The sequence below is a fragment of the Callospermophilus lateralis genome, chromosome 20 (assembly GCF_048772815.1).
Source record: "Callospermophilus lateralis isolate mCalLat2 chromosome 20, mCalLat2.hap1, whole genome shotgun sequence".
In the NCBI taxonomy this organism is placed as follows: domain Eukaryota; kingdom Metazoa; phylum Chordata; class Mammalia; order Rodentia; family Sciuridae; genus Callospermophilus; species Callospermophilus lateralis.
The window spans coordinates 12,315,143-12,891,858 of NC_135324.1; the positions used below are offsets into that span (position 1 = coordinate 12,315,143).

At 44.7% G+C, this 576,716-nt stretch overlaps 4 protein-coding genes and 3 non-coding genes across 14 annotated transcripts; 3 read left to right on the forward strand and 4 right to left on the reverse strand.

The window, feature by feature from the left end:
- Positions 1 to 1,339: 1,339 nt before the first annotated feature.
- Crbn (cereblon) lies at positions 1,340 to 22,922 on the forward strand. The gene is made up of 11 exons (XM_076841229.1): positions 1,340 to 1,426; positions 5,517 to 5,629; positions 6,349 to 6,551; positions 7,504 to 7,653; positions 11,992 to 12,151; positions 19,143 to 19,205; positions 20,115 to 20,199; positions 20,688 to 20,803; positions 21,178 to 21,242; positions 21,696 to 21,827; positions 22,347 to 22,922. The coding sequence occupies exons 1-11, from the start codon at positions 1,360 to 1,362 to the stop codon at positions 22,525 to 22,527; spliced, it is 1,335 nt and encodes a 444-aa protein (XP_076697344.1). The 5' UTR covers positions 1,340 to 1,359; the 3' UTR covers positions 22,528 to 22,922.
- Positions 22,923 to 22,987: 65 nt separating this feature from the next.
- On the reverse strand, positions 22,988 to 43,300 carry Trnt1 (tRNA nucleotidyl transferase 1). 3 transcript variants are annotated; one of them, XM_076841232.1, is made up of 9 exons: positions 43,260 to 43,300; positions 42,311 to 42,483; positions 37,062 to 37,255; positions 35,040 to 35,178; positions 32,104 to 32,230; positions 29,479 to 29,672; positions 28,586 to 28,836; positions 28,188 to 28,470; positions 22,988 to 27,569 (listed from the first exon to the last, which is right to left on the reverse strand). In XM_076841232.1, exons 2-8 carry the CDS (start codon positions 42,456 to 42,458, stop codon positions 28,216 to 28,218), a joined length of 1,308 nt encoding a protein of 435 aa, XP_076697347.1. In that variant the 5' UTR covers positions 42,459 to 42,483; positions 43,260 to 43,300; the 3' UTR covers positions 22,988 to 27,569; positions 28,188 to 28,215. The 3 variants fall into 3 exon arrangements, with proteins under 3 accessions (XP_076697347.1, XP_076697345.1, XP_076697346.1); XM_076841230.1 differs by lacking the exon at positions 22,988 to 27,569 and having other exon boundaries at positions 27,686 to 28,470; XM_076841231.1 differs by lacking the exon at positions 22,988 to 27,569 and having other exon boundaries at positions 27,686 to 28,470; positions 43,129 to 43,270.
- A 16,996-nt stretch (positions 43,301 to 60,296) lies between these two features.
- Positions 60,297 to 80,951, forward strand: Il5ra (interleukin 5 receptor subunit alpha). The gene is made up of 10 exons (XM_076841218.1): positions 60,297 to 60,372; positions 61,635 to 61,780; positions 62,714 to 62,852; positions 63,447 to 63,600; positions 63,678 to 63,865; positions 66,146 to 66,291; positions 68,411 to 68,549; positions 77,832 to 77,928; positions 78,951 to 79,035; positions 80,865 to 80,951. The coding sequence occupies exons 1-10, from the start codon at positions 60,300 to 60,302 to the stop codon at positions 80,949 to 80,951; spliced, it is 1,254 nt and encodes a 417-aa protein (XP_076697333.1). The 5' UTR covers positions 60,297 to 60,299.
- Positions 80,952 to 89,716: 8,765 nt separating this feature from the next.
- LOC143385570 (contactin-4) lies at positions 89,717 to 361,626 on the reverse strand. 6 transcript variants are annotated; one of them, XM_076841026.1, is made up of 21 exons: positions 361,573 to 361,626; positions 352,659 to 352,834; positions 293,714 to 293,809; positions 250,489 to 250,686; positions 235,345 to 235,447; positions 231,707 to 231,891; positions 220,256 to 220,392; positions 218,622 to 218,751; positions 201,804 to 201,954; positions 155,379 to 155,506; positions 118,581 to 118,756; positions 114,249 to 114,366; positions 109,964 to 110,122; positions 107,812 to 107,961; positions 106,092 to 106,162; positions 104,772 to 105,006; positions 102,149 to 102,261; positions 101,297 to 101,483; positions 100,750 to 100,862; positions 92,093 to 92,261; positions 89,717 to 89,817 (listed from the first exon to the last, which is right to left on the reverse strand). In XM_076841026.1, the coding sequence occupies exons 2-21, from the start codon at positions 352,798 to 352,800 to the stop codon at positions 89,717 to 89,719; spliced, it is 2,862 nt and encodes a 953-aa protein (XP_076697141.1). In that variant the 5' UTR covers positions 352,801 to 352,834; positions 361,573 to 361,626. The 6 variants fall into 6 exon arrangements, with proteins under 6 accessions (XP_076697141.1, XP_076697140.1, XP_076697143.1 ...); XM_076841025.1 differs by having other exon boundaries at positions 114,249 to 114,369; XM_076841028.1 differs by lacking the exons at positions 104,772 to 105,006; positions 106,092 to 106,162.
- Positions 276,604 to 276,677, reverse strand: Trnar-ucu (transfer RNA arginine (anticodon UCU)). Its single transcript has one exon. It is a non-coding gene; the product is annotated as a tRNA-Arg (tRNA).
- Positions 361,627 to 414,217: 52,591 nt separating the features above from the next.
- Positions 414,218 to 414,290, reverse strand: Trnaa-ugc (transfer RNA alanine (anticodon UGC)). Its single transcript has one exon. It is a non-coding gene; the product is annotated as a tRNA-Ala (tRNA).
- A 66,140-nt stretch (positions 414,291 to 480,430) lies between these two features.
- On the forward strand, positions 480,431 to 480,502 carry Trnaa-cgc (transfer RNA alanine (anticodon CGC)). The gene has a single exon. It is a non-coding gene; the product is annotated as a tRNA-Ala (tRNA).
- Positions 480,503 to 576,716: the final 96,214 nt, after the last annotated feature.

Here is a 576,716-nt window from a genome sequence, read left to right on the forward strand (position 1 = left end):
TGGAATGAGATGAAATCGTAGAGTAGTTTTGATTTGCATTTCTCTAATTGCTAGAGGTGATGAGCATTTTTTCATATATTTGTTGATTGATTGTATATTTCTCTTCTATTCCTCGCCTCGGTCTATCCCCAAAGGACTTAAAAACAGCACACTACAGGGACACAGCCACATCAATGTTTATAGCAGCACAATTCACAATAGCTAAACTGTGGAGCCAACCTAGATGCCCTTCAGCAGATGAATGGATAAAGAGAATGTGGCATATATACACAATGAAATATTACTCAGCAATGAAAGAGAATAAAATCATGGCACAATTTTCATATCTCTGATTGTATACACCAATTTGTGTCTTCATACATGTACTTTGGATAATAATGACCAACATGTTCCACCACCATTTCTAACCCCATATCCTCTCCCTTCCCCTCCCACCCCTCTGCCCTATCTAGAATTCTTCTATTCCTCCCATACTCCCCCTCCCTATCCCACTATGAATCAGCCTCCTTATATCAGAGAAAACATTAGGCATTTGGTTATTTGGGATTGACTAACTTCACTTAGCATTATCATCTCTAACTCCATCCATTTACCTGCAAATGCCATGATTTGATTCTCTTTTAATGGTGAGTAATATTCCATTGTGTATATATGCCACATTTTTTATCCACTCATCTACTGAAGGGCATCTAGGTTGGCTCCACAAGTTTAGCTACTGTGAATTGTGCTGCTGTGAACATTGATGTGGCTGGGTCTCTGTAGTGTGCTGTTTTTAAGTCTTTGGGGTGTAGAAGGAGGAGAGGGATAGCTGGGTCCAATGGTGGTTCCATTCCCAATTCATTGTGACAATTTTATCTACCAACCCAGCCTTTTTCGGTTCTGCATCAGCATCATGTAAAATGTCTGTTTCAGATGAACCCCTCCTCATCCATGAATTATATGTGAAACCCGCTGAACGGGTGCAAGGGAAAATCAGGGACAATCCGGTTCTCCCCATAACCCATGCACGTTCCCGGTCTTGGTTTCTGTATTTCCCAGGAGTTGAAGTCCATGGTGTATAAACGGGTTTCTGTTTGCTCCTTGCCCATCCCCTCCTTCCCTTTAAGAATCGGGTGGAGACTGGACACCGAGCCTCGGTTTCCCCACGTGCACGTTGGGACAGGGCTGTGCCAGGAGGAGGGCAGCTGGTCCTGCAGCTCTGGGAGCAGCTTTCCCGCCCCGGACTGCGGGCCGGCTTTGCGGCCCTTCCCGCTGGCGCCGCTAGAGGGCGCTGTGGCCCCGGCGCGCGGCGGCGGCGGCGGCGCGGAACCTCCCCCGGAGGCTCCGCCCCGTCCCGACCTGCTTTGCGGGTAAACAGAGATGGCCGACGAGGAAGACGCACAGGACGCTGCGCACAACATGGGCAACCACCTGCCGCTCCTGCCTGGTAACTCCCGGGCTCGGGGCACAACCGCGGGTGGGAGGCGACGCCCGGAGTCGCCGGCTGCTCGACGGGGCCGGGAAAGGCGGTGGCCGCGCCCCGGGGGCTGCGAGCCGTGGGCCTTGGCCGGCGCCCGCTCCCCGGCGCTTCCCTGAGGGCGCGGACGCCGCGGTTGCGGATGAGGCTGCTGCGGGCGCGGGGACGGGGACCGCGCGCGCCCCGGCCGCCCCCAGGCCCCCAGCTCAGCTTCGCGGAAATGCCCCGGGGTCGGGGGGCCGCCGGGGTCCGGGCGGGGCAGCTGTGGTGACTTTCCCCCCCGGCGCCTGTCCCCGAATGAGTGACAGCCGAGGCGCGCCGCGCTCCTACCGGGCTTGGCTGCGTTTTTCTGAACTTGTCACCGTTCAGGTCCCTCTTTGTAGGAACCGAGGAGTTGAGCGACTCGCCCAAGGTCACCCAGCTGCAGTGTCAGGACCAGAACGTGGCTTGGCCTGCGAGCACAGCTGGTGTCTCTTAGCTACCGGTTTGAGATCCGTGGGGCGGTGGGGTTCCCTTGCCTCTGGTCCTAACGGTGTGCTTTGTGGAAATTTAGACCTCGGGTTTGTGTGTTGGAGTATTGCACGACGACTTCAGAAAGAAAAAGAAAGAACAGAAAATGTGCATCGTTGCACAAACTATTCACAGACTGCTGCAGTCAAGATGGGCTTTGCCATAGTGGTGTCAGCCTCCCGCAAACTCCTGAGTCCCTTCGCTGTAACACAGGCGGGGTGTCAGGTGTTGTGCAGGTGCCAAATGAGGTCTGGTACTTGAGGAGCTTTGCAGTCTAGGTGAGCGTGGTGAGAATGATGATTGACAGAGACCGTTGATTGAAGGCCAGATAAACGAATGCCATTGTGGTTCTTCACACGGGGAGATGGCTCGGGGGTTAGAGGGCTTGGGGAAAAGCCTTATGAGGTTCATCTGGAGGCTCACCTGCTGGGGCTAAGGATGCACCAGGTAAGACTTAGGAGGTCGGTTGGTTCTAAATTGTTGGTGAATTTGCATCTCTGGCCAAGGGCTTTTCTTGTAGGTTGCTGAGAAGCAGTCTCAGGTGTTTTTTTTTTTTTTAGGTAGTTAACTAAGGGAATCTGTGCTCAGTACTGATTGATCTCTCCATATAGGAAGCCCTTTTTCTGTGAAACAAACCATGGTCGGTCAGTGGCCTTTCCTGAAGCCATCATAGCTCAAGTAAAGGTGTGTCAACCTGCAGCAGCAGAGCTGAGCTGTTTTCCCAGCATCATCAGCCCCCCTGTGTATGTGCCAAATCCAGAGTTTCAGGGAGAATGGGGAATAAAAGAGGGAGGATATTGATGTTCTGTTGGCATTCACATGGTGCTCCTGCCTGAGATGAGTCATCAGAGCTCACCCCAGTAGCTCTGAACAGCCAGCCTGTGTTTTCTATGGGGGGAAAAGGAAAAGTGAAAGGGTGCAGATATATATATATAGTAATGCTGTTTTCTAAATTACCTGCAGTTTTATTTGTTGACAAATACTACATTTCCCTAAATCTTGAGATACGAGTTGTTTTGAAGAGTAAGTCCACTTTGATTGCTAAGGAAATAGCTGAATAATTTCAGATGGGAAAAATCTATCTTGGAGAAAAGATCCATTGATAAACAGCCCAGTGGGGGAGGTGGGCCTTAGCCACTTTTATAAGAAAAGCTTCTATAATACTAGGTGGTCATTTAGATGCCAGAAGTCAGAAGACTTAAAATGCAAATTTAGAGAAGTATTTACTCCAGCATTTGAGCCAGTAGTTCATGTTTTAAACTTTCAGTAGAGTAAGAAAGTCGGTTTCTCCACATGACAAGTGAAACCCATGCTTTCAGAGTTGCAAATACAGAGAATTAGATTCAGAATATTTTTCTCATCAGTTTAAATTTTTCTTTATTATCTCTTGGGAAAACTTTTGTGTTCTTAGAAAAGATACAACCGGTATCAGAGCCCTGACTGTTTTCATACAAGTCAAATCAATTATGTTGTTGTCTTTGACAGAACTTTAAAGCCTTAAATCTTTTAATTCATGAGGATAAATGGGAACTCCTCTCACCCCCCACAGTTACCCTATTGTGAAAAGTCTTGTGAGAGGGACCTCAGTGGAAGTAGTTTGTTTAAAGAATGTTTTGCACAGAAGGGAAAAAAATGACTCCTTTGAAATTACAAATTAAGTATTTAGAATTTTCTTGGGTGCATTTTAAAATGCCTGAATTGTGAGGTCAGAAATGAGGTTCAGTCCATGTTTATACATAGTCCAAGCTCACATTTCCTAGTCTCTGACACCTTTCAGGTGCAGGAATTCTTTGTGGTGTGCTCTGCTTGGTAGGATTCCCAAGCACCTACTCTAGGTCACCAGTAGGACTCTTCTAGTTGTGACAACCCAAGATGTCTTCAGATGTTTCCAAATATTCCCTAAGGTGCAAAATAAATCCTGGTCAGGACTCCTAGGATAGGCAGTGTGCCCATAGGTGACATGGAAAGGCTTTCGTCTGCCTTCCTATCATACCGTACACATAGGGTAGTGTTGCTTTTTCTGACTTTCATCTCTGTCAATGGTAGCATCCACTTTTAAAGGATATTGGCTTAGTTTTCATAATTTAAAAAGTATGCCTGGAGGAAGCAGTCTGTGTCATTTCCTTTAAAATGTTTTATGCTGCTTGTGGTATTTTTTAAACTTTTAAATTACAAAGCAAAGTTTGTACGAAGGTGACTGCAGACATCTGACTTTCATGAGTGAGGGAGAGCCCGGGAAGGGAGTGTGTAGTGGGGCAATGCTGTGGAATTCTTCTGGCAAGTTTTGATGACATCTCTTTTCAGTTTTAGTTAATAGATCTTTATCTTTCTCATCGCCTCCTCCTTCTTCTTCTTTTTTTTTTTTTTTTTTTTTTAACTTGTCACATAGGAACTCTTTAGAGTTAGGAGTTTGAAACAGTGTTCTCCAAGGTGGTCTTCTTGGAGCCTGTCCTTTTTCAGACGAGGAAGCTGAAACTTACCGAGGGAGGGTGCAGTGTTTACAGTGTCAAAATGAATTACTGGCAAAGGAGAAAACATTCTCTACAGGACATGTTAAAATACTTTATGTTGGTATTTCCCAACAAGGCCCTGGACCATAGTACTTCACCCCTAAAGGGTGGACGGAGTGATTTGCTTTCAGGGAACCTTGTGAAAGGAGGGGAAAGCGACTCTACAGTGGAGAGGGCTGACGGATTGTACTGCAGGCCATGACGAAGGCTAGCATGAGGGCTGTCAGTCAGGTGTGTAGTGTGCATCCCTGATGTGATGAAAAACAGTACTTCATTTCCATCCTCCTCGTCCTCCCCACAGTGGGTAACCTTAGACTGATTACTGATGTAATCATCATATGAGTCCTAATTGAGCAATAATGTACAAAATAAGCCAAGTCAAGTCTGAGAAACTACCCCCACCTCCCAAGAGCAGGCTGAAGAGGAGTCATGACCATAGCAATGTGGTATTCTGGAGGGAAATCTGCAACTGAAAAAGGAGTTGAGGTTAAAACCACGATATCCCAATAAAATGTAGAGTTTACTTAGTTGCACTAATGTACCAACATTGGTTTCCTAGTTGTGACGTACGTGTACTATAACATAAGATGTTAACTATAGAGGAAAATAGAAGTGGGGTTTATGGGAACATTTTCCACTATTTCTCTAACTCTTAAACTATTGTAAAATTTAAAAGTTGATTTAAGGGGCTGGGGTGGTGGCTCAGCGGTAGCGCACTTGCCTAGCATGCTTGAGGCACTGGGTTCGATTCTCAGCACCACATACAAATAAATAAAAATAAAAGTCCATCAACAACTAAAAAATATTAAAAATAAATAAAAGTTGATTTAAAAAGAAAACAGCAACAACAACAGAAGATACCTGGTGGCAAAGTGTGCTGTGGCCCCTGGGCCCCCGGCTGCCTCCTCACAGTTAGTGGTGGTTAGTGGTGTCTATGGCGTCTAGTACCCTTTTCTCCCAGGGTGTGATGTATTTGAAAGGTATAGATTTGAAGTTTTCATGGGTTTAATGTTTTTTCTTATCATATTCTATTTATACAGCAGAGAGTGAAGAAGAAGATGAAATTGAAATGGAAGTTGAAGACCAGGACAGCAAAGAAGCAAAAAAACCAAACATCATAAATTTTGACACGAGTCTGCCAACCTCACACACGGTGTGTAGTGCAGTAACTCCTCTGGCACTGTCAGTGCACATCCATCCCTAGGACAGCATTCCTGAAGGGGCCTGGCCTGGCACCTCACCCTGCCCAATGTGGACGGCTAGTTTACATGGCATAAATATGTAACCTTGACCTTTTTTTTTTTTAAATATTTTTTTTAGTTGTAGTTGGACTCAATACCTTTATCTTATTTATTTATGTTTATGTGGTGCTGAGATCAGCGCCTCTCACATGCTAGGCGAGTGTTCTACTACCAAGCCCCAACCCCAGCCCCATGACTTTGACTTTTGTTAGCAGCTTCATCATATGGTAAGATTCTGCGAGGAGTAATAGAGCCATTAAGGGCTTGTGGTCTGCTAGGTCCCGTGACATGAAGGTGTTATTTAACGTAGTAATATTTATACTTGTCATTTGGGGTATTTGGACATAGAGATGTCCAAATTTATTTTTGATCCTGTGAAAAACAGCTCAAACTGCAAAATGTTGTGGAATATGTACGTATGAGAGAGTCTTGATAAAAGATTTGAAAGTTTTAACAGTAAATATAGATTAAAAATTAGGTTTTTATGTGAGACCATTAAGATTATCACATAAATAGTTACGTTTCCCCTCTGTTTATATCTCGTTTACTCTGACTTTTCTTTAGCCTGTTGAGCTTGTGTTTTGTGTGTGTGTGTGTGTGGTAACACTTGCCTTCTTGTCGTTGTGAGCAGTATCTGGGCGCTGACATGGAGGAGTTCCATGGCAGGACTTTGCATGACGACGACAGTTGTCAGGTGATCCCGGTGCTTCCACAGGTGATGATGATCCTGATTCCCGGGCAGACTTTACCTCTACAGCTGTTTCGCCCTCAAGAAGTCAGTATGGTGCGGAATTTAATTCAGAAAGATAGAACCTTTGCAGTTCTTGCATACAGGTAAAGTATTAGGGAAACGGGCCTCACTCGTGCCCTTTTGTGTACTTGCAGCCGAGGTCAGTGTTGAAGGCAAAGTAGAGAATTATTTTGCACGTCCAGGAGAAGTAAAGAATTTTGTTGAGTGAGATTTGAAATATTAGAGTATATTGGTTATTTGCCATCTAAACCAATTTACATTTTTGATGCTTGAAAAACTTTTGCTCATTAATATTTACTGGAAAACATTTCTAGAATGTTAGTTTCAAGAACTGTCTTTATTTAAAGAGAAACAGGGCTTTTCCATTTTGGTGTACAGGATCAGTTTTCCAAAAGAGCGTTTTTTTTGTTTTGTTTTTTTCCTTCTTTTACTCTCCCCAAACTTGTTAAGTTGCACCAGTACAGAGCAGTGGCCCACTGAGCTGAACTCTTGTTCCCTGTGGCAGATGGAGGAAATGTGCCCTAGAGGCTGGGAATAAATGCAGGAGCCCCGTCCCCCAACCTCTGCCCCTGCCCCAGTGTTGCTAATAAGCAGCAGAATACCTTCCTTGAAGGTCTAACAAAGTGAAAGAATGTTTGGCTGGGAAATGAGAGTTCAGAGGTGTGTGAGTCCCTGACTGTTTCAGTGACTCTTTCTCCTAAATGTTCTAATTGTCTATCCCAAAGCTTTCCTATGCTCCCCCATATGACTCTTTAAATTGTTTTTTAGTTGTAAGTGCACACAATATCTTATATTTTATTCATTTATTTTTATGTGGTGCTGAGGATCACACCTAGTGCCTGAGTGGTAGGCAAGCACTCTACCACTGAGCTACAACCTCAGTACCCTCCACCATGTGATTTTAAAAATAAAGTTGTACAGGGTTTGCAAGTGAGAGTCGATGACTATAAATAATTTCCCCAAATGAATTACTTTTACTAACTTTGCATATATAAATGCCAAATGTTAAAAATCTTTAAAACTTTTCCTTGGAAGTAATATACAGGAAAGGGAAGCACAGTTTGGAACGACAGCAGAGATATATGCCTATCGAGAAGAACAAGACTTTGGAATTGAAATAGTGAAAGTGAAAGCAATTGGAAGACAAAGGTTCAAAGTCCTGGAACTCAGAACACAGTCAGATGGGTAAGAAATACCGTGTCTTAAAGCTTTGTGAATATTTTACAATGGAGTGGTTTTTTTCTATTTTACTAACTCTTCACATTTTGTGCCTTTTTATTAGTGTTTCTCTCTCCCTTCTGAAGTATATCCCAGTTGTTTCCCACTTGGGGTCCACCAGAATCACCCAGAAAATTCTTAAAGCTGAAGATGCTTGGTTCCAACCTTATCTTCCATCCTCAGAGAGTTGTTCAGGATGAAGTGAGACTTCAGCACTTTTTAAGAATGATTTCCGGGTGATTCTCATACCCCTCCAGGTTTGAGAAGAGCAAAGGAAAGTGGCATTTGGGGTGTGGCTTCTTGGGAACAAAAGGTCTCTTAGGACCCAGAGATGGTGTCTCAGTGTGCTCACCAGGACAGAGGAGGTGGTGTCAGAGCTCCCGTTAGGTTTGAAAGTTGTACATCATTCCTGCTCCACCCAGCGGCTCTCCCCATTCACACGTAGCACCCATGGGATTTATCACCCGGAAACAATACCCACATGATAACCGACCACTAGTCCTTATCTTCACTGCACCTTGTGAACTTTAGAATTCCCCAAGTTTATACCCATTCAGCAGGGACTCATTTTGGAGTGGCTGCCTAGGTAAGAGTTCGTCACAAAAATCTAGGAATTCCACATTTAAGGTTAAAAAAGATCCAGTTCACCATCATTATCCTCTTTTTAAGAAATATCGAACCATTTAAAACAACACAGTAGTCTTGACATTGGCTGTTGTGTGTTGAGCAGTGCTTCTGTCCTGTGGCACACAGGAGCCATCTGGGAAGTTTTGTAACACAGATTACTCAGTTCCATCTTGTCCTGGGAATCCATCTGTGATGGTGGCCAGAGTTGAAAATCCATCAGATCTTTGTGTTGCACGTGTCTTGTTCTGAATGCAGGAAGGTGTTGTGGTTTTGTCTCTTTGTTTGCTTAAGATTATGCCACTGCAGATGCGTCAGGCAGGCTTTTGAGACTCGAATGTGAGATGGAGTGGTCAGAGTCCTGAGGGATTTGGTTCTCTCCTGAAGTTCCCTCAATGTTCCTGGTGTGTGCTCACCTTGTCCCACCCTCACAGGATTGCATGTGTGCCTCCCCGGGTAGATGAGCTGCATGAGAACGGTGACCGAGGCTTAGTTATATTGTATTATGTTGTATTGGGGATCAGAAATGTGACGTGAAGGAGTGATCTCCCCAGGGCTTTGCACTGTGGTAACCAGTTATCTTGTTGCTGTAGATTTTGCTAACAGTGCCAGTTTTGAAGTACTTATTAGCCACATACTTACCTAATTGGTTGGTTTTTTTTAAATCTTTGAATACTATTTTCCAGAAAGTTTCAGGGAAATTGAATTAGGAGAAAGTGCATTTCTCAGCATATTGACTTCCATATCTGGTTGTGGAAAAGTCTTTTGAACACAAGATGGCAGCAGTCTGCTGAGGCTGAGAAGGGGCGGAGGAATGTGATTTGGTTCTGGTGAGGGTCACCGCCATCAGAGTGGCAGGGCTGGAAAAGGTTTGGAAAGGGTGCCTCCACGCCCTTTGGGTGCTTCCAGAGACCTGTGTCAGGCCCTCTCACACAAATGTGTCTGCCAAAGTGTAACCAGCCTGTGTGGGATGAGCTTTCTGTGGGTTTGCTACTGTGCTTTCCTGTGACCACCTTCACTAAAAACGGTGAAGTGCTTGCATGGAGATGATGTAGTGCTGTTTCCTTTTTTTCAAACTAGGGAGCCAAGTGTTAGAGAAGTTCAGCAGTGTGCCTAAAGCCTTAAAAGTAGTGTGTGTCACCTGGCTGGTTCTAGGTCCCCAACTTCCACACCAGTGCCTTTTCTGTGACACCAAAATTTCTCCATAGCACATTGGAAACTCGGGCCAGTTTTCTTTTTTACGGGGAAGAATATCTGATTGATTTGTTTTTTACCTAAATGATGTTTCATATATAACAATATGCTACTGCTTTCTAACTGTCGCTAAATTTAGTGTTTATTTGATTGATCTTTTCTGAATATATGGACCTTTGTCTTTAATCAATAAACAAACACACAGAAGGGTATCACGAATCAGAACTTCCTGTTTCTTGGAATGGGATTAATATTGTGTTGAAATTGCAAGAGAATATGTCCTCCCTGTCATACTTGAGAGCAGTGATTCTTAGTGGAAAAAGTCACATACTATAAATGTTTTCATTGAAAATGTAGAAAGGTAGTCGTTTTGGTTTTGATGGGGAGATGGTTTTCTCTTTGAAGTGGATTTGCCAAGTAGAGATGGCTTCAGACATTTTTGTGGTTTGTGTGTATAGTGTATACTTCTGGTTTTCATAGTTTATATTTCTGTTTTTTAAGAGGGATTCTAAGGGTGGTCAGTCACGAGGTCATTTGAGCACAGAAGACGTTCAGGTTAGTGCGGTGTTTCCCTACTATTAAAGTTGTCTTTAATGAATTCGGAAGAAAAATCTTTTTTCATGTTTTAGTATTTATGGAGGTGATTTTATTTTTGTTTACAAATTTTGTTTTTATAACATTTATATAAATTATGTTGCCATACCACAGAACAACTGCCATCGACAGGTTGGGAAGAAACACAACTACCTTATGCTAAAAATGCAACTCAGCTGGTGGGAGAACCAGCCTGTGTGTGGAGCAGCCTCCAGCCTGCAGAGCAAGGAGGGTCTGGGCCGCTCTGAGTCTCCCAGTGCAGACCAGGGCTTCCGAGGTGATCGGAGCTAGTTCCACAGCCTGAATGCTTTTATCAGAATGAAAGCATAAAGTCTTTCATAATATTTGCATGAAGTACCTCAATTCAGGTACTTTTGACCTTAAGAAGCAGATTCTGATAAGCGTCTATAGGATGGTGTACAGTTTACACCATGGCACATCATCCCAGCAACTCAGGAGGCTGAGGCAGGAGGCTAGTAAGTTTCAGGCCAGCCTTTGTATGTTAGGGACTCCCTGGCTCACAAATCAAAAGGCCTGGGTGTGGTGGCACACGTCTGTAATCCCAGCAGCTCTGGAGGATGAGGAAGGAGAATTGAACCAGCCTCAGCAAAAGTGAGGTGCTAAGCAACTCAGAAGACCTGTCTCTAAGTGAAATATAAAAAGGGCTGGGGATGTGGCTCCGCGGTAGGGCCCCCTGTGTCTAGTCACCCCCCCACACACACACACACACACGACGTAGACACACTGAAGTTGAGATGTTGCTTGTGTCCCTCCTCTCCTCCCAGCACTGGTACCGGGGATCCAGCCCACTGACTGGGTTCAGTTGAACCTTAGTTCTGGAAGTAAAAATGGTAAACTTTTAACATTTTCCAAAGTTTTTAACAGATTAAAGTTGTATTTTAATGAGCATACTAACTAAGTAGGACATGAAGTTAGTACAATGAGTATATTTTTAAGTTAAACCTGTATATTTTGAGATAACTTAGCTATTTTCGTATAATAAATGAGTAGAAGTATCAGAATTTCATTCTCAGCGTTTTGTGGGTGAAGGCAGTGGATGTTATGAACGCCATAGTTCATATGAGAGTCTTAGAAGCAGGGGCTTCCAGTGTGTTTGATTTCATCATCCCAAAGTGTTTTCTTCCAGCCTTTGCATGTCTGTCGTAGCATGGACCTCATTTCTAAAGCTGCCTCCCAGGAGGGTCGATCACAGGGACAGCCTCTCCGTTTCCATTAATGGGTGACAGGTGTTTGAAAGTCTGATGCTGTGGAGTAGCATTTAGAGAATGAAGGCTCTATCAAGAAAGCCTCGGTGATTCTTCAGTTTAAAGGCAGTCGAGTGCATGTTCCCCTAAGGTCATGAGGAGGAGAAGAGGGCTGCACGTGGACGTGGAGGCCATGTAGTTCTCTAGTCTCAGCTGAAGCGTCCCTGTAAATGGGCTTGTGATTTTCTTTCTTTCTGAACCTGCTTCTCAGGATGACACAGGAGAAAGGCCCCACTTAGGCGGCACGGGTTGTGGGGGACATGGGAGGGTTGGGATGTCTAAACTGACTAAGAAGTTTGGTTACAAGTATCAAGATGAGCAGTCGTGGTAGGAGTAGGCGGACGTAAAATATAATTTATGTGACTCATGAAGACATTCCTTTCTGTTCCATGGGGAGATTGAAAATTCATACCTTAGATTATCTGTAGCATGAACTGTTCTATGATTTATGAAATGAAGTTATTTTCTGAAAATGTCTTATATCTTAACATCAGCATTTATTTAGTGAATATGTTTTAAAAACATTTGGAAAATGTTAGTATTTAAAATTTCCTTGATGTTTAGAAACTTACAGTTTGAGTTAGTCTATCTTGAAAATGAACACCGTGCTTGGTTCTCTTTATTTTAGAATCCAGCAAGCTAAAGTGCAAATTCTTCCTGAATGTGTGTTGCCTTCAACCATGTCTGCAGTTCAGTTAGAATCCCTCAATAAGTGCCAGATATTTCCTTCAAAACCTGTCTCATGGGAAGACCAGTATTCATGTAAATGGTGGCAGAAATACCAGAAGGTGAGATACTGCTTTTTTTTTATGCATCTTCAACCAATTAAGACAGGTTGCTTTTTTCTCCATTGTAAGAAAGAATCACCAAAGACTCGGGCGGTTCCCCAGACACCTTCTGTGGCTGTGGTCTGCCTGTAGTTGATCGTAGCTGGCACTTTTAAAGATCTCACAGGTGGCTGTAGTGAAAGAATAGTCTGGCAAAGCAGCAAGTTGTCACAGGGTTGGTGAGGTATGCGTGACTGCTCGTCACTCGTGTAGAAACGAGCAGATAGAATCTCTACTTACACTTCAGGTCACATGTCTGGCTCTTCAGTGGTAAGGACGTGTACCTAAGGAAGGGAGAGGGCTCCTCTGGGGTAGCACAGAGTCGTGGTGGAGCACACTGTTTTGGGACACCCTGTGGGCCTCACGGGGTTCTCAATCACCGCTCTCCAGATATTGTGGCTGGGGCGTTAGCTCTTCTGTGCACTTTTGGTGGATCACTCTTGCTCTTAGGAAGTGAGGTAGATAGCTTGAAGTGTCGAGTGGTCACTGTCGGAGCTCCGCCTCAAGGACGAGTTTACTAGTTTCTGAATGCAGAGGTCCACGTTCTGCGTGGTGCCGATGACTCTCAGTGTTCTTTTGGTAGAGCTCCTCCAGTGTTCCCAGAGTGTTGGATGTGGACGGGGCTTGTCCCTGCCTGGCTGGCTTAGACTCCTGGGGCTCATTATTCTGTATGTTCAGTCGGTTGGTCACACATGCTATGAGGTGTTTCAATGAGATTTTACAAGGAGATTTTAATAAAAAGGTCTAATTAGACTCCTGAAAGATGGTCAAACAACCACAAAAGGAGACTTTTGAAGGTCTAACAACATCAGTGTGTTGTGGGTTTTGTGTAGCTGCGTGGTGTTTCCTTATCCAGATCTGATATGGATTCTGGAAGTGGACTCTGACCCTATTTCTGTGGACAGTGGAGCCACAGAAAACCGTGCTCACAGCAGCTTTACCTGCAGCCCTAAGTGTTGACAGAGACATGTGGGAGGCAGCTCTGCAGCATGTGGGCTCTGAGGCGTGGCTTTGGAATGAGTTTAGTCCCCTGAAGGGTCATGGCGTGCTTGGTGCCAGTTTCCTAATGAAGTCATCCTGTGGTGGCAAAGCAGTGGCATCGAGACGCTGCCTGCTTGTCACTTCAGTATTTGCAAAGCTGTTTACTGCGATCAGTGGGTATTTTCTCAGTGTATAGGTATGGGTTTTTAAAAGCTCTTAAACATTTAAAAGCCATAAATTCTCTCGTTTTGTTCCAGTCATAAGGTGAAAGCAATTAGAGTCAACACTTGGAAGGTGTGTACAACGAATTTTTCATGTTGCCTGCAGGATCTTTTGATCCTAAACCTGAATTTCAGTTAAGCAAATGCGATGGCATTTTAAAGTTTAATTTGGGGGCTAATTACTGATTAAAATCTTCCCATTCTGTGGTGGAAGCACCTCAGCACCTTCACAGTGAAATCAGAATTTGCCCTCTGCAGCTGGATCCTCATGGCTGAAGGAGTGCAAGGAAAGCCAGGAAGCACATCCTGGTTTGGGAGAAGATGAGCTGACTCCCTGTCACGTTCCGCCTTCCGTCAGTCAGTCTGGATTCTCAGGCGTCAGCCGTGGCTGGCTTTTGTGTGGCATTGCCGGGGGCTAAACGGGGGGCGTGGGAGTTTTAGGAGGGTATTCATCCTGTGTGGCTTTTGGATTTTTGAAGGGCTTCCCTTGTTAAACTGAGAATGTCTCAGATTCTGAAATTTGGGATCTGGATGACGGGGTGAAGAGTTGGCTGCTGTCTTTTGGACACCGGGACCTACAGAGCAGTTTACTTGAGAGAGACCTCTGGGAGCCATTCCAGGTACATCAGAGAGGCACAGGAAAAAGGTGTGCAGGTACCGTAGTGGGGCCGGAAGTGCTCTGCTTGCTGCACTTTTAGCTGGGCACTAGCTCACCAGGGACCAGATTATGTGATTGAGCTGTCTTAGGACAGATGTAGACCTCTCTCTCGCCCCAAGTTATGTCAAGATCCCAATGTGATGTCAGGCATTGCACTGGAGAGTCTTCAGGGGACACTTAAGGTGCTCAGGATCTCAGGAGGCTTACATGATGCTAACCGGACCAGGTCGCTTTATTCGTTCAGTCAGACAAGATGGGGCAGGACCAGGGCTGTGGTCTTCCTGTCCAGTTGAGCTCAGGATGTCTGCACTTCCCATTAACATTTGCCATTGAAAACTGAGTATCGCAAATGGTGGGAAGGGTAATTATTGAACCTTTTCCAAGTATTCTATGTCCTCTTCCTTTCCAACAAGGGAGCGTTTACAGGAAGAGCCCACGTGTGGATCTAAAGATGTGGAGTTGGTCTCCCACCTGCTTCCACCTGGAGGCCTTCATCCTGCCATGGGAGCTGGAAACTCTTCCTCTTCCCGGGCAGTGCTTTCTTCACTCACTAGGTTTACTCCAGGGAAAATCCACATTTAAATGAGGACTCTTGAACCCACTTGGAACACCACCTAACTGTTTTTAAGTGTACTTTCTGCTCGCCTGGACCATCTGCTTGTTCCCTTAGAAAGGTTTGACACACCAACTGCAAAAAAGCTGAGTGTGAAACATACAGAGAGCTCAACTGTGGAAACAGTGGGTATTGAGGAGTGAGAGAGGCTGGATGTGTAGGCCGTGTTGCTCCTGTGCGTCGTGGGGAGCAGGAGAAAACGGGCACTGATTCAGAATAGTGCTTGCAGATGTGAGGTCAGATTTTCAGTTTCCTAGAGTGGAGGAAGATGGATACAGGTATTTCTCTGCCCCCTATTTTGTGTGAAAGGGTGTACCGCTCTGAAGCCTCTTGCTACTTAGGGTATCTTATAGGAGATGCTTTCATATCAGTCTGTAGAGCACCAGTTTTCTCTTTAAGGCTGCCCAGGAGGCTGTTGTATGGCAACACTGTAACTTAGGTAACCCCTCCCCTGTTGATGACATCTGCAGGTGGTTACTTGTACCCATGTCCTTTTATAGATGCAAATGTCTGGTCAGTGTTGAGGAGTGGAATTAGCAGGTTGAGGGTAGTTGTATTTATAGTTTTGACAGTTTCAGTGTACCTTAATCTTCATAATCCCTATAATTAATGAGTTCCAGACATTTTCTTGTTTGCCATTTGTCTTGACTTTGTTTTGGGTGTGCTCTGTTATTTATTGGTGGAGTAGAATGTTCAGAGTGCCTGTTATGAATCCAAACTAAAAACGACCCTTCTGTGCAGAGGGGCACCCTGTGGTTTCCTGTGCTGAGCACTGATTCTGTGTGAAGCTCGCCGCCCTGTGTGGTTCCTCCTGGTGGGAACTGTGTTTTCCCATGTAGCTCACTCTATCCCATTACAGTCATCTGAAAGGCTCTTATCTCTCCCACTGATAGATTTCATTCCCTGTTGGTCTGTCGGCGAGTGACCGCTGTGTCTTCACATCTGCTGACATGTGACGGTGCGTGCGGCACTGCTCTTCATCACGCATTTTGTGCCGTGTCAGGTGAGGGGCTTCTTGAAACAGACCAGCCACTTCCTCCGCGGGCACCTAACCTGCGTGCACATGCATCTCTGTACCTGCCATCGTCATAAGTCTCAGGGGTAATAAGCCTCCAGTTTCATTTCCAAGTAGGAATTTAGTAAATGAAAGAAGAAAAGCTGGTAGTTTTTTATTTGGATAAATTATATTTAGTATGTTGCTGATGGTGATAGCTTCTGAAAAAAAATAAATGAGCACCTTTGGTCGCTCATGTGCTGTGGTCAGGATTTTCTGTGTGGACATTTGTCCTTTTGTTGTCATTGTACCCTGAAGACCCAGTGGGTTGGAGTTTCAGTTTTTGAACAGTCTGTATGGTTGGGAGGGAAAGCTGAAGCCATAGCCGTGAGGCTTACAAGTGGAAGTGTTGTGGAGGGTCTCCAGGTGATAACTTGCTCGTGCTTGCTCTCGGTGGTGAGGCCCACTGCCAGGGGAAGGTTACTTCACCAGAGAATCCATTAGGGTCACTTTAAAGTGTCTAAAATTTTGGATTAGTATTAACATTTTCTTGAACTCTTTTGCAAAATATACAATGGAGGTGGCTTTCTTGAAGAAGGGCTATGAAGTGTCACTCAGATGTAAGATGGAAGCGCCTCTTCTTGGGGCCAGATACGTGGGTAGGTCTCAGAAGTTTAAGGCCATCAAAGACACCTCCCTGAGTTTTGGCCATTGCTGTGTGAATGGTAGCTGATCCTTTCTGCTGTCATTATCTTCTGTTTGCATATTTAGTTATTAAGTTATGTGAGGCATATTTAGTTGATTGAGAGCTTTTAGAATCTGTTGGTGAAATCAAGATACAGAACTTTAGAGGACTTTCTTACTGTAAAAAGAAGGAAGTTAGACAATGGGTTTTATGTAGCTTACTTGTGGCTGGCTGTAGTCAGTGGTAAAGAGCAGCATATCTTAGATGCATAAGTGTGATGCCTGGTGCTTGTCTTAGGTTTAACTTGTGTCCCGTGAGTGACAGGTAGGTGTGCTGTGTGCAAATCCTGGCTACTCCCCATGTACTAGCTGAACGACCTTGGGTAAGGTGCTGCGTCCTTTGGTGCCTCTTTCCTTGACAACGGAGATGATGCTCCCTGTAGCCATGTGGTGTTCTTAGGGCCCAGGAGCTTCTGGCCACAGTGTTGACGGTTGCCATCACTACTGTAGAGTATTTGGTCCCTTGCCATTGTTGGTGGTCCTCTTGTTTTTCTCTTGTTGTTGAGTGGTTCCAGTAATTCAAGTCCAGGAGAGCTTAGAGGAGAGGCCTCCTGTTTTGGATCCTCAGGTTTAAGCCACTGCCTAAGTGCGTGAGGAGGTCTTGGGTCCATCTCTGGGCAGCCTGAGGACTAAACCAAGCAGGCCTTTCCTTCACTGAAGACCCCATTGGCTTTGGTAGTAGCACATGGCATTTCACAGTGACCCTCTGCCAGAGCACGGTTGTAAGATACCTGACAGGGAGCATCCTACTCCTTGAGGATCATCTCCCAGGTGAACGCTGTCCTTAGGGCCATCTCAAGTGTCGTGGAACAGAGCAGCGTCTTTGTCTCTCCGAGTGTGGGTTTGCAGCACAGCTAGGGTAAGGTGGTTGGGTGGGCACAGGCCAGGAGCCACCCAGCCTGCATGTGGTGGTGTGGCACAGGGTGTTGAGGTCAACACTCCCGGTGCTTTTAGTGTCCCGGAGCAGCACCTCCCCCGTCGCGCTGACTCACTTGGTCTGGTGGATGCAGGACCAGGATCTGTGTTTGGTGACCTGTTCCCTTATTTTTGGTTCTCTGGGGTGTCCTCTGTGTCTCTTTCCCCGTTTCTTGGGGCTGCTGTGTATTGAGGTGTATGTCGTGGTGAACGTACATGTTATACAGAGACAGATGTGAGCCCCTTTCATACCCATGGGCTCCCTGTGCCTTCTTGTTTTGTTTGTTTGTTTTAATATTTATTTTCTAGTCGTAGCTGGACACAGTTCCGCCATTTATTTATTTCTAGTGGCGCTGAGGATGGAAGCAGGGCCTCACTGCCCGTCGAGGCTGGTCCAGCCCTGGTTGCTTTTCTGGCAGTGCCCACTGTCCTCTCTCCTGGGAGGCCTCCCTGTGTTTTCTTGAAGTCACACTATGGGGTGTGTTGTCAGTGACAGGGCTGCTGCGGGACGTCCTTTTGGTAGCCATACTTTGGTGTCCTGTGGAACATGTACTTTTCTTTCTGAATCCTGTGGTTGGTCTGATGTTTGAGGTGTAAGTCTCAGTCACTGGCGTTGGGCTGGATTCATCCCTGGGGGCTGGCGTGCATTGCAGAGGAGGGAGGTTCTGGAGCAGGGGAACAGGTGTCCTTCCCTGTGGGTCCTGTGCCCACGGGGATTGCAGGCAGCCGGCCGCAGCGGTGCATGGGTGTCCCCACTCGGTGTGCTGGAGGGGGACTGCCATCTTGCAGCGTAGCTCTTGTGGCCCAGAGTGGGCGGCTGGGCAGAGGCCCCGGGAGGGGAGTGTCTACACAGACAGCGGGAATTGCGTGTTGAGCGGTTCCAGTCGGGTCCTGCAAGGGGTTGGGGGGGCAGCGGGCGGTGATGCAGGCCGCGCCTCCTGGCCCTTAGAGGCCCTCTTGCCACTTGGTCCTCCCCAGTGTTAAAACGGGCAGGCTGCTGCCACACCTTAACTTTGCACTCAGCGATGGCCGGGCTTGACAAGGTCCCTCGGGTTGGGACGGAGGAGCAGAAGCTGGCTGCGGCCCAGCACCCCGCGTGCGTCTCCATAGCCACGGTGCTGGTGGCGCTAACGCTGCGGACCTCAGCCAGGGGTCTGCTAGGCTCGACGATGGAATGCTTAGGGAAAAATCTGTCTATAGGATGGCTCGAAGGTTAAGGGTATAGAGAAAATGCCCTGCGTACCTACCCAGTGTGTCCCGAGCTCAGTGTCACCAGAAAAGTCAAAGGTCTTCAAGGTTCCCGAGTGGGTCCAGTGGAAAGGAGCAGTCGGTGAACCCGTGTGAAGCGCAGGCCAGGCCGGCAGCAGCCGAACCTGTCCTGGCCCTCGTGGTCCCGCCCCCTGTCCCCCTGCAGGCCTCCTCCATGCACACCCTGTGTACCACTAGTGCTGCAGTGCTGTCGTGGGAGAGTCGCCCGGTGTGCAGCAAGGTGACACGCACACATGCCTGTGGCCAGGAGCACAGGCACTGAGCACCTCCCCGAGGTGCGCACAGCAAGGACACAGCACCAGGGAGGCTTTTACTGGGAATTCTCCTGGTCAGAAAGAGGGACAGGGGTTTCTGCGGTAGGAGTGAGGGTCCTGGCTGTGGTCAGACCTGGAGGACATGAAGGTATGAGGTCAGGCCAGAACATCATCAGACACGATTGTCAAGAAAATCTTCTCAACATTAAGACAATATTTTAAGCCAGAATTCTTTGTTAATTTTTCATTATAGGAGTCTTTATTTTTTAGGGGTTTTATTAAGTGACTTTTTTCTGTTTTCAGAGAAAGTTTCATTGTGCAAATCTGACTTCGTGGCCCCGCTGGCTGTATTCTCTGTATGATGCTGTAAGTAACTCCTGTGAAACTGGCCACTGTGGCAAGCAGTGTCACGAGGGTCATTAAAGCAAAATGAGAATGCTTGTGCTGTTTCAGAACTAAAGTACAGAGGACATCTGAAGTCAAACCCAGGGTGGTCTCTCCCACTTAATGAGGGCAGGCTATACTGAAACCCTTAGGGTTTATTAAACAATCTGGGGTTCTCTCGGGTTGGGCGGCGTTCCCATGTAGAAAACTGCAGTGTTTTATTACCATGTTTTGGTCTTTTCTCTAAATGAGTGTGTTACCCTCCCCTCCCGACCACTAGCCTGCTGCTTGACATGTGCACAGGGCCTGGCACTCCCTGAGGTCTCATACTGGGCATCGCCACGTTTTATAAAACTCTGGAAGAGGCAGATGAGTGAACAGTGTGCAGAATCTTGGATGGTTTTAAAGCCCAGTTTCTATCGCTTACCCAGGGATTTGGGGCCAAGTATTTTTCTGAACTGTGAATGTGGTGTTAGTAACAGGTTTTAGAGGATGAATGCATCCCAGTCATTCCTCTTAACAAATAGGTTTGACCACAAGCCTCAAGTCTTGGGAGAAGGGTTTATGACACCAATAGAGCAAGTTGCAGTTTCCTTCTGCTGCTTTGGTACCATTGTGGATGGGGTGTGGGGGAGGGGTACAAGGGTGTTTTTGGTGCATGCAGTAAGCTCTCTTGTAGGTGTCAGTTAGGGGCCACAGAACTTCCAACTGTAGTGAGTTGGAAAAGGCTTCACAAGAAGGGGCAGCACACGTGCACCCCCAGGTACATGAAAGTGTACAAAACGATGGTGCGGAGGGTCTGAGGTCTCTCCACAGTGCTGCAAAGAGTTGATGACAGTACATGTTAGTAAGCCTGTGAACTTCATTATGGCAACTTTTATTTTAAACCAGGAAACCTTGATGGATAGAATTAAGAAACAGCTACACGAGTGGGATGAAAATCTAAAAGATGATTCTCTTCCTTCAAATCCAATAGGTATGAAAAGTTAATTTCTTTTCATGGTCTGTGATGTGTTGCTCAAAGAAGGTCAGGCCTTCTGCCCTGAAAGAATCGATGTTTTGTTTTTGTAACCAATTTAAGTCCAAAAAGCATACACATTTTCTTTGCTTGGAGTAACTAAAAAAAACATTTTTAAAGTAATTGCAACTCAATTCTCTCATTCTGTGAAACCATTACTGTAGGCAAAATTTTGCATAGAAAATCCATAGTGTAGTTAAGCAGTTCTCCTGAGAGAACACGTTCCTGGCATAGAACTACCCCTGTCCCACGACATGCCATTTGTAACATGCACAATGACCTGTTTATCAGATTATTTTGGTAGTGTGTAGACATTACATAGTAGATGCTGTATTTTAGAATTGTTTGTAATTATGTTAACCTGTCCTGGGGAATCCTGTTAGGGAAAGGGTCATTTCAAAGGACATCATCTGATTCATCAGTTTAAATCCTTTCATGTCTTGCAGATTTTTCTTACAGAGTGGCCGCGTGTCTTCCTATTGATGATGTATTAAGAATTCAGCTCCTTAAAATCGGCAGTGCCGTCCAGCGGCTTCGCTGTGAATTGGACATCATGAACAAAGTGAGTCCAGTGAACTGAGACTCCCCTGAACGCGCAGGTGGAGGACCAGGAGGGTGGCTGTGCTGTGCAGGGACACTGCCTCTTGGCAAAGCCTGTTAGGGTTCCCATTTAAAATGAATGTTGAACATTCTTATTCCAAAATGCTGTGGGAGGCCTTGTATTTTCAGGTCACTAAGTCAGGCACTTCAGAGGTGGGACAGTGCTTTCATAGAGGGCAGGTATTCTGCATCTTTCAAATATGAATTGTACAACCTGGTGAAATCAAGGCAACATTTGAGGCAATGTGCTACCTTTTTTGTCCTGCCAGCTTTCTTGTAATTGCATTAGAATGAATGCAAAATTATTCCACTGAGCATTTTTTCTGTACTTTCCAGTGTACTTCCCTTTGCTGTAAACAATGTCAAGAAACAGAGATCACAACCAAAAATGAAATATTCAGGTATGGTCTTTATTACATTTTTATTGTATGCATTCACAACTGTTTCCCCATCACTGTTCCAGAATTACCCTCCATAATGAAATGCTTTTGGTGAAAGTTTAGCAGCAGCATGGTAAAGTCAAACAGTTGCAATTGTTACCCTCCCTTTTTTTGAAAATGTACCCATTAAAAGGTGTTTGGAGGGTACCTGTCAGAGGATGACGTGAGTGATACAGTGGTATTCAGGGACGAATCAGGTGTTAGAAGACTGTCCTGTGGGCCCAAGGTACACTGTGAAAATGTGGCTTTGCTATGATAGGTGTTTGAGAGTAATTCTGTTAAATCAGCTGCCTGAGGGTGAGCACATATACTGTCAGCAGAATTTGAAGTACTTGTTGTCTTTGGGTCATCACTGGGATGTACACAGCCCTGTTTTTTCACAGGAAGTGTTTTTCTTTTCTTCTCTGCCTTTAGTTTATCCTTATGTGGGCCCATGGCAGCATATGTGAATCCTCATGGATATGTGCATGAGACGCTGACCGTGTATAAAGCTTCCAACTTGAACCTGATAGGCCGGCCTTCAACAGAGCACAGCTGGTTTCCTGGGTAATGTAGTTGCTCCTTTTGCTTGCCTCGAAATGGGCAAAAAACTGTAGGGTTCTAAGCAAGGTGTGAAAATAGGTGTGACAGTAATTGTATTGAAATGTGGGACTTTACTCCTGGAGAGAAAATGAAGGACAAAAAAGGTAACACATTACCACAAACATTCCCTTGATTTCAAATGCCGAATACCTGCCCTCTATGAATGAGGTTAGTAGTGGTTCTTGTGATTAGTCCAGCACACAGTGGGCGGTCCTGCAGGTAATGGTTGTTTTCTAAGTTGACTGCAGTACAAAGAGCGTTTTGTGGTAGTGATTTTTGTTTCTAATAGAAGAAAACAGACGGTATGAACATGGAGTCAGGTCCCACATTACACCAGCCAGGTGAAGTGTCTATGGAGCTGACTTGAGGGCCACCTTGGTGTTTGTGCATAACTCTCGCAGTGTTGCTCTAAAGCGTCTGTTCTTCCTTTCAGATAATGAACTTTGGGTGTAGTTTGGCTAATATTTATTCTTCATCTTATAGGTATGCATGGACCATCGCCCAGTGTAAGATATGTGCAAGTCACATCGGATGGAAATTCACAGCCACCAAAAAAGACATGTCACCTCAAAAGTTTTGGGGTTTAACTCGATCTGCTCTTTTGCCCACAATCCCAGACACTGATGATGAACTGAGCCCAGACAAAGTGATACTTTGCTTGTAAACAGAAGTGGTATAGATAGGAATCTAACAAATTGGTATTCTCATATCTGCTTTGGAAATTAATGCCTAAAATGTATCACTTAAGAGCAACATTACATGGTGGCCTGCTGACTCACCCAAGTTGGAGAGGAGTAGACCACAGCTTGTTTTCTGGTTCTGTGTCAGTGACAGGACCTGGAGGTGTACATACCAAATTACTCCTGTTCTGGCAGCGGCGTTCAACAGTGGGGAATCAGTGCACATTTCTTTTTGAAAGATGCAGGTCTGTGTATATTGTTACTTTCAAAGGAGTTTGTTCCTTCCAACTTTCTGTAGCTTCTGAGAGATACTGATTTGTAAATTTTGAAAATATTAAAACATGCACTTTTAGCCTGAAAAAGACTTATCTATGAATCTCTTTTTCCACAGATCCCAACCCTGTGTGCAAATTACAGGTGATACTGAATTTTGTCTATTTTATAATTTCATGGACAGGTTTTGATTCAAACAGTGGACGTGTAGGACATAAAATGGTAAATATCGCCCATCATTACTGATTCTTACACATGTGCTCAATGCAATAGTGTCTAAACAACATTTGGGAAATTCCAAGTGACCCACATTTAGCACATAGAATAAAGGGCAAAATTGACCACCATCAAAAGTGGCTCTATTTACATAAGTTAAATGCAGATTTTTGCCCCAAATCGTAATTGCCTATAATTTACCACATACATTAAACACAATTTTTGGCAAAAGTACAATTTTAAGTGGCCCTGCTTACCACATAAATCATGTGAATTTTACCAAGAATTGTACGTGGCCCTGTTTACCACATAAAGGCATCACAATACTTGGCAGAATTCCAACTGGCCCCATTTACCACAAAATGAATGCAAAATTTGTTAATTCCATATACACCATATAAAATAAATGGCAAAAATTGCCCAATGTTCCCATGTAAATATAAGGTGAAACTTCATGTAGAATGAATTCAAAAAACTGCCCCAAATTGCACTTGGCCCCACTTACCACATAAATACCATTCTTACGAAAAATGCAAATCCCCCTATTTAATACAGAAAGTAATTACAGAACTTGGAAAACGTACATGTGGCGTTGCCCAGATTTACCACTAGAGCAAATTGCCCCAAATTGTAAGTGGCCCTATTATATAAATTAAATGCAGATCTTATCATAATTTGCAAGTGGCCCTATTTGCCACATAAACTAGATTTACAATGAGAAACTTACCAGAGTCCCCTTTCTACCATATTTATGGAAAAATCAGCAGACTCTGAGTTGCCCTTATTTACCGTATCAATTAAATGGAAAACTTAGAAAATTTTTAGTGGTCTTTTCCCCCCACTGGAATTAAATGCCAAATTTAGCATGCATTTACTATTAGAATTTAAAGTATAGCTTATTTACCACAATGAAAATTTAGAAAAACTTCCACATATCCAATATTAACTACATAAGTAAATTGAAAACAGTAGCAAAACTTGAAAGTACTCCTTATTTGCCATTGAAAAATTAGCAACAGTGGCACAGGTTTGTTCAGCATCTAAATGAAAAACTTAGCCAGTATAATTTTCTTCCCAACTAAATTAGCAAATACTGCTTACTTACCAAATTAACTGGTAAAATAGCAAAAATCACATGTGTATCTTAATTTACTAAATATATTCAAGTAAAATTTAAGCGGCAAAAAGTAACTGAAATAATTCTTCCTTGTGGCATCTACTAACACTGGCAGTGACATCCCCATATGTAGTAACAGGTTTTACACACAACAGTCCCCACCCTGCAACACACGTGGGGTGTGGGAATTCTATGGTGTCTGTTAGGACAAATGACACAGGAGTGATGGAGGTGGGAAGCACACCTCACAGCAGCAGAGCCAACCAGTGGAACCCTGGCACAACTCATGTTCAGGGCCCAACATGGCAGTGGGCTGAAGCATGCCCTCAATTCATTAAGGTGGGACAGGAATGTGAACAGGGAATTTCCTGGTGCTTACTCTGTTCAGGTGACCCAAGATTGGGGTGGGGGCTCAGTGCAGTTCCTTTTGTGTTCCTTTCCTCTGGCTGAGGCCTGGGATTTTATATGACAAAAACTTAGGGGAAATGTCCTTGGCTTATTTTCCATATCCTCCATTCCAGACTCTGAAAGGGGTCTAATGAATTGGGATGAACATCAAATCTGGCTGCTTCCTGCTGAGAAGGGGTGAAGTATGGGAAGTCCCCCTTTCATGTTCTCTGGAAGAGAACATGAAGACCCTGGAGATTGAGGCTGAAGAGGATGTATGTGGGAGGAGCTTAAAATTGTCATGAGTGAAGTCCTTTTTCAAAAAATAAGGCAGTGGTCACAGAGGGAGATGGGTCCTGGGAGGCAGCTGGGTTTTGACAGGTCTCCCTAAGAAACCCTTCCTTTGAATTAGACTTTCCTGATGTTTTGATTCTATCCTGCTTGATAGACTATACAAAACAAGAACAGAGATGAGTTTAACCATATGACCATAGCTAGTGCTTTAGCCAAATTGCCCTATATTTCCTCGTGGTTAAAAGCTGATCCTTTTGCATTGACTGTAGCCCGAACCTGAGATTGTAATTCCAATACATCCAAAGAAACATTATGAAAATGATTAAGTCCCATTAGGTGATTACTTACATTTTGCCATCGAATCTCAGTGTCACTATATGGAACTCTAGTGAACACAACTGGTAATGTTCGTGACATTGATGTCTCTGAGCCCATAGGAAATCTTGTTCTCCTAGTCATATCACAGAATCTTTTAGTTGTTGAATTTCACTTAAAATTTCCTGATGAATATGTACTTGAGTTTGCCAGGTCTCAGTAAAATTCCTTTGAAATTGCTAAATGTGCATACAGAAGCAATTATTCCAGCTAAGATAACAATGCCAGCCATCAACCACTGGCCTTTGAAACTCTTGAGTTTGTCCTGAAGTTTGCCATATAGTTTGACTTATCTTTGTAGCATACAGTTCTACATTTAACATATGTCTACTTGATTAGGTTCACACAGTAAAATATTGGAATTTAATACATATGCTGTGAGAAATCCTTATCAAGACGGGTGACATTTTAAAACTTAATTCTATTGATCACCACTCCAGATTGGAAAAGGCTCCTGAGTCAGACCTATTTTCCGTATTCCAGGAGTCCTAGAGCCATCTAACCTCGCCTCTTAACACTCCCAATTGCTTACTTACAACTGCACACCTCCCTGATGCCCACCATCCCTATAACTTGGAGCCCCTAAGAGAATACTGTCTGTCTGAGGTGATAGGCAGTGGGACTTGGGTCCTCTCGTTCTAGCAGCTCAGTGTAGGGACTTCAAAAACTGTCCGCTCTGGGGACAGTCCACACACACTGGAAACAGCCCAGAAGATGCATTAGGAAGTCTGGTGGGGCTGGCAGTGGGAAGCCTGGTGCCCTTCACTAATTAAGTCTTTGTGGGTGTCAGGCGCAGACCACTGAGGAGCTGGACTGGGAGAGAGAATCCCTGCAGGAGTACTATTTGGCAATGGAGGGAAGGGGAAAGGAAGCTTAGAGGTAGAAAACCTCAGACGATCTTGACAATCTAATAGACGATTTTTGAACTTTGGAGAGTTACTGATCAAAGGTTTCATCTTGGGCCACCAGTGCAGATATCTAATTTGTATCGTGGCCAAATTTGAGTGCTAAGCCTAATGAGGCATTTAATCTCGAGGTCAGAAGGGGAATAGAGTCTCAGAATTGGTAGACAGCCCAGGGGTGTCTCCACGAACTGACTGGGTAGTCCCCGTACTTTAGGAGGCTCAACGGAGGGCAAAGCACCCTCAGTACTCTGCATCCCGCCCGTGTGCCCGACTGGACTTTTCCCACTGGGGGCTGGGGAAACATCCTTTCTCCTAATCTCAGGGGTGGGGGTCCCTGGTTAGCCAAAAGGTGCTGGCATCTACATGGTAGAAACTGGACAAATGGGGTCTTGGCTGTAAAAACAAATGGCAAGGGTGTCCCTGATCTGGAGGTTTGCTGGGTGTGCCAGGGAAGGGCAGCTGGCAAGGGGGTAGAAGTAGGCCTCCTTTAACATTAACAAACACTTTGGTACAAATCCCTTTACTGGCTACTGGCATCAGATCTGCTATGGAGAGACTCCCAGCCTTCGATTCTGAACATGCCTGCTAAAGGCTGACCCAGCCCAGCTCACGTCACAACCCCTGAACATGCTCGTGGAACTCCTCTCGTGGGCCATAAAGCTGCTCTGAGTGCCGAGAGGCAGGTCAGCCTTGTCGGTTTGCTTCATGCTACTGACAAGTGAATCCCGTGTGGGATTCCAGTGTGTGGAGTGGTCCTTGGGCTTTGCGAGTGTCCTTTCACTGTCCATGTGGCATAACGCTGCAAAAGTTTAGCAGGTGGTTGGTACCCCGAGGGCTGTTAGACCTTAGACTCAGAGGTGTGGAGGGCCTGTGCTCTACAGGGTGGGGAAACGCCTGCATCCTAGTGTAACTACTGGGGAGGGTTCATCCCACCTTGCTCCAGCTCCTGGGCAGGGAACCCAGTGTTTGGGACACATGGCATACATGAAGATGGCGGAAGCCACCCTCGGGTCAGCAGGCTTCTCTTTAATCAGGGTTTAGCAGAGGAGCCAATTGCCAAGCACCGGACTGGGATCATCTTCAGGGCAGAAGATGGCAGAGGGCTGAAGCAAGGGTCTGGGTTATAAGGCTTCATTTAGGGTAATTGCTCCACTCCATTAAGGTGGGACAGGAACGTGCCTGGGGCTTATCAGGGTATAGAGGTCAGGTGACCCATGGTGGGGGTTCCTTTTGTGTTCCTTTGCTCTGGCTGAGGCCTGGGATTTTAAATGACAACAGCTTAGGCAAAATGTCCTTGGACTCCTTTTCCACATCCTTCAGTCTACAGAGATCTTTATAATACCGTCAGTACTCACCTACTAGTGCTAGCGCCACTTCTTCTCAGTAGTGTGCTCTGCAAAACCTCTTTTAGCAACGTCCAAAAATTGCTACTTGCTCATAGGCTATAAAGATGCTATGGCTGGACAGAAAGGAAAAAGCAGCTGAAACAGACACAGTCTCTGCACCTGGTGAGAACAGACTCCAAATAGGAAAAGGAAGGGTGTCACCGAGTGTGTATGCCACCGCACACCAAAACCAAAGGGACCGTTTTATTAAATAAAATATCAGGCTCAAGGATGCATAGGGTTAGGACACCACCAACTTCACCTTCACCTTCACCTCCACAGTAAAACCCGCACTGCTGTGTGCGCCACCCCACGAGCACTTGTGTGTTACACGGTAGTCTTAATCCAAGTGTGTCAGGTGTCTCCAGGCACCGGGCAACCTTCATTTTGGATCTCGTACAGGACCCGGAACCCATCAGAGGCCATCACTGTACAGACCAGCCCGGGTGGTCATCCCCTCGGCAGACATTAACTTTTTCCCAGGTGGTAGGACTACCACCCTCTGGGGACATCCGACCCTACTTTTCCAAGAATGCTACGTACAGCCATATCACTCTGGGAGGAGGCAGACACCCTTTCAGTGCCGGAAGCACAGTTTCACAAAGTCATTGTCAAGATATCCTGTGAACCAGCTTGAAAGGCACTGTCGCCTCCTAAACCTCATCAGGGGAAGCGGAAGGAGAGCCCGTTACCGGCCGCCGTGGCGTGGCGGGCTCCGGGTCAGCTCTCTGTCTTCTTGATGTGACTGAGGAGCTCCTCCTTCTCCATCCGGTAGCCACTTTTCTTCCACTGTTCGCGCAGCTGCTGCAGCAGAGCCCCAATCTCCTTTCCCGAGGAAATGCCCACCTTCCTTATGTCGTGGCCACTGACGGGGAAGGGGGGCACCGACCAGCACTGCATTTCCCGGAGGAGACCGTGCTCGCCCTGATACTTGAGCAGTTCACACACGCGGGCCGCCGCATCCGGCTCCCTAGACTAGGGGCAGACACGCGTTAGTCCATCACCAACACTCACTGGGACCTTTCCCACTCACTCAAAACTAGTCGAGCTGAGACGTGCGTCCCGTGGGAGCCCGCGAGGCCATACTCACGTCTATGACGAAGTCCTGGTAGGGCTTCAGGGGCTCGGGGCCATCTGCCCTCCTCAAGTCCTTCCTGTGTTTCACCAGAAACAAGCCAAGATTCTTCTCCTCTCTTGAAATCTTCAGCCTCAGATCCAACTTTGTCACGTCGTCCTGGGCTTTGAACAGCGAGGCCAGGAGAGTCATGGGCTTTGGTGCGAAGCCTTCCACGTTCCCACTGACCCTGTCGAACTCTTCCAGACCCGCGCTGCCAGGCAAGCCTGCAAACCAAGGCCAGCCCACAGCCATTATCCACTGCACAGAAGAGCCTTCCACCCAAGCCAGCCGTCAGTGGAGCACGCAGAAACGCCCTCACTGCGTTCTATCCACCGTCTCCTCCTGTCCCTAGGGTCTCTCCAAACCTGAGATATCCCTATGTCCTCTCCCAGCCCCATCGGGGGTCCACAGACAGTGGTGACACTCGATCCGCAAGGTACTCGGTTCCCAATCTCCCACCTCCCGCCCTGCTCCACAGAACCCACGCCCCTAGTCCGAGCCCCTGTGCCTGTGAACATGAATGTGACATTACTGAATCACAAGCATCGAACATCCGTCAGCAGGAGAGCGGTTACTTCTGAGCCCCTTTATTCCATCAGAAATTAACCCAAGAAGCAGAGGCTCTTCAAACCCAGCTCTGACTACAGAGGCCACTGCGGGGGAAGGGTTCCCGATGACCATGACAAAACTGACTCACCCTAGCCCCTAGATTACCCCTAGATTACCTTGGAAGAGTTTTTTAAAATAGGCCAGTTCTCTACTAAGAATTCTTGAGCCAAATGACTCAACACATTTTTCCCTTATGAAATTTTGGAAGTAAGACAATTCCTTGCCAAAAACTCAAACATTTTATAACCTGGTCTCACCTATGTAAGGGGCCACATCAAGATCATAGATGAGGTGAATCAAATGATTTACGTGGTTACCAGTAAGGATTTTCTTCAGTTCCACCCAAATCCTCTCTCCCGATATCCCACCCAAGCCTTTAGCATTTTCTGTGATGGCCTCCAGAGTCTCGGGATCATGGTCACCAGGTTTGTCCACGATTCTGCCATAAAACCTGTAAGACAAAATCTTCCCTTCATTATCTCTACATATTATACTGCATTATTCCATATTATGTTATATTCCACTCATCCGTTTACTGGAAAGAAAATACACAGAACCAGTTAGGTCTAGGAGACACCCAACACCATGTGGCCAGTTCTCCACCTTTCTTTTCCTCAAGATGAAGAAGCCCAAGATGGAGAACTTTCTCAAGGTGAGACAGAACTAGAACACCCAGGCCTCTGCTCTGCTTCCCGAGAAGCTAAGAACGGCCACCCAGAGAGGACCTGAGGGGCACTTCATGGCAGGTGTGTGACAACAGCACCCTGTGAAGGCCCCGTACCAGGCAGGGTTCCCTAACAGAGCAGGGTGACCCCTCCAAGCTCCCGGCATGCAACCCACTGCTCTAAGGAAGGCCTTCAAATGGGACAAGTCCACCGCAGACGCCACAGCCTGTCTCAGAATCTCAGGCCACAAACCTTCGGGTGCACTGGTCCCACAGCGCGGTCCTAAGATGCACTAGTGATTCGCATAAAATGCTAGATAAATATGGCCGAACTTGTGTTCAAGTTGATGGCCGCTCTTTTGTACATAGAGATTGCTTAAAAGTATTCAAGTTCACAGAAATATCACTTACTGACAAAATATGTATGATCTGACACAGAGCCTTCTGAGAGGACACACACAACCACACGTCACTAGCCAGTTAGGACAGTTCTAACAAGGTCAGTCTGAAGTTCAGAATCGCTGCTACTGAAGCACCGAGAGGAGATGAACTACAGGATGGACAGCGGTTTCATACGTGAACGACACAAGGCCACAAGTGTCCATGAGGGTCTGCCCGCTATGAACACACTGCAGAAGGGTCTCAAAAACTAACAAGCACACACTGTCCCACTGCCAGGTACACTGAGGGTCACAAGATCATAGTGTCCAATGCTGCAGTCTGGCTGGGCACAAAATCACGAGCCACTCACAGCCTTGTAGATTCAAACAGCAATTCTTTATTCCCGATCTCACACCGCCACTCTACAATCACATTCTGGGGAAAACCACATTCTCTGCCCAAATCCACACCTCCACTGCCTCCCAAAAACTCTCTGAATCCCGGGAGAACTCAAGGGGAACTCAGGTAGCAGGATACGCCCTATTCCCAGCAGGAATAATCTTAAACCTGGAACCGCCCTAAACCCGGATCCGCCCTGGTCCTTGAGCAAGGTCACCTTACATGCAATGTTACTGCAAAATGTCCTATTTCCACGAGTCCTTCCACTAAGCAACATGGGGTACGCTGGCAAGGAAATTGTCATACCTACTTGGCTAATGGCTCCCAGCAGTCCAAGGCACAGGCACTCCCATGTCGACTGGGAGACTGCTCACAACACCTAGAAATGGAAAGGCATCTACCAACTCACAAATGGATAAAGAAAGACAGTGTGGCACATTTAGAACACTATTTGGCCATAAAAAAAGAAATCCTATCATTTGAGGTAAAACAAGGATGGACTTAGGCTTCTTTATGCTAAGTGAGCTGAGCTGGGCAAAGTCAAGTACTGCATGACCTCACTCCCACAGGACCTTGAAGGAGAAAGGTCCTACCAGATGCTGGGGGAGTCGGGCCAGGAGGGGTGTCAGAGAGCAGGAAGGCGTTCTGCTGTGCTACCACAGAGCGGGGTGACAACAGACAATGGCAAATGCACTACACGTTCTAAAGAGCTTAGAAGTAGTCCTCTCAATATTCTCACCATAACAAACGCGATCTGTGAGAACAGATAACGTGACCTGACGTAAACACGACAGTGCACCCATGGATCAGAACATCACATGACACCCCATAATAATGTGCAAGTTTTCTGTTTTTATGTAATAAAAAAATAAATGTTTGATTTTTAAAAAATAACAGTCACTGCTAACCACATAACCAGCGTGTACCCTGCTGACCAAGTTCACACCAGCTCTGCGTGTGTTTACACTTTGATTTCCACTGGTCACCTCACCAGCCTCTTTCACCGGTGTCACCTGTGTTAAGGTACCAGAGCTTCTCCACTGCACAGAGGGCCACAGGCTGCCTGAAGACACTGCCACCCACCCTTAGGGCCCAGCTCAGCACCTGGCCTGGGACAAGCGCTCAAACCCCAGGAGGACGAGTGAAAGAAAACCTTCAACCCCAGGAAAAATGAACATTAAAAAAAGGACACGAAGCTTTCACATCACATGCAAAAGATCACAGCATAGAGCCCAGGAAGGAGAAGGAAACACAGAGCACCTCAAAACCTCTCTCCACCCAGGGCAGGTGAGTCGCCGCTGCCCGTGGACATGGGGGTCAGCGCTTCCCACACCCACACCCACACCCACACCCACACCCACCAGTTCTGCAGACCAGAGTCCCGCTCTGGTGAGATGAAAAACCACAAAAGTTTTAATATTAAATTTAAAAGTCTTACCTGAAATATCTTAAAATTCGAAGATAATCTTCTTGTATTCTCTGCTTAGCCTGCCCAACAAATCTAACTTTCTTATTTTTTAAATCTGCATAGCCATTAAAGTAGTCAAATAAGGTACCATCAAAAGCTGTTCAGAGGGGAATAAAAAAATCATTATCAGCAAAAATTTTAAAACACACACAAAAAATCAGCTCAAAATTATCACAAATAGTAAAAACTTAGCATATTTCAAACTCATAAAATTAAAATGCAGATACTAATAGGATTCCTGTATACATCACAACCACATAATGCTTCCCAGGGGGAAAATGCCAGATCTGTATGCAGTGGGGTAGGAAGAGAAGATCCCAGACAAACTAACACTCAAGTTAACATAGGCAAATAAGCACGTGCAAACGCACACACTCCCCGCAGAAATCAGTAAAAAAGCCATAGAAAAATATTTTTATAATCCTAACCCTAAAACAAATCCATAAGAAAGACCTTTCATACTTTATCACAAAAGCAAAACACAAAGCCACACTCAAAATTAGACATAATAAACAGAACTGGGGGGTGGGGGAGCCTGCTGGCAAGGCCACACCATGAGAAAGGGACACTTCAGGAAAGTCGTGGCTGTGTATCAACAAGACCAGTGGCTGACGTCTATGTGCAAAAGATAAAACACACAGACCGCAGACACAGAAAACAGGCTGAAATACATACAGGAAATACAGAAGTCTCTTAAAAAATGCAGATTTTTAGCCTGGTCCTGAGAAATGCAATCGTCCACTTTTCTCTAGCTAGGCCAACCCCCAGCGGTCACGGGCACAGTCAGACGGGGGGCGCGAGGTAGGGTGCCCTGCCTGTCACCTCAGGCAGCCTCCTCCTTTGAACTCTGCCGTAGGCCTGTTATTTGTTCCTAAAATGGATGTGAACAAAACCCCACCATTAAATGCCACTGCCTATATTCACTGAAGGGAAAAATGGGCCTGTGAACTAAAATAATCTAGTCCCTAAACACCTCAGGTCAGGGGACTGAGATCCTCACACCTCCCAGGTGAGAGCGCCACAGAAGGCCAAGGGAGACAGCTGGTCACCGCAGGGACTAACCCTAAGACAAAACAACACTTAGAGCAACCCACCAACTCAGGTGGGCGCATCAGGAAGTGCCCATCCACCAAGCTCTGCTTGACCTCGCGAGCCGACCGGCCAGCTCAGACTCACTCTAACCCTTCCTGAGCGGTTTGGGATCTGCACAGGGTGCTACTGAAAGCACCACTCTAATGACCAGTGCAGATCTCAAAGCTCCAGATTAAAGACATGAAAGACAAATCAAAAGGTTAAAAACAACAACATGTACCCCTGACCACAAAAAAGCAAACGACATGGTAGGTCTTCATATTATTTCTTCTAATAAAAGGCGCCTGACTCTCCTTAGTGACCCTGACGCTGGACATACTAAGGGTTTGTTTTCAGTAAAGACCACATTCTGGAGGAAAACCATGGAAATATGGCAAAAGCAAAAATCACAGTGGAGGAAGCCAAGAAACCACTCAAAAACGACAGAACCACTGACATTAGTCCTACGAGGCTTGGAAAAACCTGGACCAAAAACAGGGCTAAAAGGTGAGGATTAGTGAATATCGTCACTGGTGGCCGTCCTGTTTGTTCTCCATCTCCTATAAATAAAGACGCCCTGGTCAACAGTATCCCCTGCACAGCCCTGCGGCTTCAGTCAGGATCCAGATCCTGTCACTAGCGGATGTGCACCTTGGCCAAGCACCCTGGGTTCAACACCGAGATTCGCCTCACAGAGCTGCCAGGGTCACTGAAGGCAGGTGACGTGCTCGCAGCAGCGCCTGGCACACTGTAAGGGTTCAGCAACGCTATAAAGCCACAGCACCCAGAACGGCTTTTGTTTTGTAAAATATCTCAAAAAGCAATATGCACTTTCCCTTTAACTATGCTTACAAGAGGTCAGCTAGGTGAAACCATGCACACTGCATCACTCGGCGCAGTCACAGCATGAACGATGAAGGAAGAAACAAGCCCACCTGCGAAGCCTTCACTGTAAGAAGAGAAAATGTGCACTCTCTGGGCGCCCCGGTCATGAATCCAAGTTGTACAAATGCGAGCCCCATCTCGGCTCTCCGACCTGAACTTTGTATTGAACTTCTGACACTTTCTTCACTTGTCAAATGGGAAACCCACTAAATGAGGCTTTTCTGAGTTAAATGACAGAAAAGCACATCAGGTGCCCATGGGTGTGCCAGACCCCAAGGGGCCTAGAAATGGCATCTGTAGTCAGCAAGGGATTCCACACTCGGCCTACAACTGCCCTTCCCGACCCGTGACACAAATCTTACTTAGAATTCAAAAAATAACGTATCGATAATGGTTCAAAACACTGACCTAACTCACATCACTTCTGTTGACACGGAAGACCACACACAGGTCTCACCCCGCACACTCCCCCTGATGACTGGTGATTCCTAAGACGCAATGCTAAGAAGCCATCTAAGTCTCCGTGAAGGCACAACAACAAAACAGAGCTAAAGTCATCCCCATGGTATGCCACAGCACAAGAACAGGGACAGGACAGAGAGGAGGCATGTGCACAAGGCAATGCAGAGGCAGGAGAGACCCAGGTGGGACACGTCTGCTCCCACTGTGCAGATGCAACTAGGAAGCCACAGGCCAGGAGGGGCCAGGCACCGTTCCAACCATTCACAGCTAATAGATCGCCCAATGTTCACGACAAGCAACAGCGTGGGCATCTCCAGTTCCCAGCCAGCGACCCACGCAGACAGAGCCTCAGCCAGGGACTGTGACTGAGGCCAACGACACCCTCAGCCACACCGGACGCAGCGCCTGAAGTGAAGCACATTCCAGGACGCAGGCTTTAAGAGGCTCTCCCACAGACTAGACGAAAACATCTCATCTCCACACATTACCTAGAAACATAGAATTTATAGTGAGATCTCTGCGCTCAGCATCTTTCTGCCAGTCGGTCGTGAACTCCACCTCGGCATGTCTTCCATCAGTGACGACATCGATACGTAGTGTAGTGATTTCAAAATTTTCTTCATGAAGCTGCAATACATTGTTTTAAAAAAATCAATATTCAGTACCACTAGACAGACCGGGGGGTTTTTTCTTTTCATCAACTCATGGAACTGTGCTCCTAGACATTTGATTTCATGTCTTTTTCAAGCCCACTAGCGAACCTACACCTCGAAAACAAGAATAAGTGAAAAGATACACGGCCCCTCTCCTTGCTCCACTGGTTTTCAGAATGGTAACAATCAGGGGCTCGGGAGGCTGAGGCAGGAGGATGGTAAGTTCAAAGCCAGCCTCTCAACTTACTGAGACCCTCTGCAACTTAGCAAGCTCCTATCTCAAAATCAAATATTAAAAAAGAACTGGGAATGTGGCTCGGTGGTCAAGCACCCCTGGGTTCAATTCCTGGTACTGGGGAAAAAGAAAAAAGTTAGCTATAAAACAGATACCAGTAGACACTTCAGAAGGCCTGATTATCACAGAAGGTGGCAGCTCCATGTGTTACTACCCCAGAGGACCAAGACAGTGACAATGATGATCCTGACCCTGAAGAAGCCTCAGCCAATGTGTATATAACAAAAACAGTTAAGGAAGTTTAACCAAAAAAAAAAAAAAAAAAAGAATTTCTAATAGAAAAAACTTGTAGAATAGAATGTAAACAAGGTATTTCTACAGTACTTGTGTACTTGCTACTACAAGGGTCACAATTAACAGAACTGCCTAGCATCAGATTTCTCAGCACGTATTCCTATTAAGCACTGCATGACTGTCCACCAGGAAAGACCCTTAAAAACAAAGGCCACAAAAGTTGCAAATGTGATTCAAAGGTCGACAGATCAAGTGAAGACGTTCCCACAAAGTGAAAAATAAGACGTAAGGACAGAGAAAGAGAAGACAGGACCTTCTCAGAAGACGGGCACTTCCCCCAGGTCCACAGGAAGACACTTCCTGAGGAAAAGGCCCTTAACAAGGGAACAAGGCAGGCCAGTGGTGCCCTGCACAACAAGGACAAAACCCAAACCCAGAGATGTCTCCTTGGAATTAAAAACACCACAGTGGGAGGACCCAAAGGCTTCAAAATGGAAAAAATAAAACCACCAGATTTCCAGCAAAGGAGAAACCTAAATGGGATCCACTCCTCAGTGGCAATAGCAGAAACTGGAAAACAAAGTCTCGAATTTTCTGACAGAAAACTATTCCCAGATGGAATAATAGTGGGGCCAAGCCAGTTCAGGGTTAAATAAAAACATTTTCATTCATGTGGGGCTTGCTCAGGCTTCACCTACTCAAAGGAGAGGAAGAACCAAGAGAGATCCCCACACGGGACCCAGAAAAAGGGAGGTATAACAAGGAAGAGGTTCCTGAAACATGGTGTGCTTCACTGGGGTAAGACCTTTACAGCTCTGCAGAGTGGCACCGAGCACGTGGCCCAGGGAGACCTACGCAGAGGACAGCAGGAAGGACCACACACCCAGGAGCACCCTCACAGTGCAACCCACCACACGGGGCTGACCAACACTGACAGGGACACACTGGGAAGGTGGGAGGAGAGCCACACGCCTGCTGCTGACAAGAGCCACAGAGGAGGAAGGGCAGCATCTTCAAAAGCAAAATTAAGAACAAAAACTGCACCATATGGACTTGTTTTTCTTTTTTAAACAAACTACCAATACTTTTTACAGTTAGACTGCTTTCCTTTAAATTATATTAAAAAAAAAGAGGGGGCCGGGGCTGGAGGTAAGAGCTAAGGATCAAACTCAGTTAAACATCATGGCTATTAACACGGCAGGACACAGCCTCTGACCAAACCCTCGGCAGATACTATTATTAGGTTTTTTGTTACTTGCTTTTTCAACAAAAACATTATCATACTTCTTACCTACCGCATGCAATGTGTCGCCAGCTCGTGCACTCACCCGGGCGGTGATGGTCCCATGCTTCTCCCCCTTGTTGTTTATCATCCGGATGCCGGCTGCCTGGAACATCTCCTTCATCTGCGACGGGGTGGCCGTGGTGGCAAAATCCACATCCTGAGGCTTGACCCCATTCAGCAGATCCCTTACCGCTCCTCCTGCTATTCTCAGCTCGTGATTCTCTCTGACAAATAACTCTGGAATGGCAGAAGATGTTTATTTCTATATGCTTTTTCTGACAACCAGAGGAACAAGGTTTTCCACCTACTAGAGACAGCAGAGATCACAAAAGTGAGCCCTTCCACGTGAAAATGAGAACAAGGCCCACAGAAGGGGCGATGGCCTGCCTGCAGCAGCATGCCTCTGAGACCTGGGGGGGGCTTCTCTGCCAACACAGAAAATAACGCCAATTCCACAATGCCCAAGGCCTCAACATCAATCCAGATTATTACCAAGAAGGAAGCTTTCTTTCTTGGAGTTTAGGTGCACACTTCAGAAACTCTTGAGTGTTCTGGCAATTCTCTTTCTGAATACGTGGAGAGTCGGTATGTTCGTGCATGACACTACCAAATACCAGCCCACCACTCCACGTACATGTTATAGCCACAGCCTTCAAGAAACAATCTGCGCCTACTGTTTGAAACCCATTCTATGTTCCACGCAGAACCACATGAACGCTGGAATCCCTGTACTCAGCTATACAGGACGAGGCAGAGTGGCTATAACTAAACCCCTACGATGACAATGACACCATATGAAACCCTCCAACAAAGACATCCACTATGGCCCGACACTGCGGGTGATGCAGCTCCAAGCCACCCTAAGAGTTTCACTGCACAACACAAAAGCAATTTCTGCCCATGCTGAACCCAGAACAGTTAAGACAACTCTCTAAAATGTCTGAACACAGACAAAATGGGAACCCTGTCCAGGACACACCCTAGAAGGACTGAGGACTGCTCCTGACTGACGGACAAGACATAGTCTCAATGTTCTCACCTTCTAGGCAAGAACCAAGTCATCCAAAAGTCACTTCTGCACCTGGAGAGCATCGAGTGCAAGGCAAAGCCCCACTCCCTGAACCATCTACAGAACCTCTGCAACCCACATCCTCAAGAACTCCCAAGACCCTCTTTCCAAAGTGCTCCAGGACACCTGGTGTGTCCCCGGGGTGCTGGCTAGGGGGTCACTGCAGTATCCAACCACATCCAACCCTCATCAGAGGTCCAGCAGCCCAACCACAACTCAACATGCAGCCCCCACCCCACCCTCTGTTCTGTCACCCCACACCCTCTTCCACCTGCTCTTCCCAAGCCTTTCAGCCCCATCTTCCGTTGACTGCATTCAGTCAAAGCCACCAAGACAGCCTACATTTGTACATACACACAACTTACATAAAATGGTCTCCTCTCCCCATTTCTCAGGATAGCAAACCTAGCATTCCTCCCTGGGCTCCCGATAAACTGAACTGCAACAGTGTAACGATTAGAAAGAGTGTCTTGTTGGAAAGTCTACTGTTTTCTTAAGTTTTCATGTTTCAAAGCAAAACACTATCAAAGAATCTATAGGAGAATACAAAACAAATATTCCATTCATTAGAGTCTAGTTTAATTGATAAAATAGTCGGAATTAAATTTATACAGACAGCGGATATTTTTAAGGTTCTCCAGCTGGCTTCACTGAAATGAAAACTTAAATTCAAGGTCACTCAATAAACTGCATTTCAGAAAGATACAGAACCCAAAGAAATCCATTCATCATTTTGATTATATTAAACCATTTCCAAAAACTTCACAATTCTGGATTTTAAAAATACCACTTTTCTCTGACATGTGGAAGCCAGTCCAACATACGGGGGAGAATAAAGAGAAAGAAATGGAAAAGGAGGGATTTCATCAAAACAAAAAAGATGAGTGTACTAGAGGAAGGGGCTCGAGGGGGAGGAGAGGGCCAGGACAGGCGAGAACAGTGGAGGATGTGACCTCCCTGTACGTGAACACCCCACAGTGACCCTCACCACCTGTGCACACAAGACACTGCCTGAAAGGAAGAAAGAAAAAGTGAACACAGGAAGACCAGGTCAGGGAGAAGCGAACGGGGAGGGAAGAGGGGAGGGCAGGGAACCACACTGGAACTGAATTAGAGCAAATTCTACTCTATGCCTTTGTAATTATGTCAAACTCAATCCCAATTTTCTGTATAACTAATAAAGATCCAATAAAAAAGGAAAAAAATTTAATACATCTGAGAAAAGCACATTTGTCTGTGGAACAGCAGTCATAAAAATTACAGCAAAGGAATGACTCTACATTAACCTAAAGGAGTAGGCGCTATCAGACTTAGATTCCTTCCACCCTCCATCCTACAGACACAGGGACACAGGCAACATTCCTCTGTAAGCTACACACACTCAACAAAGATGACATCTGATACAACTGTATTTAATTGTAATGTATACCTTCCATTGTGCTCATTTGCTCCAACTACCACACCTTGATAGTGATTGTTAATCGTTCTTGTTCACAACGTTGACTCAAGACCATACAGTGTCAGAACTCTTGTAATTATTGCCTATTTTTAATTTTAATTTCCAATCAAATTTTCAGGAACTACTTCCTTTGATTTTGGATTCTGAGTGCCGGCGTCAGGTGGGGGATGATAAGCCAGAAGGACAATTGGAAAGAGCCCTGCATGGCAGGACCATCACTACCAGGAACACCGTCTGTTCCAACAGCCTACACACTTGAAGAGCATTCACTGCTCCTACTGCCCCAAATACAGGCTTTCTGACATCACCCAGCAAGGACTAGGAACCTCAGTGACTGAGGCAATCCTGGTGAGCACACTAGCCATGAAGCTCGGGCAAAACTCACCTATAATTCACAACTCAGCCTCAGCTCTAGCATGGGGAAATAACCTTCAACGTCATTAGACTACATGGTTGTACTAAAACAGAAGGAAAACTTAAACCTATGAAATGACCCGACAAACCTATCTTACATGACCATAACACACTATTCTAGCCTCCAGAATTCTTGCAAAAACTGATTTTACACAAGGCAACATGACTATCAGGATTTAAGAACTGTTACAAGACCATTTAAACTGCACCAATCAGCAGGCTTTGGACACTGCATTTTACCAGGGCACCCAAGTCTCTACAGAGAAGCAAGGAAGAAATAAAGTGATCAATTTGCTATCTGTGTAACAGTGCATGGAAAGACTGCATTCTTGCCACTTCTATCACAGCCTACAACATGCCCAAATCCTCACTGGCCCGTCTTTCAAGTGCAGGATCCTGGAAGCAACCAGTACCTCTATTTTATACTATTAAGGTTCTAACTCCCTTAGGACTTCATGTCTTAGTGGGAAGAAAATTCACAAGTTAAACTCGCATTTAGAAACTCAAATGTAACTCTCAGAAGATGTTCAAAAAATTATAGCAATCAACATCTAAAACCTTATCTCAAAAAAAAAGTGCACTATGAGTAGGGATGGGCCACTGAGAATTTCTGCAACTGAGAATGAAAAAACTGGTAGCTGGAATTGCATAAAAAGAAAGACAATTTTCAGTGAACCCAAAATTGGACCTTTTAGGTCAGTGCTGTTCAAACAGCAACTGCTAGGTACTTGTGGTGGTTGAGCACCTGAAATGTGATGAGTCTGATTTTGAGATGGTGCTGTGTGTTAAAGATAGGACAATTTGGAAGTCTTAGAAGAATACACAATATCTCACTAATTTGTATAAAATTTCATATTGAAATGATAGAATTTCACCTACAGTGGATAGAATATGATGTACTGAAAATAATTATTAAAATTATTTTCTTTCTGCCTTTCAATAGGGTTAATAGGAAAGCTTACAGAAAGTATAGGTCATACACTTCCACTGGTCCAAGAGTCTCTCTCATTTTTCATTCAACCTAATTAAATCACAATGAAGCCATGGGCATAACCAAACTTAAATTTAAGCCCTCTACTTCAAGATTACCTGAAGAGGGGCAGGGGATGTGGCTCAAGTGGTAGTGTGCTCGCCTGGCATGCGTGAGGCACTGGGTTCGATCCTCAGCACCACATAGAAATTTTTAAAAAAGATATTGTGTCCACCTAAAACTAAAAAATAAATATCAAAAAAAAAAAAAAAAAGACTACCTGAAGAACATAAAAGAAACAAAAAATTCTGGACCATTTACCTCTCAAATGTGCCTAAAAAGAAACCATCCAATCTCAAAAATAAGAACGTAAACTTGGGAATAGGAATGATAACTTTAAAGTAATGGTTCTTCTATCTTCTGTTCACCAGAATTAATGTGGAGTTTAAAAAACAAAAACAAAACAAAAAAAACCCCACAGGTGCTCCTCCTTGGAAGGGTTGAGCTGGAGGGAAAGCTGGGGGTGGAACCCCATCATCCACATACTTTAAATCTCACCAGCAGCTGGGCCTGAAAAGCACCCTCCAGCTCATTTCTACATATATACAACTCAACGCACCCACAAGGGCACCACTAAACCTCCCAGACTTTGAAATGCAGCCATCAGGCTGCTTAGACACCATCAGTAGGTGATGTGAAGGACCAACACTGATAAAACAGTGGCGACATCAAAGAGATGCTGCCATCATCAGACACTGAGCTAAGCCAATCTAAATAGCATAAAATAGTAGAACCTAAATAGTATAAAATAGAGGTACTGGTTGCTTCCTGGATCCTGCACTTGAAAGACTGGCCAGTGAGGATTTGGGCATGTAAATAATCAATCTAGTGTCCCTCCTAGATTGATTTTGTATGTGCACAAGTGAAAGGAATTTCTATTTGCTTCTGCCTTCAGTTCTCTCAGAAGGCAATTAAAAAGAGCTTCAGGGTTTACACATGGGGCTCTGACATCAGATGGCCCAGGTTAAAATCCAGCCCTCCAGTTAATGATACAGGCAAAAGCACTTCCCATTCGTAGGCACGGGACCTCCTCCAGGTGAAAACAAAATGTACCTACACATTTAGGACTGATCCCATCAGGTATGGGACTTGGAATCATTCAGCCAAGTCAGGCCTTTTAATGGGGTCAACATCTCCTCTCTTCTAATGAACCGACTGTAGTTCTCCATTATCCATAAGAAAGTCTTTTATTTTTTCCCCTTTCTCTTTCCTCATTAACTCAACAATGAGAAAAGTACCCGTTGGCAACACGAGCTGGCCAACCCGTGCCTGTGCCTCTCCCCTGACACAGGCTTCCAAAGCAAGAAAGGGACCTCTCACCTGTCAGGCTCTTCAATCCTTCCGTGAAAAGGGACTGGAACTCTGGAGACTGGACCTTCATGGTGAAGAGCCGCCGCTTCAGAAGGCACAGCCTACTCCAGCTGCAGCTCAGGACGGGCCGGTGCCGCGGACACAGGTGCCTGAGCATGGAGAGGCGGTCCCCAAGCACCCACCTGCAAGCACATGCACACCAAGGAACTTCAAACACGGGACAAAGAGCAGCTCCCCTCCTATCCAAATGAAAGGAGGGCCATGCGACCCCCCGGAAGGACCCCACCTCTATGTTGGTGGCTGTCCAGTTCTGTAGCCCCAAGCCCCACGAGGCTCACTGATGTCCTGTCTCCCGAGAAGCGGGCTCCGGGTTCAGGACCTGGGGCAGACTTCCAGAAAACTTAACTGGAAGACCTGCAAGAACGGCAGGCCTCACCCAACGGGTCACGGTCACCCCGAGTGGCACCTGAAACTTTAGGACCCAGGGGTGGTTCCTCGGAAGTGAAAATCAGCAGCTTTTCTCACCCCTCTCCTCCCGGCGTGCCCTCTGCTCGGCTTCCAAGGCGCCCCGGTCCCCCCACCCCCGCCCCGGAGCCAGGCCACAGCTGCCGGGCCCCCACGTGACCCCGACCCCGGTGACTGCAAGGGGACCGCGCAGTTCCTAGGAAAGCAGGGACCGAGGAGCGGCGTTTCCCATGGGGGCGAGCTCCCCTCGCCGGGCCACGTGCGGCGTCCTGCACTTCCGCCTCAGGAAACCCCCGGGGACCCTGGCCGTGACCCCTGGTCCTAGGACCCCACCACCCGGGGCGGGAAGGGTCGAGAAACACCTCGGGGACGCGGCCGGGACGCGACCTCCACGCTGCGGCCTTACAGCCCCGCGCAGGGAGCGACCTCTCGCCGCACCGCGCTCCCGCGGCCGCGGCGCAACACTCCACCGAACCAGCGCCCGTGCGCTTACCGGCCCGCGTCTCCCCGCCACACGCACTTCAGGGAAGGTGTACGCTGTGATGTCACGACGCACGAGGGCCGGCAGCGAATAGGAAGCCGCGGACGGATGTGGATGTGGGCGGGGCGTATCCCGGCTCTCCGCGCCCCTCCCGCCTACGCACCACGCGGCGAGACGCAGAGCCGGACTCCTCACGGGCTCCTGGAAGTCTCGCGAGGCTACGGTGCTGCTGGAGGCTGGCAAAGTGCGCGGAGAGGTTCGCGCTGGATTTCAGAGACTCAGGGCCTCCTCAGCTTCCTGCTCCTGTGAAATTACTGTATTTTCCCACCTGCTTTGTGTGATCAGGGTCTACTCAGCTGCAAAGTGAAGAACCTGGATTGGATCCAGTCCTTTTTTTATTTTTAAAGGCACAAAGTGCAGAGAGGGTGGCAAAGACCATGAAGTCCTTTAAATGGGGGATTGGGGAGGGGAGTCTTAATGCAACTTTCAAGTTAGTTTTCCTAGAGAAAAATACATATGCCATGGTATTTCTGGGTTGTTATTACCGGGTCTCTTGCCCTTAGGGAGTGTTGGGTAGCCCAGTTTTATAAGCACCAGACTTTCCAAGGTGGCAATCAGGGACACGACTTTGATTCAGTCTAAAAACCTTAAGGGAGCCAGGAAAGCCCCAGTCCTTTCAGTTTTCTCTCCCAAGTCTCCCTCCTGTCACTCTACACAGGACAATTTTATGCTAACCGATTTGACAACATGGAGGAAATGAGCAGATTCTACTTAAAAAGATAACTTAGAACTGAAATGGAGTAGAAATGTAAATCTGAAGAGCCCTAATCATTTTACTTTTTTAAGTTGAATTTTGTTGAACAGACTTGCTGCAAAGGTAATTCCAGGCCCAGATGATTTCTATGGTCAAAATGATCAAATCCTTAAGGAAGAAATGACACCAATTCTGCACAAAGTTTGTACAGAAAATGGAGAAAATACTTCTCATCTTAAGGCCAGTATAATCCTAATAGCAAACACGAAATAAATATTTCAAAAATTAACTTACAGACTAATTTACCCTACCAACATAGAAAACAAAATTAAAATGTGAGCAAACAATCCAACAAAATAGGAAGGGAACTCATCATTATCCATCTGGGTTTATTCCAAATCCAAAGAATGCTAGCTGGATTTAATGTTCAAAAACAAATTAATGTAATTCAACAAACTAACAGACTAAAAAGAAACTTTTATGATCATCCCAATAGATGCAGAAAGAGTACTTACTATTCAACACCCATCATTATAAAGGTGTTCAAAAACTGAAAGGACTTAAAAGGGACTTCCTCAAGATTCTAAAGAAATAAGTACATCTAATATCAGACTTCATGTTAAAATTTTGATCACTTCCCCCTAATATCAGGAATAAGGCCGAGATGTCCAGACTTAACCACTGACTTTCAACCTGTAACTATAGTTCATCACCATTAACAAAAAAAAAAAAAACCTAAGAAAAAGAAGTTAAAAACGTGGAGGAAGCTACGACCATTCTCTCCATACGGATATGATGGTTAACACAGAAACCATGAGACACAACAAAAAAACTACTAAAACTAGTAAGTAAAGTTAGAACAGTTTAGGACACACAGTTAACCTACCAAAATAAATTTTATTGTTAAACTAGCAGCAAAAATATGGAAGGTAAATCTGCATACCGCTTATATTCTATGTAAACTCTATGTAGCAGTAAATGTAACAAGAGAATCTATGTAGTTGGAAACCAAGAGATGTTTGGTATTATCAGGAGGGAAGCTTCCAAGAAATCTACTAGAATGTTTGAAATCCAAACCCTTGGCATCATCAAACACTGATGAGGATGTAGAGCTCTTATATACTGTTGGTAGGAACACCAACTTTAACAGCAGCTTTGAAAACCACTGTAGTAATTTCTTATACACTTACCGTATGCCTCAGCAGACCTACTGCTAGATATCTACCTGAAACAAAGGCTTGCATTCACACTAAAAAGTGTATTCGAATGGTTATAGCTTTATTCATAATTACCCAACACTGGAAATAACCCAAATTTTCTCCCAACAGATGAATGGATGAACAAATTGGGGTATGGAATACTTCTTAGCAATGAAAAAGGACAAACAAACAACTGATAATGTACAACAATGTGTTTGTCTCTCAACTTCTGGAATCTGAAAGCCAGATTCAAGAAGCCCACAAAATAATGATTTATATGACGTCTGGAGCAGGCAGAGGCTGTAGAGACAAAAAATAGATCAGTTGTAGCAAGAGAATGGGGGTGAGAACAGTTCACAACCAAAGACCTTGGGAGAATTTAAGAGGAGAAGGGGACAGAATTGTTCTATAGTTTAATTTTGTGGGTTTGTTAAAATGCACATAATAGTATGCCAAGTAGGGTGAACTTTCATTGCATAAATTATATCCCCAAATAACCTAATCCCCAAATTAATTACATTTTTATATGAAAAAGCAACATGAAATTTTTTAAAGCATGGTTTAAACAGTTAAAGAAATGCTTAATCAAATAAATTTAATTATTGAATTATTCGTATAGGAAAGTGGAACAAAGAGATTTGAGGCCATTCAATGAAAAGGTAGAAGAGTTCTGTGGACACAATGCCCAGTTGAGACCCCCCAGGAGATCGTGAGAACAACCAAAGTCACCCAGGGTCCTCCCTCCTCCCGCACAAGATGCTTACGATTATCTCCTCCTCAAGACCAGGAATTTCAAACTGGGTCATCTATCCCCAAAGATGGGACTTTGATAACTAAGGGAAATAAAACCTGACTTGCATTTGCTACTCAGAAATCCCACATCTCTCTGTAAGTACTTTATGCCCCAAAGTCACGCTCATGGACAGAGTACTGCTGGGGCCTGGTGGGCTTGTACTGTTCTCTCCCAACACCATGAACATTCTTCACCTAAAAGGCACCATGACATTAAGAAGGAAAAGGAGAATAAAGATACCTTTATAGGTGGGGCATGGTGGCACACGCAGGTCATCCCAGCGACTCGGAGGCTGAGGCAGGAGGCTTACAAGTTCAAAGCCAGCCTCGCTCGGCAGCTTAGCGAGGCCCTAAGCCACTTTACAAGACCCTGTGTCAAAATAAAATATAAGGGGCTGGGGCTGTAGCTCAGTGGTGGAGCGCTTGCCTGGCACATGTGAAGTACTAGGTTTGATCCTCAGCACCATATAAACAAATAAAAAAATTCAACATTAAAAAAAAATAAAAATATAAAGGCTGGGGATCTAGCTCAGTTGGTAAAGTGCTTGCCTTGCAGGTACAGAGCCCTGTGTTTGATCCCCAGGACCAGGAAGAAGGAAAATAAAATATAAAAAAGTGCTGGGGATGTTGCTCAGTGATTAAGCACTCATGGGTACCAAAAAAAAAGAAAAAGAAAGAAAGAAAAAGAAAAAAAAATTTATATACATACATATTCGTGTGTGTGTATATTGGGGTACTTATTAGATACCCCAGCCAAATCTGGGTATCTAAAATCTCCTGATCAGTGCTTGTTCTGAGTATACCTGAGTACTTGTTAGAGTCCCTCAAAGATCTTCCATCCTTCTTCAACCTGGGCCAGATCTTAGGTCCTGTGTCTGGGGCACCCAGTGTCCAGATGGGGCTCCCCACTGCCCACTGGTTCCTGTACGTTGTACTGGGTTGAGGTGGTGCCCGCCCCTGCCATGTTTCCATGGGTACCAGGCAGCTCACTGGCGTGAACCTGCATGGCACATGGACAGACACCCGCGCCCCAGGTTTTCCACAGAACAGGAAACGGAGGTGAAGAGGTAGACTTGTGGGAGGTCACCCGAAGTGTAAGGGACACTCTGACTCAAAACCACCACCACCGAGTGGGAGTGTAGGTCAGTGATAGAGAAAGGGGGGACAAGATTGAGGTCTGAAATAAATACAAGAAAAGAAAAAATAACCCACCACTGAACCCCAAAAAGATTTGGCGGTGTCCCCGGGCACCAGCCCAGGCAGGGCGAGGCGCTTCACATGAGGACATTTGGATCTCGGTCCAACTGGAACAAGACATTGAAGGTTTGTCCAAGCTGGAGTTTCCCAAGTTGGCTGCCCAGAGGAGCTGGAGGCCCGGGCAGGAGGCTGGGGCTGGGGTCCCCCCGAGGAGGGCCAGGATGGAGGAGGGGAGCCTGGCAAGTCACTGAGGACGAAGACCAAAGCCTGCATTGCTGTCCCCAGGCTGCTGTGACCCATCGCCACCAACGCAGTGGCTTCAAGTCACATCTGTTTGTCATCTCACGGTTTTGGAGGTCAGGACTGGAAAACAGGTTCACTGTAGAGGCTTCTGGGGGCATCCGTCATCTCCAGGTTCTAGAAGATTCCCCTGTCCGTCTCCAGAGCCAGCAGCGTGACATCTTCCGCCCTCTGGGATTCCTCCCGATATATCCTCTTAATAAGGAGCATCAAGGCCACCTGGGAACTCCAGGAAGTGCTTCCCAAGGAAAGATCCGCACCTTCATCAGGTGTGCTGTGTCAGGTAACAGCTTCTGGGTTCCCAGGGGTCAGTACCTGGACATCTCTGGCAGCTCACAATTCACCCTCCTCCAACCTCCAAGTCTACCTTAGAAATGAGGTGGACGAGTCCGGTGCAGAGGCGCATGCCTGTCCTCCCAGCAGCTCGGGAGGCTGAGGCAGGAAGATCTCCAGCTCAAAGCCGGCCTCAGCAATGGCGAGGCCCTAAGCAACTCAGTGAGGCCCTGTCCCTCAATAAAATACAAAATAGGGCTGGGGATGGGGCTCAGGGGTCAAGTGCCCCTGAGTTCAATCCCTGGTACCAAAAAATAAATAAAGAAAGAAAGAACTTAGGTGGAGTATGTTACAAAATCTGTTGCAATGCTGAACACCTCTCTATTTCCCCCCACCCTTTCTGGGTTTTAGGCAAGTGGTTTGATTTCAAGTTAAAAACACATGGCTGAGTGGGATCTCCCGTCAGAGCTGCCCACCCCAAGGGCCACCATTCCCTCCAGGACCCTCTGCGTCCACTATCCACCAAGCTTCCTGGCAACATTTGCATTTTAAATTAGGACAGAGAATGCAGAAAAAAAATACTTTCCATTAGGACAGAAATGAATAATGATAACACTTGGCCCCCTGGGGGAAGATATTCGAAGCGCCATTTAGATAAATCAAATAAAGCCTAATTATGACCTCATTTGAATATCCTGCCATGTAGGGGTGCTGGTAGTTGTCTGCATGTCCCCCCCAACACACACCCCAATTTTTTTCTGCAAAGTAATTTATTGAAAAGAATGAGCTCTGTTTTCCGGAAGGCCTGTTCTTTCTTTGAAACAACAGCAAAGAAAGTACCTGTTTGAAGCCAAAGTCATCTGCTAGTTTTGTTCTCATAAAAGTTTAATAGAAGCCAACTAAAGTTTAAGACCTCCCAGAGGACAAATAAAGATATTTCTCGGCAAATGTAGGCTCGCACTTTTCATTGGTGCTGGGGGATTTTACACACAAATGCAATTTTATTTTACATTTAAAAGAGGTAAGTAAATAGACAAATCAATTTTAGCGGCTCTGAGATTTCATACCCGGGTCATTAATTTTAAAAGATGGGACTTCCATAATAGTTAGAGGAACAGAGGCCCCAGGGTACGAGGCTGAGAATAATCACCTTCAAAATTCTGAATCATCAGCAACCTCCGATCAGAACCCAGAAGAGTCTAAACTCTGCTTCCTTGGAATGTTCTCCACCATATTTTTTTCAAACAGAGATTCATGTAAAATTCCCTACTGCCTCGACAGAAATCCCCTTCTGTCCCTAACGTAGGAGGACCTAATCCGTGTGCCTGGGTAGCAGGAAAAAATTCTCATAAAACCAAGCTTGTCCAAGGACCTGCCCTCCAGTCCCTATCTCAGGTCCAAGCCATGAGACCTGATCTCACCATCTCTGTGCTGGAGAGGAGATAAGAACAGCCCATTCGCCACAGTATGGAGGTAAAATAAAAGTCAGTCCCCAACGTGGCAGGTAAAAATCCCAGGACAGAGAGAAAGGGCAATTTGAGAGCAGATGACATCAAACCTAATTTGAGCGCATCAGACTTTCTCCAGCCAGATCTCTCACCCAGGGCCACCAAATAACGCAATCACTCCAAGCGAAACATTTCTCAGGTGTTTCTTTGAAAGTAACGATCACAATTCTAGAACAGAGGTTTGGCCCTTCTGGGGCAATGTGAGTTTGGGAAGCATCACCAAGAATTCTCCAAGCCTCCGTTTAGTCATCTGTAAAATAGGCTTATGGGGCTTCCATAGGCAGTGTACAAAGCAGTCAACACTCCCGGCACACAGTAGGCCCTCTCCTCTAAATAGAAGCAGAATATTGTTTTACATTAATAAAATTAGTTTAACAGTGTAGTTCTTGTGTTTTTTTTTTTTTCTTTTTTCTTTTTCTTTTTTTTGGAGGGGGTAGGGAGTGCTGAGAATTGAACCCAGGGACCCTTAACCCCTGAGCCACATCCCCAGGACTTTTCATGTTTTTATTTTTAGACAGCATCTCACTAGGTTTCTTAGGGCCTCATCAAGTGTGGAGGCTGGGCTCAAACTTGTGATCCTCCTGCCTCAGCCTCCCGAGTCACTGGGATGGCAGGTGTGCACCACCACCTTCATCTCTTTTTTTAATTTTATTTAGAGCATTGTAGGTATAGGTACGAGTCGGGCTCAACCCAACAAAATCATGTACGCATGGGCTTTGATTTCAGCCCCCATTTTGGTGGCTGTTTTTGCACATTCTGGTTGAATCTCCTATAGGCGGCTTGCAGAGAGCCGAGAACTCGTTTACTGCTTAAAGAACCTGAAAAGAATGAGTCAAAAATGGTACTGACACCCTTCACGGTCTGAAGACAAGCTTTCAATTCATCCTTTTTTTAAAAAAATATTTTATCTGGTTGTAGATGGACACAATGCCACTATTTCTACGTGGTGCTGAGAATCAAACCCAGTGCCCCACACATGCTAGGCAAGCGCTCACCACGGAGCCCCAAACCCAGCCCCTTTTGATTCATCTTAAAGGCTCTTTTCTTGGGCAGGTGGCAAACCCACATACTGATTTTAACCCACTCGGATTTTTCTAACAGTTACCCAGAATTCTGATTGAATCTTGTCGGGGACACTGTCTAGAGTTTTTATGGTGGTTTTATTGAGAGATGATTCACATGTCAGACAATTTGCCAAAAGTGCAGAACTCGGTGGTTTTACGGTGTCTGCAGAGATGGCAACTGTCACCACAATCGATATAGAATGTTTTCATCACCCCCAAAGAAGTCTGGTGTCCCAGGTTCTACCAGCCCCCAGACTTCCCCCTCCAACCACAGCAATTATTTTTTTGACATGTATTTTCAATTCTCTTGGATGGGTCTTTGTCTAGAAATGCAAAATTGCTGGATCGGAGGCAGACACTGTCTTTCTGGAGAAATGCCGGTTGATTTTCCAGAGTGGTTGTACCATTTTACAACCCCGACCCACAGCAGAGTGGGAGGGGGTCCCACTTGACGACTTTTTATCTCAGTGGCTCTTCTCCCCATATTCAATGCTGCTCTTGAGAACCCTGTGGGGAACTCGGGCCTTGTGGTTTCTCAGAGGAGGCAAAGAAGACTTTGAGGCCAGAAAGGGCCTCCCCAAAGCGAGAGCCTCAAAAAAAATGGAGGGGGTCTTTGCAGCCGAGTGAAAGTCGATGGCAGATTATTTTTACCACATTAACCAGTGTCTTTGAAGACAGAGAGGGAGAGGGTGCTGCGGGGGAGCCCCGTGTTATCTGTGGACAAGTTAAAGACAGGAGGCTGACCAAAGTCATTTCCACATGTATCTCGTGGGACTGGGGATGTGGCTCAGTGACTGAGGGCTGGCCTGGCATGCAGGAGGCCCTGGGTTCAATCCCCAGCACTGGAAGAAAGGCGTAATGCAAGCCAGACCTGGAGGAGCACGTCTGTCATCCCAGCAGCTCGGGAGGCTGAGGCAGGAGGATCGCGAATTCAAAGCCAGCCTCAGCAAAAGTGAAGTGCTAAGCAGCTCAGGGAGACCCTGTCTCTAAATAAAATACAGAATAGGGCTGCAGATGGGGCTCAGGGGTCGAGTGCCCCTGAGTTCAATCCCTGGTACCCAAAAAAAAAAAAAATACATTTATCCCCACATTTGTATGGCATAAAACATTTCTATGTATAGAAGCATAAGAATAAAATAAAAGACACATTAAATCGGCCTCCATAGAGCGAATGATTGGTCCCAATCCTTCACTCCCCTCTAGTAATTGTACAAACCCGTACCCCTACCACTGGGCCTTACCAGGTTGGGCAGAGTGTACTTTGGGCCTGGGCCAGCTGACTCTGAGTTTCACCCTGCCATTTGCTCAGGTTTTGGGGACGTCCTGGACAGTGATGTGACTCAATGTCTGCAATGTGCTCGGGCCGTGATTTTCCTCTTTTGACAGTTTGGCTCTGGGTCGTGGCTGGTTCCAAATGATTGGCAGATGCTGGGAACAAACCTGAGCCCAGTCTGTAATCTGGAGCCCAACCCAAGGTGAGCCAGCTCCCAGTGGATGGAGAAACCAATACATATTTACACGGAGGAGCTTGTGGTTATTTTTGTAGCAAAACCTGACTAATACACCCACCACGTAGAGATAATCTCTCCTATCAGTCTTAGCATCTAACCAATACTGAGATTTTGAAAAAATAAAAAAAAAAAATTACGTGCATATGTACTGCCTGTTGTTTTTATTTAATATTTTTACTTAACACCAGAGTTCTTGATATCACCCCTTTTCATATCCATGTACTGCAACTTCATAAATCATGTGTCAGCCCGGCATGGTGGGCTGTCATCCCAGCGACTCAGGAGGCTGAGACAGGAGGATCAGAATACGTTCAAGTCCAGCCTCAGCAACTTAGCAAGACCTCATCTCTAAATAAAAAATAAAAAGAGCTGGAGGGGGGTGTAGCTCCGAAATACAGAACGCCAGGGTTCAATCCCCAGTACCAAGAAAATAAACTCATCTCCTTCTCTTTATCGTTCTTATATTACTTAAACTCTTACCAGGAAAGCTACAGTAAGTTTCCCTGTCTTCTGTATGAATCTTGGTCGACCTTTCACTTTGTTCCACCGAGTGCATCTCCAGGAGTGGAGGCCTTTGATAAGCTCCCGAACCACACTTTGCAAAGAGTTAAGAGTCACTGAATCCACTTTCCAAGTTTTTTACTCTTGGGATTTTTTTTTTTACCCGTGCCATTTGGGTTAAACCCACGCCGTTTTATTTCTTATGGAATTGAGGCAAAATCGATCTCATTTTTTGAAAAAACAACAACAACAAAAAAAGACTTTGGAGAATCCTTCTAGCACCTTCCGTGACAATGTCTTTGGACACGTACTTTGTACCCTAAAGAATGAAAGTGACTTCCTACGACATATACACCGTCCGCCTTCCTTCTCCATTGCTGTTATGAAAACCGGGCTGGGGGACATAAGCACATGCCTTTTTAGTATTATTATGGGCTTCCATGGGACAGGATCATATGCCTGGGTGAGTGTCAGTGGGGGGAGCGGCCAGCTCTAATTTTCTGTAACTCTGAGAGCACCTGGCACGGTGCACAGCTGCATGCAGTAAATAGGTCTTGTGTGCAAGAGCTTCAAAAATACAGGGAACAGTATAATGCAGGCTTTTGAGCCCAGAATTACTGCCCTTGCAGTAGTACTCATAAGTATTCTCAGCTTCTTTAGTGACGGCTGTGCTACAACTAAAGCCAGATGAGGAGGACTTCAAAGAGCTGCTCAGATGACTGATAGCCTATCTTAACTTCTCTGGGCACCTCTTGGCAAAGAGATGGATCTCTCTCTGTTCCTTCTTTTACTTCTCCTTTCCCCCCAAGGAAAGTCACATTTGGGGGGGGGTCATCGAACAATGACTGATCTGGTTTCATTTGGGGCAACTGCCCCAGTTAACGGTCTGGCACAGTAGGGGCCCTCAACCACCGAGCCACATCCCCAGCCCTGTTTTTGTATTTTATTTAGATACAGGGCGTCACCGGTGCTGAGGCTGGCTTTGAACTTGCGATCCTCCTGCCTCAGCCTCCTGAGCTGCTGGGATTACTGGTGTGCACCACCACGCCCGGCCCTGCAGTAGGGATGCAGAGACGTGTGGAAGTTTCCATCAATGGGCTTCCTGTGCATCATATCAGAAATGGAAACGCTGATCTAACCTCAGCAACACGTTCTCTGTGCGTCTGCTGTCTGTCTGCTCCAGTGTTCCCAAACTGAGATTTGCTTCTCCTGGGTTGAGGAATCCCACCACATGCACCCCCAGGGCTAAACCTGAAGCCCCCTCAAAGGCAACCAGCAACATCAACTAAGGCACAGATAATGCATTCAACACCCTTCTTATCTGGTCAGTCCCACCCTAGGTCACATGTTTAGAAGAAGGCAGCTTTGCTTGCCGCTGACCTTGAAATTCCCTAGAAGCAAACAGAAGAAAAAATGTGGGGCTAGGTTTGTAGCTCAGTGGTCTAGCACTTACCTAGGAGGCACTGGGTCTGAACCTCAGTGCACATGTAAATAAATAAATAGAATAAAGGTATTGTGTCCACCTACAACTAAAAAATAAATAAATAAAGATGTGGGTCTGAGCGTAGTGGTGCCTGCCTGTCATCCCAGCAGCTCAGGAGGCTCAGGCAGGAGGATCGCAGGTTCAAAGCCAGCCTCAGCAACATGGAGGCCCTAACCAACTTAGTGAGACCCTGGTTCTAAATATAAAATAAAAAAGGGCTGTGGCTCAGTGGTGAGTGCCCCTGAGTTCAATCCCCAGTATCATTAAAAAAGAAAAAGAAAAATAAATGTGGAAAGAGAAAAATGAAGAGGCGGGGGATGTGGCTTGCTGGTTAAGCGCTCCAGTTCCAAAATAAATGAATGAATAAATAATGTGTTTAAAAAGAAAGAAATGGAACAAAGGAGGGAAGATTCAAGTAGCTTTGCTTACATGGAAACAGAGCTTGCTACCAAGACAGAGAAGGGCAAGGGGCATCACCCAGTGACCGAAAACTTGCTCCTCAGGCTCAGAAAGAGGGGACTTTCCTATTCCTCAGGCTGCACTGCTTGTCAGATCATGTACCCGGTTTTGAACTGGAGACGAGACACAATCACTACTCCAGCGGATGCAGCACATTAAAAAAAAATTAATAATAATAATGCAAAGCTTTAGAGGGTCCAGAGAAGACTCCGTTACCTGGTGGCCACCAACATAAGTTAATGTCAACTCCCAAAGACACCAAACTGTGTCCCAAAGCAGGTCACAGTGCAGACGAGACGGTTATCAGATAGTGGCTATCCGGACCCAGAGAGATGCTTTTGATTGACAGCGGGGTGGTCATCGGGAGTGCCAAGCTCATCATCCTGGCCCTCTCACCCACTCCTTCCTCCTGGGTGTGGGCTTAGAGAAGGTGCATTGCTCTCCCATCGCGGAGGAAACTGCCTGTGCGTTTCTCACCAGTGCAGCTGTGATGATGACACACTCAAGAACTGTCTCCGAGTCAAGCAGTGCACCCCGAGATAAGGCTCCCTCTCCATGCCCGGCTGCCAGCCTCTGAGTGCACAGCCTTTGCACTTCTCAGGAAGCCGGCCGCAGACGCCTGACTCATCTCAGGTGAGCAGAGGGACACCTTGTCCTAGGACACAGGCTCCGGAGGTACCCCGGGCACCCCCTCCTAATAATTGCATGGTGGGGAGGGAGGTTTTAAAAAAAAAGGTGAAAAGTTGCAATTTGTAAAGGTAGGAACTTTACTAACTTTTGTCAGTAAAGACAGAATTAATGATGAGGCTTCAAACTTGCATCAGGCAGGGAGGGGCTGGCCAGAGAGAGCACTTTTCTTTTTGACTTTACGAATGGATTAAGTAAGAAATGGGCTGATGCATGCCGGGCTGAGTCCTATTGAAATAACACTCATAGTTTTGTTAAAAATTTATATAAATATGACACATCTGTTTCCCACGGCTCCAGATCGATACTGGATGGGATGGATGAAAACTAGAACACACATGCAGCTAAGATTTCTTAGAAAATATATGAGTCTAGAAAATAGAGTGTCATAATGTATCTTGGTTGAGGAAGTTTCAGAGCTCATCTGAAAAGTTGCAAATTAAGAACCAATTACAACAGGGGACTGGTGTTACCCTATGTAACCAAAGGCATTTTGCATTTTTGTTTCTGCTGAAGGTGTTTTGGATTTCCAAGACAGTTTGTGTCTAAAGTGTTCAAAAAGTTGCTGATCTCTCTCTCTTTCTCCCTCTCGGCTTTATGTTCACTTAATTATTTACCCCAAAGCAAAGACTATATATATTTCCATACAGATCCAAGGCACAAAATAAGAAGGAGAGAAGAAGGAGATAGAAAAGGAAAAACCAGACTCTTTGAATACTCCACGGATCTAAAATTCATCTAATGCATGAAAACTGACCGTGCTTCATAGTTATATCCTGCAGAATGCATTCGATACTCCGTTTAAAGGAAATATGCTGAACATTTCATGACCGGGTATGATCTCTAGGTTGCTACTCCATGTGATTACTTCCCCTTTCATTGTTATTGGAAAAAAAAATATCAATCTATGTAGCTGTTAAAAGTTTGCATTTCAAAATCAAGTCACCTGATTGGTTTACATCCTCACTGTAAGGCTGCACGGGGAGATTTTTAGGCCAGGGACCCGGGCTCCCTGTTCTGCACCACCCCGTGACCTTGCTGGTCCCCCTGTTTGATTTCAGCACCTATGTCCTGCCTTGTCACGGCTGGGTATTGATTTGCCTCTGCTGTACCCACCTGGACATCTGCCCCCACGCCTGGGTCGGCCACCATGAACGTGACCAACGGGGTCCTTGGTTTCTGCTGTCGGTACTGGCTTTGAGGAGAGTGTCCGTGCACAGGTACGCTCAGGGATGCGGGATGGTCACGTCTGATGGGAGCGAACACATTTAACTATCGGGGGATATCTGCAGCAAATTGGCCAGACCCTCAGCGTGGCGGTACCATCTCCATCTGGACAGAGGGCTTTGTGTGTGTGCCCACAGTTGGAACCCATGAGTGGTGCTTTAGGACTATTTCAGAAAACCAATCAGAGGCTCACGAGGGGTGAAACAATACACAACCCCAAATTGGCTGAACAGTCCTTGTTGGGCATTTGTATTTTTAGGAATGTGCTTTTGGTTTATTGCGCTCTCTCTTTTTCTCCTAAAAAAAAAAAAAAAAAATGGGTTTTATTTCTAACTGCACGGTGCAAGATAAAAGAGGAAGTTAACTCTTTAAAGAGTCCAACAGAGCACAGATCCTCTCCGTATCTTTTTCAATTTCGGCTGTGAGGTAGAGCCTCAAATTTGATGTCACTACAGCTAAGTCAAAAAAGAAAAAAGGCTCTAAAAATGGGCCTCAAACACCAGTTTGGTTGTCAAATAAATGCTCTGGGCAGAACGTCAATAAATTATAAAAAGGGGGAAAAATAAAGAGAGGGGAAAGATTTTTGTGATTCTGAACTTCAGTAGAACTGGATGGATTTCTCAAGAATCCCGGGGAAGTCCACCCACCCCCATGGTTAACACTTGACTCAACTTTCTAGAAACATCTGTCCTGAAAGGGACTGTGCCCCTGTTTTCTTTCACCTTTCATGGCCCACCGGAAGCTCAATCCTCGGAGGGCACTGGAGGAATCGTAGGTTGACTCAACCCCACGTCACAGGAACAAGTAGCTCCTGCTCTGTCCTCGGTATCGAGTGCGTGTTCCCTAGTGACCACCGGTGGGCAGCTGGGCCCTCCTCCCTTCTGGTTAGCTTGAAGCCAATCATGCTGATGTCATGGTTTTCTGTTGGACCTTAATGGGCCACCAGGAGAGGAAGGACTATTGTCATTTGGAGACGGTAGATGGGTGCCCATAAATGCAGCTGGTGAATTGGCTCCATTCTTGCACCATGGAGAGGACAGGGTCTTTTTGGATTGAAGAGAGATCTGAGCTTCTGTCCCTCCCCCCCCCCCAACCCAGCCACTGTCAGCAAGAATGACTGCTCTTCAGGGAGACCAGAAATGTTAAGGGGCCACCGCTGAGGGTGCTTCTGTAGAACAGAGAATCAGCAAGACTCAAGAAAATGGTGGTGGGGGTGGTCCGATGCTGAATCTCCAGGAATGCTGAGCCTGAAACCCATCTGTGTACCCAAAACCGCTCTTCTTGGTCACCTTTAGACTCTTATGTGAGTACATTGGGCAGCAAATGGGACAACTGATTTTTCTTTCCCGGGTACTATCTATTTGAATAGAAAACATCCCCAAGAGATGCAAAAAAAAAAAAAAAAAAAATCTGTTTCTGGCCAAAAGTTGATCTTCAAAAAAAATTTCGAATGATCAAATTTGGAAAAAAAAAAAAAAAAGTTCTAATTTCTGCAGCTACGTACGACTATATGGCCCATTCTAAGGGAGATTTCTTGCTTATGTAAAATATTCAATCATCTCCCCACTGAGAAATTCAACCGTTCTGTTATTGACTTCGACAATTTAATTTGCAAAAGATGAACAAATGTTTATTATTTTTAGAACGTCTGGTTCTAACATATCTCTTACTTGGTAACAGTCACTAGGCGCGGGGGGGGGGTGCTGGGGAGGGTGTTGATTTTGCAATTTTTTTTTCCCCTGATCTGAAATTCCTATTGATGAAACGAGTGCAGTTAGGTGGTAGTTGATATCGTATCAGGAAATGCTGACATCTGAAGACATCACTTACGCAGTCTGAAGAGGAAGCTCTCTTGGTTGTTGAGAAGGACATTTTATCTTTTCTGCTCAGGCTCCGAAGATTGCTAACGCTTCCCTTTAACTCATTGAAAGTACCCACTGGTTGGAAATTTGAAAGAAAAAATGTGAAAATGTCTGGATTTTTGTTTTGTCACCGCTGTGGGCTCAAAACGTCTTTCACTAGTTGGAATTGTCGGAGAAAAAGAAACAGGATGATTATTTCTATCGAAATGGGCATGGTTCCGATTAGCAATACTTAAGTTTATTTGAAAAAAAAAAGGACTTTATGGTTTGGATGCTGTTTCTTTCCTACCACGGTGACCTTTGCCCTTAGTAACTGCAGTAGCAATAACTTAAGCAGCCACTGAGCTAAGGAAAAAACAGTGAGGAGTTTTGTGCTGTTTGCTGAACTTACCTGTGTACTCAGGATCTCTCCTTTGGTTCCACTGGAATTGTATTTGGAAAACATCAAGCTATTAAAATAAAACTGTAAACAGAAAACTATAAGTCATTCTAATTAGGACCCTAGAGTGGACAGAGTGTAGGGTTTTTGTTTGGTTTTGTTTTGTTTTTTGCTCTTGGAAGATTCCAGATGGGGCCCAAGTTCTTTGCTGAGAGGTGGCTGGTTCTTTGGCAAATTTTCAGACTCATTTCCTTAGATGGTAGGAATGATATCTATGCACTGAATCACTGGGGACTGTGTGGCCGTAGGAAGGACGGCTCTGGGAGAATTGCGGGTGGCTCGTACTTACCGTGCAGCTCCCAGGAGAAATATCTGTGCAGAGAGAAGCTTGACATTTATTTTCTTTAAATTTTTTTTTAAAATTTTCTAATTAGTTTATACAAGACAGTAGAATGCACTTTGACACATCCTACATGAATGGAGTATAACTTCTCATTCTTCTGGGTGCCCATGTAGTAGAATCACACCAGTTGTGTGGTCATATATGCACAGAGAGAGATAATGTCTGATCCATTCTCTGTCCTTCGTACCTCCACGATCCCTCCCCTCCCTTCACTCCCCTCTGTCTAATCCAAAGTACCTCTATTCTTCCCTAGCCTTCACCCCTTTGTTGTGAATCAGCATCCATGTATCATTTGACCTTTGGTTTTTTTGGGATTGGCCTTATTTCACTTAGCATGATTTTCTCCAGGTCCATCCGTTTAACGTCAAATGCCATAATTTCATTCTTTAAGGCTGAGCAATATTCCTTTACAGTGCATACGTACTAAATATTTTTTATCCATTCATCTGCTGAAGGGCACCCAGGTTGGTTCCAAGCTATTGTGAATTGAGCTGCTATAAACATCGATGTGGCCGTGTCCCTATAGTATGATGATTTTAACTCCTTTGGGTATAAACCAAGGAGTGGGATAGCTGGGTCCAATGGTGGTTCCATTCCCAGTTTTCTAAGGCATCTCCATACTGCTTTCCAGAGGGGTTGCACCAATTTGCAGTCCCACCAGCAGTGTATGAGTGTGCCTTTCCCCCACATCCTCGCCAACATTTGTGGCTGCTTGTATTCTTGAAGAGTTTTCTAGTGGAAAGTTCCCCAAGAGACATGCTTCTCTCTGCTCTTTGCCCCGTGAAATAGGATGCTAAGTTTTTTTCCTGCTTTTTCACACTGAGCGATGGTGACTTTTCCCACTGTGAATTCACTCTCATCGTCTCCTTGTCTCAAGTAGGTAGAAATATTGTCAGAGGTGGAAGCCAGGGTCTGATGCATGATAAACACCCACTCTGCCACCCAGTCACGACCCCTAGCCTGAGGCTTGTATTTAAATAGTCCTGGTAATGTTTTATGTCTGCTGTCGACTGTGCCTAACACATTTTTTTCGTTGGGAGGCCTGGTCCCCACGTATAAGTCTACCGTATAGTATTCCTAGTATGTAGCAGATGGATGGCACAGCCGGGCATGGTGATGTGCCCCTGTAATCCCAGGGGCTCGGGAGGCTGAGGCAGGAGGATCACAAGTTCAAAGCCAGCCTCAGCAACTTAGCGAGGCCCTGAGCAACTCAGTGAGACCCTGTCTCTAAATCAACGATTTTAAAAGGCTGGGGATGTGGCTCAGTGGTTAGGCGCCCCTGGGTTCCCTCCCTCGTACCATTAAATAAATAAAAGGATCTATGTCACAAATGCTTGTTCAATGGCCAGATGCCCACATCTTACTTTAGAAAGGGGCTTTCCGTTTTTCTCAGAAATGCCAGCAAGATGATCTCAGTTGTCCCCTTCCTCTCTGCAGGATCCGACTGACCGTCATGGTCCCTGTGCTCCTGATTCTTTGGGGAGCCACGGCGATACCACCCGCCGACTTACTTCCTGACCCAAAGCGTAAGGACCTTGGATTCACGTAGTGCATCGTAGAATGGGTAGCGCGGCTGCCCCCTGAGCAAACCCACAGTGGGGACATTTTATATTTATCTTTGAATATGACCCTGAGCTAGCCGGGGTGGGTGCAGAGTGCTGGAAGTCTCATGAGGTCAATGGAAAATCCCCACATGTCAGTCAGGGAGCAAAAGAAGGCTCTGCAGCAGCGTGAACAGTACTGGCCTAATTCTGGTTAAGGAAAAACAAACGTTAAAAAGTCATATCAATGCATGCCCAGAAAAAAAAAATATATATATATAGTGACTACATCATGTTAATGTCCTTCTTCATGGCAGGACTGCAGATTTTTAAAGAAATATTTTTTAGTAGTAAATGGACACAATGACTTTATTTATGTATTGATGCGGTGCTGAGGGTTGAACCCAGGGCCTCACACAAGCTAGGGCCCGTGGTCTACCTCTGAGCCACCACCCCAGCCCTTAATGTCATTCTTCATGGTAGAATTGTAGGATTTTTTTTTTCTTTTTCTTTCCTTTTTTTTTTTTTTTATTGTTCATGTTTACAAAACTGATGAGCAGGTACTGATTTTTTTGTGTGTGTGATTAAATGAACTTTTTTTTTTTTTTTTTTTTTTTTTTCTTGAAAGCAAAGTGAAAGCGTGGTTCATGAAGCGGGTAAAAAAAGCTGTTTTCTATAAATGCCTAAGGAACCAGGGTCACCAGTACTTTGGACCGTGACTCATAATAGGAAATGAACGCATCACGGATCTTTCTACATCATGAATCACACGTACACGTACCTGGGTACCTTTATGTAATGGTAACAGGAGATTCACAAAAAAGCTCTCCTTCTTTTCACGTGTGGTGCACCCTGTTATTTTCTATTCTGGTATTTTTCGATTCTATGTTTCTTCCACATCATTGAAAACGTGCTGGTCACAACCCAATAAATGGTGATTGGGGCCCATTAATACATGATGGCTCTCAGTTTGAGAACTATAGTTACAATAAATGGTGTTGAAAAATGTTCATATTTCAATAAAAAACCGCACATCCATGGTACAGATAGACACTTGGGAAAAGTAAAAAAAAAAAAAAAAAGATAATGAGATGGAAACAGTTTTAAAGAAGCATCTTCTGAAATTATTTCGGTTTTGAACATCTTCACATCCATTAGCAAAGTAGTACAGTAAAACGTTTTTAAATACTTGAAAGTGCTGTTTGTGCACAACAAAACATCGTGTTGATTTTTAAATTTTTCCACAGTGTCCCTTCTCCCACCTGTGAATTTCACCGTCAGAGTCACGGGCTTAGCTCAAGTCCTCTTAAGCTGGGAACCAAATCCTGACCAAGAGCCAAGGACCGCTCACCTGGAATACCACGTGAAGATCCACGCCCCACAAGACGATGACGTAAATGGCCCTTCTAAGGGCAGCTGTTATTATGTAGAGTAAATGTTGTTTGGGCTGCAGTTTTTTAATCAAATGAAATTCTAAGTAAAAAAAAAATTAAAAGACAATGACCAAAGGTAGAATGGAGTAGACAATGGTTTGATGTTTTTTTTCTACAATGGCTTAAAGAACAGAAGACAATAAGTAGCCTTGCAAATGGGCAGAGAGCAAGGGGCAAAGTCAGAGAAATCGAGTTCAAAGCCCCCCTCATCCATACCCTGTTGTTGTCTCCTTGGACCCATTAGGTGGCTCCCCAGAGCCCCAGGTTGACTTCTGTGCTCATGGAAACCACCTGCTACACCTGCTGTGTCCCAAAGTCCCAGGAAGGCAGAAACAGTGTGTTTTTAACTATTTTGCAGCCAATATGGAATTCTAGAGAATTTCCTGTTACTCCTTCTGCAGGGCAAAGGGACACTAGAGATAGGAGTCAAAGGGAACTTCAACCTCAAGCTCAGTTAAACCGTAACTGTAATACTTTGTTTGGTTTTATGAGAGGAATATGTTCATGGGCCACTGAGCAATGGTGTTATTAGAATGGATTTTTAAAAATCTTTTTCTAACAAGTCAGGCACGTGGTGCACATCTGTCATTTCAGAGGCTCAGGAGGCTGAGGCAGGAGGATCACGAGTTCAAAGTCAGCCTCAGCAAAAGCGAGGCCCTAAGCAACTCAGCGAGACCCTGTGTCTACATAAAATACAAAGTAGGGCTGGGGAGGTGGCTCAGTGGTGGAGTGCCCCTGAGTTCCATCCCTGGTACCCACCCGCCCCCATTTTTTTTTTTCCTAACAGAACAATTTCAGTCTATTTTATCTATGCACCATTTGAAAAGTGGAAGAAGAGGCATCCGGGATAAGAAGTCGTTTTTTTAAAGGCTACTTGTGGATTTTATTTACAGTTTGAAACCGGGAGCACGAAGAGCACCTGCGTGGCCCCCCTCCACGAAGGCTTTTCGGCAAGCGTTCGAACCATCCTGCAGGAAGGGCACGCCCCCCTGGCCAGCAGCTGGGTTTCTGCAGAACTCCAAGCGCCACCAGGTAAGGGAAGCTCCTCAAAGTCCAATTTCATTCTGAACTTTGCAAAATGGGGAAACAGAAAAACTAACAATGATTTGCTTTTCTGTAGTCAGTCACCAGTTCCTGGGAGGAGTCTTCCAAGGCATGCACACCCTAACGGGGGCTATGGTCACTTCTTATTGCCAATTCCACCTGTGCATAATATATAGTTGAAATAGGTCTGCAGTACATCTTTTTTGGGGGGTACCAGGGATTGAACTCAGAGGCACTAGACCACTGAGCCCCATCCCCAGCCCTATTTTGCATTTTATTTAGAGACAGGGTCTCACTGAGTTGCTTAGTTCCTCGCTTTTGCTGAGGCTGGCTTTGAACTCGCGATCCTCCTGCCTCAGCCTCCCGAGATGCTGACATTACAGGTGTGCACCACAGCGCCCAGGCATTAGGCCCCTGGGCTCTATGCCTCTAGTTTCGATCCTCTAGGAAGTCAGCTCTTTGCAAATACTAAGTTTCTATAAATAGGTGACAAGACACGTGCCATCGTTAAGGTTTCCAAAGAGGTACAAGATTCAAAGAAAACAACAGCCACGTTGTTTTGTTCTATTTCTGACCACCCAGGGTCTCCCGGAACCTCAGTCTCGAATTTAACTTGTGCCACCAACACGACAATGGCAGGTGGTGGCCACCTGAGGCCACACCGAGTTTCTCTTCACTGCACCTGGCTGTCGGGCGAGGAGGCGCCCCCAGACACGCAGTACTTCCTCTACTACAGGTGAGCCCCTAGTTTTACCCATGCAAATGGGTCGCCTCCTCTGGACCTTTAGGAAACTCAGGAGCGTTCCCCTGTAGGTATGGCTCTTGGACCGAGGAGTGTCAGGAATACAGCAAAGACCCGACCGGCAGAAATACCGCCTGCTGGGTCCCAAGGTCGTCCATCAGCAGCAAGGGGCACGGCTGGCTGGCGGTCCACGTTAACGGCACCAGCAGGACAGCTGCCATCAGACCCTTTGATCAGCTGTTTGGGGTGCCAGCCATCGGTAAGACAGACTCGGGCCAGAGTGGCCCACATCACTGCATGGCAGGGTCTCAGCGCTGCACGGGGTGGGACTATGTTTGTGCTGCTGACGGGGGCAGGTGGCTCAGTGGAAGCACTGCTGCAGATTTGGGTTGCATGACTTTTGTGCTATGGGGACCGGCCCTGGATGTTGGAGGATGTCTGGCCACATCCCCAGACACTGCTCAGGAGATGCGGCCCATACCCGTCTTGGAGATGAGGATCAGGTCCTAGTTTTCCTGGTGTTGAAGAGGAAACGCCCCCAAGCTTAGAAAATGAGTTTTATTTAAGAAAGAGACAGGCACAGCTGAGAGAAGGGACCCCAGAGCTGGGAGTCCAGGGAACTGGGCGTGTCTTGCTCTTTGACAGACCCCCAGAACCCTCCACCGTCTCTGTGTCCTCCATGTAGGTGCCCAAGGACAGGCGGGGACAGGAGCACAGGAGGAACCCTGAGCTTTCCACTGAGCAGCAGTAGTGGGAGCCCAGAGTTTAGCCATTTGCAACCCATCGTTGTCGTTCTTTTTAGAATTGAACCCAATTTAACCACTGAGCCACCTCCCCAGCCCTTTTTATTTTTTATTGCGAGACAGGGTCTTGCTAAGTGATTTAGCACCTCACCAGGTTGCTGAGGCTGGCTTTGAACTCGAGATCCTCCTGCCTCAGCCTCCCCAGCTGCTGGGATGACAGGCGTGCACCACACTGCGCACTTTCTGGGTGTAGAAAAATGGCCCCCAATTACAGGAGGAATCCGTGCGTACGTAGGTGACACCGGGAGGTGACTTAAGCGCCAGAGACTTTCACAGAACACATCAGTTTGGGCATTCAGGAGACAGGTTGTGAGAAGAGAAGGTCTGGGGACGGCGTTCTACTGTCGTGGCACTGGGAAAGGATTTATTTGGGGGAGAAGGATCCATGTTTTGGCTCCTTCCCAAAGAATGTCATTTTTTAGGCTTGATGGATGGTTCCTTCCCAGGGACTCTCCCGTCACTAGGAAAGGATCAATGATATCAATGGGTCCCCTTCTTCCTCCTTCCCTCTCCCCAGGCCACACTGTGTGGGGGTTGTCATTTCCATATCTTTCATTTGGAACTCTACCCGGCATCAGTGTTCCATAAAGACACAGACTTGTTATTCACAGGGCAGGATTTGGTTGAGAGACACCTGCCATCCAACGGGAGCCTAAATCCGGCCCCAGAATCGGACCCTTTGCTATTCCCTTCAATGGTACATTTCCTGTGCGACCCCCCAAACGTCCCTTTTATGAAAATAGGCAATAAAAGATTCCGACAGAGACCTAAAAAGCAAGTGATAATGGGAAAATGGCTCCGGGCTGGTGCAGGCGGCAGGAATTTATTTTATGACCAAGTCCTGGGATTGCTAAAAGAATGAAGCAGCTTCTTGGTTGAGAACGTTCTGCTTTAGGGAAGGGCTGACTTTGAAGCCACCGGATCCCATTCTGAGTGTGTCTCTATGATCTGTTCATTGCGAGATCTCAGTCCCAGAATCTAGGACAAGGACGTGCGTGTGGAAGTACTTTATTTCCAGGGACCTTACAATGGAGTCCTGCCCTGAGCCGGGGCAGGGGTGGGGGGAATTCATCCACGTAATTCTTTTTTTTTTTTTTTTTTGGTACTGGGGACTGAACTGAGGTGCACTGGACCACTGAGCCCCATCCCCAGCCCTATGTTGTATTTTATTTAGAGATGGTTCTTGCTGAGTTGCTTAGGGCCTCGCTTTGGCTGAAGCTGCCTTTGAACTTGAGATCCTCCTGCCTCAGCCTCCCAAGCTGTTGGGATCACAGGCATCCGGCCATCCATGCAATTCTGTCAGTCGCAATCTCTTCAGTACACAAGAAGGGTCTCTTTTTCACACCACTACAATACAGGAGTCCTAAGGAAGTCACAATCTTCCTGTGGCTTGAGATGAGCTGATTCAGATCTAATGATAAAGCCAGGTGCAGTGGCACCCGCCTGTCATCCCAGCAGCTCGGGAGGCTGAGGCAGGAGGATCGCAAGTTCAAAGCCAGCCTCAGCAAAAGCAAGGCGCTAAGCAACTCCGTGAGACCCTGTCTCTAAATAAAATACAAAATAGGGCTGGGGAGGTGGCTCAGGGCTCAGTGGTCGAGTGCCCCTGAGTTCTGTCCCCACAAAAAAAGAAAGATCTACTGGTAAATCTTGAATGCCTGGAGAGGTGTGGGGGGATCGGAGTTAATTGGCCCTGATCACCAACTACTCATGTCGCTGACCTCTCCTTCTCTAACCAGCTCGAGCGAATCCGCCAACCAATGTCACAGCCCAGATCCAGGGAACGCGTCTCTCCATTCGATGGGACAAACCCATCTCCGCCTTTCCACAGCACTGCTTTGATTATGAAGTGAAGATACACAACACAAAGAAGAATTATTTGCAGGTAATTCCTCAGAGGGTCCCAGAAGTCCATGACAAATATTCATTGTATAAACATTTAATTTTTTTTTCTCCATTAGCTGCTCTGGTTATAGCTGGATATGAACAAGGTCAAATACATCTACCCAGGTGTTATGGAAATCAACCAAACCATATAAGCCTTTTGTTCTGCTTACAGATGAAAATAATCCCAGGGGTCAGATGAAACCTCGTGGGTACTGGTGGAGGGAAAATGTAAAATGTCGCGGCTCTGGTTGAAAGCAGAACCCTCAGTGTTCCAAGACCTACAGCCATGGTCTTGGCTATGCTAGATCCCATCTCAGCCCAAAGCTACAGGCAACCGAGGTGCCATCGATGGATAAGTACACACCCAAGATGTGGTGTGTACACACAGTGGAAGGTGTCACTCAGCCTGGGTTTATTTACTTGTTAATTGTTATTTTTTGGGCACTGGGGATTGAACCCAGGGGTACTTAACCACTGAGCCACATCCTGGCCCTTTCTAATATTTTATTTAGAGATAGAGTCTCACCGGGTTGCTTAGGGTCTTGCTAAGTTGCTGAGGCTGGTCTTGAACTTGGGATCCTCCCGTCTCAGCCTCCTGAGCACTCAAGTTCTCAGAACAAACCAGAGCTATTGCTCGTGATTCAACCTGAGCTTGTTCACGGAGCTACATCCCAGCCCAGAGGGCCAGTTTTGCAAAATGAGAAGCACGGGAAGATGGATTGTATTTAAAACTGCTGATCTGTACACTTAAAAATGCAGCAGATGGTCAATTTTATATTGAATGTGTTTTACCGCAGTTTTAAAAAACACATACGGGGTACAGTGGCATGTACCGGTCATTCTGGCTACTTGGGAGGCTGAGGCAGGAGGATCACAACTTTGAGGCCAGCCTAGGCAATGCAAGTTGATCCCATCTCAGAAAAATAATAAAATAAAATAAAAACCTCCCACCTCATTAAACTGCCAACATTTCTTGAGGATAGATTACGTGTCAAGCTTTATAATTTTATCTTATCCTCACAATAACTCTTGGGTAATTACCATTCCCTTTGGAGTGGCAAGACCTGGAAAAAGACAGTCTTGCTCACAGTCACCGAGCTAGAGCAAAACACAGGGGTGGCAGGCTTCCAACACGTGTCTCACTGATAAGAGAAAAAGTAAATGCAGAGCAATGTGATCTCATCAATATATTTTTTGTGGGGTACCAGGGATTGAACTGAGGGGCACTCAACCACTGAGCCACCTTCCCAGCCCTATTTTGTATTTTATTTAGAGACAGGGTCTCACTGAGTTGCTTAGCACCTCGCTTTTGCTGAGCCTGTCCTTCCTGCAAATTTTTTTTTGGTAAATGGTGAGAGGCTTTGCCGGCCATTCATTTTTCTATCAAAATTACTCAGAATTAAAGTGGCCACAGCGTCAACAGATGGGTAAGACTGCTTCCCATACGGCTTTATCTGTGGACACGAAGATTTCCATTTCACGTGTTTTTCATGTATCATGAAACAAGACTCTTCTTTGGAGATTTTCCAGCCACTGAAAAATACCTAAGCCACTGGGTGAGGTGGTGCACACCTATAAGCCCAGGGATTTGGGAGCCCGAAGCTAGAGAATGGGAAGTTCAAGTCCAGTCTCTGCAAATTAGCAAGACCCTAAAGCAACTTAGGGAGACCCTGTCTCAACATTAACAATTTTGAAAAATGCTGGGATATGGCTGGGTGGTCTATCACCTCTGGGATCCATCCACTGTACTAAACCCCCTCTCCACAAAAACCCCCAAACGCAGCAGGTCATAGTTTGTAGGTCGTTCAAAATCAGGTGGCAGATGAGTTTGCAGATACCAGGACGGGCAGCCCTTGTGACATTGTTAGGACTCGGGATGCAGAGGGCGAAGACCAGGGAGCCTATTCACACTGGCAGAGGCTTACTCTGGTCTTTGCATCTGAAACATCAGCTGGGCCCCTACGGGAGCTCCTGGCCTTAGCATGGATGGCCAGGTGTCTTTGAGTGACTTCCTGAACACCGGGTCACTTTATTTCTACGGGACCCCTCAAGCTGGTCATTGACATTCCTTATGGGTTTTGAGATTCTTACAAGACTTTCCCCCCACCCTCATTTAGATGGAAAGGATCACGACCAACGCGTTCATCTCCGTCATTGACCATCTCTCCAAGTACTCCATTCAAGTGAGGGCGGCCGTGAGTCCCGCCTGCAGGACAGCCGGGCTCTGGAGTGAGTGGACTCCAGCTATCTATGTGGGTGAGTCTCCGAGAACTTGGGGCGGGGTGTCTTGGGACGGTTTTGCGTCTCTGCTGGGTCACATCTCCTATGACTCCACTGCTAGTTCCATCAGAGGTGGCTTTTCCAGGAAGCCAGCCAAGCCCGGGTGTCCACCCGCGGTCCCCAGAGCAAGCCCTTCTCGTGAGTCCTACCTGTTGTCTTGCTTGGAAGCCTCTGTTCCTCCTTCTCTCCAAAGGCTTGAACTTTTCCAGCTAAGTGTAGATCTACAAGCTGCTCAAAGAAAAAAGAGCTCAACTGCCTTTTACGAAGCTTACCCCAAGTTCAGTGTCTTGCAAAAAAAACTTAGTACCATATGATGGTCAGACCATCAGGGATGACACTGCCCCTATCTTGTTCGGATTCCCTTGGCTTTATATGCATTCATGTGTTCAGTTCTATGCAATTTCAGCACATGTTGAACTGCAAGTGTCAATATGTATCTTTACAGAGATCCAAAGTGTATCATTAGTCAGGATACAGGACAGCACATTTCTAGGATTCCTGATGCTGTTCCCCCATCTCCATTTTTCTTTGGTACTGCGGATGAAACCCAGGGGTGCTTAATCACTGAGCCACATCCCCAGACATGTTTTCCCCCCAGCACTTTTTTATATTTTTTATATTTTATCCGGGTGCAGAGTTTCACCAAGTTGCTGAGGCTGGCTTCCAACTTTCCATCCTCCTGCCTCAGCCTCCAGACTCACTGTGATTAAGGTGCATGCCCCTAGGAGGGGCTCCTCTTGCCAATTTTATAACCACACCCAATCTCTCTGTCTCCCTCCACCTTTCCCAGCAACCACTCATCTGCTCTCCAGCTCTGTGATGTTCCCATACCTAATTCTGAATTTATAATGCAGTTCTTTTTCTTCAAAAATGACTCTGAAATTGAGTGATCTTCAGAAAAATCTAGATCCCTCCCTGAGCCTTCTCTCTCATGGACAGAAGATCTGAATTTCTGGGTATTTCTTGAGCACCTGTGTTGCTCTGCCATGGTTTTGGTTTTATGGTCAAATTGGCTAGTTTTTGTGGCAAGTAAAATGACCACCTTTTCTGTCAGTGGGGACTTTGAAAGGTCACGGGCATTGGATGGTGGCTGTGCATGAAGGGCACATTCCCAGGCCCTCCCAGTTAAGAAGCAGCTGTAATGTCTCCCAGGACAGCCGGGTTCTGGAGTGAGTGGACTCCACCTATCTATGTGATGAACCTGGTCGAGGGTCTACGGGAGCAGGGAGGGTGGAAATAACCCAGGGAGAGTCCCCCACTGAACGCCGGGGTTGAACACCCAACCTCCGCACACACGTATCCTTGAACACACTGGTCTCTCTGCGGGACGACAGGAAGCAACTCGAACCCGTCTGCCTCCCGGGGTTTTGTGAAATACAGCGACCAGAGCAGGCCACAGGTATGGGAGGTTATTTGCCAGACACGGTGCTAAATGACTCTCTTGCATTATCTCAATTAATTCCCTGCACCAACCTGTTTTGCAAGAAAGTTTAGGTCACTTGCAAGTGGCAGGAAGAAATGGGGCTCATCCCTAGGCTGGTGCAAGCACCCCATCTCTTAGCCCCCTGGTGTGGGGTGTCAATATCCTGCAAGGTGCCAGGTGCTGTAGAAACGAAAGACCCGTGTAAGAGATCTTGGTTACCCCTCCACCCTGACCCCCCCAAAATCTGCTCTGTATTTCATTCACTTCAACGACAGAGTGGATCTTGAGGCAGTGACCCATTAGACCCTGAGAATGGGAGTCAGACCTGAGGCCTATCAGGGAGACTCCCACGGAAGACCAGGGAAGGGGAACACTGTTTGGAGTTAGAGGAGCCTGGAACCCCTAAAAATTGTGCAGTGCTCAACACACATGGCCTTACGTGGTGGCCCTGACATCACTAGAGGGCTCGGAGAGCAAGCAGGAGCCTTCCAGAGGAGAGGGAACTGAAAGCGGGGTAGGAGGAACCGAGAACACACCACATCACCTGCTGCAGGGTTCTGCTGAGCCTGAGGCACCCCCTCTCCGTGCCCCCAGGTTGACCTACCTACGCTGACCCCAGCACACAAGGGACTTCCCTCCACCCTGCTTCGTGTACACACATAAAAAACTCACTCTGGGCCCAGAAAGAGAAACACACAGAAGAACCACACCTCAGCAAGGCTTTTGAACAAGATGATTCATTTTGTCAGATGCCTGGGGTGGGGGCTTCATTTTTATTCCTCGAATTCACAAGGTTTCCATTTTTAAAGTGTCTTCTGCGACTTCCCAAGGGCACCAAGCTCGGTGGCCCCGTTGATATTTCTAAGCGCCTTCCTAACACCACCACGTAGGCTGTTGCAGACAGACAGACAGACGTGAGCTCCTTCCCCAGCCCTCTTAGATTTTGTTTTGAATGCCCCCAAGGAACTTCCAAGCACCATGCTAGAGACCAAGGTCAAGGTGCTGGCTAAGAAACCACTTAGGATTTGGGAAGGGGTGCGATGTGAAACTGTTGTCACAGTTGACCAGAGCGTGGGCCATCTAGGTGTTAGCCGGGGCTCTGCCCATGTCCAGCTCTCCCACCCAAGTTAGAAGGGACCAAAGATAATACGGTGAAGCAGGTACTCAGAGGCTGCCTAGGTACAGTGTTCAGGAGGATTCTGAGGATGAAGGTAGATCCGAGGGCATGGAGATCATTAGAGAGGACCGAGTGGGGACTCAGCCCCTCCAACCTAACCCCTCTTGGCCTGCGTCCTCAGCTGTGACTCAGAGTCCCTTCCCCCTGTCACCAGTCCTGTTTCTCTGCTCTGCATCACCCCTCCTTGAATCCGCTGAGCGGCGAAGGGGATCCGGACGGAGGGTTCATTTTAAGCTGGTTTTGAATTGATCCCTCACTGGCCACTTTAGGGCCCTCTTGCCATTACGTCCTAGGCGACAGCTGGCTAGTGCAGACCTCAGCTCATGACGAGTCCCCGCCCCCTGCACCCCACCCCCAGGTGTCCCTCTTGGATGGGTGGCATTTCACCCATTTCACCGACAGAGGTCCCCGGGTCCCTTCGGCTTCCCCTCTCCTGTTGGCACCACAGTGTGACGACTGCAGAGGCGAGGGCTGGTGCAGATCAGCAGGCGGAGGGACGAGGATGGCAGCTCCAGGACCTGGGTGCCAGGCACAGGAAAGCCGAGGAGATGGATTTGATGGTCTCACGGGGGACTCTGGGTTTTGCAAGTGGGGGATGTGGGCTGGGCTGGGTCTGGTGAGGCCACTTCCTTTCCCCAGGCTCCTGCGGTTTCCAGGCTGGGTAGACCCCTGCCTGGTGGCCCCACCATTTGTTCACTACAGTGTGGGGGGGCTACCTGTGATATTTTTATTTTTATTTTTTTTGGTACTAAGGATGGAACCCAGGGGGTGCTTAACCGCGGAGCCCCCTCCCCAGTCCTTTATTATATTTTATTTAGAGACAGGGATCTTGCTGAGTTGCTTGGGGCCTCACTAAGTTGCTGAGGCTGGCTCTGAACTCGGGATCCTCCCAGCTCTTCATCTGCTCAGCCTCCGTCCTGCCAAGCAGCAGGGCCAAGTTCCTGGACCTCTTCCGGCTCCTCTGACCCACCTGTTCCTCTCCAGTTCTCCTCCACGTTCATTTGAATGCAGATCCCTGCAGGATAAGACCATCCTCGCCTCCCGTCCGCTGTGCATCTTTGTTGAGGATTCTGACAACACTCCGATTTAGGTCATGCTCCGAGGATTTGCAGACGTTACCTTGAGGCCTGCGTGCTGCCTGGGCATTGAGCACCTACTACGTGGGTCCCGTGCCAAGCCCTTTACACACATCCACCCCCCCATCTCCATTTTGCAAAGTGGGAGATAGACTGATACCCTGCTTGGCCACCTCCAAAGCAAAAGGTGCAACCCGGATGGAACCCCTGCACCCTTGCTGTCACTTTGGTTTGATGACCGCACCCCTGCAGCTGCCTTTGGGGGTTGGCAGAGGCGATGCAGCAGCTGATCCCACAGGGAAGGGAGCTGCAGGTTCGGGACCTGCAGAAGGTGTGCTGCCCTCGCTGCCAGGAGGCCTTTACCTGCAGAGAAAGAAGCCGCCCCAAGCCTAGCCTTCCTGGGGGGTAGCTCAGACACACAGGGCCTCTCCAGCCCTTTGTAAAGGCCCCAGCCTCCAGTCCCCATTGCCTCTCCAGGTTTCACTGCACCTGAGCCATTTCTCCAGGTGAACGGGACTGTGTGCCTTTTATGGGTGGTGACCTCCACCCTCTGCTCACTCCTGCTATCTTTTTGGGGGGCTCCAGCTGGGGCCCGTGCTCCACTGGAGAGTCCAGGCACCTGGGGGTCAGCTTGTGCCTTTGACCTGCTCTGGGAACCCGGGATCTCCTGAGAGCCACCACAGCTTCGCCCTTCCACCAGGGAAAGCTGGTTGAACCCGGCATCCTAAATGAGCACATTGGATTCTGTCCACGACTCAGCCCTCTTGGGGCCTACTGAACGTCTCTAGAACCAAGTGAGCAAGAGGGACTTGCAGGGCAAGAGGGGCTGCAGCGTCCAGTCACAAGTGGCTTCACCAGGTCCCGCACCAGCCAGGAGCAGAGCTGGCACTCAGTGGTCCAACCCTGGGGACTTCCTGGCCCCTGGATGCCATCCCACCCCACATCCACCCCCAGGCCACAGAACAATAGAATTTCCACCCTTTGGATCATCTGCAAAGTTGAGATGTCAAAAATACAGGAGAGCAAGGTCCCCAGAAAACAGACAGCTGGGTTCCCCAAATGCTCCAAGTTGGGTTCCCAAATGCTCTAAGCTGGCCACGTGTGCAGAGTGTCCAGGAACCAAGTGGTCAATCCCGAGGGCTGCTGCCCCTCAGGACAGGCTGTGCGACTCCCTCTTTCTGGAACGCACCTTGACATCAACACAAGGCACTGCCCGGCGACTTTTTAAAAGGAAGCATCTGTGGCTGCGATTTCAGCGGTGGGCAGGGTAAAGATTCTTTAGAGAAAAGATTCAAGTTACCTGGAAATTGTGAACAGTTCTGGGACTGAACCGAGGAATGTGTGCATGAAATAGTTCTTTAAAGAAAAAAAAAATCGACAAGGCCAAAGACTCCAAAATTCCAAGTAAGGATGTGAGATGCAGGATAAAGAGAAACACTGGATCCTCAAGGAAACACCCACAAGCCACTGAGATGAAGAAAACTTAGCTGCCTGTCAATCTGGGCCTGGGCCCTTGTAAATGGAGGTAAATAGGCAAATGCAGGGAGGAAAATGGGTATGAAATTGTGCAGCTCCGTCCTGAACCCACCTCCTGTCCTGCCCTGATAGAGCCCTTTGATAAATATGGGGTGCCCAGCCCAAACCAGGGCCTCTCGTTCTTGAGACAGTGCATATTCTCCCCTCCATGTGCATCAACCTTCCTAAATGAACCTGTCTGTGCCTTTGTGTGGCTTGCACAGAAATTCTCTCCTGTCACTTATGTCGAGAACCCTGCTGGTATTGAGTTGAGCTCCCGTCTCCTCTGGGAACTCCCTGGAACCTTCTCTGCAGACATCTGTTCTCTCCTGACATGTTTGAAGGCCTCTCCCAACTCTTAGGCTGCAGAAATCCTTCATCCTCATGACCAGCATAGCTATACCACTGGTGGGGCCTGCTCTCCTTATTCTCCCTCAGCAACACCATAAGACGTGCCCAGTTCATTTATTTATAGTTATATAGTTATAACTCACTTATTTATAGCCCCTGGCTCTCAATTCTTTGTGCATTAGGAAATAACTGGAAGTAGCAGGTGATTGACAAGTAATTTCCACTTGGTAGTAAGATGGCGAGTGCTCTTCCTGCACTAACTGTACCTGCCAACATATTTGGTCTTTGCAAAGAAGCTGACCTGGTTGTGTTCTTGGTTGTGTCCTTTCCCGGCTGCATGTGAGTAGACCCTGCCAGAGTCAGGCCAGTGGCCATAACCCCCTTTGCCAGACTCCCCCCAAGCACTCACGCATGGTACCTTAACGTGCATGGATAACATTGTTCTTTTCTGATGGAATGAAATGAAATCAGGGGCCTCGATCTTTTTTGCTAATATGGGGAGAATCTTTGCTTATCAAAGGGAGAGCTGAACTCAGTAACCAGAGGGTGGTTTAACTGAAAAGATATTTGTAATCATGCTCACAAAACAACAGTGCTATTATCAGGACTTGGCTAGTGGGTGTTACACAATGTGAGCCACATATGTGGCCGTGTGTGTGTGTGAGTGTGTGAGCCTGATAATATTTACAACACTGCTTCTTCTTTCTACGGGACCCCCAACTTTCTCTGTCCGCTGAACCTAGTTGTAAACAGGCTACCTTTCTTCTGGATTGACAGACTCGGTACAGAACTCGCATCCGCGCTGACGAGTCCAGCACCTCTGGATAGACTCATTAGGGTTCTTGCCTAATGGGCAAGAGAGGGGGATGGTTTATCTCGAGGGAACAAGGTGGAAGCCCAATTCCTTTTTCAGACAAGAAGAGTGGGACATGGAGTGAGACAGTATTGGAGGTGACGCTATGAATTCACCCCAGTTGCTCTTTAGCTATGAACAAGTGTGGTCAAGGTGGGGTTCACCCGGGCGCTTCATCTGCAGAAGTGAATCCTACCACTGATGGGCACGGGTGAGATTTGAGAAAATAAAAGGTCGTACCTCTCCCGGGGTGTTCTCCCTGATTTTAAAAACCAAGGCTAATGCACACAGAACATCTCAAAATGAAAGCTTTTTTTTTTTTTTTTCCTCCCAACAGGATGGCTATCTTTTTTTTTATTTGTTCTAAGTAGTTACACTTGACAGCAGAATGCATTTTGACACATTGTATACAAATGGAGCATAACTTCTCATTCCCCTGGATGTCCATGGTGCAGAGTTGTACCAGTCCTGTGATCATGTGTGTGTAGGGTCATGATGTCTGTCTCATCCCACCATCCTTCCCACCCCCACCGCCCCACCCCTCGCCTGACTCCCCTCTACACAATCCAATCTTCCTTTATTCTTTCCTACCCCCCGTTTTTTTTTTTTTTTTTTTTTGATGCAAACTTGGGTTGGGCTGTTCTCAGCTTTGCAAAAACGCTCAAGTGCATTTCACCTATGGGAGGTTTTATTTTATTTATTTATTTTTTGGGAGGTATCAGGGATTGAACTCGGGGGCACTCGACCACCGAGCCACATCCGCAGCCCTATGTTATATTTTATTTGGAGACAGGGTCTCACTGACTGTTGTTTAGCACCTCGCTTTTGCTGAGGCTGGCTTTGAACTCACGATCCTCCTGCCTCAGCCTCCTGAGCCGCTGGGATGATAGGCGTGTGCCACCAAACCTGGTTTATAGGCACTTTTTGATCTAGACCTGGAACTGTGCATCCTGCAGGGTCAGGAGGAAAGGCCTGGGAGAAGAGTTAAATTAAAAGATAAGATAAAAGATGAGATAATAGTTGCAAATATCCAGGGGTCACGGGATGAGCGGAGAGGGCCAGCCGAAATTACAAAGGGGGAGAAGGAACATTTGGGTAACAGAACCCACAGTTGTGTTTCAAGGAGGACTCGACCTTTGACAGACTGAAATCCAGAAAGGAGGTTACGAAGACTTGACTTGGGAGAAAAAAATCCAAGAATCCTTTGGCTTTGGCTTTGAAGACATCACCAGGGATTGGTTTGGGCAGATGAGGCAGCCCAAATCCTTTAGTCTAGAAACTCGGGCTGGAAGAGGAAGGAAGAGGCATGATAGCTTTGAGGAGGTGGCCAAGCCAAACCACGGCTTCTTCAAGACAGGACCTCTGTGAGTATCCGAAAGCAGAAGGTAAGAGATCGGAGCTTTGGGGAAGTACAAGAGGAACCTCAATCGGAGTCCCCAGAAACCCTCAAAGCAAGAGATGAGGTGGCGAGGAGTCGCGGGCGCCCAATCTAAAGACACTTCTCCCTCTTGGTTCTTGATTTTTTTTTTTTCTTTTTGTTTTTCTTTCTGGTTTTAAGTCATCTGGGGTTTGGGGAAGTCTTAGTCTATTTTCACAGCCTGGAACTCTCCGCCTGTATATGCATTTCGCATTTTATAGACCGAGTCAAGGGCAAACTGAGGATTGGAGGCTTCTTCTCCCCGGGCACTTGGAACCCCACCACACCTGGGCTCAGGAGTCCAGATATCCTGTGTTGTTATTGACCTCCTGCAGTTTTTCCCGCCTGTTCTCTTCACCACTGTGTCCCAGGACCTTGGACAGGGCCCCAGACATCTAAGGAGGCTCCTAAATCCTTGTTCAATGGATGGATGATGAAGGAGAGGTCGTTGCCACAGAGAGCAACCTGCTGTGTTCAGGGACCTAACTCAGGGTTCATAGAGGCATTTTAGCAACCATGCACACCCCTCTGCTGCCTTTGTTGTTTGTACTGGAAATTGAACCCAGGGCTGCTCCACGGCTGAGCTGTGCATATGCCCAGTCTTTTTTTTCCCCTAAGACAGAATCTTGCTAAGTCACTGAGACTGGCCTCAAACTCACGATCCTCCTTCCTCAGTCCCTTAGACACAGGTGTGCACCACCCACCACGTCGACTAAGGACATGGCTTCTTTAAATACCACTTAGCGAATGGCCTTGGGTTTTTCTTGAACGCATTCCCAGTACCTTACCAAAAAAAAAAAAAAAAGATACACACACCCCGAAGCTGTCATTGAAACCCCCAAGTGTCTGTCCCTGGAGTGTGGATTAGGAACACATTTAGATGGAGACTAAGATGCACGCCAAATGCTTACTGCACGGACCAATGGTCATTTCCGTCTGCTCTCCTATCTGTGAAGTGGGAATATGGGTAAAGGAGGCTTTGAGGGGAGTCTAGATCATAAAGCACTCACAGCTGAGACCACTGTGCCAACTACAAATATGCTCTCTTACTCCCTCCACAAGTTCAGTTTTCGACTTTGTAAAAAAATGCTGTTACAATGAGTTTGCTAATTGTGAACTAATTGTGGGCTTTTCCATCCAAAAAATCGGACTCCTCGAGTGGATGGGCTCCAGGTGCAGGCGGATGGGACTCCGCAAGTCCTTGCCAAATGAATCGATAATGCCTTGCGGTTAAAAGTGGCCTCACTGCGATTTCATTTCATTTCACCCACTTGGCCACTGCAGGACTATGATCATCTCAGTCTCAGGAAGGTGAAGCCGCCTGCCCAGCGTTACCCAGCACTTCACCACTCACACCCCAGCCTCCTGATGCCCCAGGCCTCTACCTTCCTCCTATCTACCTCTGATCCCTAACTCGGATCTTTCTCTCTTTTCCCCCTCCACCAGGAAGCGAGGCGCGGAAGCCCCTGATGGAATGGCTCCTCATCCTGCTCACGGTGACCGCCTGCTTCGCCGTGTTGATCTGCCCGCTGCTCTGCAGGATGTAGGTCTTCTGTCTCTGCATCCATCAGACACAGGGTGTTTGCTATCAGGTCGAATTGATGGCATTTCTTTTTGTTTCTGGGTGGCCTTTCTGAGGTCAGCGGAGACCAAATAGATAGCCAGACGCATCGGCAGGCCTGGCTCAGACGCTGGACAGAACACCTCGTGGCCCTTGGCCACTGCCCACGCTCTCAGATTCCTCAATATCCTCCTCATTTCTGCGAAGCTTTTGACCTGGGTGTTCTAGCCTTCCCATTCAGTGCTAACTGGGCTTTTATTTAATTTATTTATTTTTATTTTTTTGCTATGGGTCTTTGATAACCCACCAAGTCCCAAGTTTTCAATTCTGCAATGCAATCAACACAGGTGCAATGAAACAGAATGGAAACCATTCTGTAGGATACAGTACCCTTCCGAGGCTCGACGGCAGGTTCTGTCTCAGCCCTTTCATAACTCGGAAAATGAACTTCATGTGAAACAGCTTTACTGTCCTAAATGTTCTGTCCACATGGCGTCTCTGGGCTGGGGGGCAGGTGAATGGCAGTCACAGGAAGGGAAAAGCAAGCCAGCCATGTCCGGGCGTGAGCATCGCAGGGAACAGGCTAGATATGAAGGACACAGTGTCAGGACCCAGCCTAGCGACATGCACCCATGTCCCCTCTCCTCTGGAAGTCTGGATCGGCAGATTTTTGGTATTTTTTTTCACACAAGGGATTGAACCCAGGGATACTTAACCCATGAGCCCCCTCCCCAGCCCTTTGGATATTTTATTTAGAGGCAGGGTCTCACTGAGGTGCTGAGGGCCTCGCTTTGGCTTGGAACTCTCGATCCTCCTGCCTCAGCCTCCGGAGCTGCTGGGATTACAGGTGTTCACCACCGTGCCTGTCCTGGGTCGGCCCACCCTGGATTTTGAGTTGATCCATCATCCAGTCCTGGGACTGACGAGGTCAACTCTCAGAGTAGACATGGAGGGGCAAGAGAGACGCCCGTGCTCACCGGCTCCTTCCTTTATTCTGTTTTCAGATGTCACTTGTGGGCCAGGTTGTTTCCACCTGTTCCAGCCCCGAAAAGTCACATCAAAGATCTCCTGGTGACTGCTCACTGTGAGGTAAGGCTGAAGGTCTCGAGAGGCATCGTGAGCACCCGGGGTGCAGCTCCTGGGGAACCACCGCTGAGCTCTTGGCTTTCTCTATGATAAGGCAGGGGCTTCCCCCAGGAGGCCAGGGGACCGTCACTGGAGTGGTCTTGTTTGGCTGATTTTTGTTGGACATGTTCACTGCTGTCTCACTAAGGTCCCACCCCATGATGAGCGCCCTGGCCTGCCCAGGCAAGCTCTGTACCGCTGAGCCACAACCTTAGCCCATAATCTTCAGATGGACACCTCCTTTCCCCAGGTGAAGTATCTTGGCATCTTTGTGGTGAATCACGTTTCTATTACACGGTTGCACTCTGTCTTTGACTCCGTTGACCTCCCTGTCTGTTTTCAAGAGGAAGAGAGAGAAAGAGAGAGAATGGTGTGGTCTGGTGCCATCAGCCCCGTGGCCTACGTTCCCAGCCACAGTGCTCATGGGGCTGGCCACAGCGGAACGACACGCGGCAGGGACCCAACCTCTATCTCCAAAGGCAAAAGCCCTCTGTCCTACTCTTGGGGCCTCTGCTACAAGAACAAGGGGACCCACCAGCGTTACTGGCAGTGACCACCAACAAGTGACCAGCTAGTGAGAAGGGAACCCTCTACTTCCAATTCTGCTGCTGCCCCTCAGTGTCCACGGGGGATTTGCTCCAAGGCTCACTGTGGATTGCAGACGCCACAGATGTTCAAATCCTTTATATAAAAGGGGGCGGTATTTGCACAGAACCTGTGTGCATCCTTTCCAGCCTAATGCCTGATCTTGGGCGACTGCTGGGTAGGAAACGGTCTCACTGCGCTCTTCAGGGAGAAACGACAAAGAAAGCCAAGTTCATACAGGTTCAGGACAGTCGCAGGTTGTTTTTTTTAAAAATTTTCCTCAAAGATTTTTGTTCTGGAGTTGGTTGGACCCGCAGATGCAGGATTCAGGGATTCTAGAGGACCGACGACGGTAGCTGGCACAGAGCTCGGTTCTGGGTGCCCAACGACTGGGGATTTGGGGGATCTCTGCCACCTCACAGCCCTGGTTAAGCAAGGGCTCGCTGAGACCTCAGTTAGAAACGGGAACACTCAAGAGACAGTGAAGCAAGGAGATCAGGTGCCCTTACAAGGTGACAAAATCAGGGGGCACTTATTTAAGAAAACAGACAGACAAACTTATGGTGAACTTTTAATTTATCGGAGTCTGCTTTCTATCTAACCAGGGAGTTGCTCCCCGAGCGAGCTCAACTGTAAACCTTTAAATTAGGGGAGGCTGTGTGTGGGGTAAGAGGAGAAGGAGAGGGCCATCCACTCTTAGAAGGTTCCAGACTTTCCAATTATCTGCATTATGTTGGAGCCCAAACTGTGCATAACAAATGTCCAAATTGAGGGTAATATTATAGCGGACAGTGGAAGAATATGAGCGATCACAAAGCCAAAAAACATATATCCATATTTAAAATACCACATTATGTTAGGGAGGAAGAAAGAAATTTGCAAAGCCGCCTGATGACCGGGGTATACGCTGCATGCTTAGCGAGGATGAGACCTGGGGTTTCAATCCCCAGCACCAAAAATAAGGAAAACTGGGCAGCCCTATGACTTAGTCACAAAAAAATGTACAGAGACCTTAATGCCTAGTAAAGGTGCTGAGACAGCGGTGGGTGATGGGTAGGTTTTATTTTTCTCTTCCTCCTACTTTGTTTTCTATAGTTTCTTCAACAGTCGCTCTATTTTTATTTTTTAAAATCACTTGAATCATAAAGAGTTTGGAGAGATGAGGCATTCGCTCAGAGACATCTAAGGAGGGGTGTTTCCTTTTGCAGAAAGCGGGTTCCAGTGCCACAGAGACTGAAGTCGTAAGTTTCGTGGAAGGGCTTGGATGTGAGGTCTTGGAAAATTCCGTGTTCTGATGCCTTGGAGCCTTCTTGGAAGGACTTGCACCACGTTCTGGGCGATGAGAACAGGGACGGCTGCTTCTTCCGCGAAGACGTGGTCAGCATTTAAGGAGCCCCCAGCGGGGCGAAAGGGGCGCACGCCTCTGATCCCAGCGGCTTGGGAGGCTGAGGCAGGAGGATCCACGCTTGAGGCCAGCCTCCTCAACTAAGCGAGGCCCAAAGCAACTTGCCTCAAAAGAAAATAACATCACTCAGCTGAAAATCTCAGGAAGTACACGGGCCTAAAGTCAATCACGAATCCGGATTCAGAGAGCTGCCTTTCCCATAGCAGTCGGGAGCTGCCCATTCTTGAGGGCTTTTTTTCTTGGAGTTCTAGAATCCCTTTGGCTCAAGGAGCCGGCATGTGTGGTGAGAGAGAGAACCAAACAGACTGTCTCAAGCCCCAGCAGCCTGATCCAGGGACCATCCTTTGAGGCAAACTGATGTGAAAACATCACCCTGCTCTTGAAGGTAGCATTGATATTCTGGAAATATCAAGGAAGTATCTCTGTCACCTTGGCAAGCCTGCGTGGCCTCTGTCACCTTACCAATGCCCATTCAACAGAGGCACTCACCCAGGTTCAGAGAGGCCCGTAGGCAGAAAAATGGCATAGCGAGGAGGTGAATGCCCGGTTCAGGTGACCCCAGGAAGACCCCATGGGGTGGGGGGAGATGAGACCTGCTGTAGGGAGCAGGAAGGCCGAGCCTAGGGTTATGCTGTAGTCATTTACCCAGGGTTTGCCCCCCGCCGTCTGACCCAGGATCCCTGGAAGGTGTCCAGAAAACTATTTTTAATGAACCCCTTAGATCAGGAGTTGTAAGCAAGCATCAGCCGGGCACCGTGGTGTCCACCTGTCGTCCCATGGACTCGGGAGGCTGAGGCAGGAGGATCGCGAGTTCAAGGCCAGCTTCGGCAATCAGCGGAGACCTCGTCTGAAAATAAAAAGGGGCGGGGATGTGGCTCCTGTGGTAGAGCGCCCCTGGGTTCAATGGCTAGTACCACAATATGTAAATAAATGAAGCATCGGAGTCACCTGGAGGGACATTAAAATCCTGATGAGCAGGTCCCGTCCTCAGGTCTGAAGGAGGAGGTCTGGGACAGGCTCTGACAATTTGCACTGCCCACCAGCTCCCCGGTGTCCCTCGTGCCGTGGGTCTTGGAGATTCGCTGCCCTGGGTGACTCTGTGCCTCACCCACGTTGAAAGTGGACTTCAGGCCTGTGCGCCCAGAAGCACCCAGGAGCCGGACAACTGAAGCCGTGGGGGACCTGCTCTGAACAGGCAGGCGCTGGGACATGAGAGCCGCCGTGCCCAGCCTTCCCCAGGCTGCAGAGAACTGGGCCCCCTGGAGGGGATTGATAAAGTCCCGGGACCCTCACTAAAACAGGTGCCAGACACATGGGGTCTCCTACACCCGGACCCCAGCTGCAGCTCCTCAGGGGACGCTGTGGTTTTCAGATAAGTGACCTCGTTATCTCTGGCAACCAACCATGTCGTAACCACCCTGGGTCCAGGCCCTCACAGAGGAAGTGGCTGGGGCCTCGCCAAAGGGTACGGTTTAGGGGAGTCGGGCAAATCAAGGCAGGAAGAACACAGGACTCAGACCTGCGAGCACCCCGCCGTCCTCGATTTGAGGCCGTTGGTGCTGGACATGACCCTCTCCTTTCACTCTCTCTATTAAACGTTTTGTTTACTATCGTGTGTTTCGCTCAGATTCTTCCTGGTGAAGTCACCAGGACCTGCCCCCGCTCCCCCCACCCTGGCAGCCCCCCAGCCCCATAACCACCTCCCTGGGAAGCCTTCAGAAGCAGAGCTGGTGGACACCATCTCTGGATTCTCCTTCTGGGCCTCCATGCCAGCCTCAGAGCGGGTACCCACGGGAGGAGACTGCTCCCCACTAGACTGTGAGCCCTCAGCACCCAGTGCACGGGAGAAATGCATCTTTTTTTTTAATCCTCGGTTCCCAGAACAGGGCCGGGCACGGGGTGGCACACTCCTGTAAGCCCACCGGCTCAGGAGGCTGAGGCAGGAGGATGGCAAATTCAAAGTCAGCCTCAGGCACTTGGCGAGACCCTGAGAAACTTAGCAAAGACCCTGTCCCTCAATGAAATATTTTTCCAAAGCGGCTGGGGGTGTGGCTCAGGGGTGAAGCACCTCTGAGTTCAATCCCCAATACCCCCCACAAATTGCTGTATGTATAACAGGGGTCAGCTTCAGAAGCGGCTAACTTTGGGGGGGCCTACACTGTTCCCAGTCTACCTTTTGAATTACTGTTTATTTAAAATGGACAGATTTTTTTTCTTCTTCTTCTCCCTCTCCCCAACAAGATTAGAGAGACAGGGCTCTCTTTTCCTACCCTAGTTAATTGTCCTTGGGCACACCGGCCACAGGAAGGATATATCTGCCAGAGGATGTAAGAAGTAAATATCTCACACTCCTTCAGGGTGCCCTGGGACACCCCCCCCCACCCCTTTACAGCCATGGGATCAGAACCAACCCAGGTCTCTCTCCAAAACATCCTTTGCAAGACTCCAGCCCAGCCCCTTTCCTTGAACTTGAAATTGGATGCACATCACGGCAGGAGTGTGCATGTAGGGTTGCAGGGGGTGGGGGTGCTGAAGTTCCCAATTGCTAACACTTGAAGCCCCTGAGCCCCCCTGAAATGCCGGGGGGGGGGCTCAAAGCTATTTACGCAGCCCAGGGAAGAATGCACTCGGGCAAAGAACATCCTGATTAAAAATCCAAACATTTTCCTGATGAGACTTGTCTGTGTCAGGACCATCTGTTAGTGGAATTCATAAACCCCCGGCGCTCATTTGTTCAAGAAAAAGTCGATTTCTGGAAGCGGGAACAGGGCGCTGAAAACACTCTTTGATGGGGCCCAGGTGAAAAGCTTCCTGAGAACAGGACCTAAGGGTGGCCTAAGGATCTCTGTGACCTGTGACTCTGTAGCCCTGTGCGCTTCTACTGCCCGTGAACCAAGTTCCAGGACGCCGCAGACTTCTCTAGAATTCCATATTCAACTACCATCTTATTTTCTCTCAGTCACCCTGTGCTTTGGGTGATAGATGTGAATGTGAATGTGGTTTAGATGAGAAATGTTTAGCATGAATGGCAGTGAATTGTCCAAACACTGAAGAGGGGCGCTTTTCTGTTTTTCTTTCTCTTGTCTGTGCCCATTATTGTCTGACCTCTGGGCTGGCAGTGGTGCAGTAGCCTCTGACCTGAACTGACCTACTTCAGTCTTTTCTTTCTGTTCAGGACACGTCTGCTGGTCACCCATGCACACCTGTCCTCCGACCGGCTCAGGAGCTGCTGGGATTACAGGCGTGGACCACCGTGCCCCGCCCTCAGCTCCCTTTTAAAACCTCCTGGTCATGTCAAAATCTGCACGTTTGCTTTGCTCTGGAAACATCTTTTTTTTTTTTTTTTTTTTGTCTTAATTCTCTCTGTTCTAAGAGGAACCTCAGAGCCCTGGTTCTCAGAATCTCTCACACATTCCCCTCATCCAAGAAAAGGCAGAAGGAGGGTCCAGTAAGTGAAATAGAAAAGACAGCAAATCTCGTGCCTACCCCTTTGCAGCTTCAGAGCTCAGCAAGTCCCCTGGATATTGGATTAGAAATTAGTCAGCCAGGGTGCATCTTCCTCCCCCGCATAAGATGGCAGGTTTAGCAAAAACATAGCAAGGAGGACCAGATCACGTTTCATTTGAATTTCCGGTAAATATTGCATGTGACATCATTATATCAAAAAAGTTGACATCTTAAAAAAATCTGAAATCGAGTTTAACGGGGCTTCCTTTATTCATTCTGTCAATCCCAAACTTGCAGAGTATCCAGAGTTTGAAAGATCAGCTCTAAGTCGCTCGGTGCAACTCTAAGTCCCTGGGTACACTCTAAGCGCACTCTGAGTACACCAAGCAGCAAGCACAATCTGCAGTCGAGGACAGAGCAGCAGCTCCGCTAGTCCACTTCAGAGTAGAAAGTCCACTTTCACCTGAGCTCCGTGGGCCCTCTCTGCAAGACCTGGATGCTCAGTCTAGCCCCAGTCACCTCCCTTCCTGCCTTCCTTTCTTTTCATGTGGTACCAGTAGTTGAACCCAGGGCCTCCTGCATGCTCTGAGCTACACTCCGGACCCTTTTGTAACGTTTCTTTGGAGACAGGGTCTTTCTCAGTCGCTGAGCTGGCCTCCAACTTAAGGAGCCTCCTGAGTAGTTGAAATTACAGGTGTGCACCACTGTGCCCCAGACCTGGCTGTTTTTCAACATTTTGTATAGGATTCCTTTCTTATGGCTATATGGGCATGACTCTGTCCTTATTTGTTTGTCAAATATAAAAACCTAGAGTCCTGCTTTCCTCTGCTGCCTGAGCCATGAAATGCACTGTCTACTGAAGTTCAAGTTCAACTTCAGGGCCTCGTCCCTTCTTCCGTCTTGTCAATCACTAAAATATCGACCTCTAGGTGTTGAAATGTACCAAACGGTTCCAAAATCCAGTCCTGACTTCCTACCTATCTGTGTTTCTCTGGTCTTCCTCTGCTATCCCCTCTTGGCCTCTAATTCACAGATGAAAAAGAGGGACCCAAATCTGCATCTCTCGTGGGTAGGAGTAAAAGACACTTGGACAACTAGGAAAATGAACATGGAAGACCCCACTATTTGTTCGTGAAGACATATGGATCTCCTGGCGTAGTCTGAGTTATTCCTAACAGTCGGTAAGAGTGGGTAGAGAGAACCCCAACTTAGAGAGATGGGGCACGTCACGTTTAATCGCATCGATACTTAAGTCCCTTAGACTTGCAATTCCAGACTTTCAGATCTGTTATGTCATCGACCTTATTTTTTTTAAAAGAGTTCTTCTCTGTTATTTGTATTATCGTGTGACATATCCATGGTCTGACTAAGCCAGCATGCTTTGAGCACATTTCAGCAAGGAAGAGCTGGAATAACTGGGGAAAGGTTTGTAGGGATTTAACTCATCTCCTGCCAACCCACATTTGGACAGTAAGGATAACTCACTCATTCTGTCTTGATAAATGTTCACGGCAACGGCCCCTTTCCAGGCTGGGAGAATTCAGGGCTCCCCTGAGGAACCAAGGGGGGGGAGTCCTCCCCATCTTCTGGTCTGTACCCTGGGCGTGCGGGCTCTGTCAGAATGTCCTTCTACAGAGTTGAGTCACAGGTGGATGACACACAGAGGAGAGGCTAAGGGTGAGAGTCTCAAAACGTTAAATGAGCAAAGCAGAATTTCCCCCGTGTTCTTCATTCAGGGAAAAGAAACACCAACAACAAACCCCAGCGGGTGACACATTCTATCTATCTGAGAGTATTACTCGGGGCCACGCATGAGGCATCCCCTTGAAAATCAGTTGTTCAGAACCATCTATTTTCCCCCGACTTCTGCAAACATCATTTCCAATTCTCCTTGATCAAACTGCTTTTCTCGATATGGGCAGGCTCAGTGTGATCAAGGCGCTCGGGCCACGTGAGCACCAACGGGATCGGACACTTCCTGGAGAACTTGGGTATTGTGCAGAGGGGGATGCGCAAACCAGAAACAAAGCTGACTGTCCCCCACGACGGCTCACGAGCCACATTCTGCAAAGGTCCCACAGTCTGGCTGCTCAGAGAGGCCGGGTGCTTGTTCTCTCTAAGGCTCGATCCTGGAGTGTTTCCTAGCCTCCTGGGATCTGACCTGTCAGGATCATCAGCTTTGATTCTGTTGCGTGCAACCAGCCGACCCGGCCTGCAGCCACCGCAGCAGCAGCCAACAGATCAGACGAGTCGGGGGGCAGGAGCTTTCCTTCAGCCCCATCAGACCCACCGGATCCAGCGGCCGAAGCTAGAGGTGGAGGGAGCTCATCGAGGCCGAGACAGTGAGAAGCCAGGCCTTCCGACACCACGCAGCACGTCACCGGGGTCGCCACGACACTCTCTTCCGTGGCCGGTCTGCTGTGGCCCACGGGCAGGCAGGCGATGCGAGATGCTACTTCAAAGACCCCCTTGGATCCGTTCATCCATGAGTGCTTTCCTGCAAGGCACGGTGCTAGGCACGCGTGGAGAGTGCACGGAGAAGACCGACCTCCCTGCCCTCGGCGAGCTTACAGTCCAGTCGGGAAGACGAGGCGCACAGACCAGGAAAAGTCGGGGGACAATACAGGCATTGGCGTGGCCATCCAAGATAACAGTACAAGAGTTTTCCCAAAGTAGATTCCCGACGGAGAGAAGAGGGCTACAGCAAATTCAAAGGAAGGATATCAGGAAGGACAGGCGCCTGGGAGACTTTCACAGAGGAGCCGGGCGGGACCTACCCCAGGATGGTGGAGCTTTGGGTGGGAGAGAGGATGGGAAGGGTATTTCGGGAAGGGGCAGCCATGGGACCCAATGGCACAGAGGTGAGACCAAAAGGAAGAATAGGGAGGGCTCAGAGTGAATGGATCTGGAGTTGAATTGATTTAGATGAGGAAGAGAGTTCTGGGCTCAAGTTTAGACTTTATCCTTTTGGCCAAGGGGTTGGGGGACAGCAGGACATTTCTTTGTGGATTTTTTTTTTTTTTTTTTTGATACCAGGGATTGAACTCAGGGCCACTCGACCACTGAGCCCCATCCCCAGCCCTATTTTGTATTTTATTTAGAGACAGGGTCTCGCCGAGTTGCTTAGCGCCCCGCTTTGGCTGAGGCTGGCTTTGAACCTGCGATCCTCCTGCCTCAGCCTCCCGAGCTGCTGGGATGACAGGCGTGAGCTACCGTACCCGGCTCTTTGTGGATTTTGACCTTCTCTGGTTCCAAAGAGGATGTGAAACGGTGTCTCTGGGGTTGTTAATTCCTAAGGGACAGTTCTGGGTTGTCCCCAGCTTTGGGTCATGGCCAGAGACTTTTGAGTCCTTCTATGATCCCAAAGGTGAGCTAACACATTCCCTGATAGGAAAAATGCTCCCAGAAGACAAGTATCTTTACAAATGACAGAATATTTATTAACAATACCTTTTAAAAAAAGATTACATATGCTAGGTCACTGGTAAATATCATTTACACTGGGGGAGGGTGGATGGGAACTACCTGGGTTGACATTTTTTTACTCATTTTATTATCTTGCTGATTTTTTTTTGTGTGTGTGATTTTAAATTTTATTTTATTGGAACATAGAAGTAACCATATCCAACTAAGAAAGGAACACAGCTTGAAATACTGACAATATATATATCTATTTTTCCCCCCCGGTTACCTGATTTTGACATGGGTGGAATCCTGATTACGTCTTTATTGGCGAATGTAACTAGAAGGTTGAAAAAGTTTAACTTGTATTATTGGTAAGCAAAACCCGACCCACGACAGGCAAATTTTGAGATCTCTGAGAAAGAAGAAAAGGCGACAGATGTTTACAAGTCAAAGTTTTTATAGAAAATTGCATTGCCTTTTATATTAGGGTTCCACGAACGCCCGTTTACAAAAACCTCCCCCGTAACAAATAGCTCTTTTCATAAGAATATGACTTTGTGGATATTGTCATTTTTCCAACGTGTGATTCTGGAGAACGTACAAGGTAAAAGCTCATAAAGCAACAAGGCTAGAGATTGCAAAGCAGGAGATTCATCAAGATACCAGACAATTGTACTAAAGATCTTTTATAGAGTCATAGGAAAAAGAAAAAATTCTCGGCAGCAATTGTTTTGCTGGAACAGGAGAAATCTTCCAAACTGCATGAATGACTATGATTCAAAAGAAGGGCGCTAGTATTACAGAGAGACATGTATCCTCTATAAGAAACTGTGCCAAGAGAGGATGAATCCATTGACGGAGAATGACTTCTTTTAAAATTCACATTCCAAACAGATACATGGAAAGAGAGTAAAATTATCATTTTTTAAAAATCCTTTGAAAAGACTTGGGTGACTATAGTAACTTTGGATCTAGGTTACTACAGGGTAGGTCACTTCAAATTTAACGTCTAAGGTAATGCTACTACGAAGAGGATGCTGAGTCGAGGGAACAGAAAGTCTTACCATCCGATGACGAGAATTCATATTATGAGAGTATGAGGATATTGTACAAGGTACCTCTTGGACAGAAAGTGTAGCTTTTGAGACCTGCAACCGTTGCTAAAACCATCTCAAGTTGTGTTGAACAACAAAATTCACCCTGAAGGCAGGAAACCATATTATACATGTCAAAAGGATTGGATTCAATGCATTAACCAACCATTCAGAGAGTAATTTATATACAGCAGCCTTGAGTTAGAGACCCACGCTTTTCTGCCATCAGAGCCTTGTCCAACTCTACAAATCATTTGCAATGTATTTACCGAGATGGGCTCCCAACTCTTACAAGGAAGTATTTTCAAATCATAATCGTATACGGTTGTGTTGCCCGTAACATTTTTTTTTTATAGCAGAGGAAAAAAAAATTAATATCTACATTATATGTTAACTTTAAAAAATTCTATAAAACACTAAATATATAATAAAAAATATGCATATAAGGACATATGTAAACTGCTTTGGTAACATCATATTACAGATGTCTTCAGTGCATTGCAGAGTTTCCAAAGAAACCTCAGGACAAAGCTAGATTTGCTTTGAGGAAGTACTGTAGAATACCATTCCTAAAGAAGCAAAAAACATTTTTTTTTTTCCAGTAATAAGATGTACTCGAACAACAATATTACTTAGTACTGGGTGTCTTCAAAACAACTAGCTAAATGTTGCTTAGAGTATAAACAGCAAGTCCTTTAGAGACCGTTTGTCATAAACTAGACCTGGCTGTGAGGGAGATCATGAGGGTACTGATGGCCGATAAGGTGCACGCGTTGGAAGTGGAAGCCCCCGAGCCTCTGGCATAGAAATCTGCAAAGACAGAAGGAGTCCACTCAGCAGGAATCCGCCCAGTAGGTAGCAGCACCCCCCGCCCCTGCTCCAGAAAAATCTTCATTAAGCTTTTCCAGAAATGCACACCCTAACTGGTCTTAGGACCATCAGCAAAAGGGTTCAAGGTGGTGGATCGAGACCTGCAACCATTACAGAGAAAGCGTTCTCCCTCTGCACCTGGCTGCAACCAAGCCAGTCTGCTTCCTGCTGTCTTTGGTGTCTAATCTCATCTGTTCCCACTATAGGACAAGAGGGAGGAGGAGACACAGGGCTTCACACAGTGGCTGGGTTTCCCCCAGAAAAAAATATGACCTCCCAGTGCCTCTGGAGCTACCTGGCTAGGAACCTGGGAGCAGGTGACCGGAAATCCCTGCCTCTCTGCTTGACCTTTTGTAAAATGAGGCTATGGATGTGGAATGTGGGAAGAAATTTCTCCCCCTCCCCTCCCCTCCCCCTCCTCCTTCTCCCCTCCCCCTTCCCCCTCCCCCTTCCCCCCTCCCACTTCCTCCCTCCCCCTTTCCCCTCCCCCTTCCCCCTCCCCCCCTTCTTTTTTCTTCCTTCTTTTTGGTATTATTGTGACTCCATTGAATGGATGAGGAGCCCCGGGGGTGGGGGGGGGCCCAAAGAGGTAAGATACTACTTCCAAGATCCCCTCCTTAGGGGACAGCTGAATTGGCAATCAAAGCCGAGTCAGGTCTAAACACGCTCCACCTTTTCTCCAAACAAAACAATCTCAGTCTTTTAAAAACTTTTCTGATGGGTCTTGCGCTTTTTTTTTTTTTTTTTTTTGGTAAGAATCTGCTAAGACTCATTCAAAGTTTTTTTCCAAAGTGGCCAATCTTTTTTGAACTACATAAGGAAAAAAAATCCCTGGAGGAAAGGGAACCTCTGCTGGGTCACATCCTTACCGTGTCATCTAACCACACCCATGTCATCATCTAACACACGTTTTGGTAAAGAATGAAAAAAAAAAAAAACCCAGGAATCATCAGGCAGCCGAAAATTGAAAAAAATCTTTGCAATGCTAAGAAAAGCATGTGGTCAGATTTTAATAAAGAGAGAGAGAAGTAAAACCCGGATCTTGTGTGTTCATGGTCTGGAGGTTTCGTCCACTTCTCACCATAAATCTAGCTACCTTTCAACCAAAAGTTAGGGATCTTCTTTGGTGAAGTCTACAATACAATCCCCCTAGGTTTATCTATTTTCTATTTTATTTTCTTTTCTTATTTTTGCAGTACTAGGGATTGAAGCCCCAGCCTCCGGCAGGCTCTACCATTAAGCTACATCCCCAGACCATACCCCTTGAAAAATAATGCTGTCAATAAACTCCATTAGGAACCACACCTATGTCCTGGAGCGTGGCTCTTGGGCAGTCATCCCTTGACATCAAAGTACTTTAATATTAACAAAGTAATACTAAATACGAAATCCAACCCGAACAAGACACAGCCCAGGGAGACAGCAAAAGGGCCCGAGAGCGTTTCAGGTACCCAGATTTTGTAAGTGCAATAAAATGGCTTCATGGAGACATGACTGCTATTTAGTACCCATAAAACGTAACAGGTCCTTTGTTCATCTGAGAAACCTATGGGCACTTAGCAGAAGGATACGCAGGGCTAAAATTCGGGACTCAGTGGTGAGGATTTTCATTATGATTTAAAATACCACCTCTCCACTGACGGCTTAACATTTTACAGCCTGCACCGATCCCCTAATCTCCAGACTGCTAAATCCAAAAGGCTAGTGCCCATCTCCCCTCAGACGTCTAACAGCAATCTTTCTTTTGTATTGTGGCAAAATACACAAGACAGAAAAGTGACCATTTTAACTAGTTTAAAGGGTACGGAGCCTTGTCATCCATTTAGACACTCTTCGGCCAGCATTGCTATGTATGTCTAGAAATTTTTTTCATCCTCCCCCAAATGAAAACCCAATATTCACTCAACTTCCACCCCTACCTGGCCAGCCACGGCCAACCGCGAACCTGCTTTCTGTCCCTAGAATTCTATAGAATTGAATGGATTTGCTCAAAACACATAAAAACAGAAACACATTAAAAAAAATATAAAAACACAAACAAACAGAAACACCTAAAATCATCAAGTCTGGCACGTTGTTCCACCTGTTTGAAAAGGAGGAGAATCCTGAGTGTGTATTTATGCACCTGCCGCACACACACCCATTCAGTTTAACACGTTTCCGGAGGAAGACACTGCACGCATGGCGGCTACGGTCTCTGGGAGAGGGTTCTTACTTGATATCTTTGGGATCCGAATCTGCTCACTGCTGCTGCCGTCGCCTCCGTCGCTGAACGGCTTGATCTCTATGATGTAATCCTCGTTGAAAGGCAGCGCGAGCTCCACCGAGGTCTTATTTGTCTCGATGACAGATGTGCTGCTCTGTCGGTTCCATCTGTACAAGACCTGCGGGTACAGGAAGGGGTCACCTGCTGTCCTCGCGAAGACCCCGAAGAGGGGGGTACTCATTTGCTTTTCGCCTGTGACACCCGTGACATGCTGAGATTCTCTGGCTGCCCGGGGATTTAGAAGGCCAGTTTGTGGAGAGGGCTGGGCCTGCAGCTACCAGTTCACTATGAGGGAAGAGCATATGTCGAGGGGCTGGGGCAGCTGCCTTGCACCAAGATGCTGTGTGGCCGGCCTCTCGGAGGGGGCCCCTTAACACACCTGGCAGAGCATGGAGAGGCAGATGCACATTAGGGGCTGTGGGGGCAGAGTAGATTTGGCCACTGTGTGTCTGGGTGCCTCACTGTCACCTCTTGAGACTCACACACTTCCCTAGTTTATCAGATGGCGATAATAGCCGGGTGCACTGGCCCACGCCTGTCATCCCAGTCGCTCAGGAGGCTGAGGCAGGAGGATTGAGAGTTCAAAGCCAGCCTCAGCAAAAGGGAGGCCCTAAGCAACTCAGTGAGGCCCTGTCTCTAAAAAAAAAAATACAAAATAGGGCTGGGGATGGGGCTCCGTGGTGGAGTGCCCCTGAGTTCAATCCTTGGCACCCCAAAACAAACAAAAGAAAAGATGGGTACAATAGCACCCATCTCTCTGGGTGTCTCCAAGATTGCACAGGGAGGGCCTGGCTCCAGGGAGCCTTAATGGGAACGAGAGACATCTGTGGCAGGGGCTACAAGCCCAGGACTCACCTGGCACGTCAGTGTCACCATGAATCACAGAAAAAGAGGGTACCTCAGCACAGGGAGATTTTGAAACGGGCAAGGCAATAATCTTTCCCCAAACTGGGACCCCAGAGTGGCCAGTTCCCGGCTTTGCTTTGGTTTTCTTTCTGGGTGCCCCAAAGTCATCGGGTCATGGGGACGAGAAAGCTACCTAGAACAGGCTGTGCTGCATTTGATGAGGGGCTAGCTAGCACCCCTTCACCTGCCTGTGGCTGCCTGCCCTGACCAGCAGCAAGCCCCCCACCCGCCCCCCGGAGCAAGAATGAGGACTTCTAAACACACACCTCTTTTTTTGTTTTTTTTTTTTGTACCTGAGATTGAACTCAGGGGTACTCCACCCCTGAGCCCCATCCCCAGCCCTATTTTGTATTTTCTTTACAGACAGGGTCTCACCGAGTGGCTTAGGGCCTCCATAAGTTGCCGAGGCTGGCTTTGAACTCACGATCCTCCTGCCTCAGCCTCCAGAGCTGCTGGGATGACAGGGGTGCAGCTGGCTAAACCCACTCTCTTAAGCTGCTATTGTCCACCCTCTGCAGTTTCCTATGATCATGAAAAAGCTAGGGGCCACTTCAGATGGGTGGTGCTCTTAGAGTGGCATGTTGGAGCCACTGTGGCCACAGATCTGATGCTCCAGACCTTTGTGTGTGTGGAGGTGGGGGCGACGGATCACCTGACAGGAGGCACTGAGCAGTTCCTGAAGACAGCTCTGGTGGTCACAACAGGTGCTCCGGGTGCAGTGGGTAGGGACCAGGGGTGCAGCAGAGAGACCCACAACAGAGAATGAGCCAGGTCAAAGTTGGAATAGGAAAAAGGTGAGAAACCCCACTCCAGGTCTATGCCAGGCTGCCTGAGTGAGACCCCACAGAAGTTAAATATATATATATTTTGTTTTTGATTTTTTAAGTTTTATTTTTGGGTAGTGGAGATTGAACCTGGGGATGCTCCTACTGCTGAACTTCATCCCCAGAACTTTTTTTTTTTTTGATTTTGAGACAGGGTTTCACTAAGCAGCTGAGGCCGGTCTTGAACTTGAACTTGAGATACCTCCTGCTTCAGCCTCCCGAGTTGCTGAGAATTTTTTTTTTTTTTTTTTTTAAAGATCCTCAGATGACATCAATACGGGAAGAGTGCCATGAGCTACATTAGTGGCTCTCAAATTGGAGCACACATCAGAATTATCTGGGGAATTCAGTAAGACGCAGCCTGCAGGGTCCCCTTCCCCGGGTTCCCAGGGCAGAAGTGGCCGGGACCCGAAACACTGCAGTTCCAAAGCCCTCAGCTAAGGCCAACGCTGCTGGGCCCGGGGTCCCGCTCTGAGACCCACCGATGGGCTCCTTTTTTTCCCCCAAGACCCCCGACCAATGCTGATTGGAGACAGAAGGTCACTTTTCTATCACAGGGACCAAACCGAACGTCGGTGAAATCCATCAAACTTCCCTTAAGAGTGTTCAGTTCCCATTTCTTCCTGGCCATCTCAGTACCTTAAAGGATGTCTCCCTCGTACAAGGTGGAAAGATTCATCAGCCACCCCCCCACCCCTGCACCCCCAGATCGTCCCCTTGCTAATGATCAGGCTCCAATAAATCCGCTGCCGCGCTCAGGAGTGTCGAAGCCTCACGCCACAGCCCCTCCAGAGAGCGGGCTGGCTGAGAGCATGCAAGGTCACATCTGGCTTTGAGGAATAGATTGCTTCTTTGATTTACCTCTGGTCCTTGCAACAGCTCAGAGAATTCAACGAGTTTCAGATATAAATCCAGAAGAAAAAAAAAAAATCCAGACTTCTTATCTGCACGGCTTACGGGTCTTGTAATATTAGGGACTGTGGCAAAACCTTAAAAAGGACCCGAAAAACCCTTTATTGACACCAGACTCTTGGTTCAGCTGATGGCTTTGAGGGCTGTACTTGCATTCGATAGAATCCGGGGCGGAAGTCAGGGAGGAGGTGTGGGTTCCCAGGAATGAGGATAATAATAGCCGCCAACGACTGTTTCCACTAGGGATCGTCCGGTGCGTTCCACATAATACAGGTGGATGACCACGGTAGCTCTGATTCCAAAGATGACCAGGGTTCCAGCTTGGCCACCATCTGGGTGGCTGTCTCTGCCTTCCTACAGGCAGGTAGGTGGTAGAAACCTGGAGATACAGGGATCATACCCAGCCTGCCTGTATTATTTGTTGATCTCTCATTAAGTTTGTTTTTCTGAGTTCCACGCCAGGATTTATAAACTAAGCGATTAGGCATGAGAAAAAAAACTTCAGTCCTATTGACAAACTGGGAGATGTGGCCCCTCTGATGGTTATGGTCTGGATGTCTAACTTCTCCAAAACTCAGTGAAATTCATTGCCTACTGCGATGACATTAAAGGGTGAGATTTTTAATAGGTGACCCTTGTGGGTGGCACAGGTGCTGTTGAAGAAGGATCCCCTTCTGTTCTTCATCTTTCTTGCTTCTTCCATGTGATAACACAAAAAGAAGGTTGTGGCCATAGGCTGGCACCTTGACCTTGGACTTCCTGGCCCCCAGAACTGTGAAAAACGAACTTACGTTTATTATAACTTATCTCCCTGTGGGTGTTGGATTATAGTAGCACAAACACACTTGTCTCCGTTCCTGTCTGGCCCCCATGGGAGCCGAGAAGTCACTGCCCGCTCTGGACAATCACCAACTCTGCAGGCTGTTGGAGATGGCAGAACTCCTCACTTTGTTATGTTGGCATGCGTGACCTCAGGACCTTTGTACCTCCTGTCTGTTGTACTTGGAATGCTTTTCCAGAGAGCTAACTGTTCACTCCTCCTTTCTTTCCAGGCCCTAATGAAATGTCACTTCCAGAGAAGTGATCTTTATATAAAATGTGAAGTCTGTCTTTTTTGTGCCATGCCTCTCTCCAGTGCTGCACCCTGGTTTGTTTTCCTTTGCAGAACTGTATTACCACTTGCTCTATTTGTTTATTGCTGGTACGTAGAATGAAAAGGGACTAAAATCCCTATTATCCATGATGCTGTGCTGTGATCCCAGGTCTCTGACATCTTTGCTGTGAGACTTTGGCATACTTCTTCATCCATAAAATTAGAGCTGATGCATGCACTACATTCTAGAAATGCATTTCCCACTAGACCTCCATACGTCCGCCACACTTCCTACAACACCAACTTCCCAACCTTTATGTTTTCTGGAACCCAGAAGATACTGTGAACGAATACAAAACCACATTTGGAAAAACAGCAGAATGTGTACGCCCCGTAGCTAGTTTATAGGATGTGGTTGGTGATTGAGATAGGAGACCGTCCCAAGCTCTCTGGTTTTCCTCATTCTGTTTCTATAAACATGAAAATAATTTCTCCCCATCCTACGCCAAGCCCAACAGATCATTTCTGGGAGGTCAAACGCCCCTTGGTCTGTCTTGGCCTGTTTTACCCACCCCCGCCCCCTCGCCCTACACAAAGTGATGCTGCCCAAACGAATCTCCTAGGTGTGCATTCGAGGGTCCGCTGGGGTCCTCAATTCAAGAAGGGCTTTCTAGAAAGGTGTTACAGAGCTCAGGGGAGCGTCTCTGAGAGGGAGCAGGTGTGCCAAGTGGTGCCAACTAAATCGTGACCGTGACTCCATTTTTCTCTCTAAAGCCGTCCTATCACCTCTCACGGCCAGTTCACCGAAGCGGACTCGGCGGCGTGCATACTGATCCTCGCCCTGGCCACACCCGAGGGCGCTCCAAGTCACTTAGCTCAGTGGGCTCGAGTTTTCACATCTGCCACATGAGGGCTTGCTGATCACTCGTCGGTCGAGCGAACGTCTTTGCCTCGTTGCCCGGAATTCTTCTTTCATTTCAAACACCTGCTGGAAAATGAGCCTGGGACACGGGACTTGTGCAATTCCTGGGGACCCTGGTGGCTGTCTGCCTTTGACACTCCTTTTCCCACCGGTTCTAATGGGTATCACTGAGGCCAGGAGGGAGAATTCACTTCTGTTATTGTTTTTCATTCTCCCCTCTTGGTTGGGTTAGATCAGTTGTGCCTGCTTTCCTTTGCTGTGATGATCAAGGACAAGGTCATCCTCCCAGCCTGGTCCGGGCTCCATAAAGCTACGCTTTTCCTCATTCATCCTCCAGCCTAACCCAACCCCGCTGTCTCTGTGGTCATCACAGAAACCAGAGTTAGGAAACGAGAGCGCTCTCCTGATCCCCGTGAGTGTGCTCCTTGGTGGGAAAAACACAGATAAGAATTCAGACACTGTCCTCCGGAAGCCCACGGTCAGGGGAGTCACAAGCCACCAGCTAATTACAAGAGGATGGTAAGGACTTCCAAAAGTCTGGTACAGAGAGCTCTGGCTGAAGCCCCGGCTCGTGCCTGTGATTCCCAGCAACCTGGGAGGCTGAGAGAGGAGGATCTCAAGTGCAAAGACAGCCCCGGTCTCTTAGCGAGGGCTCTCCATGATTTAGTGAGATCCTGTCTCAAAATTAAAAAATAAAATAAAATAAAATGGACTAGGGAGGTGGCTCAGTGGTAAAATGCCCCTGGGTTCAGTCCCCAGTACCTCTCTAAACAACAAAAACCCCCATCTCCCACAAAACCCCCAGCTCTGGCCAGCAGGGGAGGGTTCCAAGCTCCGAGCTGAAAAATGAGCCCCTGCTTAAGGATGTCTGGGGGAACAGTCACAGGGAGAGACAGGGTCAGAGGACAACAAAGATACGAGAAACTTCTCCTTTTAACACCAAGGTCCATGTAGCCCCAGAGAGCTCAAGCGATCGACCTAAAGTCACACAGCCAAGAGAGAGCCAAACTACGGGACAAAGTTAGAGGAGGAGTCCACATTTTAAAACTGAAATCTAGGATGATCCATTTTATATATTTTTTTCCCTACCACCTTCCTAAAGCCTGCAGTCTCTGGGGAGCTGTGTTTCCTTTTTACTGAAGTCAACACAGGCAGGAAGTGGTCTGCAGCTGGCACGTTCTGATAGCAAGACACCCTCTCTAGGTTGGCTGCGGCTTCCCACCCAGCCTGCTTCTGCCTTTTAGATGGTGCGGGGGGAAGGTCTTGCCAATTCTTTCGTTTATTGAGTCATAGCTGAGAGGCTATTTTGCAGGACCCCAGAAAATTTCTGACTTCCAAGCGTGCCTCCTTGGGGGGAAAAATAGTCATAGGCTTTGGTTTTATAATCTTCCTTTTATAATGAAAACCACGGAATGGTTCATTGACAGTTGACATGCAGAATTGCTAAAAGAACCACTTTTTCTCCGGCGGGATTCATGTGAAGCCACGAGAGGTCAAGAGCACTGTCCACGGAGCCCGGATGATGAGGGTTTCCCGAAAGCTCTTTTGCACGTCACTTAGTCATGACTTTCCTGGGCTAGAAAGGAAGTGGAATTTGCGATGGAATCTATATACCCTACTTATTTCCTTTCCTAACATCTCACCGGGCCGTAATCCAGCTGAGGTTCATTTCCAGGTGACAGAGAGAAATGCTCCACCTCTCTTGGAACTAAGTCCCCTTCCGAAGAGCTCTGTCCATCAGCAAGGAGAACGGAGCCACCCTTTATCTCCATGGAATTCTCATTCATTGGCTGTCGTTTTAAAGTTCCTTGGAACTTTGCAGGACAAATATGTCTGTCATTCCTGGCAATAGCCCTTCCCATACAGGAAGTGGGCATCATACTTCCGGAGCTTTTTTATTTTTTTTTTTTTAAACCCAGCTTAAATATGCTCAATTCCTTTCTTCATTCCTTAGGGATGTTTCGAACCTGACTGGACACAGTCTTCCTGGTGCATTCTCTGGTCTATCAATAGGGTTGCTACCAACCCCTTCCCTTCTGCATGGGCCATTCTAGGCCTTACATCAAAAGCTAGAGGCTAGTTCCCCTGCTTCTGAGTCTGAGGATGGCCATTTTTTTTCTTTTTTTTTATCTGTTCTATTTAGTTATACATGACAGACAGGAGGATATACTTTGACACATCATTAAATGGAGGATAACTTCTCATTCTTCTGGTCGTACGTGCCATAGAGTCACACCGGATGTGTAGTCACGTATGCACAGAGGATCTGATTCATTCTACTATCTTCCCCTTCTCTCTAACCCAAAGTAACTCTGTACTTTCCTAGCACCACCCCCACACCCCTTATTGTGAATTAGCATCTGCATGTCAGAGAAAGCACTTGGCCTTTGTTTTTTTGGGGGATTAGCTTATTTCGCTTAGTGCGATAGTCTCCAGCTCCATCCACTTGTTGGCAAGTAACAGTGATTTCATTCTTCTTTAAGGCTGAGTAATATTCCATTGTGAATCTATACCACATTTTCTTTATCCATGCATCTGTTGAAGGGCATCTAGGTTGGTTCCATAGCTTGGCTATTGTGAATTGAGCTGCTGTAAACACTGATGTGGCTGTGTCCCTGTAGTGTGCTGATTTTAAGTCCTTTGGGTATAAACCAAGGAGTGAGATAGCTGGGTCAAATGGTGGGTCCATTCTAAGTTTTCTGAGGAATCTCCATTCAGTGGCTATTTTCATTCTTAGATTTTAAAAGGTCTGGTAGCTTTGCTTTCTTTTTCCTTGAAGCTGGAAACCAGGTCAGAGATCTGACTATCCTGAGATCGCCATACTCTGAGGAAACCCAAGCCATCCACAGGGAGAGGCCTCACCGGACAGCGATCCCTGCCCAGATTCCGGCTCTTCCACTCCATCAGAGCAGGTGGAAAGGTGTCAAGAGGCCCCTTAGCCCATCCAGGCCTGGGGGCCGGGGGTGCCCATGGGCACCCAGACCAGATTTCAGAATCATGGAAACTACACACAGTAGGTGTTTTAGCCACTGGTTTGGGGGAGGCTTATCCAGAGACCATAGGAAGCTTTTCACACCGGGTCAAGACTTCTTTCGGTTGTGGAAATAAGGCTACATCCATTTTCTTCTTTTTTCTCTAAATGACGTTTCTAAAAAAAAACCCAAAAAAACCTCCCACTTGTTTTCCTAAATATGCGAAGCTTCCTAACTACAGGCAGAGCCCAGGCGATTGGCCATTAGTTACGGTGGGACGTTACTGTGTCTGATTGACCAGTCCAGCTGAGAGGGGAACCAAAGGGCTGACAGGGGAAATGCTGATCCAGTGTGCCTTCAGGGTCCTTCAACCTCCGGTCCTTAGCCGTGTCTGATAGATGCTGCCTGAGCCTAAAGGTTAGGTGACACTGTGGCTTGGGTAAGTATCTCCCAAAGGTGTGGTCCCCGGCCTGGGGAACTAGAGGCGGGTGGTGGAAATTTTAAGAGGTAGGACTTACAGGAAGGTTTTATGTCGCTGGGGATGTTCCCTTAAGGGGACCGTGGGACCCTCATCTCCTCCTCTCTCTCTGCTTCTCAGTGGTCGTGATGTGAGCAGATTGCTCGACCATGATGTCTGCCTCGGTTCAGGCCCCAAAGCAACAGGGTTAACTATCCACAGAATGAAAACCTCTGGAACTTGGAGCCCAAATCAACCTTTTTCTCTTCATCGGCGGATTGTCTCAGGCGTTTGTTATAGTAATGGAAAACTGACTAACAGGGGTGATTATCTAAATTCTGACAAATCGTTCGGGGACATTTATACAAATTGGCCCACACCACTCTGGGGCAGGGATTCCTAAGGGGCTCGGAAAGCATCCTCAGGTAAAGGGAGAATGTGCATCATCTGATGCAGGGAAGGACACTGTCCCCACTTCACATTAAGATTAGGCGCCTTTGCAAAAAAAGAAATTACCCACTTTGTATCCTTTGACTTCCGACTCATTATCCAGGGCCTTCACTTGATCCCAATTCAGGATAATTTTGGAGTCCGATGAATTCCATATGATGTTTCCGGGAGGTTGGCTGGGTGCTGTAAAAAAAAAAAAAAAAAAAAAGAAGATATACGAAGTCACAGGTTATTAAATCTCCACGGATTCGGAGGAATCTCTCCTTCCTGGAACCGAAGAGTGCAGGCCATTTAATGGACGATTGCACTAATCTGTGTCTTCAAGGTCACTGAGATCTGACGAGATACCGCGTGGCAAATGGAAAAAAAGATTCAGCTGGCCGCCTAACGTTTAGAGCTAAAAGCAGCAGCAGCCCTTCCCAGGGAGGAGCAAGGAATTTGGCATGATGTCCTCAAGGGTTCAGTGAGATGCTAAGGGGAGTCTGAAACCACATCCTGATACCAATTAGTATGCAAATGGCCACCGTGAGGTGGGGACAGGGAAGGAAACAGGGACAGGCGCGTCTGATGAATCCCCTCCCCCCCCCCCAAATATTTCTGAGCGAGTTTGTTATTACGTGGCTTTCTGGTGGTGACGTTGACCGTGGCGCTGGAGGGACCCGTCCCAGCCGAATTATACGCCTTGACAGCCAAGTGATACAGGGCGCTGCCTTTTAAATTGGTGATTTTGGTCGATGTCTGATTGCCCACTGTGCGAATTTTTCTAGCGTTTTCCTCTTTGTCATCATGTCTCCAGTATTTCACCTGCGAAGATAGAAAGATGCTGGAAATCCGACCCACGGGGGACATTCCCAATGTTATCAGGTAATCTTTTTTCTTTTTAAATGACGGAGTTAATTTTCTATGACCAATTCAATGAGCAAAGCTTTCAGAACAAAGAGATTTGCATGTTCTGAGAAGTTACCCATAAAATGAAGAAAGCCTTCTTTTTTGGGTCTTTGGCTTTTTAAAAAATATATATATTTTTTGTTTTTTTGCCTAGTAGTAGAGGGACACGGTGTCTTTATTTTATTTGTTTCATCTTTATGTGGTGCTGAGGATCGAACCCAGGGCCTCACCCGTGCCAGGCAAGCGCTCCGTCACGGGGCTACAGCCCCAGCCCCTGTTTTTGGCTTCCTACTGAGAAGCACTGTTGGTTGTTCTCCGTCTTTGCTTTGAGCTCGGGTGATGCTGGGTAAATCAGACCTGAGCTCATAGATGCTTAAAACTGCATATATCCTGACACACCCCCCTAGAGTATACCAGGGACCAAGGATGGTCTGAACATTTAGTGCTTTCATTAATTCTGAGTCAGACGCCGGGTCCCTAAAACAGACAGCTGTGAATGGGAATGGAGGGCAGCTCCCGTCCCAGTGTGTCCTGGAGACCCCACTGAGGGGTCCAGACCCTGGGCACACGTGCTTGCCTACCTCATAACCTTCGATCCGCCCTCTGTTCTTCTCCAGCGGGGAGGCCCAGAAAACTTCGATATCAGTCGCAGAAAGACTCCTGGCAAAGATACTGGCCGGGGGTTTGGTGGGTTCTGCCGAGAAAGGAATTCAAGTTCTTATGAATCAATCGGCTGCATGAGCACAGACTTCTACAGACGATGCTCATTATAAGGCGCAAAGAGTCCGTGGTTCTAGAAAGGGCCCCCAGGATGCCAGGCAGAGCCTCATTCTGCAGAGAGGCAATGACTGACGTGTAGCGGGTGGTGGTCGGGAGGAGACCACTCCAAAGCCTTTGGGATTTCAGTTTGGAGGTGAGTGGTACGGAAGGAACCCAGAACTAGTTGAGTTCAAGGTTTTTCAAAGCCAGCAATTCCTTCAAGGTGGGACTTTTTTTTTTCTTTTCTTTTTCTTTTTTGGTACCAGGGATTGAACCCAGGAACGCTTATCCACTGAGCCACATCCCCAGCCCATTTTATTTTATTTTTTTAAATTTTGAGACAGGGTCTCACTAAGTTGCTTAGGGCCTCACTAAACGGCTGAGGCTGGCTATCAACTTGCGATCCTCCTGCCTCGGCCTCCTGAGCCACTGGGATGACAGGAGGGCACCACCGTGCTTGGTTGGAACTTGCTTAATGAACACTTGTCATCAGTAGTAATTCTAGTCACTGGATTATGAGAACATGAGAGAAAAGGAAAAAAAAAAAAAAAAAAAAAAGACAGTCACCTGCCTTCACTAAGATTCCAGAGAGCTGAACGGACACTAGTTTAGCTTCATGCTGTGGATCTCCATGCTCTTGAACAAGATTTAGCCACGGTTTACCCAAGCCATTTGCATTCTCAGCTAAAAGGACAGGCTGGGCCAACTGTTTCCCAAATTTCAGTTATTTTATTTTATTTTATTTGGCAGAGTTTCAGCCTGCGTACTGTTTGTATATGAATCTTTCCTTTTGATGGTCTTTTTGAAAGAAAAATCAAGCTTAGCCTACTTGTAAGTAATAACACTCACGACGTCTTGCATTTGACGGGATGGCTCTATATTTTTTCTAATGCAGCTGAAATCAACGTGCCTCTTTGATTCTTTGAAAAGTTTGTGCGATGTCATTTACAGTCATCTTGTGTACCCCCACCAGAATGCACTCCACCCTCGAGGCCATGTTGAACAAGGAGACCTCCATCTGCCCGGGATAATCAAAGATTCTCTTGATGCATTCATGAGTTCAGCATTTACTAAATGTCCGGCACACAGGGGGAAAACAAAGGACCCATCCCCAGGAAACACAGGTGAGAACCTGCCACCAGAATATTCAAAATCTGCAATAGAGTGGGGTGTGAATTAGAATAGAGGAACGTGCGAATACTACAAATATGACCACCAGAGATGAACTGGGAGAAAATGGAGTGATTCCTGCCCTGGCCTGGCCTGGGGAATCAGAGAGAGGCCTTGGTTGTTCAAGTGGAGGCTTAAAGGGCCAATATGAATTCACGAGGTGGGCAGGACAGGGGACACGTGCTGCAGCATCTGGGTAACTTCAGAGGATGTGGTCGGGGCACGGAGAATGCACAGAAGCCTGGGAGGGCTGAGGCAGGCGGAAGCCAAGGACAGGTGACAGAGGCCAAGGACAGGTGACAGAGGGCTGCGGAACTTAAGGGATGGTTTCTCTCTGGGGGGAAAGACTTGACCGCATCTTCACTGAGTCCAAAGTAAATAGCTCAACTTCCACACGTTTCAACGTGGTCCCATTCTGAACAGCACAACAGCAAAGAGAAGCTGGAGGTGGTGGTGCACGCCTGTCATCCCAGCAGCTTGGGAGGCTGAGGCAGGAGGATGGCGAGTTCAAAGCCAGCCTCAGCAACTTAGTGAGGCCCTTAGCAACTCAGTGAGACCCTGTCTCTACATAAAATACAAAACAGGGCTGGAGGTGTGGCTCAGCGGTTAAGCACCCCTGGGTTCAATCTCTGGTACCAAAAAGAAAAAAAAAAAAAAAAAGAGAGAAGTACCCAGGACAGATTATAAAAACAGAAGCGGTGTCAGGAAATGCATGTTTCTACTTTGCTATTTGCTTAAGGAGATAAAAATATAATTTAAAAAAGCAATGACGCAGATAGGTAGGTAGATTCAAAGAGAGATGAGGTCTTACGTGACCCTCAGAACTTGGGTCCTCTGCAGCAATAATGGACTGCCATGGACATGGTTTTATATGCAGTATTTTTATATACATCTTTTGATAATGAGCCACATTTAAAAAAAATGATACCAGGGATTGAACACAGGGGTGCTTGACCACTGAGCCCCATCCCCAGCCCTATTTTGTATTTTATTTAGAGACAGGGTCTCCCTGAGTGGCGTAGGGCCTTGCTGAGTTGCTGAGGCTGGCTTTGAACTCGAGATCCTCCTGCCTCAGCCTCCCGAGCTACTGAGATGACGACAGGCATGAGCCACTGTGCCTGGCACGAACCACATTTTTTTTCACATGATACTTTTCTCAAATCCAGATGCGCCTTTGATCCACGTGTTCCGTACGTCCTAAACCGACAGTCCATCCTACCTAGAAACTTGAGCATTGAAGAAACATCAGCTTTGTCCAGGAAACACACAGCGTACCTTCTTCCGCAGAATACACCAGGGTGGTGGGGCTGAAGGGTCCTTCTCCCTTGTTGTTGAAGACGCCCACTTTAACCTCGAAGGGAGAGAAGGGGCGCACGCTCTCGTTCCTGAACACGTATCTGGAGGCGTCGGCCGAGGCCAGCACCGTGAGCATCCAGATCATCTTCCCATGGGGCCGGAAGGCTACCACGTAGCCAAAGCCTCTGCCGTTCTGCAACTCCTCGGGCACCGTCTGGGAACGAGAGGAGGTGTGGCCTTCAGAAATCCCAGCAGTTTGATTCCAAAGCCAACACCCAAACCCGATTGTCTACCTTCTTCCCTTCTCTGCTTCTTACGATTATATCAAGTTTTTTTTTTTTTAAATTTAGGGTGGGCCAGTAATCTACCTAACATACTCAGGAGGTTGGAGACTGACAGCCGGCTTATAGCACTCCGTGACAATCTGCAGGGGACCCTTGGGCTCCGAGGGTCACTCCCAACTCTGAAATCCTTGGAAATGACCTTGAAAGGAGATAGTTGGGGGAAATGCCACGCCCCGTCCCCCCCCCCAGCATCTCCCTCTAGTGCCAAAGAGGGGGAAGGTCTTCAGTGGGCCAAGGGACCTAGACCACCTTGGCCTCTCAGGCAGGACCTTCCTGCTCAGAGGAGAAGAGCTCAGCCCGAGGGTGGGGTGGGGGGGGGTGAGGGGCTGCTTCCACCGCTGGGGCTCGGAGGAGAGGAAATGATTTCATTTTTACAGCCACAGCCTAGAATCTTTCAAAAGCATTAAAGGACCCTTTTCTGAAAGCGCCTCACCTTCTCTCTCAAAATCAATTTTTTAATAAATTGGTGACTAACCTTCCTCCAGGTTGTTTTTTTTTTATTTTTTTTTTTAAATGCCTCCTAATCCAGCAGCAAAACCAATTGCCGGGCGAGCCTGCTGGTGCTGCGCTAAATCTCTGGCCGGGAGACGCTTTAAATCAATTGACCATGTAGCAATTCAGGGAGAAAAGAAAACCCTGGTTTTCTCTGAACCTTTTTCTTTCATTTTCTCTCTCTCTCTCTCTCTCTCTCTCTCTCTCTCTCTTTTAATAACTTGTGTTGGCTTCTCTTTCCTAATTGTTTTTTTCCTGGGATGAATCAAATGAAGAAAAAAAAAAAACAAACTTGCCTGCACCATGGATGGGCCAGCACCTTCATTTCCTGCTACCCATTAGCTAAGGGAAAGGAAGCGCTGGTACTCAGTGGATTTTAGCGGCTCAAGGCAGGGGGGAAGGCTTCCCAGCTACGTCTGAAAGGATACAATGGCCCAGACCCATGCCCTGTGGTGTCATTTACCTCCCAGGTTATGACCAGTTCAGATTTGCTTCCTCCACCACCGCTGACGTTGGCCGGGGTGACTTCAGGAACTGCATAGGAGACACAGAACAAGTCACGTCACACAAGCAATGGCAGGTGACGGCTGGGGAAGCCTGGTGGCTCCCTGGTGGCCCACTGCCAGCCAACACTCGGATACACACACCTTCAAGGAGGTGAAGTGTACGTGGCTCTCGGTTACCTGTTTCCCATTCAGCAAGGGGGCATGTCTGACCCGTGGCTCAGCTCCATCCCCAGAGACCCAGGGGTTCCAGGGAGGAGGAAAGAACAGAGGTGCGTGCGTCCCCAAGCTTGGTGAGGTGTTTATTAGCCACGTGGTGATACACAAAGGGAACAGGGGACCCTCTCTGCTCAGGCAGAGCTTACAATCCAGGTGGAGGGCAAGGGCGTGGGGGGGTCGTTTATAGAGCCAATCCACGGCACAGTTGAGCAGAGACAGAATGAAGAGGAGCTGAGGTGTTCTGCAGCAGCAGGTGGCCGGACGGGGAGGGCTAATGGCTTCTCAGGAGAAGGTGAGCTTTGAGCTGGGTGCTGGAGGAAGCCGTGAGCAGAGGGTGACCCCTGGCTGCTCACTGTCTTAACCTCTTTGATCCCCACTTTTCTCTGTAAAAGAGGGGGAAATCGGGCTGGTTTCCTCCCCAGGATCGCTGAGTGGAATTAATTCAAGTATAATTTTGCAGGGGGCGAAGGAAGCCTCGGGTTAGCTGGGCTATCATGACGTGACTGCAAGACTTCAGGCAGAACTGTCCACAAGGTCAGGCTGGGGTATGTAACTGGACAGTGGGGGGTGTGTCCTGGTTAAAGTCAAGGACCTAGATTTGGATGGATTTTTGTTGTTGTTGTTTGTCTTCCCTGAGAACAGGGTCAAATTTCTTATTTGCTTAGGAACATTGCTAGTGCTAGTCCTTCAAAAACCGTTTGGCTTATCTCTACAAAGACCATCGATGTGGGTGCACCACTTCACAGGAGAGAAGTCCGGCCCAGATGAAGAGGTGTTCTCTCCCTCTGCTCAAACTGTCTCCAGATGTTCTAAGTCTTAGCTCCTGGGATGGTTTAGACCCCAGGAAAATTCTAGAGGAACTTTCTGGAGACATTTTTTTCCTTTGCCGTCAGTGATCTCTGTGGAGAGGGTGTCATTTCAAATGTGGGTTTGGGGATTTATTTTTAATAATCCCATTAGGATCTTGGTGACCTCTGAACCCGTGAAGAAGGACTTTTTTCGGGGAGTGGGGACGAGGGATTGAACTCAGGGGCACTCGACCCCTGAGCCACATCCCCAGTCCTATTTTGTACTTTATTTAGAGACAGAGTCTCACTGAGTTGCTTAGCACCTTGCTTTTGCTGAGGCTGGCTTTGAACTTGCGATCCTCCTGCCTCAGCCTCCCAGACTGCTGGGATGACAGGCGGGCGCCACTGCGCCCAGCAAGAGTTGGATTTTGAAAGCGCTTCTTGCTCTACCAGTGAACCCAACGTGGAGGACCCAACTGGTGATCACAACTCACTGCCTGCCCAGCTCACCTCCTGCTGGCCTGATTTCTGATCACTTACAATCGTTTCAGGGGAAGAGCGTGCTAATAATACACAGGCTCCTCTGGCGGGAAGAGTAGTGAAGAATTGAAAGCCCCTCCAAGGAGCAGCTGCTGCTGGAACAGATGAGGTCAATCCCAGGGGGGCTACTCACGGGCCTCTTCCGTCCTCCGCTTCTCCGAGGGCCGGCTGGGCTCCCCGATGCCAATCACGTTGGCTGCGACGGTCCGGAATTCGTATTCGACCCAAGGGTTCAAGCCCACCACGGTCGCAGTGAATGTCTTCCCATCAATGAGTTCTGGGACTGCAAGATATCACAAGATGAGGTGGTTTCGCAGGATTCCCAGAAAACAAACAAACCAATGCAGACCCCATGTTGGGAGGCTAGGAATGTCCATCCATCCATCCGTCTGTCATCCATCCATCACCCCATTCAGGGCCTGGTAGGTGGTTTGATGGTGGCTGTATAAATTGCGATTACAGAGAGTAACCCCCGAGCTCTGTTCAACTAACACACTCAAATCAGATGCCAGCAGATGACCTCATAAAAACGCAAGGCCCTCCAAGCTTGAAGCTACCTGACCGGGACTGTTCTTGGGATCACCTAACAGGTTTTTCCCGCATGGACTATATAGGCAAGCTTTCCTTCTGACAGCTATCCGATGGGTCAGGTAAAACTGTTGTGTCTGTTCTCACACAATCCTTACTGCGCCCGTTTAGCAGAAGCTGCAGAGACATAGCAGTCAAGGCTACAAGCCACTGCCTACCTTCCAGATGCTTCTAAGACACTCCCGGGACTCAACAGAAACTCAGTGTTACCACGGAAACCTGTTTCTGAGATCCGATTAAGCTAAAATGAAAAAAAATTAAAAAATTGGGGTTGTTCAAATCAACAGTTTATATAAATTGCATAAAATTGGGTCCCACTACATTAAAACGCGGAGGCCTCACGGGCAGCCCTCGGGGACTATAGAAATGTGTAACTTTCTTGCAGGAGTTACCCGTTCATCCAACCTTCTGCTCAGATGAACCTAAATTTAAAAATGAGATACTGACAGAGGTGTAAGAATCAGGACCCCAAAGCAAAATGATCATGAAACTTTAAGAAATATAGGGAGTAGTATATCATAGTTATAGAAAATTATAAAAAATTATTAAAAAAAGGACAGAAGGTGAAAATATTACTGCCACTAAGGATAGTCCGGAAAAAAAAATTTATGCTAAAATTTGTAAGACGATTTTAAATATTTCACACCTCTTCATCCCCAAATCTATCCATCTAAACTGAGAGGCAACAGTTCAAAAGGCTCCTAGATACTGCTTTCTGGAAAGTTATGCAGAAGCTTTACTAAGACTGGATTAAAGCCTGGCATATTACTGAGGCCCTAAGCAACTCAGTGAGACCCTGTCTCAAAATAAAGTGGGAAAAAAAAAATAAGGCCAGGGGTTGGGCAGAGTGGTGCACACCTGTAACACCAGCGGCTTGGGAGGCTGAGGCAGGAGGATCGTGAGTTCAAAGCCAGCCTCAGCAACAGTGAGGCACTAAGCAACTCAGTGAGACCCTGACTCTAAGTAAAATACAAAATAGGGCTGGGGAGGGGACTTGGTGTCTGAGCACTGCTGATTTCAATCCCCAGTAAAACTCCCTCCCCATCAAAAAAGGCCAGTGATGTGGCTTAATGGTTCAGCGCCCTGGGGTTCAATTCCCAGCACCACACACACACACACACACACACACACACACACACATGAATGAATGAATGAATGGATGAATGAATGAGTAAATAAATAAATAAAAATATAGAAAAAGGCGAGGGATGTGGCTTAATGGTTAAGTGCCCTGGGGTTGAATTCCCAGTACCAAAAATAAATAAATAAATAGAAATAAGGTTGGCATAGCCCACGGCTTCCCAACCTACCACAGTGGTACAAGGATGATTTTAAGGAATACACAGATGCATGCAATTTGTTTTTTAAATAACCAGTTTTAAATTCGTTAAGGAACAAAGAAAAAAAACCCAGTAACAGACCTATCACTTCACAGATACTATTGCTTAAGAGAAGCAAACAAAACAAAACAAAACAAAACCCCAAACCCCAACAAAACATGAGTTGTTATAGAGAAAACTATTAAGTCACCGACGGCCACAGCGGGCTCGACGTCTGGGAGACCCGGCCACACTGCATCATTTGCAGTTGACCCTTGGCTCCTGCCCCAGTTGGCTGTCTGTCCATCTCGCTGTGCTGTGGAAGTCCCCGAGAGACACCAGCACCCAGCACCCAGCACCCAGCACCCAGCGTGGTACCTGTACTGACTGCCTGCCAGCCCACGGAGAATGGAGTCCTGGCTTGGATGACGTACATGGTGACGGGGCTGTGGTTGTCAGGCCCGGGTCTCCAGGACAGCTGGGCAGTGGTGTCTGTGATCTCGTCTATGGTCACGGCCTCTGGGGGACCGGGAGGACCTGGCAAAGAGTGAGACCCCCGGAGTTGGCTCAGTATGGCAGATGACCTGGTAAACGACCCACCGGACGGCTGATCCCCTCCCCGACTCCTCACTTGTCAGATCCTTTATGACCACCTGCTGGGGGTTGGGACCTGTGCTGGGCTCTGGAGCTACACAGATCAAGGAGACGTGCCCCTGGCTTCCAGGGGTCTCAACATAATAAGGAAAGCCACCACCAAGCAGAGCCTTACAGGAGAGTATTTGTTCGAATTCGAGGAGAGAATATTGGGCCACCTAAGGGTCCAAGTTCATTCCTCCATTCATTATATACATGTGTGGGTTCCTCCTGTGGGTCATGGGCACCGCTCTCTGGGGACACGGTGGTGACCAAAGATACACAACTCTTCCTGGTTTCGTGATCATTCTCTGCTGAAAAGGGTCCTTTCGGTCACCAAGGATGTGGATTGGAGCAGAACTAGCTTTAGAACTTTGAGGGTCACCGCCTTGCTCTGTAAAACTCTGCTGCCCGGGGATGACTAACACCCTAGCTCCTCCCGTGTCCAGGAGGGCCACGCGCTGGTGTGCAAGGGGACGGCTGTGAATAGGAGCAGCGCTCCTGAGTCACAGACTCCTCTTTCTTCAAAGCAATGTCAGAACCGGGTGAGCGTCTGAAGGTCCTCCTTGGTCCTCTCGGCAGGTCACCACTGTGTTTTCCTTCTCACCCCTCCCAACACTCCTTGTTTCTGACCAAGCCCTTAAGCCACGGGAAGGAGGGGAAATCAGACTTACATGAAAGCGTGGGAATGATAAAGAATCAGAGGAGTGGAGAGCAACTGGCAGGAAGACTAAGGAGCAACAGGCGCAGGGCAAAGACCCAACCAGATGCATCCTGGTTTCCAACGGGGAAATTTCCGCCCAGGCAGAAACAAGACACAACTGAGCGTCTCAGGAGAGACGGGGGTCGTCAGGGGACAGGATGACACATCGCGTACCCATCTGACAAGTGGAAGGAGATACTCCTAGGAGGGGTTTGCTGATCTCCAGGAGAGCAATCAGTTGCCCTCCCCAAGTAACACTGGGCCATGTCCCAGGGTCAGGGAAAAATAAGAGACCCCACCCAGAGGGTGCAAAGTCGGATTCAATTTCCCCCAGACTTTGCCGGGAGATTCACCGCTTCTCCCTGTAGGGGGCGCCCTAACATCCTCTTTCCTTTTAAAATACACCATCTTTATAGATGCACGGATGACACCAGATTTATCTTCTCCTTCTAACTCTTGGCTAAGGAATCTGGAAATCTGCTCACGGAAACTGATCAATTTTCCATGGTGACATTTCAGCCTGTCCACCTAATGTCACCCAGCCGGGGCTGAGGCAACCTTGGGTCTTGGGGATTCTTATTAACCAGGTGAATCTAGACAACAATATCCTCTTCTTCCTCTCTCTCCTTCACCTCTCCTCTTCCTTCCTTCTTTCCTTTCTGTTATGGTTTAGACGTGATCTGTCCCCCAAAGACAACGTAAGAATATTCAGAGGGGGGAGTGATTAGATTGTGAGAGGTGTTTAATCCACTGATGTGGATTAAATGGGTGGTAATTGTAGACAGGTAGAGTGTGGATGGAGGAGGTAGGTCACTGGGGTGTGCCTTTGGGTTTACATATTGTCCCTGGTGAGCAGAGCGTGCTCTCTCTCTCTCTCTCTCTCTCTCTCTCTCTTTATCTCTCTCTCTCTCTCTGTCTCTCCTTCCTGGTTACCATGTCTTGAGCTGCTTTCCTCCCTCACGCCCGTCTGCCATGATGTTCTGCCTCACCTCAGGCCTACAGCTGTGGATCTGGCGATCTTTGGAGTAAGACCTCTGAATCCAGGCACTAAAATAAACTTTTCTTCCTCTAAATTGTCCTCCTCCGGCCTCTTTATCATAGCAATGAAAAGCTGACTGAAACACTTCCTTCCTTCCCCTCTCTCTTCCTCTCTGGATTCCTCAACCTAGCCCTTCCCTCCTTTGTTTCTTTATGGGTACTGCTTCGATGGCCTTCAGAACCCAAGGATCACGAAACGGAAACGTGTTCCCTCCACACTCCTCAAATATCGCCACGGACAGGAAGTATCTGAGACCACCGTGGGCCCCCATGTGTAAGAAGGAAATGTAGAGGGTCCTAAGAATTTGACCTTTGGAGAAAAAAATGGTATTTTCAGGGCTTTGCTTATTTTTCTTTATCTTCCTGGCCCTCACCCCCACCAACCTGTGCAGTTATGAGCTGAAGGAATGTTTGCTAACTTTTGTTTTTAGGGAAGTTGGGTCTCTTTCAAAATGATGACATGTGCAACTGAGCAAAATGATAACATGGTCAGGGGTGCATACAAGTTGTTTTTTTTTTTTTTTGTGACAAACAAGAGCAGAGGGACGGCTGGGTTGAGGAGAGGGGGAGACCCAGCCCTCAAAGCCATACTCGATTCAAACATCAAAATCTCTCGCAGGCTCCTGTAAGGGTCTCTCTACTGTAATGTGCAGAAAGTCTGCCCAGACAAAGCAGGAGGAGATGAGAGATCAGGGTTTAAAATGGCATATTAATTTATTGGCCTTATTAGCTGATTAGAACTAGATTTTCTTTTAGGCTGCGTTTGCAACTTCGATGTTATTCTCTGTGAAATGAAGTATACAATATCATTTAAGAACTTCAAGTAATACTGATTTAAATATTTATCAGTCTAATTTATTGGCGTTTAAACGGCTGATCTGAACATTATCCTAATTAAATAGAGGATAAATCTCCAGCAATAGAATCCTTTTGTCCCTAAGGAGAGAGCAGATCGACTCTGGTGTATTTTTTTCTTTTTAAGTAGCATTAAACATGTTTCTGTTAAGATATTCTGTGGGCAGATCAACCTAAGTTATAAGATTTTTTTTTCTCTTATCTGCACCATGACTGAATGATTTTTTTAAAGGCAATTTAAAGGTAACCAAAGCATACATGAAATAAATGCTATTTTTCTTTAACCTATCTTTAACCTTAGCACCTTTGAGGTGCTAATTCCTACACATCTCTTTGTCACCTCTACCGAGAATATTCAGCGCAGAATTGGAGGTATTTCCCACCATGCCTTGTTTCCTGGTTCACCCTGCCTCCAATGCTGATCTCCTGGGTCTTTATTTTCTTGCTCTCAAAGCTCCACCTGAGCTCAGCCAGCTGGCTAAAGAGGGCTCGACACCTATGGTTAGGAATTCTGACCAAGGAGCTGCAAGCCAAGATATTATTTTCATGTTCTGGGTTGGCTTCATCTTGATTTTTATTTTCTTTATTCAATTTTGTTTATGGTGCTGGGGATCCCACCCAGGGTCTCATGCATGCTAGGTGAGCCTGCTTATCCCTGACCTACCCTCCTGACCCAGTTTTTATTTTTAATACTTTAGAAAATCCCCAGCATGCACCAGCCTGATTCTGGTATGCACACTGGTTCACCAGTACTTTAATTTTTATTTAAAGGGTATTTCTTGAAAATCCACTAAGCGGAACTTGGATCCGGCTCCGTGGGCGTAGCTTAGCTTAGGTCCAGGTTACATCAAGTTGGCGACACTCAAGAGATTCGCACAAATGCTAGTTTTTGCTATCCACCTCAGCTTATTCGCTACATCCTAGGCAACCAAAGGGGTGTTTCCTGTCACCCCTAAAGTGATATTTTAAAAAAAAAACCAAACTCAATTAGTTTTACAAGAAAAAAATGAATCTGGTAGCAGTCTGATATAAACTTCTTAAACTGTGCAAATAGCCGGCTGCCCAGAACACTGTGGGTTAGCCCAGAGGAGACCCAGAAAGGCCCAGGTGAAACCCCTTTGGAGACTATTGGCTTTGGTTAATCTTAAGTCATTCTAGGAAATCACAGGGACCCCAGCTGCCCTAATTTGGGGGTGCTTGCAGGCATCACTTTCAGTGTAAAGAAACTGGGCTTGCTCGTTATAGCTCCTGACATTGCCCTAGGAGGAACTTTTGGAGACTTCTGGGGACTGGTGACACGTAGTTCACGTCTTTTTTTTTTTCCCTCCATACTTGGAAACCACTGAGGTCTTAGAACTCTGTACCAGAGTAGATATCACAAAAAAATGTTTTAAAGACAAAAGAGCAGGGGGGGTTGGAAAAAAAATCCAATACCTCTTACAATCAGGTCCGCTGTAGCCGATAGCTTGTCCACACTGGTTTGGACCATGCAGACGTATTTCCCAGCATGCTTCAGTTGGATGTTTCGGATCATCAAATCTCCAGCTGAATCCTGCTGATAAAGGAGGGGAAAGTGGGCTACAATTACTTTTTAATGAGCTCTAAACATCCTCCGCACATGAAGGACACGGTGACTAATGGATTTATTTTTACGCCGGCCGATGACAACATCAGCGACGCAGGCCGTGGCCTGTGGATGCTCCTGATTGTCACATCGCAGCGCCAGCGCCTTCCGATGGCACCTTTCAGAGACCTCAGGGGTCTGGCCTCTAGGGCTCCCAGGAGCGGTTTTGCCACCATAAGGTGGCTCCTGATCTGGTCCTGGGGGTTTCTCCGACATGTCCTCCCCCTGCCCTCTGCGGTGGCATTCCCACACTTTGCAACTCCACATTTGGAAAGAGGAAGCAAACCCCCCTCCTCGTGTGGAGGCTTTTGGCAATTTCCTGTAGAGCCTTGTTCTCCAGCCAGCAATTTTGATTGCTCCCAGGTTTGAATTAAAGGATTATGAAGACCAGGCTCCCCAGGGAAATCTCCCATCACCTAGTGTGGAACGGGTGCTAATTTGTTTTCCAAATGCCAAATGCATGTTTGATTAGCAGATGAATAGGACTAATTACATCCCCGGGTCTAGAGATGTCTCTGTGCCCCAGAAATATTTCGACAGCATTCAACAGCGTGGGACTTTTAATAAACAGGAGAGGTTCCCTCCTCAGGCTAGCACAAAGGTGGCATTTGAATGAAGGACTCTGGTTTCTTATCCCTGTTCATCAAGAGCCTGGTGAACATCTGCTCAAGCATAGGTCCATCCCACAGGCCAGGTGTTGAGACGCTCTGCCTCTTTCCAAACTCCCAAAGAATAGCAGAATAATTTATGGTCTACCCGCCCACCCGAGTTTTCCCCTTCCAAAGCCCAGAATGGAAAGCAGACCCAGATCCTGAAGTGCTCCTTCTGCAAATGGCCACCATCCTGGTGAGACTCAGTGGTATTTTGCATATGGCGGCTACCTTTCAAGTGCTTTATTTCTGTTAACTCACTAAACACACGTTCTGAGAGGCAGGCGCTCTTTTGATTTCACAGATGAGGAAACTCTGCTACAAACAGGTGAGGTGACTTGCCAACGGTCACTTAGCTACTAAAAATCGGGGCCAGATTTGAACCCCTACAGTCAGCCATATAGTCCCCGTTCTTAATAATATTTTGCTATGGGACTCTCTAGAAAGACCTTATTCTCACTGGGAGTCAGCAAGTCCTGAGTTTCTATCCTGTGTGTCAGTAGAACCCATCACATTTATATTTACCAAGGACAATGGAAGAAGCTACCAATGGCTGTTGGGGGATTAGCGCGGAGGCCAAAGCACACAGCGAAGGGGACGCTCAAGTTTTGATACTTAGTTGTCTTGGGCTGACCCCTGCTGTGTGATTTCATCTAAGTCTCTTAATCTCTCTGGACCTTAGTTTATTGACCTTTGAAAGATGGATGTCTGGCTCCACTGTGCTGTGGGGTGAGAATCAAATCAGATTGTGCGGCTACACAAAATCCTTTTTACAGACTGTGAAGCACACAGTAAATTTAAACTGGTATTATTGATGGTCATGATCAATTTTCTTTCTGAAACAATCATGTCAAAGACCTTAAAGCTAACTCAAGAAGAGCTATGAATTTTTTTTTTTTTAAATCTGAAAGTCTGTTACTTATAACACTTAGGATTTTCATCCAGTTTTTACCATGCACTGACCATGTCTCAGTAACAGGAGATAATAGATGCTCAACTTATTTCCTATGGATTCTGTGGGGATTAGGGAGCTAATATATAAGAAGGTGCTTTATAAATGATTAGGCAAATAGAAGGAATTATCATTACCACCACCATCATCAATATTATTATTATTGTTATTGTTGTTTTGGCACCAGGGATTGAACCCAGGGGTGCTTAACCACTGGGTCACATCCCCAGCCCTATTTTGTATTTTATTTAGAGACAGGGTCTCACAGAGTTGCTTAGCACCTTGCTAAATTGCTGAGGCTGGCTTTGAACTCACGATCCTCCTGCCTCAGCCTCCCAAGTCGCTGGGATTACAGGTGTGCACCACCGTGCCCGGCTATCAGTATTATTATTAATGATTTTTTTAACCTAAGATATTTTGTCTGGGGAAACATAATACTGGAGATATAAATATTCAAGTGACATATAACACTTGAATAGAGGTTTGGATAAAAAACCAGACTCCCATAGGGAATATGAAAGGTGCATTGATTTTAAGACAGAAGCCACGTTGGCAGTAAGGACATGCCTATACCATCTCCTTAATTCACTGGGACGTGAATGTCAAAGAGACTTCCTGTGGCCTGTTTCAGAGCACAGCAACCTACCGTATGCTCTCTGATTTGGGGATTTAGAACTCACGCTCTAGTGATTCTCCAATTTTGACCGGATTTGTATCTTTAAAAAACGAAACAAATACATATAAAAAAAATAGGATCGAAGTAAGAATTTCCTAGAAAGAGACTTTCCCTTGGAACCATCCAGACCAAACTGTTTAGGGAGATCTGCACCGATGCTCTTACCCAGGACGACAGGGCCATCTTATCCCCTTGACCCCCACCCCCATGGTCTGACCCTTGAAAGTGTCAGAGGCCACTCTCCAGCTAACTACCCTACAAAGGGTGGCCGTCAGTTCTGGCACAGCATAGAGGCCACATGTGAGTGATTACGAGGACATCCAATTTGATTGTCCTGCCTCTATTCTTGATTGGGGAAGAAAATTTTTTTATAACTCTTTCTCTTGCCCAAGAAATCGGTTTTAATGTGCAAACACCTCTTCTGCTTAATATAGGCAGAATTATCTCGACTTGCATTTCCTGTAATCACAACCAGTGTTATCCTTCCTCTCTATAATAGAAGCATTAAAGTTCATGCAGTATTTCTTTTGAGGTAGGCACTGGGGTATGCATTTTCTTTTTTAGACCTCAAGGTATTTAATAGCTTCGGTGCCCTCATGAAATAGGTGATGATCTTGTCACTTAGCCACAGTGAGTCAGCGGAACCCCATGGAAGAGGTCCACAGTGGTTCAGATGGGCCACGTCATCCAGCCTCTCTCAACCAGGGTTCCAAGAGACAGTCCCTAATGACCTGCGACTTCTATTGGATGCAATGCATGAACTTCTCTCCTATTTATCTGAAATGGTGCCGGTTGGATTCTATGCTGAGAAGAAGAGAAAAAAAAATAGTCATTCAAATGGTTCTGCGGAATTCTGTAGCTGGAACTCATTTGAGAAAGTCGGCCTGCATGTCATGAACAGACGTTCGGTAGAAGAGATGCCCCTTCATGTCCTGGATGGTGAGCTTTAAGCCATTTATACTCAACCTAAAGCAGGTAAGATAATGTGCAAGTCAGATTATGTTGGCAATGTAGGGGGTGGGGAGGGCTTTTCAAATTATAGCTCCCTGTTTGAATTCTGCTGTATTTTGATTAGGTGCCTCCAAAATAATGGCAGCCAGAAAGAATCTTCATTACCAAGAGGAATGCAGAGCTGGGTTAGGGCAAAGAAAAAAATTTTTTTTTTGAGAATGATATTTTTGTTTGTTGGTTTGGTTCTAAGGATTGAACCCAGGGGCACTTTACCACTGAGCCACATCCCCACGCCTTTTTATTTTGAATTTTGAGACAAGGTATCATTAAATGGATGAGGCTGATCTCAAACTGGCAATCCTCCTGCCTCAGCCTCCTGAGTGGCTGGGATTACAGGCACGCACCATGTTGTCCAGTTTCAGAATGATTCTGATAGACACAAACTGTCAATTGTTTCTAGATCTAACCTTGTTTAATGTATTTATTGATAAAGTGCACCGTGAAAAGTAAGGCCTTTCAAAAATCAAGTACTTGGATTAAAATTACCTGCAAATATTACAGAGCCTCACCAGACTTTTAGAATCAAGAAAGCAAATCCTAAATTTGCAACCATGAGTCTTCTACAAGAGCTAAGGGAAGGACAATTAGTAGCCTAAAGAGACATGAGGTGACCATTCTAAAGTTCTTCCTCTAATCAGGTCTAGGGTCAAGCGCCTGGATCGGGGCACAGAGCTTGGGACTTTGAAGTTTAAAACCGAGGGTGGCAAACTAGGAACTGGAAGAATGTGACGTCATACGACGACTCCTAGGAGCGTCAGTCTCCTCCTTCACACACAGGAACACATAATCCGCCTGTGGGATTGCTGTGCCGAGTTGACAGCGGACTTGTGGACAGGGTGACGTTAATGCTTACCCCTCCGACTCTTTCAAAGTGGTCCCCGTCTCGGTCGAAGTCTATCAGGTGTCCGTTAAAGGACCACGTGAAGACGATGTCCAGGGAGTGATCGTGGGTCACCTGGCACGGCAGGACGATGCTCTCTCCCACCGTGACGTCCATGCTGGAAGGGGGAACCGTCACCCTGGTGGGGTCTGAGAGTGGAAACAAGACCAGAGACAGACAGCGTGGTGGGCCTCCAACCCCACACCCGGGAGGGAGCAGGCAGGAGTGGCTTGGCTTTGGTCACCTGGGAGTCCCAGATGTGAGCCAGGAAGTCGTTGTTTTGAAGACAGAAAGATGAAACTGCTCATTATGTGAACCTTCCCCAAGTGACAGAACCCAGCCGGGGAGCCCTGAGGTTAGATCTCTGCAGATGCTCAGGGAAAACAGAAAGAAGGCTCTAGTGACTTTGCATTTTCAGTAAAGCTACACTCGACCACTGAGCCCCCTCCCCAGCTCTATTTTTGCATTTTATTTAGAGACAGGGTCTCCCTGAGTTGCTGAGTGCCTCACCTTTGCTGAGGCTGGCTTTGAACTCACGATCCTCCTGCTTCAGCCTCCAGAGCCCTGGGGTTCCAGGCATGTACCAGCGTGCCCAGCTATGAATTAGTTCTTAAGGTCAGTTTTGCTGGGGGCGGACAGGCTTGCTGACTGGAGACAGTTCATAAACTCCCAAGTTATATTCACAAACACCTAATTTCTTACCCTCCGAGGCAAGATGATCTCATCACATGTGTCGGAGGGCACAAGGGGCGGCACAGGGTTTGAATCAAATATAAAGGCCGCATCACTGCCTACAGGATCCACATTCTGGATTCAGCCCCTATTCCAGAAAATTCTCAATACTAAACCCAAACCAAACCAACGACGGCAAATAAGATGAATCCAAACCAGACCAGGCAACAAGAGAATATGACGGATTCTCTCCTATAGTCGCAGACCTACGTTTCTGGCTGTGAAGTCGACGAATATTCACAAAGTGAACTTGTTTAGATGAAAATCTCCTCTGGAAAATTTGAGCTGATCTTTCATAGGGGACTTTAATTTTGGTATCGCGTTTTCTTTTTTAATGGACACGCGATGTCTGTGCCTGTTTATAGGCTGCGATGAGGTGTTCTGATGCGCGTCTGTGTTCTGTACTAACCAAATCCATTCCCTTCTGTCAATCATCTCCAGCATTTATTGGGGGGGCCCTAGTTCTCATCAACCCACGCTCACATTCCCTCTACCAAGACACTATTGGTCACAGAGTTCTTCCCTTTACTCAAACATGGAGAGAAAACACCTCTGGTTGTTATAAAGAGAAGTCTCAGCTATCATCAAGTGGTAGAATATGCTTTGGCTTGTTTCCCCCCAAATAGGGCAAAATTGTGATAAGTGGGATGATGCACTTCTAGTCACTACGGGATGAGTGACATTTCTGAAATGAGAAGTGAATAGCGGGTCCTGCCGGCGACGAGGTAATGGGACAGAAATCCCCTTATTTCAAAGCCTAAAGCTTTTGTAAGCCACATCATAAAAATCTATTGATTCACTTACCCTCAGGAATAGGTAGGTACAGCCCAGGATTTTTATTTTATTTATTTTATTTTTCGACTGGGGGAAGGAGGTAAGAGCAAATCTTATTGTAAGCAAGATTTGAGGAAGAGCTCCCGCCTTTGGTGAATTTTTTTTTTTTTAATTTTATTTTTTGGTGTCAGGGACGCTTAGCCACTGAGCCACATCCCCCAGCCCTTTTTATATTTTATTTTGAAACAGGATCTTATTAAGTTGCTGAGGGCCTCACTCAGTTGCTGAGGCTGGCTTTGAACTTGCCGTCCTCCTGTCTCAGCCCCCTGAGCTGCTGGATGACAGGTGGGCGCCCCTGTGCCCAGCGGAATAGCCCGATTTTGAATCGACATGTCATTTGGTGTTTTTGAATTTAAATTTTCCTCACCTATAAAATGAAGACAGACAATCTTAGGCTAAAACCGTATACCTCTATGATTTTTTTTTTTTTTTTTTGGATGGAGAGGTTCCCCAATTCTACTTTGGATAGCTGATTTGGCAATTTATTTTTTCATTTGAATAATCATTCATTTGTTCATTTATCCAACAAGTATGTCTCATTGGATATCATACATAAAAAAAGGAATGATAGCAATCATGATTGCTAAGTCCCTTGCTGATGTTAAGTTACTGATTTCATTTATAATTATTTCATTTATTCCTAACAAACAGGTTCTATCATCAACCTTGTTTTTAAAAATATTTTTTTAGTTGCAGATGGACTTTATTTATTTACTTTTATGTCGTGCTGAGGATCAAACCCAGTGCCTCACACATTCAAGGCTCTACCACTAGCTACAATTCCAGCCCCACCAACCCTATTTTTAACAGATGAAACTCATGCCCAGGAGTGTTAAGAACTGTCTGCTATTCTGTCTCTCTTCATTTATTTTTCTATTTTTATTTTTTGGTACTGGGGATTGAACCTAGGGATGCTAAACCACTGAGCCATGTCTACCGCCCGTTTTTTTTTAAATATTTTTTTTTGAAAATATTTATTTTTTAGTTATAGGTGGACACAGTATCTTTATTTTATTTCTATGTGGTGCTGAGGATTGAGGCGAGTACTCTCTCCCTGAGCCACAACCCCAGGACCATCCCCGCTCACCCTCTTTATTTTTTATTTTGAGACAGGGTCTCATGAAATTGCTGAGGCTGGCCTCACACTTGCGATCCTCCTGCCTCAGTCTCCTGAGTTGCTGGGATTGCAGGTATGCACCACCACCACACTTTGCTTCATTCAGCCGAAAGCATGATATTCATTCACAAATCATCCAGAGAGAAAGTCTAAGGGCACAATCTAGCAATCTGCACTCTTTAGTGTGTGTCGTCAACTGAAGATATTTAAATGCAGAAGGAAATTCAAAGAATCCCTGCCATGGGTTACAACTGGTTTCAGAGGCTACAAGAGAAATGAACTTCCTGCCTTTGCTAGCTGTAGCTCTAAGCTTACACATGGAACTTGGAGTGTACAATCGGCACACCTATACCACTGAGCCACACTCCTGCCCACCTGTCTCCCACTTTTGATTGGCAGCGATCTCCTGAAGAAACTGTTCAGCACTTCATGCACGTGTAGGGGTTTGGGACAGGTGTTTTTGTTTTTTGTTTTTTTTTAATTATTAAATTGGCAAATTCAGCTGCCTATTAACCAAGGACCAGAGAAGTCCCTAAAATAAAGGATCATGTTGGTACAGTTGCTAAGCTGACAGCCACTAATTCATTAATCGAGCACTTGTCGCCGATTTGCGTTGTGAGCTCCAAAGCAGCAAGAATCAATGCAAAATAAGTCATACGCTGTACACACACCAAGAGAGGTCTCTTCGGGACTAGAGAAGATTAAACTAAAGAGGTTTAGAAACCTCATTAGCTTCTTGGTTTTCTCAGAGTGTATGTTTCCTGAGTGCTCTTGTTTACCGCGTTATGAGTTCTGATACTTTTTTTTTTCACCGGATTAATTTCCTTCAATTTCAATACAAGCGCTGTACACAAACAAACAGATGGCTTCTTGCGAAAACAAACTGTCTCCCTTTCTTTGGTTCTAATTCATCAAGATCAGCAGGAACCTGTATTTCTGACTTCTGTTCTGAAGAGAGTCACTCTAGTAGCTACTGTTCTGTGCAGAGAACTCTCAGAGGCAATTAGAACTCGAGATGCAAATTCATGGCTGGATTTGGATGTAATTAGCAAAAATAAGTAGGATCAATGACACCCCTCAATCAATGTTCATTCTTGTGGTCGGTTCCTACTGGAGACAATGACATCATTGGGACTCTTGCTTAGAAATTTATGTGCCAAGTGCTCACCCGCCCTAGTGCTTACAAGCATTCTTACTTTCTACAGTGTTTTCTGTAACATATAGATGACAGTTGGTAAACTGCTTTGTGGTAGAGGCTGTAACAGCCATGAAGACAGGTTACTTATTAAGCACTCCGTTAACGATGAGATCAACAACTCCTTGCACCAATTCCTAACGTACAACAGGCATCCAAGCCATAGAACATTCTGACTTTGACTATTGGTGAAAAGATTTCCTGAATTAGAGCTATTCTCTGTAAACAAGTATTTGGGGTTCATGGGACAAGAATTCCATTTCGATGAGGTTTTGCCTATACGATATCAACCATCCCATTTCCGTTGATGACTTTTTTAACATTTCATTTGTAGTGCCAAGATTATCCCTTGGTGTCTTTTAGTTTAGTTTTTTTTTTTTTCCCAGTGCTAAGGATCAAACCCAGGGCCTCACACATGCTAGGCAAGTACTTTTCTACTGATCTATATACCCAGGCATCCTCGGTGCCTTTTAAGAAACAATTTAATGTGTTGTAGTCAATTTAATTTAATGTGTTTAGTCATCTTAATGCATTTCTTTGGTAAGCAAATTTCTTAAGTGCAATGGTTTTGACAATGTTCTTAGTAGGATTTTTTTACATACATTTTTTTTATAAGGAAAATTTTTAAAAATGGATTTCTTCAAAGGCCTGAAGCTCATCAAAGAGCTGAGAGTCAGTTTACCTCTAAAGCCACAGGGCAGAGGGACAGAGAACTATTTTTAACAACACTTAAATGCTGCAACAGCGATTGTTGATGAGTGATGGCAAAAACCCTTCAGGAAACATCTCTGCAGATGAAGTTCAGCATTGTACGGTTGAACCCACTTAAACAAAAATCAGTGCTGCATGCATTATATTGACCAATTCTGCATAAAACACATGTTTGAATGAAAGATCATGAATACATGAATATTAGAGATGAGAATTGAGATTCATAGTGATTCTAAGCTGGGCCAAACTTCATATATTTTTTTTTCTTTTAGTTGTTGATGGACCTTTAATTAATTTATTTTTATGTGGTGCTGAGGCTCCAACCCAGTGCCTCACACATGCCAGGCAAGCGCTCTACCACTGAGCCACAATCTCAGCCCATGGGCCAACCTTTTTATCCAGGATGAAAGTTCATAGGGATTGAGGCAAAAAAGCTACACTTAAACAAATCTGCTGCATACACACCGTATGGGGGACAGGTAGCTCACATGGACAAGAGCTGCCCACATTTCCATGTGCACCGTGCCCAAGAAGCTACCAACGAAGGCCAGCACCCTCGTAGCCTGCATTCCTAGCATGTGGCATTCCAATTTCAGGAGGTAACAGTCCAGTTGTATTTTGGGTGAGTCAGAACACAGCCCTTTGGGAAACACCCTGTGGGTTCACGGACAGCTTCGTGCGCCCAGGCCCGTGGAGGACCTAAGAATCCTCCAACAGCTGGAATCACTGAACGTGTTTAGCACGAGAAAGATGCAGCCAGAATTAGACAGGCAGACAGCATAGAGAGGTGAATCCATCAGGCTGGATCCAGGAGGCCAATCGGAGTGAATCTGGGAAGCTGGAGACTGTCCCCTGCTGGACAGAAATGCCTTCAGAGCCCTTCCTGCACCCTATCAGGATAACCTGCTCAGGTCCCCTGTCCCAGGATAAATCATATTGCCCCTCCCTACAGGGAGTTTTAAAGTTGTTAATTAGTGTGCCCTGGCTGCTCCATACGGCCCTTCCCCTGGCCACCTGCTTCCCACCTCTTGGCCACCCCACCTGAGCATCCCTGGGCCGAGTCACAGACGCAGGAAGGAGAGAGATCATGGGAAGAGGACCGGAGAACAGAGGAAGCCCAGGACAAATCAAAAGGCAAAGCATCCTGGCTTCTGGGGACACCAGGACACCAGCTGTGGACCCCTCCTCCCTCCTGGGAGAATTCTAGGTTCCCCCTTTTAAATAAACCCTTCTTCATCTGCGTGCCTCGGGGTCCTTCTCTAATGTTCAGACTTGAACATGTCGGGGAGCAGGACTCGTCACCCAAGGAGGCTACGGTGAAGGACTCATCCAGACTCACGTGGGACCCAGAATGTGATCAAGGAGCCACCCGAGGGTTCCCTCACCAGTCACCATGTCAACAGCTCCCACCCTGCGGCCGTCGGTCATTGACTCTTACCTCTGAGCCTCCTTTTATATTTTTACCTGCTTTTGAAAAAAAAAAAAAATCATTTACTTTGAAGAGATTTCAACGTGACCAAAAAGGTGCCACCAAATTTAATATTTTATTATATCTTCTTACTACCTTCTTGCTCTCTCTCTCTCCACACGCGCGCACACACACACACACACACACACACACCTGCCCACACTCACACGGTGTTTGCCTCGCTGTGACTTTTCCACTTTTCACTTAAACAGTCCCCCGCCCTTGAAACTGACGCGCATTTTGAGGGCAGCTACTCTGAGGCTACGCTCACGTCCCGAGGGTACCCATCCGCCTTAGAATGTGCTGCAAACTCCGCCTGCCCGGATGACCTCCATGATGGTGGCCAAACGGTGACCCCCCCACGGCCACCAGTCCACCTGCGTGGACCAGCTGACATCCGACGCCAAGAGAGCGCTTTCCTCTTGCCCTTATGTATTTATGGGCTGACATATATCGGCATACACTCATTTTATCTGACCCATTATCATTCTTTCCTATGGTGATTTATTTTAATGCTCAAATTTTGGCCCCCGGGAGTCCTTTTAGGTGTGCCCCTGTGCCCTCTGGACATTTTTTTGTCGTCATTCAGAGTGCATGTCCTTGCTTTCTGCTTCAGTAAGATGTTCTAGGCTCATCTCATGCTTTTCCCTACTACAGCTATTGAGTCAGTCTTTTCTCCAGGGCACCCTGGTTCTTTGTAGTGGGAGATGGTTTTGAGAAACCAAGGTGTCGACACTGAATGTACTCATTGTTGATAAGGTCATTGATTCCAGGCCTTCTCAGCCAACAGAGTTGTCATATATATATTCATTAATATATATGTATGTATATATATGAATATATATTTTTATATGTATACATATTCACACACATAGATATGTGTATATGTACAAACATAAATATATGTATCCGTATGTATATACGTATATATATGTCATATATGTCCACAGGCATATGTATGTCGGTCATATATGTACATACACATATATATGGGTGCATATAGACAGAGACCATATCCATCTCTATTTCTATCTTTTTCTGACAGCATTTATTTACTCAAGTTGTCCCAATTTTATCATTTTACCATTTTGTTCAGTATAAAACGAGTCTCCTGTGCCCCCTCCCTCGGCAGCTACCTGCCACCGCCCCGTGTCCTGGAGTCACCCTTCCCCAGAGTCCTCGACCCACCTCGCCACCCTGCGTCATAGCCCTGCACTTGGAGGGACGGGAAGGGGGAGAGGAAGTTAAGGAATGGAAGCCTGCTTAGATTTCCTTAGTGTTTAAAGTGTCAAATATTTAAAACACACCACGGAACAATGAAATTAAAAAGATAGCTAACTCTAATTCTAGAGCAGATGCCACTTAAAAACTAAAGTTTCATGCCGCTTCTAAGAAGAAGAATAAATAAAGCAAATGTATCACCTGACTAAAAATTCAAGCAATGAATTCCTGCACTGCACACCAGGGCGGGGCGGGGGGGAAATCTGAGCTAATACATTAGTAAAATCCCTATTGTCAGGAGCAAGGCATTGCATAAAATTATATTTATCTTTTGGAGACAAATGCATTGTTGTATTGGAAAAAAATGATTAATTTTCTAATTATTGTAGCCTGCTTAGACGTTAGGTTCTACCTTTTAAAAGAGCTAGAGAAACAAACACACAACACACTATGCTTCCGCTGTGCCCTTGAGTGACTTTTCACAGAGGAGCCGACCTACGTGACTTCCGCAGGTGCAAACTGTGGGAGTGTGCTTGCGGTCTTGCACGGGGGTGGATTTTTCTCGTGGTCTTTTAAATTCTAATTTGGAAGTTCATCCTGATGAAACAAAAATTCAGTGTACCATGGTCCGGCTAAGACCAGGCATGTAGACACCGTCACATGCCACCGAAGGATGTTTTGGTGGTGGACAGACAGCATAGACAACAGAGGTTCCCCAAGATGATGACAGGCCTGGTGAAGACACAGCTGTCTTGGTTTATCCAAGTACCAATCAAGGGTGGCCAAGTGTGGGTACTTGGCAAACAGCCGTCCAGTGATTATCCATGTTATTAGATTTGCCTGGTCAAAATGCGTAGCATTAAACACCTATTTAATTAGGAAGATTGTTCTAAGGACACCTGGATTCTCCTGATGCCCCCGCTCCAAAGCCTCTAACTTGGTTCAATGGTTAATAAGGAGTTTGTATGTTTTTTAATCAGCAAGTTATCATCTGTCTAAAAATCATTTGGGGTCATTCCATTTCTTCTGTGTTGCCTGCCACCAGGGGGAAAGCAAACTCTTGGTTTGGGGTTTGAGCCATGTTTTTGTAGCAGGGTTTCTCAGCTGGGACATCTTTCTAAAGGCCAAGACTTTTCTGTGGTGCCTAAACTTTTATGATGAATAAGGACACTATAAAAGCAAAGTAGCCAGCCAGTAACAAAATAGAGGGATGAAGATAGCCTAAGTTTATCCTCTCGCAATTTTTTTTTAGGGGGGGGGAGGATGCTTCATTTATAATGTAAAAGAAATGACAATCTAAAAGAATCATTGAAAAAAATTAGAGTCAATGACAAATAAGTTGCATCTTCAAGTCAGAGTATAATTAAAATCTCGCCATGACATTCCTTTTTCTGTGAGAAAAGATCCAAAAGAAAGGGAAATGGGACCCTCGGCTACCTATTTTACCTGGGGAGAAACATGTTCACCAAATAATCCCCCTTTCTTTCTCTAGGGAGGCTAGATCCAGGTTCAGGTTTCAGGCACAGGCTGAGTTCTTTCTGTTTGGGACGGAGAACCGGCAGGGCTGTGTGTTCCAGCTGCTACACATGAGTTAACGGTCCCTAATGAGTGACCGGGTAAAAGGGTCTCAAATAAATCCCATTAAATGTCAGTGAAATAAAGTGGATCCCATTGGAAACATTGCACAAAAATGGCCTAATAAAGCCTTTCCTGCTGAAATAACTAGATTACTGGGTCTGAGGGACATTTGCCGTGTCTACTGATGCAGTGCGAGTAGAAGAAATGATACGTGTACCTCGAGGCAAGGACGAGGATTTCCACAGATGCTGCCTTCCTTGGTCATTACATGCACAGGAACCACCGGTGCCCTTTGGTGCAAGGTCTGTCCTGTGGGGACAATTCATATTCTGGACACTAGATGGTGCTGAATGCTCAGGAGAAGAAGCCATCACCCCTGTTTCCCTGCTAAACCTGTTCCTGTTAGAGGTTCTCTACCTGTTTCCAGATGCCTCCGCTTAAGAACTCTGCATTTGGGGAGGAGACAATAATTGTCCTAATTGTTCTTCTTTGTTTGCTTATGAGTTTGAGAAGGGGAACTTGTGAAGCTTTAAAAGGAGCATATTAATAGCATATTAATAGCTACCCATGTCCACCAATAATAATTGGTGGACATGGGTAGCTACCCTTGCTTGATTTGATTTGATTTGTAAAGCTTTCTGCAAATAAAATTTACCCCCTCACCCCGCCCTGGTTCTCCCAGTCATCTGGTTTGCTACTGACTAGCTTGCTGGGGGATTTGTCTGCAATTCTAAGTGAACTTTCCCTGAAAATCTTCAAGATGCAGCAACTAGGAATAGCTCTTGGGGCCCGTGCAATTGCTAAAATACCTGCTTTGTGTGCATGCTGTGTTTCACTAACTAAAAGAGACTCTTCTTCCTGGTGTATTGAATGGGCAAGTCGAGTCTCTATAACACTTCCAAGGAAATTTAAAGGAAAGAGAATAACAATCGGTGGAGTCCCGAATTGAGATTTCACCACCGCTCTTCATTTGGAGGAGAAAGATGCGAATCCTTGAAACCCACACTGGTCGGGAAGGACTCGTTCTCTGGGGGTAGGTCTGAGGGGGTCACTGCGCACGGGGGCCAATCTTCTCCACCACAACAGGGAAGCTTTTCTTGCCATTGAGATTCACTGACCCAGAAAAAAGAGAATTAAAAAAAGAAAAAAAAGAAAAAAAGGAAAATCAATCGAGGGTCAGAGGAGTACAAAGCAACTTAATTTAGTTTATTTGGGAGACGTGTTCACCACGTTTTGTGTTTTTAAAATTAGGTACAGGGGACATTGGAAAAAAAAATCCAAAGATACATCAGATCATTTAAAACAGGTTTCATCTATGTAAAGGAGACAGGAGGTGGGCCAGGATAGGGAACATCAGGGGCACAAAAAAAGATGGAGGTATACAGCAGGAAAGATAGGCAGACAGTGGCATCGTCAACACCAAAAACCACACACTCTGGATCAAGGACACTCATTCCGAGGAAAGCAGGTAGCCACAAACCTATATATATATATATATATTTTAAGTGAAAAGAGAATCTCGTGGATCAACATCCCGTCCTTTGGTTTTTAGGATGCTAAAATGGAAAACCTTGGCTTGGCATACAGCACCTTTGTAAATACAGTCATTCACAGACAAGCTACATACGGTGCTGCTGTGCTCCCCAAAGGCGCGTCTGGAACTTAAGACGGCTCTGATCTGACCTGATGTCTCCTAATTTTGAAATCCACAGTCACTATCCCCCACAATGACCACTGGGCTTTGGTGTGGTAATGAGTGTTACAGTAGTACTGCTGTCTGAAAATACTGAGTAATGGTCAGTGTCAAACATTGGTAGCATATTCTAGAAAGAGACGTAGCTAGCTGGCTAGGTCAATTGAAAAAAAAAAAAAAAACAAAAAACCCTAAGAATTCCTCACTCCAGAAACATGTCAGTTACTTGAATTAAAACAAACCAGAGTCGTGTGCATGCATTTAAATGTCTGTTCCTCAATAAATGCTTATAAACTTGCTAGATTATCCATTAGAATCTAACAGCTCCCTATTGGTAGGGAAAGATAGTTAGACAAGACCCCCAGCTGAGGCTATAACAAATATGTACACATTATTTCTATGACTCACGTCAAGTCCCTGAGCTGCAGGGGAATAGAATGAATAGGGCTTTACAAATCGCTGTAGCATCTATTTGATGCTCACAATGCTCACAGAGAGATAGGTAAGAAAAATGCCTCCATCCATCTACCCATCCAATCATTCAAGAAGATGTGCCAAGGATGTGGAACTCTGCATTTGTAGATCATTCCATGATTTACAAAACTCCTTCTCACCCATTACCCATTTGCTTTCCACAAGGAGGGTATTTGGCCACCATGCCAGGTGACCTGCTACTTTCCACCATCCCAGAGGGGGGACAGTCACACGGATACAATGAGCCCTTCAGTGACATGGCCACCAACAGAGTACCCTGTCACGTGGGAAGCTCCCAAACAACGTAGGGGCATCAGAAACAGGCTGGCTACACATTTCACTGGAAACATGTCCAGGCTTAGAGCTTGTCTCAGAAATGGAAGCGGCAGCTAATTCTAGAGAATCAGACCTCATAGGGATGTTCTAATGCTGACACGTTTTGCTGAAACCATCAGTCTCTGACATATAAAACCCACCGATTAGCGTCTAACAAGCTATTTTCCCACTTTGGCCAATGCATTAGTCAGTTTTTGTATCATTGTGGCCAATATACCTGATAAGAACAGAAGAGAGGAGGTGAAGTTTATTTTGGCTCAGAGTTGGGGAGGTTTCAGTTCACGGTTGGCCCCCTCCACAGCTCTGGGCCCACTGTGAGGCGGAACATCATGGCGGAAGGGCTTGGCAGATATAGCAATGGGGAGAGAGCAAGCTGGGGGCAAAATAGAAACCCCAAAGGCACATCCCCAGGGACCAACTTCCTCAGCCACACCTACCTGGCTACAGTTACCACCCAATTAATCCATTCAAGTGGATTAATTCACCAATTAGCATAAAGCTCTTGTGATCTAACCACGTTTCACCTGGGAACATTCTTGTATTGTCTCACAGGTGAGCTATTGGGGGACACCTCCTACCTACCCCATAAGAGCCACACAGCAACGCTGTATCAGGAGGCACCAAGAAGTCATTTGACGTCTCTGAGCTGTACTTTCCTCATCTGTAATTTGAAGGTGATGGTATTCGGCCTCCCAGGATGACTATGAAATTCAAAATGGGTTAATGGGTTTCGACATGCTTCATAAACCCTAAAAGGGCTCCGTGGCGTGAGGTACTATTATTCCTCTTCCTATGGATGCCCAGGACGTGCTCGGGAAGAAAGGTAAAGGACACACTTATGTTGGAGAGTAAGAAGAGGGTGACATTCGAAGGGAAAGAGCTGACTCTAGCAAGTCATCGTTCCAAGGCAGCTGTGGGGCTGCTTAATAAAAGCCAGCCAAGATGACAAAGTAATTTCTGGTTCAAGCATGAATGCTCAAGTACAGGAGTTTATGTTCGATTGCCAGATGCTTCAAGCTGCCCGCTAAATCCAAAGACACTTCATGCGCCAACAATATTCTGGCATCCAAAGTCAGGAGGACTGCATAAATGCACATTGCAAAAGCTAGAGATGTCATTGGAAAATTACCCGGAAGGAGTCATCGTGAAGCTGGGGAGAACCACTCAATCTGAGGTTTGGGAAAAAAAAAAGAGGTTAAAACAGGAATACAGAAAATGCAGAATTGCAGGTTACAAAAGAAGACACTGATGTTTGCTAATGATGACGGAGACCACTCACCACGGTGCTGGAGAGTGGCTCCACTTATGGATTTTGGAAATCTGTCTGTCCTTGGTCTTTCAAAGGAAGACTTATTGCATGTTCAAAAGAAACCGTTAAAACCTTTAACTTTCTTATCCTCACCACAAGTTAAGGCTGTAGTACAGATTTCAAGTGTTCAGGGAATGTGTCTAGGAAACATTTCCCTTTTTATTTTGTGTTTGTCTGCTACAATCATTTATATTGGGGGGGCGGGGGAGAGAAAAAGGGTATTTCCTGTGGAAGCCCAGTTTCATAGATTGCTGTTCTTGGTCAGATAGTCTCGGTACCATGACGGCAGAGAACATGCTCGCCACAGCCCACTGATACAGAGCATTGCTACTGACACATAATGGGTGTTCGGTGAATATGTGCACAAAGAATGAGCACTAAAACCTTACAACTCCGGGATACTAATCTCACTGTTACCACCATTTAAAAGACAACGGGTGTGGTGGCACATGCCTGCCATCCCAGTGACACAGACAGCTGAGACAGGAGGACTGCAAGTTCGAGGCCAGTCTCAGCAACTTAGCGAGACCCTGACTCTAAATAAAATATAAAAAGGACTGGGGATATGGCTCAGTGGTGAAGTGTCCCTGGGTTCAATCCCCAGTTCCAAAAAAAAAAAAAATATGTCCCTGAGGCTCCCTGAGAGAGGTTAAATATATTCCCCAAAGCCACATGCCTAGTTAGAAAGAGAACACAGATATCTGAACCCCAGGCCTGGCTGAAGGGACAGTCCCCCCCACCCCATAAGTGACTCAGTTCCATTCCAACGTGACTGCAGCTCACCGCTTGCTGTAATTCACTGCGAGAGGCCTTGGGTGGCTGCCAATGTTTGGGTGCAGATGAGCTCCACCTAATTCTCCTTTTATGCTGATAGAGTGTGACATGATGTGTTGGAACCCGGGATACCTTTCAGGAGTCAAGGTATCAGAAGGGGGAGGAAGAAATGCGCATCTGAGCCCGGAGTGACAAGGTGACAGAGGATCCAAGAGAAGAATGGCCAGAAGAAACCCGGGACCCCAGACGCGTCCTCAGACGTCAGGAACGTGGTCAGGTGGGGTTATATATGGAGTTCAGAAGGAGGCGAACACTAAAACACTCCCAAGTTTTAAAAAAATGTCATTTCAAAGCATCGTGTATTAGAAACCTAGAGTCAGAGATGGTATAATTTAGGCATTCAAAATGGAAATAGCGGACGGTGGTTCCACAATTCCTGTGTTTAACTTTTATTTTGACCCCTTACTAGGTTGAGCCTAGGAAAGTGACTTGTATCCTCAGTACCTCAGTTTCCCCAGATTTAATGAAAACCTTTCCCTGATACATGATGAGTCAAGCTGTGTGACATTTTGAGAACACAGCTTGCCACATGGAAAGTGCTCCATAAATGTCCACTATTACTAAAAATGTACCCGAAACAGATTTCGCCATCTTTAGCTCACAGCCAATGCCCAAATCCTTACATTGGCCGACATTGCCCTAGATCATCACAGTTGGTTTTTCATTGAAGACAGAGATCCTAAGTAAAAGAACGGTTTTAGGTGTGAAGGTCGTCACCTGAACCATTCAGGTGTCAATTGCAGACTGCTGTCTAGACTCTGGTGCAGATTCCAGGTGCAAATCTTCTCTCACAGCTTGCAGTGGTGAAGAAACTCTGCTCTGGAATCAGAGGAATCTGGATACCAGGTTCAGCTTTTCCCCTTCATAGAAGACTGAATTTGGCTAAGTTACTTGGCTGATTTGTTTCTTCAGTTGGAAAAGTCCCATGGTTGCAGGTAAAACGGATGCAACCAGAAGCTATCGTGCTAAGTGAAATAAGCCAGTCCCCCCAAACCCAAGGTCAAATGTTCTGTTTGATACTAACACACAAGAAGGGGTGGGGGGGGACGAATAAAAGTTCATTGGATTAAACAAAGGGGTAGGAAGGGAAGGGGGAGGGCTGGGAATGGGAAAGACCTCAGAATGTATGGACTTAACTTTCCCAAGCTCAAATATGAACCCACGACCAGTGAAACTCCACACCATGTGTGAAAGAACGAACAAGGCTTGTGGTCAGAGCAAATGCCCGTTTATTGAGGAACAGCTCTGCATATTTATAGAGCCAGGGGTGGTTTGACAGTTGGCATGGGGTGCTTTTTGATTGGAGGGTAAGGATCAGGTGAGCCAGCAGGGCTAGTCTGATTGGTGGGTAAGGATCAGGTGAGCCAGCAGGGCTCCCCATTGGACGGCAGGATCATGTGAGCCAGCAGGGCTTACCATTGGACGGCTCTTCTTGGGGAATGGGGAAGTTAGTCTTTGGAGCCGGGGTGACTCCCAACAATGTACACCCACAGAATACTCCATGTATGTAGGATATGTCAAAAGACATTCTCCTGTTATGTATAGCTAAAGAGAACAACTAAAAATGTTTTTATAAACGTTAGCAGCAGCTCATAGTGGGAAAAATGTATTTGTTAATAGGAAATATAAAAACGTAAGAAATCATCATGAAGGTATTTGTTTTAGCTTCATTCAACCCGCTTCTTTGCCCCTGACATTTATTTATTTTGTTTCTGTGGTGCTAGAGAGAGATCCCCGGGCCTCACACAGGCTAGGTAATAAGTGTCCCACTACCTAGTTACGTCCGCAGTCCTGCCTCTGACGTTTTATCTGATGGAGATTGGTAGACAGACTCACGTTCCATCAGGTCAATCTGACATTCTGCCAATTATCTAGTATAAGCTTGTTTTTCTTTGCTGCCCCAAAGAGTCCTACGACTGTGTGGGATTTGATGGTGATGCTGACGATCACAGGATTTGATCATTTGATAGGGTGAGGATCGCATCATGGTGACCACCCAACCCCTGTGGGCCTTGTCCCGCCTGTCTTCAGTGTGGACGTCTTCAGAGAGGGACAACTTCCCCACACCTGCAGAGCCTGGGACATGGAACGTCTGAGCACAGCTTCGTGGAGTTGTATGCTTGGCTTTAAGACACAGAGTCGTTTAGCACTTTTGTTTCCCCCTCTTCTATTTTATACTCCTCCAGAGGCTAGGAGTGGCTCAAGGACGGAGGGTTGTTTTGGGGAGAAATGGCACAAATTCCCAGGTGCACTGTGAGGCTGCTCACTTCCCGGGCGGGTCGGGCTGGGGCTTGTGGTTTGACTGTCCCCCTGGGGAGGTGGGGGGAGCGAACTTCAGACGGGGCACTCACTCAGTCTTCTAGAGGAGTCAGTAGAATGTTCCAGAAATTGAGATCAGCCTTCCAGGACTGGGGCATCCGCAGGTGACGTGAAACCTAGATTAGAGTCCTCACTGTGTGAGTGACTGGGTGACCCCCACCCCCACCCCCCAACTCCTGTTTCTTTTACAAGCTCAAGAAAAACCATAGCGGTAACATGGTGAGCCCCGAAGAGAGCGGGTGACCTACACGGGTCTCCACTTCACGGGACCCTCCCTCTCCATGCTCTTTGGCTCTATAGAGACGACTGAATATAATATATGCACTAGGATGCTCTGACTAGGACAGGATAATAACAAAGCCACAAAAATGATTATGATGCTTATGCGACAAGCACCGCGTTGGCGTCTTTCCACGCGATCTCATTTCCTCTTGCTAATAACCTGGATAATAAGGGTTCTGGGAACCTTCTCAGGCTTTGAACAGGAGTACAGAATTTTTCCTTTTAGGACATATGCCTACATGGACCAAGAACATGGCTAAGAGGTGTTACTATTGCAACCAGGGACGCCGGGAAGCAAGCTGCAGGCGAGAAACCCCGAATCTTGAGCTGGAGGTGGTGTAAGACAGCAGAGCAGCCTTACTCTCATGTAGAGCATCCCCCAAGATTGAGAAATCGGTGGTATCAGGTACCAATGCAGCCGGGGAGCTCAGATGGTATGAATATTTTGATTAACATCAGTTAATACCCGAAATCCTCTCCCTTATCCATCCAGCCAGGGGACCCACTTTTCCCACCCCAGAAGTAGGTTTGGATTTTACTTTTTAACCAGAGAGCACAGAGGAATGTGTCTGGGCCAGAGGACGGACGCCAGGTTGAATGGACGGTTACAGGGGTTTGGCAAAGGTCCCTACAGAGAACAGAAGATCCCGTCTCCTTCTCAATACGGCTCCCAAGCAAAGAGGACTGGATACTCTGTCTCCAGGCAGTGATCAGACCCGAAGGAAAACCCTGCAAATATTGATGAGTGGAGCAGGGAATTTCTCCAAGGGATTCGTTCAAGGAAAGAAACCTAGAGGCAAATTGTCTTCCAGGGAATCACTGCAGAGTATCTTTCCATCAATGAAGAAACACATCAGGAACGAGGAAGACACAAGATGGAGGAGATGGTGGGATTTTTTTGGATTCAAAATAGGGAACAGATGATGGGGAAGGAAGATTCTAGAAAAATATTTATCTCTCTCCTTCTCTCCTTCTCATATATATATATATATATATATATATATATATATATTCACATTGTATATATATTCACTAATTCACTATATATATATAAAATATAATAAATATATAGAGAATATATATGTATCTAGTGAATTTTTAAATGTGTCTAATTAAGTTTTTGAAAACTGGCCCAAAGCTTGAGGTTTGACTGAGTGATATGAATACTACAGAACACCAAGAAATGAACAGCAAAAAAAATTAGAGAAAGAGAGGAGGAAAAGAGAATGATGGCAGGGAGGGAGGGAAGAAGGAAGGAGGAATTGTGGTCTGCCCCACTGCTTCCCTGGGAAGGGCAGGGCAATCACCGTTATGCAATCACAGGTTAATGATCTACCCAGAAGGATGATTTATTTATATGAGGAGGGTGTAGGGGAGAGAGCTAAGAACTCATTTGCTATAATAAGTCCACAGGATGATCCGTGAGAACGAAGAATCAAGACGCCTCCTTAGCAACACGCGACTGTTATTTACAGATGAAGATCAATGACCTACGAATCGGCTGTACGGGACCAAGTTGGTGCGAGGGGCTACCTCTAGGAGATGGGGGGGGGGAAGCGGGGCAGGGCAGGAGGGTTGGTCCTCATACTGAGCCTTTTAGAAACATTTCATTATTTATTTTTTCCCCATTTGAAAAATGGAGAACACAAAACGCTGTCAGGTTGACATTGGGATCTGTACTTCAAAGATGAGGAAGTTGAGGCTTACTGAGCAGCAGAGGAGGAATTTTTAAGCTGGGTTTGTAGAGACTCTCAACAATGATGGTACTCTTAGCTCCCTCTAAGAGATGGGCTGCCTTGGAGGGCAAAACATCTCCATTTTTGTTAAAAAAGGTCGGCCAGGCAAGGTGGCTCATGCCTGTAATCCCAGCGGCTCAGGAGGCTGAGGCAGGAGGATTGTGAGTTCAAAGCCAGCCTCAGCAACTTAGTGAGGCCCTAAGCAACTCAGTGAGATGCTGTCTCTAAATAAAATACAAAATAGGGCTGGGGATGTGGCTCAGTGGTCGAGAGCCCTTGAGTTTAATCCCCGGTATCCATGCCCCCCCAAAAAAAAAATCCCTCCAACTCTGTCATGTATAGCTAATTGGAAAAAAATTATAAAATAAAATTTTAAAAATATGACTCTGTATTTGTTTGTTTGTGTGCTTTGGAGGATTCATACCAGGTGAACTGCAGCCTGACTCCTTTCTTATTCTGTCTTCTAACATTCATTTAGGGGGACGACATCTTTCTCCTTGACTCTCTGTGTCTTCAAACAGGGGTCTGGATGGGAGTCCTTAGCATTTTCCCTAACTGAGAATAAAGACGGAGCTCGGGGTTCACTGAAAACTGTCTGGACTTGACGTAAGATGATCCTTCCCAACATCGAACACCTGCCCTCCTCTGTTAGGAACCATTATCTCAAATATGGACTCATGCATTCTCCATGTGGCTTGCCGCAGTCTGGCTGGGCACAAAATCACGAGCCACTCACAGCTTTGTAGATTCAAACAGCAATTCTTTATTCCCGATCTCACACCGGCCGTCTACAATCACGTTCTGGGGAAATCCACGTTCTCTGCCCAAATCCACCTCCTCTCCTCTCAAATACTCTCTGAATCCCGGGAGAACTCAAGGGGAACTCAGGCAGCAGGATACGCCCTATTCCCAGCAGGAATAATCTTAAACCTGGAACCGCCCTAAACCCGGATCCGCCCTGGTCCTTGAGCAAGGTCACCTTACATGCAATGTTACTGCAAAATGTCCTATTTCCACGAGTCCTTCCACTAAGCAACATGGGGTACGCCGGCAAGGAAATTGTCATACCTACTTGGCTAATGGCTCCCAGCAGTGGCTGAATGATAAGCAATGACTAATTTATATTCCAAAGGATTCCTCTCAGAGACCCCCGGAAGAGAAGTATGTCAGAGAAAATCACCCCCAAATGTCCCAATTACTCAACATTATAGGGAAGTTTCTTAAATTACCAAAGAAAGTACAATTTAGGATGGCCATGTGTCCTCTCTTGCTTAGGACAGTCCTGGGTTATTACTGTTGCTCTAAGCTGCCAATCGTACTCTGTACTCTGGGTTTGCTGAAAAATTACTTGGTAGTATCGTGATACTTTGCTGTTGCTCCCCTAATTCTATGAATAGAATAGAATAGAACCGAATAGAACAGAATAGAATAGAACAGTCATAGAATCTATTACATATTCTACTTCTCTCTTGCTCCCTAGTCAGTCTTGTGGAATGAAAATGGGTAGCCAGGTATTTTACCCACCTGGTACCCTCTCTTTATAATAGGGAATGATCCACAATACAAACATGTATTTCATGAACCCACTGCCTTTTCTGCACACTGTTTGAAAAATAAAACCAACTTCATTTCCCAGCTGCTTTAAATGAAACGAGGTCATTTGACAAATGGCATTACCCTTTGGGTCAGACGTTATAGATAACCACAGGCAGAGCCAGGTGACACCTTCTGTAGGCTATTGATTAAAATGAGCTGATATTCATCTTTCCAAGCACAGAATAATCCACCGGCATTACAGACATGATGGCGATCTTACAGAGAAGGTTAATCAGATACATGAGAAATCATATCGGCTCCTTGATGAAGTACAAGTCACTCAGAGATCAATCACCAGACCCCAGGTACCCACAGCACCGTCCCTCGGAAAGCAGAACGCAGGGCAGGTGGGTACCGTTTTGTCAAAGACCTTGAACAGAAAACACGGCACGCCGCAGGTTGGAACAGTTTTGCCTGCTGAGAGCATTGATTTGTGGGTTTCATAATGCATGCACAATAGTCAACAACATAAATACAAGCAGCAGATATAAAGCAATGATTTGCTTTTCCTGAGAAGAGAGTGACAAATCTCTCAGACCCGCAGGGCTGCTGTGGAAACCAGGCAGGATTTGGGGATGTTTCTAGGGAACTCCAGGAAGGCACCAGGTCAGGCCCTTTGAAATACGGCTCCTGGGTAAATGGTTGCATAGGCCATGTGGGCGGGCAGTAAAGCTCAGACCAGTGTAAGGACAGTGACTTTCAGGTGATACACCGTTCCAGTGCTTCACGTGGAGAAGTCTGATTCTTGCTACAGGTAAAACTCCACATTTTATAGAGGAGGAAATGGATACTTCTAAAGATTGATTTGACCCAGGCATCAGAACTGCTAACGGAGGGCTGGAGGTGGTCTATGAAACCAAGCCTTGCAGACACGGAAGTCCCCAACCCTGCACTGTGAGCTACTGAGGACCTATTTCCCTAGTGCGCTTCCTAGTTACTTGCTTTTTAAGCACAAGAACTCTCCGAGCTCCTCTGGCAGACAGTGTGGTGAAACAGAAGGGGCATAACGATGGGATCTCTGTATATGAAATTTCCCATTTTTAGTTTCACCTGCAAAAAGAAGGGTTAGGAGACATAACGGTATCTATTAAAGTATCTCAAAGGGATCTTTCACTTGAGACGCTCTATGATTTAACTGCGAGGAGGGGACGATTCCAATGTACGGCAGAAAGAGACTTGGTTATAGGGTCTTTTAGTTATTCATTCAAGAAATAGTTCCAAAGCACTTAGGATATGCGCACGGCATTTTGCAGGTACCAGTCACTAGTTCTGATCTTCCTGGGGTCTATGTTCTAGAGAATGTGACAAGGAAAGAAAAATAAGTTTAGATTATGAAAGTGTTATGAAAGAAATGGAGTACTCAATAGATTGCACTTTGAGGTCCCACTCCCAAATTCAGAGTATGAAATTTATCTGGAGGCGAGACTTTTGGGAGAGTAATTAGGTCATGAGATTAGAGACCTCATCAGCTGGCTCGACTGCCCTACTATGTAAGTATTCAGTGAGCAGACGGCCATCTGCAAATCAGGGCACCCTCCTCGGAAACCGGGTCTGTCAATGCCTTGATTTGGGACTTATAGTCTCATAGTCTTTAGAAAGTGAGAAATAAATTCTGTTAGTGAAGCTAGGGGGAAAAATAAGTGATCCTTGTTATAGTGGCTAAGAGCTTAGGGGAAACATGTTCTAGTGTTTTTTAGAAGGTAGGATTTGTAAGGGATGCAATTGGATATTTGGGTGAGGAGGTTTCTAAGCAAAGTGCTGAAGGGGTAGTTTGGTTCCTCTTCACTGCATTTGGAAAAATGTAAGAAGAGAGGAATAACTCCCAAAGCAGAATGAGTAAGAGGACAGTAACTAGAAATTCAAGATCTGAAAAATTATCAGTCTATTCACGTTGGAGAGAGAGAGAGAGAGAGAGAGAGAGAGAGAGAGAGAGAGAGAGAGAATTTCTGGAAAAGGGTAAGAATGGGCCATGAGACCTCTACCTTCTGCCTAGTGTGGGTATCGGGGCAGGGCTCCTGCTGTGGGTCTGCAAGGTTCTATTTGTGAGACTAAATGTGAGTGTCGCGGACCCATTTGTAGAATACGGTCATTTGGCTAGATGTGGGAGCTCTCAATTGGTGGGTTATGAATCGTAGAGAAAAAGAATGACTAATTGTGTTTGGTGGCCATCATGCATAAAGTTAACACGTCATCAAACAGTGAGACTCCGCTCAGTATGGCAACCTGGTACACAGATGGACTGATTGGTCAACTTGCCCCCATTATTTAAATTTAATTTATTTAAAAATTAATTTCGCTGATTTCTCTCTCTTTCCTTCAGTGATCATAACCTAGATTTGTATCCAATGAATGTCCCTCTAATGCAAATCTCCCGCACATCAAAGGTTTCGTCTTCTCTTCTTTGGGAAGCCCGAGTTACGGTACCTCTGGATACAGACTTTTGTGTTGTTGAGTGACAAAGACATTACAGGGCTTTCACGCTTTCTTCCAACTAAGTCTCTCTCTCTATCCAATCACAGAAATCTAATGTTAGAGGAAATCATAATTCTTTATCAAAGGCTCTTCATTTTATAGGTGGTACAACTGGAGTCTTGGGGGTGTGATCGACTGGTACCCTAATGATTTTGCCGGGAAGATGGCACACTTCTTTTGCAGAGCTGAATCTTGGGACCAATTTTGTCATTCACACACGCTAGAAAAATCAAATTGAAATATCCCATGAATTTGAGAAAATGGGTTCATGGGTATTTCCTGACCACTGTTTGAATATCATGAACCCCTGCGCTCCCTGTTTTTGTGACAGGGAGACAGGACACAATGACCCTGAATCCCTAGTCAGCAGCCAAGGGAAGCAGAGTCTTTTAAAGACAAGACTAATTTATTTCCTGGTGAGAGGTGACAACCTGCCTCAATGTGCTTCAGATTTCTCAAAGATAATGACTTGCGTTTTCTGGTCCCAATTAACCACCCACTGCTCCTGAGAAGACCCTGTCCAGTTAGATAACTGGGGTTTTTTTGCTCACTGATCACCTCTTGGTCTAGATTCAGGAGTGCAATGCTGACTCAGGGTAGGGTCACATACAGAATTATAAATAGGAAGATCTGAACAATGCCCTCTCCGTCATGGATATTTTGCATCTACTGAAAATTTGGAAATGACCAAAGACCAGTCTTTTGCACAAAGCAGCGAGACCCGCTGACCACTGCACATCGACGTCTTACGCCCTCAAATCATTTAGAGACACACGACACTAAGAAATAATGAAGTCTGGGGTGAATCTAGAGAATAGTTGCTGCTGTCTGAAGGTATTCCAATCCACAACGTTTAAACGCTTTGAAAGGCACCTCGTGGCTTTCCACCAACTTGGCCATGAGGTTCAAGTGGTTTGTCATCGCCAGTCGAAAGCTGTCATTTCAACTCATCTTATTTTTTCCAAATACTTTTTTTCCTCTATTCCTTCTCTTACTTGCTCCTCATCCCACCGTGGATGGGCCGGGGGGGAAAAACCATGAAGAGTTCTTGTCTCAGTGCCATTCTTGGTCTTGGAGGGGTGGCAGAAGCAGCCCCGTTGGGTTGACCCTGCATTTTATGTTTCACAGTGAGAAAGCCCTGAGGTTATAAAATGGGATCAGTCTGCCTAGTTTGAGGTTCCGTCCTCGGAAACCCACTGATGTCACGAGTCTTTGAGTCTTGGCCACATTTTCCGCTATCAGCTGGGTCACAGTGGGAGGTGCCGTGTGATTGACATCTGCCTGTCTACCTGGACTGACCTCTCAACTGGCTCAAAAAGCATGATCTATCAAACTCCTTCAAATCCTAACAGGATGAAATAGAAGAGAGACCCTTTTAATTGGGCCCTATTTATTGTTCAGAATCAGCAGAGTCACCTCCTTTTCAACGCACCGTTTATGGATGAATTCATGCCGGGGAGATTTTTAAGAAACGGAAAAATCTCTGCAATAAGCCCACAGAGTCAACGTGGTAGAATTCCACCGAGGGCTATGCTCTCGCTGAGACAAACACCACGGCAAAAATAAGTGTCCAAAACCGTAACGTCACAGAGTGACCACCTGTTGAGGTGGGAGGGCCACTGGGGTCAACGTGCATTCAGGGCAGCTCCTGAGGATGCTGAGATGAATAGGACACCCCCTTTCTAGGCTACTTAGAGCCCCCCCCACCCCTTTTGATTCATGGATTCTTTCTGCCGGTCTTCCCCAGAGCAGGTGCCCAGTCTGGAAATGAATGTCATCAGTAACAGAAAAACCAGTAGTTTCATTTTTTTCCATTGGCTTCATTATTGGGGACTTTGTCCTTTTATTGGACATAAATAATTCCCTCAGCTCCAACCGTGGCCACCCATCTCTTCGGCTACTGCCCTCTCATGTCACCCAGAGTTTCACAGCTCTTTAAATGTTAGAAAACGATGACCACCCCTCCCCTCCCACCTTCCCTGAGAATCTTCTTTGGCTAAATCAGCCTCCACTTTTATAGCTGTGCCTCCTACCGCCATCCCGGTTTTGCTCCTCCTTAAGGGGACTTCCAGTTTCAGTGTCTGCCTGAACATAGAAGACCCGTCCATCACCAGTGGTAACGGTCACCAGGGCTATAGCAGATCTTGGGGCGACGTTTTCCCTCCATGATTCTGGACCCTCTGTTATGTGCAAGATTTAATTTGCCTTCTTGAAAGCAGAGAATAGTGTCGACTCGTGAATAATCCAACTAAGACCTTGGACACACAGCCTGACCCCCCCCCCCAGTTGGACTCACTCCTTCTCGTTTTTGGAGTCCAATGCAAATCTCTGCAGGTGACTCTATTAAAATGGATCTTGTCCCATCTGGCACCTATGAGGGTCTTTTCGAGGAGATTCTGACAGAGGCTGATTCTGTCATCCGTTCCCTGGTGATTCATGTGACCGGAAAACTCACTCAGTGTGTCACCAAGAGTGTCAGGTGCGGCTGGTAAGACATTCCAACGGGAAGGGGTGGAGGAAGGAGAGGGGAGGGATGGCTACGGATGTCCTTCCCCGATGGGCATCATTCCCTACTGTGATCGGGGCGTTTGTGCCACTTACAAAATTACTCAGGCAATGATATTAAGAAATGTGGCCTTTGGGGTGTGCCTGGGTCATGAATGGGATAAGGCGCCCTTGTAAAAGGGCTTGTGGTGGAAGCTCATCCCTTTGCACCCCACTGTCTCTTTAGCTGAAGTGCCAAATTGGACTTGGGGCTAACGCCACTCACCAGAAACCAAGTCTGCCAACACCATGATCAGGACTCAGTCTGCAGAGTCAGGAGAAATGAATTTCTATGTTTATAAGCTACCCAGCCTCTGGTATTTTGTTACAGTAGCACAAAAGGACCAAGACCATCCTCTAACACACACATGGGGTGAGACATGTGATACCATAAGGAGTAGCAACCAGGATGGCGGTAGGAGGCACAGCTATAAAAATGGAGGTTGATTTAGCCAAAGAACATTCTCAGGGAAGGTGGGAGGGGAGGGGTGGTCATTGTTTTATAACATTTAAAGAGCTATGAAACTCTAGGTGACATGAGAGGGCAGTAGCCGAAGAGATGGGTGGCCACGGTTGGAGCTGAGGGAATTATTTATGTCCATCTCTCCAGCCTCCTCCTTGTGACCCACAGAAATATCATTTTTTTTTAATTAAAAAAAGTCTTTCTGTGTATATCGGACTAGGAGAAAGACACATAAGAAAATAAGGTTGGTCCTTATTTCTTGTTCAAAATTCTATGCAGAAAGATATTAATTAAAAAACGATGTTATAAAACTATGTACGAGGCATCATTTTTTGCAGTAGGGATAGTTATTTATAGATCTGAAGACAGATAGATATAGATTATAGATATATTTCTAATTCTGCCTAGATAGAATTCCAGAAGAACACATAAAATACTTACCCAGATCTCTCTGAATGGTGTTATCTTTTCCCCCTAATATTTTTACAAATAATATGAATTGTCCCATAATTAAAACATAATTTTAAAATTCTTATGCTGGTGATCACCACTTTGCATTCTAAATTCTCTTAGAAAATGCAGATTCTCCCCTGAACTTGGTGTCAAGACCACTTAGCTATAGATCATAGAATCTGTTTTATTTCCTTTTTTTTTTTTTAAACTTAGGGGCACTCGACCACTGAGCCACTTCCCCAGCCCCCCCTCCCTTTTTGTATTTTATTTAGAGACAGGGTCTCACTGAGTTGCTTAGTGTCTCGCTCAATTGCCGAGGCTGGCTTTGAACTCACGATCCTCCTGCCTCAACCTCCCGAGCTGCTGGGATGACAGGCGTGCGTCACCGCGTCTGGTTTATTTCCATTTTTTAAAAAACCAAAAGCACTAGCCGTGTCCACAGTTCCTGGAATACAATCAAGGGCTCTCAGTGGACTCATGCCTGAGTGTGTGCTCATGCATCTTTTCCACGGTGTTTTTCTGGAATATTCTGGAAGCTTTCATGCCTTGGGGGCCATGGGGTAAAGCTCCTCTACCTGGGAGATGGCCTTACCTTCTTCTAATTTGGTAGAATTCTGTTCCTCTCTCATCTCCCTGTTCAGTGGTCACCTACAGCCTCATTACTCATTTTCTTTCTTGTTCTTTCTGCATTTAGGCACATTATTAATATCTCTCTTGGGCTGTCAAGGTCCGCTCCCAGATGGTGAGCTCCTGGGTGTGTATCCTTTACTGGATACGGGCATCCTCTGGGCAACTTGTTAACAATAGAAATTCCCAGGTCCCATGCCTGGAGGTTCTGATTCTGTGGGTCATGGGAGGGTCCAGGAATACGCATTTATTTAAAAACCCTTACACGGCTGTGACGTGTGTTGTCTCAGGGCTGTGAAAGGGTACAGGAAGGGAGATGGCTGTCTTTTGTATCTTTTGATTATGCCTATTACGGACTACATCAGATTATACTGGTCTTTATTGTAATTTAATGTCCCTTTCCTGACATATCAAGAAATGTTAGAGCAAGGTGGCATATGCCTGTGATTCCAAACACTTGGAGGCTGAGGCAGGAGGATCACAAGTTTGAGGTCAGCCTGAGCAACTTAGTGATACCCTGTCTCAAAATAAAAAATAAAGAGGTCAGGCGCAGGAATCCATGCTTGTAATCCCAGCAGCTCGGGAGGCTGAGGCAGGAGGATCGTGAATTCAAAGCCAGCCTCAGCAAAAGCAAGACAACTAAGCAACTCAGTGAGACCCTGTTACTAAATAAAATACAAAATAGGGCTGGGGAGGTGGGTTAGTGGTCGAATGCCCCAGAGTTCAGTCCCTGGTACCACCCCAAAAATAAATAAATAAAAATTAAAAAAAAAAATAAAAAGGATTCTAGATGCAGCTCTGTGGTCAAGTGCCTGGTGAGTTCAAACTCTAGTTTCTCTCTCTCTCTCTCTCACATGTGTATGCACACACATACACACACACTCACGTAAGTGCAAATGGCACGACAATCAGACGTTTTACTTATACTATGCAGAAAGCCAATAAAGGGAGACAGGTCATATCAGAAGAAATGCAGGCAAGGCTCACAAAATATATGTGCAGGAAGGGAATTTCTGATTCAATCCCATGCACCTTCATTTTCTAGGCAGAATCCGAGTTTTGCTCAGACTTACAGGCGGTTATACTTCCAAAGAGTAGGAAAGATAGAAAGCGTTAATAAGATGACAGGGGGCATGTTTCCCACTTTGGGCGACCTTCAAAGCAGATGTTGCTAATCTTCACTTAACAAAATGCCTTGCACTTTTGCACACCGATTATAGACTCGCGAGAAGGCCACGTGAAAAGTCACCATCGCTCTAAATGTTCTGCTTACCTCTCCTCCCTCGCCACCAGAAGCCTCCTCTCAGCTCCCCAAATGGACGCACAGAAGAGACAACCATTTTAACCTTTTAGAAATGGATCTTGCAAAAGCAAATCGGAGAGAGAGAGATGATGGAAATGTTAATTAACTGGCTGGCATCTTGGTCCGGTTCCGTATTTAACCTAAAGGTCTACCGTCTTGTGGGTGGGTTTCTCAGATCTGATTGCCCACGACAGGCAGAGAAATTCCATAACAGTTTGGGGGGCGGGGAGGCTGTTCCTTTGGGAGAGTGGTTCTCTTCTTGCCTCCGGCATGCAGTACAAATGCCAAGACGGGAGAGTGAGAGTCACTCATGAATTATTCTGACACATCTCTTTCCGGTTCAGGACTTGTTAAGAGAACAAACGTTCTCCTTCAGAGTCGGGGCCAAGCACCGGCTCCCCCGCGACGACCAAGGGACCCCTTCTCAGGTCAAAGGAGACGGCTGACTGAACGTGGGCACCTTCACACACCCCCGGGCCCCTCTGCTTGGGAGCGATCACATGCTCATCCAACCAGTCTACACCACGAAGCATCATCATGCTCAAACCACAGGAAGTTCAGATACTGAGAAGATATAAAATGCCCAATTTGGCTTTCCTTTATTTTTTTTTTTAAATTTATGATAACCATTAGCCACTTAAAATCCATTTCGGCTCGGGAAAAGGATAAGAAAGCAAGCCAAGCATGGTTATGAAAACGAGCTACACCGAGCTTTAAACATTTAGTGAAAAAGCTCATCATAAACCATTTCTTTCTTTTGGACGGGAAAGAGTTGCGTGGCAGGATGACAGATGTACCCTGAAGAGATGCACACGAGCAGAGAGATGGATTTTTATTGATGCATTAAAAAATGTATAACTTTAATAATGCGAAGGACGGGCGCAGAAGGGGTAGCCGGGGTAGGTCAGAGATCTATGCTTTTTAATATCAACTTCCTCTCAAGTAGGGTTTTATCACACTCTTAGCTAAATCCTACTGATTAGAAAACAGCCGAAATGAGCCAATTAGTATGGCATGTGACAGCCACAGACAATCAAACATGGGGGGTGGGTGTGTGGTTTCAGCACCAGCCAGATGGATATCCTCAATATACTTCTTATTATCTGCTCCGTGGTAATAAGTTCAATTAAACCGAATCACTACAACACAAGTCTCCTTGAAGGTCCGGAAAAGAAATTAATTATGTGCTTCACATTTAATGAAGCTAAAGAGTCATATTTTTCTCTTTGCCTTTTTTTTTTTTTGTTTGTTTGTTTGTTTATTCTGACTGGGAAGTCTTCATTAGGAAAAACAACAACAAACAACAACATTATTTCATTCTACAGCCGAGTCTGGCTCCTGAAAAGAAGGGATTTGGAATGAACAGGCTAAAGACCACTCAGGGCAGAGGTCGTGTGTATTCGGCATTTCCTGGGGGAAAAAGTGAAAAAGTTCTATCTACCATGATGTTGTCCGTAATAGGTGACTGTATGGAATTCTGACCTGAGCTTTTCTTTTTTGAGCTCTTCTTTTAAATTTATGCATCTAAAACTACAATAAAAATCTCCCAGTACTCAGGTGCCCACTTCTGGAATTAGCTGTCTTCAGCACATTATAATGTGCCTTTTTTTTTTTTCCTCTTCTGACTATGTTTAAAACTTTATGCAAATATATCACCACTAACCCAGCTAAAGCCTTTCCCGTAATCTCACTCTTGGAGGGCGTATTCATGTTGCCCACGGGTTCCTGTGTTTAAAAATCATATGATGTTTTCATCTTACTGATTTTATATTTAATCATAGCATACCTATGAAATAACACCATGCGTATTGTTCCTGAATTTGCTTGTGTTCCCCCGCCCCCCCCCCGCCCCATTACAAATGACAACGTAATGAACATCTTTGCAAACCTAGGGAGCGTCACTCAGAGCATGCGTGATCTCCTCTAGCGGGGAGAGCCCAGACACAGAACAGCTGGGCCTGGAGGTCGTGCGTTTTCGATCGTTCTTCTCTCCTGGGCGTCTCTTCCAGCTGCCATCCGGACTCAAGAGTGGGTGAGGACCATCTCTGTCCCATGCTCACTCCCCAAAGGTATTGCTAGATCTTTCTCTTGTGCCCACCTTGTGTGCAAATTCACTGGATCACCTTGGTGTTTCCTTTAGTGATAACGAGGGGCTCGTGAGGTTGAGATTTCTTTACAAGTGTACTGGCCCACAGAGTGTCTTTTGGACCAAAAAGTAAGACCGTGAAGGCTGCCTTCAACTCGGATGCTTTCCTAGGAAAGGACAGACTTGGCATAGAGAAATACAAGTCAGGGGGGAAATTCTTCCCTCTCCACCGAGGATTCAGGAGGGGTGTGCAGGACAGAGCCAGGGTACCCTGTCACCGAATGCCATCTTTACAAGCTCTGATCTCAGCGTTACGAAAGGAAGATGCTCTTTTACGGAAGATTTGGAAAAAGGAGACTCCTTCTATCCATGACTGATATGGCTAAAGGCACCATATTTGCTAAATCTACCTGGATCTCTTTTTTCTTTTCTTTTATGGGGATATACAACTGGTTTTGCACACTGCAATATACTTGCAGTGGTTTTCAAAGAGGAAAAAAATTTGCACGAACGCCTGATTCAGACTGATCGATATTCTACGTGGCTCTTCCAAGTGTCCCTGAGAATGTCAGGGGAAATCCTGATCAGATTTTTCAGGTAAGCCAAGCCCTGTGAACACAGACAGGACAGGAAGCACAATTACCTACCCTTGCTTTTAGGATTCTCCTCTCTGAGCCGTTGCCAACTCCAGTGTGGCAGAACTCCTCAGTGAGATCTAGAATCACCATATTCCGGCCAACGTCCTTCTCTGGAAGGACCCATCATGTTTAGCATTTAGCACTTCTAATAACAAAACTCTTTGCTTTCTACTCTGGAAGCCTTGGGTCAGAATTGGCGTTAATCCTGTTAGAAAGACCGTTAATTATCGCCTAGAAATAATTGGTTCCAGTGGAAGACGTCTAATTAGGTCCAAATGCATTCTGTTCTAAGGGTCCAATGTTAAAAGCTTTCCTTGTAATGTCAGCGGCCAAACGTCACCGCTGGTTACTGACTTCTGATTGATTCCCCCGTCAAATATGGATACAGCCTTGAATAATTTTACATAGAAGGTAGGGGTTGCTTCAAACTTATTTCCCAAAGAAGCTTTCAACTGAAAACACTCCACAGGATGGTGCCCATCAAGATGGGCCTGGAGAGGCTGATATTTCTCACTGTCATATTTAGTTAACACAGAAGAATAAGTGGCTGCTATGCACAAACAGCAATGCTCTACGCACTTTGGGTGCTGGTAAGAAAAATTCCCTTCCTGTTGACTATACAACGAGCCTTTGAGGGACTCTTTTCTTGTAAACCTAAATAGACGTTGGCTGAGATGGACATCAAACACCACTTTGGGCAAAGAAGGAATCAACTGAAGGCGCGGTAATCCACAGGGACACCTGTAGCTTGCAGGGTTGGGGATCAGGCAGGCAAAATGATGAGTGTTAAGATTGTATGGGGTCTTGGTTAAAACCCACCAAGGACTTCTGGATTATCATAGCCATTTATAGTGTCCTTCTGTGAAGGACAACAGAAACCCTCTTTTAGCATGCAGGGGAAATTTTTACGGAGGCCAATTTCAAAAAGAAAGGAAGACTGCGTTATTGAAAGGCTGGGAAGAGTGTAAGGGCACGGTGCTGTGGATAAACTGAATGTGGTTGTGATGGAAAGTTCAAGAAGGGAGGGTGTCCAGAGCACCCCCAGGAGGTGTGAGTTTTACTCAGCTTTGAATGGATGTGACCAAAATGCCTGATCAGGACAACTGAGAGGGGGACGTTCACCGTGGGTCATGGTTCACAAATGATGGGACAAGTCCGTTGCTTTGGGTCCAAAGTGAGACAAAACATCATGGCAGGAGGGTGTGGTGGAGGATGTCAGCTCCCTTCATGGTGGCCGGGAATTAGGGAGAGGGAGAGCAGGGGCCAGGGGATGCAGGGAGGATGCACCCTTCCAGGGTACCCCCAGGGACCCACCTCCTGCAGCCACGCCCCACCTGTCTACAGAGACCACCCATTCAGCCATTCCAACTAGGGTGGATGGATGAGGTCACAGCTCCCACCGTCCAGCCATTTCACCTCTGGACTGGTAAGTGATCTTCCTCTTCTCTTTCAGTCAACGAGCAATCGCTTCTCTCCGGATTTTCAACCTCAATCCACACTCTGAGGTCAACCCTTGTGCTACTGGCGTGAGGCTTAGGTCCTGGGAAGGAACTCTCCCAAGCAATCTCCGCGAGCCATCAGACTCCGTGAACACCCTGTCAGCACGCAAGATCAGCATGACGCACAAACAGAAGTTAGGGACGGCCTGGCTACTCGGCACTTTGGCCCAAATTTTGAAGATCTATCTGAGGAAGTGAAAAAGTTATCCAGAGAAAGGATAAGTGTTTTTTTTTTCTTTCTGTAAATGGATGAATAGTAAACATGTAAGTCTTCGAAGGTCAAGAGGCAAAGTTGACGATATTATGCGGATACTTATTTGTCATGTTGCCTGTTATAACTACTCCACTGAACAAGAGCAATCACGGTCCATATGTAAGCAAATGGCCTGGCTGGGTTCTAACAAAGCTTCGTTTAGGGACACTGAAAGATGAGTTTCCTAAAGATATTATTATTATTATCATCATTTTTTTTTCTGATATTAGAGTTGAACCCAGTGACACTTATTACTGAGCTACACCCCGAGCTTTTTTTTATTTTTCGTTTTGAGACAGGGTCTTGGTAAGTTGCTGAGGCTGGCCTCAAACTTGTGATCCTCCTGCCTCAGCCTCCCAAGTTGCTGGGATTATAGGTGTGTGCCACTGTGCTTGGAAATACTGTTGTTCTTATGACTTTTTTTCTCTACCAGTTAAGCCATTCTTAGTTTCTAAAGTCTGCAAAAATAGACACCTACATTGATTCAGCTCATAGGGCATAGTCCACAATTTCCTGAAATGTTCTCAAATTACAGTGCCCCTGAGGATCAACTGGAGTGTTTATTTAAAATACAGTTTTTTATTTATTCTGGTCTCTAGATACGTAAATATATTAGGATGGGGTGACCCCAGGAATGAGCTCTACATTCCTATTAAGCTCTCTACTGGACTTTCACTTGATGGGAAATATGTACAAAGGTTTTTAGTACAGGACAGTGTTTATGAAAGTGCAGTCTGAGCCAGGTGCAGCTGTGAATGCCTGTAATCCCAGCAACTTGGGAGGCTGAGGCAGGAGGATTGCAAGTTGGAGATCAGCCTCAGCAACTTAGTGAGGCCCTAAGGAACTTAGTGAGACTTTGTTTCAAAATAAAAAAATAAAAAATAAAAAAGAGGAAGGGTGGGGTGCTGAGGATGTGGCTCAGTGGTTACGCAGTCCTGAGTTCAATTTTCAGTACCACAAACCAAAGCAGTGGTAGTGATAGCCTGAAACCACCAGCCACAGAGTTCTGCAAGGTCGCTTTGGAAGCCGTTCAACAAGAGAACCATGGGGATCCCATCCATTGCTTAAAGCCCTGCATTTCATTTTGAGCCCTGGAGGGGATCAATAGAAGCTAGGGTTACTTTTTTATCATGGTTATCTTGTTGATCTACACCCAAGATAAAACTCTCCAAGTTGCTCCTCTCCAGACCTGCGGCTTGAAAATATTGGCCCTATAAACCCTCACAGTCAAGGCTGTTAAGCAAAACAGCACCCTTGAATTCTGCAGCAGTGACAGAATGAATCAGGGGTCCCCAATTGCCTGTAAAAGTCAAGGGCCCCCTCTCAGAGTTCTTAACGACATCCACAATTGCTAAAGCATATTTTTGCTTAAAGGCAAAAATATTAGGCTTTCTGGGAGGATTTTTTTTTTTTTTTTTTTTTTTTTGCGGGGGGCTGGGGGCGGGAGTGTGGTTCTGACTTAAGAACCATTTTTCTTTTTTTGCTTTGAATTACACAGCAAACCTAATTCCAAATGTACTTTAACTAGCTTGAAAAAAATGAAATCGGTAAGATTTAGAAATTCAGATGATGGCGGGATCATCAAGAGGCCCCTGGGCACCTGCTAGAAATTGAGCAGGTTTGGAAGTCGGCTCATGCATAATCTGAATATTTATCCATTCGATTCCGACTTGCCAGAGATGCACGCTAACCCTCCCCGTGCCTGGGAGGGTGGCTGTGTCCCCTGCTTCTGTTCCTCTACTTGCTGACCTGATGCTTGAACCTCTAACCTCTTCAGCTTCTCTCCCAAACACCAGGGGGTGGTGGTGGGGGGGGACGCGGTGGAGAGCATCAGATTTTAAAAAGCATGGTTAGTGACAGAACGGTTGTAAAAAGGTTAGAAAGAATGTGTTCTGGTGTCTGACCTTCCCAGTGTTTTAATCCCCGACATAGGAGGAGATCAAAACGCAGACCAGCACGTTTTCAGGGTTGCAGGAACACCTTCTCTGATAAATCAGTCCCTCGGTAGATCTCAAAACTGAATTAAACATACAGCAACTCCGTCACCTCTCAGGCTAAACCGTTAGATGCATGAAAAGGTACCCAAGTGCCGGCATTTTGGATGTGAGCCCCTGAACTGAGGACAGTTCTCGCGGAGTTCAGAACGTTTTTTTTTTCCTCTGCTTTTATTGTGCTTGATGGAGCAGATTCCTCAATTGTATTTCTCAGCGTCTGTTAATGTCCTTCTCAGAAACCGGGCGGTGTGGCCGTCCCCTTGGAACGCACCTGTACGTCCCATTAACGGCTAATGGAAGGTAGAAAGGACCAGTGGGAAGCAAGTGAGCACCCCCATCTCTTCTGGATTGTTAACTTCTGCGCACCTCTGGACCAGACAGAGCTCACATTTCTTTTCTTCCATCAGTTACCTAGGAGAGGATTCCAAGAAGCAGGAGACCCGGAGGCCAGCTGAGCCTCGTCAGTGAAGGCCATGGTTATTCTCCCGTGACCATGCATACGTAACACTGCTTGGTGGATGATCTCACTTCTTCTCCTTTTCATTAGATACTAGAGCCTCAAAGATGATTTTTCTCACGGTCATTCAGGGAAAAACTAGTGTTTTCCTAACACACATTGCAAGAAGCGAATAATTCCTAAAGTTTAACGGAGAACTGCCTGGAACTCTTCTTGGGGAATTACTGTTTGCATTTGACTAGGTGGGTAAGAAATACATTATTTAGCTGGTTAAAATAGGTAGGAGTTATCATCTCAGCAATATTTATAGCCACACCAAAAAATAAATAAATAAATAAATGAGGAAGTCATGCCATGTTTCATCCCCGGTACATTGGGAAGGCTTGTAGTGTATTCAGCAGGTGGTGAGCACAGGAACTGCATGGTTCGTTGGGGATGGTTTTGTCCTGGGGCTGCTGGTAACTGGGATATGTACACTGAGGGGGAAATCGGGGTCTTTCCTTGAATTTCCTTGAGAGCCAAGGTAAGCCAATGCTTCTAAGAAGCATGATAATCAAGTACGGCATCCAACTGGTTCCGACGTGTGAAGATTCTGCCCTTTGAACCATCTGGAGGGGCATCCGTACAGTGTCTGTTTAGGTGTCTATCACTTTCCGACTCTTAGCAATTACTGATATCCCCCAGATGTCAGGCACCGTGCTGAATACAGATGATCCCAGTCACTAAGACCCCCCCATCAGGTTGGAACTGCTGTTATCCCTACCTGGCGAATAACCTTGTCCAAGGTCACAGAGACCGCTCCTCTCCTCTTCTCTTAAATTCTGTGTAAAGGCCCCAGTTCTACCATCTCTGAAGGGTGTGGGGGTCTCTCTGGGGGATGAGTAAATTTCAGCCACTGGTGAGGTTAGATAATATTTATTTATTTATTTATTTATTTTTTTTATAAATATTATCTAACCTCTTTTTCCTTTGTCCTGTGACCATTCGATGAGTTACAAATGCTATTGCTCTGAGCGAAAAAATAGAGTGAAATAGACGGAGCTCATCTAAGCACACATTTACTGCTGATTCTTGGCCTTTTTTACTTTTCTAGCTGTAAAGACAAGTATGTTCATAATAAAAAGATGTCCCCAAACAGCAGTAAATTCCTAGCTTTCAATGACCCTGAAATCCACAATTAGGTGATTTTTTTTTAGCCTCTTTGCTTAAATTATATCGAAGTAAATATTCTTAGATATTTTAATTTGCTTTAGGCTATTGTATTTCAGCGGGAGCTATTAGTGGGTCAGAAAGAAATAACAGGATCTCTGTTATCTATCACACAGAATTAGGTAAAGCCAAAACAAATGGTCTATTGGGCAAACTCTGTGGTTATATTGTGGGCATGTGCAATATGCAGCAGAAAATCCCACCATTATGTGCAACTATCATAAAACGTACAATATGTGCCAATACAATGTGTACGATATGTAACAATAAAAAATGTGGAAAAAAAGAAAAGTGCTGTGAACTCAGAATAGGGATTCCTGGGTTCAAGTTCCTCTTCTGCTCTTGGTGCTCAGGAGCAAGCCAACAACCTGAAAGTCATCTTCAATCCAAGCAGCACAGAGATGATTTCAACTCAATAATCTTATGACTGACTGCTGGGAGCGGTGGCGCACACCTGTCATCCCAGTGGCTCGGGAGACTGAGGCGGGAGGATCATGAGTTCAAAGCCAGCCTCAGCAACCGTGAGGCGCGCAGCAACTCAGGGAGACCCTGTCTCTCAATAAAATACAGAATAGGGCTGGGGAGGTGGCTCAGTGTTCGAGTGCCCCTGAGTTCAATCCCTGGTACCTTCCACCCCCAAATCCTAGGACTGGCAGGACATGAAGTAATGCAGATGTAGATGAAATGTGAATCAAGACCACACCTGGGACAGTTCTTTCTTAGCACCCTGCCAACCACCGCATGTTGGGACAGCTTCCTATGAATGTGCACATGTCATAAAAAACATAAATCACCCAGGCTGAGGTCTGTGGAAAACAGGATTTCCTTAAAACTGACCTGACTGGCAGTAACTTACACCCAGTTCCAGAGGTGATCAATACCCATCTTTGGGAAGAGAAGCCACATCGCTCAGCTCCCCCACCATCAGGGCCAGGCTTTTAAAAAAAATCACCAATGTCACTGTTTAAACAATGTTTGCTAAAAATAGCGCTTGAGTCATGGGTTTTTAATTTGTTAGCACAGTGTTCCTAGACACGAATTGCAAATCTACAGAGACTCGAAAGAAATTTAATTAAAGGGGGTGAAGATAATGCGAGTTACAGTAATGTAATAGCTAGAATCCTCCAAACTGTATGGGATGATTCTGAAGGAAGATAGACCTTTCCATCATGAATGTTTCTCCAAGAAGTATGCAACGTATCATGTCTGCGGTGATGAGTTAATCTAGGGACACGGGGAGAGCTGTGCATGTTAATATGCCCGCCGGCCCCTGTGTAGATCACCTTATTAGATGGGAGGACACATGCAAGAGTCCAGACGCCTGGCGCAAGTCCTTACCTTTCACCACCACGTTTCCCGTGCTGCTAGCAGTTCCAAAATGGTTAGTGGCGATGCAGGTGTAACTCCCAGCGTCGGACTTAGTCACGTTGACGATTCGGAGGTTTCCATCGTCAGAGATGGTGATTCTGAAATGAAAGCCAAGAAAGCAAAGCGGGTGAAGTCTGTCTCTCGTACGACTCTTCAGACATGATTTCTGACCATTCTGTCCTCTTTCAAGACCAGACAACCCGTTAGGGCCTCTGATGGCCTCGTCTTTCTCTAGGAGGCTTGCCCACAGATCATTAGATCTGTGCTTCCAGAATCCAGTGGAACATGGAAGAACTCGGTGTAAGGTTCTGGAAGCATAGGAGGGAATGTTCACATTCCACGTCCATCAGTTCTACTAGCTCATTTTCCCAAGTCTGCTTCCTCGTCTGCGACTTGGGAACAAGACCAACCTGATAGGATTAGGGTAAGAAGAGGGCCTGGGAGATGTGGAGCTCATTTCTAGGTGTTTAAGAGGGTCTCCGTCATCTTAGAGACTGTCTCTTCTTGCTTAGTTATTTGTACATACAGGGAGAAGCAGACAGAAGCCTCCGGGCCTGCTTTCTTTTTTAACAGAATAATGAAATCAGTTTTCTTTTTGCACATGGGTCATCCTAAATCAGCACAGGAGCATGGTACCTGTGGCTGGGTTACTTTTTGGTGGGGTCTGCAGTTTTGGATACGACAAAAGTTTTTTTTTTTTTTTTTTTTTTGTTAAGTACCAGGGATTGAACTCAGGGGCACTAGACCACTGAGCCACATCCCCAGCCCTATTTTTGTATTTTATTTAGAAACAGGGTCTTCCTAAGTTGCTTAGCACCTCACCATTGCTGAGGCTGGCTTTGAACTCACAATCCTCCTGTCTCGGCCTCCCAACCTGCTAGGATTACAGGCGTGTGCCAACGACAAAGTTGGGTTTGAACTCAAAATTACGAAAAAGAAGGCAGCATTAAGACTAGGCTTAAGTCCTACTGTCAACACAGGAAAAACAAGAGATGCTCATTGAAGAATCATGCTCTTCAATCACCCAGCAAATTGTGTCCTTATAGAACAGCCCAGATCAACAGAGCTCAAGATTCGCTAGAAGATCCAGCTAAAATAACGAAGTTAATGAAGGATGAATTTTAGGTGCATATTAGTTTCTGTGTACATGTACTGATGCTTATGATAAAATGCCTCAAAGCTACAATTTTTAAACATGATTTCGCACAGGCTAGATCAAAGCGTTGGTTGAAAACAAAAAAGGATCCAGACAAGGAGGCCATTTGTTCATTCATACCACAGATACACATAACAGTTGCTCAATAAACACCATCTGATACCTCGTTTGCTAAAGAGCAGATGCACTAACAGAAATAGAGTCGCGATCAGATCGTAATTACCTCAATAATAACAAAAATAGCTTTCGAGGAGTTAATCATCTTCCTATTTATAAGATAATTTGCTTTGGAATTGCAAAATGTCAGCATCTGAGGACTCCAAAAGTAAGGTGACATTTGTGTTTTAAAGATGAGCTCAGCCACCACCAGCTAACGTGGGCCTGAGGCTCAGTAAAGGCTCTGAGGGGTCAGCTGACTCTGGCAAGCACCAAGGCCTATTAATCATTTATTCCAATTAAAATGTTATCATTGCAGTTCCAAAAACACCTAAAGCCATCACCTACTCGGATCACGCTATAAAATGCCAAAGAGGGTGAAGGAAGGATCCAGGGATGGAGTTTTCATGAGATGACTTGGGTTCTAGCCTCGGCCCTCATACTTGTCAGGTGTAGGACATGGCCAATTATTTGTGCTCTGAGGCAGGATTGCTCAGCCTTGGCCCTGACATTTGGACTGGAATAAGCCTTTGGGAGGGTATGGAGCAGCACCCAGGTCTCTATCTGCTAGACTAGGCAGCTCAGCCCCTCCCCTCCATGTCCTGTCAACAGAAAAGGCCTTAGATATTGCTGAATGTCCCCTGGGGAGAAGGCAAAGTGCACCCTGACTGAGAAATACTGGTCCATGTTAATTTGTTTATCTGTAGAGTCTCATGGAATATTACAACAAATATCTTCTACATTGTAGTAATACACATGAAGAGTTCCGTTAACGGAAAAGCATTCTACAGATGCTTGTCCTTCCTGAGAAACTCTGGTTTATATAGCACAAAAGGTGTCTCACACATTGTGGCTGATCCAGTTCTGGATCTGACTTGGCTCTCTGCACTCCAAGTTCAAGGATCTCTGTGTCTCTTACTTTCAATGCTTCCTTATCTAATTTCTAAGGGCTCTGTGGAATATAATGTAGTTTTACAAACGATTGTACTACTCCTTTTTAAGATTTCAGTGCCTGACATTGGTTTAATGCTTTATTACCTACCTTGTTATCTGCAAAGAGGTAAGAAAAAGAGACTGGGCTTTAAATGTTCGAATTCAGAGAAGAGAAGGACAGGGAAGGATGTCATTTGCAGACGGAGTAACTTCTAGCAGCCTTTATGAAATCATGTCATATTGCTATGGCTGCTCATCACCCCTATGTATATTCCAGATGTGGGAGTAATGTGATGTTCCAGGGAGTGTTCTCTTGGGAAACTCAACCATGTTCTCATCCAAGTGATATAGTTTAGTGACGGAGAACGTAAACTCTGAAACTCAACTAAGACTCAAATCGCTCTCCTATGAATGAGCTATGTGATTTGAGGTAAGTTGTAGGTTTGGACCTAAGTTTTCTCATTTGGAGAAATTGAATAATAAAAGTAACTCTATCTCAAAGGACTGTCAAGATGGGCAATGCTTAACACAATGCCTGGTATATAAAATGCACCACCTAAGTTCATTAGCCAAATGTCCTAGTAAGGCTCAGACAATGCCCTCTAAACATCAGGCCTTGGCTAGTACATAGTGATGTGAAAACTAAAGTTTCTGTTGTCAAGAAGCTCATAATAAATAAAGATTTTAGATGAGTATATATCTAGAAATAATTTTGGTGTATAGGAGAATGGGTATTGTTTTTTTTTTTTTCAATGAGAAAGCCATTCACACACTATCAAAAGATAAACAGGGACCCAGACCTGGACAGTCAGGAGACGCTGTTCTCTTGACTACAGTGACTGGTTTAAGGATAAGCATGTCCCCAAGACTAGGGGCTCTCGGATGAGACCATCTCTTCCTGTTAGGATCATTAAATTTGAAAGATAGGAATCTAGAGCCATGGACAATCATCTTGCCCGCCATTTAAAGAATTTGGATTAGGCAGGGGGGAGTGAAGGGATTGGAGGGGACATGGGGGGAAGGAAGGACGGACAGCAGACTGAATCGGACATCGTTACCCTCTGTGCATATATGGTTACGTGACGGGTGGAACTCTGCATCAGGAAAACCAGAAGAATGATAAGTTATACTCCATTTATGCACGATGTGTCAACGTGCATTCTACTGTCCTGAATGATTAACTAGAACACATCGAAGAATAAAGTAAAAAGAAAAGAAACTCACACCCAGAAATAAATAAATAAAAAGAAATAAAAGTATGCCTTCAGGAAGGAAAAAAAAAAATCAAAGACCTGGCCCGAGACACAGACATAAGCCAAAAGAGAGAGGCAGAGATCTTACAGCATCCCGACTTAAGCCAATAGCGTCCCTTAGACGCCCCAGCCATATGAGCCAATAATTCATTAGAAATTGAGTTTTCAGACCTTACAACTGGAAGAGTATAATCTCTTCAAAAATTTACTGAACCTGTCCAGGTGGTGGTGGTTGTGACAGGGGAGAAGAGGGTAGCGCCGTGCGTCTATAGACTGACGTGTAGCTGTGAGCTTGGTATTGAACTTGAGCATCTTCTAAAGCTCCTGACTTGCGACAGAGGATTCTGGGATACTCTCTCTCTGGAGCCTACTTTGAGAAGACTGATGGAGGCTGCATATTGAACACCGAGGAAGAGCCTCAGTGTCCTAAGGATGAAATCATTGACCCTCTATTTCTTGGATACGTGACTGTTTCATTTAGTTTTGCTTGGTTATTCCTTTCTACATATAAAGGCCAAGTATACAATCTTATACTGGATACCGAACCTATTGTCTTTAATGGGATTTTTATGAGCCAGGCGTTAACTACAGAGCTTGCTTTTTCTTTTTTTTTTTTTTTCCTTTTCTTTATTCAGTGCTAGGGATCGAACTTAGGGTCTTGGACGTGCTAGGCAAGTAGTGTACCACTCACTGAGCCACATCCCCAGTGCTAAAGTTGCATTTTGAGTGCTATTTGGATGAACTCAGGGAATTTTTGGAATGTGACTCAATGCTAGTGTTTCAGATACTTGCTTCCTTCATCTGGATGCTATACCGACTTAGAAAAACGAGCTCTTCAACAAATATCGCTATATTGATTTATTTTTCGTGACGATGGTGCCTGCATCTAGACCCAGGACGGTGTTATTTTCATGTTGGTTTCTTGATGAGATTTCAAAGGATCCCTCCTCCCAGGCTCTCCACCTTGGTCTACTGGAAGAGTAGAATCTCTTCAAAATTCGGGCTCCTCCTAATGCTCATAACTAGTGACAGAGCCAGATACAGAGAATTGAAAATGTAAATCCATCCCTGGCTCAGAATAGGTTAGCCCTGACCTGTCTGCAGACTTTTTTTTTCTTTTTTCTTTTTTCAAAAAAAAAAAAATCACGGATAATATCAGGGAAGAGTCAAAGATCATAAAGGCAGCAACATGAAAAGAGGCCATCTCGTTCACAACACAGTAAATTACCTGCAACAGACAGAAGCCCTTCTGTCCCTACTGTCATGGAGATTTCAGATGGATGGGGGGATAGCAGCAGATCTGGGATTATGAGACAAATTGAATCTCTTTCTGAATATGAGGTCCTGGGTTACAGTCATTGAAGGGCTCACCTTGTCAGTCCTATAAATCAAACCAGTCTGGGGACCAGGGACCTTTAAAAATGCTGATCTTTCCTTTTTGGGGGACTTTAGTTACTGATGACAAAAATCTGCCAAGTCCACAATATTCTGTCACCTTCAGGAAAAGGCTTATCCCCCAAATGGTGACCTCGTGGTTTTTTTGTAAGTAGCTCTGCAAGGAAGCCCATCTGCTTGGGAGGGAGACGGCACATCCTTGCTTGCTTCTGAATCCCTTTGAAACACTTCATTTGTAATTAAATCCCTTCTGACTATAACCCAGTGCCCTTCTGCAGAATGGAGGGTGGGGAGTGGGCAGAAATGACTTTCTCTTATGAAACAAACAAACAAAAAAAATGAAGTTTCGAACTGTTAAATGTTGAGACATCTTTAAATTAGATCTGCGATAACACAGCTCGCTGATAGTCATGTGCCATTGGAATAATATCAAAAGGTTCTAACAAGCTTTCTCTTATTTTTCTCTACCTGATAGTTAAAAAACCATGCTCAAAAGTTTAAAGTTTGAAAGTCAAACAAGAGATTCACATATTACCAGGCAGGCAAACAGTCCTGCGGAGCTAAAATATAATGAAATCCAAATATGTAAGTATTGCTGCTGCTTAGTTCAAGCAAACTAGAGGGCGGGGGACAGAGGCAGAGGGGGATTGCTGGCTGCAGAGGCCACCAGGGAGTCAAGATAGGCACCCTATCAATCAGGGTCTCCTATGCATCATGCGGCAGGGAAGGGGGCGCACATGTCAATCAGCCCTTCATCCCAAGAGATCCAGGGCTGAGCGGCCCCTTGTGTGTTGTATTCATTCTGCACTGAATATTCTCTTGATTCAAGTAACAGGGAGAGCTCACATAAAAACCCACCCCTCTCCAGCACTTATTGTTGTCTGTATTCTTGATAGCTGCCATTCTGACTGGAGTGAGATGAAATCTTAGTTTTGATTTGCATTTCTCTGATTGCTAGTGATGATGAACATTTTTTCATATATTTGTGGATTATTATATGATAATATTCTGGAGTGTTGGCGAGGATGTGGGGGAAAAGGCACACTCATACACTGCTGGTGGGACTGCAAACTGGTGCAGCCAACATGGAAAGCAGTATGGAGATTCCTTGGAAATCTGGGAATGGAACCACCATTTAACCCAGCTATCCCACTCCTCGGTCTAGACCCAAAGGACTTAAAAACAGCACACTACGGGGACACAGCCACATCAATGTTTACAGCAGCACAATTCACAGTAGCTAAACTGTGGAGCCAACCTAGATGCCCTTCAGTAGATGAATGGATAAAGAAAATGTGGCCTATATACACAATGGAATATTACTCAGCAATAAAAGAGAATAAAATCATGGCATTTGCAGGTAAATGGATGGAGTTGGAGACTATAATGCAAAGTGAAGTTAGCCAATCCCAACACCCAAATGCCGAATGTTTCCTCTGATATAAGGAGGCTGATTCATAGTGGGGTAGGGAGCAGGAGCATATCTGGAATTATGAGATAAATTGAATTTCTTTCTGAATACGAGGTGCTGGGTTACAGTCATTGAAGGGTTCACCTATCTAGACAGGGCAAAGGGAAGGGAGGGGGCTTGGGGGCAGAAATGACGGTGGAATGTGATGGACATCATGACCCTAAGTACATGTACGAAGACACGAATGGTGTGACTCTACTTTGTGTACAACCAGAGACATGAAAAATCGTGCTCTCTGTGTGTACTATCAATCATAATGCATTCTGCTGTCATATATAACAAATTAGAATTAAAAAAATTAAAAAGTAAATAGAAGTCATCTGGCCCCAAGGGGAAACAGGGCAATACTAGCAGCATCTACCCCCAGGGCATGAACGGGTTGGAGTAGGAGAACAGCCCTTTAAGCATCTGATCCTCTCTTTCTACCTCCTCCCTGGCCCTCCGGGGGCTTGAGATTGGAACCCCCTATTTTAAATGGCCACCATTTGCCGAGTACATGCAGCAGGGATCCGGGGCAGCCTGCAGGCAGAGAGCTGCTACGATTCCCCTTGCTCTTCTGTCCTCCCTGCCCCAGCCACACCACACGGAGACACACACGGTCAGGATACGGAAGGGGAATGGGCCTGATCTTCGTTTCTTATGGCTGCCGTAACCCAGGATGATAAAACCCGCAGCTTCAAACCACAGGAAGTCGTTCACTGTCAGTTTTGGAGGCTACAAGTCAGAAATCAACAGGAAGGACTGGTCACTGGTGGACAGACAGTCTCATGTTTCTCTCCTGGCTGCTGGTGGCTGATGGCCATCTGTGGTGTTCCCTGTCTTGGAGAGGAAGTGCTCAAACTTCTGCCTCCATTATCCCAGGGCGCTCTGTGTGTGTGTGTGTGTGTGTGTGTGTGTGTGTGTGTGTGCGCGCTGATTTCTTTACTCTCCTCTTGTGCATGATTCTGTATTCAAATATCCCTTTCTTAAGGATGCTGGTCATCGGATAAGGGCCCGTGCGAATCCAGGATGACCTCCTCTTAACTTGATCACACCTGCAAAGACCGTTTCTCCAAACAAGGTCGCCTTTTGAGGTTCTGCATGAATATGAAATTCAAGGGCGGGGGGACACTATTCAACCCACCACAGGTGGGAAGAGTGGAACTCATCAGGGTTGGTGCTAGGTCCCCAGACAAAGGGCAGAGGGAGGCATTAGAATGAAGGTGGTTTTCTTCTACAGACCTGGCACCTCCTCACACCATCACAGATCAGTCTGCATCCCGCTCCTCCTGGTCCTGGCCCTGGGGCTCCAACAGTTGCGTGCAGAGACGTCCACTAGTTGCTCTAGGTGGGATGTATTGACAATCCAGAGTGGACCAATGTAGGGCAATGGATCATGTGCAAAAATAAAAATCCAGGAGGAAGAAAGAACCGACACTTGCCTGAGATTTCAGTTTCTTCTTTAAGGAACTCAGCTGGTTTATTTGGTGGATTAAATCAGCTCTCCTATTCAGTCCTTTTTTATTTTATTTTTTGGCTCTGGCCGATAAATTAATCTTCTATAACTAGTATCTTACAGACAACATCGTAAGTCGTGTTACCTTTCTTGAAAGTTAAAAACAAAGCTCATTAAAATCAAGGGTAGTCGGGAAGAGGCCTGAACTCTCTGGCTTTGCAGCAGCTGAGAAATTAGACAAATCTGGGCAGATTAACTGGCACTGGTATGTCACAGATGTCCCTGAGTCAATGACACCAGAACTTCTCTGAGGCGGGGAGGGGGTGGAGAGGATTTATTCTGAGTTGAATGATCTTGGCGATCTGGTCTGATAAAAATAAAAAAAAAAAAGGTATTTTAATGTTTAACTGACATTTGCCTGAGCTGACCAATTTCATTCCCAAGGGCGTACGGAAATTCTCAGCCTGATGAGAGAAAACGAAGTATCCTGGTTTCCCAAAAAAAAAAAAGAAAGATTATTTTGTGATAATATGAAATTTATAAAAAGGCCATTGGGAGCCCTAAAAGATTGTTCTTTTTTTTCCTCCCGTCATCTTAAGGAAATAAGGATGCTTCAGATTACAAATATACCAGTGCAGGTCAAGGAGGAGAGAGTCATGGCAAGGGCAATATCAAGCAGCCCCGTCATTGATCTTCCCACGGAGTCTCGGTGGCAGCGAGAGACATCACTATTGAACAGGCACCCCAGTGACAGAGTCCTCCTGGAGGTAATTTGCTTTCTGTCGTAAGGCTTGGGTTTAATAAAGCCCCGAAGCCCTGTGCATTTTAGTGTGCAACCAGCTGCTGCGACCCCATTGCCCCTGCCTGGAGCCCGGCTCCCAACCCGAATGCCTCGTGTTGGTCTAACCTGCTTTGATCTAGGTCTCACTTCCTCCTCCGAACAACAGTTTTAAAGACCCATAAAACAACCCAGGATGAACTGACCACCTGGGACTCGCTGGGGGTTAAAGACCACATAGTGAATTTTAATCGTTCTTTTCCACACAGTGCATGGTGGTCCGGGGGCAGTATTTTCCTTTTGCTGCTTAAACAATGGCACTTCATCCATTCACCGAAAGACCATGTTTTGGGGAGAAGGAAATTAAACAAAGGACACACTGCTATATTTAATTTATGCAAGACCTCTCTGTGTCTCCATTAACACAAGATTTAGAATTCCTTTCTTCCGAGAACTTAGGACCCGAGATAATTTTGACATAAATCTACCAGGCATTGTGGAGATGAACTGCGGAGAAGGTAATATATTTATTTATTTAATATATTTATTTATTTATTTGCAGAAAGGTAATATATTTCATTGTTTATATTTTGTCGAGTTTTTATCAAAGCATCCTGAGTAATGTTACTTTTCTCCAAAGTTAAAAACAAAACTCATTAAAATAAAGGGCAGTCAGGAAACTCTTAGTCCAGTAGAATAGATGGTAAAAATAATAGAGTAATAAGCAAGCACAAGAGTCTTTATAGATCATTGCCAATAAGGAAGACAATATGAGAAAAAATCGGTCACACAAAAATCCAGAGGAATCACTGTGAATACAACTAAGTTAAGTGTTGGGCACAAAAGGTGCTTGGAAGATTTAGTAAGCACCTCTGAAAATACTTTGGTTATTCCTAGACGTTTGCAGTTTTTAATCTCATTTCATCTGCAATATTTTGAAGAGCAGTATTATTTCCAATTTTTTTTTCAGTTAAAAAAAAAATCCCAAGAACTAAATTAAAATATTGAAGATCAATCAATACAGTTAAGAAGGAACAGAAAAGAGTCTTAAACTCAGGTTTGGCTACAACATTTGCTTTCTACCATGCCACCCTGTGGTGTTGGAGGGTGTAGAAAAAGAAGAACACAAATAACAAAAGATAGAACCACATGGAAGAAATTTTCCTTAAACTGGTAATTAGATCTTGGGTTATAATTAAATAGCATTTTTTTTTGTTTTCTAATTTTACTTGTCAAAATAGCTTTTATTAATTTTGAGAAATTCACGATCACACTAACTTCCTGAGAGCACAAACAAACGTAGAGAATGTATAAAGACATAATTCGAAGTCACTACAATGCCCAGAGCACAATATTAATTTTTAATTAGAAAGGCCCCCTTTATAGATTTTGTAATTTAGCCAGTAGAGGAGATTTCTGCACCACAAATAGCAATACGGGCAATGCTAGGGAAAAGATGTTTTGATTGTAGTGTGTCCCCAGTTCTCGACCCTTTGGTAATTGCAGGATGATGATTTGTTTGCTCCAACCCATCCTACCAGAACTCTGTAGCATTTCTTAGAGAGGAAGTGAAGGTGGACTCTCAGTCCGTGTCGGAACACCATTGACAAGGTTCAGTTAAAATCCCTAATGCCTCTCCCTCTCCCGTGTGCTGACTGCATTTGTTCTCTTTGCCTTCTGCAGAATAACAGAAGCTCACGATCCCTTTAATGATCTTACAAGGCTTTCTCAAATTTCCCCACAGGATCACAGTTTCCGCCATATGCATTCAAGATGGCTCCAATCTTGGCCTCCATGTTTGCTAGACATGTAACTAGGGCAAGTCTTTAAACTTCCTTGGGCCCTAGACTGCCATTTCCAAAATAGGCATCAAAATGACATCACCTCAATGTCACATGGTTTTTGAGAAGGCTAAATGGTGACACTTCTTGGTACTAGGAATCTGATTTCTAAATTTTTTTTTTTTTTTGATGGTAGGTGGAGACCAGATTTGTTAAGACTCTGAAATAAATTATAACATTGTCCTTCGGGCCCCCAAATGCAGCCATGCAGGTTGTTTTCAAAAGCTTATGGGCCTTGTCTAGCTTTTCCACATTATAAAACTACAAAGGAAAATCACCACCCAGACGGAAACAGAGATTCGACCAAAATTTTTAGCGATGGATGTGAATAAGCTATATTTACTGTTTTCTACAAAGTTCAAGAAATGACTTTATGTGCTGAAGTTAATACCCGAGTTTTCTCTTCCCAGGGAGATCATTCTTGTACCTTCAGGTTGGTTTTGCACAAGGGCGATTTCCATGATTAAAGCCAAGTCCTTGCAAAGATTCTCCTTCCTCTCTTCTCTCAACTCTTATACCCAACTTTTTTTTTTTTTTTTTTCCCCTCGATGGCAAAGAAAGCTATTTCTTTTCAAGGGAGAGTCTTTATTCTTTTCAGACAAACCATCTAAAAAGAACCGTGAAGTCACACAGGTAATGGGTTTCAATAAATAATTCTTATGACGACAGAACGGTTAACGACTTGATAGATGGATCCTCTCCTATTTAACAGCCCAAATCTACAAGGACCTTTTCCTAATTCCAAGGAGAAGAAAATGACAGAAAGAGCGAAGAGCTTAAGAAAGAAGCACAGAGCTCTTATTATTGAAAGTGTCTTGGTCAAGCAGCAGATGATGGTCATTTAGATATGCCCATGATAAAGGACGTTTGAGAAGGATATGGGGAGGGGGACTTGAAGAGAGCAGATCGTTGTGAATCTTACTTAAAGCAAAGAACAAGATGTTATCTTGAACATGCTCGCCCTGTCTGTATACAGGAGAGAAATTTCTAGAAAAATCCTTCTTTAATAATCAGCAAATCACACTTGGCAAACCTTGCAAATGAGGCTTTGTGTAGAGGTTCAACTCAAAAGAATGATGAAAAAGAATTAAAGTAATCCTGAAAACATTGATAGTCTTAGGCAATGAACGAAACGTGCTACAATGGTCTCTAAAGACATCATCAAATTATGCAAATCAGATCTCTGTGATGGTTTAAAAAATATGAGACTGCTTAGAATTATTCTCCAACAAAACCTGCTTTGCTGCTGTGTCCAACATTTCAGGGTAAATAATGCAGATTTTAGGCAAGTTTGTCTTGTGCAGAGAATAAGGAATGTATTAGTAGCTTTCTGCTCAGTGTGGGTGTGCCTAGGAAAGTGAGTGTGTGTGTGTGTGTGTGTGTGTGTGTGTGTGTGAGAGAGAGAGAGAGAGAGAGAGAGAGAGAGAGAGAGAGAGAGAAGGAGGGTAAGGTCCAAAATTAAGGAGCACAGGACCGACATTTCTGAGTCATAGTGATTTATAAGAAAACTGATGTTAATAGTAAATTCATTTTTTTTTAAATGAGGTAACCTGAGTAATAAGTGATTTGAATATATTCACTTTGTAGTGGTCAAATAGCAGAGAGAAACAAAGTTGAAAAGACTATAAAACATCAGGGGGTCTGTATAATTAATCAGCAATCCTACAAAATATGCCATAAATTGGAGCCATAATTATACCACTGTGCTTGGAAAATAGGAAACTGGATTTTTTAATAAAACTCTTCAGGTTTATTTCTTATTATCTATCTCTGGAAAAAATATAAAGTGCACTTTAGAAAAGTGACCAAGAGAGTTAATGTTTTCATTGTGGCTATTTACAACCTCATCTGCAAATTTTTATAGTATCTTAATAGTCACATCGAAGTTAAGTATAAGAAAAAAAATCTTGCCATTCTTGAAAGTTCCTGTGGAGAAAGAAAACTTTGAAAGTCAGTAGAAAATAAAGTTTCTCTGGGTTTAAAATTTGCCACGAACCCTATTGCTCTTACAAAATTAAGGAGAAAATTTGCTTTTAAAATCTGAATTGTTCCTTTGCAATTTCCAACTCTATTTCTTTCTATAAAGCATATACATTAAGGTATCCATTGCTACTGAATTATTGAGTCCAAAGATTCTGGAATTTCATTTGTAGTTTTATGCTATGTGTACAGAATCATATCATTTGAAAAACAATTTTTTAAAATGAAATTACGATGTGCGAGGTTCTTTGCCAGCTTATGTAATGCCACCAAATCACTAAATCAACACCTAGTTCTTCACTAGAGTTATTTATCTTAGGAAAGGATATTAAGAACGGTGGAAAAATAATTTCTATGTTCTACATAAGGAAAGACTGGTTATAACTTCTTTCTTGAGTTGTGACACCCATCTGGCCATTCCCTGACCACTGTATTTTCAAGTGCACCTCAGATGAGTCCCAAAGTAGTAGCTCTCAAGAATGTCAGTCATCTTCCTAATTCTTGCAGCCTTCCCCAAAATTAAGGAATACAGTGTCCTTCACTTCTGGTCTGCTCTCAGCTTTAGCCTATCCATAGTCAAGACAGAAATTTCCTGAGCTCTTGGTATACACCTCTGTGACCACCACTAGAGGGGACTTGACAGGAAAGAAGTTCCACTAAGGTTTTCCTGTACAGTCAATATCTACTCTAGGACCTGCAGAGAGTCTAGCCATTCCTCTTTGTCTAGGAACAATACAAAGGACACAATTCCCTGTGGGAAGTCAGACCTTCCCACTCAGACCACAAATACTGGTCTGGCTACCCGGTGTGCTCATGTGACTCTAGAGCGTCCAAAGGGAGAGCGTCGCATGCTCTTGGTTAAACGCATCGGTGCAGAGTTGGGCATGTGACCTAGTCTCAGCCAATCAGCGTCAACCAACGTCATCTCAAGATGTTGGTTCAAAGATTGGGAAAAACAGGTCTATATTCTCTGCTGGAATCATACCAAGGAAGAGTTTGCCTGAGAATGAAACTAATAGAAATCAAGTCTCGATGATATTTCCTAACCTCCAAAGACCAAATACCTTGAAGGCTTAGATGTATAAGCCAGAAGATTTCTTTGGAAGGATGAGGTAAATGCTGTTTAAATGGGATAATGATAACTGCAAAACAATAGGTTAACTAGCAAGTATTGAGTTGTTCACTTAAAACAGGTGAATTTCAAGGTATGTCAATTAGACCTCTATAAAGTCGTATAGACAAATCCCTTGCATTGGATTTCTTCCATCTACAATGCAAAGAGCTGTGATACACACACAGTCCTGCTGGTGAGATGATATATGCAAACAATATCCATGTGTCAATCAAATGAGTCAAAAAGCAACAGAAGAGGTCAACGTGGGTGCTGGTGCTCATCCCAGCCCACCTCTGTGTCTGTCTCCTCACCAGAACACAACCTTGTGCATGCAATAACACCCTTTTCCTCTCTGTATTTAAAACCTAGGCTGGTATTGACTCATGGGGACCACAAACAAGTTTGTCCTGTGGAGGTGGTGCTGTTGGAACCGTGTTGGGTGAGAAGTCACTTACATAAATATAGCACACCCAAACTGACCTTGATCGTGTGAGACACTTTTAGTGCCTGAGAACAGAAAGTGTCTCCCTTGCCCTAGAATTATTCAGAGTTCGGCCTTTTATCTGGTGATACTACTTCTATTTTTCAGAAAATTCAGGCAAGAATTACTGGAGGACTTCCGGAGGGTCAAGTTCATCCACTGAACCAGGGAGATTCCCAGGTAACCGGCACGTTCTGCAGCTCACTTTGTTCACATGGCAATAGCCTCTGGAGGAATCATACCCCAGCTACATTTAGTTTGGTCCTTCCCCATCCTTTCCCTCAGTGGGGAGGCCCATCCTTGGAGGCTGAGAATGATAAATTGAGGATCTCATCTTCCTTTTGAGGAGTGAAAGAAAGAGCACATTGTAATCAACTTCCAAGGAACTTAAAAAGTGATTTTCCTGTGAGGAGAAATATGTACATGCCCACAGATCCTGTGCTCCCTTCGGCTGCTGACAAACCATTTTTGGAACCGTTCTGAAGATTAGCACAGAAAAAAACAGCAAATGCAATCTCAGCTTATTTGTTCCAGCTGATACCATCTGAGCAGCAGCCCGAAGGCACAGGCGGTGGAGATAAGGCACATTCCACCCCCCCCCCCTTGAGCTGAATCTGGCCATGGTTCAAAGACAGAGAATCCACCTGCTGTAACGAACACACCAGGAGGCACAAAAGGTAGCCCAGCTTTTGTAACTATTAAGAGAAAGCTCATCAAAACCATTGCCATTAAAAACAAAACAAAACAAAACAAAAAACTCCCCTGAAATAAGTATTTTGGGGAAAAAAATACAGACAGATACTTTACTTACCACTGAGCTACACCCCAGCCATGCCCTACCCCCGCCCCCCATTTCTTTTTGAGGCAAGGTCTCACTAAGTTGCCCCAGGCTGCCCTCAAATTTCTGATCCTCCTGCCTCAGCCTCCTGAGTTGCTGGGATCACAGGTGTGCACAGCCATGCTGGGCTGGAGTCTATTTTTACCATGTAAGATTTCTGTGTCATAAGGAGGATTCTGCTGTCCCCAGAGATTTGAGATCCTTTCATCTCCTGGGACCCTCTCATTATGCAAATGAAACACAGATAAGTGAATTGTCTTATCCAAAGTCACAGATGGAAGCCCAGGCAGGAGCCTGCTCTTTAAGGGAAGGTTTTCTTTTCTCTCCTTCCCTTCCCTCCCTCCCTCCCTCCCTCCATTCCTTCCTTCTTCACTCTGAGTTATGACTCATAACCCAGTTTTCTTAAACCACAAAGTGACTGATCTCGGTGCTGCCTGCTACACAGAGATGCCATGGTTAGACTGGTAAGGAGGCGCTGGGTCGTGAGTGCCCTGGAGCTTCTGGACGTCTGGCTGGGGTCTTTGGCCAGAGCTCCGAGGTGTAGTCTGAGCCATCCAGCATGGCCAGCCGGCTTCCGCTTCTTCAAATGATTCTTCTGCATCATCTGGTGCTGGCAAGAGGGTCTCCTGGGGAGGATGCATCTTGGACCAGCCTTCCCTTGCTGCACTAGTACCTTGCAGATCTTCTGTTTGGCACCTTTCTTCCAAAGTTCTGTTCATTTTATGCCACTGCCACATAGAAAGATTATTATTCTAGGGGCTGGGGCTGGGTGGCTCCGTGGTAGGTGCTTGTCTAAGATGATAGCCAGTACCACAAAAAATAAACAAAAGATTTTTAAAAATTATAATGTATTTCCTTCCAGACTTTGGCTTTTAGGATATGTCCATTTGCATATCCTCCTCCCTACTGATCCATCACTGGAGAGTTGTACAGTTTCCTCTTCTGAAAAATGAGGAGGCTGGACTTAGTGTTTTCTGGTTTTAAAAGTTGATGACTATGAGCTGGGTGTGGTGGTGCACGCTGTCATCCCAGTGGCTCAGGAGGCTGAGGCAGGAGGATCGTGAGTTCAAGGCCAGCCTCGGCAAAAGCAAGGCGCTAAGCAACTCAGCGAGACCCTGTCTCTAAATAAGATCTAAAACAGGGCTGGGGAGGTGACTCTGTGGTGGAGTGCCCCTGAGTTCAATCCCTGTTTACTGCCCCCACCAAAAAAATTGATGCCTGTGTCCCTGTGTAGTCATAGACTTGGGAATTTTAGCAGAAGGAAAAACAATTTGGCTGGTTGAAACAGTCTTCGTAGAGAAGCCTCAATGCTTTTTTTCTTAAATAACATTTTTAGTTGTAGATGAACACAGTACCTTTATTTTATTTATTTTGATATGGTGCTGAGGATCAAACCCTGGGCCTAACTCACTCTACCTGAAGCAATCACTCTACCACTGAGCTACAACCCCAGATCCTAATGCCTTTTACTTGTATAACTGAAACTAAAGTCAAAATATCACTCATTTACGGGGAAAAAAATCCAATACCAAATTCATGCAACGAGGATTTATAGTAGCTGTTAAAGGTAAGAAAATAAGTCAAATAGAAAATAGGTATTGTGCCGGGTGCGGTGACTCACGCCTGTAACTCCATACAGAGGAGGCTGAGGCAGGAGGATCCTAAGTTTGAGGCTAGCCTGGGCAACTCAGCAAAATCCTGTCGTCTCACAATAAAAAAAAAAAGTCAGAGCCTTCACGGTGAGATGGCAAAGGGGATTCAGGAATCACAGGTCACAAAGAGTCTTGTAAGCCTCCTTAGAAGCAAAGACTTTCTCGTCTCCTCTCATCTTTATTTATCTCATCTCATCTGTGGATAGGACTTAACCCATGAGAGCAACACCATCACATTGGCATTCTAGAAAGATCCGCTGGTAAATAAGCGAGACAAATACATTTCAGTACAAGATGGAAATAGAGGTAACCAGGACAAGAAGCTCCTGGGAGGGTCTAGAGGTCTGGTACCTGAGAGGTGGCTGCCAGGCAGGTGCACAGCTGCTTAAAATTAAGCAAGATCAAACTGACAGCCCTCGGTTGCTGTAGACAACTTTGAGGCGCTCAGTAGCCACCTGTGGCGAGTGGGTACCCTATGGGACCTCCATGGATCGGAGAAATGGGTAAGCCTGTCACCAAAGAAAGTGCTACGAGGTGCTGCTGGCGGAAAAATGAAGAACGGTTGAGCTGAGGCAAGACTGGGCAAGATGGCCAACATGCAGCCCTGCTTAGGAGGAGAAACAGGTACCGACAGGGTGGGTGTGAGGAAGCGGGCATGCAGGAGGGTGCAGGCCGGCTGGCACGCAGTGACCCCAACAGTGCCATAAGAAGTTGCTGGTGGTGGGGGTGATGGGCTCAGCAGGTACAAGGTGATGCACTTCCATCTCCACGTTTACTTATTAAAGCACGGCACCCTTTCATAGAACCATAGGTCATTTTTACAGCTCAAAAAACATTCAGGAGGATCGCAAGTTCAAAGCCAGCCTCAGCAAAAGCGAGGTGCGAAGCAGCTCAGTGAGACCCTGTCTCTAAATAAAGTACAAAACAGGGCTGGGGATGGGGCTCAGTGATCGGGTGTCCCTGAGTTCAATCCATGGAAACCACCCTAATAAAAATAGTAGGACCTCAGTCACATTCCCTTTTGGACCCTCACCCACTTGAGCAGGGTCTGATGTGTATAGAAGGACAAGAAATGCATTGTGCAGGCGAGGATGGAGGTGGCCCAGACAGGTGACACAATGGTGTGTGTGGAACAATCACTCTTCCTGGAGTGAGAGATACGGAGAAGTCTCCACCTGTGCTGTGAACTGGGTGCTGGAGAAGGTGATGGTAACTTTTCTAAAACAACTTTTAGGAAAAAAAGACTTTTTCAGGTTTTATCATCTTTAAAGCATAGGAGCGTTGTCGTAATTAAAAAAAAAAAGTTAATTTAAAAACAAGTGCTCTAAAAACGACAAAGGGCTGTATTTACATGAACTTAGGGGCTTATTATTATTAGCCAGAGTCATCTAGCTCCTTGCTCAAAGTTTGCTCCGTAGATCAGTGGCCCTGTGACGCACGGGAGCTTGTAAAACAGAACAAAACAGCGACAACATCAAAATCCCCACAGACTCTCAGGCCCCGCCCAGACCTTATACATCAGAGTTTGCATTTTATAGTTTCCCGGGGAGGGATGTGGAGGCTCCATAAAGCGAGAGAAACACTGAACATTCCTTCCCTCGGGCCGGAATTTCATCTCCAACTTCCAGATTCTTCAAGGACGATGAAGAGAAGGATCCACACCTTTGCATGGCAACTTGGTGGGAAGTGAATATCATTTGAAGTCTGATTTATTCCTACCAGATGTTCATCACTGATGGTGAGCCCCAGTAAACTTGCTATTCTGGTCTATTTTTTTTTTTTTTAATTTAGATCTGGTGTTGATGGTGGCCAGATCTCACCCATGGCATCGCTGATGTGTTCATGGACCATGTGTTCATGGCTGCTCCTGAAGACACAAAGTTAAAAGGAAAGCTCACGGAGTGGGTTGATCAGTCAGGATTCGAACATAACATAATGGGCTATTTTTACAGGGAGAAATAGAAACATCTCCGGGAAGGCGATAGTGTAGCACTTTGTGAATTAAATAGATATATAATAACAATGTGATATGTGTCAGATGATGTCCTCGAGAAGCACACTGATGAATCCCTCTCTCGTGGAGCTTAACGTCTACTGGGAGAGGACACCCATTCTGTCTATGAGCGTTCTTCATTCACCAATTTAACAAACGTTTTGGGGGAGGTACTTGGGATTGAATTTAGGGTCACTGGACCACAGAGCCCCATCCCCAGCCCTATTTTGCATTTTATTTAGAGACAGGGTCTCACTGAGCTGCTTAGCATCCCACTGTTGCTGAGGCTGGCTTGGAACTCACGATCCTCCTGCCTCAGCCTCCCGAGCTACTGGGATGACAGGCATGAGCCACCACACCTGGCCTTAACAAATATTTCTTGTGCATCTCCTGTGGGATCAGCACATTTCTGGGCACTGTGAATATAGTCCTAAAGAAGTCAACTAATGTCCGTGGTCTCCACAAGCTTCTATTTAAGAGAGACGGACGATAATGTAAAGATAAGAAAGTGATCACTTAGCAATTCCTGTTAAGCCAAACTGTACAGACTCATGATAGAGATGGAGTTTTGCTGGGGGGGCCATTGGGGAGGATAGAGGGATTTCTCTACGTTAATCATGGAAACCGTCTCTTTGATAAGGTATTATCTGAGCTGAGATGAAATGGATGAAATGCAGGCATCATGGCAAAGATGAAAGAAGATCAAGAGCAGAGGCCCCCAGGAAATAGCCAGACGTGGGAGTCCCTGGAACAGAAGGAACCCTAGTTGTAGGGGTGGGGTGCAAGGGTAAGAGGTGAATTTGTGGAGGCTGAGGGTAGGTCACATTGTAGGAAATGTAGATTTTTATTCCTACATCAACCTGAAGCCATCCCATCTTATGCGTCCATGTAAAATGATGTCATAATAGCTGTTATAAAGGAGAAGTTCATGGTGTTGTAAGAACCTATAAAAAGGGGAATTGAGTCTAAGTCAGTAATGATACAATTGAGGTCTGAAGCCAAAGGAAGAATTAACTAAGCAAAACCGAGAGCCCGGGAGTGAATCCCAGATAGAGAAAGAAATAGGCTCATGGCAGGGTCTGGACTACAAAAACAGTAAGAAAATGAATGGCAACAACTTTCAGGTGACTTTAAGCTCAGTATGCTTCAATGGGATGATGCAATTGTCAAAAATGTGCATGTGATTTTTTAGGCTGCATTAATAGATATAGGGCATCTAGATGACAGAGGGGGTGACCCCCATTCTACTCAGTGCTGATGAATGCTAGAGTTAGGGGACACAGCTATTCAGGGGGGACTCCAAAAATGTCCCTTGAATGACATTTGAAAATTTAAGATACAAAAAGTGAAAGAAGTCATTTGGATGTCAAGAACTGTTGAATCTCTGGACCTTAAAAACCATTTATGTTGCTGGGCGTGGTGGTGCATGCCTGTAATCCCAATGGCTTGGGAGGCTGAGGCAGGAGGATCTCGAGTTCAAAGACAGCCTCAGCAACTGAGCTAGGTAGGCACTTAGCAACTCCATGAGACCCTGTCTCTAAATAAAATACAAAATAGGGCTGGGGATGGGGCTCAGTGGTTGAGTGCCCCTGAGTTCAATCCCTAGTACCACCCTTCCCCCAAATCATAATCCCTGGTAATCCCATCTGATTCTTGTTTTGACTTTTCTCCAAGAAAATTCTAATGGTGAATGATCTTCTGCCACCAACACCTCCGCTAATAGAGAGTTGGGTGAAGAATTATATTTCTTAAGGTTTTTAAAAATGTATTAAAGTCCTTATGCATGGTTACAATCTTTTGAGGTTGGGTTATAAGCTAGCCCTTGGCGTGGCTCACGAGACATCTGAGATTGCTTTTCTGTATGAGTCTTGAAATCTTAGAAGACAGTCATTCTCCTGTCTCCAGGTTTACCCAAGTCTTTTGTTCACCAGGTGACAGGGGAAGTGGGGAAAAAATCAACCCCGTCTAGGAAGAGAGAAGCCAAGGGCATTGTGTGATCCACGGGAACAAGATGGATGGAACTCAAGGGGACTTCCCGTAAGGTCAAAGGAAGGAGGTCAACATTTGCAATTTTTTTTCTTGTTACTGACCACCTTTCCCTGTGGGCTATGAACACACCTGGGCAGTCACTCACAGCCACAGCCCCACCCCCCCCACACACACACCAGGACAGAGGCCCTGAACATGACTAGAGCTGAACTCCCCAGGGGCGTCTGATCAAAGGATTCCTCCAGGAAACACTTCCTGCATTTCCCATCTCCCTTAAGTCCTTCCAATAAACTTCCTGGTGCTTAAGTTAGCTGGACTGATTTTTATTTATTGCAACCAAAGAACACAAACACTGAATAAAAGGCCTTGGGTGAACCTGGGGACAGGAAAGCTGTATCTTCTGATTTTTTGAACTCTTAAAGAAAAGAAAGCTTTTTCCTCCTGCACCACACCCTCGTAACTGGCTTAAGACCCAATTATAAAAGACTCTGACTATGGATGAGCATTTCAATAACTCAAAACTCCCCACGTGGGACAATTCTCCACTCCAGCTTCTGCTAGTTAGAGAGTTTTGGAGCAGAGAGACAGTCATTCAGTGAGTTAGGAAATTCCTAGGAGGGATCTGAGACTAGAATTGGGTGGGTTTGGCATAAATGGCTTTGAAAGTCCAGAGACCCCCTGCTTCTTGGGATTCAAAGGACACTTTTCATGTAACTCGGATCTTCAGATGCAGTTGTCTTCCATGTGTTTTCCCAAGTCTGTTTCCTCCAGGTGACTCTGATGGAGAAGAAAAAGGCAACTGGAGTTGTAGAGGGGCATGTCACTAGAAGGTCCCATCAGTCCCGATTTGTTTCTCTTGGGTTGTTCCGTGCAGAGGACCAAAAGCTCAGCGCCGTGGCTGACCTGCTCTCTGGGCCTTTCATTCTCTGAGTCCTGTTTAAACTACTGGAGGGAGATACAGTCTTTGTTTCCCCAGCCATATGGCAGGATTGCTGGGCGTGACCGGAAAGGTGGCTATTTTCTAATGACAAGGCCGGTTTGGTTTGGGGCTGGCTAGGCCATCTCCACCAGGAATTTGATCACATTTTATAGAGTGAACACCGAGATCAATGCAACGTGTATTTTATTTTTATGTACAGTATGCTTCTATATTTTACTCAGCATTGTGTGTGTAAGACACAGTCCATTATGCAACTAAATACTCCTTGTATTGTATCAGTGAGTTCCTGCTGTGTAACAAACATCCCCCAAACTCAGTTTCTTAAAATAAGAGTCTATTGCTCATGAATTCATGGTTTCAGCTAGGCAATGGTTAAGGTGACAGAAGTAAATGGACCATGTGTCACCTTCTCACTCCTTCGACTTCCCTTGACTGCATGGTAGTAGTGGCAGGGTTTGGAAAGCAGGAAGGATCAAGCTTCAAAGCAAGAGATTTTTAAAGCATTTGCCTGCATCAAATTTGCTAACATTTCATCGGCCAAAGCAAGTCACAAACTCAAATCCAAAGTCAACGTGAGAACACACCACCCCAGGGCACGTACACAGGCGGGCATGAAAAACAGGGGCCCGTACGGCCATCGATCTGCTATGGAGCCCAAGTAACCTATTTAATTTATAATTTAATATCAGGAGAACGTTATCTTGCCTCGAGAATTTTTTTTTTTTTCAGATGATAAACTTCACTAGATCATTGATTTCCCTTCAGGCTCTAAGAAAACTCAAAATATTATGAGTGAAATCATTATTAATGTACTATTCTCTTTTTCCACATGGTCTAAATGTTTTATTGCAACCGACATATTCTCTATAATGTGTATCAGTTATAGAGACAGTAAGCTGTCTCGAGTATTTATTTGTTTTTAAGAGAAACAGCATAGTAACAACGAAACAAAACAAGATACTTGGCTATAAGGTCTGGCGATCGTCCACGCCTATAGACATCTGAAATATTGGTGACTAAGAGAGAAAGGGCTCTATTTTTTAAAGGGGTGTAAGTCACTATCACACGTTACATTCTCCTGGTTTGACTGAACCAAAGTGACAACTGTACACTCCGACAAAAGTTTTTTTTTTTTTTTTTTTTTTTGGAGCATTATCTCAAAACCAATTTTCTCTAGGGATGTAGCCTTCTACAATCTCTGCCGGTTCAAAAAAGAAATATTTTAAAATTCAGAACCCACACCTAAGAAGGTGACAGATGTGGGGGAAAAAAGAAATTCAGCTGAAAATGAAGTTCTTCATTTCATTTTGGAATATTTCCTTCTCGAGATATCATGAGACAGATTTTCAAAGGACTTTGAAGATAGAGCTGCAGTGTTTCATGCCTGTATGATTGAGTCCAGGAAATATTACCTGACTCTTGGCAGCTGAATTTGAAATGCTGACTTGAAATATTTTCATTGAAGTCGTACCAAAGTTAAATAGCACTCGAAAGTTATTTAAGCTGGTTTTAACATTTTCTTACAAATTCCCTCTCAACTGCCAGCCATCTCTCCTGCCTAGTGAGACAAAGACTTAATAGGTGTTAAAGGTGTTTGGGAGAATTTATCTCTGGAAGAAACTAGAGGATCTTTAGAGATTCCCAAACCGTTTCCGATGAACTAGAAGATTTCTTTTTGATAAATCAGTCACAAGTGAACATGGCTTTGAGAATAAAGGAACTGTTCTCTCAATTAACTTGTGGGATGGATTAGGTATTCCGTCGAAGGCTAAGGAAATGATTTATATTTTAAAAATAATGATAGGAAAGACAGACCTTCCTCCTTCTGTACCCTTTAAGAATTAAGTTCCCTTAAGGGATCAAAGTCCGGGGGCTGGGATGAGGGAGGGATTTGGGATAAAGAGAGGGAGAGAGATACAGAGTATATACAGAGATATATAGTATATACAGATATTCAGAGAGGTACAGAAATACCCATGAGCCAGGTGCAGTGGCCCACACCTGTCATCCCAGTGGCTCGGGAGGCTGAGGCAGGAGGATCACAAGTTCAAAGCCAGCCTCAGCAACATCGAGGCGCTAAGCAACTCAGTAAGACCCTGTCTCTAAATAAAACATAAAATAGGTCTGGGGAGGTGGTTCAGTGGTTGAGTGCCCCTGAGTTCAATCCCTGGTACCCAAAACAAAACAAAACAAAACAAAAACCCCAAGTACTCATGAGCCATTGAAATGCAAAAAGCTCTAAGAGCATTTTTGCAGCTCCTGAGTGAAGGCCCCTGACCCATGCCCTGGTACCACTAGGACAATGCACAAGTCCAGGGAAAACCAGTGTCCACTCCAGTCCACCTCCCGTCCAGCCCCTCTGTAAATACAGAAGCCTCCACCCAGGGAGGCGCTTCTCACCCTCAAGAATGCATATCTACTCCCACTGAATGCATATCTACTTCCTAAATAAACCTCCGCCCAAGTCTTTGAAAAAAAAAAAATACTAATGAGATTGAATATACCTCATTCTAAATCCAAGGTTTAGCTCCTGGATGCTTTCCTCACAGTATGTCGAAGAGGGATCCCTGTGCAAAGGGTTTTCAAGGTTACGGCCACTGGGAAGAACTCCACAAATACTGAGACAGGATTAGGTATTTACATTTCTAAAGCGCTTTTCACTCTATGAGGCCTTGGATGTAAGTGAAAGTATTACCTTCTGAAAAAAAATCTGCTCTGAAAATATTATCCCACTCTATTTAACAGGTGGCCCCCCCTCCCCACCGAGCTTGTAATTCAACCTAAAAGGACGTCAAAGCCTTCTGTTCTTTTCTTGGTGTCAAGATATTGCTGTCATTTCCTATAATGGCATTTATTCTCATGCACAAAGAAATGGTGGACGGCTGACCTCAGGGGCTTCTGTATTGTACTCAGCATGGTCCGGGGAAAGACTCTGGCATAGACGCCTGATTTCAGTTTCTCGGCTATTCACCTGATCCACGTGTCTTGGTGTGTCTGTGTGTCCTCAGGTGATTATGGATCCTTCTGTTCCCTGGGGAGCCAGTTTTGCCCAGTGTTATTTAGGCTAGAGAACTAGTTAATGCTGTGGCTGTTTCCGTTTCATGCTAGGGGCTCTGAAATTATGGAAGAATCTAGAATTTTATAAAGTCAAGACTCCCTAGGTTGAGCTGCAGGGTCCTGCTGTAGTCACACAATGGTTCAAGAATACATTCCTTCACCAAGGTACTGCTTACTTACCATGCAAGGTGAGTCTTAGGCGAGGCCCCTTTTTAATTTTGTTTTTCTTGGGGTACCAGGAATGAACTCAAGGGGCACTCCACCACGGAGCCACATCCCCAGCCCTATTTTGTATTTTATTTAGAGTCAGGGTCTCACTGAGTTGTTTAGGGCCTCCCTTTTGCTGAGGCTGGCTTTGAACTCGTGATCCTCCTGCCTCAGCCTCCCGAGCCACTGGGATGACAGGCATGGGCCACTGCGTCTGGCCGGTGAGGCCTCTTTTAGGAAACCATCCCTGCTCTCCCCAGCTCAAAGTCTTTCTGCAGCCTGGGATTCTGCTGTTTGAGGGAATTCTTGGTTTCTGGGTTGGATTACAATGCTCTCATTTTCTATGCTCTTGAGGTTGACTCTTCTTTTTATCATGCACAGTTGCACTAGGGGAGTGGTGACAGAGCTAATTAAAAAAAAATGCAAATTGTTTATGCTAAAGTCGAAGAGCAGCCCATGACAAAGGTAGTTAGGGAAGGTGCTGGTCTGTGGCTGCGATGAGAATTCAGTCATCTGAGTTGCGCCCGTGAATTTTCATGACCTGATATCTGGGCTTCGCTCTCCTACTAGGGGGCACATTTGCACATGATAAAGACACACATACCCTTAAAATGCAGCACCACCCTGTGAGAGACAGAATTTCATAAGGAGTCCATTAGAAAAGCCATAACAGAGTCAAGAGATGGGTGGGTGAACACAAAGTCAAGTTCAAAGAGATGAGGGTTTGAACATCTGGAGGCTGATTTCTTGCAGACTATGGTGAGATCTCTGCTCTTTAGGGGTCAATATTAGTATTGATGGATTATCACAGAAGCAGGATATCAGAATGCACCCCCAACCTAATAAAGGCTCTTGGATAAGCCCTCAGCCAGCATCACACTCAACGGTCAAAGGCTGATAGCTTTTTCCTCCCAAGACCAAAAAATAAGACCAGGATCCTCAGCCTCACCACTTCTGTTGGACATAGCTCTGAAGTCCCAATTGTAGTAATTAGGCGAAAATCAAACAAACCAACTAAAAACAATACAATCAAATAAATAAGCAGTGTCCAAAGTGCAAAGAAAGATATCTCTATTTGTGGATGACATGATCTTAAATATACAGAAGACCCTAACGGTGCCACAAAAAGCTGTTATAATGAATAAACAAATTATCAGTAAAGTTACCGGATTCAAAATCAACAAGGGATAATTAGTTGCGTTTCTATATGAAACTGAACTATTAGAAAAAGAAATCAATAAAACAACTCCGTTAACAATGATATCAAAAAGAAAAAAAAAAGTTACCCAGGAAAGAATTTAACCAAGGAAGTCAAAGATCTTCGCTTAGAAAACTATTCAAAATATTCCTGAAGGAAATTAGAGATGACAGAAGTAGATATACCATGTTCATAGACTGGAGGGAGAATGAATGATGTCAATATATCTGTAGGGCTCAAAGGGATCCACAGATTCAGTGTCATCCGCATCCAAACTGCAAGGAGATGTCACCTCAAACCTGCTAGAATGGGCGTCCTGAGAAGGACACGTGTTGGCCAGGGTGTAGAGAAAAGTGAACTATTGTGCACTGCTGGTGGAAATATGAACAGTACGGAAAAGAGTGTCCAAGGCCCTCAAAACAAATACATAAATAAATAAAGCCAACACACAAAGATCCCAACTGTCATGCGATTCAGCAATCCTCCTTCCAGGTGTGTCTCCCAAAGAAACGAAGTCGGTATCCCGAGGACACACGGGCACTCCCCCGTTCATAGCAGCCTTATTCCCAATAACCGAGGTAGAGCCAGTGTCTGTTGATGAGCGAGTGGATGAAGAAATCAGGACACAGATCTGCCATGAAATATTATGCATCCACAGAGAAGAAGGACCTCCTGCCATTTGTCACCACACGGACGAGCCTTGAGGACATTAGACTAGGAGAAATATTCCAGGTACAGAAAGACCCAAAACGTCTGACCTCACTTACACGGTGGACCTAAAACGTGGAACTCAGAGAAGCACAGGGCAGAACACTCTCCCCCGCTGGTGGGAGGTGAGAGAAACCGAGAGAGATGTTCATCAAAGGGTCAGAACGTTCCGTTACAGGATGAACCGGCTCCGGGAGTCTAATACTCAGCCCGTGTGGGTGTGCTAATCTGATGGCGGCAACCATTACACGACATTTACGCAGAGCAGATCATCACGTCGTACGGCCCCACGGTCATGAGTCTGTGACATTTGGTATGTCAGTCACTGGCGGCCACGGCTTCCTGGTCATGAGGAAGACACCCGTCTGAGCAAGGAGTCAACACCATGGACAGCAGACACCTGGATCTGTGTCTGTCACCCCAAATCAGCAAGAGGCCCTCATCAACTCCTCCGGACACGTGCCAATACCATTTACCCGGCTGCTAGCTCCGTCACCCTCATAAACAAGATTTATGTGCATTTTAGCCCTGAGTCCCAGGGAATATTTTATCTTTAAGGCTGATTTTGCATCTCATCCTGCTCATTAACTGTGACTTTTAAAGTTCAACTCGTGGAGTTCTGGGAGCACCTGGCTGTCCCTCTGCCTACCACTTTTTTTAATGGCCCATTTAACACTGGAATGTTTTATAAGATTTTTTTTTTTTTCATGGCAGATTTGCCTTCTTGATCATTTCTGCTTTAGCCAATATTAAAACGAGGTGGCAAGTGCCGGAGAACCCACCCACCTGCTGTCCCCTGCCACGGGTCCCCTTAGCCTCTCCTAGGTGGTTTGGCGGAGGAGGCGTGGGACCGTGGTTCAAATGAGATTGATAACGGATTTCATCCTGACAGTGGGAGTTCTAATAGTGAGAGAAACTGACGCGCCTACAGCCGCTATGATTTCAAAAAATCTAAGCCATATTGTCCAGAGAGAGGGCAGCTCAGAATCAGGACCAGGCACAGAGGGTGAACATACAAGGGAACTCCAAATGGCGCGGTTGTGATGACTTACTAGATTTAGATGGTGTGATCCTGAAATTATGGCAGGATTAAGCGCATTGAAGCTCAAGGTCTTTGCTACCCGTCCATCCTAGGCCTAAACAGTTCTGACTCCAGTATGTGCACGGCCTTCTCCTTCAGTAAAAAAGAAGGAGCCCAGCATCATTGACCCTATTGACTCCAAGGACACATGTTCTCTGAACCACCTGGAGGGATTCCGTGTAGACTGAATGAAATCCAAAGGTCAGAACGGAGGAAAAATAAAATAATAAAAAAAAAAACCCTGATAAATATAATTGCAATTTCCCTGCAGCATCTTATGGTGACAAGACATTTGACACAGTGACAATTTCATATGGGGAAAGGGGGAGAGAGACCAGACATAGGGTCCATCTGCAGTAACTGATCTCCCACCAGTTCCCAATGGGCACAGGGAGACGATGCTCATAAATAGCTTCTTCCCGTCGCCCAGAGGGAGAAGGGAAAGAGACTTTGTTCATGGCAGCGAAGTCGCGTTCCCCTTTTGTCTCCTGAAGATTCAGGCAGACATAATGACATCAAGCAGAGGGGACAACAGGAGGCTGGGTGACATCCAGGCAGTTCCCATAAGGTTTGTGAATGAGAACTCCGTCTCCTTGAAGTCAGGTTTGTCATGATCTCACGGGACATCCAAAGACATCCATTTTCAGAAAGGGTTAGGCACGTTTACAAAAAAAAAAAAAGAATTTGAGAATTAACTCCATTAACTGTGTATTAGGAAAATGAATTCCCATTATCCGTTTGATTTAGGGTTGCTCATTGCTTAGATAATGGGCTCTAAAATTCTATATAAATTCTTCGCATTAGGGCTCAGCCTACGACATGATCACTCATTAATATCTGAACGAAGGAGTCGATGAATTAATGACTCAATCCATGAATCCCCTCTAGGTGGTTCAGAGAACATGTGTCATCCCAATCAATAGCCCAACCAAGCTTGACCACCCCCTCCTCCTCTCGCCGAGACGGGGAAGACCGTCTGTGTATCAGACTTGGGACTTTTTATTCCTAAGATGGATAGCAGAGACCTAGGGAGACGATAAATAGGTCATTCCATAGAGCGCGCTGAAATTCCAGGGAGAATTCTGGTTCAGAAATACAAACTTGGACGTCCCCAGGATTCAGACAGGTTAGAGAGCTATGAGGTAGATAAACATACTCAGACGTAGAGACAAACGGAGGCCCATACAGGAGGCCCTGGGTCAGCTTAGAGGAGGAGAACCCAACAGACATACTGAGAACTGGCTGGTATCTGGGTACTTGGTAGAAGCCAAACCAGAGGCCTATAGGGTCCTGGATACCAGGAGGGGCAAGGGTTTCAGAAGCCAGGAAGTGGTCTACTCCCTATAGAAAGGCTGAGAGGAGACCATGAAAGCTGGTCATCAAATCTGACAGGTCATGAACCTTACCCAGAGGAGTAGCTGGACCCTGGAGGGAATATGCTGCTTGTTGGAGCAGATTGAGAGACAGATGGTGGTCTCCTTCCCAGACCACTCCTAGAAACGGGGCGCAGAGCGGAGACATGTTTGAGGGGAGCGAGAGACAGGGTGAGATCAGCTCTCGCCGTGCTCAATTTGAGCTAGAGTTGGGATTCCTGAAGTGGGAGACAAAGGTTATGTTGTTTTGCAGTTAAATAAACCTACAGATGTCGTTTCTGGTTTTGCCATGTGTCATCTGGTTGTCTAGACACAAGTTAGTTCACGTTGATAAGCTCCAGTTCCGTCAAGGGTACAATGTGCGTGATAGTGAGGGATGTCTGGGGGCCACTTAGACGTGGTGTTCGGAAAACGCGTAGCACATACCAGGTACTCTAACGGCTCTAACTTTGATCCCGTTGGTAGAGAGGCCTGCCATAGGGTGGCTTGGAACTTCCCGACTTGCTTCAGGTTGAACATCCCTAATTTAAAAATATGAAGTTCAAAATGCTCTAGAATCCAACATGGTGCACAAACATGGTGCCACAGGTGGAAGACTCCACCCCGTGAAGCTTTGTATTTCTCCACACAACAGTTAAAACATACTATGTGAAATGACCTTCAGGGGAGGTGCCTGAGAAACAGAAAATGAATGTCCTGCGTAGACTTGGGTCCCCTTTGCACATCTCATTGCATATCTACAACGACTGTAAAGTCTGAAAAAAGTCCCCAATCCAAAACTTCTGCTCCCAAGTGTTTCTGAACAAGGACACTTCCACTTGTGATTGCAATTCTCATTAGAACCCTCGAGACAGGATGCAGTCGATGTGAATTAAAGGAGCCCAGATAGCAATTCTAAGTGAGTTTCTTTTTTTTCTTTTTTAGGAGCCAATAATGAATATTTGTAGAGAGTTTACAAAATAATAAAATGCAAATATGATTGAACCACTCAAAATGGAAGTATAAAATGCAAATGTCATATCCTTCAGTGTGGAATGATATCTAGGAAAATGCTGTCAATGAAAAAAAAAACCCAGTTCTACAACAGTGGGGATGCTATAATCTAATCCCATCTCTGTAAAAATGGGCACAGATCTACAAAATGCACAGAATAAAACTTCTCCAGGGGTTCACCATTTACAAGTCCTATTCTCATCTGATGAAATCTCCCCAGAGCATCACAATCACTTATTATTAAGCCTACATTAAAGATGAGAAGTTAAATGGCCTGTTCAAGGCCACAGAGATGGCAAAGGTGACCCCTGAGTTCTTTCCCTCAATATTGCCTTTTTTTAGGGGGGAATGGTGAAAGGGGTACCAGGGATTGAACTCAGGGGCCCTCGACCACTGAGCCACCTCCCCAGCCCTATTTTGCATTTTATTTAGAGACAGGGTCTCACTGAGTTTCTTAGCATCTTGCTGTTGCTGAGGCTGGCTCTGAACTCAGGATCCTCCTGCCTCAGCCTCCTGAGCCACTGGGATTACAGGCGTGGGCCACTGCACCTGGTGATATCGCCCTTTTTATGGTATACAAGTTGTCTCAATTTCCAAAAGAGTGTTGGAGTAAGATTTTAAGATACATGGGAAGTTGTGTGTAAGACTAGCGAGCTCCATCTCTTCCCTCTGCTCTAGAAAGTTCCATGCGTCTCCTCCCCTGTAGGCCAGGGTTGGCAGCAAGACTCCCTATGGAGTGATTTCAGAACGTCCTTGGGAGTAGGATCTTCCTTCCCGTAGCTATAACATTTTCTCCTCTTCCCCCATCTGTGTAAGAACCCTGAGAGCGAACCTTTTCTTAGGAGACCTTTTTCATCTGGAAAGTTAAACTGCTTCTTAGAATTAGGTAGAAGGCATGATTCAAAGTGATTTTAAACCAATTAATTAAGCTTGATGATACGAGAACCCAATCGACACAGCAGCCCAGATGTCTTCTCGTCTCCAAAGTGGAGGGGAGATTCATTTTTCCTCTTTTCTTATTATCCCCAGAGTCACAGGTGCCATGATTCTAACCCTTTATGGGTCCTCGCTCATATTATCTTTTGTAAGGTGGTCAGTATTGCTATCGCCATGGTACAGGCAGGGAAATCAGCTGTCGAGTAAAGTCACCCGCCCAAGGTTCTACCATGAGTGAGTTCATTCTTGACGTATTTATGGAAGGTGTATGAGGTGCCGAATGCTGGGCACAAATTTTAAGATCCATATTCCAAAGACGAGGAAAGCTCCATTTCTTAGTGGCTTTAACTTCATCTAGTGCAGGGGCGCAGAATCCTCTAAACGGATGATTAATGTTATCTGTTTAAAGTTATAAAGGGAAAGTCCATGAGCCACGAGGATAGAGCATCTTGGGATTCAGGAAGGTCTCTGCAGCTCCTGTCGAAATGCTTGGGCGACTCTGGCTTCTCCGGTGGGGATGGGCTACAGTCCTGTGCTTCTCCTTCCCGGGACTCTGGACAGGTCACAGCCCCTTCGATTCCGGGAAGCCCTGCCATTCCCTGGGCTCCACAGCTCCATTCATCCTGGATGAGGTGCCGAATCAGGTGGGTGACATCTACATCGACTGCAAATTCCTTTGGGAAGCCAAACGTCTCAAATTGCCTCCCGGAGCTTTTCGAGGATATTCTAGTTAGTGAGTCATCCTGCTCCAACGTGGCAAGAACCAAGATAAAGACCCAAAGGCCATTAAGAGGGGGCTTCTCATTTTTCTTTGGCAGATGGAGAGAAAGAATCATCTTGTTACACACGATCCATGAGTTGGCCAAGAGCAGTTAAAGCTTCGGGGTTGTAAGCAACCGAAAGACGTTCTGTTAACTTAAGTACAAGGGGGATTTGTTGAGAGCCACAGCCAGGTCAGGGTGGCACCTGGCATTTTGCCAGAGGGAGAGTGGTTGAGAGGTGACGCCAGCGAGCCATTGAGATGATGACAGTTAAGTTAAGCTGTGTATTCAGTTGTATATAGACCTTTGCTGTCCGGCAATAGGGTGGCGCCTGCTGCCTCCGGCGCCTGCTACTTTGGAGTTCCTGGGAGAGTGTGCGCGGAGCCTGGTGGAGGGTGAGAGAGTTCCCGGGAAGCGCCCCTGTGGAGTGCTGGTGGAGTTCGGGCAATAAAGTAGTTCCTGTTTGAACCTACAAGTGCCTCTTGGCAGCTCGGTGATTTTGTGCCCAGCCAGACTGCTGCAGGGATTTATTGCAAGGACATGGGGTGGCTTGAGAGCTGGAAAAGAAGATTAACCAACAGGTATTGATGGGACAGCAACCAGCAGGAGTTCTGGGGAGCTGGAGTTGCACACAAGGGGCCGTATCCCCAGCGACGGATTCCTGGAACAGAATTTAGCTTGTACCTGCTCACGTCTCCATCCACAGTTAGGGAAGAGCAGAGCCAGTGCGATTGTAGCTAAGTAGAAAAGCTGACACGTAGCAGATTTGGTCAGAGAGAAGCACGTGCTCCAATCCAGGAGGCTGTCTTTGAGGTGAATGGGAATCACTGGAGTTTATGGTGTCCGCTTTGAGCAAGACCCTGACTATCACGGATGCTCAGGTTTTTATCTTCTTGAAAATGATTTTCAAATGGTTTTTTTAGATGCTCTTCCTGCGTGCTCGGCCCGTGATGGAGTCGGTGAGTGATTGGTCCCTTTACTTTTCCCCTTTCCTTCCTGGTCAGCGCTATTCCCTGCCCTCCAAGTCAGGAGACCAAGGACACCAGGTTTTCTTTTTTTTTTTTTTTTCTCTCCTGTTTGATTTGTTCCACTTTCCATCCTGAACTTCCGCTTCTTCCTCTCTCCAGGCTCCACGGCCATGAACCTAGGTGTAGGTCCCTCGATCACAGAGCTGTGTCAGGTCTAGGGTGTAATGGGACCGAGGGGGGGGGACACCCAGCGGCAGCCGAATCCCGCCCAGAGAACAGAGCTTCCCAGAGTTTCTAGGTCAGAGCCCCCTGGAACACCGTGAGCTCACGGAAGCTCCTTTATATAGTAACTGGTTTAATTAAGATAACAGATGTGGCTATTATCCACGTCCTGGTGCGCCCCTCTTTAATTGGACACTCATTCATGTGGCTCATGACTGGTGAAAACCACTTCAAACAAACCATTTCCCCCCTATGAGTTCTTCTTTTTTTTTTTTTTTCTTTTCCTCCCTACAATTAAATTGAATAAACAATGTAGCCAGGGCTCATTCCTCTCAAAGAGACAGCTTTAATGGCACAAGAGTTTACTAGGAGCCCTCGTGTGGGAAGCCAACGACTTCCTGGTTTTTAAAAAGCAAGTTGAATTCCCTGCTTGGTCCGTCAGCACCGGAGGGAGCCTGACCATCGGCCACCCAGGAGAGAAAAAATGGGGCGGGCGGTTTTCACTTGGGTGTCCTTAGATGTGTGGCGTTTACCACGGGAGAGAGACAGGGGGGCTGGCGCTTTTATGTTTGGATTTTCATATCGTCTGAAAAGACGGATAATTGACAACCTGTCACTCATGTCGCCCTGGTGGAGAAAACAAAGATAAAAGGCAAAACAGAAATGCAAAGAACCTCGAAGGGTGCATTAGACGCATCTCCACCCTGTTGGGAGCTCCTGTTGTTTAACCTTTCCTGGGAGCTTCAAAAGAAACCTGGGGGGCGAGGAAGAGGGTCCTGTCCAGACCCCCTCAGCTAGGTGGAGGCATCTAAAACCTTCCTGTCCTCCCTAATCATCCCCGTCACGTAAAGGGACAGAGCCACATGTAGACCCACAAACCACTGCAGCTGGATAATGGAAATGAATGAAGTGGGTGAGGATGTTTTCGTGATATTCTGTGCTTATATGTGAAAACACAGGAAAATTCACTATTATTTCATTTTTTTTTTTTTTTTGAAACCAGGGATTGAATTTAGAGGCACTCAACCACTGAGCCCCATCCCCAGCCCCTGTTTCGGATTTTATTTAGAGACAGGGTCTCACTGAGTTGCTTAGGGCCTCGCTATGGCTGAGGCTGGCTTTGAACTCGTGATCCTCCTGCCTCAGCCTCCCGAGCCGCTGGGATGACAGACTTGTGCCACTGTGCCTGGCTCTGAGGCCCTTGTGACTAAGCATTCTTGTTTCATTTTTTGACAGAGGAATAGATGCAAGAGATATTTTCGCTTTCTTTTAATTCTCCTGAGAGATAGCAATAATGGTAGGGTAGTCATAAAGAGCAACGGACCCTCTATCTCCATACGGGGGGTCAGGAGTCACATGGCCAACTGGGAGATGGCATTTCCCCTGGCTGAAAGGGTACCTCTCCTCCGCTCTGGCCAATTACTGTAATATAGAGATGCACGCAGAGTACGGAAGATCACCCAGAGATGTCACAAGTCAGGTTCTATAACATAGTCCACATGATTCTGTTTTGGAATTTAATTTAAAAATATTAAGCCTGGCGCCGGCCAATATACGACCAGGCTCGTCAGAGAAAGCCAGGTTCAGTGGATCCTTGGCTAGGTGACTTCTCAGACCAGCCGATGGTGGGCTTCCGGGGTTTTCTACAAACGTTTACCCCACGGGAAGAGGATTCTGGGGTTTGGACACTACGTCCCATGGAGCATCTGCAGGTCAGTAGTGATCTGTGACTTCTGCGATGAGTCTTAGAAAAGCTCAGTTTCTGCATCAATGTAAAATCAGTACAAGGGGAGCCACGGATTCCCGGGAGCCGCAGGCTGTACGTGGTCGAATGTCCGGGAGGGATGTCTCAAAGCACCTCCTTGTGTGAGATCCCTACAAAGCATCCGATCCGGGGCTCCTTCCCTCCCCCAGCCCCACTCCCTCGTGACAATCAGGGTGTGGTGACCCGTTCTCATCCGCGGGGATGTGCTGCACCCCTCTAAGACGCTGAGGCTGAAAACCCTCGGTCTCTCTCAAAAGCTCCATCTCGCCCTGGAATTCCCCGAGTCAGAGGTGACATTTCTCCCAGGAAAATGAGCCGTCTTTCCAAGCAGACAGAAATCTCGGGACCCTGTTGGTACTCATCAGTTGCATGCATGAATGATGGAGAGGTATTCAGCATTAAAATGTCCTATGTCAGTTTTGAAAACTTCCAGATGAATCTCAATGGAGAACCACATGTACTGATATAGGTATAAAAGGAGTCTTTTATCATTTTTTTTAAATCCTGTTTTTTTTTTTAATATATATATTTTTTTAGTTGTCAATGGACCCTCATTTTTTTATTTACTTATGTGGACACAAAACCACCCTCTGGTCAATCAGCCTGGACCCAATTAAGCGAACCAACTAGGCTTTCTTTTTTCTTTTTTTTCTTTTATTTTGCAGACAACTCCAAAGCAGAAACATGGGGACTTTTTAAAAAATTATCTTTTCACCTTTGATTGATTGATTTATAAATGAATAAGAATCAGACCCAGTGCCTCACCCATGCTAGGTAAGTGCTCTACCACTGAGCTACCACCCCAGACCCCTGACATTGACTTTTCTGCATTAAAAAAAATAATAATCCTAAACACTAGGCTGAGAGGTGGCCTTGTTAACAGGCGCAGAAGATGGACTCTCCTCGAATTCGGCTCTCTGCCTCTCCCCCTCCCTCCCTCCTTTCCTTCTGTCCTTCTATATGGATCAAAGATCTTTCATTACTTCACCGGGGAGGGGAAAATAGAATGGAGGACTGACTGGTTATCTTGGGCAAGGAAGAGAGTGCGGAGGTTGGCAGGTGGAGGCCCACGGCCATTTTTAGGAGACAGAGGGGTCTGTGGGAAAGAAGAATTTTCCAGACATGGAGTGGCCAAAGGTCGGCAGATGGGGACCTTCCTTGATTCTGCCTTCGGAGGAGAGGGTTGGAAAAACAAGCTGAGATAATGGGAGAGAGTTCAAGGTCTGGATGTGGAGCGCGGGAGACCCTCTCATGTCCATAACTGCACATGCAGAATTAAAGTGACAGAGTGCCACCACTAAGCGCAGGGCCACGGATTCTAACTGGAGCAATGACGCCTGCTTGGGTTGCTTTCACCGGTAGTTTTGCCTCCGAGGCAGGATTTCCATTATTATGGAGATGAACTGCCTCTAATTATTGCAATAACATAATTGTTCCCCAGGGCAGAATTCCTGATAACAGCTGTACAGCTCTGCAGAAACTGTAAGAGATATCCGGAGGGCAGGTTTCTCATTAAGCGCACACACAGAGGCAATCTGCCTCCGGAAGAGAAACACAAGGCCTCAGGCACTGAGCTTCCCTTCCCATGGGGACACTGCAGGCCTTCGGGGTCAATACCTGCCGTCACAGGTAATGCTCTGCCTCCCACCTTGCAGGCATCCAAGACCTGGCTTCCACACCAACATGGCGCCTGTGGCCCTGGGTTGGGATTTCCTACCAGGTCTTACGTGGACTCCCACATCCTTCAGAATACCCTTAGGAAGAGAGGCTCAGGAAGGCCAGGATCTAATTTCCCCTCAGAGGCAGATGTCAACGTCTCCAGGTAAGACACAGAAAAGGGAAATTTTACTCCTGGGTGGGTTGAATATTTTCCCAGAGAGCTAGATGGGACCATGCAGGCCCTGCCAGACTAAAACGGTGTGTCTGTCTGGGCACCTGGGCACCTTTCTTTGATCCACAGGTGTACTCGTTCTACAAGACTCTCTGGATGAATCTGTCCACTTGAAGATTTCTTTTTTTTGGAGGTACCAGGGATTGAACTCAGAGGCACTCAACCACTGAGCCACCTCCCCAGCCCTATTTTGTATTTTATTTAGAGACAGGGTCTCACTGAGTTGCTTAGGGAAGGCCTTGCTTTTGCTGAGGCTGGCTTTGAACTCACGATCCTCCTGCCTCAGCCTCCTGAGCCGCTGGGATGATAGGCATGCACCACTGAGCCCGGCTCTGATACTTCTTAGCTACTGACAGAGGCTAGCTGTGTCTCTAGCCCTCGACTCAGAGCAGCATCTGTGAACTTCCTGCTGGACATGCATTTACTGAGCACTTACTGTATCCCAGGCAGACGCCAAGTGTTGCAGAATGTGGCAAAGCACACCATGGTCACCATGGTCCTTCAAGATGGAAGAGGCAGGCAGAAAAGGGGGTCAGAGTCCTTCCGTGGGAGGACAATTTGCCTTTGTGAGCTTGGAAGATGGGGGAATGGCCACCCTGCAGAAGTTGGAAACAGACTCTCCCCTACGGCCTGTAGAAAGAATAGGATCCTACTGAGGCCCTGGCTTCGGCCCAAGGAGACCCATTTCAGAATTCCCACAGCTACGACGGTAAGATACTAAATTTCCACTGGCTACTCCCGATCCGCACAGGCACATCTGCATAAATGTGCCCAGCTTCTGTCCTCAGTACTGACGTTCTGATTGAGTGGACGGTGGGGAAGACAGACATCTGTGTGAGATGGTGGGAAGTAGCCCAGAATCCATAAAGCAGGGAGACAGGTGGGGAGATTCACCTGTTCAGATCAGTGAGTGGGGAAAGGCTCCCCTAGCATGGTGACCCCAGAATGGCCGCTCACTAAAGTGACATGGCTATTTGCCGGCACTTGAATTCAACACGTTAATATTAACCTTCTGATTCCCCCCTAATATATTAACATATATTAACATTTATTAACATATATGTTAATATGCTGGTTAACATACATTAACATATATGTTAATATGTTAATTAATGTATATATTATTACATATATATTTTATTAATATATATTATATATAGACTACTATATTATATAATATTACACATAATATATAATTATAATGTATATTACATATATATTTAAAATATAATATATAAATGATATATAATGTATATAATATATATATATTTAGTTGTAGAGGGACATAATGCCTTTATTTTATGTATTTATTTTTATGTGGTGCTGAGGATCGAACCCAGCGCCTTGCACGTGCTAGGCCAGTGCTCAGCCACGGAGCCACAACCCTGGCCCCCCAACTTGTTCTTTTGATATTCATGATGTTGACAAATGACACCACCATCAATCAGCTGGTGACATTGGATCACTATGAGTCATTTTTGGTTTCTCCTCTCTATTTTTCAATCCACCTCCTTCCCACGTCCCTTACAGCCTTTCACAGCCCGAGTGTCTGTCCCTCCACTTCAAGATCGGGAGGTGGCTGTCCCTCAACTCCTTGGGATTGCTCTCCCGGAGGACTCCTGCCTGCGGGTGGCCTCTCTGCACCCCCAACCTCTGCACCCCGGTCTCATTCCTGCTCAGTGCTGCAGACAAAGCCATCTCCCCACTGCATGCACGCGGCTGTGTCGTCCCTGGGTACAGTCCTCCGATTCTCTCGGGGGTCTTCAGGCTCAAGTTCAGACTCTAGAGACATCAAACCCAAGGCCTCTGCTGCCCTGCATCTTTTAAAGGTTCCTGCTCCGTATCTCATCTTTATAACGCATCCCTCAGGATTATGGAGGCTTTTCTGTGGTTCTTTTGCCACTGGGTGCCACTGGTGGTAGTCTGCGGACATCCTGTGGTCTGGGTTTATGTCTTCTTTTCCTCTGTCTCCCCAGGGCCAAGCACAGGATGAGCAGGTGGTAAGTCCCCAAGGAACGCTTGGCTTTTGGGATAGAAGTGGACTTGGCCGATTTGACACAACAGTTGGGCTGCTCTTCTGAGACCTCGCCCGTGACATGCAGGCTGTCGATTTGAGATTCTCTTCTGAGACGTTCAGTGGCACATCTAGACCTAGTTATCATCCCTTCGTCTGACCTGAGGTATTAGTTTACCTCTGAAAGGGAGGAGAGAAATTCTCAGGCACGAGGAAGAATAAGGGAATATTCATTCACTGTTAACTAGAGTCACATTTCACTCATTCCTTTGGCTTCCATAGAAAGTAAAATATTTCCCTGGAATCAATTTTCTAAACACCTAAATGTACCCCTCCAAGAACCGAGGCTAACATTTTTTAACTAACCATGGTGGGGAGGTAGTTCTTCGATGACATCATATACTTGCCAGCCTTGCCATCTAAGTGCACTGAAGGTGATTTTTTCTTCTTTATAGGTATCACTGGACAATAATAATGACCATCCTTTTTCGTGTGGATGAATGACATTATTTATTCCCTTATGAATACTGCTTTCATTCTTGGGGACAAGGGAGAAAGACATTGAAATAAGCATGATCTGAACAATGAGAAGACGTCAAACCATGTCAGAATAAGGATATCAGGAGCCCGCGGAACATACAGGTTTGCAAAAGAATTAAAAGAGGACTTGAGCAGAGATTAATATTGAAAGAATGAGTCCGAGAAAATGCCTATTTATAGAGGGGGGGGTTTGACAGTTGGCATGGGGTGCTTTTTGATTGGTGGGTAAGGATCAGGTGAGCCAGCAGGGCGAGTCTGATTGGTGGGGAAGGATCAGGTGAGCCAGCAGGGCTAGTCTGATTGGTGGGTAAGGATTAGGTGAGCCAGCAGGGCTAGTCTGATTGGTGGGGAAGGATCAGGTGAGCCAGCAGGGCTAGTCTGATTGGTGGGTAAGGATCAGGTGAGCCAGCAGGGCGAGTCTGATTGGTGGGGAAGGATCAGGTGAGCCAGCAGGGCTCACCATTGGACAGCTCTTCTTGGAGGATGGGGAAGTTAGTCTTTGGAGCCAGGGCAACTCCCAACAAATATAGAAAGGGAAGGGGTTAGGTTTGTTGGTTAACGCCAGAAAGCAAACCCCAAAATCAGCGGAAGTTGAGTGGAACACAATCATCTAGCAATTATTAGGGTCCACGTCACTGGAAATAACCAAGGGAGGATGAAAGCCATCCACTGTGTGAACCCCAGTCCTGGAAAGAAATGGGATCGGTGGGAACTTAGCACTGGGCGCCTTGTCTCCTCTGGTGGCCACACCTGGACTTCTCTTGGAAAACCTATGCCCGTCCACTCCCTCAAGGATGAGCATGGGAGGACCTACCTCTGTGTACTCAGTGCTTGGATAACTAGACGCCCCCTGAAGATGGGTGGTCTAGAGAGGGACGCTGATCAAAGCATGTCAGTGCTCTGAAAGTCTCTTCTGAATGGGAGAAAATCTTTCCCACCTGCACCTCAGATGGAGCATTAATCTCCAGGATACACCAAGAACTCAAACTATTCAACACTAGAAAAACAAATAACCCAATCAACAAACGGGCAAAGGGACTGAATAGACACTTCACAGAAGAAGAAGGAGGAATGGTGAACAAGTAAATGAAAAAATGTTCAGCATCCCTAGCAATTAGAGAGATGCAAATCAAAACGACACTGAGATTTCATCTCACTCCAGTCTGAATGGAAATGACCAAGAATACAAGTAACAACGAATGCTGGCGAGGATGTGGGGAAAAGGGTACTCTCATACATTGCTGGTGGGACTTCAAACTGGTGCAACCACTCTGGAAAGCAGAAAGGAGATTCCTCAGAAAACTTGGAATGGAACTACCATTTGATCCAGCTATCCCACTCCTCTGTAATATGTACTACAGGGACACAGCCACGTCAATGTTTATAGTAGCTCAATTCACAATAGACAAGCTATAGAACCAGCCTAGGTGCCCTTCAACACATGAATGGATACAGAAAATATGGTAGATATACACAATGGAATATTACTCAGCCTTAAAGAAGAATGAAATCATGGCATTTGCAGGTAGATGGATGGAACTGGAGAATATCATGCTAAGTGAAATAAGTCAGTCCCCAAAAAACCAAAGGCCAAAAGTTCTCTCTGATACATGAATGTTAACTTATAACAGGGGAGGGGGAAGAACAGAAGTTCATTGGATTAGAAAAAGGGGAATGAAGGGAAGAAAGAGGGGTGGTAATAGGAAACACAGCAGGATGAATTGGACATAACTTTCCTATGTTGTTATATAGATACATGACCGGTGTAACTCCACATCACGTTCAACCACAAAAATGGGATCAAAATCGGAATGGGTCACACCCCATGCATGTGTAATGTGTCCAAATACAACCTACTGTCATGTATATCTAAAAACAACAAATAAAAAGAAGATCTCCTCTGGAACTGTTACAATTCCTTGGGAAATACAGAGGGCCAGCGCGGGCGGGGTGCTGTGTGAGCCCTTGAGCCCTGGCACACCTACGGGAGCAGCCCATCCCAGGCCTGTGCAGGTAAGTGAGCCCGTGAATCCCCAGGATTCACACCAAAGCCAGTTTAGAGTTGAGTGTTTCCTCCGTGTTCATAATCCCACTCCACAATTCTAGGATTCTAGGTTCTTATTGATTATTCTGCAATTTCTAAATTTGGATGCTTTCCGTATAGCTGAAACTCCAGTCTTATTTGCCTCAAGGGCCATCTGTCTAAAAGATGAAAAGTAAATAGAATAAACAACGTTTTTCCAGTTAGGAGACTTAAGCGCTCCATCCAAATAATGTGAACTATTTTCACGGTGACTAGACATCTGTCCTGAGAACTAAAATACCAGGGCTCGGTGACAAGGTTTTCCTGTTCCCATGTCTGATATTGCTTACACGCTGATCCCGGGGTAAAAGCCCAGGAAAACAAGAAGTGTTGTATGGATATGGATGTGCTCCCTGCCCTACACAAAGCTCCGAAAATTGTTCAAATTTTTCATCTTTGATTAGGATGTTTGGCTTAGGGGCTGGGGTTGTGGCTCAGTGGTAGAGCACTTGCCTAGCACGTGTGAGGCCCTGGGTTCGATCCTCAGCACCACATATAAATAAATATATATATATATATATATATATATATATATATATATATATAAATAAAGGTATTGTTTGTCCATCTACAGTTAAAAATATTTTTAAAACATGCTTGGCTTACTATAGATAATGCCATTGGGAATATGAGTTGAATTTCTAAACAAATAGAAAACCATATCAGGAACATAAAAGCGTACATCAGGAACATAAAAAAAAACACATATATTTAAAAAAATTAACAGGTTAACATTAAATCAGCGTTTCTGAGTCTATATCCACTGAGCTAACTACAAAATCATCATGGGATAAAAAACAAAAAACAAACAAACAGAAAAACACTTCTGAGTTTTTAAAATGTTGCTTCTAACACTTTTAGTGCAAATCCATTTGTGAACAATGAGCTACCGTTAGAAATAATGATCATTTTTTTTTTTTTTATAGGTAGAGTTTGGGCGAGTCTTTCAAAACAGAATCGAGGCACAATATTACAAAAAGGGATGCTTGATTATAAGGTCTTATTTCTCAGGGCTATACCAGTGCTTTTGATTTAAGATTTTTATATCCTCAAAGAGCATGTGGGCTAACCAGGCAGTGCATTAGTAGCTGCTACTGAACCCTGGATGCCCTTGGTCTTGGACTACGGTGCCAGTCCTCTCTTAAACTGTTCATGTCTAAATCCGTGTCATGGGTTCCATATGAGGCGTCCTCCAAAAGCTCATGTGAGAGACAACCCAAGAAAGTACTGAGGGGGGATGATTGGCTCATGAGAGCCTTCACCTCATCAGCGCATTAATCCACTTGATGTGGATTAATTGAGTGCAACCGCAGGCAGGTAGGGTGTGGTTGGAGGAGCCAGGTCACTGGGTGGGTGTGTGAGGGTGTGTTTGGGATTTACATTCTGTTCCTGGTGTGCAGAACTCTCTTTCTCCTGGTCACTGTGTCCAGAGCACCGGCCTCCACCACGCCCTTCCGCCAGGATGTCCGGCCTCACCTTGGGCCCAGAGCTACAGAGTCAGCCATCTGTCAATCTAGGCCTCTACAGCCATGAGCCCGATCAGCTTTTCCTCCTCTAATTGATCTTTTCAGATTCCTTTTGGTCACCGCGAAGAAAAACAAGCTGACTAAAATAATCAGTGGTGTATGATTTGATGTGATGGTTTTCATTGACTCAGCCGCTTAATTTTCTTTCTTCTGTATAAAAAAAGAGGAGAAAAATAGCAGAATTTCTTCCCTACTCCCGAGGAAACAAGAGCAAAATCCTTTCTTTTTTTTACTCTTTTTGGAAACGGTGAAATGTTCGAGCGCGCTTATGTCTTTCCAAGAGTGAACTTGATCCAGAGATCAAGTCCATATTATGCCTGGTCTGTAGTGTATTTACCTTAAATACTCAAACAAATCAATTTCTTTATTTTTTAAAAAATTAGAACTTCAAAGAAAGTTCTGACATCGAGCTTCTCAGGAAAAATAAGATGGAAAATCACCAGACTGGCCTCTCTGTATGGCTGAGTGGCAGGTGTCTTCTTTGATGGGACACTCACTAAAGTCTGTGCCATTTCCTTTTAAGGTCCCACCCCGGCCAGTTTTTGAAAGCATTTCCGTTACCCAGTTGGGTCTCTTTGGTTAATACACTCTAAGCGAGGCAGAGGAGCGGAGCAGAGCCGTGAGAGGTATTCTCCTGGGTGAGAAGACAGCACCCACGTGGAGAATGCAGTGCTAATATTGACATTTTGGGACTAACCCGGTGACATTGGAGGTGGAGACGACAAGTAGCAGGAATTGGGTAATGACAGGGGAGTATCCTCAAGTTTAAATATATTTTTAGTGTCAAGTAAATGTTGAAGCATATTTGAACCCTGTTAATCAAATCAAGAGTATCAAGAACAAAAACGGAATAGAGAACAGCTTGCGGGGAGTCAAGCGGTGGAAATAACTAAATTCCTTTCTCCCACAGGATTCTTGATACCCATACTCTGCTTCCCCAAGGGTAGTTCAGTCAGGCTTTGTGTCGATGGTTAAGCTACAGCAGAGGTAAGCAGCCAACAACCCTGTTAAAGATCGTAGGTTGTCGAATATTTGAAACAGTGTGCAACATCTCTTGCATTCAGAGAAATGCAATCAAGACTTCTCTACACTCCAGTCAGAATGGCAACTGTCAAGAATACAAGCAACAGTAAATGTCGGTGAGGATGTGGGGGGAAAGGCACACTCATACGCTGCTGGTAGGGCCGCAAAGTGTTGCAGCCACTCTAGAAAGCAGTATGGAGATTCCTCAGAAAACTTCAAATGAAACCACCCTTTAATCCCGTTATCGCACTCCTGTTTGTATCCAAAGGACTTAAAATCAGCACACTACAGTGACTCAGCCACATCAATGTTTATAGAAACTCAATTCACAGTAGCTAAGCGATGGAACCATCCTTGGTGCCCTTCAACAGATAAATGGATAAAGAAAATCAGGTAATACATACACAGTGGAATATTACTCGCCCTTAAAGAAGAAGGAAATGATGGCATTGGCTGGTAAATGGATGGAGCTGGAGAATATCATGCTAAGTGAAATAAGCCGATCCTCAAAAAAAAAAAAAAAAAAAAACCCAAAAGTCCGACGTTTTCTCTGATATGCAGATGCTAATTCACAATTAGGGGGTGGGTGCTAAGGAAGAATAGTTACTTTGGATCAGGCAGAGGGGACTGAAGGCAGGGGAGGAGGGATAGTGGTAGGAATGGTGGTGGAATTAATTGGACATTATTTCCCTATGTGCACGATACGGGACTGTTCTAAGTCTACATCACGTACAACCAGGAGAATGAGAAGTCATACTCCATTTACGTCTGATGTGTCAACGTGGATTCTACTGTCATGGATAGCTAATTAGAACAAATAAAGGAGATACTAGCTTGTCTCTGTCCTTCTAGGCACATAGCAAGATTGCAGTTTTCTTCTGGGTTGTATGGCCACGTGACCTCTTTGGGCCAAGTGATGCCTCTGGAGGCAGACTCCAAGAGCCGAGGATAGGAGGCTACTTTCCTTCTGCAATGGAGATGTTCCTGGGGGTGTTGGTCCACCAGGCCTGTCTCTCTGGGACAGCAGCTGTCAGCAGAGCCCCTCACCTTTCCTTGTGTGAGGCCACTGTGGGCTGATCTAGCAGCCACACAGCTTAGCCCCACCTGGTGGACCTATCCTATGAACGTCATTCATCCAGGGTTTGTGACATGCTTACTGCCTGCGCCGCTGTTTTCTCACCATGGTGTCCTTAAGCCATCCTAAAATCAAAAATTCAAAAACTACAGCCTTATTCTAAGTCACGCATACGGTGCACTCAAGTTATATTTTAATTGTGTTCGAAATGTAGAAGAAAAGTAACCTCCCAGGCCACATTTTTTTGGGGAGAAAAAAAAATGAGATGAAATAGAAATGAATGTCCTGGTTAAGTTTGCAAAATATGAAATTTTGCTGTCAGTTAGCAGGTGAGGCTTCAAATTTGAAGATCAATATTCAGTGAACTATGCTGCTTCCTCCTCCTCCTCCTCCTCCTCCTCCTCCTCCTCCTCTGTGGTGCTGGGGATTGAACCCAGGGCCTTGTGCACACAAGGCAGGCACTCTACCAACTGGGCTCTGTCCCCAGCCCTATGCTGGTTTCTGGGTACACAGGAATCAGAAAGGGACGCATCTTATGCATTTAACATGGGTGTGGGTTCACCATGTATATTCCATACCGGGTTTGTTTATAAAAATCATTAAACAGGACAACCTCATCAGCGCCATGATCTAATTTGTATATGCAAATTCAAAGGTGTACAGGTGTGAAGGGTAGACACGCACATTTTGATAGGCATCCTTATTGCATCCTTGAGTACTTGACCTTCAGCACCAATTAAAATCATTATGTATACAGCTGGTAAACCCTGTCTTATAGGTGACAAACAAACTCCAGCATAATTAGCATTTTTCTAGCAAACTGCATAAATTACAGACAAAGGTCTGGGATACGTTGTAGGCTTTTTTCTTGGCAGCCAAGGAAAAGCCTTGGAAATGTGTGCCGATGGATACGACCAACTGTCAGACTCCAAGTAACTCACATCCGTTTAAAGGACATAAACAACATGCTTTCTACATGCAGCCCACGGATGGTAGAAAATACAAGCGTGACGTGTTTAGGTATTGGAAGAAAACCTGTTGTCTCAAAAAAGATGCCATCGAAATAATAAGAAGTCAAGGTTGGAATGAGACATGTTTATAAACTCAAAGAAGGAAACTTATGAGACACAGATAAATATTGGAAAGACTGCTAAAATACTGGAAAGATGGCAAAAATATTGGAAAGATTGCTAAATATTGGAAAGAGTGCCATAACAAAGAAAAATCGAACTTCTTTGTCACATTCGACTTCTGTTCAAAGGAAGTAGCAGGTACCGAGAGAGTGAGCAAATCCACCAATGAGATCTTGGGCTACCATTAAGCTTACCTTCAGGCAGCTCCGGAAGTTTCCACAGGGAATGGTGCATTCTCTTTCTGCAGAGAGGGTTCTACACGGGACCGATCTCAAGGAGGAAACCCAGAATTTACCTCCTCCCTAATACAGCATCAGCCTTTTCATTAACACTTGGCCCCGGAGTAAAGCTAATAAATACCCCCACACCACTTCTCACGAGCAGACAAGAGATTCCTACAGGTTAACCAAAGGCTCCAAACGTTTCAGGAGAGTACCTTTCATTTTCTCTTAATAGGTCCTTCCCCTTTTTCCAGGTGTAGACGGGTTTTGGAGATGCTTTGGGCTTGCACTCAATGACCACTTCCCCTCCCACTTTGACCAGAGTGACTCTCTTCAAGAGTGTTCTCGAGAAATCCGGACCCGCCGCTGGAAGACAAAATAGAGAATAAAACAATGAATTCTCTTGCAAGGGGAAAAAGAAACACACACACACACACACACACACACACACACACACAAGATCGATTTGGGGTCTTTTTCTTTCTGTGATGCAGTTATTGTTCCTTTGTCCATCAAAGGCAGGAAGCTGAATTTGTCCTAAAGGGAGGAGAACCCTAGGTTTTGATGCATTTATTAAAATTAAAGCTGTAATTTCTATATGCTAAAATGCAGAAGTTATATGAATACAGCTTGATGGGTCTGGTATATTCCCTGATATAAAATGTTCTTATTACTCTATTGAGGATTCTTTTTCTTTTTTTTTTAATGTATTCCAGCGGGATGTGGTGGCATGCACTTGCAATCCCAGACCCTCAGGAGGCTGAGGCAAGACTATCTCAAGTTTGAGGCCAGCCTCAGCAACTTCATGAGACCCTGTCTCAAAATAAGACATAAAAAGGACTGCGGATGTGGCTCAGTGGTAAGGCACTCCTGGGCCCAATTCCCAGTAACATGCTCACAAATTCATTTTCTAGAGAACAAAAGTTTAAAAATTTCACAGAAGCAAAAGGGATAGAAACAAAACAAGAAAAATCCGTATATTTTTTTCCTTGATGTGTGGGCTGAAACATGGCCTCTCTGATACAGTCTCTACCTGCGCTCTATCCCCTTACACCCTGTGTATATACAGAAAATGTGCTGAAGTATCTGTACGGCCACCCTCCAGGCACTTCTTACAACCCAGGGCTCTGTTCAGCTTTATGCAATGCTTGTTCTATTTAGGGGAAATTACAGCTTGGTCTTCGTTATGGCTTGGATATATGGTGTCCCCCCAAAGCCCATGTGTGAGACCATGCAAGAAAATTAAGAAGTGTTTGGGTTATGAGAGCCTTAACCTGATCAATGCATTAATCCACTAATATGGATTAACTCGGTGGTAACTGCAGGAGGTAGAGGGAGGCTGGAGGAGATGGGTCCCTGAAGGCATGACTTTGTGGTATATATTTTGTCCCTGGTGAGCAGAACTCTCTGCTCCCTAGTGGGCCCGTGCAGAGCCACTTTCTTCTACCACACCCTTCCGCCATGTTGTTCTGCCTCTCTAGGGCCCAGAGCCAGGGAGCTGGCTGGCTGTGTAGACAGAGACTTCTGGAACCGTGAATGCCAAATGAACTTCTCCTCTACAATTGTTCTTGTCAGGTTTTTTGGTCATGGCCATGAGAAAGCTGACCCTAAAATAGTCTTGGATCGCAGACTTTTAGAAAACTACATTGCAGGCTTACAACTAGTGTTCTGAAAAATCCCCTCATGTTGGTACTGGTTATAAAGTCACAGGAAATAATACATTAAAGAAAAAAAAAAACTACGCCTTCCTAAGACAAAAGATAGACATCTGTATCCTCACTGTAAAAAAAAAAAATAAGACAAAAGATGCCTTCTGAAAAACCTCTATTTTCTTCTGAGTTAATTGACTTCACGGGTGAGGAGGAATTTTGAAATCAGTGGGCAGATTTATCTTATTTAAATTTTATAATCTACCTTATTTGTGTTTTTTTTTGCCTCCCTGCAGTTGATCTGATGAAATTCAAGATTTTAAGACACGTTGAAGGTGACATTTAAGTTCAAACCGATAATTAATCAAAGGAAAAATGGGAGCGAGCCTGTATGTATGTATATGAGTGGGAAATGCGAGCCAGTGTCTTCAACGTACCTGCATCATAAGCTGGCGATTTAAAAAGAATAAAAACGAGCTTCGCTGGAAGAAGCTACATTTTTATTAAGTGCTTTTGTTCAGCTGGACAGTAGATTTACCCAGATACCCAGGAGCCTGGTATTACTATGTGAAGGTGCTATTAAATAAATGAATCCAGTAGGCAACTGATTTCTCAACCAAGGTGCCTCTAATTCATGAGATGAGTTCAAAACTCAGAAACCAATTCTACAGTGATAAAGGACATGAATAAGCAGAGTGCTAGTACAGATGTTTCTGCTCTATAGCAATAGTGCATTCAGATGAAGAACTATGCAATAGGAACAGCAATATTGAAGCATGTGGTCAGCCGGGGATGGTGGTGCACACCTGTAATCCCAGCAACTCAGGAGGCTGAGGCAGGAGGATCACAAGTTTGAGGCTGGCCTCAGCAATTTAGTGAGGCCCTATGCAACTTAGTGAGACCCTTTTTTAAAAAAAGGCTGGGGATGTGGCTCAATGATAAAGCCCCTGGATTTGATCCCCAGTATCATAAAAATAAACAAACTAATTATCTATAGGGTCAAATTGACAAGCAGAAGATTGCTGTGGGGTAAATAGAATTCATGTGCAATGAAAGATTTTTTTTCTTGCTTAGATAGCTATATTGATTTGTTAGTGGGTTGTGTAAATAACCCTTAGTTAAATATTTACTAAATACTAAGTATTTACTAAATACTTGTAAATAAATCCAGCATTTATGCTATGTTGACATTATTCACCACTTACCAATCCTAAATAAACTAAACAATGTCACAGAAAAGTGTTTCCGAAAAGACTTCTCGGCTTAGGTAAACATCAGAAGTGACATAAAAATGTTGGAAAAAAAAATCAGGTCTTCTAGAAGTTTTTTAAAAAGGGTATTTTTTGAAATACAGTTACAAATCTTTCTCATATAAAAAAATCCCTTCTTACAACTCTATCTTTCTGCACACATATTTTTATCACTCTAGGCAGATATTTTTCATCTGTTCAGGAGGAATTCTGCTGTTGCATTTGGAATGAGTTTATATAAATCAAACTGTGCACGATGTATGGGTGTATTTGTCAAAAAAACTATATATATTGCTTTTGCAGGATTTGAAATAACAAACCGAGACACACAGAAGGCAGAAAACAAACACCTTCCAAGTTTCAAAGGTATTTTAAATACATTATTTATGCACATATTAACTTTTGGATATCCCAGAGATAAGACTGACTTGAACATCTTCCACCCATAAAAAATGGAATTGTACATTAAATCATTTCCTTTTGGTTACTCCATTTGATGACCTGGCTCCTGGTATTATCTAACCCTGCAAATCTACCAGCTGTCCCCATGCTAGGGTAAAATCACTGGAGCGTCCTCAGGTTCTGAATATTTGACCTTAACGGGCTTCCTTACATTCCGCCATTTTGTGACCACATTTTTCACCTCAGATGGATGCCCGGCTTGGGGGCTGGTGCTTTTTTTCTTCCTGGTGCCCTATATTTGCTCTGATCCCTCAACCTTGATCCAGGAAATACTTGAAGGAGAAGTGAAATGGGCCTGAGCCGTTTGATTCTCACAGAGATGTCATTTAGGGAGTTATTGGTAAGATTCCCAGTGGTGCACTATTAGAGCCTACCCCTGGTCCCCTTGCATAGGGAATGTGAAGAATACGTCAGCAAGTTCCTAAGGGATCAGAAAAAGGAAAAGAAAAAAAAAGGTCCAATGTGAAGGGTACAGAAATGACAACCTCCTAAACACTGTGGCCTGGGAAGAGGGTACGACATTGGTAACGTCGATCCTTTCCCAATACCTCCTTTCCCAGTGACAAGGCAACCCCTGGGAAGGAAGCAAACATCGCCCACCAACAAGTCAGTCTCTGGGAAAAGGAAAAGCATGGGTGTGTTCCCAATATGTCCTTTCTCAATGACCCTGGAGGAAGAGGTAAGCAAGGGTCGCCAAACTCTGGACCCTCCGTCCTTGCCCAGTAAAAACGAATTTCTAATTTGTACAACCTTTTCCCCGTATGCCCACGTCCCATTGAAGTCTTCAGTGGCTAAGTCACACTCCGGTGCGTGACCTATATCGACGCAGACCTCCTCCGGTCATTGGTGGCCATTTCCGATCCAGAAAGTGAGCCCATCCGATGCCTGACTCTGTTGCCCAACAAAAGGGCACAGCGGATCCATGGAGTCTGCTCCCTCCCCGGTTATTTGTGCTTTCCCCATGGAGCCAAAACCACGTTGCTTATTCTTTGCTTAAAAGATGACCATCTGAGAGTTTGAGAGCAGCTCAAATACCAGGGGATCTTCATTTGCTAAATTGAAAGGGCAGATTTTTCTCAGATGAACTCCCAGAGGGCACCTCTCCCTCGGGATGGGGACCAGTCATGCCAAGCGACCTCTCGTCCATGGGAAATGCAAGTGGGAAAAACTAGTTCTGCCTGTGCCTGCACCAAGGGACAGAGTGGAATGCTGACTCTTTAACCAGATGCCCAGTGGCAGCTGGATTTGAGGCATGCACGAGGATGATGTTTTTCTGTGCGGTTGAAAAGGAAAAGACAATTAAGTCATGCCTGCTCCATCACAGTTGGTCCCCAGAAACATTCTGGGAGCACTGCCAGTTGGTGGAGACTCTTCAGGCCAGCCCTTTGGAAGTTCAGAATTTCATATGATTTGAATCTTGGCCCATTTTTCTTTAACCATTACCTCATCGTTCCATAAAACCCAGCCTGGAGGAAATGCATCCGTTCAGATTTTCCACCCACAGAGGGGAGAAGGCCACTCTCAGATTATAAAAGCCCCAACCCCTCCTGGCTTCCTGGGGAGCGATCTTGAATGCATGCTGCAATGAAAAATGTCTTCTCTCTGGGTCCACCACTGCAGGGCGATGAATTCAAAAAAATCTCTTCTCCCTCATCAAGAATCATAAGGAGACACCCAGGAAAGCTCTGAACATGATGATTTTTTTCATGCCACTGGAAGCATGATGTGTCCCTTCTAATGTCCCCAAAACCCATACCCTAAAATTCAGTGAATGCCCCATTTCCTCAGACCCTAATAACCCTTAACTATCATGTCAGCTCTTGCATTTACGGAACCCTACTCCCTTTGGGTGAGAAAGACATCATTTCCAGAAAGACACAATATTTGCAGTCATGAGGTTGTTTGGGGGGGCTGAATGAAAGAATCTGTGTTGCGTACGTAAAGAACTCAGCGTGTTGTTTCATGAGCACTTTTTGACCTTTCTTGCCCACGATTTCCATTACTACGCTATCCTTCCATCACCAGCCACAGAGGACATCCGTGCTGGAAAAGAGTTGTTTGGAAAAAAAGAAGACTTTGTGTTTTGAAACAATTATGGGTTGATAAAGAAGAATACGGAGAGGTCCTGTGTGTCCTTCACCCAGTTAAGATGCAATCAGGACCCCAATGATTGCATCTTAAGTAAGTAGGGCACGATGTCCAGCTAAGGAAACTGACCACTGGTATGAAGGGTGTTTGTAGTTCCGTGTTATTTTATCACACATGCCGATTTCAAGAAGCACCAGGAAGAGTTTGTCACAAAGATCTTCCTGGTGCTTAAAAGTCACACCTGGCCTCTCCTGTCTATCACCCCGGATCCCTGGGAACGATGAATCTCTGCATCTCTGCACTGCTGTTATTTTGAAGAATATTATGTACATAAATGGAATCATATAATAGGTGACTTATGGGTTTTTTTTTTTTTTTAGTAAGCATGACGCTCTTAGGATATGTCCAAGTTGTTGAGTGTGTCCACAGTTCCTTTTTATGGCTGAGAAATATATCCTATTGTGAATGAGAACTAACCCTTAATTTTGGCATTTTTGGCTCTATAATAAATGCCAAATACTTTAGAGCACAGATACCATCTCCCTGTCTCTCCATGCCTTCTCTGCCAAGTAGGATCATGCGTAGCCCTTTCATTTAAACGAAAGGTTCGGAAAGCCAAAAAAATGAATCATGTAAACATGCTGGAAACTTTCTGATTCCAGGAAAAAAAAACACCTCAAAGCTATTTTAAACCACCATACAAGAGTGAACATGCTGGTGAAAAATCATTCTTATAATACTTTAAGGAGGGCTTTAGCTTCTAAACCCTTGCAAGCCGCCCTTGACCTATTTTATCTATATAAAGAGAATATGCATTTCAAAAAAATAATCAGTAATAATTGCCTTGACCTTCTTCCATCAATCCACATTAGTGACACTTCACTGTATCGGGCACAGTGTCCTGAGCCCTTATACAAATCCATGTCCTCAGTCAGGCAAGAAGTGCGTAGGACTGCAGTGTCATATCGGATTACGAGTCACTTTGTTATGTGATAGCAGTTTTTGCTGAATGAACAGGAGACAGCCTGGCAGTAAGAATCCTAAAAACTAGCGGTTAATAAATGGTCACTCTTGTTCTCCATTAGTTTCTCCAAGTTGGCAAAAAGTGTCGTCTACGTGGACCCAGCACAGATATCTACTTCACACAAAGTAGATCTTTAATTAATATTGGTCGGATTATCGTATGTTCCTACAGGAGAGAACTCAGGGATTCTGTTTAAAACAGGAAATAACGTTCTCGTGATTGTTTGCTTGGGTGCCGCGTCCCTTTCTTCCCCATCAGCAGGGTTGGAACCGGCTTCTTGAAATTCCTGGTCTGCGCAGAGGACCCTGGATCCTCTCTGAAGTTGGACCTCAGTCTGCTGAAGCACAGTCTCCCGAGATTCAGCATCTGGGCTACTTAGACTTGGAAATGATCTGAACTGGTGGATGTTTAGTAACGGGTTCCGTAAACAAAACAAGAAAACAAAAATTGGTTTGTAGAGCTTGCCAGTTTCTGTGGTGTAAACAGTCCCATCAGGGCTGATTTACAATTTACCAACATGAAGCCCGTTGAATGCCGAATCGAGCCATTGCTGTTTCCACCACTGTCCCCAACACACACATTTAGGGGAAGGAAACAGAGCCAAACAGGCCCTGGATATTTAGCTTGGCCTTGACTTGGGTCTTACTCCACACCAAAGTATCATGGTCAACTTTTATCATCTCTAGGAACTCCCAACCCTGGGCCCAGTGTTGAGAAGTCACTTCTTTGGTGACTTTATATTGTTCAAAGAATCTGCTGCCTCGAAGTTGTGTATCGAGGGATCACAGCAGTTTAGAGCTTCAACTAATGTGTGCTCTGCCCTACACATGTATCTTTGCCAGAACATACTGCAACGCAGAGGGGCTGTAGTTACGTCTCAGCAATCTCTTGCCCATCAGGATCCTTCAATAAGGAGCCAGATACATATTGTGCAGGCAAAGACAGATACATTTTTGCCTTTAGAATCAAAAGGTTTGATTAAAAGAAACAGTCTTTACTCTAAGAATGAAATTCATTAGGAGCCAAGAGAAGCTACGGTTTGGAGCTTTGTGGCCGTCAATGCTCGGATTCTGATAAAAACTGGCTCTGGTGACTGACAGAGCTTTTTCCAGTTCTCGCTTTTCTGTGGTGCTCTTGGATATCAAACCAACCAAGGGGACAGAGATCAACTTCCTTAATTTAACTGCTCGTAAGATCCACCTGGAGAAGCTCCGTTGGCTGAACATACTCCTGAACTCCCAGCACGGGACAGACCCAGGATTTTTTGACACTTAAAAAATTTTGCTACTGCAAATCTGACTCCCCCTGGAGAAGAAATACTGGTGTCACCTGGGATCTCATTAAAGACACAGAATCTCTGGCCTCACGTCTGATTACTTTGTTGTTATTTTTTACACGATGCCTCGCTAAGTGGCATCATGCAATATTTACTTCTCTGTGACTGGCTTATTTCACTTAGCACTGTGTCTTCAACTCTCCTTCACGTTGTAGCACATGATGGGATCTCCTTTTTCAGCCTGAGTAATATTCCACTGCATGCACACACACCACATTTTACCCATTCATCTGTCTATAGACATGTAGGTTGCTTCCACCTCTTGGTTATTGGGAACAGTGCTACAATGAACACAGTTGTGTAAAATATCTGTTTAGGATGTTGTTTACAATTATTTTGGATATATACCAAGAAGGGGGACCATATGGTAATTATTTTAAATTGTCAGAGGAGGTGTTACGCTGCTTTCCACAGCAGCATCAAACTTGACGATTCACCAACAGTGCACAAGGGCTCCACCTGCTTCAGTCTAATGCCTTTCCAACTGAGCTATTTCTGCAGATTACAAGGCTTCCGATTTGCCCCATATCCTCACAAGTATTTGCTAGTGTGCATGTGTGTGTTTTTAATAGTGCCAACCTGGAATGAATGGGGTGAAATCTCATCATGATTTTGATCTGCATTTCCCTATCTATGAGTGAGGGGGAGCGTCTTTTCCTAGGTTTGTTGACCCTTTATATATATTGTTTGGAGAAAAACCCCTGCAAGTCCCCTATTTGCTTTTAATCGGGTTGTTTTCTCTTGTTGTTGAGAACAAGAGAAAGTTCTTGGTCTACCCTGAACCTGAACCCCTTACCAGACGTAGTCCCATGGACTACGTTTTCCCTCTGCCGATTGCTTGCTTACTTGCACAGAAGTTCCCAAGTCTGATGAAGTCCCATGTACCTATTTTAGGCTTTTGTGGCAAGTGCTTTTGGTATCATGTCTAAAAAATGATCGACAGGCTCAATATCTTGAAGCTATGTGTTTTTTTTTTTCCTAGACATGTATAGTTTGGGGTCTTTTCTTTAGGTGTCTCACCTATGTTGCATCTTTTCTTTGTGTGCAGTACAAGGTAAAGGGTTTCACTCTTTTGCATGCAATGATCCACATTCCCTAACACCATTTGTTGAAGAGACTGATTTTGCACCAGGGGTAGTTTTGGCACCCCTGATAAACAATGTTTGACCACATGTGCTGTTTTAATCCGCTTCATGTCACTGTGTCACTCTCATAATCTAATCATTGTGCCTCTGAAAATTCTTGCATCGCCCCACATATGAACTTCTGGGGAAACCTCATATCTAAACCATCACATACACCCTAGTTTACTTCTTTCTGGGATCTGACTTCAGTTTCTCTGTCTACACAGCTGTCTTAATGCCCATAGTACACAGTCTTAATCTCTGATGTTATGTTGGGTGTTTTGGAATCAGGAAATGGGAGACTTCCAACTTTGTGTTTTCTTCAAGGTTGTGTGGTTATTTGTGAGCCCCCGGAGATTCTTTATCTATCTATATATCTCTATCTATCTGTATATCTATCATCTATCCAGCCATGTATATATGTATATTTCTGAAAAACAAAATGGCCTTGGGATTTTCATAGAAATTGCATTCAATCGGTAGATGGTTAGAGACAGAATGGGCATTTTAATAACATTGGGTCTTCCAATCCACGAACAAGGGATGGCTTTCCATTTGTAGCATGACTTTTTTTTTTTTTTTTTTTTTTTTTTTTTTTTTAGCAATATGATGGAGTTCTCAGTGTTCAAGACTTTCTTTTCTTTTCTTTTTTTAAAAATATATTTTTTTAGTTGTAGATGGACCCAGTGATTTTATTTTATTTATTTATAGATAGTGCTGAGGATCAAACCCGGTGCCTCACACATTATAGGTGGGCACTCTACTGCTGAGCCACAAACCCAGCCCTCTTTGGTTTCATAGTTAAGCTTGTTCCTCAGTTTTATTCTTTTGGATGCTATTGTGACCAGCACATTTTTAGTACATTCCTTTTTGGGTTGGTTATTGTTAGAGTACAGAAATGCCCCTGGTTTTAGGGTGTATCCTGCTGCTTTTCTGAAACCACTTGTTCATTGAAGAGTTTGGTTGTAGATACTTTAGAGTTTTCTACATGTAAGAGCTTGTTATCTGCATGATCTTGTATGCAGTTAATTTCACCATATTCCCTCTCTAGTTTTAAGGACATTTCCTTTTCTCGTCTAATTGCTTGGTCTAGCATTTCCAGTACTGGTCAAACAGTCATGGTAAGAATGGGCATTCTTTCCTTTTTCCTAATCTGAGTAGAGCAGCTTTCAATTTTCACTATTGAATGTGATGCTTGCTATGAGTTTTTCCCACTTGGTATTCGTGATGTTGAGCACCTTCCTTCTATTCTTAGTTTCTTTAGTGTTTTGGTGCTTAAGTTTGTTGAATACTTTTCTCTCATCAATTGAGATCATCACTCGGTTTTTGTTGCTGTTTTTTGTTTTGTTTTGTTTTACCCTTGATTCCATTAATATGATGTGTAACATTGATTTTTCATATATTGAACCATCTTTGCATTCCACTTATAAATTCTACTTGGGTATGATAGATAATCCTTTAACTATTCTGTTGACCTCAGTTTGCTGAATGAAACTGAAGAGTTTTGTTGAGGACTTTTACATCACTGTTCCTCAGGGATACTGGTCTGTAGTTTTCTAGTGTCATCTTCTGGCTGTGGTAACAGGTTAATGCAGACTGTGCTGAGCTTATAGGCTAGATTATTCCCTCTTCTTCAATTATATGACAGGGCGGAGGAAAACAGGTGTTAGTTCTTCTTTAAATATTTGGTAAAATTCTCCAGTGAGGCATTGGTCCTGGGTTTGTTTGTTTGTTTGGAATGTTTTAATTACTACTTCAATCTCCTTTTTTCTTGCTGTCTCAAATAGTCTCTTATTGTCTCTGAATTTAGTTATTTTTTCACTTTGTTGCTTTTACATATACATGACAGTAGAGTGTATTTTGACATATTATATACCCATAGAGTATAACTTATTCTAATTAGGATGCCATCCTTGTGGTTGTACATGATGTGTCATTACACTGGTTGTGTATTCATATACGAACCCAGGAACGTGATGTCCGATTCATTCCACTGTGTTTCCTATTCCTGTCTCCCTCCCTTCCATTCATTCTCCTTTGTCTAACAGATGAATTTGTATTCTTCCCTCTCTCCACTTACTGTTAGCATTCACATATCAGTTGTCTCTGAATTTTGACAGTATGATAATAGCGTGTTTCAGTGTATACCTCTTTGGAGTCACATCAATAGCAGTTGAATTTCTTAAATCTGTAAATTCATTTCCCCCTGGTATTTGAGGAAAATTTCAGCCATTATTTATTCCAATAGGCTGTTTGCCTCTTTTGTTTTTCTTTTCCTTCTGTGAATTACATAATACGTATATTGTTCTACTAGATGTTGTACCATAAGGTCCTGTAGGCTTCACTCACTTTACTTTCTTCCTCCCTCCCTCCCTTCTTTCCTTCCTTTTCTGTTCCTCCGCCTCAATAATTTCTAATGTTTGTTCATCTTTAATTTTGCTGATTATTTCTTCTGCTGGCTATTGAACCCTCGAGTGGATTTTTCAATTCAGTTATTGTATTCTTCAGCACCAGACTTTCAGGCTCAGCAGAGGTTCTTCATCTTCTGCCTCTGCTGGTACTCTCCTTCTGCCCACGCATCAATTTCCTGATTTAATTTTGTTATTTTTGCTTTGTTAAGAAAAATTCATTCAGCCTCCAAATTATCATTCATGTAAATTCTTGGGTCATCGATGTGTTTCAGTTTCTTTAGAATTTCTAGAGATTTCAATGACTCCTTTGAAAAGGCTATTTTTTCCCCACGTATGATTTCTTGTCTTCTGTTTGGACTGTGGCATATGAAAAACCCGATATCTCTCCCAGTCTTTTGTGATGCGGTTTCCTACAGAGAGGAATTTCACCAATTGCCCCAGCCAGAGATTCTGGAGACTTTCTTAAGCCTTTTCTAGGGATGAGTCCTCTCTGGGGTGTTATGTCTCATTTCCTGAAGAGGTCTGCCTGTTTCTTCTCAGCAGCTCCCTTGATTGTCTCTATGAGTTATTGTGTCCTCTCTTGCTGTAAGCAAGTTGTGGCACCAGAGTTCCCAGTAGTGTGTGTTGTACAGCTAGCTGAGTCTGAAGCCAAACCAAGCTGGGGCAATAGCGTTTTTTCTCAGGGTCCTTCCTACCTGATGTTTCTGTTAACACTTAGAATTAGGTACAGACAGAAACCACTCTCTTTGGCAGGTCCCCCTCAAGTCACAATGTTGAATGCATTTTCCATTCTTCACTTTCTCTCCAAGGGAAAAGTCAGGAGTTGGGAGTATTCTCCTGATGTTATTCTGGGGAGGAAGGAGGTGCTGTAGTAGTAAGGGCCCTCATTTTCCTCTGAGCCTTGAGGTGCTTGGCTGTATCCTTGACTACAATGCAGAAATCTCTTAATTGGTCTCACAAAGGTGTGTGGATTGTGGTGAAGTCAGTATCTCCACTGAGGAAAGAGAAGTCTGGGGCTTCCTAGTCTAGAGTCTTGCTGACATTGCTTATAAATCTTCCTGAATGTCAATTCTTAGACACCCCTAGGACAGACTACCAAAATGTAATTAATTTGCTGCCAGAGGGAGGTAGAGGGGAAAAAAATAATTACTTCATTTCATTTAATTTATTCACTAATTTAAAGACACTTGAGGTGGATAATAGTGAAAGATGTAAAGAAATACATACACTTAAAATATGGTAGAAGTCAAACGGAGGAAAGGCAGGAAACAATCTTGCTAGCATTCATACAACAGAATTAAATTAACCCTGGATTTCTGGAAGGAAAAACAGCTACGGGGCAATATGGTGAGGAGGTGGGGAGAGCTCATTTCTTATTGCCTGATAAAGGACTTCGGTTGTGTGCTCAAAGAGTGGAATTTTTCTGCTTGTTGAGAGCAGAGTTCTACGTTTTAGGAGTAATTTATTGGAAATCTCTTCATGTAAAGGATTATGAATTTCAAGATGGAGAATACCTTCACCAAGAGTTTGGTTGTAGGACTGTGTATGTCCATCAGTACTCACAGATGCCTTGGCTGTGTTTCTGAGTTACAATGTAAACTCGTAACACATGGCATTTTTTTGGGGGGAAACTAATTATCATAAATCGGATTTCTCTGTTTCCCATGTCCCCCACTGGCTTAGGTTTAAGTGACCAGAGCCACACCTCGTAATACCTCAGCATAATCCTCATGTGGTAGCCTATAAAGCCACCCCATGTGGCCATTGCTAGTCACTGACTTGGTGAAATGGTGCATGGAGCCATGCCGCCATCTTGATTCCTGATATTTCCCTCGTATGGGGGGGGGACTTCTGGCTCAGAGTTTGGATCCTCATAAGAATTTTCAGTAGGTAGAGTCTGTTCAAGTTTACAAGGACATTCTGGGCAGAACCGATTTCCTCTTTTAGGAGAGTGGTCCTCAAGGCGGGCTCTTGGACTAGCACTTGGGCTCGTATCACCTGGCAATCTATTAGAAATGCACATTCTGAGGTCTCATCCCAGAATGACCATCAGGGAAACCCTCGGAGAGGACTCAGCAATCTGTCTTAGCGTGCTCTCTGGGCGATCCGATGCCTGGTCGAGTTTAAGAATCGATCCTTTAGGCAAATCCAATGACCTCCTGATCTGATGCAATACACCCGTAGTTCCCAAACAGTGCCGTTCATTGGAGCCACAGGTGGGACACTTCTAAGGACTCATCCCTGGGTCCCAGGCTTAGAGCTGGGATTAGTTGACAATGGAATACGGTACGGAATCAGAATATTAAAAACTTCCCCAGAGGAACACAATCTACAGCAGAATTTGAGAATGACAGAAATGGGATATCCCGGTGATTCTGCAGCTATGTGCATTTCAGGTTTGGGGCACGAATCATCGTTAACCACAGCAAAGACTTTCTGTAGAGCTGCAAACACTTTTAGATTTGCAGAGGGCCTTCCTCATTCTACCCGTAAGGGAATTTAACATCCAAGGGCATAACTCAACTCTTCCTGATGACTTAAGTAAAGGTCCTGCCTCGATGACTACATTTGGGGAAGAAAAGCATCTGTCCTCTCATTAGATGCTGATCACACTCAGCCCATTTGATTATTTTGTAATCTGGCTCAACGAGGCAGCTGAGAAATCAGACTCCGATGCAGATGAGCACGTGTGAAAGTCCCTCTGAAATAACTCTGAGTTTAGCCTTAATGGTTTTCTAATTTGGGAGCCAATCGTCTGGATAAATGCCAGATTAACTGGATAATTGCTCAACCCTGCACCTCACTTTAATTGGAACATGAGTTCCTCGATGCTATTCTGGTGCCCGGCCAGGGTCAGATGCCCTCTACCATGCAGGCCCGGAGAATCGCTTCATACTGAACCATTACATAAAACGTCCTCAGGACACAGTGCGATGGTGGTTATCAGAGGCAGAGGAGAATAGAAAGGCGGGAGAGATAGGGAAAGATTGATCAACGGGCAGTACGTCACAGCTGGACAGAAGAAATCCTGATGTCCCGTGACAAAGAAGGGCTACTGTGCGCAAGACCGCGTACTGTGCATCTCAGAAAGCTGGAGGGCAGGTTATTAAAGGTTTTGCCATGAAGAAATGCTAAATGTTTCCAGATGTAGATACGTTTAACCCGATTTAAACACTATAGACTACAAAGTATGCAAACGTTGAAAGGTCACACAGTAACCCACTGACGGGTACAATTTTTATGTTTTTACACATGTGTCAATTAAATAAAAAAGAAAAAAAAAGAATTTTCTCAAGACACAGTTACTTCTGCACCATATGTAGTCATGGTCAAGTCAGGTCGTATTCAAAATCCAGCAGATGTCCGCTGGCTCTTAGGGATAGCTCATCCCGTTGTGAGATGAAAATTGCCCAGTTGTTATAGTACCTTTTCTGACCCAGGTGAGTTGGAAAAAGTACCCAAGATCTTGGCGGTCACAATCACTTCTCTGTAGAGAAGTCACCAAGACTTTCATACAGATCTTCTCTACTCTCCCTGGGGGCTGTAAATGGTGGACATTTGCCAACCCAACTGTCTCCTTCTCTGGGAACTGGACTTCGGAAGGCTTGGTCTCACCCTCTCTCCCTCCTCCTACCTCTTCCACCTCCACCCACCAAAGAGGCAGCCCCAGGACCCACCGATCAAGATATTTAAATAAGGCCAGCCTCTTCACTTTGCTCTGAGATGCAGTTTATGTTTTAAAAACCTCTCTTGGTGACGAGGCCCAGACTAGACTGTATCTGAGACCCACTTCTCAGCTCCTCCTCTTCCCTATTCTGCCTTCTCTTCTAGATGTTTCCTGGAGAACACTCCTTCAGTCAATTGCAGGTCCTCGAAGTCCTGCCTCACACTGCTTTGAGACCTTAGGTATTTTCTCCATCATCATTATCCATGCACCCTGAGCACCGTAGGACCAGTAGGACAGAGGACTTGAAATTGGCAATTGGATCAGCAATCGCAGTCACCTGCATGGTCATCTCAGGGGACACAAATCGAACCCAGGAGTAGAAAGAACAGCAAAGTTTTCTTTTTTAGCCACAAAGTACTGGACTGACACAATTATCACCTCATTTTAAGTCGTCTATAGAAGATTCAAGTTTCCCTGGATTGCAAGATTGTCTTCACTCCAATTCCATTATACCCTCAGGAGGGGCATGAGGGGTATCCCTACCTACACGGCACCCCAGGATGCCCACCGACCGGAGTAGGTCACCCAAGCGAACCTCATCCACAGTACAGGTTCATACAGGAAAGAAGATCTGGAAACAGTGACCTTGGGAAATGATAAATTATGAATTGGTAATAGGCCCGTCCCAAACAAGGCCATTTCAATTTGATGGAGTTGTAATCAGTTCTATGTAGACTGAGTTCAAGATAAAAATCTCTCTCTAGCATTTGTCCTCCGAGTGAGTACGTCACCCAGTGCCTAGCTTAATTATTTAGCAGTTTTAATCCATTAAATATAGATATGTTACATATACATTAAATAACCAGAGAGAATGTATAAAACATGATCAAGGAAAAAAACCCTATTAAATATGTGCTTCCTCACTAACTCTTTATTTATGACTGCAGAGCTATTATCAAGCATTAAGGGGAATCTTCTCTCGGGCACAGGGGATGCTAATATTTGACCCATAGCAGGTACCCATACACTTTTTCCTCCCCTATAGAGAAGCATTTTTTTCCCATTTTTTTCCTACCATTTTGAACCTCATCGAGATTTGAATACACGTAATAACAAGTCACTTGTCTGACCCCTAAGAGCCAAATTATCACTATCCTGTCTCGTGGAATACTATTATAGCTTACCGATGTTTACCAATATTAATTCCTGGGTACTTACAAATAGTCAAACATCTCCCTCATGCACCTTAAGAGGGACTTCAGAGATTTACCAAATAAACACTTAGCCGCCTTTCAAACTCACTTGAAATATATGCATATGAGCTTTCCGAAAAGAAAAAGGGATTTAAGAGGGGACTTCTAAGTCTCTGAATGTGGCCATGAATAATTTTTCCATCTTTATTTCTCAGGTTGAAACTCTGCCTGTACCTGCTTTGTGCATTTGAATCCAAAATTTTGGAAAAAAATATTCAGGATGTATAGAAAACGACCCTGGGTAGTTTGTAACTCTGAGCCTTTGCTCTGTGTCCCTCTAATCTGGAACAGTCCTGCTTCTCTATTCTGTCTGTCCAGATCCAAACTGTGCAAGCTTAGATGGTCCATACAGCCCAAACTCTCCATCCTAAATCCCTGCAGGACTTACGACTTTCGCTAATTGTTTTGACTTGTGTCATTTATTGATTGTTTTCGTGTCAAGCATTGCTGGAATCAGGAATAGTTGTCTTCGCTTAGTGCTATAGTCTGCATGTTCGTGGCGTCTCAAAATTCTATGTTGAGCCAGGCGCAGTGGCGCATGCCCGTAATCCCAGCGACTCGGGAGGCTGAGGCAGGAGGATCGCAAGTGCAAAGCCAGCCTCAGCAGTTTACTGAGGCCCTAAGCAACTTAGTGAGACCCTTTCTCGAAATAAAACAAATAAAAAGGCTGAGGATGTGGCTCAGTGGTAAAGCACCCCTGGGTTCAATAATCCCCAGTGCTTAAAAAAAAAGTTATTTTTTCATTTCTTTCCCCATATAAAGTACTCACCTATTACGCTGAGCTCCGCACTGGAAAAGATAACTCCATGTTTATTCTCTGCCACACACTGATACATCCCGGCATCCGAGAGATTCACGACGGTTATGTTGAGCGTTCCTTGCTCGATCTGAATTCTGTCCTGTGGGGAAAAAAAGAGAAAATGCAAAAACAATGACCTTCTGCAACTGAGACCTGAAGGCAATTTTGCTACATGTTCTATCAAGGGGACTTAATGGAAAGAGAATAGCCATCGTATAAGCAATTTACATAACATGATCTATTTATCTGTCAACTAAACTCGTGGCAGGTCAGATGCTAAATAGAACATCCAGGGCATCAGTGGGTAGATGGAATTTAAATTGTGGGATTCTCTTGAGTTCTCATTGATTTAATAGCGAAACCATTCAGATTAATATCCCCCTCCAAATAGATGAACTTGAAATGTAAATGGGTATTTTTTACTCCAAGGCTTTGGGCTAACTGGGGAAAGTTGGGGGTGGGAGTTGACCGTTGAGGGTTGAAGGACACTCAAATGACCAGCAGGCAACCCTTTGAAGGTTCCCAGGATTATAGCCTTCTTGGAGGAAGCAGAGGAAAATGTCTGACATCAGTTCAGACTTACCCCCAAAATGCATTTGAACAATTTAACGTCCCTGTACTTGATTGCATTTGGTGGTATGATGGCAGCCTGGGACCATCTTCTGCGAGTCTAGCTGGGGGGGCAAAGACGATGTGTGGCACCAAAGACCTTGGATGTTTGTCACCCTGAAGGTGTTGCAACTTGCAAATCCATCCCTGTAAGTATTACCTCCTGTCCAGTCTGTGCTCAAATCGAGGCACCCAAGTCCCCCTGCATTAAACAGAGGGACCGTCACGCCCGTTACCTGGGGACCTACGATCCAGCAATTTGTTTGAGTTTGGGCCTTTATCACTGAGAGATTCCTGCACCAAGAGGAGCCCTTCCAGGGAACGGAGGAGGAGGCCCATGGGACCCGGGTTGGTGAGGACAAACAGAACCCTTTCTCTTCCTGGTGCCCAGAGCAGTAATCTTTCCTAGGGGTCCTATGGGTGGAGGACAGGGGCACGAGACCTGACCATGAGAAACAGGCTCTCAGTTTGGCGCCTGAGGAAAATGTCAAATCCCAGTTAACATTTGAAGTTTAGGGGGAGGAAACACAGTAAGGAAAATTCAGTCGGACACAATTGTTCCCCTTCCTTCATTCAGCATTCTCTGCCACAATCTTATTCCATTTAGATGGAAATTTCTGGAATCAGATTGATACCCCCCGCCCTCCTGTAGTGGATCCAAGGATGTACCTTGGTCTGTACCTGAGCAAAAAGGACATGTCCCAGACCTTCTGTTGGGACCTTACCCATGGCAGGAGCCACAAATGTCCATCTGGGAAAAAAACCAATGCTTTAGGATTGATGCTGAACTAACTCAACGAGGCTTTGGAGACCCGGGGGTTCATGTAGGATTTCTCTTGGTCAAGTGCATTCCTGTTCTCCTTTTCCACTATGAGTTGGCCTTTCGTTGCGGGTGGTTTTGGAAACAGCTCCTCGTTTCCATAGCAACGAGGCCACCTTAAACAGGACTGTCAATACCGAGACACGACTGCGGCCGGCCATCCGAGTTTGCTTACCCGAGTTAACAGTGGTTCACCATTCTTTAGCCACCTGTACGTGGGCTTGGGTCTCCCGTTCGCTTTACATTCCCAGAACACGTTCTCCTCCATGGCCACGTGGATATCATTTATCTTCTGAATCCAATTAGGTTGAGCTGTGGCAGATCAGAAAGCAAGGAACAGGCGTAAACAGGGCGAGTGCTCAACCTGTTTTCATTGTATGCCATCAACGGGGAACCTAAGTCTTTTAATAAGATTCCTTTCCCAGATGTTATGCAAACAACAGAGCTGGGTGGAACTGGGGTGTGAGTGTAGGGGGGTGGCCGTATCTGTACCCTACTCTGAAGATTCTGTTTGTGATTTTTCAAGCTTCCACTGAAATTAATTTTTTTTAATTAAAAAAATTAATAATATTTTTGAACTTTTAGAATCACTCATGGGCAGAAGGGGCAGAATGAACTGCCCCTCACCCTTACACATCTGTTGTTATAATTAGAAGGAGAAACCCTTTCCCACCCTCCCACCACGTCTGGCTGAGCTGCTGAATTCTCGGCTCACACTACTCTTCCACATTGCTCTGCGGCAAGAGGTAACCATGTACCCAGGCTCAGGCGGATGGCACAAGTATGTGATTGGAGAGAACAACTTCCCGGTTATCCATTTAAAGATACCTGCCCTGCATTCTTCTTATCTCTTCACCTCGATTGGAAAACCCTCATAACTGAACAATCCAGGTACATAGAGAGGCTTTGAGCGACAGAAGGACCCCTTTCACCTTGAATGACCTTGAGGAAAAGCAGCCCTAGACCTACATATTTATTTTTGGATAGAGAAACACAAGAGCGACTTGAGTTTATCTAAGCCACTGTATTTTGGGGGTGTCCTTTCTTAGCGTCACTTGGCCTGTCCCCGACTAGCAGACTTCACTCCCACGTGTTGTGCAGACTAACTCTGGGACTCCTGTCTACCTCATCAAGGTCATCATTGTTTATTACTGATGGATTCCGCACTGATGTCAGATTCCAGGACCGCAGCAGTACATCCCCTGAGAAGCCCCGCTCTCTGAGTGAGTCTTCATCTTTACGGAACCTTTTTATGCACCTGGGTGCGGTGGCCCACGCCTGTAATGCCAGTGGCTCTGGAGGCTGAGGCAGGAGGATGGTGAGTTCAAAGCCAGCCTCAGCAAAAGTGGGGCTTTTGCAACTCAGTGAGACCCTGTCTCTAAATAAAATACAAAATAGGGCTGGGGAGGTGGCTCAGGGGTCGAGTGCCCCTGAGTTGAATCCCTGGTACCAAAAACAACAACAACCACAAAACCTTCTTATGCAATCAAGAGCTGCCCACAGTCTCACGCAGGAATTCAAAGCAGCACAAAATTCTCTCACTGCCCACAGCTGCGTACCACCTCCACCAGCCAAATGGTACCACAGTTTTCAAGCTTCCACTGAAATCAATTTTTTTTTTTTTTATCTTCCTTGGTCTCAAGGGACATAAAGACATGTTCCATAAAAAGTCTTCCTGAATATCAAATCTTGCTTGGAGCACCATTGAGGCTGTTAACTCTAACGTTACACGAATCAGGAAGGGAACCTTTTGTCCAGAGTCACATGGAAGGGGACACCACAGCTCTCTCCTGGATGCTATCTGTCGAGAGGATGTTTCTGTAGGGCAGGGCTACTGAGGTCCACCTGATCGGAGCCCATATCCGTACTATATTAGAAAACGCTGCTCAATCTTCTTAACACGTCCTTTCATGGACTTGACCCCAGCCATCTTCATCTGGTGAGTCTTCGAAGCATCCAGAATCGAACTCCAAAGGAAATCGCTAGTGTTGAGGCCAAACTGTGCATCTTGCTTTCTCCATAATAAACAAAAGTGGAGAAGCGCTCCGTGAGTCCCTTATCCAGTAGAGGTCTCCAGGTCTTTGCATACCTGAGGCTTTCTTCTTTTTCCCATCTATGAGCAATTTCATATTTTTATTTTTCCAAAGAGCAAAAACAGGTTTACCAATCCTCCACGGATGGGCCTGATGCATGGCTGCATAATACAGGAGGCCAAAAGGGTCAACTTCAAAAAAAAAAGTTAGAACATCAACAAGCATTAGCTTGAATGAAGGGTTATGACCTACATCCTTGAAAGAGCTGCCCGTGAGCCACGGCTCTCCATCTTCCTGCTTCTAATGCAGAGGAAGCTCAAAAGAACACCTTTGCACATCTCCCCCGGGAGGACCCCGATGTGCAACCCCGACAGGACTCACGGCAGCTGTGTGCCTGATTCACGTTCAGCGGCTGAATATTGACCCCCCCCGCCCCCCGCCCCCGGTCGAGTCCAGGAAAACAGAGCAAGCGAGAAAAGTCTCAGAAATCTGTGTGCAATATTAACCACGAAGCCAAACTTTTGAAAAGACAGTGAGGGGGAGGTGGGGGGGGCAGAAAAAAAACCCGGAAGGGCAAATGTAAGTTATGAAGCAATGTCAAGTTGAAGTTCAAAAGAGGAAACATCAAAACCACACGCAGAGACAGAGATTTCAATGTCACGGGTTTCTCTGCAACACTTGGGCTTACAAGGAGTTGCTTTCTTTCAAACACAGAGAAGGCAGGAAGAAAAAAAAAAAACCTTGCATCTTATAAGGCAGGTGGGGGCAGGGAAGGAAGGTCCTGGGGAGAATTCTGCAAAGTTCTGATACATTCGGTTTCTTCCTTCGGGGACCTGGGGGTCCTGGTATCTGAATGCACAAGGGCTGTTGTTTTTGTGGGGGCCAAGGTGAAATGAACAGCTCATTTGGTGTTTGTGGACCACCTTTGGGTTTTTAAAGTAAAAGAAATTCACAAAAGCTGAAGCTGACGTACTACAAACATCTGCTTCTTAAAGTGAATATCTGCACATGAGCCCGTGGAGATGAGGAAGAGAATAGCTTATTAGGTTAAAAAAAAAAAAAAAAGAATGAAGTGGATTTTATGTTCACATGCCAACGGAAGACCTTCAGGGTAAAATCCCACCTAGTTAACGGTTTTCCTTCCTACTCAGATTGGATGAATCATAGCTAAGTGGGTGAGATTTTTGTACTAGAATAAAGTTCAGTGCTTAAGAGAAACAGCTCATAAATCTCTTTGAGTCACCAAAGTCTGTGGATAACAAACATTCCTGTTTAGACCATTATAGAAAATATCATTTGTTATACCCCCACCCCCATGCCCAGCTTCTTGCAGGGGTAGGGGAATGGAGTTACCAGGGACTGAACTCAGGGGCACTCGACCACTGAGCCACATCCCCAGCCCTATTTTGTATTTTATTTAGAGACAGGGTCTCACTGAGTGGCTTAGTGCCTTGCTTTTGCTGAGGCTGCCTCAGCCTCCTGAGCTGCTGGGATTATAGACATATACCACCATGCCTGGCCATCCTCAATTTTCTTTTTTTTTGGATGATGCATCTGGATATCAGATTCCAAAATCCAACTACATTTTTCAACTCCATGTCAAAAATACCAGCTCAGAGAAAGGCCCAGGCAGGTTGGTTCAGTACTATTATTTCTAAATAGTATTATTCTAAATACTATGATACCATTTAGCATTTAGGAATAAATACTAAACAAATGCTAAATGATTTTACAACTATTGGGTACTAAAGTTCACTACTACTATATTTCTAAGTGTTTTCTTTGATACTATACAGAGAGAGTTGAAGGATGCGGTTACCTACCAGTCTTCCTGCCCCACCCTAAACTCATCCCATCCTCTGGCTCTGCCAAAAGTAAGTAGTGCCCTGCCGCCATTTTGCCCCTGGATGATGAGCCCCTCTGGTGCTGAACAAAGCATCGCTGGTCCACGAAGGACCATTCCTGGTTTTCATTCTGTAATACCCTTTCATGTGCTTTCAATACGGATCCCACGTATTAAACAGAATTAAATTCACATGTTAAAAGAGAAACATCTACTTGGGCCTTCTGGGTTCTCTCAAGGTCAAGGACATGTTAAGAAACATCGAGCGCCATCATCTTCTCTGAGACACGCAGCCTCGTTTCAAGCTACAAATTCAAACCGCGGGTTCAGTGGTTGGGCTGGGATCTGACCTTGTCACGTGGCTAGTTTCTTAGACCGATGAACAATCCCTTCATTTCAGTTCAATAACCGTCAGAATGACCTAAATCAACATTGGCCTGTTCCAGCCGCTGGATTCAGACCAGCCTCTTTTCCAATAATCATTTTCATGGCGAGCAGATATCATTGGAACTCCATGGGCCAAACAGTTCTCCAAGGTATGCGGCTCTCCGATTCTCCCAAATCAGTAATTTTTTTAAACAGAGATAAATGCTAGCCAAGGCCCTTCAGCTTTGGAGACTTTAGAATCTTAAAGGAAAGACATGGGCAGCCAAACCCGGTAATTCCTACTGAAAAGATAACCTGTAGACCTTTGCAATTCTTTCAGATGGAGAAGATGAATTCTTTCTGGGATTCGGTGGAGATCTTGCTTAAGAGTCATATTGGTAGGGGGCTTCGTGAGTCTGAAGGTAATGACTTCACTTAGTTTACCACCGATGTGTCTATAGGGGCTTCCAAAATCTTTATCTCTAGCTTGGCATTCTCACACCATTCACGGAAACGTGGAGATACTCTCAATGGACCTCAAACCCAATGTTACTAATGTTGGCAGGGAATCAACTCATTTCCCACTGTGATTACAGAGCCTTCCAGTCTATAAAAAATAGATTTCTTGAAACCCCCCAACTTCCAATGTGTAGAAACCACTGGAAGCAAGAGCCAGCTTTATAAGAACTGTATGTGCTGCATCCTGAGTTTGGATCCAACTTGGGTCTCTGTTCAGCCATGAAAATCTCCCCTCTTCTGACTTCAGGATCTCATCCATTCCCCACACAACATCAAAGGCCACCCTCCCAAGAGTATCCTAAGTCAATTCCACAAAGACCTGAGGGTTCTTGGAAGTCACCCTTTTGAGCTAGCGTAGCCTTGCTTGGTTTTTACAAATGGAGCATTTCTCATAACAAAGTCATGTTTTTTTTTTTTCAAAGTGTATAAATGCCACATTATTTTATCAATTCATCTACTAAAGGGCATCTAGGTTGGTTCCACAGTTTAGCTATTGTGAATCGTGCTGCTATAAACACTAATATGGCTGTGTCCCTGTAGTGTGCTGTGTTTAGGTCCTTTGGGTATAGACCGAGGAGAAGGATAGCGCTGGGTCAAATGGTGGTTCCATTCCCAATTTTCTGAGAAATCTCCATACTGCTTTCCAGATTGGCTGCACCAATTTGCAGTCCCACCAGCAGGTAAATGGATGGCGTTGGAGAAGATAATGCTAAGTGAAGTGAGCTAATCCCCCAAAACCAAATGCCAAAAATGTTTTCTTTGATATAAGGAGGCTGATTCATAGTGGGGTAGGGAGGGGGAGCATGGGAGGAATAGACGGACTCTAGTTAGGGCAGAGGGGTGGGAGGGGAAGGGAGGAGGCAGGGGGTAATTAATGATGGTGGAATGTGATGGACATCATTATCCAAAGTACAGGTATGAAGACAGGAATGGTGTGAATATACTTTACAGACAACCAGACATATGAAAAGTCTCTCTATGTGTAATAAGAATTGTAATACATTCCACTGTCACATATAATCTTAAAAATAATTTTAAAAAGTGAATTCACGATGACACCCACACATATTTTGAAATGGGCCACGCTGCTCGGATAGCTTGCTGTAAGGAGAGCTGGGGATTCGGAGCCTGGAGGTTGAAAGTCTAAGTTTTAACCCGTGAACCCAGGGATACTTGAACTTGAGCATGTCTGAAGTGGCCTCTGACTTTAACCTGTGAAGGTTCTTAGCAGCCTCATCAGTTAACCGGATTCATGGCTCTCCTGGGTTTGTATAATTTTTTTTACTTGTTTCATGCACATATTTTCCTTTGTGGTTTCTTCCTCCATACGTAAATAACAATTGTGACTTTCGCATCTGGCAGTGGAGAGAGGGAGAGGGCTGGGACGGCAGGCTTCCTGCAGATACCAATGGCAAAATGCAGAAACCAGCTATGTGAACATGCACTAGAGGGGCGTATTTCTGTTACAGGTGCCCGTTCGTAACTAAAACACACACACCATGGAGGCAGTCTCGGTGGGAGGCCCTGCATAAGGTTTGTGAATGGGCTTCACAAGCTGGAGATGTTACATAAATTAAGAGGACATGACCATTACTCCATAGCTTTAGGCTAAAATTTAAACTCCTCTACCGTCTGGTCTCATCTTGTTTTCTTACTTTTTCTCCACCCAAGCCCAAGGAACCCGTAGCTCCCGTCAAATAAGACTCCTCTCTCTCCTCCTTTCCAATAAGCTAGCTCCTGCCTCCAAACCTCCATGGGTACCATATTGCTTTTCAGGAATACTCGGCTCCCCTTCCCTCCCTAACAAGATTTTTACTCTGCCGGAGCACCTCTCCAGAAATCGTTCCTGTCTTGCCACCTGCAATCCTCCGAACACCTACAGACCACCGGGCACAACCCGCAGAACCATTTCATGCGATCAGGTGCGTCATTTCCTTACGTTCTGGTTAAACTCATCGATTGTTAACCAATTTCTAGAAAAGACAGATTCTCTTTTCTTCCCAGAGGTACTATGAGCAGGTCAGAACTTCATGAAGGAGTCATAAAATTAAAAAAAAAATAAATCTGCAATATATTCATTTTCTAAAAGAAGCCTTAAGTCTGATTTACTCAGCCCAGTTCTACCCAGATTAACCAAGCTAGGACTCTAGGCTCATACGGATTGATTTCTTTATATTTCTTTTTTTTTTTTTTTGGTACCAGGTACTGAACCCAGGAGTGTTTAACCACTGAGCCACATCCCCAGTTCTTCTTTTGTATTTTATTTAGAGACAGGGTCTCACTGAGATGCTCAGCACCTTGCCTTTGCTGAGGCTGACTTTGAACTCAGGATTCTCCTGCCTCAGCCTCCCGAGCTGCTCGGATTACAGGCGTGTGCCACCACACTGGGCCACTTTTGCTTATCTAAGGTCTAGAAGTATAGCTTGTGTGTAACTGAGAGAAGAAGAAGAAGGAAGGAGGAGGAGGAGGAGGAGGAGGAAACCATTTGAACTCATTATTTAGGTGGCCAGATTAGAAAACAGAAAGCAAACCCATCCCCATCCATTGTTTATCTGCACGTCTTCATCTGGGAACGCATTCTGGCCGTGGAAACTCGCAGAGAGGGGATTCGGGTGACGGACGGATTTTTCCCTGACCTCTCTTCCGACAACGTTCTTGGGGTCAGAAAAGCAAGGCATGGGCTAAGAGGAGAAAGCCCCTTCTCGTCTTGGCTCCGATTCCCAGTCATTGTGTGATGGGGTTATTTCAATGTCTCAGGGCCTTATTTTCTTTATTTTTGAAAATCAGAGGGTTGGCCCCCGAGAGTTCCTTCCCACTCCTGCGAAGTCAAGGCTGGTTTACTACCACGATGCCGTGCTCCCTATTTCTGAGTGATGAGCTGGCTTCAGCCCCACGGTGGCAGTCAGGTGTGGGAGAAGGTGTACTAAAGGCTCTAAATACCGGGTTCTTTCTTTTCCATGATGACTATAATTCTATCAGTCACTTGGTTCAAACGGGAATATACAATAAGGTGGAAAGATGAGCAATTATCCACTGAATTAAGTCCCATTTTAGATGTCCCTTTCCTTGCTTCAAAGCTAATTGCTCTAGCACCCTCCTTCTCCTTTGTCTGTGTAGACTGGCTGCAATGTCCAAGGGACAGCAGGAATAGAATTACCTTCTCCTGCATGGAAGTTTTTTCTTTTTTCTTTGTACTGAGGATTGAAATCAGGGGCACTCGACCCCTGAGCCACATTCCCAGCCCTAGTTTGTATTTTATTTAGAGACAGGGTCTCCCTGAGTCGCTTAGCAGGCTCCCTTTTGCTGAGGCTGGCCTTGAACTTGAGATCCTCCTGCCTCATCCTCCTGAGCTGCTAGGATGACAGGCGTGCACCACGGTGCCCGGCTCCTGAATGAAATTGAACCTTGAGCCTCACTGTAGCATTGGGATTGCCTAGCACAGGGTGATGGCGCTCACCACGGGGTCCCCAGACCAATAGCATGGGCATTACCTGGGGAATGAATCAAAATGCAAATTTTTATGTCCTCGCTCAGACCTACCAAGTCAAAATCTCTTGCACAGTGCTCAGTATTCTGTATTTTTATAAGACTTCCAAGTTCTCCTGATGCAACAGGGAGTCTGAGAGGCTGTAGAGTAGCCTTGGAAGCCTAGTTCTGCTTCTCACCATGTAAACTTGAATCACACGATCTGTTTGGGGAGTCAGTTTCTTCGTCTATAAACTATAGGAATGAAATGAGAAAGTCCTATGGACTAACTTAACTCCAAAACACCTCTCCTGCCTAAGTTTTTTCTTCCCTTGAGATCTTGCCACCGATATCTCTCACCCAGGTACTAGTGATGGCCTCCTGAATGACCTGTTTCTGGGGTTGGTCCTCACTAATCTATTCTCCCCAAAGCAAACAGAATAGGATTTTCAAAGCATGAACCAGATAATTCATTTCTTTCTTTAAAATCCTCCTATGGCTTCCCAGGGTACTCTGGGTAAAACCCACCTGCACCAGGCTGGGAAGGTACTATTTGTCACCTGCCTCTGTTTCAAACCTTGGGCCCTCACGCATCATGATTATCCTTGATGCATCTCAAACGTGTCAGATACTTTTCTGCCTCAGGGCCTTTGCATGCCGTTACTTTCTGCTTGAAGGTACAACCTCTTGGAAGCCAAGTAACTACTTTATCTTATGAAGCCTTTCTCTTGCTCCTAGTTACTTTCTATCACAACAAACGGATTCTTCCTAACTCTGACTGCAAAATGAAAATTTCTAGCTCATTCATCTGCTCAATAGCACCTTGTCTTTCAGTGAAACTTTTCGTGACATATCAGGTCCCGGAGGGCACAGATTTGTCTTGCAGCCCTGGCACCCAACAGTGCCCGCCTCAGGGTGGGCAACGGAAAGGGATTTGTCTTTCAGTCATTTTCTACCTTTAGGAACAGAGATCCGTCACAGTCTTGTTCTGAAAAACAGATCTATTTTTAGGAAGTTTTTCAAATGGAAAAAAAATGGCTGAAAGAGCAGATTGGAACTAGGCGGTGCCGGCCACGTACAGGGACGAGGGGTGGGGTGAAGACGTTTCATGGCTGAACTCGGCCCAGTTGTCCTCTTGTGCCCGACCCAAGTGGCACAGGCTGACCCACGGACATGGGCCCCACGGGAACACACCGGCAAGGAACTGGGGTGTCCCTGGTGCTGACCTAGGGAGGGGCCGGAATCCTGCTGTGGCACTCAGGATGTCTTTGGAGACTGTGAGAAGAAGGGAAAAGGTCCCACGCAGCCAGACCAGGAGAGTCATCGGGCTCCCGTGTGGCTACCAACGTGCGGAGCTGAGAAGTGGAACGGGAAAACCTAAAACCAATCCAGAAACGGAGGTTTGCAAGCCCAAGTTCATGGCGATCTCCTCCCGGAACTAGCACACACCTTCACGGAAGAGTCTCTCTTGTCAACGGAGACAGGCGGCTCGTGGATAAGTGACGGGGGCTACCTGCTCCCCCTTTGGGGGAATCGACAGTGTGGTTTTAATTATGATAATTCATTTAACTTGGAGATACGGGCAGCTGGGTATTGGAAATAGAGTGCTGGGAAAATCCAGATTAAAAAATAAAGAGACAGACAGAAAGAGAGCGGAGTGGGGGGGAATGACAGCCAAGCACTTAGCAGATGACTTCAGGCAGACACCGTGAGCACCTGATTTTCATCTCTAGGACAGGATCCCTGAAAAGACACAGCGTTGCTCAGGACCTAGTGACAAAGCGGGTCTCTCCATCACAGTCACTGCTGGTGGCTGTCATTTCCAGAGCAGGAAAGATCTCGCACCCCTAGGAAAAGTTGTGCGTGTGCCAAGCCCTGGGTCACAGAAAGTGTCACCTCTTTGTGACCAACAGAAAAAGCGGGCTTTTCCCTTGAAAGGGGAATTATGGAGGTGACGATGACTTCTTTGGATCAGTTGGGCAGCTTAGATGACATTTGGGAACCGGCACCCCTAAGCGGAGAAGTCTATTCCGTGAAGGAGAAGGAGACAAGGTTCCCCGATTAATTACCTTTTAAACAGACTCAGGTTTTAAAGTCCCCAGTGACCGAAATAAACTCCCTGACACAGAAGAAATGATTATGGTACCAGTGAGGAAAAAAAAAAAAAAATGAAACCCAAACAGTTAAAAATACACAGCAATCGCATCTCACGGAATAGAGGAGTCCGTTCATTCCTATGGTTCCATAGTTTCTTCATGATGTTTTTCCAGTGAGTTGACTGTGGTATCTTTCACTTTTCAACCAAACACCATATCAGCTTCCCTCAGTTAAGAAAGTGCAGAGAACACTTATCGCGTCTGTCCTCTGGTATGCACGGGGACATGAATGATTAAAGACCAGCGCAGGTAACAACTGTTATTTGGCCCGTCCGGTGGAGAACTTTCTAGAACCCTGAACACTTACCCTCACCATACTCCCTGTGTCCGGGCTATCAGAGTCCAGATGCCGGAAGGTCATGGATCCAAAAGATCCCCAGCTGTGGCCGCCCACCACGGCTCTCATCATGGTGACATGCCACAATGTGGATTAAGACCCTTCTTAACCATGATCCATCTGTGACGTTTATTTCCCATACCCACAGAGAGGGGAGGCGGACGTGGCCCAACTGGACAGAACTCAATTTCTTTTTTCTTTCAAAATGCCCGTCCAGCAAGATCCTTTACTGAATTTCAGATCCACACCCTAACCGGGTGTCCAAGACGGACTCGGTAACGGCCACCAGGCTGGACGCTGTACACGGATCTGATGTTTGGATCAAGGCCGGTGCTTTGATTGGAACAGGAGCAGCTAGCTGTTCCTACAGAGTCTTGGGGGGGGGGGGTGACAGAGATGTGTCACGCTCCGCTCCGAGGAGGACTCAATGGGGACCGCGTTCGTTTTGAAATGTTCACGGTACCACACCAAATAGCGACCAATAAGGACCAATGACCGAGGGCTCACACAAGCCCTCGGATGAAGCCCAGAGCCTTTTTTTTTTTAATTCAGGAGCATGAATAACAGATTGTTTCCTGTGTTGAGTTCACAGCTTCGATGGGAAGAAGAGAAACAGGTTCCTCTGCAAGTGTGTTCACACTCACCTCCAACCCCAAACACAGCAGCTTAATTTCTTCCTTTCTGCTCCCACAACATCCTGCCCCCCCCAACCCCATCCTCACTTTCCACACCCAGAATCATCCAGGGAAGGCTAATTATGGAGCCAGCGGAGAGGTCTGCACAGTGCCTACAAGACCAGCTTAACTGAAAAGTGCTTTTAATATATGATTTTATATGATTTTTTCTTTTTTTAATACCAAGAAGTTCTACAGGGATCACACATGCCAGACTGGAATCGCCAACTTACCATAGAAAGTCAGCTGCCCCCTGGCTACATTTTTGCCCCTGGAATTCTCAGCCACACATTCGTAGACGCCGGCATCCTCCTGCTGAAAATTGGGAATTTCGAGAATTCCATTGGACTTGTGTCTTCTGGCTTTCCTGGCGATGGGCCTCCCGTCGGCTCTTCGCCAGACGATCGTTGGCACCGGGCTGATGGCAAGAATGCAAAGAAGCGAATCGGGTTAGAATCCGTCCCCACAGCCCTTGCCTTCTTGGCTTACAAGCATGTAAGCTCACCGGAGTGTTCTCCGAACTTCATTTATTTTATGTTACCATTAATATCATTAAAAACAGCACACCACGGGGACACAGCCACATCAGTGTTTATAGCAGCACGATTTCACAAGAGCTAAATTGTGGAGCCAACCTAGATGCCCTTCAGTAGATGAAGGGATTAAAGAAACTGTGGCCTATCTACACAATGGAATATTACTCTGCAATAAAAGAGAATAAAATCATGGCATTTGCAGGTAAATAGATGGAGTTGGAGAAGATGATGCTAAGTGAAGTTAGCCAATCCCCCAAAACCAAATGCTGAATGTTTTCCCTGATATAAGGAGACTGACTCATAGTGGGGTAGGGAGAGGGAGCATGGGAGGAATAGAGGAACTCTAGATAGGGCAGAGGGGTGGGAGGGGAAGGGAGGGGCAGGGGGTTAGAAATGATGGTGGAATGTGATGAACATTATTATCCAAAGTACACGTATGAAGACACGAATTGGGTGTCAACATACTTTATAGAGAGAGATATGAAAAATCGTGCTCTATATGTGTACTAAGAATTGCAATGCATTCCACTGTCATGTAGTCACAAAAATAAAGTCGATCAAAAAAATATCATATCCATCTCTGGTATTCTTTGTGTTTTCTTAAACTCGGATAAGATTTCTTAAGCTTCAATAGGGAATCTATCTCCCATGCACTTGTACCACCATTAAAATAAAAAAAGAAAAATTTAAATGTTTCTTATTTTTTTTTCTAACATTTCTTTTTCGGAGTCATAGATATTAAAATAAAAATATTCATGTGATTGGAAATGGAATGAAGATGGTTGCAAATACCTACACATTCCTCCTGCTGGGATGACGTCTCTGCTCCCAACCCTTGAACCGACTACTTTGATAGTGAAATAAAGAAGAAGGGATGCCGGGCCAATTTCTAGGCTTGGGTATTATGAAACTGCAGCCTGTAGTTTTGGGGTCTTAGAACCCTGTCGGTGAGGCACCTGTGACTTTGAGACCATCGTGCAGAGCCGCCCCAATAGAACCCTCTGTCGACGATCTCTGTGAGCTCAGCTTTCCAACATCCTCACCAAGACACCAGAAGTAGGGGTGCGACTCTCCCAAGCTCTCCATACCACCTGATCTCCTAGCTTATGGCCACTGGGACCTCAGGGGACGCCACATGGAACAAGAGTCACCTGGCCATGCTCAGCCTCAATTCTGGACCCATCAACTGGGAGATAATGAGACGCTTGTTGTTTGTCTCTTGTCAGTTGGGGACAACAGAGGCAATACGTTCTTCTTTTTTGGGTACCAGGGATTGAACTCAGGGGCACTCAAACACTGGGCCACATCCCCAGCCCTATTGAGTGTTTTACTTAGAGACAGGGTCTCACTGAGTTGCTTAGTGTCTTGCCTAAATTGCTGAGGCTGGCTTTGAACTCGAAATCCTCCTGCCTCAGCCTCCCGAGCCTCTGGGATTACAGGCATGCGCTACAGTGCCTGGCTAATATATATATATATATATATATATATATACACTCATATATTTTACGCCCAACAGAAATAATAATAGTAGAAATAACTGAACTCATGAAAATCTGGGAGATATAGCCCAACTGTTGACTTGGAGGAACGGTTCACATCATTTCTATATGGAGAACCTTACCCATTTGATGCATTCCATTTGGAAGGTGGCTTGGAGGAACTTTAATTAAAATAGTGAGATAAAGTCAGCCGCAGTCTGTGAGGTCTTTATGTGCTCTCAAGACATCCATCATGCCCCGGCCATAACTATTTAGGAGACAGCCTGAACTGCAAGGAGGGTCTCATTCAGCCTGCAAATCGATGGCTTCAGCAAGTTAACCACAGCTTTGAAGACTGTGGCTTCCTAGCAGGGGATATGATTATTCACTTATTTATTTTTTTCACAAAAACGCCCACCGAGAAGTAATTAGATGAGAAGACTTGCTAATCTTCTCTGGGAAACCTGAGATGGTATTTAAAAAAAAAAAATTAAAGCCATCTACTCCACTATATTTGTTTTAGAAGAATTTTAAATTCATTAGAGAGACACGGAGCTCCAATTGCAGAAAGGCTCTATCGAACGTGTATTATGGATGGCCTCCCGTTCAGTGAGATGCACGCTTCATCCTGGGCCTTTAAAAATAACTCAGCAGCTCCGTGGGCAGACCCAGACATGGCCCCGTGCAAGACAGGAGCCCAATTTGTGCCTTTTGTTTTTATTCTAGGAGCCATTCAAGCATGTGAATAGACTTTAATTCCTAGCCCCCTTTTGATGTGCTCAAGGGAACTGAAGGCCTTTCAATGGGTCTCCTTTACCCATCTCACCACGCACACAACCCTCATGTTTCAGTTACCTGCTCTGAACTCTTCTCCAGCTAACTTCACACATGCACTTGAAAATAAAGACGAATTTTAAAAACACAACCACGGTGTACTTGGTGAGCAACCTGCTTTAACTCCCTTAGCCATAAATCACGGGCGTTTTCCATGTCTTACATGTTTTTCAACTTGACTTTAAGTGTCTGTGCGGTGTATCATCCTGCAGGCGGATCATAATTCATTTCAAACGGCAAGTCTTTGGGACATGGAAAAAAAATCATCACCATATTGTACTACGCCAAAATAAAGATACTGCTGTTGTTGATATTGCCGTGATTTGGAAACACAGGGGAAACCATTAGAACTGAATATACAATGAATAAAAACCAATAAGGAATATTTTCTATGGTTCATGTAAAACACAAAAATCATTTTTTTTAAAAGATTATAAGCAGCCCAGCGTGGTGGTGCACACCTTTCATTAATCCCTCGGTGGCTTGGGAGGCTGAGGCAGGAGGATCGTGAGTTCAAAGCCAGCCTCAGCAAAAGTGAGGCCCTAAGCAGCTCAGTGAGACCCTGTCTCTAAATAAAACACAAAATAGGGCTGGGGATGGGGCTCAGTGGCTGAGTGCCCCTGAGTTCAATTTTAAAAGAAATCCAAACTGTGGCCAGAACAAATATGTCCATATTTTCCCAAATTGTTGGCTTGCCTCTACTTCAAATGAAGGCCACTTTTTCCTGTCGTTCTGGGGTTGACAGCATGCACACTACAGGTCAGAGTCATAGAACAAAACACTTTTTCAGAATTGCCTGTTCTCCTCTTCTTTGCAATCACATCAACGGGGGCCGCTTAACTTAACCTTCTGGCCATTACCTGTGTCTCTCTGGTTGTGGACACAATCCAAGAGGCATGTGCAGAATTGCAGAGAAAGGTTTGACTGGCTTTTCAGTCCCCTGCGGAAGCCATCCCCGTTAACAGCGTAAGGATAACTCTACACCTGCCCCAGCAGAAGGGAGGGACTATAAGTAGAACTTACTTTCCTAAAGCAAAGCACTCTAGCTTGACGGTGGCTCCTTTGGCAGTCGGGACGGTCTCTGGGAACTGCACTTCGATTTTGGGCTCGTATTCCCCCATCACCCCTGCAAACAAACAGAAGAGCTGAGTCTCAGAGGCTCTTTTAAAATAGACTCAAGTGTTTTTGAGACAACGCAGGCTGCTCCCGTACACCATGAGGTGCACAGTGAATTCCTTCATTCGAAGCAGGTCCATGAGATTGTGGCCCTTCTCCTGGTTACAGCGAGAGAAGAATCGGTCTCACAGAGCCACACCATCTGCCTAGGATTCTATTCTCTGTGCACCCAACTTCGCGTCTCGAAAAAAACTTTTCTAAAGGTGGTCATGAAAATAAAAGATTGATAAAGTCTGAGTCACCAGGAAAGTCACCTTTTTTTCAGAATCACAGGGTGGAAAAAAATAAAGTACTTAAAAAAAAATACTTGCAGCCAGGTGCGGTGACACACGTCTGTCATCCCAGTGGCCCGGGAGGCTGAGGCAGGAGGATTGTGAGTTCAAAGCCAGCCTCAGCCAAAGGGAGGCACTCAGCAACTCCATGAGACCCTGTCTCTAAATAAAATACAAAATAGGGCTGGGGATGGGGCTCAGGGGTCGAGTGCCCCTGAGTTCAATCCCTGGTATAAAAAAAACAAAATACAAACAAACATATATATTTTAAAATATCAAATTTTTTTGGTGCCTTCTTTCTGTGATCACAATTTTCACTTTCACTTCCAAGACTCATCTTAACTAATCATTAATTAGTGCGTGTAAAGTAGCATCAAAAGCTTGAGTTGTTATTATACTCTGAACCGTTGTAAAAATAAGAAGCATCTACAGGAAAAACAAAAAACAACAACAAAAAACCTTTAAGGTCTGACAGCCTTAACCCAGGGCTGACCTTGAAAGCCTTCTCCCCGACTTTGGCGCATCCTAAATACTTACCGATTCTTTCCTGTCCATGCGTTCTTGGCTCTGTCTACCGTCTCCCTCCTTGTTTTGATACAGTTATTCCTGTCCAATTTCAGGTCGCTCTCCTTGATTTCTGATTCAACTGTGCCAATGAAATATTTGCCATTACCTAGATCGCTATACCCTGTCCTGGCTCTGCACTCCATCTCTCCCCTGGGCTCCCCATCGCCCCAGGGAAAAGACACAGAGGGTTCAGAAGAAGAGGTTAGAAGTAAGGACCCAATGGGCCCAGGTGCACTCACAAGGAGAGACGATCTTGCTCATCTCTCAGACCCTTTCCATCTGCCGTTCCAGAGACTGAGAGACATCAAGAGGATCTATTCAATTCATTTAAAAAAAAAAAGTCACCCATAAGCGTTAAATGGTGATAATGCAGCTAGGTCGGCTAGGAGGTATGTTATCCAAAGCACAAACTCAAGCATAGGATCGTGTTTTTCTCATGTTTATTCGTTTTATGTTCGTTTTCCAGAATGACAAAGGGTATTGAATTTGGAAAGACTCTGACATTATTTCATTTGGTGTCTTTCATCTGGGTCTGATGGATGCACATTATTTTGGGGGGGAAGGTACTGGGGATTCAACTCAGGGGCACTCGACCACTGAGCCCCCTCCCCAGCCCTATTTTGTATTTTATTTAGAGACAGGGTCTCACTGAGTTGCTTAGTGCCTCGCTGTTGCTGAGGCTGGCTTTGAACTCTCGATCCTCCAGCCTCAGCCTCCCGAGCCGCTGGGATGACAGGCGTGCCCCACAGCGCCTGGCACAGATGTATATTTTTGAAAGAGGAGAATTGCAAAAGGAGACCACTGAAGCAATGCCTGTCTTTCCTCCAAAGGGTGAAATCACACTTCAGAAGGGTCCCTTCCTTCTGCAACGAGGCTGCAGCCTCCAAGGGGTTCAACCAGCCAGTGAACCAGGGTTCAAGGTTGAAACTCAGGCCCTGATCCCTCATCTCCATCTTTCACTCTGGTCCTTTCGTCCCTGCAGCAAATGACCCTCTAAAACTCCAGCACACGGAATCTGGGCTTGACGTGTTCCCAGGTCAGGGACTTTCCTCCCTTCCTGGCCCATCTCCGCCTCCTGAGCTGGCTTGCACCTCAGTTTGCGTTCGCACCTCAGTTTGGCTCTGCCCAGAACTGGCCTGGAGGTGGTGCGGCGCCTGCTGACACCAGTGTTCCCACGCCGCTGCCAACTCGCTAACAAACAGCCTGTGCTGCTGAATCATCCACTGTCCCATAAATATCAGGGGCATGACTCTGAGCACAGCCGGCAAGTTCGCACCTCTTAGTGGGGTGTGTGTGTGTGGCTGGGTGCCCCGAGAGCGGCGCCGATTAAAGAAAGATCTGCCTTGGGAGCGAGAGGTCTCTTGTCCTCCCAGGGGACCACGGCCCTGCGCCCTGCCGTGTGTCACGTTCTGGAGGGAGGTGAGGCCATAAGGTTAAAAAATGCCAGGGACAAGGGTGTCTCAGAAGCCACCGGGCGTTTCCCCAGCGCACCCATTTCTAGAAACGTGACCTCGAGATTGTCTAAGAAAATCATACCAAGGAACAAAATCTATGTCATACAACCTTGTTGAACTAAAATATCACGGGAAAAGCGGGGTCAATGTTCTGGACCTCGGAACTGCTACTTCCCCACCCTGGAATCCTACCTGTGAGGGTCTAGGCTGGGAGTCTGCTCTCCCTGGATGCTGTCCCCATTCCTGCTGCCCCCTCGTCCCCTCCAGGTGCCCTACTCTGTAGCTTGCAGGGGTCTCCAAAGCCCTGTGCCTAGGACGCCTCTGCTGCTTGTGAAGCTCTGGTGGTGGCTGTCCACCTGCAGTGTCCCCTAGCTTGGAGCTGCGGTAGGGTCTGTGGTCATGCGACCTTCTCCCTGTGGGTCTTCCTAAGGACACGGGTCACACTGGACTATGGGCCCAGCCTATTCCACGAAAATCTCCTCTCAAAACTTGTTCTGAACCGGGTGTGGTGGTGCACGGCCTGTCATCCCCATGGCTCAGGAGGCTGAGGCAGGAGGATGGCGAGTTCAAAGCCAGCCTCAGCAACTTAGTGAGGCCCTAAGCCACTCAGTGAGACCCTGTCTCTAAAGTACAAAATAGGGCTGGGGATGAGGTTCAGTAGTTGAGTGTCCCTGAGTTCAATCCCTGATACCAAAAAAACAACAAAAAAAACTTGTTCAGACTCTTTTCTCACTGTTTTTATGACATTTTAAAAAATGGCTTTGGTGGAGATTTATCTTACATACCAAAAATTCACCCATTTTAAGAGTATAATTCAATAACTTTTAGCAATTTCATTGAGGCCTGCAGCTGTCCACATAACTCAGTTTGGGACTATTTCTAGCAGCCCAATAAGACCCCAGAAGCCCACCTGCAGTAAATTACCATTGTGGGTCCCAGCCCTGGGTGACCCCTAATCTGCTTTCTGTCTCTATGCATTTGCTCTTCAGGAAATTCCCTATAAATGGAATCACACAAGATGTGGCCTTTTGTGTCTGGCGTCAAGGTTCATCCACCTTGTAGCACAAACCAGACGTTCCTTCCTATTTATTGCAGAAGAGGACTCTACCGTGTAGAGGCACTAGCTGCTAATGATCTGTTTGCTGGCTGTATTAGTTTCCTACGGATGCCAAAACAAAGAACCCCAACCCAAGCAATTCAAGGAGAAAAAAAAAAAAAATTATTGCCTCACAGTTCTGGAGGCTAGAAGTTAAAAATGGGCATGTTGCTGGATCCAGTGACACAGGCCTGTCATCCCAGTGGTTTGGGAGGCTGAGGCAGGAGGATCGTGAGTTCAAAGCCAGCCTCACCAATTTAGCAAGGCCCTAAGCAATGTAGCAAGACCTTGTGTCTAAATAAAATAGAAGAAAAGGGGTGGGGATGTGGCTCAGTGGTAAAGCGCCCCTGGGTCCAATCCTTGGTACAAAAACAAAAACAAAAACATTTGATAGGACCTTGCTGTAAGTTCATACTGCTTAGCTGTTTCTGAGGTTGTGACAGTAGCTGGTAGCCATGTTGTCCTAAGCGGATGAGCCTCTGGGTTGTTTGTATTTTTTAGATCTTAGCAATCATGCTCCCGTGAACACTGGCTTTGTGTACCTGTTTTTCTTTTCTCTTGTTTTTCCCCCATGAATTTCCCGGGATGACTCTCTTGTTTGTGTCTCGGCTCCAAAGACGCCACCTTCAGAGAGGTATTTTCTGATCACTCTAAAATAGGTCCCTGCCGCTACTCTCTGTTACCATCCTGCTTCTTTCCTGGGACTGATAACAATTTACACTTCTCTCATCTGCCTGCCTGTTCCTTATCTGTCCTCCGTCTGGATGATAAAACCTGTCCCGTCAGGTAGATAAGTCTTTTTCACTCCTCGGTTCCTACCTTCTATGGCAGTCTCCTTGCTTAATAGGGACTCAGTAAATCACCACTGACATAAACCTTTTACAAATTTCAGGGTACGCCTCATACAGCATCACCGTGTTCTGTCTTCTTTACAGTGTCTCTTATACTTTTTACCTCCTTGAGGAATGAAAATCATTTTGATTTTTTCTTTCTATATCCTTTGCAAATCCTTGCTCATTACTAAGAATATATTTTAAAAAATGCAGTGTGATCAGGAGACACAGATGGTGGGTGGGGGCGTTGGAGAAACAGGAGTGGAGGTCATAATAGTTATTCAGTTAAACAGGAATTCAGTTAAACAGGAATGCAGCCCATAATAGTTACTCAGTTAAACCTATTTCTTTCGAGGCGTGGAAGCCGTTCATTAAGAATCGCGGATTTCTAGCTCAAGTTCTCTTGAGATCATCTTTCTGACTGAGAAGAACTGTGCAGGTTGTGTATCTGGTCCCATGGAATTTCTGCTCGGTTTATAAGGTGATCCATAATTAAGACTCAACAGGAATAAAGGGCCGATCAGTAGTTATCGTACGCACAGAGACGTGGACGAGAGGTGGAATGCTATCGGGGTCGTTGAAAAATGTTCCTTCTTATAGAACAACTGCTCTAGTTTTAAAGTCCTGAAGATGAGGGAAGCAATTGTCTCCAGCTATATTATAAGCGATTTTTTTGGAATATCCATGAACTCTCCCACTTAATCTGGTTACATCTGGCACGAGATGTGTGTTTGTTTTGACACTTGCTTTCACTTTAACCATCTTGGCCTTTACTCTCTGCATTCAATAGAAAAGTAGTTGCCTTTTTCCTTAAAAAAAAAAAAAGAACGCTAAAAGAGGCATGCATTTTTTTTTTTTTTAAAGTCGTTCCCTCTATCCACCTGTGCATTACTCTGGTGATTTATGGACTGATCAGGCTAAAAAAGTGCAATCTGAGGGATGAAATTGTTCCACGACACTTTTTCCATCTTCCAGTGTTTTTAAAAGGTGGGAAGATGTAGAGGTTCAGCCATGACTACGCGACCTAGATGACGCGGACATAGAGAAGGCGTAGAACATATTCTCACTCAACCGGGAAATACCATCTCAGCCATCTTCATCTTCTACTGTATGTTTTGTCTATAGAGACAACTCTTGTTATCAATTTTAAATAAAGGTCGCAGTATCAATGATTTTACTTGTATAGCAGAAGGGTCTTTTTCCTGCACGGTGAATGTTTTCTATTCTTTGGCAGAAGAGGGTCACCATAACAAGAGTGGAAGCTGCAGAACTTGAAATTCCACGTGTCAAAGTCCTCAGAAGGCGTGGGCTTAGCTCTAGGAAACTTGGTAAAGATTTATCTAACAGAGACCATAAACCATGCCCTGTGCCTACCAAGGGGACACACTGTGGATGAGGCAGACCTCATCCTGACTCTGTAGGACCCTCTCCTGCATCTCTGTTCTATGTATCGTATGGTAACGTGGCACACGCAGGCAATGATTAATCATCTACTGAATAACAGAAAGAGTGGGTTTCATGAGGATGACCAGCCTACCCATTCCTTGGTGTTTCTTCTAAAACAAATTCTCACATCCCCTGGAGGGTTTGAGTTTCTGGTATAAGTGGACTCTAAGACTGAGGATCTGCATTTCTAAGAAGCGGCCAGGTGGTGTCGATATTGATGATAGGCAGAATGCCCTTTGAGAATCACTTTTCTCCATGGGAGCAAAAGCAAGGTGTTCCGATTAACATGAACAAACGGTCCAACTTGAAGGATGTAGAAAAGACAACCCCCTAAATAGTGTGGCCTGGGAAGAAGGAGCGAGGGACACATTGACAACATTGATCCTTCCCCAAATAAATCCTTTCCCAGGGACAGGACAATAGACCCCGGAGAGAAAGAGACAGGTGCTGAATGCTAAACTCTGGATCCTCCATCCTGACCCAGTAAAAACAAGCTTCAAATTCTCACCACCTGTTTCCTGAATGCCCACACGCATATGTTCTGCCAAAGTCTCCAAGGATCAAGCCATCTCCCAGTGTGTCACCTACATAAACCCAGCGCTCTCTTGTAACGGGCGCCATTTTGTACCCAGAAAGTGAGCCCATCGGATGCCTGACTCCAGTACTGAATAAAAGGCCAAGCTGATCCATGAAGCCCACTCTCATTTCTTTGGACTTTCATTATGGTGCTGAAACCCATTTTGGTTATTTTTTGGCTCACACAAGGGACATCCATAAATAGGGGTGTTCTCTGGGATGGTCAATGGGAGGGTACTGCTCATGGAGTCCTACCAGGGACAAGGCCCCCACGAGGAGCCTGGGACTCTGCAGATGACCTTGTGGCAATGACTGGCCCACTTTCAAGAGCCGAAGCCAATGTCTGTGAGAACAGAGCATTTAACAAAATAGCTGGCGATTCACAGAACAGGAGAGAGAAATCAGACACCCGCTGCGCTTGTTTGAGTACAATCTGCGGCGTGCTGCGTTGGCAGGAGGAGGCCCGTCTGCAGAATGTGGTGCCATAAGATTTTTGCCAGCGCCTGCCTTAGCTGGAATCTGTGCTCGCTAAACGAAACCACAGAAGGAACATCGACCGGCTTCCACCGAGTGGGATTTCCTACTGGAAAAAAAAAAAAAATACGGTGGAAATTGCTTTAGGAAGCGTTCCCAAGAACGTTCCTCTTGTATGAGACACAAGTCATACAATGCGTATTCCGTTAAGAGGCAAGCTCTTGGAAATACCCGACGTGACACACAGAGGCCCTTGGCTGAGTCTACCTTCTGCCCTTTTCCAAAAAAAAGTTTGTTTGCTTCCTGGTGGAAGGACACATAGGAAGTTCTAGTGAACTGTCCAAGGGGTGTCTTGGATCACTGCCCACCACACCCCGTGGGTTAACTCCCCCCGAGTTGGAGGGAACAGCTCTCCTAACAAGAATGTCCCCACCACTGGAAAGGAGAAGTGCGTCCTCTCTGACACTTAGGGATTAAATACAGAACAAGAAAGAAAAAAAATCCAATGTGTCTTCAGAAACCTGTGAGTAACAAAAATAAACCTCGTTATTTGTCTTAAGACAAACCCAAATCTTCATCCTTCTTTCCTTTTCAATAACTAAAATGCAGAGAAACGCTTTTTCTAGAAATTGTTCTTGGGCTGGGGATGTGGCTCAAGTGGTAGCGCGCTCGCCTGGCATGCGTGCAGCCCGGGTTCGATCCTCAGCAGCACGTACAAACAAAGATGTTGTGTCCGCCGATAACTAAAAAATAAATATTAAAAAATTCTCTCTCTCTCTCTCTCTCTCTCACTCTCTCTTTAAAAAAAAAAAGAAATTGTTCTCATATAAAGATAGAATGACCATGTATCCCTGCTTGGATGCTTTTTTTTTTTTTTTGGAACTAGGAATTGAACCCAGGGGTGCTTAACCACTGATCCACCTCCCCGGCCCTTTTTATTTTTTATTTAGAGACAGGGTCTCACTAAGTTGCTTAGGGCCTCGCTAAGTTGCTGGAGCTGGATTTGAACTCCAGCCTCAGCCTCCAGAGCTGCTGGGATTGCAGGTGTGCGCCAGAGCCCCTGGCTTGGGACACTCTTGATTTACCTGAATTCCTGAAGTAAACAAGATCATCTTTTAAGCCAGCTTTTTTATTCTCCTGTATTTGTCCTATTAAAATGTCCCTCCTGTTGTGTGGAACTAAATGCTTTCTTGGCCTCTGGTCCTCGTTCAAGTCTTTGGAGTCACAAAGGAAAAGTCTTCTGACGGATAGCCTCCAGCTACTTAAAGGTATCATCGTGTTGTCAGAAGTCAGTAAAATTCTTCTATAGAAGGGCAGAGAGCCAGGATTTTATTAGGCTTTGTGGGCTCGGTTGTCTCTGTTACTACTCCACTTTCCTATTACCACTGCAAAATGTCAACAAGTACAGAGGGTGGTGTCCCAATAAACTCTCTTTACAAAAAACAGGTGGTTTTTGTAAATAAAGCCACGAGTCCTAGCTGTCTGGCCCCTGTCACAGAAGAAATGGGAAGATAGCAAAGTCCAAAAGAATCGTTCGATTCCACAAACCATTGGAACTAACAAGAGATTTTGGTGAGCCTCCCAGATACTGTATCACTTAGAAGATTAACAGCAACTTCCATGTATTAGCAATAACGAGTCATAGAATAAGATTCAAGCAAAATACTATTTAGAAAAGCAAAAAAAAAAAAAAAAAAAATTATATGAATATTCAAGACTTCTATGGAGAAAGTTTTATTTACAGAAACAGACCATGGACAAGACCAGACCTTCAAGAGCGAGTCTGTCAATCACTGGTTTATAACAAACACTACGCCTTCTGTCTGAGATTCTTTGTCTCCCTCTTTGGTTGGTTATGCAACCCTTTATGGAAGCCTGGACTGATTCCCAGCGTGCACCCAGGTTTCCCTTACCCCCAGGGTCAGAATCTGTACATTATTTCACTTTGTCCCTGACCCCTCTGCAATAGATCCTCTCACAACCGAAACTTGGGCGGATCAACTTTCGTTCTCCATTCTCCCCCAAGAGGGCCCTACTCCTGTGAAAGATTGCAATTAGACTCTCCAACCCGACTGGAGCCCGTGAGGGGCACATAAAGACTTCTGCATCCTCAGCGATAAGTCCACAGCAGGTGCTCCACGAATACCTGCTAGCCCCATGCAAGATCAAAAGACTGCCCAGGTCAACGCTGCCCTTTCCTGCAACCCGAATCCCTCTGTTGGGTTGAATGTACTCTTGAGAGCTCCATGATGTAATCCCAATAAAGAATGAAACGTTGGATCCTCTGCTAATGAGAAGCTCTCTAAGTTCTGTTGATTTCACCGCGCACCACGGACCCTGGGCATTGAACAGATGCTTTGTGACTGGCGAGCCAAATGACTATCCAAGACCTCTGGCTTCCAGGGACCTTTGATGGAATTGGCTGTGCTGAAGGTCTGGAGCCTACTGCCAAGTTCCTAAGCTTGTCAAGGCTTCCTCAGAACATCCAGGGCCATTAAGACTCTATTACACCCGATGAGCAATGGCCGTTTGGCCAACCATCTCACATCCCTCAGTTGTGTAAAATGTTCTCATCGGACGTGATTTGCACCCAAGACTCCTCAGCTGTGATGCTGCCATGATGGCGGGACCAAGCCACGCCAAAGTCGCCATCAGACACAACAGTGAAACAAAGCCAAGCACGTTGGCAATCAGCTCCAGATCTTCAGCGATATAAGATGACGTGCAAGCCCACGCAAACATCGACTGAAGAGACTTTGCCTGCTGCCTCTCTAAACGCAAGGTCATCAACAGAAACCGGGTAGGTGGAGCGTACAATTTAAAAGAGATTCCCCTTAATGACTGGGTTTTGGATCTGACCACTGGGTTAATTAAGTGGCCTACAAATAAAGCTAATCTGCTCCCGAAGACAAATAGTGGTTGTTAAGGCCCACCGGAGACCCTAATGCAGTTTGGGGGGGCCAATATCAGGAAAGTTTACTGCCAACCGTTGGCGGGATCGCCATCAAGGATACACGATACCATGGTAATAAATTTCCAGAATGTTCTAATTTTCTCCTTTCCATTATTTAAGGTTTTCTTTACTCTTAAATTTGGAGCCTTGCAGGGAATGTATTCTCAGCCACGACAGAGTCACAGAGGTGGAAGCTCACGCCATGGCTCATGCTGTGCTGCAAGAATTCACCCAGTTGCCCACTAGGATGGGTTGTTGGTATTTGAAGGAAATCTAAGCCAAATGAATAGTATTTGTCTGTTGAGTTGTATTTGACATTATCTGGCCTGTGCCCAAATTGAGACTGGAGTCAATCAAGTTAGAAAGTAATGCCTGGAATCCTGCAGACAACTTAGATATAACTTGCTATAAATCACTTATTTGGGGGAAAGAGTTTCTGGGCATTGAACTCAGGGGCACTCAACCACTGAGCCACATCCACAGCCCTTTTTGTATTTTCTTTAGAGACAGGTTCTCACTGAGTTGCTTAGAAATCACTCATTTTTATGTGTACACAGATATGCACACACACACACACATTATATATATATATATATATATATATATATATATATATATATATATAATGTGTATATATATATGTATATATGCTTATCAATGTGTAGAAATAGGGAGATGAATCAAAGGGAAAGAGAGAAAGAATTCTAGACTCTAAGATAGGACTTGTATTTAATTTCCCCTGTTCCCTAGTATCTCTTCTGGGTAGAGTTCTAATCAGGGATAATATTCAACAATATTTAGGAACCAGCAGATAGACCCAGGCCGTACACTGCTCAGCATATGTCTTGATTCTAATAAGCAAAACCAAGATCTGCCAAACCCATCTGCAGCCAGTCTCAAGGAAAATGGAAAAAAAATATGAAGACCAGACGAGGATTCTTCACGCTCAATTAGGGAGTCTTGCATGTACCAGACATAAACATCCTCACAGACTGGGTCTCATTTTCCCAATTTCTCATTTCTATGTTAATTCTTTGCCTCTTTAGCCATCTGACGGGGAGTCAGGGGCGACGATGGAAGACGGAGGAACTAGCCATTATGATCCTCATCGGGTTCTATTATTTCTCTAGTAGTTATGTTACGTGGTGGTCTTCTGCCTCTGTTTATGCAAATGGACAGACAATTCTTTTGAAATCCGTGCAAAACACATAAGAGAGCAAGCTCATGATTATTACTAACCAGCAATGAGGCTAATGCTGATCAATGAGCTACTGCAGCAATAATAACGAGGAGGCTCTTTTTTTTCCTTTCACAACACCTAAGGCAAACATGGCACGCTCCCATGTAATCCCAGAGAGTAAGTTATATTATCTTTTCAGAGCAGATTTTAAAATATTCAGATAAATAACTACAAACTCTGGTACAACCTTCTCTCACATGGGTCTAACTCTCAATTTTATGCTTCTTAGGGGTAAATAGTACTAAATGGTGAAGCTCTTTGGAGGAATTCTCATTATGATTATTATTATGTTTTGTACTGGGGATTGGAACCCAGAAATGCTCAACTACTGAGCCACCTCCCCAGCCCTATTTTGTATTTTATTTAGAGACAGGGTCTCACTGAGTTGCTTAGCACCTCGCTGTTGCTGAGGCTAGCTTTGGACCTGCCATCCTCCTGCCTCAGCCTCCTGAGCTGCTGGGATTACAGGCGTGCACCACCGTGCCTGTCACTTTGTGACACAGAATTCCTTTGCTGTCTGAATTTTACTGATGAGAAAAATAAAAGACAATGAGGTGTAAGCCATACCTCCAAAGTTGCTTAGCTAATAAACAGTGGATCTAGATTCCACCCAGAGAGCCTGCCTCCAGGGCGTACTTCCTGACCTATATTTGATTAAGGATCTGAGAAGGACCAAGGAAGATACAAGTAGAGAAAGGGAAAATGGAATGGCCAATCCCGGGGCGCTGTGGAACTGTGGTGTGCCAGGGGCAGATGTCACTTATCGACCATGAGGAGGACCCGTGGGGTACGGCACCTGATTCCTATCAGGACGTGAGCCAAGTCTCGTGGTTTAACATTCTATGATTCACTGGGACTTTGGGGGCTGGATTCAACCCATCCAAGTCCAGAACTGCTTAGCTGGACCTCCAAAGAAATAACCTGAATACTGGACCACACACAGCCAGTCACTCCATCCCAGATCTTGTGGAGGGAGCACTTCATTGATTTTATTCCCAGAGAAGAGACGTTCAGGCCATCTTCATGTTGTGAACTCTGTTTGATTTATATTTCCGCCTTTCTCTCACCTGCAGACAGGACCTCATTAAAGAACAGGCTTTGTGCATAGCAATATAGTTTGAGTGTCTCTTTTATGTACTGCAACCTCAATGGGAAAGACATTATGAATTTTCGCCATGGAATGCTCACAGAAACTAAGACTAAATGACCATTAATTGCTGAAGAATGAGATCCTTAGTCTGCTAATTTAGTGATAAAGTATTCTGATACAGAACATGTGTCATTCCCGTGAAGAGATACTAGACAGGCTGAAAGAGGGACTGATACCCACTTGAGGTGTCCATCTTGGAATTTTTGAGAGCCTACATTTTTGTTCCTGCTTCCTTTTTTGGGGGGCAGGGGGTGAGTATCAGAGATTGGACTCAGGGGCACTCGGCCACTGAGCCATCTCCCCAGCCCTATTTTGTATTTTATTTAGAGACAGGGTCTCACTGAGTTGCTTAGCGCCTCACTTTTGCTGAGGCTGGCTTTGAACTTGCAATCCTCCTGCCTCAGCCTCCCTAGCTGCTGGGATTATAGGCATGTGCCACTGCGCCCAGGGGTCCCTTTTTTCTTAAGGGGCAGGTTTGTGTGATGTTTGCCTTCAGCTACATGTTTGTGCATCAAAGTTCATATTTCCCTGACTTCTGTGACTGGGCACCCCCAAACTGACCAAGTCACTGCAGAAACATTCTGTCCCAACTACATTTTGGGTAGAGGCCCGAGAAGCTGTGCTTTCAAATAATTTCTTACAAAGTAATTTCTGTCTTTGGAAAAGCTCCTTCGCCTTGGGTTCTGGAGATGTGGCGATGATCATTCTCAACAACGCTGGGAACTGGCCTGCTGGTCCCCTAAGGGATGGTTGCTGGGCTTTACCTAGGGGAAATGCGTCTTCGCCCCAACATAGTGATTTCACATTTTCCATGTGGCTGGCAGGATGCTTGGGCCCAGCACAAAGACGGATGAAAACAGTGATCTTGGATTCTAATCTGGGTAGGGTGGGAAAGTGAGCTACTTAGTATTTACTATGGATATATCAGGTGAACATGGTGATAGAAAAATGGACTTAAAACCAGAAAACAAACGGTTCCTCATGGGGCCAAGGAAGAGAAGCTGTGTTGGGCCCTCACAAATAATGTCTAAAATAAGGTCTTTCCTTGGCAAACCTGGGCTGGGACACCATTTCAGCCAATGACCTTCCTCCACCCTTGGTGGCTACACCAGATTTCCAAGTGCATCTTGCTCTTCTCTTCTGTGACCTCCCTCTCTATTTACAAAGACGTTATTGACTCTCCAGAATGAAGTTCTCTAAGGTCTTCTCAGTGCTCCAGAAAGAAAACCCAGTCTTCTCTCGGGGGGCCTCCAGATCTGGCCCCTGACCCCTTTCCAAGCTCAACGTCAAGCAAGCTCTCCCGACTCACTGTGCTCCAAGTATGCTCGATTGTTTAAGTTCCCACAACATGCAAAGAGCTATTCACTGGCCTCAGGACCTTTGTATACGATGTGAGCTCAGCCTGGTTTGTTCCACCAGCTGATCCTCAAAGGATGGATTTCTTATCATCCAGGATTCAGCTCCTAGTTCCTGCCTCAGAAATATTTTCCACGGAAAATCATTTTGAAGTAGATACCCCATCACAGAGCCTTCATTTCACCAAACCGACCGATTTACTGCTCTCTAAAATAATCCGATTTCTTTTTTTTCCTTTTTTTTTTTTTTTTTTTTTTGTTTAGGGTCATTTGTTTTCTGGGGTTTTGTTTCTTGTAGGAGAATATGGGTACCATCAGAGAGAGGCCTTCTGGTCCTTGCTCATCAGCCCACAAAGCCATGGTTGTAACACAGCAAGTGCTAAATAAATCTATGTTTAATAGATGACTGAAGAAAAGACCAAAGTCTACATCATTTGCCCCCAAATTCCACAGTAGGGTCTACACTATGAGGATGCTCAGTCTACACAGCTGGTCTTGCTATAAATTCCCTGTTCTGAAATGTTCAGAGTCCCACTTGGGTTAAAAATTCATGGGGAGACTTATAAGCTTGGGAGATAGAAATCTGGGCTCTCATCTGGAATCTTCCAAGCTTGTCTTGTGTAAATTCAGATAAAAAGTGATGTTGTCCAACGAAAAAGAGCACACAGAGAGAGAGAGAGAGAGAGAGAGAGAGAGAGAGAGAGAGAGGGTTTAAAATACCAGGCTCTGCAGACCATCGGACATGGGTGCTGGGTGGGGATCCTGAGCCATGATTTTTCCACTGTGTGGCCTCGGATTTCACTGTGGAACATATCTTTCACTGGAGTTAGAGAAGTAGCCTGATGTGGCGTGAGGGGCTGGGGTTGTGGCTCAGTGATAGAGAGCTATAGCCTAGCACACGCAAAGCCCTGGGTTCAATCCTCGGCACTACATTAAATAAAATAAAATAAAGGTATTGTGTCCAATTACAATTAAAAAATATATATTTTTTAAAAAGCACCGGGTCATTTATATACATTGTTAGGTCATTAAGCAATTAAGGTGAACTCCATATATTTTCTTGAAATAGCCTCATGATAGTGTGAGGAATTAAGACTTCCATCTCAAAGGGGCCTCGTTAATCCTCCATCGGACGGCCATGGGAACTGTGACTTTACCTTTATAAATCCAGATGTTACTTGGGATAATGGAAAACTTCTTTCGGAATGCTAAATCACATCGAATTGATTAATGAGCTAATTGCTCAACCTTTCACTCCAGTCTGCCTGTGTATACTAATTTCAGTGGGAGAGAAATAAGAAATAGATCCCCTTGTTATTTATATTCACCTAAGTCCACGTTCCATTCCTGTTGAGATGGGCAATTAGACTTCTAATTAGTTTTCCAAAATGGATTCAAGAGCTTCTTTCTCACACAAGTGGACAAAGTATGGGTGCCAAATGAAGGTCTGTGTGCCAATAACATGATATCATTACATATTCCGCCTGTGACTGAGTTTCTCTCTCTCTCCCCGTCCCTCTTTCTTACATGCACACCCCCACCCAGAATTAGCAAAAATTAAGCTAGACAACTCACCGTCATTTCTCAATATCAGAGGTGTAGGCGGCCCCAGGACTTTGTGATTTGTCACGGTATTGGTGACCACACAGGTATAGTTCCCGACATCTGATTTTTCTACTTTGGCGATGTACAGATTCCCGGTCTCTTGAGACACGAAACGGCGGTTATCCTGATAGGAAGGGTATTCGTTGAAGATCCAGGCGTAGCTCAGCTCTGAAAGTAAAAAGAAGCATCATCGTTAGAGATCCGTCTTTGGGAGTCTTGAACTTGACCGTACTCAGGAAAGAAATGGTCAAGTTAGAAATTCACACTGTTGCCCAGTGATTCTCCTTCAGCATGTAAGACATGGATACAAAGTAATCACACAGAATCTTTGTCAGTCCACTAAGGTTTTATTTGTGGAGAACTGGAAGATACACTGAGAGCTGATACAGAGAAGTCCAAACTTCATAGCTTGCTAAGCATGTACTAAGGTCTATGCACCTCTTACTAATGTTTAAACCACACGCCTGGGGAATCTATAATCTTGATACGGTAATGGAACCCACCAGGAAACCGGTTCACACTTTCATTTCATAGATGATCATACGATATACCACAACACCACATAACTGCACCAAACTTCTGGTTTCCAATGCATTTGATAGTTTCCCGTTAACCGAGATGCTTTGGCACAAAGGAACGAAATAGCGCATCCGCACTCTTAGCCCTGGTTAGAGTCGGAATCCTACCCAGAGTCTCAATCTGGTCTTCTCCCAAGGTCTCCCACTATGGACCCAAATTCTACTCTCTTCTTATTTATGAGGTTGAACATTCCTGCCTCATTTTAGCGACACAGCAGTTTAACATCACAAAAACACTCAAAAAAACCATCATTGCAAACGCTCCTTAAATCCACCTAAGCTGACGAGACGAGTTGACTGATCTGTATTTATATCTGCAAATATAAATCTGTATTTTTTAAAAATAGTTGGATGTGCTATTCTCTACGTAAGGGAGTACATGGGGAATCCTGGGGACACAGCAATAGATTTGCAAATATGTACTCTTCCCAGAATATCAGGGGGATAAATGTAACGGGCAATCATGCTTGAAAATGTTCTTTTGAAAGGTCTTATTTTTTCCTAGGGATTAGGTAAATGCTTTCTGAATGAACATATAACCCACACTTTCAATTTCAAAAAAAAAAAAAAAAAAGCTCTAAATAACAGTGAATTTGAATGACTTATTGCGGTGACGGTACATAGTCCAAGGAAACCCGACTTCTTCAGTGCCAAGCACCCCAGGATGGCTCTCTTAATGAACTCCAGGTTGTCCAAAGCTGAAAAGTGATAGTCCAGCTCCTGGCCCTGATTAGCCAACATTTTGTCTCATTTGGTTCAGGGGATGGGGAAGGAGCAATTGGAACGCAAAGGGAACCTATGGTTTCATAAGTAGTTGGCTGAGTTACCACGTTGCTCTTTAAAGCGATCCTGGGTTAAATTCCAAATGCACAGAGTGTCCTTGGAACTTGGTAGAAAGGCCACTTGAGTCTTGTAAAGAGAACATTGATTACCGAGAAAGGTGTTTTTGCCGTTCAGTCCTTTCCATGAATCCCAACTGCGATTGAACTGGATGGACAAGAGGAATTCCACTCGGCTTTAATGATCTGCTGTTGACATACAAAGGAGGGGTCTATGCCGGGTTGCCTTCCCTTTTATGCCTGGATTATAACATTTCCGCATGCGTTGCTTTGGAGAGACCCAATTATGTTTATAGGAGAATAGCTAATCACTTTATTTATGCGTGTGCCTGTAATTAGAAGTCACCCCATGCTGATGTCAAGAGGGTATTCAGTGTAAATAAACAAGTGCTTCCTAGTAAACTAGTCACTTCCTGAAGAAATTAAAATCTCAGAGAGGAGAAGCCCCTGTCCTAGGTCCTGAAGTACAATCACTATGGCAGGATTCCTGAAAGAACAGATTTTAACTGAGGGCACAGAGACTAGAGACTCAGCATGGGGGTCTCCAGCAAGCCCAGCCACCTCTCAGCACTTCAAGAAGCACACAGTCTGTCTCCTTAGGAGCTCTAAGAGAGTTTTAATTACAAATTAGCATCTCCAAAGCCACAAGCTTTAGAAGTTAGAAAGTAACTCACCAGCACAATATGAACCAAAGCACACGCCTCTCTGCAGAGAGTTGCAAGGGATCATGGGCAACTGTACACATCTTCCCCGAAGATGCTTCCTTCAAAACTTTTCTTCTGGGTGGTGGCTGCAGGGCTGTGGGGATTCTGTGGGAGGAGGCACCTACAGCATCTAGAAAGTGTGGCTCAGTGGTAGAGCGCTCACCTAGCATGCATGAGGCCCTGGGTTCAATCCTCAGCACCACGAAAATGTAAAATAAAAATATTGTGTCCACCTAAAACTAAAAAATAAGTATTCAAAAAAAAATAAGAAAGAAAAAGGCATCCAGAAGGTCAGACCCACGTTCAAGCCTGAGTTTGCAAAAGGGAAGCCGAGTAAATTCTGTCACTTTGAACTTCTGAATCCTGGAAATGGTGCTGATTTTCAACATGTGAGAATCGTTGTGTGAAATGTCACCTGGAAATCTCTCAAGGGCTGAGCAGAACTCGTCATGACTGGTTTACCCTTCACCAGCTGAATCATTATAAGAGTAAAAAAAAAAAAAATTGTGAAGGAATCGTATTCCACTAGCATGCTACTTGAGCTATTGACAAACCAGTTAATTCCTTTGGTCTCACTGCGTTGGGACTGAAAGGACTTGGTACTTTAGTGGGAGACATAAACAACCCTATGTGCACACTGTAGTGTCTCTCTCTTTCTTTCATCCCCGGCCCTTTTTTTGTTTTATCTAGAGACAAGGTCTTGCTAAATTGCATAGGACCTTGCTAAGTTGCTGAGGCTGGCTTTCAACTTGTGATCCTCCTGCCTCAGCCTCCCGAGTCTCTGGGATTATAGGCATGAGCCACCATGCCAAGCATCTTGCGGCATATGATCAATTATAGTTTTTGCACATATATTTCCAGTTCTCTGCACCCCCTTCCAAAAGTTAAAGGATCATCTGATCACATGACTTTGAGAAGCACTGCGTTATACAGATTAAACTTTTTTTTTCTTTCTTTCAGAACTGGAAGGAGATCTCAACATGCCAATGTCCTTGAAATTCCTTAGAGTGTTTAATTAAACATATTTGGTTATACCACCCCTACAACACACACACACACACAGACACACACACACACACAGACACACACACACACACACAATTTGATTTTCTAAAACATCCATTCATAGCTCACACAGATTAGCTGGGAAAATCCTGCAATAATACAATTCAATTAAAAAATAAGAAAATTAAAAATATAAGAAAAAATAAAGCTGATACCTGCATTACTTCAGTGTTTGAGAAAGTTATTAAATGGAACAAAAACCCCACAAATTTAGCAATACTCTTCTATACTTCTTAAAAAAAAATTAGAAGAAAGTATTTTGAAGCTTTTTATCATACAGAAATGAACATGCTAGAGTAGATAGGGTTAGCCTGCTTCAAACATAAATCTTACCTGCCTTGACTTATCACACGCTAACCTACAAATATGTATAATTTTTATGTGCTAATGTACCCCTGATAAATAAGTTGAATAGAAAGTAAAGAAACAAAAAGCCAATTCATGAAGGAGATAGACTAGTCAAGAGAAATTAAAGTGGGCTCAGAGGTAGAGCCCTGGCCTAGCACGTGTGAGGCACTGGGTTTGATCCTCAGCACTGCATACAAAAAATAAGGAAATATAAAAAAAAAATTGTGTTTTCTTTTAAAGAGAAATTTAAGTATGATCATGGATTAGCCAAGTCCTGCTCAGATCTTTTAAAGCATAATTTCCAGAACAGCTTTGAGGTGCCTCACCCATTAGTGTAGCCTCGGGGATCCAGCTGTTCAGTCTCAATACCTGTCCACGTTGTCCTGCACGATTAAGGGCCAGTGAATTCTCGTGGTACCTTCTCTAGGGCCCCCTGGGGCCACACTGGACCCCTGGCCTGACTCCAGTATTTCCATGAAGTCAACTGGAAGAATTCTCTGGAATCTGCTCGGAAGGGAAGAGTTGATCTCCAAATTGGATAGAGAGAGATAGAAAAAAAAAAATCCAAGAAAAAGAAAGAAAACCATCCAATGGCAAAATTGTTATATTATAAGAATTTCCCAAAATTGTGATGAGGGAGACGTAGAGGGGCGGAGGCAGCCTGGGCAAGATGGCGAGAGAGCAGTTCAGGACAGGCCAGCACTCCTCCTCGGGATTCCCAGCTCTGAGGCCCCTTCTCTTTGGAGAAGTCTGTCTCTCTGTCACTTTTGCAATAAAACTGCTGCTTTCCTATGTCTCTGTGTCCCGTTCTTCAATTTTTTGGCTCAAGGGAGACAATAAACCCAGCGCCCCTAGACGGTCACCGTGATAACAATATCACAACTTAACCCATTTTTGTATATTGAAAACCAAAACAGACCACCGCCACGGTCAAGACGAGTATCAAAGATGAGTTTGAAAAAGTTCAACTTTGGACTTAGGAATGCACCGTGGTGTTCTGAAGTTCAAAGGCCAGCCAGGGGCTCTGCTGCTGATCTGGTGAAATCACGCTACGCTCAGGGCTGAGACTCCCGCACGCAGGGGACATCTTTCACCAGGATATCAACTTGATTTTCTTTACAGCAAATATCACCACTCGGAATAGTGTATTTTTACTTGTCGAGATGTCCGGGGCCATCACAGAGGAGTGGGGGGAATATAATGCAGCAATAACACTTGTATGGGAGCAGACGAGATGTGCAGTAAGTTACAACCCATCATTTCTTCTTCTTCTTCCTCTTCTTCCTTTTGAAGGTATGAAAATTCTGGGGCTCAGAGAGAGTTGCGCGTGGGCACGTGCCAGAGGCAGAGTAGGCAGCAACCTAGTCCTGACTGAGCTCCGTTTCCAGTGCTCTTCTAGAAAACAAACACTCTTGACATTTCACAGTCAAAAGCAGGATGGCCAGACCACTTAGAGACAGTCCAGATTTCCCCTAAGAACCCAAATCTATTTTTATCAGAGCAAAACATTAATCCACTGGGTTACGTGAAATGCTCTTCACATTCTAGAAAAAATAAAGCCAAGTAAATAAAACAAAATAAATTCTCTTCTGCTGCAGCGATCAAGAGAAAAAAAAAATAGATCCCACTCTGTTTGATTTCCTTAGGGACTTGCAGGCAATATTTATACTTCCTTAGACTTGACAGATTTCTTTTGATAAGTTTTCACACACTAATTGCTCTGGAAGTGACAGACAGTTTCTGTCCCCTTGGCAATTTTTAACAACCGAGTAAACAAATACTTGGAATGCAATAGATTCAATAAATGCTGAGGCTTCTTGTGCTCAGCGGAAAGTACGGAGACTCATTCCACCATGATGCTCCTGAAGACAGAAGGACCTAGCCAGGCTTTTCTGATTTGTAGCACCCAAAGCGATTGGAAGTTCATGTCAAAACTTCACTATGGTTGTGGAATCTTATTTTCGATATGACCGGGTCAACAGGAAAGGATCTTTAGCTATTATTTTTTAAGAAAAAAGACATCAATTGAGCTATTTTCAATTGCAGGTGCTTGTGGAGCAAATAGATTCAAGGGCTATGCGTTCTCTGGGAGGGAATAAGCTTCCCTTTTCTTGACGCCAATTTCTTTTTAGCATTTATTATGCTTTGTTCTATGGAGTTCTAGCCCTGTGGTAGTAAAGATGTCAGTTTTTAAATATGCTTTTCTTCAGTCCTCAAAGTTTTAAATATAAAGGATCCCTAGTCCAACCCTCTCCATGTGATTGATCAGGAAAATAAAGTCTAAAGAAGTTACATGAGACGATCAGAATTGCACATTTGGTACCTAGCAGGGATGGGCTCATGGGGGGTAGCCACAGTGTTCAGAAGAGCTGGTTCTGTTAGGAAGCCGTATGCCCTCATAAAATTTTATTTTGAACCTAGAAGAGGTTAGTTTTGCTTCTCTGTAAACTGAAGGAATAGGGCCAGGGGATCTCAAGTCTCTTCCAATATTAAAATTCCATAAATTCTACATGCATGCCATCCCAATCCAACTTCCTCATTTGATGCATTTGCTAGATAAGGAAATTAAGATCTAAAGAAACCGGGAATACATGCTAAAAATTGCATGGGTTCGTTTTTGGCAAAAATCAAGAACTAGAAGACACACACACACACACACACACACCCCATAGAGTTACTCAGTCGACTGGAGCTGTATTGTACTTTGTAGAAGGAAAATATTGCAATTAATAATTAGGAAAATCCGATGTGAGTCTTTGCATTGCAACCAACCTAGGCTTTAATGAATCATTTTAACAGCATGAGAGAGTCCCCCCCCCCTCTGTAACTAGTTCTGGCCACACCTAACCCCTATTGCACATAGTATTTGTAGGGTTGAATTCAAACAGATATGATTCTGAGGAAGTCAATGTGAAAAATGCATTTTAAGTGATTCTCCAAATGAAATGGGAAACGTGAACACATTCGCTGGTTCATTTGACGGCCAAATATTTACCAAGTCCTAACTGTTTGGTAAAGCCCTGAGCTGGTGCTCTAGCATACAGCTACACTGTCGAATACTGGGAGGTGGGTATGGAGACGGGACTGGAACCAGTTAGCAGTTTCCTGGGCAAAAGAGGAGATGTGGAAGAATCCAGAAAGTGTTTGGATTTGGTTTGAAGAGTCAGAGCTGAGTTTTGGCTTCAGTGCCCAGGGGGCTGAAAATGAATTTCTATTCCTCTTTTTCATCTGAACAATAGAATACTGAACAGAAAAACCAAGCCCCTTGGTGCAATGCCTGTCATCTCAGCTGCTCCGGAGGCTGAGGCAGGAGGATCGTGAGTTCGAAGCCAGCCTCAGCAATTTAGCAAGACCCTAAGCAACTCAGTGAGACCCTGTCCCACAATAAAATATATATTTTTACAAAAGGGCTGGGGATGGATGTGACTCCGTGGGTAAGCACCCTCTGGGTTCAATCCCCAGTACCAAAAAATAAAAATAAAAAAAAAAGAATACCTTCTCTGGCTAAACCAAGAATTGCATTGATCACGTAGGAATGTCAACTCAAAGATTCTGCTGATATTTCCCCCTCTTACTCTCTAATAAAAATTATCTTCTTGTAAAAGGAGTGTCAAGTGGCTTGTCTTTCTCTGACCTTCAGGAAGGGAAAAATGCCAGAAATTGTGAGTAATGTAAAAAATTATATATATAAAAAAAGAAGAAGAACTGGATCACAAACCTCAAGGACGAAAGAGCACTAGTGATTCTGCCTGCTGGGACAGCAAGAGTGTCCGAGAGTGTGTTGTGGGGAAGATCTGTGAGCTATGCCAGGGGAAGAATGAGAGACTTGTGCTGCCGTGTCTTCTCTAGTTAGACTAGAGCAGTAAGTGGTGGGGACTCTCCTCTGGGGAGCAATGCTCGGGGCATCAAGAGTGTGGGGAGGTGTCTGAGAGAAGCTGAAAGCTGCAGAGGTGGAGAGGGGAGAGATACGGCACCTTCAATAATTAAAAGACGGAGAAAGGGGTACGCGAGACCTCTAGACAGCTGTGACCTCTACAGCTTAGGTCACTGAAATCCTGGCTGCCGAGTGGTCTGTGGCCCCGAGAACTTGGTTCAGGTGGGTCTCAGCATCCAGGAGGACCATTCAAGGTCCAGACACTGTCTTCATTACGTATAGTTCCTGAATGGAACAGGGACCGCCTCTGTCTCTCACCAGGACCACACAATGCCACTCCGACGTCCATGGCTGACATTTACCATCGACTCTAGCAGGCACCAGATCAGAGTCCTTCTCAGTACAGTGCCTCAGGCTATCGCCTGCACACAGCCTGTGTTGGCACAAAAAGTACAAGCTTCTCCATACAGTGCAGGTTGATCTGAAGAGCCAACATACAAAATGGTCCAGACTCCAAGACTTTATGAGCACTGATGATAAGGCCAGAGACTGGGAAAATTCCCCAACAAGAAATGTCTCATGGCCGGGCGCGGTGGTACACCCTGTAATCCCAGGCGCTCAGGAGGCTGAGGCAGGAGGATCGTGAGTTCAAAGCCAGCCTCAGCAATTTAGCGAGGCCCTAAGCAACTCAGTGAGACCCTGTCTCTCAATAAAATACAAAATAGGGCTGGGGAGGTGGCTCAGAGGTCAAATGCCCCCTGAGTTCAATCCCTGGAACCCATTTCCCCCAAAAAGAAATGTCTCCTGCACAAAATTATTCAAAAAATTGCATAAAATCACCTTTTGGGCCATGTATAGAAAGTGGATCTGGAATAGAAATGAATTTTGTGTTCAGACTTGGGTCTCATCTTCAAGATATCTTCTTATGTCTGTACAAAATGTTCCCCAATCTCAAAGAATCCAAAATCCAAAGACTTCCTGGTCCCAACCACTGCAGGTAAAGGATATTGGCCCTGTACTAATTTTGAAGGAATGAGATGGTGACCACATGAAGCAAGGGTTAGCTAAGGCTGACTGCCAAATCTCAACCCAACCTGGTGGCAAGCATTTCTAAAAATTAGCCTCTATGGGGCCACTCCCGTACTTAGTGATATTTATCGTTACCTGTTACCCACTTGCCTATTATTGAATATTAAATACCACAGTCCTCGAAAATGGCTTGCAAATTCCCTGATTCGACGTGTGACTGGCTTTCTACTCTCTACTTCATGGGGTATTTTTCAAGGGCAAAGATTTTCGGTGGGTGTAAGTTAAGGAGTTTAACTGGGAAGCAATTTCATACATCGGTATGGTAATAAGTCAGATCCGTGTGGATGGTGGTCTGGGATGTAAGATTCATGTGAATTTTAAAGGTAAATGGAAAGGTTTCCACTAAATCTTGTACCTGCAGCTCTTGCCTCAGGGTATATTACTGGATTTCCCAGCGGGGAGATTCTGACTCTCTTTTGCTCTTAGAAAGAGCATGTATCCATGAAAAAAAAAATAATAAAAGTTAAAGAAATATTACCTCGGTCTGGAACCAGTAAACTTTGCATCCTTCAGGGGAAGAAGGTCTGCATTTATTTTTTTTTTTTTTTAGACAGAAGAGCATGTTTCTGCTTGCGTGTGGAAGGTCTTAAATGGAAGGTAGAAAAGTAACCACACAGACAGATGAGACTTGACAGGTGACTGCGTCTTCTTCCATTTCTGCACGTTTTAAAAACCGTGCGAATCACATCGATGGTGGGTTTCCTTGAAATCTAAACACGGTTCCCAGATATGAGTCCTCAAGAGCTATCCAGGGAGAGCAATGGAGTGTCCACTACACGAAGGAGTTCCCAAGCCCGAGTGCTGTGCAGACCCTTCTGAAGGGCTGTTGCAACACTAAAGACTGAGCCCAGACGGGGATCCTTTCATGGTTAAGTGTGAAATCCTCCAGATAGCACAGAAACTGCATCACAGTTAAAGAGATACCTATCCAGGTTCAACGCTCAGCTCCAGAAAAAAAAAAAAAAATGTTATTTTTCTTGGATGGTGGGATGATGATAAAACTCAGATTTTAAATCAGGCAATAAAATTTTCCTGGCTCACACCCTGGGGCTCCCTTCCTAAAACCAATCTGCCAAACCCCAAATTCTCTCCAGGAAGCCGTGGGGTTCCCATTGCAGCAGGGGGACATATGTCCCCTTAGCTTCCAAGTCCCCTGGATTTGACTATGTTGGAGGAGACCCAGCTCACCACTCCATCATTGGCCTAAGAAAGTCCTGCATTTTGCAAGATTCGGGCCGACCCACACAAGCGCTGTCTGATGAATCCCGCTAAAGGGCAGCTCTGAGTCGCGTCCTTCGGTCCCACACAAATCCTCCATGAGCCATCGCCTCTTGGATTAACTAAAAGGCACCAAGCTCCTTTTAAAAATCCTAGCATTGTAAGATCCCAAATTATCTAGTCTCAGCCTTCCACTCCAGAGAGAGCATCCCTCAGGCTTAGCTTAGCAAAACCCTAGAGAAGCTGCGGAGAGTCATGGGTTAATTTATTCATAGGATACTCTCTGAAAGGTCACTTTCAGAGGCAAAGAGAAGGCACAGAGGGAGGTTCTGCCCTCGCACCTTGGCTTCAAGTGGAGAGAATTTTTCTCTCCTTTATGTATTTGCCATTTACAATTCACCACAAATTTGTCTTTTAAGAAAGGTTCACACTGCTAAACCAGGGACGGGGTGGCACACGCCTGTCATCCCAGTGGCTCAGGAGGCTGAGGCAGGAGGATCGAGAGTTCAAAGCCAGCCTCAGCAACAGTGAGGCCCTGAGCAACTCAGTGAGACCCTGTCTCTAAATAAAACACAAAATAGAGCTGGGGATGTAGCTCAGGGGTTGAGTGCCCCTGAGTTCAATCCCCAGGACTGCCAGCCCCCCAAAAGACACACTGATAATTAGTTTTTTTTTTTCTTTTTTAAATTGGAAAAATAGCCATGGATCCCCTGAGGAGTTCTGGCCTGTCTAGGCTCCTAGATGCCTGTCTCAGAGCACCCTTCCAACTTCTCATCTCAACCACTATATTTGACAAGGAGCCTTATTTTTTTTTTCAGGTTCAGGAAATATATATGGCCTTTCCCTAACAATAAAATAATTATTTGCTTATTTTTTTTTTATTATTTTTGCCTGAAAGCAGTAACTGTACTATTTCACACGTGAAAATTGTTCTCCCTGCATTTAGATGACTCCCTGGCTCCTTCCTCCTCCACCCAGAGACTTGAGAACCACACAGGCAGACAAGAATGCATATGGCGGACGACCATGAGGTTAAGAGCATGATTCTATCAAATGGGTCCCTGGTGTGACCCCCCCACGTGCTTTCTTTGCCCCAAAGCGATTTACCTGCAGCCCTGCCTGGCCTCCGTGGACAGACTACGTCACATTCCTCAGTAAAGTACCTGTGACCTTCAGGAGACACGGAACCCCGAATTAATGTGGATAAGAGGAGCCCACGTTACTCTGGAGAGAGAGACTTTGGTGACCCTTCTCACAGAGCAGAGCCCGGGAGATAAGGATGATTCCTCCTAACCATAGACCCAGCAAACATGATCAAGAATCCAAGCAGAGCAGTCAGCCTGGGCCAAGGTGACAGCGTTGTCATGGCAATGGAGACATGAGACCCCATCCCCCTGCTGTCAATCAAAACTCAAGAGATTGGACCTGGCTGGCTGTGGGGCCTGTTGGCTCATTGACTCACAGGATTCTTACTTAGTCTCTTGAAGGTCACTTTCAGATGCCAAGGGAAGGCACAGAGGGGGGGTCTCTGCCATTACACTTGGTGGCTTTATGCAGAGAAAGTTTCTTTCCCCTCCTTGGGTGGGACTCTCTGGAAACTTCTCTGGGACCCCCAACAACACTAGAGTGTAGGAGACGCACATGGTCCCTCTCCTCTCTGAGAGGACCCCGTCTCTCCCTGGAGAGTGCCCCCTTTCCCTTTCCCTCTCCCTCCAGTAAACCCGTTCTTTCCGACTGGATCTCAAGACCTGGGGTTGGAACAGGGGTCCTTGTTCTGCCCCAGTTTCTCAGACGTCCCCCGCTCCGTAACATTTTACCCACCGTCCTCCTCCACCTGTCCCCTGACCCTTTCACTAGATCACGGAGCCTAAATCAAAATCACTGAGATCAGAAGAGGGCAAAATTCTGCAATTTCAGGAACTCTCAGTTTGAAGTCAGAATCCTAAGCCTTTCCCTTGGAAAACAAACAAACAAACAAACATTTTTTAATGACTCTCTGGTGACAGTTTTACTCAGTTTACAAAAAGGCAGAAAGACAGATGGCGAAAATTGTTCTCCCTGCATTTAGATGATTCCCTGTCTCCTTCCTCCTCCGCCCAGAGACTTGAGAACCACACAGGCAGACAAGAATGCATATGGTGGACGACCAATGCATATGGCGGGTTACCCAAGAGGGGGAAGGACCTGGTAGATGTCAAAGGACACGTGTGTGTGTGTGTGTTGGGTCCTGGGGATGGCACCTAGGGCTTCGAGCCTGCTACCACGAGCCACCGCCTTAGATTCTCAAAAGAGTTGCATGTCCACGATCTCATTTGCTACAATTTTTACAAGACTTTTTTTTTTTCTTTTTAGATTTTTTTTTTTTTTTAGAAATTAGAGGAACAGGGATGAGTTTCATTGGGGCATGTGAGATATAAGACAGTGAAGTGAGCTACTATTCCCAGACCCCAGGAGAACTAGTGAAATTCGGATTGAGAATAAAATTGACATTTCTTAAAACCACGGCAAATATCTATGCTAGAAACGATTGCAATAACAATCGTCAACTTAAGAGCCAGTGACAGGGTCACCTGGGGGTGGTTATCAGGACTGATGGGCCAGGCCTTTTGCTGAAGGGGTCTGGTAGAATCAGGACCACCCCCCCCCACACACACACACACTTCTGGCACTCAGGAGATGTTTGCAATTTCAGGGAACTCTGTGAGCAGATGAAGTCCCCAAATGCCAAGATGTTCATGTCACTTCTATCAGCAGCCTTTGAAAATATTTCCTAAGAAAAGGCTACACAAAATCGCAAGGAATTGAATTTGTGGGTTTTTCTGTCACAGTGTAAATCAAAATCTGTCTGATTCCTTTAAGCTTTAGCAACTTCTGGGAAGATAGAAAAAGAAAGAATCGCTCAGTACCGGGAACGAAAATGGATCCTGAGAAAGGATGAGGCGTTTTTGAATAACTAGTGGGAATTGTCAATTAAACGATGATTATTTACCTTCTTCAAGGCTTCGAGCAGTTATATGACTAACCGAGCAAGCTTTCAAGTAATATAATCAACGCCTACACAAGTCGCCAACACACGGCCTCTTCAACAGATTATCAGACAATTCTATATAGCCTCTTCAATTAAAGAAGGGAACGAGGATTCAGAAGACTGACAAATTAAATTCTCAGCATAAATTAAACCTCAATCCAATCGGCTAAGGAAATACCAGCTTTCATTATAACCTCCCCACCTCTTCCTTGTAGTTGGTTAATGCTTCAGGAAAACCAGTTAATCAAAGCATTTGGCCAGGTGGTCTCTAAAATATGAAACTTGTCCTTTCCAAGGAAAAGGCTTTCTTTTTTCTTTTTCTTAATTTGAAAATTTTAAGCAAAAGCTCTTCACTGATTCGCAAGGGATAAAACCCGATCAGTTATCCCTGAGTTTGGCTTTCTGTGGTTTGCTATGAAAGGTACTCTGCTCAGGCAGCTGGGTGCTATTTCTACAGATTGCTCCTTAGGGTAGTGGGGTCTTCATACAACCAAAGCCAGGCATAGGGCCTGGTGGGGACACTCATATCACTGCATCTCTCAAGTTAGTTATTGGTCCATTACGGAGCCTGTGGCTTAAGAGAGCCAATATTGGATTGTTTGAAATCCAAGTGGAGTACCAAGGGCCTCTCCTGCTTCTGCTGATTTCACGACCGGAGGCTGTGAGCACAGGGCACCTATGGCCCAGTCTAGCGAGGCTCAGATCCGACCCACAGGGAGAGAATGTCCACATTGGCTGAGCTCTTCAAGAAAGTCAACTTTGGTGAGGACGCAGGGGAAAAGCATACTCTTACATTGCTGGTGGGGCTGCAAATTGGTGCAACCCATCTGGAAAGCAGTATGGAGATTCCTTAGAAAACTTGGAATGGAACCACCATTTGACCCAAATATCCCACTCCTTGGTCTATACCTAAAGGACTTAAAATCAGCATACTATAGGCACACAGCCACATCAATGTTCATAGCAGCTCAATTTACAATAGTTAAACTGTAGAACCAACCTAGATGCCCTTCAATAGATGAATGGATAAAAAAAAAATGTGGCATATATACACAATGGGATTTTACTCAGCTTTAAAGAAGAATGAAATGATGGCATTTGCAGGTAAATGGATGGAGCTGGAGAATATTATGCCAAGCAAAGTAAGCCAATCCCCCAAAATCAAAGGCCAAATGTTCTCTCTGATAAGTAGATGCTGATCCATACTGGGTGGGGAGGGCATGGGAAGAATGGAGGAAGTTTGATTGGGCAAAGGGGTGAAGGGGAGGGGAGGGGGCATGGGTTCAGGAAAGATGGTGGAATGAGATGGACGTCATGACCCTAGGTACATGTATGACCACACATGTGGTGCGACTTTACATCGTGTACAACCAGAGAAGTGAAAAGTTGTGCTCCATTTGTGTATGATGAATTGAAATGCATTCTGCTGTCATGTGTAATGAATTAGAACAAAATTTTAAAAAGTTAAAAAAAAAAACAGGAAGCCAATGGGAAGGAATATTCTCATCCTTCATGTAATCTGCTTTTCTTCCCTCTTTAAATCAGTAAATTTCCCAAGAGGAATAGGGTTTTGGCCCCGGTGACCAAAATTATGTCGACCAATAGAAACCCATGCCATTTCCTTTTCCCCTAAGAGACGTTATACCTTCCTTCCCCCACTTAGTAAACACCTGGTTTTACCACTCTTTATTAGTCCCCTCGGGATGCCCTTTGAAAAATACCCACATACTGATACCCAATTTGCAACTAGCACCTTTTTTTTTTTTTTTTAATAGCAGTTGGGTCTCAAAAATGGTGCCTTCTAACTCCAGAAGGCAGTAAAACAAAGTTTTGCTACCAAAAAAAAAAAAGTCAGCTTCAAGGAAAAATCCAGGTGGAAAAAAATAATAAATAATAATATCTCCTTGACATCTAAGCAAAATCATGTTTTGTTTTGTGTTTTAAAAAAATATCCTTACTTCAGGTGACTAAAACCGTCCAACCATGGACTCTAGTATTTGGAGCTAAGATATGCCTGGACCTGAAATCTTGTTTGGCCACTACTGCAAAAGCGAAAAGTTACTTAACTTACTCAAGACTTAATTTCTCATCTGCAAAATGGGCTTAAGAGGACTTAACACTTCCATGGGGGTGGCTGAAAGGGTCAAGGGCAACTCCACAGGCAAAGTACTCCTTATAATTAGCACATGGTCTGGAACAAAGTAGTACTCAATAAACAATGCTTAGTATGATCACCCACATGGCAGAGATGATGAATGGAATCGTTGGAAGAAATGCATATTCATTTAGAGACATCCTCATGATCACTTTCAAATCATCTACTCATATTAAAAAGAATAGGCCAGGATCTAAAATGAATAAAGCCACACTGGTCCCTAACTCTCATTAGCACTTTATTTTCTGAAATTATTTTCATTGGGTTCCTCTCGAAGAGGTCATAATATCGACTGTCTAGATAATAGTAAGAAAAAGAGCAGGAGGAACAGGGAGGAAAAGCGACTCACTAAATCCAAACATCAAATAAAACCAGGCCAGAAAATGAAACCCGATCATCTCTCCGTAATGCTCATTTTGCTAAGAAATCAAAGTAGCCAAAATCATGACTTAACCGTTACTGTGTTCTCACTTCCTAAGACCTGAGACTAGAGAATGCAATAATGAATTGAAGGGTGGCACGTGATTAACCATTTGGGGGCAATGTAGCAGTCAAGTTGTACTTAGAGGTCCTGTGTTACAGATGATAGCCGGAAAGTACCTTAGGAAGAAAAATAAAATCTGTCCCACATTTTCCCTTTGTCAGAAGCAGGGAAATGGGACCCTGAGAAGCACTGAATGATAAAACAGCAAGCAAAGTTGATAAATCATTGCTGGGCAGGAGTAGCGGAGAGATTTTGACTTGACTCTGGGGCTTTGCCTAATTGGTACTGGCCAGGCAGAGTGCTGTGTTGTTGGGGCTTTGAGCCCTAATGGATATGTATGTGATGGTTGACAGGGAGTAAGGGTGGGTGTGGTCACAGGTATGAAGAACAGAAGGCCACTGTTCTGTGTAAATGGATAGGAGGCTAGGATAGGGACATGAGAGCCCGCCATGCATGAAGACGTATGTGGTGGCGAGCACAGGTTCTCTCCTCTCTGTTCCTACAAAATGTAGGACTCAGCCAGGTGCGGTGGTGCATGCCCTTAGTCCCAAAGGCTTGGGAGGCTGAGGCAGGAGGATCGCGAGTTCAAAAACCAGCCTCAGCAAAAGTGAGGCCCTAAGCAACTCAGTGAGACCCTGCCTCTAAATAAAATACAAAACAGGGCTGGGGAGGTGGCTCAGGGGTTAAGTGCCAAAAAAAAAAAAAAAAGTAGAATTTCACAATATGGATATTACTTGACCAAATTCAGTGTGTTGTCAGGAACACTGAATTAAATAATCTTGGCAAAAAGGTTAAATAATCTACACGTGGACCCATGCTGAGAAACTGTCCAGTAGCATCCCATAGAGATAGATGAAGATTGTTATGGAATACAAAAAAAAAAAAAAAAAAAAAAAAACAAATCGCACATGCTACCAGATCTTATACCAACAGGAAATCCTTCCTTTATGCAGATGAAAAGAAAAGTTAATTATCCTTCCTTAATAGCGGGGCAACAAGACACAAAAGGGGTATTCTTCACTAAATGTCAGTAGATACATTTTAGCAACCTTGGATTTCAAGCTTTTTGTCTGTCACTTTAAGCGGGCTAACTGTTTGACAGATGTTCAATAATTGACACAGCTTATCTTCGGCTCCCAGGCTCCTTTCTTAAGTGATTGCCAGGATTTCCGGTTGCCATGGCAACTGTAAACACTGATGATTATTCCAACATGCCAAGGGGATTTAAACACATTCTTTTTTTAAAAAAAAATATTTATTTTAGTTGTAGATGGACATAATACCTTTATTTTATTTGTTTTTATTTTCATGTGGTGCTGGGGGCGGGGGGGGGGGGCGACGAACCCAGTGCCTCATGCATGCTAGGCAAGCGCTCTACCACTGAGCCACAACCCCAGCCTTAGACACATTCTTAAAATATTCCCTTGGCAGTGGGGGTGGGTCTATCTGTCCATCTCCGGCAAGAGAGAAAATATATAATTAATTCCCCAATGATTATATTTATTACGGCTAAACATACAGACCCATTTCTGTAGTTGTGCATAGGTGGTGAGGTTTTTTCCTCCCACTTAGTAAGAAGTTGCCAAGAATTGAGAAACTGTTTGCTCCAAGGTACGGGAGGGAAGAATTTATCTAGATAAATGAAATAGGAAATAACATGGACGGGGCAAAGGAGGCATATGGTACAGGGCATTGTTTCACGTGATCTAGGTGCAAGTCAAGGCCCTTGGTTCAAACCTCAGTGGTTCCAAGGGTAAACCTGGGATGATGATATCTGTCGTAAGCACATGCACCAGGAACTGTAACGCGCAAACAGAAACTAGTCCACTCTCAAGGAGAAAGTGAAAACAAGTGGAAAGACGGTGGCATTTTCCACAGATATTTCAAGTGATTGACCTATCTTCAAAATAATGATTCCATTTCCCAGGCTAATGTATTAATTAAAAAAAAATGATGGTGCACGTTCAGAACATAGAAAGATGTCATGTAAAATTCTGCATTTATGGCTTCTCATGAGAAGCCACGTGGCCAGGCGATTGTGAACCTGCTATTTCTCAGGGGGGGGGGCGCCATAAACTGGTCTGTGATGAAAGACAGTGGAATGAATTGGACGTCACTTTCCTATGATCATACATGAATACACTACGGCCAACCACAAGAATGGGAAGTGATACTCCACGTATGTATGGTATGTCGAAATGCCCTCGGCTGTCACGTACAACTAAAAAGAACCACAGCTCTATTTTGTATTTAGAGACAGGGTCTCCCTGAGTTGCTTAGCGCCTCACTTATTATGAGGCTGGCTTTGAACTCGCCATCCTCCTACCTCAGCCTCCTGAGCTGCTGGGATTACAGGCGTGTGCTACGGAGCCTGGCTGAACTGCTTTCTTACATTACATGCATTCCTAAAGTCTGTCCTGACTTCCGTCACTCAACCATTTCGTATCAATTGATCTTGTATGAAGCAGGTCCCAGTCCCACTCCGAGGACCGGGGCTTCTCCATGTTCCCATCAGTGACTGCTAAATTTCTCAGGTCCAGTCACAGACCAGGGCAAGCTTAAATGGAAAGCAAGAGGATCCCCACATCTACCAAGAACTTGTCTTTTTTGACATCTAAAAATATTTAAAAAAATATTGAGGCAAAATATACATAAAATTTACCATGCCAACTATTTTTAAGCATATAGTTCAATGGCTTTAAATGCATGCACACGGTTGGGGTAACCTTCAGCATCATTCATCTCCAGAAGTTTTTTTGTAATCCCACACTTCAATCACTTTGATCACTCATTCAACAAATAGCGTGTGCCTCTTACGGGTCAGGTGATCTCCTAGGCCCTAGGAAGACAGTAAGACAAGTTTCCTGAATGTGCTCCCGAATCCAGGATGGTGAATCCTGAGGTTCATGGTCGACATGACCTCCATCTTGAAATAAGTCCTTGGGGATGGGGACCCAGGACTTCAATCATAAGATGATAAGCGGGCATCACTTTTTGGTACCCACCCCCACCCCTAGCACAAACCTGGTGAACTCATCCCAAGTTTGCTCCAGGAAACATTTCTCCTCCATGTTCAGGTGCTGTCAGAGTGGGGCTCATCTCCCGCGGGCCCCAGGAACAGACCCACGTCCTCTGTCAGCCAAATAGCCTTTCTCTCTCCTGCACCACTCCTGTGTCCTCCCTTCACCGTAGTTCAAGGATGGACACGGGACTCAAGTTGACATACGAAAGACAATTGGGAAGGTCTTGCTAACATTTCTGGCAGTGAGGCCATTCTCTTTCTGCTGGGTGACCACGTAGCGAGAGGCAGCTTCAGGAGCACAGAGCCAACAGACAAGAGCCAGTCCTGACGCCGTCCCTTGAGAACGAACATCTAGTGGCATCGAATGGGAGTTTTATGCCAATGCATTCCCATTATTTGCCAACCCCATTGCAAATAGACTCCGGCAGCTGGAAATAAATGGCTCCTGACGGATAGAACAATTAGAGGACAGACACAGTCTTGAAGAGTGTCCTGTCATCAGAAGCATCCATCAGGCAACTCTGTGGCGACTTTGGAAAGTAGGTTCTCAAAGTCTACCTTCTTCATTCTGTTGAAAACAAAAATCAGTCCCCCTCTCCTCCAGGAGTCCTGTTCCTGCCTCACAGTATCACCGACTTTCTGCTTTGATACTTCTTACTCAGATTTCCCCCGGCCTCATTCTAACTGAGCATCACGTCATCTCTAAGACTAGGATGGTAGGGGCAGTGCCACACCCTGCCGTGCAATCTTGGCCAAGTCACTTGAATTCTCTGAGTTTTTAGGGTCAAAAACGGTGGTAAGCGCCCTGGGACAGGAGAGCTGAGCTCTTCTGAAGATAGGAGGAGACGAAGGGATCATGGAGAGAAGGTTTTTCTCAGTAAGAGCTCTGAGCGCAGCATTCGGCATTGACCTGATGTAAAATATCACCCACGAGTTTGCACAGGGCAGACACAAAGGGCTGTGAGCCACAGATGGCCCAGAGTGTCCTGTCCAGGAGGGCATGTGGCTGCAGCAGGCAGGGCTGAGGTCTGCACAGAGAACTTTTCCAGGCAGCTTCAAAAGCACAAAGCAATTGCCACCTGATGTGTCAACGGTAGCTACAAAGGACAACAAGATTTGAGCCTTCCCCACAGCCCTTTAGATCGCAAATTGCTGAGTGGACACCGATTAGCTGACCTCCTCTGCTGGTGCCTGGCCCTGGGTGCACTTGTTCTGCTGAAGGCAGGAGCCTGAACCTTTGTGCGCTTTATAAGCTTCTTAACCAAGACCTGAAAAGGGGCGGGGGATCTAGGTGCCTACTTTCCTCTCTGCTTCGGGAAGACTGCACGTTCCCATTTCTGAACTCTATGGGGATGGGTGCCCAGGTCACTAGTTTAGCCAACACAAGAAAGCGGCCTATTTTTTTTTTCTTGGTATCATTTGTTTTTTAACTTGTGAGTATGTCCCAGAGCTGAGAAAAGCAAAGATACAAATGAAAAGATTCAGACCAGAGATCTGTGGTCGACCAGCTGTCTCTACCTAAAAAAAAAGCCAGGACAAACTTGAGAAGGGTCATCAGCTTACAGTCTCCAAAGTGGCATCTGCAAAGCATCCTGGGCTGTAGTTCGACTGAAGGTAAAGACGCATTACCTGGTAACGCCAGGTGGACCTTGTTTGGGAGATCATGGGATTAAAAAAAATTGGTGCAGATGAGTTTCTCTAAATCTTAGCATTGTAAATCTCCAAGAGCATGTCCCAAATTTATTTAATTAAGGAACATACTCCCCATTAAGGAACCAGAGTTGATTACTGGAGACAAAAAAAAAGACAAGAAAGAAAATTCCACTATCATAATATCATGGCGACTGAGACACCATGCATTGTTAGCTCAGCAGTCGGTTGAGATTTATTCTGAAGAAGCCATGTTATAAGAGATCTCAGCGTGGAGAAGAGATGGGAAGAGGTGTGAACTGCATCAGAGCTCAGAGCATGAGACCCTCAAAGGCAGATCTTGGTTCTGAAATCAGCGTGGCTGTGAGACACTTTTTTGTCGTCAGCCTCACTCACGTGGGTGCAGCATGGATAGCGATTGTACTTTTTTCTCAGATCATTCTGAGCACTTCACCTCCCTGACTTTTATCAACAAGCCTGTCTGGCACCACAGGTCCTACCTTCGAAAGCTGATTTTCAAATAATATAAAAAAGTCTCTTATAGGGCTGGGGTGTGGCTCAGTGGCAGAGCACTCGCCTGGCACACGGGAGGCACTGGGTTCGATGCTCAGCACCACATAAAAATAAATAAGTAGAATAAAGTCACTGTGTCCACCATCAACAACCGAAAGGCCTCTTACCCCACATTGTTTTGTACCTGGAGTTGATGGGTCAATTGAAAAAGATGGTACCAGTGAGAAGTCATTAAAAAAAAGTCATGTTTACATCTTCACCATTGGATGGAACTAAACCCACTTATTATCAGTGATAGATCTGACTTATTTGTACATGGTGCATTTATGTTACTTCATTCATAAAATCACTTATGACTTAGACAATTAAATTTATTGTTCCTCAGCGTTTGGCTGTAAGGCCACTGTGTCCCTTAGCATTAATCTGTTTTCTCATCTGACTATTGGCTGGGTGTTACTTTCACAGAAACTGCCTTCATTATATTTCCCACGCACCGCCGACTCTCGTTCACAGCTCAACTCCTGCTAGAAAATGACTTGTACAGAGAGGAGGCAGGGTCATGCCAGGGTCTGAGGTATAACTGTTCTGTTTAGAAATAGACTCTGCGTCTGTCTTGCCCACGAATCTCCCTTCCTCTCACACTCCCTCCCCATCCCTTCCTCCTTCCCTGCCTTCCTCCACTCTCTCCCTGCCCTCCCTCCTTCTGCATTCTTCCCTCCCTCCTTTCCTTTCTTCACTCCTCCCTCCCCACCTCTCACTCTCCCTCACTTCCTTGCTTTGCCCCTCCCTCCTTCCCTCTCTCCCTCACTTCCTTCCTTTCCTCCCCCACCCTTCCTCACTTCCTCTGTTTGCCCCTCCCTCCTCTCCCCCTCCCTCACTTCCTTCCTTTCTTCCCCTTCCTCCCTCACTTCCTTCCTTTCCCCCTCCATCTCACTTCCTTCCTTTCCTCCCCCTCCGTCATCCTCCCTTCCTTCCTTCCTCCCTTTCTTCCTTTCCTCACCCACTCTCCCTCACTTCCTTCTTTTCCCCCTCCCTCCCTCCCTCACTTTTTTCTTTTGTCCCCCTTCCCTCCCCCTCCTCCCACCCTCCCTCACTTCCTTCCTTTGCTCCTCCCTCCCACCCTCCTTCACTTCTTTCCTTTGCTCCTCCCTCCCTTCCTCTCACCCTCACTTTCTTTACTCCTCCCTCCCCTCCCTCACCTCCTCCCACCCCTCCCTCCCCTCCTCCCTTTCCTCTCCCACCCTCCCTCACTTCCTTCCTTTGCTCCCCCCTCCCACCCTCCCTCACTTCCTTCCTTTGCTCCTCCCTCCTCTCCTCCCACCCTCCCTCACTCCCTTCCTTTGCTCCTCCCTTTCCTCTCCCACTCTCCCTCACTTCCTTCCTTTGCTCCTCCCTCCCACCCTTCCTCACTTCCTTCCTTTGCTCCTCCCTCCCCTCCTCCCACCCTCCCTCACTTCCTTCTTTTGCTCCTCCCTCCCCTCCTCCCACCCTCCCTCACTTCCTTCTTTTGCTCCTCCCTCCCCTCCTCTCCTCCCCTCCCCTCCCTTCCTTCCTTTCTCATTAACTTTTCTTGAATCTTCTCCAAAGGATTTCACAAGTTTCCTAAGGAAATGACAATCCTTCCCTTCTGGGCTTGTATTTCTGTAGTTTATCATGATATCTGAAGTCTATATTTATACCTACACCTGACATAAACAGGCTGTGGAATAAAAGCACCCGGTTCTTGGCAGCATAGCTCAATAGTGAGGAGTGGAGGGCTCCAGACCTACTTAGAGCATCCAGCCAGTCAGGAAGCTTCACCTGCCACCGCAGCCGTCATGTGTGTTCCAGAAGGAAGGGAGCTCCTCTGTTTATCCAGAATGTTCATTAAGGGGAAGTGGGTGGAGAGAGAGACCCTATAGTTCTTTTAAAGCCACTGCCTTTTCTTTATTCTCAGCAGAATCTTGTTCATCAGACCCTGGAATTTCAATGGAAGACCATGCCCAGGCTTCCCAGGGAGGCACTGCTAGTTAACTGCTAATGGGAGTTGGTTTCATTAGGGGAGACCCATGGTGAGACTTTGCAGGTGTAATGGCAGATCAAGAACAGACAGACAAGAGGAAGAAAACAGTCCTTTAGGTTTCCCTCAGTCACACAGTATACACAATGGCCCAGTCCGTGTAAAACAGTGCATTTCAGCCTTTCCCACAAATGCACCCTCAGTTGAGTAGCAGAATAAACACACAATCCTAAAGCTCAGGAAGCAGCCCCTGCATGTCTGGGAGGTATATTCCACATTCATTCTGTTTCTGAGTTCTTCTGCCAAATGATATCCGTGGTGACTTTAATATAGAATATCTTAACGTTCAACCATGTATTCATTAGTCGGCTCATAGACACAATTCTCAGGAAGGAATCATGACCCCAAGTACATGCGTGAAGACACGCAGGATGTGACTCGACTCTGTGCACAGCCAGAGGTGGGAAAAACGGGGCTCCGTATGTGTGCCGTGCATTGTGATGCATTCGGCTGTCACGTGTAACAAATTAAAATGTTTTTCAAAAGGAGAATTCTGTCCTGTGGCGCTAAATGCTCTCAAGAAAACAAAGACCACAAAAGAGTTGGAGAATGACAGGTGCTGTTTTAGAAATAGCAGGCGAGAGGAGAGAGTGAGCAGAGATGGGAAATGAAAGAAGGCTGCCAGCCACGGGGTGTGGGGACAGGGTGTCTTAGAGGAAGACCCACCGTGGGCAGAGACGGTTTAGTGTCTTTCAGTGACAGCAGGTGGCTAGGACAGAATGTGACGGGGGGAATGAGACAGTTCATAGAGACTGTTGGCCAGGGGAAGGATTTTTAGATGTTTCCCTGAAAGTCTTTTCAAGGGTGTTCAGCAAGAGAGAATCATGAGCGGACTTGGGTTTAAAAGGATTGTTCTAGCTCCTCTGAGAACAAGGGATTGGAAAAGGAACAGGGAACAGAAAAACAAGTGGTTATAGGAAATGCTTTGGCTGGGTGAGGGGGATGGAGTCTACAAGTAGGTGAGGGTGACCTGAAACAGGGCCCCAGAAAGATTCTTTTGATTTGGATTCTGGGGAAGAAGCACCGAATACCAATTACTACCACCACTACTTAAGACAAAGGCACCAACGTCTCTTACTTGGATGATTCCAACATCCACTCTCCTGGTTTCTCCTCATAAATCCCTGCCCCAATACGGCCCGTTTCTCACACCTTTCAAGAGAATGTTATTTCCCAAACTATAGACTCAACACCTACTGGCTTTCTACTACTCTCTAAGGACATATTCCTTAAGACGACTTCACCAACGCTCAGCAGAAATGTTTTAAATGCTGGATAAAGGCTCAATATGTTCTCGAAGGTGTTCTTGGAAGAAGAAAAAAGATGGGGTGAGTTAGTTTCTGCATTTTTTTAAAAAATTGTTTTAGTTGAATAAGGAAAGCTCTTCCTTTTTTAAAATTATATATTTCAGTAGGCACCAGCGAGTCTTTAAGAGCTGGTATTCAACACCTCCCATCAGGCTCTTGCTGCTGTGTCAAAGATTAGATCCTGTTCCTAGCACCAGATCATCTGTGGGACATTTCCTTGGTGAAGTGTGGTCAACGTAGGAAAAATGACATTCTTACTAATGCCTATGGTCACCACGAGTAAGACGCAGTTCCAATATCTGCAAGGCACTTTTAACATATAGTTCCTTCTATTTCTTAGGGACTGCACATTTTTTTTTTTAGCACATAGCAAGGAGACTCTGACCCATAAAAAAAATTAAGATTTCTCCAAAAGCCTCGAAGAAATAGTCATAGCCTTAGAGCACTGGCCAAATATAGATCTGACTTTGGAGCCAGAATGAAAATTGATAAACTCATTCTTCATTGCTGACTTACAGAAGGAATCATCGACCAGATCTTTATAACATTGCAAATGAAATAATAGCAGGAATACTAAAAAAAAAAAAAAATAATAACCCTGATTTTCTTGCATGTATAAATGAGGGCTGAACTATATTAGATTTTAAGGGGTTGATGGCAGGATTGGAAAAATAAAGATACCTGAGTGAGGGTAGTGTATAATGACGTCACAATAAGAAGCGGCTTCAACTACTACTGTAGCAACTAGTCATTGAAATCTCTAGGGCATGTATGAATGTATCAGTATTCTGCAAAACTGAATTCAGCGTCGAAAGGCACCCCAAAATAACCTTTTTGACTTAACTACTCTGGGCAATGGTAACCAAGACAAACACACTGGCTTAGATTCTGCAAAAGTTAGCATCATCCCTCTTAGTCTCTTTGTTCAGAAATCTGATACCGTGATGAGGTGGTGTGCATCCATCATCTATGATTTTGAAAGTCCCAGACTGTTTTTTTTTTTCTTTTTTAATCTCTCTTTGGTTTCCCATGGTAATACAATGTAGACCAGGAGAAAAGCCAAAGGAGATTTGAAGCAGGCTGCTAGGCACAGAGCGCGTCTATCCCTAGGAAGACTTCCTTAGCCGTCAGTAGAGAGTACGAGAGTCACAGGACCAGCCTCTGGGTGACCTCATGCAAGGCCTTCATAGAGGGAGGTCACTCTGCTAACGTCTAGAATTCTAGAACCCAGGTCTTCTGTCTTCCGGTCCAATACTCTCCTGTGCATGCTCAAAAATTTGGAGCTTTAAAACTTCAATAGAAAGATATAGGCTTACTCGTGACAGCTGTGGATGAACTTGTAAAATCCTTACTCCTTCTCTACGGGCCAATGCAAATTTCTGCCTCCGTAGCCTGGAAACGGGTGAGGCGAACCGCCACCTTGGAAGTGAGCAACGTCGTCAAGGTGTGATGGCCGCCGCACCAAGGGCTTGATTCATTTGGCTGTGTGTGGGGGGTGGGGGTGGGAGGGTCTCTTGTGGGGACGTTGGAAGTTGTCTACACCGACTGAAATGTCCCAAGAGATCTTGGCTCCTATTTAAGATAGGCGCCATGTAAATAAATCAGGAGTCTCTGCACTTGGTGTCGGGAGCTTGAATTCATTGCTCCTGAGATGACACATTTTGTTTTTCCAAAAGCCAAAGTGTCCCTGCACTACTGATGAAACTTCTCCAGGGGATCCCATCAAGGATACCACTGACATGGACTTCCTGGTCCTTTGGTCAGTCAGGTGCCAAGTGTGAACACTGTAACTACGTCAGTCAGACTGCGGAATTGAGCTAAGAACACCCCCCTGGGTACCCTGGGGTCACCACGTGCCGCCCCCTTTTTTGATGACACATGTGCTCGCTGGTCCTCCACATTCTTCTTGATCCTCTGCTGTCCCCTATCTGCCTGAACTTTGGTTTGGTGGGTGGCGTGGTCTCTGAAACTTTTGGAGCCCTATTCTATGTTGTCAACAGGGGAAGTCATTTCTATAGGAAATTCACAGGTGATCTGCCCAGAGGAACAATGAATTTTCCAGTATTTATGAGCTCTGGAGATTAAAAGAAAAAACCACTCACCTACAAGGTCCACCTATTCCTGACTTGATCACCTCCATTTTTTTTTTTCTTGTGTGGTGCTGGGGATTGAACCCAGGGCCTTGGGCACAGAAGGCCAGCACCCTACCAACTGAGCCACACCCCCAGCCCCTGGTGGCTCTCATTTCTTTCTCTTTTCTTCCCTCCTTTCTCCTTCTCCCCTTCCCCTTCGTCCTCCTCCTCCTCCTCCCCCCCTTTTTCTTCTTCCTCTCTCTCTTCCTCCCTCCCACCCTCTCCCTCTCCCTCTCTCCTTCTGTATCAAAGTAAAAACAAGCTGATCAGCCCCAGGGGTCTTCCCATCTTTCTTCCCGGCCTCCCCGTAACCCATCTCTTGTTTTTACCCGTGTCTAAAAATACATGGACCGACTTTCAGCCTGAATCTTAAAAATTAGTTTCCATCTACTCCTGAGCATTTTTGAAAGCATGAATTGGAAAACCCATCTTCACCCATAGTTAGCTGTCACATCTTAGGACACATCATCTGCAGATTCAGAAAGAATCAGCGTTTTTCAAAATAATTGTGCTCTTTCTCCAAGAATTCAGCCTAACCATGACCAATGCATCTCTTAAATAAAAATTTAGGATGTGCGTATCAGAGTGTGTGTGTGTGTGTGTGTGTGTGTGTGTGTGTGTGTTTGTTTTAAAAAATCGCCCAGGGAGGGGGAGGAGGCCATTAGCAGGACACTCATTCCTTAGTTATTTCCAGGAACTTCTCTTTTGAGAGGACAATCTACCTGCCTTAATTTTCACGGACCCCCTGTGAGTTACAGATGCCGGATGCCTTTTCTCGGCTGTTTCTCCGATGACAGGCCTAGTGGCACATCAGAGGAGAAGCAGTTGGTGTTGGGGAGCAAATTCGGAGCTGACCGCAGTGGGGACGGTCCAATATAATGGGGGAGAGTCATCATGTGGTTAAGGTGGGGATGTCAGGCAACTTCATAGGGTCCCCGTGGGAGGGGGCTGACAGATGTGTGCAAGGCATCACTGCAAGCAGAGCAGAGAGTCAGCAGGGGATCGTTAGTCTGCTCCAAGATCTGGGCTCCTGGGTGATGAAGAGGTAACAGCTTATAAGAGCCCTGCATCCATGACACATCCCCGGGTCAACCCCCAGAATAGTCCCGAATTTTTTTTTTTTTTCCAAAGGCATCCAGGGTCTGAAAGGCAAATCTATTCTTGCTGTCTGTCGACAGAAACTCTTTTAACTTTATTACTTTCTTATTTTTATTTTTCAATTCATTTGTTCTGCAGTGTTTTTCTGCTTCGGCTGGAATCGGAGTATCGGGGACTCCAGGAAAACGGATGATCAGGAGGACCCTTTCACTTACTGCTTAGATGAAAGACATTGGTGCACAGTGGAAAGTTTTTAAAGCCAGGATCAGGGAGGATTAACTGGAGACTTACCTGGTTCTATTTTTTTTGGGGGGGGGTGGGGTGGGGTGGGGTGGGTGGGTACTGGGGATTGAACTCAGGGACACTCAACCACTGAGCCACCTCCCCAGCCCTATTTTGTATTTTATTTAGAGACAGGGTCTCACTGACTTGCTTAGGGCCTCGCTGATGCTGAGGCTGGCTTTGAACTTGTGATCCCCCTGCCTCAGCCTCCTGAGCTGCTGGGATTTCAGGCCTGCGCCACTGCACCCAGCTTTACCTGGTTCTATCCTAATGGGGTCATTCATTGTCATTTTGAAAATATGACAGAACCACAGGAAAGCGTTATGGATCGTAAGCTTTAATGAATCGACTCTGATATTCAAACTGGAGAGGTCACGTGGGATACTTAACGGTGGAGGGGTTTCTAGGTAGTTTCCTGAAGGAAGGTGTTCACGATTAGAAAACTGACGGAAGGACATTCTCTGCTTCCCTCTAGCCTGCTTAGTCCTGACCCTCTGCATTAAATCCACACTTGATCTTAATTCTTTTTTTTTTTTTTTAAATATATTCACTTATTTTAAAAAATTCTTAGATTTGTTTTAATCAGTCAAACATGACAGCAGAATGCATTTATGCACTTTGCCATATCCTACAGAGATGGGATATAGTTTCTCATTTTTCTGTTTGATGAGCTATCATCTGGAATGCCAGTTCACGACAAGATCACCTATGTTTATTGCATATATCTTTTTTTTCCTGTTAAAAACTGTTGCTGGATACATTGGATTTTGTTGAAAGGAAAAGGAACAGGTCTACCTACCAGCATGGAGCAAGTTGGGTATGGTATCTGCTATCCAGGAGAACGTGGCAGACTTCTCACAGTAGCAATGGCAGGCCTGGGTGGGAGTACAGATTTCTCCCATCTTCTCTATATTGTATTTCACTGTTTTTTTTTTTTTTTCTTTCCCGTGGCCAACACCCAGCTTCCCCAGTTGAGATAAGTATGGAAATGAAAAGAGAAGCAACGTCAACTTGAATTTAAAGTTTTCGAACCCGAAAGTGAGCGGCGGGTCCGCCTGGCATCCTGCGATCCCCTGGAGCCATTCTCTTAACCAGGCTACGGTGCCATCCGGGAGCTGGGGTGTTTCTGTCTTTTTTTAAAAAAAAAATTCCTGCAGAAAGTTAAGTCAAGTCGTCTGAGCCTTGCTGAGAGCAGACTTCATGCACATCACTGCACATTTGCCCCCGTAACACGGCAAGGGCCTGCCACCCGAGAGTCAGCAGAGCCCCAGGCAGAAGCAAAGCGGATTCCTGCCAACCCCTGGCACTTCCAGCGATACCCATCTCTCAAGGCCAGGGAGCAAGGACATCTATTTCAGCTTGAGCATTTGGAGCGGATTTTGAAATGGAAAAAAAATAAAACAAAAAATAAAGTAAAAGAAGAGCTATCCGATTTTCAGGAGACCCATGTGTTCAAGCATTGTGGAAATTTCTAGACAGCAGAAATAGCTCCTTCCTCCATAGGCTGCAATAAGATGTTTTCTTTTTCTTTTTCTTTTGGAAAACCATGTAAAATCTGCCCTCATGGGAGATCACTAAATTCAATCATATTCTTTTAAAACATTTTTTTTTTGGTATAGGAATTTGCATGTTAGCCCCAAATATTAATTTATAAAAAGTATGCCCTAAAGTAAATTAAAAACCTTAAAATCATTATTAAGGAATGTTGGAAATCAGCTGGGTGTGGGGGCATACATGAGTGTGATCCCAGCAGCTCAGGAGGCTGAGGCAGGAGGATTGAGAGTTCAAAACCAGCCTCAGCAATGGCGAGGCCCTAAGCAGCTCAGTGAGACCCTGCCTCTAAATAAAATACAAAATAGGGCTGAGGTGGTGGGTCAGTGGCCTAATGCCCCTGGGTTCAATCTCTGGTACCAAAAAAAAAAAGGAATGTTGGAAATCAAAATATATTTAAATAACATCTGACATCTATTCAAATAACCAAAGAAGCAATCTTGGTACAATGAGATCTCAGGTATCATCATCTAGCTTCAATTACCATGAACAGTGTTTCCTACTTATTCATCTATAGGCCCTCTACTAAGTATGGGGCTGGCTATCATTTAGCAAGGACATTTTATTTTATTTTTTTTTAACTTTTCATTACGTAAAAAATATTCACTTTTTATTTCAGTTTTTGGTTTTTATATTTTTAACCTGAAATATGGGTAGGATTTTAACACATACTCTTTCTTTGGTTTCTATCGAGATTCTGTACTTTTGAAAGTTTACCCTGTTTTCTATACATATTCTAAAATGATTTTCTTAGTTGCTAAGAAACATCATATTTGTTTGAATACCTTTTTTTTTCTTTTCTCATTTATATGGCAGATATAGCATCTATATTCTAAGGTGGTTCTAAGGACTAAATGAGTTAATACCTGTCAAAGCACTTACAATATTTCCTGATGTGTACTATCCAGCATGTGTTAGAAACTTTTGAAAGTGAGCTACTGCCTCACGTTATTTTTTTTCCTACCTACATCCTTATTTTCTCAAATTATTAAAAGGAGGGTTATAATCACATTTTGTTTTCTCTGAAAGAGGAAGCAGCACAATATGCTGTTACTATTCAAAACTCAATGAGCTGCAACGGATCGGAGTACCATGGTATTAATGACAGGACAGGGTGTGGACCTTTATGAATCACAGAGATGGCATGCACGTTGGAAATCTTCTCCCTAATTGCCATGTTTACGCAGCTTGCTGATCTTGATTACTTCCATTCTGCCTTCTTTACAGAGCCTTATCTAGCTGGTCATGCTTCCTAGTAATTTCATTTTCTACGACGCTCATTTGCCTTTTCACGGATTCTGCTTTGCAGATTTTAATTCCTTCATTTCTAACCTTTCCAACTCCCTGCAAACCTCCGTCTGTATTGGAGGCAGCTTCTTCCACGATCACGTTTGTCTCATGGAATCCACGGTTTCTTCTACTCGACTGAAAAAAACCGTAAGAGTTGCCTCCTTGAATTTTCCTACTTTCTGATAGAATCCCTTTCAGAGGCAAAATCTTATTTTTCTGGTTCTGTTTCGTTTTGCTTCTTCTGACATTTCTCCCTCCTTCCTGTACCTTTCATCACTGGGAATCTTCCAAGACCCCATGATGGAGGTTTCCTGTTTTACTCTTTATGAACATGGTTTGTGATTCCACCCAGGTCTTGGGGTCACCAACCCCCCCAAAGGGACGCATCCCTTCATTTCTCCCAACACGCTGCATGGGGCTCCAGAATCCCCACCTTCGATCTTCAAGTCTGAGGCGATTTCATGGCTATTCTCTGTTTCCAAATTATTGGTGTTGGGCGATGACCAATGTCCTAAGATTTGGAGGAGCCAAGATAGAACTTTCTTTCTTTCTTTTACATAAATGCATTTCATTTCGAATTCGTTATCTATGACAGCAGAATGCATTCCAGTTCATATGACACATGCACAGCACAATTTTTCACGTCTCTGGTTGTACACGATGTAGAGTCACACCATTCGTGTCTTCCTGTATGTACTTAGAGTAATGACATCCAAGATAGAACGTTCCAATACTTCTGTGACCACTGTGGCTCTCCTCTGTGTCCACACTGAAGGTGTGAGGTCAACCTCGTTGGACCAACTGCCCGCTCTAGACTCATGTAGTGTTGCTTTGCCAGTCATATCGTCTTTCCCTTCTACCCCTAAATCCTTCGGATCTTGTAGGGGCGCATCCCCCTCCACCAAAGAATCTCAACTAAGTTTCTCCAGAGACCTCACCATAATTATTAACAGAATGTCACCGAAAGGTTTCTACAAAAGAGCTCAAAGGTGGTTAGACTTCCTATTTCCTGAGGCTCTGTCTTGTAGAATCTAAGTTTGGCCACGAAGTTCATGATGCTTACTTTTGCTTTTGTGGTAAAACCTCTGACTAATGAGAGAGAGAGAGAGAGAGAGAGAGAGAGAGAGAGAGCGAGCGAGCCCACTCTGTTTTTTTCAAAGTAAAAACAAAAACAACGAAATACTTTTATGTAGGTTCTTGCAAAAATGTAAATCTCCAAGCCCCTCCTCCTACCCTCCCATCGGGTAGAAAGTTCAAAGAATTCCTAGACTCATTGTTCAAAGGACGAAATTTTGACACGAACCATACTCTGGACTGGCCACAGCCAATAAACCTGTTTCCTGTTAAGCCTCATCTGTCCTACATCCATCTGACCCCCACCAATCCACAAATACTTCCCCAAGGGACCCTTCTCTGACTCCCCTCCCTCTCTCCCCCTCACCCCATAACCTAGAGCACCTATCTCAGTGTGGTTGTCTCATTGCCCTCCTATTCCACCCAGATCTAGAGGCCACAAGATGGGAGGACCCTATTGATCCTGAATCTGCTGCATCTACTACCAGGTTTAGTATCTCATCAGTTCTGCCAAAGTCACTTCTTTTTACTTCTTAAAAACAATCTATTTGCCGGGCACGGGTGTTGCAACCCTGTAATCCCAGTGGCTCGGGAGGCTAAGGCAGGAGAATTCAAGGTCAGCCTCAGCAACTCAGCGAGACCCTGTCTCTAAATAAAAAAAATAAAATAAAAATAAAAAGGGGTTAGGGATGTGGCTCAGTGGTTAAGCACTCCTGGGATCAATCTCTGCTATCCAAAAAAAAAAAAAAAAAGAAAAGAAGCCACTTATTTTCCTCGCCCATGAAATTCAAATTTCTATATTTCACTAGAACTCGTCAGAATGAAAGCAAACTAAAATAAAGCTCCACATTTAGAAGGGGTGCTGCCTTGCAGATAGAAATTTTGGCATGAGAGAGAGAGAGAGGGAGAGCAGATAGAGAGAATAACTTTGCAAGGCGGCAAGACCCCCAGAGAAAGGGCACGAATGTCCTTCATAGCGAGCTGCTGATTTCAGAGGTGCTTCGGACCCGCCTCATTTTTCAGCAGGCAGAAACTACAGAAGGAAGAAATGGGCTATGCAAATCAGCGACTTGGTGTTGCTTTCAAGCCCCGTTTGTCTTTCCAAAAGGCAAGCTCGCTTTGTGTGAAATGACCAGAAGCCAGCTTTGAACACCCAGAACCTAAGCAACTCGGCCTCTCCAAGGTGCTCCCTAGAGTACGGGTTGGTTTGAAAGAATAAGAAAGTGTGCAAATTCCAAGTGATTTCACAACGGAGCCGGCCTTTGGCAAGCTCTGAAATGCCACATAATCAGCTCTAACGATGGCTCCAGCGGAGCCTGCCATGCGGACTTATGAATTCCTGTGGAGCGTTCTTATAACACCCCTCCTCTCCAGGGGTTAATTTTGATGGTGAAGATTGTGATAATGTGTTAATCTGCAGCTAGCGGATGTGAGAAAAAAAATGGGGTGTATTACCGCCAGAGAAGGCAAGATCTTTCTGGGTTCTGCATAGAATGGCAATTCATTTTTTTTTTTTTAAGCAACCATTATGTCCCCAAGATCTGAACAGGCTCTGATCCGCCTCTGAATTAGACTCAACATTTCTTTTAGTCCATAACACAGGCTAAGTTCATCTCTCTGTTAAACTCAACCACTTCATTTGGAGTTTTGTAATTATTCTTCAAATGTCCAAGTCATCAGCGAACATGGTGAACTCAAATCTGCTTGACTGATCCAGTAAGTGTCTCACCTACACTGTTTGTCCTTGATAAATACAGAGCCACTTAAATTGAACTTTGTATTTTTTTTCTTTTTTGGCACTGGAGATTGAACTCAGGGGCACTACCACTGAGCCACATCCTTAGCCCTATATTGTATTTTATTTAGAGACAGGGTCTCACAGAGTTGCTTTGTGCCTTGCTTTTGCTGAGGCTGGCTTTGAACTCGCGATCCTCCTGCCTCAGCCTCCCGAGCTGCTGGAATGACAGGCACCCAGCATGCCTGGCGGGTTCAATCATTTTTCTTTTGAACCAATATTCATACAATATCGTATGAATCAATATTGTACAGAATCAAAGGATTTGACCCCTATCCCGTAGACAAGATGCTGCCATCTTCTCTGTGTCTGAGAGGGGACTTAGCGTGCCCACAGAGACAGCTTCCTCTGTTCTTGAACTTGGTCCACTTCCATGATTCTATTCCCAAATAGCTGAAAACCAAACTCAGAAAGTTAAAAATAGATGTATATATATATATTAAAAAAAAGCTCAACTTCTTATTTGTGGCTAAGAGACACGGGATCCGGATCCCTGACCACAGTACCCATGCCTCCTCTGAGCACCTCACCAGAGTCTCTCTCAACTTCCAGGACAGCCTCATGTCCTCACTGTGAGAGCCCCGCATGGCCGTCCTGCCTAGGTCCACGCAGTGTCACGATGCACGGACCTGACCAAACATCTGAGTCGCTGCGGGAAACGCTGCTGGAACTGCTCATTTCTTTTCTTAGCCGCCAGGATGAGCATCCTGGAGTCTATTTCCAGCAAGCATCAAAACAAGAATGGCTCCACGTATCCCGCGGTGACTGTCCCCTGGATTATTTATAAAAGCTCAGCCGGCTTCATGCTGCTGAGAGAGCAGGGTTGATCATTTGTTCTGTTCCGACTGGTACCTCCCCAGGAGCACTCCGGTGGGTGCCTCATGTGCTTCTCACATCTCCAAACCCTTCACGTCCCAGCGAGCGCCTGTGTTCCCACACGAGACTGTCCCTCAGTGCTTTTTAGGCCAGAGGCCCCCGGAAGAGAGCTCTGCCTGTGGTTCAGCCTGTGCAGGATCGCAGTGGCTTGATCATTCAGGGGTATGAACCCGGTCCCACTTTCCAAATGCCAATTCCTTTTTATTGGTGGGGGGTACTAGGGATGGAACTCAGGGGCACTCCACCACTGAGCCCCATCCCCAGCCCGACTTTGTATTTTATGTAGAGACAGGGTCTCACTGAGTTGCTTAGTACCTCGCTTTTTCTGAGGCTGGCTTAGAACTTGCAATCCTCCTGCCTCAGCCTCCCAAGCTGCTGGGTGACAGGCGTGCACCACTGCGCCTGGTTGCTAATTCCTTTTGGTACTAATGTGCTTGCCTCTGACTTTCCCTGATCATTCAGCCTTTAATTCTACAGATCAGACCTGGAGATCATCTTTTTTAAAAATTAATTATTATTATTTTTTTATTTTCAAGGGGTAGGGATGTTTGAAAAGAAAATAGAGACGTTCCTCACTTGGATTAAAATCTATATATCCAGGGCCTGGGGTTGTGGCTCAGAGGCAGAGCACTTGCCTGGCCCATGTGAGGCACTGGGTTTGATCCTCAGCACCACATAAAAGTAAACAAATAAAATATTGTGTCCAACTACTACTTAAAAAAGAATTTTTTTAAAAAAATCTACAAATCCACAGAACACATTGTGTCTATTATGAAAATAAGTATAGAGAGAAATGGAGAAATTGGGGGCCATCATTAACTAATTAGAGTTGTTACATGGAAACCTTTGCACAAAAGCAAAGAAAGGAAAGAAGAGGTAGAAAAAAATAATTCCTTCACATTTACCAGTCATTTTTAAAAAATTAAATGATCCTTTTAGGCAACGGAATGAATCATATCACATTAACTCCCGTTTATTAAGTGGGCGAGTCTATTTCTAGACTTGCTATAGTTTCAACAACAGCTTAAACACCTCTTGGGGTAGAAATAAAAGAAGACTTAAGATAGGAAGTAGACAGCTATTACTTTGGGGGAACTTTTTTTTTTTTTTTTTTTTTTTAAAGACGACCAGCAATCCTCTTTGGTGTTAATCTAAGAAACTGGAGGCTCACCAGAAGGTGCAGAATTATTCGGTGAACAGGGAATGTTTGTTACTTAGCCAATCTCGTGTTTTTTTTTCCTACAGCCATTGACATGGAGGCAGTCAGAAGTACAGTCATGAAACGTTCAAGTTTAAAACGAGTCGACAGGTCAGTTCACAGGCGAAGACCGTGTCTGTGGCTGCGCAGAAGGCACTTAACGAGGTAAGTGACATCAGGAATATTCACCTCCCGTCTCAGGCTGTAGCAGGGAAGCAGGTGACTGTCCCCAATTCCTCCTTCTGGCTTCTTTTGCGGACTTCTTTTGAGCTAATGGATCCCACGGCTGAGGGAAAGGCATCCTGTGCCTGGTGTTTAGGACAGATACTCCCCATAGCCCGTCCCCCTAAAATATGCAACTCTCCACCAGCCCTTGGGTCAGCTAATATATAAAAAGTACCGCTGATCAATGTGTCTCTCTTTTTTTTCTATTCAGTGGGTAGAAGAGGAGGCTAGATAAATGCAGGAGAGCATTCCCTGTGACCTGTTCTTCTAGGCTGATCCATCTCTAATGTCTTGGAGCCTCCTCTGATGGACAAGGTGGGAAGACAGATGAAGGGGGGGAATTGTGGATTCCATTCTGATGAGTCCAAGTTCATCTTTCAAAGGAACATAGTAGAGTTGTCAAGGGGCAGCAAACAAGATTTAAGAGTATTAAGTCCCCATTTATTTTTTAAAAAATTAAGATGCTGTTTGAGGGTGCTTGACCTATCTCTAACTAAATGTTAGCCTTTTTCTTATGGAATTGAGAGTGATATCTATTTAAGGGGAAGAGATAAAGTTTCCTGGCTGAGAAGTAGGACCATGTCCTCCATAGGAACTACCTTATAGACTGTAGCTTCAAAGGAGCCAGACGATCCCCAACATTCTTGAGGAATGGTCCAGCCGCAGTAGTTCAGTGCCACCCAGACACACATTTCAAACATCATCTCCTGGGGTTGCATGTCCACATCCCAAAGCCCATTTTTTTTTTTGGTAGTGGGGATTGAACCCAGGGGCACTCGACCCCTGACCCACATCCCCAGCCCTATTTTGTATTTTATTTAGAGACAGCGTCTCACTGAGTTGCTTAGCACCTCATCATTGCGGAGGCTGGCTCTGAACTCGCGATCCTCCTGCCTCAGCCTCCTGAGCTGCGGGGATTATAGGCGTGCGCCATCACACCTGGCCAAAGCCCACATTTTGCTTCCATGATGAAAGAGGCTCTTCTGAGTCGCTGATCTCCAAGGAGGCTGGCCTTAACTTACTGGGCACCTATGGCTTTAAAATGATTTCCCATCTCTCTGGGAAGTCACGTGAAAGGGGCTTGGCTACATCAGCGGGGGCCCATCCACACAGACTCGCGATCCTGACACCATTATTTATCCATTGTCACTTAAGTCTTTTTAAGACTGGGATCCACTTAGGCACCTTCCCCTATCTCCCCACAGGCAATGAATGCGACAAGGAAAGTAGGATATTGGGTCCTCCTCATTCCCAGAGGCCCCCGCAAGCAGGGTTCCATTATGAGCAGAGAAAGATCAAAACGCAGCCCTAGGAGGGCCAGCTCTTCCTGCAGCCTCTCGTGACAATTAAGTCAAAGGCCAACTTCACAGCCACTTTTAATATCTCACATTGTGCTTAAAATGTCATGTAAGATAAGTAGAAGATACTATTCCCTAGTCAATTTGGAAAAAAACCTGGCTACTCAACACAAATTCATATTAATATTATATATATATTAATCTTGACTCCTCCTAAGGTCATGGGTCACGTTATACTTTTTTTTTTTTTCCTCAAGAGATGAAATGAAGTCCGGGCCCATATTTGTACATATTAAACAGAGAATCCAGATGTTAAAAAAAAAAAATCTCGCAGGGCTTAGACTGTGAGAAGACTATTGATAGAGTTGACCTCGATCGTCATTTTGAGCACATTCAAGAGCAACTTTTAAATTTCAGAAAAATAGCTAAGTCCGCATTTTTTATACAGCCACGGTGTCAGAGCATGACCAGTTTATCTTGATAGACAGAAATTCCATAGGAATCCCTGAAAAGATATATGTGAGAAGCATCTGCCTCCCCGAGAGCTGTTAGGCGAAGGTAAACCAAGAATCAACGATTGATTATCAGAGACGAATCGTTTTCTGATGTAACTTCGATGTGAGCTCAAGCTGATGAAAACGATCCCACCAAGTCTGACGAAGACAAGGATGTTTGGACATTTTAATGGTGCAGATTGCTGCTACCTTTATCATGTCTTTTTTATCTACAGGACAAACAGGGAGCTTCCTTCAGCTATCTGAATACAGTGTGAGCACCTGAGAGCTATTCTGGGAGCCAAGATCCAGGAAGGAGGAGGCCTACACCACACTGAGGGGACTGTGTAAGTTTCAATGAATGGAGGGAGTATGTCGGAAGTACAGGGGCTGCTTCCTGTAGGAAACTTCTTCAAATCACCAGCTAGGTGGACGTCAATATCCAAGGGGGCCCTGAGATGCGGGGTGGGCTCAGTAACTAGACGTCAATGATAATTAGAATCCAAAGGATAGCACCTTGCAGTTCAAGATAAAGCCTCAAAAAAAAAAGTCACTCTTAAACCATTAACAATAGAGTAAGAGCTGGCCAAATACACAGGCTATTTCTAAATAGGAAATACCCGAGGCAATCTGGCCATCTCTTCCTTGTTGATTTCCCATGGGTACAACCAAAGACGTGAAGTCAAAGGATTCTAGGTGCTTCTGCTTGGGTCGGAGCCACAGACACAGCTCCATAGCTCAGGGCTTCCCCCAACATATGATCCCTGGGAGATCTTACCAGGAGCAAGTTCTGATTCTGTGGGCCCTGGGTGGAGTCAGAGAGTCTGTCTCTCGAACCAGTTGGCCAGGTGAGACTGGTGCTGCTTGCTGGTCCATGGACCCAGAGTTTGAGTAGCCAAGATCTTGGTGACGTATAAAGAAAGGTATGGATAAAAAAAAAAAAAATCTCCTTGGATGGACGGTTTGGAGGGATCTGTGTCACTGTGACCAGAATACCTTACACGGACAAGTTAGAGGAGGAAAAGTTGATTGGGGTCTCGGTCCATAGATGGCGGACTTCATTGCTCGGGACCCAAGGGGAGGCAGAACATCATGGTGGAAGGGTGTGGCAGAAAAGAGGTGCTCAGAGCTCACGGCAGGGTCAGGAAGCAGAGAGGGGGCGGAGATGCACCCTTCCAGGACAATCCCCAGTGGCTCACCTCCTCCCGTCATGCCCCACCAGCCCACAGTTACCACCAGGTCATTCAAACTAGGGTGGACAGGTTAGTTCCAGCCCTCACAGCCTGATCATCTCACCTCTGAATATTTCTGCAGGAGCTTTGGGGAGGTGCCTTACATCAAAACCTTAACACCCCTTGGGAGCACTTATTACAGGCAAGTTTTGATTCTGGGCCCTGGATGGAGTCTGAGATTCTCTTTTTAACCAATTCCCAAATGAGACTGGTGCTGCTGGCCCAGGGACCCACCTTTTGAGTCACCAGGATCTTGGTGACATATTAAACACCAGGTATGGGATCAAAACTTCCCCTGATGGACAGTGTGTAAGAATTTCCCTGATGAAAAACACTGGAAAGAAGAATCTCCTAGGAGTTCAGTTCTATCCCTATTTAATAAGAGCTTCCACAAAAGGCCAGGCTTCCCTGGTGCTCAGGGACCCTGGAATTGGCAGAACACAGACGGAACATTCTAGAACATTCTAGAAACTCTGTTTCTCACAGAAAGGAGCGCCCAAGACAGCCGGCGTGATTTCTATTCCTTTCCGTGTTGGCCTCAACGTCGAATGGTGAAAATCTATGCCATGACATCATCTCCGAATTCATCGACAGAAACCAAGAGCCGAGAAGGATGTTTCACACAGCCATTGCTGGAGTATCGGAAAGACGAGGCCTTTCAGAACGGACCGACGGCTGCCCATGTCCGTGTTCTCTGAAGAGGTTCTGAGACTGCACAGCTTTTGCAGCAGGACACGCAGCAGCGTCCCTTACGATGGATTTCATGCCATGGCTGAGCACCCCACTGATATCATAGACGGCTGACTCGTTTCCTTCCCTCCGCATGATGTTTTGCAATCGGAACTGGGATACCATCTGCTGGTTTCTAAAATGCACGGCACGGCCAGGAGCCCGGGGTGACTCTGCCAGCTTTGAGGGTAATTCACAGCTTGCCATGGAAATGAGAGAATCGAGGCTGGACGGTTTACTTGGAAGGTTTTTGCCTAACTGGGGTCAGGGAAAGACTTCATCACATAGACAATGACCTTACTGCCTGAGATGCTCCAAGCTTGAAGGTTCTCCTTGTTGCTTTGTTGAAAAATCTCCTTGCTCGGCCTGCCCCTGCTCACAGTGTGACTCTGAGCACACGCGGTCTCTAATAGCGCCCATAACGAGAATATTTATTTCCCTGTCTCTCACCATCACGACTGTCAGGGATGTCAGCACAGCCCCGGGAACTGGATTTCAGAGCTGCCAACTGCTGCCCGCGGAGACGAGCGTGTTTCAGGAGATGTCTGTGGGGATGTGGAATGAATTTCTCCCAGGGCAGGATGCTCAGGGCGCTCACTGTGCAACAGCACCTCCTGTGTTTTAACTTTCTCGAAGTCATAAGTTCCAGAAAGGAGCGGGGCTTTGCAAATATACCTCCGAGACTAGTTATCAGGGTTGCCGCCGCATTACAAGACATTTAACTTTCTGGTAGAACAGAAGAAACCAGCAAAAGCTTCCATTTTTATGTTGTTCAGATTTCATATGTGGAAGAGACGCGTGAGTCTGAGGACATTTCTCCTGAATCCAAACGTATGTCCATGATCATGTGATCTCCTTATATAAAGGACAGGCCTTCCATAATGTAGCACGTATTCCACAAAGAAGAGTCTTAGCTTTTATTGAGCAATAACTACGTGATGATTAGGGATCTGAGGATCCTTTTAATCTCTTCACCTACTAGGGCGAGGCATACAGATTTGAAGATGTTTGCTTCCTTTCAAATAATTGCCTGAAACAGAACTGGAACAAGAATACACACCTGTACTCCAAATTTAGTGCTTCTGAGGCTAACATAAAAAATAAAGTTCAAAAGAGACACACACAAAAAAATTCCCCAGCATGAATGACAGCAATCAGACTTGGATGCAGTGTTCATCTCCAAAAAACCAGAGAACCTAACAGTTCCACGTTCTTGATCCAGATTCAGGGAGCCTTCCTGTTCCAAGTTGCCTCCGAGTACCACATGCTTCACGTGCAAGCCTTTCCGAGATTTTGCTAATGGTTATTATTTTGTGCTAGAAATGTTAGGAGGATGGATGGAAAGGAAGAGTTGCAGCTTTTGAGTATCCTTCCAAAAGAAAAGGGTGTTTTTCAAATTCTAAGCTTACGAAATTGGCTCCATCAATCACACGTGAGGCCAGATAGAAAATTAAGGCGATAATGGGGACAGCAGGTGTCACAGTAAATGTCGGCCTCAGTCAGCAAGCATGGAGTTGATCAAACCCGTCATCACACCCCTCTGTGGGATCCTGATCCATACCCCTCCCTGTCAAACCTCCGCACCCCTGAACCGTCTCTGGGCAGTCACGTTGGCCCCGAGGTGATTGCAGGTCCCTGGCACAGACACGGCAGGTTGCCTGATGCCTCCCCGTGTTTGTGCTTATGAATGAAACCTTGGTATGTCTTGGGGCAGGAAAGCGTCTGCAGGAAGTACTTGATTTTTCCGTCTCTGTTGCCCCCCCGGGGGTGGTCCATGGGATGTGGGCAGGGTTCTCAGGCAAAGCAGACTCCTCAGAATCAAGGTAAATTGAAATGAAGAAAAACTTCTGCCTTTGATCCTTGCTCTCTTTCTGTTTCTTCCGGATGGGAATGCAGACCCTGTGCCTCAGCCAGAGCGCACACTAAGAGCCTCGGAGAAGGAACTGGGGAAGGGCTTGTGTCTTATAAGACACCCTCAAATGACTGTGGTAGGCCAGGTGCGGAGATGGCGCACGCCTACAGTTCCAGTGACTCGGGAGGCTGAGGCAGGAGGATCTCGAGATCAAAGACAGCCTCAGCAATTTAGTGACGTCCGAAGCAAACATAGTGAGATCCTGTCCCTAAATAAAATATAAAACGGGACTGGGGATGTGGCTCAGTGGCTAAGCTCCCCTGGGTTCAATGCCCAGTATCAAAAATCAACCAACCAACCAAATAAGGATTGTAGAGCGCCGTGTGAGGCCCTGGGTTTCACACCTGGGTACACACACACACACCCACACACACACACCCATACCAGCTTTAGATCGTACACATGTGACAATCTTGCAATGAGAACAACAAAGCCTAATGCATTCAAGCCAAAGTGAGTTGGGTTTTCAGTTTTTTTACACTCAAAACACATCCCTAACTGATCCAGTGGCTGGGTCTCCACAAATCCATCTTGGATTCTGTGACAAAGTGACTTTGCTTCTTGGTCTGACCGTGAGTCGTTGTGGTTAATAAGAAATAGACATTTGATCCCCCCCACTTGGGTTCTTAGCACAAATCTGCTAAACCCTTTGTCCTTCCCCGAGGGATATCCATGAAGAAAAGCACTTTGGTTATTCCTAATAACTACGTCCACATTTTCGCTAGTGAGGTGGCTGTTGGCGGGCCCCCAGCTACCTGCAGGATCACAGGGGCTAATCATAACCAGAGAGTCGGAACTTTCCACTTGACCACCCACGCCCCACCTCTGCCAAGGGAAGAGGGGCTGCCTACGGAGCTCCGGTATCATCCGCCAATGGTTCCATCCATTGTGCCTAAACAGTGGAACCTCACATCTGTGTCCCGTGCTCCCAGGCTCTTGCCCTTCCTCTCTTTATCCGGCCATTCGTATTTATCCATTACAGGATTCCTTACCTAAATGGGTAAAGACACACTGTCTGAGTCAGCTTTTTCATTGCTACGACTGACCAGAGCAATTGTAGAGGAGGAAAAGTTTATTTGGGGGCTCCTGGTTTCCGAGATCTCGGTCCATGAACAGCCGGCTCCATTCCTAGGGCTCGAGGTGAGGCAGGACATCATGGCGGAAGAGGGTGGCAGAGGGAAGCAGCTCACATGGTGATCAGGAAGCAGAGAGAGAGAGACTCTCCTTTCCAGATATAAAATATACACCCCCAAAGGCAGGACCCCGGGGACCCACCTCCCCCAGCCACACCCCGCCTGCCTCCAGTCGCCACCCAGTTCACCGCCTCAGGGGATCCATTCGCTGGCTAGGTCGAGGCTCTCACAACCCAACCATTTCCCTTCCAGACCTTCTTGCACTGTCTCACCCAGGAGCTTTGGGGGGACACCTCCCCTCCAAACCCACAACAGACATTGAATAAACCACCATTCTCATAAACTCTGAAACCCAAGGAGGCGGCAGCTTGTCGAAAGCTGGTCATGGTCACCTGAAGGGACCCAGTGTGCAGGACTGAGCCTCCATTCCGTGGCACCTGACACCAACTCCACTCTGCGTAGTTAGCGTCAGCAAGGCCACAGAGCCACGGGGCACCCCATCCGTGTCCAGGAGGTTGGAGAATTGGTCGTCGGGAGTGAAAAATGCCCCACCTTTGCTGGGAGCAGAGACGCTCATAGATCCCTCTGGCTCCTCTCCAGCAGAGAGGTCAAGCGGAATGGGCCTCCCTTTTTTCCTTTTTTTAACCCAATCGAGTGCTAACAAGATCTGGAGGCTTTAGCTCGGATTGTGGCTCTGACTGATTCAGGTGACTTTCCCCCCTGGGCCAGGCAAGCAGCCCTGGGCAGGAACCTTGGCACAATCTGATATTTTCCTATCCTAATTTTGGGAGGTGGACGCCATGGCTCTTCCTCCACAGGAAGGGACTCTGGGGATCTCTCTAAATGACACTGTCCCCTTGGCCGGTGCCGAGGGGGAGAATATTCAGCAAGAAAAATAGCAGCCAGTGAGGTGTGCACGTGTCGGCGGCGCATGGGTGGGTACCTCCAGAGTGGGGTGGCGGGCCACACAGCAGTACCATGCCCTGACCTCGGCGGACGGACACCGTGCTCCTCGTCCTTGTCTTAAAGTTCTCAAGATCTGTTGGGAGAAATAAAGGGAAAGGCGTTTAAGATTTAAAGGGCTGAGATATCGTGGGAGAGGGTCGCTTGTTCCAAAAAAAAAAAAGAGGGATGAGCGGAAAGTCACCCTGGGGAGCACCCGCAGCCGGCGATCTGAATGTGGCTTCCTCATACTGAGGCTGTGCCTTGCTCCTTGGTTCTACAGTGAGGTCGTCCACTAACGTGGCCACTTGCCACCCATTTAGAGTCAAAATAGCTAATGTTCAGTAAAATTCACATGTCCGCTCCTGAGACACGACTAGCCACATTTGAAGGGTCCATAGCCACACACCGTCAGTGGCTACCACAGACGGAGAACACGTCCATCATTCCAGATGATTCAACTGGAACTGTCTGGTGCAGATGGAGGTGAAGAAATTGAGATTTGAAGATGTTGTGGCCTCTCCAGCGATTCCTCTGTGATTTTACGTCATTATCAGAATGCAAATGCATGATTTCTTTTCTCTTTTTTTTTTTTTTTTGGCACCAGGGATTGATCTCAGGGGCACTCGACCACTGAGCCCCATCCCCAGCCCTATTTTGTATTTTATTTAGAGACAGGGTCTCACTGAGGTGCTTAGCACCTTACTTTAGCTGAGGCTGGCTTTGAACTCATGATCCTCCTGCCTCAGCCTCCTGAGCCACTGGGATTACAGGTGTGCACCTGGTGCCTGGTGCAAATGCATGCTTTGTAACAGATCTGTTCACTTCACGAGCCCTTCTATGGTATACAATTATACTCCTTTCCCTGTATTCTTATATGCCTAGAAGATGACACACACCGTCTTTATAATTACACACATACCTATAAATGAATATATAAGTACAAATAGATACACACCTAGAGTTTTTGAAACATTCTTGTGTACTTTGTTAAATATTGGGAAGGTACACCTCTGGCTCTTTGGGGAATGAAGTTCTATCTCCTCAACGAGGTCAAGTCTGCTTCGAGAGATAAGATGTGCATGAACCCAAAGATGACAGTTTGAGGCAATAAGTAAGCACTTGGTACATGAGGTGGCGGGGGAAATGAACAGACACTTCACAGAAGAAGAAATACAACCGATGAACAAACATGTGAAAAATGTCCCACATCTCTAGCCATTGGAGAAATGCAAATCAAAACTACTCGAAGATAGTAGTTTCACACTCCAGTCTGAAAGGCAACTATTGAAAAGAGAAGTAATAAGAAATGTTGGCGAGGATGTGGAGAAAAGGGCACACTCATACATTGTGCAGATTGGTGCGACCATTATGGAAAGCGGTAAGGTGTTTCTCAGAAAACTTAGAACGGAACCACCCTTTGACCCAGCTATCCCACTCCTAAGTTGATACCCAAAGGACTTAAAAGCAGCATACTGCAGGAACACAACCACGTCAATGTTTGTAGCAGCTCAATTCGCAAGAGCCAAATTATGGAACTGGCCTAGGTGACCTTCAACAGATGAAGGGATAAAGAAAATGTGGCATATTACACAATGGAGTACTACTATGTCTTAAAGAAGGATGAAATCATGGCATTTGCTGGTAAATAGACGGGGCCGGAGAATAGCATGCTAAGTGAAATAAGTCAATCCCCCTAAAACCAAAGGCCAAATGTTTTCTCTGCTAATTCACAATATAGGGGGCGGCCAGGGAAGAATAGAAGTGCTCTGGGTTAGACAGAGGGGAGTGAAGGGAGGGGAAGGGGGCACGGCGGTAGGAAAGACAGTAGAATGAACCGGACATTATTACCCTAGGTGCATTATGATCACACACCCCGTGTGATTCTACATTGTGTACAACCAGAGGAGTGAGAAGTTACACTCCATTTACGTACAATGTGTCAGAGTGCATTCTACTGCCATGTGTAACTAATTGGAACAAATTAAAAAATCCATTATCACTTAAGGTATATCTAATCAAGTGACACACTCAGCTGTTCAAAAGGTGTGTTTTCTCTTACCCTCCCAAATGGGAGGGTCTTAAGTGCCCCTTCACTTTATTGGTATCTAAAACAATTTCATGTCCTGATTTCAGATGGAAGGACCCCCTTGTGACTCAAGGTGTCGTGGGGGGCTGTAAACCATGTGGCTGCACCCATCAGCCTGAGGGGACATTTACCCCTTGCTTTCTGATGGCAATTGGATAAACATTGTAAGGTGACTACCACACGAGATCCTAACAACAGTTCTACCGGTTATCTTCATTCACGTCCCCATTTTACAGACTAGAAAAAGGGTCATCATGGACTCACTAAAGGTGACAAGGTGACATTAGGGAGTGGCAGCGTGTTATCGTTTGGAACCGGGCTGCTCCCTATTGAGAGGTGGTAGACACATAAGCAGCAGCATGTTTGTTGGAGGAAGCAGATTACCGGGAGCATTTCTCTGCCATGTTGCTCTGCCTCCCCTCAGGCCCAGAAAAAAAAATGGCGCCAAGTACCCAAACAAACCTTTCCTACTCTGAGTGGAATTTCTCAGGTCATCTGTCACAGTGCCGGAAAGCTGACTAACCATCCAGAGAAACCTAGATCGTCTCCCTGCCGTGACTATATCCACCTCTGGTTTCAGGGAGGACTCAGGGCACTGAGATTAATAAATGCATCCTTGAACAGATCTAATTTTATTTACCTTTTGACATCACACAATTATGTGATAAAACAATAGTAGTGACTGTTATTCATAATGATTTCTTTTGTAGGAATTAGAAAGGTTGGAAGTTTAGCCATGGTTGTTTTCGCCATTCAGAGGTTTGCAAAAGTTCCATGAAGTTCCATCCGATTTCCAGCTGGGGATGCAAACACTGTGCAAACACAGAATCTGTCCCGTCGCAACTCAAGACTTTAGCGGGCAGAACTGCCACCTGTCACCTAACCGCGGGACCCAAGGGCCACCAGAATCAAAATCTAAGAAGAGTGTGAAGGACTCACACCTACTCAGCACAAAGCCAAAGGGCACTAAAATCTGAATCACCTTTTATCCAATTGGCACCAGGTAAGGGTGGAGCGTATTTTTGTTCTCCTTAAGGAAATGGTCTTCAAAGAGACGTAAGCCAGAGATTTTTTTAACTTCCTTGTAGATTTCATATTTTAAACCCTTCTTTTTTTTTTTTTTAAAGATATCCCATTCAATTTTCAGAGTTGAATCAAAAATCAAGGACCAATAGATAACAGAGACCCAGTCTTGCCCAGGCAAAACCAACTGTGGTTTAAGAAACAGGAAAGAAAAGCATTATATGCAATGATTTTTAATTGCCTTCCCTGAGTTTAAAAGAACTGGATCCCACTTCTTACTCTGGAGTTCATGAATTTCATTCAGCTCTACGAGATCTGGGTATTCAGAGTATATTGCAATCCTTTAGGAGTTGAGAAAAATATTTAGAAATGTCTCTTAGTAGTTAATTAAAGCCGTGTCCAGATGGTAAACCCTGCCTACCCACGCAGTGGACAAGAGAGGACGTCTGTGGGCGGATAGAGTTTGACAACCATCTCTGCCCCTTACTGCTGGTGCTGACCTCGGGTGAGTCTCAGTCTTATCATAAATAAACGGAGAATAAATGTGGGCTTCGTTTTAAATGAAGAAGCACTGTGCCAAGATTAAATGAGATGTTTGAAAAGCTCACAGCCAAGCACAAGGACTTCAAGGTGAAAGGTGGGTACTTAATGTATGTTTTTTTTTTTTTCTGTCCATGAGGGAATGCTGGGATTCTGTGGCAATCATACCCCAAACCAGTGCATTATAGAAAGGGCTCCAGCCAGATGTGGTGGCTCACGCCTGTAATCCCAGCGGCTCGGGAGGCTGAGGCAGGAGGATCGTGAGTTCAAAGCCAGCCTCAGCAAAAAGCGAGGCCCTAAGCAACTCAGTGAGATCCTGTCTCTCAATAAAATACAAAATAGGGCTGGGGAGGTGGCTCAGTGGTTGAGTGCCCCTGAATTCAATCTCTTGTATCCTCCCTACCTCAATAAAAGGGCTCCAATTAGCAACGGAACCCTAAAACGAGTGGTGGATGCAAATCAAAATACACACTAGTGTGTTTAGGAAAAGATGGAAGGTCCCAAATTGGTGCCTTCACATATCATTTCATATATACTCTATTCAGATTCTGCTAGAAACATGATAATTTTCCAGGTTGAAGAACTGCATGTGTGTGAATGAGCATTTTTTAAAAAATGCTTTTCTACTTTGTAGCAAAGCTTTCACCAGCAACATTTGTGATTTATCTTACGTATAAAATAATACACTCAGAGTCATTTTCTCTCCAAAGCTTTGGTATACCAGGTCATGGTCATCAGCAGCAGCTTTCTGAGATAGCCAGGAGGCATTACGGAGAGTGCCCTGTGCCCATGAGCATTGCTCAGAAACCCACAACAGCACCCACTGGCAAAATGTATCGAGGTCACCCGTGGGCCAAGTGCTTTTCCTGTTTGCCTCGATTTAATCCCTTTATAGCTTCCATTCCCAGTTTACAGGGACCATCGCTGAGGCTCAGAGAGCTCCCTCCTGTGTGCGCTCCACACACGTGGGGAGTGGTAGGGAAGACGCACTCATGTTCTGGTCCATCCAAAGACACAACTCTGAAGTCACCCGCATCCAGGGGTTCCTCCCTGACTTGGAGAAGCTAATGACAAGAAGCCTTCGAGCCAGTCATTAGTGGACATCTTAGAGACAAATGGGAAGTTCACGTGGATGGATTTTCCACTCGAGGAGCTTGTAAGAAAAATCTACCTTTCCCCCGGACCACGGATGGGTTGGAAAATTTGGTTCTAAATCTTCTCTTCTTCCTTTTGCATTTTCCTGAGGGTGAGCGCTCTCCGCAGGGATTGAAGCCCTGGGTGCAGTTCAACAGGAAGAAAATGCTGAGAAAAGACCCTATGAAGAGGTAGGATCGTCGCCTTACCAGGAAGGAAGGGGAACAGTTCCCACGCCCTGCTCTCTTTAGCTCACGCGGTCGGTCACGGACACATGAATACAACACCAAAGTGTGACAAAGGACATCCGTGGTTTTCTAGGACAGCTTATGTCTCCAGCTTTGTGCATACTTCACGGATACATAACGTATAGACTTCAAAAAAATGAATGGCTCTACTTGATGGTGTCGATTGCGTTCATTAGCCGGATGCATAACTTTTTCGACAATCACACACCTAAAAAAGAAGGCAAAATTTTGCGGAAGATGTTTTCCTATCACATTTTTCTGCAAAAAAAAAAAAAAAAACAAAGGTCTTTTAAAACTCTCCTCTGGGATAGAACACCGACGTTTTCATTTTTAAATGAGATTAGAAAAATATGCTCTCGTCTTTGGGGCTGGGTTAGCTCCCTGAGAACGTCAAAGCTGTTTAGCAGTCACATTCCTGGTGACATAAGGTGTCAAAGGCCTGAGGTCACAGTAGGAGATCAATAATAGGAAGCCCTCATAGAAGTAAACGCTTGGAGTTCAGACCATGGAGTAAATCAGAGAGTCACGGGAAGAAAAAAAAAAATCCACAGATTATAAGGTTGAGAGCCGATAAATATCTTATAATTAAGACCTGGAGACAGTCAAGAACAAATAAAATCAAGAGGGTCCAAGATCCCTTTTTTTTAAAGAAGTAATAAAAATGAATAAAGAAAATTGATTTTTAAGGCCAACATAAAGGGACTAGCCATTATGTACGTGGGCAGGAAAAGGTGAGACTATTTGCAGACTGGGACCTCCCAGAGGAGGGTATAAAAACTATAGTTTAAACATGCCCAGGAAAGGCTCAGAGATAATAACATGCATTGTAGTTTGGGGGAAAAATAGAAAAATCAGGGAGAAAAGCAAAAATGAAAAATGATGCCATATTTTTTTAATGCACGTTATTATTTAATGCAAGCAAAAAAAAAAAAAAAAAAAAAGAATCCAATTTCCTCCTTTTTTTTCCCCCTGACTTGGCTAGACCTAGATTCCGTGAATTCTGATAGGGTGGCCTCCGAATGAGAAACTGTCAGCACCCGTTCCCTGTAGTACGGCTTCCTCCCGTTTCGAAAGAGGCAATCAATAAGGAGATCAATACCGACTTGGGAACATGGTCAAGCGGTGCATTTGCTGTGAATCTGCTTTTCATCCTGGCGATTGTGCCACTTGCACAAAGAAAGAGGTGTTTTTGAAGACCTCGCCCAAAGCGCATTGTTCTGCGGCATATTTAAAATGATCTTTGGGGACTCTCTGCCATTTGTTCCCCGAGGGTGTCTATGTGTGCATGCATCTGAGCGTACTGCACAGCCCCAAGTCAATACTCCATGGTTCATTATCGTCATCATTCGGGAGCATCATAGAAAAGTCTTCAGAAAGTGGCTCATTATCATAAAGTAGCATCAGCGTGTCCAAGTCAAGTCTCCTCAAGGCCCGACAACAGCACCCCACCTGGTCGGCTGTTTAAAGTAGGGGGCCTACATCTGAGGACAGGTATTAGGTTGACATTGAAATTTCGGGGGGGGGGGATCTTTGTACAGACCACAGAAGGCCTGACTCATACTCCTCAGTTAAGAGGCACTCAATTTACAAAGGATTCATTCACAGAAATGGCTCTGACCTCGTTCTTTTGTAAGTCCTAAGGCTGCTGCCCAGAACCCCCTTAGGGACATCCCCAAACACTTCTTCCAGGGGGCAAAGGAAAGCTGAGCTGGGAGCTGTCCGAGGTGCTGATTTTAGAGTCCATTCTGTTCTCTCTTTCTGGAGGTTAGTTCACGGCAGAAGAAAAGTCTATCCTGTGATATGACTCTGGAATTCTAGAAATACTATTTTAGACCACCAGCGTCTTCAAAGTGCTGACCTCGCTGTCCATCCATGACCGTGAAAAGCGACTGACTTGGACCACATGGGCCACCTCCTACTTCCAGTCAATCAGAGAGCGCTGTGGATGGGCAGAAGGTGAGTTCTCGACAGCCAGATAAAGAAACTAAGGGGGACTTACTCTACGAAGTAGTGGGGGGAGGCCAGAGAGTGCTGAGAAGGAATAAAGACTTTCAAAAAAGCAGGATGAGGGGAAGCAGGGTGGACACTCCCACAGACCCACGTGCCTGGGGTTCAGCAAACCCTGTATGGAGCAAAAGAAGGGACCCACCTCTCTCTTTGGCTTCTTGCCACACATTTATGACACTAGGCTCTGTTTCTGGGAACAAAACCTCGGCCAGAAATAAGAATAGCATCGATCGATATCACATTTCAAGGAGGCTGGTGGCGGGCTAGCTGGGCAATTTGACCACTTTTATAAATATTTAGTCTCTTTGGGAGGGTGTGAGAGGGTCGCTGGGATCTGGCACGCAGAACACCGTCTCGCACTCTGCATGTGTTTAGTGATTCAGTCCACACGAAGCTGTGACGTAGGCTCCTTTACCCATCCCATTTAATAGAAAGAGGGGGGAAAAAATCAACATCCAAGGTCACAGGTGAAGGACACGAAAGAGCTTGGACCAGAATCTAGGCCTTCCTAACCCCAAAGTCCAAATCGGTAGCCTCTTGTTCTACGCTGAAGTAAACAACAGGAATAAAATCATACTTGTTAGTCGTGCGCGGCGGTGCGCACGCCTGTCCCATCCCAGCGGCTCGGGAGGCTGAGGCAGGAGGATCGCGGGTTCAAAGCCAGCCTCAGCAAAAGCGAGGCCCTGAGCAACTCAGTGAGACTCTGTCTCTAAATAAAATACAAAATAGGGCTGGGGAGGGGGCTCAGTGGTTGAGTGCCCCTGAGTTCAATCCCTGATACCAAAAAAAAAAAAAAAAAAATTAAATGAAAAAAAATAAAACCCTCCCAGCTAACGGACTCTTTGAGACTCTCACAAGGTCTAAAGTTCACTTTGCCCTTTACTCTGTGTGTGCTTGACTTTCCGGACAACTATTTTTATTTCTCATTTTACTCCTTCTCCTTTCCTCGTTTTTTTTGACACTTTCTATTTTATCTGGAACTTTGTGCTATTTAAGGAGCCAAAGAACAACTCAATTTAAAACGTCTGAGTTTCCCTGCGTGCTCCATAAAGACGGGCCCCCACCCACCTGCCAAGGTCACTGTGATCGGGGAGATATCACCTCATAAATCAGGAGACAGTGGCCCTAAACCACAAGCTACGATTACCTGCAGTTTTCTCTCTGGGAGTTCATCTCTTTACGTGCATGGCTCCTGACTCAGGAGTGTCAGAGGTTGGGCAGGTGCATTGCTCTTGGCCGACTAGATTTTAGAATAAAATGTGGACTTTCCACTGCACCCCAAGGCCCTTTGGGATTTGGCCCCGACCTGCAACATTAACTTTATCCTTGGCTCTTTCCCTTTTGCTTATTTATACTGTAAAAAACATGTTTTGTTTTCTGTTCTTCAAACCCCTGAAGGTGAATCCTGCCTCAGGACCTTGGTACTTGCTGTTTCCTTGGTCTGGAATCCTCTTGCCCCATTTTGGGGGGACTTATTGTGATTTTTTTTTTAGGAGCCAACTCAAATGTCCACTCCTCATCGTGTCTGTCTACAGGGGACCACCCACTACGTTGGCTCCAGGTATTGTAGGACATGTTCACTTTTATGATATCCTGCATAGCAATCGCCAGCATCTCCATCTGCAGTCACAGGGCTTGCCAGATTCTGTCCCCAAGTGAAAGCTTGAGGAAGGTTGCCAGTCTTTACCAGGTTGTAACGCAGTACTCAGAACAGCGCTGGATACCTAATATCCAATATAATGATGTCTTATAGTATCTCATTTAATGAGTATTCATTGAGCAAAGCTGTCCCTCTGGGTTGCATATCAAGGAGGGGGGTGGTCAGCCTGACTTCTTTTACTGGTGCATGTGGCACAGTTTTCCAGCATCTACGTTAAAAGGACCTTTGGGTGCTCAATGGCCAGGGATGTTCTCTGAAAGATAACTAAGAAAAAGTCTTTCTAAGCACTATGGAGATTCCTCAGCAAACTTGGAATGGAACCAACAGTTGACCCAGCTATCCCACGCCTCCGTTTATACCCAAAGGACTTCAAATCAGCACACTACAGGGACACAGCCATATCAATGTCTATAGCAGCTCAATTCACAATAGCTAAACTTTGGAGCCAACCTACATGCCCTTTAGTAGATGAATGGATTTTAAAAACTGTGATATATATACACAATGGAATATTACTCAGCCTTAAAGAGGAATGAAATGATGGCATTTGCAGGTAAATGGATGGAGTTGGAGAATATCGTGCTAATTGAAATAAGCCAGTCCCCCAAAACCAAAGGCCAAATTATGGATGCTGGTCCACAATGGTGGGGGAGTGGCTAGGGAAGAATGGAGGGACTTTGGATTGGGCAGAGTGGAGTAGGGGGGAGGTGTGGGGGTGGGAAGGGTGGTGAAATGAGACAGGCATTATTACCCTATATACCTGTGTGATTACACTACCAGCGCGATTCTGTACTATGTACAGCCAGAGGAATGAGAAGTTGTGCATCTATGCACCGTGTATCAAAATGCATTCTGCTATCATGTGAAACCAATTAGAACAAATTTTTTTAAAAAAGAAAAGGTTTTTCTAATTAAGGATGCTGAGCCAGCAACCGACACCTCTTAAAATGAAAGTGTAGAGGTATAAGATGGACCTACAGTCAGCGTATGAAATAATATCACCGCGTGGAACACCCAACCTTCCCGAGGGAATGTCTGTGATGTTGCAAATACAAACCCGCACCCTGGGCACCCTGTGGGTCTGTTGTTAGTGATCAGGGCTACCATCTGTTAGTCAATCACACACCCAACCATTACCTATTCCTCATCCACGGCCAGAATTCTGTAAGGACTGGCTTAGGATCATTATCACTTCCCCAGAAATATATGTGGCTCTTCGTCTTGAATATTTTACTTCCCAACCTTTTCTCCTCACCACTGAAAAATTACAGTCAGCCAGGTGTGATTCAGTGGATCGGTTTTAATAAGCAGGCCACCTGAGAGGCCAATCAGACAGGTTAAAGTAACATGAGGATGAATATTCTCTGAAGAAAAGGCGGAGAAGTCGCATCAGAGCCATCGTAAAGCCTGTAAGCAACGCGTGTCCAAATGGTCACCCAAGGGACACAGAGCAAGATCCAACCCGAGAGACTCCAAAGCCACCAGCCACACAATTGCTCATGAAAAATTTTTTTAAAAATCCAGAAACCTGCTTCAAAGTGAAAGGAATCTCTTCCCCTCAAACTTTCTCATTCCATTGCTTTTTCTTCTCTTAACCTCTCAGGGTCACAAACCCGGACCATCAACTCACTGTCACATTCACCTAGCAATTAGCGGCGGTGCAGACCAGGACCCAGGACAGAGCAGCCATTTCCAGCTTCCCTCCCAAATAAGGCAGATGCTGTGTGAAGTGTCTCTAAATTCTATCTTTAAAAGTAGGCGACTCAGCCGGGGTGTGGTGGCGCACGCCTGTCATCCCAGCAGCTCCGGAGGCTGAGGCGGGAGGATCGCGAGTTCAAAGCGAGCCTCAGCAACAGCGAGGCCCTAAGCAACATGAACCTTTATTTATTATTTTATTTGTACGCACTACTGAGAATGAAACCCCAGTGCCTCAACACGTTCTAGGCAAGCGCTCGACCACGGAGCTACAGCCCCAGCTCCCAAACTGGACATCCTTTGCCATATAGTTATTTTGGGGGGAATTCAAACCTAGAAGAAGTAATAGGTTTATGGAATCCCTTCACCTCCCCTTTCCTTCCCATTTCCTGAGTATAAAATACTTCCTGGGACACTGGATGCTGCATTGGCTGTATACTGTTTAAAAAAAAAAAATTTAAGGGCAAAGGGAAAAAAAAATTAAAAAACAGGTTCTGTATATAAATGAAATTTCCAGATGAGGAGCAGCTGTTATTTATATTGAATTTAAGTTGCTTCGGCAACTTCAACCATATATTTTTATCTCATTTAATTACAGTTTTGGGAATAAAACCATCATCAAATATACATGCAAGCTATGTGTTTATTCATCATCTATTTAGATTTTTTTGTTTGTTTGTTTTTTTGCAATGGGTGCTGTTTTCCCGCCCTGGTTTTCACAAAGAGAAATCAGAGATAAGATGGCAGTGTGCGGCAGACCCGCCGGGCCTGAGAAGTGACATGGCTCGTGCCTCCTGGTTCTCCAAGACACCTTTCCGTCCATGACGTGGGGGAGAGGGGGGCTCTATGCAGGATCCATAGATCCAGGATCTATGGCTGGATCCAGGGATCCGATTCGTACAAGGGCTGATTAGCAGAGGGAAAAAAAAGTGTTTTATTAATTTGACCTGTTTTTTTTTTTTTTTTTTTTTTTTGGAGGGGGGATGTTTGTAATAGAACGAAGTCTGAAGAAATAGCCAGAACATGAGGCTTTTCATAGCATTCTCCTACTTTTCAGACAAAACCCAAGAAATTCATCAAGGGAGGATGCAGTGACCCTGCCCCCCCGCCAAAGTCTCCCTGGCAAACTCAGGCCAATGGCTCATTCTCAAGTCACGGTTCCTCAAGTGACTTCACGCTGGGAGAATCAATATGCCAGTTTGGAATATTTCAAGATGGCACACTTTGGACGCCTGGGTGGATCAGGGAAGGGTCGCTGGCTATCTAGAATGGGCCCACCACAAGCACCGACGACCATGGGAGCCCCCGGTGTGGTCCCTGGGATGTATAATTGACAAAGAAAATATTCCTCTTCTCAAGGAGTTTCACGCGAGCAAAACGGAAAAGAATCAAAAGGAATAAATCAAACCTAATGTCCGAGCTGGTAACGATGCTGTTGAAAAATGATTTAAGGGAAAATAAGATTGGTGTGGACATTTCAAGAGAAGGGGCTGGGGTTGTGGCTCAGGGGTAGAGCGCTCGCCTAGCCCATGTGGGGCCCTGGGTTCGATCCTCGGCACCACATAAAATTGAAAAAGCTATTGTGTGTCCACCTATCACTAAAAAATAAAGATTAAAAAAACACAGAAAGTCTTAAAAAAGAAAACTTTAAGAGAGCGGGGCACAGTGGTGTACGCCTGTCATCCCAGAGGCTCAGGAGGCTGAGGCAGGAGGATCGCAGGTTCAAAGCCAGTCTCAGCAATGGCGAGGCCCTAAGCAACTCAGTGATACCCTGTCCCTTCAGCTCTCGTCCCCGACTGAGACTGCCAAGAAGGTCGGAAAGTCGTGCCCCGTGACACAGCGGCTGAGTTTGTGCTTCCTTATTTATGACCCACGTTGAAGTCATCCCAGTTCATGTAACACCCAAGGAGATGGATAAAGAAGCATTTTCAGCTTACGTTTAAAAGTTGAAAACATTTCCCTGGCCAAACAAAAGAAGCTTCTAGAAATCTGAAAAAGCCGAAGACACAACTACAGGGACACACAATCTACACCCATTTCCTAAGACCAGACACGGACCACACCAGCCAGGTGATCACAGGTGCCCACACTGGGTGGAGTTATTGTTTTCAGAATTTCAGAGGTGGGGAGATCTTCACCATCGATCCCTCATTCATTCTTCCTTTCGTTCCTCCCTCCAACAATATGTATGGTGCCTTGTGTGGTAGATGATGTAGGGAACGTGACGATGAATCCAACAGGGTCCCCTGGCCCCAAGAAATGGAGAATCTAAAGGGAGGGTGCTGGTTGGTTATATGCAAATACGGCATCATTTCATATAAGAGAATTGGGCGTCTGTGGATTTTCTTATCCCTGGGGAGTCCTGGACCCATCCCCTGCAGAGACTGAAGGAGAACTTCCATCCACACTGTAGAAAGTTCTGTGGGAATTGAAAACCGGTATTTTTCACGGGGCTAGTGGACCATCCATCAAAATCCCTTTGGTGAACATGAGAGACCCATCCGTAGGACAACCAAGATGCTTGATTTTGCCTTTAACTTTCGGGGGGAAAGTAAGCCTGTGTTTTCTACTGGGCACCCATGTCCTGGTTCTTCTCCCGGGGTCCAGCTGAGCTCTGCTCATGGTGCTGTGTCCCTACGGCAGGTCGGGGTGCACAGGCAGCGCTGGGGATCAGCCACCTGCTACCACAGGACCTGGCTGGATCCTTAGGAGAGAGCTTTTACCATCAAGTGTGGTCAAGACGGTGACACACTTAGACTCTTGTCAACGTGGAGACCACGGTGGGCCTGGTTCTCAACACAGGAGGCGAACTCCTGTCCAGATACAGGCTCACCTCACACCCCCAAGTCCTGGCCTGATGTCTTTCCTGCTCCCAGTGAATTCCATGCTGATGTCTGGGGTTTGTCTCTGATTTCCATCTTCCCTGTTGGAGGTCAACGACCGAGTTCCAAGGTGCCTTCTGTGGTTCTTCTGCCACAGTGAGAAATAGGACAGCAGCAGGCTGGCTGTGGGGTTGGACTTCCACAGGCTTCTTAAGACTGTAGACGACGCGCCAGTCACCAGGGACCTCCCAGTAGACCCAGCGATGGAGACTTTTCTAAAGGTCTCCAAAATGTGTCTTTGTAGTTGAGTGAGGAAGCAGAAATATGAAGGATCTCAGAGGAAGCGAGCTAGGACTCAAATGACGAGAGCAAGGCTCACACCCCGTTTGCTGACTGGGAGTGGGATAGCTAATTCAGCCACCTCCGATGATTGCGGGAATAATAAGTAATGGGAGCAAAACTTACTGAGAGCTACCTGTGTACCAGACACTGTTCTAAGTGCTTTTCACGTATTACCTCAGTTAATCCTCCGCACAATACCATGAGGTAAGTACCATCACATGACCCTTCATGTATGAGGAAACTAAGGCTGGGAATAAAATAAGTTGCTCACTCTGGTCATCAATGGTGACACCAGGACTCTCACCCCAGCTACTTGGCACCAGATGATCTGATGTTTTCCCTTTATTTCTATTTATTTATTTTTGTTGTTGTGTGATGTATTAAGATGATGATGATGGCAGTAATAATCTAACAAGAACAATAAAATTAGGAGAAGTGATTATAAGTCACACTCAGAGCCATCATGAAATGATGGTACCTTGTGTTTTTTAATTAATTAATTAATTTGTTTGTTTGTTTATTTATTGGTACCAGGGATTGAACTCAGGGGCACTCCACCACTGAGGCCTATTTTGCATTTTATTGAGAGACCGGGTCTCCCTGAGTTGCTTAGCGCCTCACTTTGCTGAGGCTGGCTTTGAACTCGTGATCCTCCTGCCTCAGCCTCCCGAGCTGCTGGGATTAGAGGAGTGTATACCGCTGTGCCCAGCTAAGGTACCCTGTATTTTTATAGCAAGTTAAAAAAAAAAAATGACAGGTTGACTCATAACAACTCATAGCACTAAGAAAACATCTCAGCGAAGTAGAAAGGGACTGTATTGATATTAACTGCCATATTAATTCATATGGATTTAATATTGGTGAAGCTCAAAAAAAAATTAAGTGATTTGCTTCAAGTTCCATGTCTAGTCAGTAAAGAGCCAAGGGGCGAGACCCCAAAGCACCCACTCAAGCTCTTGGAAGACAAGCATGGTATTTCCTATTTCTCAGGCTCCCGAAATCTATCTCAATTTTGCTCTTAAATAATAACGATGACAAAAGCCCTGGTTTAACCAAGTTGAAGAGCAGAAGCGAGGTATTTTCAAATAGGGACGCCCATGTTCACAATGCTCTACCTTCCCCCCCTTGAAGACTGCCTTCATTATTTGACCAAAATTCATCATCAGGAGCAGACATGATCGCGTGACATTGACATGCGGTACCCGGAGTGACAGGCCAGGCTGCGAGGGTTCGGCAATTTGGTTTCCCCTGCATTATTAATGCTGCTCTTCCTGATGAGTGTTAATTGGAATATTTTAATTGACACCACGTTTTACTGCCTTCCCAGCCTGCGTGAGCTCAAGTGCAGAGAACGGTTTTGCAAATAATGAGAATGGAACAAAATCTCTCCCCATCTTACCGAGTTTTCGGCGGACAGATTGTGACAAAACAGACATCCTGAATTCACCGAGCCAGAAAAACGGGATGGAGATCATGCTTGTTCCCAATTCTCCTGACGATGTGCGCCCTAGGTTCTTGGGGCATCAACCATGAACGAAGCAGACGAGCATCCCTGTCCTTGTGCCGCGTACCTCCGGCCAGGTGAGGCCGGAGAAGAGTGAGCATGATACAAGAAAATGACATGGTAGGGGACACAGTGGGGAGGGGCTGGGCATATCAGGAGGGAATCGGGGTCCCAGGAGGAGGAAGAGAAGCTGCAGACACACATAATGAACTCGGTGTAGGCTGAAGCAAGCAGGTAGCACCTGAGCACACGCTGCAGGAGGGACCGGTCCAGCAAGGGGTAGCCGTTGTCGGTTTTTGAATAGAGGAGTCTCATGGTTTGGAGGTGAGGTGTCCCCCAAAAGCTCAGGTGTGAGTCAGAGCAAGAAGGTTCAGCAGAGAAGTGACTGGGTTGTGAGTCTCAACCGGATCAGTGAATTGATCACCTGATGGGATTCACCCAGTGGTAACTGAAGGCAGGTGGGTGTGGCTGCAGGAGGTGGCACTGGGGACATGGCTTTGGGGGATACATTTTATATCTGGAGAGTGGAGTCTCTCTCTGCTCTCTGATCACCACGTGAGCTGCTTCCCTCCACCACACTCTTCCGCCATAATGTTCACCCTCACCTCCAGCCCTGAGGGATGGAGCCTGCTGTCCATGAACTGAGACCTCTGAAACCGTGAGCCCCCAAATAAACTCTTCCTCCCCTACCATTGTTCTGCTTGGGTCCCTGAGTCACAGCCGTGAAAACGATGACTAAAACAAGGCGTGACTGGTTTGACTTATGGTCTCCTGGTTATTCAATTCCCCTTCAACCAGAATGACTCCCTATTATATGCCTGGCAAAGTGTTGAGAAATCAAAGATGCCAATATAGCTTCTGACCCAGCCCCTGCCCCTGAAGATCTACTGGTCTTGGAGGGAGAGGTGGACTATTTCGAGATTTAAAACAGGTAACGACAGGAGCTTCAGTAGGTGTGTAGGCAAAAGGTTATGGGATTACCAAGAAGAGAGTAAATTATTTTTTCTTGCAGGGGAAAAAAAATTAAAAGAACAAAGTACACAACATATAATTTTGACCCTGGAAAAATTAAGAATAAAAGGAAACAATAAAATGCTAATGGTAAGGGACATCATCGCAACAATCAAGAGGCACTGAAAGTAAACAATAGGGTCATCAACGGGTTTAAAGGGCTTGCACAAACATATAAGCCATGAACCTAGAAACACAGGTAGGGAGTCTTAATCCTGTCCTTGTTGACAGCCTGGAATTTTATTTCACTTTGCACAGAATTATCTTACTAAATAGAAACAGTCTCAAATTGCTTTATGGATACAATGCAAAAGGTTTAACACTGTATTGATTTCTTAGATGTACAGTGCATGCTGCAAAAACATTCCTTCAGTAAAGAGGAGACTTAACTTCCATGGGGCATTTCCTAAACTCGGGTGATCCCTGGACACTTTGCAGCTCTGCTCCACGGGAACTGGGGAGTCTATCATTTTGACGGACGCGCCTGTGAGAACGAGCGCCCCCTACAGGAGACCGAGCAAGGTACAGTTTGGAGAGGCACCACAGCAGTTTGCAAGTGGACATGATCCTAAAGGTGATCGTGACCTTGGGCATACAGCAACAGTGCACACTGACCATAAAAATAAATGCAAACTGAGTTTCTACCCTGCCTTAAGGTCTCTTCGAGAAAACTTTTAAGAATACAGGGCCTTATGTAACCACTCAGGCAATTAGCATTTCTTCTGAGAAGTCTCAAAGAAAAGATGCAGAAACACAATGTGAACTGGTGTTGCTTATTCATCTTTCTTCAGAGCCGTGGTACGACCCAAATTAGATTTCCTTGAATTAATGGAGCTGTGAGAAAACTTGGGAGTATATTTAGCTTGTGTATTAATTATGGATTTTATTTTTAGAATCCAGCTTTTCATTTTTTTTTTGATGGCTTTTTTTTTCCTCTCAGAGAAATAAGGGCTCACTAAAAAGCATAATATAGAATTTAAAGGGATATTGAAAAGTGTATTTAATCAAGTGGTTTTTTTGGGTTAGGGGAACACCAAAAGATTCTGCCTGATTGGTTTTAAGACGTCTTAATATTCGGTCGCCCATACTGATAAGTTTTTTCCACTTTTCCTATCTTGATTTTTAGGGAAGCTTTGAATATAATCATTTGAGGACCCTCTCTTAAAAAGTCCATTTTAGTAAAATCTGCAATGAAAAAGCTACAAACTTTGGTTTGTTCAAGTTCATAGCATAGCTTAAGTCTCTATTTTTTTTTTTAAATCAAAACCAAGTAGATCACTGGTGTGCACTTAGATTTAATTTAAAAGAAGGAAACAAAAGACAACCTTTACCTCTTATGTGTCAAGAAAGCCCCAACCAACAATTTGAAAAAAAAAAAAAAAATCCCGTTCTTTGCACCAGCTGTTTCTGTGATTAATGAAAGGATCAGTAATTTACAAAAGTCTGCAGAAGGGTTGTTTAAATTTTAAGCAATCATGAACACATAAAAATTAGATGTAATAAAAAGATTGCTTTACTCACAATCAAATTTTACATAATTTTGATTAGTTTTCGCATTGATCAGACCTACCTTTTTTGGATACAAGACAAATTTGAATCCAAGGTTACCCATCTGTTCCTCTAAAATAAGATGTCTGGGAGTAAAAGAGATACGTCTCACCTACATGACAGGATAGATTGTGGAGAGTGTCCCCTTCTATGGAAATGTGGGGAAAAAGATATATGAAAACCCCACCAAGTCCCAAGTACACATCTTCATCTCCATTACGTGTGGATAGAAAGAAAGTGATTGACAACAGGTGAGATGGAAAAACCAAAGGATATATATATATATATATATATATATATATATATATATATATATATATATATACACACATACCATGTACAAGATCTGGGAGAGACAGAGATGGGTGTTTGACCCAATGTCATCCGGAAAAGACCAGAGCCCTCAACACCCTAGTCAATCATTTCCCTAAAAACCTTGTGATGAACCCAAATCTATTCCAGCTCTTTCTGTGGGTAGAAGATCAATGCATTGTCCTGCCAGGTTCAACTTTGACATCTTGCTTACATCAATTGGAATGTTTTTTTGCTGGTGGGACTGAAAATTGGAACAACCATTATGGAAAGCAGTAATGGAGATTCCTTAGAAAACTTGAAATGGAACCACCAATTGACCCAGCTATCCCACTCCCAGGTTTATACCCAAGGGACTTAAAATCAGCATACTACAGGGACACAGCCACATCAATGCGTATAGCAGCTCAATTCACAATAGCTAAACTATGGAACCAACCTAGATGCCCTTCAATAGATGAACGGATAAAGAAAATGTGATATATATATATATACACACACACACACACACACACAATGGAATATTACTCAGTCTTAAATAAGAACAAATGATGGCATTTGCAGGTAAATGGATGGATCTGGAGAACATCATGCTAAGCAAAATAGGGTAATCTCATAAAACCAAAGGCCAAAAATTTCCTCTGATATGTGGATGCTAATTCACAATAAGGTGATAGGGGGCTAGGAAGGAACAGATGTACTTAGAGTTAGAGGGGAGTGAAGGGAGGGGAGGGGATATCAGGGAAGGAAAGAGAGTTGAATGAATCAGACATTATTACCTTCTATGCATATATGAGTATGTGATCGGTGTGCTTCTACATCATGGACAAGCAGCAGAATGAGAAGTTGTACTCCATTTGTGTATGATGTGTCAGAATGCATTGTACACTTCTCTTTAAGCAAGAAAGACATCGATCATCCAATGGATTACTATGTGTCCTAGGTTACTATGTGCCCTGTGTCCTTTCTGGGGGTCTGCAATGCACCTTGTAGCATTGAATACTTGCAGAAGTCCTGCACAATGTCAAGCCTCGGAGCTCTTCACTGGTGCCCTCTCCCTTCCGGTCCTAAGCATACCCCAGAACCCCCACCATGGAACATTGTTGCAAGTGAGTGTGTTTCTATCACCTGATGGGCCAGGGAGGAAACTTTTGATGATTTAATTCGCTTTGAGGATCAGCACCTCTAAAATATGACACATGGCTTTCATGATGTATTCCAAACCATTAAAAGAGGCGAGTGGACCGGAAAGTAGATCTAAAAGTTATGGCAGAATGGAAACGTGCCAAATGACCTCAGGCGGCCAACACCACCACTCAGAGCAAAAAAAGTAGGTGTGGCACTCGGTGCTCACATTTGGAATTTCCAACTACCTAAGAGCAAAGCAATGGGCAGGAGTCAGTCACTTTACTTGGATATGAATTGGAGCCATTCGATCTCCAAGACTTGATCCTAGGGTCGGGTGACTTAGATATGACATCTGGTTCTTTCTGGCTTAGGAAGCTAGAAGGTCACTGGTTGAACTTGAAGCTTCACGGTGCCTGGCTATATTCTCCCTTGTGTGTCCTCAGTCCCGGATCAAGGCCAGACGTGGCTACCTTGATTGCTGTTATTTTTCCTGCACAGCAGAGGATGACATCATGTATACGGGAAGCCACAAACGAGGGGCTCAGAAAGGGGTGGAGATGTGTCAGTTCAAACAAACTATTTTGAGGAGCCGCAAACAAGAAACAAAGCCCGCAAAACATCTCTCACACGGGAGAAATGGAGAAATGCAAAGCAGAATCCTTTGCTTTCTTCCATCGCTTTGATTCTCTTTGATTAAACCAGCGCCGTGTCAAAATCGTGACGGCGATCATCCATAATAAAGGACCCCAAAATCCAGTGAAACCTAAAGCCCGAATGGTTATTTATGGGTGGAAACTAGAAATGGAGAGATGTCACAAGTGGAACTGGGGAGGCCTTAAGACTTGCTTTTGGACCTCATCGACAAGGTCATCTATGTAGGTTAATTATGGAGATTAATAGTCTTGACGAAGAGAGAAGATTACGAACCAGCCTTCTCCGTGGCTTAGGAGGAACAAGCCGGGAGCATGATAGGAATCGAGAGTGAAAAGTGTGACCTCCATTTCCAGCCAGTAAGCCTATTTCCATTTGGGATGGAGCTAATTGTGAATTTTTTTTTTTTCCCTGTCCCTTGAACTGAAGCATCTTTGTGGATCGCATTTTACAGAGGTTCGTTTTCTTCATCTCATTGCTTGCAATGTGGAAATAATTCAGCCACTGAACTCTGCTGATCCTTGGCCAACATCATGAAAACCGTCCTACGCCCCCAAGGAGGTGACATGTCTCGGGCCATTGGTGGTGAGACAGTGATGTCCTGGTCTTTTATGAAAGCCGTGCTCTGCTTTGCAAATCTTGGTCGGCTAAGGGAGTCTCCTTGTAAATGCTCCCATTTCAGTGTGTCTATTTTGAAAATGCACAACCTAAGATTAATTTTTGCGGGATTTATTATTATTACACCCACTTTAAAACTCTGCCTGCCTCTCTCTCTCTCTCTCTCTCTCTCTCTCTCTCTGTCCCCGAGAAGAATAAAAGATCTGCAAGTTGTAACAAAACAGACTTTAATATTAGAAGCAAGTGTCAAGGGAATGGCATGGGTTGTGACAGGTGTCTCTTAGCAAGATGGTTTCAGTAGCTGATTCTTCCCTCCGAACTTCCACATTTTGGAGAAAAAAAACGCTCCGGGAATCTGGCTGCATTCGTTAATTCAATTGCTGCGTTTCTGCTCAGAAAGCTCACGGCCAGAATGAGCACGTATTCAGCCGTGAGCTTAAACGATGCCCGTATCCATCCGTTTTTAAGTACTTTTAAAACATCTCATGCTAGGCTAAGAGCAATATTAATATTCAAGCAAAATAGTGTTATGGCTGTTCAGTGAGAAATATTGTGGATTTCGAAATGATCCGTCTTTGAAATAAAGATTACATGCAGCCATTATTACCCAAGTGGGGGCGTTGGAATTCCTACGATTTGAACGGGCCGTCTGACATTTCTTACTATAAAAAAAAAAAAGTCCACAGTGGGATCCAGGTCAGGGAAAGTACAGACGTCGGGTCAAAATAGGGAGACCACATAGAGAGGGTTGAATAATGATGGTTCCCCCAAAGATGGATCCACATCCTGAGCTTGGGCTCCTGTGAATCTGACTTCACCGGAAAAAAGGAACGTGTACAGATATGATTAAGAATCTTGAGATGACAAGATGAGGCCTGATTATCTGAGCAGGCCCTACCAATTTTGAGTGTCCATTAGGAATGAAGCAAAGAGGGACATTGGTTAATGTTATGGTTTGGAGGTGTCCCCCAAAAGCTCATGTGTGAGACTCCACAAGAAGGTTCAGAGAAGAAATGACTGAGTTGTGAGAGTCTTAACCCAAGCAATAAATTGGTCACCTGATGGGATTAATCCAGTGGTAACTGAAGGCAGGTGGGTGTGGCTGGAGGAGGTGGGAATGGGGGTGTGGCTTTGGGGCATCTATTTGTATCTGGGGAGTGGAGTCTCTCTCTTGCTTCCTGATCACCACGTGAGCTGCTTCCCTCCACCACACTCTTCCGCCGTGATGTCCTGCCTCACCTCCAGCCCTGAGGAATGGAGGCTGCTGTCTATGGACTGAGACCTCTGAAACCGTGAGCACCCCCCCAAATAAACTTTTCCTCCTCTACCATTGTCCTGTTATTTTTAAGTCACCAAATCTAGGGTCCTTTATTACAGAAGCCTAAGAAAGAAATCTCCCTGGTTTGCATTCTTCTGCTCTTTGAACTTGGGGGGACAGTCCCCGCATTTATGGAGACCTCAGTTTCCCCATCTTTAAAAAGCATCGTATTTTAACTTAAATAAGGAAAAGGATACAGATAACAATAACATCACTATTCCCAACTTGCATGATTCCTTAACAATAATCCTGTGAGTTATAAACATGGTGAAGAAGAACTAGTCACCTAATGGTGTTTAAATATAATCCTAACTTGTTTCCATAACCTCCGAGAGGTTGAGTGAACAGAGTTTGTGGGGATCTCAGACCTTGGTCCCCTTCTCTTCATTATTCAGGATGTAATATGTTCAAGAAACCGCGGATTGCCCCGGTGCCCTAGTAGGAGAGACAGATATTAAATATGCAAGTACCTCCAATCTCATTTAAATCTTATCTAAACAAAAGTAATAATAGCCGTTACTTCTGCAAATCGGGGACGGCCGATGCTGATTACCATCCAATATTCATCTACTTCATGTTTAAAATGTGCATAAGAATCAGCTCATGTTCCTGGTATCACATGTAAGGCAAGAAGATGCACCAGCTCACTCGCTGCTCACCCCTTGAGCTGCTTTGACAGACAGGAGATGGGTCTAGGTCAGATGTGGAATTCATGGCCAAAGCCACCGGATAACTCTATGCAATATTCAGAGAAAACAAAGCCGTTTCCCTGGGCATAGGACTCCGTGGCTGGGTGGCCTGGGACAGTAAATAGAATGTCCTCAAGCAGAACATTTCAGCCGGCTTGTCAGCGGAGGGGGTCTTAGTCCTGCAGGGCCCATCTGCCCACGTGGGTCTTTCCTTGGCTGCGCTTGGCCGGCTCGGCTGCCCTTCCTTCGGAGGAGACTGAGAAATGATGACCCCTGAAGATGTTTCTGAAGCAAACCTGGAGAACCTGTCCCAGACGGCTGGCTCACCTGCCTGATGGAGACAGAGAGCCGGCCGGCCTTGGCCATCTCCTGAGGTCACCTCTCGAGGTCTACCATTTTTGAGGCCTGGCTCTCTCCAGTTCACTTGACACGACTACCCCTCCAGATGGCCCCAAACACGGAAGAGGAAACCTGACCCCAGCCAGGCAGCAGGAGCATTTAGGAGACAAGAATCGGATCAACTTTAGGCATGAATTCCAACTTTGCTATTTAATATGGGATTCCAGATCAGTGGCTTCGTTTGAGCTAATCTTTTTTTTTTTTTTCCATTTTTTAAAAATAATGGGAAGACACAGAGACAAACCCACATAAGTACAGTTATCTCGTATTAGAAAAAGGTGTCCAAAACATACATTGGAGAAAACAGAACCTCTTCAACAAGTGGTGCTGGGAAAAGTGGAAATCCATCTGCAGCAGAATGGAATTTAACCCCCGTCTCTCAACTGTACAAAACTCAACTCAAAGTAGAACAAAGACCTGGGCCTTGGACCAGAGACCCTGCACGTTGTAGAAGAAAATGTAGGCCCAGCATTCCAACATTGGCATTGGACAGGGACACAGCCACATCAATGTTTGAAGCTGCCCGATTCTCAATAGCAATAAGCTGTAGAGCCAATCTCAGCGCCCTTCAACAGATGAATGGATAAAGAAAAGGTGCTATATACACATCATGGACTATTACTCAGCCATAAAGAAGAATGATTGTAAGGCATTTGCCAGTAAGTGGATGGAACTGGAGACTATCTAGCTAAGTGAGATCAGCTAGTCCTCAAAAGTCAAAGGTTGAATTTTTTTTCCATGAAGGGGTGGGGTAGGGAAAGACAGTGGAATGAATCTGACCTAACTTTTCCATGTACATATGTGAATAGACCACCGTGACCCTCACCATCACATACATCCACCAGACACTAATCTAAGAAAGAAAACTGTAAGCAAACAGCAGAAAGATAAGTCGAATAGAGAAAAGAGAACAGGGGCAGGGAGACAGGGCAGGGAAGGGGAAGTTCTGGGGGCTGGATTAGAATAAATCATATTCCATGCTTTTATAATCATGTCCAAATGAATTCTACTGTCAGGTCTAACTCAAAGGAACCAATGAAAATAAGTGTATTAATAATGAAAATAAACAAGTGTAAAAATAGTATGCCATATCAAAAGCAATCATCATTTCTCACTTTCTATAGGAAGTGAGATGAACGGCAAATTGTGTAACCTGGCATCTGGTTAATGCAAAGCCCTCAACTCCGACTGCCGCTAATATTAAAATCGTCCTTGTTATTAACTGTCCCTTTTCAAAGAAAGAACGGACTCAACTGGGTGTTTTATGAAAGAGTTGGAAACCACAGGGGTTTCTCTGACCTGATGGAGCCAGAATGAAGCTCAGGTTTAAAAACATGGAAACTTCATTCCTAACCTTGCCACCAGATACAGAACTGGCCTAGTAAGTCAGGGCCTCGGACCAAATACTGGCCCGTTCTTTCCAAGTTAAATTCCATTTCTCTTTACCTCTCTACCTCGTTCTTCGGGATCCCCATGTTTTCAATGAGAAACGAAATTCTGAGTGGTATCCACTTGCCCAAGTGGTGTCAGGGCTGAGAATCCTAATGATGTCGTGATAATAACTCAACACGGCTCCTCGCTTTACTTGTGTTACATCCTTAATCCTTGCAACTGTCTCCAGGGGTTAGGAATTATTCTTTTTTATTTTTCTATTTTTGGGTACCAGGGATTGAACTCAGGGGCACTCAACCCCTGAGCCACCTCCCCAGCCCTATTTTGTATTTTATTGAGAGACAGGGTCTCCCTGAGTTGCTTAGGGCCTCGCTTTTGCTGAGGTTGGCTTGGAACTCGCGATCCTCCTGCCTCAGCCTCCCGAGCTGCAGGGATGACAGGCGGGCGCCACCGCGCCCAACTCTGGTATATTTTTTCAAAAGCCTGACTGACTAGGGACACCTTAACCGGATAGGAACGTGGTAAAGAGGTCGCTGTGGCCGGTGAGAGATCAAAAATGTTCGCCTCCACATTCCATTTTATTTCTTGACGGTGAGGCAACGCATTTCCACCAGTCTGTGGGCCGTGGGGTTCAAAGTCCCGAATTATGTCCTACAAGGAAACCAGGGAGGACCTGCAACAGGGGAGGACACAGAAGGCAAGGGGCATTGTGGATTCCCTGGACTGCCTGATGGCCTGGCTGTTCTCAACGCCCACTTGGCCCCGGGCAGGTTGGTCCCCTGGATCTTGGTTGGAGATCCAACTTGGCAACCAGGCAGGGTGTGAAAGGGTGCAGCTGCGCTCTCACCGATCATTTTCCCGGCCAGGGAGGTGGGCTTCATCAGGGACGCTGGCTGCAGACCTACAGGCCGAAGGATGTCACCTCCATCCTCCCCAAAGGCGGAAGACAAGAGAGATGCAGGTTCTGCTCAGGATGAGAAGGAGCAGGGACCTGAGAGTCCAGCATCAACAGACCTCTGGACCCTGGGACGTGGGGCCAGAGAAGCAGGCATCCGGTAGGGGGTCAGAAGGAGCATGCAGGATCCCGCTGCATAGACAGATGATTTATTCATTTATTTTCGGTCCTGGGTGCTGCTTCCATGGGGGAAAGAGAAGTCCCCTGAGCATCACTGAGAACCCAGATCCCTCCATCCTCCTACCTTTGATGCCTGGGCACAGGACGCCACAGCCAATTCAGAACCATCGCCGACCCTGAGGACGCCAAGGAACAGATAGCAGAGCTCCTACCTTGGATCTAGAACTATCTGAAAACTCCCTGTTGTCCAGCTAAGCCAACAACCATGAAGGAGAATTAACAGGCATTCATAGATGGTTTCTTATTAATATGAGTCATTAGGAATATCATGAATAGTATGTGATGTTAGTATACAAAACGACCTAGTATCAGGACTGGGAAATGAATTCTGAACCCTTTCTAGATGTCTCCAGATATATATCTATTTTTAAACTACTTACTAGCTGTGTGACCTGGCAAAAAATACTTAAGTTCTCTGGGCTTCTTTCCGCATCCATGACATGAGGATAATAACGTAGGATCTCATAGGTTTGTACGGGGAGGAAGAGAACTAACACCTGTAAAGTGCTTACAGTAGTGCTTCGCACAGTCGCCTGTTTCTGGTGTGACTGTTGTTACTATTATCATGGCATCGTATAGAACTGCACATGGCGTCTGAAGCTAATGAACTCATCGAGAGTCTGCTACGGCACTCCCATGTTGCAGATGCGGAAAACAGACTCGAGAGGTTGAGTGACTGACTTGGGGCTGAACTGCTGGTCAATTGACAAGAGGCTGAATTTGAACTCGGAGTCGGATTCAGCACCTGCGACTCAATCAATCCTTCCAGAGTTCCTGCATCTCCCTGTGACCTCATGACAAGTTGAGACATCGATCCCATAAATCCTAGGGCTTTACTGCAACCATTCCTATATTACAACAAGCATGATACGTCTCCCCAACTTCCCCCTCAACAGAGAAGCTAATTCTGATCATACCCCTTTTAAAATAACCCTTCTCATAATTCTTTTTCACAGACAGGAACAATTCAATACTTGATTTTCTTGACATACCCTCAATTTTTTTTTCTCATTCCTCTTCATTGTCAAGGTCGATATTCATTTTGTAGCATGGATCTATCTATGACACCCATTTTTGGACACATTTTTTTTTGCATGCACGAGGGCCCCAGATAAAAAGAGTCCCCATACAAAACAGAATCACTGGAATGAATGGCTCAGGTCACTCCTGCACTGAAGGCTAACATTTTATGTTTGGCCTCAAGACTGACGCCGAATCTGACTCTCCTGAGAAGCTGCCCTCGGCGACCTGTGATGTGTTCGCTGTACGATTCGACGGCACTTCACACAAAAACAGATCTGTCCCTGGTTACGTAGAGAAAACCCGCAGGCACAAAGCCCTTTCCCTGAGGCCATGCCACTGTGGGCTTTGGTAAGACCTTTCTGTTCCCCCTGAACAGGACGAGAGCTCTTGAGAGTGGCAGCAAACGGGCTTTGTGACGGGCTTTGATGATGACCCACACTGTGCGTGATTTCAGGCGCCTGGGTAGCGGTGATGGCGAAGGGTGAGAACCCCTTCTTGTCTTTCAGGTCTGAGTTCAAAGAGCCACCTCATCAGCGGGACAAGGCCACCATATGAGTAGATCACATTCACCCACAACAGCCCTGCCCTGCACGCCTGACCACTCATTTCAAGTTTCCTTCTAGTTCTTCTCGAACAAAAACTAAGTCGTATTTTCAACCGTCTCTGACCTCTGTCTTGCTACCTGATCCACGCCAATTCTTGTTTTCCATTTCGCTCCCCATCTACTACTGTAGCACCATGGATGGAACTGGAGAATCTGCTTGCCTCCTACACTTACCACGGTTATTTCTCTGGGTCAACGTGGCTGGGCCCCGGGGTGCCCAGATTAAACATTACTTCTGCATACGTCTGTGAAGGTGTTTCCAGAAAAGACCAGCACTCGAATCCAGGAAAGTAGGTTGCTCTCCCTCCAATATGGCGGGCTTCGTCCAACTCACTGGAGACCCAAAGGGAACAAAAGAGAGAGAAAGGAGGAATCGGCTCCTCTGGTTCTTCCTGTCTGGTTGCCTCCTGAGCTAAGCCGTGAGCTTTTTCTTGCATTCCAACTGAGATTTACAACATCCAGTCCCTTGATTCCCCGGGGGTCCTCAGACTTGAACTGGAGTCAAAGACACCAACTTGATGAGTCTCGTAGGCAGAAGACCATGGGACCTCTGGGTCCCCACAATTGTGAGATCCAATTCCTCGAGACAAACTTCTCGCTCTCTGAATGTGTATCTCCTTTTGGCTCTGGAGGACCCTGATAACAGAACACGCTTGTGCAATTCTGAGAACACGTAGTCGACTGCAGTCAGTAGGCGGCCAAGAGTGGTCTGGTAGATAAGGACCACCAAGGGGGTTGGGGTGGCTGGGGCCAAGTGAGCCAGGTTGTGGGAGTATAGCTGAGCAAGGAGCGAGTCCCCAAAGTGCAAGGACTTATTTGTAATATATTTCAGTGATTCTCCCTGTATTCATCCCCGCACCACTGCCTACAGGAGAAAGGGAAATACGGCTTCCTGAAATGTTTCCATGAGCCACAGGCATCAAATTCTCAAAACCGCCTGGGCCAAGTGAGTCATATTATCCATTTTACGCAGAGAGGAAGAAATGAACTAACTTGCTGCAAGTGAGACCGTCGTCCAATGGAAAGTGGAGCTGGGATGTTACTCCAATAACATCTGCCACCAGAACTCTGGTCCTTCTAGGTCATTCAGAGATAGCCAGAAGGTCTCAAGGAAAATACTGCAGGGTTCCCCCATAAATCCAGGTCCTATTTCACGTGGCTTCATCTTGTATTTCGACACATTGTGTTCAGTAGGATGAAACCGGAAGGGAGCTGTTTCAGTTACATCACACATATTCAGGGCACATCCCACCGAGAAGGGATCTTAGAAATGATCGAGTTACTGACCCCCTTTCATTTTGCAGGAAGGAGAATGAGGTACAGGAAGGTTCTATATATTGTTTTATGTATCTTTTTCACTGTTATGATGAAAGGAGCTGACCAGAACAACTGTCGAGGAGGAAAAGTTTACCTTAGGGCTCACCGTTTCAGAGGTCTTAGTCCACAGAAGGCCGGCTCCATGCCTCGGGGCTCAAGGTGGGGCTGACCACCATGGCGGAGTGTGGGGCAGAGGGAAGCAGCTCCCGCCAAGGTGGTCAAGAAGCAGAGAGAGACTCCACTCTCCAGCTGCAAAATGTGTACCCCATGGCCATGCCCCAATTCCTACCGGATCCAGCCACATGCCACCTACCTCCAGTGACCATCCAGTTAATCCCATCAGAGGTTAATTCACTGATGGGGATAATACTAAAATATTGAGTTTTGATTAATCCAGGGGAACGTTTTAAAAAATTTAGAAGTCTGGATTCTGCTTGAGGAAAAGAAGAGAGAGAGAGAGAGAGAGAGAGAGAGAGAGAGAGAGAGAGAGAGAGATATCACTATTAGCTTCTTCTGGCTCCCTTTTGATTTTCTATTCATCCTCTCCATCTTTTTTACCCTCAAATCCCCTCCCTGCGGTAACCTCAATGATATGCCCCTGGAGCGGGATAGCAAAGAGAAAACCAGAGGTACATGGGGGCAGGGCAGGAAACCCTAATAGTATTAGGACCAGAGCCACCGGCTGTGACAGTCCTCCAGATGCATTATCTCCAAGTCCTCCATCCTCTGCACCTTTTAAAATCGGGGTAGTGACCTGGGGTGTTGGGGGACATAGCTAACTAAGTGGCTGGGTCAGGACAACTCAGAGGAAATAAAACAGATTCCAAGACACTCCTCAGCCTTGACCTTGAGATTCCCCTTGAAAGGCTTCCTAAGCATGGGGGCTGCTTTTCCTCACCACAGGGCTTCGGGACACCTGCCTCCCTTTTCTTTTTCTTTATTATGCATTACAGAACAGAGATAAAGACTCGGCAGCTTATCCTGCCAGCCACGGGGAATGCACACCAGGGAAGGTTTTCAAAGTGAAATGTTACCGGCTTACTGTCCCCAAACAGAGCCCTGGCGCCAAGTGTCCTGCCTGCCCAGTGGTATACCATGACTTCCTGGAGATTCCGGGGACTTACACTCATGCTTTGTTCATAAGAAAGGCAGGACCCTTTGCAAACTATTACTATCCATTAACAGGAAAAAAAAAAAAAAAACTACATAATACAAAATAGGAGTCCACCAGAGGTACATATTTTCAACTCTTTATTGCCACTAGGAAACCCTTTGGTTAAATGATGCCTCTTGGAAGGGACTCTGAAAGGGTCAATAGTGTTCTGAGCCCTTTTACTCACGCATGCGCACATTCTTAGCCTGTAACTTAGATGCGATTTGCAATATAATATCATTGCTTGCTCCTTTTGCTTTTTTTTTTTTAAATCTGCAAGAAGTTTTATATCCAATTAATTAATGATGATTAGCAGAGAAGAGAGTGAGGGGCGCACTCTCCCCATACTTTCAAAAGGGCGGGGGGAATAAAGGATACAGAACTTTAAAAGAAAAGAATATAAAGAGAATTTCCTGGATTCAGCCGTTTGGATTTGCTGGAAGTAAGATTAAGGGCGTCTTTACTCCCTGTGCAGGTCTCTGGGGGACACGCCCGTTGGCTGGTCCCATGGTATATGGGTCTCTTTGCCTTGGAAGCTGAGCACTCTGTGTTTCTTCTGATTTCTCACCCTTCCCGCTCATTTGGGATTTTGGCAGGGTCCCATCTGATGGGCCCCTTGCTGTCCCCGGGTTCCTCGTGCAACATCATGTCCCCAGTGGATATTTAAATGTGGCTCGAAATATTCGACTTGACTTGGGCTTGTAACTGCGAGAGGTAACGACAATAGGCAAAGAATCCACACCGCCTAAAGTTCATAAAGCAGGGACCCTAAGAAGATGGCTCAATTCTCTCTAACACAGAGCATCGCCACCTTCTTTCCGAGAGCACGAAAATCCGTCATTGTAAATACAAAAATGACATTTTTAATTTTCACCCGAGCAAGCATGGGGTCTTCAGGGCGTACGAATGTATGGGCACAGGAAGGACCACAGACTTGCCTGCCTTAGGGGCCAGAAACACACGTGAACTCAGTCACACATAAGATCAGGGTGGCGTGAAAATGATTCCCACGGAGGGACTCGATGGCAGTCTGCCTGTCAGAGAACGTTTAAATCCAGGGTGGTTTTTTTTTTTTTTTTTTTTTTTTTTTTTGAGGAAACCATTCTTCCATTTTCTAGAACACAGACTCTTTCCCATGCAGAATCCGAATGCCCAACATAGAAAGCACAGGATGTTCACTCTGGGCACACTGAAGGCTGCAGGGTCCAGAGTTCTGAATGATGAGATTCTGCTGTCTGCAGGGAGTCGGGGAATCAGTCTTACAGACAGACCACCAGGCACAAAGGCCTCTTCTCCTGGGAAGATCCAGGTTACCAGGGACTAAACGTCTCACACCAGAAAAGTCACCAAGACTAGGAACCACGGCGCCCACTGCAGCTCAGTTTAAGATATTTGGAATCGCTCTGTTTCAGAACCTGGACCTTGGCCCTGTGGGTGTACAGGATGGTCGGTGGATCTCCTTCTCAGATGCAACACCTACAGGCTCAGACCCTGAGATCGGACGCACATACAAGCATTTCTGTTCAGCGACATTGCGGACAAGAGAATTGATAGGATGAAGGCTTCACCATGACTTGGACCCTTTTGGGGGTATCCCCCCCACCCCCAAAGCTCCTGTTCGTGCAGGGACATTCCGAGGTGAACTAGTTAGATTATCAGAGTTGTAACCTAATGAGTCCATCCTAGTTTGAATGGGCCCATTGGGTGGGAAATCGGCTAGGGGACATGGGTCACCCCCGGCGTCCCCTGGCAGAGTCCATCTGCCCTGTAGCCCCTCCCCCACCCTCTGCTTTTTGAACGTGGCTTGAGCTCAGCAGATTCCCCCAACTGGGTCCTTCTGCCCTGATGTTCTGCCTCACCTTGGGCCCAGAGCAATTGAATCCACTGTCCCTGGATGGAGGCCTCTGAAACTGTGAGCCCCAAATAAACTTCCCTCCTCTATTCAGAGTGGCACAAAAGCTGAATAAAACAAGCCGTGAGTACTTGAGTACTTAAAGTAATGACGGTCAGGTGGCTTTTCAGATAAGTGAATAAGCACTTGTGTATGTCCGTGTGTGTCCCTATCTCATTTGTGATTGTTTTTGATACTAGGGATGGAACTCAGGGGCACTCCACCACTGAGCCACCTCCCCAGCCCTATTTTGTATTTTATTGAGAGACAGGGTCTCAATGAGTTGCTTAGGGCCTCGCTTTTGCTGAGGCTGGCTTGGAACTCACAATCCTCCTGCCTCAGCCTCTCAAGCTGCTGGGATGACAGGTGTGCCCTTCAGCACCTGGTGTCTATCTTATTTTGATATGACTTAATGAGAGTTTATGTATTAATTTGAAGTGATATATTGCTTATCTACCCTATTAGCTCTTTTCCTTTTTTAAAAAAAATTATATATGACAGCAGAATGCATTACAATTCTTATTACACACATAGAGCATGTTTTTTTCATATCTCTGGTTGTATGCACAGTATATTCACACCAATTCGTGTTCATACCTGTACTTTGGAATAATGACCATCACATTCCACCATCATTAATAACCCAATGCCCCCTCCGTTTCCCTCCCACCCCTCTGCCCTACCTAGAGTTCCTCTATTCCTCCCATGCTCCCCCTCCCTATCCCACTATGAATTAGCCTCCCTCTCCTTGGTCTATACCCAAAGGACTTAAAAACACCATGCCATAGGGACACAGCCACATCAATGTTCATAGCAGCACAATTCACAACAGCTAAACTGTGGAGCCAACCGAGATGCCCTTCAGTAGATGAATGGATTAAAAACATGCGGCCCTATATACACAATGGAATATTACTCAGCGATAAAAGAGAATAAAATCATGGCATTTGCAGGTAAATGGATGGTGTTGGAGAATATCATGCTAAGTGAAGTCAGCCAATCCCCAAAAACCAAATGCCTAATGTTATCTTTGATATCAGCTCTTTCCCTTTATGAAGGCTTTTAAAAATATCTTAAAAATCCCCTCTAGTTTTAAAGAGTTACCAATAACACAAATAACCACAACTTCCTCTTTGGATACTAGATACTTCAAATACATTATCTGTTCATTGCTCACGGGACATTGCAAAGTATGGAACATCATCTCCATTTCTCAGAGGGGAACACAAAGTTTTGTGACCAAAGCTTGACACGTGTAGTCGGTGACAGAGCTACTATGTGAATTCTGTATAGTCTCACACCCAGGTTTCCACTGTGTCTCATCCCTTTCTTATCCAACTCAATGATTCCAGCAAAACAGTATTATTGGTCCTTATCAATAACCAACTGACAGAAAAGGAAGCCATTCAACGTCAAAATTCAAAGTCATCCCAACGTGGTGCATGCCAGTATAACTGTCACTCCCCCCAACAAAAAGAAACTAAGACAAACATGGGTTGCTGTTTAAAAACGCTCTCATTGTCAATTATATGTAAAGCAATTACTGTGTGGATCATTTAATCATCTCGAGGAAATAAATGCTACTGGGGGCATGAAGAGGCGAACATAGAAAAGGATCTAAACTGCAATTATAATTTGTTTCTTAGCAACTAATAGCAAAAGTTATAAAAGATGATGTTGGCACATCTATACGAGGCAAGAATTTCAGCTCTGGGAATATTGCGACCGTCCTTAACAGCATAATGTGGTGAGTAATTTGCTTTTGCTACCATCACAAGATAAATTATTTTGGATCTGCTTGGTCAAAGCCCTAAAGAATTCTCATTAAAAATCAGCTAGGATGGTGTGTATATGCGGTTCTTCTCTCCTCTCTCCCCCACCCCACGAAACCCACTCTATTGGTGCTTCTGTGCACTATGGTGAGCCGGAAAGAATCAGCACAATAAAAACAGATTTCTTTAATAACTGGGAGTGAGGAGTTCATCATTATACGAGTTCCGTTTCCTGTTGACAACCGTACTTATTAAATGCAGTCATGGTTGGAGTAAATTAAAAATTTTATAATGGGTCGGAGTGAGAGCAATAGGGATTTTTACAGAGTTCTATAGGCTATAATCAGAGGAGCACAGTCGTGAAGTCTGGGCTGCCTTGTGTCTTAGAGCTTGGGACATTCTCGGGCGCAAGCTTGCTTTAAAAGACGGAAGGCTCACGTCTGACCCAAGGGACACTCCTCTGTCCCTTTAAAACAGTGGGATCATGGCTTCCCCTTACACACATGTGGAATGCAGATGGCAAGAAAGAAATATTTCTGTTGGGGTTACTTCTTAGAACTAAGAGGCGCTGTCTATCGGAAAACACAACATGGCCTTAAAACACAGAGACCCAGGGAGTGGTTACGCCAATGAATGGGGAGCGTCTTTTAAGAATTTTCAGAGAGAAAAAGATAAGATGATGTGGTCAGGCAGGTTTGGAAATACGTTGAGCATAATGGAAAGATTCTGCATGTGCGTAAAAGGATGTCCATCACAACAGTCTGCTTGAGCAAGTTACCTCCCAGATGAACCAAGAGTTCAGGGCACCTGTCTTTCCTCCATGATAGAAATCCTCACTGTGGAACAGCAGAGGTCAGTCTCCTGGACACTGGTGAGGAGACTCAGTCTACAGGAGGTGGACGAGGGGGTGTCTCAATGGATCTTTCTTTATTTTGCTGTAGAGAGGATCAGGGCCACATGGTCAGACATATCCCTATTTTGTATTTTATTTAGAGACAGGGTCTCACTGAGTTGCTTATGGCCTCCCATTGCTGAGGCTGGCTTTGAAATCGTGATCCTCCTGCCTCAGCCTCCCAAGCCACTGGGATGACAGGCGTGTGCACCACCATGCCTGGCTCGTAACAGGAACCTTTACTGAGTCAAAGACATATTATGAGGGTCTGTATACTGGGGCAAAGCCTTCCAACACAACCTCAGAAATATCAGAAAATGGAAACCATAATTCTCACCCTCTTCAATCTATCTTTACTAAATTGAGGGGAGAAAAGCACATGTAATCTGACACAGATATAGAACAAGGAGTAGTTCTATATTTGCCCTCATGTTACAACTACTACTCACAAATGATGCTGAGTTTTTGTTTAAATATCATATAAAGCCAATGATTTTCCTGAAATCAGAGGATCTTCAGATTCAAAGATTTATAGTGGCTCTCTCACAATCGAAATTAGGAAGTATATACATGGGTATATGCATTATACAAATTCATATATACATATGTGTGTGTGTATTATATACACATTATATATACAAAGGTCAAACAAACAGCTATATTTGTATTTTATTTCCAAATAGCATAGATGCATAAATGAGGACTTTGTACCCTCTGGGCTTAGCAAAACTTATTAAATTCAATTTAATGCAATAGAAGCCTATAAATGAGTTATCAAGTATTTATTAAGTACCGACTCACGGTCCCTTTAGTGCTGGGTGCTAGGAAATCAAAGAGGAGGAAGATGCTCTATACCCAAAGGACTTAAAATCAGCCTACTAGAGTGATGCAGCCACACCAGCGTTTATAGAAACTCAATTCACCGTCGCTAAGCTATGAAACCAGCCGAGGTGCCCTTCAACAGATGAGTGGATAAAGAAAATGTGGTGTGATACCCCATGGAATAGGACTCGGCCATGAAGAAGAATGGAATCACGGCATTTGCCAGTCAATGGATGGAGCTGGAGGCTATCACGCTAAGGGAAATAAGCCAATCCCAGAAAACCAGAGGTTGGATGTTCTCTCTGATGTGTGGATGCAGATGCGTAACAAGGAGAACGGAAGTTCATTGGTTTAGACAAAGGGGAATGTAGGGAAGGGAGGGGACTGGGAATGGGAAAGACAGTGGAATGAACAGACATCACTTTCCCGTGTTCATACATGAATACAAACCAGCGAAACTCCCCATCATGTATAGCCACAAGAATGGGAAGTATGCTCCATGGGTACATGATAGGTTCAAATACACTCAACTGTCGGGTATATCTAAAAAGAATAATTAATAAAAAAAAAACAAGATGAGGAAGACACAATCTTTCCTCCCAAGACGGTCATGATCTACAAAGCCTACTGGGGAGACAGATTCATGGAATACATTTGCTACGCGGCTGTACGTATAAAGTGCAGGGCTAAGGTAGGAGAGGTCCGCTGTATCTGAAGAGCAGCACTTCAGTCACGCCGTCGGCGCGGATTCCCTGGATGGGTCATGTTCGAAGTGAGCGTTGGTTTGACAGCAAGGAATATAAAAGAAAGATCCCTGCCTTCAGGGAGCTTAGGTTAAGGTGAAACAGACGGACAAGAGCTGAATAAAGAAGAAGAAGAAAAATACATTTCTAGAGGGTGGTCAGAGGTGGTGCCCCTTCTATAGGAATTTCAACACGCAGCAGGTTGGTTTTTTGACAGGGAAGAGGATGGAGATGGGGTGGGGTGAGAGGAAGCAGCAAGACCTAATATCCGATTCGGGAGAATAAACTAGCTGAACAAAAAATTGCTGAGCCCTGCCCGAATTCTGAAAGGAGTCCACGGGAAGGGTTCATCTTCAGAGTCACCACAAAGCTTTTGGATGGCATCGCACAAGATGAACACTCTCAAGATGCAGAAGCACACTGTCACTTGTGCCTGCCGGAAAGTCGTGAGTGTCACACAGAGCACAGCACCAACAGCGTCGTACAAGGACCACCAGCCCTCTGCAGAGAGCCGTCCACGCGTCCAAAGCAGACAGCAGCTCAGCCCGTGGCTGAGTGGAAAATGACGTAAGCATCCTGGGAGTCACATAAAAAGTCACGGGTGATCTTGTAAAATCGTGCACCGGTCTCGTCTTCTAGATGGTTAATAAGGAAAGAGAATTAAATAAGCATGTGGAAGCCAAGTGACGTCGTCTCGTGGAATGTGGTCACCCATGAGTTCCCAAACTCCCCTGACCATGTCCCTCCTGCCACCTTTCCAAATGAAAACAAAGAACTGGAGGTTCTAGGCTCAGCAGAGCTGTTTATTTCGCTCTCTCCCCAACCTCGCTTCCTGAATCCGGGAAATAAGAACAAAACTTAGTGCTTTGGAAGATTTCTAAAACTCGAAATAGAGAGACTATCCGTTGCTTCCTAAAGGTTCACAAGGACTGCTGGAGGAGAGGGTGACCATTCGTTTTTCCGTCAGTTATTTGTACGGGAAATGGGTCTCTCCATTGCGATGTGTGCACCGCAGGGAATTATTGTCATAAAGCAGGTGAAGGGGATACCCCAACATTAAGAGTCATATGGAAAAGAGTCGGAAAAATCCCTGCCAATTCCTGGGAGAGGTGGGTTGACTAATCAGAAAGCTACAAGTTCAGGAGGTAGAATGGAGGTTTGGGGGGTAGAGTTGACATCTTTCCTGGATTAACACTTGGTCTTGGTCAAATGTCTACTGAGTGCAAGCAGAACCTTCGTTATTATCCAAACCCAGGATTTTGGTAACCACCTATGCCTTTAACACCTACAGACTGTGCAGAGGAGGGGACACCCTTCCCATCTACACACAGTGGTGACTCACGGCCGCCATCTGGGTCTGGGGCCCCTCCCTCGTCTTGGAGCAATCTGACATGTTCTCATTCTAACCTACCTGCTCATGTCTACTGACGGTAAATCTTCGGTCCTGTTGCTGTATTATCCTTCCAAATTCCATGGACCAAGTTACCTATATCTTCATATATATATTTTTTTAATCTTTTTGGTACCAGGGATTGAACTCAGGGGCCCTCGGCCATGGAGCCACATCCCTAGCCATGTTTGGTATTTTATTTAGAGACAGGGTCTCACTGAGTTGCTTAGCACCACACTGTTGCTGAGGCTGCCTTTGAACTCGCAGTTCTCCTGCCTCAGCCTCCCGAGCGGCTGGGATCACAGGGGTGCAACACCATGCCCGGTTGAAAAAACTCTATATACAAGATGACTATTTTCTAGTTTTCCTATGATAGTTGTGGTTTATGTTTATGATCCTGACAGAATTATTTTCTTTAAATATATATATATATATATATATATATATATATATATATATATATATAGTTGTAGATAAACACACAATATCTTTATTTATTTTTATGTGGTGCTGAGGACGGAACCCAGTGCCTCACACATGCAAGGCACATGCTTTACCACTGAGCTACAGCCCCGGCCCTTGACAAAATTCTTAATAATGAGCCCTTTCATAGTCAAAGTATATAGGTTAGGAAGGTATATACTTTTTACATAAAAGTTACATACATATGTAATGTTGTATACATACGTACAAGTATACATATAACTTGTAGATACATATGTGTGTATACATATAGGTACTTTCAAGTCACATACATATAACTTTGTGAGTCTTAAAGTAAATTTGTCATCTCTGATCTTTAACCTCCTTCCAAACCCCGTCATTGGTGACAAATAAGTCATTATAATCATGCAAGACACAGAAGTCACTCTCCCCTCTAACTTGCTGGCTCGACTCACCCAAACCACCCACCCAGCCCTGGTGATGCGAACGCAGCGTTCTCCCAACACGCCTCGGCTCGTTCCTTGGGACTGCCCTAGCCTTAGGACAGATTGCCTTCATTTCTTGCCAGAAATATGGGCAAGTCCTTGTGGCTAGTTTTCCAGACGCCTTTCATGCACACTCCAAAATGAGGGCACCGTCACGCGCTTCTAAAATGCAAGCCTGTTAATGTCACTCCCTCGCTCAAAACCATTTGAAATCACCAGCCTCCAGAAGATGAACCCGAGCTCATCAGCACGTCCACCCAGGCCCTCTGCGACCTGACCTTCCCCCTGGTCTCTCCGGCTTCGCGACCTCTCATGCCCCGGCTTCCTGTTGAGCAACCCGGGTAGATGGAGTGTTTCCATATTTCCTGCAAATCCATGAAAACTCAGGCTCTGCTGCTCTCGTTGCATAAGACTCTTGGCCAGTTCTCTTGGCCTCTTTAATTATCAACCATCTGTCAAGACTTGGCTCAGCCATCTTCTCTCTTGGGGAGCCTACGGCACACCCCAGAATGGGCCATAGGTTGCTTTCCTAACAGACCGGGCACGCTGCTGCTACCTTTTCGTCTCCCACATGATACGCCGGCCCTAACGCGCCGTGCCTTTCTCTTCCTGAACGGCAGGGTCCCTCTTATGAGCTCCTTCTCATTTCAGACATATTTTCTTCAGATCTTTTTCCCATCATCTTTTTTTTTTTTTTTTTAAACAATGCATGTCTTACTGGGACCGTCAGAAGAAATCATATTGACGTAGCTTGTCTTAGTCGATCCTTGCAGCAGACCTTGATGTGGCTCCCCATTAGGCGCAAAATGACATGGAGATTCAGCGATAAAATGACTTGCCGGAGGCTACGCGGCAGGGTGGCATGTGAGTGTGTGTTTGTGTGTGAATAAGAGGCCACCGTGTACCCGGAGTGAGCAATTCTGTCTACTTCGCAGCCTCCACGGACAGATTCCCTGACTGCATTAGAGGTGGGGACCCTCCTAGATCTGCTTAAGTTCTCAGTATCGACTGCTATCAGTGTCCCACAGAAAGTGTCCTCCCTTCTGCATCTGATGATCCCTACACAGTTACACCTACGTTCTCATTCTATGGGGAAAACGGCCTGTTTCCGGTGGAGACAACCTAAGGGAATTTGGAGGGTGATATTAGGTCTTTGCATCATACTGTAAGTTGTGGTGTTTGGAAACAAACTTGCTGTGGAGATGGGTAAGGTCCACCCTGCTCTTTCCACTTTGGAACCCTCTGGGCTCCTGGATACTACTGAGGAAGGAGAAGCCGTCTTTCCCAGTGTGGTACGCCTTGCTGCTGTTGCTGGGAGTTATCTGCCCTACTTGGCATAGAATCCCTGAGCTGTACCTCTAAGGGGAACGGATTCCTTTGGAACACATCCCCCTCTACTGAGTGCATTTCTTAAATTCTTGCTATTCCCGTGGTGTCCAATAGCAGTCCTTAGCCACCTAGCACTTCTAACGTTCCCTTGCTGAGCTCTGTCCACCGATCATCTCTAACCCCGAGTGGTTCCGGTTGCTTATTTTCCTTACTCCTTACCGGTCAGTGCAGAGAGCGTGTGTCGTAGTCATGCAAGAAACACCGGAAGGAGAAATAATGCAAAAAAAAAAAAAATCTGCAGCTTTGAAGACCCTTTCCTTGGGTATAGCCAAACTGATAGGGGATTCTATTTCCCACTCCGTCTTTTGGGGATGAAGGGAGGGTCTGGGTCTGGTGTGATGGTGAGAAGGTGATGATGCATGGATGTCCGGCAATACTGCCTTATCCCAAACGGTTGTCAAGCTCCCACTCCTACCTTCAAAGCTAAAAGAGATGGAAACCAATGACGCTGCTTTGTGATAGGATGCGATGAACTTGAGCTGGATAAGAGGTAGCACAGGTGCCGAGACCCAAGGGAAGATCTCAGGAGCACCGCAGAAGCTGCACTGATTCCACAAGAAAGGTCACCCGTCTCGCTGCCACTCAGGCGGGCTTGTGGTGTTACCGTCAGGATGCTGGTGATTGCTAAGGTCCTGAGCTGCAGGTGAGTAGCCCCTTTTAACTTGCCGCCCATTCTATCAGCTGGGTTGGTTGTCTTCAGCGCTGGTTGTAGACTTTGGGATTCAGCAGAGCAAGAGACTTTTAAGAATGTTAAAGGGCATAAAAGGGATGTGTTTGGGACCAGTCTAGGTGTTTCTAAGTATGGACACTAAAAATATAAATAAATAAAATAAAAAATAAAAAAGATCCCACTACTATGATGGGCATCTTGGTTCGGTCAGCAATTCAAAAATAACACTTTTCCTTCTTAACGATAAAAAGAGAAGGAGAATGTTCAGGAGAACCGTTTCAGTGGGCTCAACTCTACCTTATCTTAAAACGATAGGACCGTCTTTTGGAAGCGGGTGCAAGTTTCACCATGGGCAGGTTTTGGGAAGTAGCCTTTAAAGACGTGCCCATCTCCAGCTTTCACAAAATCGTGACGATGTTGGGGACCCCACTAGTAAAGACTGTTCCCCGAGGGCTCGGAACGCAGCCCCTTTTCAGATGAACAGGACTCAGGTAGTGGGCCTGGGGGCCGAGGCCAAGTGTTGATCCCTAGATGCGACCTTCAGCATCTTGGATTTGAAAAAGTCCCTCCCTACCTCTGAGCTGCACCTTCTATGACAAATTCCCGAGCTTCCCAGTTATCCGCGCCTTTATAAAGCAGCTAGGGAAGATCACTAGGATGGTTCTGGAGGCCACTGGAAGAATGAGTTCCTCTGAGCCGCCACATTTGCATCCTACCTCTCCACGTGGGCTGAAGAAGACAGAGAATCCCAGACCCATCTCCATGTTTCCACCACGTCAGCGAAAAAGACGATGATTCACAGCTAACAAATGTCCTATTGGGCCAATTAACCAAATCACCTGTTCACCGTGGCAACATGGATTTCGTTGATATATTAATTATTCAAGACAAGATCTCCTGCTTCCCCTTCAGCACCAAGCTTAAGGGGCACGATTTGACACCATGGCCAAGGTTCCGAGGGAGATGTTGACGATGGGAGGGTGATTTACAGTCCTGGAGTCTCCACGGGTTCTGGAGACACCGAGGCCCCTGGCCAAATGGAGGAGATGTCTGTGACGCTCAGTTCCCGGACAATGGCCCTGACATTCTTAGAAATAAATGCAAAGGCTCCACAGATGCAATACATTCCTTCATCTCTAAGGGCCACTCTTTGACCGTTTTACTGACACTTCAGTCATTTAAAAACTTCCAGGAGAGAGAGAGAGAGAGAGAGAGAGAAGAAGAAGAAGAAGAAGAAGAAGAAGAGGAGGAGGAGAAGGAGGAGGAGGAAGGGAAGAGAGAGGAGAGAGAGAGAGAGGGAGGGAGGGAGAGGGGGAGGAAGAAGGAGAGAGGAAGAGAGAGAGACAGAGGAAGAGAGAGAGAAGAAGAGGAGGAGGAAGGGAAGAGAGAGGAGCGTGCACGCGCACGAGAGAGAGAGAGAGAGAGAGAGAGAGAGAGAGAGAGAGGAGAGGGACAGAGGAAGAGAGAGAGAGAGAGAAGAAGAAGAAGAAGAAGAAGAAGAAGAAGAGGAGGAGGAGAAGGAGGAGGAGGAAGGGAAGAGAGAGAGAGAGAGAGAGAGAGAGAGAGAGAGAATATTCATACGCAAACGTTTTCCAGCTTCACCATTTGGCAAACAGCAGATGACCTCACCCTGCTCTGTGACAATATTTTAAGTTGTTCTTTCTTCTAATCACTTATAGGAAAAAAAGGAAAATCATACACACACACACTGAAAAGGCAACCTATTTAGTTTAAGGATCCGCCGTCGGGGACTGCAGTCGGCCATGGTGCAGGAGGAATAGCTCCCCGGTGGCCTTCCGCTTTCCCACCAAGGATGGGATGGATCCCACGAATTCATGATCATTTCTGAGACTCATTGAAACTTCAAAAAAAAAAAAAATACCCCATACACGCACGAAGGAGCACGTTCACAACTTGCCTTTCCAGGACGCGCTCAGGAGGCCACCATGATGAGGGGCGGACCACGTGTCTATTCCAAAACCCAAGCCCAAGAGGGCAGCTCCACAGGAGCAGAGGCCACCCTGTCCCTGTGACGTGTCACCCTCCCCCTGAGCAACCCACCCCTAGCAGAGATGGAGACCCTCCCTCCCGGCCCCTCCATCCTGATCTCTTTCTGAACACTCTCACCTGAGGGTCTGAGTTCATTCTGCACGGGGGCCCGTCAGGCTCAGAACTCTCAGGGCTGCTGTCCCTACTCCTTGTGACCCCAGCTTCTCCTTAGTGTGACTCAGCAACCCGCCTTCCCTATGAAACTGTGCCATGGTTACCCGGGAGGTGTCCCCCCACAGCTCCTGGGTGAGACAGTGCCTGGACTCGGAGGGGACACGGCTGGGTCATGACAGCCTTCACCCAATCAGGGCACGGGTTCACTGACCGGCGTTAACTGGGGGTGGCTCTAGGTGGCTGCAGGCTCCGGGAGGTGGGTCAGAGTGTCCCTTTGGGGTTCAGACTTTGTTCCTGCCCAGTGGACCTCTCTGCCTCTTCCTGGCCACGTGCTGAGCCCCTTTCCTTCTGCCATGAGATCCTGCCTCACCCTGGGCCCCGCAGCCACATGGACCTGGCCCGTCAGGGACGGAACCCCTGAAACCCTGAGCCACACTGACCTTCTCTTCCTCTCACAGTGACAGAAAAAACTAGCTGAAACAGAGACGACGGCAAGCACCAGGCCGACCAGGAAATAAAACGTATAGATGGTGATCAGGGGAGATGCAGACCCTCAGAGAGGAAGCTGGTCACTGGGAAAGGCCATGGTACCCAGGGTGGCAAAGGCAGGCGATGCCCAAACTTTGAACAAAAAAAAAAAAAAAAAGAATGAGTCCCCTGGTAACTTCGGACTTTAACTCCTGATTTAGAAGTGGTGCTAAGAGACGCTTGCTCTGGAAAACAGAATGAAAAAAAAAAAAAAAAAACAGGATTTATGCAGCAAAGCTGCAGATGGGTGAGACAGTTCCTCTCCCACCACACAAACCCCTAAACTCACAGAATGTTTCCTCTCTGAAAAAAGCTAGCGACTATTTTTAATTGTTTTCAGTTTGACTCACATTGATGATGCTTTTTAGCTGTGCTGTGTTATAAAGTTGAAAACATGCAATCTTTGTCTTAAAAAAAAAAACTTACGATTTCATGTTATAATCAACTAAGTAAATAAATGATTTTATTACTAGATAAAATTAAAAAAAAAGAAAAAAGAAAAAGAAAAAGCTAGCAACTTAGGGATGCCCTAAGCAATTCGGTGAGACCCTGTCTCTGAATATATATATATAAAAGGGCTGGGGATGTAGCTCAGGGGCTCTGTGCTCCTGGGTTCAACCCCAAGTACCCTCTCCCCGCTAAAAGGGAAAAAGATTTGAAGAGACATGTCTCCAGAGAAGATGCCCCAAGAGCCAACAAGCTCACAAAAAAGTATCCAGACCGTGAGGTCATCAGGGAAGTGCAAATCAGAACCACCGTGAGCTCCCCACCCACGATCAGTAGGTGGACTAAAATCTCCCAGAGAGTCACCAGGTTAGGGAGGATGTGGAGAAACGGACATCCTCACACAGCGTTGGTGCCACCCTAACACGGCGCAGCCAATTTGGAACCATTGTGGAAATTGTTGGAAATGCGAAAGGGACAGTTACAGTTCTACCCTGTGACCCCACTTTGAGAAACAGACCCAAGAGAAATGAAAACCTGTGTCCCCATAAAAATCCACAGACGCACGTTCACAGAGGCAGTGTGTCTGATAGCCCCAAAGTGGAACCAACCCCGCTGTCCATCAACGAATGAATGGATACATAAAACGAGGTCCACCACCACTCAGTAACACGGTTTTGGCCACAGAAGGAACGAAGCAGTGATCCAAACTATGACAAGGGTAAGCCTTGGTACCTTTATGCTGACTTAATACACACACAAAAAAATGGCAGGGGCCAAGCTCGGGAGGCTGAGGCAGGAGGATTGCGAGTCCAAAGCCAGCCTCAGCAAAAGCGAGGCCCTAAGCAACTCAATGAGACCCTGACTCTAACTAAAATACAAAGTAGGGCTGGGGATGTGGCTCAGTGGTCGAGTGCCCCTGAGTTCAATCCCTGGTACCCCCCCACCCCCCGCTGGCCAAAGGAAAAGATGGCAGGTGTTTGGTTCTACTTATATAACAAATCCATACGAGTAAAATCCATCAAGACAGATTCTACAGATGAGGGCTGGTCAGGGGGCCATAGGAAGCACAGGGTTATGAGCACAGGATTATTTTACAGGGTGAAGAAGATGTTCCAAAATCAGATAGTGGGGGTGGTTATATGGTGAGGCAAACTAAAAATCAATGAATTTTAGACCCCAAATTAGTGGATTACATAGCACAAGACACTAATAAAGCTATTACATATCTATAAAAAAAGCATGGTGCTAAAAGTCAGAAACAAACTGTTTTTGTGATTTTTCAGGGAGAGAGAAATCCTCTCTTGAATGGATATTTTCACTGGACGGCATATCCTGATTTTTTTTTTTAATATTTTTTTTAGTTGTAGATGGACATAATACCTTCATTTTATTTTTGGGGGTGACAGGGATTGAACTCAGAAGTACTCAGTCACTGAGCCACATCCCCAGCCTTTTATTTGTATTTTATTTAGATACAGCATCTTGCTAAGTTTCTTAGGGCCTCACTAAATTGCTGAGGCTGGCTTTCAACTCTCGATCCTCCTGCCTCAGCCTCCCGAGCTGCTGGGATTACAGGCATGCGCCACCGCAACCAGCAATACCTTTATTTACTTATTTTTATGTGGTGCTGAGGATCAAACCCAGTGTTTCACATGAGCTGGGGAAATGCTTTAACCACTGAACCACAACCCCAGCCCTGCATCCCAATTTTTGAACCATGAAAGAAGTGATGTCTCAGTCCAAAAAAATAAAATATTTAAGACTAAATGTGACAGAATAGGCTGTTAAAGTCCAAAGCATTTCTGTTGCTCTGCTATTATTTCAATAAGCTCATCCATTGGTTCCTTGAGCTTTATTTATTCCGCAAATATTGACTGAGCCCTATTCACCCATCCCTACCCTTCTGGGGATAGCTTGTGAAGAGAAAGCAGTCCCTGGATTAAAAACTGAGAACATCCATGTGATCTCAGTTTTATGAGACTCAGGGAACAGACTGCTTCTTGCACAGGACCGTGTTTAATTTCTGGGGTGCGGCAGGGAGAGCAGGTGCTATAGAAAAAAAAAGAATGAATCTAAAATGCTAATGATATGCAACAATTCAAGTGTTTGGGAGCCAATGAGTGCTCTGATCCTCATTAGTGTTTATCCTAAATACATATTTCAGGAATAAATTGCTGACCGGTCGTGCCCAGTGAGGGTTTAGCGGCTGGAACAGAATTTAATCTCCGGTGCAATGTCTAACCCAACGATTCAGTTCTTGGAAAACACCTGCACCTCTTTTCGTGATGCCTTTGAATTGGAGACTTAGCCTTGGAACCCCAAAGCACGCTCTGTTCTCTAAGAGGCTCGAAGAGCGTAGCTGAGACATAAAGAGTCGTTGGTGTGGCAGGTAAAATTCTCATCAGCCGGGAGGAGGGCCGTCCGTGCCCAGGAGCATCTATCTACTCAGGGAAAGGCATTCATTGGGAAGACAAGAGGAGCCAACCCTGGCCAGCGCAGGGGACTGCGGGGGCTAGAAGTGTCATGACGTGGCTGACATAACAATGCTTGGGAGCCCGCAGTGAACTGTTACCGCCGCAGGTAGGTCAGACACTGAAATGCGATAATAGCCGGTTTCTGGGGCTTTGGAGTTCCAGACAAAGGGGTCGAATTCAGGGAAAGTGACCTTCAATAAAAAAAAAAAAAGAAGTCCAGGGAGAGAGACTAGGGACCCACAAAGTGCTCTGAGTCACTTAAATCATTGCCCTATGGAGAAAGGGCCAGCGCCGTCTATTTGAGGGGCCCGCAGAGGGCTGCCCCAACCCGAGGCTGCACCGAGCCAGGGAAAGAGAAAGGTTACTCTTTGAATTTCTGCAGCTGCCATTTACATGATCCGGTCCAATCACACTCTCTATAAAGTTCAAACCCCTATTGTCCTCTCGGGGAGAAATGCAGAGTGTGACACAAAACTTGTCCAGACGGTTCTGCATTTTACAGGGGCTGGTTAAGTGGCAAAAGCTTCTCACTTCAGTCTCGTTCCCTAGGTGTGTGTGTGTGTGTGTGTGTGTGTGTGTGTGTGTGTTTGTTTTCTTGATCCAAGTGGTCAGGAAAGAAAGGGAAAAGCAGAGTGCATAGGGTGGGTGGTCTTTATTGTTTTCGGGGGGGGGTATTACAAACAAATCATCATAAATTCAGTGACTTGAAACAGAGATGTGTTCTCTCAGGGTTCTGGGGCCTGCAAGTATGAACTCAAAGTCTTCAGGGCTGTGCTCACTCCAAAGGCTCCAGCGGGGAATTCCTGAATTCTGGAAACTTCTGGAAGCTTCCGGAAGCTTCCAGAGGCTTCCAGAAGTTTCCAGAAATCACTGGCCTCCCTGTGGTTGGTTCCTCTCTTACCCTTTGTGCATCTTCTCAGTCAATGTGGACACCTGCCACTGGGTTTAGGACCCACCTAGGTAATCCTGGGCAGAACAGCTCAAGATTTTTGATTACGTTTGGAAAGACCTTTGTCCAACATGAGGTCACAATCTCCTGATAGATGTACCTCCTGGTGCTTGCGCTCTTTTTTTCACGGATGCTGTAACACCATACCACAGACTGGGTGGTGTGGACACCACAGAAATGTACTGCTCGCCGTTTTGTTGGCTGAGAAGTTCAAAAGCAAAGTGTGCACAGGTTTGGTGTCTGGTGAGGGTCTGCTTCCTGGTTTGTGGACCACCATCTTTTCACGTGGCAGAAGAAGCAAGGAACTCTCAGGAGTCTCTTTTGTTAGGGAAATAATCCCATTTTTGAGGGCTCTACTGTAATGAACTAATTAATCATCACCAAAGGTCCCACCTCATGATGTTACCGTATTGGGAGCTAGGGTTTCGACGTCATTGGAGGGACAATAAGCATCGTGTCTACAGTGTGACCACTTATCTGATGGCCAATTCTATTTTAGATGGACCATAGGTGAATACATGCCTGCTCTGTAGGATGGTAGGTAACCTCTCAACTGGAAACTCTTTAAGAATGCACATTGATATGATTGGAATGAGGCTGACAGTCTGTCACCCACTCAGAAAGCACACACCTGTAATCCCAGCGGCTCGGGAGGCTGAGGCAGGAGGATGAGAGTTCAAAGTCAGCCTCAGCAAAAGTGAGGCCCTAAGCAACTCAGGGAGATCCTATCTCTCAATAAAATACAAAATAGAGCTGGGAATGTGGCTCAGTGGTCGAGTGCCCCTGAGTTCAATCCCCAGTACCAAAAGAAAAAAAAAAAAAGTCTTATTTCAGTAACAGAAAATTCTGAATTTTTCTCATGAGTCAAATGAGAAAAAAAAATTATTCTTTTACTAACAAAGACTTGCATTGATACATGTTTCCAGTTTGACATCCAAATGTTCTCCAAGTTGATGAGTTTTAATTGATCTAAATATTCCCCAATTATTTCTCCAAACAGTCATCAGTCAACATTTTATTACTTAGAAACAAAAGTTTGCCTATTTAAGCAAGTTTCCTAATTAAAAAAAAAAAATCAGTTAAGCCAGTCATGGGTTTGGCTATCAATCAAACTCCCAGCTATTGTTCTCACTGATACACGTTTCACTCTTTGGCTATGAAGGGTACGTTTGTTATTCAGTATTAACAACAAAGCACATCTGACATGTACAGTAAACAGAAGCAATGATCAGACCTCCTGAACCAGGTTGCCAACACCCCTTGTCAATACTGGACAGACTTCTTCTCAATGGAACTCTTTCCCCAGCACAACCTTCACAATTACCCGTGAGTCTTCACGCAGGAGAACTCAGAGCTCACTGAAGTCACCATCTAGAATTAGCTCTTCTTTGCCTGGTGCAGTGGCACATGCCTGTCATCCCAGCGGCTCGGGAGGCTGAGGCAGGAGGATGGCGAGTTCCAAGCCAGCCTCAGCAAAAGCGAGGCCCTAAGCAACTCCGTGAGACCCTGTCTCTCAATAAAATGCAAAATAGGGCTGGGGATGGGGCTCGGTGGTCAAGTGCCCCTGAGCTCAATCCCTGGTACCAAAAACAAAAAAAACCCCACAACTTGGCTGGTAAAGCTAACTCAAGTTAAACTCAGAATGGTTTGTTGTATGGAGAGACATTATTTGGGTCACAGGAAGACGAAGTGGAGTGGCCTTTGGCCCTAAGGATCCCCTTCCCTTGTTATCTCTATTTCTCTTCTTCTTTTTTTAAAAAATTTCTCCCTTTTATTCTCTTCCCATTGACACAAGCTCCAGAGGGCGATGGGCAGGTATGAGAGGTCAATGAGTCTAGCTTCCTCTCGCACCTGGAGTGAGGTGTCCAAGCCCAGGTGTCACCCTTGGCCCCTCCGGGACCATACCACTTCCCCCATAGTCAAGACAGCAGGCACCCAACCAGAGTTTGCCCAGTGAGCCAGCTCCATCAGCAGCAATCTGGAGACTCTATGGATGAATTACAGCCATGCACAGCCTGAGATGATGAGTAGCTCCCATCTTCCGGGGTTACAGATCTACACTGTCGCCAAACAGCTGAGCTTCCTGGACAAAGGCCCCCAAACACCGTTTAGGAAGCAATGGGTTTGACGAGCTAAGATCCGGAGTTCCTGGATGATTCTCCTGGAAGCTCTTCACAGTCATCTACATTTAAAGCGCATCTTTCCCGCATGCGGGGGACGGAATGATAGGGGGATAAGAAGCTTATAATAATCCGCCACTGACTGCTCGGTTACCAAACCCACGGTTATTTACCATAAAAATATCCATATTCGGAACGTTTCACGGCCCACCTGGAATACATTGGACATTTGCATCTTGACTTTCGGAGCAGAGATATTACATTAATCGTTCTCATTATGGAACCTGAAACCAATTAGATGAAAATTAAGAGCCACAAACATATGCACCGTCCTAGTAGACAGCACGATGCCATTCGATGTTAATCAAGGATGGGATCGAGGATACTCACCACTAAAAAAATATAAATAAATAAAAATTAGAAAAATACGGTGGATGTAATAATATTGAAGGTTATAAACACGTTAAAAATATCAAGTTTGTTTCTACGAAGGAAACGTTCTTATCCATCAACCAGATCTACGGTTTGAGTATAAATGCCATCAGGAAGATGGTTTTAATTGGGAGAGGGTGACGGTACGGGGAAGAAACGCCATAATGGTCATCTGCTTTGGAGGGGGCGGTTGGGGCCCTGTGCTGATCTCTCTCCCACCCTGTGTCCTTGGGAAAGTGACTTCATTTCGCTGATCCTCAGTTCTTCGCCTGTGAAACATGACACCTAGACTCCCCTGGGTCATGCTGTCAGAACGGTCAGTGTAATAACCGGTGCAGAGCCATCAGAATCATGATAATAGTAACGATTTTTTAAATGATTTTTGGTACCAGGGATTGAACCCAGAGGACTCCAAGGCATCTGCCTCCAGAGCTTGCGCTATCACCAGCTACACCTGAGCTCTTCAAGGATGATGGTTATCACTCTCATTTCAAAGAGGACCACCCGGCGAGTCTGGAGGCCGAGGCAGGGGGATCGCAAGTTCAAAGCCAGCCTCAGCAATGGCGAGGCCCTAAGCCACTCAGTGAGACCCTGTCTCCCCATAAAGTACAAAGCAGGGATGGGATATGGCTCAGTGGTTGAGTACCCCTGAGTTCAATCCCTGGTACGCTCACCCCCCAAAAAAAGATTCACAAGCAGATAGAGATGGGGATGCCGGGCTAGAGAAGCATTCAGGGTGATGGGGTCGGAGCATGTCCCTCGGCACAGATCCACCCTCGGGGAACATCCCTGTCCTCACACAGTGGAAATCATGAACTGAAATCCCCTCCACTCTCTGCCATATCTTCTGATTCTGTTTTCAAAGGGAGAATTAAAAGGGCACTCAAACAGCTTTGCCCGCTGGGTAGCAGGGCACACGGACAGGGCCAGGGTTGGGGAGGTGTGCACAGATGGAGAGGAGGGCTCTTCCTCCCCACTGGCTGGGCACAGCCCGGGGCTGACTTTCTGGACAAGCCCCAACTGTCATGGGGTGTCGGGTGCGTCCTGCACAGGAGCGAATTTTGCCACCGGTGAAGTCCTCCCATGCCCATGAGGGCGTCAACCGTCTCCGGTGGGACTCCACCTGGAGATGCAAAGCCCCGAGCTCAGCTGCTCAACGCGATGTTGACGGGCCTTGGGATTCTTAAGGAGTCCTTCAGGCCACAGCGTTTATCGTGCGCTTCCTGAGGGCCAGGCCCTGGACAAACGAGGCAGTCCAATCCTGGGGCCCTCGATGGACGAGGGGGAGGAGGTCTGTAGCACCCCAAGAGGGGCACAGAGGGAAGGGACGTCGGGTGGCTTAGTACCGCAGGGGGACAGAGAAACAAAACGTGCCCCCCCAAGTTCCATTACCAGAATACATGCTCCCGGAAATGTCCAGACCCCATCAACAGGGACCTGGATTATGCCGTGCCCATTAATCAAGGAAGTGCCTCTATTCTAAAGATAACAAATGGAAAAGAAAAAAAACAGAGAGGTGCAGCTTCTCGGAGGAGGCCCATCGGCAGGGAACCAGAAATTCTGCTTGTGTCAATCAATTCGACTCAAAAAGGCTAAATGCAAAGAGATGACCAAGTCCTACCAAAAAAAAAAAAAAAAAGCACCATCATCAAAAACACTTTCAAATAATCCATAAAATAGAAATCATCACGTCTACCTTATAAGGCTGACCTGTGAATAACATTATATAAAGTGTGAACGGAGATCTGAGCAGGGTGACATGGTATAGAGGTGAAGGGATTTTTTTTGGGGGGGTGGGGTTAGGAATTAAGGAGGATCTAGAACAGAAACAGAGCCAGGGTGCGGGGAAGGAAGAGAGGAAGGCTGGATTTCCTGGGCTCTGTGACTTATTAGCTGCATAAGAAGAATGAGTGATTCAGCGACTCCGACCTTCAAGTTCACCTTTAAAAAGATAGGGGCCAGGACACCTCTCAAGTCTCTTGAAGCCATGAAACCACGTGATCACGAAGAATGCTCTCACTTGCAGAGGACAGTTCAGAAAGTGAGGTGGAAGGCGACGTTTTAGCCAGGCGTGGTGGCGCCCACCTGCAATCCCAGCGGCTGCGGGGGCTGAGGCAGGAGGATCACGGGTTAGAAGTCAGCCTCAGCAACCTGGCCAACTTTTTCTTTTTTTCTCAATGACAGTGAAAATGATTGGGAGGAAGGACAGTAGTGGCTTTTAAGAGATGTCACTGTCTTGCTGGGCCCATTTATTCACGGAAGAAAAGTATGATCAACTGGCTACTGAATGACAATCAGTGGCTGGGATATAAAGGGTGTGTGTTGATAAAACAACTACGTCATGCCCGAATTGACCTCCCGTGTATCTGCTGTTGTGTTACCACACAGGCAATTAGTCATGGAATCCCTTTATTCACACACGTAACCTGCCATGGATTATGGACACAGAAGGATGGATGACACAGGGTCAAGTCTTGTCCATCCTTCTGCACAGATGTCCAATCAGCATACCACAGTGACACCCAACACAGCCACATCCATGTTTGCAGCAGCACAACTCACGAGAGAGCTAAGCTATGAAACCAACCGAGGTGCCCTTCAACAGAGGAAGGGGTAAAGAGAAGGTGGTGTACACACAGAATGGAATATTACTCAGCTGTAAAGAAGAATGCCTCTATGGCGTTTGCTGGCCCATGGATGGATCTGGAGACTCTCATGCTGAGTGAAATAAGCCAATCCCCAAAAGTCAAAGGTCGAATGTTTCCTCTGATAAAAAATGGGAGGGTGGGGGAAGAGTTTTTTTTAAAAAGAAAGAATAAGAGAGAAAAAGGGAGAAAATTGGGAGAAGGAATTTCATGAAAATAGAGGAAAGGTCAGTGGGGTAGAGGAGATTGAGTGGGACTCCAAGATGGCGGAGTAGGACTTCCAAGATGGCGGAGTAGGACTTCCAAGATGGCGGAGTAGAGCTTCCAAGATGGCGGAGTAGAGCTTCCAAGATGGCGGAGTAGGACTTCCAAGATGGCCGAGTAGAACTTCCAAGATGGCGGAGTAGAGCTTCCAAGATGGCGGAGTAGAACTTCCAAGATGGCGGAGTAGAACTTCCAAGATGGCGGAGTAGGACTTCCAAAATGGCGGAGTAGGACTTCCAAGATGGCGGAGTAGAGCTTCCAAGATGGCGGAGTAGAGCTTCCAAGATGGCGGAGTAGAGCTTCCAAGATGGTGGAGTAGAACTTCTAAGATGGCAATGCGGAGACACAGGGTTACCGATCCTTCACGACTAGAGCGGGTCAGACTGTGACCCGTGTCACTGCAGGGCACCAGACCAGGACCGAATTCTGGACACAGCATAGGAACATCCCAGCCCCCTCCACCTCACCGGATACCCCGCCCGGAAATGGACGGTCGCCATCTTGGAAGTCTTACCTCATCAGCTTTGGGCGGGTGCAGCAGACAGCGCGATGGGCGTGGGAACAGGTGTGTGAGTCCCAGTCCCCCCTCTCCCCAGCTGTGGTAACCCAGAACCTTCCTCACCAGCTCTCGGTGGGCGTGAATATCAGAGGGAATATGACAGAACAGGTTTCCAAGGCCCCCTCTCCACAGCCGTGATGGCGGGTGACCACCCAACACAGAGGGCGTGCTCAGTTGACCAGGAGTGCAGAGCGGCCAGGGCACCCCAGGCCCAGAGTGAACCCCAGGCTGCGGAGAAGCGTCCCAGCAATTGGGGCCTCCTGGGCAGGAGAGGTGACGGGGATAGAGACCGGAAGCAACCCAAAGAGACTGGGATTGGAGAGGCGCCCCACACGGATTGCTTCCCCCACCCCGAGGGCAGAGACTCAGCCTGGAGTGCACAGCGCCACCTGCTGGGGGAGAAGAAAACTGGACTCTAAGAGGGCATTTTTATTTCTTTTTCCTGCTTTTCTTTTTTTTTTCATTTTATCTTTTTCTTCTTTTTTTCACTCCTTTCTCTCTATCTCTTCCCCCTCTTTATTTTTCTTCTGCTTTTCTTTTTACTTTTCTTCCTCCTTCTCTTCCTCTCTCAACCTCCCAAGTGTCACTACTTCTACTAGGTGTAATTTACTCAATGCAAACAGGTGTTTGTTTCTGTGCTTCTTATTGTCCTCCCATGTACTTACTACCCTAAAATATCTCCCGTCTGTTCTCCTGTAAATAACCGCCTTCATGAGAGCTCTCCTCCAAAGTAGCTAAGATACCTTAGCTCCATACCCTCACCTCTTCCCCCCCAACATAAAGTCCTACTCCCCCCCCTCAGTTCTCTATACACCACCAGAATCTGTGCGCCTTTGATGAAGCTCATGAATCTATTTTAAATTATAATTGAATCCAACATCTCTAGACACAGAGAACTATAAATATATTAATAACAAAAGCTAGCCCATCGATGACGTATAGCTGATATCGGGGACTGTTCATCTCCCATCACAAAGGAGAGACCTCGGAACTCTACAAGAGCAATACAGACCTACAGGGGGAAACCATGACACAAGAGTCACGCAGAGCTGGAGAGAAACGTGAGCAACACGGAAATCAAGGAAAGAAAGGACCCCAAACAATGCAGGACAAGTCAACATTAGAGGAGGTCACAGCTACAGCAGAAAGAATGTCAGGTAAAGATTTCAGATAAAGATTTCATCAGAATCAGCTGATCTGAGACTCAAGGAAGACCTTAGACAGCAAATGCAGACAGTGAAAGATCACTTTATAAACAATGAATTACATGAACAAATCCAAGAAGAAAAGAGCAACTCTACAGGGAGATAGAGGTTATACAAAAAAAAAAAAAAAGCAAACAAACAAACAAACAGAAATCCTGGAAATGAAGGAAATAATAAACTAGATTAAAAACTCAAATGAGAATATCACCAGCAGAGTAGACCACTTAGATGATAGAACATCAGACAACAAAGACAAAGTATATCATCTCGAAAAGAGTGTAGACATATCAGAGAGACTGATAAGAAACCACGAGCAGAAATTTGAGATAGCATAAAGGGACCAAATTTAAGGGTTATTGGGATCCAGGAGGGTATAGAGGTCCAAACCAAAGGAGTGAGCAATATGTTCAATGAAATAATTTTAGAAAACTTCCCAGACTTAAAGAATGAAATGGAAATCCAAATCCTAGGAGCCTACATTTGCCGAATGTACAAAACCACAAGAGATCCACACCAAGACACGTTATAATGAAAATGCCCAAAATACAGAACCAGGAGAGAATTTTAAGAGAAAGGAACCAATTACATTTAGGGTTAAACCATATCCCCAAAGGACTTAAAAGCAGCACACTACAGGGACACAGTCACATCAATGTTTACAGCAGCACGATTCTCAATAGCTAAACTGTGGAGCCAACCTAGATGCCCTTCAGTGGATGAATGAATGGATAAAAAAAAAATAGCATGTATACACAACGGAACATTACTCAGCTAAGAGTAATGTAAGATCCTGGCATTTGCAGGGAAATGGATGGCATCAGAGCAGATTATGCTATGTTAGCCAATCCCAAAAAAACAAATGCCAAATGTCTTCTCTGATATAAGGGGGGTGACTCAAAATGGGGTAGGGAGGAAGAACATGGGAAGAAGACTAACACTAAATAGGGAAGAGGGGTGGGAGGGAAAGGGAGGGAGAAGGGGAATAGCATGGATGGTGGAAGGAAACCCTCATCCTTGTACAAAATACATGTATGAAGATGTAAAAAAAAAAAAGAAGAAGAAGAAAAAGAATTTCTTTCCTTTTCATGAAAAAGAAGACTCGTGCTCATAATAGAATGCATGTTTACAAAAAAAATAAAAAAAATAAAAGCTTTTAAACTTAAAAAAACAAGAAGAGATGGAGAGGAGAAAGAAAAGGTTGGGAAAAGGAAGAAGAGTGGAATGAATCTGACCTGACTTTTATATGAACATACATAAACATAGAACAGTGAATCCCAACAACAAGAATGTCCACAAGGCAGTTAATTAAAAAAATAACTCTAAATAAATTACAGAAAGATCAGTAGAGGAGAGGGAGGGGAGAAGGGGGAGGACAATGGGGGAGGGGGACCTGCGGGGAATGATGAGAACCAATTAGATTCCATGCTCCTGTGTAAAAAGGCATCCTCATGCTATAGATAACTAAAAATGATCTTTAACAGGAGACACGGATAGTGAATTTGAGATTTATTCCAAGTACAGGTCAAAGGCATGAATCAGGAAAACAGAATGCTCTAATTTACATTCCTTGTTTTTTTAAGGTGACTCTGGCTGTTCTATGATGCGTGGTTACACAAAGGTTTGAAGACGTCGCAGGAACAGGGAAGAGTGGGTGTGGCAGAAAACCGTAGTCTTGATTTGAGCATTTCTTTAAGGATAAGTAGGAAAAAAATTGGGATTTAATTGTAGAGTATCTGGCTAGATTTGTAGCTGGACAAGACCGTGCCAACAATATTGATTGGAAGGTTCGATTTCACCTTAGTAGAAGTTCTCTGGTAGCTTGCTGCCTTGGTTATCAGACTAGTTACACGTTTATCAAATTTTTGGCTGGCGGACACTAAACCCATAAGACAATCAGTATGTCACATTAAAAATGTTAAAAAACCAAAATAATTTAAAACAATTTCAAATGTAATGTAACAGAGGGTCTGCTCAGAAAGCGTTATTTAAAAGGGTAAATACAATTCTCTAATGTTATGTTGATAAAAAACAAAACATGTTGGCTAGTTCTGGATTAATAGAAACTTGAGAAAAATCAACTGATTGACCATGACTGCATGTTCAAAATAAGGTTATAATGGGAGATTGGAGCTTTCACAAAAATGAACATTATTGCCAGCTGTATTTGTTGAAAATGAAGTTCTTATCATGGGATACGTCATGTCTCAGTGTCCTATGCAAAGGTCAAGGGACATGCATGGCATTGTAATTATTTCTATGAGGCCATGATTCAGCAGACAAGTAAGCATCATTGCGAGTTGTGAAGATGATATAAAGCAGGAAAACAGAATGATCTAATTTACATTTTTAAAAGATGACACTGGCTGCTCTAGGGTGAGTATTTTTATTTTTGGTTTTTGTTTTTTGATAGTCCTAGATGGACAGAATGTCTTTATTTATTTTTATGGGGTGCTAAGAATCAAACCCAGTGCCTCACACATTTCGAGGCAAGCACTCTGCCTCGGAACTATAGCCGTAGCCCTGATGAGTGGAGTTTTTTAAAGAAGGGTTTGAAAATGTAGCAAGACCAAGTAGGAGCGGATATTGCTGAAAGTAGTACAAAGAATTCTGGCATAAGATATATTTTCATATACTTGAAGCTTAACTTGTATCATACAGTAAGGATTAGAAGTGATAGAATTTTAGATTGAGCTTTCAGGGGGAACACCTTGTATCTAAACCACAACAGAATTTGAAGGAAGAAATGAGTTTTTCTGTTTTTGAACAAGGAAGCCATCTACTCCGCAAGTCAGGAGGCTTTGGGAGGATCAGGTGAACTCTCCCTTACCAGGATAATAAAACAAACCATTATCCGCCAAGGCTTTGGGCGAGTGTGGATGGATCACTGAATGGTCTAGTCAGCTTTTTCACAACCGTGATCCAAAGACCTGACGAGAACAATTTTAGAGAAGGAAACGTTTATGTGGGGGCTCACAGTTTCAGAGGTCTCAGTCCCTAGATGGTCAGCTCTATGGCTCTCAGACCAAGATCAGGCGGCACATCATGGCGGAAAGTTGGAGGAGGAAAGAAGCTCAGGAGGTGGTGAACAGGAAGCAGAGAGCGCTCTGCTCACCAGGGACAAATCTCTGCTCACTGCAGACGAATGTCCCCAGGGACCCATCTCCTCTGTCCACACCCTACCTGCCGACGTCCACCACCCAGTTAATCCACCCAAGTGGGTTAGTGCACCAACTAAGACGCTCCTCTAAACCCTTTGCCTTGTCTCACACATGAGCTTTTGGGGACGTCTCATAGCTAAACCATAAGACTAATGATATGGGAGGAGCAAGGTGGTTGTCAGACACAGGTCCTCAGGCCAACTCCTCACGGAACGGACAGGGGGACATTTCCTTGGGCTTCATTATTCTATTTAAACGACCGTTCTTGAATACAAGATTCCATTTTTTCTGCTTTTTTTTTTTAATAGTAAAAATGCCTGAACATTTGCCAGAGGGCCATCGTAAGGATTGGTATTTTTTTTTTAAATGTACTTTAGAAAAATGAAAAGTTGACATCTCTATGTTTTTGTTGTTGTTGTCGTTACTATTTGTTGAAAATTTCTCATCTTACAGAATCTAGAAATCAAGCAATGATAAGATTCATGGAGTCCTTGGATTCCTCCCTACTCTGAGCAGCCACGATCCTCAGACGAAGCTGGCGAGATTCACGTGTCATCACCGAAAAATTAAATATACAGATTTCAGGCTTGTATGAAGCCAAGAGGAGTTAAGAAGCCCTCGGAACCCCACAGCACTTCATCAGACGTATGATCTTCCCGTCATTCTGTGCACCTAAGAATGTTGAGGAGACCTTCCCCGGGAGACATGCACCACCAACATCATCCTGAATCCCCACATCTACATGATTCTCAGAAAAAATTCATTTCTAGAGCAATAAAAAAATTTCACCAAACACGCAATAACAGATGAAGCACTGGATAAGAGGCATATTTGCTATCGAGGTCCCGGAGAGGATTTTGTTAATGAGAATATTCGACTGCGTTAGTGTCAACAGGCTTGGTAATGACGAAACCTTTGACAGGAAGGCGCCGCGGTACAGAGTTGGGATTTCCCACCAGGAAATGTATGATCATATGCAAACACATAAGACCCTGGAACCTGCCGCTCCACTCCACTCCTGGAAGACCCGCACGCTCCAGTGCGTCCTCTCTGCTCTTGCCTGGGATCTTACTTACAAGCTGTCATTCCCACAGTACACCTTCTTTCGCATGCTTGTGGAGTTTTATTAAAAAGTAGTCTTAAGAGATGGTGATTTTCAAAAATTTTCTGGTCCTGGGGATTGAACCCAGGGGCGCTTTACCGCTGAGCTACATCCCCAGCCCTTTTTTAATTTTAATTTTGAGACAGGTTCTCAGTAAGTTGCCGAGGCTGATGGTTGACTCTATGATCCCCCTGCCTCAGTCTCCAGAGATGCTGGGATTATAGGAATGCTCCATTTTTTTTTAAAGGCTCTAAATCAGAAATGTAAAAGGCGAGAAATAATAAAACTCTCCTTTTGGTTATTATTGAAACTGCTTTTCAATGTTTTTCTACTCCATGAAATTTTTTTTTTTAAAAAATTATAGAATTATAGGATTAACTGGTGAGGCTTTGCTCCCTACTGTGTGCTTTATGGATAAAGTATTTCTCTGATCAACTACTACATTGGCATTTTTTATTTGCTTTCTTATGTACACTCTATTTAAAATATATGTCTGTGTAACTTGTGGTACATGCATTTATACATGGGTAAATTTCAGTGTGCGTGAATTTGTGTGTACCAAGCATCAGATAACCAAATCAGCAGGACACAGTGGTGCACACTGTAATCCCAGCAGCTCGGGAGGCTGAGGCAGGAAGATCCCGAGTTCAAAGCCAGCCTCAGCAAAAGTGAGACCCTAAGCAACTCAGTGAGACCCCGTCTCTAAATAAAATATAAAATAAGGCTGGGGAGGTGGCTCACTGGTCAAGTGCCCCTGAATTCAATCCCCAGTATCAAAAAACCAAAATGAAACAAAAACCCAAATCATCATATAATCCCTATGATCAAACTCTCTCAATCCTTCTGAGAGCACAAAGATACGTCTTCCCACTCCTATTTACAGTCTATCCTACCAATGAGCCTTTTCTGAAAATATGCAAAGAGGTAAAGATCATATAACAAATTAAAATCTGTTCTGTTTTTTTAAAAAGGAGACGGTTTGGAAAGCTCACGGGGACAACAGAAGAAAACGTTTGCGGCCTGATCTAATGGCTACTTACAAGCAAATCGGAGCTCAGCTTCTCTGCTGACAATTGTTCCAAACGAGTTTGTTGCTACACACTGGTATGTTCCGGCATCCTGGGTTTTATTGGGGTTATTGATCAGCAAACTGCCTTCAACCACACTGTAGCGGAAATCCATACCCACGTCGACATCGGTTCCGTTTAACTTCCACCTACAGTATAAAAAGACCCGTAGATGAAGCCTGGTAAGATGAGTCGATATTTCTGAATTGCCTAAAATATAAAAAAAACAACTATAGATAGTGACCTCTTTGAAAGCATGAGAAAAAAACATCAGACACGTCCCACCTGCAACGGTGACGCCTTATGCACTTTTCATAGAGAGAGCATGCCCTTTTGTGCATGCGATGATGGCAAAATTTTCCAACCTGTTTTTGGGGACCTCTAAGGAAGCTACCAACAGAACACTTCACTGTTTGCAAGAGAGTTTTTTCCCACAGCTCCTTGGGAATTTTATATATTTTTTTCAGACAGGGCTTCTCGGTGAAGATTCACTGGGCGGTTTGCAGGGATTCTTTCAATTGTTGACAGAATTCACCATTTTGAGGTAGACTGCTGAGTATCTGGGGGGGAATTGCAGTAGAGGTGCTTTGACGGGGTCCTTAATACGACCAAAGTGGCTGACGGCGAAGCAGAGAGAACTCCAGTGGTCGAGAGCGGCTGTGGCGACCAAATCTGCCCGTGGATCACTTTGAAGATTTCCTTAGTGATGGGCACCTCAATCAATCACCCCAGTGGACTGCACTTCAGGCCATTAGGTCACTGAGTCAGTGTTCCACTGGGCTTCTCTTTATTTACCTGAGTACCCTGAGAATCTGACTAGAGCAGTTAACCCAATATCTGAGCTTTAGGGGGGGCTCGCGCATTTCAAGCGCGAACCTTTAGGAACAAGACCCACAATTTTGTTGAGTCAGCCAGTCTCCTTCCAAACAAAGCGGATCTTAGCCAAATCACCTCCCAGGAAGTCATTTGAATACCGACGGACTTTTGAAGGAATGCGGTTCAATAGCTATCTTATTTTTTTTAACCCTACAAATTCTAGAGTACCAGATAATGAAAAATTGTACAGGTGGAGCAAACCCAGGGAGAGATAAAAGAATAAGGAAACACTGCAGCAGAAAGAAATCTGATCCAAATCAACTTCACTATTGCCTTCCAATAGTGAAGAAATATGTGTGCAAATGCATATTCATTGTGTGCCCTCTGAGAACGTTCTGGAGTACTACAGTTGAAGGTACATCACCTACAGGCATTGAAATGGAATATTTATAGTTCAATTAGTTTCCAGTTCTGGGATATCTTATATCAACCAAAACAAACGCTGAGTCGTAATTCATTTTTTTTTCTGTTCAGATTTCTCACCCAGTTCAAGGTCAATGTCAGGGAACCCTGCACGGTGGTGGTGGTGCATGCCTATAATCCCAGCAGCTCGGGAGGCTGAGGCAGGAGGACTGCAATTTCAAAGCCAGCCTCAACCACTTAGCAAGGCCCTAAGCCACTTAGCAAAACCCTCTTTCAAACTTAAAAATTCAGTGGGCTGCGGGGAGGTGTTGTGGCTTAGTGGCCAAATGCGCCCAAGTTCAATCTTCAATACCAAAAAAAAAAAAAAAAAAAAGAGTCAATTGTAAAAGACACCTCTTCTAATTTCCAATAAAGTCCTCCTCGAGAGTCCTCCTTAAAATGAATCAAACCTTGATCCACTGTCCTCCAGAAATCTCCCGGCTCCTTTCTGTAAGAATTCTGCCTTCCCTGTAGATAGTCTGTCTGAATGATTTTTTTTGTCTTCTCCCGTTCGCCATCTAGAATTTGATATTCTGTTCGTGCTCAATCAACACTTGTTGAACTGAATCGACTGACTGTTTCGCTGCTTGCTAGACCCGTGAGCTTGGCGCATACATGATTTATGGAGCCTTGTAGGACACTACAGCACAGCCGCATCTCTTTATTGATATCCGTGTCTTTGAAATGTAAAAAAAAAAAAAAAAAAAAAAAAAAACTAGAAACAGGAGGGGTAGGAACTCTGGGTTAGAAGCACAAAACAGGGCAGAGCGCTTCATGTGTTCGTGGGTCAGAAGGTGGGGATCAGAAACTGACAGTGTTTTTAGGCTCGACAGTAATTTTCTCTGTGTTCCAACACAGACAAGAAAGTAATAAGCAATAAAGAGAACAGCCGGGTTGCATCCCGGGGAGTACTAGATACACATGAATCTCTGGAGCTCACTGCCCGCCCCGCGGTTTGCACTCTGCTGATGATGTCTGGGCCATAACTCTCGCTTCCAGTGATAGTAGGGCAATTTAATATGACAAATCTAAAACTCAAAGAGGAAATTGCAATCCAATGTGAGCTGCAAGCCAAATGTGTGTGCAATTGGGGAGTGGAACCACGCGGGTCTTTTTAGAAAAGCGACTGTAGGACTCGCACCACCTCCATAGGTTGTTCTCCACGAGGGCATCTCAACCCCAAACACCGTGCACAAAGTCCGTTCATCTCTTTTATAGCCCGCTTCTACATATACAAACAGCAGAGGATTATTTAGAAAATAGAGTGCTCTCTGAGAAATGCCGTGGAGTCTCTATTACCAGGGTTTTACTGCAAGGCGGTTTTGTTGGGGTTCCCTGCAATTGAACGTGGATTGCACTGAATCCTGGATCTCCCTGCACAGGGCAAGATTCCAAAACAATAATAATAATAAATAATAATAATGCACAATGAACTCTCAACATTTGCAGAATCTTTCATGCATGGGTGATATAGAATGGATAATACAGAAGTAATGCTCATATGGAGCCAAGAAGAGATTTTTTCCCCAGGGGCCCAAGACAAATTGGTGTCTCCTAAGCTGATTTCTGAATCACTTGGGGAATCACGGCTCCAAGGTCTCCAGAGAGTTTAAGGCGGAACACAACCAAACATCGACCGTGAGGGGCGGTTTTGCAGACTTGGCTGGGAAGCTCTCCCTGGGATTCGCGGCGGTAGCAAAACCCTCTCCTTTTATGAACCCTTTGAACTTGACCCTCAGAGAGGGCGCGGGGGCTCTGCGACTCGGATTTGTTTTCTGCAAACTCGGCCGAAGACAAACCTCACAGCACAAAATAACTCCGACCTGGAGCGTGAACCTTTGCCTCCCTCTGGAAACGGAGGCTGAGCAGAAAAGGAATGTCGTCTGTCCTTAGGGAGACCTTCCTACAAGGCCAGTTGGTACAAGTCAAAACTTCTTAAGTTTTCCTGGGTCTGGGTCAATGCTTTCAAAACGGAGGGGCAGGAACAATAAAAAGAAAAGGCTCCGTGGAGGGAATAAGAGCAAAGCAAAGAGGTCACTTTGGGTACCCCGAGGCTGCAGATGCCTGTGGAGAGTTCAGCCTGGAATTCTTCCTCCCTGTCCTTGTGGGTCAAGGTCAACCTCCCGACTGCTCCAGTTGAGCCAGCGAGGTATTTGAAAGCACCTCATCTCTTCATTCTTTCTCCTGCTCTTCCCTTCAACCAGAGGCAGTCTATATTTTTATTTTATTTTATTTTTTAAGCTCCCAGGTACGGATCTACTATCATGTCACAGGGAATCTGCCGAAGGTCATATAAAGGCAAGCCACGCGCTCTACCGGGAATTGCTAGTGCCTATGGATTCAAAGGGCTGCTTCTCCGCTTTTTCCCAGGCAATCTTTAAAAAAAAAAAACAAAAAACAAAAAACAAAAACAAACATAATAGGTTTCTGTTCGGTGGCTTGTTTTAAATAACAGGCGAGCCCCCCTCTCTCTAGAAACACTGTGTTACAAAAGCAACGTTAATGAAAGGTCACTGTCTGGAGAAAAACAGAGCAGCCACTTTGCCAAATTCCACCCGCAAAAAATTGGTTTTCCCATTGACAGCTAAAAAACGTCTGAACCTCCATTTGGCTCTACACGGAACCTGGGCTCTGGGAACCCATCATTTGTGTATCTGGGAACGTTTCCCTCCTGAGTTTCTTTCTTTCTTTCTTTCTTTTTTTACCATAGAATGCATTTCAAAAATCGTTGAGCCTTGAGTCCACTCTATTAGAGACCGAATAACGATGTGCAATCTGGTTTGCTCAGGACAGAGCTGGGTTCACAGCTGCTGTCCTAGAATGATTATTAACAGTGGTCTTTGGCTCTCCAGAGTGTCCTATTTGGGAGGATAAATTATATGTTCACTCTAATTATAGGGTCCATTCTAATTAGAGTTGTTTTTCTTTTTTTAATTATTTTTTTCCTCTCTTCCTTTCTGAAGTGCATTTCCTTTTCTTATCCATGTAGGGCAAAAGACCGTGTGCCCTTCAGAAGAAAAGTGTAAAAATGTCTCCCTTTTCTGTGAAACCTTCAAAGACATCCACCAATGGCCAATGAGGCTGTCTTGCTTGCAGGATGCCCTTGACCTTGGGTGCGCTCAACTCACGTTAACGGATCACAGGGCTCCAGCTACTTCAACATTCAGGCAGTACCCGGGCCATCCCTGGGGTACTGAGTTGCTTAGGGCCTCACTAAAGTTGCTGAGGCTGACTTAGAACCCCAAGATCCTCCTGCCTCAGTCTCCTGAGCTGCTGGGAGCCTACTACTCTTTATCCCATGTATAACCCAACTCTGCTAAGACCACCGTCTTTCAATGTCTATGAAGTATCTTTGCCTTCCACTTGAAAACTACCTGTCTCAGCTCCAACCCCCACCCCTTAAAAAAAAAAAAAAAAAAAAACTTTCCTAATGGTTCCAATGTCTCCTATAACATATATTTCTTTGGACTTTCAAAATAATATTATTTATTCTTAGCCTAAATGTTTTACCATTAAATTTGGATAGGGAAAGACTATGATTTATTTGTAATACATGCATAAACTATAAAGAATCAAGACAATGAAGACCTGTGTATTTAAAAACAGGAATATTATCACTACTCTTGAAGTCTCCTGTATGCACGTAGGTTAGAAGCGCTTCTGCTTTGATGGTTAATCACAAAAATCTTTAATTTGGGCTTTTTCATTCCAAAAATTTATTAAAAGGATTCCATTGCACATGGAAAGTAATCTTTGAAGGACTTTGGAACATGCTACCCCAAAATATGCTGCTGTAGGATTAAAGGCACCTGAAAAACAGGAAGTTCACAAAGGTCACCCTGGCCTTCACTCAATCTCTAAAAAGCTGGAGATGAAATTCCCACATGAAAGATGCTGTCCCTAAGCCAGAATCAAAGTCCCATCCTCATCAGGGACAGGAAGTGGAGACACAGAAAGTTCTGCACAAACCTTGTTCAAATATTTTCCTCTGGACTCCCCACGTAAGTCAGTTACATTCCCAGTCCACTACTCTCTTTTTCTTTTTGGTACAGGGGGTTGAACTCAGGGGCACCTAAACACTGAGCTACATCCCCAGCCCCCCGACCCCATTTTTTTCTATTTTATTGAGAAACAGGTCTCACTGAATTGCTTAGGGCCTCACTAAATTGCTGAGGCTGGCTTAGAACCCACGATCCTCCTGCCTCAGCCTCCTGAGCTGACGGGAGCCTACTACTCTGTATATAGGTGTTCACCAATGATTGCATTCACCTGTGACAGTTTCCTGGACACAGAAAACTCGTATGAAATAAATGTGCATACTTTTTAAAAAAAATCTCCCCCTGTTGGTATATCTTCTGTCAATATAATTCTCAGGCCCTGCTAAAAACCCTAAGAGGGTGGAGGTAATTATAGCTTTGCCTCCCGGGGACCTTGAACAACCCCTCCTTCTTTCTTGCACTTGAACTTTGTAAATACGCACTGATACCTCGTGATTCTGCTGTGATTTGCTTTGCTTCCTCGACATTATTTTCCTGCAACCCACCCATGGATCACGTGCATGAGGCGATCTTGTGTGAACCCACCAGGCTGGTTATTTCCTGACGTGTTATGAACTTACACATCCTGCATCAGAGAGCAGGAGGGACCCTGGTGTCACGAGCTAACACCGTCCCCAGAAACCAAGAGCTTTTCCAATTCACACTCCCACTAGGTGGGTTCAGGGGTTCTCTTTGCTCCACATCCCACCAGCGCATGGCCAGTCTTTTAAATTTCCGTCAATCTGTGATGTGGGGAAGAGTATGTCAATTTACTTTAAATTGCATATTCGTTTCCTAAGGAGATCGATCGACCTTTTCATGTTTCCCGGATATCTGGTCTCTGTTTCCTTAGAAGGACCCACTCGAATGTTTTACTGATATTTCCACTTGTCTTTTTTACATTTTGATTTAAAGGAATTTTTAAAATATTCTGGATCCCGCTCCTTCACTGATGACAAATACATCAAAAAAATTTCTTCCCCAATCTGAAGCTGGTAGTTTTGCGTATCTCCGTGTATATTCTGTTGAATGGAAGTTCCCAATATTAAAAAAGTTAAATATTTGATGATTTATACTTTCTCTTTCCCCCGCCCTGAAGTCATACATATGCATGCCTATTTTCTTTTCTACTTGTTCTAAATGACCCATTGAGGTCTTCTATCCATCTGGAACGGGTTTTTGGCGTTTGCTGTAAAAAATAAGCATTTGCTTTTATTTTATTTATTTAACCATATGGTCCATCCATTGTCCAGGGTCTCTCTTTTCATTTTTTTTCCCTATCATTGGCCTGAATTGTAACTTTTCCTCTTTCTTATCTTCACCAGGCAGCAGTATTTTTTTAGCATTCTTATTATTCAGTGCAATCAACCCATGTGTGGAAGGACTAACGCTTGCTCCTTGACTTGCTTATCATTTGTTCTTGGATCTCAGGCTTTTTTTCCTTGGGATCATTTCTTACTTGGCGTCAGGTGTATCTTTTAGAATTCCCTTTAGTACGAATAGACTGGAATCAAGCTTCGGTGTCTGTCTGCCTAAAGGTATTTTCATTTTGTTCTCTCTCTCTCTCTCTTTTTTTTTCATTAACTTCCAAATGACACATAAAAGTCAGGCCTGTTTATGGAGCACAGTGTGACAACTTGATGTATCTATACAAGGTGCAATGATCAAGGGTAGGCGACACTTGGTGTTGAGAAACTTCCAACTCCACTCTTCTTTGAGAAAGACAATAAATCATTGCAAACTATAACCCCCCTATGGTGCTGGAGAGCTAGAACTCATTCTTCCTACCCAACTGTATTTTGGGACTTGTTATCCAAACTCTCCTTATCTCCTCCCCTTTTCCCTTCCCAACTCTGCTAACCCTCTTCTACTCTCTATGGCCAAGAGATCAACTTTTTAGCCTCCACATGCACATAAGAGCATGCATGCAGTATTTGTCTTTTGGGGCCTGATTTATTTCCCTTAACATAACATCCTCCAGTTCTATCCACCGGTGCTACAAATGTCAATTTCATTCTTTTTTTATGGCCAAGTAATATTCCATTCCGTACAGATCATACTTTCTTTGTCTTTTTCTCTGTTGATGGACATCCCAGTTGATTCCACATCTTGGCTATTTTGAGTATTACAACAGTTAAGGGGGTGGGGAGGTCCATGTATCTCTTTGGCTAGATACTTTGTTGGATAGTGGATCATATGGTAGGTCTATTTTTTAGTTTTACTGAGGAACTTCTATCCAATTATTCACAATGGCTGTCCATTCCCACCAGCAGTGTGTTCCAAGTCCCTTTTCTCTGCATTGTCCCTAGCATTTGTAATTGTCGTCTTGATTACAGCCATTCTTTGTTCTCCTTGCTTGCTGTCGATATAAGTCTGACAGCCAAATAGAGAAAGGTCCTCTCTTCTTCTCTCTTGGGTTGCTACTGAAAAGTCAGTTGTTGCTGACGCCTCATCTCTTTGAAGACGGCCTGTGTTACATCTCGGGCTCCTTGGAGCCACCATCTCTCTGACTTGGCTTTCCTGGTCTCGCTGTTCTAGAGGAGGCTTTGCTTGCATTGATCCTTGAAATCCACTGGGCTTCCGATATCCATGGCTCGTGAGTTTTCACGAATGCTGGGGAATTCGGGGGCTTCTCTTTAAATGTTGTCTCTGCCTCATTCTTTCTTGATTAGCTCTCCGACGCTCTGATGAGACTCTGACTGCTTGTCTGTCTGTCTGTCTCTCTCTGATACTTAATTTCCGTTTGTCACTTTTAGATACCTTTGCCTGATTTCTTCAGACCTGTCTTGCTGCTCACGAATTCTCGTTTGCCCTACATCTCATTTGTCACGAAGGCCACTTGCACTCCAGGTGTGCAGTCGGCAATGACCTGTGCCTTCCTGTCCCTTGGGAAGGGAGGCTAATTTCTAGTTTACTTCTGCTCTAAGGCTGTCGCCCTGGGGGATCTGGTTTATTCTGGGAATTGTTTTCATGTTAGGCTCTCCTGCGAGATTGTCTCTACAGAGGCTGCAAAATCCAACTCTCTGCCTGTGTCGTTTGTCCAGGACACTAAACACCATTTTGCTGGTTTCCAAACCCATTTATGTTTAGATTCAGCTTACCGATACATTTTAAAATGGTATATATATTTTTTTAGTTAAAAATATGATATTAGAAATTGTTAAAGTTTCCCCAAAAAAGGATTAATCAAAATATTGAATTCCTACTACTACCAAATACCAAATTGGTCACTTAATTTTTTTTTTTTTTTGTACAAGGGATTAAACTCAGGGGTACTCATCCACTGAGCCCCATCCCCAGCCCTATTTTGTATTTTACTTAGAGACAGGGTCTCACTGAGTTGCTTAGCACCTTGCTTTTGCTGAGGCTGGCTTTGAACTTGAGATCCTCCTGCCTCAGCCTCCTGAGAGGCTGGGATGATGACAGGCATGTGCCACAGCGCCTGGCTCATTTAACCTTTCATGAACTCCTCTGGCTACCCAGCTGTGCCTTCCTAAGAGTTCTATAGATGCCTTTTGCTAAGGTCCCCAGGAGCTCTGTGCACGGAGTCCCACGGTTTGAGGCCAACACACCTGATGTGAGGTTTGGGATTCCCTTTCACTTCACAAGTGAGCTTCACTTTTTTCTCCTCAGAATCCAGAGGGAACATGACCGGGCTTGGCTCTTGAAGGAACACGGGGCCGTGCAGCGCGTAGTCATCTGAAACAAACAGAGGACATGTGTGAATTGAGCGACCCCTTCCCAACAGGCACAGCCTCAGGCCACAGCACCACCACGAATATAAAATATGCAGAGCAATAATAGTGGGGGGTGGCAGACCTGGCTCCCCCCTGGGTAAAAGTCTCCCTTAAAGACTAAGCCAGGGTGCATCGAGTTAAAGCAGAAGGGAGGCTGCTATTCCACTGATCACTCATTTTCCCACCTTTTTCTTTTGGGTACTGGGAACTGAACCCAGGGGCACTCTACCACTGAGTCCCAACCCCATCCCCACTCCTTTTGATTTTCAATTTTGACATAGGATCTCACTAATTTGCTAAAGGCCTCGCTGAATTGCAGAGGCTTGGCCTCAAACCAACAGACCTCCGGTTTCAGCCTCCGGAGTCGCCGAGATTACACGCCCAGGCCGCTGGGCTCCGCTGATCACTTTTTAAATTCACAGTTTCCAGCCAGAGCGCCTGCCCCACCCCCCGCCCAGGTCCCCTACTGCTCACTCTTCCCTCTGGCTGTCGCCCCCCCTTGGGACTCTGTTCCTGTTTTGTGCCTCCAAGGTCCCTTTTCTGATACTGGCAATTTTGGAAGACGGGCTACTGTCACAGCGTTGACATTTTCCAGCTGTGTCATGAAAGAATGGGATTGGAAAAAAAAAAAAACTGGCAAATTTTAAAATATGTTGATTATGAGAAATGGCTCTAAATTGCAAATAGATATGCACAGATACATAGGCATGTGTGCGTGCATGTGCGTGCGTGCGTGTGTGTACGCGTGCATGTGTGTGTGTGTGTGTACAGCAAAAGACAACTTTAGGAACTCTGAGCAGTTGAGCTGACAGGCTGTAGTTTTGCACACTGATACACAGCAGTTCTGCTTACTGACAGGTGACCATGGAGGTTTGCAGCAGCTCACAGGGTCCTGAAGAAGATACAGTAGCAAAAGCAGGAAACAAAGCAATGTGGACAGACTAATCCCCCTTTATGCCTAGTGCAGTACAGGTCCCTAAGCTGTATGAGCTCAGAGTCCCCGGACTGTGGACAAGTTCACACCCATATAAGGAATGCAGAATGCTCCCTCCATAGAATTGCACCAGCTCCCTTGCGTTGATGGACCCCAAACTTGCTGATGTATAAAGTAAAAGCCCTGCTGTCCTGGGTCGGGGCTCAGACTTGGGGAATGATCCCTCTGTGCCGTGACACCACTGATACATTGTTGCTTCCAGATCTGGGTGTCCTGAGCCTCATTTCCCATATTCCTTAATAGCTTTGAGAATCGTACAGTCCAGATCCTCAAATGATCCCGAGTGAAGGGTGGGTCTCCTAGTTTGCTCAACCCATTAAGGACCACCGTGGCTGGCACGGCATGGGACTCACCAACACCCAAACTGCCCTATGACAGGTCTGACGATTGGAATCCACTGTGGATGTCCTCAGAGGATGCATCAGTGAGAAATTGCTGTGCATGTCTAAATGCTCTCTCTCAAGAGAAACTAGATGCACGAAACTTATTTGGTCACGGAATAGCAGCAAAGTTCAAAGGCAGGAATGATTCGCGAGCCACCCTTTGAGTAGCAGCCGATAACGCACACCTTTCCCCAGGGTTCCATGTACACGTTGCTCAGGACACAACTGACCACTCCTGCCCGTGACAGTTTCAAATTGTATCTTCCCGTGGATGCCTCTTTGTCAAGTGTCTTTGAACCTTTCTTTTCTCTTCTGTGGATTTTAAATGCTTGAGAGCTTTACCCTATTGTACCCATTTTTTTTTTTTTTTTTAAATCTCCTCTGGCACCAAGTTGAGCAGTTTATACATAGAAGACAGTCAGTGAGGATTTGTTCTATTGGAAAGTCACTTTCCCCCCACTTTTTAATTCCTTCAATCAGCTGAGCCAGGCACAACCTGATAGGTTCTGAGAGAGAGGAACCAGGGGCTTAGAGGTCAAGCGATGTGGGTTATGACAGCACAGCTGACGGACCATACTCTCTTTGCATATTGATTATCATGAAGGGTGTGAGGATTCATAAAGACCATCAACAGTGAATCGATGGCTTGGATTAACTGCTAAGTTTGGGATTTCTGGAAAATCTCCCCATCTCCTTAAGACACGATTTTCCTAGCTTTATTTTATTTATTTTTTGAGGGGGTGAGTACTGGAGATTTGATTCTAGGGGTGCTTAACTACTGAGCCACATCCCTAGCCTTTTTACTTCATTTTTTAAATTTTGAAACAGGATCTCACTAAGTTGCTGAGGCTGGCCTCAAACTTATGATCCTCCCACCTCAGCCTCCTGAGTTGCTGGGATTACAGGCATGAGCCACCAGGCCTGGCTGATTTTCTAGCTTATCTTTAAAATAATGATACACCAGTTACAAATGGGAAAGCAACACTCCTACGTTTGCAATGTGCTTGAACGTGACATTTGCTTTCGAGGATGTCATGAATTATATCACCACCTGGGTCTTTTCTGTGGACTCCATGTGCAAAATCTCAAAAGAGTGAAAGACTAGAAGAGAATCAAATTTATGAAAAAAAAAAAGAAATAAAAAGAAAAAGACTAAAGCATACAGTAAAAGCATAAAAAAAAAAAAACATGCACTTTAGGGCTAGGGTTCTGGCTCAGTGGTACACCACTTGCCTCACATGCATAGGGCATTGGGTTCTATACTCAGGACCACATCAATAAATAAAATAAAGGTACTGTGTTCATCTACAACTAAGTATTAAAAAAAACACATGGATTAAAAAATTCTTATGGTTTGAAGCCAGATATTTCAGAATCCATATATTTACATATTCAGATTTTCAACAACGACATGGATATTTTCAAAACAAATTTAGATCGCTGGCCCAAGGTTAACTTATTCCAACTGTGAAGAATCGAGTACATTTTTGGCACCTCGAGTTAAATAAAAAATGTTCATCATCACATCACTAACAGAGCAGCAAGTTTGGTGGGTTTTCTCCAACAGAGAAATATTTCCATTGTTGTCCCCAATTCCAAAATTATGTGTGTGTGTGTATATATATAATATCAATCATCTCAATTCATCGGTGCACCCTGATTTGAATTTTCACGCAGAAATATACAGTCTATTACTAGTAATTCCAAATAAGAATAAAACATAATAATGATTACCCAGGATGCAGCTGAGGGGCTTCGGGCTCACATCTGTTCCATTTCTCAATGTAGTCACGCCATATTTAAATAACAAAAAGGATATTTTTTTTTCCCCCGTGTATTTTGTAACAAGGATTGATAATAAGGACGCTTTGCATCCGCTATAAATAACAATCTCATCTAAAGTTTTTATTTTCTTTTGGTTAACCAAGCTCCCCGCCTGGAAATTAACATGACCATAAAAGGAACAGAATTTTCAGATTTTTTTTTTTTTATTATTATTCTTTTCTCATCTAAGGAGATCCACAGCCTTTTATGTATGAGCTCTTTGGTTTCACAAAGATGGAGAAAGAGATTTTAGAAAGCGTAGACAATCCAGGTGTAGAAAACAGATATCCTTGTTTTTAAATCTTTAGACCAGGGTTGCCAGATATTTTTAGAAGAACAAAGAAAAGTTTCTTTATTTCACCAAAACCTTGAGGCACTTAGCTCAGTAAAACTAAGAGTCCCAAGAGATGTTCTTCAGAGGTACCGCTGAGTTTGCATCATCTATGTGTCCTAGATACCTGGTGACGTTCAACTGTCTTGAAGGTACATCAAAAACCTGTGTATGGCATCTGTGGGTGAATGGATGGAGCTGGAGACTATCATGCTAAGCGAAGGAAGCCAATCTCAAAAAAAAAAAAAAAAACAACAAAAAACCAAAGGCCAAATGTTCTCTCTGATAAGTGGATGCTTATCCATAATGGGGAGGGGGAGGCCTGGGAAAAATGGGGGAACTTTGGGCAAAAGGGACCGAGGGTGGGGAGGGTTCCTGGGGGCAGGAAAGATGGCGGAATGAGATGGACATCATCACCCTAGGTACAAGTGTGACGGCCCGTATGGTGTGACACCACATCATGTACAACCAGCGAAATGTAAACTTGTGCTGCAATCGTGTACAATGAACCAAAATGCATTCGGCGGTCACGTATACCTCATTACAATCAATCAATCAATTTTAAAAACTGTGTATTTGCCAGTTGCATGACTCAGAAGATGAAATTTACCGGTAACTTTCTCACAGTTAGGTTCTGTGTAACCAGAAGAATGACTGTGATTTTTTTTTTTTTTTCAATCCAAAGAGGTAAAAGAACATTTTCAGCAAATGACAGAAGATTTAATAATCCAATATGTCTCTTAAGTTAGGCTGCAAATCAGCTGCATTCTATGCGTGTCACGTTTGTTTTAGGAGACCCCAGACAGACTGGCTGCACCAGAAGAACGTGACCTTCATGAATCTGCCATTCAACCTAGCACCCTGCAGTCTGAGAACTCAAAACACAGACCCTCCTAGCTCTCCATTTTCCAAGCACAGAGGGTTAGCCAACACTGGATTTGGGACCAGTCCTGGATCTTTCCTGTCAGGTCAACCCAACCAACCAATAAATCCATGCTTGAGGACATTTAGGGAAGTCACCGGGACTCACGGTTGAGAGGGGAAGCGTCCCAGAAAACTACGAAACGGACCCATTCAAAGAAGATGAATGGCTTTGCCCAGCCCTGGGACTGAGTACCTCCCAAGAGCGCTCATAGTTGAGTCTCAGAGGCTAATGTAACACCTCCCCAAGGGCAGATCTCAGGCAGCCCCTGGGAGTCCACTGACCTCGAGCTACCATTTATCTTCACTTGATACCCACAGGGTTCCGGCTCTCGCACCAGCACCCTTCGTCCACAAGTAATGCACCTTCTTCTTTAAAGGGCCAGGATGGTAGGACTGATGTTTTTACTGTTCAGTTCCCCCCCAAAAGGGAGAAAAGTCATCCCAGAATCTCAAATGTCTTGGAGAAGTGAGGAGAATGAAGTGGTTACTGAGGATCTCTCCAGCAAAGGGGGAAGAAGCCATGGTTTTCCACCTTCTGGGAATTCCCAAAAGTCATGGTGAAGAGGACCAGTGGATTTAGTGGAGAGGCCAACGTGGGAGTCATTACCTGGGCTGTGTCGCCAATGGCAACCTTTGGCCAGAGCGTTGGGAGGCTCACTCCCACCATAGAGCAGTGTCCCTGAGGCTCCACTCCACAGAAATTCTCCTGGACCCACTTGGGATTCCACTCCATCTTTGTAAAGAGAAGGAAGAAGATCCGGCGGAGGGATGCCTCTTTCTGTGCATCCCTTTAAGTTGGGAAACCTTGAAGTCTCCAGCAAACACTGGAGATTTCAGGAACAGAGACTGATGCAGGTCCAAGGTCGGGCTACCGTGGCCTAGACACCAGCCCTTTCCCCTGCGGATCATGCATTATTGACAATCGTTAGAAAATGCGGCTCTTGACCAGAGATGTTCAAATTCCTTTTTCCTCTTTGATCTTTTCTTTCTCAAAATCTAGTTTGTTTGTTTGTTTGTTGTTGTTGTTTTTTAAGGGAAGGCAAAAATAATCAATGTATTTATCAACCAACTTCTTCCTGAGTTCTCAACCAACATCTCAGACATAAAATGTAATATCAGGGCTGCTCTCCATTTTTAGATTATCTAAAGAGATGCTAGAGAGTGGCAGAATTTTGGATTCAAAGATATTAATCATATTTTTCCAGGTCACAGGCTAAAAGTGTGTTATCTATAATGGGAACAAAAATGATATCTCTCTCTCTCTCTCTCTCTCTCTCTCTCTCTCTCTCTCTCTCCCTCCCTCCCTCTCCCTCTCCTTTTCTCTCTCTCTCTTTTTTTACCTTAAAAAAAAAAATAGCCTTCTAAGAAAATAGTAAGAAAGCACCATTCTGTGGCCAGATGCATTCTGCCACATATTTTATTTGCAATTTGGGGATACTAATGACCGCTATTTTTTTTTCTTTGAATTACTCTGGCTCATTTCTGCATATCCCTGAGCAAATTCTCCCAGAAAACTATATGTAGCCCTTTGGTACTCAAACTGCCCAAAGCCAAACCAAGTGAAGGAACTGGAATGGATGGGGCTGGCCTGAGGATTTCTGGGGCTGAGCAGAGGAAAAATAAGACCAAATCTCAGTCAATGATTAACTCAAGAAAGCAATGCAGAGACCCTACTAGCAAGTCCCACCCAATAAGCATAGACCAAAATCTGGATTCCAGCAAAGGGTCATCAGCAGATACTCTGAATAAAGCACCAAGCTGTAGGATGGTAGAGCCGGGAGCAACCTACAGGTACTCTATGTAGTATTTGTTTTTCCTTTTTGACAGGGCATCTGTGAGCAATCTTAAAAAGTAGCTGATGTAAAAATAAAGGCATCAAAGAGACCGAGTCAAACCAGGAAGCAGGTCTGCTCTGAAGACCAACATGGTAGGGAAAGCAACTGAATTAAAAAACAAAGAAGCAAACAGAACTGCGAAGCTATGTCTAAAATAACTATTTCTCCAAGTTTGGTTGAGAAACCTCCTGTATTGACGGTACCTGAGTCACAGTTGCTGGCGGAAAGCAGACTTTGGAACCCTTCCTAGACTCACTGAGTTTTATGATCGGGGGCTTAAGAAATAATATTTCAGCAAGACCTGTGTCGGATTTGGTGATGCACCCTTAAGTCTGAAAACTCATACTGAAATCTGTGAATGGATCAAGGACGACCCTCAGCCCCAAGCCAGCGAGGAGTTTAAGGAAGAAAAAAGCGACACGGCAGATTTTTGTTCTATGTGCTGGATCTCTCTGCAGCAATCCCTTGAGCCAAAGGACACATCTCTGCAGCATGATCCTTGGGACAGTGCACACCTCTCCTGCTGGAAGTGTCTCCATCCGTTGCAAACTCAGTCGCTCACCTCTGGTGGCCAACGACAGTCGTGCAATCCTCTGACTTCATCTTAGGAAACTAAAAGTCCCAGACTTCGTTCTACTTCTAAATGCAGCCGAGTATCCCAGGTGCTGCACCTGAGGCTCCTTTAGGTCCTTACCCCTAATGACAGGTACGAGAAAGAGCCGTGGAGAATCTAGGACCGTGATGGATCCCTCAATCTTCCTACCGCGTCACGTGGGCCGTTTGATTAAACACCTGGTGTTGGGAAGTAAGACTTAAACAGCAACAATCTCCATTGGAAAGTAAATTCTAGGAACCCTAATGGAGGATGCAGGGATTCACTAATCATTGAGAACACCAGTGGGGGCAGGGGGGGGGAGCTGCTTGCCTTAGCAGTGGGCGTATCTAGGTCACATCTGGAGGGCACTGTGTGGGCCAGGCAGCATGACGGTGCAAACCAGGGTGGCTGCGACGCTGTGCCTTTACCTTGCGTCCTGCAGGGTCCACGAGGAACCAGGAGAATAAATGTTCTGTGCAGGTGTAATCAGTGGGGACACGTGGTCTTATTGAAGTGCAGAACAAAGCCACCAAGGACAAGGAAGGGGACATTCTTCTGCTTTGCTACCTTGTTGGGTCCTGGTCATATTTCACTTGGTCCCAATCACCATGTCCATCAAGGAAGAGGCCCAGTCGGAAGAATTATTACTCATTCTGCCACCTGGATATTCCAAGGGGGGCAAGCACTGGACCCTCCCCCCATGGCTCTCTGGGTTATAGGCCTTCTCTGGCCCTTCTAATGATCATGGGAATTAATTTGGGCTAAAAAAAAAATTCTGTGGGCCAGGCACAGTGGTGCACACCTGTAATCCCAGCGGCTCAGGAGGCTGAGGCAGGAGGATCGCAAGTTCAAAGCCAGCCTCAGCAACATTGAGGTCCTAAGCAACTCAGTGAGACCCTGTCTCTAATTAAAATACAAAATAGGGCTGGGGATGGGGCTCAGTGGTGGAGTGCCCCTGAGTTCAACCAAAAAAGAAAGAAAGAAAACAAACAAACAAAAAACCGTACAGAAAGCAGCTTCTCTGTGGATCTCAATGACTCACAAAATGTATGGGTGCACCCATTAGGAAATCCAGAGACAAATGAAGTACTGTAAGGGTGTGAGAATTCCTTCACAACCGAGCCACTGATGATAGACATGACAATGACCATTTCCAAATATGACAGCATGTGATTAGTGTGCATTAAAGAGACAGCAAGGGATGTGCAAGGCCCCCACTGGTGTTCCACTTTCTAAACGAGCCCCTTCACCCTGGGTGGTTTTACCGAATGCGCCTTCTAATCCTTTGTAACTCATCTGGAGGCCCAAACTGATCTGGAGGGATGGAAGGCTACTTATAGTCTTGGCGTGAATATCCATAGACTTGGCCGTAGAACGAGAGGAGCATTTGATCACAGAGTACGGACCCGGGCGCAGGTGGGGATGTTACCTAACCCTGGGCGTGGTTTATAGGTTTATAGGTCGTCTGTCTTTCCTAAAACCAGAAACACTCTCAGTTCTCAAACATGTCTGAACCAAATAGTTTCAGATGGGAGTTTGGGGTGGGGGGGGCTTATGCTTCAGACTCATTCCAATATTTTGCAATGGTGTGGTGTATTTGTTATAACTGATGAGCCAACAGTAATGCATTCTCATGAACTGAAATCCGTTAGGGTCCACTGATACATGATGCGTCTGCTACGGTGTGGATGTGAGGTATCCCCCAGAAGCTCCTGGGTTTGGGCAGAAACACTCAGAGGTGACATGATTAGATTAGGAGTGCGACAACCTAATCAGTCCATCCTCATTTGAATGGACTGACATTGGTAACTGTAGGGGGTGGGGCATGGCTAGAGGAGGTGGGCACTGGGGGAATGCCCTAGAAGGGTGCACGTTCTCGGGGACCCCTCCCCCCCTTTCTTTTTTTCCCCCTCTCTCTTTCTTGACCCTGCCATGAATTGAATTGCTTCCCTCCACTGGTCCTTCCGCCATGCTGTTCTGCCTCACCTTGGTCCCAGAGCCATGGAGTCAGCCATGTATGGACTGAGCCCTCCGAAACCATGAGCCCCCCCAATAAACTTTTCCTCCTTCACGTGTTCCTGTTGGGTAGTTTGGTCACAGTGCCACGGAAACCTGATAGAACAACCTTGCATGACTTTGGCAGATATATCAGGGCAGGTATCTGTGCATTGCTATTTACTCCCGAGAACAAAGAAAGGGCAGACACACAAATGGACAGAAGTGACTGGTTTTCCCTCAAGAAACCTCAATGAGATATCGGGTCACAACGAACCAATGTCATTTCCTAAGTCACCTGGCTATGTGATGGGCATCTCTAGCTCGGGCCTCAGTCAGTACTGCTCCCCCCTTAAGGAAAGACCATGATCTCCTCTCATGAGTGAACCAATCTCTCAGTTCCCTCAAATGAAGGGGTTTGGATGCTCTCAGACCCTCTGTTAGGATCTGGCTCATGCATGGTTCCTTCGTTCTATTAACTCCCAAGCCCGTGAGCCACGTCTCCACCGTGAGAGGCGCTCGGCAGAAGCAAGCTACTTGCCCAACGAGAACTTAAAAAGACGGTGAAATCAAGACTCAGGAAAAGCACAACCCAAGGATGGGGGCAGACGGAGTGCTGACGACATCTGAGCTCAGGAAGGAGCGCTGTCCCGGGCCAGCGTCATCCTTCGGATCCCCAGAAACGGGAGCCATACCATGAGCTTTGTTGAAGCGAATCTGAGTTGCCCCTCTCAGCTGCCGCTGTGACTGACGCGGTGGAAAGGAGCGCCCAGTTCCTTCAGTTGAGTGATTCTCATGTCTCGGATGTTCCTTCTCTTCTCCCCGTTTCCTTCTGACCCGTCTCCAAATGCACTAGAGTGTGGGAACGCACATGAATAGCACTTGTTGTCTGCTCTACGGCAGGCCGAGGGCTTCTCTCCGTGGATCCTTTGTTCATGACTAGGCCTGGCCGTGGGGTCAACCGGTCTCTTTCAGTCTGCTCCCTGGAACTCTGCCCCTCCTGATATTTCTGAACACACACAGCAAATCCCGTAAAGAAAAATGTGTCGTTTTGATTCCCTCCAGGACCCTAGGGTGCTATTTTATGTTGGAAAAAAAATACGTAGCATTGGATGTTAACCCCAGTCAAATACGTACGCTTTTGAGAAGATTGTCACCTAAAGCTGTGTCCAAGCTTTTAATACGCTCTTGTGCGTTCTTCGTACCCCGAAAGTAGGGAGCCGGTTTAAAATGAAGAATAGAGAAATCCACTCCTCTACCCTAAAAGCCTGATCAGATCAGGGGGTGGGGTACAGATAGAAGCACCAGAACCAGGCACCCCACAGCATTTGGAGGCAGGGGATCCACAATCATGAGCCACCCTATCTTTTCCTTTTAGGGGCACAGGGTCTTGCCCTGTTTCCTCGGCTGGCTTCAAACTTCTGAAGTTCTCCTCCTGCCTTAGCTTTCCAAGTATCTGGCAACGCAAGGCCCGAGCCCCCACACCTGGCTCTTAAGTCCCCGTGTGAGGAGGACAGAGTGTGATCATCTCAACAACATCAGAACCAGGTGGCTGCCAGAACTGGTATCCGAGGCAAGACAGCATTAGTGGGGTTCTTCAATCAAACGTGAGAAGTGCCTGTCTCTTATGCCCTGAGCGAGCCAAGCGGCTGCATTACACATGCTCACGGGGGTGTCTTTTTCCATTCAGTGTGAGGTGTAAATGATGCCCAAAGTCCTACTTCTACTTCTGAGGCTCTCATGTTCTTCCACGAGCTCTTATCAAGAGTTTTCCAGTTTTCGAGACGGGTGCAGTGGCACACACCTGTCATCCCAGTGGCTCAGGAGGCTGAGGCAGGAGGATCCCAGTTCAAAGCCAGCCTCAGCAAAAGCACGGTGCTCAGCAACTCAGGGAGACCCTGTCTCTAAATAAAATACACAATAGGGCTGGGGATGAGGCTCAGTGGTTAAGTGCTCCCGAGTTCAATCCCCAGTAACCAAAAAAAAAAAAAAAAAAAAGAGAGAGAGATTGTCCAGGTTTCCCTGTGTCCTGGAGAAACCAACCACCATTTCTCCAAGCCTCCCAGAGTGAAGGCATCCTCCTCCTCAACCCAACCAAAGTACACCCAAAACGTGGAGGTTGTCTTTTCAACACACACTCCTACTTTCGCAGCTTCTTGGAGACCATCTGTTTCAAGCCCCTCTGGGGTGAAGCGCTTCTCTTCTGAACTCCTCGGTGACGCCCTCTGTTTCCCACTGTTTCCCCGACATTCAAGTCCCCCCCACCCAGAACGGCTGCAGGCCGGGCTTCCCGGGGACACACACCAAAGCTGGTCACGTAATATTCATGAACCTCTGCACCTGTGGCTTTGGCAGCCGGAGCGCCACATTCCTGTCTGTCTCAAAGAGTTCCAGATTTTTAATTTGGCATCAAGTGGATCCGTCGATACAGATACGGGGAAGCATGCAAAGGGGGTGATCGGAGAGCTGTCGGAGCAAGACTCCGACAACACACTTCTACCAGGAACGATCTATCCCATCTGCATTTCGTAGGTTTTTAATTTTTGACCGTGGCGCTACATTAATGATTTTGTATACTGTTGTCTGGACGACGGGGGCTGTCATAACATCCGCGGTGAAGATGGGAAAGAGAACAAGGCAGATGAGGTCACTGTAGGCGACAGGCTCTGGGAGGGGTGTCCCTGGAAGGACATTGGCATTTAGTTAAGATAGTAAGGAAACATACACTGAGCTTCTGTTCTGGCACCGAAATTCATTTGGCTGACCCAGATGTCCTGCTAAAAAAGGCATAAAAGCAACCCAGAATCACTCGACACAGGTGGAGAGATGTTTGGTTTGGGGAAAAGGACGTTTAGCGTACGACAAATGAACTTGAACTTGCCCTTGTGCAAAAGGGAACTCTGGTGGGGAGCCGCAGAGAAGAGTTCAGTTCTGTTCTGAACTGAACATCACTTACTGAGTGCCTAACCAGACCAGTCTTGGTGCTCAGGAGAAATGCTTGCGAGGCTTTGTCTTGCAACACCAAGCATGCTCCTCCTCATTTGATGATAAAGAGAGGCCTGGAGACCAGCCAGGCTTAGCAGGGGTGGCCGACCGTGAACTTGAACTTGGTTGTTACTAGGGTGGGAGCTGCTGTGGATTCACTGGGTTGCCCGCAAAGTTCCTGGGTTGGAAACTTCATCTCCAAGTTAATATGCTAATGTGATTTAGAGGCCAGACCTTTGAGTGGTAATTAGGATTAGATGAGGTCATGGGGGTAGGGACCTCAGGATAAGCATTAGGGGTTTTGCAAGAAGAGGAACAGAGAGCCCTGAGCTAGCTAGCAGGCTGGCTTGCTCTCACAGAGTGAAACCCTGGATCATGTTAGAGTACAGCACAGAAACCTCTATCAGATGCCGGTACCATGTTCTTAGACTTCCCAGCCTCCAAAACCCTGAGCTTAAAAAAAAAAAAAATCCCCTTTTGCTTTATAAAATGCTCAGTCTGCAGTAATTAGTTATAGAAATAGAAACAATATTTAATAGGATTACAATATAGTATGAGGTACAAAGTGTCCACCCTCTTTGGAGGATGCAACGGCAAGGAGCCATCTAGAAAAATACAGAACAACCCTCGGCAGACCCCAAATCTGCCCGCCCGTTGGTTTTGGACTTCCCAGTCTCCAGAAGGATGAGAACGATTTCTTTGCTTTATAAGTGACAGTCTCTGGTATTTTGTTATAGCTGCACAAATGGATCAAGACACTGAGTAGAATTAGTATCATGACATGGGACTTGAGATTTCTTTTTTATTTTTAATATAACCCAACTTTTGAAGTGGTGGTGGGGGGGAGGATTACAGAGATGGATACAAAGTGACACGGGTGCTTCGTGATGGAATTCTCACCAGGACCCTCTTTTTGATGACTAATTGAACATCTTCCACATTACCCTAAGTTCTCTTCCTTGGCTTGTTTAGATGTTGGTGGAATTGGTCCAATTTCACCAAGAAAGAGTCTCGGGCAGGGGTGCGGGGGAGAAGGATGACATCATCCCTCAGGAAGGGAGATGGTCTGTTTTGTCAATATTGATGTCTTGAGGCTGGGGTCCAGGAGGAAATAAATGAAAGCCAATTCCCTTTCAATGGAGAGCAAAATGGTTAACTGTGATTCATCATAAGCTACACTTGCGGCTAATTCTTTCAAATTACAAAGTTGCTTTCTTTTGGAAGGACCAGCATATTGATGTGCCGAATGGATATTTTGTCCCGAGGTATCCTCTATAGAAAACCGTACAAAAGAGGGGATTCATAACCTTTCAAAATGACAAGCATAACATTAGCATCTAATTATGGGGCATTCTGCGTTTTTCTATGTCATTCTGTCATAAGGTAAAGTGGCACGCACACTGATTTGGGCAAACACAAAAAAGAAAATTCTTTCCGTGAAGGGATAAATGGCAGGAGAAAAAATGCCTTTGACTTGAATTCATAAGGCTTATCAAAAGAAGGAGAAAATCGTTTCCTTGGCTTTCTTGAGACGAGCTGAAAATGCATGCCCATTAAGTTGTCGGTCCCTTTGAGGAAGTTGTCACCTGTCCTCTTCATTTCACCCTCAAATAATGCCAAAATCCTCTTCCACAGACCTCTAACCTCAGGGCAGAAGGATGACTGTGACCCCGTCTACCATTGTAACAAAAGCAACTGCTTGCCGGAGCAACGGACCACCTGAGACACAGGTGACATGCGATAATGGATGGACATCTTTTGGCGGGCATTTTGGAGGGTTCCCCATGCACCAAACGACACTCGGCACAGAGAGGAAAGAACAGAGAGGTACGTGAACCAGTGCTCTAGGATCTCACATCATAGACTCTGTGTGTATACAGAGTGTGGAGAGGCCATCAGCGTTAGGAAGTAAAATGTATCAAGAAAGGGTATAGAGAATCCAGGGAAAAAAGTATTGCACATTTAATTAATTATTGCACGTTGTGTTAGTCTATTTTGGCTGCTATAACAAAATGCCACGAACCGCGCAGCTTATACACGACAGAAATTCACTGCTTACAATTCTGGAAGGTGGAGCATCCGAGATCAAGGTGTTGGCAGATTTGATGTCTGATTAGGGCTTGCTTTCTGGTTCGCGAAAGCACCTTTCAGCTGTGTTTGCATATGGTGGAAGGAACACAGTAATTCTCTTGTCACCTCTATAACTAATCCCAATCCTGAATTTCCCACCTCCTATGACTGACTGTCACCTTGGGGCTAGGATTTCAACATACGAATTGCGGGGGATTGGGAGGGGGTTCACCATTGAGTTCATAGTTTGCCCTTGACCCTTCCAAATTCATAACCTTGCCAAATGTAACATCCATTCACTATACCTCTGTGGTCCCCAAAGGCTTCACAAGAACAACTTAGAGGCTGGGAAGTATATGTGGGGCTCACAAGTTTCAGAGGTCCAAGTCCATAGACGGCCGAGTCCACGGCTCTGGGCCCAAGATGAGGTACCCATCATGACGGAAGGGCCCAGGAGTGTGGAAATGTTTAGCTCCTGCTGGTCAGAAAGGGAAAGAGAGCAGGGGTGTCAGGAAAGGGAACCCGTAGGGATTCTGACACTGGAAATGTGTAGGGAAGCGTTCCCCCCTGGCGAGCAAACTCCTAGGGGTCACAGGCGCCCTGTTTCCCACCCTTAGAGCACCCTGCAATCTCCCTGAGGATCTAGTAATATAGCTGATGTATGTGCGCTGTCTAGCTGGTAGGCAATGTCCTGAGACGTCTCTGTGCTAGAGCCCCGTCAAGGCTGGACCTTGATGGCAGGCACGTAGCTCCTGGGAATAGAGGAACTTGTTTGATAGATAACTACCATGTTTCATCAGGCTCTGGTGCTGCTGAATCTGCCCACCTAACCTGGGGGTCACTTCAGACAACAAACTTCCTTGAGAGTTGCACAAAGCTCTTACCGTTACATATTATAACTTTAAAAAGTAACTGCAGAACAAGCAACCTTCCTGATACTTTAAACAATCATGTGGTTATGGCATTAATGACCTAATGGAACCTACGGGTCTAAGTGAATGTGGCCACACCAATGTTTATAGCAGCACAATTCACAACAGCTAAACTGTGGAGCCACCTAAAAGCCCTTCAGTAGATGAATAGATTAAAAATGTGGCGTAGATACACAATGGAATATTACTCAGCAGTAAAAGAGAATAAAATCATGGCATTTGCAGGTAAATGGATGGCGTTGGAGAAGATAATGCTAAGTGAAGTTAGCCAATCCCCAAAAACAAATGCTGAATGTTCTCTCTGATATAAGGAGGCTGATTCATAGTGGGGTAGGGATGGGGAGATGGAAGGAATACAATTTATATAAAGAGATATGAAAAAATGTGTAATAAGAATTGTGATGCATTCTGCTGTCATGTATCTAAAAAATAAAACCAAATATATATATATATATATATATATATATACACACACACACACACACACACACACACACACACACACACAGAGAGAGAGAGAGAGAGAGAGAGAGAGATTATCTAAGTTGCCGAGGCTAGCCTGGAACTTGTGATCCTCCTGCCTCAGTCTCCCACGTATCTGAGATGACAGACGTGTACCACCATGGTCAACTGAACCATGAGTTTTTTTTTTTTTTTTATTTTAGAACTAAGCAGACAGATCTTTTTAAGTCAATAACATATAGGCAGAGAAATCACATATGACGTAAACATTACATTGGATCAATGTTCCTAGGGCTTTACTTATTATGACCCCAAACCTGCCACTTAAGTTCTCTTAGTCAAAGCTATTCCGTTTATAAGGTGAAAAAAAATGGTAAAATAAATAAATGAATGCAAAAAAAAAAAAAAAAAAAGTGGCCAGTTGGACAGTGAGCCACTCTGCCACATCCCCTGCCTCTGCACCTTATCTCTGTGTCCTTCTTTATTATTATTTCTTTACAGAACCCTTCCAGGGCACCCCCTCACCCCCGCCATGACCCCCTTCTACATCCACTTAGGTCTTATTCCTGAAGAGGACTGGTTCCTCTATGGGGGGTCTCCTCTTTTGCTGGAGACCCTCGTCAGGATCCTCCTTAACACTCTGCTCATGGTGGCGTGGGCTCTGACCTCCTGGGAAAGTCATAAAGTGAGTCTGACCAATCTGCTCACCCCTTGGTCCCCCTCTCTCTCTTGAAACAGGTCGCGTGGCTGGGTCTGCAGTCACCCGGGGGTGAGTCTCAGACAGCCCACCTATTCATCTCCCCTCAGATGTCTGAACAAGTGACACTCAACACGGAGACTCAGAAAGTTTACAGCATCAAAGGAAGCCACCTTCAGACGGGGCCGGGGGAAAAGGAAAAAAAAAAATGTGAGCAATGTGAGCCCTGTAGGTGGCAGAGAATAAAAAGACTGTTCAATCCCTTTGATTGGTTTCTGTGTTTGGATGTCACGCCATTTCTACCTCATTGACATTTAAAAAAAAAAAAAAAAGCAAACTGTGATGTAGCAGGAACATAGAGAGTATCTCTATTTCTTTCCCCCCACAGGCTCCCAAACATCTCTTCTAATAAGATGCCCTTTTTCTTCTGCTGCCAAGGCATCCTGCACCCTATAATAGCTCCTCAGCCACCCGACCAGATGGAGGTTCCCCAACGTATGCTGTCTGGACTTCACAACGGCGTGAAGGTGACGTGCACTCGATCGTCAACCTCTCTTTGAATTCTGAATCGCCGTCTTTTCCCAGGTGAGTGGGATGCGATTAGTGAGTTCTTTCAAGATTCTGGGCAGCAGCAGCCATGAGCCACAGCCACCAGTGGTCAGAAATGGATGACCCTGTCCCCATAGCATCATCCTCAAAGAGCAATTAACATTAGTTCACTGCTTCAAAGATCCTCAGTCTTAGCGGACTTACAGCCGTGTCCAGCCATGGGGAGCGCCCACATGGGCACCCTCTTTTTTCACTTTCAACCCAGTGTGAAGTGGATTTCTTGATGTCGACTGACCCCTTCCTGATAGAGCAGGCTTGGCCTCGGATGCGTGGGCTCGGCTGCAGGCTTATGCACGTGTTGTAAGCGTGCTCGTGGAAGGCTGGGCTGAGCTGTGATGCTTGGTAGGTGAGCTCTATGCTATTTCCATTTTTCAAAGGTCTAATGGGAGTGACCCTGTTATGGTTTAGACATGAGGTGCCCTCCCCCCGGCCCCCAAAGTGCCTGCGTGAGACAATGCAAGAAAGTTCAGAGGCAAAATTATCAGGTAGTGAGCACCTTCACCTAATCAGTGCCTTCGTCTAGTAGAACAGAATAACTAGGTGGTAACTGCAGGCAGGGGGGGTGCGGCTGGAGGAGGGGGTCCCTGGGGCCATCCCTTTGGGGTTTATATTTTGTCCCTGGTGAGCAGAGCTTTTTCCGATTCCTGATTGCCATGTCCTGGGCTGCCATACTTCTCCACTCCCTTCCACCAGGATGATTAGCCTGGCCTTGGGCTCAGAGCCATGGAATCAGCCGTCTAGGAACTGAGACCTCCCAAACTGTGAGCCCCAAATCAACTTTTCCTCCGCTATATTGTTTTTGTGGGGTCTTGGGGTCACAGCCACCAAAAAGCTCACTAAAATAAACCCTAGTGTACGTCGTGGAGGGCCATCTGCATTTCACGTAGTATTGCTTGTAAGGTCCTAACAGGAGAATGTTCTGATGGGGTCATCTTCTCCAGGTTGTATCATTCTATCTGCATCTGCTCTGCAGGTGGGTGATCCGTTCCTGGTGAATGACTTGCCAGCGACTAAAAGTGGGTGCACAGCTCACAGCCCAGGCAGGTTCAACACCAAATATCCCAAAGGCTTGAAAAGTTCGATGGACCATAGAACTTGTGGCTTCTGGCATATTTTTGAGAGAAGTCACAGAGGCTAATGCCCAAAGTTTCCACATTTTTCCTGGGAAAGTTCACTTCCATTCCACTTTGAAAATGGAGCCTGACCTTGGACAGTACTGCGTGGGGCAGTAAGTCCTTCTCTAGAAAAATCATTCCTCGTTCATTTAACGAATGCTTTCTGAGCATCCGCTCCGTTTCACAAGCTGAGGATGCAGTAGGAGACGAAGACCCACGAGGTCCTTCCTCCATCGATCACGTAGTCACTGACCAAGAAGATACTTAGTACTTGAACTAAAAAAGTAAATAAAAATAAATAACAACAACTACAAGTAAAACCAAAAACAAAACACAAAAAAAAAAAAAACAAAAACAAAAACAAACAAACCCACCGGATCTCATCAGGCGCATGACATCACCTAGCGCAAAAGCTCTTAATCACTTTTAAAATCAAAGAACGCTTTGATAAAAAGATGATATATACTCAAAATCTCTCTTAAAGTTTCATGGGATCTTGGAGAATCTCCCTAAGATGACCACATGGACTTCAGATTTCTAGAAATCATGGATACCATCTGGGCGTATGATTTGCCCACGTGTGTGCATGTTTTCTAAAAACGCAAAACAAAATTCTTGGCTTACAGCAGAAACTGACCAGCAAGTTCTCTCTGATATAAGGAGGCTGACTCACAGTGGGGTAGGGAGGGGGAGCAGGGGAGGAATAGAGGAACTCTAGATAGGGCAGAGGGGTGGGAGGGGAGGGGAGGGGGCAGGGGGTTATTAATGATGGTGGAATGTGATGGACATCATTATCCAAAGTACAGGTATGAAGACAGGAATTGGTGTGAATATACTATGGATACAGCCAGAGATATGAAAAGTTGTCCTCTATATGTGTAATACGAATTGTAATGCATTCGGCTGTCATTTATTTTTTTAAGTCAATAAAAGAAAAGAAAAAGAAACTTTCCCCAAAAGTGGCTTTGCAGGGAATTGAGAGGTTACAAAAGTGAAAGAACTTTAAAGTGAAAATGGAAGAAAACAGGGGGCCGTGTGTCCTCTTGTAGGAGCGAAAATAAGAAGAAAATCTATTTCAAGCAACACAGCTGTCCTTAACTCTTCCATCTCCCCCCAAGATGAGGAAAAACCTCTTTGTTTTTCCATCAGAGGCCAATCTCCCTAAAAACACCAAATGAAACACGACCATCTTTGTCTAACGGCCGCCTTCCAATGAGAAGGAAACCTTCATTACCAAACCTTCAGGATTCTGACCTAAAAGGCATCCTGTAGTCGGATTTGAGCGATTGTTAATATTTTCTCAAAGGGGATTCAGGAGCTGGCAGTAGACGGTTGATAAGTTTCTACTCGAGGCTAAATTTCCAGCCTGCACCAGAAGTATTTACAACCTTCCCCCCGGATAAGTACTGAAATGTGGATAAGTACTGAAATGTACAGAACACTGCGATATAGGGAATCCAGGGTGCTACCGACACAGCCAACGTTAAAGGGTCAGAAGGAAAGGGACCCAGGAAATAAATAAATGTACATGGAGAGAATATTAAGAAGGCTGGCCTGGGAAAAAGCTAGCGAGTTAGAAGATATACTGATTAAGCATAATGATGATAGCAAAGCTTTCTGAAGCAATTAAAACGTCACGGGCCATAGAACGGCAGAGAATCTTTGGAAATCGTGCACCAGGTAAGAGTCTAGTGTCCACCAAATGCAAAGAACACTTATAATCCAGTTAAGGCAAGGCCACCTACATTTTTTTTTTTTTAATTAAAGTGTTAGAGTCTGTAAACAAGTCTGGATGGCGCCTGGCAAAATGCCAGAGGGAGTGGTTTGTAAAGTAACAAAAGCGAGCCATTAAGTGTGGAGATTCCTGATTGGTTGACTGCTGTATCTAGTTTATGCTAATTAAGATAAGCTGTGCAAAATGTATAAATACCTCTGTTATCCTACAATAAACGGCTCCTATTCCTGCTGCATCAACGTACACAAGTTATTCGTCACCCCCCGGTTATTTTGCCCAGCCAGCCGGGCTGCGGCATTAAAGGAATAAATATTTCTCCAAAAAAAGACATATGCATGGTCCAAAGCACATCAAAAGACGCTCAGTATTATTAAGGCAGTCAAGAAATGCAAATCAATCACCATCTCCGTTCATACCCAATAAATTGCGTATTAAAAAAAAAAAAAAAAAAGAAAAAGAAGAACAACACCAATTCCAAAACCCAATTCTCCCTCCATCCAAGAAAAAGACAACTGAAAACGAGAGTTGGCAAGAATGTAGAGAAATCATAACCCTCCAATAGGGCTAGTGGGGAAATGTAAAAAGGGGGTGGTCATTGTGGAAGACGGTTGTCAGCTGTTCAGAAAGCTAAGCAACCCAGAAATGCAGCTCTTAGGTAGACACCTGTGTCTGGGGTCCCCAGAGCCGCCCCCGGGTTGGAGGGTGTATTGGGAGGACTCACAGAACTCAGCATGGACTCCTCCTCACAGAGAGGGAAGGCTGGGGGTGGGGGGAGCTAGCTACAAGCTGACAGAGCCCTTCCCCAGGGGCCTTCCACGGAACAGCAGGGTCTCCAAAGGCACTAGAGATGTTGCTTGCCAGCTAGGACACTCATTAGGGATTCTGTGCCCGGGGCTTTTATCAGGGCTGGTTATGTAGGCAGCCTCTACTTGGCACGCAGCAAAATTCCAGATCCCCAGAAGGAAGCACAATTTTCATCATAAACCGTAGGGTTTGCCCATGCAGCTTAGGGATAGTGACCACTTCCTATCCGTCAGGTTAGTGGGCACCCAGGGGAAATCTAAATTCCCATGCAGCAGCCAAAGGCCCACTCTTTATGCAGACCAAGGTCTAGCAGCCAAGCCTGCTAAGTTAGTGCTGTTTTACACACTGCCTGAGAAAACGAAAAACCGGAGCACATTAAAAAAAAGGAACACACAAATATTCACAGAAGCATTATTAATGACAGCCCCATGTGCATTCACAGATGAACGGATAAACATATATGGCAGGTGCAACCAATGGAATATTATTCAGCTGTATAAAGGACACATGATCTTGGAAAACAGTACGCTAAGTGAGAGAAGCCAGACATCGAAGTCAACAGGGTGCGTGATTCCATTTGTATGAAATGTTCAGAATAAGCAAAGGCACAGAGTCAGAAAGACTCGCGGGTGCCAGAGGGTGAGAAGAGGAGGACTTTCACAAGGGTTGATAAGTGGTACCAGGTTTCTTTATGAAAATAATGGAAATATTCTGGAGTCGGGCAATACTGATAGATGTATCTGAGCATACTAACAACAATACTGTACACTTTCAAATTGCTAAAATGAGGAGATCTATCTCAATTAAAAAGAAAAAAAAACTTCAGAGATGCTTAAGAGAAGACATACCTTTGAGTTAAATTTAAACAAGCATCTATTGGGTGCATTGAATTTAATTGGCATCTTAAAAAAGATCTAATAAGGACTGGTGTGGACAGAGTGTTGTCCTCCTAACCCGTCACATGTCGAACCCCTAGCCCCCGGGGAGCCTATATTTGGAATAAGGAAGTCATTGAGGTTCAATGAGGTTCCCAGGGTGGGGCTCTGATCAGATGGGTCGGTGTCAGGAGAAGACACCCCCAGAGAGCTTGTCTGCTTTTGTCATCATGCGAGGACATTACAAGAAGGTATCTGTCTGCCAGCCAGCAAAAGAGCCTTCACCAGGGGTGGACGGAGCTGGCACCTTGGTCTTAAGACTTCTCAGCTTCCAGAACTATGAGAAAGCAGATTTCTCTTGTTTGAACTACTCAGTTTAATGTATTTTTTTAGGGCCGCTCTAGCTGACCAAAGAATTATGCAATGTGTTTTATGTTAAGAACCTCACTTAATCCTTAAAACAAGTTTGTAAGATAAATCCTAATACCACGGCCTTTTTTTTTTTTTTTTTTTTGCTGAAAGGAACTTGAAGTTTGTCTGGTTTTAAAATCCACACTCTTAATCATACTCTCCACTGCCTTACATTATAATGACGCAGGGAAGAAATTTGCAACTTACAAGGACACAGTGAATAAAGTCAGTTGAGCCACATCTCCAGCCCTTATTATTATTATTATTATTATTATTATTATTATTATTATTTTGTTTTGTTTTGAGACACGGTCTTGCTAAGTTGCTTAGAGTCTCCCTAAGTTGCTGAGGATGGCCTCAAACTTGTGATCCTCCTGTCTCAACCTCCCAATTTCAGCAGGGGGTTATAGGCATGTGCCAGGGCACCTGATTCCATTCTTTTTCTGTTGGAATCTTCACCCTGAAGGAACAAGGAGGATGCAACAGGGAAGTACAAACTCTATCATATAGAAAAAAGAAGAGACACCTATAACCTTGAAACATAATATATCACCTATATGCAGCAACGTGACCAGTGGTGCTACTACAGTCTAATTGAAGTCCATGAAGGTGTTGAAAGCACAGGAAGATCTCAGATAAAGCCAGCGTATGCCTCTCCAAAGCAAGTGGTGCAGCCTTCTAACTTACTTAGAATTTAAAGAATGGCTCTGTGAATTGAAATCAAGGGTCCTCTGGAATGGTTATTTTTGTACAAAGTGTCAAAGACACAGAAGGTGGGAATGAACATGGAGTCTTACAGGCGACACTCATATGCCCAAAGTTATATTGTATCAGCAAGAAGGACTCTGCGTTGTGAATATCGCTATAGCTATTGAACTCCTGGTCGGAGGAAATAAAAACCCCAAACTCTGACTCTTTAAGAAGCCCTGAGTCCTAAGAACCCTTGCCGGTTTGGAAAACAGTACAGGTTTCTTCCAATATTGAGTGAACCAGAAAGAATGTATCCTATGAATAACTGTCAAGGGAGAAAATAAGCACAGGATGTATCGGATGGATTAAAACAGAAAAAGAGCAACGGAAGCCGGGCGCCTTAGTGCATGCCCGTCACCTCAGTGGCTCAGGAGGCTGAGGCAGGAGGATCGTGAGTTCAAAGCCAGCCTCAGCAAAAGGGAGACACTAAGCCACTCAGGGAGACTCTGTCTCTAAATAAGATACAAAATAGGGCTGGGGATGTGGCTCAGGGGTCGAGGTGCCCTTGAGTTCAATCCCTAGTATCCCCCCTCCAAATTACAAAGAAAAGTCCACTCAACTCCTAATTAAAAGAGTCACAAATTGTCATAAACAAAGGGATGGAAAAACGTATCAAGAAAGGTAAATGCCATGAAGAAGTTAGGGTTCCCTGTTACAGTGTTAGGTTTGTATTTTATTCATTTATTTGCTTGAAGAATTGCACCTTTATTTTATTATTTTTTATCTTTGTATCTATTTATTTATATTTTTATGTAGTGCTGAGTATCTATTTATTTATATTTATTTTGTGGTGCTGAGGATTGAAACCAGGGCCTCACCCGTGCTAGGCAAGCCCTCTACCACTGAGCCACTACCTCAGCCCAGATTCTTTTATTCTTTTTTTATACCAGGGATTTAACCCAGAGGTGCTTTTTACCACTGAGCCACATCCCCAGCCATTTTAATTTTATTTTTGAGACAGGGGTCTTGCTAAATTGCTCAGGACCTCACTAAGTTGCTGAGGCTGGCCTTGAACTTGGAATCCACCAGCCTGAGCCTCCTAAGCCACTGTGATTACAGATATGCACCACAACTTCTGGCTACTGGTAGTATTAGGTAAGGCAAAAGCCAATGGGAAAAAAAGAAGAGCAACTCTCACAAAACACTCAAAACAGGAAATACAGGAGATATAGACACAAATGGTTTGTGATCAAGTACTATTAATATGTACTATATTCTGTAGAGTTCAAATGGGAAAAAAAATTAAGTACATAGGATTCCTAAATAATATAATTCCAGGCACTATCTGCTCGGTTATGCACGCACACCTTCATACCCTGCACAGAGAAGTTGACACCTCTCCCTAGGTGCACCTAGCCTTTGGAGTGACTCACCTTATTAGAAAAACAAACTCCGTAAATTTCTACATGGAAGATTAGAATAATTAGAACCTGGAAATAAGATCCACTTGGAAATCAAAAATGATCAAAGAGGAAATTAGAATAAAAACGGCACAATCATTTCAAAATGACAAAAATATCACACCAAATTTATATGACGCAAAAAAACGATGCTCAAGGGAAACTTCCTGACTCAACGTAACAAAATAAGTGTATTGAGAAAAAAAAAAGAAAGAAAGAAAGGAGACATCTGTAGAATCCAACAAAAAACCAACTCTCTCCCACCTCTCCTGACCTTGGCCAAGGTCACTTTGACATTCCACAAAATTCCACCAGAATGAAATAAAACGACAAAGGAACAAAATACGTCGTCTAGGCTCCTTAATTTCAAGGTTTTCTATGAAGCAGATTCCAAATGAATTTGCAGTTTAGATTCCCAAGGCTAAAGGTCAGTTGGGTGGACCACCTTTTTCCTTTGAAGTTATATTCAGGACTATTAAATTTTACACGTGGAACGGATAAAGGACCCCCGTGCCCCAGATCCCAGAATAGAAAAGCAGAGAAAGATTCACACTGAAGTGACAAGCAGGAGTCTACGTCACGGGTAATCTGAGATTCGCCCAGGTAACGCCATGGAGTGGACCGGGTTCCAGGCTTCAGGGAAGCCCAGGGGCCACCCCACTGGAGGGGATTCTTCCTACAGCCCTTCCCTTTCCTCCCAGGTCCTCCCGATGTGACATGTGACGGTGGTGCAGCCACATTTCCGCTGCCAGGGGTCTCATGATTGACGGGTTTCTGCTGTCTTCCTGTGTACTCCTCATTTTGTTGAACCGATCCGACGGACACTTAATAGATCCAAATTGCTCAGGAGTGGAGCAATTTTCCTGGCGACTAAACAATTCACGATAGTCAAGGAAAATGAGAATGGGGGGGTTCATCGTATTCTTTCTGCAGTTTCCCTCTTTGTTACACACACACACACACACACACACACACACACACACACACACACAGAAAGCTGATTCTGCTCCCTGGAGATGGACCCTGGAGTGCTGGGTTCAGGGTCCTAGGGGAGGATGGGTCATGCATGTAGAGTTAACAAGGAGTCGAGGTAAATACTCTCTGTGAGCTCAGTTCTTGCTGATAATTGTATTGATCTTGGTGGCTAGGTTTTTTTTGATTTGAATCTACTGACTTTTTCCTACAGGTCCCAGAAGACTTTAGAAAAACCTGTTTCTCTATAAGGTTTGTGAACCCCCCGCCCCCTCTTTTTTTTTCCTTTTTTTTTTTTTTTTTTTGGTACTGGGGATTGAACCCAGAGGCACTTAACCACAGAGCCACCTCCCCAGCACCTTTTATTTAGAGACAGGTTCTCCCTAAGTCACCTAGAGCCTCGCTAAAATTGCTGAGTCTGGCTTTGAGCTTGAGATCCTCCTGCCTCAGCCTCCCAAACGGCTGGGATTACAGGCAGGCGCCACAGGGCCTGGCTTGTGAACGCTCTGAATCACACAAGGGGCTGTTGGCCTTGAAGGAGGGACACTGGAGGTCTTGATTTTTATCAGCGATCCCAAAGGTGGGCCTCGCTTCTTGAGATGTTGCTGAGGCTCAATTTTAAACTCTATCCCCTGAGCGCTTGGGGCAAAGACGTCTGCACACAGGCCCCATATCCACTCCATGTTCCATGTGGCCTTGAGAGTATGGCTTCTCACCATATGGCCAGTCAATATGGCACTGAGAGTCAACTTTGGTTTTTTTTTTTCGTGGTGAAAAAAAAATGGCATCCCCCCCCCCAAAAAAAAATACCATGCTATAGATATTTGAATTTAGGGATTTTTATACCTCTAAAGTCTTCTAAGTCTTCATCAAATAGTCTGATTTTAACTTAAGAAACTTTTAAAATGAAAAGTCGCAGATTTCCCCAGTACTGCATGTTTTCTTTCCGGTCTTACGTATTTCACCTCTTCTCTGTTCTACCCCCCAACCCCAACACTGGGGACCGAATACGAGACCCAAGAGGCTCCCACTGGCTCTCTCTGACCTTATAGTCTCCCTTTCCCGTGGAGAATATAGAAGGGCTCTGTCTCTGGGTGGAATACTCCCTTGGACTTGTGTTGTCTTTGGACACTGAAGGGTCCTTGGCTTTGCCCCTCTGACCCCTCTCCCCAGGTGCAGGTGAAAAGACAAAAGTCTTCCTTTTTCACTCCCGGGTGGGGTTCTGATTTGGCCTAACATTCAATGCCCCGACGGTCGCACGAGTGGAGAGACCTCTCTGGCCCATCACTTCCCCCACGTGGCCCTTCGTTTATAGGGTCGCATCCTCTCCTGAGGCTACACATTGATCTGTCTGTAGAACACAGTTTCAGAGTCATACATGCGTGGGTTTAAGTGCCAGCTCCCGATTCCAGCCAGGAGATGTCGGAACAATTCCTCAAGTTCCACGAGTCTCGCTTTCCTTATAAAGAGTCGTAGAAGAACGCTTATTAATAAGACCTTTTTTTTTTTAAATAGGATTGTTGTGAGATCTAGATGACAATCAGGTGAGGGTCTAGCACCCCACCTGGCCGACAGTGGGCACCTGTTTTGATTAGGAATGCTGGCAGCTAGCACCTCTGGGCAGGTAAGGGAGAAGGTCCACCTCGATCCCGTCGCTTCTTAGCATTTCATTTCACGGGTGATACTATTTGTGGGGTTCAGGACACACTGCTCCCACAGAGGACACCCTGACCCTGCAGAAATCAGCAGAAGCAGGAGGGTCTCTCTCATCTCCTCCCGCCATTTTCTCCTGGAGCAAACCATACAAGAACTTGTTGACTATCTCCGTGGATGATAAGACCCTGGATCCTGAGGGGTACCCCTTCGGCCCAGAAGGAAGGAATAGAGACACGGAGACTCCCAAACCGGGCTGAATGAAGAGGCCCTGCGAAACCCCCCAGTTGGCTACCATTAGATCGTAATTCTCGTCCAATCCCACTTCCACACACCTGTCCACTCTCCAGCCAACTTCAGCATAAAACAGAGTCTTCCCTCTTTCTCTGGGTCTTCATTTCCCGAGGCTTCCATGTCACAGAAAACATGAAAATAAATAAAGATGCTGTGTGTTCATCTGCAACTAAAAATTATATATAATATAAATTATATAAAATATAAAAAATTATATATAATATATATATATATATATATATATATATTATATTTATTTAAAAAAAACCTACGTGAACTAAGTCTGTCTGCTTCTCTCTTGTTAATCTGTTTTAATTTTTTCAGGGATCTGAGCTGTGAACCTTGCAATAGGAGAGGTCATGACACTACCTTTTCTACCCTATACTATCTAAAAGAACTTTACTATCTCATGTCAACCAGGACATTGCTGAACTTTCAGTAGATGTGAAAATAATAATTTATTCTGATGATCATGCATTTTAATCGAAATTTATATATATATATATATATATATATATATATATTTACATATGAATATATAAAAATAGATTTTATACGTGAATATATATTATGTATGTAAATATATACTCATATATAAGAATATAGTTTACATATATAAATATATATATTTCTTCTATATAGCTATATAACAATTTAGAGGAAAATAATTTTTAAATCACATGCAATTTTACCTCCTTAACAGCTACTCTTAGGGTCCACCTACCCTCTCCCCCACCCCCTTTATTTTTGCAATTCGACTACAATAACTATTAAACTTTGGCACTGATAATATTCCTGCAGAGTCTACATAAACTGCATTTTTAATGACGGTGTAATTCAGTCAATGTTGCATGATGATTCATCCGTCCTCAACCGCCAGAGGAGATGAACCGCAAAGCCCTCTGTTGGACTCCGCCATAAATTACATTATTAAAAAATCTTCATATAATGAAGGAAGTGTTGAGAAAAAACATGGCGGAGTGTTCTTAGGTATCAAAGTGTTTGTAGGAAACGCAGTGGACAGATAGACTCTACCTGCCGTGAGCTAGTGACGTGAGCAGGTGACTCACAATCTTTGGACCCTTGGTACCCCTGGGATTTGTGGTCTCTAGAAGGTTCCTACAGGTTTTGTGATTTCATGGTGCTCACAGCCCAGCTCTGGTCTGAGAGCATCTGGGCAGGGAGACCAGGTCTTTGGCATGTGGAGGGCTGATACCCTCCCTGTGGTCAGTGTTTCCAACCTGCAGCTCAGTGCGGATGGGAACGCCTTTCTTGGCTTTTGAAGGACCTGGCCATTAACCCAGACTTCCACCATTTCTAGAAAAGTTGGAGAATCTTGACTGTAACATGTTGAAAGTCTTTTGCTAAACCTGGCCCCCGGCTACCTAGTGCATTTCTTTCTCTTTTTTTCTTATTTTTTTTTTTTTTTTTTTGTAATTGTAGGTGGACAGCATGCCTTTCATTCATTTATTTCTATGTGGTGCTGAGGATTGAACCCAGTACCTCCAACATGCAAGGCAGGCGCTCTGCCACTGAGCTACAGCCCCGCCTTCTAGTGCATTTGGGGTGTTTGCTTTCCTATCTTTTGCATGACTTTCCAGCACTGAAGAGAAGCATCCAGATGCACCGCCTCTTCTAGAACCTCAGGAACTGGGCTGCAGAATCCGACAGTGATTCTGAAAGCCGGTGCTTCAGAGAGTCCATTCAGAAAACATCGGATCTCTTCTGTGGGCTGCCTGACCCTCACCAGAATCCAATTCCCACCCCACTGGTTTCCCATCCTGCCATTTTACCAATTTAAGGCGAGACTGTGCCTGCTGCGGAAAAGCTGACTTCTGTGCTTTGAAGCTGGGGGTCAAGTACATTTTCATGCTGTACGTTAAAAAAAAAGAGAGAGACTGGCCTTCAAGAGGGACCACCTCCCAACTGAGCCTCTCAAAAGCCTCTGTCACAAGAAAAGAGGAAAAAGAAAAGTGTTTTTGAAAGTAAACACTCCCAAAGCACTTTCCTTTGTGACCAACCCAAGGAAATGATTCATCAGCAGCAAAAAAAAAAAAAAAAAAAAAAGGGTTTTCAATTAGATAAAAGAAACGGAGCATTTAATTAATTTCTGACAAGTCCACGGGTGGTCAGAAAAATAAAATCATATCTAAAATTAGTTGAAGGCAGACCACGAAATGAGGCGCTTTCTCCATCTTATATATATATATAAATAAATGAACGCAATTGACACCTCTTAGCATTTGTCTTTTATCCGTCTAGTGACAGAAAAAAAAAAAATTAATTTCCCCAGTCATAGCGGGAAAACAAAAGACCAGGTTACAACTGCAGAGAGCTTGGAGGAGAAAAAGGAAATCGCACTAGTTACAGAAACAAGAAATCCTGGGTGCTGCTGTCCCTATTAAAATACAACAAAAGCCAGAATAAAACCGCCCAAACAATGTACAATTAAAATGATTCCTGACTGTTTTATTTTTATTTTTTTTTCCTTTCCAATTACCACTTGCATCTGGCCAAGATGCACATTGTATAAAAACCGCTTTACCCATATTCCCTCCAGGAGGGGAGCCTTTAAATAATGTCTTATCTGGAGTTGTTTTTTTTTTTTTTTTTTTTTTTTTGAGTTCTGCACAACTAGAGAACTCCTCCAATCAGAATCAGGCTCACGTACTGCACAACCAGAATTCCTCATTTGATGGTGATATCCTAAAACACTTATCAGGTCTTTTTTTTGGGGGGGGGGGCGAGGGTGGTACCAGAGACTGAACTCAGGGGCACTCGGCCACCGAGCCACCTCCCCAGCCCTATTTTGTATTTTATTGAGAGACAGGGTCTCACTGAGTTGCTGAGCACCTTAACATTGCTGAGGCTGGCTTTGAACTCGAGATCCTCCTACCTCAGCCTCCAGAGCCGCTAGGATTATAGGTATTTGCCATCTCGCCCGGCACTTACCGGGTGTTTTGATTGGATAGTGCATTTTGTGTTAATGAACTGTGGTCCTAATTACAACACGGGCCAAATATTATAGCCAGTGCTAGTGACTTACTTCAACAATGACTTGTCCAGAGAAGAGGTCACCCTATCTAGAAAGGGATCATTAAAGATGTCAACAAAAGTGGCCTTTTGCCATAAGGGATAATTTGGGGACCATGCATTGTGCAATAATTAATTAATACTGAAAAAAATTTTTTTCAGCAAGTGAAAACTGTTCACTTGGCAGAATTGGAAAGAAGGCTGGTCTGGAAATTTAGTACAAGTCTTTGATCTTAGGCAAACTCCACAGGATTGCTGCAACTCTGGGGACGGAGCTACCACAGTTTCCACCCACTTCAGCCAGGACAATAACCTGGGGGACTTTTACAACCCCTGATTCACAGGTGGCCCCCTTACCAAGCCAATCATACCGTAAACCACAAGCGGGAGCTACCCATCTGCGTCTTTTAAAGTTCCCCAGGTGCTTGGAATGTACAGCCAAGGTGGAGAATCATGCCTACAGGATCTGTACATTTGGGTCCCTTTCAAGATTGAAAAAGGAAAAAAAAAAAAGAACTATGGGTGAATCCCTTATTCTAAACGGAATGGTCAGCTTTACCAATACCATTCCTAGTCACCTGTTATGAATGCAATATGCATTTTTTTTTTTTTGCTTTTTTGACATCCAACATTAAGTCTGTATTTATGATGCTCTGGTCTTAAAACTCAGCCTCTGTGGTCTAAGTAAGGGTCACGAGCAGGTGGAGAGGGTGGTCTGGAGCTTTTTCCCCCAAGAGATACGCTACTTTTTGTTCAGAAGCAAGCAGAAAAACAGTCATCAAAATGTGAACGTGAGCTCTCCAATTCCATGTCAGGCAGGAATCCACCCGTAAATGACTGCGTTTACATTTAAGTTATCTCATTAGAGCATTTGACAAGGGAATGAAGGGTTTTTTTGAGACAGACCTATCTGTCCATCCATCCATCCATCCAAACATCAATCATTTACTTTATTATAGTAATATTTTCAAACTAGGAAATACACTATCGTTTTTCTTCTGAGGTCTGTGTGCTTGTAGGTATGCATACTTGTGCCGTCTTCGTAGGAGGGCAGAGACTCTTTCCAAAAGGTGCAGGATTTTCGTGTGCCCACATTTAAGCTTTTGAATATTCATGAGGTGGGACTTCAAGCCACAGTGCCGGAGCCTTAGGCCAATACCAGCAGGTTCCTTTATTAAAACTTCACACTTTTGTCACTGAAAGTGGTGGCTCGTCTCCCAGAGATCCAGCGTAGCAGCTGGAAATAAACCGATTCTCCAAAATCAGGGCAATGTCTTCCTTCCATGAATGGGAAGGGAATCCTATGGGATCCCTTCCTGCGACCCCACTCAATCATTATAACCCTGTCTTCTTCGGAGCAATACGGGTGCCTTTTTTTTTTTATAACTATTTCTTGTAAGCAACAGGAGTTACCTTTTACGAAGAGTTTCGTGTAAAGGATGACCCTTTTATTTGGAAGCCCCATTTCCTTTTTAAAAATGACAAGACATCATTAGAATATGCAGAGATTTTTTTTTTTACCACCCTCATTGTTTTAAAGGTGTGTAGTGAAGATCAGAAATATTTCAGGTTCACGTCGACTTCATTTCCAAGCAAACGGGGACCGTGAAATTAATGCATTGCACCTTTGAACTACACTATGAGACAATATCGGGGACAAGGAGTTTGATTAGCTTCTAAGCCCGAGGGCAAGTCGTTAAATTCAAATTCCTGTTTTCTCAGCACCCAAAAGGACCAAGAGGAGAATGGAGCAACATTGTATCAAAACAAGTTTTCTTTTTAAAAAATTTCTGTTGTCTCTTAAGATGACTCTAGAGGAAGTAAAATTAAAATAATCCCACTCAGTCACCTGAATTATGGCTAAGAATGAAACCTGCATCCGTTGGAGCTCATGAAATCCGGTCACATTTGTGAAAACTCAAACATTTTAATTTATGGAAAAGCGTCAAACAACGTGAATTAACTAAGTTATGCAGAAAAGGCATAACAACAGAGAAAAACTACTGATTTTCTTCCAGGTCATATCCAAAGGAGAAATTCTTGCATACAATTAATAATAGGGATTTTTTAATTAGAAAATTTAGTGTGTTATCTCATTCCACTCAGAATAGCAATCACCAAGAACACAAACAACAAAACAAGTTGGTTGGTGAGGATGTTGCTGGTGGGACTGCAAATTGGTGCAGCCAATCTGGAAAGCAGTATGGAGATTCCTCAGAAAACTTGAAAAGGAACCACCATTTGACCCAGTTATCCCACTCCTTGGTTTATACCCAAAGGACTTAAAATCAGCACACTACAAGGACACAGCCACATCAGTGTTTATAGCAGCTCAATTCACAAGAGCTAGACTATGGAGCCAACCTAGATGCCCTTCACCAGATGAATGGATAAAGAAACTGTGGCCTACATACACAATGGAATATTACTCAGCCTTAAAGAAGAATGCAATCATGGTATTTGCCAGCAAATGGATGGAACTGGAAAATACTACGCTAAGTGAAATAAGCCAGTCTCAAAGAATCAAAGGCCAAATGTTTTCTCTGATATGTGGATGCAGGCTAATGAACAATAAGAGTGGGCATAATAGAGGAATTTTAGACTAGTGAGAGGGGAGTGAAGGGAGGGAAGGGGACATGCGGTTAGGAAAGATAGTAGAACAGATCAGACATTATGACCCCATGTGCATACGTGATCACACGACCTGTGTGATTCTACATCATGGAGAGCCAGAAGAATGAGAAGTTATACTCCATGTATGCATGATGTGTCAAAGTGCATTCTACTGTCATGTATAACTAGTTAGAATTTTTTTTTAAAAAAAAGGATACAAAATTCAGTGTATAGATCTGGCTTGGATATTAACTGGCTGAGAATCCTTATGCACCTGTCTGAATGGCCACTTTGGAACGAAGAGAATTGAATTAAAGGGTCCTGAAGGACTTTTTGAATCTGATTTTCTACATTTTGAAGTAAAAACAAGAACCCTCTGCAGACAGTGGGTGAAGTTTCATTTTATAATGGGACACAGAGGCACCACCCGGGGGGGCTTCTCCAGCCGGTTCCTCTTGGGTGCACGTTGATCATACTGATTCACTTACATTTCATTTAAAAATGGACCACTTCAGCCATTTTCCTAGGGTACTATCTTAAAACGTCTCACTTCCACCAAAGCCGATGAGAACTTCCCACCAAACGCTTCATAAAGCATTTTAATATATATGAATACATACATACTATATGAACAGATACTTTCTTTAGAATTCAGATGTAATATATGACTCATAAAATACTCCCTGGGCTCTGAAACCATCGTTACTCACACCTTCTTTAGGATGCAACTTGAGATGGTTAAAGAAAAAATATATATTAATGTCCCATTCAGAACCGAGTCTCAAGATTTAAACCTCAACTCATGACCCACACCTGCTTTAATAAAATACATCACACATTAAAGTCTTTATTCGATCTCTCTCATTTTATTTCTGTCCAAATGTTTCTACTTTGTAAAAAAAATGTGAAATTGGGAATGCATTTTAAAAGTCCACCCGATGATCCATAATCTAAACCCATATTTTAGTCATTTGGACACACACCCTTACTCAATCGAAGGTCCAAATGGGGGACTAGCTGTTTGTGAATTTTCTACAAGTGTATGATGCTCACCTCTACAATCAAGAAAAAAAAAAAAAATACAGACACCCTGTGAATAGTAAGAGACCTGGCTCTCTGCCCGAGGGTTGCTGATTAGGGAGCTCCAAGGAGAAAACTCTCATCATCTAGCGTGGCCATTCCATTAGATTTCTATTGCTGTGACACATTGCCTGACATAAATCAACATAAAGGAGGAAAGGTTTATTTTGGCTCATGGTTTCAGAGGTTCCAGTGCATGGTCACTTGGCCTTGTTGCTTTGTGTCTGGGGCAGCCCAGTATATCCTGGAAGAAATACATCCAGAGAATTAGCTTACCCTCAGACTTTAAGAATTTTTCTGTAGCTCTTATTTTCCAATTTTTTTTTTCTGGTCTAACGAACACATTTAAAGCTATGATATTTTTCCTCTTCCAGTTGCTTTCACGTTTTTCTGTTAATGTTGATATTTGTGCTCTTATCACTCATTTTCTGTTCTCCTCTTTCATTCAGCATTTAATCCCAACAATGTAGTCATCCCTTTATCTTTATTTTTAGTTTCTCGTTTTGTGACCCTGTGCAAATGATGCCTGTTGGGGAACTTCTGAATTTCCAGGTACCAGAATTTACTCAAGATTTCCCTCTTGCATAGCAAGCCATTTAGAATTAAGATTTGTCATCATTAGATCACCATGGGTAAATAACATTTTTTTTTTCAGATTTTTAAGTTAGAAAACCAGGAACGATCATGCCCTCCAACTAAACGCATTTGTTGTAGAAATCAACTGAGCTAATGGGTACCAGAGCTAAAAGCAAATTAGAAACGGCGAGCTGGTTTTTTCTATTCCGTGGAAGTAAGTCTATTCAGTAAGGCATAAAATGGCATAAAATTGCAATATATATATATATACACACACACACACACACACTTTGGTCTTGTAACATGTCCTCTTTAACACATCAATGCAGTCATTGATTCAGTGTGAGCCGTGGAGCAGGTACTCATATCAGGCTGACGTGTGAGACGAGGCAAGAAGGTGCAGAGGTGGAAAGACGGGGCTGCGAGAGCCTGGACCTACTCAGTGCAGTCATCCCCTGACAGGGCTCACCTGGGTGCTAACTGCGGGCAGGTGACCTGTGGCTGCAGGAGCCGGGTCCTTGGAGTTTATATTTTGTCCCTGGTGAGCAGAGCTCTCTCTTTGCTTCCTAATTGGTGGGTCCTGAGCCGCCTTCCTGCACGATACCCTTCTGCCATGACGCTCTGCCTCATCTCGGGCCGCAGTGACAGTCGGCCATCAATGGACCAAGCTCCCCGCAAATAAAATGTTCTTCCTCTAATTATTCTTATCAGGCTTTTTGGTCCCAGCAATAAAAAACCTGACTGAAATAATCTATGATAGATTGAGATGTAGTGTGTTGTTTTATACACACACACACACACACACACACACACACACAATCCTTTTTTTAAAAATTTTGTTTTTCTGCAAAGGCAGACAGGAAATTGATAGGTATGGAACAAACTGATGACTATTTTATCCTAAAATAGCCAGTTTGCACTGGAAAATTCTTTTTTTTTTTTTTTTTTTTTTTTTGTTATTCTTGACCATCCTTCCAACAGTGGATAAGCACATGAAGAATCATATCACCCCTATGTGATTGTGTCACACACACACACTCTATGTGTTTCGCCCCCAGGTGAGATGAATCACAGGGTCCTTTCTCAGGAATATTTTCCCCCTGGAGGGAGCTCACCCAAACGATGTTCCGGAACACTCTTCACCCAGAGGTCGATCTTATCCTAACTCCCTCGCTTTAATAGAGAGCATCCCTTCCCCTCAAACTGTGTCAAGTTTTCTCTAATTATCTGCATGCCCAAGGGCACCGGGGGGATCCAGGTAGCCACAGCTTCTAGAGATCTGTAGGAGAAGGTCCCCCAGTTTGGCTGAGCATCGAGGAGAGGTTTGCCACGTGGTTCACATGGTGGATCACACGTGTTTAATATATGCACACAAAAATCACGCGTGGCTTGATCCGTAGGACGGTGCCCTTGCCTGGCTGGTGGGTTCTTTGAGTGACAGGTACCTTTATGCCTAGAGTGGACATGCTCTTTCCTAACGATGTCGATCAGACACTATTCTAGGATTCGGATCCTGGACAATAGTATCTCACTGCAGCCACCTTTAGACACATCATTCCATTGGCCAAGTGTTCCCCGAGAATACGGTTCCAGCATTGCCTACACCGTCCCTGGCCAGTGGCTTCTGTCCTTTGAGTCGCTCAAGATCTTGGGCGCCATCTTAGAACTCCTGTACCTTCTCAGTAAATCCCTCTGGGGCTGGAACTATCCGGGATCTGTTGGTGCTGCGTGGATCTGAACGATAGGTTGCATCCTAATCCGTCAATTCTGAAGATGACCAACTCGGGAGGCTCAGAAGGTGCCGGTGGAAATCGTGGTGTTGGTGCTGTGCTGAGGGAGGCTTTGACCTTGCCAAGACCCACTGATGTTTCATCAGCAAAACACAAGGTGGGCCTGGGGACACGCTTGTGCCTCTGTCCGAGGGCCAGGGAGCTCTCTGCACCCTTACCTGCCTGCAGAGTTCTTGCTCAATTAATAGAGAACGCAGAACAGAAGTTGGAGACGTAGGTTTCCAGAACCTTATGCACTGGGGTTCCAATGCCCTTCCAATGCCCGGATGACGATATCACCGGGGGAAGTAAACCCTGCTGTTTCCTTACCCAGGCTCAGAGTTTCACACTGTTACCTTCATATGCACCTTCTCTCTCGCTTCTGCCATATCTCCTACGCTAGACCCTACGTCACGTAGCAGGACCATCTGCACCAGAGTCATCTCTTGCTGCCAGATCAGCACGGGTGATCATTCTGTGTTCAGTGCAAACCAGAGGAACTTCTCAGGGTCGGCGATTCCTACCTGCATTGACTTCAGAGATGCTGGGTGCTCACAGCGCCAAGGAAGGCAAAGGCTACCAAGACGTTTTGTAAATGCTTTAATAAGAATAAGATCATGAGTATCAGAACGACAGGAAATAATCATGTCCCTTTCATAGAAAAGTGGGTGACTATGTCCCATTATCAGATTTTACGTAAGACACCACTGAATTCGTGGTAAAAATGTCCCTATGAAATGTGCCTCGGGCTGGGCACGGTGGCGCAAGCCTGAATCTCAGTGGCTCGGGAGGCTGAGGCAGGAGGATCGCGAGTTCAAAGACAGCCTCAGCAACGGTGAGGCACTAAGCCACTCAGTGAGACCCTGACTCTAAATAAAATGCAAAATAGGGCTGGGGATGGGGCTCAGGGTTCGAGTGCCCCTGAGTTCAATCCCTGGTACCCCTGCAAAAGAAAAAAAAAAAAAAGTCCGTTGTTGGGGCTGGGACTCTAGCTCAGAAGATATTTACCTGGCATGTGCTGGGTTGCATGCCCAGCATCGAAAAGAAAAAGAAATCCCTTGTGTGTCTGTGAGCAATTCTACCTGTTTTCACCCTCCAGCCATTTTGAACTTGCTACCAATTCTGGGCAAAAAAAAAAAAAAAAAAGTATAAAAGACACACATAAAAGCAAATCAAAACATAAAGACCATACCGAACATACTCATTCAGGTGAGTGGGTGAGAATCACCTTTATGGCTCTGCATTGTTAGATTCCTTGACAGAAGTTGTTGGCTAAATGGAAATTCTTTCATTTTCTTCGAAACTTATGGCCAATTTGAGGAATGCAGAAGGGAACGACCAACAACTCAATGAAGCCACGTCCTGGAATCGACTCACACAGATGATAAAACCCGTCTTCCTAGTTTTTCCCCCCTCGGGGGTGGGGGGGCATTTATTTTAACTCTATCCCAGTGGACCAGAGGACAGACTGATTTCAAACCAACTTAAAAATGGATATTTCTACAAGGACAGAAGTCAAGCAAGAGTCTTCCCTTCCAGAAATGTGCAGGAAAAGTAATAATAAAGACAATAAGTACAAGAAAGGGTCAAAGAGCCCCTAAGTTTCAACCATTTTGCATCAGTGAAAATTCTCGATTCCCCATTTGCTGGCGGTCCAAAGCACTCACTCCCCGCCTCCTCTCTATTCAAAGGATGACACTCTGACTCCAAGGGACCTGGATCCTTGCCCCATCCCTGCCACTAACTTACTTAGGAAGGGAACTTGATCCTTTGAGGTGACATTGTTATGTTTTTCTAGAATGAGAGAACTGGTCAGGACAATGTTTTAAAAAATAATTTTTGGTCCTGGGGATTGAATCCAGAGATGCTTTACCACTGAGCTATATTTCCAGCCATTATTACTATTATTAATATTATCTTATTTTGAGACAGGATCTTGCTAAGTTGCTTAGGGTCTTCCTAGTTGCTGAGGCTGGCCTTGAACTCAATATCCTCCTGCCTCAGCCTCCCAAGAGATGGTGGGATTTCAGGTGTGAATCACCATGTCCCATAATTTTATAAGGTTATTCCATCTCTTTTTCTTTAATTAACTTTTTAATTTTTATGTGACAGCAGAATGCATTACAATTCTTATTACATATATAGAGCACAATTTTTCATATCTCTGGTTGTACACATAGTATATTGACACCAATTTGTGTCTTCATACCTGTACTTTGGATAATGATGTCCATCACATTCCACCATCATTAATTACCCCCTGCCCCCTCCCTTCCCCTCCCACCCCTCTGCCCTATCTAGAGTCCGTCTGGTCTGTTCCTCCCATGCTCCCCCTCCCTACCCCACTATGAGTCAGCCTCCTTATATCAGAGAAAACATTTGGCATTTGATTTTTTGGGATTGTCTATCCATTTCTTTTCTTTTTTTTTTTTGGTACTGGGGATTGAACCCTGGGTACTTAACCCCTGAGCCACCTCCTCAGCCCTACTTTGTATTTTATTTAGAGACAGGGTCCCTCTGAGTTGCTTGGGACCTCGCTAAGTTACTGAGGCTGGCTTTGAACTCTCAATCCTCAAGCCTCAGCCTCCCGAGCCTCTGGGACGACAGGCGTGGGCCACCGTGCCCAGCCGGCAATTCCATTTCTAACGTTCCTTTGCAAATGCTGGTCTTTGGTGACTGATGGATTCCACACACACACACAGTACACACTGGTGAAGGGACCACATTCTCTGCTTGTTGTCTCACCGTTCGGTGGCTGGGTTCCCCTCTTCACCAACGTGGGATAGATGGGGTAGGCAGAAGGACTGGTTCCCGCCCAGCGACGCCCAGAGTCACACAGCTCGCTGTTCCACCTGTGAGCTGCGACCCTGCGAGAGGAAGCATCCCTTGCTCCGTCAGCACACCCAGAGGCAGAAGCCTGCTTGGTTGCTGCTCTGGATTTGAGCAGAACATCAGCTGCAGGACGTCAGCCATGTCTCCACTGCCAACCACCCACGAGCTCCTGTGGCCAAGAGCCACGTCATCTCTAGAATCATAGGCGATGATCCCCAATCAGAACCCAATTCCTGCCCCAACGGTGACGTTGCTGAAATGACTGATTGCACATACTGCTGACTTTCATTTTAAAATGACCCAGCCTCAATAAATAAGAGGGCCTGAGATCCACCCAAAGCAGGCTGCTCCAGCCATTTGGACCCATCCAGCCTCATCCCCCAAAACACACGCTGCATCGAGAGGGAACGGATTCTGAGGGCAATTGAGTCATTCTCCAAATGTCAGTTCCAAACAAACACCAAAGATGCACCCAAAAAGGCTTAGGAGCAAATCCATTCTCAATTTACACCTGACTTTTTATGGGTTCAAGGGCGACACACTTGAAAATGTCAGGTGGAATTCTTTTATGAAGTTGCCCGTGACATTCGGGGACACAGACCTCATCTGAAGTAGTGTTTGACGATCCAGACACCACCTTCAGCCAGGAGCCCGGCAGGGACACAAGGGCAGAGAGGACAGCGCCAGCCATTGCAAAACACACCCAAGAAATGTCCTCCTGCAGCCGAACAATGATGGATGTTTCCACTCCAGATCCCTCCCCACAAGCCTCGCCCCACTGTGTACACTTTAGGGCCGAGCGGTTATATTTAGTGAGATCTGAAAAGATCCTCACCAGCTTCTCCAGAGCACCAAGCCATCCCGTCAAATATAAGCTAAAGTCCCTCACGGGTGGCAAACACCTGTCATCCCAGCGGCTCGGGAGGCTGAGACAGGAGGATGGCGAGTTCCAAGCCAGCCTCAGCAAAAGCAAGGCACTCAGCAACTCAGTAAGACCCTGTGTCTCAATAAGATACAAAATAGGACTGGGGAGGTGGCTCAGTGGTTGAGTGCCCCCAAGTTCAATCCCCGGTACCCCCACCAAAAAAAAAAAAAAAAAAAAAGGTAAGCTAAACACTTGGGATAAGTGCACTGAGTTTTACTTGATCACATTTTTGACCAGTTGTCTGTTCGAAAATCAGCCTAGATAAATGTGGTGGTGAGGGTTTTCTGTTTTGTTTTGTTTTTAGATGTGATGATTCACATTTCAAGCAGCCTGGTGAAACAGGTTAACCTTGATCCTGTGGGTGGGCGTCATCTAATCAGTTGAAGGCCTTCAGAGAAAAGACTGAGACTCTCCCCCAACCCCCGCAAAAAGGAAGGGAGTCTCCCTGCAAACAGCTCTTGGAGTTAGGACTATAATACCCACTCTTCCCTGAGGGTCCAGTGTGCCTGGCAGAATCCCGACTGGACAGCTTTCCATAATTCTATAAGCCAGTTCCTTAGAATACGTATCTTTCTCTCCCGCTCTCTTTCTTCTGTATCCTCTGGGTTTGGTGTCTCTGGAGAAGCAAGGCTCACACAACAAGTGACCCTGAGCTCGATTCAAACCGGCTTATGAAACAAAGGAAAGCAATCACTGTCGGACGTGACCACTGATTTGAAGATTGATCATCCTCTGCTGCCTGGGTTTTTCTGCCACCGCAAACATTGTAACGAGTAGGATCTTCCTTCCACACAGATGCAGCCTGAGCCGAGGGTGGCCATGCTCAGCGCTTGTAGAGAGTCACTTGTCCGTAGATGTGCGTCGGACACCTACCTGCCACGGATGTTCACGCTCCCAGACTGAATCGGTATCAAGGCCTTCCCTTACATAAATTCAACATTGTAGAATCATCTTTTCTTTTCTGCTATGTGTTGAGTACCGGCGATTTACCTAGGAATGCTCTATCACTGAGCTATCACCCCAGCTCTTTTTTTTTTTTAAGTTTCATTTTGACATTCAGGACCTTGCTGAATTTCTGAGGCTGGCCTCAACCTTGCAATCCTCCTTCCTCCGCCTCCTGAGTCACTGGGATGAAAGGAATGTGCCACTCACTGCACCCAGTTGGCATTACTTGGTCCAAGTGGATCAGGAGGGGTCAGGTAAAGGGGTGAGGACCTGGAATCCAGACCTGGGCCATGCTGTGAAGTACGGAAGGGGGGACACCAAGATGCCAAGAATATTTCACATCAGACGCAAGAGGAAGCGACTTAGGAAGTTTTGAGAAAGTGACACTCTGAAAACTTGTGGTCCAGCCACCCAGAAAGTGGGGAGGACTAGAAATTCCCTTGTGGCTCAGCGGGGGGCCGGAGCATCCCAACAAAACTCTGTGCTTCTTCTTTTTTTTTTTTAATTCCTGGGGTTCTTTAGAGGAAGATCCAAATTCCCAGTTTCCCTCGGGGTCCCCAGATTCCCAGATTGTCCCCAACACTGGAACAGGAGACCTTGTTTCAAAATATGCATTTCGTTTCTTAGAACCATCTTTCCCACCATTTTTTTTTCCCCCTGGATAACATTTATTCTTTTTCTTTCTCCTAGACTGAAGCTCACTTCTCTTCCAAAACCTTCTTTGAAAGCCCAGATGGATGAGCAGACAACGCCGCGGGTCCCCCACATGCTATTATTTAAAACACATTGAAAACTCAAGTGTTCTCTGGCACCTCTATCTTTTTATTTTATTTTTTTCCTGCCTGCATCTAGCATAGTTCTGGCATAATTTTTTTTAATTGATTTTTTTCAAGGATAATCCATTGTTTTAAAAAGGCCCGGACAGGTATCTAGAAGATTATTGGCCTTCGCAACATATAGCAATGGGTCTGCAGAGCTGTGTGATCTTGGGCCAGGCGTTTGCCTCTCTGTGACTTGTGCTGCTTCCCAGGGACCCTCAGAGGACCAGAGCAGGGATCTCTTCCCTAGAGGGAGTTGAGGGGCCCCCAGGGTCTCGGTCCAGCACATCATCCACCAGTTACATCGAGTGAGCCGTTGGTCACTTGGGATCTGCCTGTTTTACTGGGTACACATTTTAGTTCAAAAGAAAAAAAAATGTAAGCAAATTAATGATGTGCAGTGTAAGTATTTAAGAAGGAATATGTGAGTCCCTGCAGTTTATTTTGAAATGCCTCAAAAATAAAATTCATCTGATGGATCAATAAGGTACCCAGACCCATGGATGTTATGCAGTGTTGCGACGGTGTACGCTTGCAATCCTAGAGGCTTAGGAGGCTGAGGCAGGAGGATTGTCAGCTTGAGGCCAACCTCAACAGCTTAGTGAGGCCCTAAGCAACTTAGTGAGACCCTGTCCCAAAACAAAAATATATTTTAAAAAGGGAGTGGGCGGGGGGAAGCGCTAGGCCCTGTAGGTTTTTATTTCTTTACCCAACTTTCTTAGACTCACAGCTACTCCTTCCCAACTGCCCCGGCCCCTGCTTTTTGCAGGAATACTTAGTCAACCAACTGCATCTTCAGATATTTGTGAACAAGCAGACAGAATTGCCGGTTGCCTAGTGAGAAAGTTCCTACGTCTCCTGGGCCCAGGTTGTCCCACTTACACTTTAAGAATCTGAGACTGAATTCAGGCAACGCCCTCCCTGAGAACCAACCGGATTGCATACAGTTGTCTAACACTTTTGACTTGCATATTTTCGCGGCACCAAGAAAGAACATCTAAGCCTCTTTCCTTAGCGGGGGACAATTTGTTAGTCAAAATCCGTGTGTTTTAACCTAAGCGTGTGCGCTCCTTTTGCTGAGAGCGATGGTAATTAATGGATTTCCCCCTGAGGCAGTGACTTCAGGTAAATAGCATGATGAAATATTATCCGGCTGGATTCTCCAATTAATAGCTTCTGTTCCCTTCCAGAAAGATCCGCACTCTCAGGATCACAGCCAAGGGAGTAAGTCAAGCCATGCCGTCCTAAGACGGAGTGAACACTGCTCTCAAATGGGACGTCCATCACAAAGACCACAAGCCCCAAAGGGATTCTTTGTGATGGAGTGTCTTCCCCCACTAGGTCCTCCCTAGACGGTTTTCTCCAGAGTGGGGTCTTTGCAAACTTTTTCGGTAAAAGGTAGCAAATATTTTAAAATGCTTTTTTTTTTTTTTTTTTTGAGCAAGCTTTTTTGCTACAACCCTTCCTCTTTGGAACCGAAATATGAACAGCATTATGGGCTACACCCAAAGACAACAGGTTGTGTTCCAATAGAATCTCATCCAGGGACACTGACATGCAAATTCTAGAATCGTCCTGTGTTATAAAGAGTGTTTTTTCTCGTGATCTTTGTCATCTCACGTCCTTCTTTTCCCTGAAGGGTCCAGAAACAGGGGACTATCAGGATGTGTCCCTGAGAGCAAAGTCTATCGTCCCTTGTTCTAGAATGAGTAGCAGCTGAGAGAACTGACTGAATCATGGGGTGATGAAGTGAAGACCCCCTTGGGTAGCAGCCGCAGCCCCTTCTCTCACCAACTGAACTTCGATTCCTCACCTAAAGTGGGACGTTAGCATTTTTGCTTTCCTTATGGATGATACAAGGAGGGAGGAGAGTTAAATAACCCGTCTCCAAGGTCCCATAACAAGCACACCAGCATGATTTCAAAGATGATGCGCTTTCCATTGTTCTCAGTGGCTCCTCCTAGAAATGATTAACTTGAACCTCCTTGGGACTTTTCCCGCAGACGGCTTTGCCCCTTGGTGAGACTTTTGGCTGGGCAGGGTTGCATGCACCCAAAGGAGAGCAATTTGGTTTCTCATGACCTGTCCCCCAGAATGCAATATAACTGGAATGGTGGTTGCAACAAAAATATCTAGAACTGCCGGCCACTGCACCGCCTGCCTGCGATAGAATGGAGACTTGGGTTTAGAAAGCCGATTGCCCTCATTGCTCACCTAAGGAATTGGAGATTGTAAAGCCAAGAGGAAATTTATTTGCTTGTCTGAACCTCGTAGACGGGTATGACTGCTTTTCTGAGTTTTAACGGCTGGTTTTTCCCCTGAGCCACAAACATACAAAGTACCGAGGAGATAGGTAATCTTAGTTCTTGGGCACAAGGGAGACACACACACACACACACACACACACACACACACCCGCTTCTTACAGAGCATGCCCAGCTTTTCATAAAAAAGTTCTCACAGTCAATAAGAACTTTTGTATATAGAGTGGAGATGGAAAAAGAGAGATGGATTGCTTTCGAGTTCTTGCAGAAACCCTGAATTCCCACAGTGGTATATGGGAGGGAGGCGGCAAAGGGAATTGGGGGCCAAGGTGTTGCATTAAAAATGCAAGATCTTTACATCACACTCTCTACTGTTTATCCCTGAGTGGATTTCAGAGAGTTCACTGACTTCCTGAACCACTCAGATGCTTACCTCTCTGACCTCCCCTTTGTCCTATAAGGAATTGAAAAGGAGGTGAAAAGCCAATGATTTCTAGCAAGAGCAGAGAGGGGTAGGGCTGCAGCTCTGGGGGAGGAGGGCTCCTCCATCTTAGGGCTGCTTCCTGCTGTGCCTCCCCCCAGGTGCTATCCAAGGTCCTGACGCTCTAACTTCAGTTAAAAAAGAAAAAAAAAAATCATTTTCTAGAGAGCTGTTGGATTTCGAGGAACCAGTGGGGATTTCATAGCAAATTGGAGAAGTGTCCTTGGCAACTGGAACAGACTGGTTTTCACAGGTCTCCTTCTAGATTTTTCCATGCACCATTTTAGGGGCTGGGTTGGTTCCGGTCAGAATGGAAACACGACTTCCTCACCAACTCTTGACAGGATCTGGATGGAGCTTGGGAGTCGGGATTCCGTTGCTTGGAAGGAAATAGAGACACAGCGTTCTCCACACTCCTCTTCCTTTCTTGGGTCTGTGAGTTCCAGAACTCTCTGCTGCATTAAAATTTCAGCCTCAACTGTGGAGGGTTGGAGTACAGGGACCTCAGGGGCCACCCTGCCCTTATTCGGCTTCACCCTTAATGATTCCAGCTTTTACAACGATCCTAATGCTCAGCCCAGAAACGTGGCTAGGCATCAATGTCCTAAGAACTCATAAGATGGCTCCAGAGAGTCCCAGGGGGTCACAGAGATCCACACAAGAAGAAAAAGGTGCCAAATGCTTCACGAGGTCAATGTTATGTCTGAAAATCTTCCATCTGGTCACTGGATGGGACTATCATGGCCCCGACATGGTGGAAGGGCTAACTGGCTGTAAGGGCCTGAATACCAAGCAGCCTTCGCTCCTGTGCTGCCATTTTAATAAATGTGGGCTCAAGTTAAGGACCCTATTCTTAAAAAGCAGGAATCACATATTGCTCCAGAGCTAATTGCCCAGTCCCCTTCCCAACAGTACGGAGCTGCGGTGTGCATATAATATATTTCTTTTTGTGTGCACGCACAACATTGGCAATTATTTTAATTCCATGTATTTGGGGTGATAAAAATGCAACTTGGGTAATCAGTAATTGGTTGCTACGGAGCCTGGCAGGGCTCGTACCTTTCACAGAAAAAGATCCCTTTGATTCTTGGGTGGAGGGTATTGTCTATGGAGCTTTTAATTTGCTTGTGTGATGAACGGTGCTGGAAGAAAAAAAAAAAAACACCCCAATGTGGTCCAAAGGAAAATCCTAAAGAAATAGTTATTTCTCTCCATAGGTAGAAATAAGTAGATTTTTTTAAAAAGGCCTTGTTCCAAGCACAAATGAAATGAACAAATTTACAAAGCCTCCCAAACATGTATGAAGTATTTTCTAATAAACCATATTTATTTTATTTTTTTATTTTTACTTTTTATTTTTTTGTTCTGTGTGTGTGTGTGTGTGTGTGTGTGTGTGTGTTTAAACTCTCATCCAGATACAAGTATCGGCTTTTTGTTTTGCTCTGTTTATCAATTAAGAGCAAATATGTCCGAACCCAGGTCAACCGCTGAAGTTTCCAAAGTTGAGGAAGACCCATGTGGTCTGCACTCTGTCCTCGGGCTGTGACCTTGACTCTGAGCGAGACACTGTGCCTGTCTGTTTGGGTTTCCATAATCACCAAGAAAATTAAGAAATCCAAACTTTCCTGGCAGATCTTTTAATGATTCCCAAATATAAACTGCATGGACCAATCATGGCTGGCTAAAGGAAAATCAGCTCTGCTTCTGTTCTAGTTCGGTCCCTTGTCTGAGAAAAGGTGGTGCCCACCTGTGGCTTCAGGAAGGCCATGAAGCAAAGGATGCCTAGGTCTAACTCTCGAGGCGTGGTTCTCATTCCTAAGCCTCGGGCCATATATTGAATCGCTTCTTGGGCAACTCCACTTGGGAGGTGGTCAATTTTTAGTGGCGCCAATTTGTGTACTGTTGGCGTTCTCCCGTAGCGCTCAAGGAATTCAACTGTGGGCACCATAAGAGTGGGCAGGTGCGTCTGTAAACCACAGTTGGCTTATGGAAATAACAGAAATGCACAGCAAAGAATATGGCAGTCAGAGTTTGCAGGCAATTAGAATGCAGGGCGTAGAAACTGTGGCATGGCACCGGCAGTCAGTGTGGTTAAAGCAGCCGCCATGGAGAGACACGGGTGGAGAGATTTGCAGGTCTGAACAGAGACACTGGGCATGCATACACCTTGCAGGAGATGACTTGTGGGGTGGAGGTTTGCTCCTTTGGTTCCAAGAAGCAAAAATTTAGTAAAAGTAAAAAGGAGGTAGATTTGGCTGGATGCAAGGGTTAAACCCTGCTAGAGAGGTGTCTCACTATCAGGCTGCAGGCATGAGGCATATTGAGAGCTCATCTGCGTTTTCATAAATGTGCTCTCGAGTGTAAGGGCCTTGTTCAATAACAGGAATCACACACACCACTCGAGAGCAAAGAGTCTTGTCCTGCTCCCAACAACGAGGGGAGGGGGCTCATTTTCCATGGAGGCTGAAGTTCACTTTAAGGGTACCCACATTCGCAATTATTTTAATTCCACCTCCTTGAGGATTAAAATGCAGCTTAGGTTACTGGGAATGGGTTGGTGCATCTTTTCCAAACAAAAGTCAGCTTAGGGTGGGGCGCAGTGGCACACGCCTATAATCCCAGCAGTATGGGAGGCTGAGGCAGGAGGATCCTGAGTTCAAAGCCAGCCTCAGCAGAAAGCGAGGCTCTAAGCAACACAGTGAGACCCTGTCTCTAAATAAAATACAAAATAGGGCCGGGGAGGTGGCTCAGGGGTCAAGGGGCCCTGAGTTGAATTCCTGGTACCAATAAAAAATAAATAAATAAATTAAAAAAAGCCAGGTTAGTTTGTAGTTTGAGTTTTCTCCTGACCAAAATCACAGCGTGATCTTGCTACCTGAGGTTGGAAACTGGAATAGAACCACAATTGTGAAGAGTCCTTTGGTATAAACCCAAACCACCACCACCACCTGCTTGAAGACTCTTTAACTCCTTTATGATGAGATTTAAATAACAAAGGGTTCAAACGGAAGGAAAACGAGATTTAGATTTAGTGAGGGGAAAACAAAAATACCACCAACAACAGCTGTTTCATGCTTCAACCAACCAAAGGCGACAAAGACCGATTAAAACTAAAACACAAAAACAACAAATGAGAATCCCCTAACAACAAGGAGAAGTTAGTTTTTCATGTTTCAATCAGCACCCTCACCCTAGGACGTTGCTTGTGGTTTTGTGCCTTCAAATTGTTTGCATAACTGTCAAAACAGTCACAGTTTTCTGGAAGAATCCTGTAGTCTTCCTTAGTCTTAGCATAAGACCCAGTACTACCCCCCTCCCCCAAAAAAGACCAAGTACTGCTGTATTGCTCAGGGCAGCTCTACCTCCTGCTATTCAGAGGGGTCATCGTAAGTTCCAGGCCAGTTCAGGGTAACTTTGCAAGACCCTGTCTCAAAAAGGACTAGGGATACAGCTCAGTGGTAGAGTGCTTGCCTGGCATGCACTAAATTCACTGGATGCATGGATGTGAGACAAGAATTATGCAATTTCCATGGATTTCCTAGGGACCAGAGGTATTCTTGTGTTTTAAGATGACCTCTAACATTTCCATCGCACATTACAGGGAACGGAAGTGGGTCAGGGCACCTGGCCCCTCAAGGCATTCCCTGTGCAGTACTTATCAGATGAGTTGGAGGCTGCGGGTACTTTTGTCTTGAGTGACTTCCTGAGCTCTGCAGTCCAACTTGCTGGGCCTTTTGATCCCCATCGGTGGACCCCCAGGAGAGATGGATCATGGAGCAGCTGCCCAGAGACCAGGTGGTACATACCGTGCAGGAGAAGGAACAGGTGACCGATTAGAATCACCGACATGGGTGCCTGGATCACGGACCGCTGCTCATGGCCCTAGAAAGCAAGCGCTAATCACTGCAGGAGGGTGCTTTCCTCTCACAGGAGTGCACAGCTAATCCTTCTATTCCACAAGTTCAGACAAGTACAAATCACCCCACCGATCCCTGAACGGGGCGCTGGCCCGGCTAATTACGCTCTTACGTCCAGCATATTTTCTCCTCGGTCCCTCCAATTCATCTTGTCCCTGGTCTCCAGATTTCATCTTTTATCATTTTCATCTGCATGACGACGACGACATATTTATACAGATAATAAGGAAAACCACATGAGTAATGAATTTTCGGTTAAGTCATTTTATGGAAGATTATAGAAAAGGGGGGGAAATGTTAAAAATAGCATGTTTTTTTTTTTAAAAAAAAAAGATCTTGGGAGAAATCGTATTCATAAAGAGAAGAGAAAAAAAAATGATTCCTAAAACAAAAACGAGCTGGTTGCTACTGTTGGGTTCCATCTTGTGCAGTCTTGTTGGGTTTTGCTGAGTCGACGTCGCATGCAGAGAGAGGTTTCTGGAGCATTGTGTCTTAAAAGGCATGGGGACAGTGACAGGTTGGTCATACTGGCCAAACTGGTCCTTGGAGGCCCCCTCTCCAAGATGGGCCGTGAACAGATCTGGAACACATTTCTACGATTTGCAGAATATCTCTTCTTTGTGCCGGCACCCGGGCTGGGAGCCATGATTTCCATACCCCTCTGGCTCTCCAGGACCCCCGGCTGGCTTACCCTGCCTGTGCCTTCTCCCTCCTCTGTCCTCAGTGGGATTCATCCATCTCCCTTTCCCCCTGGAAGCCTTAGCAGAATGATGGACTTTCAAATCCCTCCTTGGCAGGGAGTGCTAATGGATGTTAATGGCTTCCCCCAAGTCTTTCAACTTTAAATGGAGACTCCAGTAGGTACACTGGGATCCAGAGGAATAAATATTTAATAGTATGAATCGCAGGGAAATTGGTGAAAGATATTTTAGAGCCAACGTTTTGCTTCCCTCTAGAGAGTCCTCATCGTATTAAAATCCCCCTTTAAGGTGGATCCTATCGATGAGGTGTAAACCCGAGCTGTTTCAAGGTCTGGTTCGGGACAGAGGCTCTCAAATTTGAGTGTGCCCAGGAATCATCTCGGGGAATTAATTATTAAAAAGACAGCCTTGGAGCCCTTTAGGGACTGATCCCCAGGGACGCGTGTTTAGGAGGTTTAAGGTAGAGTCCAGGAATCTGTTTTAAACAGGTAACATCAGAGATTCTTTACAGGCACGTTGTCCTGAGAAGGCACTTAAGAAATACCTGCTATCGGAAGGAATATTGGCACATCAGGTCAAGGGCTGGAACACGGAACCCAGATCAGACACGGACATGCATCTTTCTGTGTGGGTTGCTCCAATACCAAAGAGGTTAAAAAGCATCAATCCTTTCCTGAGATCTTGTGAGGACAAGGTAAGAGGGAGTATGGGGGCAGGAAAGATGGTGGAATGAGATGGACTTCGTTACCCTAGGTATGCGTCTGACTGCACATATGGTGTGATGCTGCCTTGTGTATAATCAGAGAAACGAAAGGTCGTGCTGCAATTGTGGACAATGAATCAAAATGCACTCTGCTGTCATACATACCTCATTAAAATAAATAAGTAAATTTTAAGAAAAGAAAAAGTGAGTTCAGACTATACCACTCTTGCCATCCTCACCAACAACATCAATCACAAAAAATAAAGGCAAACCCTTAGTGTGTGTTCACGTGCGTCAGACACTGGCCCAAGGGACTGCATATACTAAATCACTTTGTTTGCATACACGAAGTCATTTTCATCTTGAACATGTGGACGTGGGCTCAGAAAGACCGACGGAATTAGAGTCAAGAATAAATATGCGATTGCGTTCATTCCTAGCATTAAAAGTCAATATCAGATCATATCAACAAAGCTCTCCATTAGAGTTGCTGAGATGCATTCTGTGCACTGATAAATAAGGATCTGTGAGCTAAAAGCACACGGATTGACTTGGAGAGAGTCCATAGATTGGTTACCTTCGGTTACAACGGGTTGGGCTTGCGAATTTTGGAGGCGAGAAACAGTCATTTCCGTCCACGGATGCAGGAGGGCGCTGACCTCCTCACCAGAAAGTTCACAACCACTTCAACCTACAGCTTAGGGCATGAGATACCTTTTCCATAAAGATGGTTGGGAGCTCCCCAACCCGAGTGAGAAAGGACAACAGTTGTAAATGGCGCCAGGTCAAAGTCAACGCCTGTACTCACCTGTTTGCTTCAAGGGATCCTCAGGGTCTCCTGGTCAAGGAGAGCATCTTATTTATTCTAGAAATCTCAGTATCTATAGACTTTACACGGTCATGTTCCTTCCCTTGTACCTTATCTGCCTGCGACACTAATCAAGGGCTTTGCACCCAATACAGCAGTCATCAATATTTGCCCAGGGCATAAAAATTCCTATCAAAAGAGCAAACACACACACACACACACACACACACACACACACACACACACACAAATTAGGCAAACATCTAAAAAATTCAAGTTCTGCCTATATTTTGAATTTATTTTGACACTCAAAATTGAGAGACTGATTTGTTCTCTAGGTATCTGGAAAAGAAGAATTCTTTTTGTTGTTTTCCAAAATATAAGGCGTTCTCCATGACAACCATGTACATATATGTCACCAGGTAAGTAATTCAGAAGTGTTTTTAACAGGTAGCTAATTTGTGAGAACAAAGACTGAGAATCACAAATGCATTTAAATGAGTTTTTTTTAAATAAATAATTGTCATGGAAACTTGAGTGATGACTGGAAACGGCACTTTGGTAGACATTGATTATGCATGTGTGTGTAGTATATATGCATATCTATGGTGCTTGTCGATAGACACCTGTACCCATGTAAATGTACACAAAATAGACATACATCTGTGCATAGAGAGAGGAATGTGTGTATAATTTTGTTCATTATGTCTGGGAGAAGATATCATCTGTTTTTAGACTGAAGGGTGATCTATGGAAAGACCTATCATTTATGAATTAAGGCCAGTGGGAAGAATCCACTTGTTTCTGGCTATCTCGTGGTATAAATTCTGGGGCCTGTCCATTCCCCCCACCCACCTTCCCAGTCACCCGCTGACAATGCTACTATGCCAAGTGACTATAGAGTCCATGGGCCCTGCACATCTGGGGAAGCCACATATTCTTCAAGGGACCATGTTATGGCTTAGCTATGAGGTGTCCCCTAAAAGCCCAGGTGTGAGACAATGCAAGCATGTTCAGAGTTATGCAAATCAGACTTTGAAGGAGAGATAAATACATTGGAAACAAAAATTGCAAAAAAAGAAAAAAAAGAAGAAAGAAATGATTAGATGATGAGAGCTAGAATCTCATCCGTGGATTAATCCACTCCTATGGAATTAACTGGGTGGTAGATGTAGGCAGGTAGGTGTGGCTGAAGGAAGTAGGTCACTGGGGGGTGTGCTGTGGGGGTTTATGTTTGGTCCCTTGTGAGCAGAGCTCTTTCTGTCTCTCTCTCTCTCTCTCTCTCTCTCTCTCTCTCTCTCTCTGCTTCCTGGTTGCTATGTCCTGAGCTACTTTCCTCCTCTATACCTTTCCGCCATGATGTTCTGCCTCACCTTGGGCCCAAAGCTATGGAGTCGGCCGACATAGGACGGAACCTCTGAAATCATGAGCCAAAATAAAACTTTTCCTCCTCCAAGGTGTTCTTGCCACGTGTCTTGGCCACAGTGATGAGAATCTCACCACCACAGGCTGTGACAAGTGAGTGACCAACACAGTTAGAAAAGCTCTACGATTCTTCCACAAGCCAGTCTCTCCTAGAACTTCTAAGCCTGGCCTCTGGCAATTCATCGCCCCTGGCCACGTTATAACTAGAACTGTTATCTGACTTTGCTATCATACATTCACGTTTTGCCTCCTCAGCTAGATTATAAAATCCTTGATTGGAAGACCGTATCTTGCATTTTCCCCGTTATCCTGAATATTTACTATTACGCTCTGTTCACATTAGGGTCTAGAAACTTTAAGACTGCAGCTTCGTTTTCCAAAAACACTTCCTTCTACCTTTTCTACTTTAGACATCAGACCCATCCCATTTCTTTTGTAACCTACAAATCTGAATCTGTTTTCCTTATTATGAATGAAACCACTGTAGAAAACGTAGAAAACACCAAATGAAAGAAACATAGCTCATCACTGTAAACCTACTACCCAGAGACAATTAATGTTAGCAAATTGATTGATTGATGTTATTTAATTTTGCTTTAGATTTAGTCTTATAAAACCACCATAAAATTTTATATTCAGTTGTTCATTATATTTATATACATTCTGTGTTAAGCTTCACCCCAGGCCATTAAATATCATTCTAAAATGTGATTTTTTTGATAGATGCATGGTGCTTCAACCCAAAGAAATTCTGTAGTTCATTTAATCACTGGCCTACAATTGTGATTTTAGGCTATTAATATTTGTTAAATTTGCTATGACAAAAAAAAATTTTTGATCAGATAGAATTTTATAAACCTCTGATCATGCATAGATTTCTAGAAGAAGAAATACCGAGACTTCTATATATTCTCATTTAGATATGTTACCCACCCCACTCTCTGTTGGTGGTGCTAGGGATTGAACCCAGGGCCTTGTGCATGCAAGGCAAACACTCTACCAACTGAGCTATATCCCCAGCCTTAAGTGCATTACCCTAAGTACATGTATGAAGACACAAATGGTGTGAATACACTTTGTATACAACCAGAGATATGAAAAAATTGTGCTCTCTATGTGTAATATGAATTGCAATGCATTCTGCTGTCATAGAAGACAAGTTAGAATAAAAAAATAAAAGATGTGTTCGTGTCTCTGTTAGAACATGTATTACAGTCTGATTTAGTATGATGCTTCCTTGTATGAATTTCTTCCCTGCGTTACAAACCTTTAAAGGCAGAGATTACCTTCTGCTCATCCATCTTTTGCTTTAACAACTTGATAACACAGTGGGTATGGAACCTAATGGACATTTGGGACTTAAAGTAGGTGAGATGACGTACAGCTTCTAAAAAAAATAGATTTAATCATTGATTCATCCATTTAAAATTTTCGTGTCTGCTAAGAACCAGTGTCTGCTCTGTGTCAAGGAGTAGTTAAGCACATGACAAATAAATGATCATCAAACTCAGCAAGGATCTCTGCACACCCAGATATTTCATCCATTGGGTGAGGTAGACAATGAACCAAGTCAAGTGAACTGAAATGATAAGAGGGACCAGTGTTGTCAAGAAATGGTTTGTTATCGAGTGGTGAAAGCTTCTCTGAGGAATTAATATTGGAGATGAGATCAGAAGAGGGTGTTCAAGGGCAAAAAAAAAAAAAAAAAAAAATGGAGGGAAATAACCAAGAACTCATGCTTTCCTGTCCCAATATGGCCACCGGATCTCCCTCTCCTTCAAACGGGCGATGGACTCACGTAATCTCTGACCTTCATATCATCTCCCGGACCCCAAACACAGCCACACAAATTGGCAAATCCATTCTACTAAGTATCCAGGGACTCTTACACAAGAGCTTTACTTTGTCGGTCCTGTTTCAGGATCGAATTTCATCCATAATCATCACACCTCCTTGGCCCTCAGAGATTTCACATAATGCAGTGAAGACCAGAGTGTTCACTCAGTGTCCTTTATCAACTAAGGAAAAAGAAATACGATAATGCTTCCTACCTCTTTGTCCCTGTCCTATTCAGTATGAGCTACCACATACCAGACACAAAACAAATCAATATGGCCTCCCCCCATCCGTCAAAGGACTCAAGGTATCCCAATAATTAAGCAGCAACGTGCGCTCGGAAAAGGCAATATCCCCAACGATTAGTGTTAAATTTAATTAATTACCTCTAAAATAAAATGACACATAAACTTTGTAATTAAGAATAATTCTTAATTAAGGAACACTTGACAGATAGGCAGGAAAGACGAACGGGATGGAAAATGGCTGATTGAGATGGGGAATTAAGCACCTCATTGAAGACATTAGCCCCGTTGTGTGTTTTATTGAATTTTCATGGCATCCAATGAACTGAAATTCAGAATGGATTCAGAGGGTACTTTAAGACCACAAATGGGCACTTTTGTGGTTTAATGTAAAAGGGGATATTTTTAGCCACAATGACAGCTGCATTTTTATCATCTTGATCCCTCAACAATAGAAACGGGAGCCAGTTGGTGGGGGAGCTGTGACATCTGTTGGCTTTCTAAGGCAATGAGCAAAGCCGTACAGCTCTAAGGACTTCATGGGAGCCTGCCTTGTGGTGTATTCCAGACTCTTCCCATTGTAGGCATTTGGTGAATTTCTGAGTGGTATCTTGAGCTATTCCATTGCCTGCTGATAAACCAACCATACAAACATGGGCTGGAAAGAATCTTGGATAACAGAAGATATAGCATAGGAAATAAAATGAAAAGATGGACTGCAAACATGGTCTTCCTGGGTTAGGAGTATTTCTTGTGATTTTCTGGCCAATTACTTCATGCAATCAATTCCCCTGTCCACCCCCAAAACCATCTCTTCCACCCTCACAGAGCAGAGCTCGAATACAAATAAAACAGACAACCGAGAGGAGAAAACAGCCACAGAATGTTGCTTTGGTTTTTACTCAGCAGTTACTTAGTTGAACAATGTGTAATGTTTTTCACTGAAAAGAGAAGTTAAAAAACAATATTTTGGGGGGGGGGGCGTATAGCTGCAATCCCAGCAGCTTGGGAGGCTGACGCAGGAGAGTCGCAAGTTCAAAGCCAGCCTTAGCAACTCAGTGACGTCCCAAAGCAACTTAGTGAGACCCTGTCTCAGAGTAAAAAAAAACAAAATAAAAAGGGTTGGGGATATAGCTCAGTTGTAAAGCACCCTTGGGTTAAATTCTGGTACCAAACATAAACAAACAAACAATATTTTTAAGGACAAGGTGAGAGTAAATGTGACCAAAGCTAAACATGATTTTTTCCCCCAGCAGGGCTGAACAACAATTTCTTCACAAAAGTGGAAGCATAAATTTTGAAATACTAGAAGAATCTCTATAAAGTACTTTAACAATAAAAAAAAAATCACTTCTTTCCCCCAAATAGTATTAAAACAATCACTATAACAAAAATAATACTTAGTAAAATAATTATCATTATATTATGGAATGGGCTACTAAGAAACCATGTACCTCTAATCTTTTTTTTTTAACCTTAAATCACTAATAGAAAAACCACAAGTTTTTTAGAAACAACCCCAGTAAGCTCTGTTGGGGTCACGCCCATTGGTCTGTATTTCTGAGCTTATTCTATGCTAAAGAGATTCAGTGACAATTAATATTCAAGTTCTCGGCTAACACAATGATTCAATGCCTCACATTTCCATAATACAAAACATGCATTCCGTGTCTCTGGCAAATGCTACGGTTTCTCTCGTTTTTGCATTTTGCACATAGTAAGATGCATTGTGGGGAAACCTGTTATTTTTTTCTTTCTTTTTTCTTCTCCTAACATCCACTCCTTTCTGTTTCAAGTTTAAGAATCAGCTATTTTAAAAGTTCACTTTGATTTTTTTTTTTTCATTGACGCGGGTGCCTGCCTGCTGCCACTACCATCTGCTGGGAAATCTGCAGTCAACTGTTTAAGATGCCTGAAACAAAAACTCACGGCGCACCGTTACCATTTGAGGATGCGCGGCCATCTTCATCAAGACTGCATTGCTTCGCGGAGAGAATCCACTTACAAAGTGTGTGTGTGCATAAATGTGCTTGTGAGAGTACCACTTGCTTTTCCCACACCATTTCTGCTCTGCAAAGATGGTCTTACTGAGTGAATCGAATCTGGTGTGTTAATCCCTGAACAGTTATCACCTGTTACTGGACTTAAGTTATTTGATGTGCAGTTTATTCCTTAGACAGACACTTAGTTGGAAAAAAAAAAAACCCAGAATGCTGTATTCTCTAAAGGGCTTATTTGCAGCCAACAGATCCCATTCAGGTAGATGCTCCCAGCCCACACGGCGCATCTCTGATAACTGAGGACAAAACCATGCACTACTGAACAATGTTGTTCATTTAGGGGCTTCTCTGGATGATGGGTTCTTTAATCATGTTCTTACGTGTCTTTTTTCTTTGTTTCTGAAGTTTCCAACAAGGTCCAAAACAACATGCAGAGCGTCAGGAAGGTTTGCTCATCCGAACATTGTCTTCTACACTGTAAATTTTTTAAACCATAAGACTGCCCTGTAGTTTCTTTTCCCTAGACAACCCATCTACTGCCTTACTTACCCATCTGTATTTCCCAGTCTACACCCAGTGAATTTCTGCTCCATGTAGCTTTGCCAGTGTCTCCAAACAGCACGGGGAGAATTGATCCACTGAGATCCACTCTCCACAGGTTACATCTTTGGCTCTATTGAGAAGGTGTTTGGTGCTCGGGATCCAAACCTCATCAAAATATTACTATGCTCCGGGAAGGGGATCAAAATAGCATAAGAATAATCAACGATAATTTATTTGGGCAATCATAGTCCAGCGCATTATTTTAAAAAGGAACCGGACGGTGAAGGTTCACGAGTTCAAACTTTGAACATTTTGTCTCGCTCATTTAAATCTTCTAAGGCTCCGTTTAAATATGGGTAAAAAGATCACTGTAGAACCTGTGACACAGTGGTTGATGGGAGGAACAAACGGTATCATGGAATAATAAGCCTTAACGCATAGGCTGGTACAAAGACAGCGTTTAAAATGTGATCGTAAGTAGGAAGAATGGTGGGTATTTTTATTATCAGGATTGCCTCCAACCAGGTCCTCCGCTAGCTACGATCGCATTTGGGATTCTGAGCCATTTCTCAGAGGGACAACTTTGCCTCTTCACTCAACGGGCATCTAACTAAGCACGTGCCCAACGCCAGACATTGTCCTCCGGCTGGACGCACCGTGGAACACCAGTGCTGTCCCTGACCTTACAAAACTTTCCTCCTTAGGAGAGCAGAATAAAAAAAAAAAATGATAATGGAAACGTCAACAGACACAAGGTAATTGGGGAAAAAAAAATCAGAACACCTTACTACGTTTGGGCTGGCTGTGGGTGTGAGGCTATTTTGGGAAGTCTGAGACCTTGGTGAGAAAGTGTCAATTAGGTGAGAGCTGATCTGCGAGACAGAATCAGGCACGTCAAAACCTGGGGGAAAAAACTCCAAGAAAAGAGAAAGGAAAAAAAAAAAAAAAAAGCCCTGAAGCCTGAGATGTCTCGGAATGTTCTGGAACATTGTGGTAGGGTGGTGATTAAGAGAGAAGGTGGAAGGTGATAAGGTAGGGAACGGCCGGGAGGGTCAGATCCAGTGGAAAGAACCCTTTTTAAAATATATGCTAAGCCATTTTTATTCATAAAAATCAAGTTTTCATTTAAAAAACATTTATTTTTCCTACCCTGAGGCATACGGGGATTATGTGAGATAAGTACTTTCGTCATCTGTGGCTGCCATATGGACAGGTCTAGGACCCAGCAACCTGTCAGTTCTCCTCCCCCTTCATCCGGGCTCACTGTGTGGCCGAGTTCCATTGGAGGATCAGCGGGTCTGGAAGGTCTCAGGTGACCCTACTCAAATGTCCAGGAACGGAAGCTGGTGCTCTGTGAGGTGGCCTCAGAGACCTTCCACCAGGGATCTCATCCTCCACTGGCCAAACTGGCCTCCTGCCCTGGTGGTCTCAGCACATGCCCGCGTGGGAGGAGTCCAAGGTCACAGTCCGTAACCTGTCTCAGGAAGAGGTCTAGTTGGTCTGGGACGAGGGATAATAGCAGCAGAGACCTGGATGCAATGTCACAGCAAAACCAGAAATAGTGTCACATCTACACACAGGAGAGCTCCATTCTATGCTTATTTTCCTGCTTCCCAAATAAAGCTTGTAGAGGTCAAATGACTTCCTGGTCGTTAAGGCTGGATATCTTAACCTGGGCAATCTGGCCACAGATTGTGCACTTTTAATCAAAACGTTCAACCGCTTCTCGTTATATTATATGGAGAGGAGAGGAAAATTAAGACATGGAATGCTTTCCACAATCGAAATACAAAAGTCCTCTGGAAACCAGTATGTCCTGTTTTTCATACTTTGAAAAACTATGGTGGTCATCAAACTCCATTGAAGTTTCCCTGATGATGTGATTCTCTACCCACTAGATTGAAAGCTCCTTTAGGTCAACGACAAGGTTTTCATCATCTGTGCATCTGCTGTGTCCCCGGGACCTGAAACAGTGGGTGACCGCTTCACAGCAGACTTCACATAACTATTACTGATTTAATGAATTCAAAAATGTTGCAAAGCTGATTAAGGGTGTTTTCTGCCTTGGGCAATGGAAAGTTTTTATATTTTGAAATTTTTTATTTCTTGTGAGGAAAATTGCCTCGGGGTTTTCTTTTTTAGAAGGAAAAAGCGAGCACAGATAAAATAAATCAGCCTTGTCTTATTTGGAACAAGTCAATGGTGATCATAAAAGAGCCGACTATTACACTATGATCTGGAAAGCAAAATGGCAGCTCCCTGGAACAGGTTGTTGTCGATCATGTTCATTTTCTTAATATCCGTCCACAAAAATCAGATCTTACTTACGAAATTCTCCTAGAATCATAAACAACAGCTACAAAGGCTTAAGCTACTCTACAGAAACAAGACTCTACATGTAGGTGAAAACCCCAAGGACGTGAAACCAGTTCCTCTAACACCAAAAATAAGGGTTGGTAAATGGAACTGAGAAATCTAAAGAGGAAGAGTATTAATTGGCCTGGGGAAAAGATGATTCATTGCGAATCCTCTTCTAGGGAAAGTTATAAAATAAGGTCATGAAAATTTATTCTATTGTTAGCTTGAATGTGTTCCCAATGCAGGTTATTGATTAGTTGTATACATACCTAGGGGGTTGGACCTTCTTAATCACAGGCTCTATTCTAACTTGAAAGTATACCCCTCCAGAGGAATACTATTCGTTAAAAACAGATGAAAATTTGAAAAATCAAGGTAAGGTCATGCTACAATGACATTCATAAGGCAGATTCTGTGGATGCCTCTGGCCATCTTGGTAAGTGGCCATCTTGGTAAGCGGCCATCTTGGTGAACGGCCATCTTGGTAAGCAGCCATCTTGGTGAACGGCCATCTTGGTAAGCGGCCATCTTGGTAAGCCTTCTCTGTAGAATGTGGGAAAACATGTGTCTGCCATATGCCTTTTCCTCCCTTATATGGCAGCTGGAGATCAATGTGGGATGGATCCAGGGGTACTTCAGTTTCTCCCAATACATCTACCCTCACAATTCTCTCCTGAGAGGACCAAGAGCAGTTACCTAATTAACTTAAAGCTCATACCGTATGGATTTCTTCTATCAGAAATGAAAAAAAAAAAAAACTGTGATTTGCAATTTTTTCACCCAGATCCTCCCGAGCGATCAGGTACTAACAATTACCAACTTTGATGAAAAAGACTCAGGCTTGCTGCTGCGGTGTCAGCCTCAATTTCTCCACATCAATCTCTAGAAATATGGACTCTGAGTTCCTATTTGTAGTTTTATTGCTCTCTATGATTGTGTTGAAAGTTCAGAGTGGGTTGAGGATAATTCTGCTCTCTATTCAGAATTATCCTGAGCCGGAAGACAAATTTAAATGTTCAGAACACATCAACGGAAGAGACATCCTGTTCTCTGAAGTACATGAAGCTCTGTACAAATTCTACCTTTCTACCAGCATGGTGTTGGCGTATGAAGACCCCTTGAGAAGATCTGCTGAGATAGTTTCAAACATGCAACTACCATGCTGATAAAATATAAAAAGGAGAACTCGCAGAGACTTGGTTACGAACAGGCAACTCGCGAGAATGATGCAAGAATTGATGTTTGCAACACCAACAGATCAGATCCGTTCCTTTAAATCACCAAGGTCTTTAAGAAAGGTGTCCTACATCATCAGCCCCTTGAGGAACTGTGGATAAACACAAAATAATTATATCCCCAGAGATGAAATACCACGAGCCGGCCCCCTGAGAGGGTGCTTGTTTGGATGTGAGAGTGAAGAATGGGTGTTATTGGTATTTCAAAAGGAAGTCTCCCTCGGAGCAGACTGCAATAAAAGCTGACATACAGATTAAAAAGGCGATTAAATATGAATGAGGCCAAACCCACTTGCAAATCAAATGCCCAGGAAAGGAGACATATTTTTTTTTTCTCCCTTCCAGAGAAAAGTTCGTTTCACTCATCAAATTCTATTTCTCTAAAACAACAAAATCTGTTAGTGTTATCGCATACGAAGCATGAACTTGACCTTTGCAAAGCAAGCCTTGTTACTAAATAATGTATAACTGTGATATTTCTCCAGTTCCAAGAAAACCTGGAGAACATCTTGGGTGAGAATTTCAATGTGAAATGACACATGTTTTCCTCCGAGACGTTTGGTGGGAGCTCACTCTGGGTCCCAGGCATGCCCGAGGATGGGACTAAGGACTGCGTAGCTTTGAACGCGGGGAGGCAGCAATGTGTTCGAAGCTCACTGAAGAGTTTCCAAGATGATTTTGACCTGGAGTCTCATGTGAAAAGTTACATTACTAGAAATAAAAACCTTGCCGACTTACTGATCATAAAACTTCATGTGGATTCACAGGAAACCCAGACTTCATTTAAGAAGGAAAAGTCAATGCTGAGGAACTCAGTGCACCCCCAAATGTGACCATTGATGACAGGAGAAAAAATACAAGTGTTTTCTGCCTAGAAATTTAAATATAATTCTGGACCCGCTCCCCCCACACCCCCCCCAAAAAAGCTCCTGACTGGTGTAGAAATCACAGAATTTTGCCTCCAACAGGTTCTTAGAGGAAATCTGGTATTTGTTTGATTCAAGACATTGCTGGTCTCATCTTTCTTTCTCTCTTTTATTTTCCTCAAATGACATCTCTATGGAGATATAACTCCCAAACCATGCAATTTACCTAATGAAGTCAAATTTCAATGGTTTGCACTGTTTTCACAGTTGTGCAATTATCACCAAAATTAATTTTAGAATATTTTTTTCTTTCTTCCAAAATACCTTGCAGTATGTTTTCGAGGTTCATCCATATCGCACGTGTATCAGAGTTTTTCATTCCTTCGTATGGCTAAATAATATTATTTTATCGATGTACCCCATGTCTTCATGCATTATCAATCGATGGATATTTGGGCTGTTTCCTACCTTTTTTTCTAAGAATTCTTTCTGTTCTTAATTCTCCTTGTGACCAAATCAGGGCTCTTCGTGGAAAGACTCTTCTCTCAGTTCTTTAAATTCTGTTTGCAGGTTTGTTATAAGCCCCTGTGGTTCTCCTATTTATTATCATTCCCATCCAAATCTCGTGTTCTTAATAAATCAGCCCAGGATCTAACTAGTCAGACATCCTCAGGAGATCTGCTTGATTCTTCCTTCTTCTCCCTCACTTTGACCTCTAGGATCCCCAAACCATGTATAACCTGCCTACTGAGGGGTCTCAACTCCATCCCTAATCCATGTCATCCAGTACCCCTCAATTCAACATTTATATCTATCCCACACCAATGACTCACTTTTGAATTCTAGGTCAATTTATTTTAGATGATTGAATAATTCACTATATTGAAAAAGAAAATCCAACCCCCTCAGCGGAGTACAAAATGGCCCCATGATCTTGGCTCTTCATTTCTCTAACCTACCTCCCACCACGCTTCCACAGGGGGCCTCTCCACTCATATCAGGGTGTTTTTGTAGGTTGTCTATAGTGCAAGTCACTCCCTGAAGATTGGTCTTCATGCCTGAATGACCTCCTGGCCCACAGTTCTTCCCTCCTCTCTCCTCCAATGAATCTTCCACGGGTCAGAACCAAAACTTAGCAATATTGAGCCTCAGAACTGAGCATTAACACCAAGGCTGCTGTCAACGATACTCTTCAACAATCAGGTGATCCAAAGGTCTTCATTTCTAACTCTGTAGACTCCACACTTTTATGCATCCCACAATTCACCAACTTGTACTGTAATTGTGGTTTTCAAACTTATCTCTTTCACCAGCTTGGAGCTCCATGAAGTCTTGGGAATTGGGTCTTTGATCTTTATAAGCCACCATCTACCATAACAATCCAGCCTACTTGACAAGTATATATATTTTAAGGAATTCAAGGTACAATCACATCTCTCCCCACATCTATTTCACTGGAATATCAACACAAGTTTGTTTTTTGTTTTTTTAAGGTGGTAGTGGTAGTAGGGGTGTGGTATCTTTGTTTATCTAAACTTGCAAAAAAGCTGGGTTAAACAAAGCATCGTGTTTCTTTATTATGGGTATGTTCTGAACTTCCACATGATAATGAGCATCATCAAGATGTTGTAGTTTTTTTCCCAAAAAATATTTGGTCACAGGCTTTTTTTTTTTTTTCTCTCCAAGAACATCTTCAAAGAATGAGTCACAGAGCATATTTGGAAAAAGCTGACCTGGACTAATATAAATATTGCAAAATCTTACATGGATACCCAGAAATGTTAAATTTCCATCCTAAATATATAAATCAGAGAGTCAACTGAAATATTCAGGGTTTGATCAATTTCTAGAATCACTACACCAGAGTGCCCCTTCTGGAGGGATGCCTAGCGTTGGGTTATTTTTCTGCCATGAGTAATGACATACAGAAAGGCACTTGAGGATAAAATCTAGCATGCTTTGTACATTGCTCTTGTTGTCTTTCTTGGGTTCAGAATGAGCCAGAATGACTACAGCTATTATCTCAGCTAGAGAGATCGTCTGGAAATCAGTAAGGATAGAGTGGAAACTGGTTTAACTCGCCCTGGACCTTAGTGTTGGAGATGAGGTGTCCCCCCCGCCCTTGCAGTGGGTTAATGCAAGAACATTCAGAGGTGACACGATTGGACTGCGAGAGCGACCGACCTAATCAGTCCAGCCTAATGGGAACGCCCTTCCTGGGTGGTAACTATAGGAGATGGGTCACTGTGGGTGTGCCCTGCAATGGTGCATCTCCCCTTCAGCCCTTTGCCCCTGATCTATCTGCTTTGTGGCCACCATGAATAGAGCAGTAGTCTGCCACCATGCCCTTCTGCCAGATGCTCCTAACTCACCTTGGGCCCAGAACAATGGAGTTGCCTGGCCATGGACCGAACCTCTGAGACTATGAGCCAATATGAAGTCTTCCTCCCACAAGTTGTTCTCATTGGGTGTTTTGGTCACAGTGACGAAAGGCAAACTCAGTGTCCTCAACGAGATGATCAAAACATGGGGAGAGTTTGAAGGAGAACTTGATGCAGGCAAGAGTTCAATGTTATCTACCATCACTAGTAATGGAGCATTGAAGGGGAGGCCCGTGGTGATGACCTTAAACAAGTCACATGTACCGCTCCGTGCATGGGTTCTTCCTGTCAAAATAGGGTGGGATTCCATTGCCTCTGACTCCCAGCTCTGCACTGTCGTGTTGGGATTCACTCTGTTTCGACTTCAGTCCTCCATCTTTCATTCTGGTCTTTGGCAAATTGCATTCTTACTTTTTTTTTTTTTGCCCCCCCCCCCCAATCGGAAGATGCAAGGAGTTAGCAATCAAATCTAGATTTTCACCGCTGGTGGGGACACACAGAGGCAGGGGTAATTCCCCAAAGAAGGTAATTCAAGGTCATTTCAATCTGACCTTGGAATTTCCAATGACTTTCGGGTTTTAAATTCACCTTCTTAATTTGCTTGATTCTCTAATTCTAATTGCCTGGACACAGGCCAGTTAATGGCAGGGTTAAGATAGGCCTGAAGCAGACCAAACGCAGAATCTGTCTGAACAGACAATACTGCCTTGAATTCTTAAAAGCAGAGCAAATTTACCCAGAGTAAAATGTCCTGGTTATCTAAGGTGAACATATGCTGTTTATTCTGCGTAGTTTGCAGCTTTATCTCTGCACACATGAAATACTTATTGGATGTCACAGTGTGACTGACTCTACCACCCCCCAATATTAGCACATCTTTCTTAAATAAAGTCCTCTATTTCTTTCTTTCTTTCTTTCTTTTAATGTTTGGAGTGTGGTGCTATAGTTTTGTTATCACTTATAAATCATCTCTTCGACCTCAGAAAATCTGCCAAAGCTGTGGCTTGACAGTTTTGAAGATGTCGGGTGTTTTTCACCAAAGAGAGGTGTCCCCTCCACAGGCTGTTCACAGCCAGAGAGGTCTGGGAAGGAATGCAAAATTCCTGTGACCACAAAGGAAAACAGAGATTGGCAAAAAGCCCCGTGACTTTGCATCAAATTGTCATGCTCTTTTAAAAGCCCTTAAATGACAACTGGAAATGGGATTGCTGAGGACCAGGTAGAGCTGAGAAAATAAAGCTCTTCAAGCAGTCCTCGATCAGCTTCCCAGGTTGACGGATCTGGACAAGAGCAACCTTTTCAGCAATTCACATGTTGCCATATTTAATACAACATGTTTCCAAAAGATTATGTGTATTGAGGGTGAATTCACAGACCTCCAGACCCAAAGGAGGCTACTAAATAAATACATGTGCATATCAAATATATACTGGATACAATGAGAAAACCACAGAGGATTAATACACACACACACACACACACACACACACACAAACACACACACAAATATATATATATATATATATATATATATATATATATATATATATATATATATGAACATATAAATGGCTGTTGGGTGATCATCCTATATTTAGGAAGCCAAGTAAAATGAGTGAAATGTCAAATAATAATAACTAAGGAACAACTTGAAAATCAACGTAAAAGATATCACAACTCACTCACTGTAAGAGTAAGAGAAAAGCAGCTTCACTGCAGACTAGTAGCCTAGGGATTTGCCTTCTACTCTATGTCTCCTCCCTCCCTCTCCCTCTCTCCCCCCACCTCTCTCATACTGGGGATGGAACCCAGGGGTGCTCTACCACTAACCTAAAGCCCCAGCCCTTTTTAATTTTTTTTTTTTTTTAATTTTGAGACAGAGTCTTGCTAAGTTGCTTAGGACCTTGCTGAGTTGCTGAGGCTAACCTCGGATACAATGGTCCTCCTGCCTCAGCCTCCCTGGAAGCTGGGATTACAGGCAGTCACCACCATTCCTACCACTTTGCTTCTGTTTCTAAGAAGTTTCTTATAAAATTTGACTCTTCAATAAAAAAAAGACTACCAGCTTTGTCTTGCATGACACATTTTTTTTATTATTTTTTAAACATGTTCTCTCAGATATTAATGTATTTTGAAAGCAAATACAATTAATGAGACCTGAAATAATGAATAGCTCTGTGTGAACCTCCGCATTAAACTTTGTTTTCAAGCAGTGTTGACTCCCATGGATTCATGACTTACATAAACGCGAATTCATGAAGGCGTACAGCTGAGCCCCTCCGTGACTGAACTCTAGAACCCTGAATGGGCTCTAGTTGAGACAGTGTTGGGTCTCCGGGGGGAAAATGATTAAAACTAAGAGCCAGTGAAGCAATTCTGACATGGCACCTAAGTCTCCGTTCCTTCAGATAAAATCTGAAGAAGGCCACTCCCTTCCCCAACGATGAGTTAAGATCCAATAAAATAGAGATCCCAGGGCAGATGTCTAGGGGAGATCCAGGGTGAGCCCCACATTCATGGCAAAAAGGATTCTGCACTGTAAATGTCTATTAGAAATAAAGGATGGAACCAATGATATTCACGATCTAGCATTTAAGAAAATGGGAAAGAGGATCCTATTCAGATACGAAGTCAGATCATGGAATAACAATATGTCCAGATACAGGAAATAGATTTTCAGCTTCAATAAATCACTTTACTTCCCTGAGGTCTTACCTTTCCTCCCCCGTAAGCAGAAATATCAATAGATCTGCCTTCATATTTATGCCATTTAATCCTAGAATTGAATGAGGCAACGCGTAGATCACTTAGCATAATATCTGTTGTTGCTACAGGGGTCCTTCCTAGGGGCACCGGGGACGCCTGATACATCATACTTGAGCATCGTCAAAAGTCAGAATGATTGGATGATGCTATGTGCCTTGAGTGGACAGTGTGGCTAGATGGACGGGGACACTCTAACTTCACCCGTCCCCTAGAATGAATGAAGCGCCTGGTTAAAAAGAGGTTCTGAATCGGCTTCACACACACACAAAAAAATCTTTTCTTTTCTTCCTCTAGAACTTTTTTCATGAGAAACCAGCCATTGCAGAATGCCAGTTTGAACGTCTCTCTGTCCCCAGACCATTGCACCTTAACCACACACCTCGGGTGCGTGAAGCAGTGCACGCACCACCCAGCCTAAGTGAATATGTAGGTTTACAGAGTGTATATTTAGAAAAAAAAAAACAAAAAACTAATTTACTTCTGCACTCCCGGTAGACCCATCTTGTTTTCATGCAGCTGATCCAACTTCCAATTCACAAAAGCAAAACCTCCTTAGAACCAAAATAAATACTAATCTTAAATTCAATGTACCCTGACAGCAAATAAGTTTGCTGCGCTTACTTTGGCATGAATAAAAAGCCCGCAAGGAGACTCCTTCCATAACAGCATGTTTACAAGTTCCATTACCCACTGGAGAGATTGATGTAATAAACCCATAATAAAAAGCCTCATGTTATAGATTTCTCTAATGTTTCTTATCAAACAGCCTATATTATCTTGGCTTGGTGTATTCGATTTAAAATAGGTTTTCCATAAGTGCCTCAAAGGTAGAGGTCATTTTCCCCTTAGTTTTCTATACACGCGAGAATGTTTACAGATATGTTCCGGCCCTCGAATCGGAAAAGTATGCTTGTCGGGTCAAGTGGTTCATGGTCTTAACCTGTGAATTTATTTTCAGCCTTTTACAGTTTTCCAAATTGTAATAGTTGGTTATCCCCATTCTATAGTTTATTTTTATTGTTAACCATGAGTGGGTGAACTGTTCCAGATCACATCAAACCACTCCTAAAATCTTTTTTTTTTTTTTTTTTTGATACTGGGGATTGAACTCAGGGGCACTCCACCACTGAGCCCCATCCCCAGCCCTATTTCGTATTTTATTTAGAGACAGGGTCTCTCTGAGTTGCTGAGCACCTCCCTTTTGCTGAGGCTGGCTTTGAACTGGGGGGTCCTCCTGCCTCAGCCTCCAGAGCTGGTGGGATGACAGGCGTGCAGCTACACACCCAGCCACTCCTGCAACCTGAAAGTATTTTGCATTATAGGTAGGTTTCCCAAAGAGATTGCTCATTTGAATTTGGAAATACCCTACCAGAACTCCCAAAGAGCTATTCATCTGAACTCTACGGCAAATCACTTAGATGACATGGTTAATCCTCACACCCCAGGAAAACGGGGGTAATTGATAAGGTCTGAGAAACATACTTCAATGAGAGGGTACCCAGACTTGTGTATATCTATCTTCACTGAGTTCCAGGGGCTGCTCCACTATGCACATCTAAAGAAAAGGCTTTTGCAAAGCAAGCTGTTTTTGCACACACTCTTAAAACATTAATTAGCTCAGTCCTCCTTTCGGAGACTTGACCTCTCAATAATTTATTGCCACGTTAAATTGCCCAAAAGCACTCATGCGTTCATTGGTTCAAATGTTCAGTTAGTTCATATTGGGTTCCAGGCACTGTATTAGAACTGGAGATTTAAATGGAGAACAGAGAGTCACAGTTGCTCTTTGTAAAATACAGTGCACTGAGAGAAAAAAATGCACATTAATCAGTCACAAAAACAAATCTCTGATTACAACTGGCGAAACATGCTCTAAAGACAGAACCCCACAAAATGCTTCGGGGCAATTTCTTCTGGCACTAGACCAAAATTCTTTTTCCACCGGCAAAAGTAGTTAGGATTCTTCCGTTGATATATATATATATTTGGTTTGAATTTATCCTGACTTTCTTGGGCTTTACATCAATTTTTTCCTCTCTTGAGATACTATATACATCCTCATCAACAGTTGTAAAGTAAAATCTCATCACTTGATTTCTACTCTAATTGCTTCTAAAATTCCATAGAACGCACGATCCAATCGCCACATTTTTTTTTTTTTTTGGCCAAATATGGTCCCAATTCTAATTCCTCCTAGACAATAAAAAATGCTCTTGTTTCTTGCATTCCAGAAAGTCCATTCTACTTTTGAGATATTTCTAACCATCAGAAAGCCAATGCTAAACGTGAGCTAGAATGTTCCCCCAATTTTTTTCAAGTTCTGGGGCCACTGCCAATAAGTCGAATTCCTTCTCCATGTGATGGGCCTTGAAATCTTTGAAAGCTGATAACCCGGGGGGGAGGGGAGGGAACCTTCTGAAACTTAAGAGTGAAAAGAACCTTGGTAATGTGACAACAATTTGTATGTTTGTCTTATGACCATCTTTCCGGTCAAGAGGCCTTACTATACTACGTGTTGAAAGATTCAGGTTCCGTTATTTCAAATAACTCTGGTAAAGTCCAATCCTTTAGCTAAGTTCTTAAGACTCTTTTTTTTTTTTTTTCTACATTACAGAGATGTCAGGTATCTCAGTGTGATATTATCCTTCCGGCAGAATTCATGACTTCCTCGGGGGCTAGCCTCTGTTTTGCCTGGCCAATCCCCGGGAACGGCCGTGCATGCTAGAATATGGGGGTGGGCGACAGACCCAGAGAGGAGACCACTAGATAAATGGGAGATGAGGCTGTAGGGCCTTAAACCAGCATCGAGACCCTTGATTCCGCTTTCGTGAGAACAGCAGAGAAACTTTCACTAGCAATCTCATTCTGGGGAAGGTGAAGGGCACACTGACCCAGGAGACAGCTTGTCATTAAAAATGTTGTAAACAGAAAGACGGTCGGTCGTGCACACTTGGTGACCTAAGAGTGCACGCACATTCCTTCCCCGACGAGATCTCTCTTTTCCAGTCCCAGCCCTAAATCTTCCGAGTGGAGCATCCCGGAGCCTTCTGAATTCCTGATTCAAAAGGCCACTAACTTCTCATGGAGATTCTCATTCTGGGGAGAGAAGGAGTCAAACAAGAAGGTTTATCTAAATTCTTTGAAAATCAGCATTAGGATCCCTCCTTGAGTGTGACTTCTACGGGAGAATAGGACCACGTGGGACTCTTTACCTTGGGTATACTCCAAAACAATTGCTCAGGGAAATGAGTTTCTTAGAAAGCCATCGGGTGAACACGTGGAAAAAAAAAGAATTCATGCCTCACTTGAATCAAATGTATGATATGTCAAAATCATTGTAATGTTTTGAGCAACTAATAAAAAAATAAAATAAAAGAATTTAAATTCAAAAAGAAAAAAAAAAAAAAACAGCCATCGGATTTCAGAGTGAGAGACTGACCACCTTATGGACAAGGTCCTACAGCTTCTAGAATGTTTGGCTGCCTGGATAATGTCCACAGGTCCAGTCCTTCTTAGCTGGGTATAATATTCGTCATATGCAGTAGACAGTAAAGTGAATGAACTTCCAAGAAGACCTTCAGGGTCCTGTTTGCTTTTATAAAATTCTATCCAGCTTGCTAAGGGTGAGGAGAAAAAGAATAAAAGACTCAAAGGTTACAGCACATATGATTTACCCCACTCTCTCCCCAGATAGTCTTTTTCTTTCCTAAAGAAATATATATTCTTCAAATCCATGCTGCACGTCAGAGCTGAACGCTTATAACTCACCCAGTTTTGAGAAATAATAACCCTGGGTTGGCTCATTCTCAGAATTGACACCCTTGGAGTGGCCTCTTTAAGTCTTTGAGAAAAAGGAGACCCAGGTTATAAAAAGTATGGGGGGGAGGAGATGGAATCTATCTTGTGGTTCCAAAGTATATAATTAAGCCCCAATTTTTAGGCAATTTTGACCTGCATGATTGCAAACAGTATAATTCTGAAAGCAGCGTGATAATTAAAATGGTAAGATTTCCTTCTGGGGCCTTTGATCTGAATAGTTTAAAGGGCTTCCCACTTGAGGGGGGTTTTTGGACAAGGCTCTCAACAATCAACCAAGAGTCCGGCCGGGCCACCAACTGGGCCACGGATAAAGAATGCTTTTGGCAATGGTGATCCAGATGCCACTGAATTCCTGCAGCTCAGCTCTGGAGCACAGGAGGCCAAACTCGTTCCCTGAGACACATCGGCTGTTTTCAAGACAGAAAGCAAGGCATTGGGGTAACTGGGCAAAAGCGAGTTGTATCATCATGGTGGTCTCCTCCACCAAGAGCAACAAAACAAAACAAAACAGAATTAACAGCAGCATCGAAACAACCACCAGAACCCTTTTACGCTTCCCTAGAAAGGCCTATATTCCCAAACTGACTGCTTTCCAGATGCTTCTTGGCCCTGTGGAACCACTTACAACTCGAAAACCCACAAATCAAAAAAACACACACCCTGGATTTGGTACACACGATCCCGTCGCTTGGTCCTTGTTAAAGACAAAGCTTCCAAACGATTAGGAGCTCCCACAACTCAGGTCCATTGGCTGCTCTTGTAAACGTACATATATTTTTTTCTCCTTTCTGAACTTTCTTTTCCTCCCTTGACAAGTCTCTTAAGACATTTTCCAATGAACCACAGTCTGAATATAGAACAGAGCTCTATCTACAGATTCACTGGTAGACACCACACCAAAGGAACAGTTACTAAAGAAACAGCTAGTGGTTAGATAATTTAAAGTATATGTAGTGAGTCTTTTTTTTTTTCTTTTTTCTTTTTTTGGTACTGGAGATTGAACTCAGGGGCCCTTACCCACGGAGCCCCATCCCCAGCCCTTTTTATATTTTATTTAGAGACAGGGTCTCACTGAGTTGCTCAGGGCCTTGCGAAGTTGCTGAAGCTGGCTTTGAACTCACGATCCTCTTGCCTCAGCCTCCGGAGCCGCTGGGATGACTGGTGTGCACCACCGTGCTCAGCACATTGAGGCTGAAAGCAGCGTGTTGAAATATAATGGATGATTTCAAATAGTTGTTAAGGAGCCAGGCACAGGGCTCAAGGGGCTGAGGCAGGAGTGTCTCAAGATCCTAGTCAGCCTCAGCAACTTAGTGAGACCCTAAGCAACTCGGGGAGACCCTGTCTCGAATTTAAAAAATAAAAAGGGCTGGGGATGTGGCTCAGTAGTTGAGTGGTCCTGCATAAAAAAAGCTATTGATGGGGCAGAAGAGAAAAATTAGGGACCCTTGTCCCTGGCCCTACTCTACCTTCATCAGCAGAACCAACATGAGGCCAAGGACCTCTAAGGACCTATCTTTCATGCTCTCCTGGGATCAGAATTGGTAACTTTCCCAGATTATAAAGAAGAAGACTCTGTTTATCACAAGATTGCCCAACCATGCCGGGAAGCACGCACAGAGACACTCCAGTTTCACCTACTGTAACCCACCAAGGGAGACCCCCCCGCCACTGAAGATCTCACACTTACTTCCTGAATCTCACGCATCTAATGTAAAACCTGGGAATGGCCCCAAATGGCCCATGTATAATGAACATTATGGGCAAGACCCAGGAATCTGTCAATCACCCTTCACTTCGCAAAAAGCCCATCAGAGGCAAAGAACTCAAAGGCACATATTAATCCACACCCCATACGAGTTCCTCGGCAGATGTCTCTCTCGTGGTCTTGCTGCACACTCACCGTAGAATTTCTCCCCCGCAAAAAAAAAAAAAAAAAAAAAAAACCCTCTTTTCTCTGCTCCTCTGTGTCTTGATGAATCTCATGGCCATGAAAATGGACTCTTGACTTGTGTGGACTGATTTACCACCTTCACCTTTCCCATGTGTTCTCTCACGCAAGTTTAAAAACTCTTCTTTGAAAACATGATCTAGAGCCACCTTAGAAAATCACCTTCATTAATTTATAGTCACAATTCATTCTGGACGAAAAACCGGTAAGGCCCAGGGTGAGCACCAGGGTTCACTGTGACTTGGCTCTGAACAAGTTTCCAAAAATAGGAAGCTTCGCTGTTGCCAAAAAAAATGAAATCCAACTTCAAAGGACAGGGTTTCCCGGCAACTTAAAATACTCAGAGGGAGAAAGGGCAAGTCACAAAGAAAATTCCAGAGAAGACGACGCAGAGATGTTTAAAACAACAGTCAAAGTACGAAGAAAAGTGCAGAGTTTGGGAAGTGTCCGTGGATGAAGCACCCAGGGGAGATCCAGTCTACATCACCAAAAAATGACCACTCATCCTGAGGCACCAATCCCACCGAGACCTGTGCCACTCTCTCCTGCTGGTGTCCTTGGACAAGTCCCGGTACCCTTTGGGACCTTGCAGAGTTTCCTGTTCATTTCTTTGCGTCTCGACCCAGCAGCGCATCCCCTCTCTCTCCTGGAGGTGTCTATTGAGATGAGCAGGTCCCCGAGGGAGGGTAGAAACCGTCCGGCAGGCCACATTCTCAGGAACCAGCTCAGGCGTCCTGACATATTTGTTTTGTGAACGGACACGTGATAAGATGAAGCCCCTGGCTGTCTCTTCTAGACTTTCTCTCAGAGAGTCCATTCTTGGGAGATGTGACAAAGGGCGCGTGTCTCGGAGGTCCCACGTGAGTGTCCTAGGGACTGACAACATGCCCAGGTATCACCAATGGTGAAGAAGTGACATTGAGGGAGGAGAAGGGCACAGAGCTACTAAGGAGACCCACAGATGGAAGAGGCAGAGGGATCCTTAAGGGAAGGTTTCTTTCCTTTTTCACTTCAGCCTCTTTCTAAGAGACAAAGATGATTTTAAGATACAAGATTTTCCAACCTTGTATTTGAATACGGGACTCTACATCATGCACGACCACAAGAACGACATTCTTACGAAAATAGGTGACATTCCATGTATGTCTGTCGAAACACATTCTACTGTCATTGACGTTGAACAATAACAAATAAAATATAAGATTTTTTTAAAAAGAAAGAAAGGATAATTAAAGAGGGTGGTAATGCCCATTTCACAATGTTGTTGGGGCTGTTAATTGAATGAAATTATGAATTGGTAATGCCGGGCGCATACGGAGGTTATTCTAAATATTTATTTGATGAATGTGCCTTGCATTGAATGCAAGAGAATTATATACAAATAATGTTTGCTTCTTTTAGCTTTTAAATAAATGTGTTCAATTTACCAAAATATAGATCCATATCTATATCTGGTCTAGATATATAGATATGGATTTAGATAGATAGATGGATATGGATCGGTGATACATGGAGCCGTTATAGACACAGTGGTCACTCTTGAGTATTAACCCAAGAGGACTCTCCATGTCTTGATGAATGTCACCAAGGAAAACAACTAAAATGGTCTTTCTGATCTGCGGATGTGGTCAGTTCATATCTGTTAATAAAAGATATTAGTACCAGAGCTGGGGTTGTGGCTCAGTGGTAGAGCGCTCGCCCAGCAAAGGTGAGACACTGGGTTTGATCCTCAGCACTGCATACAAAAATAATTTAAATAAGGATATTGTGTCCAACTACAACTAAAAAAAAAAAAAAATATTAAAAAAAAATGCTAGTCCCATTTGTTTTCAAAGCACAGCCTAGACAATTCTACACCTTCCTAACTGTATCATTTCTCAAAGTGAAAGGAGGAATAAGACTGGATAGTTTGTATCAAGTGTCTGTAGTCTATTGGAGAGTTACGCACAGGATATCAGCAATCCAAACAAACAGAGTGACACTACTGTGGTGTTCTAAGGGTGATTCCCAAGGGAAAGTGGCACTTTGGCAGATGGAGGAAAAATAAAATAAAAGGCACAATATCCAGGGCACCTGCTTTGTATTTGTTATACACACTTAATGAGGGCTGGGCACTGCAGGTTACAATTTCCTTAAAGTCTGCAAAGAATCCAACATCTCAATGTGCTACTTTAATAAAAAAAAGTTTCATGTGTTTTCTAAAGTGACCACTGAAACCATTTGATATCAATAATTGTAAACTAACCGTGATCATATAGAAAGCAGGATTGAGATGGCCTTATTATTTATTTATTTATTTATTTTTTTGGTAAGCAGAGACGGCTGGGATTTTTACAGCAATTTGGAATTTACCCAATTCCCTCCTCTGTCCTGTCTCAGCTCACATGGGTTTTTGAGGATGCCTGTCCTACATTCACAGGTAAGTACAAGGAGGAGTCACAGGGTGAGATAAATTGTCCAAGTTGACGCAAGTTGTGTGTGCCTGTCAGTATAACTAACTAGCCACCCCGAGATGAGAGCCTACGTCTCTGGACCACAAATGTTAGGAGAGTGCTACTCCCTGGGTCAGAACCCCAGGCTAAAAATGGGAGAGGAGAAAACCAGAGTATGGCTTTGAAATAATGACTGTGGTCACAGAAAGCAGGAGGAGGTTTAGAAATAAGGCAGAGATGACCTATGCTTTCTAAATCCTTTGAGAAGAAGGGATGTGTCCATTCTGGTGGTACCTGTCAAGGCACAATGTCAGGGGATGTGAGCTGATCCCTGCCCCCTCCAGGTTCACACCCTAACACCCTGACCCCCACATCCTCAGAGTGGGTACAAATACAGTTACTTGAAGACAGGTCCTTAAAAAAACACGGTTAAGATAAAATGAGGCCCCGAGGGTGAGTCCTAACCCCACCTGGCATCTGGTAAGAGGAGGAAATCTGAGTGCATTCAGAGGAAAGTCCACGTGCACACAGGCTGGGCAGGCGACCACAGAGAGAGGCCTCAGGAGAAACCCGATTTCCCATACCTTGATCTTGAGACTCCCCAGCCTCCAGAGCTGCAAGGAATTCAGTTTCTGCTGTTAAACACACCCATCTGTGGTAGCCCCCCAGCAGGCTTGGTAACGGATAACGGAAAGAAACTGAGCTGGGCATATGCCATTTTAAGATGGTGACAGCAATAGTCATAGTGGACACTTACTGAGCACCTAAGATGTCCCCGGAAATATGCTAAGGGTTTAACCTGTTGGAACACTTTCAATGCTGACCGCAGTTCCCGGAACCAAGTATTGTTATTGCTATTTACAGATGGAGAAGTGGAGGCCCATAGGGATTCAGTGACTTGAACAAACTGCTCAGCCCCTGTTTAAGTCCAGGATCTAGCCCAGAAACTATAAATATTCATCAGTGAATATTCACTGACCTAAATACGGAGTCCCATGAACTGAACAGTCATTTCCACAGTCTTCCTGAACCTTTCGTGCCAACCAAAGACAATTCCTCTCGATCTTGTACCGTGAGCTCCATGGAGGACACCGTGACCCCTCCGTATGTGACCATGCTACTGTCCCTTATATACCATAAGGTAGCATTGGCCTAGGATCCATGTACTTGAAACAAAGTCACTTCTCGATGCCTTCCAACACCTAGTACAATGTAGATGCTAAAGGAATAGTTTTAGGAAATAATCACACACACACACACCACACACACACACACACACACACACACACACACACACACAGATCTGCACATGCTCCGTTCCTACATTTTGTTTTTTCAAATATTTTTCATCCATGAGCGGCTGGGTCTGCAGATGTGGAAACCAAGGATACCAGCGCATGCACAATAATGCTTTCATTTGCATCGTAGTAATTCTAAGTGGTACCTCTTATTCTCCCCCGTTTCAACAGAAGAGGCCACTGACCCACAGAATCCAAGACAGAAATAATCCCTCTGGAGTCCTCTGCAGTGGAATCTTAGTGGCCCATCCCTTCCTTCTCTACCTACACGTCTATGGAGATAAACCACAAGAGTTGGCGGGATACAACTGAGAATAAATATAGATATCATGTAGGAAGAGATGTGATTTCTGCACACACCTGTGTCTGTGTTTTTGCAGATTCTGAAATGTAAAAAGAGTCAGAGGTTGCAAATGTGGAGCCTAGTTTTTCTTTCTTCTGAAGAATATCGTGTAAAAAGTGCCACCTAGCTCCCACTACCCCATGATCGTGCATAAAAAGGGTAAACCTCAATGTTGTGGGTTTGGGCTAAGGGTGCTTTTTAAGAAAAAAAAAAAAAAGTTTTTTGCCTATTCCCCATAGGTGTAGAAAAAGGATACTGGGGACCAATTTTTAAATGGAACATCTTGAACAAATTGCGGCAAAGGAAAATTTGAGGCCTTGATAATTTAAGTGTTATTTTTACTACTAATGTGAATTCAACCCTAGCAAATTAAAACAGGAAGAATTAATTGGATATGCAAATGAGATTATTCAGTATATAAATCTAATTACATACCAATTTGCTTTAACAGCATGAAAAAAAAAAAGAATAAATTGTTCTATGTAAATTGATTGTCTTAAATAACCAACCACCTGTAGCCCAACCCAAAAAGACCGTCTTGGAAAAGCTACACTGTAAAGGGCCGACGTCCAAGTCCATAACACCACGTTCCTCACGGATCTTGTCACGAGAACCTCTTTACAATGAAATTTTCTTATACCCTTGATGCACAATAAGGTGTTATCGGGTTTCTAGCGTATAAGGGAGCAATGTCACCTGTCTCCTTTCTTCCCGCCCCCCCCCCCCAGAGCACAATGGATTGATAGGACATGTTGGTTTTCTGGGATCTTCAATGCTATCCCACTCCCTAGACGGGAAGTCTGAACAATTTTCGTGTCTGAAAAGAATCAGAAGGAGAAATGGATCGAGTGTTCAGTCTCTGTTCATTTGACGGTGGCTCTCCAATCTCTTCAGTAAACCGCTTTCAGTACAACCCCCTTCTCCCACCCATCTTGAAGATTCGTTTTCTTTGCCACAGAGTTTGGAATACTTCCCTGGGACGGGAGGAATTCATTCCCAAAGTCCTGTGTCTTGGAAACAGGGTCATAATCAGAGCCATAGTGAGGCATGAGATGAGCGATTTATGGGTTTTCTGGACACCAGGGAGAGCCACCGTGTTTGCCTGTAGCTGAGGCACTATTAGCGTGGCCCCAGACAGGGGCGTTGACCGAGGGCACCCTAAGACTGGGTCCATCTTCAACCATGGGAGGCCAGAACACTCAAATGTCCGACGTTTCTGTGATCCTCCTAAAGACAGATCCTACAGGGCGTGTTGACTCAAATCCATGGAAATCTTTTAAAAAATACAATTCCACCACAGTCTTGCCAGCTCAGATTTAATCCAGTGGTGTTTTGGAGGATGGAGGAGGAGAGCATGTATCTGAACCGAGTGACAGACAGACAGACAGACAGACAGACCAGGCAAGCCCGGCAAGAAGGGTGTAATCGCCCTTTGCCCTCGGCATTCAGTTTTGGCTCTGAGACTCAGGAGAGGTTCTGAAAAGCACTGTGGAAAGTACCAGAAACCTAGACCTACTCAGTGCAATGACTCTCCTCCTTGATCGTGAGAACAAGGGCTGTCCGACTGCTGCTCAGCCTCTACAGGGACCCTCAGCCCTGACAGCTGACGCCGATGTTGGGAGCATCTCTTGATAAAGTTCTGTGCCTTTGGGGACACCATTAGGATGTACCTTTAGGGGCTTGCTTCTCTGTTCCTCTCCCCTCCCCGGCAAGGAGGAACACAAACTGGGAAGGAGAGCCCAAGAGCTGACGCGAGCCTGTTATGGTTTGGATGTGGGGTGTCCCCCCTAGAAGCTCACATGTGACCCAATGCAGGGAAACTTCACGGAAAAAAAAAAAAAAAAAAAAAAAAAACGATGGGGTTGGGATAGGGACTCACTGAGTGGTAACTGAAGGGGTGGGTGTGGCTGGAGGAGGTGGGCTCTGGGGATCCTGGCTTCGGGGTACATGTTTGTAACTGGCCAGTGGAGTCTCTCTCTGCTGCCTGATCACCACGTGAGCTGCTTCCCTCTGCCAGTCTCCTCCACCATGAAGTTGAGCCTGACCAGGAGCCCCAAGGAGGAATGGAGCCCGCTGTCTGTGGACGGAGACCTCTGAAACTGTGAGCACCCCCCGCCCCCCGCCCCAAATAAACTCTTCCTCCTCTCCAACTATTCTGGTTCGTCCTTTTAGTCACAGCGGTGAAAAGTTGACTCAAACAATGTCCAAGGGCAGACGCAGGGCCCCTGTCCTGCTCCCGGGCTAAGGCTAAAGGAATCGGAAGGGAACACAGATGTAGGTGACAGTGTCTTGGGCTGAAGCCGCCATCCACACCAGACACCTTAACTGGAATAGAACAGAAATGAAAATGGGGTGATCAGATACAAGGGAGTTTGAATCTGATGAGAGTATGTGGATTTGAATCAGAGGAAGCTCTCCCAGAGGAGTGCCCCCCACTCTTAACAGACAGCGGTGGTAGCTTCGTATGGACGGCTTTGAAAGACAGCCAAGAAGTAGTGGGTCCTCTCTCTACTCTTTGGAGCATAGTTTCCAACCTACAGACCCAAACGCAGACGTTTAAATGGAACCTCTTGAACAGACTGCAGCAAAGCAGAATTTGAGGTCTTGACATTGAAGTGTGATTTTTGCTACTAGATCACCTCTTCCGTTTCTGCCGAAGCTCTTGATCTCTACCTGAAATTTTGCCGTTTATATAATTATTTGGTATCGTCTTCTCTAGCTGAAAGGCGAGCAGGGGTATCTTGTCTGTAATTTAACTGCTATTTTCCACTCCAGGCACTAGGGAAACCCTCTTAGTGGGACATGCACACTACAGAACATGGCTCCATTAGAGTTCCCTGACACCAAAGCCTTATGAGGTGGCCTGAGGGGAAGAGATGAACCTAGATGAGACCGTTTGACTTGCATAGTCGAAGCCCTTCCTACACGACAGGTCTCATGTGCAATGCTTCAAAGGGATTACTTCAATGCAACCTCACACCCACCCCATGAAGTATATACTCTACCACCATCTCCACTGTCTAGAAGAGGAAACGGACATGCAGAGTGGTTAGGCTGCATCACTAAATCACACAGCCTCTTCTGTTGGTGGATTGCAAACAGAGACCCGAGGAATCAAAGTCTGTGGGATCTTAAAGCGCAAGGAGAATTTCAGTAAAAAGAGATAAGGAAGCAATAACAGTCACAAACCCAGAAACACAGAAATATGTAAAGTTTATACCATTCACGGGCAGGAATAAAGATTTGCGTGATCACTGGGCAAGATAAGAGTAGTTGAGGACAGGAAGCATGAAAGACAGAAAAGCTGTGCATTTTAGACTTGGCCATAATATAAACAGACGCAGAAAATGTACACACATACCTGCATCTAGGTATATGCAAAAATTTCCTAAGGCTGGAAGACATTGGCCCTCAACAGCAGCAATGAACTTTCTATAATTTAAGTGATTTATTTGAGAAACGAGAGTATCTCCCTTTTTTTTTTTTTTTAACAAAGTTGTCCTAAAATAGTTTGAGCTCCACCAAAGTTAAGGTGTGAGAGAAATACAGATATAATGAAATATATTATTCGACATCGTGCACATACAGCTTGCAATCTGACTGGCTTTAAAAATGCCATCTGTCAATTCAGGCTATGACAGAATCCTAGAAATGTTCCTTGCTGGCTCCACGTAAGCTCTGGCAAACCAGCCAGGAACACGATTTTTTTACAAATCCACCTCCAGGATACCCAAGGGTGTTGCTATCCATTGGGCTGCAAAGGTCTTGCTCCAGTTTGGGAGTGGGCCACTCAGAGGAACCATATACAACCAGGAATAAGACTGGGGGCTTCCTCTGCAAACATAGCAATGGAAAGGGAAATGAGAACCGGGTTTTAAGGGTAAGACTGAAAACATTGGGAGTGGAGGAACTAAAGTTGATGCATCTGTCATTCTCCGCTGGAAAATTTATTTGCACTTATTTGACAAATGTGCAGATTGTTTTAATGAGAGAGTTCCTGCAGTCGGCAGGAATAAAACAAACTGGATGTTTAAATGCAAAGGCTGATTTCGGGATGATTTTAATGTTTCCTGCTTTCGTGTCTCTGTGAAAAAATGAAAATAAAGTGTTCTCCCTGAAAGCATTCAGAAAAGACATGCAAGGCATTTGGTATCGATGTATCCATGAAGTCAATGGGGTTTTTAATCCGTGCCACCGTGAAAATACCTATCATAATTAATAGAATGATCTGGCAACTGTCAAGCATGTGACAGCATTTAATTTCATCCATCACTAAAACCTGATGCATGTGGTGCATTTGAACAAACACAGACTTACAGTGGTGCGGTGCATTAATTTCGTGGGTATTAATGAACACATTGAGATTTAACGAGCAATCCGGCAGAATTCTTCCAGCCATGGGCCAAGGCAGAATGGAGAAATCAAGGAACATTTTCAGGCCCACCGTCCGATTGTTCTCTCTCTCTTTGTTAATCATCCTTATTTTTGTCTTCTCTTATCCTCTGTCCAGCTCTCTGAAGTCACCTCCCATCAGAGAGAAAAGTGACCTGATAAATGTGACACCTTTCCAAAGAGCCATTGATGAGACCGTAGGATCCTAGACACAGCTGCATTGTGAGAAGGGCCTCTGCTTCCAAAGTCAATCAGCTAAAAGGCCCTGGCAGTCAGGGGCGGAAGGTTTGATAATGAGGACAGAACGAGGGTCTTTGCATTTTTCATGAAGGACTTTTGCTTGTGTTCTCCACATATATACATGCAACATATGTGAGCGTGTGTATGTGTGATGGGTATACGCGTGCATGTATAGGTGTTTATATATGCACATGTGATGGGCATGTCTACATATCTATGTGTTTATATGCACATGTGATAGAGATACACATGCACATATATGTATTAATATACACACATGTGATAGATATGTGCATGTACATGTGTTATATACACACTTTCAATAGGTATTTGTGCATACACATGTGTTTATGTGTGCACATGTGATTGGTGTGCATGTATATGCATTAATACATACATGTGATTGCTGTGTGCTAACATATATAGTTATATATACATGTGATAAGTATGTGTGTATATGTGTTTGTAGATATGCATGTGAGAGGTATGCATGTGCATATGCATGTATTTATACGTATGATAGGTAGATGTGCATATGTGTTTCTATATGTACACATGATTGGCATGTGTATGCATGTTATGCATGGATATACACACATATCCATCAGTGGGTGTGATAGGTCTGTGTGCATGTGTGTACGTATCTGCACAGACACCTGTAGAAGCCATCTTAGGACCTTACATAACTGTCTCTGTGTCTAGCTAGTTTATACCACAGCTGCTGTTTATTTGGGGAGAGCTCCTGGGGACTATCTACCCTTGCTCCATCTTCATTTACTAAAGGACCACATCGGGTTCACCACTGGCTCCTGACCACACACCCCAGCTCCCTGACATCCTATGTGCTCCACCAACCCACCATCTCCTGATGGCACTATCCTGCCAGACACACTTCCCTACAAAAAGTTTCTCCTTTGCAGGTGAAGACCTCATTCCACCCATGCTAATGGGCAAAGGCCTTACAGGATCCCTGCCAACAGGCCATGCCGAGTCCTATGAATCCCTGTGCTGTTGGAGTGCAGCCTCTGATCTGTTGTTTCGACAGCAGTTTTCACGAACAATGGGCCTGCGTTTGCTTCTGCTGCTCAATGTAAGCTCCAAACTGTCCCATTCTACCATCATCACGGAACCCATTTCCCAACGCTGCTCTTTGAGCGTTCAGAAAGCTCGCGTGCAAAGAAGAGCAGCGGCAGTCGATGCTGGTTCTCATTTGTAATCTTTAGCCCCCAGCTACATCCCCTTCAAGCCAGACAAAAACAGATTTTGTTTTACATATAAATGTTGATGATTTTTCACTGCGAGTGTTTTTGCTTCATTGAATTCAATTAACTAAATTCTTTAAAAACCAAGTGTGTATTATGTGCCTTTTTGAAAACTCTAGCTCTAGCAAAGGGTGAGGGGGTGGGAGTCAGAGAGCTTCCTTTCTCCTTAAGCTATTATAAAAAAGAAAAAAAAAATGTCGAAACAACCAGTCAGTTCAGTTAAGCATTCTATCATTTGGCTTTATCTGCACAAAGCCAGCTAACCAGTGAGAATTTTCTTTTCCTTTTTGGCATTTCAACTTTATATAGAAATAGCAGTAGAATGGGAAGAAAAAAAAAAACCACTTTTGTAAAACATAAATGTATCAAACATTTCCCAAGTGGTTGGGTTATTTCAGAAAAGGTGAAATTGGTTAATTTTTCATTCATTCATTCATTCATTACTCAATGAATGCACTGTGCCAGTCTTAGACCAAATGAAGACACCTGTCCTTGAATACAATGTATGAAGTGTTCCAAGCTTATCAAATCACAGGAAAAAGAAGAAGCAGGAGAGGGTAGGGGAGGAGGTTCATGAACAAGGAGGGAGGTGGGTCAGGTGCAGGAGGAAATCAGTTTGTAGGACTGGCCCCCATAAAGCAGAGCTTTGGGGAGGGCTTGGAATTAGCCAAGCTCTGATCTCAAGGAAGGATCGGATCGTGGCAGATGATGGGAAAGTGGTTCCAAGGCCCCGGAGGTGGATAGAGCCTTGATCTCATCTGGGACGAGGACAGAGTGGAACAGAATCAGGGGGACAGGCACTCGCTGGAGGTGGGGGCTCAGGGCGGGTCACACAGCAGACTCTAGAAGGACTTTGGCTTTGCTCTCAGTAAAATGCAGAGTGCAGGCAAATGTTCTAACAGAGGGAAGGCGTGCTCTAGTTGACTTTTTCAAAACCACTGCCCTGACGGTGGTGTTGAGAATAGACTGTAGGGAGCCAAGAGGAGACCAATTCAGAGGGTGTGTTGCTACACCAGGAGAGAGACACTGGCTGCTGACTCGGGTCAGCTAGCAGGATTCTGGAGATATTTGAAACATGACGGGAAGGAAAGAACGGCAGAGGAATCAAAGGTTTTTGTCTAAGAAGAAGTCGCTATCAAGTGAGATGGAAAAAAAAAAATGCAGGTGAACCAGAGAAATTGAGGAGGTGGGGCGAACCCACTGAGTCTGACCTGAGAGTATTGCACCTCAAACTGTATGGCTGGCTAAATAATTCCAAAAACTATCCATTTTTTTATGCACCAAAATTCACTCTGATACGCTTCTAGGGTTGCAACTAGAATGAAAATAGTAAGTCTTAGAACTACCATAGGACCTAGCCATCTCTCTTCTGCACACACACACAGCAAGGAAACGCAAATACTAGTTTGAAGACACATCTGCATTCCCACGATCATTGCACTGTTATTTGCATCTTCCAAGATATACAGGAACAACCTAAGCATCCATCGATGGATGAACGGCTCAGGAAACATAGGTACGATGAAATATCATCCATCCCTAACAAAGAAATGAGACTTTGCCTTTTATCGGAGCATGCGTGTGCCTGGTGGACCCTATGCTATGTCAAATAGTTTAGATACAGGGGAAAAAAATTGCATGATATCATTTATATGTGGAGTTGAAAGAAAATCAAATATCCAGAGGCAGAGAACAAAAGAGTGGTCACCAGGAATGGGCATGGGGGAGAAATAGAGAGATGCCGGTCATAGAAAGCAAAGTAACAGATATATGGGATGCATAAGTCTAGGGAAGGGACCTAAGGTTTAGCAGGACTATTGGTAATCAAGTGGTACTGCATGTGGGACCCATGCTAAATGAGGTGATTTTAGCTGCTCTCACCACCAAAACAACAATAAAAAAATAAAATGAAATAAAATAAAGCAAAACGTGGTTAACTACGTGAGATGATGGATATGTTAATTTGCTTCGCTACAGGAACCTATCTGTCTGTACCCTTTAACATCATTTTGTATAACTTAAATATGCACAATAAAATATATTTTAAATTATTTATTGATTGCTAATAGCTTTTTTTAATACCCAAAGGGGGGCGGGGAAACGCACACATTAGGGCCATGTCTGAATTTATGGTCGAAAGTGAAAAAAAAATGACAACAGACACCTTTAGATTGTATAACTTGTCTTTTTTGATCAAGTCAGACTCTCTCCTTAATTTGAAGGGCTTAGAGGTGCTTAAGGCATACCCAAATCTTGCTGAAACGAAACACCCTTTACTGCGATAGCCCTGCTGGAGGGAGAGGTCCAGCCCTGAATCACCCGGAATCAAAAGTTTGAAGGTCAAAACAAGGACAAGAGAGAAAAAAGTGATTCTAGGACCCAAGGAGCCCTGGAGGACTTCAAGGAGAGACTCATGAATCTGCAGGCAAATGAGGGTTGGTCCTGAGGTGGAAAGTAATGGAGAAAATTTTCCAGTAAAGTGAGGTTCAAGTCAATCAAGAAAAAATAAATAAATAAAGTAAACCAGCTACCATTTGTGGGTGTTGAACAGAGTTTGGAAGTTCCTACATGTAGCTCACTGAAGACTGGCCACTTCTCTACCTGTCTTGTAGAGGCAGAGTTAATTCAAAGAAGGGATCAGCCATGGTCCAAGATCATGCAGATTAACAGTACAAAGGGTCTGATTCTAGGCATGACTGCTACATGCAGTTCAAGTCAGATGAGCAGTGACAGGAAGAATCACTAGGAGTCGCTTCTGCGACTGGGGACTAGAGATTTTTGGAAAGGCACTTAGGTAGTGGCAGACGTGAGCAGGACATGGCAGGTCTAGAGGGACCTTGGAGATACCCCGGGGTCATATTCCTGGGGACAGCTGTAGTTCAAGAACACAAGCTACTGGCCAAGAATCGAGGATGCCCGGGAGTTGAATAAGCAGAATGGAAACTAACAGAGGGAGGGATACAAATCCCAAGAGGGACGTTCCAAAGCTCAGTGATATTTCCTCTTGATGCAGGGACCACCCCGGATGACCTATTTGGGCTCCTGCACTACACAAGCTGAAGAAAAATCGCTAAAATGTGTGCCCTTTATTTTAGGAATCAGTCAAAGGAAACATGAGCTTATTAAAATTGTTTTTTTTTAATCTCTGCATGTATAGAAAGAGGAAATTATATAGCACATTTACAAATAATTAAAAACAGATACAGAAACATACAGAGGGCTGTGTTGTCCATTCAAAAGCAAGTGCATTTGAGATGGGTAATGCTATTCTGTTCCTTAGCAGCAAATGTCTTTGAATAACACAGAAAGAGTCTTCATAAAAGTCTGACGCCTTAAAACTCCCCTGCTTAGGATTCGGTTAGGATTTGATAGCACCGTTTGGGTTTCATTTTGGATACGAGGAGGAGAGTACTTAGAAAGTCGTCAACAGGTGTAAAGTCAGATCAGGGAGCTTGGATCTCGCCTGATAATAAAATGCCCTGAGAAGAATTTTCTATTTATTTTCTAAGCCATTTCTTTTTCCAGGTGAACTCAGGTAGGGGAGAGCAGAGATGGTGTCTGGTGTGCATCCTGCGTTAGGTGAGCAGGTCTCTTAACAGGTCTCACACTTCTCCTGTCGAGTGACGGCATGGTCCCTAAAGGCTGTGAGCGTTCACCGTCCACGTCTAATTGAACCAGACACATTTCATGCTGCTCAGCAGGAAGGCAGGGGACAGAGGGGAGAGGGGATGTGTGTATGCCCATGGTGGGTGATGGGGAGGTCCTGAGAGCAAGGGGGCTTGGCTGTCTTGCCATCCCTCTCCTGATGGCCGGTGGCGGCTCCTATCAAGATCAAAGACTCTTGCAAGCTCTGAACAGGACCAGAAAAAGATGGAACAGGAGAAAACCAGGGTAGGTGTTGGGGGTGCCTCCCAACTAACAAATCATTCTGTGAGCCCCTTTGAACATCGTTCAAGAGAAAATAAATGGAGGACCAAGAGATCACTGGATCCAGTTATTTCACCAGGAAGGAGCCAACAGACATGTGGAAAATAGATTATGCAGGCGCACGAAGGCGTACATAGATACACAGGTGCTGTAGACCTTTTTATTGTTGCTCATAATATCTTAATTTTCAAATTCTATTTTAGCAGGGAATAGGGCTTGGCTAAAATTATTCACAGAGGAAAAAAAAAAAAGGAGTGGGAGTTAGAAAAATCAAGAGAAAAAATTTTGATTATCAAATGAAAGTTTGGGAAGCCAGGCACGGTGGCACATGCTTGTAACCCCAGCGGCTCAGGAGGCTGAGGCAGGAGGATCTCAAGATCCAAGCCAGCCTCAGCAACTTAGCGAGGCCCTGAGTAACTTAGCGAGAGCCTGTCACACCGTCTATTTTGGGCTACTATAACAGAAAACCACAGACTGGCTAATTTATAAGGAACAGAGATGGACTTCTTACGGTTCTAGAGGCTGGGATGCCCCAGGTCTGGGACCTATATTCTTCTTGCCGTCTTTTTGTGTCGCCCCCTGGTGGGAAGTACAGGGAAAAGAGCTGGCAATACACAGACCTGTGAGTGCTGGGGAGGTGCGGGGGGTGGAGGGGCAAGACAGGGGTCTCCTCCTGTTGCCATCAGAAACCTACTCTTGTCATAACTGAGTCATTCCTATGGTAACGACATTCTGAACTTTGGAAGACACGTGCAAACTTTGAGGTCAAGAGCAGAGACCAACTGACTTTTGGAGATTGTCACATTGATCCAACCAACTTTTCAAAAAGATGTAGACAGAAAGGAACTTTTTTGAAATTTTTTTTTTAGTTATACATACACAGAATTTTGTTTATTTATTTTGGTGTGGTGCTGAGGATCCAACCCAGTGCCTCCCGTATGTGAGCTACAGCCCCCAACTCAAGAAATTTTAATGGTTAGCCAGAATGAAAGAATTGAGCAGGTAGGGAGAGATTTCAGTTTAAATGCCATCCAGCCACATCGTTCAAGAGAAAATAAATATTCCATGAAAACCTGAAAATTCCCCTGGAGGTTCAGAGAAGGATGCTGATCTACATTTGGATATTACCCCAAAAGTCATCCTTGGGTTGGGGTTGTGGCTCGGCGATGGAGCGCTCACCTAACATGTGTGAGGCCCTGGGTTCGATCCTCAGCACCACATATAAATAAATAAAATCAAGTTATTGTGTCCCCCTACAACTAAAAAAAATAAAATAAAATAAAATAAAAAGTCATCCTTTGGATAACTGACTGATTCATGCTATGTCTGAACTTGAAGAAAATCATCTTCACCCTAATTATGGATTAAAAAGAAATTGCCTGTCATATGTTGAATGAGTCTGATTATTTGTAGACGTTGTTAAAAATAAGCTCCTTCCCTAGAATCCTCTACAACTAGCACCGAAGAGTCTCTGAAACAGCAGTTTCCCCAGGAAGCAAAGCTTATTTGTTGTAATAAACAAGTACAACTACAGACGCCGGCCAATTTTTTTTTTTTTTTTCTACTTAAGAGAATTTTTTTAAAAGTCTAATTCTCTAGTATTGAGTCTTTACAGACTAGTTCAAGTGGAGTAACGTCCAAGAAAAAATGCCACAGAGTGAATGCTAATGTATTTATACATCAGGCTAATACATTTTTCATTTAAGGACAGAATGGATGCTAATACATTTGTGTAGGGAAACTAATACATTTTTCATTACCTGAAACGCAGAGTAGACGGTTTCCCCGAGTTACTAATGAATTTACATGAGATCCTCCAAAGAACTTGGAAACCATTTAAATGGGTTTTCCAACTACTATGGGCGCCTGCTCAGGAGACCACAAGATGGTCAAGGACAGCCGAGGATCTGTAGAGAGTAGGCGGGCCTTTCTTTATCTACCGACCCTCATATCAAAAGGAAATGGAAATGAAAGTAGAAAAAAAAAAATGGGAGTTTCCACTCAATTACGTTCCTCTGAGTATCCCTTTTCTTCCATTCATTTCCTGACCTGGGACAAAAGGAAATGGTCCCTCCCACCGCCCCCCTTCCCCCTCCTACAGGGCAAGTAGACTTTGAGGTCAAGAGCAGAGACCAGCTGACTTTTGAAATTAACCTCATGCCAGCAAGCTTAGGAATGCGATGCTTCTGCTTTCTTGGGGACTCTGACAGTTTGAAGACGAGTGTGACCACTCAGAGGATACTTTGGATCCAGCTGTTTTCATGATTACATTGTTATTACTAATGAAACAGACATGCTAGATACTTTCCGAAAAATCTCCACCCAATCAAAAGATATGCTGCCTGTCTCCAGTCGGGGGAAGCTCAAAGTCAAGGCTGGGTTTCTATATGAAGACGAGAAGCCAATGGGCTGATGGACCCCCCCCCCACCCAGGTCACCAAACAGAAGGTCTCACAACTTAAAAGTTGGACCATGTAAGCGGGGTGCGGTGGCACACACCTGTAATCCCATCGGCTCAGGAGGCTGAGGCAGGAGGATCACGAGTTCAAAGCCAGCCTCAGCAACTTAGCAAGGTGCTCAGCAACTCAGGGAGACCCTGTCTCTAAATAATATATTCAAAATAGGGTTGGGGATGTGGCTCCGTTATTGAGTGCTCCTGAGTTCAATCCCTGGTACCCACCCCCTCCCACCCCACCCCCAAAAAAAGTTGGATCATGTGTTGACATCTTTGTGTATTCAATATAGACAGGAGCAGGATTTGGAGGCAAAGTCCTGAATGTACCTAGTGTGTCCTAGAAGGTTATCCATTCAGCAAAACTTCTGGATGAATCCGACCTCTAGCAGGCAGGACAGGCACAGATCCACTGCCTCTAGGGGGCGCTACCTGCCCTGTGAACAGCTCCAGGGCTGTGTGCCGGATAGTGGACCTTGGTGAACTACAGCTGATGTTCAGAGGACTGGATTCCTTACACCGAGATGACTAAATGATCTCAATGAACCAATAAATATGCAGAAGTATATTTTTTTTTTAATAAAGCAACTTGAAGCCAGAGCCAGATACTGTACAGTCTTAAATAGATCTGTCGTTACTTGTAATGTCTCAATTTTATCCATGGTTTGGGTACTTAAGACAGTGTGGATGGGTGGCCAAGAGGGTGTGCGTGTTGTTTCGATTCTGATCTGGGTACTCATTCGCAGAGGGACCTCGAGTAACTTACCCAGCTTTTCTGCCCCTTGATTTCATGCCCCTAAAACAAAGACAACCCTGATGATACCCACCTTGGGCAGAGCCAAGAGAATTAAGGGCAGATTTCAGGCTGGGCGGCTGGCCCAGCGCTGCTCTGAAGAACCATGAGATCCTACCATCCCCGCCAAATGGCGCGATGCTATTTGGGGATCCTTGGTAAATGTAACTTCCACAGGTGGAATTCCCACTAAGAGCCCTTGGACGGTCCCCTGCAGAATGCTTCATGACACCATGGACAGAGGTGCAAACCTGAAGCTTGCTGAGTGGGTCTGGATGGCCTCGTGATTCTCAGAGCCTGCGGAGCATGCTTCTGGGGCCTGGAGGAAAGAAAAGCGCTGCCCCGAATGCTCACCCCCAGCCCATTTGTTCCAGCCTTCTGGGGAAACTCACAAGTGTTCGATTGACTGAAAGGCAACCAGTCGGTCTGTAACGTGATACAGGAAGCCCTCCGTGCAGTGCCTGGGTCACATGATCACAGCTATCATTACAGGACATGGAAATTGGGCTATGAATGCCCCTCGGGGGTCGACTGGGGGGTCGCCTGTAGTACATGGTAATGCTTAGTTAGGGGTCTTGTTGTCCTGGGATTATGGGATGTATTTGACGTCAAATTCACTTCCCTTTTATGGTGCATGGGAACATCCGGCTGATCCCGGGGGGTTTACTAAAACATTTGTGAGGCTCACTGACAGACACATTCCACTAACTGCAGATGGCTAGACATGATAAATGAACTCTTTCAAAACTCAGCGTTCACCGCCATAATCTAGCGCGCCGCATGGGTTTTAACCTCAGCTCCACGGCTAGCCTTGATGCTGCCTCCTGCTCATTTCTTGACCTAGGAGCCTGAGTGCCCAAGTGGCAAATACAGAGAAAAAGCGTCAAGCGTGACATCCGAGTCCCTGCTTTTTGGAAAACATTAAGGAGGCTTCATTTCCTGGAGAGATTATGCCTTGAACTATTTCCACTCACACAAAGGGCCCATAAGGATGAGACCCGATGGGAACGCAAAGAAAACCTTTTGCTAATGAGGTCAGTCCATAGTAAATGGAAGTAAACGATGCCGTCTTTGAGGAGACTCAAATGGGCTTGATCAAGTACAGCGAGTGACTTGCTTTCGCCCAGGTAAATCTTTGACAAAAGCTAATAAGACTCCTGAATTCTACTTACATAATTTTAAATTATACATATTTTTAAAAATGGAAACTCCTCAATTATTGCTAGCGTTCCTCAGATTTATTCAATGCATAACATACACACATGTACCTACACACATGCACAAACACACTCCCATGATAAGATACAGATGAATCACAGGAATTTCTCTGAAATTTTACTGTGATTTAAGAGAGAAATTAACAATGTTAAGCTATTGATTGTTTTTGAGCATGACCTATGACTTACATACTAATAAGGGAGAACAGTAGGTTGGAGCTATCATGCAAAGTAAAAGATTTAGTAATAGGGATACAAAGACTGCCGCAGTCTCTGGCTGGGCACAAATCACGAGTCTCCACACAGCTTGTAGATTCAAACAGCAATTCTTTATTCCCAAACTCACACCGGCCGTCTACAAACACGTTCTGGGGGAATCCACGTTCTCTGCCCAAATCCACCTCTCCTAAATCCACTACTCTGCCCAAATCCACTCTCTCCCAAATCCACCCGCATGGGCTTCTGTCTCCCAAAATATACTGTCTGACCCTAAGCACTCAAGAGGAACTCAGCAGCAGGATACGCCCTATTCCAAAAGAGGAACACCCTAATCTCCTATTACTAAACCGCCCTATTCTAAAGGGGAAACACCCTACTCTCCTATTATGCTAAACTGCCCTATTCTAAAGGGGGAACACCCTAAACACGGATCCTGCCCTGGTCCTTGAGCAAGGTCACCTTTCAGAAGTCCTTCCACTAGACAGCATGGGAGTAAGCTGACAAGGAATTTGTCATACCTACTTGGCTGATGGCTCCCAGCAAAAGACCGTAAATATTTTAGTGTCACATGTCCCTTTGTGTTGTATTGCAATATCTGAATCCTGACACTGTAGCCTAACAGCGGTCACAGAGACCACGCAAGCCAATGGCCGTGTGCCAATAAAACTTTATTGACAAAGTAAGTGTAGGGCCAGATTTGAGTATCATGCCATTTCTAATAATTTATGTTTCCATTTTAGAAAATAACAAACAAGAACAACACCCAGCATCAGCTCAAACAGGCATCACATATTATACTGTCAAACAATTTGGGGCTTGAGAGAAGTAGAGCATATTTCAGAAGTTGTAGAGGCCCAAAGAGGACCCATGAACTATGTCAGACTAAGTGGGCTCATGCTAAAATCTGGGCCTTCTTCTTCTTCTTTTTTTTTTTTTTTTTTTTGCTTTTATCAAGTTCACAAAGTTATGTTACCAGCCTTCAAGACTGGTGTATCCCTGGAGAGAACCAGCAGTCTGACCATCAACATGGCATGGGACAGACCAGGGACACACATCTTCATCAGAAATCAGAGACATTAATCCAGAAGTTGAGCAAAAAGAAATCAGTAATAATCAGCTATTTTGGGAAACAACAAAAAAGGTTGTTGTTCAATTAGATGCTCTGTTAACCTACTCTGGTGGCCAAACAGAATATCAGGCAGCTTTAGACAACAGTTTGTCCCCCTCACTTTTCTGGAGGCTGAAACTCCAAGTGGCTGGCAGGGTTGGGTCTGGTGAGGGCTCCTCTTGGGCTCGTAGGTGGCCACCTTCTCTTTGTGTCTGCACAGGGCCTTATCTCAGCATGCCTCCCTGCTGGCCCCCCCTCCCATCCTCAGGACACACTCATGTTAGGTTAGCCATATCCTCCTACAACCATAGTTAACCTCAATTACCTCCTCCAAGTCCCTTTCTGCAAATAGAGTCACATCTGGCGTCAGAGCTTCATTTAGGAGGAGACACACAGTTCAGTCCATGATACATGTCCATTTCAGATAATTTTCCATACATCACAATTTCAGATAATTGACCAAATTAAACTCTTCTGAGGATCCACAGTAGCAGCACTCTGATGTTTTAGCCACCACAATTGGAGACGCTTTTCTCAGGGAAAAAAAAAAAAATCTCTCTCTCTTTTTTTTTTTTAACTTTTTTGGTTATGTCTCATCACATTTTTTTCCAGCCCAGGAAAAATCATTTGGTGATTAAAAAACGAAACAAAAACAAAACACTTTTCTTGGTTGTGCCCCCCTTCCAAATGATCACAAGATTAGGTTTCTTTCAATAAGGCAGTTCCTGCTGCCTACAAATCAGACATAAAACTACAGGCTGCAGGATGTTCCACTGATTTTTGAGGATTCCGATCTGATTTTTTTTTTTTCCAATTTGGGGCCCCTGAGAGCTCTGTGCTCATTTCATGGACACTGATAAAGGCGATCGTGGGGGAAAAAATTCCACTTCATCATTGCCTACTGATGGTAATCAGAGAAATTTGGAAATCTTCTCTCAATAGTCTCTTAGATTGGCACAAAACTACATCAGATAGCCATTGCGTTTTATCTAGAGTGGGAAATAGTCCCGTGAATCAAATCTTTTGAAGACATTTCCCCCTCCAAGGTCAGAGCCTTGTGGAAGAGCGAACTTGGTCTCTGCAGCCATTTCTGTTAAGGTGCCCTGCTCCGGGTCCCTAACGGACAGCTGCAGCCTGACCTCCCTGTTACCCAGGGTTCCTCAGAACTACCTCCTCCCGGACATCAAATCCTCCCTTATCTAAGAGGTTACTTTGGAAAGAAGCCTGATAAACTGATAAACTGATAAAAGGGCTGAGACTAAACCTGTTCGGATACACTGAGCCTCCTGACTCCTGTAATTCTGCTTTAGCAGAGTCTGCTGGAGGGAATAATGGTTCAGCCATTGGGATGACAGAGATGAAATTTCACAGTCACCAGGCCAAAGGAAGAGACAGTTCAAGGCACCAAAGCCATGTCAGCCACCTTGTAACTCACACTAAGATGCAAACCCTGAATCTATTGATACACAGACATGTCACCTGCAGGAGGATCCAACAATGGCAGAAAACTCTAGAAGCACAACTTTCAAAATCCTGAGAGACACCTGTTGACAGAAGGAAAACTGAATCACATTCCCCCAAATCTGTTAAAAAAAAAAATCATCTGTTCACTAATCTTAAAATTCACAATACATTTATTTTAACTAGGGAACAGTGACCTATTTATTTGTGAAAACAGAAAGAGAAACATATTACAGCTCCCAGCAATGTCATTTCTAAAGATGACAGAACTCCTTAGAACTCCTTGGTCAACCAAGTCTCTTGCCACCCTAAGGTCAGTCGATTGAAATGATTAAATATAGTTAAGACCTGACAGTTTCATGAGATTATATGCTACAAAATAAATGTAGCTGGCAAGAAAGACGTATGAAGATCCATGTCAGAATTGTGAGAAATAAAAATCCCTAGAGGGTCCATTTTTAGAATATTCAGCCTTGATCAGATCCACCCTTCCCTTTTGCCCGCCCTAATTCTAAAATTAGCCAATCACGTAGAGAGTAATCCTGACCTCCTCCAATCAGAGTGAAGGGCGGGGCTGCCGTGGGGTTAGAAATATCAGCAGGTACACCTGCAGCCCAGGTGCTTGCTAGCCAGACCCTGGTAGCACACCCTGTGCCAAAGTTAAGGTTTGCCTCGCCACTTTTGAAGCATCCATTTGATTTCTTGCAGCACTTCATTACTTCTAACAGAATGCATGCTTTCCAACTCCATGAAAGACCCACTTTTAAACCACTAAGTGTCATAACTCTGAAAAGAGTGGCACCTCATACAAAAACGCAACACACAGAGTCCTCGGCTTCAAAGGAGGGGGACCACTGTGCCCCAGCTACATGGGGCTTCGGTTTTAGCACTGAACGTTCTGCATCTCAGGAAACTCCCCAATGCCAGCCAATTGAGGGTGGGTGGGAGATGAGTTCCTAACCAGATCAGATAAGCAGATGAGCAGAGTGGGGATCAGAAACCAAGTGCAGAGGGAGCATAGACACATTGAATGCTAGGGTTTTAACATGAATACAGCCTGGCGCAGGGTTGCAAGCCAGTAATTCCAGTGGCTCCGGAGGCTGAGCCAGGAGAATCGCAGGTTCAAAGCCAGCCTCAGCAAGAGTGAGGCACTAAACAGCTCAGTGAGACCCTGTCTCTAAATAAAATACCAAATAGGGCTGGGGATGTGGCTCAGTGGTTGAGAGCCCCTGAGTTCAATCCCCAGTACCCCACACCATGCAAAAAAAAAAAAAAAAAAGACATAAATACAGATTTACTTCTATGTATCACCCCTGAATCGCAGAGAAGGTGGGAAATGCTAACCCAGTGAGGAGCCCAGACACCCTGTTTCTGCCTTCTTTAGACTTTGTATTTCTGGCATCTAGTACATCTGAGTCAACAAACAAACAAATTGACCTAGCCTCTTGAATTAGAGACAAACACCATGGGGGACATTAAATTTTTATTAGCTAAAGTAATTACAAGCAATTTTCTGTCTGTCTGTTTTTTTAGCTAGAGGGTAGCCATGGATTCAACATGTAAAAATGACCACTTCCAAGCCCACACAATGCTTTTTGCTTGCATCATGATTTCTTTTTCCCTCCTAGCTGATATAAAGGGGTTATATGGGATCCACCTTAATTCTAGGAAAAACAGACTGTGACATTTTTTTTTTTATAAGTCACAAACAACCATCATAAGAAAATAGCTTAACAGGCACATCCACATTCAAAAGAACTCCAATATGAGTGAAAGGGTGCAGAAACCAGGAGAAGATATGTGCGACACACAGAATTAGGAAACGTCAGTGTCTGGAATATTCAGAATTTCCCCACAATGAAGGAGAAGACAGGCAATTCCCTGAAGAGAAATGAAGGATCAATAAAATGAAGTCAAAAATCAAAATCATATATGGAGATGCCACTTCCAACCCCACAGATTTTTCAAACATGCCGAAATCTGACAATTGCAAGTGTCGGCAGGAATGTGAGGGACACTGAGACTCTGCTAGTAGAAATATAAATTAGACCAACCCTTTGAAAAAACAATTTAGCATCACAGAGGGAAGCAGTAATGGGACTTTTAGCTTCTTGATTTAATGGTTCTGTTCCTCAGTCAGGTCCAACAGGAGACGTAGAATGATATTCATAGCAGCACTTACTGGTAATAGCTCTAAAAAAGAGGCTATCAATAAAAAACGGATAATAAATTGTGGTACATTCATGAAGAGAAGAGTTGACTGAGAAACAAAAGGAAAATAAACGTTTTAAAGCAAGTTGTGACCACACGGATCGATCTCAGCAACTTGAGTGCCAAAAGCAAGACAAGGTTCCAGATTCACTCCGTTCACACCCCGTATTTAGAAACACATGTGGTAAAGCTATTAAAGCAAGCGATGGGAAAATAAGCCCCAAATTCAAGATGGTCGTTAATTCTGAGGAGAGGAAAGAGAACAGGATTCCCAAAGAACATTCTGGAAATTTCCAAGTTAATGTCAATGATTTTTTTTTCTTTTTTTGCTTACAGTGCCCTAGGATGGCATGAGATATGGTTGCTCTTTATGTCTTTCACATACTTCATGAATATTTTTTTTTTGTATATTGAGCCAATGTTTGATAAAAATGATTTTAAAATAAAAGATAGCATCATGGTGCAGTTCGTATCATACGAGGTGGGTTCCAGGGTGCTCTGGGCCACCCAAGTCTGCTCACGTGGCCTCCCAGGGGAGGTGCAGAGGATTTGGTAGGTAGGAACGCACAGTAGGTAGGACTCCCATTTTTCGAGGATGAAGCTGAGGTTTAAAAAGTTAAGATAATGCACCCAGCGTCACACACTGAGAATTAGGCCGCACATTAAAATTAAAATCCAGGCATTCCAATTCCAGAGCGAGGTCTCTCAATCCCAGCGGGTCCTCCATCTACATAGCACAAGCAGAGGGAAGTGGAAGTGGGATTCACCCCACAAACCTGAAAATCATGTCCTGATTCCACAACAGCCTCCTTTTTGCCATTCACATTCCCAAGTTTGACCAGGAAAAGGAAAATTTTAAATTCATGGTGGATACCGACTAGTAGCATCAGGTACAGAACACATATAAATACAAGCAGAACGTTTTTTTTTTTTTTTCTTTTTTTGTTCTCCTCAAGCAATTTTTTAAAAGACTTGAACCCTTAACATGCTGGATTTTACCTACCGTTGACATCTACTGTAAGAGTCGATGGCATATTTGGTTGTGTGTTGTCCCCTTGAAAATTTTAGGACTCTGGTGAAACCCAGAGGTGCTTTCTCAGAATAATATTTCTTGGTGCACAAAGTAACATATGTAACGATGTATACAGAAGTATGATTTCAAAAATATTTAAAGTTTTGTAATAAAATACGTGCTTGGGGGCCGAGGATGTAGCTCAGCAGTAGAGCGCTTACTTAGTATGTGCCAGGCTCTGAATTTGATTCCCAGTGCTGCAAAAAATGTGTGTGTGTGTGTGTGTGTGTGTGTGTGTGTGTGAGAGAGAGAGAGAGAGAGAGAGAGAGAGACCGAGAGTAGTGATTAATGTAATTCCTAAAATTTCAGAACAGTAAAAAAAAAAATTAAATAGTATTTTATTAATAAGAACTATACAGTACAGGATAGTACAGGGGCTGGGGTTGTGGCTCAGTGGTAGAGCGCTTGCCTAGCATGTGTGAGGCACTGGGTTCGATCCTCAGCACCACATTAAAAATAAATAAATAAAATAAAATAAAGGTATTGTGTTCATTTGTAACTAAAAATAAAAAAAGAAAAAATTTAAAAATTAAAAAAAAAGAAATATAGTACGTGAATAAATCAAGACTTCTGGTGATAAAGCCACAGTGAACTGATCATAATTTCCTGATTATGCACTTACTCCTAACCCAAAGAACTCCTAACTTTCAGTGAATATAGAACAGAGGGTTTGCTCTTTTTCAACCTGTGAGCTCTGGCCAAGGCACCCGATGTCCTGCATCTTAACCTGCTTTCCCAAGCTCACCTCCCGGGACTGATGTGGTCTTTCCCTGCAGGGGACACCTGCTCCCTTCTTTTCCTGCTGACTCCCGGCCACTCTAGGTACTTGTATGATTTTCCCCCTGCACATTCCCCAGCCCTGTGATGAATCCAGGCTCCTGGGTGACAGCCGTCTTTTGCATGCCTGGTCCTGCACCAGGGAGCCGGCCGTTGGATGATTCATCATTCACGCCACACAGCCCTCTCTCCCAATATATAAGTTTGACAAAAGGCAGAGCAGTTTGGGAACTAGCAATCATCATGCTTGTTTGCACAAACCTGATTTATGTTTGCCTATCCCCTGACCTCCCCCCAACCCCCCGCCGCTGTCCACAATTGCAGTAGCAAGCTCCGCAGGAACAGCTAAATATCATCCCAAAGCCTTGGTAAAGCTGCCATGTGGTCCAAGAAGGATTAATAGCACACCACCAGAATATCTGTGCAGCGATCCATAAAACTCAGAAATGATTGCCGAGCTTCAGGACGAGAAGCTCAAAATGACAGAAATATAGGGACCATGAATGGGCACCGGGAGGGGGCGGGAAATCCGGGAGGGAAGCACAGGAGAGCAAAGAGGGAAATAAAAGAGAACGAGTCTCCACCCAGGATCCTTCGGGAAGCTCAGGCTTAGTGCTTCCAGGCCCCGCAGAAGATCCCCCTCAACGAAGGTGGAGATGGAGGGATTCTGTCATGCCTGCCTGAGCACGGGAGCCCTTGTCTACCACGCTCAGGGCCATTTACCAAGGTGGAAGCCAGTCTGCCCTCCACCTCTTGGTTTGCAGCGGACTCCTTGACAGATACAGGACAATGACTTTGACTCTATGTACAGGCAGCATTGACAGTGGGTAACAGAGAAGAGAAGCTCTGTGCCCCCATCATTATCCTTTGACTTACTTTCACACAAGGAGACTGCGTCCTTAAGGGGTGTTTGAATCAGAGCGCTCTGATCTCCAATGGCAGCTTGTCTACACCCCGCTGTACCCATCTGGGGTGAGATTCGAACTTTTCTGAGTTGCAGTGAACTCATCAGTAAATGGATATATCAGTGTTATAATTTGGAAGTGAGGTAGCCCCCGCCCCCCAAGCTCCTTTTAATGCACAAATATTCAGAGGGGAAATGATTAGATTATGAGAGCTGCAATCTAACCTGTCGATCCTAATTTGAATGGACTGACTGGGTGGTACCTGTGAGCAAGTGAGGTATGGGTGGAGGAGGTGGGTCACTGGGGGGGTGTCCTGGAAGGGTGCATCTTCCCGGGGGGCTCCTTTTCCCATCCATCTTTCTGCTTCCTGATTGCTATGTCCTGAACTTCTTTCCGCCTTCAATCCCTTCCGCCATGATGTTCTGCCTCACCTTGGACAGGAGCCATGGATTTGGCCTCTATGGACTGAGACGTCTGAAATGTTGAGCTCCAAATACACTTTCCCTCCTCTAGGTTGTTCTCGTTGGGTATTGGGGTCACAGTGATAAGAAGCTAACTAAAAACAACTCACACTCAGCCTTACATGATTGCTTTGGAATGGGCTAAGATAATGTCCATGAAGGTCTTCTCCAAGGGTCTGGCCCACTATTAAAACATGCAATAAGTAGTCATTCTTGGTAGGCCAATCCCACTCTCTGGCCCCCCACCAAGCAAGGAGTGAGCTCAGGGATAGCCCCCACCATGGATTAACCAGGCTGAGGAGCCCTTGACGTGAACTCCCTGCATCTTAACGTGAAGCAAGGTCACGATCCCTCAGAGTGCACCGGCAGTCCACATGCGAAGAAGCAAGATGACAGCCCAGCACAGCCTGTGGCATGCCACACGGGGCACATAAAAGAAGCCAGAGAAGACGTCCGTCTTCGGAGAAGTTAAATCAGAAGCCATTTTGACTCCTTGGCCATACACACTCAAGATTTCTGTAAACTATTTTGGGATGGGGGGGAATTAATATCACAGCCTATGGGGAAAAAAATGTCACTTCATAGTTGTACATGTTAAATACATGTACATTGTCATGGGGTCCCATTCCACAGAGTCAAGTCATTCTCTTCTTGTCATCGAAGTGTTGGGTGAAATAGAGGCGCAGACCTGTCCAGGTGATTGTTACAGGTATTGAGATGGGCAATGAAAGCCAGAGTCAACATTCTGGTGAAGATTAAAAGCGACTGGTAGAAGAGCAGAGGTATCCCTTCTAGAAAAATCTATCAATTCTGTGAACTCTATGTTTTATTTTACAGTAGCCAGGGGGAGAGGGAGAGGAAGAGGAGGAGAACATTGGGATGTCAGTCTTTATTGAGAAATGCATGTGTCCAACAACCTACCAGGATTTTTGCAGGACTTTTCTTACTCATCCAAATGACCTTTTAAGACGGGCATGGATCTAATTTTAGGAAGGAGGAAATAAAGATTCGGTAAAGCACATGTAACTCATTTGTGCTCAAATGGGCACTTCTGAGGGCCAAATTTCAAGCGGCTTTTATTTCATGCTTACGTTTGTTTCTCTTGAAACATAGAATTTCCTTCTGTTCCATATCCAGCCAAGGGGCCCACAAGGAAAAGTCATGGGTCACCAAACTTGATGCCTAACAGAGGCCTTCGGGGATTAGAGTGCTTTGTTTTGGAGGAAGGATGACGTTCAGCGTAGGGAGGGCTACTTTGGAGTCTAGTGATGTACATCCTTCTGTGCAAATGAGGTTTCCCAGTTTTCTGAAATCCTACTTACTCCACGCCCGAGGACTTCCATGTGGAAACAGGGTCTTCGCTGAAATCCAAGCAATGATAAAAGATTAAAAGCCACTGATAGCAATATTTACTTTACAAAGCCGAATCTTTTATGCATGGAATAAAGGGACGGGGGGCTGCCGGTTTATCTCCCCTTGTTCTTTCCACCCAGAATTCCCTAGACCCTTCGTGAACTCTGTGAAGTTCAAGACCGCTTTTTTTTTTTTTTTTTTTTTTTGCATCAGCAGAGTAGCTCAGATGCCATGATCCTGAGAAGGGAAATATGGTTTGATGGGGCACGGCATTGCTCTGATTTCAATGACTCCACCCTTTATGACCACCTGAATGGCAGGCTTACTGCTAGTTGTCATAGCTCCACAAGGGATTGAGTGTCCCTGCATGGTACAGGTTTGGGGAGAGACTCTAATGCCCTCCGCTAAGGGCAGAGAGAAGCACTGGGTACTGAAAGGAAGAGCAGAGAGTGTGTATCTTAGGAACAAGAGAGTCCAAAGTGGGAAGAGTTGAAGCCATAAGCTCTCACGACTGCAGAGAGAAAGAAGGGCCCACGGAATCCACAGCGAAGCTCCGTGGACAGAGGAGAATGCAAGCCGCTGTACCCAAGGTAGTCCATGCTGTGTTATTAACGTGCCTGATCAATACAAAAAAGGTTTTAAGGAGAAAAGCGCTTGTTCCTTCACATTTTTTTTTTAAAATCAGGCAAATAAAACCTCTTCTCCCCAAGGCATAGGCTGCTCAGCGCCTGGGAACCAGAGGTGACTGAATTTGCCCATTTCCCCATCACTTAACTGCACGGTTCCGCTGCCGATCATCGCCCAGCTGTGACGTAATAGCCATGCCTTCCCTGATAAACAGTTTTGAGAGACTTTAAGACATAATGGGCTGTAGCGGGTGCTGGGGCTCAGTGGTGGAGCGCTTGCCTAGCATGTGTGAGGCACTGGGGGTTCGATTCCCAGCCCCGCCCATAAATAAATGAATAAAATGAAAGATCCATTAACAAGTAACAAAAAAAAAAAATTAAAAGAAGAAAAGAAAGAATGGGTTGTAATTCTAGAAGTTCGGGAGGCTGAGGCAGGAGGATCTCAAGTTCAGAGCCAGCCTCAGCAACTTAGTGAGGCCCTAAGTAATGTGGCAAGACCCCCGTCTCAAAGTAAATAAATAAATAAAAATGGCTGGGGATGCGGCTCAGTGGTTAAACACCCATGGGTTCAATCCTCAGTACCAAAAAAAAAAAAAGAAAGAAGGAACACAAAATAAAGGTGTTAGAGAGGCTACAAATGTTTTCCCCATAGATGACTGATGGGATATTTTGACTCTATTCCTCAAGCAGGTAGTTTGAAAATATTTACTGCCCAGGTGATTTTTCTGTTGTGAACATGTATTTTTTTTTTTTTTTTAAATTGTAGATGGAGGGCTGGGGATGTGGCTCAAGCGGTAGCGCGCTCGCCTGGCATGCGTGCGGCCCAGGTTCGATCCTCAGCACCACATACCAACAAAGATGTTGTGTCCGCCGAAAAACTAAAAAATAAATATTAAAAATTCTCCCTCTCTCTTTAAAAAAATAAAAAATGTCTTTAAAAAAAATAAATTGTAGCTGGACATGATGTCATTATTTATTTTTTTATGTGGCGCTGAGGATCAAACCCCGTGTCTCACACATGCTAGATGAGCTTATAGTCAATGGAAAGATCATGGAAAGTCCATGAGACCCTCAGGTAACCTTACTGCTACCATCTTGTTATTATGAAGGGGCGGAAGAGAGGCCCCCAGGCCAGTCACTGGACACTCTCTGTGTTTTATAGATGACCAGTTCAGTGAGACAAAGTAATTTCCTGAGTTTCTGCAACCGCCTGCTAGAAGAACTCTCAGCTCTGACCCAGGTCTCTATCTATCATCCTCTGAGCAACACCAGGCTGCCAACGTGTCTGCAAATATCTAACACTATGAAAAGAAGCCTCTGAGCAATTCTGGTTTCTTCTGTATTGTCTTAGACTGGGACGCTGCAGGAAACTTCTTTAGGGTTCACCGATGGTCAACAACAGAAGCTGTGCGACGTGAAAAATGTTCAGGATCAACATCTCTAGCAGAAGAACATTGATTCGGTAAGATCAAAAGGGCTTGAGACTCTTACCCGGGGGGCATCCTGAACAGACTGACATCTCGGTGCCTCAGTTTCTGTTTGTAGAATGGGGAGACTCCGTGAAGGCTTTGCAAAAATTAAACGAGTGTGTCTGTACACGTGTGTAGTCTGTACACATGTGTAGTCTGTACACACCTACGCCCATATACACATATATTCATACACATATATATATTCTAAGTACTTCATACAGAGTTCTAAGTACTCTATACATATGTGTGTATATATATATATATATACACACACCTACATATACATACATGCGTATGTGTACATTATATGTGTTGTGTATGTGTGTGTGTGTGTGTGTGTGTGTGTGTGTATGCATACACGCCTATATCCATTTCTGGCCTACAGGAAGTCATGATCACCACTAGGTATATTATTACTACTTGTGTGCAACAACTTGCTTCTATCTCCTGAAAATTTGCAATAGTTTCTTATGATGTGTTCAATAGATCACTTTTTTTTTTTGGTACTGGGGACTGAACTCAGGGGCACTCGACCACTGGGCCCCATCCCCAGTCCTACTTTGTGTTTTATTTAGAGACAGGGTCTCACTGAGTTGCTTAGTGCCTCACTTTTGCTGAGGCTGGCTTTGAACTCGCCATCCTCCTGCCTCAGCCTCCTGAGCCCCTGGGATTATAGGCGTGCACCACTATGAGTGGATAGGACAAATATTTTTATATGCCTGCTTATCTAAATCTCAAATGTAAACGTTTGGCCATTTCCGAGGCCACTTTTTGAAAATGACGCCTTCTTACACTGAGATCGTAACTAAGAAGAAACAGCACTGAATTTGGGAACCCTCCTCTGTATTCTTTGGCTTAACTGTGAGAGAGCTACCTCCGAAAAGAAATCAGGGCGTCTCCGGCAACGAGGAGTCTTTAAATTTTTTTTGCCAAATAAAGTAATTAGAGAGGAATTTGTGGTACTTAAATGTTATTTAAGGAAGAGATCAGTCTTAATCCTTGCTTTATCCCGTCTAGAATCCTGTTTTTGATGGGATCATTGGCAGATGCAAATAAATAAATAAATAAATAAATAACACACAACACACACACACACACACACACACACACACACACACACACACACACCTTAGGACCAGAAGAATAGTCAAACCAAATCCTTTTATAGGTCATTCCTAAAGACCAGGTATATCTCGGCTTCCCTTACAAACACCTTTTTGTCTAACGAGTAAATCCGTCCAAACTTTAAAATTTCACTTATAATAATTACAGTGGAGTAATCATTGTGCAATTCCATATATAAACGAAAAATCATTAAATGTCACGCTTAAAAGAAGTCCATGTTTTTACGGAATGTAAATAACACTCGAGCTTATTGGGAATGAAAGGGTTCTGGGAGACTTCACTCCATTGTCTTAATCCAAAGAGATCTCCACGATTCGGTTAAGACGGGGGCTTTTGAGGATGCAAAGTGCTTTTAAGACACCGGAATCCCCTTACCTACCCCGAGACGGGGACTTGTACAGATGTACAGATGATCAGGGGGGATTTAGGCACAAACAGATGAAAGATTCTTTCATATCAGCTCCTGACACCTGCAAAGTTTAATTAAGCTGAAAGTCACCAACTTCTGCACAAAATGCTGACGGGTGGCTCGTTAATCAGTCACTTTTCCCGACGATGAGCCACTTGTGCAATCCCCTGTTATAAACGGCTGGGATGCGAGTCTTGTTGCGGGGCTTAATTAATATGATATCGACTCTTTAACAATCGTGTCCCTGTTTGGTTTAGGAAGCCAGAGCAGAGAATTTTATGGCTGAACCCAAACAAACAACAATGGGCAAAAAAACAAAAAAAAACACAAAACAAAACCCAGTTTTCAAAGCTGATCACAGCAAACTTCCTTAGTCTTTCAGAGAAACTTTGATGAGATGAGCCGTGGCTGGCTGTCATGAGCCATCAATTACTTTTTCAGCCGACTTGCTGTCAACAAATTTTCAAGACAAACGTTTCAATAAATAAGTGCTCATCAATTTTTTTTTTTCTCATTATCCAAATTATACGTTAGAATGCGCCGAGGAATTAATTAAAAGAATGGTGTGGGCCCTTCTCTGTTCTTTTTTTTTTTTTTTTTCATAGGCAAGTGGATTCCAAACCTGTATCTCCAGACCCAGGCTCTTCCTGGGGCTCCTGGCTGATGCAGCCCAGTGTTTACCCGGCGTCTCTCCAAGGTTGTCCCACACGCATCTCAACCTAAATAGGACCCAACAGGACCCTTCACGGTGCTTCCTCCTCTCCCAAACATCCCTGCTCCTCCCGTGGGGGGCTCTCGGTCTGTGCTTTCTTCTTTGGGGGGAAACGGGGGGTACCAGGGATTGAACCCAGAGGTCCTTGACCCCAGAGCCACCTCCCCGGCCCTGTTTTGTATTTTATTTAGAGACAGGGGTCTCACTGAGTGGCTGAGCACCTCGCTGTTGCGGAGGCTGGCTTTGAACTGGAGATCCTCCTGCCTCAGCCTCCTGAGCGGCTGTGATGGCAGGCATCCCAGTCCCTATCTTGATGGGGAGCTTTGCAATGGCTTCCCACTCTACTTTGAATCCATGCCCATTCTTTAACCTTGGATAACAGAAACCCCACACGGTCTAGTCCTGGTGAACTTCTCTGACCTCCTCTCCCTCTCTCCAGTCGGCTGGACAGAGTCCCTGCTAGTTCCTACCACAGGGTCTTTGCACCAGCCATTCCAAGCTGAGAAGGTGCGCCCCTGGATGTTACCTTTCGGGTCCTGGACGTCCTCGTTGTCTTCTTCTTCGTTTTAGTTGTAGATGGACACACTGTCTTTATTTGTTAATTTTTATGTGGTGCTGAGGATAGAACCCGGTGCCTCACCTGCGCAAGGCGAGCGCTCTACCACGGAGCCCCAACCCCAGCCCTCCTTGATGTCTTTATAAAAATCATTTTGGTTTTAGCTTCAACTCCGTTTCCTCAGAGAGAGGATGTCCCTGACTATTTACAGTAGCCACTCACTGGCTTGCTGCCAAGGGCACGCTGTCCCCCTTTGTACTGCTTTTGAGGTTGACTTACGTTAGGGTTTGGACGTGAGGTGTCCCCCAAAAGCTCACGTGTGGGACAATGCAGGAAGGTTTAGAGGAGAAACGACTGGGTTCTGGGAGCCTTAACCCAATCAGTGAATTGGTCCCCCTGATGGGATCAACATCAATATCGGATTTTTATATCAGGCAGCCAGATACTACTCTGTGCACACTTAAAATCAATGCGGTACGGCTGGTGGGTAGCTGAAGAAGAGCAGTCTAGCATGCATGAGTTCTTACGTTCCCACTCGAGCGCCACAAAAATGAAAGAGAACAGCTCTGTGCACACAGATCCACTAACAGTAAGGGGTGAACTGTTGGCATGAGAGGTCTCTGGTCTTGTGCATGCACTGGAGGGTGGCTTCAATCCTAACACGAGAATTATAACCCCAGTTAGTCCCACTAAAATCTCTCAGATATTGTAAACGAAGGTGACGTATATAATACGCAGGGCTTTGTGTTTAGCATCTTATAAGGTGATATAAGCAAACACATGTGAAATGCAAACAGAGCTCTACCGTATACCAACGAGCACACCCAGGTGGCAGACCCTGTCTGGCCAGTATTTTATTTCATTGTGTTTTTTTTTTTTTTTTTGGTAATGGAATTCAAAATTTCCCCATGAAATTTCAACCCCGGTGTTCTTGGGGTTAGAGTGAGAGACACGGCTCATTTCGACTGTGCTGCGTCTCCCCCTTTCATTTTAAATGTACAGAGTCGGACCCGAGTACATGAAACCCCTATGCGTTGGTCTGTCCAGTCGGTAAAAAAGAGACATCGTAAAGCAGGGGATGATTTCTTGCAAGAGTCAGATGCAAGAAATGGTGCACTGCAGCTTATCGCATGAAACCCCTCATTCAAATAATCAAAATGTCTTTTATCGACCTGGTCTGCCTCCCTGAAAGCAATATCTTCTCCACTGAATTTCCTTCGCCATCACACACCCCTTGCCTTGTGAAAAAAACTATTATTAACGTAAGATGTGTCTTCCCAACACCGTGATGTCCCCACACGTCTACCCACATGGCTCACAGCATCTATAAAACGGATACAGCATAGACACCTGTTGGAAATACTCAGGATGGTCATTGAGAGAGTTAATACATACAGACGTATTGCGACGCATGTGTTGTTGTAAGATTCACATGAAAATAACTCGGGTGGGAAAAGACGCGTTATTTGTTCAGACATCTTAACACTTAATCACTGCAAATTGTAGCACCCATTTCAGGTCTAATAACTGTACATACTAGAACGAGTAGACATCAGTGGGATGCAAGGGAGCTCGCTCTATTTCCTTTCAAGGAGCGCCAAGAATATTCAACGTGGCTGTTCTCCTGCTTGGCGGTGCGTTTGTATTTCTTAAACCTTCTCAGATCAGTCATTGGAGAGACCTACTCAGGTCTGTTTGTGTTTTTTCCCCAGAGAAATTCAAACTAACAGAATCGAAACAAAATGTTGTCCTGGAATTCACTCGACCTGGGATTTGCACATTTACGGACCATTCGCCCACCCGGTGGTGCACACCTGTAATCCCAGCAGCTGGGGAGGCTGAGGCAGGAGGATCGCGAGTTCAAAGCCAGCCTCAGCCACAGCGAGGTGCTAAGCCACTCAGTGAGACCCTGTCTCTAAATAAAATGCAAAATAGGGCTGGGGAGGGGGCTCAGTGGTTGAGTGCCCCTGATTTTAATCCCTGGTACCAAAAAAAAAGAAAGAAAGAAAAGAAAAAGATGAGGATAGTGGTCAAATCATCTCATCTAAAGACGCGCCCACCCGTCAGACACACTCTGATACGCGCCTTCTTGGGTTCCCCTTTAGTAACAGAAGATCACAATTTTAGCAATGAACGTGGGAAAACTTCCCCAGACTATAGACCAACACGGGGGGGAAAAATCAGATTTCTCTCAAGTCCAAGGGAATAGAAATGATCCGCTCTCCATCTGGAGACAGGAATACAAGGAGTGATTCTAGAACATTCTTCTAGGAGAAGCTTAGAAGCCCCAGGTCCACATCAAAATCCTGCCAGAAGAAAATTCAGAGAGGATTCCTGTTCCTGGCCCTTCGCTAAGCAACCTGCTTCTTCGTGATGGCAAACCCATATTCATTCATTGATCAAAAAGTATCAAGCACTTCATGTGGGACAGGCAGTCTTCTGGATGGGTAGAGGGGTGTGGGAGATCAGTCTAGGTCTTCTTGCAATGTACGTTTTATGTAATAGAACAAAAAAATAAAAAATAAAGTGAATCCATAGTATAACAGACACCAGTAAATACTATGGTTAAAAAAAAAAAAGACTATAATGTACTAACAGACAATATTCTACTCCACATTGACTTCTCATATACAGACTTTGACCAGTCAATAGACACTTCCTACCTGAATAGGTGCAGCTCACAGTGATAGGACCAGTAGGCACAGAGACCTCACAAGACACCTTCCTCTACTTCAAAGGGACAATAACAAAGAGATCACAGGTGTTGTGTGGGGGAGGTGAATAAATTCAAGATGAAGGTGTGTTTGAAATCAGCGATGATATGAATGCAATGAAACAGAAGGACACCGTCGATAAAGTTACGCAAACATGAAAGTACCGCTTCACCGAATGCAAGGGGGAGAATTTATCTGAAAAACCGTACAATAGAGATTTCTATAAAAGGGAAAAATATATCCTTCTAGTTTTTAGGTGATGGTTCAGATAGCACGATGTTTTTATATGTTGATTGTTCAAGTCCCAAAGATATATTTTCTTTAAAAAAAAAAAATACAAAAAAAAAAGGAACCAGAACTCATGTGTAATTCATAATGTTAATTCACTTTTTAGAAGTTGGAGAGCTATTATATTGAACAGACTGCTTTTGAGAAACACCTATATTCTGTAAGTACACATAGCTCTTTCATTGTTTAGAAACCTTTATTGAGTTTTAGCCCATTGCTGCTGCTGTAACAAAACACCTGAGGCGGACTACATTATAAATAACATCGGGTTGGTCACCCACATTCACGGAGGTTGGGAAGTCCAAGAGGAAAATACCCTCAGGTTTGGGGGTGTCAGGGGAGGACTCTTTTCTTCTAAACAGTCCCTTGAACAGCTTGTGCTCCCATAGTACAAGGCAAAAAGGATGAAAGGTGCAGAAGGGCCTCCGCTAGATCCCTCCCTTCTTTTTACAGGACATCCATGCGGTCTCCTGACTTACCACTTTGCAAAAGGTACCTTTCGATACCTCCACAACGGGGATTAAATCTCAGCACAAAGTTTGGAGAGGACATATTGCAGCCACAACAATAGCGACCAGCACGGGAAAATGTTGAATGTGATCTCTGAGAAAGCCTAGTAGTAATCCAGTCTGCGCGTCCTCAGAACGGCTCACTGGGACTGGGCTCAAGGGTTGGGGGGCTCGTCAGCCTCTGCTGTTGACTACCCCAGGAGACGGGGAAAGGAGAGTAAACGTAGCTTGTATATCGGCCGCAGGTACCAACAGGAGTGCCCGTCTCTGGGGAATATATTGCATAGAAAAGATTTCTATGAAGTCTCCTAAGGGTGGAAAAATGAGGGGGGTCAGAGAAGTGACCACCAACTCTTCTTCTAACTATTGCACTCGATGCATCTTTTTCAAAGACACAGGTGTTAAGAGCATTCGGTGCAACCGTCAAAAAATGTGCTTCTCTGCCTTCGCTTCCTCCTGCTGACCCCCCAGTGCAAAATGCTTATGAGATGTTGGCGGACGCCCTGAATCATGTCCCCTGGTCAATAAATAAGGAGGCTCAAACAAGGCCTCAGATTTCACCAGAGTCAAATTTTTATTTCAGTTCCTTGGCTAGATTTCACAGTCGTCTGATTTTACTGAGCGGTCAACTTAAACGTTCTCAGAGAAGCCTCACGTCTGAAAATGATTCAGCCATTCTTGAGAGAAAAAAAAATAATATTCTATTCTGTGTTGATATGGTTTGGAACAAGCTAAGTCCCCCCAAAATGATGGAGACGTGGCTTGTGGGCAAAATACAATGGAAATAATGATTTTTTTAAAAATATATTGAATATTTAAAATCATCAAACACTTCTAGCACACAGAAAAATTCATAAATTATTATGATACCCCGGGTACTCAAAATCTGATTTAATAGAGAACATTTTATAGTTGGTTGAAGATAGGTCTATCTCCCCTCTTTAGCACGGCATTTTGAAAAAGGAGAGATTCAGTACAAATATGTAGTAATAAATCCCACTGTTAGGTATAATTATAATGCATCCGTAAAAAATATATATATAGTAACATAAAAAAAAAAGGGATAGATTCCGCTAAGGGCTTCTCCATACCTCCCACTGTTTTTTCAATCAGCTTTTCTGAATCTGGTGTGTGTCGCACATTTTCATACTCTTCTTAACAGTGCACCGACACAGGTGCACATGAGCCTCGGGGCACACACACGGTCACGTGCCGCACAATAATGTTCCAGCCGGTCACCAACTACACGCTGGGCGTTGGTCCTCAAAGTTACCACGGAGCCAAAAGAATCCCACCATCTGGTGACATTGCAGCCACTGGTAGGTCATACAGCCGTGTGCTTTGCTCACCTGCTGGTGGTGATGTTGGTGTAAAGAGACCCACCGTGGGACCTGTCACTCAAAGAGGGTTGAAGCTGGGCAAAGCATGAGATACCTGACCATGATAATAAAGGACCGTGTTCCTGGCTTATGCATTGACTATACTATGCTTTAAATTGGTATTTTAGGGTACATAAACCTACTTATTTAAAAAACAAAATGAAAAGTTCTCGGTCAGACAGCCTTTTTGTATCCTTTTGAAGTTCCCTAACTTAACATGACATTTTTGTAGCTTATTCCCTTTGTACCTGTGACTTTAATTCAGCTACTTTATTAGACAGTACTCCATGATATGAATACGCTGATTATTCATTCACTCCCCTTTTAATGGACACGTAGGTTGCTCCTACCATGTTGCTATTACAATATTGCTTTGGTAACCATCCCCCCTGGGTCTTCTAAAATATATGCACATATTTGTCTAGGGAATACATACAGCATATCATTGCTGGGCTGTAGGTGGCACACAGTCAGCTACAGTGCAATATTCCAACTGCTCTAGAGTACAACTGCAGCAATTTATAGTGTTTCCTCGCTCAGATGACATTCTCAAAAAAAAAAAAAAAAAAAAAAAAAAACAACCAACCAACCAACCAACCAACCAAAATCCCAAGCAGATATAGTTTGAACCAGACACCGAAAGAAAAGGGTTTGGAAAGACAGGTTAGTTGGAAAGTCCACATGGTTTCTATAGTGAGGGAGGCTCTGGGTCAATTTGAGAGAAGCTTAAAAGCTTTGAAAACCTGGAGATGGGAGATTGGAAAAGGAAAGTGTAGTGACATCACAGTCAGGACCCAGGGGGGAAAGAGCCGGGCCCACCACCCTAATCCGGGGGCCTGGGGGCTTAAAGTTCTGAGGCCCTCGCTTCTAACCAATTTTGGCAAAAACAGGCAGAGGGCCCAGGAAAAAGGGTGGGGCTTCCCCACAATCCTGAATCTCCCCCCACCCACTGAACAGGCAGTGTTGGGGACATGGGAAGGCGACCCTTCATTTACCCTAAGAAGAAAACTGACATCCATTTGTTTGTTGTGGAAAGGAAAGAATGTGGTGAATGGATGGAGTTGGAGAAGATCATGTTAAGTGAAGTGAGCCAATCCCCCCAAAATCCAAATGCTGAATGTCTTCTCTGATATAAGGAGGCTGACTCATAGTGGGGTAGGGAGGGGGAGCATGGGAGGAACAGACGGACTCTAGATAGGGCAGAGGGGTGGGAGGGGAAGGGAGGGGGCAGGGGGTTAGCAAGGATGGAGGAATGCGATGGACATCATTATCCAAAGTGCATGTATGAGGACAGGAATTGGTGTCAACCTACTTTATATACAAACAGAGACTTGAAAAATCGTGCTGTATGAGGGTAATAAGAATTGTAATGCATTCCTCTGTTTTGTATTTTAAAAAAATATCAATAAAACTAAAAAAAAAAAATTGTGGCATTAGTTGCAGCTAAGTGCTCGTATTGTCAAAGTCCCCTTAAAGTCCATTCTTGACCCCCCCACGGAACATGTTTCTGTTTTTCCCTGTTTTGTTTTATGAGATAAATCAGGTCATCGTTTTCTGTGCTTGAAACCTTACGATGGCTTCTTCTTGTCAGAGAACGATAATGTGAAATTCTTCCCTGGCCTCCAAGGGGTGTGATCCGGCCCCTCGTGACCTCCCGACCCATGGAGACCCCTGCATGAAGGAAACATTTTGTCCTGCTTCCTTGTTAGGCCTTTGGATCTCTGCAGCAGTCTCTGAGCGCTGCCCAGAGCCCTCTCCCCAGCCTAGCAATCCTTCAGCTCTGCGGCTTTTCTCCCGGGCCTGTGTTCTTGGGGTCTGGCCTGGTCTCCTCATCCCAAGTGGCCATTTCCTTCACCCACGTCTCCGTGTTTGATTCTCCTCCTAGCAGTCCCTACAGCCCATCTTCTCTTGAGGATGGCTTTTCGAAGGATTCATCATTCGCCTCCTTGAAACTAGAATGAAATCCCACCAGGATCCAACCATTGAGACCCCCCTGATTCTGCAACAGCTGACAGGGTATATGGGTTTTGCAGTCCGAGATGAGCAACTCTAAGCGGAAAAACCAAAATCGGAAACATTCTGAGTGCTGACATATCGAGTTAAAAATTCCACGGCACAGAACCCTGGTTTCATGCAGAAAATTATTTTAAAAATACCGCATAAAATGATCTTCAGGCTGTGTGGATCAGGACTACAGGAAACGTGAATGAGTTTCCTGTGGAGACTTGGGGCCCTGTCCCTGAGAGAGATCTCATTTACATATGCAAATACTCCCTGAAACAGAAAAAAATCTAAAGTAGTTCTGATCCTAAGCAGTTCAGATACTGGATATCCAACCATAGGGGGAAAAAATGGAATGAATATAGGAACAGGGGCTGTAGTAAGTTGGCAATCGTGAGCAAAATCTGGGAGTTCAGTTCCTCCCCTCAGATGACCAGCAACTCTGGACTCTACCACTCTGGCCCCAACCCTCATGATCTCCCAGGGGTAACTAACCGCAAGAGGTCGCTATGGGGCTTCCTGTTTGCATCATCGCTGATCTACAGATGATTCTCCAAGGAGCAGAGGAAATGGAAATGACGTCACACCATGACAGGCCTTTGTCTGAAACGCTGAAACCCTTCACAACTCAGAAAAAATATAAATAAATGATGATGATGATGATGATCATCATCATCATCAACAACAACATCATCATCATCGTCTCAAAAGTCCTTACTTTGCCAACAGGGCCCTAGAAGAGGGTCCCCTACCATTTCCCACTCTCTGTACGTCAGATACACCAGACTCTCACTGATCCTCGAAAAACGGCCAGCTTTGAAGTCATGTGGGATAAAGCACCGTCTGGAGATTTCCCCTCTAACAGACGGCACAGGATCAACAAGACTGTGTGGCTGACTTAAATTTTTGCTAAAAGGAGGGATCTGATGTCAAGAGCTCTTACTGCAAAAAGAAAGCAAAACAATAACAACCACCACCACAAGAACCTAGAAGGGAATTGGTTGGGGGTCGGGGGTGGTGATGGATAGGTTTATGGACGGATGGTGGTGATGGTTTTGGGGGTGCATGGGTATCTCCCAACAGATCCAGTGATATGCTTGATATATGAACAGCTTTTTATATGTCAATCATACCTCAATAAAGTCATTTGTATTTTTTTTGACCCAAAGTCACACAGCATGGAAGTCACTGGAGACATCTCACCGGGCATATGGGAGAATTCTACTTTCTTGTTCTTTAACCATAAGACTTGCTCTAGCTTATAAAATATGCCAGAATTTAATTATAGGTGGCCTCTTGGTGGGAATGTAGAGAGCTTGTGTGACCTACCCCATCTGGGTTCTCAATGTGGACAGCATTTGGGACACAGGTGAAGGGGAAGAAGCCCTGGCCAGCCTAGGTCTCTGAGTGACCCACGAGCAGAGGGGCTCCTGGGCTGAATCCCTTTGGACAGTGCGGTGTTAGTGAAATGCACGTCTCCAGCTGTGCCCCTGAAATTTGAGCCTGGGTTTTTATTGTAGCACAATTGGAGACCCTGCTGTGTGTCCTGTGTGTCTTCACAGCTATTGCGTGAAAGTAGAAGGACCCAAATTCACGCTTGGCTGGGTGTCACAATAGACTGTGCTGTGGTGTAGATACGGGGTCCTCCAAAGCCTGGGTGTGAGAAGATGCAAGAGTGTTCAGGGGGATGGAATGATGAGACTAGGAGAGCTATGACCTCATCAGTGAATTAATCCACTGAAATGGATTAACAAGGGGGTAACTGTAGGTAGGGGGTGTGGCTGAAGGAAGTAGGTCACTGGGGGAATGCCCTTGGGGTTTATATTTTGTCCTTAGAGAGTTCTTGTTCCTCTCTCTCTCTCTCTCTCTCTCTCTCTCTCTCTCTCTCTCTCTCTCCCTCCCTCCCTCCTGGTTGCTATGTCTTGAGCTGCTCTCCTCCTCCACACCTATCCACCATGATGCTGTGTCTCATCTCAGGTGCAGAGATTGGAATCAGCTGACTCATCCTGACGCTTAGAATCTCTGAAATCATGACCCCTTAGCAGACCATTTGGTCACAGTGGCACAAAAGCTAGCTCAAAGAATATTCTTCATTTTCAATATTAAGTTTAGTTTTGATACTGTTAGTTTTGTATGTTTCACATGTGGGAGAAAATCAGTTATTATTTAAACCCCAATATCATGCCTGAAGCTCACTAAGTATGAATAAAACTAACTCCTTCCCAAATGAAAGTCAAATTATTATTATTTTTAAAACTTTTTTTTGTAGTTGTAGCTGGACATAATGCCTTTATTTTTATTTATTTATATGTGGTGCTGAGGATCAAACCCAGGGCCTCCCACATGCTAGGCAAGTACTTTACCGCTGAGCCACAGCCCTGGCCCTATTATTTATTTATTTGGCAGAAAATTGAGAGGCACAGAAAAATTGGAAGAGATTCAGGAATCCCAGAATATACCCCAAATAATAAACTCTAGTCCATTAAATGTAGAAAAAAAATTATTTCCAGGTTAATATTTGCTAATCCATGCAAGCCCCTCTGTGAGCTAAACTTTCAAAGAGTTCCTTTGGTTGCCTGTGCACGGTAAGAAATATTCTGATACGTGTTCGCCAAAATGCTTTTGACTTAAATCTGGCTCAAGACATCTGAAGAAGGTAGCTGGTCCCGTATTTTTCTCTGTGGTTCTGTGGATTCTTAGCATCTAGCCTGCATGACCCTTGGGTTGACTAGGCTATCTCTTCATAAGTATCCCACAAACTGACACAGGGTTGGGGTACAAGTGCAGGATCAAGCTTCTACGTTTTTATCACCGAAGATTAGAGAACTCCAAATCTCAATTAAAAAAAAAAAAAAAAAAGGTATTTATTCTACGCTCTTGCTAATAACTCACTCAAAGCTCCAGGCGGTGTAGAACCTCATTCAATTCCTTCCCAGTGCTTCTTCCTTCATTCGATCCCTCCGGGAGCTTGCATCTCTGTCAGGGAACTGACAAAAATACCGTCTCTCATGCAATAAGGAATAATGCTGATGCAATTTCAAGTCCAGCCTGGGCAACGTAGGGAGACACGTGTCACAAAAAAATAAAATAACAAGAGACGTAGCTTCGTCGGAGAGCCTGCCTTGGTTCAATCCCTAGTTCTGCAAATGATAACTATGTCATTATTATAATTGCAATTTTGAGATATGAAAAAGCCAAGGTACAGACACGGAGAGAAACACAACTTTCGGTGGTTGGATGGGTCATCCGGGTGTGTTCTGACCCTCTACAAGAAGGCCACACGTTGCCAACTTCTTTACGGGTCTTTTTTTTTGCTTCTAAAGAGAATTCAAGCAAGTCCAAAGGAAGAAGAAAAGAAGAAGAAACTTGGGTGCAATAGGAAAATCCATTCTGAAGATCTAGAGAAGCAAGAGGCATGGTGTGACTTATGGCAGCTTTAGGAACCGCTGCAGTGGTGACTGATAACATACGCACCCAGTAAAAGCACTTCTTACAATGGCTATTCAACTCAAGGCTGGCCTCTAAGTCCTCTTCAAAACCAGATTATCACCAAGTACTGTGTGATTTCTGGGGCCCAATACTGACTGACCTTTTCTGAAGGTTAAAATGGGACATGGTACGCAAATTATTCCACATAAGGCTGGGTACCCAGTGAATCATCAATAAATACTAGGGATATATATATATGGATCTTATTATATACAGGCAAGTCTCTGTCTTAGATCAGAAATGATTTTCAAAGCCACAAAACAAACAGCAGTCTTCTCTGTCCCATTTGAAAGTGACCTTGGAATAGGAAAATGCATTACCATGAGCAACAGCTGGAGGGAATTTGTTCAGCTACAAAATCAAGGAAGTGGATCTTTATTCCCACATTCATGGATCCATATTGGGGCAACATGTGCCCAAATGTCACGGGTTTCCATGCGCAAATAAACACATCAACTGACTGAACTGATGTGTGGGGACTCGGCGGCCGACGGCTACTTATTTACCTTCAGTTTGTAACTTCACTGAATTCCTATTAGAGATACATAGGTTTGTCTAATATTTCTCCATCACGGAAAATCAAGGCGGTCTACACATAAAGTCAAAGAAGAGTTCTGGCTTCATCATGGTTCAAATACCATGTGAAAGATACATAGGTGGGCCGGCGTTGTGGCTCAGCGGTAGAGCGCTTGCCTAGCCCGTGTGAGGCACGGGGTTCAATCGTCAGCACCACATAAAAATAAATAAATAAAAGGAGGCAGTTTTGATTTGCATTTCTCGAAACTACTCTAAGATTTCGTCTCACCCCAGTGCGAATGGCAATTATCAAGAATACAAGCAACAATAAGTGTGGACGAGGATGCAGGGAAAAAGGTACACTCACACATTGCTGGTGGGAATGCCAGTTGGTGCAGCCAACATGGAAAGCAGTATGGAGATTCCTCAGAAAACATGAAGAAACTGTGGTATAAATACACAATGGAATATTACTCAGCCTTAAAGAAGAATGAAATGGTGACATTTGCTGGTAAATGGATGGAGCTGGAGAATATCATGCTAAGTGAAATAAGCCAACCCCCACAATCAAAGGCTGAATGTTTTCTATGATATGTGGATGCTAATTCACAATGTGGGCAGGGCAGAGAGGGAAGAAGAGAGGGGTTTTGGACTAGGCAGAGGAGAGTCAAGGGAGGGGAGGACTCATGGGGATAAAAAGGATAGTACAATGAATCAGACATCATCGCCCTATGTATGTATATAACTCTACGACCGGTGGGATTCTACATCATGTACAACCAGAAGAATGAGAAATTATACACCATCTATGTATGATGTCTCAAAGTGCATTTGACAGTCATGTATAACTAATTAGAACAACAACCACAAAAATACTAAATAAGGGGGGAAAAAGAATGTGAATTTGCTCAGTGACAATGAACTATACACTTAGAAATTATAAAAGTGTTCAATTTAATGCCACATGTATTTTACCACAATTAAAATTGTAACATGCATGTCAAAGAAAAAAAATGCTTTAACATTAAAAAAAAATCAAGGTATCATGTCCATCTACAACTAAATATCTCTCTGTATGTGCACATATGAATATGTGTGCACATACACGGAGTCTCTCAATCCCATTCTAAAGAGAGACATCAGATTGAAATTGGTTCCCGAAGACTCCATCGCCTGGTGATTAGACGATTGAGAGGCAAACAGAATTTGCTGTGTTTTTCTTTCCCCAAATCCTCTCGGAAGCATTTTTTCTTCCTTCCCCTCCCTTAAAATAAAGCCAGAGAGTTGTTGTGCTGTGGAGTCTGCAATTGTACTTGCTAATACCACCGCGGGTTCACGGAGTGTGGAAGTACCCAGGCCTCCTCGCGTCCCCAGCTGGGCTCAGCGATCGGACTAACAAGGCTGTTTGGTGACACAGCAGGTAAAAATTAAAATCGGAGGAGCAATCATGTCGGATCCTGGGAGTCACCAAAGGAAACCGGAACAGGCAATAAGATGCTGTGTGCCTTGAAGCACCTGCTAAATTCAGACTGGGCTGCGGCTTCAAAAAGACCCTGGGAAGAGAAGGCTGTAAAAGAGACTTTCAAAAAAAAAAAAAAAAAATCGATTCTGGAGGGAATCAAAGCATGAATAAGAATTGCTACGGCTGCCTGGTTAGAAACTGATGGATGCAAAAAAAAAATAAAACAGCAAAAAAATAAAGTTCATTAGAAAGAGGGAGAGCAGAAGACAGAACCTGACAGGGGTTACCGTCTCCTTCCTCCTAAGTGGAGGCGGCTCAGCACGTATGCCTTCAGGACACGGGCTAGGATGGCAATAAACAGGCTTTCTTAAGGGGCTGGGAAGTGCTGCTGTCAAGTCACCCTGCCACCCAGCCTGCTGGATGAAGCTGGGCTTCCGCCTTCCTGGCCCCTGGGTCTGCAGGCATCTCAATTCTGGGGTCTGCTTCTGCAGAAACCTGCCATGGTGAATGGCCCCTCCCTGGTTCACAGCAACCCTTCTCAGGTGCGCCTCCTGTGCCTGCCGGCGGCTCTGGATCTCTTTTGCACCTTTTCTGGGGAACAGCTGGGCTGCAGTCGCCAGATGCATCACGCTGCGAGAACTTCGTGCTACAGCCGACCAGAACTATGACTCAGGAGCCCTCCTCCAGGGCAGGGGTGTCTTTGCATTTTTATCAGCTTTCGGTGAAGCCTTGTGTCTCATCGTCCTGTTTATAGAACACTTATAAAAATAAAAAATACGGAGCCACCAACATACCACACAAGGTCATTTTCAAAGACAGGCTAGGTTTTCAGAGTTGCATTCTTTTGGTGAATGATGAGAGCGGCTGATAACCTAGGTATTGAAAACCATGTATTTGAGATAACTATGGATATTTCGTATATATAACTACATCTATGGCTATCTATGATATGTCATATAGATTAACTATATATGAAATATATGAATTCAATGTAATATACGTGAATACATTTGAAATATCTAGGGAAACACACAGGTGAAAAATATATAAAAGATATATAAGCTCTAGATTATAAATTGGGCTATGAAGGTGTATTAGGAATGCAAAAAAAAAAAAATTATGAATGTAAGGCACTCCTCTATTGTGATGTATGTAAGAAATAATAAAAACAAATAAATAAATTCTTAAAAATGTACCCATGTCCGTCTCATTATCATTTTTGCAGAATTGAGAACTTCAGACCTAATGGGTTCAGTGTCTCTCGCCGAGGTGCCACCTGGCAAAGACTCTTATAAAAAAAAAGTCCTCAGACTTCATAGGAAATGTTGTGCTGCACCTAGAAGCCACGTTACAAATTCAGGAGAGGCACTGACCCTTCCTGTTCAGGCAACGTGTTAGACCTTAGTAAGTGGCTAACAAAGTGCTGACTTCTCCATGAATTTCAGGGTGGTCTATGAAACCTTGGTGATGGAGCTGCCCCAGGACCGAGGGTGCCCTGTAAATGCCGTGGGTAGGGGCGGGGTGTGTGTGGCCAGCAAGACATTTCCAAACTAAGTTTGAGTGGCTGGTTCTCTATCCTCCTGCCAAGTCAAAGCGCAGCATCTTTGGTCCAGTGAGATCCCCACATAAACACATTCTGAGTGGATATAAGTGTTATGTTTGGAAACCAGAGAAACTCAAATAGTACACTATGATGAGAGATGTTCTGACTTAACATGTAACTGTGGCCTGGGCACAATACCCAAGCAGATGTGGTTGGTCATAAGATACGTAGCCATTTCACAGCAGATTCGAAATTCAGTTCTTCACGCACAATCAGAACATCCCATTTATCATAGGAACATCACACCTATACTGTAGCTGTACATTGCTTAAATTTTAATCCTGCTTCCATTACCAGAATGATTGGGTCAAATTATGGAACCTCCCAAATTCCCAGTGTATCTTAAAAATAGGTATCAAAAGGAATGTAACCGGGCTGGGGATGTGGCTCAGGGGTAGAGTTTTTGCCTCGCATGCATGAGGCCCTGGGTTCAATCCCCAGCACTACCAAAAAATAAAAAAAGGTAACTTGTGGGATACACAATAGAGTAAATGGAAAATGTTTGCAAATATAAATATAATTTTACATATAGTATATGTATATGTGTGTGTTTGTGTGTGTGTGTGTGTGAGAGTGCATATGGATGTATGCACATGGGTGTAGACAGATATAATTGAGTAACTATATATGGCTCAACACTTTACTACCAGCAGAATGAACCATGACCAATTGATATTTCTCTTTTTTTTTAGATATCTAGATAAACATATTGAGTTTTTCAAATTTATATATGACAGTGGAATGCATGACGATTCTTATTACATATATAGAGCAGAATTTTTCATATCTCTGGTTGTACACATAGTATATTCACACCAATTCGTGTCTTCATACCTGTTCTTTGGATAATAATGATCATCACATTCCACCATCATTAAATACCCCTTGCCCCTCCCTTCCCCTCCCACCCCTCTGCTCTATCTAGAGTTCATCCATTCCTCCCATGCTCCCCCTCCTAACCCACTAGGAGTCAGCCTCCTTATATCAGAGAAAACATTTGGCATTTGTTTTTTGGGGGGGATTGGCTAACTTCACTCAGCATCATCTTCTCCTACACCATCCATTTACCTGCAAATGCCATGATTTTATTCTCTTTTATTGCTGAGTAACGTTCCATTGTGTATATATGCCACATTTTCTTTATCCATTCATCCACTGAAGGGCATCTAGGTTGGCTCCACAGTTTAGCTATTGTGAATTGTGCTGCTATCAACATGGAGGTGGCTGCATCACTACAGTATGCTGTGCTGACCACATAATCATCTTTATCTCAATGAAGACAAAGGAAGAGATCTGAAGGACAACTGATGTCCATTTCCTCGGGTTCAAATCAAAGACACCTGCTCAATATATAGACTATCATTTGGTGAGCAAAGTGATTTGTATATTAATCAATGTTTGTATGAACCAGCCTTAACCCAAGATGCTTCTCTCACCTGCTTCTCTCCAAGGAAATATGAACATCGAGATCATTATAAGTTCTATTTTTAAGATGGAATCCCCTCCACATGCAGGCTGCAGGGTCCACAAAAATGTCACTAATGAGTTTAACACAAGGAGGAGCCTATGTGCCCCTCTGTTGGTTCTCTGTGCGCCTTGGTGTAAAGGCACATACTGTACTGTTGTTTTTTTTTTATTCACAAAGGGCAGGCTTCGAGAATGATGTCATCTCACAAACACCCAGAAGTGAAAAACCATGACCACTTCATTTGTTTCACGCAGTATTCGTGCAACGCCACCCACACCCCAGGGATGATGACAAATAACTCTGGTGGCGGATTTCAGAGACTCCTCCACAACATGATGGCCAGCTTTGTGAAAATGTTATCGCTGTCAGCCTGGAGGTAGTTTCACTGAGCAGAACCATCTGAAAATAACCACGGGGGCCACTCTGTGTGAGATGCATGGCGTGACAAAGAGGATGGGGTCTCTCCTCTCTTCTCCCGGGAGTGGGCGCTGCACCCATGCGCGGCTTATCACGAAACCTCCTCCAGGGACGGGATCCTCTAACCTTGCACAGGTCTCCAGGTACTAAGAGCCAGTACCCACCTGCAGTCAAGCCCTCTGCTTGGACAAGAGCAGACGGAGGAGCCATTAACGGGAACTCAGATCCCACTCTGCAAGGTCAAGGCGGTAAGAATCTGCCACACCCTAAGTTGGGCAGGACAGGATGACAGGACCTCTGGCTTCTCTTCGGTGTGTTAAATCTTGACCTTTTGGGAGTTTCAAATAAAATCTCTTCTCTGGTCCACAATCTGTGACATTGTCAAATGGGTCCTGTAATCGATGGAGATCCATCTAGACTCAGGTGGCACCTTTGTGGCATGGTGGCTATGAGACATATCATCTCTCCAATGCCAAAACCAGATCACGGCACCAGGAGCATTTATTAGCATTGGAGAGGACACAGAGGATGCATCGGAAATAACACAGTCAATTGTGTGATCCCGGCCGATATTCGGAAGGAGCTAATAAAAAGAGTCCCCTGAAATGTTATGACATTCAAAGAGGGCACTGCCATTATCAAAGGAGACACTAGTGCCCCGAATGCCCAGTGCTGACCACACCTGAGGGTCTGCGGTCCACCTGGCTGAAGGGTGGTCACATACTCCAAGCTGAGAGGGATCTATAATGGATGTGATGGATGCTACTTTTTATAAAAGGGCTGTGACATTTCCCATGATGCTCCCTACTCAGCTGCTTCTGCTAGTAGACTGGCCACAAGAGGAAGACGTGTGCAAAGTGTATCGCATTGTTCTTTGAAAATGAATGAGAAAGAATATCCTAAATATAAAACATTTATAAATATGCTATTACCCAGAGGTATGTGTACACACACACACACACACACACACACACACACACACTCACACACTCACACACTTCTGATCTAATATAAAAAAACAAACAAACAAACAAAAACCTTTCAAAATCCATGATATCTTGGTTAACCAGTTTCTCCAGGGCAAATAATCCTCTACCAGAATATCTAACTACAAAAAAAAAAAAAAAGAATTTGGAGGCTGAGGCAGGAGGATCACGAGTTCAAAGGCAGCCTCAGCAAAAAATCGAGGCACTAAACAACTCAGCGAGACCTGTCTCTAATAAAAATACAAGAGATTGTGGCTTCGTGGTCAAGTGCCCTTGAGTTCAATCCCCGGTATGAAAATCAAACAAGAAAACACAAAAATCAAATCACAGAGAATTTTAGTTTGTCATGGAACCAGTGGATAGGTATGCGCCTTGGGCATAGAACTGGTCTCAAGGGATCTTAATCAGGAACGTTTCAGATTGTGAAAAGAAAATTGTTTCCCAGGAACTCTGTTCAATGGTACTCCAAGAAAACCCAGCTCTCCAATAAAACAACAGACCAAGAGCCCCAGACTGGGAAGTAGAGAGATGTATTATGGTCTCCAAGGAGTCTCTTCTGCCTGTTAAATTTATCTTAAATCTTCAGGAAGCCCGGTTTGCATGCCATTCCCAAATAAGGCAAAGCCTTCAAGGTGCTATATTTTTGCAAACCACAACTATGGAGGCTGTCTGAAAATGATTATTTATGCAAAAGGACTGCCATTCTTGCAAGACTGCAGTATTTATCGGAATACGTGACTTCACAGAAACACAGGTACGACTTTTGGAACTGGCTGGACCGTCATAGGGAAAGAACTATACGTGACTGCTTCAGGATGGGGGTAACAGGGACATGATCCCGACTTCTCGTCACACGATGAACTCATCACATGATCAAGGCAAAACTGGCTTCAATCCTTCGATACAGAAGCAAATGAAACCATCGACCCAGATGTGCAGCAACACTCCAGGGGACGTAAATCTGCACATCCAAATGTGATCCATCCTTCTCTGCCCTCGACACCCCATCTGTACATCCACACCAAGCCAAAGTTCGTCATCCCGTGGACTTGATTACTTGTCATTCCAAAGGTCAGACACCCAGGTTTCAGTGACAGTTCTGTTACCCATAAGTGGTACGCCCACTGGCAACGTTTACCTGGCCCTCGGTTTTCTGTTCACCAAGGGTCATCTCAAAGCATCTGTCAAGGTCGTAAAGACTATCGGAGGCAGATGCATTAAGCAGAGGTCTCATCATACAGTGGGTACAAAATGAAATCAGCAAGTATTACTGTGATTGCGCACCTGAGTGTACTTCACTGCTATGCCATTTACAGATGGGCTGTTCTTCTCTTGCTATTAGACAAACACCATCAAAGCCGAAATGAATCAAGAGTTGGGCCAGATACTGAGCGTGGTCCGTCAAACAGATGTTTTCATACTTTTAGAATGGTGTACATCAAATGCCTGTTCCCCCTTCAACCTGTTTCTTTAAAATTGTGTAGGTAGATATATAATGTGAATTTAAAGAATGGCGACGCTGGACCTCGTTCAGCACGATTCTATTAGTGCTGACAAAGGAGGGAAATGTGCTTAGAGATATTCAACTCACTTTCAGGGTCCCTACACGCTGATACGGTGTCTCCCATCCATAGGGTTACCTGATGACCCTCCCTTAATACGACATATTAAACATAAAGTACCTGTGCTTAGTACCTGAGCACCCATTACGTTACATGCCAAATGTATTGACCAATGTCTATCACAGAATTTCTAAAAAATGTTCTAGGGAAAATAAAAAAAGCAAAACTTTACAATACTATTTCTTTTCTATGCTACCAACCCATGAATGGGCCACTCCAAAGAACGGTTAGAGCAATCCTCTTTACTTTTTTTTTGAAATTTCAAAACAATACAATAAACTATATCTGTATCTTCCTACCTTCTCTTCCTGCTTAGCAATGATCTAGATCAGCCAGGCACAGTGGTGCAGGCCTGTAATATCAGTGACTGTGGAGGTTGAGACGGGAGGATCACAAGTTGGAGGCCAACCTGGAAAACTTTAGCAAGGCCCTAAGCAACTTGGTGAGACCCTGGGTCTTTAAAATTAAAAATAAATAATCATCATGAAAAGGGTCGGGGATATGGCTCAGTGATAAAGCGCCCCTGGATTCAACCCTTGGTACCATAAAAAAAAAAGAAGAAGTTATATAATTATGTAAATCCTGCAAAGACAGATGAAGTAAATACTTGTAGGGTATTCTTATCCATCAGTGTCATGTTAGTCATATGGAAGCACAGCCAACAGATGAGCCAAGAGTCAGGACTGGGATGCCAACTCTCAGTGACCCACTCTTATTAGGCCACCCTGAGATAAGGATCAGATTGCAACACCTGACATTCCCGGTCACCTCCTTTGCATGACAGCCCAAGGGAGACGCTTTACGCCTTGGGAATGTACACCTCAGGCCCAGGAGGCTCTATTGGCAAGTCACAGCCGTCCCCTGTCCTGGACGGGGCAGACACCCCTTCACATAAATCCCTGCCACGCCCGCTGTCTTAGAGTACTCGGACCCTTGACCTGGGTCTCTTTAAGCCCTTAAAGAGATTGGGCTGGGAGGGGCGGCGTGATCAGCCTTTCTCAGCTGACAATACAGTCAGCTGTTCATTTATTCAAAACAATCATTGCACCTCTGCAAGATGGCGGGCGACGGGACCCTCTCCAGCACATTGAACCCGACAGACACATTCCTCTGCACACAGAGCTCCTCTCTGGGTGGCAGGACCCACAGATGAGTGACAACAGACAGAGGTAAGAGCCATGAGCGCCTATAGAAATAATTAGCGGTACCGGCTTTCAATTAAAAAAAAAAAAAATAATGGAGGACATTTTTCAAATTAATGTTTTTTAAACGGACCGTCTCCTATGTGGGAAGCTGGAGCCAAGTAAGGGAAAGCGGGGGGGGGGGGGGGGGGGGGGGGGTGTCAGATCATAAAGTCAGGAGAGTAGAGGGAGGAGATGGGGGGAGGGAGAGGAAATGCAGGATGAATTTGACAAAAGTTTGCTCCGTGCATGCATAAACACAGCCCAGGGCATTCCACCCTACCTCTATCCACCAAGCACCAACTAAAAATGAATAAATGACAAAATAAACACAGGGAAGGGAGGACAGCAGAGCCCAGGAAGGGGAACAGGCGGAGGAAGGAAGGGCAGGAAAGAGGACATTCTGGGGACTGAAATGGAGAGAGTTAAATTCCGTGCAAGTAAGACTGTGTCAAAAGGAACCCAGCTTTTCTGTACAGCTATAATGAAGCAATAAAAGAAAAACGAAACTGATAGGGTCGCATGTATTCACCCACTCCAGTGCAACATTTTCAACTAGATATGCATTGCAAAATGGTTACATGTAGCCGGTTAGTACCTGCACCACCTTGCAGTTATTTCTGCAGGGAGAACACTTGATAATCACTCTCTGGGTGTTTTTCAAGAATGCAATAGATCATCATTAATCGTGGTCTCCACGGTCTGGTCACCAGAGGCTAGAGAGGTTGGGGAGACGCTTTTCTCAAAGAACAATGAGAAAATTTGGGAAGCGGGTACCATGTCTGTTATTTTGATTGCAGGGATGATTATATCCACCTGTCAATATTTAGAAATATCCTCCTGAAGCGCGTACTCTAATGAGTACATTTATTGTACGTCAGTTAATATTTCAATAAAGCACTGTTTAGGAAGGGTGCTTCCTCAGTTTTATATGGAAAAGTTTCTCTAAAGACATTATTATTGTTGTTGTTATTATTATTATTATTATTATTGATTTGTGCTGCTGGGGATTGAACCCAGGGCCTTGTGCAGGCAAGGCAAGCACTCTATCAGCTGAGCTATACCCCCAGCCCTCCAAAGGCATTTAAAGTAGAAACCTAAAGGATGAAGCCAGAGACAGAAAGTCAAGAGACGGAGGAAAGACCACTCAAGCCAGAGCAAATAGCATGTGCAAAGGTCCTGAGTCAGGAAGAGACGGGCGCATTTCAACAACAGGAAGAACATCAGAATTCCTAGTGCCCGCGGGATGGAGCTGCTAGAGATGAGGTTGGAAAAGAAGGTCGGGACCCAGTGACGTTGGACATCACAAGCCAGGAGAATGCCTTTGAACGTCGTGCCACAGGTAATACATAATAATGTAATAATGATAATAATGATAAATCATGTAATAATAATGTAATAATGATAATAATGATAAATCATGTAATAATAAGTAATAATGATGATAATGATAAATCATGTAATAATAATGTAATAATGATGATAATGATAAATCATGTAATAATAAGTAATAATGATGATAATGATAAATCATGTAATAATAATGTAATAATGATGATAATGATAAATCATGTAATAATAATGTAATAATGATAATAATGATAAATCATGTAATAATAATGTAATAATGATGATAATGATAAATCATGTAATAATAAGTAATAATGATGATAATGATAAATCATGTAATAATAATGTAATAATGATGATAATGATAAATCATGTAATAATAAGTAATAATGATGATAATGATAAATCATGTAATAATAATGTAATAATGATGATAATGATAAATCATGTAATAATAATGTAATAATGATAATAATGATAAATCATGTAATAATAATGTAATAATGATGATAATGATAAATCATGTAATAATAAGTAATAATGATAATAATGATAAATCATGTAATAATAATGTAATAATGATGATAATGATAAATCATGTAATAATAAGTAATAATGATGATAATGATAAATCATGTAATAATAATGTAATAATGATGATAATGATAAATCATGTAATAATAATGTAATAATGATGATAATGATAAATCATGTAATAATAATGTAATAATGATAATAATGATAAATCATGTAATAATAAGTAATAATGATAATAATGATAAATCATGTAATAATAATGTAATAATGATGATAATGATAAATCATGTAATAATAAGTAATAATGATGATAATGATAAATCATGTAATAATAATGTAATAATGATGATAATGATAAATCATGTAATAATAATGTAATAATGATGATAATGATAAATCATGTAATAATAATGTAATAATGATGATAATGATAAATCATGTAATAATAAGTAATAATGATAATAATGATAAATCATGTAATAATAATGTAATAATGATGATAATGATAAATCATGTAATAATAATGTAATAATGATGATAATGATAAATCATGTAATAATAATGTAATAATGATGATAATGATAAATCATGTAATAATAATGTAATAATGATGATAATGATAAATCATGTAATAATAATGTAATAATGATGATAATGATAAATCATGTAATAATAATGTAATAATGATGATAATGATAAATCATGTAATAATAATGTAATAATGATGATAATGATAAATCATGTAATAATAATGTAATAATGATGATAATGATAAATCATGTAATAATAATGTAATAATGATGATAATGATAAATCATGTAATAATAATGTAATAATGATGATAATGATAAATCATGTAATAATAATGTAATAATGATGATAATGATAAATCATGTAATAATAAGTAATAATGATGATAATGATAAATCATGTAATAATAATGTAATAATGATGATAATGATAAATCATGTAATAATAATGTAATAATGATGATAATGATAAATCATGTAATAATAAGTAATAATGATAATAATGATAAATCATGTAACAATAATGATAATAAGTAATAATGATAGGTTGATGCTTTTAAGGATTGCTTGAGTTGCTCCCTAAGGAGTGGGTGGGAATTACAGGAATGGGAGAGAGTGAGGGCAGAAAGACCAGGCCAACTCTTCCTTATCAGAACTTAATAAGAATGTGCTCCAGCAGGGACACCAAGGAGAGAAAGGGAAATGGTGGCTTTAAATCATCTCCCCAAAACTTCTGTGTCACCAACCCCCTTCTAAAAATATGGAGCTTTTGTTGCTGTCACCTGTCAAGAACAATTAGAGGAGGAAAAGTTTATGTGGGGGCTCACGGTTTCAGAGGTACCAGTCCATAGATGGCCGGCTCCATCCCTGGGGATCAAGGGGAGGCTGAGCGACAGGATGGAAGAGTGTGGAGGAGGAAAGGAGATGGGGGCAGGGAGCAGAGAGAGGGGGCTCACGCAACTCAGTGAGACCCTGTCTCTAAATAAGATACAAAATAGGGCTGGGGAGGTGGCTCAGTGGTCGAGTGCCCCTGAGTTCAATCCCTGGTACAAAAAAATAAAAAATAAAAAAGACTCAGGCAGCTAGAGGGATGAGACTTTGTGCTCCATTTGTACACAACTTGTCAAAATGCATCCTACTGTCATGTGTAACTAATGAGAACACATGAAAAAATTAAAAAAAGAAAAGAAAGACTCGACCCTGCCACCCTGTCTTTAGAAATCCTTGTAACTCTTCACAGCCCAATTTCTGTGGAGAAGTGGCGGGGTTCTGGATCAGTCTCTGGAGGACAGGCTAAGCTGTAATCTATTTTTTTTCTAACGTGTTTATATTTATGGTCACTTTTAAAATTTATAGCAACGAATACTACTGTGATGTACTCTTTTTTAAAAAAGATGATGAAGTTCATTAAAAATTGAAGCGAATGATAATACAAGGGAGTTCACAGATGGCACAGAAATAGATGAAGATCAAATCTGGGGAAACACAGACCGAGAAAGCCCCCTTGGGCCCAGTGCCAGTGTTTCATATGCTCAGAATCTGAAACCCTAAGGGGTAGAGTGATTGGCCGGAGGTTATAAAGCTGGAAGGGAGCAAAGACAGCCCCAGAGAGAACAGACACTTCCCAGAAGAACTAGAACCATCCAACAAATATGCAAGAAAATGTCCGACATCTCTAGCAATTAGAGAAATGCAAATCAAAACTAGTTGGAGATCCCATCTCACTACAGTCAGAACACGGCAGTTCCCAAGAATACAAGTAACAATCAGTGTTGGCGAGGATGTGGGGGAAAAGGCTCACTCACACGTTGCTGGTGGGACTGCAAGTTGGTGCAACCCCTCTGGAAAGCAGTATGGAGTTTCCTCGGAAAACGTGGAATGGAACCACCATTGGACCCAGCTATCCCACTCCTAATCCAAAGGACTTAAAGTCAGCGTACTACAGGGACATAGCCACATCAATGTTTATAGCAGCACAATTCACAATAGCTAAACTGTGGAGCCAACCTAGGTGCCCTTCAACAGATGAATGGATAAAGAAAATGTGGTATATATACACAATGGAATATTACTGAATGTTAATGAAGAATGCAATTATGGCATTTGCCAGTAAATGGATGGAACTGGAGAATATCATGCTAAGTGAGATAAACCAATCCCAAAGAAGCAAAGGCCAAATATTTTCTCTGATATTCAGATGCTAATTCACAATAAAGGGGGAGGGGAGAACCAAGGTATTTTGGGCTAGACAGGGGGGAGTGAGGGGAGGGAAGGGGGCACAGGGGTAGAAATATTTGTAAAACCAATTGGACATTATTACCCTATGTGCATATATGATTATAAGACCTGTGTAATTCTACGTCATGTACAACCAGACGAATGAGACGTTATACTCCATTTATGTATGATGTGTCAGAATGCATTCTACTGTGATGTATAACTAATTGGAACAAATAAAAAAAAAGTCTACAACAAAATACAATTTCAGAATCATTGGATTTCTGTTACAATGACATTAAAGAGAAAGGTAAAGACCAAAATCCAATAGGCATTTCTCATTACTGAACAAAACTTACATTAGCTTATTTATTTTGCTACCCTTTTACTGAACTGGAGAGCAGATTTTTAAAAACTACGTGACCCATGCACAATTATGAAGTGCAATTGGCAATCTGCTTTCTCTCCCCTCTTCTTAAACATAACTGAACAGAGAACGTAGCTGGACCTGAGAAACCTAGAGCCTCAGCTTCGGATTTGGTTGTCTCTAGTTAGGTAAATATTACATTAGAACCAAAGTTTATGTGCAAATACCACGGCACCGGGGAGAAGAACAAAGTTCTCCAAGGGGATGTCTAAGAACAGAGCAGAAGAAGGTAAAGAGGATGAGGGGGTTCGTTTCCACTGGACAATTTCTATTTCACAAAGACCACCGGTGTGCACGCCGTATCCACCTGCCTTTATCAGTATTTCATAGAACTTCTCAGCAAAATCCTACAGAGAATATCACACCAGGTTTCCAGCAGAAACAGTTGACCCCGGCGGATATTGCTGAATTCTCATGATTTACTCTTTTGCATCTCGGAGAAGATCTGAATTTATTTTGGATGGGCTTTGGAATGATTGCCATCCCCTTCCCGTGAGCGAGAGGAGATGCAGTCTTTCTTATTTTTATCTAATTTTTTTTTCCCCTATAAGTGGGAACATTTCACTCTCTCCCTTAAAGAAGCACAGAAGGGAGTGAGGATGAAGTCCACGCCACACGTGAATCCTGGTGGATTTTAAACGAATACATTAGAACTTTAGTCATTGTCGTGGTTTGGATGCAAGGTGTCCCCCCAAAAGCTCATGGGTGAGACCCTGCAAGGAGATCTAGAGGTCAAACAATTGGGTTACGAGAACCTGAACTCATCAGTGCATTCATCCACTGATCTGGATTCGTGGAGTGGTGACTAGGTGGGTGGAGTGGCCCTTTGGGGTTTATATTTTGTCACTGTGAGTGGAGTCTCTCCCTGCTTCCTGATCATCGCGTCCTGAACTGTTCCTCCACCACAGCCTTCCGCCACGATGTTCTGCCTCCCCTTGGGCCAGGAGGAATGGAGTCAGTCGTCTGTGGACGGAGACCTCTGAAACCAGGAGTCCCCAAATAAACTTTTCCTCCTTAAAAACTGTTCTCGTCAGGTCTTCTGGTCACAGCCACAGAAAAGCTGATTAAAATACTCATTTCAACTCGCAGGGGGGCGAACAGTTGGAGTTGGAAGGTGTGCGGGAAGACAATCCCATTAGCTAAAAAAATCTGTGCTCTAAAGCCAAGATATAATTAGACTGAGACAGCAAAGGGGGGAAAGGAGGAGGGAGGAGGAGGTCAGAGGGAGAGATAACGAACGTGGCCACAGGAGGTGGACAGAAGAGCCAGGTTCCAGTTCAATGTGGTTTCTTCCGCAGCAAGAGGAGGCTGATGGAGGGCTAGGCGGAACGGGACAGGGCCACAAAGGCTGGGTTTGGGCACAGCAGACCATGAAAGTTAAGACAATTGTGCTCCAAAGGAGGCATGGTCCACGGAGAGGCAGGCCCAGGTGACAGGAGGGAGAGATGACCTGTATTGGGGAAGCCATGCGCGCTGTGTGACCTTCTGCCACTCCCCTAACCTGGTTTGGTTGCCCCCAACTCTAATACAGAGGTGGCCAGATTCCCCAGAGCCGGGCTGCTTTGAGCCCAGTATGAATTCTATACTGTACTTAAAGTATCCAGTGGAGAGAAAGGACAGAAACGGATGTGACTGTCACAGCTGTTATAATTAACATCATGGGTAATGGCCGAATTGTCCAAGGGCTCTCTATCATGGGTTTTTGTTTTTTGTTTTTTTTTTTGGGGGGGGGCGGGGGGATTAGGGATTGAACCCAGGGGCTCTTAACCACTGAGCAACATCCTCATTGTTTTTTATTTTTTATTTTGAGACAGGGTCTCACTGAATTTCTTAAGGCCTGGCTAAGTTGATGGGGCTGACTTTTTTTTTTGTACCAAGGATTGAACTCAGGGGCACTTGAACACTGAGCCACATCCCCAGCCCTATTTTGTATTTTATTTAGAGACAGGGTCTCACTGAGTTGCTTAGCCCTTTGATTTTGCTGAGGCTGACTTTGAACTCACCATCCTCCTGCCTCAGCTTCCAGAGCCGCTGGGATTATAGCCGTGCGCCACCATACCCGGCTCTAAATCATATTGTAATACGGAGAAATGTGAAAAACTCGGTTAAAAAAAAAGTAGAGTTAATGATGAAATATTAGATGGGTTACACAGTATTTTCCAACATTTTAAAAATCCTGATTCAAAGATTAGCAGGCTGCCCAACAGATGGCATAAAAAATACAGAAAAATGTTTACATTCCATCATGTGTCATGTGTATGTATATAATGGCTCTATATGTCCCTATATATGGCTATAGAGAGAACAAGAGGCACCTTTATCATGATAATTTTTTTTTTCTTTTTTAAGGCTGGGGGTTGAACCCAGAACCTCATTCCTGCTAAGCAGATGCTCCATCACCCCGAGCCCTGACAACAATATAATCAGGCCAGAGAAATAGCCCTCAGTCTTGTTTTTGAACTTCTTCCCTGGAAAGATGAACCCCTCTATGAGAGCCAAGAAGCTCCCCTCTCTACCAACATCACAACAAAAAAACCCACAACCACATTCACCTTCCTGCCTGGTTTTAGCTGGAAAAGCTTAAAAAAAAAAAAAAAAGCTAAAAAAAAAAATGGTGCACTTTCTCTTTTGATGAATATCTGTTTTATTTTGCTCTTCATTCATTTTATGTTAGATAGTAATTGATAATTTATAGACTCCCGATGATCCTACATTTATAATAAAATGAATCACTAAATATTTTAATAAAATATTTTATGTGTTTAATATAGGTATTATTAAATTTTAATGTTCATATACGATAAAATATAGTACCGAATGTATCATATTCTTTGTTATATAACATTATTTTCAGTAAGAAATGATTGTAAGGGACATTATTAGGCTCTGACTGTGGGTCAGTCCTTGTGCTAAACGGATCTGCTTTCTTAAGGATTTAGGCATCCTCCCGAAGCTCATGCACTTAACCCTATTTAGTGGTAGGTTTTTGAATCTAGATTTGACTCAGCCCCAGGACCTCCGTCTCATCCGTCAGAAGCTGTCCCAAGGCAGTAGCTTCCAGCATCAGAACGCTAGGGGTTGGTGACAGGGACACTACATGACGCCTCAAATTCTCACTTACAGCTGGAAGAATGTGAGTCAGGAAAAAAAAAAAAAATGTCCCCAAGAGTATAAACTGCTTAAGTCCCTGAATTAGGCAAGCAGCCTGGGTGAGCAGGCAGGAACAATGAAGGGGGACTGGCAGCCACCGGGAGCCTCCTGTCACCCGCCAGCAGCACCTGGAAGAGCCGGTCTGGTGCGTCAGCCCTGCCCCCAGAGTCACATCCCAGTAAGAAAAACTGTTGCTTTAAGATCAAGCCCCACCTGCCAGGTGGCCTGGACCTTCTTTATCACTGGAACTGTCCCAACCCCCAATCACCCTGGCAACCCAGGGCCCGGAGCCCTCACAAAGAAAGCTGGCTGAGGGCTATTCAAAGGGTAATGAACCAAATGAAGGGGCGGGAGATGGAGGCCCAAACAGGAGGATTCAATTTCCTTCATCAGCTCCCCCTGCAGTGCCTAGGCTGTCAATCAAAGGATCAGAGGTGGACCTGAGCAGGACTTTCTGGAAATGTCGCTGGGACTCCCAGTGAAACGGGAGGGCAGGAGGGGGTGCGCCATCCCTCTCTTCTCTGAGAGGAGCCAACTTTTCCCATGAGAGTGTCCCCTACTCCCCTTTCCTATGATCCCTTCTGATAAACTCATTTCTGCTGTTCTGAGCAACAGGACTCAAATCTCCCTGCTGAGATCAGGGTGAGAGAGGAGGTTTCCTAAGCTCAGCTCAGCTCAGCAGCAGACCTGGGTTCTGTAACACGTGGACCAAATTGCAAAGCTGTCAGTCTGCCCAAGGTCTGTCAGTGCACGGATTACACGAAATGCTCATCAAAAAATAAATCGTTAAAGGATGGCAATACATTGGCAAATGATGCTAAGCGTTCAAGATAAGCAGGAGTTCTAAATTCAAGAAAGGAGTCTCTCCTTCAAATATCACTTGTCGCTGCATCAAAAGACTATGGGGAATTATTGGCTAAGTTTCCTAATGCCACACCATGTGAAAATAGTTCACAGAAGCAGTCACAAACTCTTGAGGAAAACACCCTGAGTAATACGATGCCTATCAGTCACTGTTCTGATGTAACAGGAAAGCAACTGTCAACTCCCAGCGTGGAAACATGATTGCCACTTGGATAGAGGCAACTTAAAGGTTCCCAATGTCTGATCCTCACTCTGAAAGTCCTTAGCCATGATGGGAACTTGGGCAAATGAGTTAATCTTTTTGTTCTTTTTTTTTTTTTTAAGCTTCCCACGGGGAGGTCTGCTCTGGATGAGAGGACTGCTTTGACAACCCGCAAATCTCTGACCACTGAAGTTAACATTCTGGGTTGTTATGTTAACCACGGGGCAGATCCTCAAAGCCCCTTGGAGAGTCCAGTGGACTTTCTTCTGTTATCTCAAGCTTGACATTTGTTTCCACTTCCACAAAAGAAATGCATTTCTGGTTGCGCTCAATACTTTTGGCTATCGATGGCACCTATGTGGAAGCCATGTGGCTGAAGTCAGGGGCTTGACACGGGTTTTTATTCCGTCTTATGGTAAACGGTTCCAGCAACTGCATGCACACCGTCTACGTGTATCTGACATCAAGCTTTCTGCAGCTACTCTTTCCTCCATGAATCTGCCTTCCCCTTGTGTATTGAACATATTTCGAGACGTTGCTCTGGGGCACCCCTATCAGGTGGGAACACAGAGAGGTGAGTGGTGGGAATACAAGATTAAGAGAATAATTCTATAAAATGGACCCAGGTGCTGATTCTCACATGCTTTCTTTTCCAAGACGCAATTTACCTGCATCTCTGTCTGGCCTAAGTGGGCAGGATATGTCCCCTTCCTCAGCGAATTACCTGTTAACTACAGGAGGAAGGCAGGCTGAGATATTCTTGGTGAGAGGAACCCAGGAGACTTTTGTGACCAGATCCTGAAACTCAGGGAGATCAGGATAAGTCCTCCTAACCATAAAATCGGTAAGAATGTATGCTTAAGAATCCAATGGAAGCCAGGCGTGAGGGTGCACACCTCGAATCCCAGCGGCTCGGGAGGCCGAGGCAGGAGGATTGGGAGTTCAAAGCCAGCCTCAGCCATTTAGTGAGGCCCTAAGCAGGTGAGTGAGTCCTTGTCTCTAAATAAAATACAAAATAGGGCTGGGGAGGAGGCTCAGTGGTTGAGCATCTCTGGGTTCAGCACTGAAGTGTATCCAGAGACTCGATGTGGATTTTTAATTTTGGTGACCAGAGGGTTTATAAAGACAGACAGGAAAGGAGAAGATGCCCTGCCTCTTGGGGATGTCCATCTTGAACAAAGTCATTTGTCCTGCTTGCTCAGGATCACTCTCATGTTCTCTCCCCACTTTTGAGAAGCCCCCCCCTCTTTCCCCTCTCAGAGAGGACCCTACCTCACCCTTCAGGAGAACCAGTTCAGGGTTGCCTCCCCGAGAGAAGTCTGCGCTTCCTTCTTTTCCTCTTATTAATCAGCTGCACTTTGGGGTGGGCTCCAGCCAGGTGGACCACCAAACAGACCACGGGGGATCTCCACCACAGAGCCCTGGAGGTGTGGTTGGGAAACCTGGATTCCGGTGATGCCAATAATTGTGGGTGTGACTTTGCACCAGATGGTGAAGTTATCTGTAAAAAGAGGCAGCAGAGATCGGCCCCCAGTTCTGCGATCCTGCTGAGAACATGGGAGAGACCTTGGTCCCAACAAGAGAGCCTGTCCCAGGAGACTGTCACCCGTTAGTACTCCTGTTGGTTGTTTTCCTAACAAGTTTTAATTTTTTTTTTAAATTTATGAGGTTTCACGCATGCATCACGCCATTCAGCTTTTTAAAAGTTTGTATTATGTCCATAAGGATTTGCCATCCTGGCCATGGCCTAATTCCAGAATCTTTGCATCACTTTAAAAAAAAAAAAAAGGACCACACACTGATGGTCCTGTCTCAGCCCATTCTCCAGGCAAATACAGACAAATACTAATCTATTTTCTGCCTCCAAGGATTTTACTACAGATTCATATAAGTGAAAAAAGTGTGTGGCCTTTGTGCTTGATTTCACTCTATGAGCACCTCCTTCTTTTCATAGCTGAATAATATTCTACGTTCTGTGTTTAGCCTATTTTGTTTACTCGTTAACCAACTGATGGGTATTTGGGTTGTTCCCACTACTTGGCTATTATGAATAATAAATACTGTGTGCATTTGTATACAAATTACTTTTGCTTTGTTCAGTGCAATTTGCAGGTTCTCTGGGAAAAGATATATATATATATTTTTTTTTTAAGTGCCTTGGACTTTGCTGTTACACTGTTGATGTTTTTTTTTTCCCTTCTCTAAATTGATTATTTTATTTTACTTGTTCTCTTAAGTTACACAGGACAGTACAGTATGCTTTGGCATATCATACATATATGGAGTATAGCTTATTCTAATTAGGATCCCATTCTTATGGTCCTACATGATGTGGAGTTACCCTGGTCATGTATTCAAAGACAAGGATACGAAAGTTATGTTTCATTAATTCTACTGAACTTCCTATTCCCCTCCCCTGTTCCCTTCATTTCCCTTTATCTGATCCAGTGGATTTCTATTCTACCCCTTCCCATCCTCTCTTGTTGTGGGTTAGCATTCACACATCAGAGAGAATTTAGCATTTGGTTTTAGGGGATTGGCTTATTTCACTTAGCCTGGGAGTCTCCAGTTCCATCCATTTCCTGGCAAATTCTATTCTCTTTCATGGCTGAGTAATATTCCATTGTGTATATGCACCACATTTCCTTTATCCATTCTAGGGCACCTAGGCTGCTTCCATCGCTTCACTACTGTTATAGTAGAGGTGCTATAAACCTTGATGTGGCTGTGTCACTGTAGTATATGATTTTATTGCTTAGGGTACAGACTGGGAAGTAGGATCGCTGAATGGTTACACTGTTTTTGCTGAAAGCATTCCTTTGGTTATGGAGGCACCTTATAGGTGGTGATAAGGGACAACATTTTCTCCATATTTTTGAGTCAACACCTCCAGATTTACATATAATACCCCTCTCCTCTACACCTTCCCCCTTCATTAACCTTACAGGGAAAGTCAAGGCTACCAGCCTGGAATCCACCCTCTCTGAGCACTAGAAAAGGAGGGCATTATTCTGTAGCTATGGTTACACACTGGGTCCCTGAAGTTTAGCTCCTTTGTCTTTTAATCCAGTGTCCTTCACTAGGAGCATAATGCAAAGCACCTGAGGCCTGCTACCACTCACATTAACAAACAAACAACAAAAAAGTAAAAAGAAAGGGGCAAAGTTACTCTGATGTTATATAGGGGCCTTCTAGGGGGGCATTTCCCAAACTGCTTTGAAAAGGCAAACCTTGGACATCAGCTTAATTCCGCTCTGAAGAGGTGAGCCTTCTCTGTTAGAAACGTTTGTTTTGTTTTTTTTTCCAAACAAAATAATATTATGTTCCTTCAGGGAAAAGGATTCTCGATTATTCTGAAAAGACACAAAGCAATTGGCAAACCACCAGGGATTTTTGCGAAATATGAAAACTTATTGCTTTCACTTCTGTAAGCACGAATCTACATTTAATGACATGTATGGTGTTGTTTACCAAGACGGTAAGTTACTGTACTTTATGGGTAGGCTCAGGGGACATTTTCCTTTTATTTTTCCGTCATCCAAATATTCTGCCATATATTTCTACTTATCCTTATTTTAGTAAGTAACACCTTTCCTACACGTATTATTTCATCATAAAGTTGATAGAGGGCACAGGTCGATATCACAGCTTTGGGTGGCTCACGGTCGATGAAATGAGGCTTCTCAGAAGAGTTAGATTATAAGAATACTTAGGACACCCTTAACGGAAAGAACCCGTCTTTTCTATATCACCTTGAATTCAATAAGATGCTCTCAAAGCCAGGCTGATCTGGGTAAAATGGAAACATATCTATCAATAGAAAAAGCAAACCAATAGATTAGGATTCAAAAAGCCGACATCCCATTTTTACCATGGGTGCCGGCCACGTAACCTGGTGCAAGTGGCTCGATTCTCATGTGCTCAGATGGGAAAATGGGATAAACACAATTTCTGCAGCATTCAGTGTGATTCTCCACCTTTCATGAGCACCAGCATCCCCTGGAGTGCTGGCTAAAACATGGAAGACGCCCCCCTGTCGGTTTGGGTTGGCATTGGAGAATGTTCCGCTCCCCTGAGTTACAAGGGAGACTGGTCCGTGGACTACTTGTTGAGATAACACTGGTTCATAATTTACCAGGTGGCAAACTCTTCAGAGGCAGGTACAGAATTTCAATAGACATCGTAGCCTTACAATGAGGAGCCCGGGATTCGGAGCTAGAGAGATTCAAGTTCAAATACGGCCTTGGACTAGTCCCACGTCTAGTTTCTTAGGCAGATCATTCAAACTCTCATTCATACAATGAAAGTACCCATTGGGGGAAGTGCATTCTGAAATGTGGTACTGATCTGGCATAGAAATGCCAGGTGGAGTCTTATTATCATTTTCCTAACCACCAAAGGCCATCTCAACAAAACCCATGACCTAACACTTTCTAGACTAACAAGCGCTCAGCCAATTAAGGGCAAGGTCCGGAAAGGACGGAGATAAATCTCACCTAATACAATTCTTCTTACAGGTGAAATAGCTGGTTAAAAAAAAAAAAAATCACCAAGAAGTTTCACAGAGGAGAAAAATAGAAGTTTAGAACACTCAAAAGGATCCAGCCTCTTCCATCAAAGAAACACTAGGGGCTTCTAGGAGCTCCTTTATATATACTTATAATTTTTTAATATAAAATGCATTTTCCAATCTTTTCATCATTTTGAAATCTCCCCATCATCTTGATGGAACTCCCGTCCTCCTGAACCCTGAGGAATTTCCGGAAGCCTGTCACGCCTGCTTCCCTGGGTCTTTGCTCCTGCCAGGCCCCCAGATGGATGTCTATAATTGGTACCTGTCCTACAGGGTTTGCTGCCAGAGGCAGATCTTCCATGTCCTGTCACCTCCTTGAAAATATACGATGCCACTGGTTTACTGTTGCGGCTGCTAATGATGAAGGCATCGCAGCAGCAGACACCTGGACCACATGCTAAGATCGGCACCTTCCTGAGCGCGCGCTCATGCACACCCGCCAATCTAGCTATTGATTATTCATAGGTATTTATTATTATTATATCCCCATTAGACAGAGAAGGTTGCACTGCAAAAAAAAGTGACCAAGGTAATAGACATGCTGCGACTCTGTTATACAACCTTCAACCGATGAGGAAGGACTGGAAACCATGAGTTATAAGAAAAGGGTACTGTGGCCAGCTGTATCTCCATTACCATCATCATGGCCATCATCGTTATCACCTCATCAACATCAACATCATCACCCGGGTAGGAACGATGCTTCATTAAGAACCACGGTACATTCTTAGGGATTGGCAATCGGCAGGTCCTCAAATATATGTTGAACGACTCAGTGAACAATACTGAGCTGACGCGGGTGTTGGCGAAATATCAGACACCTTTCCGAGAGCAAAGAACATGCACGTGATCTCGTGACTCTTGGCAGTTGTTCAAAGGAAGCCAATGCCCTTGATTTGTTCATTTTGGTGGACGACAGAAAGGAATTCAGGACTTAGGTGATGTGCTCCATCTCACAGTAGGAAGCAGCATCCTTATCTTAGGAACTGCAAAGCTCACATGCTGAACTGTTAGCTCTGCCACATCTCCAGGGAGGCATCTTGGGCATGAGAGGAAACACCGCAGGCTACTCCTGTGTCCACCCTTCTCAAGCTTTGAGGCAGCATCATGGACGCCACATTTCACGGAGAATTATCCAAGAGCTGATACGAAGAACATATATTGTTGGGGCTGGGAACATAGCTCAATGGGTAGAGCGCTTGCCTTGCATGCACGACGCCCTGGGTTCAATCCCCAGCACCAAAAAAAAAAAAAAAAAAAAAAAAAGAATATATATTGTTCAGATTCTATGTCACTAATTCATCTTCTCTTCCATTCTGAGTCCTATTTTATTCTATATGCAGTATATTCGAGCCTCTATTTGTAGTCTTATGCTGTCTATAATGCAGGTCTGCAGCTTGGCTGAGCATATCTAATGAAACCATTAACGATTCTGCTTTAGAAGAAGTGTTAAAGGGAATATTTCTGGTAACATTCTGCTTCTCTACCTACTCCTAGGTCTCCCTGCTCATGAGGGATGTCAAATCGCCGCCAGCTTCTCTATTTGCCGCTATGTCCTACGGCTGATGGCTATTTTCCCACCGTGAAAATATTTAAATACCTAACTGAATGTTGAAAAGGAGTCTCCCATCCGTTATTTATTATGTTCTTGACACACTTGGCTCCCTTCTTTCCCCGAGCTTTACGTCAACCAGAGCCCGTTGCTTTTTTTGATCCAGTTGTTAGCGGGCTTCTTGGCGAGATCTTTCTACCACCACTTGGGCTCCATTTCATGGCCCTGGTACCAGGGAGCCCAGAGGAATGGGAAATTCATGCTTTGGCTTCCGTCAGCATGACTGCAAATTCCCTCCTCCCAAGCCAGTCTCTTAGGAAGAGAAACAATAAAATAAGAGGTCACTGCAGGATCTCCTCTGCGGTCACTCAGTGCAGACTGACACCTACCCGACTCCCTTTTGGGCTTAATTAAATATTACTTTTGCAAGAACAGAGGTAGCCCTAGGTCTGATAGAGATTGAGAACTGTGAGTTATCTGAACGTTGCCTGATTTTCTTGTTCATTCAGAGGACTTGAATGTCTTGGAAACTGAAACAGGACACCTGACTGTTCAGTGAAATCAAGTCTTAAAACTAACTTCTCTGTAATGTCCATCAGGAAGAAAGGAGGGTGTTTTGGGGGGCGGGGGTCTTGAGCTTTGCGGAAACATTTTGATTCAGTGGAAATGTTGTGCTCATCAGATCCCATCACTGGCACCAACCAAGACTGCGGCACGTGACTCTGCCTGTGCACTCTGAGAATCGAGAATGAGCTACTACCCTCGACAGCCTGCTTCAGGGTGAGCGCTGAAGGCTTTCGGGTCCTCAAACACTTTCTGAGGACCACTGAGCATTCTTCCCAGGTGCTCTGGTTTTGCAGGTATGGCCTCGATTTGCATTTCCTACATCAGAGATTCCAGCTACCTGCCTGTGATTGACTATTCAATCCGGGACTCCTCCGCGCTCTCGTTTTTTTGTGAACACACACCAATTTCGCGGGATATATCTCCCATGAATTATACAGGACCCTTTCCCTCCTGCTTACCCTCCCGTGAGATGCAGCTGTGAACGGCAGCATGGATTTTGTGAGCAAATCAACAGAATGCTCGCGTTGGAGAGGAGGCACTTTCTCAAAAGGAGGTAATTGCTGGAGTTGGTAAATGGCACCACAGAGAAGGAAATAAATTTAGCTTCCCTGAAACCAAGATCAACTAGGAACACATCAAGCAAACATTTTTTTTTTTTTTTTTTTTTTTGCACTCATTCACAGAAGGGTTTTAAATGTCTTCATGCCTCTTGCTCCACATGAGCATATGGACCAGCGGGTTTGATTTCTTTCTTGCAAATTCTGCCAATCAGTAGCACATGGCAGAGCGTATGACTGATGGGAAATTTCACATTTGTTCAGTAGAATTTCAGACTTTGCTCTAATCCTATCAGCATACATAGATGTCTGCCTCTCTAACCATGTGTACGGATAGAAACGCTGGAAATTTTTAGAGTACGAGGGGACTTTAGAAGTCACCTGTTCCACCCCGTCACTGTACAGAGTGGTCAACTGAATACGTTGTGGGATGCTAATAGAAGGAAGCACCTTCTATTAGCACCAGCACTGGTCCAGTGGACTCCTATCTGAAGGTTGAGCCCCAAAGGCACGGAGGAACTGCCTTATAAACTCATTGCTAGTTCTTCTTTGATTGACCAACTCTTAATACACATTCTGATTGGGCGTTCTGTTTCCATACAATAGAGTCATAACAATGTTGCAACAGAATTGTGGAATGTGCACATTGCTACTGACCAGAACAAACCCTAGATAGGCAAAATGAGTTGCTCAGCAGCTGATCAATAATAACATTAGTGTAAAAAGAGAGTAGAATTTACCTGGTTGCAAGCTCTAGAGACATAACCACAGACATAACCATGTAGGGGTATGTAACCACGATTACCTAGAGACATGCACACGTACACATCTATGCATACATAAACAGAGCCAACTCTTCAGCAATCTCTGTCAAAGCTGCATTTCCTGTCGGGTTTCTTCCTGATCGCAGCTCTCTGCTACTCATTGGTATATGCACGTTTTTTTGGTTTTGATCCTCTCAAGAACAGCCTGAGAGAATGACTAGAGCAGTTCATTCATCTGGGGAGCTGATACCAGGAAACGGAGGTAAAGAAAAAAAAAAAAAAAAAAAAGTAGAAGTAGTTGCCATGGGCATTTGGGACTTAATCCTGTTGTTGGGGATCTCTAAGGAACTACACAAAATGTGCTTAAGAATTGACTTCTCAAATGAGAGAGGAGACAGAAGCACTTATTTACTGATTTATCATACCTCCTAGCTGAGGACTGCCCCCTAGCAGGATGCAAAAGTCTCAGAGTGCCCTGAGCTTCTGAGTTGCAGAAAGACTTGAGGCAGAGAAATATAGACGGGAAAATTCCAGCCCAGCTGAGCTGGAAGTTGGAAATGGGCCAGGAATGTACCAGCGTGATCTGCTGTAGAGCTCCATGCATACCAGCCAATTTTAATACTTTCCATACTCCAATATAAATGCAAAAAAAAAAAATTAAAACTTATATGGATTGGCCTCACAGGGGGTTCATTCACTGAAGGGTTGAGGCCAGAACACCTTGCGTCCACAGGACAGCTCCAACATCAGAGGTCTGCCCTCTTGATTGGCAAGCATGGAGTGTTCATTCATTCAATACGTATCTGTTGAATCGCACTATGACCAGGTATTTCTCAGATGCCGGGGATGCAGCAGTGAACAAAGAAAGACAGACGGCCAGGCCCAGGGTGCAGACCTGTAATCCCAACAGCTAGGGAGGCTGAGGCAGGAGGACCACAAGTTCAAAGCCAGCCTCAGCAACTTAGTGAGGCCCCGAGAAACTTACATTCTGTCTCAAAATACAAAATAAAATAGGCTGGGCATGTGGTTCAGTGGTTAAGTACCCCCAGGATCAATCCCTGGTAACACACACACACACACACACACACACACACACACACAGCAGAAGTACCTGCCCTAATAAAATTCATAATCTAGAGAGGAAAGATATCTTTTATACAAGCCAACAAAAAAGATTGTTATTAAAGTATTGATGTGAATTCTGCAAGAAAGTTAAGCAATAGAAGGCGTAGAAGATACGGAAGAAAGAGAATACTGTTGTTTTAATTTATTTACAGTTGTCAGGAAAAGGCTATACATATATGTATATATATATATTTTTTAAATAATGCTTTCATTTCTTTCCAAAGAATCTTGTTTTGACATTAACACATAAATGTACAAATGGCATGATCAAGACTACAAAGTAAATTTCCTTTTCTGTTGTGGTGGTGATGCTGGGGATTGAACCCAGGGCCTTAGGCATACAAGGCAAGCTCTCTACCCACTGAGCTAGATCCCCAGCCCCTAGCATGGTACACTTTTACTTCTTTAAAACATGTTTGCTCATTTGCTAGTTTCTTTGCTCTTTTGAGTTGTGGCGTATTGTGATTATCAGTTTGAATGACTTCTGGGGGAAATGAATATAGTCAATTGTTTCAGAGGCTGGATGTTTATACCATGGGCAGCAGTAGATTTTTTGTTTGTTCTGTTGTGTTGGTTTGTTTTTAAACTACTGCCAGAGACTGAGTCTTGCATTGGGTTAAAGAGGAAAATATGACCACTGTTCCAAAAATGATTCATTCCTCCAAGCCCTCCAATAATTAAATAATTATAAGTTGCACCCCTTGCAGAATTAGCCCGTTAAAATATTTTGATCCTCTCTTCTTTGGGGAATGACCAGGAAAAGGCATGTGTGAGATTTTACTAATGGTGGTAAACAAAACAGGTGTAAATATGTTCTTTGCCAAACTCACCAAGAAACGTGAGACTGAGGAAGTACAGAAAAATTGTGGATGATACACAAAAAAAGAAAAGAGTGAGCAGATACAAAAATCTGTTCCAAATGCAGAGTGTCAAGTGCTATGCAAATTAATGAAATCAAGACGAACAGGGAGAAAACAAAAACATTAATTAGAGGTTGACTTTACCTCCACGGAAGGAGGCATATGGTGAGGGAATATTAATGTCATGTAAAACAGTTCACAAGAAAAGCTCACAAAAACAATCCATATACTGATTGCCGACAACTAGCTAAGTGGGGAAAAAAAATACAGGAAAGATTTCCAAGTTTTTCCAAAGACAAACTTTGAATGGCTTTCTTGATTTTCAATCCTTTCATTTTTTTGTATCTACTCAAGCAGACTGGTTGAAGGAACACATTGTCTTAGTCAAAGCTTGAGAAACCGATTCACTATTTACAGCTTAAAAAAGATGAATATCGTTGCTAGGTGGGGTGGCACACATGTGTAATCCCAGTGGCTCAGGAGGCTGAGGCAGGAGGATCCTAAGTTCACAGCCTGCCTCAGCAACTCGGCAAGACCCTGTCTTAAAATAAAAATGATAAAAAGGGTCGAGGATGTGACTCAGTTGCCAAGCACCCCTGGATTCAATCTCTGGTACCAAAAAAAATAAAAGAGAGAGAGATTATAATGGAATCATCATCAGAAGTTCAAGCTGAGGGTCTCAGAGGCATAGAGCCCGGGACATATTGCTGGGGTTATGGGACATTTAGGTTCTGGACTGATGAGGGAGATAAAGAATATGTCTAAAAGAGAGGTAAGATGTTCACAATCATGGAAGAGGGAGGATGTTGTGTACTCAGCTGTGGTAAGAAGTAAGTCTGGAGTGCATTAGAAGATTTTACAAACGCACGAAGGTTTACATTGAGAAGAACATAAACTTTCAAGAGTAAACCGTGAATGGGCCAAATGGACAGGTCCAAAGAATGTCCAGTAACACTGAAGGTCAAGACGGCAGCGTGATTCAATTTGAGTCTCTGCTCTCCCACCTGCAGGCTTTGTGACCTGGACTGAGTTCCTGAATACCCTGTTGGTGCTTCTGTAATCATATTCATAGTGAAGAGAGCAAAAACAGAGGGTGAATATTTACCTCCCAGGTGTCACTGGAGAGTGACACGAGAGTAAGGATACCAAGTGCTCAGCCGAGTGACTGACTTGGAGCAAAGGGATTCGCGTCAGGACTATCATCGCTGACTCTGGTTTTATAATAATGGCAAACGTTGGCTATTACGAGGCGTCGGGAGCTAGAGATCCAAGCTCACATAGATTTAACAGAGCAACCGCTTGTCTGTCTCGCTCGGGGCTCAGTTCCCAGATCACAGTACAGGGCTGTCTCAAGGCAAGGGACTCAGCGATATTTAAATGAAAGCAAGCATCCAGATACTGGGGGATGCCAAAGTCACTTTGTAAAAAAAAAAAAAAAAAAAAAAAAAAAAAAATGTCTCTAGGATTTGACATTCTGCATAACAAAGTAGATCAACTGTGCTCCTTAGACTTAACTAGGAAATGCAATCTATCCCAACATGGAGACAGAGACCCAGGGCCGGCTGGGCTTGCAATGTATCAACACTTGAACGAGGGGATGTCAATGGGCAGGGCTCCATCTTCCAACAAACTGGAAAAGCCATAAAGGGCACCTTTGAAGTGTTATAAGCCCTTTTCCCCGTAGCCGGCCGTGGGTCTACGGTTAAAAACCGCCTGCCCCTAACTGCTCTTTCCAGACCACAGGTGCATGGACGTAAAAGGAGTCAGCGTCAAAAGATGGAGTGACATCGGCGAGGACCATTGAAAGAGCCACCCAGGTAAACGTCCATCCGGTGACATCCAAAGAGGCCACACTCCAGACTCTCTATTATTGGTTTTAAGGCCCAATACCTCCGAGCAACTGAGCGGCGGCATGAAGCAAAATCACAACTTTCAGGCTAAATAATGGCTCCGATGACTCTCAGAGGACCAGACAGAGAGCTGCACCATCCATGTCCGTCTCTGAAAAGAAGACGATGAAAAGAGCCACTTCAAGCCCTTCAGGAAGGGGCCCTGGACCGTGTCAGCAGATGCCGGTCAGAGGAGCCTACGCGCCGGTGACTGGACCATGGCCACCCCAAGGGAAGGCCGGCTTTGGAATCAGTGTGACATACAGTGGCATTTTTTTTTTTTTTAATTTTTCTTTTTTAAATAAAGTAATAATAATAAAAAAAAAGTTTTGAAACGACACTCTACCTGCAAGGCACGACACGAAGGACTGCAGGACCAGCAGTTCCCACGGAAACCTCATCTTCAGCTTCCGAGGTCAGAGGAGTCTCCAGCCCAGGATCCGGGGAAGAGAATCACTGCTTCTTTTTAAGTTCGGTGCGACCTTTAATCTGCGGAAGACGAGAGAGAGAGAGAGAGAGACGCTGCGATGAGATTTGGGAATCCCTCTCCCTGTGGTCCCCGCACATGGGTCTCCACTAGAATATAAATAAAACTCACTCTGTGGAAAAGTGTTACTGAGGGTGAAAGGAAAAAAAAAAAAACACCCACTTTCGATTACGGCTAGGAAGCATAATATGGCTTTCTTGCAAATAACAGGTGGCCAGGCCTTGCACCGGCTGGCCTGTCTCTGTGGTTCCTGGGTGAAGATGAGACAGGTTTCCTACCTCCTACCGGGACAGTGGAAGGTCTTTCTCCACCACTCAGTGGTCAGGCCTCCTTGTTGTTATTTATTTTCCAAGCCATCACAGGACCCCCCCCCCCAAAAAAAAAAAAAAAAAAAAAAAAAGACCAAATTCAGAAAAGTCACCTCCGAACAGAGTAGACAGGATTAATTTGGGTGAACTTCAAGGTCATCCTCCCAGTTTTTTTTAGAATGGAAATATGCATGGGGACTGTGACGTCACCATCGATTGGTACGTATTTTGCCCAGTGTTCTGTGTTTTGTTGTTAACATGAGCCATGGTTTGGATATGGTGGGAGGGCCTTCCCCCAAAGCTTTAGGTATATTGGAAGCTTGGTCGTCACTATGGTGATGTGGGAGGTAGTGGGCCCTTTAAGAGGTGGGGCTTGGTGGGAGGTGACTAGGTCATTGGGGTGGGGGGGGCTGCCCTCCGAAGGGATGGTGGTGTCTCTCTTGTGATCCCCGAGTTCTTGTGACAGGAGAGTTGTTCTGAGAGCAAGCCCTACTCCTGAGTTACTCTCTGGCCTTTGTTAAATATTTTTGTTTTCTTTTTTTTCTTTCTTTTTTTTTTGGGGGGGGGGGTATCGGGGATTGAACTCAGGGGAACTCGACCCCTGAGCCCCATCCCCAGCCCTATTCTGTATTTTATTGAGAGACAGGGTCTCATGGAGTTGCTTAACACCTCGCTGTTGCTGAGGCTGGCTTTGAACTCGCATCCTCCTGCCTCAGCCTCCCAAGCTGCTGGCATTGCAGTCGTGGGCCACTGCACCCAGACTTTTTGACTATTGTTGGGATTGCCATCTCTCCCACGCACCCTTCTTACCCTCTCTAGGGCCCTTGGCAGAGCCTGTACCATGCTGTCTGCACCTTCAATCTCTGAGACTGTAATATATATATCCTTTTCTTCCTAAGTAGCCTGCCTCAGGTATTTCATTCTAGCAAGGAAAAGTGAACTAATACAAAACGCACTAGAAAACACACAGCTCCATGGCCCAATGACAGAACTCCTACCAGGTCCGAGCCACTGTCTACGAAATTCATTTGGAGAAACCCAGGGCATGAATAAAAACAGCAATTCTCCCATTAGCCAGGGATCTTACAACAGAATTCTGAAGTAAAGAAGAGGTGAGCTTTTCTGGTGTACTAAAAGCTACAAAGCACACAACCCTGTCCATGAGGACGGCAGACTGACCCCCCAGCCTTCTGGAGGGCACAGGTACGTCCTGGGTAAACGGAACAGATGCCGCTCGGTTCAAGCAGATGGAAAGCATATGGGGGGTGGGGCGCAGATCCAGGATGGCAGGAGCCCCCACATCTTTCCAAAGAAAAGCTGAAAACAGTATTGTGCTTTGCAAGTGTAAACACTGGACATCAGATGGAACATTTTTGTTCAACATCGTGTCGTTCAAACAAGGCCAAATCGCTATCTGTTGCTGAAGGTCGACAATGTGACCCTCGGAAAACAGAGCTTTGCTTTCTCTCACCCACCCGCCTTTTCCCGTCTCGCCCGCAGCCAGCCGCGCACAGAAGCACAGATGGAGCGCCTTCTGCTAGCCAGACAGACGCAGGGGACCCGCCCCCATGAGGAAGAGGCCCTCTCCACCCTCCAGGATCTCACCCTCCAGTGAGAAGAGAGACTCACAATTTCACATCATTGCAATGCAATACGACGGTGTCCAGGAAGAAACATTTTTGGCCTGAGAGTCTCCATCCACCGATGTGCTCCCAGGGAGGTCAGAAAGAGGAGCGTTTTCATCAGTAAGCAAAATCAGGAGATTGGTATTCTCTTTTACCCCTCTTTTTTTTTTTCTTTGTTTCTTTTTTGGTAACACAGATTGAACCCAGAGGCACTTAACCACAGCTGCGGCTTTTCTGTTTATTTTTTTTTTTCTGAGACAGGGTCTTGCTAAGTTGCTTAGGGCCTAAGTGGTTGAGGCTGGCCTTGACCTTGCAATCCTTCTGCCTCAGCCTCCTGAGTTGCTGGGATTATAGGTGTGCACCATGGTGCTTGACTTTCTTTCTTGTTTGTTTTCTTTTTGGGTACTGGGATTGAACTCAGGGGCACTCGACCCCTGAGCCACCTCCCCAGCCCTATTTTGTATTTTATTTAGAGACGGGGTCTCACTGAGCTGCTTAGCGCCTCACTTTTGTTGAGGCTGGCTTTGAACTCGCTGTGCTCCTGCCTCGGGCTCCTGAGCCATTTCGATCACAGGCGTGCGCCACCGTACCAGGTCCAGCTTTCTATTTACAACACTTGCAGTAACTAATTATGAGATCCTGGGTTTGCAATCCTGCCCCATCCCTCTCTAAGTCATTTTGAGGGGAAACTTCCTAATGCAGTGAATAAAACTTCTTTGAAAACTACACAGCAACATATATTTCCAGACAGTATTATTCCTTCACTCTCAGTACTTTTTAGTTATTAAAAAAAAACAATAATAGTTCAGAAATCAACAAAAATTGTATGTATTTCTGGTGTATATATTTGATATGTACTGATTGTGAAAACCCTGATATTTTATTGTTTTTAGATCATACCCAGGCACGGTGGTATATACCTGTAATTCTAGCAGCTCGGGAGGCTGAGGCAGGAGGATCGTGAGTTCAAAGCCAGCATCTGCAAAAGCAAGGCACTAAGCAACTCTGTGAGACCTTGTCTCTAAATAAAATACAAAATAGAGACGGGGAAGTGGCTCAGTGTCTAGTGCCTCTGGGTTCCATCCCCAACACCCTCCCTCCAAAAAATCATAATATCTTGGGGCTTCTCATCTCACTCTCACTGATGCGATAAACACTGAGCAAACACAGGCTTAAACAGAAAGTGGACCGGCACACACTAGTTCATCAAGGGCTCTTGGCAATAATGTATACCACGTGGCCACTGGAAAGCATCTATGGTTACCAGGAAACCAAGAGAAAGTGAAGTATCATCATTAAAGAACGGGCCCTATTTTGTGCCCTTAAATAGCTCAGTTCTCCAACATTAGACCCAATAGGCTGTGACGACAGAAGGGACCCTTGACCCCTGATCCGCTGACGTGACTGAAAGCCAGGGGTGTCTCGGATGGGATTTGTTCAGATGGCCCTTCTGCCATTCACGGTGATCGGTCCATTTCAGATAAACAGGATGTGCTGATCAATGAAAACTATTAATGTCTTAAGCCAATGATCGGGGTATGAATAATTAATCTTGCTAGGGAAATACCATCTTGCATCTTGGGGGATGGATTGATCGACCACGTTAAGCAGTTTCTCAAAGCAGTTAGAATCACCTTCAGAAGTGTATCCAGTTGCAGGACAGAGCTTTAATTCACGACAGGAGACGGTTTCGCAGTGTGTGTTTTGTTCAAAAGCTGTAGATTTTTTTTCAAGGATGGGGGATGGGGTGGGGTGGGGTGGTGGTGCAATTCAAGAATCCTAGCCACATTTATTGACGTTCAGGTACGGGAGACTGGGCCCTCACTGGTCAGAAATAACAGGATCCTTGACAGACATTTGTCTAGCGGGCATCATAACCAAAGCACCGGGTTTTCTGAAGGGAGTTTGAAGATTCATGCACCTCAGGTGGGGATGGGGTGCACGGTGCAAAGTTTCATCATTTCAGTTTTCCTGCCAGAGCCAGACAGAAAGGTGCAGGTTGAGGGGAGAATTATGGTAGCCATAGATCTCCCCGCAGCTCTGAGCTCGCTCTGGTTTATTGGAAGGCGTCTGTAACAAAGGCTAGTATACTCAGCACTAACTTTTGAGATCTTGCCCAAGACTGAGACTCATAAATCCTGGGGAAGAAGCCAAAGGATGAAATAGACCTTGGTTGCTTTCTCCAACCTAGCCTCGTCTTCTGAGCCAGAAGGAGATGATTCACTGAATTCTACGTGCGTGTGTCTGTGTGTGTGTGTGTGTAGTGTGTGTGTGTGTGTGTGTGTTCCCACGCTGCAAAATTTATTGCCACCCTTCCAACACCCCTGACACTAATAGTCACGCCGAAGATCTCCGTTTTATGAAGGACCGAGAACCAAAGCATAATTTCATTTTCCATCAAGAGCCTCAGTCTGTGGGAATCTGCACCTACAGCCTGGTCATATGCTGTACGTACACTTTGCTCAATTAAAACTGCGCTGGTATCCAGAAAGCACTAACTAACTCGGTGCAACAGAGAAGAGTGTTTATCATGTGGCATGAAGAAGACTGCCAGGTTTTGCAGGGACAGAGACCAGAGAGGCTGGGCCTTGTCTTTGATGAGCTCACACTTCACTTCTTCAGAGGCAAATTAAACCCGTGGCTGTGGTTCCATGCAAAGTGCGTAAAAAAAAAAAAAAAAAAAAACCTCTCCAGAAGGGCTTCGTGTACTGAGTCTTCCAGGATACATCACAGGGACAAAAGTGCATTCAAAGGCCAGTGACAGGGACATCACACAGGCAAGAAGCCTGGAGCTTAGTGCTCAAGTTACAGTCATGCAAGACAGTGAGAAGCCTCATTCTCCAGCTGAGTCCTGCATCTGTAAAATGACTGCGATGGTGATCCCTGCCTCCCATTCTCATGGCAAGGATGAGTGACAAGGTAGCCCTCCTTGGGAAGCGCAGCACCACAGGGCCTGCCGTCAGGAGTCAGGGTCTGGAAGCTGAGTCAGAACCTGGCCCCTCCTCAGCCTGGGTTGTGCCTTAAAGACGTTGGGCTTGATTTCTGAAAGTCAGAGGCCAGACAGGCATGACTCTCCCTCCACAGCCAAAAGACCCCAACCCATTTGAGATCCCTGCATGCTTCAGGAGCCATCCCCAGAAGCACGGAATATCCATTTTTCTCTCTCTGCTTTTTCTCCTCTGGTCAACAGTTCATTAAATCACATCTCTCATTGCTAAGTCGGCGTCCAATACAGAGCACCTTTTATTTATTTATTTATTTTTCAAGGTCTCACACCGGGAAGACAAAGTGGGAAAACACTGGGTTTGGAATTAAGTAACTAAGTCGTTTCTTTCTGCATATATATATATATATATATATATATATATATATATATTTTTTTTTTTTTTTTTTCTTTTTTTTTTTTTCTTTTTTTTTTTTTCTCCTGCAGATGATCTGGCTTTGGAAAAGCTAGCTCATCTCTGTGAACATGTCTGCTTGTCTCTGTGCTGGGGATTGTTCCGGAAGCGCTCATCTTCCTCTCAAGCCTGCTGTAAAGGGCCACAGATGCATTTTTGTAAATGAATCATTATTACTATAGTTTAGACTCATATTCAAATTCAGCTCCTGTCCTGTCCCGTGCCCACCAGAAAGATTTTTTAATGTTATAAAAGTGGGGATCTGGGGCTTGGGGGTTGTGGCTCAGCCGCAGAGCGCTCGCCTAGCACGTGCGAGGCCCTGGGTTCGATCCTCAGCCCCACATAAAAATAAGCAAACAACAACAACAACAACAAAAAATGAAAGTATTGTGTCCAACTACAACTAAAAATTAAATATATTAAAAAAAAAAAAAAGAAAGAAAGTAGGAATCTCTGTTTTCCCTCTTGCTATGTAAGACACACCAAGCAGAACAAACGGTCAGTAGACAGTTCACAAAGAGGTGGTGTACAAATGAGGGGACAAATGGACCTAACTGTCTTTTGTGGACCTGCTCTGTGCATTTTCACATGCACTTCATAATGACATCACCGTGTTCTCTAAAGCCACAGCATAGGAAATTAGAATATGGGAGCTCATGCAAGTTGCCCAGGGTTAAACACCCAGAAATCAATAAAGCCAGTCCTTCAAGGCACCTCTTCCTACTTCAAGTACTGAACATTTTTTGCTAAGAGCCACGAACTTGGCTGAAACCAGCGGTCTCTTAACGAGTAACGTGACAACCTTATGGTTGCTTTCCACACTCTCCTCCTCCAGATGTACAACGGGGTGCCACTCAGTCAAAGCACAGAGTCTGTGTAGGATCCACAAGATGAATCCGAGCCGGGGGGTTTCAGAGAGGAGACCTCCTCGTCAGGATGCTGCGTTTGACCAGCGTGAACTCCACCGTCTTCCTCTGACACTGTGACCTTATGTTCCTCTGCCCCAAGGGTAGGCACAAGGCGCACATTGTTTTCTCGCTGATTATCATTTAGAGGGCTGCCATTCTTAATAAAGCAGGAATTTTAAAAAGGATCATCCCCCCCGGTTCCCAGTTGTGGAGTTGAGCACTTCCCAACTCCGCAATTAGCTAATGAGGGGTGCAGTCAATCACCACGACGGAGAAGCAAAGAACCGAGCAGAGAGCAAGAGATCAAACAAGCCTCCTCCGAAAGCAACTGTGCCAATCATTTCAGAGGAAAATGGCAGAGAGTCAAATATGAAGACTCCATCCGTCGAGGGAGACTTACGGAGTGCCCGTGATTCAAATAGTAAAATGCAGAATTCCAAGTTGCGGGTCAAGGACACTGGGCACAGAGATAACTATAAATTCACACCTGTGTAGAAAAGATGATTGACTCTGCAAGCGAGCTTAGAAATCAAATGAGCAGTACAGATCGCCTGTACTTCCTGTGGTTATGGTAGCTGGCCTACAGGTTCTTCTTGGATACTAAAAATTCAAATTACAGCAGGCAATTAAATTAGTTGACTGGATTGCTCCTTGTACCCGCTTTGCATTCTATTAAAAACAAGAGAAATATTTCCAGTCCTATATTGCAATAAGCAGTCTGCCAGAAATGGTGAGAAAATGAACTTTTCTTGGTTCGTCTCATTGGATTGCTTGTGCTAAGCAGGTGAAGATCATAAAAAAAAAAAAGAGAAGATATAATGCATGGGTGCACTCTGGTAGTCCCAGTGGCTCTGGAGGCTGAGGCAGGAGGACAGCAAGTTCAAAGCCAGCCTCAGCAACTTGGTAAGGCCGTAGGCAACTCAGCAAGACCCTGTCTCTAAATAAAATATAAAAAGAGCTGGGGGTGTGGCTCTGTGGTTATGTGTCCCTGGGTTCAATCCCTAGTACTAAAAGGAAAAGATGACATAAAAGACTGTGTAATGTTTGGGAAGCCACCTTGTTAATTGAGAGGTAGACGTGGGGAAGATGGCATCCTTCCCTAGATCCTCCCCAATGGGCTCTTTCTATCAAGATCACATTGTAGAAACCTTGATGAACGCTGGAAGGTCAACTAAGATGGGCTTCCCCTCCCCATCTGTAAAGTTTTTTTCTAGGTAAAATGGTGTCTTCTATTTATGACGACTCCAAAAAGAAATATGATCATTTTGCTGGGTACAATGGCGCACACCTGTCATCCCAGCGGCTCGGGAGGCTGAGGCAGGAGGATCGCAAGTTCAAAGCCAGCCTCAGCCAAAGCAAGGCGCTAAGCAACTCAGTGAGACCCTGTCTCTAAATAAAATATAGGATAGGGCTGGGGAGGTGGCTCAGTGTTCGAGTGCCCCTGAGTTCAATCCCTGGTACCCCCTAACCCCCACAAAAAAGAAAGAAATATGATGACTTTATTAGGCAGAAACACACTGAAATAAAAGACAAGTAGCCAATACTTCATCATTTCAATTCTGCAAGGATCTCTCTCTCTCTCCTTTTAATTGTAGACAGACACAACCCCTTTATTTTATTTTATTTATTTATTTATTTATTTATTTTTAATGTGGTGCTGAGGATCGAACCCAGTGCCTCACACATGCAAGGCAAGCACTCTACCAACTGAGCTACAGCCCCAGCCGGAGGATCTCTTTTAGACAGCATGAAAGACCACGGAGTTGTACAGAGTTAATCTGAAAACGATTATATCAACGTTTTTTTCAAGCGCATACCCACTACCCACTTCTAAATACCCTTCCTTCTCATAAAACGTTCATCGACTGTGCTGTTGGAACTTCGCTACCAAAAAAAGTCCACCTTTCAAATGCAAAGTAATTCTCAAAATGACAGTGCTGTATTTCAAAAGATCACTGGATTAAGATTCAGCATAGCTGGGTTCTGGGCTCAGTGGTCCAATTTACTTTCTGGGTAAATTTCCTGGTTAATCAGAGGAGGACGGAGTGTTGTTGAGCGTTCCGGAAACTCTGAACTGTATTGGTCTAGGAGAGGAGGTACGTTCAAAATGCATTTAACTGGCTGAATGAAGAGTGGCCACCACAGCTTGGTCATTACCAGAGCCATCTGAGGCCTCTCAGAATGCTCCAGATGACATCAGTTTCCCATGCACCAGGGCTGTTTGAGATACATTGCTTTTAAATTCCACGTAGGATACTGTTACAGGAAACTTAATCCCAAGCCACAAATACATATGCACTACCTATAAGCTCCATGAAATAATCACTGTACCACCTTTCACATTTTTATTTAATTTTTACTTGTATTAAAAGAACACATAGTCCTCTCTCTCTCCCATGAAGGAATTACTTCTGCAGAGTCAATGAGCTGTGTTTCTGGTATCTGAATAGTGACACATTAAAAAAAAAAAGTTTATGCTACTATTGATTGACTATATGGCTCTTCTGTATGATTATTTTGTGGATGATAATTCGCCTCTTTAGCATAATTACTGCCAAGGATGGACACACACACACACACACACACACACACACACACACCCCTTGCTTTACTGTTCCCCAAATACAGTTAGATCATATAATTTGTTTAGTAATTTTTCAGGCTAGCCCCAGAGTAAACTGCTTGTATTTCTGTTTGGGTAGTAATTTTTCCCCCTTGTAGATAATACTTTTGTGTTTATGTGCTCAGGTTTCTATGTATATATCAAAAGTTCAAAATTAAATGTGCTACCATACTGACTGCTGTCCAGATGACCAAACAGACCTTATTGTCTGTATCTTTTAATACATGTTACTTATTGGGGACATATAATATTGAGTAGGTTTCATAGTCCATCTGCAAACCAGATATGTGTCTCAAGCCTTGTCGTACTGCTTGGTAGGAAACCGAAAAGCCATTATATTCCAAGCTGTGATTCTCTCAACAACTATCCATATATATGAATTCTTCCTGTATGGGCAGTATCTGTTACAACCGAGTTAGTAAATGCACAGCATTAAGAGAGAAGTGGCCACACTTTTAAATAGTGTTGGAGGCAACGTAAGGACAGAACACAATACAGAATAACCCGGCAAATGATAAAAAGCAGACGTCACTCATAGAGCTATGTCGTAGCCATCTCCGCATGGTGTCTGAACTCAAATCGTCTTTAAAACAGCACTTTAAAATAGACAACAAGATTATTATTATCTATCTTACAGGTTAAGTAAAATTTCCCCTAGTGAGGCTTATAAGTAGGGGAGGCAAGACTAATTCTGAACTTCTTCCCCTCCTGCATTTATTGAGTTCTACTTTACGTATTGATATGTACCCATTTTATACACTGTTAGGGTTTGGATGTGGTGTCCCCCAAAAGCTCACGTGTGAGATAATGCAAGAAGGTCTGGAGGAGAAATGATTGGGTTCTAAACTTAAACTAATCAGTGAATGAATCCCTGATGGGATTTACTGAGTGGTAATTGGAGGCAGGTGGGGTGAGGTGGGAGGGAGTGATTCATTGGGGCTGGGCCTTTGGGGGTTATATTTTATATCTGGAGAGTAGAATCTCTCTCTCTCTGCTTCCTGATCACCAGGTGAGCTGCTTCCCTCCACCACCCTCTTCCGCCATGATGTTCAGCCTCACCTTGGGCCCTGAGGAATGGAGACTGCTCTCTATGGGCTGAGACCTCTAGATCCGTGAGCCCCAAATAAACTTTTCCCCCTCTGCGATGGTTTGGGTCGGGTCCTTTAGCCACAGCAGCAAAATATGCTGACCAGAGCATACATCGATATGGGTCCACCCATATGCAGTTGGACGAGATTTCCTAATAGTCATCTAAGAATTGCTACCAGCAAAATGTTGAATGTATCCATCACCCCGCAGTAAACCCTAAGGTTCGACTTCAGGGCATGAACACTGCGCAAGCCTGTTGAAATTCCCCCAAATAATAGTCACACGACAATTTACTATCAGAAGAGCAAGCAACTGCAATATATAAAAATATGTAATTTATACACATATATATATAATATATATATATATAATAGAGCACATGTTTTTCTCTCTAGGCTGTACTGTATCTTTGTTTAGTGGAGTGTTCCTGCAGCGCTAATTGATTATGGCACTCTCTCCCACTTAGCCCAAGGGCAAGCCCCAGAATCTTCTCCCGTGGCATTTCAAGTAGACCCGACACACATCAATACGGGTGGCAGGTCAAATACAAATCCCCTGGGCGGTTGAGCTCCCTGGCTGTCGAATCGCACAAGCCAGGTTGAAGCCCCAGCTCTGCCATTGAGCTGTTGACCTTGGGCAAGTTATTTAGCCTCCGCCGCTGCCTTCCCTGTCCACCTTGGTCAAGCGATGGGGTGGTGGAGATGCTCTTGAAGGGAACAGGAGGAGGAAAAATCTTTAGAATTGGATTCTGCTGGAAGGGAAAGGTGGGGCCCAGAGGAGGCAAACTGGTTGGGAGATGGGAGAGCTGACCCAGGGAGGTGACATTTAGTGCCAAGGGGCAGATCCTTGGGCTTCCTCCTGGGCATTAAGAGGAGAATGGAGGTGGAGGGCTTCAGATCAAGGGCAGAGCCAGGGGGACTTCCCAGCTCTGCGGGAACCCAACTTTGCAAACTCTCTTGCGGGTTCCTACAGCCCGGAGGAGGAAAGAAGCTTTTTTTTTTTTTTTTTTTTTAAGCAATTATCTCACGTTTATTTTTCTTCTGCCCACCCGTGTGCTGCAGAGCGCCAATTCTGCTAAACTCGCCAATAAATCACTGTTAATGAAGCGTGTTCCACCTACAGACAGCAACAGGCGTTTTTTAATCACCTCGACTAAAGAAGAGTTAAAGGTAAGCGCGAAACACACCAGTCCCCGATATGTTAGGTGTCAGGCTGACAGAGGCAGGAGCCCTGTGACTTGGGGGGGTTCTCCTGGAAGGCAGCTAGCTCCCGGGGAAGTGAGGCTGGCTAGTCTATTCATCATTGCCCACGGCTCGCTGATTGCTCCGACAGCCACATCAGACACCCGGCGGCCTCCACCAGAGCCTGTTCCTATTTAATCAGAAGCAGAAGTAAGACTTCAGACTGAAACACACAACATGATGATAGTCTGTACCAAGGGGGCGGGTTAAACCAACTCTGCAATTCCCAAGGCTTTACGAGCAGATGATCCACTGGCTCCTAGACACTCCTGTGTGGTAGGATTGTACAAAAAAGGGAGACAGGTCCTGCCTCTTACAGATTATTTAATTCCACTGGGGGAACAACTAATAGAGTACTATAAAGGAGCTCAAAGCGTGAACAATGAATTCAATTAGCATATATAACAGTTAGCATATATACAGTCTTTAGAGATAGACCTAAGTTCAAATGTTTTATGTTTTCTTTATTTATTTTTTTTTTTTTGTACTGAGGATTGAATCCAGGTTGTTCTATCACTAAGCCACATTCCTAGCCCATTCTTCTTCTTATTTTTTAAAATTTTGAGACAAGGATTTTACTAAGTTGCAGAAGCTAGCCTCCAATTTATGATCCTCCTGCCTCAGCCTCCTGAGTTTACAGGTACGTGTGCACCACCATGCCTGGTTTGAATCTTGATTTTTTTTTTTAAATCTACTATATGTATGTTTTAGATAAGATATTTTTGATCTTTGTCTATAAAATGAAGACATGGCCACCGACTTCTAAAGTCTCTAGAGAAATAAACAACATGACCCATGTAGAAGGATTTAGTGACATACTGCACACACAGCAGAGTCTTAATATCAGCACTGTCTTACCTGGGGCAAACTCAGAAGTCACCTCCTCATCATAAGTAGAGTCTGGGGGCATAAGGTTCAGACTCTTACTAAAGCCATAATACGAGCTGTGCATGTGTAGCTTTCTCGGGTAATGGCAAACACATCCTGCATTCCACATCCTAAGCAATTTGTGACAAAACTGAATATTGTATTAAAACATTCCTCTAAAAACACCTGTGGAATACCAGCACTCTGTCAGGCACTAGGAGAAGGACTGGGTACCACACCAAAGGTAGCCAAGCTCTTTCCTCAGGGAGCCGGTCTTCATGTGCAATTCGAAGGGTTATTTGTCCTTGAATCCATTTTTTTTTTTAATTTTTAACTTTTCTTTTTGAAAACCAGGGTAACTTTGGTAGTGACACCCCTTCCTCCACAGAAAATCTTCATTAAGCTTCTCCAGAAATCTTCACCATAATTGATTTTAGGACTAGGAGCAAAAGAGTCTCTACAAAAGAGCTCAAGGTAGGTAAACTTCCTATTATCCTGTTGCTTGATTTCACTTGGCCACTGGCCTGGAAGAAATCGGCACTCCAGGTGCTGGATGCCCCTTTACCAGTTTTTCACAAACTTGTATCCAGTATAGTAGTTTATAGAAGGATGTCTGCAAATGCAAAATGGGATTTAAAAAAAGAAAATTCCTTAACAAGGGCTCTGGCCTTGTGCTGGGGCTTCACAGAGATGTCTACATTTCCAAAAGTTACCAGCTGGGCTCCATGGTAACAGATGTCAGCGGGAGGAAAGAAAGGGGAGAAGACGCTCCCCCCCTTCTCAGGTGTTGTCCTTGAAGGGTTAACTTTCCCAAAACAGTGGGGAAAAAAAGCTGCTTTTATGTGAACTTCTGCAGACTGTGAACTTCTCAGCCCCTCCCCTTACATGCTGGGTAGAAAGTCCTGAAATGACCTGAACTTGGGGTTCGGGGGACTGATTGATTGATTACAGCGAAAGCTGTGCCCTCTGAACCTGGCTGCAGCCAAATAAAATCTGCTTCCTGTTCCCCTTTGGGGTCTTGCCTCCTCTGTCCCCTGCAACACTTTCTCCGTAGCACATCTCGGTATCATTGCTCTCTTGTCCAGGGCTACATGCCAAAGTGGGGTTCTTTCCGTATCATCGGATGCCTCTCTCAAATTCTTATTTGCTGTAGTTTTCCAACGGCTTCCTGCAAACTCAAAAGAACCATCTAGGTGAGCCCTTGCCTCTCTATTTGGGGAAATCTGAATCGGAGGCATGGCATAAGCCACAGTGATTAAAAACAAGAAGCTGCTCTTTGCTGGTGCCAGTTACTGCTCACGGGTTTCCCACAGATTATCAACGGCTCACAATAACCTGGGCGGGTAGGTCTGTGATTATTGCCAGTTATCAAGGAGAAAAGGTATTGGAGGGGTATTTGAGCCTCTTATTTCTTCCAGGTAAACTCCCCCTACTTTCTTCTAACCTGGGAAGTGGCCAATTTCTTCTGCTGGGATTGCAAATTAGACCAGATAGCACTCGCCTTCAAAAAGAAAACAGTACAAAGCCCGTCAACCTCTGGGCGCGAGGGTTGCCTTTCTCTGCAGAGGTAAACTAATGACTCCGAGTTGCAGCATCTGGTTGGAAAATTGTGAGCCTGTCCAGGGCTCCTCCCCCTCAATTATATGAATAGCAGCAATTAAGCATGTGACAGTCATTGGAGTTATTTATTGCCCATATCCATGGATGGTTTATCCATCGACTTAGCTTAATAGCCAAAATAGGTAGCAAGTAGTCAAAGTGTTCTTTGGTGAATCAGACTGACTTAGGTCAAATTGGGCAAACACCGGCTGGTTCCCAGACAACAAGATTTCAGGCCTCAACTGTCACACATAGAACAGATGTCCCTATAGCTCAGGGTGTGAAATAAGCCCATGAAATAAGCCAATCCACTTTTAACTTTTCTATTTATGTTCTTATTTAAAATGCCATCGAGCCATCAGTTCTAAAGTGACTTTTTCTCCAAGCATCTCTAAAGGACAGTGAATTAATTCTTACCACCATGGTTGAGAAGAGGGTTTTAGGTTCTAGCATACTCATTGTTTAGTAAGAAAACTGAGTTATACAGGATAGAGTGTCCACGTAGTACATTAAGAAATGGAGGTGTCTTTGTTTAAAGGTAGTATTTATATATAATATAACATAAAGGTAGTATTTATATAGAAATGGGACAGAATACTAATTTTGCAGCGGGAAAAGTTGGCAGATGCCATGTGAACCAGGGTGAAGGGCCTATGGGAACTCTGTACCTTTTTTTTTTTATTTTGCATGTTTAGAATTATTTCAAAATAATAATAATGATGCATAAATAATGCCCTAGCCTGAGAACCAGCTTTTTTTTTCTCTTTGCTATAGCTAATTTTATGAAAGTGAAGCTATCCTGCTTGAAAGACATACACACACATCATATCATCGTGGATGCTATGTATTTGTGGGTTGTAGCTTTATTTCCAGAAAAAAAATTCAAGGATCCCACATGTGCCCACTGAAAATAAGATGGTCACCAGCAAAATGATATGAAAGGACCAACATCTGGATTTTCAAGATGGAATCATTATTGACAGTGATTTTACTTCATTTGCAATTTAATTAAAAATAAGACTGCCGGATAGCCCAACAAAGGTATGGAAAGAACAGAGTGTATCTTGCCTATTGTCATGAAGCAAAAAAAAAAAAAAAAAAACAAACATTAAACCCAAATCCTGTCCTTGCATGCAAAAAACACAGCACACAGATTTCCCCTAAATTTCTCACTGACTAGCGTTCCTAAATTTCCCCTTTCTCTGATTGCAAGGCAATGTGAGACCCATGTCAAGAAGGATAACAACATGAAAATGGAAATAGCTGTCACGATTCCACTTTCTTTGTAACATCACCGAACATCATCCTTAGATCCGCAGCCTGGGAATGGTGTTGGTGAAAGGAACTCGAGTCCTTTGAGGTAACAACAGAAACTAAGAAACACTGGATCCATGCATGAAAACATTTTTTTTTGAGATTGGAATTGTCATTTATGGTAATGGAGATTCTGAAACGGAGGCTATTTCGGAGATCTGGCAGAAGAGAGAAGAAAAAAAAAAAAATCTCGACAGTTGAAGTCGTAGGAGGCGTTCAGTTCTCTAGTTGCTGTGAGAGGCACCTGGGTACCCATCGTTCAAGTTCTGACCTGGTGATGGACCAGACCCTCAGCAGATCTGGGGTGCAAGTTTTGAGGCCAGCCGTTCCAGGCGTAGGAGAAACAAAGCTTGGCAGAGAATGTCCACTGGGTGCCTGTGTTGATCTAACTGTGAGTAGACACAGGCTCTGACTTTCCTAGCTTCTCATTTCAGCCTCAGACTGTTTCCCCCAGGCTGCCAGACGGGACCTCTCTGTGGGGCAAAATCAACAAATCTCTTGGGCAAGAGGAACCTCTGGTAAAGGGAGAAAAAAATAATAAAACTGCAGAAACACAATGAAACAGTCTTCCAAGAGTCTAGAGCCCCGTGACAAGCCGACACTTTTTTTTTTTTTTTTTTTTTTTTTTTTTTTTTTTTTTTTTTACCAACAAGAAAAGATGTTTCTGTAAGGATTCTCTCTGGGTTCTCCACTCCTAGTGAATGCTCTCGGGGACGGGGGCTGTTGGCAGTGGCGGAGGAGACCCATCAGATTGCAATGACAGACTGTGTCAGTTGCAAGCTCTGGCAACCCTTCCTCCCGAGAGAGAGATTCTACCTTCTCCCGAACTCACACAACGGAGGGTCTGGGAGTTGTGCTGAGCGTGTTCCTACAAACCAGGGAAAGAATGCTAGGAGAAAGGCATGACTTCTGGGTGTCCAGGAAGCTGACGTGGAGTCCAGGGAAGCCTCTGTTTGATCCCAATCCCCCATGCCTTACTATGGCTTTGTCCTATCTCCTGTGGAACTCCCAATCCCCCAGCACAACCAACACTCGCTAATTCAGAACTCCACGTACCCTTACGTCGGGGTCTTAGAAGTTGCAGTGTTGAATAGACATTCAGCCAGAATACAGGCCGATTACAGAAATCACATTATGTCTCCTTTGAAATTCCCTACAAAATGCAAAAGCATTGGGATACTCACCACCCAATCCCCATTTCTAAACGCTTCCTATATTATCTATAGTCTGTTACAGGCCGATAGATGCACACAATTATATTGTATGCATTAAGTTCGTGCATGGAGGCATATTGGTGTGTCTGAGATCTCCCTTGTTAAGACAGTCTAATTTGTTCTGCAGAAGGAAAACACTTTGAATGAAACCTTTGCATCCTTTGGGGTCTCAATGTGCTAGACTGCAGAAGGTGGACATATTTCGTACACCGCTACTGAATGAATCCACCATTCTGCTGCACTCTAATTGAGGATAGCTTCCAGAAATATCTCATGCATTTGAAAGTAAACAGTACAGGTACCCAAGGACAGGCAGGCAGTATAATTAGACGTGTGTATATTTATAAGCCCACCCGCTCCTCTGCAGTCTTCAAACAGACCTAAGGCGAGGCTCTTATAGGTTAATTGCTGTTGCCAAGGATCACTCCCAGGTCTGCCTGCATGCTCCATCGTCTCCTTCCCATGTACCAACGAGGGTGGCCCCCTGGTGCCAATTGCTGTCAAACTCTAAATACATAATAAAACCTCCTTTGAATTAAAAAAAAATAAAATAACAAAACACTGGTTTTTATTATTCACTCTTTATGATGTTTCCAATACCCTCAAATGAAAAGGCAGTTTAATGTTGATGAGAGCCAGCAGATGGTTCTGGGGAAAGCACATTACCTGGCTCTTGATTTCTTATCATTACTTAAGAGGCTTCCCACCTGTCTGACGTAGGAACCCGGGGCCACCCACGTTACAGTTCCTGGCAAGAGTGCTCAGGCAGAGGCCCTGATCGGAAGCACCCGGCGCCATCCTCCATACTCTAGGCTCAGTGACTGCAGTATGAATCTCACCGCCACCCTGTCCTCATTTCAACCTTCTTGACTTACTTTCACAAAGCCAGGAAAGCCCCTCCTTCTGCACCTCGTACCCATCTCTGAAGCACAAGTCTAACTCACAGCCATACTTTGTGTTCGCTGGATACACCTGCTCATCCTGTGTCCTTAACTCTCTGTTCCCGATGCTCACCTGTCTCTTCCCCTCTGTGGCCAGCTCCGAACGCGGTGCATAGATAAACATCTCGGGGAAGCATTCTGGAACCTTCTACGAACGTGTAGTATTTCTCATATAGGCTTTGACAGCCTCCCAATTTCCTTTATTAGAGCACTCATCCTACGGTATTGCAACTTGCATCTTTCTCCCCTTTGCTATTACAAATACTCTGCAGGGACAGACAAAGTAGTTCTCATTCATCAGGGTGTTGGAAAGTAGGCACCGTCAATAGACGTGGAACTACTCTAAACCCGGACGCATTAATTATTGAGGAAAAAGCAGAATATGTCCCGCAGCTCAAACTGACAGCTGAAACTCATATGGTTAGGATGTAAGAAAGCACTGGAGACGTTCAGAACCATGTGGGAAGAAGAGTGTTTTCCCTTGGTGGCCACCCTTGTGGACAAGAGTTTGTGAGCTGATTTGGGAATCACTAAGGGTCTACATAAGATCATCTACACTAAGATCCAACGTATCGGTTTGGAATGTTGTTTCCCTAAATCACAGATACCTAAATATGTTGCAGCATGAATATGATAAGAATATTATCAAGGTTACACCTTTTTGGGGGAAACCGTCCATCTAGATAGATTACCTTCCTGCAAGACTCTCAAAGCCTTTTACTCAGATAGACTTTCAGTACCTAAGAGGAGAGGTGCTCTGTAAGATATTTACCAGATTGACTTGACAAGAGAGTTCATTTTCGTCCATGAGGATCTTCTAGGGCAAAAGATCCTCAGAATTCACTTTGGGGTCATGTCTTGTGCCACTTATGACAAAGATTATGAAGTATGGGCTAAGGGCCAAATCCTTTATAATGAGATTTGGACAAATTCCTTACAAATAACAGGTGAAATACCACAGCCTGCAGCCGCTCAGGAGGCTGAGGCAGGAGGATCCCAAGTTCAAAGCAAAGATCAGCAACAGCAAGGCACTAAGTAACTCAGTACTTGGTAAAAGCAAGGTACTAAGTAATTTTATTCAGAGACAGGGTCTCTAAATAAAAATCAAAATAGGGCTGGGGATGTGTCCTAGTGGTCTAGTAGTCTAGTGACCTTGAGTAACAAAACAAAACAAAACAAAAACCCAAACCACCACCTAACACTAGAACATAACTATGTCTGCTTACTTAGGCATCATGCATGACTTCTCTTGTGATACAAAGGGAGAGGTGAATGGTGAGACCAAGACCATGTGGCCTGTCAAGTAAAAAAATGATTGACTACCTAGCCATTGGCAGAAAAAGTTTGCTGATCCCTAACTTACAATAATATTTTGTTCTTTAATTTTTAAAAGTCCCTTCTAGGTGTGGTAAGTGTGTATCTAATATCAGCTGAGCACACTGCTCAGGTGTCAGGGTGAAATGATGCCTCGAAACTGGAGAAACGGTCACACTTTTACACACCCAGGTGGCCAGGGGTATCTCCCAAACCGAAATGTGCACTAAGCAAAATATGTTGAGATTCTTCCTGCTTTAAATCTCAATTAGAAACCAATTCAATATATATACGCTCAGCTAAAAGGTACACCTCAGAAGTATAAACCCATTTACTGTAGAGGAGGCTGAAATTAATACCCCCAAATACCTTCAGGATAGACACTTCATTCAAACGCCAATCATTCTGGAAACGTTAGTGAAATTTCATTTGATCGTTTGGAAGAATTCACGCGGGCATGGCGAAACGTCCCTAAAGTGCTTCGACTTAAAGATTAATTTTGATCACTCGGGAATAGAGCCGAAGAGGGTCTGTGATGCAGACTGCGCTAAATGAGACATCAATTCAGGCACGATGCATGGAATATTCCGACGACCTGATGTTGTGCTCCGGTTTGATAGCTGAGGAAAACACACAGCTTTAATTCCCAGTCGGAATGAGGGGTTTTCCTCCTTGCGTCTTCACATGTTAATCCATTCAATTAAATCGACTCGATGCCTGCTTTGATCCAGGACACATTCAAGATTACTTTCTAGATGGCTGGAATCAATGTCCGGTCATCAGTGTAATAGAAAAACGGAGACGTGGTAAGAACTATCTCAGCTAATGGTCACTTCCAGGGATGTGGATCTGCAGAAGGAAGGGCTTTCTCTGTTTCTCTAACTCAGCACAATGAACCGGGCACCTTGTTTTTCAAACGTATTCCTCTCCCTCCTCCCTGTGAGCATGCATCTCCCTAAAAGATCCGACAAATCCCGCTACTCCATCTTGCCTGTGCGCTCTTCTCCTCCGCGTACTGGTCACCATCTGACTTGACAGCTGTTCCCCTGGGAAGAACGTATTAAAGGCCTTTAGGTTTCTTTTAGAAGCCAAAGTTGATGTTTGGCTTCTCCTAGTTATTTAAAGATGTGTGTGTGTGTGTGGGGGGGCACCCTGGGACTAGAGTTTCAAAATAAAGAACACTGGTTTCCATGTTCTTGTTCTGGGAATAAATGTCCAAAACCCATCAAAAATACTAACGTAGATGAATTCAACCACCTGTGTGGTGAAAGAAGAAAAGCAAGTGGAATCAGAGAACAAGTGTGAGCTGGGATATGCACACCCACTCCCATGAGATGTGTCCTGTTTCTGTTTATCCTTCCAACATGAGCCTTTCTAAAGGGGGTGTGGGATTCTTCTCTTCAGAAACACAAGAGTTTCTGTAAAATATGGTCCCTAAACCCAAGCCAGCTCTTTGAGCCCAGTATTCAGCCACAGCATTGGGAGATCTCAACCAAACCAGGAAGAGAAACTCGCTCTACAGAGTCCCAGCAAGATGCCACACTGGTCTCCCAGTGGGTACCATCGATTTGCAGGTGAGAAGCGTACATCAAAAGAGGTCAAGGGCTGAGTAATTTTCCATTGTGTATATGTACCACAGTTTCTCTATCCATTCATCTACTGAAGGGCATCTAGGTTGCTTCCACAGTTTAGCTATTGGGAATTGAGCTGCTATGAACATTGATGTGGATGGAGCTGGAGAATATCGTGCTAAGTGAAGTAAGCCAATCCCCCCAAAACCAAAGGCGGAATGTTCTCTTTGATAAGTGTGTGATGATCCATAATGGGGGGGGGCATGGGAAAGTTGGAGGAACTTTGGGCAAAGGGAGGGAGGACCAGAGAGGGGGCATGGGGGTAGGAGAGATGGTGGAATGAGATGGACATCATTACCCCAGGTACATGTGTGACTGCACCTGTGCATGTTTTCACTTCCTCTTTGATGTGTTCCTGTTTCTCTAAGATGATGGTAATATGTAGGTTGCAAATGAGGGATTCTATTAATAACTAAAGCAAAACAAACAAACAAAACAACCCCCAAACCCAAAATCTTGATTCCTGAGCATTGTGAAAGCACTGGCTACGTTGATGACAGGAGTTAACTTTTGCTGCATTCTTAGTGGGTTCATGCAATATCAGTTATTCTTCACTAAATCTTCCACGATGAATTTAAGGCACGGCTGTGGAAGAACACGGTCACCGATTGGCTGTCAGAGGCAAGACACGTAGGAAATGAGAAAGACGTTGGCAAAAAAAATCCATAATTCCTCCAGGTCCGCTGAGTTTTTTGATGAATGGTAAAATTCTATTCAGCTTTTCTGGTGGCATCCAAGTCATATGAAATAAACGTAGATGCTGAGATGGCCACAGCCCGCTTCTGACTGCATAAAGATAAGCCTTCTTTCCATCTTCTCCAAGAGGAATAAGGCACGGAGGAGGGTGTCCCCAGTATTTACCAACACACTCAGAATGGCTCATGAATATAATTGTAAAAAATGGGAATATCAACTGGGTGCGGTGGCACACGCCTGTAATCCCAGTGATTCAGGAGGCTGAGGCAGGAGGATCGTGAGTTTTTAAAGCCAGGCTCAGCAGAATGGAGGCACTAGGCAACTCAGTGAGACCCTGTCTCTAAATAAAAAGATTCAAAATAGGGTTGGGGATGGGGCTCAGTGGTTGAGTGCCCCTGAGTTCAATCCCCGGTACTCCCCCGACATGGGGAAGTACCATGTGGCAGTTATGGGATAATCAGTGTTATGACTTAGATAGGAGGCGTCCACCCAAAGCCCATGTGTGAGACAACGTAAGAAAGTTCAGAGGTGAAATGATTGGGTTGTGAGAACTTTAACCTGATCAGTGGATTAAGTCAAATCCACGGATATGACTTAATTAGGTGGTCAGCGTAGAAGGTTAGGGTGTGGCTGGATGAAGGACGTCACTGGAGGCATGCCTTTGGGATTTATATTTTGTCCCCGGTGAGCGAAGCTCTCTCTGCTTCCTGGTTACCAGGACCAAAGCTACTTTCCCCTACCATGCCCTTCCACCGAGATACTCTGCCCACCTTGAACCCAGAGCTGGGGAGTCAGCCATTTATGGATTGAACCTCTGAAACCATCAGCCCAAATTAACGTTGTCTCCTCTGAATTGTTCTCACCAGCTTTTTTTTTTTTTTTTTTGGTCACTGTGACGAAAGAGCGGACTAAAATCATCGTGAATATTGGCGAATGGAGGGGTCTGAGAAAGAGTCCATTTATCAGGATTGATATCAGGTTCTTCATCGCTTCTTTGTAAAAGACATATAAGTATTATATCAAGAAAAGTTTTTAGATCAAAAATGACTAATAAGGGTCGTTTGGGTGTCCTTAGAGGAAAAAAGATTGTGAGAGACAGGTAAGTAGGTAGATAGGTAGGTAGGTCGGTAGGTAGATAAACATAGATACAACTCCATTATATGCAAAGTTAAATGCTAACAGAGAGAAGTTCGTCTCTTATCTAACTCCACACAAGCTATCTCATGATTGAAACAAATGGCCACTCTGCAGAAACCAACAAGACATCTCTGAATGTCTGCAGGCAGAACGACACTTAACCCAGCTTTTAGCAAATTCGATGCATATGGGCAGAGGATGCATTAACCAAGAGAAAGCATACCATTCTGATCGGCGGCGCAGTCTTGGGTCACTGGCGAACATGGCAAAGGAATTTCTGATTCTGTCTGCCCAGGAACACCCTGCCTCTCCTACCCTCCTAGCGAGGAAAGAGAAATGGGGTAGCAAGTGATGGGAGCAAGTTAACTGTCTTGCCCGGGGTTCCTGCCACCCCTTCTGAAGGGGCGACATTGGTGAGCTCCAGTTGGCCCCTGGAGAGGAATGCGTAGCAAAGTCTAGAGCTCAGCCTTCATTCACTGTTACCTGCTCTCAGCCTCCAAACCCCAGGTGAACCAAGGCTCCTCTGAATGGAACACAAAACCAAGATGGAAACCCTTGATTATACTGGAAACCCACAACAGTCTCCCCAGCACACTTCATTCTTGGTTGATCAAATGGTTTTACTTCTGGGTTTAATTTTCCAATGTGGCTTCTTTCAGTGGATGGGTCTGTCTTCACCCAGCCCCATCTTCAAATAAAATGCGCTTAGCTCTTTATTACCGTTACAAGACCATTAGAATTCTCTTCCTTTCCGCTCAAAAAAATACATTCTCCTTTATTTTTTTTTTCAAACTAATGGGAGCCAGAAAGCTGTTGATCTTTTGCCACTGACCAAAAAAAAATGGGTTTCCAAAAGCAAATGAGGACTCAAATAAAGGGTCAGCATTTATCCTGGTGCATGCATCCTTCAGCATGTCCGTATATGCAGTGTGACCGGGACCCTGCATCCCGTCAACCTGTGATGATGCGGAGGATGTCTCTGGTGCTCTCCTCATGCATATGCTCACGGGACAGGTAACAGAATGGGTGGAAATGTTTGTTAACAGGACCATGAGGCCAACAGCAGGAGCACTGTTTTCTAATCTATAAGTCTCAAAGGGAACACTGAATGCCCTTCCTGAATCCGGACCCGCTCCCCAGCCCTGGGGAATATGCCATTTACTCCCCAGGACACGGAACCCAGCAGCATCCCGGTTTTTTCCATCTGCTTCCAGAGGCAATTTTGCCACTTCATTTAGGAGAGAAGAAAAAGTGCCACGGAGCATCTTTGGAATGACAGGAGCCTCGTGCTGCGAGTTGATCTTGCCACCCTGAAACTAATCTGGAAATATTTTGTACCTTAATCTCCTGCCGAAATAAACCTTCTGGAGCTGGCAATCTGACATTCAGCGAAATTCGTACTAACGTTCGCTGCTGCTCTGCTAAACCGCGCTGCGGAGAGCAGGGGGAAAAAAATGCAAAAGATTAAGTTGTGTGTTGGGGGGAGATTATTTTTTATTTGCAGTCTCTCTTTGCAGATGACTTTTTTTTTCTTTTTCTTTTTTTTTTTTTTTGGATGCTAGAGGATGCCTGAGCGTCTGCGTACTCATTCCTGTTTGCTTTAGTTTCTCAAATTTGTCTTCCTTTGGTTTCTTGAATCACGTCTCGCAATCAAACCTTGGAATCTGGGTCCTTTTTTGCTCATCTCACTCTTAGACATTCTCAAAATGTAATTGCAAAACTCTTATTTGCCCAGCAATGGGCTGAGGGGTTAGGAGCCTAGAGTTATTTCACACCGAGTGCTACTCCAAACCTCCTTCTCGATCTTATCAAGAAGCAGCCTTTCCCACCTAGTTTAATCTGCAGCTCTGTCCGGGCTAAAAAATAAAGATGGTATTGTTAAAGGGCCTTTAGATGGCTAGGGGCACTGGGCTACTGACCCACAGATAGAGGGATACCTGCAGAGAGTGTGTCCTTGTGGGTAAAGCCCAAGGAACTCCACCCGGGACACTCTCCCACATGATAATGCCCTGCTTGCTGCAACCAGGGTTTCTTTCCTCTACCTGCAATCTCAGAGCCAGCCCTGACCTCTGCTTGGAGAGTCACCTTGGATTGGGGGCTCACTTTGAGCCCTCTGGTACATGGTAACTCTCTGCCCTGATGTACCCTTTCCTTAGATGGATTTGTCTCCTGGTTTTATTTCTAACTTGAGATCCATGGCAGAGAATTATGGAAATCTCAAGTAACAGATTTCTGTCCTTACTCCCATCTGCAGAATTTGAACCTTGTCCTTCTCTGACACTCTGCCCAGAAACCAGAAACCCAGTGGTCTGCAAGTTGGCTTTCTTAGCCCCTGATCCTCTCTGGACCATCGCAGCTGGTAGTGAGTTTTAATGACCTGTATGCTGTCTCCACTTGGCTGAGTTAAAATACTTGGAAATATACGTGCAGGGCTTTTGGGTTTCACAACTCATTTCCACAGAGGTAAATATCAGAGTTGCCAAGGTCATTGGCCCTGCCTCATGGTCGCTGGACATGCAGTTCAAGATGGCGGCTCCTCTGCTTATTGAAAGATCATTAGGAGGTGATTGGGGGGCCTCAGACACAGGGTACCAGCATAGCCTCTCTCAGCACATATTTTTTGCCCTTGGTGGTCTGAGAACAATCTGACATGTACTCCTGGACATGCCGGGTGCTGGCTTCAGCAAATTTAAGTGACTCTCCCTTTTGCCACTGACTGCCAATTAATTTTAAACCAAATGTCTTGGAGAGGCTGTATCAGGTTTCCCGAGAAAATTAAATGTGATAAATGGGGGAGGAACAGTGTCACACACCATGAGAACCCTGTTTGTTCTGCCCAAGTTCTTTATACGGGGAGAAAAAAAAAAGTGTTCTTCTTTGGATTTTTTTTTTGCAAAACAAGGTTAGTAAACATATACTGAGAAGTGGGGCGGGCACAGGATGAATACATAAATGACTCTGGCCTGTGGCTTAATATTATTCATTTATTACACCCTTAGCTTGCTCTAGAGAAAAGAAAGAGTAAGGGAAATATCCGACTCCAAAGTTCACTCCCCAAACATCCCCAAACTGGCTCTGACTCCCAGGTTACTACAGAAAGCCAAGACATGCCGGGTGCTGGCTTCAGCAAATTTAAGTGACTCTACCCTTTGCCACTGACTGCCAATTAATTTTTCTCTCAGGTAGGTATACTGGGAGGGAAACCCAGAGGGCAGAAGCCCAAATTCAAGTTCCACCTCAGACGCCTCTGTTTCCTCATCTGCAAAACAGATGTTTTCTCATCCAATTTACTATTTCAGTACTTCTGTACCCTTCAATGCATCACATAGGGGACAGTCATTAATGGACAAGATTGGTTCTTGGTTATTGGTTATTCTTCCTGGTTTCTTCCTCTCCCCCCTTTGTTGAAGAGAAGGTAAACAGAAACTAAGCACAGAAAACTCGCTATGTTAATAAAATGCTCCGGGGCACTTTTCTTAGATTTTTCCTCCCTTAGCAGGAGGGGAGGCCATCATAAATAAATAATACCCATCCATACTGTCACTTGTATATCGAACACTTTTCTGGGCTGGTGAAATTTCTCAGTGTACTATTTTTATTAACCCTGCTTTACAAAGAAATCAAGAGGAAAAAAAACAAAAACAAAAACAAAAACACTTTCCCCCCCCCCCTCCATCTGAAGAAATGAATGAGCAGGGTTGGTTTAGAATTTCCAAAACCCTTAGCATCTCTTCCTTTTCTCTCACGTAGGTATCATGGAAGGTAAACTTTGGGTTAAAAACAAATGAAATACGTAAACGTCATTACACAAACATTTGTTAAGAATTTTTTCCCTGGATATTTTCTCTTCCGCGATTACTTATTAAACTACGTTAGTGAAATTTACTATGAACGATACTTCTACACGGTGTCTGAAAATTGCCCATATGTAGAATTTCTGTAGTTCAAGGACAAATACTGAAATATCTGAAAAAAAAATATATATATATAGTTGTTGTTGTGTTGGACACAATATCTATATTGTATTTATTTTTATGTGGTTCTGAGGATCGAACCCAGTGTCTGGCACATGGTAGGCGAGCGCTCTACTGCTGAGTCACATCCCCACCCCATTGCCAATTTTTTTTTAACAAGAAATTATCTGTACAGCAGGAGCCATCATGTTAGCACATCCAGTACTTGAAGTGGAAGCAGAATGAATTCTACCCCACCCTGTTCTCTCCTGTCTGCTGTACAGCTACACCTCGTATCTCTCAATGGACCACTTTTGTCGCAAGACAAATGAATACCCAGGAGCCCACTCTAGCTGTCTGGAGACTGAACCAATCAAACCAATCAGTGCCGACCAATGTGCTGCAACTTCATGCAATCACAAGGTGACTGGGTGCACTTCAACATCACCCACAACCACCTTCAAGTTCACTGCTGGTCAGAGAAAGAAACGCACCCACAAAGGGAGACAAAGAAAGCATACAACAGAGGCGGGCGTAGTGGTACAACGCTTATAATCCCAGCGGCTCAGGAGGCCAGCCTCAGCAACTTAGCAAGGTGCTGAGCAACTCAGTGAGACCCTGTCTTTAAATAAAATACAAAATAGGGCTGGGGATGGGGCTCAGTGGTAGAGCTCCTGCAGAGCGTGTGTGAGGCACTGGGTTTGATTCTCAGCACCATGTTAAACAAACAAACAAATAAATAAATAATATATTTTTAAAAATAGGGCTGGGGATGAGGCTCAGTGGTAGAGTGCCCCTGAGTTCAATTTCCGGTACCAAAAAAAAAAAAAAAAATGTGTACAATGGATCACATATGTTCAGTTAATTCTTAAAATTCCCAATCTTTCTAACCATGTATTAGTTGGCTCACAATACACCTGCTGATACATAAACTGTTGATGCAGATGAAGGAATGTTTGCTTCCTCTAACCCTGTCATTTTAGTAGATGGTCTTTATTTTTTTAAAGGCATTCTGTATCACTATGGAGTCTGCAAGGAAAATGAAAGGTAACTACTTCCCTCCTTAAAGCTGCAAACGCTGAGTGATCAGCTGCCACTTACAGTCAGGCTGAGTACTAATCCAAATCCCCAAGCCCCCCAAATCTGAAATGCTTCAAAATTCAAAATTTCCTGCTCCCCAGCATGACGCTGCAAGTGGAAAATTCCACACGTGACCTCCTGGGTCAGGTCACAGTTTAATGCAGAGGAGGTATTAAAAATGCTAAATTGAAAATGAACTTCAAGCCATGTGTATAAGCTGTACGCCAAACGTAAATGAATTTCATGTTTAGACTTGAATCCTCCCTCCCCAGGATATCTCATTACGCATATGCAAATAATCCAGAATCTAAACCAACCCAAGATCTGCAACTCTCCATCAGGGATACACCACTGTATGAAACAAATAGCATTTGTTGATCCAAACTCTTTCCCATATTGGAATGATAATTGTCAGAAGAAATAACAATAATAATAATAATCATGCTTTCATAGCCTTTGAAGCATGTAGCTGTTCAGCATCAAGGGGTAAAGCTGGGGAATCTGTTCACCTATGACATTAATTTCATATGGTTTCCTTTATCGTACAAAGATAAAAAGAAAGCATGTTCATGAAACTAGAATGCCTTAATTGATTTTTGCATCCGTTCTATCTCATCAAGGAAAAAAAAGCCACAGTTTGTTTTCTAAATTTAAATAATGTAAACTCCATAGATTGAATCTCTTTGGGGATCATACCTACGGCATTCCAAGTAGTGTTTTTTTCCCTCAAGATTATTATCTTAGCTGGAAATTAAGGGGAAAATACTGAGGATGAAACACTAAGAAAAATCTACTCCCGCCCCCCCCCCCCCCCCCCGCCAAGAAATGTGACTAAAAAGAAGTTAGTGTCCATGAAGTGAGGGATTGCAAAGGCAGAGATTTATATTGCAGGTATGTGGCAAGCTAATGTTCATGTGGACGTGATGTTCACTTGATACAGCACACAATATTCGGAACCTCAGAATTCTGAACCCTAAAATTCAGCACAAGAGCCGGGTGTAGTCACACCTGTGATCCCAGTGGCACTGGAGGCTGAGGCAGGAGGATCACAAGTTCAAAGCCAGCCTCAGCAACTTAGCGAGGCCCTAAGCAACTTAGTGTGAGATTTTGTCTCTGAAGAAGACATCAAAAGGGCTGAAGATGTGGCTCAGTATTTAAGCACCCCTGGGTTCAATCCCTATTAGCTTCCCCGTTCAAAAAAAAAAAAAATTCAACACCTGAATTGGATCGTATCCCTACATGATTGGTTTTCAAACTGCTGAATTAGACTAATTTCAAGAATAAATTGTCATCTAAATTAGTCACTTTCACTATTGTCTTGCTTATGAATAATCCTCATGAAAATAATTTCTAAAAAAAATCAACAAAATCCATAACCTTTGATGGATACTTCTTATGGTTAGAATATTCATAGGTATTTGAGCAAATTCCAAATGCAGAAAGGAATATGAAAAAATAAAGTTTCAATAATGGGAAGGACTTATATTAATAAAATTTGGAATATATTATTTGGACAAGATATTGTTTAATAATTCAAAATATTTCATAAAGGCTCTACAAAAGAGAATATGTTTGTAAACATATCGAATAATAAATCAGATGTTCAGAACAATATACGTGTCTCTGTATGTATATGTATATTAGGACTATGTAAAATACATATGCATAGAGCCAAAAGCTAGGTGAAAGTATACCGAAAAAGGAAAATAACTCTTCACTCTTCACATACTTGATTTTTTTTTCACTCATTCCTATTTTGAAAAAAAAATAGCCCAAATTAAAGACTTACATATAAAATAAGTACATAAAGCAGAAGTTATGTAAATCAGCAAGTACTTCAAAGTACAGTTTCAAATCAAAGTAGATTATAACACCAATCTGCAGAATTTAAAACTATCTTATTAAAGACAAGTGAGCATACTAATGCATATTTTGTGAACAGAGAAATGTCATTTAAAATTTGGGGAATTATTACCTACGGAAACTGTTAGGAATAATCTAGAGACAGAGATATAATGACACAGAGAGACAGCCAATCTGTGTTGTGCAGGACACAGAGAACGGTCTTACGCCGGGTGGAGGAGACGTAATGTCCCCCGTGGTTTTCTGCATTAGGTTGCTAGGGCTGTCAGAATCCAGCAGCACAAGCTGAGGGTTATAAGCAAGAGAAATGTACTGTGTCGAAGTTTGGGAGGCTACAGGTCTCCGATCAAGGTGTCAGGAGCACAATAGGTCTCAAGGGGCCACAGAAAGATTTGTTTCAACCTAGCTTCTTCTTAAAAAAAAAAAAAAAAATTCTAAGCTTGTTCTTTTTTAGATATACATGACGGCAGAGAGTGTTTTGACGTATCATACATATATGGGGTATAACTTATTCTCATTAGGTTCCCATTCTCGTGGCTGTACATGATGTGGAGTTCAGTCTAGCTTCCGGTGCGCTTCCTTGACTTGTGACAAACTAACTCCAACTTTCTCCCTAACTTGTGGCCAGATTTCCTCTTTTCATAAGGACATGAGTCATAGTAGAGTAGGGGCCACCCTAACCCTATATGATGTCCTCTTAACTGATGATATCTATAGGAGCTCTATTTCCAAAAAAGGGCCTATTTTTTTTCAGAGGGTGGGTATCTAGGAATTGAACTCAGGGACACTGGACCACAGAGCCACAACCCCAGCCCTTTTTTGGTACTTTATTTAGAGACAGGGTCTCAATGATTTGCTTAGTGCCTTGTTATTGATGAGGCTGGCTTTGAACTCAGGATCCTCCTACCTCAGCCTCCTAAGCTGCTGGGATTACAGGCGTGCATCACCACACCTGGCTAAACAACAGACTATTCTGATGGACAAGAGAATTGTCCTTCCAACATAAATTTGCAAGAGGACACAATTCAACTTACAACATTCACTTATGGAGAAAGAAATGAGGGAAGGAAGGGATTTTCATTCCACTTCCAGGAGTGTTATTGAAGATGCCCTCTCTTTCTTTCTGCTTAGCTTGCTCACACCTTCAGGAGGAGCAGAAACGGAGTCAGAGAGTTATGATGTATCCATGGGTGGACAGAGGGACTAACTGGCATGGTGGACAATTATAAGGCAAGATACTTTCCAATCTTCAGGAGGTAGCTAGTGGGAAGTAGGTATCAGATTTGCTAGATCCTCTGGTGTCAAAGTTGCCTAGAAGTGTCTTAGTCAAGCAGATGCACATGATAAATAATGTGTTGACACTTTCCATCAAATATAAGCAACATTGTTATCTCCAGACAGAAATAGGAGGCAAGATTTGAGTGAACAATTGAATGTGAATAGTTGCAGTTCAAAATGCTGCATCAAGTTATCCTGCTGATCATAAGATACAGAGCTCATGCAAAACTAAAGGAACCTGATTACTGCGCAGCCTTAAATCCTGGGATCTGCATCATGATGTTTCCCCCTAGACTTCCCGGGCACTGTCTCAGAACTATCAACTGGGGGTCTATAACTCTTCTCCTCATGGCTTTCCTGGGATCTCTGTGAGTTGAGCACTTATCTGTCATTGGAGACAGGATTCCAACTAATGACGTCCTCTCGATACCAGGACTAATAAAGTAGATGGGAACAAGCAGTTCATGATTTTCTAAATTTCCCCTACAGCATGCACGTGCATAAAAAGCCAAATACAATCTTCCCATAATTTAGAAATCCACCATATCATCACACATACCCGAGTGGCAGGCTCTAGTTGGTTAAGAAGAACTAATTCTATATTACTCCTTTAATAGGCATAAAAATCCCACGTTGCAGATAACTATGCTCCACCTCATTTATGTAGAAGAGAAAAATAAGGCTAGCAAATCTGAGTAACTTTTTTTTTCAAGGTCACACTGGTCTAGCTCTGCAGCCAAGATCTCAACTGTAGAGTAGTATTTTCAAGTTCTGGGCTCTTCACCATATTCTCCTTCATTAACCTGATATAAAATGTTACACTCCTGGAATAGATAAAGAAGAGAGCTATTTTTTTTTTTTTGCTGACCTAAAAACACTGGTCGGCTCTGATGTCTTAAAATATCTTTATTTCTATGATTCGAGGGCTCAAACAGAGTGTACGTCTTTGATGTGACCTCCCCTCCAAGGAGTCAACCATTTCCACGATAGGGTATTTGAGAACGCTGATTTCATATATTCAGCATAGGACATTGGCTTTCAGTTCAATCTCTTTAAGAAACACTGAGTTTCGTTTTTAAAAAATCGTGTCTCAGCTTCTGAAATCAAATATCGCCCACAGTCCTCGGGGAAGTCCAAGAATGATTCTTGGTTTCTGTCAATCTGAGCCAGCCTCGCAGCAAGAGGCTTAGGCCTAGAAAAGAGAAGCTGGAGTCAACGCTCCTCCCAGCTGAACTTTGTAGAGTTGGAATTTACTCATAGATCTGGGTGGTTTTTAAAAGGTTCCCTGATATATAAATGTCGTCTTTTGAGTTATGGGATGGGAGATTCGGATCTGAACTTCTTCACCCTTTAAATCCCTGCCTCGAGATTCTCTAGACGGTTCTCCAAAGAAAATGAGGCTTCCCGTGCAAGATGGCGGTACTGAGGTCCTACGTCTCCTGCGGCTCCCGGGGACACAGAAAATCCACTCACTGATGTTGGGCCCCACTCCTAGCAACACGGTGGGCTTGATGTTTGCAGCTTTCAAAAACCCAGCTTCGAGAGAGTGGCCGATTTCTGCAGGCTACCACCATGTCAGGGTTCTTGCTGGAAACCAATCCCAACAATTCTGAAGGCGTGCTAATGAAAGAGAGGTTTTTGACGCCAGGTATATGGAGAGGCTTTCCACGGTGCTCAGACAAACAAAGGTCCTCTCCTGTCACTCAAATGTTCAAAATGTTCCAGAAAACACTGGGAAGAATCACTTCAAAATAGAAAACAACTAAAGTCTTATAGAATTCCTGTCCAGGTGGGCTGGGGATGTGGCTCAAGCGGTAGCGCGCTCGCCTGGCATGCGTGTGGCCCGGGTTCGATCCTCAGCACCACATACCAACAAAGATCTTGTGTCCGCGGAAAACTAAAAAATAAATATTAAATTCTCTCTCTCTCTCTTAAAAAAAAAAAAAAAAAAAAAAAAAGAATTCCTGTCCAGGTCTAACATCAAGATCCAGGGCTCCTGGGCTGGGGTTGTGGCTCAGTGGTGGAGCGCTGGCCTGGCCACATGTGAGGCACTGGGTTCCATCCTCAGCACCACACAAAAATAAAAATAAAGGTATTGGGTCCATGGACAACTAAAAAATTTAAAAAAATAAAAGGGAACCAGGGCTCCTTTTGATAACAGCGTTCAGAATGCATCAGGAGTCTGCCCTGCAAACAGGTAGTCCACCCGACCATGAACGTGGACGTGAGCTCAGTCCTAAGGATGATGGTCAGAAAGGAGGCAACCGTCTGCAGAGAGAAAGGTGGACCTTGACTTCTACTCAGCTCCCATAAGAGGTTGGGAGGTACAATGTGCCCCTGAAAAGTACCTTGGTTGTTTTAGAAAAGGCAGGAGAAAAGCCCAGGAAGAAAGAAAATTCAAAACTGCAACTCAGCAGTGAGAGGCAATCCCAGGAAGAGACACATATTTGCAAACAGAAACAGCAGTGAAGACCTAGCTCTGGAGAGGCCTGTGGGGAGACTGAAAGTGGGGATTGGAAGTATTCAGCAGGAGAAAAAGATAGACTCTCATAACACCCATCAATTCACAAACCAAGTCAGGAGGATTAGCATATTCATCCCTTCAAATAGGCATCTTTTCTTGGATGAGACACTTCCAAACTCCACTCACCTGGTTTTTTAGCACCTTGCTCGCATTCTTTGGAAGTTCAACATGGAAAGGTATCCGTTGGGCAACTAACTAGCTCTTGGAAGACACACTGACACAACTATCTTTAAAAAAAATAAACTGTAATTTTTTTTTTCAATCCTCAAGAAAAATATGGGAAGGGACGGGAGCAATATTCAGACCCAATCTGTATCATAGGCAGATAAGGTGTTCTATAGACGAGATAAGGTTTCAGAATTCACATTACTTGCACAGACAGAGTAAGTAGTAGCAAGATCCTGTCTCTCCCCAATACCATCTGTCATTTAAGATACGGAATTTCTGTTTTCGTGGATGGGGGGAGGTACCAGGGATTGAACTCAGGGGCACTGGACCACTGAGCCCCATCCCCAGCCCTGTTTTCTATTTTATTTAGAGACAGGGTCTCACTGAGTTGCTTAAGGGCCTCACTTTTGCTGAGGCTGGCTTTGAACTTGGGATCCTCCTGCCTCAGCCTCCTGAGCTGCTGGGATGACAGGCATGTACCACCCACCCAGCAAGATACCCAATCTTTTAAAGACATTTCCCACCCAGACTCCTAAACTCACCATCCTCAAGTTCTAAACATATTTTCTAGAGACAACAACCACAGTAAAAGATTTTCCTTCCTTTAGTAGCAGAGCTCAAGAGTAAAATGAGATTTTTTTTGACCATGACTTCTAAGATTGCAGAACAGGAAGACTGAAGAATCATTTAAAACTTCAGAAGACATCTAGATAAAAAAAAATTGAAACAGAGCCAAGGCTCCTGGGTCACAGTCCCCAGCTGCAGAATAGTGCCAGGTGATCCGAGATGGCCAGAAGGAATCCGAGGATCACAACATGATGCACAGAAAGAAGCCTGTCGCAAAGAGTCCTGCAGAGGACATAGACCCTTAGTTCCTCAGGACAGCTTGGAACAGCCGCATCCCTAAGGAATGCAGAATGGGAGATGAATCTTTGTAGGACTCAACCCGTCTTCCACAGTTTCTCAGCAAGCAGCGTGGTCTGGAGAAGTTCAAGCCCCATGTCTGAATTCGCAGAGAAGGTCCACAGTAGAGACAGGATTCAAAACCTAGTGACGCCGGGTGTGGTGGGGCACACCTATAATCCCAGTAGCTGGGGAGGAGGCTGAGGCAGGAGGATCGCGAGTTCAAAGCCAGCCTCCGCAATTTAGAGAGGCCCTAAGCAACTCAGAGAGACCCTGTCTCAAAATAAAATGTGAAAAAAGGGCTGGGGATGTGGCTCAGCGATCAAGTGCCCTGAGTTCAATCCTTGGTACTAAAATGTAAATAAATAAACCCCAGTGATGTGTGCCATGACTACAGGAACCCATTATCAAGATGGTAACTCGTGTCACAAGTTCTGCTCTGCCAATACCTTCCGTGAATTGTGAGACCCAGAGTCCCACCTTTCATTGAGAAAAACAGGCTCTCCTTCCCCAGTTCTCTATACCACAGATAAATATATATCTATTTAGGTATTAAGGGAAATAACCCCGGGAGGATATGCATTTTCTTTATTGAGATATAAAGATCCGGGTATTACGAGTGTTAACAGGAAGATTATGAACCCTGTTATGGTTACCTTCTTAAGAAACTAAACTATTTTTCTGCAATTAAAATGTATCAAAATTTTTCACTTACATTTGGGAAATTAAGTTTTTTAGAAGTGGCATGTTTATTCACATATTCCTTTTCTTCTAGTTACCTATGTTTAAAGAATAGACAAAAATGTGTTGCTTTTTATAGAACTGTGTTTCCTTCCGTAGTTAATTACTTTTATAATGTAGTTCCTTCTTTTTTCGTTGTTTTTGGTGCCAAGGATTGAACCCAGGGGTGTTTAACCACTGAGCCACATCCCCAGCCCCCTTTTGTATATTTTATTTTGAGACAGGGTCTTGCTGAGTTGCGCAGGGCCTCGTTAAGGCTGGCTTTGCCCTCCCGATCCTCCTGCCTCAGCCTCCTTAGCTGCTGGGATGACAGTCCTGGGCCACCACGCCTGGCACAACTCCGTTTTTTAAAAGTCTAGATTTTTTTAGCGATGGCTCATATTTTGATTTTTTTTTTTTATTCTAGTATGAACACGGTGATCAAAAGAACGGTCCCTTTAATGTACAGTAAAATCTAGGAGACAGCATCTGAGAAAATGAAAAAAAAAAAAAAAAGTAGTAGCTGCTTTTACTTGTGTTAACTCTGAGCATAGGATCCTGCAGGAATATGATCTCTGAGCAGGAGATTTACATGTATCTATAAGTAAATCAGCGGACAGGAATAGAAGATGCTGAAACCGAAAAACGTAAAAGGCGCAGTGTGAGTTAACAGGTCAATGCCTTGCAAAATATGGCTCTTGGCACATTTAAAAACAGGGTAACAGGAGGCAGTCTCCTTCCCGACCCTGTAACGCAGCCCAGTTTTGATTCTCTCGCACGGGGTTGCCACTGTCTCTTGCGAGATCAAGCGTGGGAGCTAACACTGCCGCAGGGTATTCTGTGCTGGGCGGCAGGGATAGCACATGCCTTCTTACAATGCACATCAACACAGATTTTTACATGAGTCTGGACTTGTTAAATTGTAGGCATGAGGCTCTCTGGGGTCACCTCGCCGTCATTCTTATGGGGAGATCACTCCACTCATGGGATGGACTCTTCACTCCTTGGGACTCCATGAAGGGGATCAGAAAAGGTCAGAGACCTCATGGCAATGGACATCCATCAGACAGTGAATCAGGACTGAACCCCCGCCATCTGCCGTCCAGAAGAGTCTACAGACGGCGACGTTTCTTCTTGGTAGTGGAGACATTACGTGAAGACAAGTCACAGTCCTAGCTTGGATCCCTGAGAACTCACAGCTTCAGGGATAAAGGGAGACAGAGACGGAGGATGTTCCTGTCTGTCCATCTGACCTTCCCGGGACCTGTCTGTTAATTAGGAATTTCTGACTATCTCAGAGCAAACCTGAGCAAAGCTTGCCCCTTTCCCCCAGGCTCACCTGCTCATGGTCACCACCTCCCCATATTTGTCTGTCCTGGATGGTGGACAGGGGGACACCCTGAAGGCAATACTGGGCTTCTTCTTCTTATTATTATTATTATTTTTGGTCTAATAAAGAAGGGGCAGGATGTCAAGTTCGGCTCTTGTCGAGAGCGTGTACTCCAAGGTCATCAATCATGTTTTCTCGGAGAAGATTCTTTTCCTAGACTCTGCAGCCCTTTTTCCGTGTTCTGGTCACTTCTGGTAACAGAGATCCTCTGCTTTCCCGAGGAAACATCTAGGAAGATGCCACAATGTTTTAAACTGCCATATGAATACAATTAAAAAAAAAAAAATTGAAAGACCAGGGGTGCTTGAACACTTAGTTGAAAGCCTAACTATGGTTTCCTGGCTTTTATTTCTAAATTTTAAAGAGAGCTGTTCTCACATTATTTCCCATGATGAAGTTTGAAGTCACTCTTTGGCTAGACCCCAATCCTTGATGGGGCGCATAATACGTTCCTTGAAAAAATATTTTTTTTTCAAGGAAAACAAAATCTGTCTTCCAACTTTTCTTTCTTTTGTCTCCTGCACTGAGGATCAAACCCCCTGCTTGCTAGGCAAAGGTCTACCACTGAGCTATATCTTCAGCCTCAAGAGGGAAAAGATACAGCTAAATAAATTTTCTCCAAATAACAAAAGGAAAAATACAAATGGCATCCACAAACTCACGCTCATATATAAGAATCAGAGAAGTGTGAAGGTGGAGTCCCAATCTTGTGGCTCTAAGGAGGAAAGAGATGAAGAAGTGAGATAAAGAAGCATGTTGGCAGCTGGTACGATGGTGCACACCCGTCATCCCAGCAGCTCAGGAGGCTGAGGCAGGAGGATCGCTGTTCAAAGGCAGCCTGGGCAACTGAGCGAGGCCCTAAGCAACTGAGCATGATCCTGACTCTAAATAATACAGAAAAGGGGCTGGGGATGTGGCTCAGTGGGTAAGGCCCCCCCCCACCCCCGGGTTCAATCCCCAGTACCAAAAACCAAAGACAAGCATATTGGCATGTCCTGCACTTGGCAGGCAGGGGTTTCATTTATTTTTTTCTGGATGGATCCCAAGCCAATGCATGTTGTGATGGGAATGTTAGAGGGTCCGGGATGAACTTGGAATGAGAAGTTCTCGCTGCTTTCCAGTCAGTAGCTTTCATCCAACTTCAAGGGGAAGGATTTCGCTGTAGGAAGAACTGCAAGGACACAGCCCAGGTGTCCCTGGAGGGCACCTCGCAGCACAGCCTCTCTGCCGTCCCTGAGGGAAACCTCGCCAGTGTGAGCAGCTGTTCTGCTGCCTCAGGGCCCAAGACAGAGCACCCCCGTTGTCATCGGAGGAGCTGCTCTATAGGGACAAGGGAGCCCAGTGGCACAGGTTGCCGGTGACATCTTCATCCTGCTGCCTGTCCGCATCTTGATCTGATCCTCTGTCGGCCACCCTCCCCTGGCTATCTGAGAGGCCAGACAGCAGAGCCGGCCCAGGAGTAGGAAAAGTCACCTGCGCATGACCACCTGCTGGGCTCCAGAAGGTCCCCACCCTTGCAACTCACACCGGTTCCTCTCCTGGGACTGAAAGCTGGGTCCTTGTCCCCAGTGCCAAGGGGGTGGTTTTTGAGAAAAAGGAAAAAGAAGTTCTCTTGCTTTGCTAGCCAAGGAGAAGCACGGGGGGGGGGGGGGGGGGCTCCTGTCCCAGAGGCTGAGATTCTCCCCATGGGGGGAGGGGGATGGGGGGAGGGTTAAAGAGATGAGTCAAAGGGCAAGGTTCCAGGTGTTCCGGGTCTGGAGGTCTGGATTCCTCATTCACTTGTTAATGTGGGAGACAGTCATCTGTCATACCTGCTGCACCCCCAAGTCTGAGTTCACCTCCTTCCTGTGTTGGGTGGGTGCTCAAGGACCTAAGGTAACTCTGCCTAGGATGGGGAAGAAGGGTAATCCTGTTTCCTGAGATCAGGGAGGACAGAGACCAGGAGGGAGAGAGAAAGAGGAAAAAACATGTCCCTTTAAAAACTAAGTCCTATGGCAGAGCAGCAGGAGACCACTGTCCCCCTCCTAGCGATCTCTTGGCAAGCAGGTTATGTCACTTTACAGGATTCAGCATTTGTGTACAATAGGAAATGCATCTATTCTATTCTAATATATATAATACCCGGGTGTGGTGGTGCACATCTGACATCCCAGCAGCAGGAGAATCCCAAGTTCAAAGCCAGCCTCAGCAATAGCAAGGCACTGAGCAACTCAGGGAGACCCTGTGTCTAAATAAAATACAAAATAGGGCTGGGGATGGGGCTCAGTGGTGGAGTGTCCCGGAGTTCCATCCCTGGTACCCACCTCTCACCTCCCAAAAAAAGAAAAAAAAAAAATTGACACATGTTTTATCAAATTTCTACTTTATATAAATATCAAAGTCAGGTGGGAACAAATGATTATATCTTGCTTCTATGGAGTATTACAGTTATTTTTTTTTTTAAAGGTAGATACTGAAATGAATCTTGTTTTTAAATTCAGAGAGGTGACAAGACATCCCCCAAATAACACATGCCCAGGTCATTAACAGTCACGTAATCCACCATACGATCTTTCTCATTAAAGGGTTTTGAGAAATTTTTCTTATTTATTTATATAGGTGCTGGGGATGGAACCCAGGGGTGCTTCACCAGGGAGCCACATCTCCAGCCAAAACTTTATTATTATTTTTTTTTTAAAGATAGAGGTTTACTAAATTGCTTAGGGCCTCACCAAGTTGCTGAAGTTGGCTTTGAAGTCACATGCCTCCTGCCCCAGCCTCCAGAGCCCCTGAGATTGCAGGCTTGGGTCAGTGCACCCAGCAGAAATCTTACTGGGTGAAATGGCTCATTAAGGAGGTACTACCATCTCAGACAAATCCGTTTTGGTTTTACTAAACTGAATTATATGGACATGACAGCATGGTTTGACTTACATCAGTGGTGTTTAGGGTTTACTTAAATAGGAGCGACTTGATCTCTAGTGTGTTATATTCCCTCCATAGGTCAAGATACTGGGTGGCCTTCCTGGGAGCCTAAGGTGGCTAGGAATCTTATTTTTCAGGCATAGGCAAACAACACGCCCCCGACACCCAATTCTAATGAAAGAGTGCTAATGACTTGACATCAAAGCACCCTGTCTGATAGGCCTCCTTTTGGAGATCTAAAATAAAGAAGCAGGGTTCCTCCTGACAGAATTTAGGAGCTGAATTAGAAGGGACGGGCAGGATGCGGGATTACTGAGCCCTGTGAACAAGACCCGCGCCTGGGCTTCCTGGCTCAGACAAGAGTTCAGGGGAAATCAGACAGAAACTCGAAAGCCCAGTGATTGTTTTGGAATGAGCACAGAAAAAAACCAATGATCAAATGAAACAGAATCCAAAACGGAACCAGGTAGGGGCAGGAGAGGCCGGAAAAGACATCTCATTGGGAACAAAAGAAAAACAGAAAGAGATAGCTTCCCCCCAAACCCCAGGGCGGATTGAAAAGGGGAGGAGGAAGCAGGCAACGGTGAGAAGAATGTGTCCTCCCAAGGACAGTCCGCTCCAGCTCTTGCTGAAGTTCAAGGTGGGCAGGCCTCTTTTTGGGCAACCCGCTCTCAGAAGACACACCAACAAAGCTATCATTTAAAATACTCAGTGGGTGATCTGGTTTAGCAATCCTCCAAGAAAAAGAGTGGGAAGGGACGTCAAGGATTCTTATTATGCAGATAAGATGTTTTACATTGGAGGCCAGGCTTTCAAGTTTGCTTAGGAAGACAGAATGAACCTTTGCAAGCAAGAAGGAATGGGCCTTGGCTTATTCCATGCCCCCCCCCCCCCGCCCCGCACCCAAAGCCATTTCTCCTTTAAGATACCGAACCTCTTTAAAGACTTCTCCTGCAAAGCCACCTAAACGCACCATCTTCAAATTCTAAACAAATTTTCTACAAGGAGATAGCAACAAGAAAATGATTATCATTTTTTTTTCTCCGTATTTAGTATCGCTCTTCAAGAGTAAAATGGGTGGCTTTTGAACAAGACTTCTGCGGTCACAGTCCCCAGCTACAGAACAGTGCCAGGTGACCTGTGGTGGCCGGAAGGATTCCGAGATCACACCAGGATGCATAGCTACTAACTCTGCCCCGAAGACTCCTAGTGCCCAGGCACAATTAGGAGCAGCCTCATCCCTAAGGAATGTGGAAAGGGAGATGAGTCTTAGCCTGAGCCAACCATCTTCCACGTGGTCTGGAGAAGTTCAAGTCCCGTGTCTGAGTTCACACACAAGGTCCACCATGGAGACAGGATTCAAAACCTAGTGATTCCTGGCACAGCTACACAAACCCATTTTCAAGAGGGTAACTCATGTCACATGCTCTGCTCTGTTAGTGAGCTTGTGAGACCCAGAGTCCCACCTTTTCTTGAGAAAAAGAAGAATCTCCTTTCCCAGTTCCCGACAATAGAGATGATATTTAGTCAGTTGGTATTTGCATACTACCTTTTAGGATTCAGGTCAAGTGGAATAGTTTTTTTTTTTTTTAATATCTTAATATCTTTATGTGTTCCTCAAAGAGAATTAACATATTTACATCCTATGACATCCTATTTATTTAGATATTAAGGAGAATGACTCTGGGAAGGGTATGCATTTTGTCTATCAAAATATAATGGTACCAGAATTGGGTATGGTGACCTGAACCTACAGTCCCAGTTACATAGCCTAAGGCAGAACTGTTTGGGCCTAGGAGTTCAGGGCCAACCCAGCCAATGTAGCAAGAATGCATGTTAAAAAAGAAAAAGAAACTATATACACTCCGGGCGCAGTGGTGCACGCCTGTAATCCCAGTGGCTTAGGAGGCTAAGGCAGGAGAATCTGGAGTTCAAAGCCAGCCTCAGCAAAAAACAAGGTCCCAAGCAACTCAGTGAGACCCTGTGTCTAAATAAAATATAAAATAGGGCTGGGGAGGTGGCTCAGTGGTCGAGTGCCCTGAGTTGAATCCCAGTGCAAAAAAAAAAAAAAAAAAAACCCACAAAACTTTAATTGGATTAGCACTGGGGGTTGGGACATAGTGTTCTTTTCTTTCACCAGGTGATACTGTGTCCCCGTGTCTGTGTTTCTGTATCACACTGCAAACAGAGCTGAATAATGTTCCATCAACAGTTTCCTTCCTTAGTTCATTTGCCACATTTTTCAACCGGATGAGAAGCCAGCATTTGTTCGCAATTGTATTCCACATCACACACTTGTTGGTAATAACGCTTATTAAATAGAAAACCTTGATCTCTCGGAATTGAAAAATCAAAAGAAAGCGGTGGCAAGGAGACTCCGCAAAATGTAAACCGCTCTATTTTTGTGCTTGATCCTCCACGACATTACCATAATGCGAAATGAACAACAAAGGGGTGTCAATAACTTGCATTTAAGTAACATACAGCTTGTTTGATTTTTGCAGCGCATTAAATGAAACATCGATGCCATTCGCAGACATATCGAAATTGAAAAATGCCTTCCACGCACTCAAAAGGTGCCAACAATAGAGATGATATTTAGTCAGTGGGTATTTTCCTACTACCTTTTAGGATTCAGGTCAAGTGGAATGATTTTTTTTTTTAAAAAAAAGTATCTTAATATCTTTATTTGTTCCTCGCAGAGAACGAACATGTTTACATCCTTCCTCTAACCGATTTGCAATTGGAAAAAAAGAACTGGCACTCCCCACAGAATACTTAACAAAACAACAAATACACAAGGGAGCTCATCACCTTCAGTCCACACAGACTTCCAAGGCACAGGTGGCTGGATACACTGCTGCCCTGGTGCACAGATGCAGGCCCCGCCCACTCGGTGTCCTGATCCACGTCATCACACTTAATGCTGCCCAGTAAAGATCTAATTCCCAAATGGGGATGCGCTAAGTTGTACCGTGTCAACCTGCTCATTGAAGAATGGTGAAATGCAAACTTAACTCTTTTGTATCTGCAACCTGCAGATTTGGCAGAATCCTCGACAAAGCTTACCTACAACTTCCTGTCCTCCGTACATGTGTTTTAAGCCCCCAAAAGGTTGAGCAGGGATCAAATTAGATATTTCTCCTGTTGTGCTCTCTAAACTAGTTTGTAAGTGCTTCTTCACGCGTCGCCAGTATCTTTCTCTTAATAAGTGGAAGAAGGGACACATTTTTTGTTTCACTTTTCATGTAACAAACAAGGTAGCTCTCTGCCTGGTGTTCCTATTCCAGATCCTCAGAGGGGTGCCTCACCGTGGAAACGGATGAGGGACTAAAACTTTAGGGAACAAGTCACCATGTAGAAACTGAGGACAGAGACTCTTGGTTCAGAGGCGCCCAAGTATTTACTGAGAAGCATCTTCTCTTGCAGCTTTTAAAAAAAAATATTCTTGTAAGAAAGATACTGTTTCAGGATTGCTGAAATTTAAATCATATATATTAATTAAACATCTTTGGTTCAGAGCCAACAATTATACTCCCCAGAATATAACTTCCTAAAAAAAACCTATACAATAATATTTCGAGGGGCATTATTAATAAAAGACAAAAAAAGGTTTTAAACAACTCCAACACCCATCACATGAAGAATAGATAATAAAATGTGGCATTTCCAAAACACTGGAATATTACTGGGTCTTAAGAAGGAATGAAGCAGCCGGGCACAGTGGCACATGCCTGTAATCGCAATGACCCGGGAGGCTGAGGCAGGAGGATTGCAAATTTGAGTCCAGCCTCAGCAATATAGGGAGGCTTTAAGCAATTTAGTGAGATCTTGTCTCAAAATAAAATATAAAAGGATTAGGGATGTGGTTCAGAGGTTAAGCACCCCTGGGTTCAATTCCTGGTTATCAAAACAAAACAAAAAAGCACTTGTACATACTACAGCACCAGAATCGATGAATGAATGCACTGTGAAAACAGGAAGCTATGTGACAAAAAAGCCGGTCACCAAAAAACACATATTATACGATTACCTTTAAATGCAGTATCCAAAATAGGCAAATCCAAAGAGATAGGAAGTCGATCGATGTTTGCCGAGGGCTAGAGATGTTTTTTTTTTTTTGGGGGGGGATGCTGAATATGTTCTAAAATTGATTGTGATAATAATTGGGCAACTCTGTGAACATACTTAAAACAGAGAATTGCATATTGCATGTGCTACTCCTAAGGCATAAAAATGATAACTCAGAAAACAAAGCTGTTCATAAAAATAGTTTCTTTTCCATAATTTGTCTTTTTTTAAAAAAATTCATTTTTAGGTGATGCATCAAAACATACAAATCCTACATATGGATAGGGGAACCATGTGATGTTTTAATACGTGTAAATATTGCATGGTTAATATATATATAAATATTGCATGGTGTTCACATCAGATGACACATTTATCTCAAGTACTGGCCTTTTGGATGTGGTGGCAACTTTCAAAATCCTTTCTTCTAGGTTTTTTTTTTTTTTTGTAGAAGGATTGAACTCAGGGTGCTTCACACGGAGCCACATCCCCAGCCCTATTTTGTATTTTATTTAGAGACAGGGTCTCACTGAGTTGCTTAGGCCCTCACTAAGTTGCTGAGGCTGGCTTTGAACTTGCGATCCTCCTGCCTCAGCCTCCCGAGCTGCTGGGATTAAACGCATGAGCCTCGGCGCCCGGCTTCTTCTAGATTTCTGACACGCATAGAGCATCATTGCTATCTGCACTGCTCCTCCTGGGCCATCCTCACCAGAACTTCTTGCTCCTAACCAATGTGTTAACTCAGCACCCATTGATCCACAAGTCCCCACCCCACCTCCTGCCTGCTCTGCATGGCCATGGTAGCTACGCACACATTCACAGCAGGTTGTGCAATAGAAATTTCAAATACCCTGACCTGGGTTTTTGTGTGCATTGAGAACCACAAAGATCATTCTCTTGAAAATCGAAAAAAAAAATTAGCCATTCAATCGTTTTCATGTCTAAGTACCCCAGGGGCTGCCTTGACCCTGTTATCAGGGGGATTCTGGGTAAAATAGAGCTGGAGAGACCTGGGCTGGTGGTGCTATTTACACTTCCCAGAGAACCCCTGAGAGTGGTTGTGGACTCTCAATTGCTTTGCTTATCTGAAAACCTCTTCCTCCGACTCTGGATTTTATTACAGGGAGGAACCTTTTGTAAGTTCAAAGCCAAGGTCAGGGCTCTTCAGCTGCAATCCAGACTGGAGGCATAAATCTTTCAAAGCAGATCCTTCCACACTTGCATCACCAGAGACCCTGACACGTGTCACAATGTCACAATGAAGCAACTTTCATTAAGTCGCAACATGGAATGTACCTTCATTTGACGGACTGTGAAAAATTGCTCTATCTTTCTCTATTCCCACGGCCGCTGTCACCATGTCACAAACAGAGAAAAGTTTAAGAGAGAAAAAAAAAAAACGAAATGCTTTTCCAAGAGTTGTCACCACCAGCAGCCACATAATATGTGACGCTACTAAGAGAAAATCGACAGAGTACGGGAACCCAGAGAGGGCATTTATTAGAAAGGCCGACATCTCACTTTCATAAACCACAGGGTTTTATGAAAAAAACAAACAACAAGAGTGTCTTCCCTAAGCTTCCAGAACATTCCATGTGCAGCGGATTCTGCAGAAAGCATCTATCCTGGCTACAGCATTCAACATCCTTTACTTCGCATGACTTGAAATAAATAACCAAACAAAAAAAACAAAACAAAAAGATAAGAAATAACTAACCTCAGGGTGGGACCAAGCGTTAACAGGTCAGTTTTGGACAGAAGGGAAAAGTTAAAGGCATAATCCCAGTCGAAAACTAAGTGAGATGCAAACTTCTTCCCTGACAGGTTGATAGAACGGTTAGTCTAGTTCATTTACTTCTGATTTAAAAAAAAATATACAAAAAAAAAAAAAAAAGAGGTAAGAAGACCCACGAGGAATAATTTCTTCATTATCAAATTCACTGTGGGCTACATAAGGGATTTCAATGCCTCTGTACCCTTGTTACCCAATTGCCATCTGCTTGCCACCACCGAGACTGATGTCACAGGAGAACTAATTGCCAATTCAGCATCTGAATCCCGACCTCTTCCTACCACTGAATCAGAATCTGCACTGTCCTCCGCGCCTGTCTGACAAGCACTGTCCCCGACCCTTTGCTACCAGTGTCACTGTCTACTGCTTGGAATGGTGGGTACACGAAATGATGCATTTCTTATAACTAATGCCGATTGCATCAAATGAACATCAGAAAAGAAACGTAAAGACAAGAGAGACCGAGTTGCTGAATTGCTTCCAATGCAGGGTGCAAAACATGAGATTTTTTTTTCAAATGAGAGTGATACCCAGGCCTTCATATGGGTCGCAGGTTAAGAGATACGCTAAGTGGATCTTTGAGACTACACCTTCCTGTAATCCCAGTGGCTCAGGAGGCCGAGGTAGGAGGATCCCGAGTTCAAAGCCAGCCTCAGCAAAAGCGAGGCCCTAAGCCACTCAGTGAGACCCTGTCTCTAAATAAAATAAAGAATAGGGCTGGGGAGGTGGCTCAGCAGTTGAGTGCCCCCGAGTTCAATCCCTAGTACACCCCCCCCCGCAAAAAAAATCATATTGCCTAGTGAAGTCAAAGACTTCTCAATTTGGATAAGTATAGTCCATAATGTTTGCCTAATGAAGAATTGATACATGATATATATCAAAACATGTATTCTCTCCATTAAGTTACAAATGAATATATATATATATGTGTGTGTGTGTGTGTATGCATGCATACACATACACATTCACATAGAGTAGCTAATATACTCATTTCTGTCTGTATATATGCATATGTAGGTATATACACACACAAAAATACATATGTCTACATATTTCTATGCGTTTCTGTGTGTACAATAACTGCTCAGGCAGGCCAGAGGCATACCAAATCCAAAGCCGGCAGTAGATGATCCGCCCAGGCACTAGTGGTGCTCTGTTCAATTAAGGGAGCAAAGTTGGGAGACCACTGCTCCTGGAGGCTCCAGTCAGTAACTCCCAGCTCCTCTCCTGGCCTCCTAGGATCACGCAGCGGCGTCTCTTTGGTGATAAGCACTACCACTTTGTGCTTCTGAAAACATGACTTCAGACACCCACACAATTCATCACTGCACAGTGCTCAGCCTTCACCCATCCAAAAAAACAGAAAAAAAAAAAAGACCAAACTGTCATCTACCCAGTATGTCCCTCTAACTAGCTACTTCAAAACTTAGGTAAGCACCTGAGCTCCAAGAGGGATATCTAGAGGGACAGGAAAGCCAAGGGACCCTGGGGAAAGAAATTACGAGGCTGACAGACGCTGTGTGTTTTAGTACCAATTTTCTTTTTACACATTGAAATGGAAACGGTGCGCTAAAAGCTCCTCTGCACTTCGTCCCCGTACTATTTACTTCTAAATGATTATCTTTAATAGAAACAGCACTTTGCAGTTATAAAACACCTTGTTTTCCACAAGCTCAACATGTTTCCCCATGTCTTAATCCAGCCGTGCCCAGGAACATAGCCTAGCTAGCTCTGGCTTCCCGTTCCCCGTTACAAATGGGTTCCAAAGCAGAGTCCCTTTGGTCAACTTGATCCTTGGAGTCCTGGGGAGAGGGATCCCCAGGGGCTGAGCTTGGTTTATTGCAGCAGAACAAGCAGAGAGGCCCGCTGTGGTGACTCGGTGGCCTAATGACCAAAAAAAACCCTACTCTCGAATTCAGAGGTGGCTTCAATGAAGGAGCTCGGTTCACATCATTTTGGGTTCACAGCAATATCTTGGGAATGGCTTTGTCCTTCCATTTTATATGGCCTCTAAGAAGGGCCCTTGGAGACCACAGAAGTATGCCCAACTGGAGGAAAGAGACCAAAGAAAATAGGGAGAAGAGAGAAAACCAGGGTGCGGTGGTCATCTAACCAAGGTGCCTGTCACTGGTCACTGTCCTTCCTCTCCCTCTATATATCTGGCGTATATCTGATTAGACGGTACGTACTTTGATAAGGAAAACGACGTTACGTTTGTTTGTTCTGTTCAGATCAAATCCTTGTGCCCCAAAATAAAGATCAAGTATTTAATAGAAGAAGGTAAAATAAATGAATGAATATAGGCCAGTCATGCCGGGGACGGGCCACCTGTTGATTCCATCCACTGCACAGGTACACAAAGAAAAAATGACTGTACTCAAACACCAAATTACCCCATTTCCTGTCCCTTTATCATGTGAATCTCCGAAAACGTCTAGTGGAAGACTAAATGGAATTGAGGTTGTGTCTTGTGGACCAAACCCAGTTTTCTTTGTCCCTCAAACGTGATAGAATCAGGGATAGACTTCCTCTATTTGCTTCACCCAACAGTGCATGTTGATATAAAGTTTTAAGAAGAGAAAAAGAATTACCAACTTTTCCTTTTTGGAAACAGTGGTGTATTCACAACCGGCGGCTTTAAAGCCTTAAGATAAAGATATTAAACATGTTAGTAAAACCAGTGACCACAATGGTATTTTACTAAACCCACCCACTTGGACATGGAAAAATATGGGTATTTATTGAATCCTGCGTCCTCAGCTTCACACGAGCACTTATACAACGTGAGTTTTTCAATGTGACGATTGCAAAGTGCCAATTAATGAGACATAGGGGGATCTAAGATATCCCTGTGGGAATACTAGGCTTCATTCCCCTGTGAGGTTTGTTTTTTTTTTTCCTGAACGTACACAGAATAGACTGTTAAAGTGCTTTTCCTCTTTCAGGTAGGGGACAAGTCACACATGCTGCAACCCCACATTTTCTAGTTCTCCAAAAGAGACCCCTCAAATCCGTTTTCAATAGAGGTCAAAAACTGGATGTCTAAGGATTGGGGACAGACGTGTTTAGCTTTCAAATATTTTTTAAAAATAAACAATAATTATATGTGAGATGTGTGGGATGTGGCAACCCAGGGCTCTCACTCTTCCGTGACAATGACATCCACTACAGACATTGAGATACAGTCTTTGGTGGACCCTGCAGACTCACCAAGTGTGACAACTGGTCTACCTCCCTGGTGCATGTTCTCGGCCTGATCTTTACTTTGGGCTTCTCTGGCTCTCAGCAGAGACCGAGCTTCATGACGTATGGAGAGAATTGGGAGAGAAATGAAAGACACCTTCTCTTGCCAGGGAAAGAGTGTCCAGGGCTCTGGAAATCCTGGCTTCCACTCCCAGACACGTTACAGGTTGGTCTTTCGATTGTGGCTAACCCTCCGGACCTATCAGAGGAGGATCAGGCCTGTCCCTTCCAACCAGATCAAATATGCCCTTATTCCACATCACTACGGACCCCAGGGGTCAGGCGTCGTCCTTGGACATATAGGAATTAATCTGTGTACGGCAGGGTCATAGGCTAGGGGTGGCGGAATTTGCCATAGGAAGATATGGCGCTTTGCAGGAGGATCTCAAGTTCAAGACCAGCCTCAGCAATGCAGTGAGATCCTTAGTAACTTAGGAAATAATCAAAAGGGCCCGGGGTGTAGCTCAGTGGTAAGCATCTCTGGGTTCAGTCCCTAGTCCCCCCTGAAAATGCCACTTTGGCTTGTTAAACGGAAGCTACAGGAGGCCATTATTTTTGGACTGAGCTGTGGTTCCAGGACCCGAGAGACCAGGCCAAACAAAATAAAGTCACGGGTGCTAGAGGTCTATGGTCAAACTGAAGCCTCAAGGAAACAGATCCCTACACAAACCAGGTGGTCCCCCCATCGGGAGACTCTAGTCTACGTGGGTCATTAAACAAGCAAGCCCCTTACAAAGAAGTCAAGCTGATGCTGCCCAATCGTGTGTGTGTGTGTGTGTGTGTGTGTGTGTGTTTCTTTGTTCCCACGGCACCAAATCCAATGCTCTAACCTTTCCCCAGAGAAGCCCTCAATTCTATTTTGCAGAATGAAGCTGGGCCCATGCATGGGTCACAAATAGAAGCCAATTAGGTCTCTAACTAAATGTGTGGTCGTTTTGTCTTTTGACAAATATGATTCTATTTATTTATTTTTAGCGGGGAGCGGGGAGGGGGAGACCAGAAAAAGAAGAGGTTGCGACAAGGGTACCCAGACCCTCCTTTTCCTTTGGAGAAGCTGACAAAGCTCCCCGGTGAAAGACACCTTCCCTAAGCCAGGAGCAAGTGGCCTTTTAATCACCCGAGACAGGAGCCGGGACCTGGGGAGCCCTGTAAGAGACCCCTCAAAATGACTCTTCTCCTGGTCTCCACATATACTGCAGTCACTTTTCCACCATGGCCTCCCTTGGTTCAACCTCAGACACCAACAGTTTAGGTTCTGTCATTTCATCTTCATGGGGGGGGGGGGGAGTGGCATGCATGAGTTAAAAAAAAAAAAAAAAATCTCAACGCTTTCTCCGGTTCATCTGTTTCATGTCCCTTTAATTCCCAACCAGTGACCACAGAAGGTCAGGTTTCACCTCCTCTGCACCTGCCGGTCACAGCTGCCAGCTCTGCTGCTTCCAAGGGATCACTTCTAAAGTTGCTTATCCAAAAACAATTTTTAAAAAGTTTACCCACTTAGCATTGCGGGCAGCAATCATATCTGGCAGTTATGTTTTTCTCTTTAACATGGTTATTGGAATGCCTATTTGGATACTGACTAAAGTTACCAAATATCCCTCCGGAGGAATCTGCTGCAAATTTGGGAGACTGTATGAAGCCCCGAATTTATCAAAACAGTCCGTTTTGAGGAATGTTTAGGGCCTTCGGCCAACTTTCAGACTTGTCCCTCCTTGCGATTGGCAGGTTATTTTGGGATCGGAGACTGCAATACACACAACCAAGAATGTTTCTCCAAGCAAAATGTTTCAGTCTATCACTTCACATGAGCATCTCGAAAAGCTTTTGCATGTTGTGGAAAATATTTTTTTTTTGGAAAAAAAAATTCCCGTGGCAAGGGATGCGACGTTGAGTCACGGTCCTCGAGGGACGCTAGAGATGTGTACCGATCTTAGGTCACCCTGCGCACCTGTGAGCTTAAAGAACTGGTTGCCTCCTGATCATTCATGAGCAAAGTCATTTTTTTAAAGCGTTCGTACCTCTTAAATGTACTTACATGCCCCCCAAAAGGCGTTTTCAACAAGAAATGTAATACTACAGGAGATGTTAGGAACAGCAATCAACTCGATACCTCTGTGGGTTCAAAAGGGAGAGGAGGGGGACCCTCCAGAGAAGGAGCCTGTCAGTCTAAATCTGTGGTGTGCTCACCTTCTCTCTGACAGCGGGACGGGTGTCAGAGTCACACACTTTGAATTACCAGATTCACACTGAACGCACAAGGTCCTAAAGATGCCACAGACCGCGTTTGAACACATGATTTGTTCTGTTCTGGGAGACGGTGGTTGTCTTCACCTCTGACATGGGGTGTGATGCTGGTGAGCCTCGTGGCCGGTCTGCAAGGCACGAGATTCGCAGTGAATTCTAACCAGCTCGGGGGGCCACCTTCTTGCACACGACCGCGTCTAATCAGGGACACGACTCATCCACCGGTTCATATCCAGTCGGCAGGGTTATGTATTCAAGTGCTCGGGATATCTGCACCGTCTTCCTCTGGACGTGATGCTTGGTGGAAGAGACGCAAAGCTAAGGGCACGCAGTTCATCAGGATTGTGGTACCTCACACTCACCAGACTCCCTCCCCAGCAGTGAGTGTGATTTAATAAAAGCAACCTCTTCGGAATCAGTCTTTCTACCCCATCTGCAAGGAGGACCTGGGGTCATACAGATAAGAAGAGGGTGACGTGGCGGATCGGAAGCCCCAAAACTGGAGAAGAAAGAACGGAGGCGATTTCCCAGCAACCTGTGTCAATCACTAACAATTTCCACCCATCCTTGTTTACCAACATCCACCAAAGGAGACGGGAGATCCCCCATGCGCTCCTCCAGAAATTCTCATTAACATGAAGCAATCTCACTCTTGAGCCATGATACGCACTTCATTTAAGATAATTATATTTCTAAACCTTGTCAGCCAGTACCGCCAAGTGCCAAAAGCATTCTCTGCACACCCCCCCCACCACCACCCCGCCCCATCTCTTCATTGATCCAAATTTCTTAATCATTGGCACCGTAGCTTAGCTGTGCCTAAGCCAGCTCCTTTGGAATGACTCCCAGCGCCCTTACCTTGGGTACTTTCACTTCCCCGCCACCATTTCACCGAGCAGCATGAAATCACAGCTCTCTGCACCGTAACAGACCCATTCATTCCTCCACATCCTTATTTACATGGTTTATTTTTTTATTGTGATTTGTTTATTTTTTGCTTGCAGGGCTAAGTGATCTCGGGTTTCTGTCTGGTAACCCTGAAATCGGATGCCTGGCCCAGTCAGCTTCTCGAAATTCCATCCCATCTTCAAAATGTGGAGCTCTGCGTTTTGTAACGTGCCGTGAGAAACACTCTATTCCTCCGCTGTTTCTTCTGATGGGCTGCTTTCAATATTAAATCATCGCCTTCCTCTCTTGGAAACAACAGAGAAGCTTCATGCGAAGATTCACAAGGTCTTGCATGCCTTCTTGCGAATAGAGGCCAAGAAAGGAGAAGCTGTGCATAAAACCCGAAGCCCCAGCTAAGTCCGATCTACAACTTTACCTTTCTCACTACACAATAAAAAAACAGTCTGATCAACCAATTGTTGGAGCTGTTAACCAAGTGATATGGAACTAGACATCTCAGATCATCGGATGTCCTGGTTTGAAGTACCTGAAGCCACCTGCTAACTTTTATAGTCGAGAATTTGAGAGCCACAAATAATCAAACGTTCCCTGGGACCATTATAAATATATATTTTGCACCGAAACAGTCTTAAAGTACAAAAGTCATTTGGGTTCTGGGAAGATGCCTGTCTATCAAAAAGAGAAATTATCTCACAAGACTCATTCTACTTACAAAAGGCTAGCTAGCCGCTTCCAAAAGCCAGGGTAGCTACCCCCCACCCCCCGGCTTTATGAGATTTGAAAAATTAATTTTATACTCTGCATGGATTACATCAAATACGGTCGGCAAGTTCAATAAGGAATGACATTAATATTCATACTTCAGCGTAGTAAGCCACATAGAGTTTTCCAAACGGCAAAAAACGGAGAGGGAAATGAATATTCCAACTTATATTTAAAAAGCTGTCATAACACCACTCTGATCTGGAGGACGATGAATCCATCAAAGCTATTACTGTTTTCAAATGGCCACTTAACATCCATCCCAGAATATGCTCCATGCTAAAAAAGTATTTATATATAAGGGTATATATCGTCAACTGTTAAGCTGGATATTAACCCGTCATTATTTTGTGCCATTCCCAATGTGTATTTTATTTCATCGAATAGTGAAAGAAATAATAATAATAATAATAATAAAACTACTGTGTTTGTTGTGCAACTATAAATTCGGGAACTAATTTAGCTTCTTTCAACACTTGCAGGGAGGGTGGTCAAATGAATCTATTCACAATTTGGTTCAAGTAACTCCAGAATCATTTAGTTGATGGTTTTAGGAACTTGGGGCCGCGTCTCTTTTTTAACTAAGAGATTGATCTAGCAGCAATCCATAGTTCAGCGATGACCAGAAATTATCATAGCAAAAATTGCCCATGAAATACTGTTCTTGTCTTAAATTCCAAAAACATGGCTCACTTAACCAGGCTGCCCCAGACAGACTTATTTCTTCATGAAATAACTTATGACTTTTCTTTATTGTTTAATAAGACGATAGTATCTTAAGGGAAAAACAAGGTTCTTTGATGCACTTTTCTTTTTTTCCTAAAATAAAACTTATTCCCTGTTCTGCTGAAATGGACTCTCACTGGATTTTTTTTTTTAAATTGGTTATTTTTAAATCGACTGTTGTTAGTTTAACACATTAGAGTGAAATTTGCCTGATCAACCTCAACACAGAATGTAGGACAATGGTAGCCACGTAGGGTAGCGCATGCCTAGAATCCCAGCCACTCAGGAGGCTGAGGCAGGAGGATCACAAGTTTGAGGCCAGACTCAGCCACTCAGTGAGACCCCCACTTCAAAATAAAATCCAAAGGGCTGGAGATGTAGCTCAGAGGGAAATTGCCCCTGAAAACAGGGCGAGAGGGAGGAGGAGGGCCCAGGAAGAATAGGAGCCAGCGAAGGAAAAGCTGGAAGAGACAGAAAGAGACAGGAAATGAGGGAGAATAGCAGTGTTTCACGGGGGTGACAACATCACACTTCTCCCAGTCCCCAGGTGTATCCCCAATACATCCTAGGAGTGAGGGGTTCGAAGGAGTTGTCATGAGTCACACTTTGCTAACTTACAAAGCATCTCGGAAATCACACTTCATTTTACAGGGGGATCCTGAGGCCCAGAGAGGTGATGCAGCTTGCTGGAGGCTGCACAGCACCTTAAAGGAGACTAACTCAAGCTTTCGCCGTCACCGGGGTGTGCAGTGTGCACTTTAACAGTAAGTACAGAAGGGGTTGCTGATGCTTGCCATCATCCAATTGAGTAGGATGACGGTACGTAGAGAAGTCCTGCTGATGCTTGCCATCATCCAAGTCGAGTGTTCAACAGAAGCACCATCTCGGAGCTCAGCAGGTGCTGTTCTCGGGGCAGCGCAGAGACCATGTACAGTTGGCCGGGGGGGATCTGTACACGTGCAGACACAGACACGCCATTGATGAAGCTTCAGGGCTTCTCTGTCTCTCTCTTTGATGGCCCTTTGAACCAATTTTGAAGACCAATCCAATCCCCTGGCTTTCAAAGCGCCTCTTAGAGGGTGTCCGTGAAACCCATCTGGCTGCTCCATCTGTCGGGCCAGCGGACCCCACACCCAGCCCTGGAGCGCTCAATCCCCTTTCCTACAGATTAAACACGACCAGGGAGGTGAGGCCCCCATTTTTTTTTTTAAGAAAATGACCCCAAAACATTTTCTAAAGTCATAAGGACACACGACACACCTTGCAGATATAAGTTCCTGAGCGCTTTGGTCACCAGCTGCACAAACGCATGACATCCTAAGACCTGAGTTTGAAATTTCAAAATAGGTGAGTGGTCCGCAAGGATCAAATTTAACTATTCCAAGAATATAGTCCTCTACAGAAAGTAAAATTCAATTCAGACCCCGCCCCCCACACACACACCCTCAAAAAAAGCAAATAAAAAAAGATTCTGTAGTTTAGCCAAAAAAAAAATAAATAAATAAAACTCAAAATAATAACGCACGCAGCACTGACTAAATGACATGATAGAAGTTAAATATTCGTAAAACACGCATGCACAGGAGGATACTGACTCTCTCTATTTCTGTTATCCTCTTAAAACGTGACCACATCCTACATGAGATCCGCACGAGTCAGAAACGAAAACCAAACAACAACACGAACAACAACACACTGGCCAATCAGTCTTTTAAAATAGAGCCAAGACTTCTGATCACTTATCAAAGTCAGCTCCGGACTGGAAGAAGGCAAGAGGCTACGCTTTTTTGGAGAAGATAATAGGACCACCCCCAACCACTGGCCATTATATCTGATTTCAGTATCAAACCCTTAAAGACACTTACCTTTTTTTGCCAAAGGAACAGACTTTGGAGCCAGGGCAGCCTCAGGACGGTGCGTACCCCGAGGAATGCCCCCCATTCTAGCTTTCCTTCATCTCTCCAGATGTTCAAAACCTTCCTGATGAGTTACTTCTTTTTCCCTCCCAACCTCAAGCTCTGAGCGTACCCGTGCCCACGCCGACGGGCATCTATTTTGAGCCCTCTCTCTCTAGCATTATTCTTCTCAACCCGATCTAATGAGGGCAGCTTCTTTGGAGACGCTCGGCAGCCTGTGTGTATTCTCTGCCTGGAGACGTACTATCCTGTCTGCTCAGGGAAACTGGATTTCCACTCTGGAAACCATGGGATCCTCTGGCCCCAGGGTGTCAAGCTCCGTGTGGGGTCTGACACTGCCTTTCAGGTATGAATGATTTCAAGTTCCCTTTGGTCGACGTCAGCTCTGGCCACGGGTTCCCGAGTTCTAAGACTTTTATTCCAATTCTATTTTTTTTTTTTTGCAGCAGCTCAGTTGTTCCACTTTCAACCCAGAAAGAAGAGTGTGATTTATATTTAGGTTAGGGAAATCCTCCGGACAGAAAAATCCCACAAATCCCTTCCAGGTTGGTAACAAACAACTTTTCATTTCAGGAAGGCATTGATCAGTGGTCAGATATGCTATGCAAATCTCATTAAGGACGATATTACATTCTGATAGTATTTTCATGATCGGGTCCGATGCATGCATAAGAAATATGGGTTTGATAGATTGCATCGGGGGGTACGTAAGTGATGGATGAATCTAGATAGGAAGTGATGTTTGCCCTCTTTTAATGATGTTACCTCTTCAAGAGGGTATTTTCAAAATCAGCACCATGCTGACAGCTCCTTGTGTTTAGATGCTGTCTGATAGAATACAAAAGGAGATGGGCAGTTTATATGAACAAATATTCCTAATAGTCCCTGTTCCCCCGGCTGCAAAGTTTCCAAACAGCTTCTGAGTGAAAAACAAGAGAAACTTTTTCTTTTTGTGCATTTCTTAGTGGCACCAGAGAGTGGCAAAATAAACCAAATGCTGGAAATTCTGACACATGCTTCTGTTATACAGATGTGCATGCAAAACCACCTCCTGACACATATACATCCATCTGACATTTTTTTCTTGGAATGGCCAGATGTACAGGAAAAAAAAAAAATAAAAGAAATAAAAGATAAATATCTGCTCTAAGCATCCTGGACACCTCCAGATCATTTAACCATGCATCTGAATTAAAAACCGAGCCAGACAATTTCTCGACTTCTGCAAGAGCCTTCCGAAAGGTCCCTTGTTTGCTTGTATGAATCAATTATATAAGAGATCTGACAGAAACAGCAAGCTCTAAACAGATTACCCTCTGTCTCACCAGCTTGGTTCCACAAAGTGCAATGGAACAGAAAATCAAAGGCTGTTTGCGAAGTCACATTCACAGGGAGAAAAAGAGGGAGGTGTGTGGGGGCGGTGGTGGTGGTGGAAAATCCACCCTGGTACTTACAGACTGTAAAGCACAAGGTCCCAGTTTCGCCGTGCCTGTGAGAGCAAATCAAACCGACCAGGTTTCTGCTCCTACCACACGCGCATCATCCACGCAGAACAGGCCCTTATGGATGGCTTAGGCAGCCGGAGAGATAATGGGACCATATTCTCAGCTGGGACTAGAGATGCCGAACGGCTTGCTCCTCTCTCCACTGTGCATGGCGCTCGGCCAGCATTAATCAAGGAGGACCCAGCTTCGTGGCTGTGTTCCCCAAAGGATCGACGTAATTAGCCCATGAATCAAAGATGTACCCTGGGAGCCCTGCATCCATCTCTGACTGGCTCTCCTCACATCCAGCCTGATTAGGAAGTTGGTTCTGCGATCGAATGTATGCAACCTTTCAAAACTGCACCGAGACTCGCCCAGCTGTTTTTGATAGATTTCAGGGGAGGGTTTTGCAGAGGAGGGCTCCACTTCCCAACGGGCAATTTTATGTAATTCCTCTACTACAGAAGATGATCAGACTGGTGGTTGGGTGCCTATGGGGGGGTCTCCCCTACGATCTGCTCTCCCTGGTTCGGGTTTCTCAGCCCTTTCCCAGGGCAGATGCAGGCTGCAGCCCCCGTCATCTCCCCTGTGGATTGGATGCAATGTGGACACGGATTTCGTTTTCAAGTTCCGTCTCTGGGGAGGCTGGATGATGCACTAAAGCTGGTCTGTATGGGGGCATTTTATATCCTTAAAGATGTGCTTCTATACTGATTAGCAGAAATCCAAGACAAAGCAGAGGGTCTAGCCTAATGCTTGGGTCCCCTGTATCCTAAAAGTAGCTTGTGATGAGTATTCAGGTGGTGTAACATTAAAAAAAATATATACACATCTTTCTTTACTGCGTCTGTGTGGTACTGCACTCGGAGATTCAAAACTGGCAGCCTGTCGCCAGGCATGGTTGGGCAAGAGACAGACTTTGGAATTTGCAAGGGAATATTTTTAAACGGGCGGTGGGGGGGGGGCGTGTGCGCTGCACTTTAGCAAAATGGTACCCACTCTTGACTTTGCCCAGGCATGCTACCTTTGGGCCCCTGAAGACATTTGTTTATGTAAATTTGACCTTCATTGAGCAAGTCTGGGTTAGAGATGCAAAACATTCTGTTTCCAAAAAAAAAAAAAAAAAGAGGGAGAATCGGCTCACTTGTCAATCATTAAAAAGTGGAAAGAGGCGCTCAGGTGATGCTTTGAGGGTCTGCCCCATGCCCAGTAGCTGGATGTTCAAGAGTCAAAAGGACAAGGAGCCAACACATTGAAGGAGTCAGGAATCTGAGTTCTAACCTCACCTTGCTGCAAGAACATGTGGTCGGTCATAGGACACTTCACCTTTCTGAGTCTTGGTTTTATCGTTTTGTACAATAAAGGGTCTTGGTCCAGGACCCCGAGGACTCTGGGGACATGACATTCTATCACGGTTGGAGGAGCTTTGAAGCTAGACCTCCATTTGCTAGGGTTTGTACACCTCTTACCAGCATCCGAGTACCAAGCACAGGGTATGCATTTTTGATCGGCCCAAATGTAAGAGTGGGGAGTCTCTGCTGCCTTTGGGGGGGGTCCCATGATCCAGTGGATATGAAGTGGCATTTTGGAAAAATTGAGGCACTGTCATTAGAAAGCCTGAATACATTGTGTATTTTGTACATTTATTTTCTGCGAGTAAAAGTGGGGAAGAAAACATATGGGCAGAAATTGTACACAAGCTGTGTCCACCTAAGAGACGACACATTTCTGATGTGTCCACCTGGATGGATGGATGGATGGAGAGTGAAGTTCTGCTTCGTGGAACCAAGGAGTAGAACACCGAGATATTATGAGCAGAGTCGGTATTTTTTTTTTTTTTTTTTTAAACCCAGGGGTGCTTCACCACTGAGCCACATCCCCAGCCCTTTTTAGCTTAGAGACAGGGTCTCGCTAAGTTGCTGAGGGCTTCGCTACGTTGCTGAGGCTGACTTTGAACTTGAGATCCACCTGCCTCAGCTTTGGTGTGTCGGGGGTTATAGGCATGTGTCACCAAGCGTGACTGGGCAGAATCCTTTTATATTTAACTTGCATTGTGCCTTCTTACTTTCTTACCGTCTTTCCATCCAAAGATAGAGAAAGGTGGGGCTTCCTGCCACGAGCTCATTTTTTTTTTTTTTTTTGGTGAACGTATATATATCATCAATGTCAAGGTCACCCAAACTGTCTCAGGATTCTGATGCTAACCTTGAGGAAGTAAAAGGAAACTGGATCACAACCCTTTTTGCCATGATTCTTCAATAAGCAGAGAAGCAATTCTCCTGAAAGATACCATGATTTAGGACAAGATAGATACAGCCAAACCTTTTGGCGACCTTCTCAACTCAAGTCTTCCAAGACAGACAGCGAATAGTGACAATACACGATACGGGGAGCGAGGAAACTGTCCCATCAAATTCTTCTACGACTTTACTGAACTCTGGTTCTGTGTCCGCGCCACGTGTCTTTGGGAGCATTCTCAATTCCGTTTTGGCAGATGACACATCCCTTATTCTCACCGGGGTCCTGTTGCAACTTGGCGTTAAGTCAGGAGAGGACGGCCACAAATGCCCCGTTTGTCATCTTTACCTGGCTCGTTATCATCGGGCCTTCAGCACGCTGACTTTGCGCAGCCCATGTCAGGTGCTCGCAAAAACAGGTTAATTAAATAGCAATCGTGCCTCTCCGTCCTATTAGCAAACACACTGCCTGCCGAAGCACATGGAAAGAGGAGGGAATTAAAATACTCCAGTGTTGATTCAGTGGTACAGTGGAAAATAAATGGTTTAATTGGTTTTAGGTTCTATTCAATCCCTGTTTGCCTGGTGATCACTTTGATTCATCTCTGATCATGGTATGTGAGGGATTCACTTTGACATCCTGGGATTTACGCCAGTTCCTAATGGTAGGTGACAATCACCAACTAGACATTTCTAACTTAGGTTCATTCTTATTCTCACCCTCCCGCCCCGCCCAGATGTACCATCTAAAATAGAGTCATTGATAATAAAAACCTAAACCTGGGAAGTGATTTTTTTTTTTTTTTTTTTTTTTACAAAGTCGTTTATAATAAAAACCTAAACCTGGGAAGTGATTTTTTTTTTTTTTTTTTTTACAAAGTCATTTTTAATTAAAACCTAAATCTGGGAAGTGATTTTTTTTTTTTTCAGGTGACAAGCAACATTCATGTCAAAATAAAAATACCAAGGAGAGGTGGGGGAAAGATCCACATGATTAGTAACTAGAAACAAAAGAAATCATCTCTGTGAAAACAAGTAGGAACTCGTTGTGTGGCTCCAGATGATGTACCAGAAGCCTAACCTGCACACAGAGATGGCTTCTAGACTTTGCACTGAAATTGCAAGACGCTGTTTCTCTTTGGGACGGTGAGGAGTCTGCAGTTTTAACACTGCCTGTCAAGGTTAATAAGAACCTGGGGAACGGGGCTCCGGAAGTCTCTTTCTGACCCTAATACAAAGAATCAGCAAGTTAAATAAAGCTCTGGAGCCTCAGCAAATCTAGGGGCAAAAAAAAAAAAAAAAAAAAAAACGATTTAAGAAATCGCCACTCGGGGGCACCCACTGGAATGACAATCTCTGCAGCCATGACTCGACTTTCTTTTCTAACCCAAGGCAAGGGAGCCGAAAATGAAATAATCAAGAAGCGAAATATGGGGCCCTACTGACTTCTAAGAGATAATCAGACCCCTAGACCAATGACCCGCAGAGACCTAGGTCACCAACTGAACACCGCCTTCATTGAAGAACAAGTCTAAATGACATCAAGTTGACCCAGGAGCTCGACAAACACCTCAGAGTGTCTCCATAGTTCTCTGCCACCAACCACTCAGAACTTTGGAGTCACTGTTGGTTAAACAGGTCGACTGATTTTAGGTGAGTGAGTGTGTGTGTGGGTAGAGAAGGAGGGGAAGTTAGTTTAGGAGTGGAATTTCCCACTTGATTTTTTGGGGGAAAGGGGAGGATCAGGGTTTGAACTCAGGGACCCTCGACCACGGAGCCACCTCCCCAGCCCTATTTTGTATTTCATTTAGAGACAGGGTCTCCCGGATCTGCTCAGCGCCTCGCTTTTGTGGAGGCTGGCTTTGAACTTGCCATCCTCCTGCCTCAGCCTCCCCACTGCAGGGATTATAGGCATGTTCCACCGTGCCTGGCCCCCATTTGCTTTTTGATGTGGAACTGACTGATTGTGATGGTGACAGGACAAAGTGAGTCAATTTTCTTATTCACGAAGGGAATAAAAACACTCTTCCTCCGAAGAGTCTGTTCTTCTGTTGCGATTATACCACAACTGGGAAGGGGGAGCTGTTGGCCACCAACATTCTACAATGCGTGGGATGGTCCCCTAGCACAGAGAGTCACCTGGTCTGCTATGTCCACAGGACCATGTTTAAGAAACCCCAACCCAGGAGGAGCATGGGGAGGTGTTGGTAGCTCGAATTCCTAATCCGGGTCAGCGGGGATGTAAAAAACACACCACCTACAAACAGGGTTGCTCTTAGAGATACAGCTTCAGCAGCTACTGTAAACTCTTTGCCTCGGGATGGACTTTAGACTTTGCGGTGTTCTTTTATAGAAATCACCATGTATTCAGCACAAGGAGCTAGTTCAAAGGCCAAGAGTGGACTCTAACCTCAAGTCCATCCACGGGCATACATACGTGATCCGCGGCACGACACATGAACATCAATCCAATCGATGGAGGGACCCTATAAGGCCCTCGCTGGCTGGAGGACGGCGTCCCCAAAACTAAATAGAACAGCAAAACAGCGAACCAATTGTCCTGCCAGCCTCTGTGGTGACCCCTCCTGCTTCTGATCATCCCAACAAACACATCCTGCAGGCAAACTGAGCTCCGTGCAATTCCAAACCAGGATTTTTCTGTCTCTGGGTTAGCATTTTCCATGTTCCCTATTGGGATTCTCATCTTCCTCTTCCAATGCAGTTTCAAGGGATTCACGGATTTTCATCAGGAGATCAGTCCTTCGGCTGCTTTTATTGACACATCCGAAAAGTACTTACTGAGCACCTACTAAGTTCCTCGTTGTTGAAATGACAAGAGAGAGAGAAACCTCATCTCTGCACATCTGCTTCCTTGACGGACTTCGTGCATTTCTTTTGTAGCCCCTCCATCATTCTGTCTCTGGCTCCGAGAAAGATGACTGCATTTCTCATCATGCACTAGGGTCATTATTATTTATCATCGGCTTTTTCCGCTAATGTGGTACTCCTCGGGCTCCACGGCTCTGCTGCTTGGGCGCTTTGCTTGGCTCCAGGGAGCACGGGCGTTGGGTGGATGGCGGGGGGGGGGGGGGCTCTTCATTTTATTCTTGGCAACTCTTGCACCAACTACAAAAAAAAAAGCCTTGTTCAGGCTTTTACGGGAGGGGATCACGTCTAACTTAAAGGGAAAGCGCCTACCGTGCCATCTATCTGTGGCAGAGGGAAGGAGAAAAGAGAGAGTGACTTCCTAGGGCAAATAAGCAGGCGCAGATCTAAAGAGTTTGTTCCCTAAGATTACCAGAGTGCGTCACCCAGAAAAAAGGGAGAGTTCATTAGGATAGGCAAAGCCTCTCATTGCAGGAAATGGAAATGAGAAAGACACCTTCTTTTCTTCCTAAATGCCTTGAAAAAAAAAAATATAGGCTCACCTATTTTTCCCCTTCAATGCATACAGAGATGCAGCCTTAACTTCAGGATGCATTCCCAGCCGAGGTGCAGGCAGAGGTCAAGTTGCTCTCCAAGTGGAAACGTTCAAAGATGCTCTCAGGGAGACCCCTGGGTAAATTCCAACCCTCATGTTCCCCTTCGCCTGGATGACGTGGGGACGCGCAAGCAGATACCCACAATAGGGAAATCACCCTCCACCTAGGAATCTGCAAATTCACAGTCTTGTATAGAATAAAGCAAATGTGTCAATCTTTAAAATTGTTGGGGCAGGACGGACCTAAAATAATATATAAAAATGTAATGATCTGGATAAGGCTACAGAGAATCCAATGTCAACTTATCATCCAGATTGTCCTCAATGGTTTATTTTTATTGATTGATGGATTGGTACCAGGGATGAACCCAGGGGTGCTGAACCACTGACCCACATCCTCAGCTCTTTTTATTTTTGTTTCGAGATAAGGTCTTCCTAAGCTGCTTAGGGCTGGGCTAAGTTGCTGAGGCTGGCTTTGAACTTGCAATCCTCCTGCCTCAGCCTCCCGAGCTGCTGGGACTACCGGCATGAGCCACTGTGCCTGGCCCATTTATTTTTATTTTTTTTTTTGAAGTTCCAGCCTATAGAAAAGTTGAGAGAATGGTGCCCTGGATACTGAATTTCTTCTGATGTAGAACCAGTGTGCACACACGGTCTGCTTTCTGTTTTTATTTCATGCCCCATCTTTCTGTCTATAACTCATTTTTTTTTCTGAATTATTTGAGAGTAAATAGCAGATAATCATAACATCCTGTCTGTACATGATAATTCTAAGGATCTACCAAATATTTCCCCAAAGGAGAATAATATTCTTATATATGACCACACAACAACTAGCCTATCCAGCAACCTGAACATTGATACAAAACAGTCATTTAATATAGAAACTAGAGTCAGATTTTCCCAATTGAGCCAAAAATACCCTTTCCAACTGGGACCATTTTTATCTGTCTTTTTCTGTTGCTCTGATCCAATATCCAATTACGTATCAGACAGGGATTTTTATCTTGGTCATGCCATTTTTGTATAGAAAAGAATTTCTCTGTCCTGCGTAGCATTTTGGGACACTGACATTTACCAAGAGTCTAGACTCATCATTTACTTAACTTATTTATTTGGTGGGTACTGGCGATGGAATCCGGGGTGCTCTACCTCTGAGCCAAAGCCCCAGCTCTTTTTATTCTATATTTGAGACAGGTTCTCGCCATGTTGCTGAGGCTGGCCTCGAACATGGGATCCTCCTGCCTCAGCCTCCTGTGTTGCTGGGAGTCACCGGAATTACAGGTGTGTTCCACTGCCTCTAGTGTGATGCCATTCAGTTTGAACTTTTTCTTATCATTTCTTCATTACAAATTCAAGAAAGTTGTCAGAGAAACAATGTGTGGGTGATATGTGATGCCCAGTGCACCATGGTGAGACAGGCAAGTCCTGCCAATTGTCTAGGGTTGGTGACACTGAGTTTGATCACCCGTGTCTCTTTGTTAATATCTGGGGGATGCTTTGGGACTCTAGAAATACAATTCTTTCTTACAATCTTTCAGCAATTGGTTCTGGAACACACTGAGGAGCCTTCATGGAATCATTCTTTTATGGTAGTTATAAAAAAAATCTAGATATACTTAATCAACCCCAATAATCCACATCTCTAAGGCACCTCTCAGTTTCTTTTCTCAAAGGATCCAAATCTGTCTGTGGACCCTTTCCCACAACCCGAGAAGGGCCATTAGGGATGTCATTCAGGAAATACGAAATTTGTGAAGTTTTCTCAAAAACAGAGAGACCAATGACGACGGTTCAAGCTACTCAGAGTAGTTAAATGACCCAGAAAAGATGCAGATAAGGGGAAAATCTAATTCTTACTATTTCTTTTTTTGAAGGAGGAGAGATGGAAACGTTTGGGATAAACCTGCAGATAAGTGTTCTTGTTAAAAGTGTTAAATTAAATGTCTCATTAGCCATCCCTCTTTTTTTATTTACGAATGCTAAAAATAATACACTTTAATCAGACTAGGGTCACTTTCAACTTCTGCAGAATGCATTATGAATATATATGTATTCTCTCTCTATATATATATAAGCATGTATATACGTGTGTATATATACACTATTTTATATATTCATGTATATGTGTGTGTGTATTTTTGTGTGTGTGTGTGTGACAGTACTAGAATTTGAACACATGGGTATCATGCCACTGAGCTACATCCCCAGACTCTAATTTTGAGACAAGGTTTCATTCAGTGGCAGAGGCTGGCCTGGAACTTGTGATCCTCCTGCCCCAGCCTCCCGAGGCCCTGGGATGAGAGGTCTGTACCACCAACACCAGGCTCAGGATGCCCTCAAGATGAAGCAGTCAGAGTCCCCTCCTGACATTTTAACTTGTGTGAGTCATCTTTTTGTTGTTGTTGCTGTTGCCGTGACAACCCGAGGAAAGATCTATTCTGGGTCCTGGTTGCCGGGCCTTCCGTCCCCCAGGGCCTGGGCCCACTGCTGTGGGGAGACATCCTGGCCGGAGGGCGTGACAGGGCACAGCTGCTTGCTCCATGGCAGCCAGGACACAGCGAGAACAGAAGGGGCAGGGGACATGGAGTGTTCCCCCAGTGCCTGCCCCAAGCACCTTCTCCTCCCGTGTCCCCACCCCCCTCTCACACTCTTAGCTACGGATCCCCAGTTGATCCACTTATGAGGGCAGAGCCCCGAGTTCCACCCACTTCCCAAGATCCACCGTCTCCGGACAATCCTGCTTTGGTGACCCCGCCTTCCACACGTGAGCCTTTGGGGACATTTCGGACCCAGAGCCTAACAAGCATTCCCTGATCTCCCTTCTGTTCTGTGGTTGCATGGGGTCACAGCTGTGAGCATCATGCTCACCCCTCTTTACGACGGGGGGATGCTTCTCATCTTTTAGGGGCAACAAGTCGCTGTCCTCCTCTGTGCCTGACCTTCCTTAACCCGGGGATAATGAGATGGTGAGAGCTCAATCAGGTAAAGCTCTTGGACACGCCCAGCCCACTGAGCGCTCACTGGATGATGATGATCATAAAAGGCATAGGAGTCCTTAGAAGACCCAGAGACTGGCCCCCATACAAGACAGTTATCCCACACGAGACAGAGGGGCCCTGGGAGAAAAGACAGCCTCCTCAACCAACGGTGCTGGGAGAACTGGAAATACGCATGCGGCAAAATGAAACTAAGCCCCTCTCTCTCTCTCTCACCGTGCACAAAACTCAACTCCAAGCGGATCAAGGACCTAAGAATGAGACCTGAGACCCTGAGTCTAACAGAAGAAAAAGTAGGCTCCAAATCTTCACCATGTCAGACTAGGTCCCTACTTCTTTAATAAGACTCCTAAAGCACCAGAAATAAGATCAAGAATCAATAAATGCGATGGATTCAAACTAGAAAGCTTCTTCTCAGCAAAAGAAACAATCAGTGAGGTGAAGAGAGAGCCCATATTTTTGGAGGAAATTTTTGCCACACACACCTCAGGTAGAGCACTCATCTCCAGGATATGCGCAGAGCTCAGAAAACTTAACACCAAAAAACCAAACAACCCAATCAATAAATAGGCCAAGGAGCTGAACAGATACTTCTCAGAAGAAGAAATACAATCGATCAACAAATATATGTAAAAATGTTCATCATCTCTAGTAATTAGAGAAATGCACATCAAAACCACTCTAAGATTTCATCTCACTCCGGTCAGAAGGGCAGCTATTAAGAATACAAACAACAGTAAGTGTTGGCGAGGATGTGGGGGAAGGCACATTCATACATTGCTGGTGGGACTGCAAATTGGTGCAACCACTATGGAAAGCAGTATGGAGATTCCCTGGAAAACTGGGAATGGAACCACCATTGGACCCAGCTATCCCTCTCCTTGGTCTATACCCAAAGGACTTAAAAAACAGCCTACTACAGGGACACAGCCACATCAATGTTTATAGCAGCTCAATTCACAATAGCTGAACTGTGGAGCCAACCTAGATGCCCTTCAGTAGATGAATGGATAAAGAAACTGTGGCATATCTACACAATGGAACATTACTCAGCATTACAAAAGAATAAAATGGAGGAACTGTGATTGGGCAAAGGGGAGGGAGGGTAGGGATGGTGCATGGGGACAGGAAAGATGGTGGAATGCGATGGACATCATCACCCCAGGTACATGTGTGACTGCACAGAGGGTGTTATGCTACGTTTTGTACAACCAGAGAAATGAAAAGTTGTGCTGCCATTGTGGACAATGAATCAAAATGCCTTCTGCTGTCACGTAAAAGTAATTAAAATAAGTTAATTAATAAAAAATAAAATGAAAAAAAAATGCACACGATTCCTAGCCAAACTTTTATCATAAAATTTTCAAATGCACGGAAACGTGGAAAGACACAGCAAGCAGGCACGGGACTCCTACCTGGAGTGTATGATTCACATTTGTACAATTCACTTTGTCCCATAGCTAGCCACCCACGCATCCCACTTTCCTGGCCATCCATCAATCCCATCACGACTCGATTTAAAGATGCAGCATTCCTAAATCCATCCCCTCCTTCCACTCCCCAAGACAGTTCAGCTACAACCCCTTTGCACTCTCAGGAGACCCAGGTACATTGCACTGTAATTATACGCACTCACTTCTTCAATCAGACCATGACCTCCTGAAGACAGCAATCCTGTCAGTATTGTTAGTCCTACCATCTAGCTCTGTGACAGAGCTTCACAAATGTCTAAAGAATTACTGAGATGGCCTAGTGCAGTGACGCTCACCTGTCATCCCAGTGGCTCGGGAGGCTGAGGCAGGAGGATCTTGAATTCAGAGCCAGCCTCAGCAAAAGCGAGGCCCTAAGCAACTCCGTGAGACCCTGTCTCTAAATAAAATACAAAATAGGGCTGGGGAGGGGGCTCAGTGGTCGAGTGCCCCTGAGCTCAATCCCTGGTACCACGCCCCACCAAAAAAAAAAAAAAAATTAACTGGAGCTGTGTGTGTGTGTGTGTGTGTGTGTGTGTGTGTGTGTGTTGGAATTACACAGCCACTAAACAAACCAGATTTCATCCGGTTCTTCTGTAATTTAGAATTTCAGTCATAAGGTTTCATGGTGGCAGGATAACAATCATAAAAGCATTCGCTATTAAGATTGACGAAAGAGCTTTTATCTTGGAGACACCACATTTCTAGCCCAGATTTGTTCATTTGTTGGTCACGGGTCCTCACAGGAGGCAGGGAGTTGATCTGGGAATGAATCCTGTTCTTCATCTGCAAAATCAAGGTGCGGTTCCAGGATCTGGGGAGAGTGACCTCCTCATTTTATAGTCACAAATATGCCGGTTAAAAGAAGTCAAGACTCAAGCGACCTGGATGTTCAGAGACGGAGGCTGAGCATGGAGAAATGAAGGTCCAGGCCAGTTTATACCATTTTTAAAAATCTATACATTTTGTATGGGAAAAGCCCATGTGTGAGCATCATACCTATCAAAAATAAATAAATAAATAAATACACACATAGGCAAAAAACTCCCCAAGCTGTGCATTTAATGTTTTCTGTGCATCTTACTGTATATAAATTATATTTAAGCTGGGCGCAGTGGTGCGTGCCTGTAATCACAATTTCAAAGGAACTAGAACACACATGTATCATGAAACAGGTAGGGGACCCATTTACCCCAAATCACCACATTCTGATGGAAAAAAAATGCAAGTAAGACATAAATAAATGAAGAAGAAATACACCATGTTCATGCACTGGAATACTCAACTAGGGGAAAAAAATGCAAATTCTCCCCAAATTAATCTCTGGCCTTAATAAAATTCCTATCAAATGGCCCACAAGTTTTCCAGTAGACATTTAAAAGCTTATTTTAAAATGCATATAGAAAGGCACGAGCCCTGTAATAGCTAAAACAATCTAGACAAAGGAATAGTGTGGGAGGGATCACTTTATCCTATAATAAGGTTGAACCACATACCTACATTAATCATGACAGCCTGGTATTGGCAGAGACACAGACCCACAGATCAATGGACCTGAACAGAGAATTCAGAAGCAGACCAAATGTGCCCAACCACGTTTCTTTCTTTCTTTTTTTTTTTTTTTGTTTTTTGGTAATGGTTCTATTAATATATAATTCACATACCATGAACTTAACCTCTTGAAAATGGATAATTTAATGTATTTTAGTATATTCAGAGTTGAGTCACTATCATTGTTATCTGACGCAGAATAATTGTATCCCTCTGAAAGACACTGTGCATCCATTAGCAGTTGTTCTGATATTTTCAGAAAAGGACCAATGCAATTGAATAGCAGAGGGATAACTTCTTCAACAAAAGGTGCGGAGCCATTGAATATCTATGGCAAATGGACGCTCACCTGAACTTTGCACTTGAACTTTGAGAATTAGCTCTGAATGCATTGTGAGCTTAAATATAAAATAGAAAGCAAAAAAATATATTTTAGAAAAACAAAAACCTAACAGAAGATCTTCAGGAGACAGGGCTAGACCAGGAGCCTAAAAACTCTTGCTAAAAGACTTCATTTTTTTCATACCAAAAATATGACAGATAAAAGAAAAATACTGAAAAACTTGGACTCATCAAATTAAAACCTTTTGCTCTGAGAAATACCCTGTTGTCCAGATGAAAAGACTAACTAAAGTTTAGGAGAAAATATTTGGAAATCAACACATTCATCAAAAGATTGTTATCTGTAATATAAAAATAACTCTAAAATAAGATTTTTTTAAAAGGTAGAAAATTGATTTAAAAGAAAGACACAAAAAAATGAATGGATGTTTCAACATTACCATTGTACACCATGATTGAGTGATTTTCATTCCAGTGATAAATTTTGGCTCAACATACATAGATCAATAAATGTGATTCACCACATTAATAGAATTAAGGACAAGAACCAAATGATCATCTTAATGGGTACAGGACAAGACTTTGACAAAATTTAGCACCCATGCATGTTAAAAATGCAAGAGAAATTAGGGATAGACATCCTTGTCTTGTTCCTGATTTTAGGGGAAATGCTTTCTATTTTTCTCTGTTTAGTAGGATGTTAGCCTTTCTCTGTTAGCATGATGTTCCCCTAAAAATCAGGAACAAGACAAGGATGTCCACTCTCACCACTCCTACTCAACATAGTTCTTGAAACGCTAGTCAGAGCAATCAGACAAGGAAAAGGAAATAAAAGGATGCAAACAGGAAAAGAAGTCAAATTATCTGTTTGCATATGACATGATCCTTTATCTAGAACAACTCCACCTGAAGATTTTTAGATCTGATTAAAATAATTTTTTTTTCAGCAAAGTAGCAGGATACAAGATCAAGATCAATAAATAGATTTCCTATACCACCATAATGCATCTACTAAGAAAGAAAACAGGAACACTTTCCTATTCACAATAAAAAGGAAGAAAGATGGAAAGAGAAAGAAAAGAAGAAATCTGATGAAGGAGCTGTAGAACACTAAAAAAAAAAAAAATGAGGAAGACGTTAGAAGATGGAAAGAATGAATATCGTCCAAATGGCCATACTACTGAAAACGTTATACAGATTCAAGGTGACCCCCACCGAAATATGGATGATATTTTCATTTTCATTTTAGGATATCCTAAAATGCATTTGGGAGAATAAAAATTCCAGCTAGCTGAAGCAATCCTGAGCAAGCAGAATGATACAGGAGGTATCATAATACCTGATTTCAGATTATACCGTAGAGCTATAATAACCAAACAGCATGCCATTGGCACCAACCAGACATGGGACTAAGGGAACCGAAT

Bases quoted from the DNA above. Each gene is read 5' to 3' on its own strand.
- Crbn (XM_076841229.1), top strand. From the start codon at position 1,360: ATGGCCGACGAGGAAGACGCACAGGACGCTGCGCACAACATGGGCAAC. The intron at 20,804-21,177 runs GTGAGTCCAGTG...TGTACTTTCCAG, and splicing joins AATTGGACATCATGAACAAA to TGTACTTCCCTTTGCTGTAA. The intron at 21,828-22,346 runs GTAATGTAGTTG...TTCATCTTATAG, and splicing joins GAGCACAGCTGGTTTCCTGG to GTATGCATGGACCATCGCCC.
- Il5ra (XM_076841218.1), top strand. From the start codon at position 60,300: ATGGTCCCTGTGCTCCTGATTCTTTGGGGAGCCACGGCGATACCACCC. The intron at 62,853-63,446 runs GTAAGGGAAGCT...CTGACCACCCAG, and splicing joins AGAACTCCAAGCGCCACCAG to GGTCTCCCGGAACCTCAGTC. The intron at 79,036-80,864 runs GTAAGGCTGAAG...TTCCTTTTGCAG, and splicing joins TGGTGACTGCTCACTGTGAG to AAAGCGGGTTCCAGTGCCAC.
- Trnt1 (XM_076841232.1), bottom strand. From the start codon at position 42,458: ATGCTCAGGCACCTGTGTCCGCGGCACCGGCCCGTCCTGAGCTGCAGC. The intron at 37,256-42,310 runs GTGAGAGGTCCC...CTGCCATTCCAG, and splicing joins AGGATTGAAGAGCCTGACAG to AGTTATTTGTCAGAGAGAAT. The intron at 32,231-35,039 runs GTAATGTGTGGA...CCCTCTGAACAG, and splicing joins TATAAATTCTATGTTTCTAG to CTTTTGATGGTACCTTATTT.
- LOC143385570 (XM_076841025.1), bottom strand. From the start codon at position 352,800: ATGGATTTCCGCTACAGTGTGGTTGAAGGCAGTTTGCTGATCAATAAC. The intron at 231,892-235,344 runs GTAAGTTCTACT...TCTTGCCATCAG, and splicing joins GAGTGCTTTGCTTTAGGAAA to CCCGGTGCCAACGATCGTCT. The intron at 110,123-114,248 runs GTATTGGATTTT...ACTCTTTGCCAG, and splicing joins AGCGGACCTGATTGTAAGAG to GTCCTCCCGGTCCCCCAGAG.